This window comes from Pogona vitticeps, chromosome 4 (assembly GCF_051106095.1).
Source record: "Pogona vitticeps strain Pit_001003342236 chromosome 4, PviZW2.1, whole genome shotgun sequence".
Lineage (NCBI taxonomy): Eukaryota > Metazoa > Chordata > Lepidosauria > Squamata > Agamidae > Pogona > Pogona vitticeps.
The window spans coordinates 224,104,608-224,681,323 of record NC_135786.1 but is presented as its reverse complement, the minus strand read 5'-3'; the positions used below and the strand labels follow the sequence as shown (position 1 = coordinate 224,681,323).

Here is a 576,716-nt window from a genome sequence, read left to right as displayed (position 1 = left end):
TTAGTGGAAGTATAAATAATAATAATAAATAATACAGTGGTGCCTCGCATAATGAGCGCACCGTTTAACGATGAATTCACATAGCGATCCATTTTTTGGGATCACTGATGCAATCACATTACGATGATTTAATAGGGCAAAAATCGCTTTGCGACAATCGTTAAGCGTTTCGCTTACCGATGTTCGCATAGCGATTTTTTAAAACCAGCTGTTTGGCGGTTCCAAAATGGCCCAGACGCCCAAAATGGCAGCATGCAGTGTTTTTGCGCCCTGCCCTCGCTTACCGAGGGTGCGAAAATGGCGGCCGGATGGGGAAACTTCGCTTAAAGGTGAATTTAGAAGCCATGGGAACGCATTAAACTAAGTTTAATGCGTTCCTATGGCATTTTCCGTTCTGTATAGCGATGTTTCTCCATAGCGACGGTTAATCCAGAACGGATTAACCTCACTATGTGGGGCACCACTGTAATTGTTTTCCGTTAAGTCAGTTCTTACTTCCGGTGATCCTCTTCAGGGTTTTGTAGGTAGAGTGTACTCAGAAGTGATTCATCGTTCCCTTCTTCTGGAACATCCTGGAACTGTGCAGCTTGCCTGTGACCACAAAGTTCTCTGGCTCCTCTGAGATGCACAGTAAGGAACAAAATTCCCAGCCTCTGGCTCCACAGCCAGATACTGTACCTAACTCACTGAGCTATCCAGCCAGCACCTGTGCAAGTTATCAGACAAAAAAACAAAAAAAACAAAAAACAAAAAAAAAACCCCAATGACTCATATTCATGAATTTGGTTGAGTCTGGACACCAATGTGAAGCTACAACATGGACATCTTAGAACCATGTTGTATCAAAAACCCGCTGACAGATAGTCACACTCGATGCCTCTAGCTTCCATCCTAAGCACATCACAAAATCTATCAGCTACACATCCAAGCCATTCAATATAAATGCATCTGCTTCGCTCCACAAGATGGAAACTCAAAACCCATGAATCTACAGAAAGCATTTCTCAGACTACATTACCCATCCAATATGGCTGAAAAATAAATTAACTTGGCAAGATGACTATCCAGAAGCATCCTATTAGAAGTCAAACCCAGCAGAGAAAATGGCAGAGCACCATCCGTTGTCACAAGTGAGACCATTACACATATCATAAATGATCTGCAATCCATTCTTGACAAGAATATTTCACTCTCCCAAGTCCTCAGGGGAAAGCCTGTATTTGTTTACAGACAACCTCCCCAATCTCGTAACTGCTGACACACAACAGACTGCACAACATTGATATAATTATGGGAACACAACCCTGCTACAAACCAGATGTCACCTCTGTCCCTGCACTTACTTTGGCAATACAATTACAAGCCCCAACAATGCCCCACATAACATCAGGGGCATATTTACTTGCTCTCTATGAATGGGATCTATGCCATCCTTTTCCAACAATGGCCTTCTTCATTCTATATAGAACAAACACGACAATCTCTGTACAAAAGAATTAGCGGACATGCCTCTTACACCAGGCAGGAAAAGACACAAAAACCTGTTTCAGAACATTTCAATCTAGCTGGACGCTCTCTGAGTGACGTGCAAGTGACTGTTTTAGAAAAATATAACCCCTATAAGACCAGACTTGAAAGAGAAACAGTTGGGGTGGGGTGTATATGAGTGCTAGGGACGCATTTGAAATGACCAAACAAAGATTCCCAAGTCATTGCCAAGTGTGGAATCCTACATTTATCCACACAGTTGACCACTTGTGTTGATAATGCTGCTGCTAGCTTATAGACTGGTAACTGAAATTATTCAGTCTGTTAGCCTGTCTGGAGGCAGACAGTGCATCATGGCCTCTCCCAATTTGAAGAGACCCTTGTCCAGCAAGCTGAGGCAAAGAGGCAGTTCCAAAACCAGAAAAACCAGGGAGCTGGACAGGGGATGGATTGTATTTGTGTTCAGTGTGAAAGGGATGGTCACTCTCGAATTGGCCTTCTCAGCCACACTAGACGCTGTTCCAAGACCTCTATTCAGAGCACGTTACCATAGTCTCTAGAGACTGAAGGATGCCCAATCTAATCTCTCTGAGGAAGTGGACTTAATTCATGAGAGCTCACATTTAAATATACCAGTTAAGTTTTTCAGGTACCACAACATTTGTCTTTCTTGTGGGTTTTTGTTTGTTTGTTTGATATACTATTCATACAGTATTTTTAAAACATATTTTCACTGGTTGTTGTGGGTTTTTCGGGCTCTTTGGCCGTGTTCTGAAGGTTGTTCTTCCTAACATTTCGCCAGTCTCTGTGGCCGGCATCTTCAGAGGACAGCACATATTTTCACTATTTCACCTGCATGAGTGTTAAGATAATCAGGAGAGGCCTTCCTCTTGGCCTCATCACTTTCACAGGTGCGTTTGACATAGAAGAAGGCCTTCCCTGTTGCTGCTCCCAAACTCTGGAAGTCTCTCCTACAAGAGGTCAGGCTGGCTCCATCTTTGCTGTCCTTTCACAAGCAGGCGAAGATCTTTCTCTTCAGGCAGTCACCTCAGTGACTCACTGCCTGACTGGAACTTTGAACTTGGTTGTTATGCATTACTGCTTTGATTGAATTTTTAGTATTGCTTTTGTTTACCATTTCTCAGAGTGGTGTTTGTTCCTTTTTAATATTTGTATAATTGTTTTTAGATTTAAATATTGTATTTTAATGATGTAAGTCACCTTGCATCCCAAAAGCTGCAATTTTTACACTGGAACTTATGTATCTATAAATGTATGGAATCTTTGATTGAAAATGTCCTTCAAGCTGTTGGTGGCTTCACTCGTAGGCTAAACACACTGAAAAGCAATGTTGCAACTGGAAGCACTGCAGAGGTTCTGATTGATTTCTCACGAATCCTTCCCAAAAGCTTCTGCTGAGGCAATTGATGTAGACCAGGTTGTGGTGGAACATAGCAGCGATGAGGGACTGTGAGATGTGGCTGTTCTTATAGCTACTTTCCTTTATGAGGCTTCTGTTTATGTCAGGTGAGAGAAAACTGTGGCCCTGTTGAACTGCAACTTTTACCAGCCCTAGCCAGCATAGCCAGGAGTGTGAAGTGTTGTGAATTACAGTCAACCCTCGACTTACGAATGGCCCTACTTGCGAACAATTCAACTTACAAACCGCCCCGATAGGGAAATGACATACTCAGCACCTAAAAAGGCTGGGGAATAAAGCTGGAGATAAGAAATTACTGCTTTTCCCTTGCCCCCGGGGAGGCTTCTGAAAGCGGGGGGGGGGAGCTTTATTCCCCTGCCTTTTTAGGTGCTCAGCAAGCCTCCCAAGTCTCTTCAGAACTAACCGAACAGCTGTTAGGCAGGGAGAGGAGGGTGCAGGAGCGGAGAAGAGCACAAAATGGCTGCCAGGCTCCCTGCTGGGTGTCGGCTTTTAGCTGTTTGGTGCTCTTTTTCCTGCAGTTCGGGGGCTACCAAGGCCTAGTAAGTGACTTTCTTTTATTTACAGTGGTGCCCCGCATAGCGACGATAATCCATTCTGAAAAAATCATCGCTATGTGGATTTGTTGCTATAAGGAACAAAAAAGCCCATAGGAATGCATTAAAACACGTTTAATGCGTTCCTATGGGCTAAAAACTCACCGTTATGCGAAAATCCTCCATACGACCGCCATTTTCGCTGCCCGGTAAGCGAGGAATGGGCATGAAAACACAGCGGGCGGCCATTTTTTTAACCCGGCAGCGAAACAGCTTACCAATCATCGCAAAGCAATGTTTTACCATTTAAAACATCGCAATGCGATCGCTTTTGCGATCACAAAAACTTAATCGCTATGCGGATTTGTTGTTAAACGGGGTGCCCGTTATGCGGGGCAACACTGTATTTTTAAGTTTCTGACCTTCCCTCCCCATAGGAACGCATTAATTAATTTTCAATGCCTTCCTATGGGAAATTTGGTTTCGACTTACAAATGTTTCAATTTATGAACAGACTTCTGGAACGGATTAAGTTCGTAAGTCGAGGGCCCACTGTACAGTCCAACATCTGGAGAGCTACACACACCCCATCCTTGCCTTATACCTATTCTGCTCCAACTGGGCAGACACTTAGTCTAGTGGAGCCAGGACTTGCAGGGACGAAACTTTAAGTCTTTCTGAACATAGCAAGGACTATGACATCTGTTCGCTCCTCTACAATCCCCAGGAAGAATATATTCTTGCAAATTATCCCTATTGTGATGAAAATTATTTGAGGTTAGTCTTGAATGGGCAATTGAGAATCATACTTACCTAGTGCATCTGGGAGATAAAGTTCAAACCATTTAGATCAGTGGTTCGCAAATTGGAGTCCCCAAGATGTTCTTGGACTGCAGCTCTACAGCAAGTGGTGAAGGCTTTTGGGAATTGCTGTCCAAGAACATCTGGGGACTCCAGTTTGAGAACTGCCAATCTAGAGTACCACATATCTTTCCATTGATGGAACAGATAGTAGTGTGCTGGATTGGCTAGCTCTCTGAGGCAACATCATACCATATATGATGCACTGCAGTCCAAAGGATTGCACAGAACCAAGAAGGTAAAGAATATTTGTTCGTTTCTTTATTCTTGTTACTTTAGACTGTCTCTACGTGACAAGAAACTTCAAGGTGCCCCAGGATTCTCACATCCAAATGCCAAATGCAAGATAAGGAATGTTCTTTTTCTCATTAAGGTGCCCTTAGTTTGTACAAAACTAACACCTCTTTTCTTTAAGAACAAAAGCACATACACAAGGCAAGGACAGAACACCTGGGTGCTTAATCTCTTTAAAGTGCCAAATAGCACCTCACCATTTTATTGAGGGAAAGGATGAGACAAGCAAGAACGTATAGCTCTTCACTGGGTCCACCAAGAACCTGCACGGTAAGGAACGGGTAGCATAGAGAGGCTCTTCATATCACATGGTAAGATAAATTTTATTCCGTAACGTTTGAACATTTACAGGAAAATACAGTTGCAGCTCTACTTTCTATTTACATTGCCATTTCTATAAACTGTGGATTTAACTTTAGAAATTTACAGTGTTTGCTTTCTCACCAAGAAAAAAAAAGTCAGGCTATGTGCTTCAGAATGATACACACACTGATTACTCTGGAATATTACATCTGATTGCAGAAAAATCAGGACATTGATCACCAAATGCCAAACAAGATATCATTTACTAAGATCTACAAGACTCATACTTCTAGTCCAGCTATTTTAGGAAGCAAATTCACATGAGGGTACGATGTTATTGTCAGGTACACTCATGCAAGTCCAGTTCAGTGCATTGACTACTTAACACTGCAACTCCCAGACTATGTGACCTACTTTTAGAAATTTTCTTTTTGTCAGGGCACATGGGGGACACCCACAAATTAATGCACGTGCCTAGAGTGATTGGGGAAAAAAAACAGCATTCAGTGCTGGATGAGCTGTAGGATGGGATAAGAGGAATCACATGTTCCTCTACCACAAACCATTCTTCTTCTGACCGCAGAAGAGTCTTTCTAGAAGATAACACACTTCAAATACACTAGACGTGTTTCTTAGCCATCTTTCAAGACTGCTATTGCCCCGGTTTCTTTAGGGCAATTGTGACTTCTTTGGAGACACCATAGGGACCAACAGAGGATGGCTGAAACTGACAGTGAAGTTGTACAGTATGTTTGTTGGGATCAGCTCTTAGACTGGTGGTGGGCAGTACAAGGGGAAAGGGTGATGTGGGAGAATGATTGTCAAGGAGCAATAAAGAAAGAGAGCCATGTTTTTCCCCTTTATACTCATAATCTGCACAAAGGAAGACATAGAATTTTTGTCCATATCAGGAACTGGCTTTGGTTTCCATGGGAAGAACCACCCGGTTGTCCTAACTTGGCTTTGTATCAGTATTAAGAACCTGAGCCTGTCACTTCTCTGCTGACACATGCTGTGCTCAGCTGCAGGCTGTAGTTAAAAGTGCAAGGATACATCCAGTAAGAGTATCTTGCTCATGAAGTTTACAAACAATTTGTTCAATAAGAAGAATGTGGAAACAAGAGTTAGGACAAGCTAGTACATGAAGCTGAAGAGTCAGGACTCTATGTGCTTGCGATTTCTAGGAAACCTTTGTCCTACTAAAGATAGACATGTTGAAACACTGCATCCCCCCCCCCAGCTCCCTCCTCCATAGTAATATGCAGATGGAATGACAGTGCTTGAAGCAAGCAAAGATTTCGAGGAACTCCACAGGAACCAAACCAGGTCGCCTACAAAACCAAACAGAAATTAGATGGTATCTCAAAATACAGTGTTCCTCCGTCAAAGACTTGAACTAAACACAACAATACTACTCAGTGGGATGTTGCTGCTTCAGATGATGAATTCCCTATAAGCCATTTTTAAATACCTTATGTGGTTTCCCTTTAGAAGTCATTAATTTCCCATTCTTGTTCAGCTGAGCCTTCTAAAGAAAGTATTATTATCCTGAGGACAGTTGCCATGACAAACGCATGTTGAGATGGACATCACTGGATGTTTGATGATGTCACCTTCAGGACAACGGAAATCAACATGGATGGTTTTTGTGGTGTGGGGTGTGCAGCATCGTCCATCATTGCAGCTGCCGCAATAACGGGGTTTATACATCTGGACGCTAGTGCAGTTCTTGTACTGCAGGTGCACAGCTGTGGGAGACTTCTTGGTCCGGACACACCTCTTTCCCTTCTAAGAAAGGAAAAAGCAGGCTCTTAACTTCAGTTGTACAAGTTAACAGAACGTTGCCATGATGTGCTAATAAACTACAAGACACTTTTTTAGTAAGTTGCTCCACCCCCAGTTGCACATTGAGGAGGCAAGATGATCAAACAGCATCCCCTACTGAAACAGACAAGTAATTTGTAGGATTTTGGGAAAGATTCCTGATTCCCAAATGTCTAACACTAAAAATTCTCCCTAAAATGAGGCTGTCAAATAAGAATGTGAGGGGGAAAGCTGTAGGTTGATATCAGAATGTGCTCCCTCCAGTGGAAGGTTCTGTGCACAATACCTTCTGGTGTTTTACCGTCTTCCTCTATGCCAGACCTGGGCAAAGTACGGCCCACAAGCCGCTCCTGTCCGGCCCGCTGGTCACCACTGAGTGAGCCGGAGTTCCGGCTCCGGTCACCCAGCTCGGCAGTAAGCAAAACACACGAGATCCGATGCTGGGATCTCGCGAGTTTTGACGGTTACTCTTGAGCTGCAAGCTGTGGAGCCTGTGGCTCAAGAGACCGGAAACAATCCTTGTGCAGGCAACGCGATGACACATCACGTCACCTGTGCAGGATAGAAGACAGTCGGAGAGGAAGGCCATGGGGGAATGGAGGACAGTTGAGTTAGCTCAGTGTTGGGGTTTTTTCCCTCTCTTCCCCCCGTCGTGAGCGAAATACAACGCTCGTATAGTTAACTCCCTAAAAAGTAGTTTGTTCACCACAGGGCCTCACCCAATGGGTTTCATTTTATTTTTAAGTAAAGTTGGTTCAGCCCCCAAATACAGTTCAGATTTTTCATGTGGCCCCTTATAGAAATTAATTGCCCACCCCTGCTTTATGCTATCCTCACCGGCCAAGATTCTTTGATTACTCCCTGCCTTGTATTTTCAGAGGGCAGTGGGTGGTGGCCATGGAAAAGATGAGTCAAGGAAATCTGCTTCTGTCAGCCCAGTTACACATGCCTATGCACACTTGGGAGTGGTTTTCTATATGAAAGGTGTGCCTTCCCTCCAGGAATGTCATTCCTTTAAAACTGTGACTGAACAACCAGACCTGCAGCTCAGGCTTGTGTTTACTTCCCCAATGTCCAACTACCAGACAAAGTCAGAAAATTTACAAAATGTGGCAGTGAGCAGAGCTGGTTTAGAACAATCAGATCTCATGGAACAGTCCTTCCGAAGGCATTGTTGATTGTCACCTAATATGCATGAAAGAATGGGCACTCTCTCACCTATGCTTCTAAAGAGCCTCGTGGCACAGTGGTTAAAAACGCTGTACTGCAGCTAAAACTGTGCTCACGACCTGGGGTTCAAAATCCAGGTAGCCGGCTCAAGGTTGACTCAGCCTTCCATCCTTCCGAGGTCGGTAAAATGAGTACCCAGCTTGCTGGGGGGGGGGCAATGTGTAGCCTGTATAATTAAATTGTAAACCGCCCGGAGAGTGCTTGTAGCGCTATGGGGCGGTATATAAGTCCAACAAATAAATAAATAAATAAATAAATAAATAAATAAATAAATAAATAAATAAATAAATAAATAAATAAATAAATAAATAAATAAATAAATAAAGCATTCTTAGATGACCATGTTCATAGGAACATCACCATGCAAAGAACTTGCCCACCCAATCATACCTTATCTGGAAGCTGACTCTTTTCACATGGCCGCACTTCACAGAGCCTGGTCTGTTTCACCATCTCACACGTTGGGTTCTTGTTGGTGACCCGAGTGGAGACGCCCATTCCGCAAGTTATGGAGCACGCACTCCATTCTGTTGTCTGCTCAATACAGTTAGAACTTGAATCTGGAGCATCAATCCCAAGAATGGCTTCTTGTCTGTAGGCTGAAGGCAAGACTGATAGCATTTATACAAGCAGATCAATAATGTTGTTATGTGAGAGGCTTCATGGGTACCTGTTATACAGGTACAATGTTATACAATTCTATCCATTTCATATCACTGAAACTATCATAGCCCCATCCTGCAGAAACCTCAGACTCTGCATTTGGGAAAGCACTTTGAATGTCCCCATGTATTTCAAGGGAGTGGACTAGAGCTCTAGCAGAGAACTGCAAACTACAAATCCCAGAGTGCCTTTGAAAGGAGCCAGTTAACTGGTACTGAAGTAATCAAAATGGGTACTGCAGACAGACTTTCACAAAATAAACAGCAACAGACAGTGTTAAAGAGCAACTTGTAAAACTGGAAAGAACAGTGTGGTGTTCACCCTTTTTATGTTAAATAAGTCATGCATTATTCATGTTTTAGGCTGATATGGCTGAGAGGTGGGGCCACCAGAGATGTTAAAAGGTGGAGCCAGAGAGGAGGAGTTTAGTTGGCAGTCTGGATTTGAGTTTGAAGGTGGGGAGGGAGAGAGAGAAAGAGAGAGAGAGGTTGGGAATCGGAGGAGTGATTAGTCTGAGGAGTGAATAGTAACCTGTAAAATAATATAGAAGATTGTTATTGATGTTTGATGAACCTGAAGATACTTATGAATTATTATAGAAACATCTGTAATCAATAAACCTGTTTTATTCAAAAGACAGTGATGAATGGACCTTTGTCTTTCCTAAGTAAAGTACGTTGATAAGGAAATCAACTCATCGCCTACAAAAGTTGTGCCTTTTGCATTGACTTAATAAACAGGCTTTTTTGGCCAGTATCTCGCAATATGGGGTAGCCCTTGAAGAATGTTTTGAAGTGACAGCTGGCACAAATATGTAGTTATAGACCATTATACTGGTCTTACAGTAGATGGATGTCCATACTGGAGCAAGGACATGAGAAACACCATTTCCTCCCATAAGAACTTGACTACAGCTTACAGTCTTTACCCAAGACTCTCCTACGTATATGTTCTACTACCATGAGGCATTCAGCTGGTGATAATGCAGGATGGGGTCTTTTCCATAGCAACTCCCCTCTTTTTCCACTGAGAAGTTAGGCTAGCCTTCTAATCAACGAGCTTCCACTGAGAATTACAGACATCCCTCTTCTGTTCAGTCTTGGATTTTAAGGGTTTCAGCTGCCATGTTCGAAATGATTGCACATCATCCCAAGAGCCTTATGGGTGAAGACCCCAACCCTATACATGACATCAAAAGTGACAATACGTGACATCAAAAGTGACAATAAGTTTACTTGAAGTTTGGAGAAGGAAGGACTTATTTCTAGTTTTTAAAAGCAACAGATTTTTGACTAAAATAAGATCTTGGGAGGGTCACACCTGGTTTTCGAGGAGAATCATACCTCTGGAAGGTTAAAAACTGCTGGATTAAAAAAAAAATCTACACTACATATCTGTATCTCTCTCTCCCCCCCCCCCCCATGCATACACTTTGGGCTATACATTTTGGCCCATGGACTACATTCTTCCAAGTCCTGGAACAGTGGATCCCACAATTAGTTTTTGCATGAATATATTCTAATGTTACATCTCCTTTCCACTCAAGTACATACAACACATTGTTTAGAGTGGGCAGCTCTCTGTCGGCTGTCTGTTTCAAAAGATTCAAACTATGTTTGTTCACATCTAAGGTGCAGACAAGGTCAGCTTTTACAGATAGTTCAAACATAGCAAGAACTTGATTGCTTTATGTCTAGCATCATAAAGCAATTTCATTAAAAGTTATTACTGGACTTTTTTTTCTTTTTATTTGCAAGCATTTTTGCACGCTTTGCTTTGCCCTAAGAAATTAAAGCTTATTAAAATGTCATCCATGGGTTTTATGACAGCATGTTACTGACATCACCAAGTACACTCAAGCTGTAAAAACGTAAACATTATTGCCAAACTTCAGGGGCAAAGAATCCAGTCATACACAATCAATCCTGGTGAGGTGTAACAATGGAATGCAGTTGAGACAGTAGATGGCTATTACCCATATAGCTTTTAGGAGGCACATGGGGACCTGTGACCAGCCTTTGAGTCTGAGAAAGTTTGCTTTAGAGACATTTTGCCACACAGAAATCAACACTTCCTCATTCTTTCAAATAAATGTGGGCCAAGATCCAAAGTGTACTTTGACATTCTGCGTCATTGGAACTTTCTTCCATTATGCCTTGAGTTGCACCCCTCCATGGCTTCCTAGCCTTCCAGAACAAGGTTTAGAGAGCTGGGGTGGGGTGGGGTGGCACAAATTCCAGTTGGAGTAGTAACCAGTCTGCTACTGGGTCTTTGCCATGGTATCCCAAGAAATTCCATTGTTTCAGGGCCCAAGAAAACAATGCATTTAGCAGACATTGTCCCTTAAGCAGGTCAAGGTGGTTATTTTTCAACGTATGAGATTTGGTTCACCTACATATCTTGAATGTCATGGGGTATGATTTACTGGTCGCCTATAGTAAACAGGGAGTTAATTTTCAAGCTTTCTTGTTCAGGCATGTATCTCTCAGGAAGTCTTGTTGCAGAATGGGAAGCAGGTTAAGCTGAGGAAAATATGCTTTCTCCTCAAGGTAATAACTTGACTTCTACATTATTGTGGCTCCTACAGAAGGCCATTTTTCAGGATAGGGGATTCAAGTCCACAGACTTGTCAAGTTGGTCTTAAGTTGTACTAGTGACTTGACTTAGACTTGACTTGCGTTTCTTTTTCAAAGTCTTGGACTCGGCTCGCGGCGGAACCCACCATTCCTCCCTTTTTTCCTGAGGGGGAAAAGCTTGCTTTTCATGGGGACTGGGATATGGGGGGCTTGGGACTCAGGACTTGGTAACAAAGACTCAGACTAGGACTAAGACCGAAGACATGCCAACATCCCTGCCATTTTAAATGATACACTTTGGTCCACAAGGCAGATTTAAGAACCAAGAGTGTACCAATACATGTGGAAATGTGCGACAGCAGAAAGGACTGGACTGCTGCAAATGGGGGTGGGGGGGTGAAATTGGCCTCCAAAAAGGACTCAATGAATGCCACGGATCCTTTCATGGAATAACTCTCAGAACAATTAAGAGAAAAAGTAGGATAAAAATCAGTTATAAGTAGTAAGCGATAATAATGAGAATTAGTAACGAGCAATAATCATGTACATAAACAATGACCACCTCACTGTGGAATGGACCAGGCCACATCCTTTCCCTCAATAGTAGTTTTTTAAAAAACTTCTGGGGACTTCCATCTAAGGGTATTTAAACATTGTTTGGGCTGCTTATATGACAAGTCCATTCTGGCTCCTCATTCCGCCATCTTTGTGGCCTTGGCCATATTTCTGAAGGGGCCACCAGCAAAAGTCTACCCTGTCTCCCTGAAAATAAGCCCTAGTAGGATTTTTCAGGATGCTCGCAATATAAGCCCTACCCCAAAAATAAGCCTTAGTTAAGGGAAACCCCACCCTCCACTTTTGTGCAGCAACCAGAAGATGACATGACTATATTTGAATAAATGAAGATTGTTGTACAGTATATGAAAAAATAAAACATCCCCTGAAAATAAGCCCTAATGCATTTTGGGGGGCAAAAATTAATATAAGACCCCATCTTATTTTTGAGGGAAACAGGGTATGTCTTTCTGCCACCAGGCATAGACTCTTTCATCCAGGCAGGCTTTGGCATCTGTCTGGCTGCTGAGGTTGGGGCCTGTTACCAGTCAGAGGCTGTATTTCTCTAGGATATGTTCTTACATCATGTTTTTAACTACAGGTGTGCAGACTTGTAGTTTTGAACTGATTTCTCAGAATTCCCCAGACAGCATAGTCATTGGCCATACTTAAGGAATTCTGGGAACTGTGGTAAAAAACAAATAAACCAACAAAAAACAAAACAAAAACACACACCAGCCACCATATTGTATTTTTAACCATGCTTTTAATTCATTTGATTTTTAACGGCTGCTCTTGTCTTGTGTTTCAATTGCATTTTTTATAGATATCCTTTAAACTCTGTTTCCAGCATTCCTGCCCACTGTCCATCCTTGAGTGGGCCGGGAGGGATTTGGAATCCAACCACCACCAGTTCTCAGCCCTGCCATCAAACTAGCATTCTGCCCATAGGGTTACTCACCGGCCATTGCAAATCCTCCCACATCAACATCCTCTTTTGGGTCACAGGACCACTGCTCACAGCACTCCTTGGGGACTTCGATTTTTCTCGGGAAGGGGCAATCGGGCCCCGGCAGCAGCAAATCAAGGTTACAACGAGGGATGCAACCGATCTGCCCATCTCTGCATGTACAATGGTATTTACAGTTTGGCTGGAATGTCTCACCGCTCCGGTAAATAATCCCATCAAACACACAGTTGTCCCCTTCCCGATCTGAAGCAAAGAAGGAAAACAATCACATTGCAGGCGAACCAAGTATTGAATGACAACCTTTGTCAGGCAACATGAAGGACAACATTGCATAATGTTATTTTTCACAGAGATCACAATTTTCATGTTGGTGAAATTAAATGGTGTGGAGGAAGGAAAAGGGCAAAATATTGTGGCACTTGAAACGCTAATCATGTTTTTTTTTCCAGTGTGAGCTCTTGCGGATCAAAATTAGCTTTTTCAAACACAAGGCATAACTATTTCCTTCTTGCTTTTATATTAGTGTGACCAGACAAGAGGACTGTTGCCTTCTTTAAGAAACTGCTCCCAGATCCTGTACTGTAAAATGATTATGAAGGCAACAGGTTTTCTCCTGCTGAAGCAAATGCTCTCTGGAGTGAATCTCTCATTTGAATTCCTGCTTCAAAATATCCAAAGGCATAAACTGGCTTCATTTTAGATGTGTTCACAGTGGAGGAGGAGACCCCCTATAGCAGCAACTCTATATATTTTAAAGATTTATACTCTGCCTTTTGAACTCGGGGAACCCCAAGTCAACTGAGAACAGACTATACAATTTAAAAACAATTTGGTGTCTTTCCAGCTTAGAGACATGCTAGGGGGAGTGTAAGCTGAAAACTTTTCCTCTGCATTCCAAAGCCTTTCCTGCTATGTTAAGGATGTTGTGGGAACGGCACGGCATACGCCAGCCCCGCTTCAGCAAGTATATTGCCGGGCAAGGAATGCCACTCCAGAGCTATTCATGTCAGATGCCAGGTATATGCCTCCCATTTCATATTTTGGCAGTGGAGGAACTGAGAGATCTCAAAAGGAGGAAGAAATCAATAGACTACCTCAATTTTCTCAGAGCACGGACACTCTGGTGACAACACCCTGGATCCTCCCATTCTGCCAGCTTGGAAAAAGCAACTTTTCTAAGCTCTGCATTCTTTCTTGGATTAATACTAGTTGTAAGGAGAGTTCTGAAAAGGATTTTCTTCCCCCCTTTGACCACTAGCCATGAGGGGTCTGAGGAGTTATAAGCCAAAATCTAATGTTTCCAGGCTCAGATGGCAGGTGTGAAAAATAAAAATAAAAGGATGCTTATGCAGCTTTCTTTCCGCGTCAGGTGCAAAACACAGAATTGACCGCTCTTGCTGAAATCAGACTAGAGTTGCCAGTTTAGGAATTCTGTACAGGGTTCTTGCCCTTTGGCTTAAGAACTAGATGAAGATCTCCATGCCATGAAACAAATGAAGGTTACAACACATTCTACAGTTGTGAAGTTAACAAATAGCTGGGCCCCAAAAAGGAAGCTGCGTTAAACGCTGGGTAGCTTGTCAATCCAGGTTTGACATCAAATGGGAAGTTATGGATGATGAGACTGCAAAACTGTACATGCTTGGTGAACTGTGCTCATGGCGTAGGGTTCAATCCCAGGTAGCGGCTCAAGGCTGACTCAGCCTTCTATGCTTCCGAGGTTGGTAAAATGAGTACCCAGCTCGTTGGTGTGTGTATGCAATATGTAGCCTTCATAATTAACTTGTAAACCACCCAGAGAATGCTTTACCACTATGGGGCGGTATATAAGCAGGACACTTTGCTTTAGAGGAAAGCAGGTATAGGTGAATACAGTGTGGCATCTTCTTCTGTGTAGGCGCATATAGGTTTGCAGTGGACATGGATCTGATAAATTCGCAGGCCACCCCTGTGTAGAACTGCTGGCTCCCCAGCCAGAGACCAGTGGTTTAGGTCTCAGGATGGTGAGCCAGAGGTTGGGAGTTCAATTCCCCACTGTGCCTCCTTGACAGGGACTGGAATTGATGATCCATAGAGTCTCTTCCAGTTCTAAGGTGATGATGATGGTGTAGAAGTCGGCACGCCAATTAGACTTCAGCATGTCAAAATCATTTGGAGACTAACACTAATAAAAAGCAGAATGATTTTCTTTTAAGCATTTTCTGTTCAAGTCATTATAGGTAATTCCATCTAAGGCAGAAGGTCCAAGCACATGCCTCTAAAGGCATGAAGTATGCATTTTTAAAGTCCTTCTAGATCTTCTGAGTGAAGAGAAGTTTTTAAAATGCAGTGACACGTGCCCAAGAAATAACAATCTTGGTCTCTGATTTGAAATTTAAATTCAGCACTAGAACTGAAGTTGTTCACTTTTGAAGCAACATTGTTCTAACAGAATGTCTTCTTCCTGCCTTTCTATGTCTCCAATTTAGCATCAAACATGCTCAAGGAGAGAGAAGTGTTCTTGTATCAACACACAGCTAAATGAAATGAAATTATCTGTAACCCTCCTGCAGCTAAAATGAGAGCCAAAGAAGAGCGGTGTAGTGGTAGATCTGCAAGCGTAGGTGCTCATCATGAAGGCTCCTGGAGTCAGCCCTCGCCCCCAAGAAAGTTAAAAAATGCAGGCTGTGGGACTGATCTACATGAGAAAAGAAGGAACAGGTATTTTGTATAGCTGATGGCTCTTGATTGCCCATTCAAGCCCTACCTACCTTCAAATAGGATGCCTTACAAATCAGGATTTGCAATATACAGGTTTGTATCATAAGAACAAACTCGCGAGGTTGTTGTCATAATCACAACAAGTGTGCGTGCAAAGTGCTTCTCTTTGCTGCATTTGTATTCTGTCATTCTTGCAGCACATTCAGATTAGAGCCCATAGTCCTCCTTCACACACATGGATTTTACAATAATCAGGCAAGGGATGTTATACTGGAAAAAAAGCAACCAGATCAATGGGCTTTACTGCTGAGAAGGGACATAAGCCCAGGTACTTCCACACCTTACAGGTGGAATTCTAATGGTGATCACTGCACTGACTGTCATGTTGAATCAATAACAACAACCACCTTAGAACTGGAGAGCTGGAAGGGACTCTATGGATCATTGAGTCCAGCGCGTTAAGGAGACACAGTTTTCATTGAGTACCCCTAATTACAAATCACCCCTTTTAAACCATTATAGTTTAACCATATTGTGTTAGCCTCCCACAACAACAAAAGACATCTGGTACTACTTTTCCTATGTTACTGCATATTACTTCTGAAGTTCTAGAGAGGAGAAAAACCTGCAACAAAGCAATATCTCAATTAAAATAAATAAAGTCTATGACCCTTAACAGCCACCAACCGACCATCACCAAGTTACACCTTTGGCATTTAAATTATGTTTCCTACTACCATCTTCCCAGTCAACTGAGGCTAATGTCTGTGCATGACGGGATACCCAGTATGGTGTAGTGGCCAGAGTGATGGAATAGGAGTCAGGAGGCCTGGGTTCAAATCCCCACTGAGCCACAGAAGCTCACTGGGGGAGTGGAACTGGTAAAAACACGCCTTAAATATCTCACTTACCTTGAAAGGGCTGCTGTAAATCAGTTCCGATTTGGTGGCATTTAACATAGCATGATGTCTACGCATCTAAAAAAGTGGGACGCAATCTAGAAAAGCTTTATGGCAAATAAAACTGGCTGGTCTTTAAGGGGCCACAAAACTCCTTGTCGGTGGTGTTGCAACACGCACACTCTTATAATGCCCTGGAAAGGAACTGCATCTTCTCCTCGTTGGGAGGTCGCTAGACTGGGCACCTTTTTGGATCAAGGTGGATCACTCACCCATACAGACCCCCAAGCCCGGCGCGGTCCCTGCCCCGCGGTCACAGTAGAGGGCGCTGCTCTCCTCGCAGGGCATCATTTCCGAGCAGGTCTCGCCTCGCTGCCGAGCGCAGGTCAAGCAACAGGAGCATCCGTCCAGGATCGTGGCTACGCCGGGGGCGCAGCGGGGCGGCTCGGCGGGGCAATCGCAGGGCAGCTGGCACTTGCGCTGCCCCTCCTCCTTCTCCTCCTGGCCACGCACCTACAAGGGGTAAAAGGGAGACGCGTGTCAGCAGCAGTAGCCCCTTTTTTTGCCCGGGTGAGAGCAAGCCTCGAGGCAGCGCCGCTTTTTGCGCCGGCGCACGCAAGCATCCTTGCAAACCAACCGCATTCACCGTGCAGAGGAGGACAAAGACGAGGAGCAGCGGCGCGGGGCGCAAAAGGCGCTCTCCCGATGGCATGGTTCCGAGGCCGTCGCCGGTCGCGGTCCGTATCCCGCACCACGCTGGATGCGCATCGCACGCGCAGAGCCATTGGGGCCGATTTATAGACAGCGCCTCCGCACTCCTCGTCCTCCCATTGGGCGACGGCGGAGGAGCCGGAGCCAATCGGAGGGCTCGGTGTCAAATTCGGGCTTCAGCCTTGGGGGGCGGGGCGTGCGTAAAAGGGGAGGGGAGGGAAGGGGAGGGGAGGCGGAGAGTCCGCGGGCAGCCGCGGTATCCAAACCCGGGAACAGAACTTTGCGCGCGCCAGCGCAAGACCTCCAAGCAGTGATGGGGAGATGATGAGAAAGTCGCAGGGGCTCTTAGCAACCACCTGGAATTTCAAGGAGCGACACCTCCTCGGGGTGGGGGCGTTAGTTTCTATTCCCAAACCTGTTTTCTGGGAAAACACACTTTAAGAACGCTGGATCATTACAAAGTATTTGACAAGATGCTTTTTCCACAACTTGCTTAAACCCCTTTTTTTTCCTATTGCAGGGGTTCCATCCCATTGGTGCGTTATAAAGCTACCAATATGAAGTTTCGAGGGGGGGGGGAGGAATTACAGGAAAAGCCAATTTTTTTCCCAAAACGCAATTACTTTGAGAAACTTGGAGAAACAGTCCCATGCAATGAGTGAAACGCTTTGTAAGGATTGTGCTCAACGAGGCAGGAACCACATCGTTTGACGATTTTTTATATAAGACAGTCAATAGAATCAATGATTACTATGTGCTATCAAGTTGGCTTTGACAAATGGGGAGACCAACGCATTCCAGGTTTCCCTAGGTATAAAATACTCAGAAGTGGTTTAATCACTTCTTTCTAGAGGTGCACTGGGAACTTGTCGCTTCCCCGAGGCTGCACAGGCTGGTTCTTTACTTACAAGACACAGCGGGGAATTGAACTCTGCCGGCTCTGCGACTGGGTGTTCCAGCTCCATGAGCTATAAACAATCATTCCTGTGCCTCTTGTAAATTATATGTGACACTCAAAATCTGAAATGTCTTAAGAATTGCCTTGCATAGTAAGGTGCAGCACTTTGCAGTCCTCTCTTCAGTGTAGGCTACAATCAACATGTTGCTTGTACAGAATGTCAGGTTTTATAGTTTAATTTCATAAATGTGCTAAATAGCAGAAATATGCTGATTGAGTTATGATTGAAACATATCATGTTTCTAAAATAGTGCAATAAGTGGAGGTTTGATCTGACAATGACCTACCCCACCTACCATCAGCTTTCTTTCTCCCCAAATATTCTCTCTCTCTCTCTCTCTCTCTCTCTCTCTCTGTGTGTGTGTGTGTGTGTGTGTGTGTGTGTGTGTGTGTGTGTGCGTGCGTGCGTGTGTGTGTGTGTGTGTGTTATACATAATCCCCTTGGTAAAGAAAGAAAGTGGCCTCTGTGCTGGAGGGTCAGAAAACCAGCAGCTGTAAGATCGAATCCATGCGACGGAGTGAGCTCCCGTCACTTGTCCCAGCTCCTGCCAACCTAGCCATTCGAAAGCATATAAATGCAAGTAGATAAATAGGTACCACCAAGGTGGGAAGGTAACGGCATTCCATGTCTAGTCATGCTGGCCATGTGACCACGGAAACAAACACTTGCTCTATGGCTTGGAAACAGGGATGAGCACCGTGCCCTAGAGTCAGACACGACTGGACTAAAAGTCAAGGGCAAACTTTACCTTTACCTTACAGGACAGATCCTCATGGAAGGACAGATCCTGAAGTTGAGGCTCCAATACTTTGGCCATCTCATGAGAAGATAAGACTCCTTGGAAAAGACCCTGATGTTGGGAAAGTGTGAAGGCAAGAGGAGAAGGGGATGACAGAGGATGAGATGGTTAGACAGTGTCTCACTGAAACTACCAGCATGAATTTGACCCAACTCCGGGAGGCAGTGGAAGACAGGAGGGCCTGGTGTGCTCTGGTCCATGGGGTCATGAAGAGTCAGACACGACTTAAAAACTAAACAACAACAACAACAACAACAACAACAACAGGACAGACTGCTTGGAAGTGCAAACTCTGTCTTATACTCATAGTCCTCAATGAAAGAATAGTGGGATGTAAACATTAAAAGCAATAGTATCCACACAACAGTAGTTTCTTCTACACAGAAGCAATAAAGACTCTCTTGACATCTTTACAATTAACAAGTTTTATTTGGCATGAGTTGTCATGGACGTAGGCTGCTTTTCCAGATACCTGGAGCTCAGTGTCCAAGCCAGAGGTTTGAATGCACAGTGGTAGTGATTGAAAGGATGAAATGAGAAACAGCAAACAGCAGCTTTATTATTAACACTGGTCATGAGCTGTCAAAGTCCTGCTTTCATCTTCATGTATTGGGCAAAGCTGCACCTGCTTTAATTTCCACCAGTAATGACCCTGGCCCACCCCCCATTAAGGACCTCTGCACCAATTTCCTTTTTTGGAGAAACAAGACTAGAAGCAGTAAAGGCCAAGTGTCAGCACTGCAGCAGTCCTGAAGTAAAAAAGAACCAAAATAAAGGCAACCACCCTCTACAGCCCTGTCACATGATTTTAATTTTAATTTTGGCATAGAACCTGTTCAGAGCCAGGTTCTTCCATAAAATGGACTCCCCTGCTGCTCAAATGAAGTGTCGATCTGTTTCTACAGCCTCACAGGCTGGCCGTTAAGGAGAAGAACCACTCGGTCAGCTGCTTCTGAAGAAATTAATGGACCGACGTACAGCAGGGAAGCTTTGTGTAAACACTGTCTAGTTATGTTGTTACGAGGCGGTGTGATCCAGGAGAAGTGCCCAGAAATATATCCTAGGACTAAATGTATGTTTGAAATTAAGTGGGACTTCCTCCTGCTGTGTAGCATGTGTTTATGCCAGAATTTTCAAGTGCTGCAAGAATGCATGTAGAGTACAAGCCTGGCTGAAAGAATCTAAGGCATATGGAACAGGGAAGTAAACTATGAGGAGAAGTGGGTGGAAGTGATAGAAAGAAAGAGAAAGAAATTGGCCTTCTGTCAGTTAATGCCTTTTTAAGAAAAGCTCATTATTTACTATCTTTACACTGTATAACATGGAGAACATTTCTTAAAAAGGCATTTGTTCATACTTACTTTGGGTCTTCTAAAAGCAGGTGATGTCACCCGGAAATTGTTTTGGGGCAAGTAGCTTTATTATTTGCTTCATGATAAATGAATAAAACAATAATAACACATAGTCTTCATGGAGAACTGTATTTATTTTGTTAGTTTGCTTCTTCTGTATGACTTAGCGAGGTCAGAGTGCTATATATCCAGCAATATCTCTGTTGCCCTGCCATGTGCCTTATACAGAGTGTATCCTGCTCCCACCCGGTGTTCCCGAGACATGTTGGGCTACACCTACTATCACCACCCACTTAGCAAGTCCAGGGAGAGTTGAAACAGAGAGTCTCCAAGCAGGGCCCGGGTGTCTTCCCTGAGAAAAGGAATTATTTTCAGCTATAACGCCCAGAATCCTCCCAGCATTGTGACTGTTGGACACACAGTCTGGGTGGAAGAGAAGCACCTGGCGAAGGAGACATGTGTAGGAATTTGATTCACCCCAGTGGCTTTTAAGGAAACAGCTACCCCATGCTCCCAGAGTTTCCCTAGGAAGAGACAACGGTAACCAACCTCCGAGTATTCCATGCCTCGGAAATCCTAGAAGGAATTGACTTGATGGCACACAATTATTAGTCCAAAAAAGCCATCACTCCCAAGCTCTGTGCCAAGGTCCTGTTGACTGTTCTTCAAGGAAGGGCAAAAACCAGGTAATCTGAAGAAAAAGTGGCATCCTGGCTGGCTTGATATAATTTTGTTCTGCATTTCAAGAGGAATGGGTTCCCAGGAGAGCTGTTCTATCCTTTTTAGCTATTTGGATTTCTGTTTATCAACAGCAAAAATGGACCTTAATCCTGTGTCATGGCCTATTCTTGGAGAACTCAACATCTTTCGAGATGATATGGAGAATGCCTGGAACATTTCTCTTCCCACATTTCTCTTTCTCGCCAGGTCTCACTGTGGGAAACTACTGTTTAAAGGTTGTAGCTGCATTCTGTTCCAGTGATGTGCATACACTCCTGATAGGAAGCAGCAGCTACCAGCAGGTGGGGCAACCCCTTATTCTGCCCTTATGATTAGAAGTTTAGCATAAGATCAAAGGGTTATTTTAGCCAATCCTAGTTGTGATTAGGTAACTAGTATCGTATCTGTCTCTCTCACAACATACTATGTAAATCATGCATATTTTTCCGTGTATAAGACGCCCCCATGTATAAGATGCCCCCCCCCCACTTTTCTAACCCAAAATTAAGAAATCTAAGTGGGGCTTAGTAACTGTAGGGGGAAAGGGATCAAAGCACTGCAGGATCGATTTGATCCCTGCTTTCCCCTCCACTTGTTTTTTCTCTCTCCTCAGCTTACTTCCTTGTATAAGATGACCCTCAATTTTTAGTCTAAAGATTTTAGACAAAAGTACAGTCTTATGCATGGAAAAATACGGTAAATAAAAGATCTCTCAGGGCGTTGCTTGTAGGCTCCGCTAGTTCAGAGATCCGCTGTTGACTCCTTTGTTCTCTCTCTAAGGCAGGGGTCTCAAACATGCGGCCCGAGGGCCATTTGCGGCCCCCCAGATGATAGTTTGTGGCCCTCCCCTTGCCTGCCCCCCCCAAAGCACCCACACACCGTCTGCTGTCAAGAGTAAAAAAAAGCCTTGCCTCGCTTGCCGGCTCTCTCCCAAGACAGCACCTCTTGCACCCTCCATCCAGAACTGCAGCCTGCCAGCCAGCCCACCTGTCTGTCGGCTAAGGAAACTCCTGGGCTCTTGCTCTGCTTGGCGGAAAATCTGATGCGGCCCAACCTCACCCAGACTCTGCCTCTAGCGGCCCCCAGGTAAATTGAGTTTAAAACCCCTGCTCTAAGGCAATTATCCTTCCTTTGTTCTGTGATCACCCACATCTCACCATGCTGAGATTTCTTGCCCTCTACTAGCAAAATTTTCCAGTTTCCTGTGAAAATGAGCCCTTATGTTGTCCCCCTCTCCTAACTGTCCGCTGTATTTTTGCATTTTGTTATGCACAGGAAACTGCCAAATTATGGACAGCTTGATGCCCTTTCCAGTAAATCCTGCACAGGAAAGATCCCACTGTCCCCAGAAATTCTAATAAGCCTACACCCCTTGGTGTTTCTTCTTAACTGTGAAACATCTAAGAAATTCTACTGCAGGAGTCCATGGGAAAAGATTCGAGTCCCTGTCTGAGAATAACCCCTGAAAGATAGAGAGAAAACAGGTTGAAAGATATTCTCTTGGCTAAGAACATGTCACTGATCTTGAGAGGGTTTTTTTCTGCAGAATCTTTAGAGGTTAGGAACCTGGATAGCAGGAAAAGGGTGCAGGAGTCTTGGGAGTGAGGGAGGGGATCTGTTGTAGTTTGTGTGTGCACAAACAGAGGTGATCCTGATTCAAGCAGTGTACTGGACCCAGAAAAATGTAATGGCAGCCCTGCTGGGCAGCGATTACTGTATTTTTAGTGTATAAAATAACATTTTTTCCTAAAATAACTAAAGGAAAAATTGAGGGTCATTTTATACTCAGAAGTTTTGCAAATAAAATGGAGGGGGAAAGCGGCTCCTGCTTTCCCCCTACATTTTCGTTGCAAAAAGCTTTCCCCCTCCACATTTTGCAAAAATGGAGGGGAAAAGTGATTTTCCCCTCCACTTTCTTGCAAAGAAAGAAATTTCGGGTTAGAAAAGTGGGGTCTTATATATGGTGGCGTCTTATACATGGAAAATATGGTATTTTCAAGAATGTCTGGGGGGTATTTTCAGGAGAGAGGGGATGTGACTATAGGAAAACTGGCTGAAATCTTGTTGCATAATTATGCCAGTGACATAACTTTTAGAAGTGAATTGCGATATTATTTGTTACATGCCAAGTCACTGGACTCAGTATGCAGTAGATGATGTTTACAGAGGTTTATTAACATACAGCAGTTTGGTTCCAGAAGTTAGACTGCTTGTGTAACTGTGCAACAGGGTTTCAGTAATTGCATCTGCCCCTGTACCTTAAAACAACAAATAACCTTAAGATCTGGGGTTAAAGTAGTCCCATCCATTCTTCTTCTACTTTCTTAGTGATGCCTATCATGATATGCATATATTTTTAATGCAAATTTGTTTCCATTTGTTTCCAAAGTTGCCTTTGGGAACAAATAAACTGCTTATTCTTGAAGTAATTTGACTTTCAATGAAATAACAATGTTTCTTCCACATCCACCCCCCCTTTCTCTCTCTTACTTTGTGTAAGAACACATACTAATGCTGGTGGTTCCCAAACTATCATTTCCCCAAAGCCTTGCACTCTTCAGTGAATGATCAAAGCTGCCAAAATATCCAAGATGGAAATAAAGTCTCATCTTTATATCCCAGGTATTTCTTTTATGTCTCTGTGTTGAGGGAGGTGGGAGAAATTTTCCAATGGGAACAGCAACTGGATCCATGAGGATTCTGGCAAGTGGGGCTGCTTGGACCTAAATCCGGAGATTTCAGTTTAACTGGGTCATGGATCAATCTAAGAATTAGGGAGCAAGAATAAATTTGTGCTGGGCAGTACTTAAAATATTAAGCCTGGGTATATGGGAAATGAAGGGTGGGCAGAAGAACCTCAGATTGCATGCATAGGGGCATAGAAGCACTTCTGCTGTGCTGGCAAAATAACTGGTGTATTCATTAGATGTTAAGGCAAAGAGAAAGCAGGGAGGCAGTTTTGTGGAGAATAAAGTCAAATAATTACCCAAACCTGGTGCAAAAACATCAGATATACCACTACTGTCCCTGGAAATATTCATAGTGCCCGTCAGAAGTCACATACCTGCTCTTGCATATTACTACGAGGGGCGCTGCGAAGGGCTGTGTCACAGTAATAGGGCATATGTTTTCCATCCACACGCATCCAAGTTGAATCCCTGACATCTCCAGATGGGGATGGAAAAGCACCTGGCTGAACCCCCAAGAGGCTGCTACCAGCCAGTGTTGACAGTACTGGGGTAGATGGAACAATGTATAAGCTAGTTTGCCTGACCAATGAACTCCCATGGGACATAGATTTTTTTAAAAAAAATATTGGGGATTATTGATTGCCATTAAAGACCACCTTGCTGAACTACCAATGCCTTTCCATTCATTGTTCTCCATGGTGGTGTGAACATCTGTCTACTTAGTTCCGCCTTCATGATGCTGAAGAAATCCCCAAAGTCTTATGCCAAATAAAACATTTTACTCATTAAGGGATCACATGACTCTTTTCCATTTTTGATTTTCCTAGGCTGCATGATGGGACTATGGTTCATTCTAGGGTACTGGAAACCAAGCCCTGTGCTCCCAATTAAAACATTCCCACATGCATGTCTGTCACAGGACTGTGACCAAGACTGCAAGCAGCAACTCATGAATTTAACTGCAGTTCAACACTGTGGCTTATGCAATGACACGTAACGCCGGTATAAATTCCCAATAAGATTGGGGCCATTATATCACCATCAAAGTAACCTTATTGACCTCTCTTCATTACCACTTGCCAAAGCAACATGTTACAAATAATTGAAGAAAGATGGAAGGAACTGGGCATGTTTAGCCTTGCGAAAATAAGACTGAGGAGAAATATGATATCACTTTTCAAATACTTGAAAGGTAATCATACAGAGGTGGGGCAGGATCTGTTCTTGACCATCCCAGAGTGCAGGATGCATAATAATGGGCTCAAGGCACAGGAAGCAATTACCTCGGAAGGTGGTGAGTGCTCCAACACTGGAGGCATTCAAGAGAAAATTGGACAACCGTCTGTCATATCTTGCCTTCAGCAAGAATCCAAATCAAAGCAGATATGACAGTGCTGGAGCACTCACCACTTCCTGAGGTAATTGGTTCCATTGTTGTACTGCTCTAACAGTTAAGAAGCTTTTCCTGATATTCAGCCTATATCAGACTCAATGACCTTATACGCCCCTTCCAACTTAATTATTCTATGATTCACGTACAGTAACCTCAGCCAGTGGCAGCTGGCCAAACCACTGTGGGTTTCAGCCTGTACTTTAAGGAGTCATCTAAGGTACTCAATCAATTCTGAGGGACACCATTCAGCACTTTGGATAACTCTTTAAAGTGCAAACTGAAATTTAGAGTAAAATTACAGCACCTGAAGAACAGGAATCATCAGCCTCTGCTTCCCCCCAGGCATCATTTCACTATAGCAGGTGTTGCTCTCCAGCTGCTGCAGATTACAATTCCCATCATCCCACCCCATTCTCTATGCCAGCCAGCACTGACCACCACTTCCATTTGCCTATGCCTTCACTATATGCAAATAGATCCTGCAACCAATATTTTGCATTACTTGAACAAAACAAGACCTTTTTCCCCCCCCTTTTCTTTTACACCTATTTGCTCTTAACCAGCCTTGGAACAGGAGAAATAACTCCAGGAAATGACTGATCACTACATGGAAGAGTTTTTCATCAACCTTCCTGCACTTAAAAGACTCCTGTTTGAGCAGTAGTGGAAATCACACAGGAGTCATTTGTGAGATTCCTGGCAATAGCAGATCATGATCCAAGCCACAACATTGCCTTACCCAACCTAAACCTCAACTGGATCCAGAACGGAATATTTGCTTCCTTGACCTGTCTCCATCCATAACACATCTGGGATCGTGGTGATGGCTCTGAATTAAGCTCTGCCAAAGGATTAGAGAGCAAAATTCCTCTACCCTGTCTTCGGAAATAAATGTCTCACGCACTGTAATTTATTGTTAGTCAAGATATGTGTTTCGGCCATTTTTCAAACTTTCTCATTCTTGTGTCCTGAGGGAAGGAGGTGAAGAAGTCAAGTTGCACTTGATTCCAGAGTGCCACCATATTGAGTATAACCTTAATAAGAGCTTGGCCAGTTCAGTTCATTTAAACTGCTATCCTATATATTAGGATGGGCAACTTATCTGGTTAGTGGCTGCATTGGGGCTTGTGGAACCTCTTCAGGGGGTGCTCGAGTCAGCAGTGGATGGGGCCCTGATGAGTGGAGCCAAGCAGCCATTCAGTCTCAGATCCCTCCATACCTTGTTTTTAAGTGGAATCCTGCAGAAAGAACTTGGAAATGTTGTTTTGGGGAGCTGGGAACTCCCCAAATCTTCCAGCTGGCATGGCCACCACTGCTTGGGAATTTTAAGCATCACAGTGCCAAAAAATAATTTTCCCGAGCTCTGCTTTTCAGCTCCTTTTAAGCAGACTGCACGTTTGAAATCTGCTTTGGCTTAAAAAAACAAGATGCATGGTCTCTGTATAAAGGTAAAGGTTCCCCTTGACGTTTAGTCCAGTCGTGTCTGACTCTAGGGGGCGGTGCTCATCCCCATTTCCAAACCGTAGAGCCAGCATTTGTCCATAGACAGTTTCTGTGGTCACGTGGCCAGCGCGACTAGACACGGAATGCCGTTACCTTCCCACTGATGTGGTACCTATTTATAGACTCCCATTTAAATGCTTTCGAAATGCTAGGTTGGCAGAAGCTGGGAAAAGTGATGGGAGCTCCCTCCGTCACGTGGATTTGCTCTTAGGACTGCTGGTCTTCTGACCTTGCAGCACCGAGGCTTCTGCAATTTTAACCTGCAGCGCCACCACATCCCACTATGATCTCTGTATACTGTACCTTGTTGTAAAGTGAAATTGGCCAGAATCCTGTTTGTCTAAGCATAATATTATGCCTGTGTAAATGTGTTGGGTAGAGATGGGTATGAACGGCTGAACTAGCAGTTTGTGTTGGTTATTTCCTCAGCCAAACAGGTGTTTGCTGCTTCCCAGCCCCACCTCCTCTGACGAGGACCCATTCAGAGGTAGTGTCCTGGCTTCTCTGCCCTGCCTCCTCTGGGTGCTGCCCTTACTTCTGGGTGCTGTGCCCGACAACAAGGGTTGTGCAAGCAGTTGCATGGTTCATGTTGTAAACTACTGCACAATGCTCCAGCAGAAGGGCATTACGCATAAATTAGAGCCGCCATGAGCATGAGGTTGAGATGTGCATGCTTAGCTGCTCAGCAGGACTTCAGCCATTGTGTTGTTGTGGTGGCTTAGTAACAAATTCAGTGGCCGTGTCAGGTTGCCAGTGGAGGGCCACATTTCATTTTCCATTAGATTTTGGGAAGAAGATGCTCCTCACCTCTGTACTAGAGATGAGGAGACACATTGATCTGTCAACTATTTCTTGGGTTGGCGAAGAAAGAGGAAGTTGCATCTAGTTCAGAAGGAACGTGGTTTCATTTTGCCATTTTACAGGTCAGTTGAATATGGCAATGGAGCCCTCGCCTCAAACCGCCTGCCCCCCCGCCCCAGATTTCACAACATTAAAAATGACTGTAAGTTACAAGAACAGGTCACCCCTGCCTGCCTCCTCTGTAAACATTTTTACTACCCTTGTTGACGATAAACTAGAGGTGTGTGGCCAAACAAGTAATGGTTTTGGCATAAATGTGTTTAAGGACCAAGAAAAAGAAGAGAAAAAGAGTGGAATGACTCTGGCTTTAGAAAGGCAGAAAAAGAAAAGATTCACTGGAATGTATTGCTTTGCCATGATCTTTGGGTGTTTTTAAAAACAACTTTGTACAAATGTATGTCTTGGATACATACTGCAATTGTACATTATGTATATAAATAACAAGTGAGGCTACAAACAGTGCCCCCCCCAAAGTAACTAAAATGGTTATGGTTGCACTGTGGAAGGAGTAGAGTCCCCTTGCTATGTTATAATCACAGGCCAGTATCTAACAGGGCAAATCTGAAGCTCAAGAGAAGTTGTGCAAAATTGTCCATTCTCTAGGGAGCTCTCCTTCACATGAGCAGTCATGGACTGGTTGTGAATTCAGGCACGTGATCGCTCACATGACTGATTCTATGACGGATAGCCTTCTAGAAAGAAAAAACTGTGCAACTGCTCTTCCTTGAGTAATTTTTTCTTAATAGGATTCTGGCTGTAATAAGACTTAGTTATACCTTAAATCTCAGCTGTCCATACAGCAGTTACATAGCTTTCAAGCTCCAGAAGCAGAGCTAAAGAGGAAGACAAGAAAAATAATATTTGTTGGATGATAACTCCCAGAATTCCCAGGGTATATTGGCAGGGGCTTTTGGAAGTGTCATTCCACACTTTTGGGCTACATTACATATTCACTTCTCTCCCCCCACAAATCCTTTCAGTTTATAAATGTGGAATATTGTGCTTCTGTATCTACAATTCAAAACACTAGGAAATAGCCTGCTATTGCTTCACAATATCATGCTCATGTTGCCAGCAGGAAACAGGATGCCAAACTTTATATAGCAAAGAGCAGCCTGAATGCTGACAACACCAATGGCAGCAGTCAAGATGGTCTATAGGATACCCTTTTCTGCTCAGTCCCAGTCACAAAGTGACACCAAGCAAGGGAAAATCCCAAAAGCTGACTCCTTTTTTCATCAATTATGGTAGCCACTTCTCACCCGAACACAAAGCAACTGCCACAGCTCTTTCTTGACAAGAGTGAATGGTAGTGAGCACAAGAGGGTATCCTGTAGACCATTTTGGTCCACCGCATTTTCTTTTCTATGTATCATCAAATTGGAACATATCTAAATAAGGAGGCAAATGTGGTGAGGAACCTGACAGCAAGTCCTGAATTGAAACATTGAAGGTGCTGGCTACATTTAGCCTGATTATGGGAGGTCTAAAAGGCAATAAGCTATGAATCTTCAAACATCTGAAAGGTTGTCACAAGCACAATGGAACAAAAGTGTTTATTTCTTTGTTATGGTTGCTCCAGATGATAGGAATGCCTTAGGAGATGATTTAATGCATTGCCAAGAGTCTAGATTTTCATGATCCATTCCAGGGCAGTTGTCTGGGACTGGATGCTTGGAGTTTGTGGACCAACATGTGGAATACTGAATGCCCATCAAGAATACAGATGTTGCCATCTATGATGTATGCACTATACATAATAGGTAAAATCTGTATGCAAAGGCTGTTTCATATCTCTTGGCTTCCATGAAAATACCAAAGGTGACTAAAATGCTAAGTAATATGTTGCTTATTAAAAAAATGTTCCCTTTCCCCCCCTTAAGGACGTGCCAGTAGGTGTTTCCTTTTGTTCCTAGTATTTAAGGATTGCAACAGTCTTTTACATGTACAGCCAAGTCAGGGCCAGATGTTGCTTTATACTTCCATATTTATAGGGTTTCCCCCCTCTCTTTGAACAAATGTTCACTGTACATACCTAAGGAATAAGAGCACAGAGTCATCTCAAATTAAGTTCTCCTGTTATCTCTTCCCCACCCATCTTAGTTATTTAAATTATTAACTTAGCTTACCCTGAAAGTTAGCACATCAGTACGGAATTTCTCATAGGCAGAGCCTTCAGTTACACACACACATGCACGCACACATTTTCTTTAGAATATTGTTACCAGATAAGAAAGTTCCTAGGTGCATCAGTTTTGATATTCACATTGGTGGACACGAACACCATGCTAAGTGCATGAAGCCATTGACTGACTTTCAGCTTATGTGGCAAGTCCTACCTCATTTTTCAGGAAAGCCTTCCAGCCTTATGATTCTCAGGTACAGCTGTTCAATCAAGAGAGGGGAAGGCTGCAGTTCAAAAGGACATGTTTTGTGCACAAAAGCTCTCAGGTATACACCCTAGACTGCAAAGAGAACAAACCTATCAATTTTGAAGGAAATCAACCCTGAGTGCTCACTGGAAGGACAGATCCTGAAGCTGAGGCTCCAATACTTTGGCCATCTCATGAGAAGAGAAGACTCCGTGGAAAAGACCCTGATGTTGGGAAAGAGTGAAGGCAAGAGGAGAAAGGGATGATAGAGGACGAGATGGTTGAACGGTGTCATCGAAGCTACCAGCATGAATTTGACCCAACTCCGGGAGGCAGTGGAAGACAGGAGGGCCTGGCGTGCTCTGGTCCATGGGGTCACAAAGAGTTGGACACAACTTAACGACTAAGCAACAACATACACCCTATCACCACCGAAAGCAAAGAAAGGTTCATTTGCTCTAGCACAGGTAACAGTATGCCACTAGGGGGCAATAGAGACAGCAACCACTTGCCTGCAGTATTCTTTCTTTGTGTTACCTTGTTTGTTTCTTCCCTTTTCCATAAACTGATACAGTACTTTCAGGCTTGGTCTTGCTTACTCCCATTCAGTACTTCCTCTTTTTCTTTTTGCCATATAGATAGAGGTGGCATCCTCTCTTTTTTTCCTAGATCATAGTTCTCATTCATAAAATTTTATCTACACAAAAGAGAACAATTAGCAAAAAAATTCCAAACATTAGCTTTCACATTTGCTCATGGACTGCTGAGAGTAGATCTGATAACTTATTTCCAGTCAGTATCCTGTAGATAGAACTGAGCTGTATAGACTAGTATTCTGATTTGGTCGAGGGATCTCCCTATGTTCACTTTGTCAGCAGACTTGCTAGAGATAATCATGATGGTTTTGGCAGAGCAGTCAAGCCCAGTTTGCTGATTAAAACTTCCAATCAGGGGCTTTCAAAAAATATCTTAGAAAGGCATAGGAGGAAAGAAAAAGCATATCAGGAAAGATATCAGGACAAACCTTGTGTTATCTGGCTGCCAACAATACTGAGAAAAATATTGCAGAGCTTAGCATCACTGTTTGGTTGGCCCTAGATAGATGCAAGGAAGGCTTGTGATAGGCCTCCAGTGGACTGAATCAACATCAGACTGTATTCTCCATGCACTACAATACTTTCAAAAAGTTTGTTGTGTTCCTCTGCTTCTGGAGAGACAAATTTTAGGGAAATATTATTTGCTTATACATATATTTAAACTAAAGGTATTTCCTACATTTTCTGAAAAGTTCAAGACAGCTGCTGAAAAGAGAGTGTAAATTATTACAGTAAAAGCTGGTCTAAACAATACCACTAAAAAGTGAAAGTCTCCAAAGAAAAGGAAGGAAGGAAGGAAGGAAGGAAGGAAGGAAGAAGGTCTTCACCATTGTATGTGGAATTCTATCGGGAAAGTGGAAAAGTGGTCCTTGACCAGAGTCTTCTTAAAACACCAGAGTTAAATCATCACCTTTCTGCACAGACACACAAATTTGCTCGGGGCTACTCCCAAGCACACACAGCTTTCTCTAATGCATCAGTATAATGTAAGGTGGGATGAGAATCATGTTGTTGTTGCTCTTGTTAAACTATGAACTATTGCCAAGCAACTCTTTATTGCCAATCTACTGTGAATGACTCAGAGATCTACCAATAGATCCCAACCTCACTTTTTTACCAATCTAGTACACAGATCAAATACCTATTGACATACATGTTCCTGCAGAGTAGATTTTAAAAATACTATGGGGCTGCACTGTTAAATCTACTTTACAGGAACATGTATGTGAAAAAACTGAAAGAGGCTGTCCAGAATTTCGTGGTCTGGTACCACCAGTGTGCTGATGACACCCAAACTCCATCTGCTTTTTAAGATCTTCCAGGAGGCCCTTCCCTGAGTCTCTCAGGCCCCACTATGTGATCACCCAGACTCCCACCAACCACCGCCAGCTTCACCACAGACTCTACAGTACTCTCTTAGATAGTTGGAAGTTGAGGAAGAAAAGCTGTATTGGACTAAAATTCCTAAGGATATGTTGTGCACATGTTTTCCAAAATATGCCCTTTGCTTTTTGAAATAATAATAAAAAGAAGAGTTAGCAAAGAATGCCACTGGAAAGTAAGGTCAAAATCATGCTTACTATGTGAAAGGAAGATAGTGAAGAAAGACAGAGGAAAAATCAAGTTATTTGAAATGTGGTGTTGGTAGAGCCAGAAGAGCAGAAAAGGGTGCTCACTCAAGTCAAACCTGAGCTCTTACTCGAGCAAAAATGAGTAACCTGAGTCTATCCTACCATGCACGTATAATACAAATGTGAACATTATAAACAATTGAACTATTTGCATGACATAGCATTTTGGCCAATCAGAATGTGTGTGGAGTCATGATTTCTGTGTTTTAATCTATGAGAACAATGGGACCTATGGCTGTACATGTGGATCCATGACTGGAAAACCATTGGCTGAGGGACTCATGATTTCTGTGGTGCAGTCTGTGGGCATAGATAGGCCCTTTGGTTGGATAGTGGTTTTGGGGGGTGGATCCTATGTAAAAACCACGCAGATCTAAGAATTGCTGGATAACTCAGTGGTTTAGGCTGTGAAGCCAGAGGTTGGGAGTTCCATTCCCCATGGTAACTCCTTGTTAGGAACTGGACTTGTTAGGGTCCCTTCCAGCTCTGTAGTTCTAAGGTTGTTACTGTTACTGTTATTGGTGCTGGTATTGCCCATGCCTTGGATCAGTGTTTTTGCACCACTGCGAAGCCATGTGCTCAGGGATCCATGACTTATGTGTTGCAATCCATGGGCACAAATGAGGCCTATGTTTGGACAGTGATTTGGGGATGATCCAACATTAAAATATATGGATCCATGAGTACATCAGATCCATGTCTTTGCACACTGCTAAGCCATGTGCTGGGAGACCCATGATTTCTGTGGTGTAGCCTGTGGGCACAGATGGGGCCTATGTTTGGGGAGTGGTTTGAGGGCGATTCTGTGTAAAAATCACATGGGCCTATGAGAATCATGTGCTGAAGGACTCATGATTTCTGTGGTGCAGTCTGTGGGCATAGATGTAGTTTGTGGGTGCAAATAGGATTTATGATCTGACATTGGTTTAGGGAGGATAACATGTACAAATCATATGGATCTGAAAACACATGAATAAACTGGGTAAAACATGCTTCGATATCATTCAAAGCCACAAAGGGAAAAAAACAGTAATTTCATACCTTAAATGAGTGATCTGCTGTATTTTATTATCTGTTTTCTAAAATATTTGCACAAGCAGGGCTAGGAATGTGTGGCCAGGAAGGAATGAAATGCTTTATTTCACACTGAAGGGCACAGCTGAGTTAAAAGTGATAGACATCTGCACTGTGGAGACACATCCTGATTGGCCAGAATTCTATGCTATGTAAATCAGGGTCCCCAACCACTGGGCCACGGACCAGTCCCGGTCCATGGCCTGGGAAGGACTGGGCTGCTGGGACAGATGAGCAGTGAACAGGTGGTGAGCGGTGAGCGAAGCTCTGCCCGCTCTCAGTGCGGCCCTATTAGGTTCTAAGGCCCCTGCTGATCTAACAGAAGGTGGAGCTTTGCACCCTGCTCCACTCCGCACTCTCCGCCTGCACTCCTCTTAATTCTAACTCACTGCTGATCTAGCAGGAGGCAGAGCTTCAATTACAACTCACCTCCTACTTCTGTTCGCTGCTCATCTGTCCTGGCACAATCCATGTAATGAGCTCAATTCAAAGCTATCCTCCAACAACCTACTGCATAACAAGTACCACTCCCCCACCCGCACGGTCCTTGGGAGAATGGTCTTCAACTAAACCAGTCCCTGGTGTCAAAAAAACAATTGGAGACCGCTGAATTGTAAATAGTTCCTTTGGAATTCTCAGAAGTTAAATAGAAAAGGCAGCGACTTCAGAGGTTTTCGGTGTTAAAAAGCAGTAATGAAAGGGTATAAATTAGAGCCATGATCACCTCAGTTCTTGTGGATGAAGAAAAAGAGGTTAAAATTGAGTTTTTTCTTGCCAGGTATGCAAATGTTGTCTTATCTATGTTCTTCATCTCTTTTCTATTAGTGAAGGTAACGGTCGCTGTCACTTGTGTCTATAGGTGGGTAAAACAGTGTTACTTATTTAAAAAACCACCTCAAAAAGTCTTTGCCCAAATGGCCCCAGATTTGGCACTGAGCAAGAACAGTTTTTATGCTACATCTGTGCCAAATTTGGTGCTGATTTGAGGTCCGGTTTCATAGTTCCAGTTTTTTGTTTGGGGCACCCTTATCTTTTGATCTTGCTTGTAGATTCCTGTTTACTACGCTTATGCAAAATATATGGCAGGAGAAATGAGAAGCCCCAGACTATGACTACAGGACAACTGAAGGAGGCCCCATTGAGTTTAGCATGTGATGATATTTACTGACTTCCATGTAACTGTGCTCAGCATAGCATGGAGCCTCCACCTGTTTTGGTGGTCCTTAGACTCTAACATCCCCTACCACAGCTTTTGTTATAAAAATTAGAGCTGTTACTTCTGGAAGCCGCCAAGAGTTGTATGTCTCCATTACAGCACAACACACAACCTCAGTTTGGTGCAAAATAGCTAGTTTTAGTCTCTGAGTGTTTTTAAATGGAAGTGACACAGGAAAAAAAAATTGTGCCATTAACAGGGAGTTGGCCATCAGAGACAGCCACTTTCCTACTCTCTTATTCCATATCAAACACCTTTTATTGGATGGAATAAGTGCCAGCCGTTACCTTTCCCTTCCCTGTCATTCCATCCAAAGAGGGTTTAGGACACGGTCTGGACTGCCATGATAAATAACCCAAGGCAAAAGAAAACAATATCTTGGAACTTGAAATGAAAAGAAAAGCACGAGATGGGTGATTAGTGGGTATGACTTGGCCGTGTCATCAATTTCTCATAAACCAGGGCTCCAGATGAACTAGCAAATGATTTTGCCTTTGCAAGAACAATAGTCTCATCATCCCAGTTTTTGGGTTCCCATAGAATGGAGAATGATATAGACCTTGGGTTGCATGTCTGGTGCCAGACCTTCTAAAATGGCACCATGCTGAGCTATGTTTTTAAAATAAGCAAGTGCATATTATTACCTTCTTCCTGGTCTAGAGCTGGGAGTGGACTCCATAGCTGTTGAGCTGAAGTCTTTTATCCTTTCCTTCCCTCTGGCAGAAGAAAAATGGGTATAAGTTGGGAGAGGTTCTTTAACCATAATTGTACCAAGTAGGGTTTTGTGCTGGAGAGCGGTGAGGCCTCAGATATAAGTACTGTATACCACATCCTGCAGTTGTAATGAAACATTTTAAGAAATATAGATTTTTTTAAAAGGCTGTACCATTTAAGAAAGTTAAATATAACCAGACTACAAAATCAGCAATACATTGAGAAATTTTTTAAAATACATAACCAACTGCATATTTGGAATTTATAAATATGCAATCTTATTTATAAGATAAATGGTTACCAGAGGTTGGGAGTTCGATTCCCCCACTGTGCTTCCCTGAGATGGGCTGAACTAGATGATCCATAGGGTCCCTTCCAGCTCTGCAGTTCCAAGATTGCAATTATTATTGTTCAAAAATACCAGGCACATCCAATCAAAATTATAAAAACATTGACTGGTGTTATAGAACAGATGCAAGTCTTAACCAAAAACCAAAGTAGCTGTTAAATATCAGCACAGTATGTATGCCGATATTTAACCGGTTCTTGTAGTTCTGATGGTGTGATTTCTGAGATCTGCAACTGTTTATAATACTATGTGAAGTTTCTTGATATTGTTCCCAAAGCCGCAACATCTACTCGAACCACTGAAGTGTGTTTCATCCACAGGTGAGATGTTTCGATGGCCAGGTCTCTGTACTCTGTTAATTTTTTCCAATTCTTTATTTTGAAATCTGGCATTCCCTAGAATTGCAATGTCAATGATCCAGACATTTCTTCATTCTGTTACTATTATGTCTGTTATACTATGTTCAAGGTGTCTATCAGTTTGGATCTGGAAATTCCAGAAGATCTGGACTTCCTCATTTTCTGACACCTTGTCGACCTGATGTTCCCACAGGTTTTTGAAGGCTGACAATTTTTTTTTTCATAATGATCAGTGCACTAAATTTTGCCACTCTATCATGTCTAATTTTGTAATCTGTGCAATCTTTGGACATTTACAGATGAAGTGTGACACGGTTTCATCTTTTTCTTACCAGAACCAACATTTGCTGTTAGCACTAATTTCCTAAATCTTAACTTTCATCACGTTGGTTTAGAATGCTTGTTTTTGTGCAGCAAAAATAAAGCCTTGTTTTTCTTTTTTAATGGTCCCCAGTTTTTGGGTCCTCATGGATCACCCCTTTCAAGGAGGTGTTGTTGTTGTTTTAAACAATCTACACAAACATATCAAGAAAGGTATAATGATAAATAACACATAGCTTCCCAAGATTTGGAGGAATGTGCAACTATTTCTCAAATTAAAATGCAGCGAGAAAAAGAAATTAAAAATAAGCAGAGTGGTTTTATGACCACTCAAATTCTTTGCCTTGAGGTTTTCTTCTTCTTTTTTAGGAATACAAGTTTTTGTGTTTGTTTCTTAAAGAACAATCCAATCTCAATGCATAAATTTTAACTCCTGATGGCTGAGATTAAAACTGTTTTTGCAAAAAGAAAGGTGTTTGGTTAGCCTCCTGTTTTTAATAAAAAAAATATGTTTTCTTTGGACATTTAAAAGTGAACTCTCCATGTTTTTTGTTCAGGTTCTGTTTAGGCCTTTGATGTATACGGTGAGATTGGAAGATATTGCTTCTTACAGAGTTATTTTTATTCATCATTATGCCAAATCTGAATGCTAAGAGTTGCCTTGTTTGCCCATAAAACATGCTGTGGGCAACTCTACAGTTGCTATAGCAACACGTCTGTGATCTCACAATGTTGACACAAATACTTTGGAAAAGAGGTATGGGATGAAGTCTGCCGTGAAACTTTTAAAACCAGTTTCAAACTTATTTTAAATATAGTGGGTTTCAAGAAAGACACATGGAGAACGGTTAGCACTGAAGGGTTTAGAATGTGGCTCAATGAACATTCTCATTGTAAGAGCTTTGGATAACTTGGGAAAGTTACTTTTCTAGGCCATAATTCTCAGAATCCTCCAGCCAACATAATCACTCAGATTCAGGGAGTTGTAATGAAAAAAGTAACTTTCTGAGCTCTGCTCTGCACCACCACAAAACTGCAACTCCTAGGGTTCATACTGGGAAACCACAGAAACTAAAGGAAACTCCAACTAGTATAAATGAATAGCCACAATTCAACAGGGTGAGGTTATGCTTTTAATGAAAGGAACTTGACTTAAATCTGGATGGTGACCATAAACTCCTGAACTATATCTATTCTACATGAAATAACATAGTTCCCAGAACTTTGACATCTTCCATCATGCCAGAAGGCAGCAATAAAACTTCAGGGTACAGAGTAGACCCTGTGTCACATGGCTTTTTCCTCTGACCCCTTGCTCCTCCCTCCCATTATCTGTTGCCTGAGATGTCTGTCTCATTTTGCTTAATGATTTATTTATTTATTTATTTCATTTATATCCCACCTATCTAGTCAATTGTGACCACTCTAGGCGGCTTACAACATACACTTAAAAAAATTAAACATATAACATACCACATCACAAAAAATAGTTTACATAAATTAAAAGATAGAATAAAATTTTCCCAAAGATGGTGAGAAACAGGATATATTATAACAGAAAAAAAAGAATAATTAGGTATTAGGTGGAAAGGGGGAAGGCCTGCCTGAACATCCATGTTTTCAGTTGTTTCTTAAAAATACCCAGCGAGGGAGCTGCGCGAATGTCAGGAGGTAAGTTGTTCCAAAGGCGAGGAGCCACCGCCAAGAAGGCCCAGTTTCTTGTTTTTTCCGTCCGGGCCTCCCTCAGCGTCAGGCTCCTCAGCCTCACCTCCTGACTCGCACGGGTGACATGGGTAGAACTGGGTGGGAATAAGCGTTCCGCCAAGTATCGAGGCCCTAAACCATTTAGGGCTTTAAACGTAAGCGTCAGAACTTTGAAGTCAACGCGGAACCGAATGGGCAGCCAATGCAGCGCGGCCAGAATAGGAGAAATATGATGGTATCTTCGGGCTCCACTTAGGAGTCTGGCCGCCGCATTCTGCACCACTTGGAGTTTCCGCGTCAGCCTCAAAGGTAGCCCCACGTAGAGTGTGTTACAGTGGTCTAATGATAGTACTGGCCCTAACCTTTTCCTTTCCTGCTGTTCCTTCTGGTTATCTTGCATTCACATCATTATTATAGCCCAATCATGGCTCCTCTTACTGTCTTTTCCAAAGGTTTTCTCTTAACAATGACCATGCTGAACAGGACAGGCATATATACAAGTCAAATGGGATCTGCGAAAAAATGTTGCAGTGTTGAGGGCACCAATTTGAATTTTTCACCCAGTCAGTCATGCCCCCTCTGTGATGTTCCATCTTCTAGTTTTCACACACCTCTTTACTGTCAATGAATGTTCTGTGCTCAGTCTTTATTTTGTGGTTTATTTTGGCAGAAATATCAACCATAGCTTTGACCAGTCTTGGTCATCTATCTAATTGATTCAACATTATTCTGAAACGTGCTTCCAGTTTATTTCCCCTCCTCTCCTCTCTCTTTGGGATTTTATCAACCAGCTAGCTGCATGTTTGGTAGAAAGAAGGCAGAGGATAGAAATAGTGAGGGGCAGGAGAAAAAGCATACCTGAGAATATCAATCTACAGGTAAAGAGCAAAACTGTGCAAGACAAAGATGAGAACACCCAGATAGTTCTAACTGGATGCTTTTACTACTACTGCCCCCTTCAGGAACACTGTCCTTAATGCAAAGCAGTGTTGCAACTTGCTTCGTTTTCCCTATTTCTTTGTGGAGATTGTTCCTTCTTTGTTGGTGAGATTAGTTCTTGTTTTCTTTTCTGGGCTATTCCTGTAGAAATGATTTGTGGCTTTTAGCCACGATCCTCCTAAATGTTAGCAATTCAGAGTCAATAAACGAAAGCACACCAGGCCCACCCTTTGGCCATTCTGCAGAGCCATGCGATAACTAGAAAATACTTTAAACAAAAGCGTGCTCCAATCCAAGCATTTGGAGGCCATTTTCCTTTGGAATAGGCTGTAATTTGAGGAGACACACAATCTGGTGGCTAAAGGAAGGGGAAGGATATGTGGATATATATATATATTTGGACTGCTGGCAGCTCCTGAAGAAGAATATCAGCGGAATATATTTTATATAGGTCTGTTCCAGATCTGTCTCAGGATATCTGGAAGCAGTTGATAAAGAAGAACATTTTAACACATGGCAAGCATCTATACCTATTTGTCACTTGGATAAAATAAACTAATTGATGATAACAGACTGACCATTGAAAGCAGGGTGGCCTACTCTGCAGATGGGGAGACTCTAGTCCCCTAAATCAGTGGTTCCCAACCTTGGATAACCCATGTGTTCTTGGACTGCAAATCCCAGAAACCCTGGCAAGCACTCGTGGTGCAGTGGTTAAATTGCTGTACTGCAACTAAAACTGTGCTCATGACCTGGGGTTCAAATCCCAGGTAGCCGGCTCAAGGTTGACTCAGCCTTCTACCCTTACGAGGTCGGTAAAATGAGTACCCAGCTCGCTGGGGGGGGGGGGGCAATGTGTAGCCTGCATAATTAAATTGTAAACCGCCCAGAGAGTGCTTGAAGCACTATGGGGCGGTATATAAGCAGCACGCTTTGCTTTTTGCTTTTTTTAAGAATATTTGGATTACTTAATGTTGGGAACCACTGCCCTAGATATTTCATAGTATGTTTCCCATGATCCTTTAATATAGGCCATAATGGCAGGGACTTCTGAGAACCGAAGTCCAAACATCTGGAGGACCAAAGTTCCCCTTTTCTGATTTGTCTTGAGTGGCAGCACCTATTTATGTAACAGCCAGGTAACAAACATGGGGTCTTCTGTAGGCAAATCATGTACTCCATCATGCTCAGAAATCCTGCCAATTAATCTACTGATTATGGTTGCCAAGACAACAGCATCCTGACCAAGGGTTGGGGCCTTGTGATGTCACATTGGGAGGGGGCTTTGTGATGACACAGGATGTGGGCCTCTTGTTACATATGTGGGTGTTGGGGTAAGGGAGAGAGAGAGAGAGAGAATGTGGATTTTCTGCACAGAGACCTAAACAAATATGTGTGCAACACACACATAAACATTTTTGCCCTGAGCCAGTTAGCCCTGGCACCAGTTGGGAATAAAGAAAAGACAGGCATATGTACAATGAACTGCTGGATAGCTCAGTGGTTTAAACATCTGGCTGTGAGTTCGATTCCCCGCTCTGCCTCCTCAATAGGGGCTGGGCTCAATGATCCAGAGGGTCCGTTCTAGCTCTGGCGTTCTATATTGTTAAATCAAATTCACTACCATTACCCCAATCCTAATTGCTTGGCCACAGATTTGTTCCCCCACTATGGGAGAAACAATACAAAGTTTTACTTTGCATTGACTCGACATTGTCAGAGACTCTTTATTGCAAAGCGTTTAAGAAAAACAACTGCTCAAAAAAAAATCAACAGTGAAAAAGAAAAAGCAGCTCACAGTTGTAGGAGAGATACCAATTAATAAAGGTTTCCCTGGTCATTTTTAAGTGTATATCCCCTCTCATACATTCATGGCAAATCTTTATACTTTCACAACTCAACAGAAACAATTAAGATAAGAGGGAGCAAGACCCTTCCTATATTTTGCTATCTTCAAGGACAGTCGCATTGGCAATTGTGGTTAGTCTCAGCTATTCTGTAAAAGCAGGCAGGCTCAGTCTTATGTGTGACTCCCAGCACCACAAATTTTCTTTCAGGATTCTTACAGAGTTAGTTTGACTGCATTTTCCAAGCCTCAACCTTTTGCTTCCACATTACTTAGAGACCTGGATATGCATAGCAATTCCCTGAGACTCCAGCCAACATGGTGAAACATGACAGCCTTACTACTGATTATTTGCAAGGCAAATGTATTTTGCTGGAGAAATCTGCACACCCTTGAGATTTACAGTACTTTCTGGAGAAAATAAAATATGATTGAAACACTTGTTTTATAAATGGGAATAGTTAAATACAGCAGTAAAATGTGCACAGTTTTTTTAGTCACTGGGGAAGATGTATATAAAATGTTTATGCCATGAAAAGGAATACATGTGTACCTTATAGAAAATGCACACAAAACAGGCATATGAATTTTTGTGTGGTTAGAAACAATTTTTGTAATCTGATGTGAACAAAGGAAGGGTCAGGGATACAGGTGGCATTTAGAGGAATGCAGCAAAATCAAGGGTTGTTCACTTCCCTAGGGAATGTTACCCAGTAGGTAGGAAGCAGAGTAAAGGAAGGAATAATTAATTGCTGAGAATAATCAATAATAGATTTGACTAGGTTGTCAAACTGTTGGCCAGCCTGAAATGCCCTCAGTTAAAGTTAACAGAGCAGGCTGCACCAAGCAGCGGCTAAGTTACTTTGTGGATTCAACCCACTGAAAATCAGAATGGTTGGCAGAATACACTTTTTTGATAAGAAACCACACCATGCTGCTTCTTCTCAGAAAGGTAAGAAGGTTATCGTTTATTAGAGGAATGTGCTGAGATAGGAAAGATAATGGGAATCCAATGGCTACCCCTTCACCTTTCTGTCTCCTTTGTCTTCTTCCAGGGAGGGTCATGAAAGATGCGTGAGAAGAAAGGAAGTAGCATCAGCAACTTGAACTAGATCAATGTAGACTGAAGGAAAGTCAACGGAGTTCAGAGCAGGTGAAGAACAACCTAGGAAGCCTAATTGCAGTTGAAGAAGTGGATTTTGATCCATAAACGCTTAAATAAATCTCTTAGTCTTTAAAGCACCACAGTACTGAGCCTTGTTTTCTCCTCTTACCCACTGTCCCAATTACATTTTGCCAACATGCCAAGGAACTGATTTTTCTCTCTATTTTTCACCCCACCCCCCTGCAAAAGCATGCATCTTCACTGTATGCCAAGTTGCATCCAGTCTCCTGCAACAAACATCGTGCCCTTAATCCAATATGTAGCTGCCCTGGATGCGCTTGCCTCACCAGCAGTATTAGCTTCACCCTGTGGAATCGCACCTGAAAAAAATGTGAGGTCATTTTAGCCCTAGGCCAACCAACTGACATGCTTTCCGCAAAGCAGGAAACATTTCCTTTCTGCACCATGATGTGGGTGTGAAACTGACACTGGCGTGGATCCAAACAACTTGTCCTTCCCCAAAGCCCAGAAGCAATTGTTTCCGCTCTACCCTCTGAGGAGAGCTGTATCACTTTCATTCCATCTCTTTCTTGCTGCTTCAGTTAGAAGCATATCTATCAGGCCATATGTTTTTGTTTCCACAAAGTATGCATTATGTGGGGTTGTGTACAATCCCCTTGGAAAATTTCATTCATTCTTACTAAAACATTTTATCAGCTTCCTTCAATGTTTTTTTCACAGCAGGAGTGGTATTAATCTGTTTCAGGATATATAACAGAAAGAAAACAAAAGCAAGAGAGAGAGAGAGAGAGAGAGAGAGAGAGAGAGAGAGAGAGAGAGAGAGATGGTGGCACCTTAAATGATGGCCATGATGATAATAATGATGATAATAACCTTGGAACTTCAGGTCTGGAAGGGACCTTATGGATCGTCAAGTCCAACCCCTGTCAAAGAGGCACAGAAAGGAATTGAACTCCCAACCATACCTAAACTACTGAGCTAACATCTGCAAGTGTAATTCACAAAAGCTCACACTAATATAACTTTGTTAGGACAGTACTATGTTGCATTATGTGACTGCAGAAAAGCAATCTGGTAAGTGTCTCCCCCTTCTGACAAGCTCCTCTTTCTGTGCCTGGTGTAGTGATGGTTGTGAGGTTGGTTGCACAACCAGTTGTGTGATCAGTTGCATGTAGGGCAGTGCAGGAGCAGCAGGGAAACTTACACAATTTGTCTTGCTCTTCAGTTAGGACACTAGCCTTATCCTCATTTGAGCTTGCTTTTCCTCAAAATTCTTCACTTTTTAAGCAAGAACTTTCAAATTCACCTCAAACACTTACAATGGATGGAATCCAGTGGTAATTTTGATGTCAGTTCTGCCCATTACTTGGTAGGTTGATAACCTCAAAGTCCTACCTCACTGCTTCATTGTAGAATGGAGGAAATCCTGGATTCTTTAAGACTGTGGCTGTAACATGCAAGATCTGACAGGTTCCACCAAGCTTGTAAGGCTTCAAAAATAGTTACAATGGCAGACCACATACCTACCATTCGGGTGCTAGTCTACCTAAGCACACGCAGGCTCTTCATCTGAACTTTGGCCACTAAATGATATATACTACCCACCACAACTATGAACGCAATGTCTGGGTGGATCAGAGCCTGATCCTACTGTCAATAAAAACTACTCTTGTATTGGGTTCTAGGGTGGGGAGGAAACATGACTCAAATTTAGGCATACACATGAAGTACATGCACTGACAGAGCAGTGTGCCAGGGGAGCAATTTTTTCTACTCCTCTGCCATAGGAACATCTATTTTTAGAGGCAGATGTGGAATCAATTCATTGGTATAAATTCCACATATGTGAACGCCCAGTATAGGAACAAAAAGATTTGCTCTTACTTACCTGCCCCCTTACTCACCTCCTCTGCCCCCTCTCTGACCCTCCAGCCCAATTGCCCAGCCACAAGCCTAATCGGCACCTTGCCAGCCTGCCGCCCATGACTGAACTTGCTTTGACAGGTGGTAGAGTTGTTGGTTGCAGTGGCAGCAAAGGTGAGGACGCAGATACCAAGACAAATATTTTGGATTCAGGCTGAAGTCCTCATGAAAGAAATGATCCCTCTGCTAGTTTATTATTAGGGCCTTAGTTGCTATAAGGTGTTCAGATTTCACCATTTCTGTTCCCACAATATATCCAGGGTCAAGTTAGATACTACAGAGAGAACTACAGTGAGAAGCAATGAGTCTTCAAAGATTAAAAACAACAACTGATCCTCACTGTACACGTTCTTCTCCTCTCCCAGATCTTCCCAATGAGTTGGCTTTGTTTGGTGACTGGTCGTTAGAAGGTAAACAAAGGAATAATTTGTATTCTGACAGCTCAGACATGAATCTCAGAGAAGACTGTGTTGCTGGAATTCTACTGTTGTCTTCTTCTGGTGACTTACTAACTACAGCATCTGTTTTGACCTCCAGTTTTGTAGTAATAAGCAGATGGTAGCTTTTTAGAACAGCCCAAGAAACAGTGTCAGTGTTCTCCATGTGTTCCAGGCAGGGAAGTGCAAAGAGGCTGTGCATGTCTCTAACAAGGCCCTTTTAGATAAGTTAGGATGAGTAAGAGAGAGTGATGGGCACAGTGTCAACCAATGGCCCAACTCTTCTTACCTAGTTATGCGTGTGTAAAACACAAATAGTGCAACATTTGGAGTTGAATTGTTTCAAGTTAGGAAATCACCATAGACATTCTTAGCTGCACGCCAAGTTGTATGACTCAGTGTGCAGCTCTTAATCTCTACAGTGATTTCTTAACTTAAGTCAATTTCTCTCCAGAGGTTACACCATGTGTGTAGCTATGAAATAGGATTTTGGCCAATGAATTTCATCTCTCACCAGTGACTAGAAACTGGATCCTCTGAGTCTCAGTGCTGCACTTCAAACATTATATTATTCTGGCTCTTCTCAAATCTAATCCCCTTACCCTGACTCCCTGCAACATTAATAGGAAGAAAATTCCTTGCCCCATATTTGGAGATGGTATAAATTGTGCTGTCATTGGTGATGGCAATATGGATGTATGGTCATGAGCTGAAGTACAGAGTTGGGAGAAATTACTTTTGGATCTGCAGTCGTCAGAATTCTTCCTGTTAGTGTTGCCAGTGGTTCTGAGAGTTACCCGTATTTTTCTGTGTATAAGATGCCCCCATGTATAAGACGACCCCCACTTTTCTAATCCAAAATTAAGAAATCTAAGTGGGGCTTAGCAAGTGTAAGGGGAAAGGGATCAAAGCGCTGCAGGATCGCTTTGATCCCTGCTTTCCCTTCCACTTGTTTTTGTTCTCTCCTCAGCTTACTTCCGTGTATAAGACAACCCTCAATTTTTAGTCTAAAGATTTTAGACAAAAGTATAGTCTTATACATAGAAAAATACTGTACTTTCCTGAGGTGCACTGAAGGCCCGAGCGTCTCTTTTCTCTGTTACGACCCACTGCAATAGTCCATTTTGACCATTCTAACTGTATTATCTTTGCTGGCATGGCGTTCTCTAGCCAGATTAATGTACTTTGTGTGTCACTTTTCCCAGATCCTGAAACCCTTTTGCTTGTAGCTTGCAGATACAAGATTGCACCATAAGTGCATCATTTCAAATCAAGTTTCCCTTCACTGTGTTCACAGCTTTCAAGGAGACCAGCTGCTTGGGGTTTTTGTGTGTTTTTCCCCTTGCTGATTTTTGCCAAAGTTTATTATACTACAGGCAATGCATCAAAGGAATAGTTGGACCGGCACTGTGGAGAAAAACCACAAGGGTCACACTATAACATTTGAGCCTTTGGAACAGTCAATATTTTTTCAGATCCTAGCAATAGGAAATATTTTAATTCTTGCTTTTGGACTTCCCTGGCTTTGTTTCTTCATAGCACTCCACCCTTCTCCCATCTGCTAACCGTTGCCAGTTATCTGTCGTTGTAGCTGGAATCCAGTTCAGCTCATAAGAACAAGCTATTCATCAGCGCTCAAAGTCATGGATGAGGAAACTGGCAGAACAATCGCACCTACCTGAAGCACAGATGTCCCTGAGAAAATATAGTTTCTCTCTATGGTTTGGAAAGGGCAGATTGGTTGGTCTACGGATGAGGCTCTTTCCACTTGGCCATATAAAGGCTAAACATTGCAACAAGATAAGTCCGGCTGCACAACAAGAGAGACTAAAATCTGTGGTTGGTACATTACAACACAACAAAGATGTCTTGTTGGCTCTAGACACTGTAGGCATAGAAGATAAGATTTCTAGCTATTTTTTTTTAAAAAATAGAAAGGAACTTGGAAAGAATGCAAAGCTCAGCGCTTCATTTATTTATCCTCTGCATTTCTTCCATGAGTCTCCAAGCAACAGATGTAGCAACCTCCTATCCAAGCACTGAATTAAATCCAGACATACTGACCTTCAGCAAGGTTGCTGCATGAAATGCCTTTAGAATATAGGTGGGCATCATCAGATGCTCCCAAGGCACTGGAGTCTGTTGGGGCTGCATTGCAAGGACTGGATTAGATCCTCCTGACTCATGGGGTTGCATTGGTGCTACACTGCAATGCAGGAACTGCACCAGAGCTTATAAACTTGGTGGGGTTAACACATTGCTGAAATTCAGTAGCCATTGTCATGGATTTGACTGCTGCTGTTACTTTCAGAGTTCAGCAGCTGCTGCTACTGGGGCTGTACTCTGGGGTGCAGAGTTCCCTCCAGCAACACAGAGCCCTACAGACATTTGGGACTAGAGCAGTGGTCCCCAACCTTGGGCCTCCAGATGTTCTTGGACTACAACTCCCAGAAGCCTTCACCCCCACCTCTGCTGGCCAGGATTTCTGGGAGTTGAAGTCCAAGAACATCTGGAGGCCCAAGGTTGAGGACCAATGGACTAGAGCATCTCATTCCCTTCAGGAAGGGAAAGGAAGGAAGAAATTGTATCATTTTGCTGTGTTACTATGTTTCAATAGCGTGTTTGTTGTGGCAACCCCTCCGTGTTCAGCCATGGCAGTGACTGAGGGTCACTCCATATAGGAGGCCATACTCTGGAATGGTGTATTTTGTTAAATGCTTTCTCCATATAACTTGGGTTACACAAGCATCCTATGCTTACTCCAAAAGGGGCTAGATCTTTTGTGCATGTTTCATTGTCCATGCTTGCAAAAGATCAAGGCTTTGCATGTGGTCCATGCCGAGTTTGGAAAGGATAAAGTGTCCAACTACAACTCCCAGGAGGTGCCAGCCAGCATGGCCACTCGCCCTTTCTAAGCTCAGCCTCCATACAAATGCTCACAAATGCTTATAAATGCCACTACATCCCTCTTCCACTTGCTCTAATCTTACCTGGAACAATTGAAGAAGGACGCCATGAGGCAGAAGGTTGGTTTTTGAGCCACCCCCTAACATGTCTTTTCTCAGTCCAAGGATTGGACTGAAATTTCAGGTCTCCCAGCACTCTGGCAACAAAGCTATGCTGGAGATAAGGCCTCCTGACATTCTCCTGGATCATGGATAAACTAGGTTATCATGAGGCCTCTAACTAGGTCAGAACAACTGAGGCTCTTCCCCTTGGCATAAAATTTAGAGGGTACTTTCCTTCTCCAGCCATGCAGTGCAAACACATTCCTAGTTTGACTTGGTGATCTGGTTTACAGCTGTAAGAAAAAACTAGGAGAGGTAGAAAACAGATGGTTGGCTTAGCAGACCTTGGAGGCAGTGGACGGGAGGTCTACCAGGGATTGTGTAGGTGGGGCTTCTGTCCTGAATGTAGAGGATGCAGCAGCATCCAGATGGATGGATGGCCTCTCTGAATCAAGGGTAGACTGAGCCTTCCTTGCTGGAGGGCAGGGCTACCTGGAGCTCAGTGCAACAGGCATCTGGCCAAAGTGCAGAGGAGGAGATGGAGGTAGCATCCAGATAAATGGCTGATCCTGGGTCATGGATAAAAAGCAGAGAACAGACCAGATCTCTGAATGGACAGTGCAGAAAGTCAGCTTATTATTATATATGATGTGCTAAACTGCACTCTCACATACATACACACACCCTTCCGACTTGACTTTGTTTTTATAGGTCTAACAAGAGTTGCTGATCCCCTGCTAAGAAGGGAAGATGTGGGAAAGGTATTCAGAGCTGTAATTACTTCTTAGATTATTTTCATAGTATGAATTATAAAATTAATTTTGAGGTGCATTTTGTGCTGCTTGGCCAGGGTAGCTACAGTCACTAGTTACAGTTGGTCACATAACTTCACAGATTTTAAAACTTGTACATAAAGAAAGCCGATACCACCAACATGCTGAATTCTATACCCCCAGCCAGGTTTTGCCCTTGTGTGTTGTAACATAATATACATAGCCATGTGTATGATTGCAAGGTTGCGTCCACAGCTTGGAAACTGAATAAAAATGACTCTGGCTATGCTAGCAGGGTATGTATTCTCAAAAGCTTTCATGGCTGCGATCTGATGGTTGTTGTGGGTTTTTCGGGGTCTTTGGCCGTGTTCTGAAGGTTGTTCTTCCTGACGTTTCGCCAGTCTCTGTGGCCGGCATCTTCAGAGGACAGGAGTAGGAACTCTGTCCATGCTCTGTTGCTGTTTGTTGGATAGTACTGTGTTTTTTTCTGCATTGAAAATGACTGGAGATCATTTTCTCAACAATGAACACTCCAGATGGGCTTTCAGAGAAAGAACCATGAAGAGGAGCTAACAAGATAGAACATACTCAGAGACCTTTCCTGCAAAAGCTTCCTGGGCAGAAGTTCCACTTGGCTGTAAAATTCTTCACATGTTTTTCTCCACGGGAATCATTTCCAAGTGCTCCTGTGGCACACTGAAAGGTGTTATATCACAAAGAAGCCTAATTGTGTATACAGGTGTTGGTCCTGAGCCAATTCCCGTTGTGCTTTCGGGCATGAAACTGCTTCTGGGTGCCCAGAAAGGGATCCACCTCTGAATCAGATCCGCTCATAAAAATCAAAGCAATTTCTTAAGAGCTGCAAGGGTCTTAATGTCACAGCTTTTCACACCTCCCAATAGCTTTCAAATGAGCTTTCTCTCCTTTGTGAGAAAGTTTGGGGTAAAAGCATCAGCTTCATTGCCAATCTGATTTCTCAGACATGAGGGTCTGCCAGAATCACACCTTTTGGAACAGTCATGTGATTTCAACTCCTAACAACAGACCATCTCAAATGTGTCATCTGGCCCTGACTTTCCATATTGGGTAGAGCAGTTTTCCTCAAGCTAACAGGCTCCAGATGAATTGGTCTGTGTTGACTGGGGAATTCTGGGATGTGAAACCCAGCACATCTACTCAGCACCAGCTTGGGGAAGGCTGTGTAGAGTTCTAATTGTCATTGACACAGGTTGAAACACTACGTTCAAAAACCATGCATGGTGTTACTATTTCTCATAGGAAGTAGACCTTTGGTCTAGATGGGTGGGGTAAAAGTCAAATGAATGAATGAATGAATGAATGAATGAATGAATGAATGAATGAATGAATGAATGAATGAATGAATGTAGTTGTTATTTAGTCGTTAAGTTGTGTCCAACTCTTCGTGACCCCATGGACCAAAGCATGCCAGGCCCCTTGTCTTCCACCGCCTCCCGGAGTTCGATGACGCTGTCCAACCATCTCGTCCTCTGTCATCCCCTTCTCCTCCTGCCTTCACACTTTCCCAACATCATGGTATTTTCCAGGGAGTCTTCTATTCTCAAAGTATTGGAGCCTCAGCTTCAGGATCTGTCCTTCCAGTGAGCACTCAGGGTTGATTTCCTTCAGAACGGATAGGTTTGTTCTCCTTGCAGTCCAGGGGACTCTCAAGAGTCTCCTCCAGCCCCACAATTCAAAAGCATCAATTCTTCAACGCTCAGCCTTCTTTATGGTCCAGCTCTCACTTCCATACATCGCTACTGGAAAAACCATAGCATTGACTATGCGGACCTTTGTCGGCAAGGTGACATCTCTGCTTTTTAAGATGCTGTCTAGTTTGTTGTGAGCCACCCAGAGTAGATTATGTCTAGATGGGTGGCATATAAATAAATAAATAAATAAATAAATAAATAAATAAATAAATAAATAAATAAATAAATAAATAAATAAAATTTTGTAGCATACGATTACTTTTTGCCTAATCAGTAACAATAGGACTATAAATATATTTGTCCTTCATTTTTCAAGAAGCCCCGTTTTCATCAGATGTATTGTTTAGGAAAAACAAGTGAGCTGTTAAGACTGAACAGTAGAATGCTGAAGAATGCAGAAGTGACTAAAGACTTGTCTACATATATAGCTGAGAATCTAGTGGCCATTCACTTTCTTATGTTCTCTACTTCCTTCTCTTTCTTCATCATCATCTTCTCTTTCTCCTTTCAACATTGCTGTTACATTTTGGGGGGAAAGAGGATAGTTTGCTAACTCCTTGCTTGTTATATACACAGGTATGTTGGTATTAGACTCAAACAAGCAACATTTGGCCAAAATGATAACCCACAAATCATGTTTTGAGTGATATTTAATAAATATTCTTCATTACACCAGACTCTTCACAAAATCTTGTTTGGGGTTTAGTTTGGTGTAACTGTGTAAACTGCAGAGCAAATTGCTCCCAATTAAAAACTTGCCATGTGCATGGCTGTTGCATGACTGACCTCATGAGTTGCGAGCAGCAACTCATGAATTTAATTGCAGTTCAACACTGTGGCTTATGCAAGTACAAATTCCCAATAGGATACTTAATGCCAGTATAAATTCCCAATAGGATTAGGGCCATACCATGAAAGAATATTATTGACTTTTCTTCATTACTCCTAGCGAAAGCAACATGTTACAAATAACTGAGGAAAAATGGAAAGAACTGGGCATCTTTAGCCTTGAGAAAATTAGACTGAGGGGAAATAATATATCACTTTTCAAATATTTGAAAGATAATCATACAGAAGAGGGGCAGGATCTGTTCTTGGTCATCCCAGAGTACAAGACATGTAATAATGGGCCCAAGCTATAGGAAGCCGGATTTAGGCTGAATAACAGGAAAAACTTCTTAACTGTTAGAGCAGTACAACAATGGAACCATTTATCATGGGAAGTGGTGAGTGCTCCAACACTGGAGACATTTAAGAGAAAATTGGACAACCATCTGTCAGATCTGCTTTGATTTGGATTCCTGCCTTGAGCAGGGGGTTCGACTTGATGGCCTTATGGACCCTTTTAAACTCAATTATTCTAGGATTCTATGAGTTATTTTTACTTGTTCCAAGCATGTCTAGAATGTCAACCTTCAGTCCAAACGTATGAGCTTAAGATTGGGGAACTGTTCGAACACAGTGTCCAATTACCCTAGACACTAAGTGTTTTGGGAGGATGAAAAAGCATGCAACAATGTTGCTTAGTTGATGCTTGTAAGAGAGTGCTGCGTTACAATTTGAGTCAATCCTGCTGAGTTCGAATCAGGACAATAGTTTCTTATCACATTACTTAGTCTTAGTGCCCACACTTTGTTAATCATGCGCATAATCTCATGTCCCTTTTAATCCTTCATACAGTTCTATCATCACAGATACAGCTCTTCATGTCTTCTCCAGTGCAAAACTTTCCCTGGGAGTCCATTCTCATATATGTTTGGAAGCTTTCAAAGGCTGATGGCTGGATCATCAAATGATGATGTGGATCAAATGATGATGAACTATCCAGACAGCATTCTGAATGCATTTCCTCAGAATCTTCAGCTGATTGTGTTCATATTCACATATTCAATATGCAGCTAGCAAATAGACAGCAATAACAAATCCAGAGAAATCGAGTGTTGTCATGAATCCCTGAGTCAGCACTAGGGAAATGAGTGGGAAAATGACAAAGTTATAATTAGGAGTGCCATGACTTGACCCTCTTTGTACCAAATGTCTCTTTAGAATCCTTATTTTCTTTCACTCAGTGTTTTATAGAATGTGAATCACGAAGTGTCAGCTAAGGTTAGAGTGCCATCTAATGTTGTTGAACAGGAACAGAGCACCACAGATTTCGCATACAAAGGCCCTCCAAGATCTGGGGAAATTACTTAAAGAAAGGAAGTAGTTACAGTTACTATTCCAAAATGATTACCCCCCCAAATTATGTTTTGAGTGGTATTTATTAAGTATTCTTCATTACACTGCCTCAACTGTGGATGAGTGAGATCTAGTAATGAACAATCTTGCCATTCGAAATGAAGTAATGAGATAACTGAGAATTAGCGAATAGAACCAGCAACAAATTTCCAGGTGGACGGAGGACTATAACACATGCCTGAACCATGATCATTAACCTGGAAAGTCTTCCTTCTAATGCTGTGCCTCCTTACATGTAATCATGCACTGCCTACATGAAAGTCCACATTACAAGATGCATTAAATGCATGGGTCAATTTAGGGTGTGACTACATTGACAAATAATGCAAGAAATGCTCTAGGATTGGGAGGGTTTGATTCACATTATTTTCTGTTGACTAAGAGCCCAGATCCCATTACTGTACTTTAAAAAACCTATTTAAATCAGGTTTAACGTGTTTTAAATCAATTTAAATTTGGTGATTACACGAGGTACGTTCAAGCGCTGATTAATTTGACAGAGAGTTGTTTTATTTTTTTATTCCTCCATCAGAAGTCAATTTATTTCAATGTGGATGTGGAACCCATTCATTGAAATGGATTCCACGTATGGGAACACCTCTGTTTAGCGCTGTGCCAGATAAGAATACTTTTTAAATACAAATTGCCCCCTAGAGTGGTCGAAATGACTAGATAGGCGGGGTATAAATAAATAAATAAATAAATAAATAAATAAATAAATAAATAAATAAATAAATAAATAAATAAATAAATAAATTGTGATCTGCTTGCTGTAGCCAGCCTCTTTGGGATGGGCTTCAGTTGTGCAGCCCATGTTGCCCAGATCATCTGATGGGCGGGGTGCCATGTCAAAAAGCTGATGGGTGGCCCTATTGCTGCTTGAACCCAGTTTCTTCCCAGTGGCTAGGCTGTTGTTGGAGGCGATTGTGGAGGGGATTGCTTCCCAGCTTTGAGATTTAGCACCACAGCTTCTTATGACTTCCTGGTGCTGTGCCAAACAACTGACGGGGAGGAAGAAATGCCATTAATCCAAAAAACCCAACACAACGAAACACAAATAGCAAAGTAAATACCACGATTGTCTTCTGATTTTGAATCAGTTTCATTTAGAATACTGCATATTGCAAGGTAAATGTCAAATGTAACCAAGCCCTAAGTAGCGTAATAGTCAATGCGAATCACCCCGGGGTTTTTCCCTTCTAATCTACCCTTTTTCCTTCTGCCGCTGGGGCTTTTAATTTAATTTTTTTTTAATCAAATGCATTCACATTGGCTTAGACCGTGTGAGGCAGCCTGGAGGCAGGTGGTGCAGCATGGCCTCTCCCAATTTGAAGAGACCCTTGTTCAGCAGGCTGAGGCAAAGAGGCAGTCCTGAAACCAGCAAAATCAGGGAACTGGACAGGGGACAGATTGTATTTGTCCTCAGTGTGGAAGGGATGGTCACTCTCAAATTGGCCTCCTCAGCCACACTAGACGCTGTTCCAAGACCTCTATTCAGAGCACTTTACCATCATCTCTCGAGACTGAAGGATGCCTAATAAGACCGTGTGAGCACTTGAGCCAATATGGAGAGGTTTTTAGCCAATATATTTGAAGCCATTCCAACCATGCACAGAAGCAGTGAGAGTAGTATGACCATGGGAAACTCGCAGCTGTTTGAATCCTATTCTTCCCACACCTGATGCCTGGCTCTCCTTTCATCTTCTTGCTCCATTCCGCCTTCATGCCTTCCTTCCTTTAAAGGCTTGCTAATCTGGTGCTAGGCTAGCTGGGTGACCAAAAGGGGATGAGTAGAAGAGTAAGGTAGCTCTGATTTAATTATGCCTCCTACAGATCTAGAAGGTCAAATAAAAGCTGCCTTAAAATGTCCTCCTCCCTCCTTGCTGAGTCCTTGCTCTTTTTTTCCTTAATAAGTTGGAAACATCCACCTGTCTGTCTGCCATTCCTTGTTACTTCCTCCCTTGCTCAACTAGCTATCCTAGCACTAGAACAGCAAGCCTTTAAAACAGTGGCTCCCAACCTTTTTTGGAGTCAAAGCCCCCTTTTTAAATGGAAGAAACCTGCAATCCCCTCACCGCAGTTGCATAAAGAGGCGTTTTTCATGGGATAAAGTCATCCCTTCTCAGAAAGCTGAGGCTTCTTTCTTCCCCAAAAGACTTGTTTTTCATAAATACACATAAACTGACTTTAATTTTTGGCTCTGAAAGATCAAGGAAGAAATGATTTAGCAAACGCATATAAGGTGGCCCACAACCCCCCAGAAAACACTTTGCAGTGCCCTTGGGAGTTCGTGACTCCCCAGCTGGGAAAAACTGTTTTAAAAGAAAAGAAAGACTCCCCGGCATTTCTTCCCTCACCTTCCCCAGCTACCATGGATCTTGGAGCAAGCATTGGTATATCATCAGCACATTAAATGTGCAGCCGTTGGTACTTCTTTTGAGTCTGGTCTCCTGCCTTCTTAGCAGCTCTCCTCTCCCTTTCTCCCCAGTGAGATAGTCGTTAAGGAACCTTGGAGTGTTTATGTCTTTCACCCTCTCCATGAGAACTCAACACTCCTCTCCAAGAGTCCTCTTTATAAATATAGTCCCATTCAAGTGGTGGTTCCTTCTTTTCCTCAGGGGAATGCTCTGCCTGAGAGATTCTGACCCACTTCTCCTGGGCATCACCCTGAGTCTCCCCCTCAGGGTTGTCTTTGTAATCATCCTGACCTCCCTTTGGCCCCTTATATTTCTCTCTCCCTCTCAATCCCCTTTCTTCCATCATCCTGTTCTGTGGGCTCTTTTTGTGCCCTTCTTTACTTGTCTGTTTGATAGCCCACTTCTTCCTCTATAAATACATCTCCCTTCTCCCCCATCCCTGGCAATAAGGCATATTTTATATTGGTCACCCTCCACAAAGGTAGGCTTCTGCCCCTTTCTCTGTAACTGGGTGTTCTCCAACACCCCCCCCCCCCCCGATATTATTGTGTATGCTTCCATTTGGGTCCTGCTTTCCCTTGAAGTGGCAAGTCACAGTGTTTCCCTACTCATGTTCTTGTGCGGGAGACCCAATGAGAGGTTCTTCTGCAGGTGGGGGTGGAGTGTGAGGCCCCTGGGTCAGAGTGACAGCTGACCGATACTCACAGTATCTATCTATTTATTTTTGGATTCATCCACAATCTTTTCCTTGAAATAACTCTTAACTTCAGCAAACGTCCTGAGAACACTCTGATTGCTCCTAACAGGATGTCTCTGTTATCCATACTTTGACCGTTACTGATGTTAATGATGCCATTGTTATTGTGAAATCCCATTATCAATGAAATTGATGCATTCTCCCCATCATCTCGCTGGCTTCCCAAGTGCCTACCATGTTCTCTGGGTATATAATTCTGTGGTCTATTATGCTCCATGTATCTGAGAAAGTAGATGCTAATCCAGGAAAAGTCACATTGAAATAAATTTGTTAGTTTTTGAGGTGCCATAATTCTTCCGTTAGGATGTGGGCTGTTATTCCGTGGTGTACGTTGCAGTGGTGGCTTGAATATGTTGTACCACACACTGGACTTTAAAAAGGAAGAGGACATTGCTCTTTGCAGAAGGCATGACAAATCTAATCCTCTCTGGCCCAAATCATGCTTTGCCAGAACAAACCCCCACAGTTGATCTTTCTTATGAACGTGTGAGCTGAAGGATACTAAGCATTAACTCGAGCCCTATGCTTTGTGTGGCTGGAAAAGGTTGTTAGGTGTGGTTCTGTTGAGTGTCCCTTGCTGAAGTTGAGAGGTGTATGCAATTTGGAAGACAAATTCCTGCACAGAGTAAATCATAACAAAGCTTAAAGGTAAAGGTAATGGTAAAGGTTCCCCTTGACAATTTTTGTCCAGTCGTATTCGACTCTAGGGGGCGGTGCTCATCCCCGTTTCCAAGCCATAGAGCCAGCGTTTTGTCCGAAGACAATCTTCCGTGGTCACATGGCCAGTGCGACTTAGACACGGAACGCTGTTACCTTCCCACCGAGGTGGTTCCTATTTATCTACTTGCATTTGCATGCTTTCGAACCGCTAGGTTGGCGGGAGCTGGGACAAGTGACGGGAGCTCACTCCGTTGCGTGGATTCGATCTTACGACTGCTGGTCTTCTGACCCTGCAGCACAGGCTTCTGCAGTTTAGCTCGCAGCGCCACAAACAGTAACAAAGCTTGAATTACAGTTAGAGTGAGGCAGTGCTTTCAATGCAAGCACACAGAGAAGAAAACATGGGCCCTCGAGGGCTATAGATTAAGTTCAGTATTAGAGACGGTAAACTTCTCAATCCAAGTCACTGGAACACTAGTTGGAATGGAGAAAGCTGTTGTCCTGTTAGTGACTTTTTCCAGAGGTACCTTGCTGGTCACTCCAGGAACAAAAAGCTGGGTTAGATGGCCCTTTGGCCTCACCCAGCAGACATCTTGTGTTGACATGGGTTTTCAGGTAACAGCAGTGCCTAGGCCAGCAGGGCAAAGTGTGGGCAGGTTTACAGTGGAATTTAATTATGTTTTGTCTCTCCCCTGCATTCCGTTCCATCCACCCGCAGGGACTGGTGAAACAGAAGCATAACAGAAACTATGAGGCATATCTCTAGCACAGACTTACAACTGACAGACATTTATTTACTATTTTATTTAAACTATTTTAACCCACCTTTCTCCTCTAAAAGGAGCCAAGGTGGCTTATAATAATTTAAAGTTAGTATTTAAGCTAATAACAGTGAGTATACAATACTAAAAGGATCAATGAAGGCAATACCAAAATGAAAACAAAAACTATAAGCAATGTCAAAACAGATTTACAAGCAATAAGGCACAGCAATTCATTTAAAAAACCCCACTTGGGAGCCTGAAGCTTGCCTGAAGGGAAAGGTCTTTGCCTGCTTGCTGAAGGGTGCATTACAAGTATAAATACCAATTAAAAATGTAGGATGGTGAGGTAGCAGGACAGATATGCCATTGGTTTGTAAATCACTCCTCCGAAGTTTGCTTTTCAGCAAGCAGTGGGCTGTCAATTAGTAGGGCTTTTATTCCCCTCCCCATAAATGCATGGATATTGTAACTTTTAGGCTTCCTGAAGTTAATTCCGGGGGGGGGGGGGAATGGTCAATGTCACTGCAGAGAGAAATGATCCAGAGGGAGCAGAGGAAGGGCCATACCAGAGATTATCAGAATCACAGGAAAGGAGGCAAGGCTGTATCTCTCAGTACTCTTCAAAAAGATGAGTTAATTTTGGGTTCCCTCCATATTTGATTTTCTAAAATGTTTTTTTAAAAAAAGCTTCACATTCTTTTCAACCTCAGTGTGAGAACTTTGGAAAATTTTGGCAAATTGCTGCCAAAAACGAACTGAAGTGAAATACTCACCTACAGTATCCGTACACATGAAAATTTGAAAGGAATCATTATCTTCTGAATGGTTTTCTCAGTATTATTGTCTTTTTCACTAAATTTTGTCTTCTCGTGATGTGTCCAAAGTATGACTGCCTCAGCTTAGTTGTTCTACCCTGTAGTGACAGTTCAGGCTGGTTTTGATCTGAAACCCATCCTTTTGTCTTTGTGGTGGTTCATGGAATCTATAAAGCTTTCCTTTCAAATGAAGCCCCTCCCCTGTCAGCTTTCTTTATTGTCCAGCTTTCATTACATACAGTAAATGCAAATACTGTAGTATTGGTGATCTTGGCCTTGGTCTCCGGCAACACATTGGAACATTTGAGTACATTTTGTACTTCATTCATAGCTACTCTTCCATTAAAAGATCATGCATGGTTCAACCTTTCACTATAATTTATAAGACAATTGGTATACTATGGGTGCTACAGTTGTTTATGCCATTAGCTGTTTTGGGTCCCTTCATGGGGTGGAAGATGAAATATAAATGAAATGCATTATTTTAGTAAGAAGAAAGACATGGAAATATGTGCAAAATTGAAGTTAATCACTACTGGATTCAGACTTTTGCAGCATATTTCAGTCATGTTCTTTCTTATCCCTAGGTTATATCTGATAATAGTATCCGGAATTCCATCTGCACTTTAGAGGAGGCCTTCTACTTTGGTCTTCCAACTTTTATTTTCTGTCTAAAAGATTTTATAACTTCATTTGTTCATGAAGCCTACTTTTGATACCGGAGAGGAATTCCCCAACAACTTTGACCATCAAAGGAATGTAAGCACTTCAATATTGGTCTGAACATGCTTGTAATGGGGAGAATAGAGCAGAATATTCACTTTATACAAAGCAAAGGCATAGACAGTGTTTGGAATTCTGTACTTACATGGCAATGGACAGAAAGCTTATAATTCTTCAAGTTTGAGATATGCACAGAAAATTAAAGAAATCAACCGAACGGGAATGTAAATGGCATCTGAATCCCAGGGTTGGTAGTATTGTAACTGTAATGGCAGCAGCTGTTTCAATATATGAACCACAGACCCAATACTCAATTTAGCAAATGGGGCTAAATTTGCCCCATATGCCTTTGGATTTTGAAGTGTAATAATTCCTAAAATTCGCCAATTTTCCTGCTCTATCAGCACAAAGATTTCAGCAACAGGATGTTGAGGTGGAGGAGACGTTCTAGCAGTTGGCTTTTCCTGGCACTCCCAGCCTCAAGAGGAAATGTCCCGAATACGTCAACTCTCAATGCCAGAGGGAAGGCAGTTAAAGGGATAATTCCCACTTCTTTCTGAGAACTCCTTCCAGCAGCCGGATATTAGTTCATTTAGCTGCAAGTCAATTTTTAACCTTCTGGCAGGAGATGGCTTGTGCCCCAAACCTTTGGCAGCCTGGATTTAAGGCATATGAGAATACAAAAGAAAGGGGGAGCACTGGGAATAATTCAGAGCAATTGGAAGATATGGTGACTTGAATGAATAAAAAAGGGAGGGGAACAACTTGAGATGCTTTTGGTTTTGCTCTGCTAGTTAGTACATGATGGTTTCTTTGCAGTTTCTTTCCTGCAGTATGCAAGGGTAAAGGCACTTGGTCTCCCTAATAAACTAGCTGCCTGCCTAGTTTTTAAACTGTTTCCAGTGGTTATGGAACTCTTTGCCGACAAGCTGTTTCATGTTTTTGTACAAAATAAAACTCATCCCATTTTTTTAAAAGACTAACAATCAATTGGTTATTAAAAGAGGCTCCCCAAGGTTATTCAAGACCTTTCACCAAAAATGATTTTCTGGTCCAAGAAAAAGGGATATTTCTACTCTTGAATGCATCCAGAAAGGCCATTTTTGCATGAAAACAATGTGCATCCCTTTTAAGTTCTGCTCAAGTCCCTCCTTCTACAAAATCAGACATTACTTTTGGCCAGTTTGGTTTCAATTTTTTTTAAAAAAGCTAGAACAGTGACTTTTGTTGGGTCAGGGGGACTGAAAACTGGCCTCCAGGCCACTACCAATATGTTTAATTTAGTTAAAAAGCTTTTCATATTGTTCTGAAAGATATGCAGTGTAGTCATAAACAAATTTACTCAGAACTCAGTTCCACTAATTTGAATGTTTCTCCTAGTAAGTGTGCTTTGAATTTCAACCATCATTAGCTTTGAAACATATGCCTTCCCTACTGGACAGAGAAGTGAAGGCTGTTTTCTGTCTCTAGTTTTCTAGAGCACAGTACTAGATAGTTTCAAAAACTTTCCTGAAAAGGTATCTGCATAAGAAGCCACTGGCTTCAGGCATAATTTTATAACTCCACCTCAAATGCTAGATATCAAGCCCTGAATTGGGTACAGGTAAATTCACCCATTTATTTTAGCTTTAAAATCCCTCTGTGATTAATTTCTTTCTCCTTAAGTCAGGGGGAAAAAGTCAAATAAGATTGTTGTTGTTTAGTTGTGTCCGATTCTTCATGACCCCATGGACCAGAGAGCATGCCAGGCCCTCCTGTCTTCCACTGCCTCCCGGAGTTGGGTCAAATGCATGTTGGTAGCTTCAGTGACACTGTCCAATCATCTCATCCTCTGTCATCCCCTTCTCCTCTTTCAAATAAGATTAGCCACCGAATTATCTCTCTTATCTTCCCTGCAAATACTACCGTGTTTCCCTGAAAATAAGAAAGGCTCTAATATTAATTTTTGCTCCAAAAAAAAAAGCATCAGGGCTTATTTTCAGGAGATGTTTTTATGTTTATTTTTTTTCATGTACAACAATCTACATTTATTCAAATACAGTTATGTCATCTTCTTCTGGTTGGTGCACAATGGTGGAGGGCTGGGTTTCACTTAACTGGGGCTTATTTTTGAGGTAGGGCTTCTATTATGAGTGTCCTGAAAAATCATACTAGGGCTTATTTTCAGGTTAGGTTTTGCTTTCGGGGAAACAGGGTAGGTGTTCTACATAGGGCCCTTTGTGCACGAATTCAGATGACAGGTGACTGGCCACCACTTATGTCATTAACTAGTTCTGCTCTAGTGAATTGGACCAGGGCTCAATCGACGCTGGTGACTGATTTCATTGGGCTGTTGGTGCTGGTGATAAATTTGCTCTGAGTTATATTGTGAATTGCAAATGGACTATCCAATGTGCTGAACCATATCCCCAAACTAGGTTCAGCACCCTGGATAGCACATTTTAAGTTCAAACTAAAACTCAGCACTGTCTATGAAACTATAGTTCCTCTAATTTTACATTCATAGAATCACAGAAAAGTGAAGTTGGAAGGGGCCTACAAGGCCATCAAGTCCAACCCCCTGCTCAATGCAGGAAGACAATCCAAGCATATCTGCCAGGGGACTATCCAAGATTTTCTTGAACGCCTCCAGTGTTGGAGCACTCAGTTAACTCCCGAGGTAACTTGTTCCACTGTCGTACTGCTCTAACAGCTAGGAAGTTTTTTTTCTGATATCCAAGCAAAAGCTGGCTTCCTTTAACTTGAGCATCACAAAACTGAGTTGTGTCCAGTCTCTCATGCCTAGTCTAGATCCACCCTGCTATGCAGAGGTTCCGACCCACTACTGATACCTTTGATTTGAAGGTTGTATGGAAAGCTTGAAAAAGTCACTTTTTTGGATCAGAGCTCTCCAGACTTCCCAGTATGGCAAATCCAAGTAAGTACCATTTCCAAGTCCTGGTTTTGTGACAGAACAAAGTAAGACATTACATTAGAAGAAATCAATTCAGAGGCATTGGGGTAATTTTCATTCACATGGTCTTTCAAGAACTTGCATTAGAAGAAAACACAAATGCAACAGTGACCTCTAAAGCACTTGATTTAAGAACATGTACCCTCAGATACAAAATAGTGCAAAACATTTATGTTCAAAGGAAAGAAGTCCACACCATAGGTAACCATAAATATACATTTTCTCACTTAGAGCACAAAAACGCACTGAAAGGTTTCAGTTGTATAAATATGTTTGCTAAAGCAATGTTTGTCAGTGTAAGAACCTGTTAGCCTTCAATATCTAAAGCTGCTTTTAACAAGGTAGGGCATCCGTAATAAAAATTTAAATACAAGAATCTAGATTAAATGACATTGGGATAGGTAGAAATACATGTATTGGCAAATCCTTCTTGCTAAGTTGGAAAAAGACTCCAGAGTGATGATTAAGACCTTTACGTCACACCGGAAGTCTGCAATCTGTCCATTCTGTCAACTCATTGTGATTCACAGTACTAGGCAATATGTATCTGAAGGCCGCTACCAAATGCAATGTGTTCTTTGACCAATATAAAGGCTGACTATTTCAAAATCTAGGCCAACCATTAAAAAACCCAGGCCAGCCAGTTTAAAAAGGGATTAAACTATATGAACAATATGTCTGTGTTTTAGAAAAGATTTAACATTTTCCTAGGGTACTGCTGTAATAACAACCAAATCAGCAAGACCTGCATTGAACAGGTAGGGCACTCATGAGTAAATGGTCAATTCTAATAGATAGATTTCCATCTTTTAAAAAGGCGACAAAACAAAACTCAATTACAAAGGTACATTTCTGTTCTCTGCTAATGTCGCAGTGTTTGATATGTCTTTTCCCTCTGTGAGGCCATTATAATTACCTCTTGCATAAAGTGCTTTGAGGTTTCTAGGTGAAAAGTGCAGCGTAATAATGAAAGCTAGATATTTTATATGTACTGGAGGAATACTTCCCCCACTTCCATAAATTAAAAATGGAAAGGCAATGTTTCTGAAAGATTAAATTTTGATTACTAGTGACAAAACCCATGGCCTTGTCTGTACAGGCACCACGACAAGAACGTTACGTAAAGGAGAAATCCACCAGCCATCTCTAGCCCTATTCACAAGCTGTCATGGGGGTCCCTTATAGAATGGCAAAAGCCTCAGATTGAAGACAAAAATAGTATAGCTAAATAGGGGTGAGAGACACAGCTTAGCAATAAAGAAGTGGATTTAGAGGGGACAGGAAAATCTCATGCAATATTTTCTATGTAAGAGGGATGAGTAACTATCTAAATAAGTTTAAAATGATGCAATCTATCTAGACCCAAGCTTCATAAGAGAATAATCTAAGATGAAGAGCAAATGTGTGCTACATAGGTATAGCAGTCTGAGCCCACTTCCATTGCCATGGGTGCATCTCATGGCAATGCTGGGGTGCGCATGCTGGCAAGGTAGACAAAATACTCTGCTAGACAGTTCTGCTGCACACGCTTGAACTAAAGAGATCGAGTGTTCCTGCACAGCATGCTAAGTGCCCCACCTAAGTACAAAGCCAAAAGTTCTGCAGAACGGAGTCACAGTATTTAGAGTGGAGTTCGGTTGCCATTCAGTGTGTTGTGTAGATGACCCCTAAGTGATGGCCCTGAGATTTTAAATTACCACCTTCAGGCTCCGAAGATGGACCTTCAGGGCCAAATCCGAAGACCTGGAGATCCGGGTTCCACCTCCTACTCAGCTGAAATTAATGGTGGTTGCTCAGCAACTGACTTTGTCAGGTTGCTAAGAGAGTTAATTTTCAGCCAGAAGCACTGCAGTTTCGGGTTTTATAGCTGCCTCCCTGTGTCTGCATGCATCCTTAATGCACAACGCATTTGCCAGGATCTTTTATTTCTCCCGCAAGCTGTTGTTTAGCACCAAAAATCCAACTGTCTGCTAATGACAACCCTAGTTATCACTCAACTTTATTATAATACTATCTGCTGCAGAGGATATTGCTCCATCATAAGAGTTTGGTGAACACAAGAAACTGAAAGCTGGACAAATAAATAAATTAAATGCAGTGGACAGCAATGTGCAGATCGGTCATTTTCCACTTGGAACTGTTTGTTTTAAAACGGGAGGCAACGGGGGACAAGGAAGGGGAAGAGAAAAATTAATTAGTTGTAGGGGGTGGTGGGCGAGAAGAACATTTGACACTGGGAATGGCTTCTTCTGTTTATTTTTTTTTCCAATGAATTGCTTTGTTGCTGCATGAAGCAAAGGAGGTTTTCAAACTATTCCCTGCAATGGGGAAGCATTGGCATTCAGATGCAGCATCATTTCAGTGGCAATGTGATGATGGGAAAGAGTGGAAGACACCTGCAAATGGCAGCCAGCAGAGTCATCAAGAACTTGCCCACTAAATCCACTGTTTTCCACCACGCCGAGCAAAGCAACTCTCCAGAAATCATAAGGGTTTCTCTTGTTCCTCCATAACAAGGCCAAAAACACTGCACAGCATTCTAAAACTTGTGAAAACAGGGTGGCATTTTTGGTCCAGGTTTAAAGTAAAAATGCTTCTCCCCTGTCGAAATATATATATATCTCTATATATATCTAAAATGATGACATGGGACTTATTGTGTGTCTGTGTGTGCAAATGCACAAGCAAGTGTGCACCAACATTTTAGAAAAATATAAATGCATTCCAAACACTTGTTGGCACTCTACTCTTATCTGACGAGCACATCAAACATCGTTTGATCTTCTGAACGGGGACACAAAGCAGTCCGGGATGCTGTTGAGCTGCCTGTCTTTTCCAGTGCTATAGCTTCCATCTTCTTAAAGCCAGGGTTGTGCTGCACCCATAACACACAGTTGTTGCAAAAGCAAAAATCTGCAGGGGAAGGAGAGGGGTAAAAAAATATCCCAAAATGAGTTTCATACCAAATTTTGCTTATCAGTTCATTCCTGCAATTTCTTTTTATATTATTTATCTCACTAAACACTCCCCATTTCACCAAATGGTCAGTACTATAGATAATATCGATAATAGGTAAAGGTAAAAGGTTTCCCTTGACAATTTTTGTCCAGTCGTGTTCGACTCTAGGGGGCGGTGCTCATCCCCGTTTCCAAGCCATACAGCCAGCGTTTTGTCCGAAGACAATCTTCCGTGGTCACATGGCCAGTGTGACTTAGACACGGAACGCTGTTACCTTCCCACCATGGTGGTCCCTATTTATCTACTTGCAATTTGCATGCTTTCGAACCGCTAGGTTGGCGGGAGCTGAGAAAAGCGATGGGCGCTCACTCCGTCACGTGGATTCGATCTTACGACTGCTGGTCTTCTGACCCTGCAGCACAGGATTCTGCGGTTTAGCCCACAGCGCCACCACGTCCCTATATCAATAATAGTGTTTAGCTTAGAAATGTGAACTGTGCAGTCCATGGGTCGCTTGCTGCCTGACAAGGTCTCCCGTGCAGCCCCCTGCCCCCTCTCAGAAAAGAAGCCTCTTTTTTTCCTACCTAAACATGGACAATCATGCCATAAATGGTCTCTAAGGGAAGAAATTCTCAAGGCTGTTCATGGGCTCCCAGGGTGGTGTAGTAGATAGAGTGATGAATTAGAATTCAGAATACCTCGATTCAAATCTCTGCTCAGCCATAGAAACTCACCAGGGCATGAGGTTGATGGCATTGATAATATTACTCCTTTAACATTTTACTTACCTTTAAAGACCCATTAGTCCTGCTACAAGCTTAGTGTGACTTGACAGCACATAACACAAATTTTAAAGGCTCAAAAGAGCAACTAAGGATGCAATCACACAAGCACTTAGTCTGTTTTGCTGTGGAAATGGGTTGTTTAGCTCCTTTTTCCAGTGATCACCTAACATAACTGTTGGAGCAAACCAAACTGTCCCCAGAGTGCTCCTACCCACAGGAGCTTCTACTTTTTTTGGTGTGGGTAAGATTGCTCTGGTTTGGTTTGTTTCCAATGTATGTGATCAGTGGGAATGGACCAAAAATAAGCCTTCTTGCTGTCCAGGCTATTCCAGTTGGAATTTCTGATATCATAGGTGAGCCACTTCAGGATATCAGCAAATCAATCACTTCCTCTGCTCGTTGGTGGAAGAGCACAGGAAGTAAAAAAAATATGTTTAAATTGAAGTAGAGCACTCAACTTAGCTAGAATCTCCAAGGAACATTGTCCACCCTTTTACAACACTTCAACCCTGCATGCATTCTTCACTGCCTGCTCAACAGTTCAAGTAACCCTCAGGATGATGAACTCTTTAAGGCTCCCTACTCTGTAGGAAGAGGACAGAAACTGGACAACATAGCCCAGACCAAGGCAGGTAACAAGTGGCCAGTCAGAGATTTTGGTTTACAACTCCCACAGCACGTTACTATAGGCCACACAGCTGAGACTGATGTACACTGCAGCCAAAACATATAGAGGCCAAAAGTTGCCATCCCTTATCAAGCTGCTGAAGAAGGGTTAAAAAACAAAAACAACTTCAGCTGAACTGCAGATCTTGAGCAACTGATCTCCTTGGAACTCTTCAAAGTCCTGAGATTTCATCTCAGTCCTATGTATCTGTCTGTCTAGGGACAAAACAAGAAAATGTTTGTTGTGGGTTTTTCAGGCTCTTTGGCTGTGTTCTGAAGGTTGTTCTTCCTAACGTTTCGCCAGTCTCTGTGGCCGGCATCTTCAGAGGACAGCACTCTCACCAGAGCACCGAGTGCTGTCCTCTGAAGATGCCGGCCACAGAGACTGGTGAAACGTTAGGAAGAACAAACTTCAGAACACGGCCAGAGCCCGAAAAACCCACAACAACCATTAGATCCTGGCCGTGAAAGCCTTCGCGAAAACAGGAAAAGACTGTGAATCTGTAGCTAAAAGCAGTGCTCCCTCAAGTGGTGAAAGACATCTGATTGTAAATGCACATTAAAAGCAAGAAGTGTAATTGATCTTAGAATGTAAGCAACAATTTTTTTGGCAGTTGATTGCTTACATATGCCTGACAAAGGAGAGCGGATGGATGCTGGGGGAAATAATTATAAGAGCAGAAAATATGTATTTCTCTGAATGTTTCTTTTACACCAAACATAAGCCATCCTATGGCACTGTAACACATTCACACGCCCCAAACAGTACAAGAACAGGATCCTTATTCTGCTGGATTTACAGGATGCCTAGCTGAGCGCAGAGCAAGCCTATATAATACTTACAGCAGCTGCTATACTCAAGTTATACTCATGGTCATTGAGAAGCCTTTCATAGAAGACAACGGCGGTAGAGTTGGCAGGAAGATGCGCACTGAGCTTCATCGGATGGGCATGCAAGGAGGTGGTTGCCGCTTGTAGAAGGAAGGTCCCAAAATAAAAGACAAAGACAGCTGCGTGGTAAAGAAAATCCTAAAAATTAAAGGAAAACACAGAGTTAGCTTGAGGGGAAAATGCACTGATGATTTTTTTTTTAACTTTCCATAGTCAGCAATGCAGTTGCAGTCAACATGGGTTCTGTCATTCTACTATAGAATAAAACTACTACACCCGGGGACGGGGGATATATTTAAATTACAGAATAGATATGCAGAACTCACTTCCACAAAGACAATATTGCCAAAGCTTGGAAATTTTCCTCTTTTTTTTTAAACCTATAACTTCCCCCTCCCCAAATCCCATTTCCAAGCTGGAATGGCTACAGACATACGTAGGAAAAAATACTCAGATTAGCATACATGAGGTTATGTATCCCCTTTTAAGTAACAGTTTAAGTTGTACATAATAAAGAGAAAAGATACATAAAAGAATAAGAGCATAATATGGCTTGAAGCACTGTGTGCTGTGTCTTTAATGGGATATTACAGGCTGTTAAAATAATCTTCTACATCTGCAATAATGTTTTCCAACACACAAAAACCATCACACACAGACACACAAATCAAAGAATGTTCATTGATTTTATTAAAACTGCACCTGGATTTTTATAAAAAGCCATCTGGGTTAAGGATAAACAATATTTTCCACCATTAAAATTACATCCGGTATATTTTTTGAGTTCCATGATCACTGCAGATGGTGACAGCAGCTCCGAAATTCAGAGACGCCTGCTTCTTGGGAGGAAAGTGATGACAAACCTCGACATCATCTTAAAAAACAGAGACATCACCTTGCCGACAAAGGTCCACATAGTCAAAGCTATGGTTTTTCCAGTAACAATGTATGGAAGTGAGAGCTGGACCATAAAGAAGGCTGGCCGCCAAATAATTGATGCTTTTGAATTGTGGTGCTGGAGGAGGCTCTTGAGAGTCCCCTGGACTACTAGGAGAACAAACCTATCCATTCTGAAGGAAATCAACCCTGAGTGCTCACTGGAAGGACAGATCCTGAAGCTGAGGCTCCAATACTTTGGCCATCTCATGAGAAGAGAAGATTCCTTGGAGAAGACCTTGATGTTGGGAAAGTGTGAAGGCAAGAGGAGAAGGGGACGACAGAGGCAGTGGAAGACAGGAGGGCCTGGCATGCTCTGGTCCATGGGGTCATGAAGAGTCGGACATGACTTAATGACTAAACAACAACAAAGATGTGGCTATTTGAAAAAAGAACACAAACACACATACAGTTTGGAGAGAGAGCAAGCACATTCTTTTGCTAGAATATTTAAAAAATAAGAGGTGGAGAGGCAAAATTGAGGCTGTGTAGCAATCCTCCTCCTCCGCAGAAAGACAACAGTTCCTACCATCTGACAGAGCGGAGCCAAGGCCCTTTATAAAAAGGCCTAGTAAAACATACGGTATAATGAACATATTGTAATGAGTGTAAGGGCTATGAACCACCACTGATGTTGCAGGCTGCCTGGCTGCCTACTGAACACCCCTTCTGCTCTGAATTTCTGGCACATTTGGAGATGAAGGCAGCACACAAATCCTTATGAGTAGCATAGTGTTTACTGGATTTAAGAGTAAATTACTTCATTTCCTCTGCCCAACTGGACTGCCTTGGAACTTCCTCGCTTCCTTGGCAACACTGACAATGAAGTTCTCTGTCACCCGTAGATGTAAAAAGCCAGAACTTCTGTAACCAGGAGACAAATCTTTGCTGGAGGGACCCATGGGTTTCAGGCAGGACATTAAGCTCCGGGTTTATTATTGCTTTATAAGCCGCACTGTTGTTTTGAAATGGGCCAAACCCGGGAAGCTATTGCAATGGAGTTGACAAAACTAGCATCCATTCAATCTGAAAGGGCACTGCCTGTTGGAGGAATTAAAATCATAGCCATGCCAGCAACTGCTGGGTGACTCCATCCAAAATTAAGATTCCCTTTGCCTCAAGAAATCCATTCCACAGCAGAGGTTCTCAGACATGTGAATCTTATATCCTAACAATCACCATTTGCTCAAAGAATCTGAGTTCCATCATGACAGAAACAGTGGTTGAAGTATACAGCTGAGGGAACGTTGGGGGTTCAATCCCCCACTATGTCTCCTGGTGAGAAGAGTCAGCCTATATGGCCTCGGGCAAAATCCCAGGGCGCACCCAGAAGAAGGGAATGGCAAACCATATCCCAGTACTGTACTCTGTACCTGGAAATGATACATCAGAATTGACTTAATGGCACATGAGGATGATTAAGGATATATAAGTCACATAAGTGACTTCTTTGTGTTGGGAGAAAACACAAAGAAGCTAAACTGAACATTCAGTTCAATGAGCATAAATTATGCCACTGTGCTCATTCTAAGACATAAAGAAAATAAGTAAAAAACCCCCCTGCAAGTCATACTTACAGAAGGGCATGAGAACTGAGGGAGAGCAAATTCTTAATAATTGTTCTAAAAATGTGATACAGTGGTGCCTCGATGTACCAAAATGTCCTGACATATGCCCATTTCGAGTTATGACCAGCTCTGCCCGCAAACTTTTGCTTCGACTTGTGGCCGGAGCTTCCAGTTACGAACAGAAAAAGGCAAGGAAAACAGGCGGGGAATTCAAATTGCTAACCGTTGGTAGGTGAAGAGACTGCTTCTTTGAAGCTCTTTCGCCCCAACTATTAGAGTGAGTGTGATTGGAGGAGGCTTGGGACTACCTGGTAAAGTAAGGTGCTGCTTTCTGCTTTTTAAAAACTGTTCTGGATGGGTTTTGCAGCGTCGTTTTGGGCTGGGTGGTGGGATTATATTTCTATGCTGTGGTGGGTCTTGCAGGGTTTGTTTGTTTTTTGTTTCCCCGCCCCCTTTCCGATGGGTCTTGCGGGGTTTGTTTGCTTTTTTGGGTTTTTTCCATTTCCAATGGGTCTTGGGGTGTTTTTTTGCTTTTTGTTCCCCCCCCATTTCTGATGGGTCTTGCGGGGTTTGTTTACATTTTGGGTTCCCCCTCCCCATTTCTGATGAGTCTCACAGGGTCTGTTTGCTTTTTGCTTTGCTTTTCTTGAATTTCCAAAGGGTATTGCATGGTTTGTTTGCTTTCTGCTTTGCTTTTTTTTTTTTGCATTTCCGATGGGTCTTGCATGGTTTGTTTGCTTTTCTGCCCCCCCCCCCTTTTGGCTGGAACAGATTAATCGCATTTCCGATGGGTCTTGCAGTGGGTTTTTTTTTGGGTGGATTTTTTTGGGTGGTTTTTTTTCTTCAGCCGGAACAGATTAATTGCTTTTCAATGCATTCCTATGGGAAATGGTGCTTTGACTTACGAGTTACGACCTGAGTTCCGGAACCACTTAAGTTCACAAGTCAAGGTGCCACTATACCCTCCTCAGCTATTCTTACGTCTCCTTGATGATGTGGGTACCCACGCTAGAGAGCTTTATGTTTTTCTTCCTCCCCTGTACTAGTTTAAAACCTTTCTCTTCCTTCTTCACTGTCCAGGGGCCACCTTCTACTACCCCAAATCTTCATCTTAGTGGCAACAACTACTAAGAGCTATGCATGCTCTCACAAACCTTCCTCCATATGCTCAAGATATCATATTTTCACCTCCTATACTTAAACAAGCCTGGTTATAGGTCCTAGTCTGGAATTTCCTATGAGTATATGGAACCAACCATAACCAATAAGCTCATCTGTAGCAAGACGGTTACAATCACCCATTATACTAGAATGCAGTTGGACAGTGCTATCTGCACTTTCTTGAATATTCTAGGCAGTTCACAAATCAATGAGCAAACTGTTCTTCACCCTTTCCTCTTTCCTCCCACTTTGGCTCTCTCTCAGAGTGATGTCACTTTTACTCTACAATCTTGTCTCATGGTGTGTGAGGAAGAATGTCCTGTTGCACGTTCATGGCTAATGATCAGAAAATACAAAATACAGTATAGAACAATACTGGGGGATTTGTGCATCTGTACATGCCTCAGATATACTCTCCTCCCCATCAGATTTTTGTTCCTAAAGGCCACGCTTGCATCTGAAGTAACACTGCAGAGGTTGCTAAGGTCACAGGTCGAGTTAATATCCAAATCAAAAGATGTTCCATTTTGAAAGCAATCTGTAGGATAAGGAAATCTGATTATTCCCTTTTATGACTGGCTAAATAAAGAAAGATGGTGGTCCTTTCAAGAATTCCTAAATGAGGAAGCAGTTACATGGAGTGTCTCATAAAACAAGAAGTGCTGGCAAAATACATGAATGAATGTGCACAAATATGCATGCTATAAGGGAAATCCATACAAAATGCATATCTTAAGGGAAAATGAGCAAAAACAGACATTTTATCAGGAAAAAAATCACTTGCAAAAATGTGTACATGTTGAAAAAAGGCACAGATCAGGAGAAATGTGCAGATGTGTTGTTGTTGTTTTTTACAGAATTTCAGATGATGCTGAAACACAGCAAAGTGAAAATATGGGATACTGGTTAAAAAAAAGATGACATTCCATTCCTGGCATCCATCAGAGAACCTGCCATAAAAACCTTGGAACTGCTATGGTTGTATCCAGGGAGTTAGGTTCCCTTCTGGTGAAACCACTTTAGCCAGCCACACAGGAGTCAGCAGAGAGAAAGAAGTAAATTGGCATCCACATTCGCAGAAGGCACAGCTACACCAGTACTGCCTTAACAAGGTGCAAAGATGTGCTTATTATTTATTCAATGCTTATTAACAATTTCCTCTTTGCTGACTCCTTGCTCTTAGGTGCCCTAGCAAACAGCACCAGGAGGGTGGTGTTTTTTTTAATGGAATGGAAAGGGAAGAGGCATACAAGCAGACCCAAGCACCAAGTTTGGGAAGGAGAAGGTTCAACCAGCAGCTAGTTTCCAATCTGAATGGGTCTGCTGCCCTGCCTCACTGGTGCTGCAGCTGGGTGGAATGGCTTGAAATAGAACAGTTACACATCTCTTCCCATAGAAGACTCAAACAGTGGTGCCTCGCTTAACGAGCGCTTCGTTTAACAATGAATTCGCTTAGCGATGACTTTTTCGGAGCGTTTTTGCGCTCCGTTTAATGATGGTCCCTATGGGCGATTTTCGCTTAGCGATGTTGTGACCATGCTTCGCATAACGATTAAATTTTTGGGTCCCTTGTTTTGCTTAACAATGGTTTAAACAGCCTCGTGTTTGCTGTTTTTTAAATGTTATATAGTTAAAGTTTACTGTTTAAAATGTTTGAAATCATAAAGTGCACTTAATAAACCCTTTGTTAACCAAATTTGACTTTGTTCTGACTCTTTTTAAATTTGTGGTTGAATTTTTTCCCCCATTGAGATGCATTGAATAGGTTTCAATGCATTTCAACTGGGGAACTGCGTTTCACTTAGCAATGTTTCCTATGGCGATTTTCGCTTAAGGACAGCAATTCGTTCCTATTGGAATGGATTATCTGGTTTTCAATGCATTTCAATGGGAAACTGTGTTTCGCTTAGCGATGTTTTCACTTAGCGATGAATTTTTTTGAACCAATTAAAATCGTTAAGCGAGGCACCACTGTATATATATCAGCACAAGCAATCACATCAGTGAACCAGTGAGAATGCACTTGATGGGGAAAAAAGCCCCAGAAGGAGAGGGGGAAAATGGATTAGGGGAAAAACTCTAGGCTGATTTGAATTGACTTAATTGACTTGTACGCCATATAGTCAGCAGAAAATAATATGAGTGTAACCATTCCAATCCCAGAGCAATTCCCATATTATTTGCTAATGCAGTCCCCCCACCCCCAAGAGACACCTGAATAGTGAGTGCTGGAGAAAATGCCATTATGCTCTGCCCACAGTAACTAGATCTGGCACAACTAACTAAAGTGGTTTTTGACTAGAGTAGGGTGGACTCGGTTCATTAATCTTCACTGCCTCCTCCTGAATTTTATTTTGGTTTGAGAGTCTACCAGAGTTTGCAAACTTCTTCACGCAGGGGACAGAAACAACATGAGGTTTTAAAAAAGAATGGCGTGTAAAGCCTATGTTCCACCACTAAGCATCCAGCCTTTCTTGTTTGCTGTGTAAGCAAGCAGAGGATTATGATAAGCATCTGTGGCTTTCTAGATTACTACCCAGAAGGACAAACAAACAAAGAAATCCTAGAATAATACTGAATAAAGACTAAAACAACTTCCAATGCCATTTTGTCTTTGCAGATAAATATGCCAGCAAAAAGATTAAGCATCTAGAGTTGACAAGCCTACTCATAGCTGAGAATTTGTTCTTCTGGGAATTTCTCACTCACTGATGAATTTGGGTTTCTTATTTCAGGAAAAACTCAATGGTCCTATAATAGGATTTGGAATATACCCAGATGTTGGAGTAAAACTCCCATCATCCCTCATCAGCATAGGAAATGCTGAGGAATAATGGGAGTTGGAGTCCAATAAAATCTGGAAGCCCCAAAGCTGTCTATCACACCATACAGTATTGTCGTTGTTGTTTAGTTGTTAAGCCATGTCTGACTCTTCGTGACCCCATGGACCAAAGCGCGCCAGGCCCTCCTGTCTTCCACTGCCTCCCGGAATTTGGTCATATTCATGTTGGTAGCTTTGGTAACACTGTCCAACCATCTCATCCTCTGTTGTCCCCTTCTCCTCCTGCCTTCACACTTTCCCAACATCAGGGTCTTTTCCAGGGAGTCTTCTCTTCTCATGAGATGGCCTGTTCTAAAGGGCCACTGCCCTTATCTTTACTAGTTTAGATTGTTACACCAGCCTGAACATTCATGATGCTCTCCTATGATTCTGATTTCCTTACAAGTTGTGTTTAATATATTTTTGTGGGCTTGATTAATATTATAAAGGGTCACATCAGTTGCAAAACCTGGCCAAACTACTATTATCCCAGAAAAGGCATGTTCATCTTCACAGTTTTTAAGAACACCTCCTATGAAGTGATACAACGCGCAAATATTTACAATTCATCAATTGCAGTATCAAGCTACAACTTGCATAAGCATGAATGAGTCATCACAGATCAAGAACCAGATAGAAATTTCATATTATTCCATCACAACACAAAGCAACCCTTCCCTCTTACCCTTTCCCAAGGGTTTATGTATTCCACAGAAGGGCAGAGTGTGATTTAGCCATGAAGCAACATGAATATGACTTAGTCATTGAAAAGAAACATATCCAACAGTTCATTTTTTAAAAAATAGTTGAGATTTACAAGAGACATGAGATTGTGCTTTCATTTTTGCACCTGGGAACAACTGCATACACAAATCTGTGAGCCAGGAATCTTTTATTTTTGACTAATTAATTAACTGAACCTCAATAACTGAAAAGAAAACCTCATTTGGGGGAGGCAAAGTCTATAGCTTTAGATGTGTGAATATGTAGTGGCAGGAGACAACTTAAAAGCAGCTGTCCTGTTTTTCTCTGTGTGTCACTGTATTTAAAAAAAATCAAATGGGCTAAGAGAAAAATATAGAAAACTGCATTTGAAGATCTGTTTTGGGAATCACAGAATAGTGGAATTGGAAAGAGCCTATGAGTAGAGATGGGCAGGAACCTCGGCACCACATTCTGTTTCCCAGCCTCCCTGGCTGGATCTCCCAATCACAAGCCAGTGTGTGTCCCTCTCCTCCTCCCCTTCAGCTATTCAGCCAGTCTCCAGCAAGAGGAGGGACTTCCCTGCCCCGCCTCCTTGGCTGATTGCCCACTTAGAAAAGGAGGCGGGGCAGAGAAGCCCATGCTCCTGCCAGGGACTGGTCAAACAGCCAAAGAGACAGAGGAGGAGAGGGCACACCTGTGGGTGAATCGGTCATTGGCTGGGGAGGTGCCACACATACGAACCACCATGAATCTCCAAACTGAGCTTCATGCCCATTTCTACTGAATCCAACTCCTGTGAGTAATACTACACACATCATAGATACAAACATCATTTCCAGTGGGGAAATAATATGTATCTTCTGTAGACACTAGAAAGAAAAATGTAAAATCTCAACTATTTTTAAAAAATGAACTGCTGGATATGTTACTTTTCAATCAATCTGTCTCGCCAATTTTTACTGAAATAGCAGTTAGACTTTTACTGAATGATCACAAAATCATACTCCACAGACTTCCTTTTGACAAAAGAATGCTCATTTCACTATCTGTGTCCGCATCCATTGGGCAATACTGATATAAATACAATTTTCCTTCCAATCCTATAAGTTTGTTCCAATGCTTCATTCATTCATTCATTCATTCATTCATTCATTCATTCATTCATTCATTCATTCATTCATTCATTTATGTTGTCCTTTCACCCTTTCAGGACTAAGAGCAACAATCTGAGTAATGACCTGCAGTTATGAGAAGAGACTTCTTACTTATTTTAATTATCTCTTTAATTTATACCCACTCTTCAGACCAAAGGATTCCCTGAGTGGCTTATAAAGATAGAATAACAGAAACCAGACATCTGTGATCAAAAGCACAACAATTACTGCATTAGTCTTAGGCTGTGGCTACATGGTCATATACTGTGGGATTTGCTACAGGTGCAAAACAGATGAATTCCTCCCCCCCCTTTTTTCCCCTGATCACATGATGCAAAGGGCAATTCGAATCAGTTCAGCCCTTTTTCTCTTAAAGTGGATTTCTTTTTCTCTGCTGCTGGCGGATTCTCTTTTTTCAAGCTGGAATGATTCAGCCAGGCTTTTCTTAGTGAGATCAGTTGTTCTGTTCTCCAAAAGGACAGAGGGCATGATTGTGGGTGGTATTCTGGTGATGTACTAAGTTTTTGGACAGTGGGAACACCCACCCCCATGATCTTTCTCCCTAGTCACCCTGATCGTTTTCTCTTTCTTTTTAACTACCACGTTTAGCGCTAGATCGCCTATCCCCACATCAATATACTATCTTAGCACTAAATCACTTCTGCATGGATAAAAAATTATATATAATTTGATGTAAAATAAAAACAACTTCAACAAACTATTGTAGATTACTGTGTTTCTGCAGTATGTGTTATTTTATTTATTTATTTATTTATTTATTTATTTATTTATTTATTTATTTATTTATTTATTTATTTAATTTATATGCCACCCACACTACCCAAAGGTCTCTGGGTGGCTTACAACAATTAAAATACAATACAATTTAAAACAATTAAAATACAATTAAAATATATATAGAAATTGCCATCGGACCCTAAAGTTCTAAAGTTCTCCATAATGTTATGTGAGAACATTATGGAGAACTTTAGAAAACAGTCCTCTTCTCTAGCACCACACAACAGTTTAAACAGCCCACTGGCTTTACAATGAACTGTAAAAGGAGACCCAGGGATCTACAGAGGACAGGTTGAAAGAAAGAGGGGCAGTGGCATGGATCAAATTACATCAGATCACAGGATCATAGGATAATTGAACTGGAAGGGCCTGTAAGGCCATTGGGTCCAACCCCTTGCTCAGTGCAAGAATCCAAGTCAAAGCAGATCTGACAGATGGCTAATTTTCTCTTGAATGCCTCCAGCACTGAAGACATTCCAGATTGATGGACCAATAGTGAAACAATCCTCCTCTCCACATGATTACCCAATCCGAACCAAAAGGTAAAATAATCTGCAGATCAAGCAGCAGCAAAGCCAAATAGATTCAATGTGGCTTGTGAGTGTAATTGCAACCTCAGTCATCCACCAAATTGATGCAAGATTTGCATTCCATGATCTAAATCCAATGCCTCTTTCTAGCTTTCTTCCACTCCACTCCCCCTTTTAGCCCTCCATGCCCTGTGAAAAACAGGGCAGCAAGCTTCCTCTATCCTGTAGAGCAGGCTTTGAGGATGTGCAGGGTAGAGGGGTAACTAGGGTAGCTGCTCTTTGTCCCTTCCAACTGAAGGAAAGAGTTCTGTTACTGGTGTGATAGCACTGCCCAAAAACTCCAAAAGTCTGGTCCTATGACAGCATGGAATTTTATGAAGTGCCTAGAAAACGGGTTGGTAGCAACTTGCCCCCACTGCTCAAGGCTTACCAAACGGTTCCAGTCAATCGCGATTCTGTCTCTGTAGTTCAAGAGAAAAACGCTGAGGAAGGTGATGGACGAGAAACAGGCCGTCACCGATACAAACATCACCCAGCCCTGTAGCAGAGGCAAAGGGACTTTGGTAGCCGCGACTAAAATCCAGACGAGCGCTCCAAAAAGCTGTATGAAGAGGGGGAGAAAAAGAAGAAAACATTAGAAGATATTTCAACTTCAAAGGAGAAATATAGCTATTTATATCTATGTCTAGATCTTTTCCTTGTGTACAAGTATGGGGGGGGAGAGGGAAGGGTGCACATGCATATATAAATTGTTCTGAGAACTACAAAATCATACCGCATTTATTTAAAAAGTAAAATTTCTGTGATCTAAGAACACCAGCATTCGCTTGTTATTTGGAACAGCTCTGACTCACTGAAACACTCACTTTTGTAACGTATGCCAAAAAACCAAGACTGGAAGTAACATGTCACTGGTGACATTGCTACCTTTTCAAGTCTTAAAAATATTGTACAGACTGGTGACATCATTACAGTTATGACAGCATGGATAATGTTTATTTGTTACCTTCAGAACATTGTTGCAGGGGATTTTTGTCATTTCTGTAAGAGATTTTTTTTTCAAGCAGAAGCAATTAAAATTTTTTATGCACACACGCACTGAAAGTAACTAAAACGAGAATCAAACTAAAAAGCAATGCATTACTAATGTGTGCATAAAGTAATGATTAACAGCAAATGCAGCATAGCTCTTACACACCTTTTGAAAAGTAATGAGTAACGATTATGCATTAGGGTGGTTTATTTTCTCCCAGATAAGGGTTCTTCTAGGCGTACATTAAGAAGGGGTGGCATGGATAGAAGAGTGTTTATTGTGATGTCTGGGAGAGAGGTCAAAGAGCAATATTTTACTACTCTTTTTTATCACACTTCCTAGGCAAAAAATAAAAGTCAACTTATCTACAGGTTACACTAATTCAAATTGGCCTACTCTAGCTGCCTCTTACTTCAGTGTAAGGTAAAGGTAAAGGTTCCCCTTGACATTTAGTCCAATCATGTCCGACTCTAGGGGGCGGTGCTCATCCCCATTTCCAAGCCGTAGAGCCAGCGTTTGTCCGAAGACAGTTTCTGTGGTCACGTGGCCAGCATGACTAGAATGGCGTTACCTTCCCACTGTGGTGGTACCTATTTTTCTACTCGCATTTTTACATGCTTTTGAACTGCTAGGTTGGCAGGAGCTGGGACAAGCGACGGGAGCTCACTCCGTTGCATGGATTCGATCGTAGGCCTGCCAGTCCTCCGACCTTGCAGCACAGAGGCTTCTGCAGTTTAACTTGCAGTGCCACCACGTCCCTACTTCAGTGTAGCAAGCTGCAACTAGGGTAGGCTCATCTGAATCAACAGAACTTGATTCCATTGGAATCAGGGAAGAGCTGACTCGCCAATTCCCCATTGATTCAATGGGCCTAATCTAGTGCTACACTAAGCAACAGGATTTCAGTTTGCAGGACTTATTTTTGATTAGGCATGTGTATGGTTCTAGTCTAAATCTCCCCCACAAAAATGCTTATATACTGCCCCACAGCATTTAAAGGACTTAAATGGTTTAAATTTAATTGTTTACTGTATACAATTCAATTGTCCAGGCTACATGTCCCTCCTCCCGCCCCAGTGAGGTGGGTACTCATTTTATCAACCCTGGAAGGATGGAAGGCTGAGACCATCTCAAGCTGGCTACCTGGGATTGAACCCAGATCATGAGCAGAATTTTGGCTGAAGTACTGCAGTTTAACCATGAGGCTCTTAGGTGCCTTTTAATAACATCTCGGCACTGCAGAGGTGGAAAGGACCCCAATGGATCACTGAATCTAGCTCTTGTCAAGGAAGCAGAGTGGGGGAATCAATTCACAACCTCTGGCTCCTTAGCCAGATACCTAAATCATGGAGCTACCCAGCTGTTCTTAAACCAGATATGAGAACCATGTGGTTCTCCAGCTATTACTGGACCTTCAATTCTTCTCACAGCCAGCCTAGCCAATGGTTAGAGCTAAAGCCCACTAACATCTGGAGTGTGACATTCCCCACACCTATTTTAAACCTTTTCATCTGGTTTACAGAAGCACACACACACAATTTATTTCACCATTTTTTATACGGGGCTGATACACAAACTGAAAGAAACCATTTTGGTCAGAAAGAAATGACTTCAAAAAGTCATCAGTCAGTCCTGTGACCAAATGGTCTACCTTTGTTTTTTTTTGTTTGTTTGTTTTTTAAACTAACTATTTTAACCTTCTCATTTTGTTCCCTCATCCTACCGGAACAGGATTTTATAGTTATCTGCATAATCAAATGCCAAAAAGGTTAGTAAAAGGAAATGAAAACAAGCTGCTAAATACTAATGATAAACATAACTAAGCTAAGCATGAGCAAGTAAAATAATGAAGAAATAAATGTCTTTTGAAAACTTATAAAGCAGCATTTTCATTTTAAAAGCCGTCCTCCTCCCAGAATGGACAGTCTGCCTAAAGACAAGACAGTATCTGAAATGAAAGTGAAATTTCCAAATATTTGGCATCGCTAGCTTAAAAATTAATTATGGGAAAACAATCGTCTTGGCAAACAGTGTGGCTGTTATGTAAGCTCCACTGAGTACAACAGGCATTTCTTTCCACTCTTCGTGCATTCAGGCCTGCCGTCTGCTTTTAAGTGGGGAAAAGCCAGAGTGATTATGATGGATCCGATCCCTTTTTCCTGGTCAGGGGTCTGAAGACCCTGGCTCACTGCAAACTATCTCAGACCTTTTAGCAGGATGTGGGGAACTCTTCTGGAAAGTGGAAGGGAAGAATACCTTGCTTGTGCCAGGCTAAAACAGCTAATTTTTTTGCAAACATCCAATTTTGCAAGCCCCTAAAAATTAAGCGCCTCTCCTACGATCTTCCTACAGAAAAGCTTTGAAAGGGTGTAAGAGTTGTCTGGGCGTGCGTACATGTGTCCGTTGCCACAGAAACAGGACCAACAAACCCAGTCACATTGTGACAAAAAAAAAAAAACACACCACCCGAACTCTGCAGAAAGCTAGGGAACATTCGCTTGGTTGACTCAGCACTGGGAACATTCAAAGAAGACAATGTGTTGGCCCTCCGTCCTCTTGCTGAACTGCCAAATGGCTTTGGTTACAGAGAGAAGGAAAATCATCAGGTTCATCTCTGTTATCCCTGATTGGTTGGGATGAGTCAGGGATGATGAAAAGATTGGTGCTGAAGGAACAGCAAAGAAGGTGGAAAACACAGAAGCTCCACAGAGACACTCCACAGAGATACATTTGAATTAGGAGACATACCGTATTGAGCCTTTTGAAAGCCCCATGTCTCCACAAGTACTTTTGCAGACAAAAATTAACACGCAATCCCAGAGTCATTTCTATGTCACTTTTCCCTTATGGGCTGGCTACTGAATTAGGTATCTGGCTGCAGAGTGAGATGTTGGGAGTGCAATTCTTCAGTTTGCCTCCCAGGAAAACTGCCAGCCTATGTAGCCCTGAAAATGCTACACAATGCCAGGGCGCCCCTAGAAGAAGGGACTGGGAAACCTGAATACTCTCTACCTGGTATATCCTGCCAAGGTTTGCCCTACCTGAGGACTGACTTGATGGCACATAATTACCATCTTTTTCCATGTATAAGACCCCCCCCTTTTCTAATCCAAAATTAAGAAAACTAAGTGGGGCTTAGCAAGTGCAGGAGAAAAGGGATCAAAGCACTGCAGGATCGCTTTGATCCCTGCTTTCCCTTCCACTTCTTTTTGTTCTTTTCTCAGCTTACTTCCATGTATTAGACGACCCTCAATTTTAGTCTAAAGATTTTAGACAAAAGTATAGTCTTATTAGGTTTTACTTTCTTGGGCTCTATGATCACTGCAGATGGAGACAGCAGCCACGAAATTAAAAGACGCCTGCTTCTTGGGAGGAAAGCGATGACAAACCTTGACAGCACCTTAAAAAGCAGAGACATCATCTTGCCAACAAAAGTCCGCACAGTCATAGCTATGGTTTTTCCTGTAGTGATGTATGGAAGTGAGAGCTGGACCATAAAGAAAGCTGACCGCTGAAGAATTGATGCCTTTGAATTGTGGTGCTGGAGAGGCTCTTGAGAGTCCCCTGGACTGCAAGGAGAACAAACCTATCGATTCTAAAGGAAATCAAACCAGAGTGCTCATTGGAAGGACGGATCCTGAAGCTGAGGCTCCAGTACTTTGGCCATCTCATGAGAAGAGAAGACTCCTTGGAAAAGACTTTGATGTTGGGAAAGTGTGAAGGCACTTTGACCCAACTCTGGGAGGCAGTGGAAGGCAGGAGGGCCTGGCGTGCTCTGGTCCATGGTGTCACGAAGAGTCGGACACGACTAGACGACTAGACGACGATAGTCTTATATACAGAAAATACGGTATTATTATTATTGTTTCCCCCTACGGAATTGAGAATGATGTTTGTCTGAAGGCAGTCTCCTACTTAGGACCCAGTGAGACCTTGTCCTTAAGCCAAACCTCGATTTGTCCAAAAGGGCCAATGTCCAAAACACAAGACTTGAGTGACCCATTTAGGAAGGGGTCAAGTCACTACAAGCCCGTAGGGGTTATGATGCTGGACTGGAACTTAGGAGACTCCACTGAGCCATGAAAATCACTGTATGACCTTGGGCCAGTTACACTTTCTCAACTTGACCTATCCCATTCTACTACTGTGGGGATAAAGATGTGGAAAGCTGTATTTATGACTTTTGAGCTCAACGGAGGAAAACTGAGTATAATAAACAAATAAAGCAGCAGAACCAAGAACCAGAATTTGCCCACTCTGCTCTGGATTGTGTTTTGAAGTGCTATCAAGTTGTTGACAATTTATGATGACCCTAATGGAGCTCTCAAGGTAAATGAGATAATGGCGCATTGGTTTGACCATTGCCACCCCCTAGTGAGCTACGACGGTTGAGTGGGGATTCGAACCCAGATCCTGAGTTCTAGTCTGAATTTTCTATTCATTACATCAGACTGGCTCTCAACTTTTCTATACATGCCTGTTTGTGGCACATTCAAAGACTTCCACTACACCACACCATCTAGCTCCACTCTAGATTGAACTGTAGAAAGCTTATCTCACTTAGCTTTTCTAGCGCTTGTCCTTAATGCAGTTAAGGTCACAAAGCAGCAGGGGCCTGGACACAGCCCACAGCTATGTTTGCTGAATGTAGAAATCGAATGGAATTCAGGAAGGAGCAGAGATGATACGGAAGAAGCAGTATGCGTAATAACAGGGAAAGCCGTTTCAGTAGAGAGCAGTGTGTTTGAGAAAAATGCAGGACATGGAATCATTCACAAAGAGGAGATGAAGGAAGAAGTCTTGCTAATGCCATCCCTGGTAAGGATCTGGTGGCTTAATAAGCCGTATATACAGTAGGCATAAATTGAGAAGATTATGATCTTCCACGAGCTACCGTCTTGTACCTGGACAGAAATCAGCACCTGCAACGTCTGTATGTTACTCACTCCTTACAGGAGCCAAAAGAAAGAGGACGGCAACTCCATGGTTGTCACCCAATGTTAGGCGAGCCTTCAGGAGTGCAATGTGATTACAACCTGTACCAACAAGATAGGATGTCAACATCAGAACCCAAATACCTTTGGAGCCTTGCCTGTAAACAAAGCTGGCTAACCTCAAATGGAAGGGGTGTGTGAACTGGTAAGGGAACTACAGTGTTGAAGAGGGTGTGTGTGTGTATGTGTGTGCGAGGGTGTGTGTTTGTGTGTGTGTGTGAGAGAGAAAGACTTCTGACTTATGGTGACCTTATGACTTAACTGACTTGCAGAAGGTCCTATCTTAATGGCCTTTGCAGACAATAGGCTGGGGTGTGTAGTAGGGATGGATTTAAAACCAGTAAAAATAAGAGATTGTATATAATGGCTACTTTGCTGAAGAGACTAGCACAGGCTTTGTAAACACAATGTCCTACATTCAAGGCATCAAGGAAGGGAAGGCCAGTGCCTTCAAATGAGATGCTGTAGGTTTCCACAGTGTGGCTAGGGGAAGATGGAAGTTGCAGTCCAAGTACATCTGGAAGGCCATACATTGTCATCTCTCCAGAGTCGGATCATCAAAGTGGGCAAGGCTAAGAAGCATAAGAATCTTCAATAATGAAGTTCTCTAGTACTAATAATAATAATGCCATTTTCACTTTACTAGTAACGAGATTCATTATTTAACCCATCTAAGCGCGCCGTCTTGGTCTGAAAGAGAGTTCTCAAGAAGCGGAAAGCTTCCTGCATTTTGAGACTAACAGTAATCCAATAAATAAATAATAATCATGGGCTCTCAAGGCAATTCTGAGTTATGGAGACCCTTTCCAGAGTTTTCCAAGTATAGAGAATACTCAGAAGTGGTTTACCATCCCCTTCCTCTGGGGGCGCCCTAGGACTGTGCTGCTTTCCCAAGGTCACCCAGGCTGGCTCTACTTGCAAGAGGCCCAGGGGGGAATTCGAACTCCCAACCTCTGTCTCCACAGCCAGAGACCTGAACCACTGAGTTATCCAGCCAGTACCTCTATAACAATCCAATAAAAGTGTTACTCAAAACAGTATTTTGTTTGTAAGCATCCCATGGTTACTTTTGCCCTGGTGTTGTTTCATAGTTATTCGTCACATTGATATTTCATGCTATTGATATTTCCAATGTGCACAAAGATGGGAACCTAGTTACCTCCTGCCCATTCTGTCCTCAAAACAACAACCCTGTGAGGCAGGTCAAGCTGGGAGAGTGGCTAGTCCAAGATCACCTGGTAAGTTTCATGAGACTCAGGGTGGACTGAGATCTGGTTCTCCACAGTCCCAGTAACTTATTCTTCCACCAGCTTTCTGTGAATATGTCTCTGGTGATACTGTAGACATTTAATTCTGCAAACTCCTCTACTTACTAGGCAACAGTATCCACCACAGTATGAAAAACAGCAGTACTAAACAAGGCAGAAGGACATAGGATAAAACCTATAGTGGATCACAAGACTGGCTTTTCCCACTTGACTAACTCCAATCATTGACAGGCAGAAATCCAACAGGTGCATCTTTCTAAGCAGCTCCCGCTCCCCTACCCGGTCACAGAATTCCAGATGGTGAATACAGGAGATTCTTTGAGGAGAAGGCATTTGCGTGGGACCAGTATCACAAGGAAGAAATCATTAACTGGCCATTCTAGGAATAATAGGATTCTGGCGCGGGGCCCGGTGGTGGTGGTGGTGGTGTAAGAATTAGGACGTCACTCGATCAATAAAGGGAACAATTCGACTTTTTAAAAAAATCACCCTATATTCCCGCCTCTAAAATAATATCAGAGTGGGTTTAGGATAAAAGAAAAACGCGGGCGCTCAATGGACGGAGAGTAATTGCTACTAGACTTAATGGCCCCGATCCGATTTCTAGCTGCAGACAGAGGAGACCTATTGAACTAAAGGCGTTTGTACTCGGCCACCTACCATCGTCTCCGCGAGTCTGCACTAACTGGGGACTTAGGCCCGAAAGCTGACTCCCGAGGAGGACCGCTCGGGGACTCTCTCCCCCCACCACCACCCACTTGTTGCCCTCCTCGCTTCGCCCCCCCCCCTCGGCTCACTTACGATCTCCAGGCAGATGAAGGCCCCCGAGTAGGTGCGCAGGATCTCCAAGCCGGCCGGGAGGGTGACGCGCGGCGGGGGGTAATAGGCGGTGGCGTTGGGGGGCGGCGGCATGGCGCCCCCGCCTCGAGCCGGGATCATGGTGCCTGCGCGGGGCCGACCGAGGCGAGGCGAGGCGAGGCTAGGCGGGCCGGGGAGCCCCTGACGTGGCCGCGGCCAGGTGAGGAACGGCGAGGCACGGGAAGAAGGAGGGACCGGACCGCGCCGCCGAGCGGGAGCCGAGAGCCGCAGGTGGCGAGCAGGGAGGAAGGGAGCGCGCGCGCTTGCTTGCCTGCCTGCCTGCCTGCCTCCGGCGCCGCCCCGCCGGTTGCCCGCCCTCTTCGCCTCGCTTCCTCGCTCTCTCCGGGCGGCGGCGCGGCCTTTGCGCGCCCACTTTCCTGTCCTCCCCTCAGCAGTCCCGGCTTTCCAGTCACGCCGGTTTAAAGAAGGGGACACCTCGTTTGGTCCAAAGTGCCTCTCCTCCTTTTGGGTCAGGCGAGGTGCGCTCGCCCCGGAGCCCTCGCCCCGAAGCGGATCCGGTTTGGGGCTCTTGGAGCGGAGAGACTTCGAGCCGAAGCGGATCCGGCTTAAGGCTCTAGCAAGGCTTAAATTGTAACCCCCAATTTGACCTTCGGGGAAGGCTACCTCCGTTTACTCATCTGGAGGAGTTAGAAGGCACTCTGTGCATGCTCAGAAATGTTTTTTTTAAGTCACTGTATCCAAGAAAAACACTGGCACTGGGCTTATTTTTCTTTTCTTTTAAGTCTATTATTTCTTCGTTGTGTTCCGTTTGAGGTAATAAAGATGACCCTCTTTCCTTATCAGGTACCTTGTCAGGTGGACCAGGATAAAGAGCAAGTGACTGACCCGAAGTCGCCCATTGAGTGTTATGACTTGCTGAACCCAGATCAGTCTCTACTGTACTTCTAAATATATTACCCTGGCTCCCCAAACTGATAAATAAATAAATTCTGTGTAATTCTAGCCTAATTCTTCCACTTAACAGCAGTTTTACAGTGTGGTTACATACAGTATATTCTACACATGTCTACTGTATAGAATATACCCTATACGTACACAGATGCTTGCTGCTGCCTACTTATGGCTGGCCTGCTAAGTGTGCTTACTTGGAAGTAAGCCCCATTGAAATCATTGCTTATCGGATCTGTCTTGCTTCTGAGCTGGTCCTGAAGCACCAAAATTAGGAGTCTTCTCACACCTCACTGACTGAACAGATTTGTTTTGACATAAAATGCAGACAAGTAGCTGCTGTTTTGTTAGATGTATGAAGTCTTGAATTATTTTATTTGCAGCGTTCATAGACTGCCTGAAAATGCTGTCAGAGTGGGAAATGGGAGCAGGTGGTGGGGGTGGAGAAGACAGTCCTTAAATGCTGAATTACAGTAGGACAGGATTTGTATGGAAAGGAAAGCAAAAAAATGCCCGTATTCTTAAGGTGGAATGGGTGTTATCTCCAAAGTGGGGCAGGGCAATGCCAGAGTGTTATCCTTCACTGCTGTGTAAATATATGCACATGTGCATTGAGGCTTGTTGGTTTTGTTTCCTTGTTTCCGCTCTAGTTGTGTTTATAAGTAGGGTGAAGAAATAGCTAGAGATGTGGGCAGAACAGTCACCCATGATAAGTCTGAGAGTACATCTAGCTGCAAAACCTGTTAGGGTTGGGATCGACATGGATTTTAATCCCGGACTTCTTTATGGGTGTTCCGTACTTGAGGCATACATGGGGTCACGAAGAGTCGGACACAACTTAATGATTAAACAACAACAACAATACTTGAGGCAGGGGAAAAAAAACCTATTCTGTTTAAATTATTTCCCCCTTAATGGAGATTCCAATGTTACATGTTTAGGAGCTCTGATTCTTCCTAGTAGGCTTAGCCAGACACAGCATTTGTTCCACCATATGTACCGGATTGTAGGCTGGTTGATACTGGTATTTTTCTTACAGTCCAGATAGTGTAAGCCTCACATTGCTACGCATAATGAGAAAAAAATAAACCCTGGGTATTGTCGCTACATATTTTGGACTGTGCACATCTCAGCAGATGCCACACAAGACATTTTCCTGTGTGAAGTGAAAAAACAGTGATTTCCATCTATTCCATGCCCAGAAGCTGCCTACACTGGCAACCTCACTGCAAGAGTGGCCAAAATACCAGTATCACCAGCCTACAATCCAGTGCAAATGCTGTGCTCCAAAGGGAAGGATAAGTGCTATGTGACAGAATAGCACTTCCATCACAAACCACTCACAGTGATTGAAGTCATAGGCAGAACTACTAAGAGATGAGCTGTTGTTGGTTTTCCTTCTTATGGTACAGTATTTTCCACCAGTGTCTTGTGAATGTAATAGTTGAGCTTGAACAGGTGGTGCAATATTGAGGATGGGCATTACAATATTTTAATTTCTGGCCACAGTTGAAGAGGGAGGATAATCAAAGTGTCTAAATATTCTGCTAGGGGGGGAAATAGGGGTACATCAGCACCATGATGCCAGTCAGATAAGTTGTCTTTAATATTCTCTAAGTGTGTCTCAGTGTCAACTCAATTGTTTTCCCTCTTGCCTTGTAAAATATTTTTCCCCTCAAGGGTGCTCTCACAGCAGTTCATTGCAGCAGAAACTCTTATGGCATCTCTAAGATTGGCAAAGTTTTTTTTTTTTTTGGCAAAGCTTTTGTGGCTTTTGTTGGCTGAATGGTCGTATGAATTAGGCATCTGGTTAAAGAGCTGGAGGTTGAGAGTTCAATTCCCCACTGTGCATCCTGGACGAGCCAGCCTATATGGCCTTCGGCAAGCTGCACATTCCCAGGATGTTCACAGAAGAAGGCAAAAGTAAACCCCTTCTGAGTATTCTTTACCCGTAGGACTCTGAAAAGGGTCACCATAAGTCAGAATTTGACTTGGTGGTACACAGTTATTAGTTGCATTTGTGGCTCTGGCCCTCAGGTGCACGGAGAACACTTTGGAAATAAACCCAAAGATCATGGGGCTGCATTTTCCACACTGCCTGAAAAGGTCACTAGCCTTTGTCTCTATGCTGGCTCCATTGGCACATCCAAACCCTTCTGAGAGGTGCACCCCCTGCTACTGCCAAATTTGCTAACCCCTTTGCCATTCTTCATTTAGAACAAGGGATGAGCTGCCAGTGCACTGTGAAAGCCTGCTTCCAGGAATGTTGCTTTAAATAAGATGTGGACGGAATGCATATTTTGTTTCCAAGGGAAAATGGCAGTTTTAGAAAAAAGACATGCAGGGAATGCATGTCTTGTTTTAAAGGGTGAGCAGCAGGTTTAGATGTGTGCCTTTTTCGTTTTTGTCTTTTGGCCATTCCCAGAGCAGAGCAACACACACACACACACACACACACACACACACACACACACACACACACACACACACACACAGAGAGAGAGAGAGAGAGAGAGAGAGAGAGAGAGAGAGAGAGAGAGATTGGGAAGCAAGCTGTCCATAAGCTACAGGCTGCCCCCTCCCCAATTGTTGAGTAAGGAAAGCTGTCTCTTTCTTTGGTGTTCAAGTATGGAAACACAGGATACTACCCTGTTTGCAAAGTGGCTCCTCCTTCCTTTGAAAAGGACGACTGACTGGTAGAGGAGGCAGAGAACAGAAAGACAGCTTTCTATTCTTCTGAAACTGCTTTCAAACCTATACATAGACTAATCTAGACCCAAGGAAAATTACTTTTGGGGGCCATAATTCCCAGAACCCCCTAGGCTAGTTGTTTATAACAAGGCTGATTTATTTTAACATTCTGCGTTTGAACTTCAGGAGAGAGTGCCCCGCATAAATTCCTTTGAAAGTCCTGGAGTGCTTTACATTTTTAAAGCAGAAATAAATATGTTACCAGTAGATCGGAGGTTAGTTCTCCAATCTTGTTTGGAGTTCTTTGTTAGGTTTCAACAACTTCCTACAGCATTTCCCATATTTGTACCCAGCATGCACACACCCTGGTAGGTGTGTCTATAATGAGTGTTTGGGACTGTGTGTCAAGTTTCATGATTCTTATTTTAAAAAATTATTCATCCCATTCCTGCTTATCCAATCTCTGCTGTGGCAAACCAGTGGAGTACATTCTGGTTCGACCACATAGCTGTGTCGGCTGAGTAAGGCAAGCAAGACTAATGTTGCAATATATAAGCATGAAAAGAAGCACCTGGTTGGTCTGGATGATACAACCCAGGTCTGATTCTGAGCTGGGCTATGAAGGACTCAGAAATAGACATTCTGGTTTCTAGTGTAGGAGGAAGATGTTGCACTGTTAGCAATGAAATAACATCAACGTTTGCTAACTGGCTTAAAGGAGCTTGCTTTAGCACAAAGGGCCTTTAGTGGGGTAGCCTAGAGTAAATATTTTGCTTTGGCCTTCAGTGGCAGGAAAAGATATGAGGTGATATCGTGTTTATTGGAACAGTACGATTCGAATTTCTCAACTGAAAAGCTTTAGTGTGTATGGGGGGGGGAGAGACATCATTTAATCTGCATTTTAAATCAGAACTTCTTTCACAGTGATCTGGCTTTGAATCGTGTGCAGTTTTCTTAGTTGGCTTACAAATGGCATATATAAATGCATATATGAAGGGAAAAGGCATACATTAGGGTGCATAATGTACAAAAACAAATGCACATTTTGCTGTGCATTTTTTCTAAATGCCACGAGGTGGAAATTTGGATGGAACAGACTCCTGATTGAATATATGCAGAAGCTGATATGTGCCAGAAACAAAAACGGTCCTCTTTTGTTTTGCCTGATGAGTTTTGATGGATCAACATGAGCAGCAGCATGAGATGGTCATCATAGGCATCCTTCAGTCTCAAGAGACTATAGTAACATGCTCTGTATGGAGGACTTCAAAGCTGTATGAGAAGCTGGAGTGTCCTCTCCAGAGCACAAAGCCTGGGTAAAATAATATGGAGGATAGGCTGTTACCCAAGCAGCAAATCCCCCTTCTCCACATCGCTGAAATAGTCCAATGGAAAGGCAAGAGCCAATACAACTGATTCCAGCAATGTCGCAGGAGTTGCCAGAATGACACGAACTGCCTCCAGGATTCCGGTTCCGGATTTGGCCTCGAGGTTAACTCCTGAAGCCTTTTCCATCAGTGGATATAGCCACAAGGCAGTGGAGGTTTGGAATTGTAGTTTTCCTTCTCCTAGATGGGCTGCCTTCCCAGGCTAATGAGTCCCACCTACCCGGGCTGCTCCCTCGCTGCATGGGTAATGGCAGAGTTCTGAAATGATAGAACAGGGCTGTACAACTTCAGGCTACTCTGCCTGTAAGTGTGAAACAGATATGAAATGGTTCCTACACAGACAGAGCTCGCTGTAAAGAGGGAAGTCGGAACATACCAAAACAAATGAGCTAAGCTTGAACTTCTGTAATAGACAATAATAGAATGACACAATCGTGAAGTTGGAGGGGGTATACAAGACCATCGAGTCCAACGCCCTATCTGCCAGATGGCTATCTAAATTCCTCTCAAACGCTTACAGTGTTGGAACACTCTCCACTGTTGTACTGCTCGAACAGTCAGGACATTTTTCCTGATATTCAACTGAAATCTGGCTTCCTGTAACTTCAGCCCATTGTTGTGTGCCCTACACTCTGATGATTGAGAACAGATCTTGCCCCTTCTCTGTATGACAGCTTTTCAGGTATTTGAAAAGTGCTGTCCTGTCTCCCCTTAGTCTTCTTTTCTCAAGGCTAAACATGCCCAGTTCTTCCAACCTGTCCTCGCAGGGCTTGGTTCCCAGCCCCCAATCATCCTTGTTGCCCTCCTCTGAACTTGTTCCAGTTTATTGTCATCCTTCTCGGTGCGGTGTCCAGAACTAGACACATTATTCAAGATGTGGCCTAACCACTGCCGGATAAAGGGGAGGTAGTACTTCATGGGATTTGGAGACCATACTTCTGTTAATGCAGCCTCAAATAGCATTAGCCCCCCCCCCTTTTTATAGCCACACTGTTGGCTCATATAGTCAGCTTTCAAGAAAATAAAGGACAATGGTTTTGAGAGTTCTTCAGGCAGTTCCTTCAATACTCTTGGATGCAGTTCATCCAGCTCTGGAGATCTGAACTCATTCAAGGTGGTAAGGTATTCCTTGACTATTTGTTTATCAACCTCCAGCTGCAAACCTGTCCCCTCCACCTGCACTTCGTGTTTGTCTGGAAGTTCATAGTCCATTCTTTGGGGAAAGACTGAGCTAAAATAGGAATTAAGTGCTTTTTCCTTTTCTTTGTCATCATTTTTCCATCTTCACTGAATAGCTGAGCCACTATTTCTTTTTGCCACATATATACCCGAAGAATGTATTTTTGTTGCTTTTAGTGTCTCTAGCTTGCCTCAGCTCATTCTCAGCTTCGCCCTCCTAATGCCATCCTTGCAATTCATTGCTACTTGTCTGTACTCTTCCTTTGTGGTCTGGCCTTCCTTCTGCTTCCTATATGTGTCCTTTTTGTTTTCAGGTCTTATCTGAGCTTTTTGTGAAGCCACACTGGCCTTTTTTTTCTGCCTCTCCCCTTTTTTCTTGTTGGAATTGTTTGCAGTTGTGCCTTTAGAATTCCAAATATTCCAAACCACAGCCTCTCCCTGTAGTCTGAAATAGTGGGATCTATAACACCAGGCAGAATACTTATTTTACTTCTTGCATAACCTAGGCAGTGTGTACAGATGGCAATAGAAGGGGCTGGTGCACCTGCAATCATCATGGCATGTACACTTCATTTCTTAGAATCCATTCTGTTCAACTATTAAATGTGTAAGAGAGCTGTTATCATTTTGTGTCTGGCCACCCTGCAACCTGGGCCTTATTCAGTGATTCTATTAGTAGTTCTTTCTGGGTCCCGCTTTACAGGGCTCACTAGTTGTTCCTTGGTTGGGTGGCCTCTTTTGCAACCAGATACTCTACATCAACAGGAAACTACAGTGGTGCCTCGATTTACGAACTTAATTGGGTCCAGAACTCTGGTCTCGAAATGGTCGTAAGTCAAAGCACCATTTCCCATAGGAATGCATTGAAATGCAATTAATCTGTTCTGGCCGAAGAAAAAAATCACCAAAAAACCCACAAAACCCCCCAAAAAACACAACAACACTGCAAGACCCATCGGAAACGTGGTTAATCCATTCTGGGTGAAGGGGGCGGGGGGAGAAAAGCAAACATGAAAGCAAACAAACCATGCAAACCCATTGGAAATGGGGAAAAAGCAAAGCAGAGAGCAAACAAACCATGCAAGACCCTTCAGAAATGCAAAAAAGGAAAGCAAAAAAGCAAACAAACCCCACAAGTCATTTACTTAGTCATGAAACTAGTTAATCACTTAAGCTCTTTTCATATGATAGTTAATATTTTTCTACAGAATGCTGTTTGTTTTGATCTATGAAGAATTGTGAGTAAAACTGAACTTTTTTTCATTTCTCTTATCAGTGTCTCTGAGTGAGTTACTGAAACAGTAAGTGCCAGTTGAGAAGAATTAAGCAAAAAGGTGTGGTCTCCTGAAGGGAGACTTGAAGCTAATTCTGCTCTGTAGGTTTCTGACCTTTTTCCTCTGCTTAATTAGATGTTTTTAAGTCAATCGTTTCCACACTCTGCCAATACAAAAACATACAAACCTGTCCAGCTTTAGCTGGAAACTGATTTCTTTTTTGGTGCAAGCTTTCCTTTTTTAGTCCAACTTATCACCTGTCTCACAGACAACATGAATATTGCATTTTGATCTAATACATCGTGTTTATCATACATTTTATTGTTATAAATTAATTCAAAGCCCTCTGATCTCTGAATGCTGTTAATTAATTTTGCTACATTTGTTAAAATTCTTTCTTTTCTTCACAAGTCCTAAAGGTGGAGAAACCTTGTCCTCTTTTTTTGCATCTAGCTACCCAATGCCCTGACATGTTCTCCTGCAGAAGCTCTAGTCAAACAGATTGTTCGTTCGTTCGTTTAGTCGTTTAGTCATGTCCGACTCTTCGTGACCGCATGGACCAGAGCACGCCAGGCTCTCCTGTCTTCCACTGCCTCCCGGAGTTGTGTCAAATTCATGTTGGTTGCTTTGCAGACACTGTCCAGCCATCTCATCCTCTGTCGTCCCCTTCTCCTCTTGCCTTTACACTTTCCTAACATCAAGGTCTTTTCCAAGGAGCCTTCTCTTCTCATGAGATGGCCAAAGTACTGGAGCCTCAGCTTCAGGATCCGTCCTTCCATTGAACACTCAGGGTTGATTTCCTTTAGAATTGATAGGTTTGTTCTCCTTGCAGTCCAGGGGACTCTCAAGAGCCTCCTCCAGCACCACAATTCAAAAGCATCAATTCTTCGGCGGTCAGCTTACTTTATGGTCCAGATCTCACTTCCATACATCACTACAAGGAAAACCATAGCTTTGACTATTCGGACTTTTGTTGGCAAGGTGATGTCTCTGCTTTTTAGGATGCTGTCAAGGTTTGCTGTCATCGCTTTCCTCCCAAGAAGCAGGCATCTTTTAATTCCGTGGCTGGGGTCTCCATCTGCAGTGATCATGGAGCCCAAGAAAGTAAAATCTGTCACTACCTCCATATCTTCCCCTTCTATTTCCCAGGAGGTGATGGGACCAGTGGCCATGATCTTAGTTTTTTTGATGTTGAGTTTCAGACCGTTTTTTGCACTCTCCTCTTTCACCCTCATTACAAGGTTCTTTAATTCCACCTCACCTTCTGCCATCAGAGTGGCATCATCTGCATATCAGAGGTTGTTGATATTTCTTCTGGCAATCTTAATTCCAGCTTGGGATTTCTCCAGTCCAGCCTTTCGCATGATGTATTCTGCATATGAGTTGAATAAGCAGGGGGACAATATACAGCCTTGTCGTACTCCTTTCCCAATTTTGAACCAATCAGTTGTTCCATATCTAGTTCTAACTGTTGATTCCTCTCCCACGTATAGGTTTCTCAGGAGATAGATAAGGTGGTGAGGCACTCCCATTTCTTTAAGAACTTGCCATAGTTTGCTGTGGTCCACACAGTCAAAGGCTTTTGCATAGTCAATGAAGCAGAAGTAGATGTTTTTCTGGAACTCTCTGGCTTTATAATCCAGCGCAAGTTAGCAATTTGGTCTCTAGTTCCTCTGCCCCTTCGGAATCCAGCTTGTACTTCTGGGAGTTCACAGTCCACATACTGCTGAAGCCTACCTTGTAGGATTTTGAGCATAACCTTGCTAGCTTGTGAAATGAGTGCAATTGTATGGTAGTTGCAGCATTCTTTGGCACTGCCCTTCTTTGGGATTGGGATATAGACTGATCTTTTCCAGTCCTCTGGCCACTGTTGAGTTTTCCAAACTTGCTGGCATATTGAATGTAGCACCTTAACAGCATCATCTTTTAAGATTTTAAATAGTTCAACTGGAATGCCATCACTTCCACTGGCCTTGTTGTTAGCCAAGCTTTCTAAGGCCCACTTGACTTCACCCTCCAGGATGTCTGGCTCTAGGTCAGCGACCACATTATCTGGGTTGTCCGGGATATCCAAATCTTTCTGGTATAATTCCTCTGTGTATTCTTGCCACCTCTTCAAACAGATACAGACCTCTTAATGTCCCTTTCTTTCTGTTGGTTTCATTGCTTAGTTTCAGTTGGTTGGGGGAAAGGGCAGTCCAATGATATTTAGATTAATCTTCACTAATCATCAGTAATAATGGTTGCCTCATCAGGTTCAAAGCCCATATCAAAGAAATATAAGTAAGGAATGTCATCAGACAGGTCCCCATTGCAAGTCATCCACAGATGTTCTGTGGTATGCTAAGTAGCACACAGCAGCTGCAAATCTATTCAACTGGGCAATTAATCGAGAAGCACACCTGGTTTGAACATACCATACAGCTGGTATGCCCCAGAGAACCTGGCCGTTTGGTGCTTATGTCCTTAGATTTACTGCTGTTTAATTTCAGTTTCATGTCACTGGAATTCAGCAGACTTTGAGCCATGTAACTGTTAAGTCATGGCGATGAGTTACCCCATGCCAGCTTTTTCTTCTCCCATCTAATTAATTAGGCAGCAGAGTTTAATGATATCCCAATGTCACTGCTGAGCTTTTGTACATCTGAAAATAATGATTACCTTGCTTTGGCTGTAACTTCCCCCGTATACATATGGAGGATCTGGTCTGATCCCACATCAAGGTACATCTGGAGTAAATAATGTTGTTCATCTTTGCTCGGGCAGAAATTAATCTCTTCCTGGTTTAACCAACCAAGCAAGCAACTAACCAGGAAAAAAAAGCAAAGGGATTGTCTTATTTCTTGTCCAGGTTGGAGTGGCAGTCCATAATACAACATCACACAGAAGACCCCTGAATTAGGAGATAGGTAAAGGTAAAGGTTCCCCTTGACATTTAGTCCAGTTGTGTCCCACCCTAGAGCGCGGTGCTCATCCCCATCTCCAAGTCGTAGAGAGCCAGCATTTGTCCGTAGACAGTTTCTGTGGTCACGTGGCCAGCACAACTAGACATGGAACGCTGTTACCTTCCCACCATGGTGGTACCTATTTATCTACTCACATTTACATCCTTTCGAATTGCTAGGTTGGCGAAGAGCTGGGACAAGCGACGGGAGCCCACTCTCTCACGTGGATTCGATCTTACGACTGCTGGTCTTCTGACCTTGCAGCACAGAGGCTTCTGTGGTTTAACCCGCAGCGCCGCCACGTCCCTTGAATTAGGAGATAGTGTGATCCTATTAGTAATTATTAAGCTCAGCCTGAGAGATTCTTCACATGACCTTCCAGGCACATCCGCTCATGAACACTGTCTTCATTACCTGATTCACTACTACATGCAGAGACACTGAGGCAGAAAGGGGCCACGGCAATGTTACCAGCCCCTTCTTATGCAGAACCCTAAGGAATACCTCTTTCTCCTATTTGTTATACAGGTCAAAGACCAAGATAAATATAATAACTGGAATGCTAGTGTACTAGGGATGCATGCCAAAAGTACAAATTCCATGGCTTTGAAGAAGAAGAAAAAGGAAGTACAGTAGTGGTCTTTGAGCTACCTCAGTAAAGTCACCATAGCAATTATCAGGTGTAAAACAAATAGTTTCACCACAACAAAGACATGAAGATTTATTAACATGCAATTCAAAATCTATCCCAGATTGGACCCTGAAAATTTTTGAAGACTTTTGGAAACAAATTTTTGAAGAATTAAATATGTGAAAAAGATACAGAATTTAACTCTGAGATTGCTTTGTTATCAATACAGTATTTGAGAATGTGGAATATGATAAGATGTCTAAAGAATTGATAACCAATTTATTAACAGCAGCTAGACTGATAATAGCTAGTCAATGGAAATCAAAATCTGAATTTCAAATCGATGAATGGTATAATGAAATATGGAATATAGCTATAAATGATAAAATAACTTATAATTTAAAGGTTAAGAAAGGAGAAAGAATGATTTTTTTATGAAATATGGGGCAGATTTTTGGAATATATTTTAAGAGGAAAGGGGAAAGCTCCAAATCAAGAATCGATGCAGTTCTGGAGAAGAGGACATTAAAAGAAGAAGAAGAATATAGATGGAAGAGGAGGAAGATTACTGCAAGAGGTCCTGTCTATGGTGGTGGGGAACAAGGTCAAATTGTATTTTGGTTTGTGTATTTTATGTTTATGTTATAGTTATAAAAATAAAAATTAAAAAAAGAAAATTTTGAAGACTTTCTCCCATTCCTAAATGGGATACCTTCATACATGCCGAATTCACCTCAGACTAGCACACATGACTGGGAAGTTTGCAAAACTGTCCCAGGGAGTCAATTCCAGAAGCGGCAGTGTCCTTGCACCATGGGCAGAATGTACATCTGACGGATACGATTCTCTTAATGCTTGGTCTACTTTTGTCTAAAAATTAATATTTGGCTCTATCAAGCTGCAGTGTTGTTCTGGGAATTTAGGCTATCTTACTGAAATCTTTAAGGCTTTCATCAAAATCCCTTGCATGTTCACCAAAGAAGTGTTTGTTATTGTTGTTTTACCACCACAGTGATGAACATTTTCTGTTCCATTTGTAAGAAAAGCAAATCCATAAAAACAAAGGCTATCTTTAATACAAAATTATCCTCAATAATAATAATAATTTTAAGAAGATTAAAAAGCTCTGATCCACAATTTATTTAAAAACAATCCTTTACTGATTAAAAGGGACCTTTAGTGTTCACTTAAAGGATGATCTGTTTCTTTATTTCATCTGGTACTGATCCCTTTTGTACTGTATTCCTGATCACTATGTGTGAGTATGAAAGCTGGACTGTTAAGAAAACTGACAGGAAAAGAATTGATTCTTTTGAAATACTGTGGTGGAGGAAAGCTTTGTGGGTGCTTTGGATTGGCAGGAAGACAAATAAGGGGTCCTAAATCAAATCAAGCCTGAACTACCGTGTTTCCCTGAAAATGAGACAGGGCCTTAATTTTTGCTCCAAAAAAACGTACTAGGGCTCATTTTCAGGGGATTTTTTTTTTCATGTACAACAATCTACATTTTTTTCAAATACAGTCATGTCATCTTCTTCTGGTTGCTGCACAAGGGCAGGGTTTCACTTAACTGGGGCTTGTTTTTGAGGGGGTAGGGCTTATATTACGAGCATCCTGAAAAATCATACTAGGTCTTATTTTCAGGTTAGGTTTTATTTTCAGGGAAACAGGATATCTCTGGAGGCAAAAAAAATGTTGAAATTGAGACTTTCCTACTTTGGGCACATCTTGAGAAGGCGGGGTTATCCGGAAAAGGCAATAATGCTGGGAAAGGTTGAAGGCAGCTGGAAGACCAAATACTGTATGAGATTGATCAATCCCCTAGAAACCAACAGGCTAGAGCAGGTCTTTTGAGGACAGGACCTTTTGTAGATCACTCCTTCATAGGGTCACCTTAAATCAAGGGTGATTTGATGGCACAACACGACAACAAAGTTCTGTTCCTGTGGCAATGAACACGATCAATTTCTCACTTGGATATGCCTCTTACCACCTGCTGCATTTCATTCAGCAGGAATGCATTTTGCATAATAGACCCGATACAGCTAATTTAAACATTCCTATTGATTCTAGTTTTAGAAGAGGTAGCCGTGTGCAAACATATCAGGCAAAGTCCAAAGAAACAAAGTAATGTTTTGCCATTGATTCTAATGTATGAATTGCAGGCTCTACTTCATAATGTTGTCCCAAAAATTTCTTTCCTGAGATTTTGCCCATTCTCATTCAATCTGATAGGAAACACATTCCCCTTTAAAAAAAATTCAAACAAAGAGGCATTTTGGAAATATTCTTATGACTGAGGCTCGGGATTCTTGTGCTTCCCTTAATTATGAAGGAGTGTCTTGTCTTTTGCAGTACACTAATCAAATCAGATCAAGTTTAATGCGATCATAGACCAATATCCAAATGTACAAGTAAATGTACAAAAACAGTAAAACACATCTATAAAAACCATGTACTAAGTTAAAAGCAGCCTAACAAAGTAATACATTATACTACCTGAGTCTCCCTTTCAGGTTCCCACTAATAACTAAAATCAAGTAATTTTTAAAACCTTCCTTTCGTGAATTTTAACAGCAAAGCTGCAAGAAATTTCGCCACATTGTACCAGATACGGGTATCTATATTGCATCCAGACAGCAATAAAAGGGTATAAAAAGCCTCAGAGTGCCCAGGGAGTAATTTTAGATGCGGTTCAATTAAATTCCTCTGAATATCAAATTAATAAGGACAGGACAGGAGAACATGTGTAACTGTTTCTATTGCACCCAAATTACAAGAACATTTATGTTGAAAGTATGGCATTTTATCGAAGGCTTTCACGTCCGGGATCTGATGGTTGTTGTGGGTTTTTCGGGCTCTTTGGCCGTGTTCTGAAGGTTGTTCTTCCTAATGTTTCGCCAGTCTCTGTGGCCAGCATCCTCAGAGGACAGGAGTAAGAATGGTGTCTGTGCTCTGTCCTGTCCCCCAAAGATGCCAGCCACAGAGACTGGCCAAATGTTAGGAAGAACAACCTTCAGAACACGGCCAAAGAGCCTGAAAAACCCACCGCAACCAGTAATGAAATTTCTTATACTTCCCTTTTTGTACTGACGATGGTAATGCATTTAGTCAGGCAAGGGTAAAGGCTCTATGATGTTTGGGTATTAACAGTGAGTAAAGGTAGTTAGTTGGTTTAAGATGCAGTAGCAATCATCTTTATGGCAGCTGGCAATCCTCCCCCTCCAAAGCCTCCCACACTTCAGTTAAATCCCATGGGAAGATGTCAGGAGATTACTTTTTCCACAGGGCCTTTTCAAATCAGGAAGTGTGGGCAGCCATGGAAGCTGCAATGTGATGGACAGTCAATAACAGGAAAAGGAACAAAACAAATTAAAAAAATGCTTTACCCTCAGCCACCTTGTAGTGTTACAATAAACTTAAAAAAACCAACAAAACTGAACAGAAGAATAATCTTTTGTGGCATAGCACAAGTGTCACCTTTTTTCCTCCGGAACTGTCAGCAGTACTGCTCTCCCTCACACCTGCTATAGGGTTTACAGTGAAGGACATATATTATATGGACCTATCAAAATGCATCTACAAATCTAATATCTGCAAGGCCTGGAGAAAATGCTGAACTCTGGAAAATGGCAGTAAATGTTGGCAAGAAATTTCTCAGAAGAATTTTTTTTCTTCTGGTGCAGCCAAAACTCTGCTCAGGGCACAGGTTCAATCCAAGGTAGCTGGCTCGAGGTTCACTCAGCCTTCTATCCTTTCGAGGTTGGTAAATTGAGTACTCAGCTCGTGGGGGGGGGGGAGGCAATGTGTAGGCTTCATAATTAATTCTAAATTGTAAAGTGCTCAGAGAGTGCTTTCAGCACTAACAGGTGATATATAAGTTGCACATTTTGCCTTGCTTTATCTGAGGATAAATTTTCCCCCAGGAAAATAAAGCCCACTTCGCAGAGTACTCCCTAATTTTTCCATCTGTCTTTTGGGAGTAGTGTCCCTCATGTAAGCACAGCAGTGCTGCAGAACAACATTGTGAAGGATGAAAAATGATTCCCAGGTTGCTGTTCTCTTTGTTGTTGTTGTTGTTGTTGTTGTTGTTTAGTCATTTAGTTGTGTCCGACTCTTCGTGACCTCATGGACCAGAGCACGCCAGGCCCTCCTGTCTTCCACTGCCTCCTGTAGTTGTGTCAATTTCACCACATGGTAATAATGGGGCAAAACCCTTTTTTTTTCAGGAAAAAGAACAAAGCCGTGCTACAGCCACAGTGAGTGGTGAGCCCCACCTCTGAGAAACTGTTGGGAATTGCCCATTTTCCTAGTAAAATGGCCTCCATAATGTCTCTGCCTGTAAACCTAGTGGAGAATCCTGACAGACCGCCAGTACACAGTTATATTACCTAACTCTTCTATCAGAATCAACAAGGATTTAAGGAACTTGCTGGTCCACAGAGAATTGTTTATTGCGAAACCAAATGTATAGTTAAAGTTAAATACAGTCCCGAGTGCTGAATCATTGCCTAAGAACCAACATGCTTTTCCACATGCCAGTATGCTTTCTATTGTAATATTTATTAATTATTTCTCCCTAGTTCTATTTCACATTTTTTTTCCTGGTGCATTTATTCTCTGCCAGACATGACTGTACAGGTTATTATGAACTCCACCCTTTGAATGAAATTCAGAGAGTGAAATGTTGGCTCATAGGGAAGTATTTGGAGGATGGCTAAGGGCAGGGCAGGAAGAGTATGTGGTAGAAAAATATCAGGAAAGAAATCTGGGAGAAACCCAAAAACACACCTTCCTCCCAGCCAACCATTCTCACATCCCACAGTCTATATAACTTTTAGCTCTTGCTGTGGACTGGGCCTTGGTCAACCACCCTTACTACTTTTAACAATTGGATATGTTTCTAAATCTGAATGAGAGCTTGGAAAAACTGACAAGGAACAAGACTACAAGTTACACTTTACTGTAGAAGATAAGAAGAGCATAATGAATTTCCTGTTTGTTTGGAAGTTTTTTAAAAGTAACAATAGCTAATGTTGTTACCTTTCTGTGTTACTTGTTATTGGGAAAGGTCTTAAAACGCCGTCTTTTGTATGCTTTTTAAAGATGGCCATTTGGTTACCTTTTTCATTGAATTTTTTCCCCAAGAAAAGGAACTGAAAAAGAGTAAGAAAGCAATGAGAGTCACAAGAAGTAATGGAATTGAAGATTTAAAATAAAAATGTGGACAATAAAGATTCCTGCAGTTTGACTGAATTAACCGAGGTAGCATAACAGTGCAGTGAAACACAGAGTAGAAACAGCCAAGAGCTGTTCCTTAAGATGAAAAATGTAATAAGTAGCAGAAACATAACACTGGCTTTGACTATGCACATTGTGTGTTGCTATATGTTCTTAAAATGTGAATTTACTGCAAGTTGTTTAGGTCTCTGGCTGTGGAGCCAGAGGTTGGGAGTTCAATTCTCCACTGTGCCTCCTTGATCCATAAGGCTCCTTCCAGCTATGCAGTTCTATGATGATGATGATGATGATTTTTTTTGTTGAGATAGTGACCAGTAAAGAAGTACTAGGAGGAATGATTCAAGACCACAAAATCAAAAAACTCACAAACTGCAGAAAGCTAGAATACTTTGGTCATGCAATGAGAAATGAAAAGTACAGATTTATTTTATTTTATTTATTTGATTTATACCCCGCCTATCTGGACCGATGGACCACCATTATTACAGATGATCATTCTGAGCAATATAAATAGGAAAAGGATTTAAGGAAGGAGAACATCATATTGGTTGAAGTACTTTGGAGACTGTTCGCAATGAACAGATAGGCGGGGTATAAATGGAATAAATAAATAAATAAATGGAATAAATAAATAAATAAATACCTTGGATGCAGAACAACACCTTGGCCTCAGTTTGAGTATTGTGTCCAGTTCTGGACACCACACTTCAAGAAGCATGGTAACAAATTGGTTCAGAGGAGGGTGACAAGGATGATCAGGGAGCTGGAAACCAAGCCTTATGTGGAAAGGCTGAAAGAACTGGGCATGTTTAACCTTGAGAAAAGAAGGATGAGGGGCGATATTATAGCACTTTTCAAATATTTTAAAGGCTGTCATACAGAGGAGGGACAATATCTGTTCTTGATCGTTCCAGAGTGCAAGACATGCAACAATGGGCTCAAGTTAACGGAAGCCAGATTTCAGTTGAATATCAGGAAAAACATCCTAACTGTTAGAGCAGTACGACAGTGGAACCGGTTACCTCGGGAGTTGGTGAGTGCTCCAACACTGAAGGCATTCAAGAAAAACTTGGATAATCACCTGGCAGATATGCTTTGATTGTGTTCCTGCATTGAGCTGGGGGTTGAACTTGATGCCCTTCACTCTCCTACAATTCTATGATTCTAACACTATTTTTAGCATTACCCCTCCAAAGTTAAAATGGCCACGATGACAGACCACAATGGAAGTGTACAGACAGGTAGCAAAGAAGTGCAGGGATGTCATTAGGGAGGCAAAAGCTGAGAATGAGCTGAGGTCAACAAGGGATGTTAAAAGCAGCAAAAAGGCATTCATATATGTGCATAGCAAAAAGACAGAGAAAAGAAACACTGGCTCAACTACCCAATGGGGACTAGAAAATGGTAACAGATGACAAAGAAAAAGCAGAAGTGTTAAATTCCTACTTCAGCTTGGTCTTTCCCCAAAACACAGTGTATGACCCTCCAGGCAAATGTGAAGTGCAAAGCGAGGGGATGGGATTGAAGCTTGAGGTTGCTAGCCGCCTAGAGTGGTCGAAATGACTAGATAGGCGGGGTATAAATACAATAAATAAATAAATAAATAAATAAATAAATAAACAAACAAACAAACAAACAAACAAACAAACAAACAAACAAACAAACAAACAAACAAATGAGTTCAAATCCTTGGGGCCAGATGAACTGCATTCAATAATATTGAAGGAACTGACTGAAGAGAACCAGTGTCTATTATTTTCTTCAAATAGGGAGGGTGGGTGAAGTGCCAGATAAATAGAGGAGGGATTACTTTGTCCCTGTCTTCAAAAGGGGCAAAAGGGACGAACGAGGGGGCTAAAGACCAGTCAGCCTGATATCAGTTCCAGGGAAAATTCTGGACCAGATTATAAAACATAACACCATTAGCTGCAGAAGTGAGTGGCAGTGAGAGGCAGTCAGCATAAGAACGGGCAAATGTGTGTAGGGCAAAGCCTCAAATGCAATGATTTTAAAAACCGGCATACCCCCCTCAACCTATATATAACACAGATTAAAAACAGATTAAAAGTTGTTCCAAGAGGATGCACAAATTGATCTAAAATCCATGTGATTTTAAACCAACTTCAAAAACTCTGATTCATCATCCACTTTATCTCAATAGTGTAACCATGCCCTAATCTAGAATATACATCAGACAAGGTGCCCATTTCCTCATTCCTGTACCTGCTTCTGGGTGTTAACAAATGAGTCTTTTTTGGACAATGCTGTTGTTCTTGTTGATATAGTTGCATTAAGCCATGGAGCCATTTCTGGCCTCTTTCTTTCAACACCCTCTCCAGTGTTGCTGATTTGGTTGAATGATGCTAGCTATAGAACACCCATCCAGGATGCTGGTGACTCAAGTGGTATCTCCCAAATTAACTTGTGATTCCAGCTTGTCAGCTTATTTTACTCTCCAACGTGACCACATAAATTGTTCTTTGTAAGAAGTACTGAGGGCCATAGCATAAAAACAACTCAGGATTGGGTGGGTGAGAATTTGGCAATGGTTGCTTTGAAAAACTGGCTGGATAGCTCAGTGGTTTAAGTATCTAGCTGTGGAGCTGGAGGTTCAGAGTTTGCCTCTTGTGAATCAAGCCAGCCTGTGTGGCCCTGGACAGGCTGTATAATCCTAGGGCGCCCCCAGAAGAAGGGAATGGGAAACCGTTTCTGAGTATTCTATACCTGGAAAACTCTGAATTGGGTTGCTGTAAGTGAAAAGGGATTTGACAGCACATGATGATGATGATGATGATGATGATGATGATGATGATGATGATGATGATGATGATGATGATGATTGGAAATCAAGTTACTAAACAGAAGACCAAACATAATTTAAGATATCTTACTGTTTATATTACAACAAAAGTATTAACACAGCTTACTGGTTAGATTTATATTATATTACAATATTCCATACTGTGGTGTGCATTCTAGACTGCATGGTGCTGTATCCTCACAATTTGGTGAGGTTAGATAGCTTATTTATTTATTTATTGGTAAAGTATATGACACATTTTATTAGTTATATCTTGACTGAGCTTCAGGTGATGCCTCTCCTCCCCGCTTTATGCGTACAATGACTCTGTGAGATAAGCCAAATGGAAATAGTGTGACTGGCCCAAGGTCGCCAGTGGTTTTCACGGCTCAGTGGAAACATGAACCTGGATTTCGCAAGTTTCGATCCGATAATCTAATCTAAAACACCATGTACACCTATGCAGATAGGAGCCTTGGAAAGTAATGCCACTCACAATTGATCGATCAAAGGGATGTGTCAGCTTAAAAATACTACTACTAATAAAAGGTGATGCTGATTGCTGGTACAGTGGCACCTCGACTTGCGAACGTCTCTAGTTGTGAATGATTCGAGTTACAAACGGCTCTGTTCGCAAAAAGTTGCTTCGACTTGCGAATGGAGCCTCGACTTGCGAACCAAAAAAAGAAAGAAAGAAAAGAAACCCCTTTCCTGCCCTTTTTTTGACCTAAGTTCACCTTAGGTCAAAAGAAGAAGAAAAATTCACCCCCTAGTGGTGGAGTACGGATTAACCAGCTTTGCATTAGTACTTATGGGAACTAATGCTTCGACTTAAGAACGAAAAATAGCAGGTACAGATTAAATGGTTTTCAATGCATTCCTATGGAAAAGTTTGCCTCGACTTACGAACTTTTTGACGTACGAATGCTGTTCCAGTACGGATCAAGTTCATAAGTTGAGGTACCACTGTATTTTGGAAAATGTTTCCAGGCTCTGAAATAAGACAACTTGGTGACCAGGGAGGGGCACCCCAGGAGTTTCTATGGGCACCCTATGAGAGATTCTTCTCCTAGATTCTCAGATCTGAGGGGGACCATAAGAAAGTGAGCTTAGGATGCACTGTCCATGCCTTCTGGTGCCTACTTTCTCTTCTTTGGGAATTCGCAGATAAAATACATAGTGAGGTGGCATTCTGTGTCGTTCCATTTCCCAGTGCTGAGCATTTCCACACAGTCTTCCTCCCCTGACTCATCCTGAGGTTCTCCCTCCTTCCAGTTGCTGTAGTTCTGCAGTGGGGTACGGTCAGCATACATAAACTGTCCTTCAGTCTCCATGTCATTCAACCCAATAAAGACTCGGAAAAGGCCACTCTGAGTGATGTAGTCAGAGATCACTGCATTGGCGGCCTCGTCCTTTGGCATTGCCAGGATCCCGTCCCGAATCCGGCAGTGAGTGAGGGCTTCCTTGTAGCTCTTTTCTTCCTGTACAATGTAGTAGTATTTCTCCTCCGTTTCCCGGATTCCAGCTAATACTTGGGGGGAAAAAAACAAAACAATGTGTTTCATTAAATTGTCTTTTTATGATATCTGTGATACTCTCCTTCATTTTAAAGAAAATAGCTTGTTAGGAACATGCACTATAGAGTGGAGGTTTAAGAATGCCTCACAGTCAATTTATGGGGTGCCTATGACCTTGACCTCTGAATTCTATCTATGTGGCTAGAATATCCTCAAATTCTTGGTTAAGGTTTATTTTTATCTTTAGTGCAAAGAAAGTAGACTATGTCTAGATGGGCAGCATATAAATGCAATAAATAAATAAATAAATAAATAAATAAATAAATAAATAAATAAATAAATAAAAACAGTTCCTTAAGCCACACACATTATTTGTACTGCTAAATTGTTCTTCTACATAGGGAGTTTGCCTAATGTTTGGGGCTGACTGAGATATTTTGCTGCCTGAACTGAGAAACAAGATGGTACCCTGTTTCCATGTACAGAAGCCGTCTGGATGGGCATTGTCACATGTGATAGGAGAGCGCTGAGCACCGCACATGAGGCAGCAATCTAAGTGATTCTAGGCAACCTAATGAGTGACACATGGAGGTCCAAAAGGACCTCCATCCAAACAGTTGGTAATAACAGCCCAACCTGCTATTTTCCCTTCCGCTACAAGATCTGCTTCATGAGGTGTTTGCCATACTGTCTAATGATAGGGCTGGCCCCACAATAGTCCACCCACATTAACTTCCTTTTGGTAGCATACACCCAACCCTCTTAATTCTGTAAGGCATTCCTTTTCTGTCGGACATCATTCTGTGGCCAAATTGTGTGATTAATTTTGTACATGGGTGCAGAAATCAGATTTGTACACGGGTGCAGAACCACACACATGTTGTGTCACTTGTGCCTCATGGATGTGTATTCATCCTAATCTGTTCCTGCTTCACCCTCCCCCTCACCTCCTGCTTCTCATTTTGTTCCTACTGGGTGTTGAACATTGTCATGCTGACTCTGGAGATACAGGATATCTTAATAATGGTGTTGTGCTGCATTTAACCTAATCTGCATTTATCAGAATCTATAAATCCTGGTTTATTGATTCTTGCTTTCTCCTCCATGACTACTTTTATCTCCTGAAGCTTTTCCTGAATTCCCTTCCCCACGTGTATGGTGAGTGGGATAAAAAAGAGGTCATCAGACCTTTAACAATTGCTTAGATGAGGAAATCTCAGCCGGTGCAATTTTTGCTGCAACCCGCATCTGCCGAAATTCTCCACACAATTGTTAAAGGTACAAAAATCCTTGTCCTCTTTTGCATCTGGTCACCCTACTTAGCACTCATTCAGTGATCTTATACATCTTCCTTTCAGATTGTTAGTTTATTGTTTCTGTATTATCTGCTCTACTCTACCTTTTTCTCCAGTAAACTGAAGCCAGTATATATATGTTTCTCCTGCTTCTTACTTTTATCATCACAGCAGTCTAATGAGGTGAGTCAGTTTAAGAGAGTGTGAGAGGCTGCAGGTCACATGATAAATTTACTATCCAGATGATAAAACCTGGATCTTCTGAATCACAGTGCAATGCTCTAATGGCTGCATCACACCGGCATTCACCTTTCCAGTGTGATTCCTCCAAAGTGAAACCATTTCTCCCTCACAGATTCCACCAGAGCTCTGAGGTGACTGATGGAATGACATTCCTGATCTTAGAAATGTTTACTTCCCTGCAACGGGCCTGAAACATATTATTAAATTTTCTTACTGATCAGGATAGAAGATGGCATGCCGGAAGAATCAAATGACAGTTACGGATCATGGGATACAACACGTACCGTTTTTTACAAATTTGATGGAACTCTTGAGTCGAGCCACGTTAATATCCAGTTGTCCCACAACTTTGCGATATTTCCCACAGTCACAGACGGAACCTGATTTGATAGAGGTATATCACTAACAAGAGTTACCAAGGTGGGTAAGAATACAATAGCCATTGAGAATACATCCTTATAATAAAGGCAATAAGAACCTTACTAGAGGTATGCAGCTGCCTCGGGAACTTTTGAGATCTGTAGTCCAAAACCCAAATCAACACACTTATGATAATCCTATATGGTCAACATGCCTAACACAGTTGATGATAGATATCACTTTCAGGATAATAAACTTAAAACCCATTTTGTTAAACTACCTAGACATCATCAAACCACTTTTAAAGACGCAGTGAGACCAAGAAGTTGGCAGAATTCAATTCTTGCCTTTCTCAATATTGTTTTCTGCTTTTATAACTTTTTCTTCCAAGGAGCCCCATTTGGTGTCTATAGCTATTCCCCCTTCACACTTTTTCTTCTCATTACCACCCTGTAAAGTAGATTAGTCTGAGGCTCACCATTGTTTCCAAGTGGGGATTTGAATCTGATTCTCTCCAATGTTAATCTGATACTCTGATCACTACATTACCTCTTTGGAACAAATATTTTCCCACCATTCTACTTTCCTTTCACTCGTGGATCCAGGGGAATTCCCTAGAACCATAAAAGGATGCTTCCTTAGGCCCAGTGTTCTTGTGTCTAGGTACCTCAAAACATTTACATCCATAGATAGTACAATCATTTATTTATTATAGCTTTAAAAATCATACACTGCTTTTTCTTGATTTAGAAAAAAATCCCAATGTATTTTTTTTTAAAAATGGAAATAATGAAATACAATAACACCAATCAATAAAATAATAAAACAGTAGAATATCTGATCCAAAATAAGAATGAGCAGTTGGCATCACTGGTAGATGGAAAAATATGCAGCTAAAGAAAAATAATCTAATTTGCTGGCGGAAGCACTTCACAGTAGAAGCCCACCTGATCTCTGTGGAGAGATCACTCCACAGAATCGGCACCATACTGCAATAGACAAGATCACACTGCATGTGAGGACCAAGTGAACATCAGCAAACAACAGAGAGGCTTTGGTCTGTAGAACAGGTTACACTGAACTTCAGTAAATGGAGAATCAAGCTAAGGAGAATGTGTACTTCCAAGAGTTAACACATTTTCTCTCCAGCAATGGGTTTGCTCAGAGGTGATCCCTCGACAACTTAGCTTTCAATGACCAATCGCAAAGCAAATCATGCAAAATACAGAGGAGGTAAAGCATGCATTATGATAGGTATATTTCACTCCTTGAGGGAGCATTGCATCTACGTACATGCTAAGTACATAGTTTAGTTTCAGCTTGAAACAATTGAAGACCAAAAATTCAGTCACAGATCTACAAAAGGGACTTCACATTTAAGCTTATTTCCAGAACTTGAGAAAGTGAAAGTACAGCTCCAGAAATCCCCCAACCAACACGGCTGCTGCTAATTCCAGGAGCTCTAGTTCAAAAAAGTACCGGTAACTGTTCACAGTTCTGTTCTGTTCTCAGTGCCACCACAACTTGATGTGTTCGCCATTTCAGCCTGCCAGTCAGGGCTCGCATACCTGGACATTTTCTCATTTAAAAAGTAAATCCCTTCTTAAAGAAAATTAGATATCAGAAAGAAGGCGTCTAACCTGATTAGCCTCTCAAATAGCGTAATGTTTGGATGTAAATTGCCCTAAGTTAAGAAATCTCCTCAGACATTCTCTGTTGTATAGGGAGTCCCGTGACTTGATAAGGCCTGCGGAGATTTCTGAACTTGCAGCAATTAATGTCTAAAAGTGACATAATCTGTTTACGTGTAACAGGATTCCAGCCAATGAGTAATGATTTTTACTTATTCCAAAGTGTAAGTTTTAAAGGGCATTAAGACATTTTTAGAGGGATGTAGGCAGGAATTTTTCAAATTTCATGCCATTCTCTTTCCCATTCTTGTTTTGCCTTTTTATTTTTGTTATATATTTTCAAGCAAAAGCATCAGAATTGGGCACTCAAAGGATCCAGATTAAAGCAGCATTTTGCTATATTTTTTCAGGACACTCAACAACACCTCAACTGTGCTAATGTCACAAAACACAATACATTGCTTTGTGGGGGGCAGCAATAACAATAAAAATAATCTGGCTATTGCAAAGTAATGAGTAATTCAGTTATTTATTTATTTAACTTATATGCCGCCCACTCTACCCAAAGGTCCCTGGGTGGCTTACAACAATTAGCGGCTTTTAGAAAAAGTTTCAGATTCTGATTTGAACAAATCCCATTTCTCCTTTATGTTTCCATATGAAGAGCTATGATTTGTTTAAATTGGTTAGTAAATAAATCAGAATCAGATGAAAGCCTTGTATTGATCATGGTTTGTTCTCACTAGTTTAAATTAACCATGTTTCCCTTCGTTTGGAAAAGTCTGGGAACTGTGGTTTGTTTCAAATAGGAAGCAGAAACTTAGAAATTTTTATATTTTTCTAATACACGAAACAGAAAGTACAAGCCCAGGGCAAATTTATAGAGCAGGAAATGGTAGTCTTCCCATTTGAAACACAGCAGAATTATAAGGATTCCAAAACAGGCATGATTCGCATAGCAGTCAGCAGGATTACAGAGTGCTCTCTGGGGCAAAAGCATATTTATAACTACTGCAACCTTTGTATTGCACTGCTCGGTGTTGTTTTATAGTTTCAACCTCATTATTTTACAGTGATGCTTTGAATTCAAGCTTCCTCAAGCTGTTGTGGGAGTAGGATGGATAAAAATAACCTTTTTGTAGGCTGGGGAAATTGGCAAAATGTTATGGAGGAAAATTCAGAAAGCTTTTTTGCTTATAGCAAATTGTAATTCCGTGCAATTTCATCGAACTGTTGTCTGCAAGGTACTGCAGGGGGACAAATCTCTTCCTAAAGGAAGGGAAAGTTTGTCCTATGTTTGTGACCTATTTTTAAACATTGGGTCACCATCATCTCCACCCAATCCCAGTTGGCACCAGAGCTCACCACTAGCTCAGTGTGAAGGTAAAGGCATCTGTACATGTGTTGAGTTTTCTTTTCTCCCAACTCTTCCTTTTATGACATCATACATTCTTCCCCTGTGACAGCAAATGACACACCTCCTGGTCCCAGGTGGTAACCTTGAAATATCATTATGCTTCTGACCTCGCAATCCTAGGAGTGTGCAAGCTTTAGCGGAGAGAATATTTGTCTACTGCTTCTCTCTCAACTCTATGATTTTAGGTGCACGGTTATTTTAACTGTTGCAGTTTGAGTGTATTTGTATACTCTAATTTTAAATGCATGCATGTCATCATGACCTTTGAGTAGGAATTTATTTTTGTAATCCAGTTCCTGCTTCTAATGAATTTAAATACCGTATTTTTTGCACCATAAGACGCACTTTTCCCCCACAAAACAGGGGGGGTGGAAAGTCTGTGTGTCTTATGGAGCGAAGAAAACAGATTATATTTTCCTGATTTCTTCTCCTAAAAAATTGGTGCGTCTTATAGAAAGGTGCGTCTTATGGAGAGAAAAATACGGTAATTCTATATGGTCACAGAAACAATAGAATCATAGAAAAATGAAATTGGAGGGGGCCTACTCCCTGTCCAACTCCCTGCTCAATGCAGGAATACAATCAATGCATAATACTGGTTCTTATCCCTACTAGTTACTAGTTACTGTTACTATATCTCTGCAACTACTTATTACCTTAATTGTTATTGTGATATTAACTAGTTACAGGTAACCACCTTACTTGTAACTAGTTATTTCCAAGCTCTGCTTTGGCCCAGTCCCAACCTTTACACATACATCTCACAGCTATACAAGGGGGAGCACCTCACTGTGTGAGGGATGGTCAGGGTACAAAGCCAGAAGAACATGCATTGGTAAGGGCATGGCATTCATAGAGGACACATATGGGAAGTGAAGGAAGTGAGAGTGGCACTATATTTGTAAGCAACACTACACCTTAGTCCCTGATGCAGAAAATGTGCATATTTTCCACTACTCCAGTGGTTCCCAACTGTGGGTCACCAGATGTTTGTGGACTATGACTCCCAAAAATCCTGGCTAGCACAATTAGTGATGAAAGCTTCTGGGAGTTTTATTCCAAAAACATCTGGGGACCAAAGGTTGGGAACCACTGCCCTACACAGTAATCACATAATGCCACTTTGCTATCATGGCGTCATCTTATGGAATGCTGTGACTTGACATCTGGTGAGGAATTTAGAATTCTGTGATACCAAACTGCAGTACTGAAGTTCAGGGGAGTACCGTTAGATTTTCTAGCAGGGAATTTAAAAATAAGTATGCCATGATTCATATCTCACGATTCTGTAAGAAGAAGTCACGACACTGGAAGTGGTATAAAACTATTGTAATGGTGTATTGTAGACATACTCTGCAAGACAGCACCAGATATCGGAAAGCTGTTAATTCAGCTATTGCTTTCAGTGTAATTTGAACAAGTGGCCTGAGGGTTTCTCCTCCCTCCCTCTGCCCCGTCTGCCCTTCCTGCCCCAGTTTGCAATCAAAAAGTAACAAAACAAAATGACCTCACCCCGCTGTGTAAAGTTTATAAGAAGGTGCTTCATAGAGTAAGTCAGTATAAACATTTGAAAGCATTCATAAATACTAAATATTATCATGCACCTAGTCGCTTGGCAACACGGAGGGGAAATCCTTTTCATACAAAGCTCTGCATTGCTTCGGTCAAAACCTGCCGGGCTCCACATTCTGGCTGGATCCAGAACCAAAGCCAGGTGGAGCCAGGATTGGAACTCTTGCCTGGGTTCAATGAACAACAGGAAGAAAAGCTGTATGCATGCAGGAATTGTCCTTCCCCCATGTCTGCAGAATTCCCTGTGTCATTGCTTCAGCTGGGGAACCAGAGAGGATAGACTAAATAAGGATCAAGATTGAGGGTGGGGCCTGAGAGGGGGCGTGACCTAGGGTGAACCAAGGGCTGAAGGTTCACCACAATTTCCTTCCACCTAGATCAGTGGTTGCCAACCTTGGGTAACCCTGGTGTTCTTGGACTACAATTCCCAGAAGACTTCACCACCAACTGTGCTGGTTGGGGTTTCTGGGCTAGATTAAGCCAGTGTATTATACAAGCATTTTTTTTACAAGAGAAGGTCAACTGGAATGATAAAATGCAAGTCAGCAGTATCCCATTTCTTGATATTTCAGGGCCAAAGCCTGAGATCTATGGTTGGACCCTTTACACCCATTCCAAAAACGTGTGTGTGTGTGTGTGTGTGTGTGTGTGTGTGTGTGTGTGTGTGTGTGTGTGTGTGTGTGTGTGTGTGTGTGTGTGTGTGTGTGTGTGTGTGTGTGTGTGAGAGAGAGAGAGAGAGAGAGAGAGAGAGAGAGAGAGAGAGAGAGAGAGAGAGAGAATATAGGATCTCTAATGGGTATATATGCCAATATATGAATGCCACCAGCAGTAGCGCTCATTAAAAAAAGAAAAGAAAAAAGGCAAGAGTGCTTCTGAATAAATCCAAAGGACATATTCCAAAGTCATGAGAATGAGCCTCCAAATCTAGGTTTCCTAGGTTGGCTGCAAGTTTGCAGTTTTAGAAGCTAAAGATGTTAGGCCCAGAGCCTGCGATGCAGAAAAGGGACTAAAAAATCCTGAGTCTTCAAGCCAAAGACTTGGCCATTTCTCTCCTCCCCACCTGCTGGTACCACCATCTGGAGGGAACTTTGGTTATCCTTCACACAAAGGACAGAAAACATGAAGTTATGATGGGAAACAAACTACATTACCTGCTTTCCCCTTTCCTCCAGATCCACCTGGTAAACCTTTAAATCCTTTCTCACCTGAACAAAGGAGAAAATAGATGTTCTTACTCCTAGAGATACACAAACAAGCTCAACGGAGTAATATTCATTGAATGGATTTTGCGGAATAGGCAAGACTGCCCAAGGGGCTGGGCCAAATTAAACACTTCATCCAACCTTGGGAATGCTCACATGGGAGGACATTCCACTGAATGCCCACAGTGCAATTGATTTCCCAGTAAATGTACACAGAGCTTGCCTCGGGATGCTTTTGTTTTGGTCTGAATTTTTCTGTCTAGAAACATAGTGGCTGGACGGTTCCTGTAGGGAAGAAACGCGAATCCTGGAGAAAGATCATGGTTTGTAAGAGAGTTGATGGCAGTAGCAAGGGAATGAGAAGCATATGCGCTTGCTTTAGTTTCTGCCCAAATAGCTATTTCACATTTTGAAAACAATGGAGGCCAAATGTCATGAGAAGCCATATCTGCATTTCTTTTAATGAACAGGTGGTACATATTACGTATGCTGTCCAATGCCTATGCCCTCCAGAATGTACTGTCTATCTACAGTGGATAAATCATCCAGTCATTATGCCATGGGTAGAGAGCCAAGCCTGTTCCATTCGCTACCATTCTATATTCCAGGCAGCTGCACCTGCCTATTTTTCTGAAATCAAGTCCCTCCATAAAGAAGGGTGTGAGATGGGGCTTGAAGGGCACACTGCATCACATTCTGGTTGCATCCAACCTGTCTAAGGCTACACAATCACCATCTGTGCTCTGTACTGCAGACACAAACCTGATATCAAAATGATAGCATTCGGAAACTGGTTGGAGAATATTCTAGTCTCCCACAAGATAGAATATTCAAGGTTACTATTTTCCAAGGGAGACTCCAGCATGAATTTCTTGAAGTAGAATAATTGGCAAGTTTGCTTCAGATCCTGGGAAAGTGACTTTTTTAGACAAGACCACTTGGATAACTAGTGACTTCATTAAGTATTTGTTACATCAGTTTTATTGCATTTTTGTCATTATTGTTATAGTGCTCACTACTCTGGAAAAGTAACTTCTCGCTTCTAAGAAATGACTATGTACAAAACATGTTCTCCTCTACTATGGAACTTTTGTGATGAAGGCTACAGATAGGGTGAAAAAATTGTCTCTATTTATTTTGCTTCCCCCCACCCCCCAAATTCACATATTGCTTCATATTTGGTATGGATGCAACCTGAAATTTACAAAATTCAAATATGGGAGAAAGCAAAATACTGTAGAGTGATTTTTTCTCATGTAGGCCTAGGGTGTTGCTTTACTTTTGAAAAAGTCGGCAGCGAATTCCAGGGTCCCCACCTGTTTTTAATCTTCTTTTTTTTCTCAAGCGACTGGTCTTTAACAAACATAACAGACATGTGCCATATGACTCTACCCATGCATAGCTCCACCAACTGGATTCTGCCAGTGCATTACAGTTCATTTTTGGGGCATGGACCAAAATTGGCAAACTTCTCATGCATGAAACATGCATGACTAAGGAGCTGTCAGAATTCTCCTTATATGACATCAAATTTTGGTCCCATCCCCCATCAGGCTAAGATTGTCCAGACATGAAAAAATTGGCTGCAGTTCACCAAGCTTTATGCCATCTTTTCATTTCTAAAGTTTTTTTTTAAGTCTTAGACTTTAGGGTTGTGATGATGTTTTTGAAAACTTGTAGGCAACATCTTGTCAGTCGCAGGGCTTCACCTCGGCTTGCCATGGATAGGAGGTATATGATCCCATCTAATCTCAATATTTTTATTTTGTTTTTAATTTTTGCTCTGGAAATAAAAGCCATCTGCTTAATTTGGAAGCACAAATAGCAGCTGTTTCATGTTGGGTACTGTGCCTTACAACACATCCAAAAAGCTTGATGGCAGATGAAAAGAAAACTTACCCTTTCTGCCAATTGGTCCAATTTTACCCATCATTCCCTGATCACCCATATGGCCAACTGTTCCTTTGTCTCCTGGAAAGAAACCACACAGTGTCCTTTTTAATCTGGCTCAGAGCACTTGGGTTATGTACATTACATGCTGGCTCTCCAAACACCTGATGTTTTTCTTTCTTATTTCAAGCAGGGAAAGGAAAGGAGGGAGCCTGAATACAGGCCATGATGGGAGAGTTAGTCATTCTCATAATTATTTTTTATATAGCTCCAAGAGCAAGGGAGTGTGTGGATATTGTTATGGTTCTAGGAAGAAACAATATTGGCTGTTTAATTATCCACTGCAAAAACAGCTGGGACTAAGATGTAGCTGCTGAAGAATAAGGTTACAAGTATTGTTATTAAGGCAAATATTTCTATGACCTGGAAATGTCAGAAATATGTAAGCATTTATGACCGTAAAATGCTTAAATATAACCAATTAAACCAAAAAACATGACTTCACTTAAAAAAAAATTTGCACACAATTTTCAATCTGTGGTTATACACACACACAAAAATTGGAAGTTTATTCTTCTTCACATCCAGTGCAGAACTGCTAGTACTGAAGGAATCAAGTGAACAATTTGAGAATAAAATGGTCATGTCTGGATTAGCTTTTAGCAGCAGAATTGCATTGGATGATCACATGCATCTTGAGGTTATAAAACTCAAAACTCCTTCTGTTGACCATCAGTATGTTCTTGTATCTGGAGAAACAGTTCAACATCACAAGAGGTTATAGGAACAAACTTGAAAACAGCCAGCTCATTTGGAGAAAATTCTGGCTTGAACTTATCAAATTTTCCCTCAAGTCCATTTAGAATGTTACTTATTTTACAAAGTTTTGAGTCACTCAAAATTACATTGCAGCACTTTTTGCAGTTTATCATTTTTTCCCCAGCCACTTTCCCCTTTGCTTGCTCTAAATTACCCTCTGTTTGTTTCACAATTTTCAGTGCATCACTAAGTTCCATTCCTACAGTTTCAAGGTGGGTGATTGCTCTTGATAATCCATTGAAGTTAGATTTTTATATATGCCAAGTTTCCAACCAAGGATTTAGAAAAGTAATCTTGAGCAGTGTTGATGGAAGAACATTCAGAACAGTCAAATTCTTTAACTATCTGCTGTTAGGAATCATTATTTGTCAAATAATATCCAGCCAAGTCCCCCAACATTTCATGACAAGTTGGGGAGGGAGAGCCAAAGTACCCCTCACAGTCCTGCAGAAAATGCTATTGCTTGGAATTCATTATTTCCAAACCTGGTAAAGGCTTCCTCTGCTACATTGCTGATTGTCGGACAAACCACAGGAACATTGCTTTCCCCTGTTCTCAACTATGGGCAACCGAAAACTGCTACCATGAAGATACGAAGATACCATCTGCATGATTGAAGCTGTTAACAGTGTGCACTTCTTCCCCTCTCTTCCTTGCATAACCCAGACTGGGTTCACGTTGTGGAGTGGAACCATCTTTGATTTGCTGCCACCGGAGATACTATGTTGACTGGTGGCAGATGGCTGCACACACACACACGCACCAGTGCTGCAGAAGGAAACTAACATTCAATTTCAAAGCTTATTCACCTAATGAAAAGTTCCCAGTGGAGGCGCCTGGAGGCGTTGTACTTTTTGTTTCAAAAAAGCACTCTTTGAGGATGTTTCATTCAGAAATGGGAATGTGATTGAATTAACTCCCAATTTACTTTATGCTCTTCTCTGTTCCTGCTGATCACTATCACAATGACTGTCAAAATCAGGAGAAGGGTGGAAAAGACTTTTTCTGTGTGTAAATATATATGTAGTGGGGGTGCAATGTGCTTTTGAATGTTCGCAGAGGCTTAGTGTGCAGTTTGATAGTTGCGAAGGCATGGGGCTGATTGCATTGGAAAGGGTTGCTTTAACAGGAGTGATCTCACTTAAAATGACCCTTCTGTCTTTCAGGGGACCCCCTCCCCAAAGCAGAAGCTCCACAGATGGACCAAAAAGGGCCAGTTTGGGCATGTATCAGGGTTGGGCTGGAGCACATGTCCCCATGTGTCATGGGATTGCTGGGAACTAGATTGCCCTGGACTGCTGCACAAATTGCCATATCTATTTCCCCATGGGATCACAGTGCGCTCAGCATAGGAATCCTTGGCTGCAAGAGCAAAGCCATTTCAGTGAGGGGTGGGAAGCCCATTATGCCTTCCCTGAAACAGGAAGGGCATTTGATCCCCCCCCCCCGAGGGATGGGGACTCTAGTTGTGGGACTTGCTGTCAAGTCCAGCTTGGGTTGCACCCATGATTTGATGTGGAGTTGAGTCAGGTTTGGGTTTTTCTTTTCAATCACTTGGACTTGACTTGCAACTTGGAACTCACCCATCCCTCCCCTTTTCTTGTGTAAAGTGCTTGCTTTTAATAGGGACTCTGACTTGGGGCTTGGGAGTCGGGACTTGGCACCAAAGACTCAGACCCAGAGTTGGGACATGGTGCCAAAGATTCGGACTTGGGCTCAAAGACTTGCCAACATCAGGCAGATGAAATGTTCGATCCAGATGTTGTTGGACTGCAGCTCCCAGCATTCTTGCACATTAATCATCATCGTCGTCATCATCTTAGAACTGCTGAGCTGGAAGGGAGCCTATAGATCATCAAGTCCAGCCCCTCTCAATGGGGCACAGTGGGAATCAAACTCCCAACCCTATGGCTCCACAGCCAGAGACCTAAATTACTCAACTGCAATGCTGGCTGATGGTCCTGAAGGCCAAGAAATAGCAACACTGCAGGCTAAAGTGTGCAGCAGTTTTAATTTTGCAGAGGCTTCCATTTATGTCCTCTTAAGAGCCAATAAATGTATACATGGCAGCCCATCTATCTTCTCTTCCATTTGAGTCCAACCCTGTTTTTATAATAGGAAGCAACCTCACATCAGAGAATTTTTATTACAGCTAGGTATTGAATGCACTTCAGTCATAAAAATCTTATTGATTGAAAGCATAAAGTGTTTAGGCCATTGTAAATGTGTGGACAGAGTTTATACAGCCATTATTTGTGTGCTACTTCTGTCTAAATAATGAAGCCTTTTGCTGTGAAATTTTGCTGTGAAATCTACAGTCAGCTAGTGCTGCTGTCTTTCAGGCTATCGGTATGGTGTACAAAATGTTTAAGGAATATTTTAACCTCTCCTGTCTCTTTATTCCATCTCGCTCTGATGAAAAGCAGACTGTTTAATTGTTAGAAGGACTCTTTTTCCTTCCCATCTCTTGATGTGGATGGAACTTGGAAAAGCTCTATGAATCTGCCATCCAGCATAGCTGCTGACTCAAGGATTCAGAGAGTCACAAGAAAAGAAAAGAACAGAATAGAAAAAAAGAAAAAATGTTTCTTAGCTTTGGAGATGATCCATCCACCATCAGTTAACCCAGGAAAATGATGAAGGATAGATGAGAATATTGGTAAAAATCCAGTTGTTAATGTCCACTAAAGTAGAGCTTTTCAATCAGTGGAACTTGTCATCCACACTTATACAATTTCTGATTCAATGGGTCTGTTGTTGGGACTTAAGAGTTTGATTTATGCCTATGGATATTTTCAATAAGTTTTTTGCTGAGGTAAAAGGACAAGTTGGCACCATTCCAATTCCCTGTGTGGAATCTGGCTGGATTAGCTATTGAAACTTTTTTTAAAATTTACCAGCAATGAGACAGTGTCCTCTACACACCTGAGGACAGCAGGTGAACTTAGGGAGTGTGGGACCCATTGTTGGAAGATATACGTTATACCACTGTCTCCTCCAACAAGGGAATAGACAAGAAGTCAAGGAAGAACAGCGGTGGGCGGAGGAAGAGGTGCAGTAGCACCAGTTTCATTCTATCTGATGGTAGTGCTGGCCCTAGGTTGATATATGAACATACATTTGAATCTGGAATTTTATGAATGCCTTTTAACAGTGAACTATGATTGTAACGGAAGCTAAGCAAATATTCAGTGATAAATAGCAATCTTTGATGTTGTTGTTTAGTTGTTAAGTCGTGTCCGACTCTTCGTGACCCCATGGACCAGAATACGCCAGACCTTCCTGTCTTCTACGGCCTCCCAGAGTTGGGCCAAATTCATGTTGGTCGCTTCAATGACACTGTCCACCCATTCCATCCTCTGTCATCCCCTTCTCCTCTTGCCTTCACACTTTCCTAACATCAAGGTCTCTTCCAAGGAGTCTTCTCTTCTCATGAGATGGCCAAAGTATTGGAGCCTCAGCTTCAGGATCCGTCCTTCCAGTGAGCACTCAGGGTTGATTTCCTTCAGGATGGATAGGTTTGTTCTCCTTGCAGTCTAGGGAACTCTCAAGAGTCTCCTCCAGCACCACAATTCAAAAGCATCAATTCTTTAGTGGTCAGCCTTCTTTATGGTCCAGCTCTCACTTCCATACATCACTACAGGAAAAACCATAGCTTTGACTATGCGGACCTTTGTCAGCAAGGAGATGTCTCTGCTTTTTAAGATGCTTTCTAGGTTTGTCATCGCTTTCCTCCCAGCTTCCATCTTTACTACAAAGCTTCCGTGTTTACTACAAAGCAAATTGCTCAGTAAACCAGAAGTTATACAAATGAACAACAACTGACACTTCTACAGTATTTCAGGACCAAGAAGTTCCCAGGTTGATTTATAGAGCACAGTGGATAACTACATATTCTTTTACCTTTGGTGCCCATTGGGCCAGCTTTTCCTTGTTTCCCCATTTCTCCAGAGTCACCCTTTTCACCTTGATCTCCTTCACAAAGAAATGCAAAGAAAGAAAGAGAACAGAAAGAAAGTTAAACCAACATTTGCCAAAAAGAGACAGCAAACATTTTTTGTAAAGTCCAATTCTAAAGACCAACAGCCTGTCTGAAGCACCATCATTTGGGCTGCCTGGCAGAAGCGTAGAAGAGCGATGTCTGACTCTCCATGGGAAGGACTTCCATAAACAAAGTTCTACTATAGAGGAAGCCCTGGGTTCACCAACCTCACCAGCCAGACCTATGGGACATGGGACTGGGCCTCTGTTGAAGATCTCAGATGCTAGGAAGATTAGTACGGAAGGAGACAGTCTTTCTTTTATCCTTGCCCCCAAACCATGTAGAGCTTGGTAGGTGAAAGTCAGCACTTTGGGTGGAACTTGGAAACCAACTGGATGGCAGTGCAATTTATTCAAGACATGATGTTTGACTTCTAAAGCACAAATCACATCATGTTCTGGATGACATATTTTGTGCTAGCTGTTGATTTGAAAATTTTTCTCTCTCAAGGATGGCTACACATAGAGTACAGTGGTGCCTCGCAGAACGGGCACCTCGTAGAGCGATGAATTGCGATCGCAAAACGGTGCCCGTATAGGCGGGAAATCGCAGAGCGAAGGTCAGTAAGCTACTCGCTTACCGACCTTCGCTTTGCGACCCGACAATCAGCTGTCCGGCGGGTCCAAAATGACCACCGGAACAGCCGAAAGGGGCCGGGGCGCAGCGTTTTTGCACCCTTGGTAAGCAAGGGGAGGGTGCAAAAACGCTGCGCGCAGCCATTTCGGGGCTTCCGGCAGCGTTTTCGCGCCCTCCCCTTGCTTACCAAGGGTGCAAAAACGCTGCGCCCCGGCCCCTTTCAGCTGTTCCGGTGGCCATTTTGAAGCCGCGGAACAGCTGATCACAGCCATTTTCGCGCCCTCGTTCTGCGAGGGGAGGGCGCGGAAATGGCTGCCGGCATTGCTGTACGGTAAGTAAACGTGCCGATTCAATGGCTTTTTTACTTCCGTACAGCGATGTTTCACACAGCGAGGGATAATCCGGAATGGATTAACCTCGCTGTGCGAGGCACCACTGTATATTATTGTAATTGGGAGGTAACTGAGGCATGGATAAAGGTAAAGGTAAAGGTTCCCCTTGACTTTTGGTCCAGTTATGTCCGACTGTAGGGCGCGGTGCTCATCCCTGTCTCCAAGCCGTAGAGCCAGCTTTTGTCCGAAGACAGTTTCCGTGGTCACGTGGCCAGCGTGGCTAGACACGGAATGCCGTCACCTTCCCACTGAGGTGGTACCTATTTATCTACTGCTATTTTTACATGCTTTCGAACTGCTAGGTTTGCAGGAGCTGGGAGAAGCGACGGGAGCTCACTCCGTCGCGTGGGTTCGATCTTACAACTGCTGGTCTTCTGACCTTGCAGCACAGAGGCTTCTGCGGTTTAACCCTCAGTGCCACCACGTCCCTTGGATAACTATGCCTTAATAGAAAACCTTCCAACATTTTACAGCAGACAATCTGGACACACTTCAGTAGCTGGCACACCCCTATTTCTACACCAAGGATTGTTACAAATTCCCCATACATCCCATGGCATTAGGACAAGTTAACAAAAGACAAAATAAGGAGTCAAAGAAGTTGATGATGACAACAGTGAGGTGGGGGCCTCTAAAGGATGTTGCTAGTTTTCAGGGTTGCTGCAAGAATGTGTGTGCATGAAGGGAAGGCAGTATGCCCTTGGCAGAGTTGAGAAGTAATGAGTTACAGTTATCTATAATAGGTTAACTGGTGGCAAGAAAATGTGACCACCAAGATATGTTTTAAAAGAGGGAGCTGTGTGAGTCTGTGCTAGCATATCAGGCAAAACCAAAATAAAATAAAGAAGACAAAAACATTTCCTAAACTCTGATGTGTTTTTCTGTTGTTAATCTGATCCACAGGAACATAAGAATTGCCTTCTTAGAGGTTGTCCTGGGCCATTATCCTGTCGTGTAGCTCCGCTGGCTCAAGAGGAGTGACATCACCAGCACTGGCAAGTTGCCATTGATTAAGGAATATGACAGCCAACAATCAGGAGTTGGAAATGTTATGAGCATTTGAGATTGTAAATATTGCCTTCTTACAGGAAGAAGCCGATCTCATGCACTACTCTTTTTTTTTTTAACAGAGGGCAATTACATTTTAACTCAAACATGGGAATTTCTCTCTCTCTCTCTCTCTCTCTCTCTCTCTAGCAGCCGGTGTGATATAATGCATAGAATGGGAGACCTAGAAACAGCTGTAAAGGCATTGGGCCCACTGTTTGGGGACAGGCTGTTTGTCTCACAACATATGTGCCATCCTGAACCAACCTATCCTTGATGCATGCCAGCCCATACCTTTTGGGGTTCCTGTGAAGGTGTTGTGTTCTTTTGCTGTGGGTAGGATTGCTCCTTTTGGGTTCAGTTCCAGCATGTGTGATTGCTGGGCTCATACCAAAGCTGATGGTTGGATTCCAAAGGATCTCCTGTATGGAGAATTAGTGCAGGAAAATCGCCCCAGAGGGAGACCACAGCTGCAATACAAGGATATCTGCAAGCGGGATCTGAAGGCCTTAGGAATAGACCTCAACAGATGGGAAACCCTGACATCTGAGCGTTCAGCCTGGAGGCAGGCGTTGCATCACGGCCTCTCCCAATTTGAAGAGACCCTTGTCCAGCAGGCCGAGGCAAAGAGGAAGTCACAAAAGCAGCAAAACCAGGGAGCTGGACAGGGGACAGATTGCATTTGTCTTCAGTGTGGAAGGGATTGTCACTCTCGTATTGGCCTTCTCAGCCACACTAGACGCTGTTCCAAGTCCTCCATACAGAGCACGTTACCATAGTCTTTTGAGACTGAAGGATGCCTAACTAACTAACTAACCAAAGTAGATATCCGGAAATTGAAAGCTTCTTCCTTCTCCATGGAGGAGGAAAGAGAGGAAACAAAGTTTTTTAAAAAGAAAGAACGAAAAGTCTTGTAAGGCTGGTGCAGTATGCCTTTTGATTTTTTTTCTTTAAAATTGAAAGCTTCCTCCCGGAAGAAGGAGTAGACAGGATAGGACAAGGATAGGGATCTGTTCTTGTTTTGTTACCTTTTTTCTTTTCTTTTATTCCTATTTCCATATAAAGGGAAGAAGGGCCAAACAGAGTTGATTAAGGTGTGGTGTAGCTTCCTGACCTGGAACCACCTGATCCTTGGATCACACCAAGGTGTCTGAGCCACACCTTGGATCACACTAAATGGCATACCTCCTTTGTATATGATCTTAAGTGACCCTATTTAGCCCATTCCAGCCTGCTCCAATTTGGCTGTCTTGTTGCAACCTAAGGCTTAGGAAACCTAGCTTGAGATCTCCTTGGAAACTCACCAGGGGCATGGCAGTGTTAAACCACTCCTATGAATATCTCATGTACCTTGAAAAATGAATTAGAGTTGCCATAAGTAGAAAGAAACTTGACAGCACAGAACAAGAGCATCTACCTATGTATATAGCTGAGGTTTGGTAAGATTTTCTGAAGCCAGTCATTTCAGAAGGGGGCATCTGACAATCCTTGCCTCTGTGCGTTTGTCTCACTTCAAAGGCATGTAAGCTGTTAGCTGCCATCACATCTTGGGGCAAGGAATTCCACAGGCCTCTCCACAGCTTTTGTTCAACTTGTGTTGGTTTTACCACATCAAAGAAACTTCGCGGGAAAACCAGATGCCTTGTGTGTGATCTGTGATATTCTGTTTGTTTAAGCAGAGTATCAATCGTAGGGTAAGAATAATTATAACTGAGTGGTAGTATGAAACTGGCCCACTTACACATTGCACAAAAATGCATCACGCATTAAGAAAAGCACACAAGAGGGCACCATTTTGCAAATTGCATGCTCTAATTTTTATGTGGAGATGCAAAATTAGAATTTCTTTTTTCCTAATGTGAAGGAGTTACAGTAAAGGTCACCCCCAATTGAAGACGAAAGTCACCAGATGACCTGTGTGCCTCTTGAGTCTGGTGCACAGGTGCTGTTAAATGCGGATGGGCAACTTCAAGACCCCTGACATCTCTCTTTTGACCTTTACATCAGACTGGACTACCCTTCAAACAGAGGATAATTTGTAAAAGCTGACTGTCCTCTGGCAGGCCTTCAGACAGAGGATTGCCTGCTACTTTTATGGCTGGGAAAGAGATTGCTGAAGAGCACCGGACATTCCGTATTCATGCTATGCAGCTCCATCTTATTCAAGCCATCCTATCTAGCCTCCATTCTCAGCAAATCTCTGCTGTGCAAAGCAGCATTGTGGTTGGTGGGAACTCCCCTTCAAGTACAGATGCATCTGGTGTGGGGAAGAAGGGGACAGAGGGGACCCAGGCCAGCACTATTTCAGAAGCACATGACACTGGAACCACCCCTGCCCTTTCAGCTGCATTTGCCCCACCCATTGTCAGAATTAGTAATGATGACAAGTTAGCAATCCCTGTTGAGAACGTGTCATCAAAAACTGGAGCTTCCCTCAATAATCTGGATGCATTTTCAATGGTGTGCAACAGATGTTCACATGGCTCAGTGCATGCATTGTAAGAAGATGCACAAGAAGGTGTACGACTTGGGCCACCTCTCTAATATGTTCAGCCACCTGAAGATTCAGTACAGGGCATTGCTGCTGGCAAATGAAGTGGGTACTGTAGGAGGGGGCAAGGGACCTCCTTATTGTGAAGGGTCAAGAGTCATCCGAAGGAAGAGGTTGAGCTACCAGCCCAAGGAAGCAGGGGGTAGGTGGGCGTCAGCAAATGCCAGACCCCCATCTCAAAAATAAATTCCAGGCTGCCCTGGAAGAGCTTGGATGGATGCACAAAGAGGCTTTCTGCAAACATAAAAAATGCTGGGGTTACTCATCACCTAGGGGAGATGATAGCCTTGGAGAGTAGTCATCCTCTCTGGTGGAGGACACTGGCTTTTGTAGGTTTGTGGCAGAACTGACATCCCACTACCAATTGCTATCCCGATAACCCTTAGCTACAGAGCGGTGCCAGATTTCTGTTGGGGTGCCAGGCAGCTGGTACAGCAGCAGTTGGCTAGGCACAGGTGGTGCCTTTTGCAGGTGACATTTGGAGCAACAATGGTGCAAAACAGGCCCATCTCTCCCTGGCAAGACACTGGTGGGAGGTAGAGGCATCAGGCATAGGGCAACACACAAGTACAGGAGGGGCCCCCCAGCTCAAGGCAGGAATCCAAATCAAAGCAGATCGGACAATATATGTATATTTTTAGACATTTCGATTCTGATAGAAAAAAATATATTTTTATCTTAGCATGAAAAAAGTTGCAGAAGAGAAGGCAGTTTTTTGCGTGTGAAAAGTGAGCATGCCACATTGCAGATTTCTCAGAAATCCTCCATGTCCTCTGGAGATTCTGGGCATGTGGTACAAAAAGTAACTTTTACATCCATGGATATATTTTTACACTGGAATCTCTCTCTCTCTCTCTCTCTCTCTCTCTCTCTCTCTCTCTCTCTCTCTCTCTCCATTATGCTCTGAAGAACAGGCCTCAGGTAGGCCAGCAGGGGGCAGTCTTGCACATCTATTAAGCAAACGATCCCTTCAATATTTTTTTTTTGAACTCTAATTCATCTACTATCAAGAGCAGACTTTTATCGCCACTGTGAGCCACAGAGATGGGCAGTGCTGACCCGTTTAATCCTTGCCAATATGATCTCAACCACTGCTTTTCTTTTTAAAATGACAGCTCTGTCTTTGAACACATGGAACCTAGGGCTTGTCTTGTGTGAGTTAGAAATATAAATGCTCGTTTCTGATGTGTATGTTTCACAAGCCCGGTGTGCCACTTAACAACATCAAGAAACAGATGTTGCCATGTCCACAAGGACTCATAATCTGAAACTGACAATGCACTGCAGCCCTAAGTATCCCATTTAGTGAGTGTTCCTATAGTTAATCTCAAGTGGAGGAAGGTGGTGATGGGTTAAGGAAAAGGTGTAACTGCCGATCTCAGACATTCTGGACCCAGCTGGGGAGTAACTACAGTTTAGGGCATGCACAAGATCTCCATTCTAGTCCCTGACATCAAATCAGGGATAACAACATCCAGAATCTCACTGGTTATTGGGAACTGTAGTCCAGAAAAGTAACTTCTTCAAGATGAGATCCCATTGTGATTTGTCTTTTTTTTTTTTTTTTTTGGCCTACTTTTGCCACCTTCAGCGATAACTGCCTGCATAACCATCCAGCAACATCAACAGGTCCCACACTGTAGCCAAGAAGATCTTGAAGGCTTTTGTAGTGCTTAATTATGCAAAGCAAGGCAATACTTCTTGACATATTTTTCCTCTTCACCAGAACTTGGGCAAGGTGTTTTCCTGAACTACCACTCCCAGAGGCTATGCTGGGGGGTGGGCAGCTCTGTAGAAACTGTGGTCCAAAACAGAATATTTCCAAGCTATACCTGGGAGTCGGGAGAGGTGGCACCAGGAGGAAGGGGGAGACAGTGAGCTGATTAAAAATGTGCTCAGACAGAGAAATAACATCTGTTCTGGACTGCTTGTTGGCCCAGCAGCAAGACTAATGCTTTTGAAGCTGAGCTGGAGAAAATCTGGTACACACGGAAGAGTCACTTTAAGGGATATCTCTTCCAGGGAAACAGGCCTTTTCCCATGGGATAAGACACAACAGCACCCTAAGTAAACAGCAGTCTCATATCACTGCCTCTGTTGGGGAAGAGAATCTCTCTTTGGAAAGCTGTATGTGCTTTTCCTCTGCTGACAGGAGTAACTTCCAAAATTTACTAGCCCCTCCTGCACAACTCCAAACACATTTCCTTCACCAGCTTCCAAAGAAGGTAAACAATTCGGTTCAAATTCAGTCTAAGGTCAGGGGCAGGCAATTCAACTGATATCTCTTATTTTTTGCTTGTCCAATTAGTAGACTCTGGAGGTTATTGGGACAACTCCTAAATAACAATTGTGAGGTTGGCAGGCGTAGGGAAGCGACAGGGAAAAACGATCCAGTCTAGGCTGAAACTAAGCTTGAAACAGCAACAGGGCTGAACTGTTGGTTGTGGCAGCCCAAGAGGGAAACAATTATTAAAATTATTTTAAAAGCTAAAAACACTATTTAAAAAAAAAAGTAAAAGATTAGAACCCATTTCTTCACCAGGGTAGATGGGAAAGATTTTATTTCTGTGGTGGTTGCCCAAGGGACGCAATCTTATCTGCCAACACGACTCTGTGATTTCATGTTCTTTGTCTTTGAACTATGTATACTTCAGCTCATTCATGTGTACACATGAACACACTGCACAAACAGGTAGTCCTTTTTTGTGAGGGGATCGTGACCATGCCGACAAACAAACTCACAAACACGCAACCAGAGAATTAGGCTTGCTCGTGAGGGGATTCGACAAAATGGCAGGAGAACCATGAAACTGTCTGCTGTTTCTTCTAAGGAAGAGCAACTCCATGTGGTTTTGGACTGCAACGTCCGCAACTCTCCATCATTTGCTATGTCTGATGGGAGTGGGAATTAAAAATACACCTGGACAACAGCCAAGCTCTACTCAGTTTTAAGGAGCAAATTCAATTACAGGGAAATGAACAAACATTTAGATGGCAGTACCAGGCACACTTCCTTGAGAGTGAATCCAACTGAACTCAGTGGCATTGACTTCTGAGCAGGTATATTAAAGAATGTGCGGTTGGATTGAGGCCATGGCATTACAAGAGGAAAGGTCTGCTCATTTCCCAAGAGAACATACCAGCAGCTGTAGTGCAGGGCTTGCTCTACCTGGCTCCAGTCTGAATTCCCACCCATAGATGCATTAATCATTGTGAGAGCTACTCATCAGCCTATGTTATCTGGTGGCATCCTTACTCATAGCTTGGAAGTGACCAGTTACAAATTCCATAATTGGTAACCACTTACTTTTGTGAGGAACAAGGGTGTAATGGATACTTTTCAAAACTAATTAGCAAGCCAGAACAAAGAGACTTTATTTGTGAAATGAGTAACGTTGTCTAATTATTTCCAAATGTTCCTTTCAAAGGGCTTTTGAAAACATTTTAAAGAGGCAATTTGACAAAAAACGATCAGGTTTTATGCCATTCTTGTATCACTCCTAAGGTTTTCTTTAAAGTAATAGACAGTAAGGTAATTAATGATCGAACAAGTTACTTTTTTAATAGTACAAGTAACAATTTCAGGCTAAACACTGCCACACAGAAGACAGATGAGTTGTCTTACAGACTTCATCAGACTCTCTGCTGGTGGTTTGTCTTCATCAGAGTCAAAACATATCCAGATGAATTTTCTTTGCAAAATCCTAAGCTCATTAACCTAATCAAATACTGTAACTTCCTGTCATTGTGTTTTCTGTTCTTTTCCTGTGATCACCGCAGCCGCATAGATTAAATGGTCAGATCACATAATGTATTGATTAAGAATAATAATTCATATGGTATAAATGTTATTTGAATTCATACTAATGGGATACCATTTTTTTAATCTTACATGGCAAATCTCTCTTTCCTTAAGACTGCCAACTGTCAAGACAAAGCAAAAAGCTAAGCCAACCCAAGCCTGGGGTAACCTATTCTTGTGCCTCTAACAGCAGTTGGATGTGCACCTTTAATGTGGCTTTATGCTGTGTTTTATGGAGGAGAGTCCCCCATTCGAAAAGCTGCCGGGGGACAATCCTCAAGGAATTCCATGTTCGAAGTATCATTTGAAAATAAAGAAGCCTAAGGAGCCTTTATATTGCCCATCTGCATGGAACACCTGGATTGGAGATTCAACACACACACGTCACTTGGGCCTGTCTTTCCCACTTTACTGGAATGTGCTGAATTTCTATATAAGTAATGATACAATCAACCGCAGTACTGCAGTCAAGCCTCTGTCACAACCTGAGTTTGATCCCAATAGGTTCTGATAGCTGGCTCAAGGTAGCCTCAGCCTTCCATCCTTCTGTGGTTAGTAAAATGAGTACCCGGCTTGCAGGGGTGGGGGGCAAGCTGTTGTTTGCATATTTATGTTGTAAACCACCCAGAGAGTGCTCTAGCACTATGGGGTGGTATCTAAATCAAAACAACAAACAAGCATGCATTTATTCTCCTCTTTCTTGGGAACACATGTCCTCTTTGATGTGTCAATGGCCACCTCTTCTGAAATTCCCTACAACCACTGCAGGTTAAGCTTTTCTCTATATGAGCAAGCTTAGGTTAGCCACTGAAGGATAAACAATTGCTGTTGTTAAAGGCACAGCTACAGGAGCCAAATAAAACTTAGGATCCCCTCTTCTTCTATGAGATTACATCTCTTTTTGAAGAGGGGTGTGGATTTTTTTTAAAAATCACATGTAAATTTACTGCTGAACCACATAAACTGCCATTAGTTATTGCAAAATATATTTTTAAAAATTACCTTGCATGTCCTATTAAAGTCTCACCTTTTGGTCCAGGTAAAATGGTGTGTGTTGAGCAGACTTCGGTCGCTGGTTGGCTGTCATCATTTAAACCTAGAACTTGACCAAGGAGGACAAGAAACAGTAACAAGGAGGTTTCGTGTTTCCAGAGTTGTTGCTCCTTCATGCTCTCGCTGTTCAAGCTCCACAGGAAATGCCCCTCGTTGTTCCAGCATTAATAATCGCTAAAATAAGATTTTCCCATATAACTCTGGGGAAGAAGCTAAACTGAAGACGCCACTTGATTAGAACTAAATAAAGAATGGCAACATTGAAGAGACCCTAATGGGTGTGTGTGTCTGTGGGGGGGGGGTGTTTTGTGTTTATATGTTTTAAGAAGTTAGCAGAGCACAGATCATACATTGTGCAGTATGTTTATACAGCCGTCACAGTTGTTTATTAAAGTTTATCTGCTGGCTGTGAATTAATTATGTGTGCAGGCCAGAGGAGACATCTTGAATGCATAAATCTTCTGCTTTGTGTTCTGCCTGCCAGCCTTCAAGGCAATGGAAGGGCCCAATTCCGACATGCTCTATATTTATATGGGAAATGTAATGGAAAATTCAGTAAGCTTGTATATCTGAACACATAATATGTAAGCCCCTTTGACGACAGTGGAGCTTATGTCTCAGGATTAGAGATGGGGATCAATATAAAAACGGATTGGCTTTTTCGACGAAAATAGCCGATTTGTTAAATATTCGTCGATCCATACAGTATTTGTCAAATTTTATGTCCCGACAATTAATTTCCCATTTTTATTCGTCCTTCATAAATTTGTGAGTTGTCCCCATCTCTACTCAGGATGCATATGCATCAACTTGTAAGGCTACAGAGCTGTGCACTTTAAGGAGAAGCCAGTCCTATCATTAGGCAGAGTGAGGGAGCTGCCTTAGATGGTAGATGCTGGAAGCCAAGAAATTGCAATGAGATTGGCAGAGATCAGAGGCATCTGGGCCTGGCATCCCGCCCTGCACTCCTTAAGCAAGACGAATGCCTTTAGGCGAGATGGAAGATACCGTACTATCACTGGTGATGAAATATAATTCATTTGCTCCTGTACATGGGTAGAGAGTAGATTGGCCAGGTTTCAGGGAATCAGCTGAAAGCTCAGACAATTATTCTCTAGATTTACAGACAAATCTTAGGACGCATGTTGCCAAAGGAGGAAATTTCTGTCTCTGAGTTGGCTTTAAAGCTAGGGCCTTAAGCCTCACCCATTCCCAGAGGGCACTGGGCTCAGTGCACAAGTGTTTGTGTAAGGGTTGAATTTATGCAAGCAAAGGGAGTGGACTGGGGAGAGAACTGTTGGGCACTTGCATCTGGACTCCCACTATGACATTTGGAGCAAGTGTTGCACCCATGAGCCTTATGGTTGCACAAAACTGCCACTAGCCGTGCAGTGCCTGCAAATGGTCTCCCCATGGGCTGCTGGTCAGCTTCCCAGAAGACCCAGCCCTAGCATAGGGGCTGGAAAACCAACTCACCTGTCATATATGTTATAGGTGTGCTCTAGCAGGAAAGTTGGCCAACCAACCACCGCAGCTGCTTGCGGCACTTCATTTCCTGCCTGGCTACCAAAAAGGGGTCTCCTCTCCTCACAGGTCTCTGTTGCCCTATTATTCAGTGAACCAGGTTTTATTTAGCTTTTGGGGCTCATTTATCTGAATTTCTCTGCTGGCTCAGGTGCAGTTTTTTTTGGGGGGGAACCCACACACATCTTGTCTGCCTCTCTTCTGTGACATCACAAATGGCTAATTCCCGCTGTCAGGTTTGGGTCCTGAAATCTCATGGAACTAGATGCTGTAGGCTTGTCAACAATGGGTATGTGTTCACGTCAACAAGGTGTGCTCTATCTGTGGCAGCAAAAGGTCTTCTTGGGTCATCCCCATCATTGGGTAGAGTGAGATAAGACCTCTTGGGCACTGCTGGCACACCCACTACCACCACCCACACCATCGTCACCACCACATATAGCCACCCCTTGGAGAACAGCTCAGCAAAACAGCCCCAGCTTTCTTGGAGTGGAGGCAGCAGGAGTGGGGAACCGCACATTTGCCACCTTTAGCATTCCAACACCTGAGGCAACTGCCTCTTTGATCTACATGGTGATGCCACATAGAGCTGCCAGATAGGAGAAGAGGTATTTGTGGGATTTTCTGAATCAAATGCTTAAAAAAATCTGGTGGTCCTTGGTTGATATGTGCCTTGACTTGGATGAGGGAAAGGACATCATTTGTTACTCCCAACTTCAAGCACCATGAATGTAAACTAGAGCTTTGATTCACCCCTCCTCTCAGTTTAAGTTCCAGAGGAAGGATGGACAAACTGCAGCCCCTCAAGCTGGTTTTTGAGGTCCCATCCCTCTCATGTCCACTCCTGTTTCCAGCAGAAGATGTGAACTGTAGGAGCCTCCAGGTGCAATTATGCACTTTCAAATAGCTCACACAGCTCTCCTGTACTGCTTCACACCCTTAAGTGCCAATTTTTAAAAAAATGAATATGTATACTATAAGATATGTATACTATATGGATATGTATACTATAAGAAAGTCATTTATACTTTCTTTTTTGTTGTTGTTGTATTCTTCACTTTTTCTGTGGTCTGTGCACCTCCTGGTTGGTCCCTATGGCAGAGAAAAGGCCTCCAGTCCTTTATGTTCCTGAGTACTCAAGACCTCAGCACCTTCCCCAGAGACTCTAGAACAAGGGTAGAACCCTGTTCTAGAACCTTTGGTGGGACCGGAGGCCTTTTCTCAGAGGACTTGATCTAAGCTGAATGCAAAAGATATCACACTCACTGCCCCAGATTTCACACAACCTGGCCTGAATAAGAAATAAACTATATTAAATGGAATCGATAAGATGGGTATCCAGCACAGCTCTCGGTTCCTTTTGTATCAAAACAAACAGAAAGGAGAGCAAACAGTACAACTGAGGAAAGATATGGCCTTCCGTCTTTTAAGGTAAAGTGCTGTATATGCTCCTGGTGTGTTTCTGGCTTCTTCTTTTAAGTCAGGCAGTTCCTGTGTTGGAGATCTAGCAATAAGAGGAGAGTTTGTTTAAAATAGCTACTAAACTTTTGTGACCCAATAAAGCTCTGAGGAGAAAAGCTACTCTGGGAAAATATTTCCTGCTTCATTTTCATAAATATTTATGCAATTCCTTCTGGAGTACATGCAGCCTTGAGAAAAGTGAGCGCAGATCTTCCTGTTAACTGTTAAGGATTTGAAATGGTTTACTTGGGACGAGGAGAGATTTAGAGTAGAGTCACCTGGGGCTTTCCAGATGTTTGTTTGTTGATTTGTTGATTTGTTTAATCCCTTCCCAACACCACTGAAGTTAAAACTGCAACTGCTGTCATGACTCAGCATTGGCAATGGCCCATTTATAGTAGGGGCTGAAAAAGCTCTAGTTAACAAGGTTTGGAGGATGATGGGTTCTCCAGTAATGACTTAGGGACTGTCCCAAGGCATTTTGCTACCAGAGGTTGGATCTAACTTTTTTCCTTATCCCTCTCTTGAGCCTAAGAACAAGGAACCACAACGTTTTCTTTCTCCTTGCCCTGCACGAAAGCAAGACATGTATTGTTTTTGGCACTAGTTTTACTCTGTTGTTTTTGACAAGGGTTTTCCCTTTTGTGGGAATAGTAATTTTTTTGTGCAAACTACACGGACTGTCACGTTGTGTGGCTATATAGATGTATGGACTGTTAAATATTAGAAGCGTAGTGGGGTTGTGTATGCATTAAAAAAAAAAACCAACAACAACCAGACAGCCAGTCCTTTGTCAAGAGTTCCTCATAATGCGGAGAGACATTCGTTTTGCACAGAGGCATTTTGTGCAAATTGGGGAAATCTTAAAAGGGGGGAAAATGCACTTGCCTGCTTTTTGTGCTGGATGTGAGGAATCTTTTATGGATTAACAAACTTTTGGCAAGCTCTCTCCGCAGAAAAAAATCCATCTCATCAAAAATGATTTAGATTTCTTCCCATCCCTAGCCTGAGGCAAAGAACCAGGCAGTGCTCATACATACCTGCAAGGACATTCTACAGACATAAATGTGTAGCAATCTGTATTCTCTATGCTAGTGGTTGGTCAATGGGTTTAATACCAAATATATTATTACTTTTATTCCCCATGGGATCCCTGTGACAGTTAGCAATTTAAGCTATAGAAATATAGATAAAATGCACATTGAAACACTAGGAAGGAAACTATAATACTACGGTGCTTCCGGGGGGGGGGGGGAACAACACCGTGGTATTGCAATACAGCACTGCATTGGTGTCACACAACAGAACTGGTGTTGCTGCATATTTGTTTCTGGTCACGGCTGGAACCCTTCATGCAGGGGGTTGGCCTCTGCCCAGAGCTAGTGGAAAATCAGAAAGCATTGAGCTTATTACTTCTTTGAGCAGGAACAGATACTATACATAGCCACATGTGCATTAAAGTTACATGTGCATTAGTGTCGGAGACACATGGTTTAGGTATACCTTTATTTCTGAGACATCAGACTTCAAAGAAATCCCGTGCTTTAGTGCTGAAGACATTTATAACCAAGCAAGGTAATCTGCAGACTGGTGAGAGTTGCTCCAACTTGACAGACACACCTTTTCCCTTCTCCAATGCCTGTATCTGCTCTGGTTTTCTGGTTATCTTTTAGGAAAGGGTCTATTTAAGTCTTGCTCAGTGTTTCAAATATTTCCCATTATCTTCTACCACCATATATTCTCACTGCTCACACTCTTGAGGGGGAGAAAGCTAATTAACTGAGGTGATCAGGCACAGGCCAATTCTTACATTCTTATTGGACAGATCAAAGAGACAGGATGCAGAAAAATTTTGAGTAAAGACTAAATTCTGATGGAGCATCACATGGAAAACACTCATACAGCAGATGCAACTCCAAAATGCTTCAAAATGTAAACAGCACACATGCACACCCGTACGTACACACACACACACACACACACACACACACACACACACACACACACACACACACAGAGAGAGAGAGAGAGAGAGAGAGAGAGAGAGAGGCCCCATAGGAGAAGTTTAGAGCCAAATGTGTTTCTCCACTATGCGTCTTATGAAAGAAGCCCTTCTTTAGATAGAGCCCTAAGTGAAAAAAATTAAATAAATAAAACATTTGGAAAAAAAATAAATTTTTTTAAGAAACCTGTTTCTTAAACAGGTCCCTTTCACTTATCTTCTGAGCTCTTAAAGACAGTAGTTTTTAGCTTCTGTTCATCCAAATATGTCGAACTTCGTATCTGTGAGTCCTATGCTGCCTGGGAGCTGAAATCAAAATCATGTTGGAGGACCGGAGGTTGAGAACCACTGCCTTATGATGCATGCTTGAGATATGTGGAATACTAGAACCAGCCAGAGATTACAAGATAAAAGTGATGGTTATTGATTTTTGATTAATAGAGATGCAGTGGTGTACTGGAGCCATAGCATGCATAGTTGAATCCTTGGGACTTTCTGAGGAGCAGAGACTGAGATCATTGGCCACCTCCATGCTTCCTTTAAACTGAGCTGCAATCCTGACAGTATATCAGACAGGAATGGAACTTCCCAGAATATCCCACTGTAGCAAGCTATCACCTGTCCCTCCTTGTAGTCCAAAATGTTTCAGGTGCTTCTCAAAAACATGCTGCTCATTTGTTAATATGCACTGATCCAGCCTCTCTCTGGAAGATGACGTGGCCACCCTACTTCAAAGACTGGACTATAAAGGTTAAAGGTTCCCCTTGACAATTTTTGTCCAGTCGTGTTCAACTCTAGGGGGCGGAGTTCATCCCCATTTCCAAGCCATAGAGCCAGCATTTTTGTCCAAAGACAATCTTCCGTGGTCACATGGCCAGTGCGACTTAGACACAGAATGCTGTTACCTTCCCACCGAGGTGGTCCTTATCTATCTACTTGCATTTGCATGCTTTTGAACTGCTAGGTTGGCAGGAGCTGGAACAAGCGATGGGCACTCACTCCGTCGCATGGATTCGATCTTGCGACTGCTTGGTCTTCTGACCCTGCAGCACAGGCTTCTGTGGTTTAGCCCGCAGCGCCACCACGTCCCCTGGACTGGACTACAGTGGTGCCTCGCTTAACGATTGCCTCGTTTAGCGATGAATTTGCATAACGATGTGTTTTTTAGAAAATAATATGCATCGCATAACAATGTTTCCTATGGGCGATTTTCGCTTAGCGAAGTTTGGGACCATGCTTCGCATAACGAATGCGATTTTAGGTCCCCTGCTTCACTTAACGATGTTTTTTTTTCAATTAAAAAAGTGTCTTAGAAGGGTCAAAAACGGTTCTAAATGCTTGGATTCGTTAGAGGACCCCTTAAGTCATGTGCAAACCTGATTTGGCTTTGATCTGACTTTTCGTTAATTTTTTGTGAATTTTTTTTTTGGCCCATAGGAACCAATGGACCTGTCAAAATCTGACAGCTCCATGCTTTCCTATGGGGGAGAAAACAATTTACAAAAAATTAACGAAAGTTCAGATCAAAGCCAAATCAGGTTTGCACACAACTTAGGGCGTCCTCTAACAAACCCAAGAATTTAGAACAGTTGCTGAGTCTTCATTAATTTTTTGTGAATTTTTCTTCCCCCATAGGAAATAATGGAGCTGTCAGATTTTGACAGCTGTCAAAAGTTGGGGGGAAAAATTCACCATAAATTAATGAAAAGTCAGATCAAAGCCAAATTAACTTTTGCATCCGTTTTAGAGGGTGCAGAAGCTAATCCAAGCATTTAAAACCATTTTTGACCCATGTATGACACATTTAAAATTGCAAAAATTGACTTCGCAAAGCCATTAAAATGTATTGAGTCAGCTTCAATACATTCCAATGGAGGATACATTGTTTCGCTTAACGATGTTTCCTATGGGTTTTTTCGTTTAACGACGGCAATCCGTTCCAATTGGAACGGATTAACCGGTTTCCAATGCATTCCTATGGGAAATGGTGTTTCGCATAGCAATGGTTTCACATAGCGATGTTTTTTTTGGAACCAATTAACATCGCTATGCGAGGCACCACTGTATACTCATTCCATAAATATAGATCTATGTCACTCCAATGATCAGAGATGAACCATAAGCACTCTTTGAGAAGCGACAGAGTCCCATATCCTGGGGTCAAAGTTGCAGAAGCCAAGAGGTCAAGTTGAGAGTCAAGCTGAGGATTATGAGTCAGAAACTAAGGACTGTAAGTACCAACACTGCCTAGAGAAACTCTGGTCAGAATCTTCTTGGCTTGCTGGCATAAGTGCAATGGCATAAACTGCAGCAGCAAATAGCCATTAATTAACAAATCACTGCTTGTATTCCTTCTCTTGCCCCAGAAGATTGGGCAATTTTCTGCTGTGATTTATCCTATTTCACCTACACTGGCACAGAAATATAATAGGATTCTGGCATCTCTGCTTGAACAGGTTTTCAGAGCTTTTCTAAAGCACAGTAGCCCATCATGCTACAGTCATCGCTCTTACACTGCACCTTTTACTGGACCTCCAAAAGTCCTCTTTTTTTGGAAAGTAGTCCTCAATTTGAAGGACGGTCCAGTTCAAGTCTGATTTAATAATTTAAAAAACCACCGGGATGTCGATTCGGGACCTTAAATATGGAATCCACAGAAAGCAGGAGGACTCGGCAGCACACTGTTCTCTTTATCGCTGCCCTCTCCACTCAAGGAAGATGGGTTCTGTTTAAATGGCAGAAGTCATTTCCAATTGTGCATTGATACATAAAAATCAGTATATGCAAAATTATGCAGGCCAGCATACTCCTTGGCTCTTTTTAAAAATTAATGATGGATCTTCCTTCCCATAATCAGTGAGTGGCCACCCTACAGAATAGGTAGGTCTGTGGGTTCCTGGTAAACCTTTAGGAGCTTGTGCAAAGAAAACTGGGATTTCTAATTTGGTACATACCTCCTTTCTTAGAGATCCTCAGGTCCTGTGACTGAATGGTTTCTAGGTTACAAGAAACCACTGTAAGCCTGCATGGCAGACATGACCTTTTAGAACAGTTTGACTATCCTTTGAGATGCATACAGCTATGAAGCTGTCACTGAGGGCATCACATTAAAGGCCACATATAAGCAGTATAATCCATGCAGCCCCAACCATTTCCAGACTAAGAACTCTTTGTCATTTGTCCTTAAGCAGTGCCCACATCTGGCCCTGGATCTGCTCATGCCAAGGCTAGTGGGGAGCATGGAATGAAGCTTTCTGGCAAGCGTGGTCAACCAGTTCCTGTTGGGTGCTGATAACCACCACCAGAGGTGCATTTGGCTTGGCAACCTGTAACAACGGCAATCAAATGTCATGCAAGCTCTTCTTTGGCCTGCAGCCTTCTTTACAAGTGAGCGCAACCTAAGCATGTTTGTCAACGCCAGAAAGAATTTCCCTAAATATGTGTGTGTGTGTGTGTTCTCTTCTCTAAGGAGCATCCACTGCATGAGTCAGTAACCCGCACAGTCATTCTCCATCATGTGTGGGCGACGGGATACCCACCACAGCCCAAAACTTGGCTGCCTCTACATTTCGGCGTCATTAATGTGGACTTCTTTCATACGGACTGGGCACTCTGACAAAGCATATCTTTATCCTCTGTGTGCGCGTCCGAAGGCGATGCAAGCGGCAAAACATGGGATTTGAGTCTTATAAGGCCAAGAACGAGAATCTCTGAACTTTTCTTAATGTTGAACTGGTGGCATGCCAGAATTTTACTGCAGGGGAGAAGGAATTTTTGGCCTCCCACAGTTTTAGGCCCAAATTTCTTATTGGTCCTGCTTAGCATGGCAAGTAGTAAGGGACTGTTGGAATTGGTAGTCTAAGATATCTGGAGAGTCAAAGGTTCCTCAACTCCTGTAACACCGAAAGGCATCTTCTATCCTCCACCCACACTCTGGCATGTCAATTTTTCTGTCTCTAATCATTCAAAAGTGAACCACAAGCCCAATGGAGTGTTTAAGAACTTGGATGTCATTCTTAAAAATTTAATACTGTACAATCTTTGGCCAAGTGGAGCTGAGAAGAGTTCTTTGTCTTTCAGTACAACTAGCAGTTTCTTCCAGGCAACAGGGCCAGTGATTCATTCTTAAGACCATCTGTATCTCTAGTCTAAAAGAATCATCTGTCACTCGAGTCTGAGGAGAGAAATAGAGTTTGGTGTTGGAGAAATCAGACTGTAGAGGAATCATTAGCTTAGTTGCTGACAAGCAATAACAAGACACAGCAAGCAAAGGTAAGAGAAACTCCCATTGTGACCACACACAAAAATACAGACACAGCTCTTAAGGATTTCAACAAGAAACACAACACAACAAAACAAAAACAAAAGAAAATAAATCTGACCCAACTCCGGGAGGCAGTGGAAGACAGGAGGGCCTGGCGTGCTCTGGTCCATGGGGTCACGAAGAGTCAGACACGACTTGACGACTAAACAACAACAACAAAAGACAAACTGCTATATTTTAATTAATTAATTAAACTTTTAATCCATTCCATCTTGTTTTGCTCTGGGTTGGATTATATGGGGGGGGGGTGTTTTTATTTTTATTTTTTAAATTTTGTTTGCTGGGGTGATTTTATCTGAAGAAGCAGCATACCAACAATATCATGTTGCAGAAGATTTGGGTAGATATATTTTTTAACATAACTGGCTACTCTTTGTTTTGTTTATGCAAAGGATTGTTTTAAATTTTTCACTGTACATCACTTTGGAACAGAGGGTGAGTGAAGCTACTGCCTCATGGCACATATGCAGGGAATTGTGGTGAAGTGATGAGTGGCTGTAGTTGCGTTTTTAACCACCAGACTGGTTTATAAACCTGCTGTCTTTGGGACTGGTGAAGGACCAGGTTGGCCATGTGAAAAATAAGAAGAGGACTTGTATGCCTTGATAACTGTGAAGAAACTGTGAAGAAAGAATTTTAGTAGGTGATATCTGTGTGACACCTGCGGAAACTATACTTTCCAAACAAGTCATAAAAGTACAGAACACCTGACCTCTTTTCCATACTGTCATCCAACCAAGTGCTACCCTCACTGTGGAAGAGAAATTCATCTAAGTAATTCCTTATCTTGGGTAACCCACGTGTTCTTGCGCTGCAACTTCCAAAAACCCTGGGCAGCACAGCTGGTGATGAAGTCTTCTGGGAATTGCAGTCCAAGAACACCTGGTTTAACCAAGGTTGGGAACCACTGACCTAGTAGACTGACAGGGCACCTACTTAGGTACTGCCACAAAAAAGGGCAAAAAGTGATACAAATTTGTATAATGCCAATTTACATATGTAGATGTAAACTCAAAAATAACTGTTAAATAGAAACACATTACCTCCCACCATACAGAGAGACCTGCGATCTGTATTTCTCCTCACTTTCTTGCTGATAAGCAACTTTAAGGCCCATAGGCCTTAGAGGATACCTTCAGTAGATGATAATTTCAAACCGAGGACTGTCAGTCTACACCTTTGGCCTGTTTATAGGCTGGTCAGATGTACGTCGCATGGGAAGTACATGTCTACTACCTTAAGCAGATGAAAAAAGAGAGACTACACTTTGTCAATAGTGGATAAACGATTCATATAACTATGTCCCCACAAGGTTCTGTACAGATCTACTCAAGGGTCAATCTTCCTGTGAGGGTGTGGCTACAGTCATGGGATCATGGTGCAGGAAAGGGTGCTTGAAGGAAGCCACAGGGTTGAGTTTACAAGAGCAGAGCAGGGCTGCTGAGGACAGGAAATTATGGGGGTTCTCTTATTCATGGAGTCACCATAAGTTGGAAGTGGCTTAATGGCACACAACAAGAAGAGCTAAAACAACTACAGACCGGACATCTTAAATGTTGCTTCTTCTAACCTTCAGTACCAACAGCAAGAACACCAAGGGCGAATTCTTGACCTGTACAGATACTGGAGTTAGTCAGCTGCATGAATCATCACCTAAGGAACTCAAGCAGCCGGATGGCAAGGTCTTTTCAGGCATGACCAGTAGCTGCATAGAGTTTGGGTAAACTTTCACTGCCGCATCAAAACAAATCGTCAGGCGGAAAGGTAACCACTAAAATGGCTACCACTAGGCGAAATTATAGTGTTTTTAATTGGAGCACAACAGAAAGCAGTATGAGTCAGCCTACCATAACTTTTCAGCAAATACCATGGGTTCTCGGCAACAATTTTTGTGTTTCCAAATGGCACAGTCTCCTTTAGCAGAGAAACAAACACTTATCCAAATACAGGTCCCCATACTTCAATAAACCTTTTTTTTTTTTTTTACTGCTACCGATTATTCCTAGTGGTTTACACTTTACCCAAACCTGAGGTCTGAAGCACACAATGCATGGGTTATGTAGCTAGATTTATATATATGAGAAAGAGGAACTGAAAATCATATAGGAAAAAAAAGCTGCTCTCTAAAGGAACATGGAAAAACATTACAAATAGAACAAGCCAATTAGCTAGGTCTCAATATAAAATCAAGGCTACAAAATTGACATGAACTTTGTCTATATGTTATTCCTTAACACTCTTTGAAATAATTACAGTGCCGTATACATTGTTTGTTAAATAAAACCAAATCTCCTCCTGAAACTGAAGAAATGGACTACTGTCCACAAAAGCTTATGCCAAATAAAACTTTTTAGTCTTAAAGTTTTTAGACCCGTCAGTTTTGTTGTAACAGATTAACATTGCTATCCACCTCCTGGAAATTTCTTGATCTTTGTGTATCTGTGTAATAATAAGACTGAGAAGGGCTGTAGATTAAAGAGCAAGCACACTCTTATTGTGTGGAAAACAGTGGCCAAAATCCTGTTGCTTAGTGTAAATTGCAACTAAACACTGGCTCAGTGGGGATTTGGTGAGCCAACTCTTCTGTAAGTTCCATTCATTCAAATGAGTCTACTCTAACTGCAGCTTACTTTAGCACAGTCATCCCTAGAGTAGGTCAAAAGAATCATTGGAACTTACAGAGGAGTAGACTCACTAAATCCCCATTGATTCAATGGGCCTACTATAGTGAGATTTACCATGCTAAGCAACGGAATTTTGAGTGCAATCTTCAGCATCTTCAAGGAGGATTGTGAAACACTCCTTTCTGGAAACTTGGCCGGCTGCTGCCAGTCAGTGTTGGCAATACATAGCTTAATGGATCATTGGTCTGACTGAGTAGTATAAGATCATTTCCTACTGGGTGATTTCCTCTTTCTATCATGGATTAATTGTTTCCTAGCACTTTCCCCATTCTTGCACTCATTCTTGTTCTTCATAAGAAGTTCCCCATCAGAACTTAATGTTATACACAAAAAGCTATCTGTAGACCTTCCAGTAATATTACTTGTGATACTGACCTCTAAGAAAGAGGTTTCTAAAAGTCCTTTGTAAGATCCTGTTGGAGTCCTGTTATTGACTGAAGAATCAATGAAGTATCAATACAACAAAGCTATTGAGAAATTATTTTCCAACTTTCCTCAGAATCTTGAATAGGTTTACAGTGCCACAGTATGGCATGCTACATGTTATGTTGCTGATACTTTTCTTAAAATAGAGAAGCAGTGAATAGCATATTCTCTGGCAAAAATAAGTCCTAATTTTCTACCAAAAAGACTAGAAAAACAAAATATATACAGCATGTGTCTACAGACTAGAAAAACAAAATATATACAGCATCTGTTTAGTTTTTAAAAAATATATTCAAAAGAAAGCAAAATGGACCAAATGTAGATAAGGATCCTAGTATGATCAGTAGATATGCAGAAGAATTTCCAATTGATCCACAGTTTTAAGCAGAGGTACTTTATTCATGCACCTAGTGACATCATGTTTAGGTATCCAATCCTTATGTTTCTTAGGTTTTGGCTTGTCTCAACCATTACAATGTTTTAAGAGTGTTTTGTTGCAGATTTTAAAAAAATATTGATTGTACCCTTTCCTGAAAACTGTTGGTATAGAGCAGGTTACTATACTTTAATAACAAGCCAAATAAATAGATGAAACTTCTTAGATTAATACATGGATGAGAAAAAGGGTTTCTGTCACAATTTGCACTTTTCGAATTGTTGTGGCAAAGTTCTTGGCTCAAAACCAGTGTAGGAAAAAGAGGTATCTTGAAAAAGTTATCTTTAGGAAAAAAAGGTAAAGGTAAAGGTTCCCCTTGACAATTTTTGTCCAGTTGCGTTCGACTCTAGGGGGCGGTGCTCATCCCCGTTTCCAAGCCATAGAGCCAGCATTTTGTCCGAAGACAATCTTCCGTGGTCACATGGCCAGTGCGACTTAGACACTGAACGCTGTTACCTTCCCACCGAGGTGGTCCCTATTTATCTACTCGCATTTGCATGCTTTCGAACTGCTAGGTTGGCGGGAGCTGGGACAAGCGAGGGGCGCTCACTCCGTCGCGTGGATTCGATCTTACGACTGCTTGGTCTTCTGACCCTGCAGCACAGGCTTCTGCGGTTTAGCCTGCAGCACCACCACGTCCCCTTATCTTTAGGAAAGTTCTCTGCAAAAATGTGCATCCTAGTGAAAGACAGGTCCATCTATGGAAGGAGTTGTGCAAAATCTGCATATTGAGAAAGCTTGTCTACAAAAATGAATGCAAATGTTCATTTTTTAAAAAAAATAGTGTATACAGTAGAACAAATTTATGTGAAACTTGAACAGAGGTGAAATTGAAACGGATCACATACAGACTAACTTGTACATTCCTTGTTGTCGGTGGATGGATTGTAATGCCTTACCTCCCCTTGCTGGTTGGGAGGTCCTGATCCCAAAGCACCCATGCTTTCAATTTTTGCACATAAAAAAGCTGAAAACATTGGTGGTGTTTTTGTATGTGCATGATACAAATAGAATCTCTAATTTGGATAAGGTCAACAATGAGAGAAAGAATTAAACCTCCTACCTGAAAATCCTGATCTGGATAAGACTTTTGCACTTGCTTTTGAACAAAAAACAGATGCAGCTGTAGACTGTTTAGGAAAACTAGCAGCCAGATCATCGTGTATTAAACACTGAGCCCCTTTTGAAACACGAGAAATTATGAAGTTCCCCCCTTGAGGTCTCTTTCCAAGTTAAATATTGATGTTAAAAAGTTATATTTTATGGTTTGTATTTTACCTGAGAAAAGAGACATGCAAATTGGCTTTGAGGTACAAGGTTAAAATTCACCATACTATATTTAAGATTTCTCCATTCCCTCAAACACATTTAGCTGTTCGCTCTTGCATGGTATATCTGAGGAGCTAAATGTCATCTACTGCTGTTGTTTCAATGGTGTTTCAGATTTCTGCTAGCTTCAAGGACATCACTTGAAATCGTTCATTTCCACTACAACAAGAAAACAATGCTTTCTCTCTTAAGACCAAATGGTCTACATAGAGTAGATGGCCCTTGGATGAAACATCTTGCAACAGTTAACAGTTGTTAATGATCCATGACAATGGGTGGAGAAGGATTTTCACTCCCTCTCCCCCAAGTCTTTCATCCTTCTAACAAGTCTACAGTATTCAGACCAGGGGGAAGTGAAACCAACAGTGGAGAATATATCAGGGGGCTCCTTACCAACTCTCCTCAGACTGAAGAAGCTACTTGGATGACTAGCGAAATGTTTCACCCTAATAAGAAAGAAGTCCAGTTGCCATGACTCAATGTCCGGATAACCTCACCTGGATGACTGAGAATCTTCACAGATATCTTGAGACAATAATGGCTTGCCACAAGCCTCCTTGTGAATTTATGGCTGAAGTAACACCTAGATCAGGAATGTCCCAAACTGCACTTTAACTGCTTTACAAGCTCACCATTGTTTGAGTCCTATTTTAAGTCACTGTAATTAGGGCTATCTTGCAGGTTGCCTTAAGGAAATACCTGGACAAAAGAGTGTAAAGAGCCTAGGATAGGTTTCTATGGTAACTAATTGTTAGACCATTTCTTCAAATAGTTGTAGGTCAAACAAAGCAAGACATGCAGACTGCATGTAGAAGCTATTAGCCTACTAGTCTTCAGTGGCAGTGATAGAAAGAATGCTTAATAAATTCCTTGTTCTCATCAATTTGGGATGTCTTGACACAATGAGGACAACTCAGTGAGGAATTCTAAAGTCTCCCATTCAGCAGAGAGTGAGATAGACACCTAATTTTCCTGTTCAAGGTGCCTGTAACTGGTGTAATTACATAATTAGCATTCTTTCCATTTGAGAATCAAAGCACACACAGATAGAGCAAACATAGAGAGAACGGATGATGGCTTTGGAAGCTGCAAACAATCCATCCAGCGCTTCACACTTTTAAATAAACCACCAATCATTCTAATACTAGGAACTTCACACAATTCATGTTTGCTTGTTTTTAACCAATTGAGTTTTCCTGTGCAAAACATAGTTCTTACCACTGCAAGAATTCTATCACAAGCACCAGCAAAATCTTCACATGCTGGTGTGGAGAAAACTGTTGCATTCCCGTGTCTTTGCCTGGGAGGATGAGATAATCAAAGACTTCTATCCTTACTCCATTGATGCACTTCCCTTAGAGCTGCATGTCTGTGCAAACAGACTTGCAAAGTATAGCTGTGCTTACCTCTTTATGACAAAGGAAAACAAGGAAATGACAACAAATGGGAGGTAAGAAAAGTTCATGCTTTGGGGCGGGGAAGAATCCCTCTTTTAGCAATTAAGAAGATCCATTTCTGATTGCATGTTAACTGTATCACCAAAGCTGACCTTAGAAAATATGTAAAAGGAGCAAAAAGCAAAGTTTATTTCCTGCCTACTAGGGATGCTGTTATCTAGGTATCTCTGTATGAAGACAGCTTGCAGTTTCAGTAATATTGAGAAGGACAGAGAAACAGAGAGTTGAGGCTTGAACCCCATGTTACTTCTTTTGACCCAGCTATGAGCACAGGAGACAAGAGTTACCCAAACATAGGCACAGGAGATAGATCTAGATTGGCATCTGGTATAGAAGGGAAGAGGGTTTTAAGCATTTGAGTTCCAATGTCATCCCAACCTGAATAATAACAATCTTATAATAATAATCCTAGAATTGCAGAACTGGAAGGGACCCTATGGATCACGGGGTCCAGTCTCTGTTAAGGAGGCACCGCGAGGAATGAAACTCCCAATCTCTGGCTATACAGCCAGACACCTAAACCACTGTGCCTGGAATGTATACCATCCCAAATATATATCAAGATCAATAACATGTATTTTAAAGGGCATCTTCTAACATCTTCCAATGTGTAGAGTAAGAACAGCTGGGGCCCATGTGAATCCCATCTGCTGTTCAGTAGCCCAATTTAAAGCTCCTTTCTGCCTCCTTGTGATTTGTCTATGGCCCATGCCAATTGAAAGAGGGCTTGGTACTCTGCAGAGTCCAGCAATAACATTACCGTCATTACGTTAAACTGTGTTGTGGAAACCACTAAAACACATTATGATGCCGAAAGACGTGCTCTTTACGGTCTGCCATCCTGGTCTGTTTTTTTGCTTTATTGTTGGGTTAGGAGGCTTGAGCTCTAACCATTTCTGCTTATTCTAGCAACTTATCCCTTTCGAGTGGTTCCAAAGGTATTTGCATTGGTGGCTTTCCGTTTTCCACCGAGCCTCTCATGTGGTAGGACTACCAAGAGGTTGCCTGTCCTCAATAAACTTCAGGATTCTTAAACACCATGCATTTTTGCGGACTTGGGGGAAAAAAATTACAGCGAAACAAAAGGTGGTGTCCACCAGGGAATTCTGCTTTGCAAACCTGCTTAGAACATAGGGCAAATTCTGCTCCTTGGCAGAGGGAAGCAGCCACTTCAAGCAGGAGCTGTCGAGAGGGTGGGAGTGGTCGTGAGGTGATGGTCAGTCACAGTTGTAAAGGCCACATGCGTGACCAAAGTTGCACTGCCTCAGCTGGCACGGGCTCGGGAGCAAATGAGGTGGCTGCTCTTTTACCAGTATTGACGTAAAATTTCATCTTCAGTCCTGTGACTTCTAGATTCACTCCAGGGATGCCATCATCCTGAACCAAAAAAAAAAAAAGGGGGGGGGATAATACAGTATATCTGTCAAATATATATCAATGGCTGCAAGATTCCGCCTTCCCGCACATGAGAAAGAAAGGAACAGAAGTTTCCTTCGTTAGTTACAATGTTCATGCACAAAAGTCTTGTATGGGGGGGGGGGTAAACGTATTGTTTTCATACAGCCTTGGCCACAATCCTAGCTGCTTATACAAAAATGTAAGAGAAATAATGTAAGTGCTTCTCTTCTCAGTCGGTTCTCCTTCACATGACAGTAGCGTGGTGGTTGTGAAATGGGGTGTGCAAGTAGTTCGTAAGTACACAAGCCCACCACAAGAAGAAAACTGATGTGTGGTTGCCTGTACACACAGAGATTTTTTTTCCTCAGCCAGACTTGGGGCCCTTTATTTTGTGCAAACAAAAAAATGTATTAGAGCAGTGGTCCCCAACCTTAGGCCTCCAGATGTTCTTGGACTTCAACTCCCAGAAATCCTGGCCAGCAGAGGTGGTGGTGAAGGTTTCTGGGAGTTGTAGTCCAAGAACATCTGGAGGCCCAAGGTTGGGGACCACTGTATTAGAGGGAGCAGGGTGACTTCAGAGGGAGATGAGGGACAGTTGCACCCAGCAGGGGAATCCACTGCATGGGCCAAGGCGAGAGAGGAATGGAGAGAAGCCCTGAGTACAGAGGAGGTGTGGGATTCTGAAGAGGCCTGAGACTACATCTGCCGCGAGGGGTCTTCATCCAGCGCAGCATTCCCAGAACAGAGGTCACCCAGCCTGAGGAAATTGCACTTCTGGCTGCTTTCTGCCTCAAAGCTTTGACAACCACTGGCAGCCTGTGAAGACCAAGGTTGGAAGTGGAAAAGACAAAAAGAGAGGCCGTGGGGCTTCCAGCAGCCATTACCCATGAGCTTCAGGCTTTGCCCATGCTGGGGTCTTATAAACCCTCTCTCCTGTAAGCCCCCACCTTTGAATCACCGTTGAGGCCTCCTTTGAAGGAGACTAAGGACTCTCCAGCACCAATGGAGTTAAGTACGGGCCTGAACAAGACTGAAAGAAAGACACCCTCCAACTGCAAGTGTTTCTAGCTTCACCCCTAGTAAGGATTGTAGAAGTGGAGCAAACTCCAGAGAGTACTGTTCCCCTTTTCCAGTTTCAATAAACCCTGTCATTCCTGATTTGGACCAAGTGGAGTCAATGGATATGGGAATGGAGGACGGCTTACACCAGCCAGGCACACTGCTGTTGCTGTCATTATCCTTGCCTCCGATGAATTCTGAAACTAGAAAGTATTGCAGCTAAACTTTAAATGGCCTTGGAAAATTTTGGGAGACAAGTTGCTAGTTCTTGAAAATTAAACACACCCACTTACCATTTCTCCTCCACTAATGCTATTTTTTTTTGTGCCTGTTTGTTATATTAGGTGGAAAACACAACCCTGAGTTTGCTGCATAATGTCTGGGACTTGCCTAAAGTGGGATTCTTATTTATTCATTTGCTTTCCAGTAATAAAGCATAGGTTTGACACAGAGCTAACAGGACATTAAACCCCTTGAGAACTGTCAGGGTAAAACGCAGTTAGCAGAAACTGTTGAACAACAAAATTCTTGTGTGTGTATTTACAAGCTTCTTATTGACACTAGTCATGCATCGAGAGTTATGTTTAGGCCAGAAACTCTGGCGGCCAGGGGGAAAATGCAGAAGCATAGGCCAAGAAGTCAAGATGTCAAGAAGGTCAGCTGCTATGAAAATACTGGTTATCCCAGAGGAGAAAGTGGGTAAGCAAGGCTGTGTTTTTGACCTAAGAGGGAAGATTGTTAACGTGCACAAGACTGTGCATTCAAGAAGGAACAGCAAATGCAAATCACCTAGTGAAACTGTTGCAGAGTTTTGGATTTCTGGTTAAGGTTCTGCATTTGATACCCAGCAGAAGTACAGAGACTCACAGAGGAGAAAAACTACAAGTTCCCTAGATAATCTACCATTTTCTCATTCACTGGCCCAGTCTTGGTAACTCACTCCGAGATATTAGTAGTAGAAAGAATAAAAATGTTTAATTACTTGAAGTTGGGAATGGCAAAACTAAACAAACAACTGACAAATGGACTTCAAGAGATGAGAGGGGGAAAAAACACTCAACAGAGAAGTGAGTCTCTCTGTCTGAATTCTGAGGTGGGAAGGAAGAGTTGGTTAAGGCTGAATAGACTGACAGTCACCAGAGCCCAAAAAGGTCCTTCCCACTCAAATAAACTAAGGCAGCATGCAAGGTTATAAAAAAACTGCAACAGAAACTTCCCCCCTCCAACTAGGGATGAACAACTTTTCATCCCTTACAGCTACATTTAGTGTTGTCTAGAGTCCGCACTCACATCTCATTGTGCTGGAATGAAGAGCTTTAAATGTCCCCTTCTTGCCTGTTGAGATATATTTGGAATCTTGCTCAGTGCTTGTACACATGTTTCTACTTTTGCAAACAGCTAGAAGCCTCTCTCATCTCCAAGTCATCGCCGTTCGTTTAGTCGTTTAGTCGTGTCCGACTCTTCGTAACCCCATGAACCAGAGCACGCCAGGCCCTCCTATCTTTCACTGCCTCCCGGAGTTGTGTCAAATTCATGTGGTCGCTTCAATGACACTGTCCAGCCATCTCATCTTCGGTCGTCCCCTTCTCTTGCCATCACACTTTCCTAACATCAAGGTCTTTTCCAAGGAGTCTTTTTTTCTCATGAGATGGCTAAAGTACTGGAGCCTCAGCTTCAGGATCTGTCCTTCCAGTGAGCACTCAGGGTTGATTTCCTTTAGAATTGATAGGTTTGTTCTCCTTGCAGTCCAGGGGACTCTCAAGAGCCTCCTCCAGCACCACAATTCAAAGGCATCAATTCTTCAGTGGTCTGCTTTCTTTATGGTCCAGCTCTCACTTCCATACATCACAACAGGAAAAACCATACCTTTCCATGCATCACAACAGGAAAAACCATCGCCACTGACAGCCAAATGAGACAATATGCTAGCTTTGCACTTAGAAGGTGATCAAACCTTTCCCCTTCTTGCCATGTCTGTGCAATCAACTTGCAAAGGGAGCTCATGGTTATCTCCCAATGACCAGCCACCAAACAAAACTTAAGAGCTGAGAAATGGAGGTAGAATAAACAAGCTAATTTTAATCTCTTAAATTAGCCTCACTTCTAATGATAGGCTCAGTCTGGTGTCTATTTTGAATCTGAGATTGCTACAGCAACCCAGAGAAGCCAGGAAATATTTCTGTGAACCATAGGCAAGAGTGTGTTGGAGAGCTACCCTTTCCAACCTCAGTTTTCCACTTCATCCTCAAAACAAGATTCTCGCTGTTAAAAAGGGAATGGAGACTACCCTGAGGTGAGGGGGGAAGATGTGTCATCAGTGTAAACACAAGAGCTGTGAGGAGCCTTTCAAGGAATAGAGTGCTGTGTTGCAAAACAAGAACAGTAAACAGAATTTCCGGGCTGCCGGACAGGTATTTTAGTTGGTTAAAATATTGGACTCATGAAAATCAAGGACAAATCTGATGTGTGGGTAGCCGCCATGTTTGTTTATTGGTGGGTTTTCTCCATTCACACATAAAGTGGGAATAGGAATGTTTGGCTTTTTTCACATCGGGAGAAAAAAGCAGGTGAGGGGGCAGAATAAAACTTTTTTTCACCTTGCTGTTGTTATATGCTATCACTGTACATAAGAACATAAGAAGAGCCCTTCTGGATCAGGCCAAGGGCCCATCTAGTCCAGCTTCCTGTATCTCACAGTGGCCCCACCAGATGCCTCTGGCAACACACGAGACAACTAGATAGCTGTCTACTGATACCCCTTCCCCTGCATCTTTCCTTTTGAGGTACCTTCCTTTTCCTCCTGGAGATTTTACATCCCCATCATGCGATGGACTTTTCCTCCAGACATCTGTCCAATCCTCTTTTAAAGGCATCTAGGCCTGATGCCATCACCACATCCTGTGGCAAGAAGTTCCACAGATTATCAACACTCTGGGTAAAGAAATATTTTCTTTGGTATGTCCTCACTTTCCCAACACTCAATTGGAGTGGATGTCCCCTGGTTCTGGTATTGTGTGAGAGGGAAAAGAGCTTCCCTCTTTCCACTTTATCCTTCGCCTGCATAATTATATACATCTCCATCATGTCCCTTGTCAGCCACCTTTTCTCTAGACTAAGTTCCTTTCAACTTATGTTGACCCCTATAGGGTTTTCAGTATACGTGAAATGTATCCTTGATACCCCTTACATGACTTTTCAGGGCTGAGTGGGAATTTGAACTCAGGTCTACTGAGACTTTGTCTTTCCCTTACAATGCACTGGTTTCCTTTCCTGCCTCACCTTATAATTTTCTGCTCTTCCCCTCTGTCTAATTTCAGTACTGGAAATGAACTAGGTACAGAAGACATTTTCTTGAAGCAGTGAGTTGTGCGGGAGAAGGTCTGAGGTGTTGGATGTAATCAAAGAGGCTTCATCTCCCTTAACCCAGATATGAAAAGTATTCCATTGCTCCTTTAGATGCAAATAGGGCAAATACATTAAAATAAACAACTGTGAGTGTTCCAGTTACATCCAAAACTGTAGCCTTGTTTGGGAATTTTGAATCTGACCGAAATAAACATGCAATGAGGAGTTTGTAAAAGTTTTTAGGGAAGTTTGTTTATTTGTTTGTTTTGGACAGCAACTGTCACTCTTCCATTATCAGAAACCCCACTGGGACTTCTGGGTGTTCTATTCTTGTTTTTAAAAAAGCAGTGTGTCCAAACTTCACAGTTTCTAAATCGCATGGACTGTCTCTTACTGAAAGTCATCCTCATGAATAGGAAGCTTAGAAACATTGTCCTGGTGGGGCTAACATGCTTGTCTCTATGTTTCCTCTCTTCGTACCTTTTCCAGGGCTGGCCCTACCATGAGTAGATCTAGGCAGTGACCTCAGTAAGTCAGGACTCAGTAACAGGAATGCCTCAGAAGTTTTACTTATTTGCAGGAGAAGCTTCTCTGTGCTGTGTGACCAGACCAAGAAAATTCTAAAATAGTGCTCTGTTGTTCTGAAGAACAAAATGTAGTAGTTGATTCAAAAGCCCCCAAATAATTAACCACGGACTGCCATTGCACTGTCATTCTCCAAGCTGTTCAGCACATTGGTTGTTGTGTGGTTTTTGGGGGCTCTTTGGCCGTGTTCTGAAGGTTGTTCTTCCTAACTTTTTGCCAGTCCCTGTGACCGGCATCTTCAGAGGACAGTACTCTGTGCTCTGGCGTAGTTGGCTTGAAAGTGCAGTATTTATGGCTGTGAGATAGGCTTTTGTCCTTTTCAGGAGATGGGTGATTAGTGTGTCTTGTTTTGGGTGTATTGTTGTGATAAGGATCAATCACAGTGACAGATAATCTCTCCTCCTTATCGTATGGTCGTATGTTGCAGTGGTTCTAGTCTCTGCTGAGCCATAAAACTCACTTGGCAAGGCACTCTGTCTCATTCTGACCTATCTCTCAGAGTTAATGGTTGTGGGTTGTTTGGGCTCTTTGGACGTGTTCTGAAGGTTGTTCTTCCTAACGTTTCGCCAGTCTCTGTGGCCGGCATCTTCAGAGGACAGCACATTAGGAAGAACAACCTTCAGAACACAGCCAAAGAGCCCAAAAAAACCACAACAACCATTGGATCCCGGACGTGAAAGCCTTCGCGAATACATTGTTCAGCACATTATTTGACAACTTAACCCTTCCAGGAAAGAAGCACTACTTGACTTGCCCTGGTCAGGTTCCCTCCCGTTATGCCAGCGTGAGTACCACTGCCTGCATCACGTGTAGGGGCAGTGAGTAAGGTCTCCTTTGGCACAGCCTCCATGAATTCAAGGCTGTTGGAAACTGCCCAAAGTGGACTTTATTGAACCCCAGGAACAAGATGGAGAAAAGGAAGGAGAGATAACAGCCCCATCCCAACACATCCATCCATTGGAGGGAGGGCTGTCTTCCTGGCACTAGGCCCCTGATGGTCCAGTCAACTCCCATCCCTGAATGATCGTTACTAGGACCAGTATGGTGCAGTGGCCACTCGTTTTGCCAGTGCTTCTCCAGTGCCTCTGAGTGAGGATAAGGCCTTCAGACACCGATTTCTCCAGTGGCCAGCAGGGCATAGGGGTGGCTGGCAAGGTATCAGTTTAAAGACACCCTTGCCATGGGCGCTTTCTCTGAATCACCTCAGGTCCCTTTCTCCTCAGACTCGGTAACCCTTGAGTTGACAGCCTTGATGTCCTCCTCAATGTTTTCTTCTCTCCAACGGTGTCCCCCTGTATCTCCATCCCTCCCTGCTGCTGCTCAGGCCCACTTCCACCTCCTTGTTGTGCAAGTGGATCCTACCTATTGCTGCCTCTTTCTCATCATACTCTGGCTGATGTCCTTCTGAAGCCACTTGAGGCCCAGTAGTTGCTAGCTCTAGAGGCAAGGGCAGAGCTCACCAAGGGAAGCAACCCCCTCACAGTCAGACACAACTTTTGCCAACTAGTCATGTTGGCTGGGGAGGCTAGGCTTTGCCGCCAAGCCCATCTGGCCAAAGCAGGTGATTAACAGCATACTTCTCTGCCATCAGATTCTGAGTAGGGATGCGGGAGGATCCTTCATGAAATCTACAAGCCTAATGATCCCTACCTCCCTTTCTTTACTCCATGCCTCCCCTTTTAGTCTTCTAAAAGCTTTGGCTATAAGGGCATTATCATAAACCATAAAGTGGGGAATAGAAACCTTTGGTGCTCCAGCCTTGGCATCCCTTTGGCCATAATGGCTGAGGTTTCTAGGAATTGGTCCTAACTACAGCTGGAAGAGTGCCGTTTCCCTGTCCCTGCAGTCAAAGGATGGGACTTCCTTGCCCCCTATAGTTTGAGCATCACCGCGGATGTGCCTAGCAGTGTGACCACATGAAATGCGATTCTCCTGCTAATCCTTTTACCCAAAAGGCAGCTTTCCCAGCAAGAACTGAATGTTCCCAGCGAGGATGATAGACATAATCTTTCTTCTGCTCCACTATTATTTGAGCATTACCAACTAACCGGAAAAAAAGAACGTGTAATTGCAATTTTCATTTTGGAAAATCCAAATCATCCGTGAAACAGACCTAGGAAAGATCCTTTTTTTTTCTTTTGCCCAAATTTGGTTTTCATCTATGGAACGGCTCTGGGGAAATAATAAAAGCATGTGTCCGGCAAGAAGAACTGGCGTTCAGAGAAATGTCTACCTGCACATCTGAACTCCTTTTCAACAATTTCGACTTCATGTTCACTTCTGGTTTTTAACCCCAGAAATTATGTAGTAGAACATTTGCTTTTTTCATGGTGAATTTTGACTAAAGATATATTCTAGTCCTGAAAGATTGGTGTTTGGTTTACTTTAAGGAATGTCAGCTGCTATCATAACAACTTCCCATGTATTGTGATGTCCCCAAAAAGCACTGCATAGGATTCTGTGCCCGATATCTTTGGCAGGGTTGCCAGGACAGAACATCCAATTCCCTAAGATCACAAGAGGAACTACAGACAAGGGGATGTTTTTGGTGATGAACTTATTTTATGCCAGCTGATTGTGGGAACAGGGATGAGGGGAAATCCAGGTAGATGAGCCCAGAATCCAGGTAAAATGTGGCTAATCAGATAATACTGGGCCTGCAGAAGGCTGACCACCAACTCACTGGGATTTTCTTTTACAGGACTTGCATTGAGGTGTCCATGAAGGCTCACAAATGACAGCACTGGTACTATACTCTCTTTCTTGCTCCAAATGGCACCCTGGATCGAAGTGCAGGTACCTATTGGCTCTCTACTCATTCCTCTCTCATGTCTACTTCCTTTTTGACATGCCAATTTTTTCAGGCGCAACACATATACAACCACCTTTGCACTGAACTATAAATCCCTGGCACCTGGGGAGAATGAGTGGAGGTGGATGCCCAGGCTTGATGGCCATTTTTCACACACAAATCATACTTTCCTCCATAGTGTTTTTATCCTATGCTCTGAAGGGTCTTTTAATTTATCAATTTTACATGAATAGCATCTGTCTGTAACCTATCGTGCACATAAAACTGAAGAATTGTATAAGAATAATTGGGTGGATGGCTTAGTGGGTTGGAGTTAGATTCTTTGCTCCCAGAGCTCCACCAGGAGAAGGGGACTGGTAAATGACATTCAAGTACTGCATACCTACAAAACCCCGTGGATGATCACTGTAAGTCAGGAACTGAGTTGGCAGCATGTTATTGTTAAGTTATTATTCAAAAAACTTATGAATAGAAAAATTGAGGCTGCATTACTTATGTATACGTATCTCTGTGAATTCTATTGAAGTTTTCTTTGCAACCTTGTGTGCTGTCTGTAGTTTGTGTGACTGGGAGGGACCTTTTCTGGGCTGGGGTGATTGTCTGTGTATCCAGCACTAACCAATCATTTCTTCTAGCTTTTGGAATTCAGAGAGAGACCCATACCTCCTCTGAGTGTTCTATTCCTCTCTTTCATTGGTTTGTGGCAACTGTTTGTTTCTGTTGATCTGTTTAGTTGTTTGCTAATGTGTGTGCAGTAAAGAAAGCAGTATACAAATGTCTGTAATTTCAAATGGCAATGAGTAAAGAATTGTTTACAATTCTTTCTCTTACAAATGTCTCAGATGGAGTTATTGAGATTTAAAATGCCGGTTAATGAGAAAGGAGTGGACTCTGAGGAAGTTTATAGCTATTCTCCTTTGTGGATCTCCATACTTCTAAGGTAAAGGTAAAAGTTCCCCTTGACAATTTTTGTCCAGTCATGTTTGACTCTAGGGCAGTGGTCCCCAACCTTGGGCCTCCAGATGTTCTTGGACTTCAACTCCCAGAAATCATGGCCAGCAGAGGTGGTGGTGAGGGCTTCTGGGAGCTGTAGTCCAAGAACATCTGGAGGCTCAAGGTTGGGGATCATTGCTCTAGGGGACGGTGCTCATCCCCGTTTCCAAGCCATAGAGCCAGTGTTTTGTCCGAAGACAATCCTCCGTGGTCACATGGCCAGTGCGACTTAGACATGGAATGCTGTTACCTTCCCACCGAGGTGGTCCCTATTTATCTACTTGCATTTGCATGCTTTCGAACTGCTAGGTTGGCGGGAGCTGGGACAAGCAACGGGCACTCACACCGTAGCATGGATTCGATCTTACGACTACTGGTCTTCTGACCCTGCAGCACAGGCTTCTGCAGTTTAGCCCGCAGCACCACCACATCCCTTGGCTCCATACTTCTACTATGTAACAAAAAGATCATTTTACCAGAAATTTAGAACTCTGGAACACTGCCCTCCTCCTTGTGCACAGAACCACCTTCTCACAGGAGTTTGCCTCCTTTGTCCCAAAAGTCTTTGGTTTGCAGGATGCAGCAGTTTCTCCTCTTCTTAATTTTGGTGGTTTTCATCTCATCCTTTCTGGAGGATTTCTCCACCAGGGCGATTTAAAACTGCCTGGAAACACAATGACAATTAGTGCAGCTAATTCAATAAATGTATCACAAGATCTGACCACCTTGGATCAGTTAGCACTTGGGTGGCCACATTCAATACCAGCTGAAGTTTCCATATGAGTTTTAAAAGATGAAGAGTCTTTCAAGGAAGTTCTGTATTATTCACATTGCAATAATGTAGCCTAGATGTGGAACATGCTTATTCTTGTGTGGGTTTGTTGCCTTAATTGGCCGTGCAAATTATTTGATGAGAACCTGATGTCCCAATAATCTTAGCTTGGAGGATTTTGCATGCTGCAAAAGAGGTGGTGGTAGTTTCATATTCAAAGAAAATCTACTAGAGTTACATTTTCCTTACTCCTCTCCAAATGGGAATACCAAATTTTGCAAAAGCAAAATAATAATAATAGCTGAAACCTGTTTTTAGTTAAAAGGTACCAGCCTACCAGCTCTTTGGGGCAAAAAACAGCCTAAACAACTTTGAGCTCAAATCTCCCTGTGTTAATATAAGCACCTTATAGATGGTGTCTTGACTTAAGGGGGCCCTGTTTCTCCATAAGCAACTTCTACCAATATGATTTTCTGGATGAAGTCTCTGTAAGGTTACTGAAGCTATAAAATGTAGCTGTGTGTCCAGTCCTTGCCTGTACAGTTGGGTCATTTCATATACTGTCAAAAGCAATCAGAGCTTATCATGGAAGTTCAAGTATGGCCGAGAGGTCCCCTGTCCTGGAAAGAAATTGGCCTATATCACGAACCCATGATGACCTTGTGCTTTCCTCACAAGAGAACATGTAAAGCTCTGATTCATAACTTCTAGCTTTTTAGATGTTTTATACTTCAGCACCTAGAAGGATCTTCCATTATGGCTAGTAGTTTCTACTCAGGAATTCTGGGAATGGAAGTCCAAAATATCTTGGCCAGTATCCTGTTGCTGGAGCAGACCATAAAACCAATTACTTAATGGCAAGTCAGTGTGGTTCCCAGTGTAGTGTAGTGGTAGAGTGACAGATTAGGATTCTGGAGAACAGGGTTCAAATAGTCGCTCAGCCATGCAAACTCACAGGGGGAGTGGAACTGGTAAAACCACTCCTTAAATATCCCACTTACCTTGGAAGCCTTATTTGGGTCACTAGTAATCAGTTCCAACTGGACAGCACAGAACACACACAATTTAGGACTTAGATTAGTTCCAGGTTTTTTTAAAAAATCAATTTGCCTAGTTCCAGGATATTTTTTGGCCCATTGGAATTCCAGTATACAAAGTTAGCAACAGGGTTAGCACTGCAGTTAGGTATAAGGGTTTGATTTGATGAACATGACTTGTATTTCATGAGCCCATTTCCAGAGTGCCTCTCTTGAATGGGACCAGGTTACTGACACACTCTTACTTCTTGGCATCGTGGATAGGATGTTTACATTAAAGGTAAAGGTTCCCCTTGACAATTTTTGTCCAGTCGTGTTTGACTCTAGGGGGCGGTGCTCATCCCCGTTTCCAAGCCATAGAGCCAGCGTTTTTGTCCGAAGACAATCTTCCATGGTCACATGGCCAGTGCCACTTAGACACGGAATGCTGTTACCTTCCCACCGAGGTGGTCCCTCTTTATCTACTTGCATTTGCATGCTTTCGAACCGCTAGGTTGGCGGGAGCTGGGACAAGCAACGGGTGCTCACTCCGTCGCGTGGATTCGATCTTACGACTGCTGGTCTTCTGACCCTGCAGCACAGGCTTCTGCGGTTTAGCCCACAGCACCACCACGTCCCTATAGATGTTTACATTACAATGGGTTAGACCACCATCCCTTCCAAAAAAAAGGCAGTTACAAAAAGCAACAAATTTATTTTTGTTTTGTTTTGTTCCAGCTCTCCCTCTCTTTTTTGTCAAAAATAAACAAACACAAACAAACCCAGACCTGTGCATGATCAATGGCCGAATCTTTTTGGAGACACTAGCTAGGATCCAGCTTCATGCCTATAAGGGACAACCATGCAGCAGTTTCCCACCTCTCATGGGCTGTCCTTTGCACACCCAACCACATACCCAATTTTGCAACCAGTGAACAATCAGGTGTGTAAAGGACAATCTGTCAGTGATTATGGTGGGAGCAAGGCATAATTGCCCAACAGTTTATTGGATTATGTCCATTACTTATACAGTCATGGCCAAAAATATTGGCAACCTTGCTATTCTGTCAGAAAATGCAACCCTTCTCTCAGAAAATTGTTGCAATTGCAAATGTTTTGGTAGTCACATGTTCATTTCTTTTGTTTGCGTTGGAACACACACACACACAAAAAGAGAAGAAAAGTCAGATCTGATAAAATCCCACACAGAAACCCAAAAATGCACTGGCCAAAATTATTGGCACCCTTAACTTAATATTTGGTAGCACCCCCTTTGGAAAAAATAACTGAAATCAGTCACTTCCCGTAACCATGAATGAGTTTCTTACACCTCTCTACTGGAATTTTGGACCTATCTTCTTTTGCAAACTGCTCCAGGGCCTTCAGATTTGAAGAATGCCTTCTCCCAACTGCTGTTTTGAGATCTCTCCACAGGTGTTCTATGGGATTCAGATCTGGACTCATTGCTGGCCATTTCAGAACTCTCCAGCACTTTGTTTGTAACCATCTGTGAATGCTTTTTGAAGTGTGGGTCAGGTCATTGTCCTGCTGGAAGACCCATCACCTCTGGTAGAGATGCAGCATTCTGACATGGTCACTACATTGTGCCCCAAAATTATTTGGTAATCATAAGATTTCATGATACTGTTCACACAATCAAGGCATCCAGTGCCAGAAGCAGCAAAGCAACCCCAAAACATCCTTGAACCTCCACCATGTTTGACTGTAGAGACTGTGTTCTTTTCTTTGAATGCCTCATTTCTTTTTCTGTAAACAGTGCCATGATGTCCTTGACCAAAAAGCTCTACTTTTGTCTCATCTGTCCACAGTAGGTTCTCCCAGAAGGATTGTGGTTTTGTCACATAAGTTTTGGCATACTCCAATCTTGCTTTTGTATGCCTTTGTGTTAGCAGTGGTGTCCTCCTGAGTCTCCTACCATAGCGTCCCTTTTTATTCAGATAGCGATGGATAGTGCGAGCTGACACTGTTGTACCCTGTGTCTGCAGATCAGTTTGAATTTGTTGGGAAGTTAATCTGGGTTCTGTATCCACCATTCAAACAACCCTTCATTGTAATTTTTCAGTAATTTTGCTCTTCCGTCCACATCCAGGGAGGTTAGCTGCAGTGCCATTGGCTGTAAACCTCTTGATGATTTTGTGCACAGTGGACACAGGAACATTAAGATCTCTGGAGGTGGACTTGTAGCCTTGAGATTGTTGATGTTTTTCCACAATTTTTCTCTCAAATCCACAGACAACTCTTTACACTTCATTCTTTTCTCCATGCTCAGTGTCACACACAACACAAAGGCTGGGTCAATTTTTCTCCATCTTAACTGGTTGCAAGTATGATTATTATATTGCCCACAACTCTTACTTGCGACAGGTATGTCTAAATACAAATTAAAGGAGCATCACATGCTTGAAAAACAATTATTTCTTACAATTTAGACAGGGTGCCAATAATTTTGGCCATTGCATTTTTGGGTTTCTGTCTGGGATTGTATCAGATTTGACTTTTCTTCTCTGTGTTTTTGTGTTCCAACTCAAACCAAAGAAATGAACATGTGACTACCAAAACATTTGCAACTGCAACAATTTTCTGAGATAAGGGTTGCATTTTCTGACAGAATTGCAAGGGTGCCAATATTTTTGGCCATGGCTGTAGCTCTTCAGGTGATAAAGTGGTAGAATGACTATCTTGTAGCATTGGTTCTTTGCAGATTTTTCAACAAGAAAGGAGGAAAGGTGATTTGACCAGATTAAAAGTTTCTTGTGAGCACTCAAGAGAAAACTGGTCATATGAAACTGGAAGGGCTGAGCCTTCATATTTTTATGAGCTAACAAGCTGCCCTTTATCAAGTACAAAATAAAATGATTATCATATATCCATCACCTTGTCTCAGATACTGTTTCCTGACCTACTGAGCTCTCTATTCTATCCATTGTGAAGGAAAAAAAAAACAGGAAAAGCTGTCCAAGGGGGTAATTCCAGGATGCAGATAAAATATTTGAGACAGTAGCTAATCAGTAGGGGTTTTACATTAGAATGCTAAAGCAGTCTGTGTTTAGAAAGGGAAGTGATAACATAGGGAAACCTCTATGAAATACTGCTTTGTCTAGCAAGAGGCTTACTTGTTGCACGTACTGGATGCTTTACAAGTTAACAAATGTTAGTTTGTCCTCAAAATTTCCCTTTAATTTCTAGGATACAGGATTGTTATATGTCTGGCTGTCTCATGAAACACAGACAAAGTCAGGGCCAGCCCAAGAAATTTTTCTGCCTCAGACAAATAACACTGCCATTGGTCCATTTAAATCAACGTGCTTTGTATCCCAGAATGGCAGTCCTATTTTGCCTGAGACAGCATCTCCCAAAAGTGCTCCTCCATGTCCTTTGCAGTAGTAGTAATAATAGGACACAAGAATCATGCCAAATAGCATATCATGCCTCCTCCAACCTCAGGTGACCCTATTTATACTGCAGCAGTTCACACCAAAAGGGCCAGTGTGGCTGCACCCTTACTTTACTATCATTGCAATATTATTCTTAGAAAATAACAGTGTCAGTTAAATAACAGCAGCATATTACACCAATATTTTGATGACACTATTATTTTCTAAGAATGACATTGCAGTCATAGTAAAGTAAGGATGTGACCACAGTGGCCCTTTTGGTATGGGCTGGTGAGGTCTATATAGACTTGCTTGAGGAGTGGGGAGAAGCAATATGCTATTTGGAATGATCCTCATGTCCAAATAGCATATCGACCTCATCCAACCCTCTGGCTTCTTCTGATGTCAGTTGAACATTTCCCTAGAAGTGTTCCCTAGAAGTGTTCAACTGACACCAGAGGGGCAGAGGGAGTGAAGTCATTATTTTTGCCTGTGCTAGATCATCGCTGAGGCACTGAATCTCTTAGATTATTTATTGTTATTATCCTTTGATTTCTTTCATATTGTGCCTTATTTTCATGGATCTTTCCCCCTGCTTATTTGCTGTGATTTGCTGTGGATAGCCTCAAATCATCTCTGGTTACACCCTTTGCCCACTGGGGCACATAAAGGATGTCATTCTCACTTGTGGGTTTGCTTCTCTATCTAAGATGGCACAGCAAGAAGAAACAAGAAGTCATATCAGAGAAAGAAGGAAGGAAGACTAAGAGTACCAATCCACATGAAGAATTAGAAAAGCCAGGAAGAGGAAATGTAGACTTTGCTATCTATCTGCCCATTGCCTCCCTGGCCCAGATTCAGATATGTCTGCTCCATGTGTTGGTGTTCTGTATTAATAGGCAGAGCTCCATGTGAGAGGGTTGTGGTTTACACAGCCCTAGTGTTAGTGGAACAAAAAGTAAGACACAGGGTTGTGGTTATAAGGAACTCTGTCTTGAGCTTGATTCCTAGGAACTTAAACCCATTATAAAAATCTTTTAATTTGTCTTAATGGAATTTTTTCTCCAGCTTTGAAATGCAAAACCCATTAGAGTTTTGTGGGAAAGCCAACCACAAGGAGTTACTGTCTGAATTTGGAAAGGCTCTGACATTTTAATTGGAGCAAGCTGATCTGGCCTGGAAGTGGTCAAAAAGGGTCCGGGTAGGACTCCACACAGCTATTTAGGGGGGAATCTGTTGCATAATCGGTAGCTTGTTTCCCACTTAGCTCTCAATAAGTTCTGCTGGTTTATATTTGTCAATAAAGCTAATAGTAGAAACATACTAGCTGGTTGGGTAGCTCAGTGAGTTAGGTATTGGTCAGCTGTTGAGAGTTCAGTTCCCCACTGTGCCCCCCCCCGCCCCGTACAGCCAGCCTGTGAAGACCTGGGCAAGCTGCACCTACCCCCAGAAGAAAGGAATGGTAAACCACTTCAAATACTCTTTACCTAGAAAAGCTTGAAAAGGGTTGCCGTAAGTCAGAAGTCACTGGATGGCACACACCACCATCACAGAAAGACTGTTTTTGAAGTTCTCGTCCAAAGGAACAAAACCCTGGAGTGTTGTCCTTGGACTTCTCCCTGTTTGGACAGTGGGAAGCACTTAACAGTATTATATAATATTAGTCATTAAACTGTTAGTGTATTCTCTGCAGACGTGCAGTGTTTGCACATACACATCTATGAGAAAGAAATATTGGCAAATATATTCCAAATCCTTTCAGTTTACTGGTTCCCATGCCAGATTTACATGTTACCACTCCGTTCAGTCACATATTTCTGTATGTTAAGGTTTTCTACTCCTTAGTCTGCTTTCAAGCAAATCTATTATGGCTCTGACTGAGCATGAAAAACAGAAACTGTACATAGCTCTTGTGGACAAAAATCTCCAAAGAGGTGGGTACTTAATCTGAATGAGCCAGAATGGTGCTCTTTATTCGGAACAGAAATAGTTTGAATACATATTTGCGTCTTGAATGTTATGGGGAAATGTCTTCAGATATAAATCTAGGCAGTCTTGTAAAGCTCATCTCGCTAGGAGGCAAGCTAATGTGTAGGAGTTTCTGCAACTTTGCATGCTGCCTTCCGTAGGTTTGGCTGGGAGGGACCTTTCTGAGGTGACTGTCAATCTATCCAGCATTAACCAATCATTCGTTTCCTGTCTCTGAGTTCAAAGAGTGCCCCATCTCTCTGCTCTGTGTCTGTCTCCTCTCCTGTTGTCTGTTGGAACCAAGTGAGTCTGTTGAAGTCAGATGACCGAAAGCAGTCATGTTTATCAGTTTGCTGTTTGATCTATTCAGCTGTAAGTAACAAAAATGGTTTTTACTCATTCAGTTACTACTGTCTCAGAGTGAATTATTGAGACTGTAACTTCTAGTTGATGAGAAAAAGGGGTGGCCTACTATGGTCCAAAGGGGAGGGCCTGGCGCTCCATGGGGTCACAAAGCTCTGGTCCATGGGGTCACAAAGAGTCGGACACTACTTAAAGATTAAACAACAACAACTCCGGGGAACTTGAAACTGCTCTGTTCGCAAAATTAAAAAACGAATCACCAAATTCACCAATATCACTATTTCATTTATTCATATTTGTATGAATCAATATCTCTGATGAATAGCAATCAAAGAATTTTTAGCAATTCATTGATTTGCTTGGCTATAAAATGGTCCCCCAGGAACATCGGGACACCAAAGTTGGAGGGAAGCTTCCTTTGACTCTCTTCTACAAGTCTGGTAAAAATTGGGTTTCAGATGTTCAAGTTGTATACACTGATTTTTTAGATGTCAATTCAATGACTCCCAAAACTAATTTAATTTAAAATCATATTAGTATGTATTAACTCATTTCATTAAACAATTATTAGCTTTTAGAGGGGTAGCTGTGTTATTGTTTTAACAACAAAAACAAAACAAAAATGTATTAGAACTTCTTTAAGAGTAACAACTTCTGTTGAGTGTGAGTTTTCATGGATGCAGTCGCTTCTGAAGGATAGCATCTGGACCTCAGATTTACATACTTAGATGGGATGGGGATGGGACCAAGTGGAATGAGAATTGCATAGTAACATCCGGTAATGAGCTTTCAAGGTGACACTTGAAAGTGTGACCTTCAGTGAAATGAAGCAATCTCATTTCCTCCCCCCCCCCCTTTTAAGTAGCTTCAGCCTCTCAGGAACTAGCTGAGGCTGAACAGGGAGCTGCTTCTGCAGAAATGATTTATGCTAATGTTGGAAGCATAGCTGCGACTATTGCTCTTAGTGTGACATTTGCAACAACGATGCTCTCTTGATTCTCTTTGAGCTTCACACCAAAAAGTTTTTCCTGAATCAGTTAATTTTCAGTGTCTCCATACCTCCCAATTGTGGTCAGAGAGAGTTCTGTAGATAAAGATACTACTGAGCAATCATAGCACTAATGCAGTGAACGTTTTAAGGTATACCTTTAGTTGTGCTTTCAGTGGGAAGGCAGAGGATGGTTCTTGTTGTTTAGTCGTTTAGTCATGTCTGACTTTTCATGACCCCATGGACCAGAGCAAGCCAGGCCCTCCTGTCTTCCACTGCCTCCCGGAGTTGGGTCAAATTCATGTTGGTATCTTCAATGACACTGTCCAACCATCTCATCCTCTATCACCCCTTCTCCTCTTCACTTCACTCTTTCCCGACATTACAGTCTTTCCCAGGGAGTCTTCTCTTCTCATGAGATGGCCAAAGTATTGGAGCCTCAGCTTCAGGATCTGTCCTTCCAGGGAGCACTCAGGGTTGATTTCCTTCAAAATGGATAGGTTTGTTCTCTTTGCAGTCCGGGGAACAGAGATGTAAATAAATGAGGAAAAACCTGCCAAGCCAGTGTGGACAGAAGGAGAAGCTGGCTTCTTTCCTGTGCTTCCAGAGGCAAAGTGGTCAGAGAATACAGATTCAAGGAGCCATAAATCAGGGAATTCTTTGGTTTGAGAATTCAAAAAGTAACTTAGAGCTGGCTTGGGGTCAAGCTACAGTAAATGCCACAGGGAACCTTTTGCTAGAAGTGACAAATATCATGTCTTTATCGAATGAGTTCTTCTAATCTTCTTTGGGGAATGCAAATTAGCCTTCTTTGTTTTCTAATTGGTCATTACTCATGAGGCAAAGAAAGAAGTCTGGGCCGATGGCTATAACAATATCAAGAACTAATACTTGCTTTTGAGATAGCATTCTTCCTGCTGGTTGCACATAAACGCAGTCACATGTGCCACAACAATAACTGTGATTCCCCTCCATCCCCAAATCTCAAGGTCATTGCCATTATGTTTATGCTGCCAAAATGCGGTGAGAGCATGGCAGCAAAAATAGACTGCTGCTCCATCAATGTTTTTGCTGCTTCCCCAAAATGTGGCAGTGCATTGACATTTTAACCCAGTTCCAGCTTGGGGGAAAAAACAAGGAAAGAATATGGACCTTGTTTTGAAGCTGATTTGTGTTTGAAGAAGGCTCCTAACCACGCTGATTAGCTTCAAAACAAGCTGTGTGTGCTCCGCACACCTTGTTTTATAGGGGAGCTCTGTGTTTCAAAGATTGTTCTACTACTCTGCCACCCTGTTTTGGGTGGCAATGGATGTGGGTACATTCAGAGAATGGCAATGCAACCCCATGGCTGCATAAGCCACACACCTTGCCCTTAACAACCACTGGCAAAGAATATATATCAGTCGGTCAGCTTCTGATGAAATGTGATTGCTCTTTCTCAGGTCATTCACCAAATCATTGAAGTTGGAGTACTGTATTTTTCTGAGTATAAGACTATACTTTTGTCTAAAATCTTTAGACTAAATATTGAGGGTCGTGTTATACACAGAAGTAAGCTGAGGAGAGAACAAAAACAAGTGGAGGGAAAAGCAGAGATCAAAGCACTTTGATCCTGTTCCCCCTACATCTGCTAAGCCCCACTTAGAATTCTTAATTTTGGATTAGAAAAGTGGGGGGTGTCTTATACATGGGGCGTCTTATACATAGAAAAACACAGTATTTTAGCGTATGCTTTAGACAAAATTGGGAATTCTTAGAAGTTATTACTTTTGAACCTTTTTCAAGTGTTTATAAAAGTAGCATCTCCTCTCTTAGGTTGAAGTTTGTATATGGGTTCTTCTTTCTTTTAGGGGGCTTAATAAGTTCCTTCCATGCCATTAGGAGAGGTGTATTAAATATCCGTAAGGTGGCAAGCTCATAGTTTAACTTTTTCTGCAGAATTTTTTAAAATTTGGTTAAATACATTCAGGGCTCAATTTTTTCTAGGTTGTAACCCTTCAAGCCTTTAAAAAATACTTTTGAATTGCTTTAAATCTTCACTTTAATCTTGATTATATGTTTAATTGCTTTTAATATAATTAAATAGTGTTTTAAAAATATTGATTGTTTTATAATTTTAGGTGTTAGATTCCTTAGAACGTGGAGAGAAAGGTGGCAAATAAATAAATATAGAAACAGACAGACAGACAGACAGACAGACAGACAGACAGACAGACTGAATTCGCTCTACGAGGACGCTTTTGCGATCGCTAATGCGATCGCACAGCGATGGCCCCAATGGGCGAAAATCGCAGAGCGAAGGTCGGTAAGCGGTTCGCTTACCGACCTTCGCTTTGCAACCCGCCGATCAGCTGTTCTGCGGCTTCAAAATGGCCGTCGGAACAGCCAAAAGGGCCAGGTGCAGCGTTTTCGTGCCCTTGGTAAGCAAGGGGAGGGCGCGAAAACACTGCCGGAACAGCCGAAATGGCTGCGCACAGTGTTTTCGCGCTCTCCCCTTGCTTACCAAGGGCGCGAAAACGCTGCGCCCGGCCCTTCGGCTGTTCCAGCGGCCATTTTGAAGCCGTGGAACAGCTGATCGCAGCCATTTTCGTGCCCTCGTTCAGCGAGGGGAGGGCGCGAAAATGGCTGCCGGACCCCAGAAGCATCACTGAACGGTGAGTTTTCAGCCGATTTGGAACGCATTAAACGATGTTTAATGCGGTCCAATGGGCTTTTCTGCCCCGCTCAGCGATGTTTCACACAGCGAGGGTTAATCCGGGACGGATTAACCTCGCTGTGCGAGGCACCACTGTATATAAAAAACTAATGTTTTAGTTACGTTCTAAAAATGCAGGCGCTTAGAGCCTAAAAAGGCACATAGAAAAAGCAGAGAATACAACTCAAAAATGCCGAAGTTCCAAAGAATAAAAATATGTTAAGGAAAATTACTTTCTTAGCCCTTTAAGTATATTAAAAATCACCCAAAGCTCTCAACCAACCCAGGCTGTTTGAAACTATGGAGGAAAATCCATCTTGTACTTTCATTGTGTTGTTTTAGCACTCCACATATATAAAATTGCACATATTTACTGGAGACACACATGGGATGGTTTTGCATTCAAAGCATGTGCGCTGCCATTAAATTATGGTCCTTCTCTTCCTCTTGGTGTGTATAGGAATGCTCTAAGGGTTCAAAAATGATGCTTACAGGAAACAAAACTGAGTCTGATTCAGATGTCAATCACATGAGTCAGTAGTGCAATGCAGTGAGTGAGCCCAGTGGAGGAAAATCCTTTAGGGAGTAGTTATTATAGTGCATTGTTTTTATTAGCACTCCTAGTCTCAAGAGGCTTCTGGGAATTCTAATTGGCATGAAAACAAGGTCCACACTGCTGCTGTGCCTTGTTTCAATGTAGAATGGCATGTTTTATATGGAGTTTTGCCGTAGCACCACCTCAGGATGACTTCAAACCCTCTTTGCAAGGGATTAGACAATGCCACTTGCAAAAATAAATAGGAGTGTCTACCATAGCAGTTTGGCTGTATTATCCTATGGAAAAGAATCACCTCATTTTTCTGAATGTTATGGTCTGACTGGCCAAAACTCACTCGTCTTTATTTCTTTCTCATCCATTTGTGTCGTACTCTTGGCACCGTTATAATAGCTGCTGTGTTTCTAGAACACCCTGCCAGTGCTTAAGCCGAAGGGTAGGTGACTATGATTTAGTAGCTGGTGAAGCAATTTATGGGATTGTACTGTTTTTTCCCCATGCCCAGCAAACTACTTGAAACAAGGACAATCCTGATTTGCAGTGGGAAGGGGATGAGCCCGGGAGCTTCAAAAAACCTTTACTGTTCAGCCACAAGAAAACTTAATCCAACATATTAACTCCTCCACATGGAAATATTATTCCCAGATCCAACATTTCTGTCACCTTCCAGATACAGCTTCAGAAAAGTGGCAAGGACAAGTAATACCGGTGAAATGTTTCCATGTGGAAAACTCAAGTGATCACTTTAAAAATAAATTATCTGTGAACTTCAAGCATCATTTGGAATCCACTCTGTTTTTAAAACAAGAGATTCAGATACAAATATTTCAATATTTCAGTTAATTGTTGTTTTAAACACAACACAACATGCCAGTTCCTGTGTTCTATGAAACAAGCTCGTTTCAGAGATGTAGCTGTGCTGGTCTGTTTCAGCAACAACCGTAACAAAAACAAAAGCATTGTGGTATCTTTAAAAGTTAGCAAACGTAATTCCCATGTGGATTTTCAGGGATGGTGATCTACGTCTTCAGACACATGGACCTCAGCAGCCGAATTACAAATTTGTGGCTCACACACTGCACTCCTTTTTTTCTGTAGAAGTGGACCTAAATCCATGAAAACTCACAATGATTTTGGGTGTGACTTGACAGTGAAGTTATTGAGGGCTGGACCAGGCTAAACAGGGTTGCTTGAAAGTGAGATTCAGAACCATCTTTGTATCCACACACAAGAATGGGGTGCTTTTTGGACACAACACCACACGGTACCTCAAAGCAACTCTGTTTAGCCTGTTCCTCCCACTCGGCCTCCGTGCTCCCACATTCTCTCCTGTCTACTCCCTACAGGGAGCAGAGGTAAGCTGAATTTTTACAAAAAACATGGTAAGTGATATATCACTGCATTGGATTGCTGCTGAAGTGAAACGGCGCTGAGTTGTAAAGAAAAAGTCACCAATTCTTCTCTCTTCCCCTTGGTGGGGAGAGGAAGAAAGCTAGATTTTACTATTATTATTTTTTAATTGGTGAGTGACATATCACTTCCTTTGTGGAGAGCAGGGGAAAGAGGATTTTTCTTTTTCTTTTCATGTATTGGTAAGTGGCATATCACTTTGTTGTTTTGTCACCCCGAGGGATGTAGCACCAAACTGCTGAAGGAAAACACATACCGGTGCTTGCTTTGCTTCAATAGTGGCAATCACACATGCTAGAAACCAAACTAAAATGGAGCAATCCTATCTGCACTTAAAAAAAGGTAGCTCCTGCGGGGGACCAAAAAAGCTGTGGGTAGGTATGGATAAGGGTTGGATTGGTTTGTTGTTGTTTAGTCGTTTAGTCATGTCCGACTCTTCGTGACCCCATGGACCAGAGCACACCAGACCCTCCTGTCTTCCACTGCCTCCCGGAGTTGGGTCAGATTCACGTTGGTAACAATTCTAAACCAATCCAACCAATGTTGGATTGGTTTAGAATTGCCTCTATGTAGCGTGGTCATCAGAATATGGAGCAAACCAATCCATTCCCAAAGTGGTCCAAATCACAAGATAAAGCACTCTCTGATGGTACCCTTTGTTACTGTAAAGGTACAATAGTACTTCCATATTTCTATGTTTTTATTTTGATGTTCATTCATGAAGCTGTGCTTTGTCTTCTCAAGTAAAATCCAGCTCCCAACATCTGTCCTCGTTTTCCTTTCTTAAATTAGAAGAAACCTGCTGTAATCTGGCATTAGTGCCTGCCAGGGACCTGTATAACCTTGTTAAATAAACACATCAAGTTAGCAGTATTGAGAGTTGCCAGGTCTCAGGGAACTGGTAGACTTCTTAGTGAATGTCAGCGCGTCATTGGGTTTGGTGTTGAGACAAATAGAGTGTAGCAGCACTGCGGAAGTACATAGTGTTATTTGTGTGTGAGAGAGAGCCTTTTCCACTTATGGAAAAGGCTTCAGGAGTTAACCTCGAGGCAAAATCCGGAGCTGGAGTCCCGAAGGCAGCATGTGTCGTTCTGCCAACTCCTGCGACATTGCTGGAACCAGTTGTATTGGCTCTTGCCTTTCCATTGGACCATTTCAGCAATGTGGAGAGGGGGGATCTGCTGTTTGGGTAACAGCCTGTCCTCCATATTACCTTACCCGGGCTTCATGCTCTGGAGAGGACACTCCTCAATTCAGAGCATGTTACCATAGTCTCTCGAGACTGAAGGATGCCTATGCTATGAGAGAGAGATGGCTGAGCACCCAATTCCATCCATTCACTGGTGGCATCAGCACTGACTTGCCCTGTGTGGAATTACCATATTTTCCATGTATAAGACGCCCCCATGTATAAGACACCTCCCACTTTTCTAACCCCAAATTAAGAAATTTAAGTGGGACTTAGCAAGTGTAGGGGTAAAGGGATCAAAGCGCTGCAGGAACAATTTGATCCCTGCTTTCCCCTCCACTTCTTTTGTACTCTCCTCAGCTTACTTCCATGTATAAGACGACTCTCAATTTTTAGTCTAAAATTTTTAGACAAAAGTATAGTCTTATACACAGAAAAATAGGAGTATATGCTGTTCCAAATGGTATAAGATGGCCAGGTGTGTGAGTCTACCTACCATATCCCCATCTCTCCCCCCCCCGGTTTTTTGGTCCACTGACATTGGACCCATCTTGTCATTTGGACCAAGGCAGGGCATGGAGCACCAACATCACAGGAAGTAAAGCACCAACCTCTCAACTCATGAGCCTTCCTGTTGCACAAAGTTCTGACAGTCGTGAGGGAAAAAAAATCCTGGGGAAAATCCCCCTCTCCTGCCCTGCCTTTGTGGCATCGCAAAGGCCCAGCTCTCATTCTGAGGGTCAAACCTGAAATGTCAGCGAATGGGATGCTGCTGATCTGGTGGTTATAGCAACTTCTGTAGCCTGGATTCAACAGACAAAACAAACCCTGTTCTTAGAGATGGACTGAGAAATAAACAAGCATTTGAAGTTTCAAATCAGATGAACAACTAGATGGGATTTAAGTTTGTGATATAAATGGGTGGTTCAAAATCTGGCCGTTTTTGCATCATCTGTCTGACGTGGAATTGCCACAGTTTCATGCAAGAGTCAGATGTCAACTACTTTCATTTATTATTAATTTTTAATTTTATTTTATAGGTTAGGTGAGGGGATGGAGGACAGGGGGCAAGGGATAAACAGGGGTGCAAATCAACAGAAACATTTTATAATACTCATTCTTATCTATTATATTTCAAAGATATATAAGTTCCCAGTGTAACTTAATTATAATACACATTCTATTTCTATATTAATCTTAGGCTTTCAATTATCAAATATTAATTTGCATTCTATTTCTGAGCTAGACATAAAATTTATACGGTTTGTCTTTCTTGTTGAGTCAAGCCATTCTGATAGTTTATTCATTTCTGCCATATCCAGAATTTTTGTTATTAACTCATCTTGTGGTGGATTCTCTGGGTCTTTCCAGTATTTAGCAAAAAGAATTATTGCATCTGTCAAGACATGGATGGCTAAATATGTTTCCATTGGGTCTATTGATTCTGGAATTATGTTTAAAAGAAAGAATTTAGGAGTTACAATTATCAGAATCTCTAGAACCTCTTGCAAAAGCATTCAACTCTTTTCCAATATTTTTGGGCTTTCCCACATGACCACCACATATGATAAAAAGAACCTTCTTTTTGTTTACATCTCCAACAGAGGTTTGAAATTTTAACATCCATTTTGGCTAGGTTTGTGGGAGTTATATAGCATCTGTAAAACATTATATATATAATAACTTTCACTTAGAACCATCTCACAGAATCACAGAATAATGGATTTGGAAGGGGCCTATAAAGCCATTGGGTCCAACCCCCTGATCACTGCAGGAATCCAAATCAAAGCAGATCTGACAGATGGTGATCCCATTTTCTCTTGAATGTCTCCAGTGTGGGAGCATTTCCCACCTCCCAAAGTAGTTGATTCCATTGTCATACTGCTCTAACAGTTAGGAAGGTTTTCTTAATATTCAGCCGTAATGTGGCTTCCTGTATCGTGAGCCCATTATTATGTCACCTGCATGCTGAGACAGCTACTGCCCCTCCTCTGTATGACTACCTAAATGGTCTTGCGGAGCAGTGGTTAAAACTGCTATACTGCAACCAAAACTGTGCTCACGACCCAGGGTTCAATCCGAGGTAGCTGGCTCAAGGTTGATTCAGCCTTCCGAGGTCAGTAAAATGAGTAGCCAGGTCACTGGGGGAGCAATGTGTAGCCTGAAAAAATGAACTTGTAAACCATCCAGATAGTGTAGATTTTGCACTATGGAGCAATATATAAGCAGCATGCTTTGATTTGATTTTAGGTATTTGAAACGTGCTATCATATCTCTCCTCAGTTTTCTTTTCTCAAGGCTAAACATCCCCAATTCTTTCAGTCTTTCCTCATAGGGCTTGGTTTCCAGTCCCTCAATAACCCTTATCGCCCTTCTCTGAACTTGTTCCAGTTTGTTGCCATCTTCTGCAAAGTGCGGTATGCAGAACTGGACACAGTACTCTAGATAAGGCCTAACCAGTGCTGAATAGAGGGGAACTAGTACCTCACAGAATTTTGAGACCATATTTCTGTTAATGAATCCTAAAATAGCATTGGCCTTTTTTGCAGCCACATATGAGTTGGCTCATATTCAGCTTCTCACTTACAACAATTCCAAGACCCTTCTTACTCGTAGTATTACTGAGCCAGGTATCCCTTATTTTGTAACTGTGCATTTGCTTCCCCCCCCCCCATACGTAGAAGTTTGCACTTTACACATTGGTTTTTAAATGATAATCTAAAATCCATTTTATGTCCAATTGGTTTTTTATGCACAAAGAGCCTAAAGGGGTGGAGGAGCACGTTTCACTGTTTCATTACTTCATAGTGTGTCCTGTGTTGCATGTACAGGCACCTTCTTGGGGTGTTCTCCTGTGAATTTTTTTTTACTGTGTGATCACATAGCTCCATTCTTAGAAATTCCTGGGTGGACGTATCCAGACAATAGCATCTTCAGTTTGTAAAATTCTTACGTTTTTCCCATTTCTTCTTCGTTCTTTTTTACTTATTAGAAAAGTAAAATACATTGAGGAGGAAGAATGGAGTAAAGGCACAATGACTTTTGATTGGTAGCCCTGGGGGCTATCTCTCTGGAAACATCAAAAGCAGGCCTGCTTGTGACAGCTGCTAGGCATGGCTGAGGATTGGGGCTGAGCATCAGTTTTGTACGACTCCCAAATTCTGAACCAAAGTGGCCTGATTCACACTGATTTTTGTCAGGTCCAGGTCAATGTGGAATGACGAGATTCAGTTCTGGGGGAAAGTGAAAGAAACTTACAAATCAGTTTGTACTTTGAGGAAAAAAGTCAAATCAGCTCAGGCTTCGTGTTTGTTTTTCAAAAAAGAAAACTTTAGTGTGATTAATATGTAAACTCTTGAAGCTAACCATCTGAAATTTGAGAACTTTACTCCGTCTTTGCCTCCATGCAAACTTCAAAAAGAAAAAAAAGAAGAAAAATCAGCTGTTTTGGTTTTCCAGTGTAATTTAACAGAAGATTTACAAATCAGTTTGAATCCAAGGTAGAACTCAAATTGGACAGGACACCCATTTCTGCAGAGGGAATCAGGGTACAATCTGAAACCCCAAACTGGTTTTCTAATATGACCGGGGGACTCACACACAGTCCTACTGAGAAGCTAATTTGGCTTATTATATACCGGAATTTTCCAAATTGACATATATCAATAGAAAGAACTTAAGGTACTTTTAAAGAAAGAAATCAAATATGGAAGAAAACAGAAGTGGCACACCAGGTAAAGTTGAGGCTTTCAGCTCTTCAAATTATGGCTGCGTATTCAAAACTGCCTGGATTGGGCTTTAAGTATTTGTCTGCAGAGCCACAGGTTTGGAGTTCAGTTCCCCACTGTGCCTCTTGCAAGTAGAGCCAGCCTGTGTGGCCTTGGGCAAGTGGTACAGTCTCAGGGCATCCCCAGAAGGATGGAATGATAAACCACTTCCAAGGATTCTCTGCCTGGAAAAAACCTGAAAAGGGTTGCCATGAATCGGAATTGACTTCACGGCACATGATTATTATTATGCAGCCTTATCTATTGGTGTCATTATATTGGCATTGCCACCTGTTGTATTTCCCCTCAAAAAGTCTTCTCATTTTTCACACTGTATTTTTCTGTGTATAAGATGCCCCCTATGTAAAAGATGCCTCCCACTTTTCTAACCCAAAATTAAGAAATCTAAGTGGGGCTTAGCAAGTGTAGGGGGAAAGGGATCAAAATGCTGCAGGATCACTTTGATCCCTGCTTTCTCCTTTCATGATGGGGGGAAAGGAGTGGGAAAGGGATCAAAGCAATCCCGCAACTGCACGATCGTTTTGATCCCTTTCCCCCTTATACAGCCATGGGATTGCTTTGATTCTTCCCCTCTCCTTTTGTTAAACCCCATGGGACTTAATAAGCAGAGGGGAAAGCAGGGATCAAAGCGATCCCGCAGCACTTTGATACCTGCTTTCCCTTTGCTAAGGATTAGCAAGTAGAGGGGAAAGCAAGGATCAAAGCCCTGCAGGAACAATTTGATCCCTGCTTTCCCCTCCACTTTTTTGTACTATCCTCAGCTTACTTCCATGTATAACATGACCCTCAGTTTTTAGTGTAAAATTTTTAGACAAAAGTATAGTCTTATATACGGAAAAATACGGTATATGGCAGGTAAATCATGGTCTTCTCCACAATAGAAATCTGACTTTGTGCAGTGCTGATAATTGAGGATTCTGTTCATTCAGAACAACCAGAAAAGTGCATTTCTTCATGGAGAAAGAACTTCAGAAAAAATCCAAGAGAAACTGAAAGTGAGACATACATCCATTCATACTGGCAACATAGGAAGGAATGTTAACAAAGCCATTTGTGAAAAGGCAGAAATGAGGGGACAAGGAGGAAAAGGGCAGGAATCACTGTATGAAGAAGTTGTTTACTTTTCTCCACTTTAACAACCAGTAGTAAGAGTCACAGTGAGTCTTCCAGTATTCCACACCCCCTTACTCAGGGTTTACAGCCTACATTTCTGGGAACCAAGCAAAGACACTATTTGAATTCAGGCTAAAACTGGAGAACAGAAGCTGGGATTTAGTCACTTCATTCCATGCTATTTACAGTGTCTATTTGTGGAAAATACAGGTGGATGCTTTGACTCACTGCACACAATCACTAAATATAGCTGGACATATCTTGGAAAATCCCATAGCGACGTCTGCCTGCTGTACCTCGTGCCAGCTACGGAACCAACAAACGAAAGTAAATTGTAAGATGCTAAGGCAGAACCTTCCACAGGCGGAAAATGTAAAACAGCAACATGACAACCAGCATTTGTGGTGTCATCTTCCTCCAACCTCTCTTCCCCTCTTCTGAGAATGCACCTGTATTTTGGCTTTAATTGTAGCCAGTCATCCACATCATACTTGCCTGGAAAGGGAATTTTTTTGGTCTACCCTTTTGATATAAAGAAGTGAGAACGTCTGGATGGTGCTTGCTAAGTGGCTTGCTGGTGTACAAGATCTAATCCTTGCAACTCATATTGCAGTAGGACGTCAGGAGGATACTTTACCTTCCCTCCTTTCTCTACATAATAAAAAAAGGATTTTGTATGGTGTTTTACAGCAAAACATCCCTCCAAAAGAAACTTGGTGAGCTCTCGAACATGGTTATATCAAGATGACATTTTTGAAGTGCTTTAGCAATGTGCACAGAAAAGATGCAAGCAAACTGAAGGGACTGAAAACCACATCAAAGCATGCATGTTCCAAAGCCAAGTGTAATTTTAGCAATTTTCCTTGTTATAGCATAACTCAGAGGAGCTGGAGACAGGGCAGAGCCAACCCACACAAAACAGTCAACGAAAAGAACAGGGGAAATCCACACATACCTATATAATATATAGTCTTCTTCACAGGATGGCTGTGTTTAGTATGTCTGAAGTGAAGGAAACAGACGTTAACTGGCAGATGGAATAAGTCAAGAAACCATACCTTATTTTTAAAAAGCAGGGAATATTAAAGTGTTTCTTGGTAGAATATAAGAAAGTGTGTCTTTTCCTAAAATAGATTTCTAGTGAAATATGTTTAGACCGTTTCCAAGCCAAGAAAACACACTAGCAAAAATACTTGTCAAGTCATAATAAGATTGAATTATACAACTCTTGTAAGTGTCACACTTGCACAAACATTTAGAAAGCCACATACAGGGAGAATCTGTGGCCAAACAACATATTTTATTCAAATGTGTGTAACTGTGGCCTGGCCATGTTGTTATGTTTTATCACGTTGCTTCCAATTTATGGCAACCTTAGGAATGAATGATCTTGAAAAGCTCTTATCCTTAACAGCATAGCTGAGGTCTTGTGGACAAAGTGCCCCTGGCTTTCTTGATTGAATCAATTCATTTTAGATCATCTTCTTTCTGCTGTCAACATGTCGTAAAATTGTCTACATTGTCTTTTCTCACAAGTCTTGGCTTCTCATGCTAGACCCAAAATACAGTAGCCTGAACTAACATTTTTTAAAAATTGAGAAAATATTTGGAGGAGGTAATTGAAGGTAAATGAAAATATATTACTTTGCCCCCTCCTGATCAGCTATTTTCTTGCTCCAAATTGCATCCCTCACATTACCCCTTCTGAACATTTCTAAATGGTTAAAGATGCATTTTGAAATCTGTAGTAGGAAAAGGAACCATAGGTGGAGATGGTGTATTGATATATTTGTTTGTGTTGAAGATGTATTAGTTAGCTTATCAAAAAGGTGGAGAAACCTTGCATCTAGAGGAAATTTATTTTCATCTCTTTACTAAGATTTTTAGTGGTATCCCCAAGATTCATAATCAACACACACTTGGTACAACAGAAAAAATTCTTAGACTTATGGAAGACGAGCAAGAAGCAACTGCAGTGGTCACCAGCTTCCTGCTGGAGCAGGAAATCCCTCGCAGGTAATAATTCAACCTCTGTTTCAACATCCCAGCGTTGGAAGATCCGCCTTTCTCTGAAACAATCCATTATTCCATTTTTGAACAGTCCTCCCTGTCAGCAAGTTTGTTCCCATACTGAGTCAAAATCTCACTTCCTTTCATTTAAATACATTACTTTGAGCCCTACCCTATGGAGCAGCAAACAACCAGCTTGCTCCATCTTTGGTCCAAGTATTTGAAGATGGTTGTTGTGGGTTTTTCGGACTCTTTGGCTGTGTTCGGAAGATTGTTCTTCCTGCTGTTTCGCCAGTCTCTGTGGCCGGCATCTTCGGAGGACTGGAGTAGGAACTCTGTCCATGCTCTGTTGGATACAGCATGGACAGAGTTCCTACTCCAGTCCTCTGAAGATGCCGGCCACAGAGACTGGCGAAGCGTCAGGAAGAACAGTCTTCAGAACATGGCCAAAGAGCCTGAAAAACCCACAACAACCATCAGATCCTGGCCGTGAAAGCCTTTGAGAATATATTTGAAGACGGTTATATCACCTCTCAGTGTTCTCATCTGCAGATTTAAATGTGTCCAACTCTGTCAACTGTTCCTCATAGGATTTGGTTTCTGAAACATTTGTCATCCTGCTCACTCTCCTCTAGACACATTCCAACTTCTCCATCTCTTCCTTAAACCACAGTGCCCAGAACCAGAAGTAATATTCCATATGAGGTCTGATCAATGCAAAATAGAATAGTACTATTGCTTTCCTTCGGATGATACAGCTAGGTAACACAAGAACTTTGTCGCACTGTTAATTCATGTTTACCTTGTGTCTACTAAAACCCCTAAATCCTTTTCACAAGCCAGTTATCTCCCATCCTAAATCTGATTTTTCCTATCTAAATGTAGAACTTCACATTTTTCTCTGCTGAAACTCATTTTTGTTTTATCTGAACCAGTTCTCTAGCTTGTTAAGGTCTTCCTGAATCGTGAGCCTATCTTCTGAAGTATCAGGCACCTCTCCCAGTCTGGTGTCATCTGTGAATTTAATTACCATCCCTTTTAGACCCTCATCCAAGACATTTGTGAAAATTTTGAACAGAACCTCATGGTTCCCCACTAGTCGCCTCTCTCCAAGATAATGAAGAACCATTGAAAAGTGTTATTTGGGCATGGGCTGTCAGCCCAGCTACAAATTCATTTAATGGTAGTATAATCTAGCCACATTTTACCGGCTTGGCTGCAAAAATATCAAGATAGACCTTCCTGAAAGCCTTTCCAAAATCAAGATATATTATATCAATAGCATTCCAGTCATCAACTAAGCTTGTGACTCTGTTATAAAAAGAGGGGTAAGACTAGTCTGCCACAACTTATTTTTCACCTGTGCTGGGTCTTAGAAATCAAAGTATTCTTTTCTAAGTGCTCACAGACTAACTAATTATCTGTTCTAGGGCCTTTCCAGGTATCAATGTCAAATTTTTCTTTCCCTTTTGGAAGATTGGGACTACATTTGCTCTCCTCTAGTCTAAATAGCTCAGTGTGAGAGGCTGAGAGTTCAATTCCCACTGTGTGTGCCAAGAAAAAAGCCAGCCTGTGTAGACCTGGGTAACCTGCATATTCCCAGAGTGCCAGAACAAGGGAACATTAAAACATTACAGACTATTTTATACCTATGAAACACTAGAAGGGGTCGCCACATGTCAAAACTGACCTGATGGCACATAAGTATAATTATTATTATTTGTTTTTGGAAACTTCACCAATTCTCCCAGACTTCCTGAACCCATTTAGGGCAGTTAGGTGTCCTCACACCACCTCTATACCTATTGTAGGCAGCAGCTTCCGTCTTTATTCCATGTGCCCTATTATCTTCTTTTCAGGAGAAGACAGAGGCAAAATGGAGGGCTCAGTAGTTCTGTCTCCTCTATAAGTACTTCCCTATCCTTTCTCTGCTGCAAACCTACTGTTTCCTTGTTTCTCCTCTTGATCTGAGCACCTAAAAAAAACAATTTTTCTTATTTTTAATTTTTCTCACAATTATGAGCTCAGAACTTTGTTTTTCAAACCAAAAATGTTGCGCGATACCCATCATTCTGTGCAAAATCCACTCATGGTTACCACAAACTTTAGAAGTTTAACTGAGGGGAGTCATCATGTAATTGTCATTATAGAACAGCTGGGAGTCTTAGTGGGACAAAATCTTGTTTCAGTTCATTTTTGAAGAGTGTAATGAAATGAAAAGTGAAAATTTCAGATTTCTTCATATGAGGTGAAAAGAATCTGAAGTTCAGAAAGTTTCAATGTGAAAGAAACTGAAACTTTGTCAAAGTTGATGGGGACATGGGAGCTGCCCTGAGACTTTGGAACTCCTTCCCACAGGAGGCCAGATTGGCCCCATCTTTGCTATCCTTCCACAAGTAGGAAATACCTTTCTATCCAGGCAAGTCTTCGCTCAGTAACCATCTACCTGTGTGTGTTTTTTAGACGGACGGACGGACGGACGGACGGACGGACGGACGGACGGACAGACAGACAGACAGACAGATACAGTAGATTTGTCATTTCTGAGGAGGGCTTTTTAGGTCAATACAAGCTCTTTGGATTGAACCTGAAGCTGAAATGGGGTTGGTGAAAATGATATAATGGAAATAATTTGAAATAGACAAGCATCTGGAAATGGGCCCAGCATCAATTTGAAACATTGTGCCCTGATTAACAGCTGTGTTAAGAGGCATCCTGGACACTTCACATCAGATAACTAGGAACCACTATTTTAAGTCTTCCAGATTTTCCTGATGTACCATTGCCATAGAGCAGTGGTTCTTAACCTTGGGTTACTCAGGTGTTTTTGGACTGCAACTCCCAGAAGCCTTTACCACCAGCTGTGCTGGTTGGGGTTTCTGGGAGTTGCAGTTCAAAAACACCTGAGTAACCCAAGGTTAAGAACCACTGCCATAGAGCACTGTGGGAAATTTTAATAGATGGTCCTAAACTACCAGATGAGTGCTCACTGGAAGGACAGATCCTGAAGCTGAGGCTCCAATACTTTGGCCATCTCATGAGAAGAGAAGACTCTCTGGAAAAGACCCTGATGTTGGGAAAGTGTGAAGGCAAGAGAAGGGGATGACAGAGGACAAGACAGTTGGATAGTGTCATTGAAGCTACCAACATGAATTTGACCCAACTCCAGGAGGCAGTGGAAGACAGGAGGGCCTGGCATGCTCTTGTCCATGGGGTCACGAAGAGTCGGACACGACTTGACAACTAAACAACAAAAAACTACCAGATGCTGATTATAGTACCCCTTCTCCTGCCTCACTTCTGTCACCTTACATCTCAACCCACTGACATAAAAAGGACCCACCAAAAGATTAGAACATAATCCTAAATGTTGAGGTTACCATTCCATGATGATTGAGGGAGTCTGAGCTTCTTTTGCATCCCTCTTTCTAAGGGGTCCTAATAATAACTTTGCTATGGACCTTCTAAAACCCAGAGCAGGGCCAGTTTAAAATCTCTCTGATACACAAATAACTGCCCCAGTTTTCTGTAGTCAATTGTCTGAACCTGAAGTTGCTTTTGAACCAAATTAAAAAGGGCTGTCACCCATCTGGCTACAGTTACGGGCATTTGCGTGAAATGTATAATTTGGCCACAGACGCTGGCAGTGCAATTCTGGTGAAGAGTAAGTATGAGGATGTTCCAAAACTGGGTGTTTGGTTTCAGTGACATTTCTGCATGAGACTAGACCCAGTAATTCCACAAGCCTGACTTCCCTTATTCCCAAAACTGCTTTTCATTTCAGGCTAGGCCAGCAACGCTGGATAATGAAGCATTGTGGTGCTTGGAAATGAAGGAAAACATAATGGACATTCGTAGAGGCACTCAGATGCAATACGTGCTTCTTGTTTGCAGTACATTTTTTTTTCTCTCTCTCTCTGCAGCAGATGTATTTTGAAGTTAGAACGCCTTTCAGTGTCAAATCGTAAAAATTAAGAAGGCTTCAGAGCAAAAAATAGTTGGCTGCTAAGATGTTTAACCAGAGATGAGAGGATCTCCTTTTTTGGACTACAAGTCCCAGAATACCCCAGACTAGAGATGGCACATACGTGATAAATGCTGGTTCACGATGGTTTGTGGGGGTGGGCTGTGGATTCAAAGTAGGCAAATGTATTTCTTAGTGTGTCAGCTATAGCCATGTTAGATTTTCAAAAGAGAAACGGCAGGATATTTCACATCATTATTTCTGTCCTAAACGTACATTCTTCGAAATAAGCCCTCTTGATCATGTTGAGATTTATTTATAAAATAAATTATAAAATTTAATTATAATTTTTATGGCATGTATTTACCAAATTGAAATTCCTTTAGGAAAACAATTTATTTTATGATTGATTTATTGATTTGATTTCTATACTGCCCAACTGGCAGCCAAGGCCACTCTGGGCGGTTTACAACAACAGAACAATAACAATAACTTAATCACAAAGAACTCAACAACCCCCATAAAATATAAAGGTGCAAAATAAAATACCATAAAACAAGGGAAACAAACTTTCAAACACAGACACAGGCACAGACACAGACACAGACACACACACACACACACACACACACACACACAAACTAGAGTCTCTTCCTAAGCGTTTCCGTGATGCAGTAATTAGGCAGGAAAAAAACATTGTGTTGTCTGTGTTTGTCTATATTTCTCCCATGCTGTGGTGCATTCCTTGTGGATTGCGTTTCTCTTATGCAATTTTAGTCCGGAATCATTATTGCAGCCTTTTTCCAATTGTGTACTCTTTATGAATAACTGTGTTTTCATTGCAACTGGCATCTTTTCCATCGAGCTGGTGATGAGTAAAGCAAAACACATTTTCCATTACATTATATCCCAACCGAGATTAGAGTCCCTGTACCATGCAGGATTGAAATGTCACTGTGATTTGACATGAGTTGATGGAAAACTTTTCAATGCTGGCTGCATCAGACTTCCTTCCTTTCACTGTGTACCGTCACTTGGGCCCAGTTAACTTGTTTACATAATTAGACATAAACCCCCTCCAAGAAACTTCCCACTGGCACTACATAAATATTTTCCTCTTCAGAATAATCAGCTTTACCAACTTCAGATCCACTGGTTTCGGATTATTTCCCCCTTCCAAATGAAGTTTGATACATTTGGTCTTTCTTAAGAACCCTACACTTGAGGGACATTTTGACATTTTATAACAAAACACTCATGGAGGGTTTGTGAAGTAAAGGTCTAAAACATACCTTGAAAATCAGAAATATTACATATTGGATTACATTTCCTCAAATCTCCACCCAGCGTACTTGGGCTTTGTAGTCTGAGGATTGAACTTTTTCAAGTTGTCATCAAAAGGTCTTAAAGAGGAAGCGTGACAAAGATGAGCAAAAAAAAACTTTTGTTAGAAAATGCTGTAGGACAGGAATGTATCAAGTGTTTGTAAGATTTACCTATCCCTCACCACACACTTTGCTTAATTACTCTTAATTATTAAGCCTGACAAGGAGAAACATTGACCCTCCAGACAATTTGGACTTCATCTTTCATCATCCCTGAACTGGAGGGCCAATGCTAAGGCATTCATAATCATCATTTGTCATCAAATCAATTCTGACTTATGGCGATCTTTTTCAGAGTTTTCCAGGTAGAGAATACACAGAAATTGTTTACCATTCCCTTCCTCTGGGGATGCCTCTGGGAGTGTGGAGGTTTCCCGAAGCCACACAGAATGACTCTACTCACGGGAGGCACAGTGGGGAATCAAACTCCCAACCTCTGGCTCGGCAGCCAGATACCGGATACAGCCGAGATGTAATTAAGGCATGTGTCACTATGGCTGGGTCAGACCTCTCAGGGAACAGGAGTTTTAACTGTAGAAAGGCACTCCTGGCCACTGTGGTGATACTTTAAATAAATAAGTAAAATAAATAAATCCTGCCTGGAAAACACCAGAGTAAAAAAAAAAAAAAAAAAACTGAAAAGTCATTCTGCAAAATTCTGCAGAAGATAGTAATTTTCTGTCATGCACCTGATAATAGAGATCATCCTGAGAAAGCAGGGCTTGAATGGAAAATGAGAAGCAAGTTACCTTTTTTGGCCACAAATTCCTAAAATCCCCTAGTCAACATGACATGTTAGCTGGGAGATTCTAAGAGTCGTTGGCCAAGAAACATAACTTTTCCCACTTCTAAAATGAGGACATTGTGTTGTGCGCAACGTGACTATAAAAATGTAGGTTCCTGGTTCATATGGGAATAATAACATAATGTTGTCAGACTTGCTATTGCTAAACCCATAGAGGAAAAGCAGAAATTACAATATTTATTCTCTGCATTATAAATTCTTTCTGTTGATACTTAAAACAAATCCTAGAGAAACTGTTGGATCTGCTGCAGAATGATGTTTCCAGACTACTCGGCTTTGGGGAAACTTGGTAAGGCACAACATTACACAGGCAGACAGTAAAATGTGATTCTTTGGGGACAGAATGCATAATAAAATTATGTAAAGACATGAATGTGGCTTTCGGGATCCAGCCACCACATACTTGCTGCTGGTGTAAAGCCCACAGGAACAAACAGAGCCCATTCTATCATTAGGCAGAATGAGGTAACTGCTTCAGGGAGCAAATGCCAGGAATATTATGAAGAAACCTCTTCATAGTCAGCAATATTTGGGGGGACCAAAGGTTTCCTATTCCTGATCTAGATACGGTTTCAGCCAGATTTTGGCATACAAACTGCCTTGATCATCCTAGTGCAGAGGTGGGAAACGTGTGGCAGAGATACACATTCAGTGAATGCTTGGCCATTCAGCCGACAGCGGTGCAACCATGGCATCTTCCACGCTACCTTATAGGAGTGGGCACAAGGGCCTTTGGGTTGAGTTGATTCCACTTACTGCTAGAGGATCTCAATCATTTTAAACTGGTGGGGTAGGTATCTTCCAATGACAAAGTTTTTTGGTGGTTTGTCACTGACCAGATACAAGCATTCTAGGATGTGATCTTTTCTGCACCCGTTTCAATTTGGGTTCAAGCTTGGATAGCGCAATGGCTTAGATACCTGGTTGCAGAGCGAGAGGTTGGGGGTTCAATTCCCACTGTACCTCCTTAACAGGGGTTGGACTTGATAAGCCATAGAGTTCCTTCCAGCTCTGCAGTTCTAAGTTGATGATGATGATAAATACCTAAATCACCTTGTTGGCTCTGGTAATGACCTGTATCAGGACTTCGGAAAGAAACAAAGCAATTCACAACAAAACCAAAAAACCATTAGAAGCAGCAATGATTTATTTCTTTATATTTTCTACTCTCATATATTCTTCTCTGCCTTTTTCTAGCAAGAGGAGAAAATAAGAGTTTTCATGAAGATTTATGTTCGTTGCACATTTTGCTTAAACACTGCCTTAGGACTTTCTCTTACTGTTAAGCCAACTGAGTCAGGATCTGGCTTCTCCATATATATATCTTTTAAAATGGTATTTTGTGCATCATATTAAAAGAGAGTGTGACAAAGACTGAAAACACCCTCTCTCTGTTTTCCCAATGGAAATACAAAGAATCCCTGCAATTCTAGTGCAAAACGAGGAATACCACAAGACACCAAAATCTGCAGCAGGAGGGACTCACATACATGCCCACCAACAAGGAACTGAAACCAAGCATAATTAGGTTTTAAAGCAAACATTGTTCTCTGGTTTATAGAAGTAAAGGACTGCAGTCCTTCCCCCACTTCTAAAGTTCCTTGCACGTTCCAAACTCTCATGAGCAAGCTTTCCCTCTGTTTCGGATGTATAGTTTGTGAGTGCTGTTACATATACTGTACATCCAAATTAGAGCAGCCAAAATGGAGGCATTGAGGGAACCACAGGTTTGCAGAAGCACAAGTAAATGGATGGAGGCACTAAGTGTTTAGAGTGTTCTACATACTGAGTGGCTGTTGCAAGGGGAGGAACACCAGGGAGACAGTTAACGGAACTGAGCAGTTAGAACCCCGAAGAGCAACATTCCACACTTTCTGTTGCAGAGGAAATGCACCATTTGTAAAGTAATGAGCAATTATATGCTTTTGCAACAGAAAAAAGGGAAGAACATTGTTTCCAAGGGAAAAGTAATTTTTATACCCAATCTAAATCCTTGCTTTGGGGTTTTGTACCAGGATTACACAACCTTTTTTTAACCATTCACCCGCCAAGAACCTAGAAATGAACGAATGAAAAATAATAATTGTGTGCCTTTGAGTCAATTCCAACTTATAGCAGCCCTTTTTATGGTTTTTTTTAGGCAGAAGGTGCTCTGAAGTGGTTTGCCCTTCCCTTCTTCTGTGGGTGCCCGGAGACTGTGCAACTTGCATGACAACACAGGCTGGCTCTATCTGCAGGAGGCACCGTGGGGAATGGAACGCACCCTCTGGATCCACAGCCAGATATCGAAACCAAATGCATGAAGAAAATGGCAAAGAAGGTTGATTTTACACTAGATGAGAAAAAAATACCATCCCATCTCCCATGCATCTGGGGAAGTGTGGGGCAGTCTGCAAAAGCTTGTGCTATATAAGAAATCTGTCAGTGTAGGGTGTCATATGATTCTTGGCAAACCCTCTGGAAACCTTCTCATTTTCCATTCAAACCAATCCATTCCCTCTACCATTTCCCTCACAAAAAGTAAGAGACATGAAATGCTGCTTTTGGGCAAATAGCCCCTCATATCCCCTGCATTCATTTTTGTGAAGGAGGAGGGACAACGGAAGCTGAAAGCAGTGTGGTTGTTATGTTCAGTCTCTCTAGAGTGTTTTATTGACCTTCACTTGCCATAGTTTTGCTAAAGGATTCTCAAGACATTTACAGAGTAAACATAGTCAAGGCATTTTTGTCTTGTAAATTCAAACAAAGCATAGCTAATCAGATTCTTACAGAACCCTCAAAATTACTGAAAAGCAGGCATCTGTTTTATCTTGTATTTTGCAAGTTAAAAAGCATTGATTGCAATATTTAGAGAGAGGTTAATAAGCTTTACCCTTCAAGAGAGATGTTCAGGAGAAAACTGACTTTTTCTTCATGATTTCTTCCCTTAGCTTTCTGCTGTTGCTCCAAAGCCACACAAATGTATTTTATTTTTTTAGTTGTTAACATATTTCATTTGTATAACTGACTTGTAGGTATTCATATTCAGTAGTAAGTCTCCAGAGGGTGACCACAGCTGCGATACAAGGATATCTGCAAGCGGGATTTGAAGGCCTTGGAAATGGATCTCAACAGATGGGAAACCCTGACATCGGAGCGTTCAGCCTGGCGGCATGCGGTGCATCACGGCCTCTCCCACTTTGAAGAGACCCTCGCCCAGCAGGCTGAGGCAAAGAGGCAGTCACGAAAGCAGCAAAATCAGGGAGCTAGATGGGGTACAGATTGTACTTGTCCTAAGTGTGGAAGGGATTGTCACTCTCGAATTGGCCTTCTCAGCCACACTGGACGCTGTTCCAAGTCCTCCATGCAGAGCACGATACCATAGTCTCTCGAGACTGAAGGATGCCTATGATATGGTAAGTCTCAGGGATTTGGTGGTAGTTAATCTTAAGTACAGGAACTGCAGCCTTAGATCTCCATCCGAAGTTTCATTGAACACAATGGGATGTACAGCCTAGTAAGCATACATAGGATTCTGCTGTGCATTTGGCTGACTTGGTTTTCCTATGCTTTTTTTTTAAATTCTAACTCTTATTGAGCAGCAGTGCCACTGGTGGTAAAGGATGTTCTTTTTTAAAACCCATATGCTCCATTTCCCCATTCTTAGCCCAAAACTCTCAAAATCTGAAATAGCTTGGGACTACCTTATCTCTTTGACCCAACTCTGGGAGGCAGTGGAAGACAGGAGGGCCTGGTGTGCTCTGGTCCATGGGGTTACAAAGAGTCAATCACAACTTAACAACTAAACAACAACAACAACAACCTTATCTCAGAAATTGTGTAGTCTTGTGTGAATATGTTTGCAGTGATCCGAGACAAGATGTGTGACTTGGAAGTCTCATCAACTGTGTCACAACTAGCAATCTAGGGAGAATCATTTTCACTCCCTGTCTATCTTCCAATACTGTACAGGTTGTTCAGCACCTATGCTTGCGACAAGTAACTTGAACCAACAGTATGTAACAGAAAGACAGCCACATGATTCTTTTCTGTATTTCTAAGTAACTACTTGTTGATGTGTGGATTGCTTTTCTTGGGCTCCTCTTCCTTCCTGCTTCTCACCAAAGAGTCTGCCATTTTAAAGTTATCCTGTAAATCGATAGTCGTGTGACTGTAATGGCTGAAAGCATCCCTAGCGCCAGAGAGACAAGGGCTATGGAAGTTTCCTGGGACAGGAATTTGTGAAATCTAAGCTCAGACCTCTCTGTCCATTGTCAGAAGGGAAGATCTGAAACATCCCTGGAATCCTGGATAGGAGGGCATCCTCATTGTAGCAGTGACTATCTGAATGCTAACATCTTACAAGAATTGGAACTGCAGATGCTGAATGAACAAGGTCAAGTTGCTCATCTTTTTTGCCCCCCCCCTTGTACTAGAACTGCTTTTCATCAAAATCCATTGCTGGTGGCACATACACAGCAGCTACAGTCATGACAGAGTTAATCAGAATTAATCACAAAATTTGTTTGGGGTCACTACAGGTGAGTAGAGGAAGTGCCAAGGGTCAGCTGGGGCCCGCGTGAGTATTACTTTTTAATTAGCAGCTTCTGCTGTGATGATGAGAGAAGGCTTAATGCCCATAAATAGGAAGATTATGGCCAGATTATGATTGTTCTTGAAATAACAAAACTCTCCCACAGTTGGTTAACCAAATGATAGTGTCTTAAAGCAGAACTTAGCCAGAAATGAAAAGAGACAGAAAAAGAAAATCTCTCTCAGTTAGGAAAAAGAGTACTGATCAAAGCTTCTCTTGTATCAGTCCCCAGCTCATAGCTTGTGATAGATTTTAGAAAAAGATAACACGTTGCTGCTTCTTTTGGATCAATGGCCTGTAACTAGAGGAGATGTTGATCGTGGCTTCCGCCAACTGTGGCTTATCAGGTTCATGAATCCTTTTTTTCCCCCCCTGTCAAATTGGATATTTGCACCAGTGATTAAAGCTGTCTGGATGGATGGAGTCTCTTTGAATCACACTGCAAAGGGACTTCTGCCCACTTCAATAGCATTCATTATGCAACGCAAACCGAGGCCAAAAAGATCAAGAGGGCACTGAGCAAACATGAAAGTATTTTTTTATGGGATTTGGTTTCTCGGATACTTGTGCCATGTAACCATGACCAAGGCACTCTTTTACTTTTGAGATCTATGGATTGGAAGAGAATGTTCTGGAAGAAGCTCCTTTTCCTCAAAGGGCACTGTGCAGAAATCTAACCTCTGGCTGTCCGGCCACATCAGCCACATCAATTGAATCCTTCGGTGAGGAGAACCTGAGTAGCTATTTGATTCTAAAGAGCGAGGCTTCATGGCTGCCATGCATAAAGACTCTGTTTCCTGTAATCAGTAGTGGACAATTCTATTAAACCTAGGAGGTCAAAAATTAAACCTGTACCAAAAATTAATTGCACATGTCCCCAGTATCTGGGCTGACTTACACTTATTTATTTATTTTAAATGTTTTTATTTTACCCTGCCTTTATCCTTAAAAGGACCAAAGGCAGCTTACATCATTAAAAGACAGTATTTAAAACTAACACAATGAGTATACAAATACAACAACGAGGATCAAATGAATACCATTCTGAAAAACGTAAGTGACACCAAAACACATTCCAGGCAGTAAGGTACAGTAATCTATTTTAAAAAAAAAACTAGTCAGGTAGCCGGTTATTGGGGGAAAGCTTGCCTGAAGAGAAAGGTCTTTGCCTGCTTGCAGAAGGACAGCAAAGATGGGGCCAGCCTAGCTTCCTGTGGGAGGGAGTTCCAAAGTCTGGGAGCAGCAACAGTGAAGACCTTCTCCCATGTACCCACCAAATGCACAACTCTGAGCAATAATGCATGTAGCAAATGATCTGAACCAGTGTGTTCTGATACGTACAATAAGCTGATACATAGTCCAGGTATATTTCCCCTCCTTTTTTAGATCTCTGTGCATATAGCTGTTTTTTTATTCCCTACCTCCACCCCCAATTTTTCTCTTGCCTCTTTTTCCCTTCATAGAGAGAGGCAGAGCATAACTGAGCTGTTCATGAAGGATTGTTCACAGACCTGCATACATCAAAACCAGCTGTAGATGCTTCTGTAACTACATCTAGACATCTTTCCTCATTTGTTACCTCTAAATTGATTTCTCTGGTCCATGGGGTCATGAAAAATCAGACATGACTTAACAAGTAAACAGCAAAGTAGTTCCAAAGATGCTCAGTGTGGTGTAGAGGATAAAGTGATGAACTAGGATTGAGGAGACCTGAGTTTGAATTCCCATCTGGCCATGGATACACACAGGGGTGGGGGTGGAGATAATGGCACTAGCAAAACCACTCCTTAAATGTCTCACTTACTATGAAAGCTCCATTAAAGCTGATATAAGTCTGTTGCAACTTGACAGCACATAACACAGGACAAATAAGCCCAAACAGATAAGGGTGATTGTCTTCTATCTTGAGCCAACACAACAGCTAATCTGAGGAACATGTGGCTGACATTGCTGCCTCTTTCTTCAAATCACAGTGCCATCATCAAAGAGCATTCACCACTAGAAACTGAAATTGATTCACATGACAAAATACTGGCTCTATCCCATGTGTTTTTATCTCCTCAAATTATTTAGGATTTTGGACCAGTATCACATCTGTCTCATCTGGATTCATTTTTGTCCTGTTTCAGCCTTCCCGAATGGTGTGATCTTATAGATTACCGTACTTTCCATGTATAAGACTATACTTTTCTCTAAAATCTTTAGACTAAAAATTGAGGGTCGTCTTATACACGGAAGTGAGCTGAGGAGAGAAGAAAAAGAAGTGGAGGGGAAAGCAGTGATCAAAGCGATCCTGCAGCACTTTGATCCCTTTCCCCCTACACTTGCTAAGCCCCACATAGATTTCTTAATTTTTGATTAGAAAAGTGGGGTGGCGTCTTATACATGGGGGCATCTTATACACGGAAACATAGGGTAGTTGGACCACATCCCTAACCATTGGCAATGCTTAGCTAGTGCTGAAGGGAGCTATAGTCTAAAAGGTATGGCGTGCATAGCTGACCTATCCTACAAATTGCACAAGGGATTTAAAGAACAGAACCATATACTACGTCAGACCATTGGTTTGTTCACCTTCGTAGTATCAGTATCAGAGTTGAAGACTCAGTGGCTTTCCTGAAATTGTTAAACTATGTTCCCTGTCAGCACTGGCCAATAATGAAGCATAATGGGAACAGTAGTTTGTTTGCTTTTTTTAATTCTGGAGGGTCAAAAGACTGGTGGTCTACATTGGCTAAGTTCAGTAGTAAGTCACCACTACAGTAGGCCCATTGAATCATGGGAATTTACAATAGGTGTTCTTTCATCAAATTGGCATTGATTCAATGGGTCTCCTCTAGTAGTGACTTACAAATGGATTTTGACCACTAAGTAACAGTACGCCGATGGGCAAAATTGTTTGCTAGAGATGGCCAGAATTAAAACAAGATTATTTATTTATTTATTTATTTATTTATTTACAGAACCAATAATGTGTTGTCACTGAGCTTCTTTGCAAAGGAAGGAAACACAGGACAAATATGTTTTTTTTTCTTTCCCAGTAAGATCTTCCCATATTGGGTTCCAAACCATTTGAGATGGTGTTGGCTCGCTGAGTTATTTTTAAGGATGACGCAACTGAAGTCAGGAAATCCACTGTTTTGCCGCCGTTTGTTGATAGAACTCCGCAAAGAGTATTTTTAAAAAAACACAAAAAAATGAATTGCTCGATTATACAAGAATTACCTGCTGCGCACTGACTCTCCGGTTCTCAAATTTGGGTGTTTTTCCCTTTTAGACTGAAGGAGGATTAAAGCACAGATCCATTTATAGATTCAGTTATTATAATGACAGGCTGGATGGAAAATAGATTTGTAATGATCATAACAGGCAAGACAGGAATGGAAGCATTGAAAATTAGAAAATGGGAGAAGAAACAAACAACTGCGAATATGGATAGAACTGAATCAATAAATAGATTTTCTAGCATACTTCACTAGAACAGCAACATATATTAGGAAATGTGAATTTCCACTATCGCTTTTACTGAAAGAATCATAATAAAGAGAAATATAATTAAACTACAATTTGTTTGCTTGTTTGCTGTTTTACTTCTCTACCACCCCAGAAGCCTCTAAACTGCAGAAGCCTATGCTGCAGGGTCAGAAGACCAAGCAGTCGTAAGATCGAATCCACGTGACGGAGTGAGCGCCCGTCTCTTGTCCCAGCTCCCGCCAACCTAGCGGTTCGAAAGCATGCAAATGCAAGTAGATTAATAGGAACCACCTCGGTGGGAAGGTAACAGCGTTCCGTGTCTAAGTCGCACTGGCCATGTGACCACGGAAGATTGTCTTTGGACAAAACGCTGGCTCTATGGCTTGGAAACGGGGATGAGCACCGCCCCCTAGAGTCGAACACGACTGGACAAAAAATTTGTCAATGGGAAGCTTTACCTTTACCTTTTACCACCCCATTAGTGTTATCACTCTCTGTTTGGTTCATAATATACAATAAAATCATACCATAAACACCATGTAATAAATACAATAAATACAGTAAATATATCCTAAAACTACCTGTGAACTGAAATATACAAATTAAAACATTTAAGCATCTCAGGACAATATTCACACTAGTAAGAGGCAGCTTTATATAATTTTGTCTTAGCTAACTTCCGAAAACAGGGATGTTAGGCACCTGGAAAACATCTGTAGGAAGCTTATTCCAGAGGAGAACGACCATGACCGAGAAAGCTTGGTTCCTAATATTGGCTTTTTTGGTCTTCTTGGGTGTTACAATTCTCAACATCAAGAACTGCAAGCACCATGAGGGATAAGTAGCTATTTTGTAGGAGAGACGTTCCACCAAATATCATAGCCCTAAATCATTAAGGGCTTTATAGGTTATGACCAGCACCTTAAATTGAGCATGGAAACTAACAGAAAGGCAATAAAGGCATGCCAAGACTGGAGATATGTGTTCCTATCTGCTGGCACCTGTAATCACTTTGGTTGCCACACTTTGGGCCTGCTGTAGTTTCTGTGCTGACTTCAAGGGCAGCCCCACACAGAGAGCACTGCAGCAATCTATTTTAGAGCTTACCAATGCGTGAACCACTGTTGTTAGGTATTTCTTATCTCGGAAGGGACACAGCGAGGCTATTAACTGAAGATGGCAAAAGACACTCTTGGCCACAGTTGATGTTTGCAACTCTCAAACAGCCACTCACCAGGCCCACCCTCAGCTGATCTCCCAGTCAGGAGTGAGAGCCCAGACTTCTCTGCCCTGCCTTTTTGTCTAAGTGGGAGATCAGTCAAGAGGGTGAGGCAGAGAAGCCTGAGCCATTGCCAGGACTGGAAGATCAGTTGAGGGAGTGGAAAGAAAAACAAGCAAGTTGGGCCTGGTGAGTGGCTGTTTGAGCCAGAGGAGGCAGGGGGAGGGGAGCAGCAGCACTTATGACACCATCTTTATGTACCGGGACAAACCAGGATGAACCAGTTCATGCCCATCTCTAGTCATGATAATATATTGGGTGAAATGTGCTGCTGTTGGATGACTGGGCAATTAGGATTTGATTAGTGCTAATGAGTTCAAGGGTTGAATGGGATAGGTGTTCAAGCGCTTGCTCCTCTGTCTGTTCGTTGGTATGTTTAAGTCATAAGCCAAGGATCAGTGCATTTCCTAGCACAAATCCGACATCAGAAATGGCAGGATGCTCTGAACACTCTGAAAAGATGAAGTGGCCATTCTTGAATAAAGCAACTTGAGAGGGACCACTTGCTTGCAATAAAGGGAGCTGAGAACACACTGAACTTTCCTGGCTGTACCTGGAGATGCCAAGGACAGAACGTTTTGACGGAGAAGATATGTTGTGACCTAAAGTGTCCTATGGTTTTTGTTTATTTATGATATAGGCCTGCTGATTTTTTAAAAAATTGCACTGTTATTTGAGGCTTATCTATAGCACACTGGAATTGTATTCTGCTGAAGGGTTATTTATATAGAAAGCTAATAAATAAATGAGGGAGAAAATGTTTGTTATTCTTTGTTGTTGTTTAGTCATTAAGTCGTGCCCGACTCTTCGTGACCCCATGGATCAGAACATGCCAGGCCCTCCTGTCCTCTACTGCCTCCCAGAGTTGGGTCAAATTCATGTTGGTCACTTCGATGACACTGTCCAACCACCTCGTCCTCTGTCGTCCCCTTCTTCTCTTGCATCCACACTTTTCCAAAATCAGGGTCTTTTCTTCTCATGAGATGGCCAAAGTATTGGACCCTCAGCTTCAGGATCTGTCCTTCCAGAGAGCACTCAGGGTTGATGTTATTCTTTACTCTGTATCAAATTCTGTATTTGCATTTGCTTGGTTTCTGCAGCAGCATTAGTCCCTTTACTGCTTTCTTCCCGGGTCCTTTTCAAGACAGTCTTACTGTCATTTATTAGTATTTTTGAATGCTCCCTTTCAAAACTCACACCACACCACAGCTGTTCAGAGGACAACTGAGTTCCCAGGCCCGGGTTCCTTTGTCATGTTGTTCTACCACAGTGAGGGGAAAAACGTTATAGTAGATGGAGGCTATAGTGTTGTTTCACTGCTGAACTGGTATTTCAGTACGTGGTGGTGATTGAGGCTGCGGTCACACTGGCAAAAAGAATTACCTTTAAGCCACATTTAAATCGATTGAGATTTTATCATTCACACAATGCAATGGTGAAATAGGTGCAGAGTAGTTTTATTTTTCCCAAGTGACCAGCAGGAGCATTTTAAAAAGACTTCACTTCTAAAATCGATTTGATTCAAGGCAGTTTTGTGGAAATGAGTTGATTTCAGCAGTGTAGACACCAAGACCAGTTTAAATCACCAGAAATAAATCAATTTTCATTAACTGCAGTAGTGTAAATATCATATGACTCTGATTTTTTTAAGACACGGACTGCTCTTTGTCAATTCTTGTGCAAAATAGTCCTTAAAGAGTCACAAGACTCATTGTCTTATTCTGGTCAAGATAGTTTCACACACGAGGCAGAAAAATACCCATGTGCCTCTTTGCCCTCCTGGTGGTAAAATGACAGTCATAACAAAGCCGGGGTTGTGTGCTATTGAGTCAACCCTAATAAGGCTTTCAAGGTGAGTGATACATTTAAGGAGTAATTTTACCAATGGCACATGCTCTAGTGAATTTCCACGGCTGAGTGGGAATTTGAACACAGGTCCCTTAGGTTGTATTATCATCATAATAAAGGAAATTACTAACAAATTGATACAGTTTTGTGACATCTCAAATTAGCTGTCTATAGGGGGCACCATACTTTGTCTAACAGTAGGGCTGAGCCTTCTTATCCCCTGCACTGAGCCACTTGTTTCATACAGTGATTGGGAAGGGCTGCAGAACAAGGGCGATTGACCCAGGTTTCTGCCATGCACCACACATGAACGTCTCCACTTACTAGAACTAAGATGTACTGCCCCATCTGTTGGTACTGTGTGACTCAGATTTCTCCTGCTGGTTGCTTTCATGCCATAAACTCTGTGGTCGGGATGAAATCCTTGCTTGCCTCATTTTTACATGGGAGGACAAGGAGATGCTACACATCTTCCCATTCCCTGTTTTAAATTAGCAGCCTTTTCACATTATTAATATGTTTCATTGTGTTTTTTTTAATACAGTTCCTTCTGTTGTTGCTGGTTTGTGCCTTTTATTTATTTTTAAACACACTTTGTGTCCCTGCATTGGGAGAAAGGCAGCACAGAAATGAAATGAAATACATTATAATGTTTTTAATGACCTGGGTCTTGAAATGCCATAGATATAACCCCAGTCTGTCGACTGAAGTTTATCCTAGGAATGACATAATGGCTGCCAGCGTGAACAGCGGACTAGAGAAATTCAAATTTAGAGGAGGACTAGAAACATTAATACAGGAGGAGATTATCAGTAGATATTATTCCCTCTGGCGCTGTTGGCTTCTTTTCTTTTGTGTGTGTCTGATACATGAATTAATTTTTGTCTAATAACAGGCAACATCAAGATCATTTTGGGGACCTAGCATCATATCTTACACAGTGCATGTTGAGGGACGATTAACATGGAACAAACACTAGTGGCAGTAAGCCTCTTTATATCGGTAACTGGGAAATAGGTGTTTATGTGCCCCCATGCGTACATGTGTCTTGGTGCACTCACATCCTCTTTGGGGGCCTCCCCTGGGATGGCCGCACATGTGATCTTTCCCCTTGCTCTGCCTCCTTCCTGAAGGTTATACTTTCACAAAGTCTTACTGTACAGGAACTTGGTGTGTAGACGGAAGAGCAGTTCCTCACCTCACCTTAATTTTGCAGGCACAACTACCCTTCCTTATTTATAAAATACAGAATCCCAGAGATTATGTAAGATGTTTATGGAACCTGTGGTTGGCCAGGTGTTTACCATGAGGACCACAGCAGTGTAAAGAGTGTGCTTTGATTGCTGAGGAGAGTGAATGAATCAAAGTTTAAAAGTTAAAGCAAATTCACATAATGTCTGTATTAATCAGTGAAAACACATAAACCGAAAGCTTCTGCTGGAGGTGAGTGGGAGTAGTTATAGCCATCTGCCATGAGAAGTAACATTCAAGCTCGATACACACTCTGTTCAGGCATTTATGAACATATCAAGAGTTCCTAAAGGTAGCCTGCATACATTTGCCCTGGCTCCATTGCCACATTCTGCTTCAGGACCTTCCAAAATATGCTGACAAGTCAGGGGAGGTTCAGAACAGGGTGGTGAAGCCCACAGAACATCTCAATTTGTTGCTGTACCCAGTGACCATGCTAATGGGGAAATTCCAAGAGTTTTAGTCTGGAACAAGCTTTGTTTCAGACTTCAGCTTGAGGAGACCCTCAAGAAGATGCCAGCATTAAGAAGGATGTTAGTGGTGATGTGAACATATACCTCTCTGCTATCTTTATCTCCCAGAGTGATTTGTACTTCAATGGAGGGAAACACTGAACATGCCTACAATAAGGCCAACAAGCACCACCGTATAAACAGCCATGCATCATCAAAATGCTCATGGCAGATGTGAACTGCCTCCAGTCAGCCAGGTAGGACATATGTGTGCAGTGGAAAAGAGTTTATTTTCCTCTTCCTTTTCGTCACCTACCACAAATGACTAACACAGGTGTGTGAGGTCAGAGAAGCTAGCAAATGTGCTTGACAGCAAATACCTTATGACTTAGGAATGAACAACATATTCCATGTACTTGGATAGGTTTCATGTTTTGGAAATGCAAGCACTGTGCTTGCTTTGGAAAGCAAGGACAAACATAGAGCCGATCCGTGTTGAAGTGCTGTCAGACCCCTGTCTGAAGGCGTTTTCTATTTCAAGGACTACCAGTTCCTGTCCAGATAAAGACTAATCAAAGAGTTGGGTGAAGAAAAGAAAGGTCGTGAAGTTTCTCATTGGTAGTTATTATCTGGATGTCGACAAAGCAGAACACACGTGTCACCCAATCAGGGTCTTCATCATGACAACGGCATTTATTTTGAAATAACAGCCACTGTTTCTCAAGTTGCATGTTTATGCATGAATTCACCCAGAAATGTTATGTCAGTGCAATGGAAGGTGGTAGTCGAATTTAATGTGGGTGGTAGATCTGCTCTGGATTTTAGTTTGACCTTTACGGAAACTATTCCAAAAGATAGTTTCAGCACTGTGGAGAGCTCTTTTAAAATTCTGTCTCTAGAATTTGGAGAACAGTCATGGCTCCTATGAACTTGGAATCACTGGTCTACATTGCCTCAGCATTCTCTTTTGTCTTTTTCTCAAAAAAGCAATATATAATTGGCCACTCGAATGGGGAGGGTTCTTAACCTTTTCCCACAGGTTATTGTTTTTACTTTCCTAGGTAAAACGACCACTACTGCCATTGGGGAAAAGTTGCTGGTATCTATATCTAGAACTTGCTAGGAATTTGTGCAGCCACAAATTTAGGGAGTGGCAACCAGAGAATCTAGGTCTACAAAGGAGTTGATCAGCACTCAGATATTTGCCTTGGTAAGTGTCTGGAGTGACCCTTTGCCTGAGAGGAAGAGGGAAATGGCTGGAAGTGGCTAACTCCAGGGACAGTGCAAAGGCTCATGGGACTGATAGTCTAGGTTCTACAAAGAGTGCCCCTAAAACAACAACAACAACAACAACAACCCCTATGAGTCCCATACATAATAATTTTCAATAGGGAGTAGAGATATTTCTCTTGAGAAGACCTGGGTTGCACCTTTTGTGTTGCCACCTCAAATTCATCAACTCTGAACATTCTTGCATGGCTATTAATTGTGGCCAGCACAGCTAAAATGACAGGAATTACAATCAGATAGCATCTGGAGGCCACACGGCCGCATCCCTAATCAACAGCACAAACCCAGCTTTACAACTTGTGTTCATAACCACACTGGTAAGAAAGAAAGAAAAAAAGGGGGGGGGGAACCAACCCTAAATTTACAAGTTTCTTTCCATGCCAAGGAGTTGCTTCTGGTCTGCAGTAGCAGTAAAATGGCCTCCATCATCTTTTTTTAAAAATCTAATTATTTTTATTCAAATAAGATATCCAGGTAAAATAAATGTTTTTAAAGCATTTAAATATTTCTTCATCTTCTGTGTGGCTGCTGATAGTTCATGGTCCAATCAGTGGGGTGGTTTAACATTCTCTTTCTAAGTAGAATGTTCCTCTGCATCACAGCATATGTGCTATAGAGGGAAAGAACTGTAATTGTCATGGTTCCATCCTAAATAATCCTGGGATTTTTAGACTGGTGAGAAAATCCTTAGAATACCCTCCTGTAGTTTTAGAACTTTTACTAGAGTTCTCTGCTACAGAAGGTTAAGTAACTCAGCCGTAGTATGATAGATCTCAGAATTCCATAGAATGGTCGCAATGACCAGATAAGCGGGGTATAAATCAATCAATCAGTCAATCAATCAATCAATCAATCAATCAATCAATCAATCATCACACATCATCACATCCATGAAGCTGTGGCAGTTCAAGTGATATCAAATTGCTATAACTGTGTAGTACAATTACACTTGTAGCCTCTCCATTTATAACTTTCAATATGGTGATCCTGCCGTGTAAAAATGTGGGCCAAGTGGTCAAGCACTCTTATATCTGTTGTGGTTAAAAACAATAAAACATTTTCTGGCACCTTTAAAAATATGCTTTCGTAGACTATAGTCCCTTCTCATACATGCTGAAGTTGGAAAAAAGTGTCTTGTGGCGAGTAAAACCTGTTAATACACAAAGTGCTAGATGCTTTTCCCTTCCTCACCTTACTGGGTTTTAGTGGGGGTGGACGCCACAGAGAAATATATTGCATGTATTCATAGATATGCGATCCACAAACAAGGCTGGGTGGCAACTTTATTAGTTTATTATAAGCTTCTGTTTGCAAGATTTTATTAGCTTCTGTTTGTGAGATTTTAGTGGTGTAATAAAGGATTGGCCCTTTTTTTCAGAGGATCACACATTCCCCCCCCCCTTTTTTTCCTTAATAAAAATACAGGTAACTTTGAAAGTAAAAGAAAACAAAATAACACCCCACACACACACAAAAATAAAAACTCATGCTGTATTTAATACCTCTAGATCAAGAAATCCAATTTAATTCAAATTTGTTTACATTCAAATGAAGATTCAAACCCAGAATTCAGATTCAAATAAAGGGAAATTCAAATATTTCACTCTTCTTTCAGACCTAGCAGAAGCATCAGAGAGGCAAACACCAAAGTCCATAGCAGCAGCCACCTTGAAGACGATTCGGCTGCTGAGCAGATATTTTTAAAGCACGGTTTCTATAACAGCCCCAGCCTGGGTTGATGTGAATAACTCACGCCTTTGTTGTGCTGCAGGCGAGTCTGTTCTCGTCTCCCCCTCTTTGCCCGGGAAAAGGGGTAGGCAGTCAGGCAGTGGCAGCAGAGGCGGTGACTGGCAGACCGTAATTAGTTAACCCATCCCTGTGCCCAGATCGTGGCTGACACACCCTCCCCACTTCCACCCTCCCCAACCTGTGGTTGTACTGCTGAAAGAAATCACATGAAATCATCGACAGGTTCCTTAGAACAAAACAAAAAAAAAAAACTTCAGACACCCCCCAAAAAAAAAATCAGAAAGAAATTGATTGTGGGGAGGGAATGAGTACTCCGAGCTGAGCCAAAGTTTCCTGTTGCATGTGGCCATAGGATTCTATAAAAACGAGATTTTAATGTGCCGGTGGCAGTATATTTGCGAGCTGTTACGAGGCTGGAGCACTCCCTCAGCTGTCTGCTTGCCTGCCCAGATCCCTGAAGGGGTTTAAAGCAACCACAGTGAACATGTTCCTGTACTGCACGCTTGTGGTAAGTTTTTGCCTGGCGGAGACTGATGACTGCTTTTTGGAACTGACACAGTGGGAGCGTTGCTACTGATAGCAATTTTCTCCTATTTTCTTCTCTTTTTTTCCCTTCCCATCTGGGCTTTTTAGTATGCATACCAGGTTTTCTTCATAACAGGCTGCTGGAGTACAGTTTTGTTCTTTGGGTTTTTTTTTTTAAGCATGAGTGAAACATAACTGGTTTCTTGGGGAGAAAAAATGCCACTCCACATTAGCAAAAGTGCGGGTGTCGTTAAAATCTCCTCATGTTGACCTTCAGGGGATGATACGGATGACAGTAAGGAAAGTGTTGTTGTTGAATGTTAGGAAAGGAAGCATGAGAATGAACAGACGGGTGAGATAAGAGAAGGTTGTGGGGAGAGAGGCCTGTTTAATTGTATATTTCTGTGTATGTGAAGTTGCCTTGCAGAGCCTGGAAAAGGTTGTTTTTTTTTTCTAGACTACATCTCTCAGGTTTCTCTGGCTATGCTAGCTGAGGATTCCTGGGAGTTACAGTTCAGAAAAATAACTTTGAAAAATTATGTTATCTTGTATAGGGTCAGACCCATCTATCCGTTGCTGACTGCACTGGGGGATAGGGTCTCCAAGGGATGGGGTTTGTTTTTCAATATGAATTTTGAAATCTGGAGTTTTCTCCACAAATGCAACTGGAAGAACTTGCGCTTTTTTAAAAATTTCCTTCTCCTTTTTAAACAGAGAATATGGGAAACTACAGCCGGCAGATTCACCCATCCAGGCAGAAGCCTTTGGGTGCTCACAAAAAACTAATTTTGCATATTCACCCATCTTCGTGCTACTGAATTTGAGTTGCCACCTCATTTCTCCTGAGTTGTTTCCTCATTTTTTTAATGCTTGCATGGCAGGTTAGGAAGAAGAACCTTGCAGAGCTGGCCTTAGCCTCCCCTTGAATTTGTCCAGAGGGTATGGCTGAAAATTCAGTCCATTTGTTTTGTTTTCATAAAAACTTCCTAAGATTTACTAGTATCTTAACTTAAAAAAACAACAACACCTGAAAGCATCCAAATTCAAATGAAGGCAAAAAACCTTGATAGATGATAGATAATTTGCACAGGTGGTTGGAGGAGTCTGGGATTTTTGGTCCAGAAAATAAATATTTCCACACTCTATTCTGCAGTTGAGTTTCCCTCCCTAGCTTTGCTACCTCTGAATGATTGAATGAGAGATGCCGGGAATTTTTTTCTCTTTTTTTCTCTCTTTGTTATTGGCTCCTCATCTATCTGCTGTGCATGAAAGGCAGACCTTGGTGGATCTTCTCTGCTCAAGGGTAAATGTTCTACTTGTTTATTCTTGTGGTAGTTTCAATAATTATGAAGGGCACGAAGCAGGACCTACTCACATGGACTTACATGGAATATTAGCACTCCCATGCGCGCACCAGAGGCACTGGGAAGCTATATGCATGATTTGCTTTGAATGCCTGTTTCTCTCCTCCTTTCTTTACCTTCTCTCTGACTTACTTTGGGAATCCCTTTGAGCAAATCACATCTGTGCTTGGGTGCTGGGCGTAGGATCAACACTGAAATCAACCATGGAAGCCATAGCAAAGAACTGTTTGCCTTGTGACCCACATGCACAACAATATTACCTAGAATCCATTCAATATATCTTGGGGAAAAGAAAAGGTTGGTAATAAAAGAAATGTGGATTCTTTTAGCTTTGCTGCATGTCCACCCCTAATGGCTCACGTATTTGGTGAATTGATCATTCAGGTAGAAATGTCTGGGATAACATACATTTCTTTTTTTTTCTCTACATGTTTTTTTTCCTAGTAGAATAGGTTATATTGTTTCTAAAATGGGAAGTTTTCCTAGACAAGCCCATTTCCCAACAGGAAAAGCCATTGTCTTGGTGGATGGTTGGCTACTGAAGAAGAATAACAACCTGATATGCCCAGGGGAGGTGGGGCAGGGAATCCAGGGCACTGCCTCTCAGTGGGTACCTGCTGGAGGAGGCAGGGCACGGAATCACTGAACACCTGTTCATCCAAAAGACAAACTGTCATGAACTGCTGTTTCAGCAATTCATGCCCATCTCTAGTGTGAACCCTCTCTGGATGGTTAACAACGTGTCACATTAAAATAAACAATACAAAAAAATACAACAAACCCCTCCCTGTAGCTTAAAAAACCCCTGCATTGTTTAGAACTAAACAAATTTAAAACAAATGTGGGTATCTCCGGTCAGTGGTTAAAAGCACTAATAAAAGGCAGCTTTATATAATTCTGTTTGTATTAATTTCCTAAGAACTGAGAGGGACGGCACTTGACAAACCTGTGTAGGAAGTTTCTTCCAGAGGGAAAGGGCCACACCCGAAAAAGCACTGTGTCCTGGTGTTCTTTTGGACTCCTGGAAGATCACCATTTTTAACATCAAGGACTGTGAAGAATGGGTGGGACTGGTAGCTGTTTTGTGGGAGAGACATTTTGATGAGTACCAAGGTCCTAAACCATGAAAGGATGTGGTGAAAGGCACAATTGCACAAGCTGTCACAGCCTTTATGGGCCACCCACAGATCCTTTCATGTTGAAAATTTGCAACTGTTGTCATGACAGGTATCACCTAAGAACTATCCCTGGCATGTTGTTTTGTTTATCTCTATCTCTTCTTGATTTGAGAAAGAGTCATGTTTCATGGCTAACGCAACGGTGATAAAAAATGTCTAGAAGGTGTTTTGAGCTGCCTGAATAGCTCAGTCAGTTGCATATGTAGCTGCAGCAATTCAGAGGTCAGGGGTTCGATTCCCCGTTATGTCTCCCCATTATGCTGCCTTGGGCAAACTGCATGGTTCCGGAATGTGCCCAGAAGAAGGGGATGGTAAACTTCGGAGTACTCCATACCTCAAAAATCCTGGAAAGGGTTTGGACTGCTAAGCAATGTCAGGTCAGATTAGTACTTGCTGGAAGACCAAGAAGGAATACTATGCATTTCCAGGCAGGACAGAATAAAGGATTATTCCTGAAACCTGGAAATATGCTGCCAGTCAGATTTGACTGTGCTGGGCTAGGAGGACCAAGGGTGTGGTTGAATAAAAGGTACTGGGGAACAGGGGCTAGTAGCTGGAGCATGGCAGACAGCCTTAGAAAGGGGGAAATCCCCGACTTATATCCAAGTAACAGCATCTGAGACACTCTATAAATGTTTCTTTCAAAAATGGTATATAATTAAAATTTTAATTTGAAATTCCCTGAGCCAGGGTGATAGCGATGGTTGCAGGGCTGGAATACATTTGGGGAGAGCCTAGTTCAAATTTCGCCACAGCCATGAATTGTCCTAGATGAACTTAAGTCTGTCACCATCCTTCAGCTTTGTCTACCTAACAAGTTTGTTGTGAGGGGAAAAATGGAGGCATGGGCCACATGTGTCATTCTCCACTCTTTGAAAGAGTGGGATTTAAATGTTGTTAATAAACAATTCCCTCCGGTTTCTGATGTTCAGGCTGTGAGTGCCGCTCTTTAGTTTGCCAAAAGCAGGCTAATCACTCTCCTTTGACTCCACTCCCTAAAGTTTAGGGGAATCCCAATGTTTGCAGAAATTACAAACAAATATTTAGGGCAAAGAACAGCAAAGGTGAATCCTACACCTCTGAACATTACAAGGAGGCCTGAGTGTGTGCAATGGCCATTGAATTCTGGCTGACTTGGGTGGGTGGGTGGGTGGACGAAGCAGCCTGGGAGAAGGGAGGAAGAGTGGAATGGAGTGGGTGGGAGGTTAGACTGATGCAAGGAAGAGTTGATGATATGCCATCCTCTTGGCTCTCACAATCTACCTCTATCAGGACCACCCAATGATATTGGTTGCTGCTTGGTCCAGAAGTGACCGATGAAAATCCTTTCCTTCACAGAATGCTTTATTTCTTGCTACAGTGAGGTGGTCGTAACAACTAGCTCACAGGAACTGAAAAAGAATTACATGTTTTAATGATGGGAAAGTAAATTAGTAGCGATAAGGCTAGATCACTGATCTGAACCTCCAGTGTCAGAAGCAGTATATGACTGAATATCAGAGGTTAAGGACAAGAAACTGCCCGGGGTGGTGGTGGTGGCTTTGGTAGGATCGCTGCTACCAAGCCATGCTGGTGAATTCCCAGTAACTGGCTCCTCTTCAAAACAGACCGATGGCCTAAACGAATTTTGTCCAGCAATAACAACTATAATGTTATTATGTTGACATTGAAGTGAGCATTAGAATTTAGAGATTTGACTTTTGGAGTTGATCCAGACCCTGGCAGTGGCATTCAAAGGAAAATTAGACTTCAGGATGTGTTTCAAATTCCAAACACAGGATGGTTTATCTGTCTCAGTAAATTCAAACATTCTTCTGTGGTCTGTGTGAAAACCCCAAAGCCAAAGCATATAATCATTTTTCTGAAGGCTGAAAAACTAGTTTCTTTACTTCCACAAGACTGTGATTGAAGGAAAAGATGCTTGAAGGAACTTGTCATCTAACTTACATTTATTTTACAGAGGGCGGGTGGCCCGGGAAGCAAATGACGTTTGACTTGGATTTAAAAATCAGTGGGAAAGGCGTTGTCCAGATTCTAAATGAAATCAGTGTAATCTCATTTCCCTTTCAAAATCCTTTTCTGAGGAAAAAATAAAAAGGAGCTTGTAAACCACTGTCCAATCCTGGCTTATTTTAAAAACAAAAGATTGCAGAGTTATTTCTGTCTCTCCATCATTACAGCACAGTGAGCTAAAGTTCCTAAGTCCATATAATAGAGTTGAAATTTAGATGAGAGGAAGTTAACATTACATAACAGCTCTCTTAGACTCATTCAGCTTGATTTCTGAGAAGTAACTGTTAAGACTTGGATCTGTGGTTCCCAACCTTGTGTAACCCAGGTGTTCTTGGACTGCAGCTCTCAGAAACCCCAGCCATCAGCACAGAAGGCTTTTTGGAACTGCTGTCGAAGAACATCTGGGTTACCCAACCTTCCTTAAAAGCTGCTCTTTAGACACTTTGGACTACAACCTCCATCAGCTATGGACAATTTGGCCAGTGGTCAGGGCCAATGGGAGTTGTTGAACAAACACCTCAAGGACATCAGCTTGGGAAAAGCTGACTTAGAAATTAATAGAGCTATGTATAGAAACTTTGGGGTTTGGAATGTAACCCAGTTTGGCCTTTGTTTTGAGCCTCAGAGCCGAATCTTTTCCTAAGGCTCCCACTGACTGTAGTGGAAAACCATAGCAGCTATAATTTGGGGGGGGGGGGGTTGCACTGAAGTACATGAAATTTTGGCATGCTCTGGTCCATGGGGGTCACAAAGAGTCGGGCATGACTAAACAACAACAACATGAAATTTTGAGACATGACAAAACCCTAAAGAGGGTGGCAAGCTTGATAAATGTCAGACGGCAGCTTTCAGGAGAGAGATGGTATAGCTCAGTGAGTTGCAACACAGGTTGGGACTTCAAATCGTACCTGTGCTCCCCAGAGAGTAGACAGCTGAGATCATCTGGACTGGAATGTGGGTTGACAGGTTTACATGCTCTGCTACCTTTGTAGCCTCGCGCAAGCTTCAAGGTCTCAGAATACCACCCAAAGGAGGGACTGATAGGCGACTTCTAGAACTTGGTACCTTGAAAACCCTGGGAGGGTTACCATAATTAAGAACTGACTTGATGGTGAAAAGCTACTATAGTTATTAGCTCAGGCTGTGCTCAACTGGGAAGGTTCTACTTTTGCTGTTGCAGGATTCTTTGCACAACAATTACAGTGGTATCCTATGTGTACGTCTGTCCCGATACTTTTTCTGACAAGCCACCTTGTGTTGCTTCTGCCAGTGATGTTGTTTGCCTGTATGTCTCTTTAATTTAAAAAAAACATTTTAGCAAGTGGATTATTGATGAGTTGGAAAACTTGTGTCATCAGCCCCTGTGCTTCACTTATTTGAGGACCCTTCCACTAGGTGGTGCTCCCTCCTCTGAGCCCTTTCATGTTTTCCTCTTGGGAACCTCAAGGTAGGGCTGCAATGAAAACAAAGCCTAACTACAAGTTTCTCTGCTGCAAGAGGTACAAACACAGCAGAGAAACTCATGTCCATCAAAGAAATGTTGCCAATGAAATGTGCAGACCTAGGTATTACCAAAAGGCTTCAAGCAATTTGAAGGGAGGGCAGTAACAGATGTCCAGAGAAAGCAAAAATGGGCAGGGCTCATCCTGCTTTATGCACACAGAATCTAGGCTAGCATTACAATGTTTGTAATTGGTTTAAATCTACCCTGCAGGGAGATTGCCACGTGTTGCCTTTAGAGGCACCCTTAAAAATGGTGTTTTCTTTCTCCTTTCAGCTGTTGGACATCTCTGTGAAATGGACAGTCCAAGAGATGATTCCCCCAAAGTACTTCCATTACGACCCAACGTCTTCCCGCCCACTGATGTGTGACCAATGCCCTCCTGGCACCTATGTGAAAGAGCATTGCACAGCGTCATCGAAAACAGAGTGCGCCCCCTGCCCGGACGAGTCTTACGCAGACGACTGGAACAGTAACAACGAATGCCAGTACTGCAACACAGTATGTAAGGAGCTGCAGTACGAGAAAGTGGAATGCAGCAGCAGGGAGAACCGTGTCTGTGAGTGCATTGAAGGCCGATACCTTGAACTGGAATTCTGCCTGAAGCACACGGCCTGCCCTCCTGGGTTCGGTGTCATTCAACAAGGTATGTCATACCAAAGTCTGTGCTGTCTGTTTTCAGGAAATGTTTTGATTCATTTTGGATTAAAATAGCCAGTTGCTTGATCACATGCAGTGAGTAAACATCTTGCCCAGGCAAGCCATCTAGATTTTTTTTTTTATTTTTTTGTGGGAAAAGTGAATGCTGGTGGTATACACGAACTTTTCCCCCTGACAAGCCATGTGTCATCATGAATTATGAATGTCATATACGAAGCAGATCAGCTAGGGAGACCCAGTGTGACTGCAATCAAGAGCAGTTTAGAGGTAGAACAGGACGTAGGGTGACTTCAAAAGAAAATAGGCAAACGAGGATGCGGCCTGGAATAAAGCTGCATGAGCTAGTAGGTACAGATACAAAATTAGAAGTGACTTTTATAACTCCAGCAAAACAACAATGCATCTCATTCCAGTGGGAAAGCCTGTGAACCTCTCGGCATGCGCACTGTGGGATGGTCGTCTCCAAGGTCCTTGATCTCACTCCTTTTCCTTGATTTTTAAATCAGGCTTGGACTGGGCAGCCCTTCAGGTAGATGTTACTTTCGAAAAGGAAGAGGGCAGCCTTTCAAGTAAAGGGCTGCCTCCCTCAAAAGAAGATGTGGCCACCCTGAGGAGGATTCAAATTATAGCTGAGACATAAAGCTCACTCGATTGGGTACTAATTCTCAGCCCAATCTAATTTATGGTGTTTCTGTGAGATGAAAAGGAGATCTACTCTGAATTTCTGTGAGTTTACAGCCAACTGCTGGATCCAAAGTGCCAGATGATGTGTAATCCAAAATGAATTGGTAGGGGGCAGTCGGGGCCTGAATTCAGTTTGCAGAGGTGGCAAGGCTGAAGCAAAGCAGGAAGAATGGTATTACCACGGAGGTGTGTTACCAGTGGTGGCAGAGTCAAAACCTTGGGACTTTCTGAACAGCAGAGACTGTGTCCTCATTCACTCCTTCCCAGGCTTCCCTATTTCTTCTCAGTTTAACTGAGGTCCTCACAGTAGCTGGAAAAGACATGGATTTTCCTAAGAACAGTGTGTCATTGCAAGCTTTCCCTATTGTAATGCAGAATATTTGAGGTAGTTTTGGTCTTCAGAACTACTGGCTTTTTTAAAAAAACCTGTTCTACAATTGTTGATCGTCACCAATCCAGCTCTCTGTAAGTTTGGACTCTCCTTATGGGGTAGAGGGTGGTTATGAGGAGAGCATTTGCACTTCCAGATTTCCCACAATGCCGTGCATGTTGCTCAAACTGAGTGGCCAACATCAGAAGAACGGGTGTGTCATTCCACCCATGCCTCTGCTGGTCTTCAGGTCAAATGACCTAAATAGTTTCATGGGACAATAATGTGACCAGTACATGGGGCGATGTCCACGTTGAAGTAGTGATCAGGCCTGTCATTCTCGCTGTGGGCAGAGTCTGTGGTTTGCCACTGTGGTTTTATTACAGCTCTTTGGGGGATAATGAAAAACAAAAACCCTGGGGTTTCAGGAACAAGGCAGGTTATTACCTTGCAAGGTTGCTCACTAAAACACCTCTGCGCCACTTACGTACATCCTTTTACTCTGGTAGTCACAGGTCCTACTTTTCCAGAGGACATTCCTCTATCTGAAGGCATCCCCTATTTCAAGTTCTGTCTGGTCTGTTTCCCATGCCATCAGAAGAAAAGCAGGGAGCCTTGAGGTAGCTCACCCGCAACTAATTGCTTATTTTATTTGTTGCATTTTTATCCTGGGTTTCAATCAGTTAGCTCAAGGCAGTGTCCATGGCTCTCCACAACCCCACTATTTTCACACCGATCCTAGGAGGTGGTTCAAGCTTGAGCAAGTATCAGATGTCTACCGCCATGTCATGAATTTCATGGACAAGTAGGGATTTTAACCCAGCTCTCTCAAGCCCTAGCTCAAGTCTCCAATCACTACATGCAGTTAGTACCTGGAGAGCAGAGAAAGCAGGCATGTCACCTGGCCAGTCTTTCTGACTCTAATGAGACATGTAGTGTTTTGCTGAAATCAACAGTAGCTATTTCTAAACTGGCAGCTGTACGTACAAATTAGCATATGCAGTATTATGCAGATCCGTCCTCTCTTTTACCATCTTTCTGAGTGTTCATTTCCTCATTTCGAGCAATGTATTAGTAACAGTCCTATCCCCCCACATCCTAAGTCTGGTTTTGGCTTCGTAAACTTCCTCTTTTGGCCCCCAAGTGGAAATACCAGCCAATGAGCTTTAAGAGTTTCCGAAACAAACATGCCCGGCTGAAACGGATGGAAAGCAAATTTATCGGCCACACTTGTGAGAAACAGCTGCAGGCCTCCCCCACAACATCTCCTTGGACTGGCGCCAAGAGCAATGTCACTTGCCGTGGCAAAATGTTCTGCTCTTACTGTAATGAGTAATCCAATGCCAGCTGCAAATTGCATTCTAATGAGAAACATGATGGATCGACTTCTTTCCCAGGGACATTATCTGGGATACAGTATTTATAGGTTGTAACTAATAACATTTTTCATTGGGAAGAATGTGGTTTCAAGCCTTCGTGCCTCTTGACAAACAGCAGAAGTATTAACTGTGATACAGCACCCAGACAGTAATTATAACAATATTAGTGTAATAGCAAAAGGCACTGCAAATGTCTGACAGCAATTAATTACTATTGTCATAAATGGATAGTCATAGAAAAGGCATTATTTATATCTATATTTAAGCAGCCCATGCTTTCTTTGACAGACAAGCTGGTGATATCTTGTTTTTCTGGCAGGGATAAAGAGAATGTAGCAATGTATTTTGTTGTTTTCTTTTTCTTTTTTTCTTTTTGGAGGGTAGGGGGAGAAGAGAGCGAGAGGAAGAGAATGAAACTCTTGTGTTCTTCGGTTAAAAAGAGAAAAAGTTGTCATTGAAGAGCACATTTTAAAAAAACCTTCTCCAGAAATAATAAAATAAAAGCAACATATTACCTCACCTCATATCCTGGGTCTGAGGATATGTTCCTAGCTAAGCCACAATCGATGAAAGACCCCTATCTCCCCTGGGCCCTGTCAAATAGGGGACAGAAAAATGCATAAACTCTTTTCCACATCCAGGGCAGTAAAAGCAAAGCTTAACTGTTTTCTGGCCTTCCAAGACTCCAGGTGCTAAGTGCTGGCGATCAACTTCGAGGCCCCTTTCTCTGGCTCTGTTGGACTCAGTTTAGATAGTTCTTCTGTCAAGACTATAAATTTTATGGAGAATAAATACTGAAATGTTTAACAATGCTGAAATGCTTAAAGGGGATATAATTCTTACATTTCCCTTCATGTTATAATCCGTCATGCATTTCCAAGGTGACATTTCCTATATTCTTAGACATTTAACACTTTATTTATACAAAATATAGAACTTTAACCATCCCCCAACCACCACTCCCTTCAGGTGGGCGAGGGCAAGTCTTGTTTGTAGGTGTTCTCCGTTGCTCAGTAGTCCAGTCTTGACACTTCAATAGACAGTGTCTTCAAATAGCCTACTATGAAACAGGAACACATGGCCAGAAAGACTTAAAGTGCTTTCTACTGCTAAAAAGCAGCTGGTGGAGATACCATATTTGACTGGAGAAAGGCAGGGCATTTAACTTTAACCTCTCTGAGGTCCAGTCCAAATCCCTCCTCTTTCTTCTGGAAGAACAGAAGAGAGGAAACTCTTGTCTTCCAGATGTTGTGGAGCACAACTCGCACCATCCTGTACCATTGGCCAAAATGACTAGGGCTATGGCAAGTCAAAAATAAAAATATCTGGAGGATCAAAACATCTGGGGGGCCATCCAAATGTTAGAGGAAATATATGCTGGTGGTATCTACTCTTAGCACTGCTTTTTCCCAATTCCTTCTCTTGAGAACTTCCATTTCGTGTGCTATTTCACTTCCAGTTTAGGTAAATGGAAGATTACTGTAGCAAATGACAAAAGGAAGAGGGTTTTAAGTGGAAGAAGGTTGAAAGAGACCAGCAAAAAGAGTAATTTACATCATATATCCTTGCTCAAGTGTGAGGGGAAATGCCAAACATTTCCCTACAAAAATGGTTTCACCTGCTTCCTCATGGTCTCTAATAAGGACATAGTCAAGTGTCTTTGGAATAGACATTGCACGTACAATTAGGGCCAACTCAGAAAAGGCCCTGCTCTTACATCCTGCAGGTAACCCATCTTGGTTAGGGAATATGGAGGAGGGCCTGGCTCTCATATTTCACCGGGAGGAAAGTAAACATAATAGGAGAGCTTGGTGTTAACGGAACTAGAGCTAGGAAAAGTTACTTTTGTGCTAGAATTTGGAGAATCCTGGCTGAAGGATTCTGGGAATGGTGATCTAGAGAAGTACTTTTTCAAACCTCTGAGCAGCACACATACTCTATATGATAACAGAAATTATCCTCTCCGTGTATGAATTACATCAAAGATATGTATTGGTGACCAAATCAGTCCACTCCTAAAGTTTCTATTTCCCAGCATATGCACTAGTGACGATTCTTATTTGTGCTGCTGTATCTATATATGAAGAGGCATGTAGATTAATTACTGTGACAGCATCTTGGTTCTGAGTGTAGTTCAAATTTAATTCACTATGGTAGATATTTTATTATACAAAGAAGGAAAGAAAATAACTGTCATCCTGTCACTGTTCCTTAAAACCCATTATGTAAACACAGCATCCACAACATCACTTGATTTACAATACCACTTTAATCAAATATGTGTTCTGCAGAGTTTGTTTTTATTTTATTAAACATTAGCACTGTATCTTGGGGAATTATGCAGCAATCTAACCCAGAAAAAAATAAAAGAATCAATACATAATGTTCATTACTGAGATATTCCTTGCCTTTCAAATCTTCGAAAACTCGCTTAGTGCATTGGCAGAATAACTTCCCTGCCAAACTTTGATTTCACATGCTGGTCAAATCCATATTAGATAAATGAGAGATATTTGTATCTATTTATTTTGAATACTTTTATCCAACCTTTCTTCTAATGAAGGACCCAAGGTGGCTTAAACCATTAAAAACACAATAATAAAAGCTAAAAAAAAGAGAGACAGTTACATAGAGGAGGCAGAAATATACCAAATGCCAACAGGATTGGAGAGGAGGGATGTTAATCCCTATTTGGATTCTGTTCCTGATTATGCAGAAAATGGGAAGCCATCTGTGGAATGGGAGCCATGAATTACAGACCACCAGGTGCTTGGTAAATACCTCTTGCAGTCTTTTGAGATTCCAGCTTGGCTTCAGAGCCTGCGTTTACTGAGCACCAGCAGGCTGTAACACATGGCTGGTTCATTTTGCAGAATGTGAGTGTATAGAGGCAGACTTAAGGCTGAGGAAGAATTTAACTAAGCTATCTAGATCAGCCATTCTCAGCATTTTATGGCCATTGCCATAAACATGAAATATAGGCTGTATCAGGATTATATAAGTCGCATACCATTCCTTATAAGCATGTGTGTAAAGAATTGTTTCCAATCTGTGGTCGCCATCAAGTGTGCCATTAAGAATGGCTGAACTAGATAATGAATCTCAGTGACCTGACTGGTCAAGAGAGAATTTCTTAAAAGAGGGGAAGGGATGCTTTGGGCCTCTGGAACTTTTGTCTGGAACCCTCAATGGCCATACCTAGAATAGCTAACATGTGGGAGTTGTAGCCTGAAACATAAGTGAACCGACCCCTGATTTATCAAGTTGGATTGTGTTGGACGTTTGCTGCACAAAATACTTGCGTGCTACTTCATGTTACCAGGTTAGTGGCAGCCAGGAGCATAGGAAGAAGCTGCACATCACACTCTGCATTGTTGTTTTATGAATAGCTCATAGTTTCAAGGTGATAACGTGACGTCCTGCTCAGAGAAGAGATTGTGCTGCTGACTGCATAACAATTTTTCTTCTGGGGGAAACTATTGTTTCCCATTCTTTCCTGTGAATTCCAACATAGAGCGGATAGAGTATGAAAACACTTTACTTGGGTCATGGCAGCCCCTCTGTTTTAGGAGCAAGGGACAGCTATATATACAGCATCAGACCTCAGTAAGACCAAGACCAACTGAATTCAGTAGGGCTTCCCAGCATATATGGGCATTTGCATGTTTCCTTCTGCTGCATTGTATCTTGGGTCAACTATCAGTAGACTAGCTAAAGCACCAATGACTTTCGGTCCTCATCCATGTGTAACATGAGCTCTTTGGGCTTCTGGCTTGTGCAAAGCTACCAATTAGCACACAAGTGTGGAAAATGTATCAGCTCAGAGATAGTTTTTCAATAATATGTCAAACATGGATGCTTTGTCCATTTCTGACAATATACAGGAAAACCCTGACATACTAGATACAGTGTAATTGCCAAGTGTGCTTAAGCCTCTCTTTCCCCCCCCCCAGGTACCCCAGAAAGTGACACTGTTTGTGAAAGATGCCCAGAAGGCTATTTCTCAAATGAAACATCACCCAAGGCAGCCTGTCGGAAGCACACCAACTGCAGCGCACTAGACCTCAAAATGGTACGGAAAGGAGATGCGACACGCGATAATGTGTGCCAGGGAGAAAGGAGTGGCAAACTGGATCAGCAATGCGAAATTGGTATGTACCAAGTTAAAAGCAGAAAAGAATAATTTTTGCAGTTACTCCAAAGTGGCAAAAGGTAGTTAACACTTGTGCTCCAGACAAACCAAGTTTGGGAACAACAGCCTCCAAATGACATTTGGTCAAGTAATGCCAAATCATGGTTGTGTGAATGAACTAATTATGTAGACTACATCAATGATGCACTTAGGTTTCTGTTCAGTACAGCTCACTCTCTAATTGTACATAATTTGTCTCCCTTGGGAGAATAACAACCAGAATCTAAGTCAAATCGTTCATGATTGACTCAAAGATAAATCTCCTCCACCCCTTCATTGTATGAATATTTGCATTTGCCTTTTATTACTTTTTCAGATGTAACCTTATGCGAGGAAGCGTTCTTCAGATTTGCTGTTCCTACCAAACTCAAATCCAACCAGTTGGACATGCTCAGGGATAGTCTGCCTGGTGTGAAGGTCAACGAAGACGCCATTGAGAAGATTAAAGAGAAGCACAGTCCTCAAGAGCAGACCTTCCAGTTACTGAAACTGTGGAAGCAGCAGAACAAAGACAGCAAGAACATCATTCGGGGTATGCAATGCATTAGAAAAAAAGCTAGGTCCAAAATATTATATAGAATGTTATATAGAACAGCAAAGCAAGGCAGTAGAGATATACTTTGAACTAGTTTGTAGATTATACGTATGGTTATTATATGATGGCCAGATGGCTACCATAATGGTAAAAGTAGGCTAAAACAGGACATTGTGGTTAATATCATGTTGCTTAAATGTGGAGAGGAAATGTATTGGATAGACTCCCTATTACATGTCTGTTCATGTGCTGGTTGCAAAAGCAGTCATGCGCCTGTTCACACAAGAAACCTGTCCCATTGGAGGAGATACTTATATAGTTGCCCTTCCACTACATGTTTAGACAATAGGATACAGACATGTATCAGTAAAATCATGGATGATCTGAAGGAAGCATGTACCATGTTGTGCACAACAATCAACTATCTATATGTTTCTTAGCCCCATTCATGTTACAGCTGTGTATAGAGGACAACTGAGATTATGAAAACTTGAGAATCCCAGACCTAGGTTTGGTAAATCAGGGTCCAGAACATCTGATCTGTGAATTGGACACTAGAATCTCTATGTTGTTTAGAAAGTGTGTGTGCTGGTGATGGTGATAGTGAAGAGAAAGAGGGTAGAGATGTGGTCAACCCAGGAGTGGGTCTGCCAGGACAAGGAGAAAGGGCTGCAATTATATAGTATATGCTTCTTAATATTAAACATTGTGGCATGCTTGTCTACTAAACAAGGCTTGACTAGGGAACCCGGAGATCCATAGTTCTGTGACACACTTAAGTAGGTTAATATGGAGTTTTTACCATCCTAACTACTTGGTCTCAGTCACAGTATGGAAATAACACATTAAAAGCAACAATGCTATTCATTAGCCATTGCTCTATTTTGAACCAATCTAACCTTATTACTTTTAAGCATGATAATGAGAACATTGTGAATTTCTGAGTAATAAGTGTTGCTACTCGTCATGTGAAAATATTACCATAGAAACTTGCTTCAGGATTTTGGGGTACCCCCCGTTTGAAGTGACTAGCTTAAAGAAGAGCTTGACATAAACAGCAGGGAGAAAGACAGAACCTTTGTGAGTTTTGGGGTTGTTGTTTTTACCTCAACAAATGCAAAGAAACAAGCATTTATTTATTTTTACTCTGTACAGGTATTGATCTTTGTGAAAACAGCATCTTAAAGCACCTCAGCCATCTCAATATAACCTCTGAGCAGCTCAACATCCTGATGGAAAATTTACCAGGGAAAAAAGTAGGGAGAGAAGAAATTGAGCACATTCTGAGGATGTGCAAATCTACAGACCAAATTCTTAAGCTCCTCAGCTTGTGGAGAAACAAAAACAGAGACCAAGACACTACCAAAGGCCTGACATATGGGCTGAAGCACTTGAAAACATATCATTTCCCCAAGACAACAATCCAAGGCCTCCGGAAGGTGATCAAGTTCCTCCACAGCCTCACAATGTACAAATTATACCAGAAGCTTTACACAGAAATGCTCGGAAACCAGATGCAGCTGGTGAAAGCGAGGCGCGGGTAGTTTAAGCTATTTTTTAAATTTGCCATTTGCTGCTAGCGGTAATAATCAACTTGGGGAGGACCGTTGTTGTCCTATATTATGCTTATTTATATTTATATGTCTGACTGAGGTAGCGGAGAGCTATCTTAGACCTTTTATTGTTGTTGTTGTTGTTATTGTTGCTGCCATAATAACACTAAAACCCTGATATGGAATCTTTGCACATCCAAGACTCCCAATGTCTTTGACCGAATGGGCAAAGAGAAACAAGGCCAGGTTATTTATATCCACTGAAATCTAGAATGTTTTATATATTTATTGACTTCAAATGGCACCAATTTCAGATTAAAGGTAGGAACTGGGAACCACTCGCCAAGCAGTCACTAGGAACACATGCCGAAGAGCAAACCTGTGAGGGCAAAATGGATTTTTTTTAAAAGATGGGGACAATTGGTTTAGGACCCATCCCTCACCCATCTATATTTCAAATACTTTCACAGAAGCACCTGGATCTCTGCTTATTACAAGATACAGACTGAGATCCCAAACTGTGTCTGCTTGATGTGCGCACAAGAGCTTCTAAGCTCCCCCTTCAAATGACACGCCCACACATACCTCTAAAAAAAGCTACCTTTAGCATTAGAGGGGCTTCTTATGAATAAGGGAGATCTCTGTGGTGGCGCTGTGGGCTAAACCGCAGAAGCCTGTGCTGCAGGGTCAGAAGACCAAGCAGTCGTAAGATCAAATCCACGCGACGGAATGAGCGCCCGTTGCTTGTCCCAGCTCCCGCCAACCTAGCGGTTCGAAAGCATGCAAATGCGAGTAGATAAATAGGTACCACCTCGGTGGGAAGGTAACGGCGTTCCATGTCTAAGTCGCACTGGCCATGTGACCACGGAAGATTGTCTTCGGACAAAACGCTGGCTCTATGGCTTGGAAATGGGGATGAGCACCACCCCCTAGAGTCGAACACGACTGGACAAAAATTGTCAAGGGGAATCTTTACCTTTACTTTTACCTGTTGCATCAGTGCAAAAGTGTAGCTATACAAGCACCCTGTTTTGAAAGCTTGGAAGAAGCAGCTTTTTAGACAGCAGCTCTCAGCATCCACCCAGCTATCATGGCCACATAACATTTCCAGGCTCTTCTTGTTTTGCATGGTGACCCACTAGAGCAGTGGTCTCCAACCTTGGGCCTCCAGATGTTCCTGGACTTCAATTCCCAGAAATCTTGGCCAGCAGAGGTGATGGTGAAGGAGTTCTGGGAGTTGTAGTCCAAGAACATCTGGAGGCCCAAGTTTGGGGACCACTGCATTAGAGGCTTACAAAGATGGCATGAAGGCAACTGTTGTTTCCACTGTCTTGTCCTGAGTAGCCTGCCTCCGAGGATCCCAAAAGAGGGAGAAAAGCATCTTTCCAGACAATTTATTGACTCCATGCATGATTATGTCAATGTCTTTACAAAGTCATCCCCTAGAAGTTAGGGGGAGAAGAAGAGTTTGTGGTGGAGCAAAATCTATCCCCAAAGTCCTGATATCAGCCAAAGCCCAAGTTTCTTCCACCCCCTTTTCTCCTCTTTTTTGTGCCATCATTTGCAGTGAGAAGGAAATTAACTATGTCATAGGGCAGATGTAGCTCTCTCTTTCATTACAATTCCAGAGGTCTTCCCAGTTAATGAAGGAGCTATGGTTCCAGTGGTTCCAAAGCTCCTTTTCTACGTCCTAGATGCACACTTTGAAAGCCCCTTTTGGCGCTTGCCACACTAGGGTCCCTCCAGCGAGGTATCCAGTATGTCATCTCTTTCCAAGAGTGGTCAAATGAAGGCCTCCATAGCAGAGCTCCCACCCTATCCGTGGACAGGGAGGTGTGATGTGCAATGTACGAGGGCCTCCAGGAACCCAACCATGAGAACCAAAGGGTTGCACCATAAGTCACATTTTCTCCATGTTAAAAAGGGATAAGGCAGGAAAGGATGCTTTGCGCTTGCCCAAATCACATCCCTATTAAAAACAAAAACAAAACAACCCCCCAAAAAGGTTTTGAAAAGTGCACATTTGTTGACTTTGCCTCTTGTTTTGCATTTTCATCTTGAATGTCTTCAAGGAGGTCTTTGAACCATGTTATGCCTATTGCCCCTCATCTCCTCAACCCCATATACAGTGGTGTCTCGCAAGATGATTGACTCATGGGACGAAAAAACCGCAAGACGATTGGTTTCTGCGATTGCTATGGTGCTTCGCAAGACAGTTTCTTCTATGGCCATGCTTCACAAGAGGTTCCCCCCCCCCGAGAGTGATGCCTTGCAAGACGAATAAATTTCATTCGTCTTGCGAGGTTCCCATAGGGAAGCTCGCAAGACAATTTTTTCGCAAGACAGCGATTCTCGCGGAACGAATTACATTCGTCTTGTGGGGCACCACTGTATTTGGCCCTTTGTACTGACTTTTGAAATTGATGTCAGTAAAGAACTATCATGAGCTCAAGTGAGCTAGAGACATTGTAATGGTCAAGTGAGTTTGTTTTGTTTTGTTTTGCCTTTGGAGTGTTATACAATATTTTATGTTATGGAACTTCCAAATAGGATGTTTTTAATCTGCTTATGCCCTCATTTTTTAAAGGGATGGAATGTATACTGTTTATTTTAAAGCTATGGGTTGAAGAGGTGTATTTATAGTAAGCCACACATATGTGACATTTCCTGATGGATCCTTCATTCATTCTTCTTCTGTGGATTTTTAAAGATTGTTTCATAGGTTTGTTTGTATAAGTTGTGATATTTTCTAGATGTAATTCAGACATTTTTTTAAAAAAAAATACATATGGGGAAAGTCTGTCATTAACAAGCTGTATATAAGGTATTGTTTTAGAACATGAATGTAACGTATTTAAAAGATGGATTTTCAAGTTGGATTTTTATAAAGCTATTACATTTTTTATTTCATTTAACCACTATGATTTGTGTCTTTGGTCATTGTTTCTAACAGTAGTCAAAAGCTCTTTGCAGGCGCTGAGGAGTCTTCAAGTAAAAGATCTGTGGGGTTGCACATCCCCCCACATGTATCCATACTGTGTACACAAATGAATGAGATGGCAGCTTTGCAATTAGAAGATGATAAAATGTTAGTCCTCCAAGGGACATTCCTTCAAAGTTTCCACATCTGCACTATCATTTATGTATAGATCCTGTGCTTATCTCCTAATGACCAATCATCCAACGAAAGCAATCCAGTTTGTAAGTCTCAGAACTGCAAAGCCTAGTGGTATAAAAAAAAACTAACGTCCTTTAATTCCTAAAGTTCCATTTCTAATTGTGAAGCTGGTACCTCATCTGTTTCTTTCCTGGGTTGAAGGTTTTGAAGGAAAACTGTAACTGTGGTTGATTGAATGTACTTACAGTTCCCCTGGGATCGGGAACTCTGTGCAATCAGGGTTCCCAATCAAGTGGAGAGCTATAATTACATTCAGTCTTTGAAGACAGCAGAGGTCCTTGTGTCCTTACGACTTTTCAATGCTCAGTATTTGGAATGGCTGCATAGGATTCATACTATGACCATATGAAACTGTACATTGTTCCACCAAAGAAATTACTGGATCAGGTTCAAGCTTCCTTATGCTCATAGTCAGAGCCAGCTCTACTGTTAAGCAGGGTTAGCCAACTGCCTCTAACAGCAGATTTGAGATTCTATCAAAGGGGAGCAAATTATTAGTAATTCAGTTTGCTATTTCAGTTCCAGGAATGGAGAAATGTCCTTATCACACGTTCTTCTTCATATACCAAAGTGACTTGGCTGGCTTTGTGTACTCCATGCTCTGACTTGGCTCTGCCTCATGATGCAAAATGTCCCTGGTTGGCTTACAGGAGACCCATAGGTTCAGTGACACTGAAGTTAGTCATGACTAATTTATTCCATTGATTTCAAAGAGTCTCCTGTAAGCATGATAAACCCAGCATCTTTTCTGACCAGTCATTGATCTTCATGGTCTCAGACGGAGAACCTGCCCACCAATTGCCACCTAATCTTGAGTTGGACTTTGCATTTGGGATCTTGCCAGCACAGAGCACAGTCTGTTGCATGCCTGAAATACAAAGAGTATTATTTAGATGCAGACTTTACTGCCCTTTCAGTAGACCCACTGAAATCAATGGGAGAGAATGTGCCAACAAATATGGAAAATAAAACAATGAGCCACAAGACTAGAAATGTTCAATATACATTCTAATCCCCATGAAAGGAGATACCAATGAGTGCAGTAAATACTGTATAGGACCATTGCTTTACTTTCCCGCGCAAGTATAGTGATGCTCAAGGTGTTGCAACAAAGCCTTTTACCTTATATGAAGCAAATGTCTGATGTTCAAGCTGGATTACAAAAAGTACAGGGCACTTGAGATTATATTGCAAATATCTGTTGGCTACTGGAAAGCACCAAAGAATCTCAGAAGAAGATCAGTCTGTGCTTTATAGACTAGATCAAAGCCTTCGACTGTGTGGATCATGATCATGGTCTCTAGTGACACATCTATGCACTTGTTCGTCTTTTCTAGTTTTTTCATTGCTGGCCTTCCAAATCTCAGTCTTCTGATTTCTTGGCTGCAATTCCATTTGGATTGGTTTGTTTTAATTTTACGTATATTTCATATAGATCCATAATTTTAAACTGTGCAATGCTCTGATGAGAATAAAAAAGAAAGACATTCATCAAAATAGGGAGAATGTCACTCCGGGAATCCTCCAGCAACTGTGATTCTCCTATAAAAATGAGGCACGGAACAGTCTCAGTCTGTGTTTTTCCTTCCTCAGAATGGGTTTTTATAAAAACAGTAGATTTCTATGTTGTAAGGAAAGAAAGGTACAGTAACACTGCAGAACTGTGTACCCATGGGAGCAGTAGTTAGACAGACAGTTACTATTTTTACTGTAGTTTGACATTCTTCCTTTCCCCTTAGTACTCTTCTGTTTTCTCAAAAGTGTTTAATAAGCATAGCATATCAACTACTGTCCTAGATTAGATGAAATTTCTGCAATAAAGCCTATTTTCTTCGTTTCTCCTAAGCACAGCTTACATATTGCGTAGCATCACCTCTACTGTTTGCATTACTCTGATTTAATGTGCTGTGTGTGTGTGTGTGTGTGTGTGTGTGTGTGTGCGTGTTACGTCTTGGCCATTCCCAAACTAAAGGTTGCAAAGATTGGACACAGAGCCTTCCGCATGAAAAGCAAGGGACCTGTTACCAACCCCTAGAGTCATACACAATGTACAACATTTTGCTCTGCACCAATTAGCAGGTGATTGTGCTTCTTTCCCTCTCTTGACAAGCATTACCAGCTGTTTTCTGCATATCAAATCTCTGCTAAAGGGACAGGCGCATGCCAGGTGCTCAGCTTGTCCCTGGCCAGTTGGCAAATCTAAAAGAGACTGATAAGCAACTGAGCACACATATCACTTTCGTGAGCCACAGTGTACTTTGATCCAAATACAAAAAGTGTCTGCCCTAATAAAATGCCCACGCAGGGCTGATGATCACAAAAACACACCAGACGCTTCAACCTCAACATTCTCCTCCAAAAATTAATGCAGTGATTTATCAGAGCATAGAAAATGATTCTCTGTAATCAGTAGCTCTTCCTGTAATTTCAAAATAGGATTTCTGTGAAATCCAGAAATCTATAACTATTACCAACATTTCTCTGTCTTGTTTTGATTTAAGGGTGTACAGGATTACGATAAAATGTTTTGGATTGCTTCAGATGGAACGTATAATTACTCGAATGTGGCTTCATAATCTTCAAGGAGGGCTCAGAGTTTTTCTCTTCCTCTCCTTTCTTGTTCTCTGTAAGGAAAAGATAAAAAGCTTCTCCTTCTCCTTCTTGATTTACTGCCATTCCTTGTGATATTTGAATTTAGGGTACCGTGCCTTGTTTTAACTTAACAAATCAGAAGATTAAACTGTGGTTTGATCCTGCTTTGTTGTAGTTCATAACAGAAAAATCATGTACGGAGGCTGGCGAAAAGGGATACAGAAGTCCGTGTCTTCTGAAACAGCATTTCCCTAAACTGCCGTAGATTATTTCTTCATTATTTCCAAATTTCCATATATATTAGCATAGAAATATTTTTATGCAAACCAGTGATCTCTTTTTTATGATATTACCTTTTGAATTTTCTGTTCTCCTTCTATATCTGGTCTTATTCCCATGCCTGAGTCCTCATAAAAATTTTTGATTAGGCAGATTAAATGATGCTAAAAATTGCTGTGAGCTTCATAATGGCCATGATCCCTGCACCCGGATTACAAGTGTGTCGTGTCTCCAGCATGACCCCCATGTTGTCTCAGTACAGTGAGACCCAGCACAGGCAGACTATCAGACAACTGGGTTTGAATCTCTCCTTGACCATGGTAACTCACTGCAGGATGTCAAGAGCAAACTGCTCCTCACGCGTTGAAAACTCTATCAGGGTCTCCGTAACTTGAAAGTGACTTGGTGGCACTTAGCATTAACACTGTTTCCGTGTCATTGGGGAAAATCTGTCAGGCCTAAGGCCTTGCCACCCTAGGCCATCTCAGTAAATCTGTGACCCATTGACAGATTATTGTTGCATTGGGGCTTTCTGAATTTATCCCTACCTATGGCACATTTCTATCTCCCCCCTCCCTTCCAACTGCTGATTTCAGAGTTTCTCAAGAAAGCGTTAGATCCATTCTATCCATCTCAAATGTGCACTTAGTCCCAGGAAAAGAGCAGGAGCAAGAGATATAAAAACCCATCAGTGGATGGCTTCACCTTGAATGCATCACACATTAGGGAGGCCTCAAGATGTCTTTCTGAAAGCTTTAATAAAGTCCATATTGATTCATTGTCACAAGACATTAAACTTGCTTTCTCCCCAAACTAGCCCATATAATCTTGAGGGAATTTTTTAAACACCATGTCTAGCAGAAGGATGGATGTCTTTAGGGTAAAGTGACATTTATTGAAGATGTGTGAGAAGGAGAGAGGGGGCTAGGGGGGAGAGTGTTTGGCAGTGAGAGGGAAGGGTTGAAAGATGGGAGTCTGCTGTTTTCATCCTCCCTTTCATTTACTGAGGGTCTCCTGGGGATCGAGTGAGAAACAATGGCAAGCAATGGGAAGGAGCAATAATTTGCTCAGGAACAAAGGAGTACATCACATTCCCAGACTAAATGTCCTTTGTTCAGTGGTGTAAATTGGGCAATGTAAATCATGGTTCCCAGTTTATTGGAGTGGATAGAATGATGGACTCTGGAGAACAAGGTTTGAATCCCTGCTCAGCCATGGAAACTGACTGGGGGAGCAGAATTGGTGAAAACCACTCCTTAGATATCTCACCTTGAAAACCCTGCTAGGGTTGTCGGTTCTGATTTGACAGCACATAACAATAAAAGTTCATGGTAGTTTTCATCATAGTAATTACTCTGTCTCAATGAGTGTAAAAAAATGTGTTGGTCCATATCAAGACCAAAATACTTCTAAATGTTTTCTATTACAACAGGGATGGCTTATAGCCATCTACTGTCATGGTGGGTTGGGGGTGGGATCCATTTCTTCCTCAGATCCTGTGAGGATTTCAACTAAACTCTGTGTGTGTTTTGAAAGGTTTTGTAAGGGATGTCATAGATCCTGCTACCTAAAAAGTAATGGGACTTCAACCCTCCGAGCTCTGGTTGCTATACACCCCCGCTCCTATTCAGTCCTTGGTAAATTTGGGTTATAACTACTGCAGGCTGTAACATTTCAAAATACTTTTGTGAGACTCCAGCATGCTGTTCAGAGTGGGGTAGACATAGATCTACTCAAGAGCTTGAAGAAATTCCTTTTTTGAGTACAGCTCTCAAAAACCTCCAGCTGACATGGTCACTGGCCACGCCAGCCCTGCTTTACAGAAGATAGCTGTGTCAGAGGATCATCCTTTATCTGAGTCATCCTCTTTGTAGGCTTCTTTGGTAGACGTTTGGCCAAAGGTTTAAAAAACAAGAACTGCAAGACAGGAGAGGTCTTGTAGTTATCCATCAGTATCTGCTGGGGCTCACGAATCACCTGGGTACAATGCTCCATGTTACAATGATAGGTCTCCTCATTCTGTATAAAGTTGGGCGACTATTTCTAAATCTGCATCTACATACACTGATCAGCCACAACATTAAAGCCACCTGCCTAATATCATGTGGGTCCTGGTGGACAGGGATCATTGTTGACACTCAGGCCGATCTATGGCTATGCAGCCCCATAGGCAGCAAACTGCATTCCATTGTGTGTTCTGACACCTTTCTATCATGGTCAGCATCAAGTTTTCCAGCACTTTGAGCTACACCCGTTCTTCTGTGTGACCAGGCCAGACAGGCTAGCCTTTGATCCCCACTTGGTTCAATGAGCCTTGGGCATCCATGACCCTGATGCTGGTTCACTGGTTGTCTTTCTTTGCACCATTGCATACTGAGAATATCCCATAAGACATGCCATTTTGGAGATGCTCTGACCCAGTTATCTAGCCATCACTATTTGGCCCTTGCGAAAGGGTGCCAAAGTCACTCAGAGTGCCAAAGTCACTCAGATCTTTTCACTGGCCCATAGTTCCTGCTTCCAACAAATGAAATTCAAGAACTGACTGTTCCCTTGCTGTGTAATATCTCCCACCCCTTGACAGTTGCCATTGTAACAGTATAGTCAATGCTATCCACCTCACCAGTCAGTGGTTTCAATATTGTAGCTGATTGGTGTATAAAGATTGGCATAGTGGTGCAGATTGGTGTCCTCTTTTCTTGGTGATGTTTAAGTAGCCACCTTAAGCTTCAAATTGGCTACATAGACCAGCAGCTTGACGCTGAACTGAAGACTGTTTGCAAGTTTGTCTAGTAAGTGTTCTTGCATACATTTTCTTAACATATACTGTACTTTACAAGCAGTTTAACTCACTCTAATGTTGCTTTGTGCCGTTTTCACTCCTACATGCACATTTTCCCCCCACAGTTTCTCTGTGTGCATTTCTCTGTGTGCATTTTCCCATCCCAATGCGCGCATTTGATTTATATTTTTCACTGTTTCAAAAACAACGTTGAAGAGCCCTGAAAAGTGTGAAAGCTGAAAGATTGCTGAATTTCTGTTCACATATAGAATCCGCAAGGGCAGACTTGGAACATTCTTACCAAAAACTATACCGAAAACAATTCTACCTCATTGTTGCAAGTCTGTTCTGCTTCTGAGTGCATTGTGCATTTTTCCTGTTTTGTTATTTGTGCTGTTGCGTGGTATCAAGCTTAAACCAACTCCTAGTGACCCAAATAGGGCTTTCAAGACAAGTGAGATATTTTAGGAGTGTTTTTACCATTTCAACATCCTTAGTGAGTTTCCATGGCTGATCAAGGATTTGAACCCAGGCTTCCTGAGTCCTAGACCATCACTCTACCCACTACACCACACTGTGTATCCCCTGTTGTTGCTCGGAAACCCATATTACACCATCCAGAAAATCTGAAGGCCAAAGGGTAGTTGAATTGCTTTTTTCATTCAGGAAGTGCAAACCTGGTAAGTTATTACATCAAGATTAAAACTGAACAAAACTTTCCCCAACTTTAACAGTGTGGCTACTTTGATTCTCATTGCATTGAGGAACTTGAACATATTTCTGTTCTCCAGGGTGCAACCGAGTGATATTCATTGATTTTATTGCTATTTCGGCTCCCAGACACATCAGTCTGTCTGCACTTGTCTTGAAATGATGTGCAGGTAATTCATCAAACTATTTTAAGCACTACTTTTTATGTAACAGGCACACAAAAGTTCAGGTGGAGTTCAGAAGGGCATTTTCCTTTGTTGTTCGTTACCCTGCATTTTTAGCATCTGTGGGGACCAGCCTTCCGTCCATGGGGGAAAAATGGATTTCCTGTTCCACACCCACTACTACTATTATCGCAGCAGTGTCTAGTCCTCATGGGCTACAAATTTCTAAATATAACTCAGTTGACATATATAGATATAAATGCATTATTTTTAAGTCTTACATACTTTTCAGGGAGGGGGACCTAGCCAAGTTGGAATTATCATTATGTTCTGTAATCCTCCAAGGTCAAGGCAACCTTGGCCATCAGAATCAAGCTATGTTTATTGAACATATACAGAATTATGTTTCTGTTTGTTTCCTTGTTTCTTTAAATTATGTCTAAATATAACCTTGCCAGGTGCACCTCCATTCCCAGAAACCGTTTTATTTACATTTTAGTATACAAATGAGCATAGAGGTTTGGGCAACATTTTCCTTTTGCCTTTGAATTCCATCTAGACAAAACAGACATAAACATGGGAAGACAGCAGTTTAAAGACCTGTCCCCCAAACATGTAAACAGGACTGATCCAGGACATTTGGGTGCCTCAGAGGGAGCAGCAAAACATCCCATCCTCTCCAAATCATAGCATATAGCAGGGATGTACTGAACACCTCCCACATCTACCATTTATGTAAATAAGAAGCATAAAAATTAGAGCTAACCTCTTCTGAACCCATTAGGAGACATTCTCAGCTGGCCTGTCCCTGAATCTATGACATTATCTCTGTGTCTTCAATTCTCTAGTCATAAAAATCAATAGAAAAGTGAAGTTGGAAGGGACCTATAAGGCCATCAAGTCCATCCCCCCTGCTCAACGCAGGAATACAATCCAAGCATATTTGCCAGATGGTTATCTATGTTTTTCTTGAATGCCTCCAGTGTTGGATCACTCATGAAGTCCTGAGGTAACTGGTTCCACTGTCGTACTGCTCTAACAGTTAGGAAGTTTTTCCTGATATTTCTTTACCTTGAGCCCATTGTTATGTGCCCTGCATTCTGGGATGATCCAGAACAGACCTTGTCCCTCCTCTGTATGACAGCCTTTCAAATATTTGAAAAGTGCTATCATATCACCCCTCAGTCTTCTTTTCTCAAGGCTAAACAAGCCTAGTTCTTTCAGCCTTTCCTCATAAGGCTTGGTTTCAAGCCCCCTGATCATCCTTGTCGCCCTCCTCTGAACTTTTTCCAATTTGTTAGCATCCTTCTTGAACTGTGGTGTCTAGAACGGGACACAAGACTCAGGGTGAGGCCTAACCAGTACTGAATAGAGGGGGACTAGCACCTTGTGGGATTTGGAAACTATACTTCTATTGATGGGGAATGGGCTCAAATGGGGGCAAATGTAAAAATTTATAACCTGGGCAGACTACACTGTGTACTCAAAGCCTGTAAGAAACCATCCTTCCACAATCACTCAGTCCTGACAGCAAATGTTAATAAACAAAGCCGAGTGTGCCTTTTTCTTTCTTTTTAAAAGCAACATTTAAAGATGCCAAATATTCAAACCTGGGGAACCTGAAATTGGGCAGGTTTAATCCCCTCTTTAGGGTACAGATCAAATCAGCTGGAGTACAAATCACTCTGGCCTCAATAAATGGGCTCTAAATTAGACCACATACCCTGCCTGGTAAGTCACACCACCAGGGACCTGTGCTGTCAAAGAAGGTTCAGCTTTTAGACAGAATACGGTAGCTAGTGGAGGCAGCCAAGCATCTTGAGTGGCCAAGGAGGGGAAAGGTTCACAAGCAAGGCTGTGCAAGGCAGAGCTGAACAGAAACGAAAAAGGTTGAGCAGAGGTGGTAGCAATGGCAATGGGGCAATAACAGGGGCAATCCTGCTGATCCAGGTGCGTGAATTTATGACTCCATAACCCTAAGTTGCCCAAACGTTTCCTATTGCCTTAATAGTCTGTGCCCATTACCCTCATCCGCCTGTTGTGTCTTCATCTTCCTCCTAGAACACCTGTCTTGGACTTAAGTTCTGTCCGATTCCTGGTCTCCATGCCTCCCTACTGGTCATGGCGGTCCAGAAATTCTAACACATTTGAGAAGAATAACTACAAATCACAACAATTCAGAACCAGACCCCGAGTATATTTTTAGAATGACACAACATCAAAGGGCCACTGGGGGGGGCGTTGGACTTTTACTGTAAGCTACCTAAGAAGGTGGGGCGTGGTGGCGCTGTGGGCTAAACCGCAGAAGCCTGTGCTGCAGGGTCAGAAGACCAAGCAGTCGTAAGATCAAATCCACGCGACGGAGTGAGCTCCCGTCGAATGTCCCAGCTCCCGCCAACCTAGTGGTTCGAAAGCATGCACATGCAAGTAGATAAATAGGGACCACTTCGGTGGGAAGGTAACAGCGTTCCGTGTCTAAGTCGCACTGGCCATGTGACCACGGAAGATTGTCTTCGGACAAACGCTGGCTCTATGGCTTGGAAACGGGGATGAGCACCGCCCCCTAGAGTCGAACACGACTGGACAAAAATTGTCAAGGGGAACCTTTACCTTTACCTAAGAAGGTACCTTCTATGAAGCTGGGTTCTTGGTTTGTTCAGCATAGCGTTAGCTAAATCAAGGGGGAAATGAAGGTTTTCTGGTTCATAGGCAAGCCTCACAGGGGCTGCATGCCAGTGGTGGCTTGGCAACCACTCCATTCTCTCTCCTAAACACGCAACACATCACTACACACTTTAATACACATTCACACTCACATGCATTCTCACATGTGATGCCTCTTCATCCTCTCCCGAAAAAGCAAAACCACTCCAAAATTCATCCATTCTCTCACACAACACACACTCAGTCCTTCACACACAGCTCCTCCTCACTCTTAACAATTAAACTTGGGAGGGTGGAATTTGTATTGACATCAATAGGAGTTTCCTTTGTTCTAATTGTTGTTCTAATTATAGGAAAAGAGGCAGACCAAATATGAGATACTGTAGATTGACTCCATAAAGGAAACCACTGTCTTGACTTTACAAGAGCTGTGCAAGACTGTTGAGGACAGGACCTTTGCGAAAGCACTCCTTCACAGGGTGGCCATAAGTCAGAGGTGACTTGATGGCATGTAACAACAACAATTGCTGCATGAGGATCATTTCAAGAAAGTGCCACAGAACAGGGAGAATAGAAAGCGATACCACCACCCCCACACATACAGTGATATTGAGGCTTGGAAAAACCCTCCCTTTGATACCAGTAGAAGGTTTTTCTTCCAAATTTGGGTGCCGTGCAATGGAGCAGAGTGAGAAGGCCTGGATGTGGTCTAACACTGGGCTATAGATAAAGAAAGCTGTGCTGTCCTTCCCGTTAATAATTCCACTCATCTGCTTCTCGAGTGGTTTGGGCCTCAGATTAAACAGATGTGTTTGGATTGCATGTTCCTCTGCCAGTTCAGGCACAAGTCCTGTGGTAATAAAGAAAAAGAACAGAGAAGAGAAGAGAAGAAAGGGAGAATCTGGTAACCCTGCTTTTGATATGGAGAGAGAACACAGTGAAGTTGAGTCATAAAACTGTGGACGCGAGATGGCTAATTTAAGGTTTAGGCTCGGCACAAATAAAAGGTTAAGGGCTGCATAATTACAAATGACATCGCTGTGGATAAAGGCTAAAATAAAATGAAGTAGAAACTTTAATAGAAAGAAGTATACTTGTTAGAAATAAGTCACCCTACTATCAAGGATGTGTCTAGCCAATGAATTTTATTTAATTTTCAGACATTACACAGCATGACAGATGGGAACACTACCAAACCCTGGTCAGGCCCCTGTGCAGAACTCCAGAAAGCTTCTTTTTTCAGTCCAAAATCCCCAGTCAGTGTTTACTCGGGAAGCTGTTAGTCAAGAAGAAGTAGCTTTTGCAAGCTCTGTTTTCAAGCCTCCAGAGGCAGACTGGGCATCAGTGTACATTAGAGATGGGGGTATTCGTATATCCCCGCACAGGTGGCGTTAATGAGGGTCTAGCCTCATGGGGCCGGACAGTCCACTCACTGATCCACCACGGATGCGGACAGCACGATTCTACGAATGGCTCCACAATGCATGATCCTCGCCACTCTTCAAACTTGTAGCAAGGCTTGTCCTCTCCCCTCTTGCCAGGAGTAGCGAGCAGATCACATGCTGCAGCGCCATTCATAGAATCATTCCATCTGCGTCTCTGGAGGATCGGTAAGTGGGGCTGGACCCTCGTTAATGCTACCTGTGCGGGGATATTTGTATACGAATACAAATATCCCCATCTCTCGTGTACATCATAAATGCTCTCTGGGCATATCCAGACAGGCATTGGTCTCCCTGTTAGGTGCATTGCTGGGATGGATTGATCTGCTCTTTTTTCTAGTGTCCAGAAGATCCACTGTTCCAGATGCAGCTAATAGCCTACATGTTCTATACAGTATTTGTCTAGTGAGACCCTTTGGTCTGAGCAGAACTTGCCTGGTGTAGCATCCTACCCTGATTATGACCTTCCAAACCCTTACTGGAGACAGTGGCTGTTTGGGCCAGGTTTAAAATTACATTGTTAGCATTTAAAGCCCTAAACAACTAAGAGAGAAGTCAGTGAACTAGTTAAGCTCCTATAGGCTCCTGAGATTTGCCTTGTGGCTGTTCAATACATGGTTCTAGCACAATAGCACCAGAGTTATGGAGTGGCCCTGTGAATTCTACTTCCAACTAGGGTCACAGCATAGCAGCAACTTTAACTTGGTTTGACAATCACTGATACCCTTCCTCACATGTCATGATATATGTTGTATAATATATGTTGTATGAAACTCCCTCCCAAGAGATGCCAGCTTGCTCCCCTCTTGGTCTTCTTCTGCTAGCAAATAAAGACATTTCTGTTAGAGCAGGGTTTTGGCAAATAGCTAACTGCCAAGGAAATCGGATTTATTGCGGGGGGGGATATTTCTTTTTGTTTATCTTTTTCATTGCGCTTTGAACTGTTTTAAAGGGTGTTACTCATCTTTTCCACATTATTTTCTTAAATTTTTATTTCTCTTGCAAAACTCTTGCAAGTTGCCTTGAGTCTTTTTTGAGAGAAAGGCGGGATACAATAAATGCATGGACATCGTGTTAAACTCATGAAATGCAAGGGATTTGTGTAGTCTGTCACTTTTCTTGCTATTCTTTCATATTCTTGCAGAAACTTTGGGGAATCTGCCCCAAAAAATGTGTAGCAATATATCCGTGGTCATGCCATGACTCAACTTCCACATAACCTCACCTGGATGACTGAGAATCTTCACAGATATAATGTTAAACTGACTTTATTTACATGCCATTTGGTCAAAAAGCCTCAAATATACATTTTATTTACTGAAGGAAACAGTGTGGTTAGCTGAAGCCCAATGAAAACATTAATCTAAAGGCCAATAGAAAATAAAGTACATGGTTGCATGCATTTTAGAAACACACATTTTAGAACTTTTGCACATCTTATTGTTGCTCTCCAGAATTATGCCACAAATTGTATCTCCATCTATATTCCATTCCAAGAGGGATGGATTGAGTTAATTTGAAAATTATCATCATCACCATCATCATCTTAGGAAGCAAATTCCTCAAATGTCTTTATAGTATCCACCCACGAACCACTGCAAAAACATTACCTTCTACACATCGACCATTATGTAAGAAACATAAGGCAAAATTCTGATGTTCAGATTAGTGGTTTTTAACTATGAGTAGCCCAGGTGTTCTTGGCCTGCAATTCTTAGAAGCCTTCACCAGGTGGGGTTTCTGGTAGTTGCAGGCTAAGAACACCTGGTTCTCCAACATTGGAAACTATGTAGGCTTAGCAGTGATGAGCACAAACTGCCAGTTCTGTCAGTTCCTTTATCTTCTGAAGAGGTATCCAACGCTTCAAAGCCCTGCCTCCCCTGGTAGGTGCCCACTTGGAGGCAGCAGCCTGCCTTCCCTGCCCCGCCTCCTTCAGGCACTGCCTTTGAGGAGGTGCCTGCTGGAGGAGGTGAGAAGTGCCAACACCTGTTCATCCGAGAAATAAATAAATAAATAAATAAATAAATAAATAAATAAATAAATAAATAAATAAATAAATAATTTTTTTTATTTTTTTTTATTTATTTATTTATTTAATATCCCGCCCATCTAGACCGAGGTCTACTCTGGGCAGCTAACAACACAACATTAATACATTTGAAAATAACAAATAAATTAGGTATTGACAGGAGGGAAGGCCTGCTTAAAGAGCCAAGTCTTCTAGCTGGCTCTTAAAAACACCCAGCGAGGGAGCCAGACAAATTTCTGGAGGGAGGTTGTTCGAGAGGCGAGGGGCCACTGCTGAGAAGGCCCACTTTCTTGTTCTTTCTCTTCAGACCTCCCTTGGTGTTAGGCCCCTCAGCCGGCCGTCTTGACTAAAGCGAGTGATTCGGGTAGATCTAGGTGGGAGGAGGCTTCGTGCCCATCTCTAGACCATTGGGAAAACTGTTGGGAGTGTTTTTTTCAACCACCTGCCATATGCCCTATTGTCCCCTGGTATCACAATCAATCGTGTTACTGGTCTCAGGACCGGGTGTATATGACTAACAGTGGGCAACAGCATGATCAGCTTTATGTGCCCAGCTTTTCTCAATGGTTAAACATGCCCATTGTGCTTATTCATCCTACATCAAATGTGGTTGGCACATTTCTCCAGTTCCATTGTGTGTGCAATCTCCAACATGGTGGACCTCTGTTTCGTTGAGAAAACTTTCACTTTTTGGATGGTTTTTCCTCTCGCTTTACAACGCCTTGAATTGCATTTTGTTCTGAAGCATTCTGATGGGGTGGAATGTCTGCTACTCTGTCCCCATAGGCCAGAATAAGAGCATCTGAACACTCTGGAAATATAAAATGGAGGATGCCATTGATGTGCTTGCTGAAGATGGCTCCACTGATACAATTGGCAAAAGACCGAAAGAAAGAAAGAAAGAAAGAAAGAAAGAAAGAAAGAAAGAAAGAAAGAAAGAAAGAAAGAAAGAAATATAGATAGATAGATAGATAGATAGATAGATAGATAGATAGATAGATAGATAGATAGATAGATAGATAGATAGATAGATAGATAGATAGATAGATAGATAGATAGATAGATAGATAGATAGATAGATAGATAGATAGATAGATAGATAGATGAATAATGAACTGTATATAAGTTGAATCAATGAATAACCAAACTATACAAGCCTTTCGTAGTGCTAAAAAAATTACCATTATTAAATGGAAATTATTTTCTCTGCACATCTGTCCCTTTCACTCTTTTTTTCTGTTCCTTGCCATAATTTTTGTCTACACCAAAAAGGGAGGCAGTATAGTTGAGTAATCTGCTTTAAAAATCTCACTTATTTCATAAGCATATAATTTTGTTTACTAAAACAAGAGGGTAAAGCTATCATCAAGTCATCGTTACTTGGCTGAAGTCAAAATTGTATTCCTACCAATGGATCAACATGGTGTCCTTCAAAGTTCGTTTTGTTCCAGCTGCTACAGTAATGTTTATCTAGAGCACCTAATTATATAGTGAAACCTGCATCTGGAGTACTGGTTTGATGTTATTATAGCTTTGCACAGACAAAACAAAAATATGGGTTTAAGCTTCTGTATTGAATAAAAAAATGTGTGCCTTTTACATTTGCAATTGATAAAATTAAAATTTTAAACTAAAGCCATTTCTCTCCCCCTCCCCAGCGTGCAATAGCATTTAAAAGTTCATTATCAGTTCTTTAATCTCCATCATGATGAGAGGAACTCAGATCTTCTTACTGCTTTGAGTAACAAGAAGTCACCTTCTTACTTATATATAGGTATGAGAAAATCTGTCTGTTTTGCTTTCACCCACATTTGCTTTTTTTAAACCTCAATTTTATTTCTATCACAAATGTGAGGAAATGGGCAGATTTTGGTAAATAGTTCTTCTCGGTATGTGCCAGCCATATTAAAGGTGTACAGTTACTCAAGTAGCACACGTACTACATTACTTACAAAAGCAGGTGTTTAAAATGCAAAGCCTCTTTTTAAAAAGAAGAAGAAGAAGAAGAAGAAGAAGAAGAAGAAGAAGAAGAAGAAGAAGAAGAAGAAGAAGAAGAAGAAGAAGAAGAAGATGCAGCAGGCATAGTTGGGCCCTAATGGTGTCTAACCCATAGTTTTCATTAGCTTGAGCACTGTCTGGCTATGGTACTGGAGTGGATGAGGCCAACAGATTGAGGCTGAAACTGGATAAGATGGAGGTCCTTCAGATGGGTACTCCAGCATTCTGTGGATTCAGTGCCTCGCCTTCCCTTGGATGTGCTACTTTCTCTGTGAAGGATGAGGTTCGTAGTTTGGGTGTCCTATAGGATCCAACATTGTCACTCAAATAGTATTTGTTGTCCGGTTCACCGATTTTCAACCCAAGTGGATTGCCTAGCTACGTCCCTAACTTGATACCAGGTCTCTCACCAAACTGGTCCACATATCGATAATCTCAAGATTATGTATTCTCGAAGGCTTTCACGGCCAGGATCTGATGGTTGTTGTGGGTTTTTCGGGCTCTTTGGCCATGTTTTGAAGGTTGTTCTTCCTGATGTTTCGCCAGTCTCTGTGGCCGGCATCTTTGCACAAAAAAGACCAGCTAAAGACACCCATCAACCACAGTGACAGATAATCTCTCCCCCTTATCACAACAATACATCCACAACAAAAACATGCTGATCACCCTATTTCCTGAAAAGGACAAAAGCTGTTCCCACAGCTATAAATACTCAACTATCCAAAAACAGCAACAGAGCATGGACAGAGTTCCTACTCCAGTCCTCTGAAGATGCTGGCCATAGAGACTGGCGAAACGTCAGGAAGAACAAGCTTCAGAACACGGCCAAAGAGCTGGAAAAAACCCACAACAACAATCTCAAGATTAGACTACTAATGAGTTGTTTAATCTACAGGAGGCTGCCCAAGAGGCTGTCATTGAAACTTCACAGGTACAGAACATGGTGGTTAAATATTGAGTGAATAAAAACCTTGTTAGTTAGACTAATTTGAACAAGTTTGCTATTTAAAATGTTTTTTTTTTTACAGAAATGTATTTAATGCTTCTTATTGTATTGTTTATTTGTATTTTATTATTGTTATTTTTTGCTCTGTTAATTGTATTTTAACTATTTTGTTTGTGTTTGGTGTAAACAACCCAGACTGGTCCTCAGACAGATGGGAGGTATAATAAATAAATAAATAAATAAATAAATAAATAAATAAATAAATAAATAAATAAATAAATAAATAAATAAATAAATAAATAAATAAACAAACAAACAAACAAACAAACAAACACACGCACTCATACATACATACATACATACATACATACATACATACATACATACATACATACATACATACATACATACATACATACATACATACATACATACATACATACATACCTGAACTCTGGTCTAGATGGATGAATCTTTTCATTCTGGTTTCTCCCACATTCATTTCTTCTCATCTTGATTATGAAGATATTCATCAATTTTGGTGGATTCTATAAGCAATGAACAAAAGTGACATCTGGATGCATCCCTGCTTACATATTATAATTTTTAAATATAATTATTATAAATTTTAAAATAAGAGAGATATTTGAGGAGTGGTTTTACCAATTCCACTCCCCCAGTGGGGATTTGAACCCTGCTTTCCAGAGTCCTTGCCTGCCAGTCTATCCACTACACCAGTGGTTCTTAACCTTTGTTACTCGGATGTTTTTGAACTGCAACTCCCAGAAACCCCAGCCAGTACAGTTGGTGGTGAAGGCTTCTGGGAGTTGCAGTCCAAAACTCCTGAGTAACCCAAGGTTAAGAACCAGTGCACTACACCACGTTGGGAATCAGATGTTAAAAAACACTGCCCTCTTAAGGTCTGTGCACCACATTGAGGCAACACAGATTTCGCAAGAGCTGGTTAGTGTTCCCAACTCTGTAGCAGCAGAATTGTGTCCTTTGAAGAACTTGCCCCAGCCTGATCCATCATGGAAAGATTTTATACTTTTGCCTCCGTGAATTCTGGAATTCTGAAACTACCTGGGAGGATATCTCATTAGAGGCCATTGTCAGAAGAGGCATTAATTTATTCCATTTTCAGAGTTACACTCCCAGCTGCTACTGCTGACCACCTTAGGGCAGAGGTGACCCATGATATAAGCAGGATGGAGCATCTTCCCAAAAACCTGAAGCTGAGGCACCTCCTCAATCAGACTATGAGGTCCCAAAAAACAGTGTTAAGCAGGGTCCATGCCTTTACTTGCTTTGAATGGTTTCATTTCTTTCATCAGGATGTTCAAAGCAGAGTTCGGAAAAGTTACTTTTTGGAGTACAGCTCCCAGAATTCCCAGCTAGTGGTTATGTAGTACAAGAGGATGAGTTTGCTTGTCCCATCGAGATCATTTGGATTAATGTAACTGGGGTGGAAAACAGAAGGAATGTGGTAGTTGGAGTCTACCACTGACTGCCCAATCAAGGAGAAGATACAGATGAAACTTTTAAAAAGCAAATTGCAAGAATTTCAAAGAGCCACAATGGATGTAGCATTAATAGGGGATTTCAGTTCTCTTGATATCTGTTGGGAGGCAGATTTTGCCAAATATGGCCCTTCTAAGGCATTCCTAGCTTTGTGTTGCTGATAAATTTCTCCTACAGTAAGTGGAGGAAAAACTAGAGGAGTATCTCTCCTTGATTTGATTTTAGCTACTCACTTGATCTTGGTCAAAAGGACCGAGAAACAATGCCACTCTGAGTCTAGAAGCAAGTCAAAACTTGATAGAGACAAGGGTGTGGTTGAGGTCAATAAAATTTGGTTAAGAATCTAGTATAATTCAGAACAAAACATCCAACTTCTGGAGGATGTGACTGCCCCCATAGGATCACCCAGTTTGGTTAAGAAAATTAGATTGATGAGCATTGCAATAGACTCCTTGGGTTCTATGTTCCAATTAGAATCATATTGAGCGCTAAAATGTAGGCTATTGGACGTACGAACACAGGAACTGCAGAGTGTTGCAAATAAGACCAGTTCACCCATGGGTCTGCAGATTCCCACTCACATTCTCACGTGATTTTGTATTGTCCATTCTATATGGATCTCCTCAGAAAATATTTAGACCCATTTTTGTTAAAGAGGGGCTTTTAGGATTGTGATGCACTAAGGTGTAGTCTGTCAAAAGGAGAGTCCGTTATAGCGGAGAACGTTGCAGCCTTTTTGACCAGATAGTGAGGAGCCGCAGACTGAGAAGTAACAAATTTGTACATCCAGTTAATTAGTAGTTTGTTTGTCATCTTGCATATGTGATTTTCTTTTGCATGCCAACAAAGGCTCTGATTGACTAGTCAATTCTAACCAATGGATGACTTGGTGGAAGAAGTGGCAGTAAAAGGAACTCCAGGGGCAAATGAATGTGTTCTACTTGAATCCTTGCTTTCAAAAGAAACAAAAGTATAATGTAGACCCAGAAGGCAGGAAGAGAAGGAGAGTGGGGAAAAAACCCTCTCGGGAGGTTTTCCACCAAAGGTAAAGTATAAAAAGGGCAGCAATATAGGAAGGAGGAGAAGAGACAGAGAGAAGTGAAGAAGAGGAAGACATCATATCAGAGGACTGGACTGATGCCCCAGAGTGAAGAGAGGGTGCAGGCAGCTGTCCCATGTATGCAGGGTTCACCAGGACTTCTGAAGACCTAGATCAACCCTTCTCAGGATCAGGTACTTCACAAAGAAGCAGGGGGGGGGTGAGAGTTTTGATACATATCAGAGGAGTTTGAGCCAATTGTGGGAGGCAGAAGATGTGGCCCATTGAGCCTGGTGAGACCTCATTTACCAACATCACACCGACTTCAACACAGCTGTGGAGGTGTCAAGGAGACTGCACCACAGGAAAAAAGATCTAAAGAAAGGAAGTCTGAGTAAAAGTGGACTGACTCCTGCTAGGCGTTGAGGTGGAGGTTAGCTACACACCTCTATAAGACTAGAGAGACAAGCTATTCCGCTCTAGTACTGTGCCTATAAAAGCCCAGAGATGACATGGGATCTCCTGTGACAGACTAAGGCTGAGGGAGGAGAAGTGTAGAATGATTGGCCTAAAGACAAAATGAGAACCTGCTCTTTTGTAAATAGTCCCTTAATAAAAAGTTCTTTGGATTTGAAAGCTTATGTGAACCTCCATTAGAGTAAGCAGTAATCCTGGTGAGTCCTTTGGTGTCTCCCTATCAGTGGGGGGTGGGGGAGCCTGGGGACCCCCACACATGGACTTTGGACTTAATAACACTGTTGACTATTACAGCTTTGAACCTTATGGGAGGTTTAAAATAGAGGATCAGAAGAAACCTTCTTTGTAAAACAGTGCAGCCATCCTACCAACCACCCAACTCCAGGGGAACTCATGGAGACCCCAGCACACACCAGCCTCTTGCACAAAGCCACAAAAATTCCAGAATTAACAACTTTGGCTGCCTTCCACTCACTTCCTGTGTGACCACTGCCTTGTTTAAAAGTCTTGTGGGTCTGCGGTTGCGAAGGATTTCCCATGAGCTGCTCTCTTCAGTGGGTTGCATGGTCTTTCTCTTTGGTAGGTCTAACTCTTTCTCTAATTGTGGCTCACACGTTGTAGGTATCACTTCAAGTCTCTGCCCCCCCCCCTCGGTCTTTCTCCATGGGATAACTGGTGTAGGAAGAGAGACTTACTGGCTGAGAAATCTCTTAGAAAGGTCAATTTTTGATAAATGCGAACATCAGTCATTACCTCTAGGGAATCATGCCTCTTACTACTACTACTATTACTACGAAGAAGGTGGGGGCCGGGGCGATTTCTTTATTTTGGCAACAGTAAAAGGAAAGTGGGTAGATAAAACAAACTCTTTAATTCACAGGCCCTTACTCATAGCCTTCCCATCAAGCATGGTTTCCTCTTTATTTAGAATCAATACTAAGTAAGGAAAGTATAAATATATAAATCGAAAAGCTCTCTTTCTGTGGGTGTATTGGCGGCCAAAGTAAATGGTCTGAGGTTTGGAAAGACCATGTGTGTTTGTTTTGTGTTTGCTCTAAATTTCAGGAGTGTTAGAGGGTGAAAAAAAAAGCTGTTATTATTCCTTGAAGGAGATATCAGGGTTGTTTAAAGCATGGCTGAGGCCTGTGTGGCCTATCAAATGAGGTTGGGCTACTATTCCCATCAGCCTAGCTATCATAGCTAAGGGTGAGAAATGATGGAAGATGTAGTCCAACAACTTGTAAAGGCAAGCACATTCTCCATTCTTGGCTTCAAGTAGCGGAATTTTTTTAAATCAACTGCTACACCAGAAGGACAGGAATAAATATGATGGATGCAGAAGTCTCTCTCTCTCTCTCTCTCTCTCTCTCACACACACACACACACACACACACACACACTCACTCACTTACACACCCATCCACACATGTACACACACAATTCACTTTCTGGTGGAATTCATTGTCTCCACCTGTTGCTGCTCATTATGCTGTGATGGTGAGGAATGTGAATGTTCAGAATGTAATGATATAAGATGTGGTGTGATGATTTTCTGTTGATGTTCTAAGGCAGTAGTTTCCAACTTTGCATCTCCAGAGTAGTAAGAATACCTAGCCCTCATAAAAATAAATTTTGGCAGGTGCGGCGCCCCTGTGATGTGGGACAAAGGGTCAAGAATTAACCCAGGGCCCTCCTCCTGGGTGGGTGAGACCAAACCCCTCCAACCTCTCCCCATTGGCCTACAGGGCCGTGGGGGGGTGACACGTCACTTCGGGGGCCAATTCTGAGGAATATACAGTCTGTAAATCTATCCAGCTCTGAAAAATATAGCATGCAAAAGGTCAACGACCTCTACCCAGCCACAAGGACCGGGGATCACTACACACAAAAGACCAGCTAATGACACCCATCAATCACAGTGACAGATAATCTCTTATCCTTATCACAACAATACACCCACAATAAGACACACTAATCACCCATCTCCTGAATAGGACAAAAGCCTATCTCACAGCCATAAATACTTCACTCCCAAGCAAACTACACCAGAGCACCGAGTGCTGTCCTCTGAAGATGTCGGCCACAGAGACTGGTGAAAGGTTAGGAAGAACAACCTTCAGAACACGGCCAAAGAGCCTGAAAAACCCACAACAACCATTAGATCCCGGCCGTGAAAGCCTTCGCGAACAACAGGTATTCTTACTACTCGCCAGATGTTCTTGGACTAAAAGTTCCAGAAGCCATCACCACTAGCTGTACTGGCCAAGATTTCTGGGAGTTATAGTCTAAGAATATCTGGAGACCCAAGATTGGGAACCATTGTTTTAAGGAATAAGGAAAGAACAAGACGTCCATATGTGGCAGCATTGTATCTGTCCTGACAGCCAGCTTCTCCGTTTGTTACTCAAACACTTCCTTTGGTTAGTTAACCATACCAAGAAGTCATCCTGAAAACCAGCCCCACAACTACATTTCACATGATGATATTAACTAGAGTTGACATTTCCCCCATCCATTATATGTGTGGGATGCTCAGGAGAATATCCCGCCTATGCATACTTGGTTGCAGCAAAGGGAGAGAAGGGAAGCTCAGTCTGACCTCTAGTGGACACTGTTGATGGGCAATGCCAAGGACCAAAGACCAGTTCAGTTTGGGTCCCCTCCATTAACTGTCTCCTGACGGCAGCTATTCTATCAAACTGCAACAAAGAGGAGTACTTGGGCTGTCCATTAGTCCATTAGTCTTTTCCTCTATCGAGATTGTTTCCGTATGATCATTAAGCCATGGAGGTTTTAGCTTTCTTTGCTCCCCAAGCCTATAGCATTCTCTGCTAGTGCAGTACATGAATTAGTCCATTTCCTTCTGAACAGGCAATGGCACCTTTTAGATTACAATGCCCAGAATCCCCCAGCCAGCATACCTAGTGGTTATTGTCATGGCCATTGAGAGGGCAACAGAGAAATCCTCACAAGGACCGTTGACGGAAACCACAGAGTTGTTCAACAACCTTTCATCATTTCAATACTTGCCTTTGTTGATAACGTTTGTAGCTTTCCTTTCGCCTAAGGGTAATTCTCTCCTGCATATAAAATGCTACAATAAAAGAAATATGAAGCAGCCAATTCAGAACAGCAAACAAAATATTTAAGGTAATGTCAGGGTCAGGTGGTTCCTGAAGGGCACTGATTGTATCATTTTTTTATGGGATATCCTGTGCTTTCTGTTTCTTTTCCAGAAATGAGGACTTGAGTCACAGGACTCGCTATAAAGTCAGACCTAAGTCACATTAAGACGCAGCTTTTTTCAATAACTCAGACTCAGCTTGTGACTTGGAACCTACCCCTCCTTTTTTTCTGTGGGAAAAAAAAGCTTCATTCAATAGGGACTCAAATTTGGGGCTTTCGTACCGAAGACTGGGACATGGGACTTGAACCCAGAGACCTGCCAACATTCCTGTTCTGTTCTGAAGAGACTTCAGGCTTCGAAGCCAAATCTTGACAGATATGTGCTACCCTGTTTCCCTGAAAATAAGACCTGAAAATAAGCCCTAGCATGATTTTAAGACACTCGTAATATAAGCCCTACCCCAAAAATACACCCCAGTTAAGTGAAACCCTGCCCTCCACCATCATGCAGCAACCAGAAGAAGATGACATGACTGTATTTGAATAAATGTAGATGGCTGTACATGAAAAAAAAACATCCCCTGAAAATAAGCCCTAATGCTGTTGTTTGTTTGTTTGTTTGTTTGTTTGGAGCAAAAATGAATATAAGACCCTGTCTTATTTTGGGGGAAACACAGTACATGTTCTACAGTACGGATAAAAAAAAAACAAGACGTTTTATTTTTTTACTCATATTTTAAATTTTTTTAAGCTAATGTTCTTGCTCTCTCTGAGATGAAGAAATTATGAACTTTGGTCCATTTGTATCACAATGAGCTGAACTGAAATGGTCAGGTGTCCCTAGTTAAGAGTAAATATTTCACTCATCATAACAATCCTCATATTCCCGTTTTACTGAGGAGTTCAATGTAAGACCAATTTGCTTAAGGCACAGATCACTCATTCTTAATGAATGACCTACAAAAAACTGTCTCTGTTTCTACATCACTACAGTTAGCTACAACTGTAGATGCTGTACGCGCACAGACACAGACACACACACACACACACACACACACACACACACACACACACGAAAGAGAGAGAGAGAGAGAGAGAGAGAGAGAGAGCTTTGTCCAAATAATGTGCAAACAATATAGAAGCCCAGTAGATGTGGGGGCTCTAGCAGCCCCTTCATCCTTTTATGAGTCACATAATGTTCTCAGAAAAGATTAAGATCCTACCAGAGCTTTTCTATTTTTCCACAATTGCTTTTCTGGGAGACAAAGGGAACTGACACAGTCATGCTAACCAAAAAGGATACCAACATAGCAATGTTCTTAGGTTTTTCTGAGCACTAATAGCCACTTGAAAGCATTTTGTCGGTATTTCGGTTCAAGGGCTGGACTAGGGCGGGCCCAGAAGAAACAGGAAGAAAAGGAGTGAACACACCAGATAAAAGACCTTTTCCAGGGAGCTGTGCTTGATGTCTGAGTCAAACTGAAATAATAATAATGATGATGCATTTATGGAGGACGTCACAAAATTGTTTCAAGCCACCTGTTTCCTTCTTAAAGTAGAACTTTTCTGTTGTGAGGCCACTACATTTCATTCATTCCAAGCTGGGTTCATGAGAAGCAAACACACCTACTTGTTAAAGCTGGTGCCTTATTCCAGCTTTACATCTTAGCATGTCAGTCACTTACGACCCATCTAGAGGTCCAAGTCCTCTGCTCTTGGGTCCGAATCTGGCCTCTGAGCTTTCCCGGATGATTATGCCCCCTTATTGATTTATTTATTTACAAGATTTTTTTAGCTGTGCCATTACCGATGGTCTCTGAGCAGCATACAACAATATTAAAATTTTAGAAAAACATTAAAACTATTAAAAATACCCAATAATATAATAATGCCCTATATTAAAACAGCCAATATATCATTAATAAATTCTGCCGCTCATATGGACAGCTAAAGGATAGTATTTAATTCAAATGCTGGCTGAAGGTCTTTGAAAGGTGTTAGGTTCCCTTTTCCCCCAGTCTCAAACCAGAAAAACAAACCGTGAACTGGTAACCATGAACCACAAACCATCCTTTTTTCTGGTTCTTGCCCATCTCTATTCAGGAACATCTAAGTAGAGATACTGGGGATGTGGATTTCTCAACTTTTGCACCTGACACGTATATTTTCTTATTCATAACAGATACAGTGGTGCCTCGCATTACGATTGCTCTGTTTAACGAAGAAACCGCATTGCGATGAACTTTTTAAAGTTCATCGTAATGCGGTTTACGCATTATGATGAACAGGTTAAAGTTTACGATGTTTCCTATGGGGGAATTTCACTTTGCGATGATCAGTTCCCTGCTCCAGGAACTGATTCTTCGCAAAATGATTTTCGGACAGCTGATTGGCGGTTTCAAAATGGCCGCTGGGTAAACAAAATGGCCCCCCACTGTTTTCTGGGATGGATTCCTTGCTGCACAGCCCTATGGAGGATCTTCGCTAGACGGTGAGTTTCCAGCCCATTGGAACGCATTAAACGGGTTTTAATGCATTTCTATGGGCTTTTTAATTTTGCTTTACAATGTTTTCGTTCTACAGCGATTTTGTTGGAACGAATTAACGTCGTAATGCAGGCACCACTGTAAAGGATTCATAGGGAAGAAATGCCTTCCTATCAAATGAATAAATTATGACCAATTCTCATGAAACATTGGATGAAACCCTGTTGCACAATTACACACACAGTGTGGCTTTTGCAAGTGAATAGCAGTAAGTTCAGAAATCTTTGCAAAACCCATTTTGGTTGTTGTGGGTTTTTTGGGCTCTTTGGCCGTGTTCTGAAGGTTGTTCTTCCTAACGTTTCACCAGTCTCTGTGGCCGTCCTCCAAAAAACCCACAACAACCATTAGATCCCTGCCATGAAAGCCTTCGCGAATAGATAGCCATTTTGCTTTTCCAGTGCAAGTTGATCAGATGCTTACAATTTGGTTCTGGTCTAGGTACTAATTGAATCAGATGAAGGTCCAGATCATCCTGGACCAAATCAGAATACATTCCAAAGCTGAGAGCTGGCCTTCAAATTGAATGTGTGTTGGGGTAGGGGTTTACATGCACAGTCCTACTGCAAAGCATTATTCACACTGTAGCATTGTCGATGATGTTTTAAGTGTGATTTACTAAACATGCCACTGTCCCATTCATTTCCTTCCTTAGAGTTTGGATGACACTTCTCTTACATACTGAAAACAATGCATTCCTGGGCTATGCCATCTGATCTCCTTTCAGGCTTACATAATCAAGGATCATTCCAAACCCATGTAAAAGCAGCCAAACCCAGACCACTTCCTCGATCAAATGGGCCCCTTGCATAAGACTATGATGGGCTCGGCCGTCATGCACACGCTGCTCTTTTCCATCGTGCAACCATCTGGGCTTTGATTTGAACTGTATAATCATGGCCCACGTGCCATTTATAACTAAACCAGGATGTGGTGTTTCCTGTGATAGCTATTTTCTGGTTTGTTGCGCCAACCTGATGAGATGGTCACGGATTTGAAAATGGCCAAAGCTGTAGATGTTTACAAGATCTGCTGTGTCTCCCCCACCCAGGGCAATATGTTTCTGTCTTTGAAATGTTACGATTGGATTTGAGAATTCCCTTGCCAATGCTGTGTTCTGTACTGGAACTAAGGACAGTTACTTTTGGGGCTGACCGCTCCTGGTGGTCATGCCGGTTGGGATTTCTGGGAGTTGTAATACAGAAAATTACCTTTTCTGATCCCTAGTAACCACAATAATTGAACAAAGATAGCTTGATGGGTCATGCTATCATTGTTACATGCCATTAACATGCCTCCAATCTATGGTGACCCTTATGAATGGGCAATCTCCAGAATATCTTGCTCTCAACAGCCTTGATCAAAACCTGCAAACTCAGGACTGTGGCTTCCTTTACGGACTCAATTCATCTCATGTTTGGTCTTCCTCTTGCTGCCTTCTATTTTTCCCAGTACGATTGTCTTTTCCAGAGAATATTGTATAAGGCACATCGTCATCATTGTTATTCTCCTCCTCCTCCTCCTCCTCATTACTATTACTATTACTATTACTATTACTATTACTATTATTATTATTATTATTATTATTATTATTATTATTATTATTATTATTATTATTATTATTATTATTATTATTATTATTATTATTATTATTATTATTATTATTATTATTATTATTATTAAAAAACACTAAGCACAATCAAAATTATAAAAACATTGACTGGTATTATATAACAGATACAAATTTTAACCAAAACCCTAAGTATCTGTTAAATATCAGTGCAGTATGTTCCTAATATTGCCATTTTTTGTAGCTCTGTGTTATTTCTGAGATGATGATGATGACTGCCATAAGTTAAGAAATCTCAATGATTCATCACATTCTGAGTTATGTGACACAGTGTGCAACAGATAGCATCTATGGAGATTTCTTAACTTACAGGAATTTGCCTCTAAAAATTACTCTATTTGCATAGCTGCGCAATAGGCTTTTAGCCAATCTGTCAAGTCAACAGCTCAGCATAACAATGAACATTGATGTTGCCCTGGTGAAACATCCTTATTACTTGCTGATACTCCATGTCAATGAGTTTCTCTGACTGCTTTTGCCATGGATGTAGATATTCTCTTTTGGTCTCACAGGAACTTTTCTTTTCACTTACTAGATCAGTGGTTCTCAAACTGGGGTCCCCAGAGGTTCTTGGACTGCAATCCCCAGAAGCCTCCACCACTTGCTGTGCTGGCCAAGATTTCTGGAAGCTAGTCCAAGAACATCTGGGGACCCAAGATTGAAAACCACTGTACAGTGGTGCCTCGCAAGACGGGCGCTCCGTTTAACAACGAATCCGCATTGCAAGTGGGTCCGAGATCAAATCAAGTCTGGAGGCAAAACTGTTGGCACTCAGGCTGTCCTACTTTGAGCACATCATGAAAATACAGAGTTCTCTAGAAAAGTTCTCTAGCCGCCCAGAGTGGTAGAATATACCAGATGGGAGGGATACAAATCAAATCAATCAATCAATCAATCAATCAATCAATCAATCAATAAAAGACAATAATGCTGGGAAAGGTGGAAGGCAGCAGGAAAAGTGGAAGACCAAATGTGAGATGGACCGACTTTCTAAGGGAACCACAAACTTGCATTTGCAAAAGCTGACCAGGGCTACTGAGGACAGAATATTTTGGAGATCACTCATCCATGAGTGAGCGGCAACTAGACAGTACATGACAACAACAACAGCAGCAGCAGCGGGAACAGCAACAGCAACAACAAGTATCACACTCATTGTCAGTCATTTGATGATCAGAAGAAAAAAATTCCATTATCATCCATCCTTCAATGATCAGAAGTGCTTGCTGTTTAGTTACACACAAATGTCTACTCAACTAATAAACTTTATTATAGCCAGTGACCAATATCCACAATACAAACAAGCCATAAATACATAAAATATATTGTTCCAAGGAGCTGTATTGCTATGTACGTGAAACTATAATAATAAATTAATTAAAATATCCTAGCAACATAATTAGTATTATTGCTGTTTAGTTATACTTAGATACAGTCATGTGAAAATGAAAATATGGTGTCTTTGAATTCTATGGTTTTACATATCAGGACATAATAAAAATCATCTGGTCCTTAGCAGGTCTGAAAATTAGATAAATACAACCTCAAATGGACATCAACACATGACATATTACACCATGTCACAATTTATTTTACAAAAATGGAGAAACCATATGTGAAAAACATAAGTGCACCTTATGATTATATGCTACATTTTTAGCTACAAGCTGCCTGGAGTATTCTGGGATTTGCAGTTTTAAATAAGAGAAACAATTCCTTCAACCCTGAGTGTTCACTGGAAGGACAGATCCTGAAACTGAGGTTCCAATACTTTGGCCATCTCATGAGAAGAGAAGACTCCCTGGAAAAGACCCTGATGTTGGGAAAGTGTGAAGGCAAGAGGAGAAGGGGATGACAGAGGATGAGACGGTTGGACAGTGTCATCGAAACTACCAACATGAATTTGACCAAACTCCGGGAGGCAGTGGAAGACAGGAGGGCCTGGCGTGCTCTGGTCCATGGGGTCACGAAGAGTCAGACATGACTTAGTGACTAAGCAACAACAAACAATTCTTGTATTTGTTCTTACCTGAATCTTGACTCACTCATGTGCATGTTTCTGATGGCATGGAATCACCTACCACTCCACAGCACAAGTACACATGTGCTTATGGAACTGAGATCCTCTTACCCAGAGCCCGAAAATAATGCCTTAGATTTAACACAGCATTCAATCTTCACTTTGGCACAAACAGGGCAAGAAGCCAAGTGATAGCATCTAAAAAAATTATTCTTGAAAGTGACATCTTTAATGTTATACTTTTTTTAAAAAAATATATGCATCCTTCCTTCCTCTCCAGTGCCTTTGTGCACCAGCAGCATACAGATAACTTCATAAAGCAAAATATCCTGTGTAGAATAACAATGAAACCATGGCAGCATAGTAGTGGCACCAGGACTCCTTGGGTGAAAGTTTTGGGACTTCTTGTACAGAAGGGGTGATGATGCATCACTGCAGGCAACTCTAAAAAAGACAGAAGCATTTGAAACAAGGATTAATCTTAGGAGGCTAAGAATACTGTATATTGGATTGTGTGTTATAACAAGACATACAAAATACAGGAATCTGGACTATTTTGGCCATGTAGTGCTGATTATGACAGCTGATCATTCATGGTGGTACAATAAACTGGAAAAGTCCACAAAGAGGAAGAATGTTTTTGGTGAAGAACCAGGCTGTCTGTTCTAGGGTTCAGCACAAGATCATTGTTTAGCGTTGTCACATCCTAAGTCATTGTAGCCATTATGACATCCAACTTCCAGTGGGAGAGGAAGAGGAGGAGGAAGAGCAAAAAGAAGAAAGTGGAGGAAGAGGAGGTGGTCATCTGTGGCCACTACCATTATGGCTCCCTGTGAGCAGTTCTGCTAGGAGTGCCGGACACTCATTCAAGCACAATTGCAAAGGATGTGGCCTCTTGGGGGACCCCAAGAGTGAGTCAGTGCAGCACCGAACCCCAGGATGCTACCCATTCTGATTTTTAAAAATGGTTCCATCCCTGTCATCACATCTTCTGTGAATGGCTCATCATTTCCCTTGGATTGCTTGGACCTGATGTTACAGAAAACCATAATAGAAGAGTGCAGTTTGACTGCCATCTGTTGGCCAATGTTCACTGTTGCTATCCTGTATGCTAACAATTATAAACTGGTTCTGTCCACTCTAATAAGGCCAAAATAGCATCATCAACACATAAGAGACAGAGAAAGAGTAATTAAGCATTGGGGGGGAGAGACCCACATTTCTACATAGGGAAGAAAGACATGGGGAAAACATTGGGGGGGGGAAATGATGTCTGAAAGCAGTTTAATGAGAACTAAGCATACTTAGCAGAAACATTTAAAATATCAGACAAGAGGGGAAAGGTGGAGTACATCTGGCTGGCGAGATCCTTGAAGAGGAACACTTTGTACTGCAAAATTTTGTTGGAGGTCCTGTTTGCAACCAGCGGACTTTTTCAATCTAAAAAATGAGGTTGGAGGAAGTGTCATGAAATTCGTTTCTCATCTGTTGTTGCTGCCGCCACCATCTGTTTGCAATGCTGGTGGTGGTAGAAGTCACCTGCTAAGTGCCATGTTTGGTTTTATCCACAAGTCCGTCTGCTCTCGCTATGCGACGATATAGATTTTGCTGTGTGAGGATCTCTGAAGCCAAATCAGAGCAAGTTCAGTGTTTCCTACTTTCTATCAATCTTGTTTCCTCTAGGTCAGTGGTTCCCAACCTTGAATCCCTAGATGTTCTTGGACTGAAACTCCCAGAAGCATTCACCACTAGCTGTGTTGGCCAGGGTTTCTGGGAGTTGTAGTCCAAGAACATCTTGGGAACCATTGCTCTAGATAAAAGCAATTACCAGTGAGCATAATTGCCAATGTTTTCAGAACCAGTGCTAAGTAAAGCAACCTGTCTAGGGATCTTGAAGGGTGACACAGAGCAGAGAAATGGCAGAATGAGAATGGATTGTACAGTGATTTTTTTTTTAAAAAAATCCTGATCCTTTCCTTCTAACTTTCGTTCACCTGTGGCTGCTTTTCATTAGAAGGATAAGAACAGCCAAAAGTGTCTAAAGCATGTCGGTTGGCCTTGGCGACCGATTTTAGTTGTGTCTACTTAAATTTGCTTCCTTCTTGAACAGTTCGCCTTGATGTGTCATTCTGATATAAAACAGGCAAATCAAAATAACTTTGGATGAGTTGCACTTCTCTGCAGCCACAGGTTAGAAGACTATTGACACTTAGACAAATTTAGACTAGGAAATCAATGTCATGCGCTACAATTTCCAGGGTTGGGGTGAAAAACATTGTAAAAATAGATAGTATCGAATGACTGCCATAGGGCGAAAAAAATATCAGTCATCTTCCTTCTGCTGTCCAGAATGGCCTTGCTGAGTCGGATTCCTTTTGCTGGGGCATGGCTGACCTTCAGCAAGTTATTAGTTCTGCGTGGGGTATGTCATAGGTTGCAATAAGCATGTGTACAAGTCACAAAATCAGATAAGGAGAGAGCTTATTGATTGGAAAACTCAGCGGTCTCGGAGACCTAAGCCCGGGCAAGCTACTAATAGCAGAGTTTCCACTGTGTTCCAGAACTCTGAAACAGGAGAGCCGACTCAATGCTTTGTAGGAATACTCTGCAGGAAACTGGTTACAACGCACTCACAACAGTGCTGAAAAGAACGGCATCCTCAGCATGTGGTAACAAAGTGCTTTTTCTTTTTTTTAAAAAAAGTCACATGTTAACAAGATTACATGTCCATTCTTTGAAGCTGGGCAATTTGGCCCAGTCATAAAATTTGCTGGTTTTTCATTCCCTGAGGGACAAAACATGGGGCCAAAAGGCAAGTATCAGATGTGGCTGCATCATTCCATGTGTGCATTTGTGTGTGAATGCATGAGAAAATGAGACAGATAATGCTAATTTCCTGTATTGTCTCTCAAAAGTACAAATACCTGAGCCACTAAACCCTGGAACAAGTGGGAATGAGGGAAAAGAGAAGTGTTGATAGGCATTAAAGCCAACATCAAGCTTTCTTCTCACCTCAATACATTCTGGTTCCAGCAGCACCAGTATTCTTGGGTTTACGGAAACATGGCTGAGAACACTTTGGCCGTTGCCTCCACAAGTAGACAGAATCAGTAGTGATCACACTCCCACCTGATCAAAGACAAGAATGAGGAAAGAGGGAGAAGTTGACAGCCAATGAGTACATGGCTCATTATGCCATTTGGCACAAACTAAGGAATGAGATACCAGTATCATGACTTAAGAGCTTCCATGTTGCAAAAATCATAGTGGCAGGAGCAAAGAGACCTCCATGTGGTTTTGTGGTGGGACTTCCATAAGCTCCCGCAGAAATGGTTGAGCTTGGCAAAGCCCCCCTTGGATTCTGTGCAAGACCATGTTAGATGTGAGTGGAACATTCTCCAGGTTCTCTGGGGCTGTATTCTTTACATGAACATCTCAAACACAGTGTACCTGTAAGAAAAATTAAATATCTAAATGTCTTCCTGAACCAAGATGAGTCTGGAACAAAGTCTGACCTACCTTTATCATTCAAGGTGAGAGATCCACAGCGCAAAGAAAACAGCTTCAGATGTATAATCTTTAAAGCCCTAAAATAAAATACAAATTCAGATACAAGTATATAATATCACAGTATGGATTTACCCTTCCAGTGCTCCCACTGCGCAACATGTTGAATTTCTGTTACCTAAACCAAGGTGATAAGGACTTGTATCATCCCCCAGGAAGATAGCAGGTCCTGCCACCTCCAGCTTTCTCTCTTTTACTCTCTTTTAAAATGGAAATTTTTAATCTTCCTGAGACACTCCCCACCCCTCACTGGGTTGAACCAAACAGTCCATAAGGGTTACATAAATGCTAATGAGAATGGTAGTATCAGCTGACTGCACTTTGGCTCCTGTCAATCTTTTTTGTTTGTTTAAAGGGTCTCCTTACCTGCTCCAGCTCTGGAGTAACATTGTCATGTTGCTCAGTCGGCTGGGTGTTTTCCACTCTCAGAGTCATTTACCCAGCTTTGACTGTTCAGCTGTCCCAGAAGCATTGCCACACCCCCTTCAATCCTCGTCTGCTCTCCCTCTGTGACATCACAAGGTCCCTCTCACTATGGCAAAGGTCTATCCCCATGATGTCGTAAGTCTCCACTCTGTAGTCTGATTTTGCGGCCCCCCAATCTCAGGGAATGAGTTGCGGCTGAACATAACTATTTTCCCCCATTTCTTATAGAGAAACAAACTCTTATCACTTTCTATAATGAAAGCATTCTGAGCCTGTTTCAGCAGCCAAAACTGAGCAGGAGCACATAGCCTTTCCATACCATGGTCTCCTCCTGTTTACTACTACAAGCTTTCACCACTTCCATAATATGGCACAGGAGACCAGCAGGTTCAGTTTATTGTTACTGCTGTTCAACATTTTGTGTAGGGTCAGAAATCCACTGTGATCTACTGCAAATCACCACCAAATCAACAAGTAGTTCCAGATCTACCTTTTATCCACCTGTGCCTTGCATCTTCTACTAGAGGCATTATCTGGTTTGACCTCACATTGTAATAGGAAAGGTCGAAGGTGAAGCTTTGCTTTGCTTGGAGGCAAGGCTGAGTTCAGACAGAACCTTCTTTTCTGAAAATTAAGCTGTGCTTAGTGTTAACAGTATTGTTGCCTGCTGAAAGCTCACAGAATTGGGCAAGATAAAAATCTAGATGGCAATAAATTTGAAGTGGAGGTAGAGTTCTGAGGCATGGACCAAAGGTGCTAATTAGTGCCAACTGTGATGATAATCATCTTCATGACACACAGGATAACCTCATCTATCTAAACAGCTCATGGGTCATCTAAATCATTAGATGCCATTTATTTTTAAAGTGCTTTCCCCCCCAGACAGCTAAATGAGAGACACATGGTGAATTCAGATAATGAGAATGATCAGAGAATTCAGAAAACAATATTCTCCACCTGTTGGAGACAGAAGACCAATATTACTCAAAGGATAGTCACTTGGATAGCAATTGTCTGTGGAGTGGGAGTGGGAAGCAGGACAATGTTAATGGTGCTTCCAAATGTACAACAACAGACTAGCAGTTTCTATATGTATAGAAACTGAACATGCATACAGAGCATCTAGGCATATGGTTTTTGCAAGAATTACAGAGTTGGAAAGCAGCCAAAACAACAGTGCAAGAAATCTGATATTTTAGAACTCCTGACGGGGTAATCCAACATTCCCTTACAAACCATCAATAAAGCAGATACCTCTCTGAACTGGCCTCTCCCTGTTCATAAGCAGGGAATGGCCACCAGGGCTTTGACTCAGGATACAAAAATGCTTGTTGCTACTGGAAAGGTGTGAATCTATCCACCAAGAACATGTATTTGATGCCCAGCTACTCCTCCCCAGGCAGAAGGAACAGGATGTCTCAGTGTATAGCTGTTGTATGCTCAGATCCATGTGTTCTTCCCCATTCATCTATTTTCTCTCTGTGTATGCTTATCTCGCATGACCCAAGCTGAATCATATTAGGACAACAATGTTCTTGGTGCCAAAATTGCTACTTGTGGCTTGAAGCCTGTTCTGCTGTCAGAAAGTTCCTTCTAACCTGGGTTAAAATTCCCTTTCTTGTAATGTGAACCCATTGGTTCAGCTCCGACCCACTGGAGCAACAGTGAAACTGCTCCATTAACTATGTGACACTCCTTCAAGTATTTGAAGGTACTTGAAGGAGGCTTTCATACTGCCTCTTAACACTGTCCTTTCCAGGCAAAACCCACCTCTTCCTCCTACCTTTCCTTGTAGAACTTCGGATAAAATGAAATGATACAGTTATCACATCATTACAACTGATGTTTTTTAGGTGGCAAAATATGTATGTTGGTCGCAGTACGGACTTCCCTTCACCTTTGTATCTTGCGTTCCAGCAAGCTTTGTTTCATGACAGGACATTAGAAGGTTTGGAACTAATGGTTTGGATATGGTTTCCTAAGATTTTTTTGGTGGTGAGATCTCAGTTTTGGCTAGGGTATGAATGGTTGGGGAAGATTCATGACTGTCCATCAAGGAGTATCTGCAAAGCAGTTGTTGAGGATGGGGAATGAAGCCAAAAAAGGGGAGAATTGTAAGTGTCTGTTTGGAAGTAGCTCAAAGTTGGGTTGGTGGCCATGTGTCTTATTTTTACAGTGGATTTTAAAGGCATTCTTCTGTTTGATGGTATCCTCTGTCTAAAGTGTGATTGCACACATGTAGCACTCCACAACACTTATCAAGAGGTGAGAGAAGGAGGAGGTGATGATGGTGGGCCGTTCACCCCTCCCTCAGCTGCCACCTGCCTCTATCCCCTAATCTCTTTTCAGTCCAATATAAATGTGTTGGTCCTGAGGGCCCAGGTAGGTGGGACTTGTCAGCCTAGGAAGGCAGCCCATCTAGGAGAAGGAAAACTCTGATGCCAAACCCCCATGCCGTGAGGAGGAGGAGGAGGCACCATCATCCATGTGGCGAGGGAGCAGGTCGGGTAGGTGGGCCTGGTTAGCCTTGGAAGGCAACCCATCTAGGAGAAGGAAAACTCTGATTCCAAACCTCCACTGCCTTGTGGCTATATCCACTGATGGAAAAGGCTTCAGGAGTTAACCTCAAGGCAAAATCCGGAGCTGGAGTCTCGGAGGCAGTTTGTGTCATTCTGTCAACTCCTGCGACGTTGCTGGAACCAGTTGTATTGGCTCTTGCCTTTCCATTGGACTATTTCAGCGATGTGGAGAGGGGGGATTTGCTGGTTGGGTAACAGCCTATCCTCCATATTATTTTACCCAGGCTTCATGCTCTGGAGAGGACACTCCAACTTCTCATACAGCATCAAAGTCCTCCATACAGAGCACGTTACCATAGTCTCTCGAGACTGAAGGATGCCTATGACTGGTCCTGTATAGGGACCATGGCATACGGGCAGGTGGTGGGAAAGATGACACCAGCAATAACAGCTGCCCAGATCAGGCAGCAGACAGGTGGATGGTGATGGTGATGATGGTGGACCTTGCTTCCATCCCAGCACTCAACGGCCTGAGATGGCTACCTGTGTCTGGCTTATGGCAAGGCTGGGCCCTGCCTTTCAGAGTTTTTGTGAATGGGAAGGAGATACTATGCCACTGAAGGAAAGGTGAGATATAAATATAAACTGAATGTGAACAGAAGAGGGAGTGGGAAGACTTAAAGCTTAAAAAGATTTTAAAAAACACTTAAAGAAGGTAGAACAGGGGCCTTGAAACTGCCTGTCTGGAGCGAGCCTCACAATGACAGTCATAATTTATGAATGGGCATCCTTCCTATTAAGAAGTATTTTATGAATTTTATGGGGAGTCCCCCCCCCAAAAGAAGAGAGTTCAAAGAGGAAGAGGAACTTACACTTTTAGTTCCTCTATTTTATTGTTCCTCCTCCTCCTTCTCTGCAAAACCATCTATTTGGACCTTCACAATTATGAGCACCCCATTTGTTTGCTCCCCTCTTGCTGTCTTGCTGTCAGCTTCCTACGCTAAGGACATATAATAGTTCCTTATTCAAATCTCACATCTTCCAGATCACACTGGCATCCATGGGAAGCCAAATCAGTCCCAGTACTGATTTTACCCCACTTGTGTTGAGATTCGTTTTGTCTTAAGAATAACAACAAAGATTTTACATCATAAAGTGTTTCAGCCTCACCTGACAAAGACCAAATTAACAATCCCAAACCTCAAAATTCTTGGAAAATTTAAATATCTAGTGTAATAGAAAATGGAAGAGCCTTGGAATAGACTTCAAGGACAGGAGAGGAAAAAAAAAGAAACTATTCTGGATTGGACATTTTATTCTAGGGAAATGCAGCAGATTCAGTTGTGGTCCAATGTGTGAGTGAAATCAAACCCTTTCAGATTGGCTGAGGCGTTTCCAAAGGTGGTACAACCAAAGTTGAAGGCCAGCTTCTTAACAGAATTTTCCAAAAGAAAAGAATCAAATGCTTATCAAATGATGAATGAGCACCCTATGAACAGACTAACCCACACATTTTCATGCCTCCATTTGTGGCGTCAGGGAATCCTATTCGATGTGGTGGGCCAGAGCAAATGTGTCAAAACCTAGCTAAGCCTCTCCAGACTTGCTTGCCCTCCGATGCCACACCGCCTTTATGTAAAATGAAGGAGGAAAGTTGCAGAGGGAACCAATTTGGTTTTATGATCAGGAAAAAGAGGTAATCCTCCCCGGGTGATGATTTTCCAGCAGGGAGTTGAGTACTACCATAAGCGGAAAATTCGTTCCTATCTTTCCTTCTGCTCGGTAACAGGGTTTCAAATTGCCTTCCCCTCCCCCTTCAGGTCCGCTGAAGCACATCACCATGACACAATCTTTCTGATGCCACTTCAGCTCGCTCCTAAGAGCCCAGATTCTGATGGGCAAGGAGTGGAGAGAGAAAAAAAGAAAAAGAGCAAGATTCTGAATTTATTCTCTCAAAATGTGTCTCCTGGGGAAGTCCAGATGGCCAGTCTAAAAATGTAATCAGGAAAGGCCCCCAGCTCTGAGGGCTTGCAGGCAAATTTTAATAAAAAATTATCCAAGCATTCTCCCCTCTCTTCCTTGTTGGCAGATTATTTCATTTTAGCTTTGAATAGCAATCTGTCACATAATTTCAATTTATTTCTGTCACGGAGCATGTGGGTGCTTCCGCGACATGTAACAAACTCAGATGATTTTTTAAAATTCATCCTCTGCTCTTTTCTGCTTCAAATGCCCATATACTTTTCAATTTTTAAAAACTCTACTTCGATGCCTGCTAATTGTATGATCGGGAGCACCGGATATACATAATTCTACCTTTACCTGTCATCTTAGGTACACACTTACTCAGAACTGGCCCCACTGTGAGGTAAAGTGAAATAGAGCTGATTATGGGCAGAGACATTTGGGAAAAGGGGAGTCCCACCCATATTAAATTTCCCAATGATTTCTTGTTTGAAGACCACAGTCCTGTAATCTCATCACCAGGATCTGAATTTCTGAGGATTCTAGTCTAAAATACAAACATTTCCCAACTCTGCTTGGGAACAGCACTCACCCTGAGCTATGACAGCAACCCTCACAGGCTGAGGACATTCTGCAGTTTAAATAAATTTTAAAAAACAAGACACACAGCTCATTTCAGATAAAGAATTCAAAGAGAACGGTGATAAAATCTTATTCTGCCACTGGCAATAAGCAACAGTTCCTCTCTGTAGCTGAGAGCATAAAGGGGGTTCAAAGATAAGGGGGACCACTGAGAGCTTGTCCCCACTACAGTATTTGCCACTTCATGGCATGGACGGCGATGGCGGCGCCTCAGTGGGGATTTGAAACCAGAGTTTTCCTTCTCCTAGATGGGCTACCCATTTGTCACTAGCAACACTGAAAACTCCACCCTAAAGATTAGTGGTGACAGGTGAGCTGCTGCTGCTACTATAAGTTGTAGCAACAGCTGTGCAAGCTGTTTGATCACTTTTTTTCATTCCTTACAATGACCCAGACTTACGGTGTGTCTTCATTACACAGTTACAGTGGTTTGATGCCATTTGCACTGTGAAAGCCACATCCTACAGAAGGACAGATTCTGAAGCTGAAGCTCCAGTACTTTGGCCATCTCATGAGAAGAGAAGACTCCCTGGAAAAGACCCTGATGATGGGAAAGTATAAAGGCAAGAGGAAAAGGGGATGACAAAGGATGAGATGGTTGGACAATGTCATCGAAGCTACCAGAATGAATTTGACACAACTCCGGGAGGCCGTGGAAGACAGGAGGGCCTGGCGTGCTCTGGTCCATGGGATCACGAAGAGTCGGACATGACTAAACGACGACAATGACAGGACTTGAGATACAGAATTCAAGAGAGTGCTCTGGAGCTCTCTAGCAGGGAATTTTCAATATCTTGCCAAAAAGGAAACATGACACACACATACACACTTCTTTAGTAAATTGTGTACAGTAGCTGTCTTTTTTCCTATGGGGATGAGAAAAAGAAAACAATCAGAATCTTTGTTATGAGTGGCTACGGAGATATATGACCTGCAGGGCAAATGAATGCAACAAGGATGAGGTACCTGGCTGTGGGCAGGGGCAGGATACGATGATCCATAGGGTCCCTTCTAAGTTCTAATGCTGGGAATAGTTATACCTGGTGAATTTGGCTGCTGTTATTTGCTGATAATTTTATTTCATTAGGGTTTTTTTCCCATGACTTTACCAACATTTGCAAATTTCTCCATATTCAGGACCTCAAGAATTTGAGGGTTTTTAAAATGTGAATGTGGGAGAAAGCAGATCCTCCCACTCATAATTAGCATATTTAAATTGCAAGCTACTTCATAGCCATGGTCTATTTTTTTAAGTTTGTTTTTCAAACTTGGTACAGCATTTCATTGCAGACTAATAAAATATTACTTCTGAAGCTGAAGGATCCATCTGCCTGGTGATCTTATACTTTAATGCAAATTATTATCACTACACAAGCTTTCAATGCTAGGGTGCAAGTATCTGAGACAGGGCAGCTGCAATAAAGTGTGGATTAAAAATACAATTCCAATCGAAGTATAGACAACAAATCAAGGACTTTAAAAAAAATAAAAGTAGTAGCATGTATGGCCAAGTGGGGAATCCAAAGAGGATTTCTAGCCAACTGAAATCCTCTTTGGGAGCAAACCAACTCAAATTCCAAAGGGCTATCTAATCAACAAAAAGGTTTTGCATACCAGTGGAAAGATATCAAAGACAGACCCAAACAATCCTCTCATAGCAGGGAATGCCGGAACCTGTGACTGGACTCCGTAAAGGCCCTGTCTTACATCCCATCCAAATAGTTCTCAGATTATGTTGATGGGACCCGGGGGAGGCCTTCCCCTGAAGAACAAGGCAGACCCATCAGGTTGAATCAAACAGCCTGATATAAAACCATTCAGGGTCTTATAGGTTATGACCAGCACTTTGAGCTGAGCCTCAGAACAGATCAGCAGCCGCAAAAGCTGTTGTTAGGATCCTCATGGCACGGTGGGTAAACTGCAGTACTGCAGTCAGAACTCTATTCACAACCCAGGTTCAGGCCCAGGTAGCCAGCTGGTGGTTCACTCATCCTTCTGTCTTTCAGAAGTGGGTACCTAGCTTGCTGGGGGAGGGGCAATGTGGAGCATGTATAATTAAATTGTAAATTGGCCAGAGAGTGCTTTAAGCATTATGGGGTGGTATATAAGTAGTGAAGAATGCATAACATGGTCTCTGGCTCCCTCTAGTGGCCAATTCTTATAATGCATGTGAAAATGTTCTGTTTTTTTCCTTTACCCTGTCTGTCTGTCTGTCTGTCTGTCTGTCTGTCTGTCTGTCTGTCTATCTAGCTAGCCATCATTGCTATTATCCATGGTTATCAGATCTTTGTGGGCCTGGAACCAATCTCCAGTGGATACGGGGTTCCTGCTGTGTTAGCAATTTGCCACATAAATTTATGCAATTACACTTATGCTGGTATAAATCCAAGAATATTCCAACCTATAGGATCATTTTAGAATATTGTTTTCTCTACCATTCTGACATCTTTTGATATTGTGTGGCTTTAAAAGATTCTGTTTCTAGAGTTTATCATGCCTGACAAACCCAGGGGCTATAATGCTTGAATAATCCAAGTTTCACTTGTAACTTCAAGGGGCAGTGTCTTTCCATCCCTTTCTGTTCTGGCTTTTACCTAGTCCCTATGACTGGGGTGACACATTCAGGGTAAAATTGTGATAGCATATGCAATATGGTGGCACAGTTCTTTCTGTTCCCTTTTAAAGGCATTAGAAAGAGCTTTTTGTTTAAAGCAGCTTGTTGGACTGGTTTAACATGTAAACTAACAGTTCTATGTCGAGGATTTGCCAGTTGCAATTGCTAAGTTGAATAACAATCTGTCTATAATCTAAAATAATAACAATAAAAACAGCAGAAGCTCAACAAGTTTTGTGGTGGTGATGGAGGTATTCATTTCAGTTAAATCCCATGACCTCCAAGAAGGGGATCAAATTAGTGATAATATTTAGTTCCCTATATGTTTGTGTGTGTGTGTGTGTTTGCAATTGCATTCAAGGCTAACTTCTTGTATGGTTAGATATGAGCAAAGAGTAGCAAAAAGCGAATTTGAAGCCATGGAAATAAAATAAGTTAGGATGTTCATTCACAAATAATAAAGATGTAGTGATTAATAGGAATTTAACAACTTTAAAAAATCCTGGTAGTAGCACAAAACTAAAGTATCTTTTTCCTTTACATGAAATGCCCTTGACAAAATATTTGTTACCAAAAGCTAACGCGTCAGCAGTTTGCTAGTAATGTTAAATCCTGGTGATCCATCAAACAGAACACTGTTCTCAAGATATATCATAGACAAGAGTCAAACAAGTCATGATAGCTGTAAACCCTTTGTTTAAACCTAGATCTGCCCCAGTCATTTATATCTAGTGAGAGTGTTTCCTTCATTATTTCTAAGAGCAAAAAGAAACAGCATCCACTGGTCTCTGCTGTTTCCTTCCTTCCTTCCTTTTATTTATAAGGCAGCTTACAAAATATTTTTAAACATGATTTTAAAATGTAACAGATCACAATATTAATAATGTAATATATTATATATTAAGATAAGAACTACATGAAGCTATTTAACACAAAGTCAAAGCCCATCAGGGACGTGGTGGCGCTGCGGGTTAAACCGCTGAAGCCTCTGTGCTTGCAAGGTCAGAAGACCTGCAATCGTAAGATCGAATCCACATGACGGAGTGAGCCCCCGCCGCTTGTCCCAGCTCCCACCAACCTAGCGGTTCGAAAGCATGCAAAAATGCACAAATGTGAGTAGATAAATAGGTACCACCTCAGTGGGAAGGTAAATGGCATTCTGTGTCTAGTCACGCTGGCCACGTGACCATGGAGAATTGTCTGTGGATAAACGCTAGCTCTATGGGTTGGAAACGGAGATGAGCACTGCTGCCTAGAGTAGGACACGACTGGACAAAATTGTCAAGGGGAACCTTTACCTTTACCTAGTAACAGAGGAAAGGCTCTGGTGCTGGTCTGCAAAAGGCCAGCAGGAAATTTGGAAGGCTAGGAGCTGGAGAAAAAGGATACCACATGGGGTGGGGGAAAACTGTATTGAACTACAAGTCCCAGAATTCCTGGCGCTTGGTCTACAAATCTGAGGAGTCCAGGAAGTTGTCATCTCAACAAGTAACTTTTCCAAGCCCTGAAAACTGAGATAAAGGTTATATTTATCAGCATCCGTAAAATGCACAACATGAGAAATCACCATTCTCTAGCTATGGACAGCTCTATAAGGCATAAACATTCTCTAGCTACTAGACAGTTCTATAAGGAGTAAACCTTGGGATAAAGGATAAAGACAAGTGTCACCTATCAGTCAGCATGAGAGCCTAACCATACAAGAGCTACAGCTTGAACAAGCACAGTGTTTACATCGCCTGCTTGCCCTGCGCTATTCAGTGTGAGAAGCCTATTGATTTCCTTGCCTCCAGCTTGAAGGGAGATGAGCTCAATTTGAAATCAAAGCAGACACCTTCAAAGTAACCTTGGTGGAACAAGTGACTGTTATACATCAGCCTAGAGAGCATGCTTGACAGGAGAATGTACACTGGCTTTGTTTGAGGCTCTTTAAAGGGGCAGGCTTGAGTGAATTGCCTGGAAATGCTCAGGCATAGATCACTTGAAAAATGATGTCTTCAGGCTCACTCAGTATCCTTGGTCTCTCTCTCTCTCTCTCTCTCTCTCTGTGTGTGTGTGTGTGTGTGTGTGTGAGACAGACAGACAGACAGACAGACAGACAGACAGACAGACAGACAGACAGACAGACTGTGGTGTGCATACATGTCCTTTCATCAGTCACAGTATCTTGCTACATCATTTAGTCAGATCCATATGCTGGAGTAGGGGATAGGAGAGAATGTTGTTGTTATCTGTTTCTTTTATTGATTTGTACAGCAAAGCCAAGTGTGCTGCTTATATACTGCCCCATAACCCTTAAAGCTCTCTTTAGGCAGGTTACAATCTAATTATGTATCCTGCCCCCCTGTTACCTAATAAGCTGGGTACTCAAATTACTGACCGCAAAAGGAAAGAAGGCTGAGTCAACCTTGAGCAACAGGCGACCTCAGCCTGTTGGAATTGAAGACAGGTTACGAGCAGCCTCTTGACTGCAGTACTGCCATTTAACCACAATGCCCCAAGGCTCCTTGTATATTCAACCTATCTCTCGGAACGGGGACTCAAAGCCCCCCCCAAAACCCACTTCATTTTCAATCGAAGTTTACCAAAATCCCCACATTACTTTATATTTCAGATGGAAGTAATTTGTCATATATATTTATTAATTTATTAGATTTCTACACCACCCATCTAGAACGTGTCTACTGGATGTGGGAGATACTATCATAGACATATCCATTTATCCAGGTCCAGGGCTTTAACTGCTTACTTTTTAAAACTATATTCCAACTAGAGTAAAATGACTAAATCAATAGAAAGTTGGTAAGTCTATGGATGTGTCAGTTTTTCCCAGTTCAGTGGATCTATTCTAGCCGTGGCTGACAGATGAATTCAGGCTTTAAAATTTGGGTTTGAATGTGTGATTATAGTCTTGGATTAGAGTTATAATGGTTCCCCCCCCCCCGCTCCATTTATCACATATCAGGGCAGTGGTTGGAACCTCAAGGAATTGTTATGCTCCTGCTGTTATCCACAAGGGGAGACAATGAGCAGACTAGAAGAGGAGAATGGTTGATTTTCACATATAAGGTGACTTTAAAAGTCTAGGTACCCATCTTCACATATTCCCAGCTGACATTAGGGCTCAGTGGTTCAACACAAAGGTGTTCCTGTACACTGTGGTTTCTTCCCTCCCAACTTTTGCCTGTTTCACCTCTATGACGTTATAAAAATTAACCACTGTGATGTCACAAAGGTCCCACACCTATGACGTCACAAGGAACCAGCCCAGATTTCATGGTTTAGCCTTGAAATCTCAGAGATTGGAATGATGCTGACCTGGCAACCTTATTTCTGACAAGCTCCTCATCTCTACAGTACTGTATAGTTCATTAAAAGAATTTACCAACATTTGCAAATGTCTTCCTATATGGGGTGGAAAGAACAAAGGTATTGCTTCTTAGTCTTAGGTAGGTGCTTACCTGTATCTGGGAAGCAGAAGCCATATAGTAGGGGTGGGTAGGTGGGAGCAGAGGTTGGGCATCGATGTATGACAAGGTCAATTCTTCTAAAGGTTGGGGAGGGCACAAACATACCCTCATGACTCAAAAGATTCATCTTCTCATTGCGCTTTGATGTTGGCATGCAAACCACGCACCAATAAAAAGCTCCTGTTGTGATAAGTATCATTGAACTGCTATTGAAAAACATAATAAGCACTTTTCAATCCGTAGAGGTACTGCTGCGCGCTGCTGTGAATTGTTGTCAGTACCAAAGAAGGTGCTATCCTTTGCTATAAAAGGCTGCCAAGGAAAGTGGGATCACTAATTTTTATGACTTGAACAGCTAAGAAAGAGAAAGCCACCAGCAAGAATTTTTTAAAAAATTACAAGAATTATTTGAACTAAACATTGACCTACTGGGTTCTTCAAAAGCTTACCTGTAAAACATGACATTAAAATCCTTCTCTTTGCACAAATGATGAAATATATATCAGGCAAATAAAATGAAGTTTGGTATTAATGCTATCAGTCTTTTGGAATAAAAGTTGCAGCCAAATACAGTATCATTTCATAATATTAAGCCCTCAGGAACCAGAGCAGAAGCTCATGTCATGAACCCCCAATTTAGCATACAATGGGTTGTTTAAGTAGCCATAGTGAGGGTATCTGGTCATGCACAGAATTTGTAAACATTCCTTTTTTTTTTAGATTATGAGTCCAACACCCGGATTCTTCCATCCAGCATAATAATCTGGGAGGCATGACCCTCCGGTACTGCAATGAGTCCTGGACCCTTTGTGCACGGCAGGAGAGGAAGTTGAACACCTTCCATATGCGTTGCCTCCGACGGATTTTTGGTATCACCTGGCAGGACAAAGTTCCAAACAGAGTAGTCCTAGAACGAGCTGGAATTGTTAGCATGTATACGTTACTGAAACAGCGACATCTATGTTGGCTTGGGCACGTCGAGAGAAAGGCTGATGGTCGGATTCCAAAGGATCTCCTATATGGAGAATTAGTGCAGGGAAATCGCCCCAGAGGGAGACCACAGCTGCGATACAAGGATATCTGCAAGTGGGATCTGAAGGCCTTAGGAATAGACCTCAACAGATGAGAAAACCTGACATCTGAGCATTCAGCCTGGAGGCAGGCGTTGCATCACGGCCTCTCCCAATTTGAAGATAACCTTGTCCAGCAGGCCAAGGCAAAGAGGCAGTCCTGAAACCAGCAAAATCAGGGAGCTGGACAGGGGGGCAGATTGTATTTGTCTTCAGTGTGGAAGAGATTGTCACTCTCGAATTGGCCTCCTCAACCACACTAGACGTTGTTCCAAGTCCTCCATACAGAGCACGTTATCATAGTCTTTCGAGATTGAAGGATGCCTAACCAAAAAAGTGTGAAGTAGAAATTTATTTGTATGTAGCCTTACGTGCACTGGGAACAGTGTCTCTGATTATTATGGTGCTTTCTTTGCCTTACATTTGTTGTTATGTTGTTATCTACTATTGTTTTATTGTGTTATATTGTTAGGGTTCATCATATTGTTATTAGGATGGATGGATTTTCCTTATCAACCACTCAGAGTGGTGAGCTTCACTAAGGTGGTATTAACATTCAAACAAACAAATGCAAGACCCCTTTTAGTTCTCAAGGTAATGGGCATTCTAAAGGTATGCTACCTGTGTTGTCTAGTTTGACCCTAAATTGCACTCCGAGAACCTTCCTCCGGAAGCCTTCTGTACCCTTGCTGCCTGACATTCTTCTAATAGAAATAAATGCATGCAAAACATGTGCTGTCTATTGCTAAGTTATGCCCCATAACTTATTCCTTCTTAATGGAATGGCTACAGACCTCTGCAAGAATGATGTGTTTTCCCTCTCAGATGTAAGCTTTTCAGCCTGAGTTTGCCACTGAATCTCAGCAGCTTTATCAAAAACAGGGTACATGTGCCTTCACCCAACTGTGGTTAGATTACAACTCCTATGGATTCCTGCCAACTGAGGTAATGCTGAGAGATGATGGGAGCTGCAGGCCAAAGACATCAGGAGGGTCACATGTCCCTCATCTTCTTATCTGGAAGGTGTATTCTGCTGTTTACATGCATTATTGGGGGAACAGGCTAAACAGAAGTCAAAATGAGGCCCCCTCAAAGCAACGGTGCCCTGCAGTTCAGCCAACCAAATCCAGACTGGCACTGTGCTAAATATCCACACACACACCCGAGTCTATCAGGAATGTCAATCTCTCTGGCTTTTATAAAACTTGTCAACTATTTTCATAATGTTCCATCAGAGGAACTGCTGCCTTCTCGGTAAGCAGCATCTTGTCTCTTGTAGCCTGTGGGGTTTGGCAGATGGAAATTCAACCCTAGTGCACATGTGCCCGTTTCTGACAAGGACAGTACATTAACTTTTCTTTTTCTTCCTTTCGCTGCCAGAAGCTAGTATTTCCCAATATACTGGGAGCTCTAAGGATTTTATATATTTTTTAAAAAACCTTACCTTTTCAAAGCTGGCACTGAAAATTACAACAAATATTCCTCTACTTGAATGGTTGAGGACAGAAAAAAAAAACACTTTCAGTGAGGTAGGTGTTCTTTTAACAAGTAAGATTGAGCTAACATGCACCTTTTAAAAATGTTGTCGAGTGATATTCTTTCCCCTCAAGTTGTTACTTATTATTTGCTGGAATATTGTACAGTGTATCACAGAAGTGAGTACACCCCTTCACATTTCGTAAATATTTTAGTACTGTATATCTTTTCATGTGACAACACTGAAGAAATGACACTTGGCTACAATGTAAAGCAGTGAGTATACAGCTTGCATAAGAGTGTAAAGGTGCTATCCCCTCAAAATAACGCAACACACAGCCGTTAATGTTTAAACCGCTGGCCAAAAAAGTCAGAATTGACTTTATAGCACATTGTTGTTGTTGTTGTTGTTGTTGTTGTTGCTGCTGCTGCTGCTGTTGCTGTTGTTGTTGAAGTATCACACAGTAATTTTCAAAAGTTACTTTTTAAAGGCATTTAATGGCATTTTATAGGTATTTGGTCAGATTTTGGGGTTTGTTTTTTTTTAAATAATCCAAGGGCAATAGAAAAAGCTCTGCAATCCATCTTTGGGATTTGCTTCTGTGCAAACTCACTGTAGGATCAAGTTGCAGGGATGATGGCATGACTGGCAATGGATGGTACCTTTTGTGGCGTGATGAGGTGAAAGGATATTTCACCCACCATAAAAGTTGGTATTCATGCACGCAACATATATAGACTGGCACATTCTCTCACACTGGCACAAAGCCAAGGATTGGCATAGACACACCTATGGAGGCCTTCTGCCTCTAAAAGTGGAAGGTAGGTATGGGATAGCCGGGGCCAGCCTGATCATGAAGTGGGAGAGTGACCCCCCACATGCCCTAACTAGCAAGTCACTATTGGCTGTTGCTCAGTTTTGTCTCAACTGGGATCATCCTCTAAATGTTAAGAGATAGCTCTCATCATCCTTTAAATCAGCCATGCTGACTAGAGCTAGAAGGAGTTGCATTTCATCTTATAGGTTCACTACTCATGATGTATTCAACCAACAAATGACTGGAACAAATTCTTCAGGTCTTCAACCATGGATCATTCCTTGTCTTTCAGGAGATGTTGGAGAATGGACCTTTGGTCTTTTGCAATCCAACCTTGTAACCCATATAGTCTCAGTGCCTACTTAAGAGATGGTTTGAAAGCCATGTATTTGGAAGGTTTGTTTTCTGCAAATGCACTAAGCTCATTTTTCTAAGTACCATCATAGTGATGAATTATTATTAGAACCTGCCATCTCGGTGTTGTATAAGAGGAAAAGCAGATTAAAAAAGGAAAGCAGATATAGCTGAAGAGATGGCATGTGGAGGGTGGAAGGGGACAGCAATTTAAAGATGCAAACCGAAAAGGAAATGTCATGGGGAAAAATGAACACAGAGAGAATTAAAAAGAGGGAATTAAAAGCGCTGCTGAAATTATATCAGAGGCTGGCAATCGTAGATGGCTTAACTTCCGAAAAGTGAATCAGTATTCTTAAAATCAAGTGACCTCTCTCTAATTGTACATTAAACTCCTGACAAGGTGACCCAAGTAGAAATAGATACACAATTATTTTTCATTTTTTCTTAATTAAAGTAAAATGACAATCCATTTATATTTTGCAATTCTTTTCCCTTCCACCTCCCCATTAATGGTTATAAAGGGAAATTGCTTCAATGAATGGGCCTTTTATGTCCTTGAACAGATCTTCTGTTCACTCCAAATGTAATTTGTCCTGAGGTGCTTCAAAGGTTTGATTAATTAAGGGCCCCGGGCAAGCAAGAGCACAGAACCTCCATTAGGAGGATCAACGATGATGAGCATCACGGTGGGTTACCTGAAATAGACAATACCAAGGTAGTTCAGCATGAGCCTTAATGTCGTTATTCTGATTTAATTAGCACATGAGCATATGCAATCTTTTACACTTCTAGAATACGTAGCAATCACCTCAGGTATAATCAGTGCCAGGATATTTCTCCTGATACTTTCCTATAAGCATACTGTTCGGGTTGGGAAGCAGCCAATTCTCTTTTGAGTTTGGCATAGCTTGGCCAGTGGAATTGCCTATTTTATGGCAATTGATAGTGGCCAGTGGAATTTATGTAATACCCCCCCCATCTGGCTGAAATGTATAAGGAGAATAGGAATGTGCCAGAGGTCTTACAAAAGCTTTTACCTATACACTCAAAAGGCCAGTGCTTGGAGAACTTATTTTTGTGAGGTTGAGGGACTATGGCCCAAATTGCTTAGTGTGGTCAATTGTAGGCCCATTAAAAATGGGTTTTAGTGAGTCAATTCTTCCCTAAGTTCCATTAATTCAAATCCCTATGTGACTTTCCTGATTCCTCTAATGGCAACTTTCTGTGGTAAAGTAAGTCACAGTTAAGTAGGCCCATTCAAATCAATGGAATGTACAGAGGAGTTAACTTTAAAAATCTCCATTGATTCAATGGGCCTACTCTGTTGCAATTTAATATGCTTAGCAAAAGGTTTCTGGCCTGTAAATCTCAGATGCTTCTGGGAGTTATGGTCCAAAGAAGCTGTGTTTTCAAATTTTGCTTTTCTGTTTATGTACATCCCAGTCTATGGGATAATTATTGCAAAGTCATGTTCCTCACAGTCTGAATGTTTAATCAGAAATATATATTTTTAGCAGCTGGCTAAAGAGCACTTACCTGGGGGGGCTGCTTAGGTGGGGTGATAACTCAGTCATCCCAAATCCAATCTTCACCAGCCTTGGAGGGCATGGAGAGCAGAGTCACCTGAAGACTCACAGTGTGTTTGGCATCTCTAACCTGTGCAGGGGCCATTTTACCACTCCCAGAAACCCCAACTTGAACAAACCACGAAGCATACGCATCAGCAAGACCGATAATAATTCACTATTTCATTTTGTTCTGGGAAGGTATGTTTCCCCAGAATGAACAATCTGATGTTGAGCCATCAAAAACTACAGTGCCCTTCCTTTCCTCATGAAATGTTCTGGGCAGGCATGTTGCCCCAGAATGAACCACAAAATGGCCTCATTTGTGGGTTGTTGTTGTTGTTGTTACTTCATGGTTCATTTCATGCCCGTCTCTTGTGCAGACATATTCTGTGCAATGGGGGCTTCTGACGTGTCCCAAATTGTCCCTTAAATGGATTATCTTTGCACAAGCACACCAGTATGTTGGTAGTCCTTCATATGTATTCTCTGTGAAGCTCAATTTCTCAGCACCGAACTCAAGCATCTGAATTGGGCCCTACAGGCAAATGACTATTCCAAGAATGAAATCACAAGAGCCATCAAACCAAGAAAACAACACCAAACTGAAGAGGAAAAACAGCCGCCCACAATAAAGTATTTCTGCCATACATCAAAGGAATCACGGGCCGCATGGGGAAACTTTTGAAAAAACACAAGCAGCAAAAAGTCCAACAGGCAGCCAGGAGATGTTCCAACTATTATTGGCTTCAGCTCTGCTCTCAGATACAGATAGCAGCGGACACAGGTAACATCAACGGAATGTATGATGGTATCAAGCAGGCTTTAGGTCCAATAAAGAAGAAATCTGCTCCCTTGACGTCTGCTACAGGCATGATCATCCAGGACCGAGCACAGCAGATGGACCGCTGGGTGCAGCACTACTCTGAGCTATATTCCAGAGAGAATGTAGTAACTGAAGAGGCACTAAATAACATCGAGTGCCTGCCTGTCTTGGAAGAGTTGGATAGCGAACCAACTTTAGCAGAAAGTTGGATTCCCTCACCTTCGGCAAAGCACCTGGAATGGATAACATTCCTGCTGAAGTACTGAAGTGCTGTAAAGAGAGCATCATCACCAAGCTGTATGAAATCGTTTGTCTTTGCTGGAGGGAAGGTGGAGTACCACAGGACATGAAGGATGCAAACATCGTAACATTGTATAAGATCAAAGGCGACAGGGGCGACTGCAATAACTACCGTGGCATCTCTCTTCTCAGCATTGTAGGGAAGCTGCTTGCCCGTGTTGTGCTGAAGAGGCTCCAGGTGCTTGCAGACAGAGTCTATTCAGAATCACAGGGTGGATTCTGAGCTAATAGATCCACCACCGACATGGTATTCTCCCTCCGACAGTTGCAGGAGAAATGCAGGGAACAACAACAGCCACTCTTTGTGGCCTTCATAGATCTCACAAAGGCCTTTGATTTGGTTAGCAGGGACCCCCTTTTTAAAATACTTTCCAGGATTGGATGTCCACCTCGACTCCTTAACATCATCAGATCCTTTCATGAGGAAATGAAGGTCACTGTAGTTTTTGATGGCTCAACATCAGATCGCTTTGACATCTGAAGCAGAGTGAAACAGGGCTGTGTCCTCGCGCCATCCCTGTTTGGGACCTTTATTGCTGTCAAGCTGAAGCATGCCTTTGGAACTGCAACAGAAGGTGTCTATCTCCAGACTAGATCAGATGAGAAGCTCTTTAATCTCTCTAGATTGAGAGCAAAGACCAAAGTCCAACTGAATACAGGACTTCCTCTTCACTGATGATGCAGCCATTGTTGCCCATTCTGCTGAAAACCTCCAACAACTCATGAAGCGTTTTAGTGAGGCCTGCCAAGACTTTGGACTAACAATCGGTTTGAAAAAAACACCAGTCATGGGCCAGGGTGTGGACTCACCTCCCTCTATTATCATCTCCACACAAGAACTGGGGGTTGTTCATGATTTTGTGTACTTTCTTTCTTTCTCTCTCTCTCTCTCTCTCTCTCTCTCTCTCTCTTTATTTATTTATTTATTTGTTTGTTTGTTTGTTTGTTTGTTTATTTGTTTGTTTGTTTGTTTGTTTGTTTGTTTGCAAGATTTTTTAGCCATACCATTACCAGTGGTCTCTGAGCAGCGTACAACAATATTAAAACTTTAAAAACATTAAAACCATTAAAATAGCCAATATTATAATAATATTCTATATTAAAAACAATCATTAAAACATCACTACTGTATTAATAAATCCTGCTGCTCATATGGCCAGTAAAGTATACTATTTAATTGAAATGCTGGCTAAACAGAAAGGTCTTTGCCTGGCGCTGAAAAACCAAAAGTGTTGGAGCCAGGCAGATCTCTATACGAATGGAATTCCAAAGTTGGGGGGCAACAGCTGAGAAGGCCTTATTTCGACATGCTATCCCCCTCACCTCTTTTTTAACCTTGGCTCAACGATCTCTGCCACTCTCTGCCTAGATGTTGAGCTGGATAAACACATTGGCAAAACAGCTACCATGTCCTCTAGACTCACAAAGAGAGTATGGCTTAATAAGAAGCTGACGGCATATACCAAGATCCAGGTCTGCAGAGCCTGTGTCCTGAGCACACTCCTGTACTGCAGTGAGTCCTGGACCCTTTGTGCACGGCAGGAGAGGAAACTGAAGACATTCCATATGCATTGTCTCCGCCACATTTTTGGTATCACCTGGCAGGACAAAGTTCCAAATAGGAGTAGTCCTAGAACGACCTGGAATTTTTAGCATGTATACGTTACTGAAACAGGGATGTGTATGTTGGCTTGAGTATTTCAGGAGAATGGCTGATGGTTGGATTCCAAAAGATCTCCTGTATGGAAAATTAGTGCAGGGAAAGCGCCCCACAGGGAGACCACAGCTGCGATACAAGGACATCTGCAAGTGGAATCTGAAGGCCGTAGGAATGGACCTCAATAGATGGGACACCCTGGCATCTGAGCGTTCAGCCTGGAGGCAGGCGGTGCATCATGGCCTCTCTCATTTTGAAGAGACACTTGTCCAGCAGGCTGAGGCAAAGAGGCAGTCCCGAAACCAGCAAAATCAGGCAGCTGGACAGGGGACAGATTGTATTTGTCTTCAGTGTGGAAGTGATTGTCACTCTCAAATTGGCCTTCTCAGCCACACTAAATGCTGTTCCAAGTCCTCCATACAGAGCATGTTACCATAGTCTTTCGAGACTGAAGGATGCCTAACTAACTAACTTATAAACAGTATTCAGTCCCACCACAAAAATACAACAAATGTTATAGTCAGCAAAGGACAAAAGGGACACCCTCACCACTGCAAGAATATACCAGATACCTTGCATTTATGGCCAGGTATATATTGGAACCACAAAATGCAGCATCTACACCAGAATCAAATACAGTGGTGCCTCGCTTAACGAGCGCACCGTTTAACGCCGAATCCGCATAGCGACCTGTTTTTTGGGGTCGCTAATGCGATCGCATTGCAATGTTTAGATAGGTTAAACATCGCATTGTGATCATTTCTGCACCCGGCGGCCATTTTGGAAACAGCTGATCGGCCCTCGCTTACCGGGCAGCGAAAATGGCGGCTGGATCCAGGATTCTTCACTTACCGGTGAGTTTTTCCCTAATAGGAACGCATTAAACGGATTAACATCGCTATGCGGGGCACCACTGTAACATGAGAGACACTGCAGACTAAAACAACCGGAAAAATCGGCAGTAGCTGAACATGCCCTAAAACAAACTGGACATGTAATTCTATTTCAAAACTTAGAAGTACTGGACAGCACCAGCAATCATTATGTTAGACTGCACAGGGAAACCATTGAAATCCATAAACACCAGCAGAGCTTCAACAAAAACGAGGAAAGTCTAAAACTCAACAAAGCCTGGCTCCCAGCAGGTAAAAATACAGGCTGCAAAAGGTCAATGAACTCTACCCAGCCACAAGGACCTGTGCATGCAAAAGACAAGCTAATGACACCCATCAATCACAGTGACAGATCATCTCTCCCCCTTATCACAATACACCCACAAAAATTAACACGCTGATCACCATAATCACCCAATCTCCTGAAAATGATAAAAAGCTGATCCCACAGCTATAAATACTCAACTATCCCACAAACTGCACCAGAGCACCGACACAGTTCTGACTCCTGTCCTCTGAAGATGCCGGCCACAGAGACTGGTGAAACGTTAGGAAGAAAAACCTTCAGAATATGGCCAAACAGCCTGAAAAACCTACAACAACCAGTCCTTCATATGTTACCAGAATTTTCAGTACTTTCATCTGATGGTCCTGCTGTAATACTGAATGACCTGACAACATGTTTGTGAAGTCAGTTGCATAAGTCCTATCTTTTTTCACCCTCCTTTTTTCATCTTTTTTCATCTCCATCCAGATTCAGTGATAGAACTGCAGGGAGAACACGCACCTTGGCACATGGAACAGTATAGTTTCACTGTGGGATGAAACTGTGGGAATAAACTGAATTTCAGAGTCCAGAAGCGGTGCTTGTAAAAGCAGGTTTGGGACTACAACCCCTAGCATTCCTGCTGGCCAGGAAATTCTGGAAGTAGCTCTCCTCCACACTTTTCTAAGCTCTGAGTGTTCATCCTTCTTTTCTAATCCCTAATTACAGTTAAGACGCCCAGTGTGGTGTAGTGAATAGTGTAACAGATCAGGGCTCAGGAGGCATGGATTAAAAACCCCATTTAGCAATGGAATCTCACTGGAGGCATGGAATTCATAAAACCAGTCCTTAATTATCTCACTTACATTGAAAACACTGCTAGGGGCCCTTCTGACTTTATGGTACATAACAACAAACAACGATGGTTAAATTTTGCTCCACTGTTGTCTCACTTTGTTCTCTTCTTATCTGCTCTGAACTCTGCTGCCAAAATCATTCACCTCCCTTACTGCTCTGACTACATGACTCCCTCTTTAAATCCCTGCATGACCTTCCTGATTCCTCCTTGAACCCTGTACCAGCTTCTTATTCCTACTTTCAATGTCCACCATAGCTTTGGCTTCATCTCCAAATCTCCACTTACATGCCTACTTTAAGTCTTCACTTGTCCAGCTCAATCATCCTAAACAACTCGAAGGATTCCATATTCTTCCCCCATTTATCTGTCCACATTTCCTTCTGCTTCTTCTGTCACACTAGATGCTGTTCCAAGTCCTGCATACAGATCATGTTACAATAGTCTCTTGAGACTGAAGGATGCCTAACTAACTAACTAACTAACTAACTAACTAACTAACTAACTAACTAACTAACTAACTAACTAACTAACTAACTAACTAACTAACTAACTAACTAACTTATAAACAGCATTCAGGCCCACCACAAAAATCTTCTGTTTCTATTATGTTTGTTTTTAGATTGTCAACACTTGGGGTACAGGTCTCTTCAGTCTTTTTCTGTATCTTTTTGCAGAATGCCCTATTAATAAGACAGTACCAGAGATGAGTAGGGCAGAATGTGGCCTGTGAAGGTACTTTGTCCAGTCTGTTGTTATTTTTGTTCACTGCTGTTTTCACCAATCACTGTCTGGAGGTAAGGGAGAAGAGGCTGTTGCAGCCACTGTTATCTCCGATCACTGGTGTTATCTCCAGTTATTGACTAGAGATGAGAAATGACTATAAAAACTCACAGCTATGTTTAATAACTGCCATTTTCTCTAGTCATTGACTAGAGGTGACAGAGAAGTGCCTATTTAAACCCTGGAACGTGTCATACAGAATGGCATTTTGGTTTGCAGTTTGTATGATAAACAAACAAGGAGAGTCTTGTGAGTACAGCTTGGAAGAAATGTGTTGCTTTTAAGCAACACAGTTACAGTGGGGTCTCTACTTAAGAACGTCTCTACTTAAGAACAATCCAACTTAAGAACAGCTCCATTTGCTAAATTTTGCTTCTACTTGAGAACAGAAATCCAAGATAAGAACAGGAAAAAAAACCTTTCCTGCTCTTTTTTTAACCTTAGGTCATCTTAGGTTTAAAAAAAATTCTCCCCCTAGTGGTAGAGTACGTATCAACCAGCTTTGCATTAGTTCCTATGGGAACTAATGCTTCAATGTACGAACGCACCTCTACATAACAAAAAAACAGCCAGAACGGATTAATTGGTTTTCAGTCCATTCCTATGGGAAATTTTGCTTCAACTTAAGAACGTTTCAACTTAAGAACACCATTCCAAAACGGATTAAGTTCTTAAGTAGAGGTTCCACTGTAGTTTCTATGGACGGAAAAGAGCAGATACGGATTAAATGGTTTTCAATGCATTCCTATGGGAAATGCAGATTCAACATAAGAACTTTTCAACTTGAGAACCACCTTCCAATACGGATTAAGTTCTTAAGTAGAGACCCCACTTTACCTGAAACTAGTTATAGGTTACAGGTCATGTAGTTACGAAGTCATATTTTTGGCTCAACTATCTTATAGTTCCTCTAAAAGTTTGAAAGGCATTTTAGAGACCTTGGCACAGGTAAAGTTTTACACTGTTCTTTTATTCATCCTAAGTGGTAAGGGAAGTATTGTTTTGCATTACTGTTGTATTTTCTAGGCATTATAACTGGTCAACAGAAGAAACTGCAGCTTATTTCCTTTACATTTTTGGTAAGCTAGTAATGGCAAGGCAACACGCCGCAGAAGAAACTGCCTTTGCAAATGGATCAGCAGTAATAGTCATCACAACACTGCTTCTGACATCTTAAAGATTAACACATTTAGCACTCTCCAGATTTCCATGAGATTGAATTTTGTTTTGTTGTGTTCATGAAGTAATCTCCTAAAGTTGGATTTATATAGATATATACACACACATATAGAAACATTTTCTGCAGCACTGTATAATGTCATAATCTGTGTGCAATATTGGGTTTACTTGGTATTAGAAGAAAAATAATTTGGTGTTTAACAAGCTATCTTCCAAACTGCAAGTTACTAAATAAATAGGGTTATTAAAAAACTAATAACAGGACAATGTGATTCTCTGGAGAAAAGGGCACTCGTAATTAAAATTATTTCTACTCCAAAAATTCTGTTCTCATTATGAGGGTTGAAACTGTGTATTCCCAGTGCAATATGTACTCTAAGCTGGGAGGAAGAGACCTACAAGCCCAGTAAACGAAGTTGGTTGCGGGATCGGAAATGTATTACTCTTCTTGTTGGAGAAAGTGTAAATTAGATGCATAGCTGCAATTGTATCAGCCAATGTCCAATCTCCCTTCTGCGTTACATACAGTGGGAAATGAACCGTGATGTTTTAAACACATATGACATTGGAGACTAATTACCAAATCTTAAATACAGCGTTTGAGCCCTGATGGGAAAAATGCATAATAGCTTTGGGATCCCAGGAACTGTTGAGACAGTAGAGTAACAGATGCTCTAGAAAGTCATCAGAATACAAATGTTAAGCAGAATTAATTCACTTTATTTAGTGTGTTTTTAAACTGCCACACATGAATAAAAACCGAATTGCAAGATACAAGCAGAGCATGACTTTAGAAGACTTGAATATAAAAATATAAAATGATTGACATGTAGAAACAAGTATTAAATATATTCCAAGTTACCAGTAACTTTTTGAGGAAAGCAGATGCTGCGTCTCAAAATGGAAGGATGTGTGGATGAGAAAAGTGGTATCAGAAAAGGCATTGGATGGGAGAAAGTTGAAAGGACAGGAAGTGATGCCCTTGCAAGACACTGGCTAAGTTCCTGTGGCATCGTGGGATGCACCGGGAGAGAAACATCACCCTTGGGACAAGGGTGTGTTAGAAGGATGTTGATACAAGCACTGGTCAACTCCTAGATTGACTACTGCAGTGCTATCTCCATGGGGCATCCCTTGAGGCTGACGACAATGGGTTCAGAATGCAGAGGCCAGACCAGTGGCTGGTGTGAGCAAATCAGATCATACCACTCCAGTTATGGCTTGTCTCCACTGGTTACCCCTTGTGTCCCAGATCAGGATTTCGGTTTTGCTGCGAATGTACTGTATAAAGTTATGCAAAATCCTAGAAGAATAGGTATTACATGTTGGCACATGTGCATGTGTACTCTTAGTGAGTTGGGCTGTTGACAAAGAGAAAATGGACGGCTCAATTTAGAATAGCCAGATTAGAATAAACCGTTCTGTAAATATTTACGGGCTGAATTCCATTTGAGGGCTGAAAGATTGGAAAGCCTAGAGGTTAATTGGCTCTCTCATGAGAGAGGAGGCTAATGCACGAGAGGGAATCTGTTCCCACTGATTGCCCAGACGGAGTAGGAAAGGGGGTGATTGTTTCCCTAAGAGTTTGATGGAAGAGTCTTCATTTTGTCTGTCCTACTAAGAGAGGCATATAAGAAGATGGCAGATTTGGGATATGTCATACAGTACTTGTTGGAGAAAGTGATACAATGGTGTCCTTCAACATAATTATGACTTGGTGACTAGATTCTTACCTTTATGCTCAATTTTGGAACTTAAATGTTGCACAAAATAAACAGATTTAACTTCCACATTAGCTAGAAAAGATAGATCTAGTATTTAGATTACCCAAATGAGAATGGCTTTTTGGGAATTGCTTTTGTCACATGCAGTCCTCACTGTGTTTGATCTTGATTGTAATCAAGAAATTGTAGCTTGCACACAGCTGCATGGGAATACCACCCACGGGCAAGCTGGTGTTGGGGATGACTGGATACAATTCAAATTACACCGAACAAGATCAATGACTTGCCATGAGGAGAGAAAGAGAGAGTGTGTTCCTCGGGTTTCCTTGTTGTTGTTATGTGCCATCAAGTCAACACCAACTTACGATGACCCCATGAATGAGCCATCTCCAAAATGCTCAGCTCAGCGCTTGCAGATTCAAGCCTATTTGGTCTTCCTCTTTTCCTGCTGCCTTCTACCTGTCCCAGAATTAATGGGGTTCTTCCCCCCAGGAGAATTCTACCTCCTCATTATGTATCCAAAGTAGGACAGTCTCAGTTTCAACATTTTTGCCTCTAGAGATAGCTTAGGCTTGATTTGATGTAGAACCCACTTGTTCATCTGTCTGACAGTCCAAGGAATCCACAAAGCTTTCCTCCTGCCTCATATTTTAATTGAATTATTTTTTTTCCTTGTCTTCTTTCTTAACTGCTCAGTCTCCACATCCATATATGGTGATGGGAAATACAAGACTGTAGATTGTCTCGGTCTTGGGCTCCAGTGACACATTTAATAATGTTTTCTAATTCTTTCATTGCTGTCCTTTCTAGTCTCCGTCTTCTTCTGATTTCTTGGCCGCAGTCCCTGTTTGGAGTGATGATTAAACAAAGGTAGACAAAATCTCTAATTATTTCAATTTCCTCATTGTCAAAGCTAAAGTGGTGCAGTTCTTCACTAGTCATGCATATTGTCTTCTTAATGTTCAACCTCAGTCCTGCTTTTATTTGCTCTGACCTAGGCTGACATTCCTTCAATCTACACCTATGCTTTTATGATTGCTGATCACATTTCTTTCTTTCTTAAGTTTCTCCTTGACCCTTTCTGGAAGAGGATAGAAGAGACACCTTGGATTTATTCTTGAGAGGAGAGACGGCAGCCATCACTCACTGTATCTCCATTTTATTTAGCTAGAACCTGGATTACTATGTGACAGCAGAGAGAGTGATGGATGAGAACTCAAGAGACCTATGTTCAAAGCACACAGGGGGAGGGAGGAGCACACGTGTCCCCACTTGTTAAATATTTCATATGCCCTGAAAACCTTGTTAGGGTTGCCATGGGACAGATGCAATTTGATGGCATGTAACAACACGAATCCTATAATCTTTTCCATATTGGTGCATTTGTTTTATAAACTTTATAAAGTTAGAGCAGTACATTAGACCAGTACGACAGTGGAACCAATTACCTCGAGATGTGGTGAGTGCTCCAATACTGGGGGCATTCAAGAGAAACTTAGACAAACATCTGGCAGATATCCTTTGATTTTTATTCCTGCATCAAGCAGGGGGCTGGACTTGATGGCTTTATAGGCCTTTTCCAACTTCACTATTCTATGTTTCTATTATTTTTCACATTTTCTTAGAACAGGAATGGTGGGTGTGATTTCTTTACTAGGGGCAAGTGTCTTTTGCTAACCATTCTAGTTTTCTGGGGCTGAATCAACAAGTTAACTTAGCTGGAGACTTGATGCTGCTTACTTTGCTTGTTGTTGTTTAGCTGTTAAGTCATGTCCGACTCTTCATGACCCCATGAACCAGAGCATGCCAGGCCCTCCTGTCTTCCACTGCCTCCCGGAATTGGGTCAAATTCATGTTGGTCACTTTGATGACACTGTCCAACCATCTCGTCCTCTGTCGTCCCCTTCTCCTTTTGCCTTCAGAATTCCCAACATCAGGGTCTTTTCCATGGAGTCTTCTCTTCTCATGAGATGGCCGAAGTATTGGAGCCTCAGCTTCAGGATCTATTCTTCCAGTGAGCACTCAGGGTTGTTACCTTCAAAATGGATCAGTTTGTTCTCTTTGCAGTCCAGGGGACTCTCAAGTGTCTCCTCCAGCACCACAGTTCTATGATGTTTAAAAAGTTAGTTTTTTTATTGAAATTTTTGAAATCATCTGCACAATATGTATGGCTTTAAAGAGCACTTAATAAATCATTTCTAAACCAAATTTGACTTTGTTGTGACTTTTTTGCCCATAGGAACACATTAATTAGATTTCAATGCATTCCGTTTCGCAAGACGAATTTTTCGCAAGACAACATTAACCATGGAATGAATTAAATTCGTCTTGCGAGGCGCCACTGTATTTGAAAAGTGCTATCCTATTTCCCCTCAGTCTTCTTTTCTCAAGGCTAAGCATGCCCAGTACTTTCAGTCTTTCCTCATAGGGCTTAGATTCCAGTCTCCTGATCATCCTTGTTGCCCTCCTTTGAACTTGCTCCAGCTTGTTGGTGTCCTTCTTATTTTGTTTTTATTTCACAGTCAAAACTCAGGATAGAATTAGCTTTGCTAAGGTCATGGCTGCAATGCAGGGAAAACCAAACCAGACATGGAAGAGAATTTCAGTGGTGTTTCTTCATATATTTGTAGAGTGGGCACCCTGTCACTAAAGGAGCTAATGAGTTCATGTAGCACTGGGTCTGAATTTCAGTGTGTCTCTTTTTGGCCCTTCCAAATGGTGTCAGTGGGGAGAGGAGGAGAGGAGGGAAAGGAGAATGAGAATGGGGCAGTGACATTTGCTGATTCTACTGTTGCAGGGTATTGAATTTCCTCGGGGTTTTAGACTGAACTTTACAGCAGCTTCCAAAATGGGGATAACCTTAACCCAAAAATACTTATCACCTGTGAATAAAATGGAGCAATCTCCCTTTTTTGGAATGAAGTGCAGAAAGAAAAAAGACAAAGAAGGAGAAAGAGAGACTAGAGAGAACACTAAATTCAACAAGTATATATTCGGCATAGATTTTGTCCCAAGAACATGAATTTTACATGCGCATATACATTTCCCATACCAGCATTTGAATTTTATATTTCACACACACACCCCAACACACACCTTTGTAGGCTGGAATGCCTAATAGCTTGAATTGTCTAAAAATAGAAGAAATTATTTTGGAACTTTTTGTACTTAGGCATAAGGAGACAGCTCTAAGGGCACAATTACAGATGATCTGAAGTTGCAATTAAAGTTAAAAATACATCCCCAGCTGATAATATGTAAGGACAAGAGAGTCTTATCTTTAAATAATAATAATACTTTTAAAAAAATATCTATCTATCTTAGGTTTTAAAATTAGACCAATGGGCTTAGACAGATGATAAAACTAGCAGTCTGACTGCATATTATACATTTTCACTATTATCTTGTTTATATGACTCACCTCTCATCAAGATTGCCATCTCCAAATTCCACAAAAATCATTCTGATTTCAGATTTCTGAAGTGTGTAGCAATCACATTTCTCTGTTTCTCATCCCCAAAGCAGGCATAAGTATCATAGTTTTTTCCCCAAATCGGAATCCCAGTCTCTCTGCTCCTGGTCCTGCTTTGACTGCAAGACGAAACAAAAGGTCTTACAAACAAAAGACTTTCGATTTCTTTATTGAGTCAATCCATCTCATGTGCAGTCTTCCTCTTTTCCTACTGCATTGCACTTTTTTCTGCATTGCTGCCTTTTCCAGTGAGCTTGTCTTCTCATGATGCCACTTTAGTACAGTATGCTTTGCTTGGTTATTTTAGCTTCTAGTGAGAGTCCACACTTAATTTGCTTTACTTATCTCTCTGACAAGTCATGATACCTGTAAATCTCTTTTCCAACACTGCATTTCAAATAAGTGAAATGTGTGTATACACTTTATGTAGTGTATAAAATGTAAGTATAATTTGCACTCCTATATATAGCTGCTTTTCTGAAGGTAGCTTACTTTGGAGGAAACAAGTTCAGGATCTCAATGTACTTAATAAGCTTTATAAATAGGGTGCATTTAATTCAGTGTAGCATTTTGCACTTGACTTTTTTCTAAAAGGGCTGTCAGTTGGAGGAATCAACAAAGAACAGACAGACAAAATGTATAAACAACATGAGTTGTTTTTTCTAAACTATTTATTTATGTTATTTATTTAACTTAACTTACCCAAAGGTCTCTGGGCGGCTTACAACAATTAAAATTCAATTAAAATACAATAAAAGATAAATAATTTGGTTTTTGTTTGGGCGCTCAGGCTCAAAAAGGTTCGCCATCACTGCCCTAGGTTTTGTGTCAGCATTTTCCCTGTGACCCACAGATCTAGGCTCGAAAGCTGAAGAGGGTATGTACAAGTCCATGATGTGGTCAGGAATGTACTTCTTAACCTTGAGGTGGGCAGTTTCAAGGGGATGGGGGTGGGGCTGCACATGCCCATTCCTTCAGCTTGGAGGACGACACTTCCTCTTAGGATCCCCACTACCTCAATTTTTCTTACTAAAATTGTAGTTTTAATTTTTAACTGAGGCTCTCTTCTGCCCTCTAGTTACAGCTTTTATATACAGTGGGGCCCCCATATCCAAGGGTGATTGTTTTCAAGTGCCCCGCAGATGTTCAAAACCAAGAATAAAAGTGAATGCTACACACAGCACGATAAAAGAAAAAAATCCAGAAAAAGGCATTTCCAGCATGTATTACTAGTATTGACCACTAGGGCGAGTATATATTCTTTAACAACAATAATATATAGCATGGTCTCTGGCTCCCTCTGATGGCTATTTCTGGTAAATACACCATGAAAATTTATATTTCTTTTTTTTTCTTTTAATATTTTCAATATTCTTCAGATCACAGATAAATGAAACTGAAGGTACCAATCCCTACTGTATTAAAAATGGGAGTGTTGGAGGGGCAGGTGTGTTGAAGTCACTCAAAAGATGACAACATTCCCCCCCATCCCCTAAAATACCTAACCAATAATTCTAAATACATCACCAAACTCCTGTAACTATGGAATTCAGATACACTTTGATAGAGTAGATGCTTCTTTAGAACTGCTGGCTACTTTCATTTGCTAACATGATGCTTTGCCAGGTCTGTACAACAATGGCGTTGTTGTTTTTAATCTAAAAAGGTAGCCAGAACTTTAGGACACATAGCTTAAATAATTACTGTATTTTTCCGTGTGTAAGACACTACTCTCCCCTAAAATCATTACACTAAAAATTGAGGGGCATCTTTTACACGGAAGCTGAGATAGCTGAGGAGAGAACAAAACGGTACATACCTTGCCTCTGTAAACAGGCTTCCTCCAATCACAAGCCTTACGTAACTGATGTCAGCTGATGCTGTACCAACCAATCGGAACACACCTCATTGGAGGTGGAGCCTGTAGGCTCAGATTCAACAGGGACTCCAAATGTCCGAATGTTCTGAGTCCAGTGGCTGAATTCTCAAAGCTAAGTTTTCTTAATTTGGGGGTTAGAAAAGTGGGAGGAGCCTTATAAATGGGGGTGTGTCATAAACAGAAAAATACAGTACATTCTGCCATTTGCAAGCAACAAAATGAGCCACAAGTTCAAACCTTTGGAAACACGTTATTGTTTTGAGTTATATGCCGCCCCATGGTGCTAGAGCACTCTTTGAATGGTTTACAACATAATTATGCAAGGAAAATTTTGCCCCCCATGTGCCATCAAGCTGTATCTGACTTATTCAGATGCAACATAATGTTTTTGAAAGTAAGTGAGATATGTAAAAAATGGTTTAAAACCCCTAGTGAGTTTCCATAAGAGAGCAGGCATTTGAATTCAGGTTGCCTAAATCCTAGTTTGTCGGTCTTTATCCACTACACCCCACCAGTTCTGTTGAGAAACACATACTGGAAGATTTCTACATTTACCTGCCAGAATTGCGGGTAGGTAAGTACTTAATGAGGGACATGGTGGCGCTGTGGGCTAAACCGCAGAAGCCTGTGCTGCAGGGTCAGAAGACCAGCAGTTGTAAGATGAATCCACACGACAGAGTGAGCTCCCGTCGCTTGTCCCAGCTCCTGCCAACCTAGCAGTTTGAAAGCATGCAAATGCAGGTAGATAAATAGGTACCACCACAGTGGGAAGGTAAAACGGCGTTCCCTAGTCACACTGGCCACGTGACAACGGAAACTGTCTTCGAACAGGCGCTGGCTCTATGGTTTGAAAAGTGGGGTGAGCGCCACCCCCTAAAGTCAGACACGACTGGACTGAAAATGTCAAGGGGAACCTTTTCCTTTTTAAAGTACTTAATGAGATTTTAAAAAGTACTTGAATCAAGTTGCTATGTTGTTATGTGCCATCAACTATATGAATTACTGACTTCCAAAAGGTCCTGTCATTAATGCCCTGCTCAGATCTTAGAAATTAAAGGCCATAGCTTCCTTTGTTGAGTTAATACATCTCATGTGATATCTTCCTCTTTTCCTGCTGCCTTGAACTTAGCCAGAATTATTATCTTTTCCAGTAAGGCTTACTGTCTCATGTTATGCACAAGGTACAAAACTTGGTTTAGTCATTTTAAATTCTAGTGAGAATTCAGGCTTCACCCAGACATTTGTCTTTTTTTTGGGGGGGGGCAGTTGATAGTATCCATAAAGCTTTCTTCCCGCATCACATTTAGAATGAGTCAATTTTTAATTCTTATCAGCTTTCTTCACTGCCCAGCTTTTACAGTCATACGTAGAAGTCAACAGTACCATAATCTGGATAATCTTTGTCTTAATCTCGAGTGACATATGCTTCCTCTTAAGGAACTTTTCCACTTCCTTCATAGAATGAATCAAAGCATTATTGCTTTTTCATAAAGTTCTACCAAAATATATTTAATCCCACTCAAAGTCTAACTTAATCTCAACATAGTGTGATACTGATAGATATCTGAAGGATTTCAGAGAACATATTGGAAAGATAGAGCGGAAGAACCCACAGCAATGCATCATTTAATAAAACTACCCCAAATCCTATTGGATGCTTTTGTATTCAGCACCAGTGGAAATGGAACCTTCTTCCTCTTTCCCAGCAGCTGTCCGTGTTGCCAAAAATCCTGCTCTAGAAGATTTATCAGCCTCCAAATCATTTTGGGGGGGGGGGGGTGTAATAGGATAGTGCAGCAGGAGGATGGGAGGATTCTGGAAGAATCAGTTTTGTTGTTGTTGTTGTTGTTGTTGTTTAGTCATTAAGTTGTGTCCGACTCTTTGTGACCCCATGGACCAGAGCATGCCAGACCCTCCTGTCTTCCACTGCCTCCTGGAGTTTGGTCAAATTCATGTTGGTCGCTTCAATGACCCTGTCCAACCATCTCGTCCTCTGTCGTCCCCTTCTCCTCTTGCCCTCACATTTTGCCAACATCAGGGTCTTTTCCATGGAGTCTTCTCTTCTCATGAGATGGCCAAATTATTGGAGCCTCAGCTTCAGGATCTGTCCTTCCAGTGAGCACTCAGGGTTGATTTCCTTTAGAACGGATATTTATTTATTTATTTATTTATTTATTTATTTATTTATTTATTTATTTGATTTGATTTGATTTGATTTGATTTGATTTGATTTGTACCCCGCCTATCTGGACTACCAGACCACTCTAGGCGGCTCCAGACTACTCTAGGCGGCTAGGCGGATAGGTTTGTTCTCCTTGCAGTCCAGGGGACTCTCAAGAGTCCTCCAGCACCACAATTCAAAGGCATCAATTCTTCAGCGGTCAGCCTTCTTTATGGTCCAGCTCTCACTTTCATACATCACTGCTGGAAAAACCGTAGCTTTGACTATGCGGACCTTTGTCGGCAAGGTGATGTCTCTGCTTTTTAAGATGCTGTCGAGGTCTGCCATCGCTTTCCTCCCAAGAAGCAGGCGTCTTTTAATTTTGTGGCTGCTGTCTCCATCTGCAGTGATCATGGAGCCCAGGAAGATAAAATCTGACACTGCCTCCATATCTTCCCCTTCTATTTGCTAGGAGTTGATGGGACCAGTAGCCATGATCTTAGTTTTTTGTTTTTGTTTTTCTTGATGTGGAGCTTCAGACCATTTTTTGAAGAATCAGTAGAACCCAGCAGAAATGCACTATAGCAGTCTAGTCATTATATTATTAATAAAAGGTAATAATTCCATTTCCAAAATAATATGTGGAACGTCTACTAAAATTAACATTACAGTACTCTCGTATTCATTACAATGGCTTTGCATGTCAGCAACTACAAACGAAGCCACTTTGGAAGCAGATGTCTTGTTATCTTGGCAAAATAGATATATCTGTATTCTTGGGTTTTTTTTCAGTTCCAGTCAGCTGCGCTGATTTCTCTTGCCCTGCCCTGGTTGCCTCTACCTGCCTCCTCCCGTAATTTCACAACCAGTCTTCAATCAAACAGCTCCACTCCAGCTGGCCGCCAAACCTTGCCGCAATGCATGTCGGGATTCGTAGTTTTAAATGGCCCGGCTGGCTTAGCGTACCAAAGGCATGGCGAGGGGGCAATTGGCAATTCCTCCTGGGCTGGGCTCGTGGTTCTTACGCGGAGCCCTGGATGTGTTTGTGGAGGGAACTCCCCCCAAGCACCTACTCTTTTGGGGAGGGCACTGAGGCAGACCATGACTACATTTCCCAGCCTGCACCGGGAAACGGGGCTCCCACTTTCTGGCTGCAGGTTCTCGGCTGCAGAGGAGCAAAAGAGAAAGCCGTGGAGGGAGAAAGAGAAGGAGGGAAAGAGGGAGAGGAAAGGAAGGAAGGGGGAAAAGGGGGGTTGGGAGGAAGGAAGGAGGAGAAATAGCAGCAGCATCTCTCGGCAGGAGAATTATGCATGCACTAAGCAAGCTCTGAGAGAATGGCTGTGGAAGGTAAGGAACTGCGGTTCTCCTGCCTTTTCCTTTGGCAAAGCCAGGGTTTATACCTTCCTCCTGCACCCACCTCCATTTCTTTTCCTCTGCACTCACCTGAGGGAGCAGGCAGGCAAGCACAGAGCAGCAGAAAGCGAGAGGAGGAAAGCCTCCCATCAGTTGCCGGGGGGGGGGGGAAGAGGCGGGCGAAAGAACAGGGAAACGGCCGGCTTTCCTTGCTGCGTTTTTTTGCAGAAGGATGAGGGGGCTCGGCGTGGGCTTGGCCGAGGTTGATGATGCCCGCACGAGCATGGAGGCGATGGGCAAAGCAGGGTCTGCCCCAATGCAGGATCGTCTCCGCCATCGTCTCTCAACCCCCGCTTCCCCCACCCACCCCTCACGACTGCATGCGAGGAAGGAAGGATGCCACTGCAGTTAGACCACCCCCATTTTATTTAGGTGACAATATACCTATCCTCCATTTCCCATTGTTTGGTTCCCCCCCCCCCCCACAGGCTCTTTTCCAAGGAAGGCCGCCCTTTTGGCCAAGGTAGCTTCATCTTTCCTGCTGCATGTTTCTGCTCCCATATGTACCTCAGGTGAAGAAGCCCCATTCCTCTTTGTCCCTGGCCTTCTTAGATTTGTTAGCGTTTCGCTCCTCCCATGAGATGCTGATTTTGTTTATTATGTTTCTGCAGTGCATTCATACAATTCATACATCCGTTCTCCAGCTTCACTTGGTTTCTGCACCTTCAGCTGCCTTTTTATAATGTGCCCCTTCCAATTTAGTTTTTAAAACTTAACCGTACACTTGGTGACAGTGCGGCTGAACATGTGCAGAGTGCCGTCTGTCTTAGTTTTAACAGAGGGCGTTGCAAACAGGCCTTGCTCTCAGCCCTGAGGGAGGGTTGGCTGTATTGGATCTGTTATGGAGGCCTGTCATCACCCATGCAGTGTTGGCAAGCGGTAAATGTGGACATCATTTTCAGTTACTCTGGAAAGGAAGTTTGAAATCTGTAAGGCAGGCTGGAACAATGTATTTTTTTCTAAACTGTTCTCGATGTGGCTGACCAGCCAGAAGTTCAGGAACTACATAAATTTCTTTCAGGAGAGCTGGAATGATACTGTGACTGTTTTAATGATGATCACTTCAAAAATATACACATGGAGGAGATGCTGAGTGTCCAGTGAGTTACAGATTCAGTTCATATGAAGGGTCTTGTGTGGCTTAACAGACCCGAGTTGAGGCCTAATGTAAGTGGCCGAGTATGGTGGTTCTCAACTTTGCTTCTCTATATGTTTCTGTCCCAGAATCCCTCACCACTGGCCATGCCTTATAGGCATCTGGAAGTTGTAGTCCAAAACATCTGGGGGAACCATAGCTTAAGAACCACTGTTACAGTCTATTTAATTTTACTGTTTTTATATTAATTATTTCATTAATGTATACCTTACTTTTTCCAAAAACTGGAATCCATGGCAGGTCGTAGTGGGTCAAAATACAGTGGTGCCCCGTATAGCGAGGTTAATCCGTTCCGGATTAACCTTCGCTATACGAAAACATCGCTGTGCGGGTAAGTAAAACCTATTGGAACGCATTAAACTTAGTTTAATGCGTTCCAATAAGTGTGCAAACTTACCCCTCCAGCGATGTTTTCGCGTCGGGCAGCCATTTTGGAGCCGCCGATCAGCTGATCGGCGGCTCCAAAATGGCTGCCGGATGACCCGAAATGGCCCCTATCAGCGTTTTCGCGCCCTCCCCTTGCTTACGGAGGTCGCGAAAACGCTGCGGGGGGGCATTTCGGGCCATCCCCGCAGCGTTTTCGCGTCCTCCGTAAGCAAGGGGAGGGCGCGAAAACGCTGATAGGGGCCATTTCGGGTCATGCCGCGGCCATTTTGGAGCCGCCGATCAGCTGTTCGGCGGCTCCAAAATGGCCGCCGGAGTCCCAATCGTCGCAAAGCGAGTGCGGCGATTGGGGCTGATCCGTATAGCGATCCCCAAAAAGGGATCGCTATACGGATTTTTCGTTAAACGGTGCACTCGTTAAGCGAGGCACCACTGTAAATACAAAGAGTGCTTTGGGTGGTGGTTGCTCAATAGCCAGATCAACATGGCAAACATGCCTTCTGGGGATAAGTTTGGAAACCATTGGGTTTATAATGTTGTGCTTCAAACAATATAAATAGTATAAAATCATACAATGAGTTTAAAATAATATGGCTGTTGTGCCATTTCCCCCTCTCACATGATGAATATGGCCCCTTGAGCTGTATGAGAAGCTCCTTTTGAAATGTTCAAAAGCAGCTTGCATGTGACTACAACTTCTTGCCCCATGGACATATGTACAATATCCATTATTGCTCCTTGGGCATACGTACATTACCATATAGGTAACACGTTGTATTCCTTTAAAAATGATCAGTAGAAAAGTTAGCATTGCAGCTAGACAAAAGTATGATGAAAAGACCAATGTTCAATGAAAGTCAACATGGAAACAGAAATATGTACAGAAACAGCCACCCCCACTTTCCAATTAAATGCTTATTTTGTTTCTCTTAAATGAATCATTTCTGTCCAGCTGTCAGGAATGGGCACCTGTCCTCCAGATGTTGAGTTCTAACTCATAGAATTGATCGCCATTAGCCATTTTGGCTGTAGCCAGATGAACATAGTGTATGGTCTTTCTTTGAAAACAGGGAAAATTTGTAATATACTACTTGATGTATACTAGGATCATGGAGACCTGAGCTAAAATCATTTAGCCACAAAACTCATTGAGTGATGGGTAAGCTAGTCACTCTCTCAGCACGGCCAATCTCTCAGGCTGCTGTGAGGATAAAGTCAAAAAAAGTGGACAGCTGTGAGGATAAACATGAAAGGTAGAGAACATTATATGATGTTTTGCACTTATTGGGACAAAGAAGGAGGTGGAGCATCATTATTGTGACTCATGAAGCTTCTTGTTGGGTATGTCACAGCAGCAGCCACATGGGTTTGCAGGGTGGAGATCCTTTGGGCTGGCTCTGAACCTCATATAAGCCCCAGCAGTAACCAAGAATGAATCATTCCATCATCTTAATTAGGCAACTGGGTTTTATCTAAATGCTACGCCCATTTAATTGGGTTCTCCTCATGCCTGGCATTCAGATAAACAGAAACTGTTTTGACGCTTACTCTCAGCCTTTGCCTGCCTCACCTCTGTGACATCACACTCAGGAATGCCCATTGGACATGAGATGCCTCTTCTCTGCTTCCCTTTCATCATCCTTTTTACCATCTTTATAGCTATCTGTTTTAATTTATCCTACTAGTTATTGTATCTGTTAATGTTTATATTATTTTATTCTTATTGTGTTTTAATATTGTGTTGTTTGTCTTGTTGTTGTTAGCTGCCCAGAGTGGCCCGACTGCCAGATGGTGTGGGATATAAATCAACTAACTAACTAACTAACTAACTAACTAACTAACTAACTAACTAACTAACTAACTAACTAACTAACTAACTAACTAACTAACTAACTAACTAACTAACTAACTAACTAACTAACTATAAATGTGCCCTTGTTGCCAACTCAGTGAGTGAATGATTGTGAGTTATTATTTGCACTTGAAATCTCTTTCCCTTTCTTTGACTAAGCATTAACTTCTTCCCCATCTCATCTCTTTAAGGAAGAGTTTGGTCTAAAATTAAACACACCTTAATTTTATATCCTGGGTGCTAGAATCGTTGTGGTGACAACTTTCTGTATCAAAGACCGAGAGGAACGTATTTCAGGCATCAACAAAGGGAGGAATGAACTTTCTTGGCATTCAAATCGAGCCTTACAAACAGGAAGCAAACTGTTTTCAGAAAAATTTGAAAGAGATAAAAATCCACAGTTGGGCAATACTTTTGCTGGAACAAAACCAAGTGACACACACACACAAAAACTGCATGCTCTTTGAGTTGTCTGGGATTCTCCGTGAGGGAAATTAGGAAGAACAGGAGCATCTCCTAAACGGTCTTTCCTTAAAAACATCCACCTGCACCACCCGGTCCTCTCAGTTATGCTCCTCCAGGTTGCCATGCCGAGGAGGCCAGGAAGTCTTCAACTAGAAACAGGGCCTTCTCAGTTGAGGCCTCATCCCTGTGGAATGGGCTTCTGGTGGAGCTACATTTGCCCCCCTCCCTCAGAGCATTCAAAAGGTGCTTAAAACAAGGCTGTTTACTGAAGCCTTTGAGAGCATCCTCTCTTCATGTACAGTGGTCATGTGGCCAGTGCGACTAGACATGGAACGACGTTACCTTCCCACCGAGATGGTACCAGTTTATGTACTCGTATTTACATGCTTTCAACCTGCTAGGTTGCCAGGAGCTGGGACAAGTGACGGGCGCTCACTCAGTCGCGTGGATTCGATCTTACGACGGCTGGTCTTCTGACCTTGCAGCACAGAGGCTTCTACAGTTTAACCTGCAGTGCCACCACATCCCCTTCATGTAGTAGTGACCAACTAATTTTATATTGTTTGTTTGTCATGGTTCAATTTTCTCTTGATTTTTTTGATGACAGCTCTATTGATTATATGTGTGTTTGTTTCTTATTATATTTAGATTTATTTTATACAGTGGTGCCTCGCAAGATGAGCGCCCAGTTTAACGAGATCGCATCACGACGAAGTTTTTGCGATCGCAAAAGCGATTGCAAAACAATGTTTCCTATGGGGGAATTTCGCTTTGCGATGATCGGTTCCCTGCTTTGGGAACCGATTTTTGCAAAACGACGATTTTCGGCCAGCTGATCGGCGGTTTCAAAATGGCCGCTGGGTAAAAAAAAATAGCTCCCCGCTCTTTTCTGGGACGGATTCCTCGCTGCACGGGCAGTGAAAATGGCTGCGCTATGGAGGATCTGCACTGGACGTTGAGTTTCAAGCCCATAGGAACACATTAATCGGGGTTTAATGCGTTTCTATGGGCTTTTTAATTTTGCTTTACGATGTTTTTGTTCTACAGCGATTTCGCTGGAACGAATTAACATCGTAATGTGAGGCACCACTGTATTATGTTTCTCTCTGGATGTAAATCATCCAGAGTAGTGTTTACCGTAATTGGAGGAGTATATTGGATGGATTGGTGTGCAAGCGGACCTGATGTTGTAACCAGGAGGCCTGTATTTTAGGCCCAGTCTCATGATGGAGATTGAATAAATTAATTACTGTAAAAGGCTGCTGTACTTCCCAAGCTGGGTGGTGGTGAAACTATATTTTGAAAATGATGTTACAGTATATGGATTCATTGCTCTGTACAGGGGTTGATTTTAATCAGTCCAGCTGTTTTTGCTCCAAAAGTGGCTTTTTTTTCTCTGTCACTGGGACGACTTCTATTTTTTTCAAGTTGGAATAATTTAAATCCCACATGGGATTTTCTCCATGTGGCTAGTTGTGATATGTTCATGTAAAGACGTGTATTTGTCTGGTATTTCAGTGACATAGGTGGTTGAGGCATGTTCAGGTACAGGGAAGCATCGCCCTACATTCTTTCATCTTCTACAATCATCCTTCTATTTCTTAGTTTTTTAAAAAACAATCTTATATATATATATGAGATTATGGTAGATCATCTTATCACCTTATTGCTGAGTCATCATTATTATTATTTCCCGATATTTCATCGTCGTTTAGTCGTTAAGTCGTGTCTGACTCTTCGTGACCCCATGGACCAGAACACGCCAGGCCCTTCTGTCTTCCACTGCCTCACGGAGTTGGGTCAAATTAATGCTGGTTGCTTCGATGACACTGTCCAACCATCTCATCCCGATATTTATACTCCTGTTAATTCCCAGTCAGATCAGCAGAGGTGGGACAAGAGAAGGAAGGAAGGATTGGCAGAGGCAGGACCAGAGGAAGGAGGGAAAGAAGGGGAGATGTGGGCTGGAATGCAGCTTGCATCACATCAAGTATGAATGGTGATCTTCAGAATCAAACTGCAGCCCCACTGATTGCAATTTCAAATGTAATACAGGCTGTAAATCAGATTGGAGCAAAGTGTAGCCACACCCTAGGTGAGGAAGCACCAAGATTTGCTTTTCTTGTCCATTTTGCAGCAGATGTTAATTGGGGCATGGGTGCTGGTGGTCAGATACCAGAACCACCCATTACTGAGAACATGCTGGTTAAAAGAGATGGTGTGAATTGCTGGAAGCAGTTGTGAAGATTGTGCCTGTGCATGTTTGTGTGATATAAAGTGTGCTTCTAATTTGAATGCTGCAAAACAGCTATACTCCTGATACAGATATTTTGGGAACCACTGGTTTGAATAAATATGGATTTGATCAGTTACATTAAACACTGGCAGCACAGTAAGAAATCTGTGTTTTGTTTTGTTTTAAAATAATGACATCAGTATTGGCCTGATTTGGTTTGTTTTAAAGCATTCCAATAGGATCAGCATTGGCTTGGTTTGGTTTGTTTTAAAGGAGGCATTCTCAAAAAATTTTTTGGCAATGGCCATAACATAAAATGTAAAAAATATAGATGGAATCAGGGTTGTATAAGTCTCATAATGAACCCTATAAGGTGGTATGTGGAGAATTGTTTCCAGTCTGTGCCCACTTCAGATCTGCCAGGACCCCCCCCCCCGGGGGGCCATATGTCCCCTATTGAGAATGGCTGTTTTGAAGTGTTCCATTTTCTTATTTTTTACATTTGCAAAGGGACATTGGGGAAGGCAGCTATGAGGAAGCATCCAGGCTGATTTTAAATATAAGTCCACTGAGAGAACTGGCTAGGTAGATCTATTTTTAGGCCTTAAGATATTTCCACAGTGTTCCTTTAAGTGCTTGTTTCCTTTTAGTCAAAGTGAAAGAAATAGGTCACAGCTAGTAGGGAAGAGCTTTTTGATCTTTGTCAGAATGTTTGCAATTATTTTCTCTCTGATGCATGTATAAAGAATGGAATTGGGGGAATAGATTAAATTTGGACAAACATATATATATATATTTAACTGAACACTGAGATGGGCTAAGAGGCTGTCAGCTGGCTATTTGGTACAAGTGCCATCGTGGACATTGTGTCCATGTGTCTCAAATACTGGATTGTGGCTGGGTAGAAGGTCAGGGTGTTGGCGGCATGAGGCCCACAGGATAGGACTTGATTCCAGAAGGCATGGCACTGGCAAAGCTGGAAAGAGTATTGCGCCAAACTGGAACATAGAGGATTTGGGCAGTTGGTAGGAAGCCTGCTCTATGCTAAAAATTGTGCTCTTTCCCAGGGAAAAATGTGTGTAATTACGTATGTGAAAGCCAGACTTGCAGTAAAACATTAGAGAGTAAATTCTTCCTGTTTAGGGTTCCAGCCAGTCAACAATGACCTATTTTTAAGATCAGTCTGTTCCTTTTCTCTTCCAACTGGCCCCCAATCTCTGTTTTTTTCCTTCCTATTCCATCTTCAAAACAGGCATTCCGTGGCCACTGTTCATACATGACCTTCATTGAATGGTTGGCGTGGTGGAGACAGAGTTTGGAAGTAACTTGTTTGTTTGTTTGTTTAGCTTGTATGCCACACTGATGAGTGGTAAACACTACTCTGGGCAGTTTACATTCTAAAATATCATAACATAACATAAAACCAGTCTTTAATAATACAGTGGTGCCTCGTATAATGAGCGCCCCGTTTAACGACGAATCCACATACCGATGCGGATTTTGCGATCGCAAATGCGATCGCATTGCGATGTTTCCTATGGGGAAAAATCGCTTTGCGATTTTTCCCCATAGGCTACATTTTCCCCCAGCTGACCGGCGGGGGCTTCTGAAGGACCACAGGGGAGGGCTCCCCTGCGGTCCTTCTCAAGCTCCCGCCGGTCAGCTGGCCGAAAAAGCCGGTGGGCAGCCAGCTCGCTCCTCCTGGGGCGGCGGGGGAAGGGAAAGGGCCCTGGCACGGCCTTTTGCCTGGCTCCCCTTCTTCCGCTCCACCTCCTCTTCCTCTGAGGAGGAGGCGGCGGGCGCTCAGCCCAGGGCCGGCGGCGAGCGGCGCTTTGGCCGGCTCGCTCCTTCCTGGGCAGCGGAGGTGGCGAGCAAAGGGAAAGGGCCGGGCGCCTGGCTCCCCAACTCCCCCTTCACCATCTCCTCTTCCTCAAAAGGTTGGCCACCGGCCGGCTTGATTTTCCCGGGGTGGCGGAGGCGGAAGGGAACAAGCCCTGGCGCGCCGGGCGCTTGGCTCCCCGACTCCCCCTTCACCACCTCCTCTTCCTCAAAAGGCCGGCCACCGGGGTGATCTTCCGGGGTGGCGGAGCCGGAAGGGGGAAGGGAAAGGGCCCTGGCATGCGGGGCACTTGGCTCCGCCTCCCCCTCTGCTTCCAAACGCCGACAGCCGTTGGCTTGCTCTTCCCTTGCCGACGGAGGAGGGGAAAGGTGGAAGGGAAAGGGCCCTGGCATGCGGGGCGCTTGGCTCCGCCTCCCCCTCTGCTTCCAAATGCCCACAGCCGTCGGCTTGCTCTTCCCTGGCCAACGGAGGAGGGGGAAGGTGGAAGGGAAAGGGCCCTGACGCACGGGGCACTTGGCTGCCGTCTCCCGCTTCACCTCCTCCTCTTCCTGGGAGGCTCCTTCTGAAGGGCCCGCTGGCCAGCTGGGGGGAAATGCCAGCTGATCGGCGGTTCCAAAATGCCCCCCCCCGCTGTTTTCTGGATGGACTCCTCACTTACCGAGGCGGCGAAAATGGCCGCCCCTATGGAGGATCCTCGCTGAACGGTGAGTTTTTGCCCCATCGGAATGTATTAAACAGGGTTTAATGCATTCCTATGGGGTTTTTCTTTCCGTTTAGCGATGTTTCCACATAGCGACGTTAATCCTGGAACGGATTAACGTTGCTATGCAGGGCACCACTGTATACTAAATACTCACACCACAAAGGAACACATAAAGCTACCCACAACAAATGAATAAAAAATCCAATCTATGGCAGATTGGTAACATAATAATGGCTGTTCTGTGCTTTCTTAAGATACAATGCTCTCAAAGGTTTCATTCGACAGCCTTGTTTTGAGCATCCTTTAAAAATTGTGAGGAAGGTGGCCAGGCACAGCTCCACCCATTCCAAAGAGATGGGGACATGTCTGAGAATACCCTGTTTCTCATTGATGGCTTCCTGGCTTCCCTTGAAGGGACAACCTCAAGGAGCATGGCTTGGAGGGATCAACTATTGCAGGTGGAAGTTCTTAGGGAAAGATGCTCTGACAGTTGTTCTGGGGGAGTGAGAAGAGATGGCCACAAATCACTTTGTACCTGGTCATCTGAAGTCATTGGCGCAGCAACACAGGTGCTGTGTGTTCCCTTCCCCCACCCCCTGGCCAATTCCCCCACTCACCTGCCATTGTGCATTGCTTGGTCCCTCCTTGTTGCACAATCTTCCAGTTCCGGCAGGAGCACGGACTTCCCTTCTCTGACTTCTTCAGCAGCTGCCCACTCAGACGAGGAGGTGAGGCAAGGATTCCTGCAGCACTGCCTGTAGGCATGTTCACTGTCCGGGCATTTACGATGCCAGAATAGGGCTACTGTGTGACTCTTAAACATTTATAGTCAGGCCCAGGGTGGATTTGATTTAAATCATAATTTAAATCAAAAAGTCAGGTGTTTTTGGCAATTTGAATCGTCATTTAAATCATGATTTAAATCAGTTTGATTTTTGTCCACCCTGCTCAGGCTGAGGTTAAGCTTAGAGGTGCTGGCAGTGATGACTTGGGACTGACCTTGAAGTGTGAGTGGACAGCTGTATCATACAGTTGTTTTAGCTTTTGTTTGGAAGCCCCAAAAACAGCGTCGCAAAGCGATTTCACCGTAAAACGGAGCGATCGCTATGCGAGGCAGCACTATAGTAACATTTGCCTGGCTTCACACCATCCTGTGTTCTGCGATTTAACAAATGTTAAATGAAAAACTCCATTCTTCATTCAGTTTGTTCTCTTGAATATGTTTTGTAGGAGAACAGCCAGTGACTAATCTCTCGTCACTAAGCATACCATGATAACCCACTAAAACAGATCCTGATTTAAAGCTATGTAGCGACAAAAGCAACAATCAGATTTTAAAATTTTGTTTACATTTGTGTTATAAAAAGTCTGAAAAGGCCTATTGCAATTCTGTATAAACATGATTTGTTCTTTTTCAGCGAGTTACAGATTTGCTACTACCGATAGGGTGTGCCGTCAGCAATTATGAACCAGAGCAGCATGGAGTGAAGGGTTCAGCGCTCGGCTGTGGGAGGCAAAGAGATATGCCTTTGGGAGGAATTTTCAGTGTCTTAACAAGCACATCGACTAGTTCAAGGCACAAGAGGGAGAATCAGCAGCTTAATATGAAATGCAGAAAAGTTCACAATTAAAATAAATTGGGAGGTTGCAGGTTCAGTTTTAGAAAATGAACCTTACTATTTTTAAAGATACTGTTCCAATTTCAAATTAGAACTGTCATTGCAGGTCAGATATAAATGGAAAGAAAGTTAAACCTGCAGAAGACTTGTCAGTCTAAGCTTTTGGTGCTGATGGAGCCTCCTAAAAAGCTTGTACTTAGGTTCAGCTGCAAAAGGTATTGGCAAAACTTTGAGTGTGGGGGACATTGAACTCTGTTCTCCAGTGTTATATATTTAGCTATATGTATGGAGCTATGAATCCAGAAGTGCCCAATTAGAATTTCACTGGCCATAATCCTATTGGTGTATTCAGTTCTTCCTTCCTTTCTGGCAACAAGATGCTTCTGGGAAATCCATAAGCAATAGCCCTAATTTTTTGTTGCTTCTCAGCTACTGACACTGGAGTTGTAAGGCACACGAGTATTACCCCTGAAATGTAGAGGTAGTAGTCTCTTAGCTTAACTCATTACCTTGATCTCTAATTTTGTTTTTAACTGTGTATAAATTAGGTTAGGATCCCACAGATAGGAGGTGGTTTGCTTTTCACGATCTAAATCATAGTGGGATCCTAAAAAGCCAGAGAGCAGATTTAACTCCCAAGTACAGTTGTGTCCCTTTGTGCAATGGTTCTCCAAATGTGGGCCTTTTGTAGCCAGTACAGCCAAGGCTCAGGGATTCTGGGAGTTGAAGTCCAGAACATCTGGAGGGCCAAGGACAGAGAATCATTGCCTTTGTTCCCACTTTTCCTGTCCTTCATATAAAGCAGGAGTGGGTAGGTATGGTCTTTGGACTGCAGCCCCACAATCCTCCATCATTGTCCATGCATGTTTCAAGACTGATGAAAGTTTATGGGCCAATAAACATATGGAGGGCCAGAGTTAGCTACTTTGACATAAATGAATGATTGCTATTACTTTCTTTGAGAGATTTCTGCTGTGGTGAGAACAAAATCTGTCTTACATCCCCATGTAAAGGTTGACGGGGCGTCACAGATAGGGTGCAGTATTCCCCAACTTTTCTTTCCATAGATCTCCCATTGGAATTATGGGTGTTTTCAAGTGCCTTGATTAAAAAAAGTGTGTCCGAGTCTCTCTTTGATTCATTTTGTATATCATATATCCTTCTATTGATCTTCACTGTAGTGGAGAATATCAAGCCATTTAATACAGTATAATAGTTATTCATTTAGGACAGTGGTTCTTAACCTTTGTTACTCGGATGTTTTTGAACTGCAACTCCCAGAAACCCCAGCCAGCACAGTTGGTGGTGAAGGCTCTGGGAGTTGCAGTCCAAAACTCCTGAGTAACCCAAGGTTAAGAACCAGTGATTTAGGACATTGAAAGGCAGCTGTTATTGTGGTTTGATTTTTAAATGTCTAGAAGAAATATTTTTTGCTATGGCCAAAAAAAGAGAGAGAAAATCACTAATCTGGAAAAGCAGATTTCCATGGTGAGATTTGTCTCCTGCTGTGAGATAACACAATGCAGAACATTTGTTAATCCTCCCTTCACTAATCTAGGTGCACTTTCCTTTAAAAATAAAAATCAGAAAAGCCACTCACTGCTCTAGTGTAATTTTGAACTGACAAGACCAAAAGTATTTCATTATATTTTAGAAGTGAGAACTAATATTATGTAGGTTTTCACTTGTCCTAGAAGACATACAGCTTCTAATTCATAATCATTTTCAAAAGGTGTGCTGCAATAAATAATTAAATACCGTTTCCCTGAAAATAAGACCTAACCTGAAAATAGGTCCTAGTATGATTTTTAGGATGCTCATCATATAAGCCCTACCCCCCAAATAAGCCCCTGTTAAATGGTACCACCACCACTGCGCAACAATCAGAAGAAGATGGCATGACTGCATTTGAATAAATGTAGATTGTTGTAAAAAAAATCCCTTGAAAATAAGCCCTAATGCATTTTTGGAGCAAAAATTAATATGAGACCCTGTCTTATTTTCGGGAAAACACAGTAGTCACACACACACCTCTTAAAGCTGAAAAATGCATTCAGAGAAGAGGTTGCCCAGTATGGCTGTGATTTCCTGTTCTGGTTGTGCCTTCTTCCAGTTAGTTTCTGGTGGGGGCAACTCTTTTGACAGTGGCCAAAATCCTATTGCATAGTTATACCACTGTGAGGCAAAAGGCAAAACTTGCAGCAAATTCTCACTTGCAGCTAATGAACAAAATGTGCCAGGCTGGTGGGTTGGTCTATGCCCAAAATCCAAGCAGGGACTCATTAATTATCAGTGAGAAGCTACTGCAAGTCAGACCATTTGCCTTCTACAGGCAGACCTGTGGAATTGTGTGTGTGTGTGTGTGTCTTTGTTTACCATCCTGTTTTAATAAACTCTGATTGCATACTTCAGTAGAAAAAATGTATAAAATTTGTTTGCTTATATATTTAAGAAACTTTCATCCAACTTTCCTTATATGATAAAAGTCCATGAGAAAACACTGCTGCAAATAATGCCTCAAAGTTTTCAGTAATAAAAAATAGGTTAAATAAATCAATCAAAAATGGAGGAAGGTCCCTGATAGCTGAAACCAAAGATCTACACGTGGCATGGATAATTTCAGAGGGGCCAAGAGATACTTTCTTACCCACTCAACCCATTGCAGACCCCCCCCCAATGAAACCAGAAGTACAGTAATAGATTCCTAATTTTGTAAAAGGCTATTGGGAGAAATCAAGGTGTATGTGTATGCTGGGGATGTACCTTGTTTTCAAGGTGAATTGTTATTCCTGGAGGCTTTCAGGAGCGGTTTTCCCCGTTTTATAGATTTTTATTTTTTTTTGTCAGAGGGGGCAACGTTTTCCTACAAAAATGGTTGAGAGTATATAGACTAAGGGCTGCATGCTGTCCTCCCTGATCTAAGTAGTAAACATGCAGTTTTCTCTATGTTGTTATGGCTATACACATATGTACATGAAGGCAAATGGTAACCCTACTGTAGGAAACTGGGTGCTTCCATGTAATGTCCGGTGGATCTGTCATATGGAGGTCTTTACTCAAAGGTCAAGGTATGGGTTGGCGAGAAACCTGGGTGCTCATGTGAGGGGTGTAAGAAGGGATGATCAACCAGCGGTTAGCTCTTCAAACTAACAGCTTATTGCAAAAGAGAATAAAGATATGAGCAGCTATTCAGGTGACACTTTTGATTAAATTGAGGTAGAAAACAAAGAGTTTGGGGGAAGGTGGAGCTTGTTGACTTTTTACTATAATAAATATCACCTCTAACTAGCAGAGTCTGCACACAGCCTTATATACAGTGGTGCCTTGACATACAAACTTAATCCGTATTGGAACGGTGGCTGTAAGTCAAAACGTTCGTAAATCAAAGCACCATTTCCCATAGGAATGCATTGAAAACCAATTAATCCGTTCCACCGGCAGTGGCGGCGGGGGAAGTCCAGGAGTCTGAGCATGGCCGGGATCGCCCGGCGCAGCTCAGCTCCCAGCAGCGGTGGCGGGGGACCTCTTAATGCCTTCCAGGGCTTCTCTGCTGCCATGGGAGGCATCTTGGAGGTCCCCCCGACGCCGATCATGCCTCCAAAGCACAATCGGTGGCAGCGGGAGACCTCCGGGATGTCTCCCATGGCAGCAGAGAAGCCCTGGAAGGCATCCGGAGACACAATTGGCGGCCTACGGACTGGAAGGGGGAGCCGGGGAAAGCGCCAAATTTGAATTTGAATTTGGTGCTTTCCTTGCTTCCCCCTTCTGATCCGTAGGTTGATTCTCCGGCCGCAAGTCGATTGGAAATCTTGCGGCCGGAGAAGTCCCGATCTCAAAAAGTACACACATCGAGCCGTGCGTAGGTCGAGGGTCCACTGTAGAATGTATGTAGATAACTTGACCTGCGAGGAGATGGGTTGTCATTTGGGGCTTATCAAGGTACCAGCATTAGAGTAGAAGGGCAAAGTGCTTTTATTATCTACTATAAGAAGAATAGGTAGAATGGGGCATTTTAATTGTTTGACTCAATCCTTTAATTAGCACTCGGATGCTTTTTAAAGGTACATTAAAATAAAAAATTCACACAAATGCAAGTGTTACAGCACTAACTTTAACATTGGGCGAAATCCTGTTTATCCTGCTGATTACAAACCACCCACCTTGAACACACTACATTTTTATCAGTTCTATTTTAATAGTTTGGTAAGATTTTTGTTTTGTTTTGCGGATCTGAAGATCCCAGGAAACTGTTTTTCAGCAGTATTGTGTTTCCCAAATACAATGGCACTTAAGTGCAGTTAATTAAATAACACAAATTCAAATAACAGGTGGGGTGTTTTTTTAAAAATACAATCCTTAGAAAAATAAAAAAACAAAATTATGTGGTCCGCAAATTGTCCCTGCCCAAATTGTAACAAATCAAGTGCAGTTCTACTTGCAGCTTGGAATGAAATGGTTAGATAGTGCTAAGAAGTGCCTTTCTATAAGCACTCTTATACTTCTGTCTAAAAAGATAATACTTGTCTGAATCTGTCTGAAAGAAAAACCCTCTTACTACTGTGGTGCCTCGACTTACGAACTGAATCCGTTCCAGAAGATGGTCGTAACTCGAAATGGCAGTAAGTTGAAGCACCATTTCCCATAGGAATGCATTGAAACGCGATTAATCCATCCCGGCAGAAAAAAAGGCACCCCCCAAAACAAGGGTCTCTTCAAATTGGGAGAGGCCGTGATGCCTCCAGGCTGAACGCTCAGATGTCAGGGTTTCCTATCTGTTGAGATCCATTTCCAAGGCCTTCAAATCCCGCTTGCAGATATCCTTGTATTGCAGCGGTGGTCTCCCTCTGGGGTGGTTTCCCTGCAATAATTCTCCATACAGGAAATCTTTTGGAATCTGACCCTCAGCCATTGTCACAACATGCCCATCAGTAATGTATACATGCTAAAAATTCCAGGCCATTCTAGGACTACTCTATTTGGAACTGTGTCCTGCCAGTTGATAACCAAAACTGTGTCGGAGACAACACATATGGAACGTGTTCAGCTTCCTCTTCTGCTTTGCACAAAGGTACAGGACTCACTGCAGTACAGAAGTGTGCTTAGGACACAGGCTCTATAGATCTGGATCTTGGTCTGTGCTGTCAGCTTCTTATTGAGCCATACTCTCTTTGTGAGTCTAGAGAACATGGTAGCTGCTTTGCCAATGCATTTATCCAGCTCGACATCTAGGGAGAGAGTGTCAGAGATCGTTGAGCCAAGGTACACAAATTCATGAACAACCTCCAATTCTTGTGTGGAGATGGTAATAGAGGGAGGTGAGTCCACGCCCTGGCCCATGACTTGTTTTTTCTTAAAGCTGATTGTTAGTCCAAAGTCTTGGCAGGCCTTGTTAAAACAATTCATGAATTGTTGGAGGTATTCAGTAGAGTGGGCAACAATGGCTGCATCATCTGCAAAGAGGAAGTCCCGCATGCATTTTAGTTGGACTTTGGTCTTTGCTCCCAATCTAGAGAGATTAAAGAGCTTTCCATCTGATCTAGTCCGGAGATAGACACCTTCTGTTGCAGTTCCAAAGGCATGCTTCAACATGACAGCAAAAAAGAGGGTGAACGGTCCCGCTGATGAGCGGAGTTGCAGAGACAGGATTCATTCACTTCCCATAGTAGATAGAATAATGGATCTCAGCAAAGTATTTCTAACTGCAAAGCCAATACCATATTCCCTGGTCTCATTCAATGGTTTTCCCTGCCAGAAGAATAAGAAGTTTTTTTCTTTGACAGATCCAGAATCTGGCAATCTCGTCTCTTGCAGGGCAACAATTTCCATCTCCAGTCTACACAGTTCCATGTCGATGACAGTTGTCTTGCACACGTCATCTATTTCCTGCAGGTCGTCAGAAAAGCTGTACAGTGGGCTCTCGATTTATGAACTTAATCCGTTCTGGGAGGAGGTTTGTAAATCGAAACGTTTGTAAATAGGACCCAAATTTTCCATAGGAATTAATTGAAAACCCATTAATCCGTTCCAGCCAAAGAAAAAAAATACCCCCCCCCCAAAATAAAAAAAACACAGCATGCCAGGTCGGAAGAAAACCAAACCAAACCCCAAAACAAACATCAGAGAAAGTCCTGCGCTGGGACTGAAAAAAAAAAAACAGAAAAGAAAAAGAGCAGAAACAACCCCCCATCCCAAATCCACCTTGCAAAAGCCACCCAGAAGAGTTTTTAAAAAGCAGCACCCTACCTTGCCAGTCCAAAGCCTCCTGCGATGGCACTCACTCCCCCCAGCTGCAGCCAAGGTGGCGGTGGGGCCTCAGCCATGGCGGAGGGCGAGGCTGGCGAGCGACCAGAGCACCCTGGCCAGTTTCAGCTTTTCGACGCCGCAGCAACCCCACAACTCCAGAGCAAGGACAAGCCCGCGGAGCCAGAGAGGTGTTCCCTCGGTGCCTTCTTGGGGCTGCCCTCCTGCTCTTGCGGAAACTCCAATGCCAGCAATGCTGGCAGCAGAGGTGAGGGAGGGGAATCCCGAGGAAGGAAAGGGCAAGGAGGGGAGCGGAGGCACCGTGGCAGAGCCGGAGGGAAGAGCTGAGGAAGAGGGTCGCCGGAGGTGCCGGCAGGGGATTCCTCCATGCTGGGAGGCGAAGACTCCGGGCGGAGCTGGCTCTCCCGTGCGCTGTGGAAGGCGGGCGAAGGTCAGGATGGAGCCGTCCGGCGAAGCAGCCAAGAGGGAAGCCGGCCCAGCTCTCCCTGGGGCAGCGGAAAGAGAAAGGAGGGAGCCGATTTCTCCCCGGCCACCCAGCTTGCTTCTCATTTGGAGGTGCAATGACCTCTCCCACCATCAGAAGTGGCCCCTGGTGTCATGCTCTACGCCAGTTGAGCAAAGACTTATAACTGGTAACTGCTGCTTCCCATGTTGTTTCAACGCTGTATGCGAAGCTGGATTGTCCTCTCCAGAGCACAAAGCCTGGGTAAAGTAATATGGAGGATAGGCTGTTACCCAAGCAGCAAATCCCCCCTCTCCACGTCACTGAAATAGTCCAATGGAAAGGCAAGTTCCAGCGACGTCACAGGAGTTGCCAGAATGACATGAACTGCCTATGGGACTCTGGCTCCGGATTTTGCCTCGAGGTTAACTCCTGAAGCCTTTTCCATCAGTGGATATAACCACAAGTCAGTGGAGGTTTGAATTCGGAGTTTTCCTCCTCCTAGTTGGGCTGCCTTCCAAGGCTAATGAGCCCTACCTACCCAGCCTGCTTCCTAATAGTGCAGAGGTAGAGACCAGCTGTTAGCATCATACCAAAGTCTTGGTTACGGGGTGGATCCTTCCCCAGCACTGAACTGCTGTTGAGTTTCCTATAGTGTTGCTCACAGTGGGAAAAGAAGGGTAGACAGACAGGCCATTTCTGGTGATGTTTCCATACATCTTGGGGTGCTCCATTAACAAATCCCTAAACACTGACGTTTCAACTAAAATGCTTATGGGCTGAGGATCACAATCAAAATACTGAAGGTTTAATGGGAACCAAACTTCATTCCCCACCCTAACCCCTTCCATTCCCAGAGTCTCATGCAAAAGCATCAGAGAAGTTGCTGGACAACCATCATGTGGCCTGGAGAAGCTCCCACTGTTGCCCTGGTATATCTGACTAGTCGGCTAGTCTGGCTTTCTAAACACAAGCCACTGACAAAGTGCTGGATGAAGCTGCGTTTCATCTTCCATTTCTGATGATGGTGTCATCCCTCCAATTTCATATCTTCTTCAGAGTTGTTGTAACTTATGGCCACTGGTGATCCTTCCCCCCTGCCTATTTCAGTCCCCAAATTGTTAGAATACTTCACCTGATGATGGTGTCATGCCTCCAATTTCGTATCTTCTTCAGAGTCATTGTAACTTGTGGTCACTGGTGATTTCTGTGGAGCAATACAAAAGCAACTGCAACATATTCAGTGCAATAGAATTGACTTCCTCCCCCTGGTTGTCTTGTTTGTGGAAAGGTCTTCTTGGGTCTTTTCCTCTTTCTTCTTTTTATGTGTTGATGGCAAGCTGTTTTCCTCTCTTGAAGACATGATGACTCTACCTAAAGTCTCTGCTGGACCAGATATTTATAAAGTTGACAAAGTGCCACCACAAAGTGTGGTCAAGGTATTGTTACCCGGTGTGGGGGTGTCATTCCCAAGGTTGCTAAGCCACATGGGTGTTGTAATCTACCTGCACAAACATCAGTCCCATTCATGGAAGGCAATAGGGCTGCAGCTTTAATGAGAAACTGGGGAACAAACCTTTTCAAGGGACCCATCGGGGTAACTGGGCATCTGATCTTCCAGTTCTATGATCAGATTTTGGCTCCACCTGTCATCTTCGATGCTTTTCAGGGACGTCCTCAGAAACTATGGAGGACAGAATGACAGAAACCAGACATTTGGATTACAGGGGCCTTGATGTCTGCTCGTAAGATGCCACAACCACAGTTTCTCCTGCCAAAATGCCTTTAAAATGCCCTTTGAAAATAAGTTTTTTAAGAAATTGAGAATATTACTTATCACAGGATCTGAAGTCAAAGCGGGTAAGCACTCTCTTGATCTAGTCAGAAGCCAATGGGCTGTCAACCCAGAGAGCCCAAATAGACCAGTTGGGTCTCCTGGGTAAATACTGGTGGAGGGCTGTATTCTGCCACGTCCCCTGTCTTCTTCACCAAATGTCTGTAATCCTAAACCTTTGCTGCTGAAGGCATAGGACTTCATAGGTTCTTCCATTTTATCCATTGGGCCAATGGAGAAGAGATCAGACCCACCACTACCTGGGATGTCAAATATAATCCTGCCCCCCCCCCCAATTTGTGAAGATAGGTCTTTTATAAAAAGAATGGCTCTCAATTGCTCAAATATTTGCATTACAACAGGGATGGTTTCAAATATTATACTGCTCTTGGAAAATTCATTTATCTCTTGGATGCTATGGGCATTAAAACCAAACTCAGGACAAATTAAGAAGCTGGGGTGGTGTTGGCAGTGGGTAATTAAAGACTCCAGAGATTAAATTGTGCAAGCCACTTCACCATTTTGTCATCCAATATGTTCCTGTCCTTCCTGCACTTCTTTCCTCATTTATTTTGTTCACCTTTAAGAATCTGTATTTTTCATTTGTCATCATGTGGCTTTTGTATTCTAGATTTTATGCCTTCTTGCATTCATTTGACTCAGTACTTCTTCATTGGTTACACTCTTAATCCAAAAGAAAATTTCTTTGCATCCCACAGTAAATCCACATTTCATGTTTCTGTCTTTTTTCCCCATGTCCATGATTCTCTGCCACATAGCAGAAGTGAGGATACGTAACACTATGCCAGTGCATATTAACAAAGCCAATTCTGAATGCATGTTTATTTATTGTATTTTTCATCTTAAGAAATCTGCTTTGGGACATATCCATGCAGACTTTTATTGCATGGTTTTCACCCCACCGTTCCTTCAACCTGAGAAACTAAATGACTGTATAATAGCTGTTGATTTTAAGCGTGGTCTCTGATATAAATGTTAAGCCTCCTTTTTAAAATCTGCAGTTCTGGTCAGGATTGAGGTGTACTTGAACATGGCTTTGAAAAGTTGGGCCAGCATGTCAAGCCTGCAAGCATGTAATACTTTCTCCTTATCTCCGAGTTAACAAATGGCAGTGGGCAGATTTGGTCCCTGGGTTTCTGGTTGCTGGCTTCTTCTCTGGGGGCAATGCTATCTTCTTCAACTCAGGTTGACTAAGCAAAACAGGAATTGCCTCTGTCCCATGCTTATCGCTGGAGAATTGCCAATATAAGAGATTCCAAGCCAAACTAATTCATTAATCAAGCAGACGGCTGGTGAATTCTGCTCTGTCTTTCTTTCTGCTATCAACAAAGAGTGGGAAATGATTGTTCAAACTCTTGGACGTAACACAGTTTATTCAATAACAGGTTTAAATTGAATTATTTGGATTAGAGTTGATTTAGTCCTATTGATTCCAGTAATCAGCTTTAATGCAAGTATTTCAGCTTTGCTTTGGATCAGACTGTCCCAAATCTGGCTCACATTGATTTAAAACCTGAGTCGTTTTCCATTGAATAGTCTCCCACAAACCCAGAGTTTCAATTAGATATAGAAGATATAACTGGAAGGATCATTTGTATCAATTCTTCTTTTATTAGGGATGTGACAAACACTCTGGCTCAATTTAAATTACTGTGGAACGTTTGCTTCTCTAGGGAAATTGTGAATTGCTTGGCTAGTGACTTTTGGAAGTGTAAGAATTTAAAGTCACCTGGAGCCTTTGCCAATTTGCCCCAGTCTTTTTGGAACTTGCTTCTCGGGAGAGCTAAGCAAGTACTCTGGATTGCTGTCATGAATAGCTGTGTACGATCTCCCAGGCAGAGGAGTGCCTCCGGAGAATGATGTGTGTGGCTTGGATTTTGGCATCTGCTACAAAGCAGTAATAATCTTGGCATTAGTGTTTGCTGTAATGGCGTCATCATCGTCATCAAAAATCATGTATTTGGAGCCTTTGAAGGCTTAACTGAGAGAAGAAAGGAGCATTGTATAAAAAGAACATTCAGATAATGGATATTCAGATGGTGATAGAAAGGGGACAACTTCATATGTTCCAGATGACCCTGTTTAGAATGCTGACTGCACTGTCTGCTCCTTGTCTATGGTTAAGTGCAGAAAGGCCATACTGGCCCACATCACAGATTTATCTAGTTCAATGCTCTATTGCTTTGGTACCTAACTCACCAGTTAGCCCCCAGGCAGGACAAGAGTGCAAGAGCATTGTCTTGCTTACATACAACTGTTGTACAGAAATGTACTATCTCTGAGATGTGAGGTAATATTGTTGGTGTGGGGCCAAAACTCCAGAGTCTTAAAGAAGCTCTGGTCTCAAGAAAACCACTTAGAGTATGGTTGAATGTGAAGCTTGGCAAAAGCACTCTGTTTAAAAGACAAGCCTTTTTGTCTTAAGGACACTAGTTATACAGAGCCTCCTATCAGACTGCTTCCATTCTTCCCACTTAACTTTAGCAAAGTAAGAGACTTAGACGTGGGGAGAAAACAACATGAGAGAGCTCTTAGTGATTATAATATAGTATATCGGTTATAGCTACACATATATACAGTGGTGCCTCGCATAGCGAGGTTAATCCGTTCCGGATTAACCCTCGCTATGTGAAAACATCGCTGAACGGGACGGGGAAGCCCAAATTGGCCGAAAACTCACCGTTCAGCGATGTTGTCCATAGCCGGCAGCCATTTTCGCGCCCTCGGTAAGCGAGGGCAGGGTGCGAAAACGCTGCGCGCCGCCATTTTGGGGCTTCCGGCGGCCATTTTGAACCCACTGAACAGCTGATCGTCGGGCTTCGTTTTGCGAAGTTCAGTAAGCGAAACGCTTACCGATCTTCGCAAAGCGATTTTTGCCCATAGGGGCCATCGGTATGCGATCGCATTTGCGATCGCTGAAACCCCATCGCTATGGGGATTCGTCATTCTACGGTGCGCTCGTTAAGCGAGGCACCACTGTTCATGGCAAGATACATTCAGAGCAATAACATAGAAGTAAATGACCACCAGACTTACTGCTGAGTGGCAAGGCCTGTTCTGTCTCTGTTACATTTATTTACATTTATACACAGAACAACCAGTCACATTTCTCCATTACAGCTATTCTTGTTAACAATCAAGCATTACATCATCTTGTTACATCTGCATGCTGTAGGTCATTACATTGGCTTTTACCTTACATACACCAGTCTGCACTTCATTACAATATTAAAATTTAACTCCATGTTCACCAAAAGAACAGAGATCCTGACAAATATATACCCGTGGTTGTCTGTACCCTTCCTATATTTTTCCTCCATTTCCTCATTTTGTCGACATGATTGGCCATTTCTACATATCATGGCAGCAAGTCCAACATTTTAACTATATGCTGTTCGGAAAATAATACTTAATCTGTCTTAAATGTCCCAGATCCACTCCCGTTTCAGCTTTAGTGCATGATCTGTGTTCTATAACGGCTAGAAATAAGGGAAAGCTTTTCTCATCCACTTTCTCTACGTCTTGTGTCCATCTAACATGTCATCTCTTATTTGCCTTTTATTTTTAAGCTAAACAGCCTGAAATGTTGTGATCTTTCCTTGTAAGGGACTTGCTTCAACCCCCTTGATTGTTTTGGTCTTTTCTGCTACAGCCCCCTTTTAAAAATGCAATGTCTAGGACTATATATAGTAAAGTGTAGTTATCAGGGCATGTGTTTTTGGACTGCAACTCCCAGAATTCCCCAGGCAGCACAATGTAGTTCTCCACCCCCAAAGACATTGAAAACCTATAACATTAAATATTTTATTACCAGTTTTTTTCTGTTATTCCTTTTCTGTTTACAGCCAATGCACGATCTACCTTTTTTAGAACGGGTGAATCAACATTTTCTTTTAACTGTCTACCACAACTGCATGATCTCTTTCTTGGCAATTTACTCCCTGATCAGATCCCACCAACATATATAGTGGTGCCCCGCTTGACGACAGTAATGCATTCCAGCAAAATCGTTGTACAGCGAAATCGTCGTCAAGCAAAATAAAAAAATTCCATTGAAATGCATTGAAAACCGCTCAATGCGTTCCAATGGGGGAAATGCCTCACGGTCCAGTGAAGATCCTCCATAGGGCAGACATTTTCCGGTGCCTGTCTTGTGAAGAATCCATCTTGAACATAGTGGGGAGCCATTTTGAAAACCCAACGATCAGCTGTTTTTGATCATCGTTAAGCGAAAAATCGGTTCCTGAAGCAAGGAACCGATCGTCGTCAAACGAAAATCGCCCATAGAATCGTCATCGTCAAGTGATTTTGTCGTATAACGAGGTAATTGTCAAGCGGGGCACCACTGTATATGGAGTTGAGATGTTTCCCCACTATGTGTACATCTGCTTGCATTCAACCTCCTTTGCTATTTGAACGGCGAGTTCGGAGAAATATTTTTGCAGCACTTTTTAAGCCATCTTTATTCTAAACCTCCTAAATCATTGGATATCATCTGCTAATGTGCCTGCTTGATGGGTTTCTCCTAACTGCAAGTCATTACAGATCTTTATTTATACTCTCCCATTCAAATAAATATTTATTCTTACTATCTGCTTTCTGTTCTTTAGTCAGTTACCACCCAATATGTCTCCTTTCCTCTTTGTAGCCCTTTTGCACATTAGGGAGATGTTGGGGATGTTTTCTTTACAACTTTGGGGAACATGCATACACTGACAATTTGTACAGTGTATTTATATACCTGCCCAGAAGCACATATTCTCTGGGGAGCTCACAAAACACACAACTTTAGAATGGAGTGTAAAAAGACACACCATGTTTAAAAACTGAAGCACAGATTTGAAAACTGACATGGCTAGATTGTGGGATATGAATTATCAGAAAGACTTGGATGAACGAAAAGTTCTTTGTCGGAAGCTGAAATAAACACAAAGTGTTAGGTGAGCTTCTTTGAAGAATCTGCTCCGTAATTGGAGCATCATGCAAGAGAAATGGATTGAAAGAATTGGTTGCACATGACATGAATTGACTCAGTAAAGGAAGTTTTGTCCTTTAGTTTTCAAGAACAGCTGGTCTCCTTGTGATAGGACCTTTAGGAGGGCATTAATTGGTAGGGCTGCCATGAGTTGGAAATGAAGGCACGTAACACCAGCATACACAGAGAAGTATTCTACAATGTGTAGCTTTCCAGGCATGTTGAGATAGAATGCCCATTGCCCCTGACTAGGGGTAATGGCTGTTTAAATCCAACATATCTGGAAAGCACTGAATTAGAAAAAGCTGCACCTGAGTTTTTTAGTTGCATTTATGGATGTCTGAAAGACATGATGCTTCCTATGGCCATCTACATAATAGTAAATTATTCTAAATGTGTTTGAATGTTCAGTTGCTTTATAATAGGTGGAATGAGAGATTTTTAAAAAAATTAAGGATATGGACCATAGCTCAGTACTATAGCACATGTTCTGCAGAGTTCTAAATCCAGCTGCTTATCTCAGGTAGAGCAGATGTTTTGAACAAATGTTGAGATCAACATTCATAAAAGTTTTGAAAGTCTGATGGTTGTTGTGGGTTTTTCAGGCTCTTTGGCCGTGTTTTGTTCTTCCTGACGTTTTGCCAGTCTCTGTGGCCGGCATCTTCAGAGGACTGGAGTAGAAACTCTGTCCATGCTCTGTGGAAATCCCCTTGACTTCTTGAAAGTCCCCTTGACTGACTGAATTCCATTGATTCAATGGGATCCATTCTAACTGGTTCTGAAAATTGGATTTATCCAGTTCCAGCCCTTAGCATGTTCAGATATTATAGAATCTGGTGGTCTGAACATGCTTAGAAAGGACTGACTAGCCTCCACCATTTTATCACCTTCTTCATGTGGTTGTCACCTTGTCCAATGAGGTTGTTCTTGCTTACGTATAGGAGGTCCTTGGTAGTCGTATGATCCTTTTCTCAATGCTGGATCTCCAGTGCAGGATGCAACAGCATTGCTTGATGGATGGGCCACCTCTACTCAAAGTAGTTTTCCACTCTGAAAAACTTCCCTGCATGATCCTCCATTTAAAAAAAAAAGGTTGAATAAAAGGTAAGGAGAAGGACCTATTTTGAGTCCCTGAAGACTCAAGTCACAGTAAGTGAACTTGGATCATGCATGGGAAACTTGTGAGTGTCAGGTTGGTGTTGGGCTGCAGTTCCTATTGTCTTAACCAGTGTACAGTAGTAATAATCTGATTTGGGCAAGAAACTGAAGGAACAGATAGCTTTGAAAGCATGTTCATGTTACAAAGAGGTGACTGGAGCAGTCTTTTCTGGTTTGTGCAGTCAAGACTTCAAATAAATCCTAAATCCTAAAGACTGATCACACAACAAAGCAAACTTATTTGCATAATCTGGGAGGTGAGAAAAACTCCTGCTGTGACACTCAGGGGCTTCTATTTGTTCAGGATTTTCCTTTTCTAGTCACAGAATATCTTTAATGTCTCTTTCTGGCTTTTGAGTAAAGCAGGTCCATAGGCACTTCATCAAACATTCTTAATTTTTATTTATGAGGAACTAATACAGTTAGTTAAATAACAAAACCTATTTAGAAGTGAGACTGTGCAAAGTACAGAAATATACAGAATGTGGCTAAGAGCTTTCAGCAGTAGTATAATAGCAGGAGATGGGTTTGTTAGAGGTAGATGGGTATTATTATGGTATTATTATGTTAGATGGGCGCAGACCACTGGTTCATTGGTTCATACTGGTTTATCCTTTGGATGAACAGGTGTTTGGTGCTTCCCAGCCATATCACCTCTTGTGGGCAGTGCCTGGAGGAGGCGGGATCGAGAAGCTGGGTTGTGCCTCTGAGTGGGCGCCCATTGGAGGGGCTGGGGCTGGGAACTGCTAACCACCTGTTTGTCTGAAGGATGGACTGTCGTGAACCAATGAATCATCTCTACCACTAACAAATCCAGTGGTTCATGCCCACCTCTAGTTAGGGGGAAAAGCAGCGGTAGCACAAGGACACAAGGTGTTCTAGGAAAACTTTTCTTTCATATGTGTTTGTTTGTGTGTGTGTGTGAGAGAGAGAGACAGTTGTGACATAATGTTTAAACTGAAGTACAGTGATGCTTCGCAAGATGAATGTCCCACGCAACGAAAAATTTGCAAGACGAAAGTGTTTTGCAATTTTTGGTGACTTGCAAGACAAATTTTTCTATGGCCGTGCTTCGCAAGACAATCCCCCCCCCCTTTTGGGGGGTTTGTTTTAAATCACACAACCGTTAGTACTGTGCTTCACAAGACAAAGTTTTTGCAATACAACACAACTCGCGGAACGAATTAATTTTGTTTTGTGAGGCATCACTGTACTGCAGTCAGTACTCTGCTCATGATCTCAGTTTGTTTCCAGTGGGTTCAAAATAGTCAGCTCAAGGTTGATTCAATCTTCCATCCTTCCAGGATTGGTAAATTGAATACTTTTAAGTGTTATGGGGTGGTATATAAGCTTTGCTCTTCCATCCACGTCCAGGGAGGTTAGCTACAGTGCTATGGACTATAAACCTCTTGATGATATTGTGCACAGTGGACACAGGATCATTAAGATCTCTGGAGATGGACTTGTAGCCTTGAGATTGTTGAGGTTTTTCCACAATTTTTTCTCTCAAATCCACAGACAACTCTTACATTCCATTCTTTACTCCATGCTCAGTGTCACACACAACACAAAGGTTGAGTCAACTTTTCTTCATCTTAACTAGTTGCAAGTGTGATTACTCTATGGCCCACATCTCTTATTTGCGACAGGTGTGTCTAAATACAAATTAAAGGAGCATCACATGCTTGAAAATCAGTTATTTCTTACAATTTAGACAGAGTGCCAATAATTTTGGCCAGTGCATTTTTGGGATTCTGTGTGGGATTGTATCAAATTTGACTTTTCTTCTGTTTTTTTAATGTTGTTCCAAAGAAATGAACATGTGAGTACCAAAACATTTGCAACTGCAACAAATTCCTGAGAGAAGGGTTGCATTTTCTGACAGAATTCAAGGGTGCCAATATTTTTGGCCATGACTGTATGTATATGTATATATAAAGAAAGTATGATTACTCCATCCTGGCTTTTATCCTTTTGTCCTATACAGGATTTATGTTATCTATTATGAATGAATGTATTACTTAATATAAGCCAATTAGGTGCGGTGTCACTAAACGATGACAAATCTGGGAGAAGGATTTCCTCTGTGTAATCTGTATTCTGTTTTTCATAGTCTACAATGGATACATCTGTGACAAACCCAGACCTACTGGGATCTGTCACACAGTTACACTAAGCTGCCACCAACCATTCCCTGTAAGAAGTCACACAGACCAGGGATGGATTTTTAAACAATAAAAAGAATAAGGTTTATTTTAAATACAAACAGGGTAAATAAAACAATCAGGTGAATAGATAAAGTAACGTGGCTTATTTCACTCATACATACACACAGTTTGGTTCACACAGAACCTTAACTTAAAGCACAGACCCTGAACCTATCAGTTCTGGCTAACCAACAGACACCTGAACCTATCAGGTTGGTACTCTGACACACAGTAGTACCCTGTCTGACACACAGACTCCCACAACAGCTTCTTCTTCCCAGCTGCTGCTTCGTCACAACCCAGTGTCTCTCCCACCACACACGCTCCACATATATATACAGTACAGCCCCTCCTCCTGATGTCCCGCCTTCCACTCCCCATAGGATGGAACTTTCCCTCCAAACCCATGACAGACAGGTAACATCAGTGCTGTATGTAACACCTCCCCTCTTTATAAGTTGTTTTGTAGGGGGAAAGCTAACGTGCTTTTCACCAAAAAACAACCTTGATAAAACACACAAAACAGTTATACATACCATATCATACTTACTTAAACTTACATTCTAAGTTAACCATAGCAGATAGGCATTTAAACATTTACCATATACATTACATCAATTTACCTTTATTCATACAAACCAATTCAAAAACAGGTACATTTAACCTTTTGTCATCATTATATACACATAGTCCATGTTCTTTCGCCGTCTTCATTCTTCAGGTCTTCTTGATAAGGCGTCAGCAACACAGTTCACTGACCCTCTGACCACCTTCACTTCAAAGTCATAGTCCTGTAGGTTTAAAGCCCACCTCATAAGTTTGCTATTGTGGGTTTTCATTGTCTTTAACCATTGCAGTGGTGAATGGTCAGTGCACAGAACAAAATGTCTTCCCCAGATGTAAGGCTTGGCCTTCTGGATCGCGTAGACTATGGCCAAACACTCCTTCTCCACGGTTGCCAAATGTCTCTCACCTTTTTGAAGTTTCCTACTCAGGTAGGACACTGGATGCTGGTCACCATTCTCATCCTCCTGGCACAGAACTGCTCCTACCCCGCTGTTAGACGCATCGGTGTAGATGATGAATTCCCGGTCGAAGTCTGGAGCACGCAGGACAGGATAGTTGATTAACGCCTCCTTCAACCTCTGGAACGCCGCCTCACAGTCGCTGGTCCACGGGATGCGGTCATCAGCCTTCTTCCTCGTCAGATCGGTCAGCGGAGCCGCAATCTCGCTAAACCTCGGGATGAACTTTCTGTAGTAGCCCACCAACCCAAGAAATGATTTGACTTTTTTCTTGGTGTTGGGTCTAGGCCAATCACGAACAGCTTCTATTTTGGCCTCCAGGGGTTTTATCATTCCTCCCCCTACCATGTGACCCAAGTATTTTATTTCTGGGCTACCCAGCTGACACTTGCTGGCCTTTACTGTTAGCCCTGCTGCACTTAACCTCTGCAGCACTAATTCCAGGTGTATCAGGTGATCTTCCCAGGTATTACTGAAGATCCCTATGTCGTCAATGTAGGCCACTGTAAAGTCACTGAGCCCTGCCAAGGTCTGGTCCATCAGCCTTTGGAATGTGGCTGGTGCATTTCTGAGACCAAAGCTCAGGACTCGAAACTCATAGAGACCAAAAGGGCTGCAAAAGGCAGTCTTTTCTTGATCCCTGGGATCAATTCTTAATTGCCAATATCCCTTTACCAGGTCCAATGATGAGATGAACCGACAACCCCCTATGGTTTCAATCAGGTTGTCTAGCCTGGGCATTGGGTAGGCATCAGGAGTGGTTACACGGTTTAATTTCCTGTAATCAACACAAAACCTAATGCTCCCATCAGGCTTGTCCACAAGGACTATCGGAGAGGACCAAGGACTAGAAGAGGGGACGATTATGTTCTCCCTAAGCATCTCGTCCAGCTCCTTCCGCACCTTGTCCCTATAGGGTCCCGTTACTCGGTATGGGGATACTGCCTGCGGGGGTGCATCCCCTGTGTGGATCCGATGCATCACTCCCTTCACTATCCCCGGCTTGTTGGAAAACACCTGTTGATATTTACTAAGCAGCGTTTTTAGTTCTTGCTGCTGGTCTTGGGTGAGTGCAGGACTGATCTTTACCTCCTCTGGGTTGTATTTTACTTCCCCTCTACCCTCCCAGAAGGGTAATTCCGCTTCCTCACTCTCAGCTGCTTTTATAGCAAATAGAACCCTCTGTTCCCCTCTGTAGTAGGGTTTTAGGGCATTCACATGAACCACCCTCCTTGCTTGGTTCTCCTCCTGCTCTATTAGGTAGTTCAGGTCTGACATCTTGGAAATGACCCTATATGGTCCTGCCCATTTGAGCTGCAGTTTATTCTCTCTGCAGGGCCTAAGCCAAAGCACTTCCTCCCCTGGGTCAAAGTGCCTCTCTCTAGCTTTGTGGTCATACCATGTTTTCTGTCTGACCTTCTGAGCTTGCAGGTTTTCTGCTGCCAGCTCTAGATTTCGCTTTAGGTCATTCATCAAGGTGTCTATGTAAGTCACTACGTCTTGTGGGTCATCCTGGGTGATCTGCTCCCAATTTTGTTTGATCAAATCAAGGGGCCCTTTCACCCCTAAGTGTGCAGCAGACATGTCAGAGTGACCCCTTTGTAAGATCATGGGGCGATACTTTTCAGGTACCACCAGCTGACTTCTGATCCCATCTCCCCCTTTTGAGATATTCCTCAGGGTTTCTCTATATAAAATCCCCTTTTTCTCCAGAAATCTCACTGGGGTTTCAGGTGTTAGCTGGGCGTCAGTCACCTGTTCAAAACACTTTTGGAGAGTGGCGTCTGCCTTCTGCTCCTGTCCAAATCTGCTGTCTGTGGTTGAGGTTTCCACCACAGCTTCTGAACTCCCCTCTGCTTCCGTCTCTGGCTCATCATTACCCCCCTGAACTGTCCCTGTGGTGGCTTGTGTGCGTGTAATCACGAGCACCCGTTTCACATGTTCAGCCAGGTCATTTCCCACGAGCACGGCTGCTGGCAGAGTCGATGAAATCGCTAGCCTCCAAACTCCCCTCCAGCCTTGAAAGTGGACAGGTACTTCTGCTACTGGCAGAGAGATTACCTGCCCCTCAATCCCTGCCACCTTCATGCTCTCATTTGGGATTATAAACTCCCCAGGAATAATATCTGGATGGCACAGGGTTACCTGGGAACAAGTGTCCCGCAGCCCCCTATACTGACGGTCAAGTATTCCTACGTCCACCCCAGCTGTCTCAAACAACTGAGAATCTGTTTTCACCAGCAAGCAGCGCTTTACTTCCACAAGAGGAACATTTTCCTCAGCCTGATCAGCAGAGGTAGCTGTTCCAGACTGAGTAGTCATGGCAACAGGCTCCCTCAGTGACAATGAGCCTTGCTCTCTCTGGACACAGAACACAGCTTTTGGCTTGGTTCCACTAGACTCTTGAGGCACCATTCCTTTTAGCTGCTTCAATTTCTCACACTCTGAGATTAGATGACCCTTTCCCTGACAGAAATAACATTTTCTGGTGTATTTTGATTCTCTCTCATCTTGTTTTGGTTTTCCCTCCAAAATCTGAGGTCTTAGTTTCATGTCTGAGGGCTTCCCTTCACCATGGGCCCCTCCCCCTTGCTGGCTTTTCCCTGGTCCCTGAGAGTACTTACTGTAGGTTTCTTTGGGTTTACCTACAGATTTCCCCTCACCCAAGGGCTTTCTTATTTGAGAAATAAAATCTGCGATCTCTGCGGCTGCTGCCACAGATTTCGGTTTCCTTTCCCTCACCTGGAATTTCAATTCCCCATGCAGGACTGAATAGAACTGTTCCAGTGCTATCAAATCTTTAAGCTGCTCATAGGTCTCTGTCCCTTCCTGCGATAGCCATTTCTCAAGCAGCCTCACCAATTGGGCCCCCACTTGGGTGAAAGTCTGCTCTGGCTTTTTGGTTAGGGACCTGAATCTTTGTCTCAGCTGCTCTGCATTTATCCCATGTCTGGCAAACACCAGTTTTTTAAACTCTGCAAAATCTTTCATCAGTTCCTCAGGCATCTCGGCATAAACCTCAGCCAGGCTACCACTGATTAAAGACCGCATGATGGTCATCTTCTCAGTTTCCCTCACTGAGAAGTCCACAAACGCTCTTTCCACTAAGGAAAAGAACACCTCAGGACAATCTCCCTTGTGGTACACAGGGAATTTCTTCAGGTCAGCCTTAGACAGTTGGCCTCCCTCAGAATCCCTATTATTATTATTGTTCTGGTTCATCATTTCCAGTTTTTTTAATTCAAACGCCATTTTCTCTCTCTGCAATTCCAATTCAATTCTCTGTCTCTCTAATCTTTCTTCTCTTTCCAATCTCTCTATTTCAAATTGCCTCTGCCTTTCCCTTTCCCTTTCCTCCACTTCAAATTGCCTCATCCTCAGTTCATGCTGTTGGGCTATGAGCAATTTTCTAAGTTCTGGGTTCTGCTCTCCTGTGCTGTCACCCTGCACTGAGCCAAATTCATCCTCAGAACCTTGGTCAATCTGGGGGTCTTTCACTTCACTCATTTCGGCCATCTGGCTTCGAGTCAAGGGCATAATCCCCCCTCAGAACAGGCTGCTTTAAAAGTCAAGCCTCAAAATAAAACGACCACTTTTTTCCTTCTTGCCTCAGAACCAGCTCTCCCTAGAGATTGCTGCTGTTCTTCAGCACTAAACTTGCAACAGTATCGAGTCAGAGCCTACCCCCCTCTGCTGGGCCTCTCAGCTGGCAAGCTAGCTCACTGTTGCTACGCAGTTTTGCCTCAGCTTTTTCCCGCCAAAACTAGGCTGCCTCAGAGCACCTTAATCTAAGTCTCCCCAGTTGGCACGTTCTTCCACTAGCGCACCTCCCCGTGAGGTACACCTAGAAGATTACCTACGCGCCTCAGACTGTCCCTGACTAGACCCCCCTTGCTCTGGGCACACTTGCCAAGGCCCTGCTGGACCGCTGGACAACTGGACCAGTCGTATCCCACACGCTGGACACCAATCAATGTGACAAACCCAGACCTACTGGGATCTGTCACACAGTTACACTAAGCTGCCACCAACCATTCCCTGTAAGAAGTCACACAGACCAGGGATGGATTTTTAAACAATAAAAAGAATAAGGTTTATTTTAAATACAAACAGGGTAAATAAAACAATCAGGTGAATAGATAAAGTAACGTGGCTTATTTCACTCATACATACACACAGTTTGGTTCACACAGAACCTTAACTTAAAGCACAGACCCTGAACCTATCAGTTCTGGCTAACCAACAGACACCTGAACCTATCAGGTTGGTACTCTGACACACAGTAGTACCCTGTCTGACACACAGACTCCCACAACAGCTTCTTCTTCCCAGCTGCTGCTTCGTCACAACCCAGTGTCTCTCCCACCACACACGCTCCACATATATATACAGTACAGCCCCTCCTCCTGATGTCCCGCCTTCCACTCCCCATAGGATGGAACTTTCCCTCCAAACCCATGACAGACAGGTAACATCAGTGCTGTATGTAACAACATCTACATCTTAAACTGGGGGAATGAGGAAGAGGGAGAGAAAAGCTGCTGTAGTAATGAATATAACTGAATAAAAGAGTAACAAGGAGCTTTTTAAAAGGCTTTGTAGCTGTGTAAGCCCTACTTTATATCCACACTTTTACAGGATTATGCTGTGAACTACATATTCTTTAATTGTGTGTTTGTGTGTGTGTCTTTAGTACTTTAACACACACACGCACACACAATTAAATATAATAAATCTAGTCCTATACTCCTTTTCTCTTGTTATTTAAAGGAAAAAGAATAACACCTGCATGTAATTAATTAATAATTATGTGTTGCCAACTTATGGCAACCCTCCTAGAGGGTTCTGAGTGTAAAATACTCCAATGTGGTTTACCAACTGGCTCCTTCGGGAGGCAGTCTGAGACTGAGCAGCTTACCTAAGGCCATACAGGGCATGTAACCATCAGCCATACATGCACCAGGCAACTTCAGCTGCCTCTTCTCCAGGGAGACACAATGGAGACCTGAATTCCCAGGCACTTCAACAAACTGAACAGGTTCCAAAGTTTTGTTTCATGTTGCATTAGATTACTCAGTGGTTTAGGCATCTGGCTGCCAGAGGTTGGGAGTTTGATTCCTCATTGTGCCACCTTGACAGAGGCTGGACTTGATGAGCTGGCTAGAGTGGCCTTTTAGGCCAGATGGCTGGGGGTATAAATCAAATAAATAAATGAATGAATGAATGAATGAATGATCAAAAGGGTCCCTTCCACCTCTGCAGTTCTATGATGATGATGATGATGATGATGATGATGATGATGATGCACCAGGTACAGTCAATCAAAATTATAAAAACATTGACAGGTATTATGTAACAGATACAAGTTTTAATGAAAAACCTAAGTTATCTGTTAAATATCAGCGCAGTATGTATGCTGTTCCTAATATTGTGATTTTTGTAGCTCTGATGGTGTGATTTCTAAGATCCGCAACTGCTTCTAATAGTGTGTGAAATTTCTTGATATTGTTCCCAAAGCCCCAATGGTTACAGGGACCACTAAAGTGTGTTTGATGCACAAGCAAGATGTTTCAATTGCCAGGTCTCTGTATTTTGTTAATTTTCTAATTCTTTATTTTCAACTCTGGCATCTCTTAGAATTACATTGTTAATGATCCAGACCAAGGATCCTTCTAAGGTGTGTGGCTGTATGCGCCTCTGCTTCCTTCTGCTAAGCTTTCCTCCTCCTTCACGCAGCCCCTTTGGTTTTGCTCGCGACGGAACCCTGCATGCAAGGGGCTAAGTTGTGCACGCATGCAGAGGAGAAGTCGCGCATGAGAGAAGCACAGCCCCACCCAGCAGGGCTGAAAATGAGAAAGTATGTTGATCCAGACATTTATTTGTTCTATTACTACTGTGTCTGGTGTGTTATGTTCAAGGTGTCTATCAGTTTGGATCTGGATGCCCCACAGGATCTTGATGTCATCATTTTCTGACACCTTCTCTACCTGGTGTTCCCATGGGTTTTTGGAAGCTGGCAAGTTATATTTTTTGCATAATGACCAGTGCACTAATTTTGGCAGTTTGTTATGTCTAATTTTGTAATCTGTTTGTGCAATGAACGTTTGGACATTGTGCAGTCTTGATGATGATGATGATGATGATGATGATGGTTGGTTATAGTTTTACTGATACTGTTCTTAATGGTTCACTGTTTATTGTTGTACAACAGCTAACTACAATGATTTGATTGGATTCCATTTTAACTATCTTTTTTGTTTGTTACTGTTTTTTGTTTATCACTGATTACTTTGCCTTTCTTTTTAATGTTTATTTTCTTCCATGATATTTTGCTTGCTGCTTTGAGAAATATATTGACTATATATTTCCTAAGTATACAAAGAAATAGTAAATAGTTAAATCAACAGGACTGGAATCGACAGGAGGTCTTTGAGAAACAAGAGGGAGGTACCCATATATTTGGGTGATTTCATGGTATGCAAAGATGGAAATTTTTGAAAAGCCTATTCTCTCCCATTCCAAACCCAACCTGATGAAGCTTTTCTTTTCCTGGATCCATGGGTTATTGGGAGTTGGAAAAGAAAGCTAGAAAATCAGGGAAGTGTTGATTTTATTTATTTAAAATATTTGATCCCACTCTGTCATCAGATCTTAGAAAAAGCAAAAAAGCACTTTGAAGGCATGTAAAAGAATGAACACATTTTAAAACAATTTAAAAGCTGTAAACTTGTAACAAGACTCCAATGCCCAGGATGGATAACAATCTTTTTTTAAAAAATGATTTAAATAACAATTTAAATTAAAAAAAAATAACAAAAATCTGATTTTTAAAATTTAAATTATCATTTAAATTGTGATTTAAATTAATTTGATTTAAATCAAATCTACCAAGCTACAGTCTTCTCTGGCTAGAGTCTCTAAATCCCAAAGACTCTGGAAACAGATTTTTCAACAGGGCAGCCACTGAGACCTCCAATGCGGGGCAGTTGTGCTACCAGAATTGACCTTGTGGAGTCTATTATAGGTGAAGGAAGATGTGGTTGACTAGCAAATTGAGCAGGACTGCTCCTTTTAGTAGGAGAAGAATACATTGCAACATTTCATTACCGCTCCCATTTAAATGACCAAGTAGTAGCCATATTCCTATGCAAGATATGATTACACTCACTTCCATCCTCTGCCAGCAGTGATTCTACTGAAATTCTGGCTTGCATTATTTACTCTAGGTCTACTTGTGTATTTTGTTTTACACCTGTGTAGAAGGAGCAAGGGTTGTAAGCTTCAGCCAAGTTATTTCTCATGCCCTATGTTGATGAGGACGCTGTACAACAGAGATGTGCCATAGTTCATGTGAGGAAGATAACAATCTATTTTGTCATCAGGATCCCTGATAAGATAGCGTTCCCTGTTGTGATCCACATTTGCTTGGATGTCGGTACATTTCTACTACACACCATCTCTGTTGACATGGAAAATCAGGAGTGGGTAGTTGGGATTGAAATGTGTATGCTCATTCCCACTATCTGATTTCTAAATAGCATCCTGGAAGATGGCTTCCATCTCATACAGTTGCAAACTAAATGTGCAACTATACAGTGAAGGCAGTGTGGATTCACTTACCTGACTCGCTGTGAAGTAGCACCTGGAATTCAGGTCTGTTTGATTTAAGTGGCCACACAGGCAGAGGGGAGAAAAGCCTTGTTTGCGGCTTGTTTGCAACTCTGTTGAAGGCCTGTTGGAGGTGTATTTAAAAAGAACTGTCTAACAGCTAGAACAAGGGTTTCTACTCATCTCATTTGAGAGTGAGCGAGAGAAGTGTGTGTGTGTCAATCTCAAACCTGTAGCATTTCCTCCATTTCCCCCCAGGTCGCAATCATAAATTAACAGTTATTGAAACTTCAGGTGCAAAGGTGCAAAAGTCAGTTTCATCCCCCTGAGCAGTCCACACCCATGCCTCTGAAATTTAAAGAGGACCTCCTCCCACAGTTCTACTCTCATCAGTTTGCTGCTGAATTCCAATGACAATCCCATTGTAAGCATGCATGCAAGCAGGTATTTGCTTCAAATGGGGATTCTCCCATGTTTTCCATTGCAGTGCTACAATTTGCTGCCAGGTTTGTGGGACCCTGATTTGTGCATGTGCCACTTGATTCTCACATTGCCCAATTTTTGAAGGACCTTCCATGCCCTGGTTCTGTTTCTTTGTGCAGTGCTGCAGTGTGGGGTGAATACTGAGGACAGTGTTTCTAAAAATGACCCCATTATGGCTCTTGTATTTGGACAAGACTTGCTGGAAAACACAATAATAATTGGAAAAGTTGAAGGCAGTAGGTAAAGAAGACAAAACGTGAGACGGATCGACGCAATAAAGGAAGCCATAGCCCTTATTCTGCAAGAGTTGAACAGTGTTATTAATGATATGACCTTCTTAAACTCACTAATCCATTGGGTCACCATAATTAGAAGATCACTTCAGTGAACATCATACACATATGACTAGCATTTTTGCCAAGATCCTATGATCCAAACTTATCACGCTTCTTTTCCCTAGCTATCCATTGTAATCTAAATCCAAATGGTATCGAACTCTCTGTCCGCACGGAAGGAATTAACCTGCAACTTGAAGGGGACAGACTGGACTCATCCTCACTCAAGAAGGAAAACTCTAAGTTGCCGGAGTCAAAAGGAACACCCAAGAAGCAGCAGGTGGAACCAGAAGCATCTAAGGTGAGGCACAACAAGGTGGTCCTTTGCCCCTTAGGTGGATGGGTGAGTGCTTCTGTTCATTTGTACACTGGGGGTGATCCCTAGTATCCCCATTGAAAAGTATTGTATAGGACATGATGCATTGAACTGCCAAGTGAGTAAGGAATCATCACTGAGTCAAAACTTGGGAAAAGGACCCTTCTGGACAAAAGCACCCAGAATCTGTGGAAGTCATAGATTTTTAAAAAGTACCTTTCCCAAGCTTTGGGTAGAATATATGCCATGCATGTAAGAGAATTCCGATGCAGTCCCTGTAATGTTGAACTAAAAGGTACAATTACCTCTCCCTAAAATTCTGGAGGGTCCTTAGGAGTTCAAACAGAGAATTCTGGGCTAGACGTACTGAGAGTTTGACCTGATATGCTTTGTTTTTGACACAATCCCAAACTTTTGATAGCAAAGTTTCTTTTCTGTCCTTTGCAGGAGTTTGGTCTTGAGCATCCAAAGAATTTATTTCCATGGAAAACAGCATACATTGTGGAGTTTTCTCCTTCTAATGGGAATGACTGTCTGTGATTTGGAAAGTCATTAGTCCTACTAATTGCAAAATATATCTGGTTTTGGCCAGTTAATAAAAGAGAAATCAATAAGCTAATTCATTTTTCTTTCCTTTTACATCTGGGTTGTGTTTCTAGACTGGTTGTCTTTTTGTGTGATTTGCTACTAAAGGAAATAGATTGTGCTTCTGGTTTCCCATTTTACAAATTCACTTTCTTTCAGATGAAATGGAAGATAATGTGTTTTTACTTTCTTTCAAAGAATGTAAGAGTCTTTATGACATACAGTGGTGCCTCACATAGCGACGATAATCGGTGCAGCAAAAATTGCTGCAAAGCGATTTTGTCAGTATGCGATATTAAAAAGCCCCTTCAATGCATTCCTAAGGGCTTCAGACTCACCTTTAAGCGAAAATCCTCCATACGGCAGCCATTGTTGCTGCCCGGTAAGCGAGGAATCCATCCCAGAAAACAGCGGGCGGCCATTTTTTTACCTGGTGGCCATTTGGAACCGCCGATCAGCTGTTTAAAAAATCATCACTTTGCGATGATCGGTAAGTAAAACAGGGTGCCGATCATCGCAAAGCAATTTTTCCCCATTTAAAACATTGCAATGCGATCGCAAAAGCGATCGCAAAAAGTTCATTGGTATGCGATCTTCATTGTTAAACGCGGCGCCCGTTAGGCGAGGCACCACTGTAATGAGATGCCCTCTTGTGCTTTTTTCCCATTAATTAAACCTCTTCCAGCATTTGCACTAGTCTTTGTTACACCTGAGCACCATCAAAATGTTTTACTAGACAAAAATGTGTTAGGAAAATACTACTTTTATTCTCGAAGTCTTTCATGGCCGGGATCCGATGGTTGTTGTGGGATTTCTGGGCTGTTTGGCCATGTTCTTAACAGCCTGGAAAATACTACTTTTTTTCCCTTCCTATAATTGGCCTGAATTTGAGGACAATTAAAAAAAAACATTCTCCTATTTTGCAGTGAATGAATGACACTTTCATCAATTCCAGTGTTAATTTCCTTGTAGCTAAATGAACAAATGCTATTGATTTTGATTAACTCAATTTCCGCCATTCTCTTTCCACCATTTTCCACTTAAAAGTTGGCTGGACTTGTTGCATATCCTACCCTTTCCTTGTGTAAACAAGGAGCAATTGGGAAGCTGTGCAGGTTCTTTGTGAAGTTTATGCTATAACGCAGGGGTCCCAAACCCCCGGTCCGTGACCCATTGCCGGTCCATGGGCTTCCTAGAACTGGGATGCAGAGGTGGATCTCTGCTCCCCCGCGTGCACTCATGGTGGTGTGTGGTGCTTGCGGAGGGGTGTGTCGTGTTCATGGGTTGTTGTTATTGCACTCGCTTGCATATGAGTGAGCGTGACACGCCCCTCCACAAACGCAACATGCCCACCCACGAGGGTGGCTTGCCCACCTGCAAGTGTGGAGGTATTCCCGCCCGCCACACACAGATCCTGCACCCCCCAACTGGTCCGCGGTCTCAAAAAGGTTGGGGATCGCTGATATAACACACTTGAGCATAGTTTTTCCTTATGATATTCCTTCTTCTAAGGTTTGCGTTCCACATATTCCCATGCCCAGAAGTGCAGCAGCAGGAAGCCTGCTACCTATATCCAGGCGTACTCTATGCTTATTACTCTCCTTTTTTTTTTGACCTTAAAAGATGCCTTACACCCTCTGGAGTACAGTGGTGCCCCACTTCACGATGACCCCGTTAGATGACAAAATCACTTTACGATATAGCGATCGCAAAATGATGATTCAATGGTTTTTTTCGCTTTACATTGAATTGGTCCCTGCTTCGGAAACCGATTTTTCGCTTCAGGACAATCAAAAACAGCTGATCGTTGGGTTTTCAAAATGGCCTCCCGCTGTTTTCCGGACCTATTTCCGGAAGACAGCGATCGAAAATGGCTTCCCCTAAGGAGGAGCTTCACTTTACGATTTGGTATTTAGCCCATTGGAATGCATTAACCGGTTTTTAATGCATTCCAATGGTTTTTTTACTTTTGTGTGACGACAATATCTAACAGCGATTTTAACGGAATGGATTGTCATCGTCAAGCGGGGCACCACTGTAGTTGTCTGGGGGCCAGAAATGGCTGTTCCTGCATTTTGGAGAGCCACTCCTGAAACCCCATTCTAGTATTTTTCCTTACCCAAATGGATATTGGTGTGTTTTTTTAAATCGAAGAAGCCCCTTGAGATCTCTAGTGGCCAAATATTTGGGGAGAAAAATGGACATGCAGGCGATCCTGGTGGGCCTCAAAATATGCCATGCCCCCTAGTGCAGCAGTCCCCAACCTTTTTGGAACTGCGGACCTGTTGGTGGTGGGTGGGTTCCATTCGTGGCAGGCGGGCACACCCCCGTGCTCACATATATGCGCGAGAACAAACCCCCTGCAAGCGCAAACCCCCCTGCAAGCAGGACACTCTCTTGCAACTGACACACCCACCATGCGGGGCGGAGATTCGTCTCTGCAGTCCAGTCCTGGGAATCCCACAGACTGGCACCGGGCCGCAGACCAGGGGTTGGGGACTCCTGCCCTAGTGGGCAAAAGAGGACTTTTTGGAGCAATCATTCTTTCAAAAACATTTTAAACGTTTTTGGAGTGCAAAGCCCCCCAGGGTTTGGTGGGGAGATGTCTCTGGGGGCTGCATGAGACCCACAGATAGGATTGCCAGATATATGGGTACCAAAAGGAGGACATAGAAAGAAAAAAAAGAGGAGGACATATTGAATGTTTCATTTGAATCATTCCAGATTAAACCTGCAATCAATACAATTTTATTATAATAGCTGCCAATAAATGTCTCTTATTTATTTATTTATTTATTTATTTATTTATTTATTTATTTATTTATTTATTTATTTATTTATTTATTTATTTATTTATTTATTTATTTATTTATTTATATATCTCCCGCCCATCAGGTCAGTCGACCACTCTGAGCGGCTAAGTGAACCAACCAAGAAACAGTCATGTTAAAAAATGAAAATAAATTCAATGGAGGCTTTTTTTCAAAATACCCCAAAAATATTATTTAAACAGCCAATTGTACCCAAAAGCACCCCGTGCCGCTTGCACTCTGTACAGGCTCACAGTCAACCTTGCTAATCTGGACACCCAAACGCAGGCAGGGGGAAAGCAGCGCTGGGCAAAACCAAATGAGGCAGCCTTCCCTCCCCCGAGAGTAATAAGTTCAAGGCCGGGGAGTGTGGGAGTTGAAGTCCCTGAATACACACAGTCTGGACGCTCACGTTCCCATCAATGCACTCGGGCACTGCTTGCTCCTGCCTGGCTTGGTAGGCGGCGTTCTGCTCGCGCTGCCTTTCTGGGCTCCACGTGGGCTGGGCGGGAATGGCAGCTGCGGCAGCGGCGGGCGGGGGCAAAGATTGCGCTCCGGCACCGGTGGCAGGTAACGGGGTGGGTGGGGGCAGGGAAAGACAGGGGGAGAGGAGGTCCTTCCACCTCTCCCCCTCCCATCCAAAATTATAAAATACAGTGGTGCCTCGCACAGCGATTGCATCGTATAACGATGAAATCGCTTTGCGATGAAGATTTTGTGATCGCTTTTGCGATCGCTTTCCGATGTTCCCTATGGGGAAATTTCGCTTTGCGATGATCGGTTCCCTGCTTGGGGAACGGATCATGGCAAAGCAAACAGCTGATCGGCGCCTCAGGAGGAGGGAGGGAAGGTGGGGTGAGGGGCCTGGCCCCATTCCCGGCACGCAGCAACCCCTGGGGCGCCGAGCCAGAGAGCAGTTGTGCCGGGCAGCGCTGCAAAGGAGGAGGCGCCTGCCGGGGACCGGTGTCTCCTGGGCTAGCTGGCGAGCGAGGGGTGCCTGGCGCGTCCCTTCCCCACCTCCACCCCCCAGCGGCTGCATCGCTTTAACCCCTCGCTCGCCTGCCTTAGCCGGGTGTCTCCTGGGCTAGCTGGCGAGCGAGGGGTGCCCGGCGCGTCCCTTCCCACCCACCCCTTCCCACCCCCGGTGGCTGCATCCCTCCAGCCCGCTGCTCACCGGAGAAAGACCCTCCGGCCCACCTGTTTGTGCCCCGGGACAGCCCCGGCAAGGAGGCCGGGCGTCCTCCAGGGCTGGCTGGCAGTGGAACTTGGCTTTGCTATGATCGGTTCAGATCATAGCAATGCTTTTATAACAGCTGACTGGCGGTTTCAAAATGGCCGCCCCCTGTTTCTGGGACATATTCCTCCCTTAACGAACAGCGAAAATGGCCGCGCTATGGAGGATCTTCGCTGAACGGTGAGTTTCAAGCCCATAGGAACACATTAATTATGTTTTAATGTGTTTCTATGGGCTTTTTTGCCCCGTATAGCGACGAATCTGTATAGCGACGATTTTTCCGGAACAGATTATCGTCGCTATGCGGGGCACCACTGTAATCAAAAGCCTGACATTTTAAAGATTTTTATCTTTGCCTGCCGGATGAAGGACATTAGGCTAAAAAGGAGGACATGTCCTCCTTTTGCACGACGTCTGGCAACCCTACCCACAGCCCTCATATTGCCTAGAGGTCCATTTGCCCCATTTTCTCCCCCTGGTTTATTTTAGGCTTTTTTCAAAACTGGGAAGAACATCTAGTTTTGAATCAAGGCCCCCTCAGGCCTTGTACAATTGAAGAAACAAGGCACAACTGCCCTCATATAATTGGCACTTCTCCTCTATGACTTGAGTTTGAGATTGGATTAAGAGACACTAAGTGTAAAGTAGGGGACCTCGTGGTTTCTGTCCTAACAGAATTGTGGAATTAATCTTGAGAGTGACACCCTAGGAAGGGCTTTTATCTACAGCCTCTGTTGCTCCTTCCATACCTCCTCCAGATATATTGGAACAATCTGGAGCAGGTTTTTGGCTGCTGTTAAGGGCTGCAGGTAGAAGAAAGGAGAATAAAACCCTGTTGTGCCAGCAGATGTTTGCTGTGGATTTATGCCAATACTTTGTGTAATATCTACAGTATTTGTAAATAACACTTCAACAATGACCTCAATTAAAATAACTCTTCCCAACTCTTTCATTGAAAAACAAGACAAAGAAGGCTGGTTCAGATGTCTGGAGGGGCAAGATTACGCATACAGTAAATTTAACTACGTATATTATGCAAAGAGTGTGCGTCATATAGTACGTATTTGCCTGTCTTATGAGGTAAATGTGTCTTGGATTTGACCGTTACCTCTTGGAATATCTGGTCACAAAGGCCTTCTGTAAGATTCAAGGGTCTTTGCCATATGTTTTGCCAGTTTAATGTTTGTTCTGGTTATGGAAATATATTTAAAGTTTTGGATACATGTTCCCCATTTTGAGAGAATAATACGCAGATTCCCACCCCACCCCAATTATTTTAGTAGTCGGGTTGTATTCCACGTATGTGTGCCATGTGTCAAGTTTCAAACTCATGAGGAAGAACCCTAATAATTTCTAGGAATCATTCCAAGAGAGGGAATGAGTCCTACAAATCTTAATACAGTGGTGCCCCTCATAGCGACGATAATCTATGCAGTCAAAATCGTTGCTATACGGATTCGTTGCTATGCAAAATAAAAAAAGCCCATAGGAATGAATTAAAACCCATTTAATGCGTTCCTATGGGCAAAAAAATTACCTTTATGCGAAAATCCTCCATACAGCCGCCATTTTCGCTGCCCGGTAAGCAAGGAATGGGCGCAAAAACACAGCGGGCAGCCTTTTTTTACCCGGTGGCCATTTTGGAACCACCAATCAGCTGTTGGGAAAACATCGTTATGCGAAAATCAGTAAGCGAGGCACCACTGTATGAAGAATTATTCTTTTTATAGTTGCAGAGGGCTACAATACTGATTTTTTTTTTTTTACCAAACTCTGGGAGGCAGTTGAAAACAAGCAGGGCCTGGCGTGCTCTGGTCCATGGGATGACAAAGAGTCAGACACGATGTAACGACTAAACAGCAGCAATAATACTGATTTGGCTTTTTAATTATTATATTGTATGCAGAAGTTGGTTTCATCTTCTTAGGGCCAAATACATTTTGTCCTCGCTGTAGAAGGAATCTTGGCATAATTGGGTTTCTTTCATATTGACCATTAGAGCTAGAATTACACTTCCCTCTCTAAAAAATAATTGTGTTATTATTATTATTGTTTAGAACCAGAGGAAACTAGCAGATCTGAAGGGTGGGAGGAAGTAGGAAAAAAATTTTTTAAAAAGAATTCTCAGATGAAGTGATCTGAGATCCTCTTTGTCGACAAGCTGCTTTTAGAAGCTGACATACTGTACTTTCTAGGAGAAGAAAGAAAACTGTCTGTAATGTAGCTCATTAATGTTTTGGGTCCTTTTTAATGTTTCGTTCCATATATAATTAGCTACAAGAAATGACATCAAACAACATTAAGGGAGTGACTAAAGGAGCAAAGACAGAGGATGGGAACTGTAAGTAAACTATGTGGGGGCCAAATGAACCACTGGGACAAGTGCTAATGCCCATGGACTGGTTTAGATCATCTGTCTTTCTTCTGTGCCAAATAGTGTAGGATAGTTAAGTGCAGGATAAAGTTAAATTAAGATATGGCAGTGAAATAAATACACACAGAGCTAGGCATGAAGCTCCTGTATTTCTTGGACTTCAGCCCCCAGGATTCTGGCAGTGGGAATTCCTGGTGAAGTCCAAGAAATCTGAAAGTCGAAAGCTTGCACAATGCTGCCTTGCATTAAGTCAAATCATTGGTTTGTCCAACATAGTGCTGTTAATTCCAACTAGCAGCTGCTGCCTAAGTTTTAGGGAGGATTTTTTGAAGCCCTATTGTAAGATTCCTGATGTTCTGTGGTGATCTCCCATCCACATTCTGACCAGCCTGACCATGCTTAGCTTCTGTCATAAATACTACCATTACCATCATCATTATCAACAATAATTTGCACTTATCTCTTATCTTTTCCCTAGTGAGCTCAGAGGAACATACATGGCTCCCTTCTCCCTACTTTATCCTCACAACAACCTTATGAGGTAGATCATGCCGAGAGACTGTGTCTGACCCAAGACCACACAGTACAGTTGTACCTCGACTTACGAACTTAATCTGTATTTGAATGGCGTTCGTATATCAAAAAGTTCGTAAGCCAAGGCAAACTTTTCCATAGGAATGCATTGAAAATCAATTAATCAGTACCTGCTGTTTTCCGTTCATATGTTGAGGCGCTGTTGTAGGTACAGACATTGGGAACTAATGCAAAGCAGGTTAATCTGTACTCTACCACTAGGGAATTTTTTTAAAAAAATTCCTCTTTTGACCTAAGATGAAGTTAGATCAAAAAAAGGGCAGGAAAAGTTTTGTTTTTGTTTGTTTTTTTTGGTTCATAAATTGAGGCTCCGTTCGCAAGTCGAAGCAACTTTTTGTGAATGGAGCCTTCGTAACTCGAATTGTTTGCAAGTAGGGACGTTTGTAAGTCAAGGTACCACTGTCATGGCTTATTATTCCAAATATCAGATGCGTTGAGAGTGGTATGGTAATGTTGACCTGGTAATCTTGTGGCTGACTTTGGGTTCTCAGGCTTACAGGCCAAATTTAGCCCATTTTCTGTCTGGCCCTTTGTAATATCCTGTTAGTCCATATTAATTTGGTGACACTTAGTTTTTGATCTGGTACCATTCCTGAACGTTGTGAGTTGCCCTGGCAGCTCCCTCCATGGTGACATGGTGCATTGCTTTGAAACTTGAAACCAACTGCGCCTAGAGTGTTCGCGACGAACAGATAGGCAGAGTATAAGTGGAATGAATTAATGTATAAATGGAATGAATGAATGAATGAATAAGTAAATAAATAAATACAGTGGTGCCTCGCTTAGCGATCGCTCCGTTGAGCGATGAATTCGCATAGCGAGGGGGTCCTGGCTCAGCGATGGCCCCTATGGCGTTTTTTCGCTGTGCGACGATCGCTAAGCGATTCGCTTAGCGATTTTCGCACAACAAAGCGGGGGAGAACAGCTGATCGGTGGTTCCAAAATGGCCGCCGCAACTTTTCCCGCCGTGCTCTCGCTTACCGAGGGCGCGAAAATGGCCACCCCTATGGAGAAGCTTCGCTCAACGGTAAGTTTAGGGCCCATTGGAACGCATTAAACCAAGTTTAATGCGTTTTAATGGGTTTTTTTGTTCCGTTGAGCGATGTTTCCCATAGCGAGGGTTAATCTGGAACGGATTAACCTCGCTATGCGAGGCACCACTGTAAACTGAAACAGGCTTGGCCAACAGGTCCAGGATGCGAAACAGAGGCTAATTTATTTGCGAAGGCTTTCACGGCCGGGATCTAATGGTTGTTGTGGGTTTTTTGGGCTCTTTGGCCATGTTCTGAAGGTTGTTCTTCCTAAAGTTTCGGCAGTCTCTGTGGCCGGCATCTTCAGAGGACAGCACTCTGTGCTCTGGTGTAGCACTCCCAAGCCAACTACACCAGAGCACAGAGTGCTGTCCTCTGAAGATGCCGGCCACAGAGACTGGCAAAATATTAGGAAGAACAACCTTCAGAACACGGCCAAAGAGCCCGAAAACCCACAACAACCATCAGAGGCTAATTGTTCATGTCCAGACTCTGACCACCTCAGTAAGCTTCTGGCGAGTGGCTCTAAGGTGTGGAAAGAAACCCGTTTTCCTCCACCAGCTCAAGCACTCCACGAAAGGTGAGCAAGACAGGGAATGCTGGATGGTTGCAATCACCTACCCCGGGAGTGCTGATATGGGTATGGTTGTTGGGATCCTCAGCCTGGCATGCCTCCCAATCAGTGGCAGCTGCCCACAGGTCCTCCTCCTCCACCACCAACCCCTCCTTAAATAGCATCCCTGCCATTGCCCCCTCCTCCCTCCTATGGCAGTGAGGTCCCCATCCTGTCTGTTGGGGAACTGTGTGTTGGAAGCACCACCGCCAGATTCTCTGCAATGGGAAGCCCACTGGCTCTGCAGGCAGGGCTATATGTTAAAAAAAAATAACCATCTGCATTCACCTTTGTAGCCAACAATTCTGTGATCTGTATAAATTGGTTCTGTTTCTCCTAGCTGTTTGATCTCTAGCTGAAGAAGCACCAAATTCCTGTTTTTGATGATGTTTTTGCTCTGTTTCCTTTGTTCCTAAATTTCATCAGATGGTGCCTGAATATTAGAGCTTGGAAAAAGCAAACTTTAAAATTACAGCTCACAGACTGGTGGTGAGGATTGAGGACAATATCATGACTTTTCTGTGTCCTGCTGCTCTCCCCAATCATCAGGGCTGGAAGCCTGCTTTTTAAATGAAACAAAGGTGGAACAGCTGAGCTGACTAATGCATCCCCTTTAGCCCAGGAAGTAGCCATCTGTGCCCTGAAACAGGTATATAGGCAGTGTGGTTGCTGATCCAAATCTCCATAGTAATGCTCACCTGGGCTTCATTTAAGGGACTGACTGCGTCTTTTGATGCAGGAAGAAAGAAACACACCAACCAGGAGGACATCCATTGTTGCTTGTATCTAATTGTGTATGGTAAGGGATAAATCTGAACTAGAGGTTCTAACTTCTCAGTGGATAAGGTGATCTGCTTTTCTCCCTTTTGTTAAAAGTGGGGGTTTCAACTGAAAGTGACAAGTATTGTTTCAATCTTATAATGTTTTCTTCTGAAATTAATTTGTATGAGAAGAAGTCTGAGGAGGGCTGTGATAGTACAGTACTTGTGTGCTGTCTAAAGGGCTGTTAGATAGACAAAAGCAAGCACTAATCAGTTTACTTTACAGAAAGGTAGTAAGCTTTCTGTTTGGTTGAATGTTTAGAGACGTCTCCTGACTGCAATGAGCTACTCTTGGTGGAAAGAGCAGGGCAGTCAGTTTACTGAGTGGCTGATTGAAAGATGCTCTTAATGATAGTCCCAGACCTTAGCTTTTCCTGTCTCTGGGTTCTTCCTCACAGGAGGTCTTCAGCAAAAACCTAGGCAACTGTGTCTGGGGATGGTACAACTTTGTATTTCCTGAATTGACCATAAAAAAGGTAAAGGTTCCCCTTGACATTTAGTCCAGCCATGTCTGACTCTAGGGCGTGGTGCTCATCCCCATCTCCAAGCCGTAGAGCCAGTGTTTGTCCGTAACAGTTTCCGTGGTCACGTGGCCAGCATGACTAGACACAGAATACCGTTACCTTCCTACTGAGGTGGTACCTATTTATTGACTCGCATTTACATGCTTTCAAACAGCTAGGTTGGCAGGAGCTGGGACAAAGCAACGGGAGCTCACCCCATTGCGTGGATTCGATCTTACGAATACTGGTCTTCCAACCCTGCAGCATAGAGGCTTTTGTGGTTTAACTGCAGCACCACCACGTCTCCAAATTAACCATAGGGTTGGACTAAAAAGTCTTTAAGGAGCCTGAAGCCGTAACTATTGTGATTTTGTGGACTGTAATTTGTGAGCAAAATAATTATTAAAACAGAAGAATAATCTAGCCTTGGGAGGTCCCCAAGCACTGGAAACTTGACCTTGTGAAAACAAAATCCAGGTTCCTCAAATTGCTGGGTATTGCTTAGGTGGATGTGGAATACCTCTTGTTCTGATTAAGCTATTTCAGCAGCTGCTTCTGCTCGAAGTGTTTAGGAGGAAATAAAAATGAGAGGAACCGAGTCTCTGTGTACAGCTGCCACTTCAAAGCCCTCCAAAGGTTCCAGCTACTTTTCAGCTTGACGTGGTACGGAATGCTGATGCTGCCGTGAACATCAGTCACTTTGTCTCTTGTGCCTTGTTTTTTTTGGGTTTTGTTTGTTTGTTCTGTTCTATTTCTTTTTCCAATCTGTAGCAATCAGCTCTTCATATTAGCAGCCTCATTTGGAACACTCTACTTGGTCTTTTATGTATTGCGTGTAATTTTCAGCTTTTAATAGCAGTTTGTTGTTGTGCTTCCAGTTTGTCTATATTAGAGTGCCAGAGTTGCTTGATAGGAGCGTGCTTCAGAGAGAGCATCGTTGGGAAATGGTGGCGAAGGTATTCATGCACAGGACAGTCAAGGCAGTGGTTTTAGCTGCTGGCCTCTAGTGTTCTTGGACTGCAATTCACAGAAGCCTTCACCACCAGCTATGTTGGCCAGGATTTCTGGGCGTTGCAGTTCAAAAACACCTGGATTATCCAAGGTTTGGAACTAGTGTCAGAGATGGTTGTGCAACATGTATACATATGCTGGTTATCTGGAATGGCACGTCATGGGGTATATGTGTGCTAGGAATGCTCGTTGTTGCAGCTTTCCCATCCAGACAGCATCAAATTTAAAATATACTACAATTTCCCCAAAGTGGGGAAGGCTATATGGTCTCTCTACATCTGTGCTTCCCAACTTTGGGTCTCCAAATGTTCTTTGAGTACAACTCTCAGAAATCCTGGCCAGCACAGATAGTGGTGAAGGCTTCTGGGGATTTTACTCCAGGGATATCTGGGGACCCAAGGTTGGGAACCACTGTTCCACATAATCCAAATGCAATAAGTGGGGTGATACCTCTATTAGACCACCCAATTAAAAATTAGCTTTCAGCCTATTTGGGTCGTCATCAGACTATGTACAGTGGTGCCTCGATAGACAGTTACCCTGCATGACAGTTTTTTCGCTAGACATTGGCTTTTTGTGATCGCTATAGCGATTCGCAAAACAGTGATTCCTATGGGAGAATTTCACTGGACAATGTTTGGTCCCTGTTTCGCAAACCGATTTTTGCTAGACAACGATTTTGACAGCTCCCTCCGCGGTCGCTTCGCAGGACAGCAATTTAAACAGCTGATCGGTGGTTCGCAAAGTGGCTTTCCTATGGCCAATCTTCGCTAGATGACGATTCTTCCCCATTGGAACACATTAAACAGGTTTCAATGCATTCCAATGGGGAAATGCTTTTCGCTAGACAATGATTTCGCTAAACAGCGATTTAAGTGGAACAGATTATCATTGTCTAGCGAGGCACCACTGTATAACTTATCTGTGGATGGTGCAGTAAAAATTCAAGGGTTCCAAAAATAATGGGTATGCCCTATTCAAAATGAGAGTTGGAAAGTCATGGGGGGAATGTTGGTTTTAAATTCTACATTTGGCAACAATGATTGAATTGTCCCAAACAAGCCAGAAAAAAAGGCTGTCAGCCCGCTAGCATTCATTCGAATCTTCCAGTTGTCTTACATTAAAAAGAAAGTTCCTTTTTTTTTGACTAGTGACTGGTGTGACACAGAAGTTCAGCAACTCCCATTAGAGAAGCTGTGATAAAATTTAATTTACCCACTAGATGCACCAATTAAAATGAAATTGATAGTATTATCTAGTTAGGGGAAAGTGTTGTCGGTTTGTGATTTTGCTCAGCCAATAGTTAGCTACCCATTTTTGGTTGCAGATGGTGCGCTGTGCAGCTATTCACGGTATGTTTATATTTCAGGAAAAAGACTGTGATTTTACCCAAAGGCAAGAAGAAGGTGATAGCTCAATTAAACTGTTAAGTCATAAACAAATGCTATCTCCCGTCCCATACACATATTTGTCAAGCTAGGCAGCACTTACCTGTGTAGATGGTGCAGTAAAAATTCAGGAGTTCCAAAAATCATGGCTAGATGGTGTGAAGGGGTTGCTACCAGCACCCGGGGTGGGCTGTTTGCCTTAGCCCACCCTCCCAAGAGTTTAAGTGGAGCCACTGCTCTGCATTCCCAAAGAGGTGGGGAAAGAGAAGTGCAGCTTTAAAAGGGGGATTGGACAGATTCCTGGAGGAAAAGTCCATCACAGGTTACAAACCATGATGGGGACGTAAGATCTCCAGGCTTAAAAAGAAGGTAGCTTGATGAATGCCAGATGAAGGGGAGGGGTATCAGGAGACAGGTGTCTAGTTATCTCGTGTGCTCCCAGATGGGCCCTTGGCCTGATCCAGCTGGGCTCTTCTTATACTCTTAGGTGTGTCCAGGGAGAGTGGGAGATGAGTGGCATTTGGGAGTACAAGAGGTGTGCACAGAAGACAGATTAAAGGAAGGCAAGGAGAAAGGTTCAGGGTGATCTTCAGGATTAGGGATACCTGATAAGGAGGAGGAGGAAATCTGGGGCTGGGGTGTGCCATGGCTGAACTGACCTTTGGTTTGGATGATGAGCCCTGGCCAGAGTCCTAGGTTCGTTTCCTGGCATGGAGAGACAGAGGCTGGGGAAGAAGGACTGCATCCACTCTAGGCCCAGGGCCCTAGTGTCGAGGGGCAGAGGCCGCAGGAGAGGGATGGTACCCACTCCTGCATCTGAGCCAACTCCAACTCCTGCAGCTCTGGCACCTGAGATGCCCGACAGGTCCTGCGGTGCTCACCCCTATGAAGTTGAGGCAATGGCAGTACAAATGCAGTGGGAGAGGGGGAGGAGGCTATACAATGAGTGGAAGGACAACCATCACCGGCCACCAGTTGTAACTGCCAACTACTGTTAAAAGGTTTCAAGCCTGATCCCAGATAAAACGTCACTGACCACAGTGACGGGAATTGAGGCCAGTCTTGAACTGACTATTGCCAGGGGAAATGTGATGGGAATTCAGTCTCCTGGGGTGCAGGGTGGTGGCGACAAGGAGCTGCTGTTAAACGCACCTGAATCAACACGAAGCACTGTAACCAGCAACCTGGAGCCAATGGACTTATTGACAGGAGACCCCTAAGCTGCTGGTAACCATCACAGATGGTTACGCCAGGTTCAGAACAAGGACTGCAAAGTCAAGCCAAGAGAGTTGGTGTTAAATTCCACCTCTGGGAATCTTGACTGAATATTTATAACTCTGTTCTGGCACTTGTTCGTATACTGGAAGTTTTAAAAAAACAGAAGTAGCCCTAGCTTGTCTTTGACATGTGAGATGTGAAAGACAAACTGGGGCTACTTCTGTTTTTTTTTTAAAAACTTCCAGTATACGAAGTTTGTGGTAGACTGTTGTGTAGGTTCTGTGATGCCACAATATTTGTGCTTTTAATTGGTCAGGTGTACCCATCATTGTTCTTTCACTGTAAGAGAGAGACAAGTGAAAGCAGATTATAATTACAGTAGAAAACTCTTTTGGATGACTTACTGTCCCCACAGGAGTGGGGAGGGAGAATTGTGGGGAAGATCACATCCTCGCTGTTTCCCTCCATTTCCGCTCACTTACTTCACATCACTCCTGCTCCATTGAATAGTAAGTCATCTGAAAAGGTTCGCAGTTATAATTATAACATCTTTCATTTATCCCTTGCCTAATGACAATAGAATTTGTTATTCTTTTGATTTGATTTCTGATAGTTACGATTTCTGTTGCTTGCTTAAGTACGGCTCCGCCACCATTTGCTCAAAACTACAGTGGTGCCTCACTTAACGACGATAATCCGTTCCAGGAAAATTGCTGTTAAGCGAAAACATCGTAGAGCGAAAATAAAAACCCCATTGAAACGCATTGAAACCTGTTCAGTGCCTTCCAGTGGGGTGAAAACTCACCATCCAGCGAAGATCCTCCATACGGCAGCCATTTTCGCTGCCTGTATAGCGAGGAATCCATCCCTAAACACAGGGGGGAAGCCATTTTAATCACCCGGTGGCCATTTTGAAACCACCGATCAGCTGTTAAAAAACCATTCCCCCATTTAGACCATCGTTTTGCAATAGCAATTGCAATCGCAAAAAGATCGTCGTAAAGCGGATTTGTCGTAATGCAGGGCAATAGTTAAGCGAAGCACCACTGTAATGGAAACTGCACAGTCCTCGAAGAAACATTTCTCTTTCTCTGGGGGCCAGACCACCAGCACAGTCCTTTTATTAGCCACCATAGTCGAAGGCTTAGACAAACTGTTAGTTATCAAGTCAGCTGGCTACCAACACCAAGCACAAACACTTTGCCCCCCAACATTATGCAAAACATGGGACCAAATGTTAATTATAGGGGGGAAAGGAAAGCACCCAAACAATTTAAGATTCCCTTCGGAAAAATTCTTCGTAGATGTTTATTGTCAGGAGATCTTCCCTAGCTGTCCAAGAAGGCTAGATCAACCTGTTGTGTAGTAGCAAGTTTAACTGAGCATTTTCAACTTGAATTTCGCCCATAGAGAAAATAAGGGTGAAAAGGAGAAAAATAAACAGGACAGATATCTTGTTAGATATGGATGTCATTGTTATGTGCAGAGGAGGGTGAGGCAAGATCTGAGATGTGGATTGCATTTCAGATAAAACTAAAAAATTGTATTAAAATTGTAAGGGAAAATGGGGTACGATTATTGCAAATTAGTTGCTGTTTTATTAAAACTTCCAGGATTGTTTCTATCCCTTTTAAAAAAATGTTTTTCAACACATTAGTTAATTGCTATTGCCTGAGGTTATAAGGTAATTGACTTGTATGCAATTACATTTTGTATATCAATTTATTTAATTGATGTTTTGATGCGCCTAATTTGTACAAACCATTTTTAATCCTATCAGATTTTGCTTTCTTAGAATAAAAAGAAAAGAAATGCATAGTTCTCAATATGGGGTGGGGGGTGAGGAGGGAGTCGTCACAGCCACTCAAGTTTCTTCTGATATTTTTTGCATTATTGCAAAGCTAGTCAAGTAACTCTTTTTCTTTTGACACAAAGCTATCAGTGGCTCTGCAAGAGTTTGGCAGGCAAGCCTGCAAGTATTTAATGGTACAGTTGCTTTAATCATGAGAAACGATAGAAATGTTTTCTGAAAAAAGGAGGAGACGCCTGATGTTCTGATGAAAAGAAATTGCACTTAAAAAAAATAAAAATGTATCACAGAAAGCAATCTAGTGCTTAAAACCAGTAAAATGTTTAACGCCTCGCTGCTCATGCCGCAATGCCTTCGGAAAGGTTGCCCAATCTGTGTTTATAACAATAACTTCATTAATCTTCCCAGATTAACTTCTCAGGAGCAGTTTGGTATGAAAGATTAGAAGTTATAATAGCTCATACGAGGATTGCAAAAATAGGATGCAGAAGGACACGTCTTGGTTCTGCATATTGAAATTGTGTGCAGAGCCTTTGCTGCATGCTCTGGAAATTCAAGGATTTCCATGTTAATCGTGTCAAATTTGTAAAGGATTTATTGCCACTTTTGCTTTGCTTTGTTGATGTTTCGTTTCAGAGCTTGATCTTTTCACATTTCATTTAGACTCTGGTATTCCTGGCCAGTTGTTGTTTAGTCATTTAGTCATGTCCAACTCTTCGTGACCCCATGGACCAGAGCACGCCAGGCCCTCCTATCTTCCACTGCCTCCCAGAGTTAGGTCAAATTCATGTTGGTAGCTTCGATGACACTGTCCAACCATCGGGTCCTCTGTCGTCCCCTTCTCCTCTTGCCCTCACACTTTCCTAACATCAGGGTTTTTTCCAGGGAGTCTTCTCTTCTTATGAGATGGCCAAAGTACTGGAACCTAAGCTTCAGGATCTGTCCTTCCAGTGAGCACTCAGGGTTGATTTCCTTTAGAATGGATAGGTGTCTCCTCCAGAGTCACAATTCAAAAGCATCAATTCTTTGGCGGTCAGCTTTCTTTATGGTCCAGCTCTCATTTCCATACATCACTACAGGAAAAACCATAGCTTTGACTATTCGGACTTTCATTGGCAAGGTGATATCTCTGCTTTTTAAGATGCTGTCAAGGTTTGTCATTGTTTTTCTCCCAAGAAGCAGGCGTCTTTTAATTTCGTGGCTCCTGTCACCATCTGCAGTGATCCTGGAACCCAAAAAACTAAAATCTGTCACTGCCTCCATATCTTCCCCTTCCATTTCCCAGGAGGTGATGGGACCAGTGGCCATGATCTTAGTTTTTTTGATGTTGAGCTTCAGACCATTTTTTGCACTCTCTTTCATCCTCATTACAAGGTTCCTTAATTCCTCCTTACTTTCTGCCATCAGAGTAGTATCATCTGCATATCAGAGGTTGTTGATATTTCTTCTGGCAATCTTAATTCCGGTTTGGGATTCCTCCAGTCCAGCCTTTCGCATGATGTATTCTGCATATAAGTTAAATAAGTCGGGGGACAATATACAGCCTTGTCGTACTCCTTTCCCAATTTTGAACCAATCAATTGTTCCATATCCAGTTCTAATTCCTGGCCAGTAGGAGTGGACAAATTATTTACCACTGACAAACCTTGAAGTGCTGGTCATACTTATTGTTAGTGCCAGTTAGCAGCGTTCTTGCTAGGGACGTAAATTTTCATTAATTTCAAAAGTTTTCTCCTTGCCAAATGAGATTATAAGAGTTTTTCTGCATTGTTCATATTTCAATACTTTCTGGTGGAGAAAAATCAAGTGTGTTTTGTGTGCAAATAACTTGACTTTGAGCAAAGTGCCTGGTGTTTTGTGCTGAAAAGCTTTTTTTTTTTTTTTTTTTTTTTTTTGCAAAACACAAGATTTGTAATGCAAAATACACATTTTTCATGCAAAGAGTTAGGGAAACTGATGAAAAAATGGTACGGGTCTTTTCATTGTATGAGTAAAAAATGTGCTGCAGTTCCTCATATTTTCAGAAAGGGTTTTTTTTTAAATTAAGGATAAGAAAATTGGCAAGCATTCATTACATATTTGACCCAACTCCGGGAGGCAGTGGAAGACAGGAGGGCCTGGCGTGCTCTGGCCCATGGGGTCACGAAGAGTCGGACATGACTAAACGACTAAACAACAACAAAGAATAATCATGGTTATGGGAGAGGCTAGCCTTTCCCCCTACCTTTTGGTTTATCCAGCACTGCATACAACATATCTAAAGAGAAGAAGGGGCCTGCTCCCATGTAGGTTCTACTTGTGAGAAAGAGTCAAGAGTTTCTTGAGTTCTTGTTTATGTATAAAGCCTACAGATATAAGCTTCTTGAGACTTTTAGCTGCTCACATGAGCAGAGCCACCAGGAAGGGGGCTGTGCTAGCCTCTTCCTTGTAACCTTGCTGATGCTTCCACATTCCAGAATGATTGAATAGGGCTTAGGCTGGCTATATTTACGTGCCACTAAAATTGGTAGGACACGTTTGTCAAGATCTAGCTTAGTTTTGAATGGGAATCTGCGTGGTTAATCACAAACTGCAAGTCTGGAAGTTGATTCATGGCAACTGGACTTCTCATTAGGCTGAAACATTTTGCTACTCATCAAACCGAAGAAGCTACTTAGATGAGTAGCAAAACGTTTCAACCTGATAAGAAAGAAGTCCAGTTGCCATGAGTCAACTTTCAGATAATTTCACCTGTATGACTGAGTATCTTCACAGACATGGATCACAACTCCCAGAAACTCTATCCTATGTTGACAAAGAAAAGGCTTTTGTCATTTTAATTCTGCAGTCATGATATTTGTCAGTAGAATGTCTGATGTCCCTTGTCTCAATGGTGCTTGAATACTGAAAAATGCAAAAACAGTTTTTGGCTAACTGTATTCTGTATTCATTATGCACAAGAGTGGAGTGGGGGCAGTTTTAATTATGTGAACAACAGATGGCTGCTTTAAGAATGAAGATACATTTTGGATTAATATTTCACCTCAGAATTTTGAAAATAGTGACAATTTATTCTGGCAACAGAAATTAGTATTAATGAACATGAATTGCAAGATGATGGTATGAATGCCTCGTCCGTTTCCCCCCCCCCCCATAATGTATATTTTATTCCTGAAAGACAGGAATGTTGATAGAATCCTGTTGCTGTTAGGATCCATATGCCGGCTTGTGCTGGACACTTTCTTGCCAGTAGTGTAGTGTAAATTTGGAAGTGCAGTCATTCTTATGATAGTCCCCATAACTAGTGCCCTACAAAGAAAGAGCAAAAAGGCAGGCATCTGGATTGGTCTACATTAAAAATTATAAGGCATGTATTTTGTATAGTTAATAGCTCTTAATTGTTCATTCAGTATCAAAACTCCTTAAAATACTTGCTTTGTGGAAGGTTAGCTTGCAACAATATACTATTGTGACAACCCCAGACCTACTGGGATATGCCACAGTTTCACTAAGCTGCCACCAACCATTCCCTGTAAGGAGTCACACAGACCAGGAATGGATTTTTAACAAATAAAAGAACAAGGTTTATTTAATTTAACACACAGGGAAAATAAAATGATCAAGTGAATAAGATACAGTAACGTGGCTTAGTCTCAATCATACATACACCAGTTTGGTTCACACAGAACACCTTTAAATAAAGCACAGACCCTGAACCTATCAGTTCTGGCTACCCATAAAGACACCTGAACCTATCAGGTTGGTACTGACTGACACACAGTAGTACCCTGTCTGACACACAGCCTCCCACACCAGCTTCTTCTCTCAGCTCTCCTTCAGCTCTCCCCTTCTCCACACAAGCTCCACATATATATACAGTACAGCCCCTCCTCCTGATGTCCCGCCTTCCACTCCCCATAGGCTGGAACTTTCCCTCCAAACCCATGACAGACAGGTAACATCAGTGCTGTATGTAACACCTCCCCTCTTTATAAGTTGTTTTGTAGGGGGAAAGCTAAGGTGCTTTTCACCAAAAAACAACCTGGTTAAACACACAAAAACAGTTATACATACAATATCATACTTACTTATACTTACACTCTAAGTTAAACATTTACCATTTCCAATACATCAAGTTACCTTTATTCATACAAACCACGCATGTTTAATAAACAGATACAGTTAACCTTTGGTCACCAAAATATATACATAGTCCATGTTTCTTTCGCCGTCTTCATTCTTCGGGTCTTCTTGACAAGGCGTCAGCAACACAGTTCACTGACCCTCTGACCACCTTCACTTCAAAGTCATAGTCTTGCAGGTTTAAAGCCCACCTCATAAGTTTACTATTGTGGGTTTTCATTGTCTTTAACCATTGCAGTGGTGAATGGTCAGTGCACAGAATAAAATGTCTTCCCCAGATGTAAGGCTTGGCCTTCTGGATCGCGTAGACTATGGCCAGGCACTCCTTCTCCACGGTTGCCAAATGTCTCTCACCTTTCTGGAGTTTCCTACTCAGGTAGGACACTGGATGCTGGTCACCATTCTCATCCTCCTGGCAAAGAACTGCTCCTACCCCGCTGTTAGACGCATCGGTGTAGATGATGAACTCCCGGTCGAAGTCTGGAGCACGCAGCACTGGATAATTGATGAGGGCCTCCTTCAACCTCTGGAACGCCTCCTCACAGTCGCTGGTCCACGGGATGCGGTCATCAGTCTTCTTCCTCGTCAGATCGGTCAGCGGAGCCGCAATCTCGCTAAACTTCGGGATGAACTTTCTGTAGTAGCCCACCAACCCAAGAAATGATTTGACTTTTCTCTTGGTGTTGGGTCTGGGCCAATCAGGAACTGCTTCTATCTTGGCCTCTAGGGGTTTTATCACTCCTCCCCCTACCATGTGACCCAAGTATTTTATTTCTGGGCTACCCAGCTGCAGTTTGTTCTCTTTGCAGAGCCTAGGCCAAAGCACTTCCTCCCCTGGGTTAAAGTGCCTCTCCCCGGCTTTCTGGTCATCCCAAGCTTTCTTTCTGACCTTTGGAGCTTGCAGGTTTTCTGCTGCTAGCTCTAGGTTTCTCTTTAGGTCATTCATCAAGGTGTCTATATATGTCACAACATCTTGTGGGTCATCCTGGGTGATCTGCTCCCAATTTTGTTTGATCAAATCAAGGGGCCCTTTCACCCTTCTCCCAAACAAGAGTTCAAACGGACTGAACCCGGTACTGGCTTGTGGCACTGATCGATACGCAAACAAAAGGGATTGCAGCTTCTGGTCCCAATTGTTTGGATTCTCTGCCAAGTAAGCCCTAATCATGCGCATTAGAGTCCCATTGAACTTCTCCGTTAACCCATTACTTTCAGGGTGATAGGCAGTGGTTTCCTTGTGTTTAATTCCACAGATTTGCCATAACCGTTTCATGAGCTTCGATGTAAACGATGCGCCCAAATCTGTGATTATTTCTGAGGCAAATCCCATCCTGGACATATACCCCACCAAGGCATCTGCCACTGTGTTAGTTTCAATGTTAGTCAAGGCTTCAGGGTACCTCGTGGCATGGTCCACAATGGTGAGAATGAACCTGTTCCCCCTCTTTGTGGCCTTGGGCAAAGGTCCCACAATATCCACCCCTATGCATTTGAACGGAGTGTCAATCACAGGCAAAGGGCACAACTTTGCTTTGGTCCTGTCACGGCTATTCCCCTGCCTTTGACACACATCACATTGTTTACAGAACTCTTTGATCTGCTTCCCTATTTCAGGCCAGTAAAAATTCTGTGTGATTCTCTGCTGTGTTTTGTTCACCCCTAAGTGCGCAGCAAACATGTCACAGTGCCCCCTTTGTAAGATCATGGGGCGATACTTTTCAGATACCACTAGCTGACTTCTGATCCCATCTCCCCCTTTTGAGATATTCCTCAGGGTCTCTCTATATAAGATTCCCTTTCTCTCTAGAAATCTCACTGGGGTTTCAGGTGTTAGCTGGGCGTCTGTCACCTGTTCAAAACACTTTTGGAGAGTGGCGTCTGCCTTTTGCTCTTGGCCAAATCGGCTGTCTGTGGTCAGGGTTTCCACCACAGCTTCGGAACTCCCTTCACCTGCTTCCGTCTCGGGCTCATCATTACCCCTCTGAACTGTCCCCGTGGTGGCTTGTGAACGTGTAATCACTAGCACCCGTTTCACATGTTCAGCCAGGTCATTTCCCACGAGCATGGCTGCTGGCAGAGTCGATGAAATCGCTAGCCGCCAAACTCCCCTCCAGCCTTGAAAGTTCATAGGTACCTCAGCTACTGGCAGCGAGATCACCTGTCCCTCAATCCCTGCCACCTTCATGCTCTCATTCGGGATTATATACTCCCTAGGAATAATATCTGGATGGCACAGGGTCACCTGGGAACAAGTATCCCTCAGCCCCCTATACTGATGGTCAAGTATTCCTACATCCACCCCTGCGGTTTCAAACAACTGTGAATCTGTTCTCACTAGCAAGCAGCGCTTGACCTCCACAAGAGGACCATTTTCCCCAGCCTGATCAGCAGATGTATCTGTTCCAGATTGAGTAGCCATGGCAACAGGTTCCCTCAGTGACAAGGAGCTTTGCTCTTTCTGGACACAGAACACAGCTTTTGGCTTGGTTCCACTCAAATCATGAGGCACATTTCCTTTTAGCTGCTTTAATTTCTCACACTCTGAGATTAGATGGCCCTTTCCTTGACAGAAATAACATTTTCTGCTGTATTTTGAGTCTTTCTCATCTGGTTTTGGTTTTCCCTCCAAAATCTGGTTCCTGGACTGGCTCTGCCCAGAAGTTTTATCAACAAAATGGCCGCCCATTTTTGGCAGGCTCTGAACTAACCCTTTGGAGTACTTAGGGTCCCATGTTTCCCTCATGTTTTCTTCAGAATAACTCAGGTTTTGATGTTGTGCCTTAACCTGTGTGCCTTCTTTTGGTTTCTTTTCTGGCTGCAATTTCTTCTCTTTTATTCTCAAGCTCCTTTTGCTTAGCCTCAAACTCAGCCCTGATCTGTAAAATTTCTTCCTCAGCCCTAGCTTTTATCTCTTTTACTTTTTCTTCAGTCTTATCTCTGATTTCTTTTAATTCAATGTCTTTTTGCTGATTATATTTTTCAAGATCTTGCTCACTTTGTCTGACCTGAGCCTCATACTTTTCTCTTTCCGAAATTTCTTCAACTGATAAATTGTTATTTTTCTTATTTAGGAATGTTAATTTTAATTGTGCCATTCTAATTCTGTGTTTCAATTCCATCTCTTTCATCCCCATGGCCATTCCCCTTTTCTTGGCATCTGCCTCTGCCTGACTGATTTCAGATCTTTCTCTTAAGTCTAATTCCCTCATCCTCAGTTCATGCTGTTGGGCTAGGAGCATTTTCCTGAGTTCTGGGTTCTGTTCTCCCGTGCTCTCATCCTGCACTGAGCCAAATTCATCCTCAGAACCTTGGTCAACCTGGGGGTCTTTCACTTCACCCATTTCTGCCATTTGGCTTCGAGTCAAGGGCATAATCCCCCCCCAGAACAGGCTGCTTTCAAAAGTCAAGCCTCAAAATAAAGCGACCACTTTTTTTTTCTTTTGCCTCAGAACCAGCCTTCTATAGATTGCTGCTGTTCTTCAGCACTAACTTGCAACTGTTGCCAGCCAGAGTCTACCCCCCTCTGCTAGGCCTCTCAGCAGACAGGCTAGATCAGTGGTTCTTAACGTGGGCGATAATGCCCCCAGGGGGCGATTTCATTTTTCAGGGGGGCAGTAGAACGAAAAGGGGCAGTGTGGGGGCGCTGGAGCAGAAGGGGGGCGGTAGGGGGGCGCTGGAGCAAGCCAAACCTGTGAAGATGGCTGCAGCCTTTTTACAGTGTGCATGAATATATATTTTCCTCCAATCTTAATTTAGTTTCAGAGTTTTCATCTTGAAATTTTTAGTTCCTGCATTGCAGTTTGTTTTTATGCCCTTTTTATACTGTATTTCTTTTTGCGTCTTAAAATTCGCTTGCAACTAAATTATTAAATGTTACTTTTTGGGGGCATTTCATTTTCTTGGAATTGAATTTTGTTTTCAGGGGTCATTGGATTGAAGTGTCTTAAATAAATAAATAAATAAATAAATAAATAAATATCATCACCATGGGGAGGGGGGCGATGATAACTTCCTCAATGGCTCAAGGGGGCGTTTCTTTCAAAAAGGTTAAGAACCACTGGGCTAGATCACTGCTACTTCACTCAGCTTTGCCTCAGCTTTTTCCCGCCAAAACAGGTTGCCTCAGAGCTCCCTAATCTAGTCCCCAGTTGGCACGTTCTCCCCGTGAGGTACGCCTAGAAGATTACCTACGCGCCCTCAGATTGTCCCTGACTAGACCCCCCCTTGCTCTGGGCACACTTGCCAAGGCCTTGCTGGACCACTGGACAACTGGACCAGTCGTATCCCACACGCTGGACACCAATCAATGTGACAACCCCAGACCTACTGGGATATGCCACAGTTTCACTAAGCTGCCACCAACCATTCCCTGTAAGGAGTCACACAGACCAGGAATGGATTTTTAACAAATAAAAGAACAAGGTTTATTTAATTTAACACACAGGGAAAATAAAATGATCAAGTGAATAAGATACAGTAACGTGGCTTAGTCTCAATCATACATACACCAGTTTGGTTCACACAGAACACCTTTAAATAAAGCACAGACCCTGAACCTATCAGTTCTGGCTACCCATAAAGACACCTGAACCTATCAGGTTGGTACTGACTGACACACAGTAGTACCCTGTCTGACACACAGCCTCCCACACCAGCTTCTTCTCTCAGCTCTCCTTTAGCTCTCCTTCAGCTCTCCCCTTCTCCACACAAGCTCCACATATATATACAGTACAGCCCCTCCTCCTGATGTCCCGCCTTCCACTCCCCATAGGCTGGAACTTTCCCTCCAAACCCATGACAGACAGGTAACATCAGTGCTGTATGTAACAACTATTACTGGGAAAAACTACTTCTTCAGCCATGGTGAGGCTTGCAGGCATGCTTAGGAGAAATGGGGTGATAGATGATGATGTCATAGTTCCTGCAACTGAGAAAGTCCTGGGGCTTTGACCTTGTGAGCCCTGGGTTTATTACACCATTGTTCTTGGTACGAGCTCTAAAAAACAACAACCCCAATCCTCCTTCCCAGAGCATTGTGCCAGTGGAGCAGGTAAAAGGGATTTCAACCTGTGTGTTTTGAAGAGAATGAGAAATAGATTGGATAATTTTTGCCGTGTAGCAGAGAGCTAACCACAGTACTGATACTCCCAGCTCACAGTTGAATATTGTTGCTCCAAAAGGCTTTTACACTTGTTTTGACTCGAACCATGGCAATGATTTCTAAACAAACAGCATGCTGTACTTTAAACGTTGTCAGCTGTAATTTGAAGCCACTGATTACCACACTAGTAAGTAAAAATTTTTTACTTTCTAACTGGCTGACGTTTGTATAAATATTTGCTTGAGTAAGCCCTTCATTAAGGTCATGTCAACAATTCTAACTGCCACCATGTTTCTTTATTGAGAATAATGGTTCTGTCTGGATAAAAGATGCATAAGGTCCCTTTGTTCAGGGGCGCCATGTGCTTCAGAGGTTCAGAGGGCCACCCACAGTCCAAACACCTTTTCTTCTGACCACCTTGGAAAGCTCTGTATATGTTCTGGTTAGGAAGGAATTAAAGACCCCTTCCCTGGACCAGACCAAAGATCCCTCTATGGCCAATCAGTTGCCTTCAGGCTAGCCATGATGACACTAGCTTTCTTCCGTGGTTTCATACAAGCGCTGTCATTTGGTCCATATAGTCAGAAACATAATTATGTGCCATCAAAAAACAAAACAAAACAAACAAACAAACAAACAAAAAGACTCATGGCAACCATTCCTAGGGTTTTCTGGGAGACACCGTCATTACGGACTGGACTGGGAGCCTCTTATACATAAAATCATGAAGTTGGAAGGGGCCTATAAGGCCATCAAGCCCAATACCCTACTCTTTGCAGGAATCTAAATCAAAGGATATCTGCTAGGTGGTTGTCTAAATTTCTCTTGAATGCCTCCAGTGTTGGAGCACTTATTGCCTCTCGAGGTAATTGGTTCCATTGTTGTACTGCTCTTAACAGTCAGGACATTTTTCCTGATATTCAACCAAAATCTGGCTTCCTGTAACTTGAGTTCATTATTGCATGTCCTGATTGAGAAAAGATCCTGCTCTCCTCTGAATTACAATTTTTCAAGTATTTGAAAACTGCTATCATATCTCCTTTCAGTCTTCTTTTCTCAGCGCTAAACATGCCCAGTTCTTTCAGTCTTTCTTCACAGGGGTTGGTTTCCAGCCTCCTGATTATTCTTGTTGCCCCCCCCTCTGAACTTGTTCCAATTTGGTGGCATCCTTCTTGAAGTGTGGTGTCCAGAAGTGGACACAGTACTCAAGGTGAGGCCTAACCAGTACCAAATAGAGAGGAACTAGTATCTCAAGGGATTTGGAGACTACACTTCTGTTAATGCAGCCTAATAGCCACATCACACTGTTGGCTCATCATCACATCTTCCTTCCCTTTCTGCTGATCCCATGAACAATTGCGAAGGTCCTCACCCTGTGGTGATCACGTCAACAATGGTTTACCACTCCTTACAGGGACCGACAGGTTGAGGCTGCCCCTGCACCAAGACCTTCTGTCTCATTACCAGGGCACAGTCCTTCACCTGCACATCACTCACCCGAAACTCGCTGATTAGAAGATATCCCTCTCCTCGCAAACATTCAGAAACAGGCTAGACTAGTCTATACACCTATAAGTGGAAATGTTTCCAATTTTATGCATCATCACAGAATCTACCAGATTCTCCAACCTCTCTCTTCACTCTTCTGGCCTTCCTGTTGCACCTCAAGCAATAGAAACTCTCTCTGTCAAAGCCTACCTTGCAGCTATAGTCGAACACCAGCCAACTGACCACTCCTCCTTACATGTCTTCAAACCCCAAACCATTAAAAAATTCATGAAGGGTCTTCAGAATGCCTGCCCAGATGTGAAACCTCTACATGATCTGTGGTCTCTCTTGTGGGTTCTGTCACAGCTCACCAAACACCGCTGGCCATGATGGATCTCCACCTGTTTAACCTCAAGGTGGCACTTCTGGTGGCTCTCACATCGGTTCGCCAGACTGAAGAACTCACAGCTCTTAGGTGTGATTCATCATACACCATTTTCTCCCACAATAAAGCCACTCTCCATACGGACATCACCTTCCTGTCCAAGGTGGCATCCTGCTTCCACATGTCTCGATCTCTCATCTTACCTACCTTCTACCCTTATCTGCAGAATGACCTGAAATGGTCACGTCACTCTTTGGATGTCAGGCAGACCTTGGCCTTCTACCTGAACAGGACAAGAGACTTTAGACAAACAACCAAATGTTTTATCTCTTGCTGAGGTCCTAGGAAAGGACGCCCGGTCTTCTCTCAATGTTTTCCCAGACTATCAACCTGACTTATGAATTGGCCAACAAACCACTGCCTTGGGCTTTCTGCCATCATTCCACCAGGGGAATGCCTTCCGCTGCTGCTGCCTTCCTCTGTTGTGTAGACGTCCAAGAGATCTGCCAAGCAGCTGCATGGTACAGACCATTGACATTTGCCAAAGGTCTAGACATTATAGTCTAGATCTTTGGAAAGTTTTTTCTGTCTTCTGTTCTGGCATAACACCCACGTCCAAAGTATAGCTCATTAATCACCCCTTTTGTGTACATATATGAATAGCACAAAGAAGAAGACTTGGTTACTTACCGTAACTATGGTTCTTCAAGTGGTGATCCATGCATTCACCCATCCCGTCCACCTTGCCTCTTGTTTTGCCCTTCTTTTTTTTCTTGTGGTGACAACTGGGACTGGGGAGAGTGGGGCTGTGCTTGCACAGTATAGGCAGAGAGGCACTTCTGTTTTTGAGGCTCTGGAACTTATTGAAACAGTGTTCATGCAGGCACAAACCCCCTTTGTGTGGATATATGGATCACCACTTGAAGAGTCATAATTACGGTAAGTAACCAAGTCTTATATGGAAGCAGGTTTGCCTTTCATTCCTTCGTGTTTCCATTTTGTATTAACACAATAGCATATTGCAGTGATGCGTATGTATGTATGTATGTATGTATGTATGTATGTATGTATGTATGTATGTATGTATGTATGTATGTATGTATGTATGTGTGAAAAATAACACATTGTTTTCTTACAGTAAGATTCAGCAATCTCCAGTTAATTTTGTAACTAACTAGCAAAATAGCTTGTGTTTTTCAGTAAAGGACCCTTTTGTGTCTCAGGAACAAGATTAATTTTATTCTCATTGTTCTTTCTCTCTGAGATGTTCACATTCATTCATAGATTGTTCTTCTAACATGTGCGTTTTCTAAACCACTTACAATATTTAGCCATTAATCAGTGCTCTGTCTTGTATGTCACTACACATGGTTCAAGTGTTTCTTGAACCCTCTGTGCATTTTTGAAGTGTGTCAAGAAAGCAGCCACCTAGTTGAGGCTCAAGTTGTTATGGCAGGTTGTTGTTGTTCTGCCAGCAATTCTTGCATTTTGGGCATTGATTTGCAGCATTGAGTCTGAAATAATCCAATTAAGTGAGCAAAGAATTACATGACAGCCATTGCCATCTATATTTGCTCATCTCAAAAGAGTCTGAGGACTCCCAGCGATCAACAAAAGCAAGCACAAAGTGGTTGATTAATTTCCTTTAGCTCTTATTGTCAATATACTGAAGTAGAAAATCAAATTTTGTGTCCTTCAGAATCTAGCATGTCAATTCTTCTCCTTCCTCCTCGCTCCCTTGTGCATACATCCTCTCTTTCTTCCTATCATTTTCTTCTAACAGCACGGCATTGCCTGAGACCCAAGAATTTGCTGTTAACAATCTGCTCTAAACAGGGTTGTGAATGTATTCAATAATTCTGTGGAAGCACAGAGAGAGCAGACAGTTTGGCATTGAATGCCATATCTCCATTAAAATATAGCAATTGGTCTTTAAGGTGCCACAACATTCTTGTCTTCTTTAACTTTTATTTTTCTTTTGTTTATGCCCTGAAAAATTCAGTTCCTCTGTGTCCTGAGCCAGACTCGAGTAGCAACCACAATTTGTATATGGGTGAACTGGAGGTAACAGTCTTGATTAATTTGAAATGTGGCATTGGAAGAGACTCTCACAGATACTGTGGGCCCTGACAAGTACCAGCAAGTGGATTCTAGGTAAAAATCAAGCTTGGACTTTCTTTAGAAGCTAAAGTGGGTAAGCGATCATATTTTGAATGTATCATGAGAAGATAAGATTCACTGAAAAAGGCAGTAATGCTAGGAAAAGTGGAAGGGAGTAGGAAAAGAGGAAGACATTGCATGAGATGGATTGGATTAATGAAGGAAATCACAATCTTTAATTTGCAAGGACTGAACATTGCTGTAGCATTAAGCCCTTTTAGTGATCATTAGTTCACTGGATCTCCATAAGTCAGAAGTGATTTGATGGCATGTAACACATAGTGTTAGTAGCAAGTGCTGTCATAGTGCAGAAGGTCTAGCTTATGGGGAGGAAAGTTCAGCTTTTCTCACCTTATCAACAAAATTCTGTGTGTTTAACACATAGCTTAGAGGTGTGTGATAGTTATACCACAGATATTTTGCAGGAGAGAGAATCAACATTCTATAAAGCAATTCTAAAAACTGGAGCAAGCCAAACAAAATTGTAACTTTTAAACTGAGCTTCAGATGACACCGTTGCCTTGTGTTTGGTTGAACAATGGTTAACCGATTAAAAAGGCAGTCAGGTTTGGGGATTTCCCCCTACTTGGTGTCTCTTTGTGAACAGTAGTGAGCACAAGAGGGTATCTTGTAGACCAGTGGTTCCCAACCTTGGGTAAACCATGTGTCCTTGGACTGCAACTCCCAGATGCCTCCACCACCAGCTGTGCTGGCTGGGGTTTCTGGGAGTTGCAGTCCAAGAACACCTGGGTTACCCAAGGTAGTGAATCACTGGGGTAGACCATTATGACTGCTGACATTGCCATTGTCAACATTCAGGTTGCCCTTTGTTGTGTAATAGGCTATTTCTTGGTTTTTTGACTTGTGGATGGAAAAGCACAATGTCCCACATTGATAAACCTGAGGTTTTTTTTTTCTTTAAAGAACTGGATTGGGTCTTAGAACACAAGTGCTGTTGGAAAAAAGAGAGCTATCCATGGTCCTGACTCCCTGGGTGATTTGCTGTCCAGGCACAGGAGCTTGGAATATAATCTGCCTTCCAGTCTCTGTGTGAATGCCCTGTGTTAGTCTTTGGCAGTTGTTGGTATGTGCACCACTGGTGGAACATAGTAGTATAGCCTTGATGAGATGTGGAATTGTCGTAAGATCTGCTGATGTAGTATTATGATTTTTTTTTACTACGAGTGGAATTTTTTTGCTTCTTTCTTTTTACTCCAAAGAATACTATGGAAATATTGTATGTTCTTAAATTCACCAAAAGCAATAAATATAGTAATGGAATGCATACGAAAGTATATATGTTCCTTTAAGAAAAAGGGTTTCCCCCCCCCCCTTGTCCTGAAAAGACCCCGATTCTTCAACAAAGTGACTGGTGAGGCATAATATATAAAAGGCAGAGGGCCACTAGCCTATACTGTTCATTGCCTTTAATAGCCCCCCTTCAGTGTGTTCTATTTTATTAGCATCAACAGTTTTATAATAACAAGTTTTCAAGCCTGTAAGTGTTTATGTCAGTTTTGCAAGGGAGAAGGAGGGATCGACAAAGAAAAGAGAGAAAGAACAACGATAATCAGATAAGTACAATCAGGGGTATAATTAATTTTACACTTTGTCATATACTCCATCAAACTTTTTAAATTTAAATATCATTTGATACAGTGAATCTTTCCAAAAGTTTAGCTGCTTTTCTGGAGGACTGGTTATTAAAGAGCTACTTTTGAGATATACAAAAAATGAATACCAAGCACTATGAACTTTTTGTATTTTTCTGTTCCAAACCAAGCACATGTCATAATGTGTGTGTTTTTCCGGGGGGGGGGGTTGTACCTCTAATCTGATGTCTGAGACAAATAGAGAATAGGATTCCCTTGTGAAAGTGTTCCATGTTTTTCTCAGTAAATACTGATAATACTAATAGCACATCAGAAAGTCCACTTTGTCACTTTGTAATGAGAGTAAGATTTTTTTCTGGACTGGCTGGATAGCTCAGTGAGTTACATATCTGGCTGTAGAGGCATAGGTTGGATAATGATTCCCTACTGTGCTAGCCTGTTTAACCTTGGACATGATGTACAATCACGGAGCACCCCCAGAAGATGGGAATGGAAAATCACTTCTGAGTACTCCTATACCAAGAAATCCCTGAAAAAGGCTTCCATGTCAGAATCGACTTGGTGGCATGTCATTAGTTATTATTGTCAACATCTGCAGCTACCAACCCATTAAGCCATGTAGGCAAGAAAAGAGTGTGTCTCTTTCTGCACAGCCTCACCCATAATAATATGTGACATTTCAGCTAATGTAACATTTAACCTGGATGTAAGCGCCATTGCTATCTCACTTTTAACACATTTTTTTAATTTGTGGGGATATTGCTTTGAATGCCAATAGAGTCTGAAGCTTATTCTGCATGGAGGTTGGTACACCATCTTGCTTATGGACCTTGACCACAGACAAAACTCTACTGACTTTGTCCTCTCTCTTAAGAACGTCAGATTGCTTGTATAATGTTCTGACTCCTTGGGTCTACATTTCCTGGACCATCCAATATAGCACATTTGTTTTATTTTTCTCTATCCTTCCTCCTGATTGATTGGATCAGCACACAAGGGGGATGGTTCATCTCTTTCTGTGCTCATTTTATCTATGCAGCTGATCTGTGAGTTAGGTTGGGAGGATGACTAAGGTCCTGGCCTATGGTTATCCTGAGAGCTTCATGGTGGAATAAGAATATGAACCTGGATCTCTTAGCTCATAGGCTTCTGCTCTATTTACTGCACTGTACTAGCTCTTTTTAGCCTTTGTAGCTAAAAAATATCATTTTTAAAGAACTGATGAATGTAATCCCCAAAGTCCGTTGGAAAATTTGTCGGCTTTTTGTGATCCTTTGTGTTCCTGCCGTGCCATGCATAGTTTCTTACCTTTCCACATGGCAGAATAAATTGTGCAGAATAAGCCACCAGATAAGTAATTGCATACTTTATTCAGGTAGCAGAATTAACACACTTTGAACTGGATGTGTACAATTTGTGGTGTATTTTTGAACCACTTTTTTAAAAAAATCACAGCTCTGGGTATCTATCCTGAATTTTCTCCTCAGCAAGATGTCATTTTTTTTCTGAGGACACCCTACTGCCATTTTACGTCTAAGATTGGCCACTCTAGGAAAATGTGGGTTTTCAGCAAATTCTCAGAGTACAGTATGGTTGGTTTGGGCTGTCATGTATTGCCATTGTGATTGTCTGTGGCTACGTGGATGAGTTATTCAAGATTGGTTTGGTGGAGCCCTTTATTCCTTTTACACAAATTTGGTGAGCTTCTGTTCAGTTTCTGAATTCAGATGCAAGTGCTACTTTGTGGACACAAAACCATTTACACTGTTCAAGTACGGCATAATGGTTAGAGTGCTGGACTGTGACTCGAATCCCCTACTCAGCCATGAAACTCACTGGGTTACTTTGAATTAGCCATAATCTCTCAGCCTGACTTATCCTACAGGGTTATTATGCAGTTATTGTGGGTGGCAGAGGGAGACCTATGAACACCACCTTGAAACTTACTGGAGGAAAGGTAGGATACATATGCAACTAATAAATTAAGAGTCAGTGCAATGTTGTGAATAGAGTGTTGGACTAGGACTCAGGACAATGGAGTTCAACTCTCTGCTCACTGGGTGTATCTTGTTGAGCATTTCATATCTCCACAATTCTATTAGGGATGCCATACGTTGGAAGCAAATTGATGGCACACAGCAACAATACATATTTACATTTACTGTATTCAAGTTTCCCAAGAGACTAATAGCTTCCATTTCTATTATGACCAGCTATTCTGTGCTAGTCAGACTATGGTTGACTAGCACAGATGCGCAGGCTGAAAACTTGTCCTGAGTGGAGGAGAGATACCCTCCCTTGATTGCTCACTTGCCTGCCTGCTTGAAATTCCTCGTTTTCTGCAGCTAAACGAATTGGTACGTATTTGCAAGACTATTTTAAATGACCAAGGAGGGGGTCAGGATATGAGGGCAGTCACAACAGTGAAAGGAGTTCCTGACTGAAGCCAGTTGGGTAGTACTTTTATGCATCTAGTTGGTAGGAATGTATGTACAGTTTGCTTGGCAAGAATATGTATCAGAGCTATCAGGATTGCTTTGATGGACTCATCGCTCCAAGATAGCAATCTAGATTTCATCTTGATCTTTCACCACAATGTGGAGGATTGTGTATTTTAGAAGGCTTTTGATCTGGACAGTGCTCAGGTTTGTATTTCTTGGTTCTCTGACTGTGTATGTACATATTTTGGGTACCCAGCATACTGTAGTGGATAGAGTAATAGACTAGGATTCAGGAGACCTGGGTTTGCTTCCCATACTCTGCCATGGAAACTCACTGTGGATGGAATAGAGCTGATAAACGCCTCAAATACCTGACTTACCTTGAAAACCCTATTAAGATTGGTAGAAGCCACTTCTGACTTGATGATACATAACAACGTGTTTATTTATTGGCATTTACTGCTGCTATTCTGGTTTTGCGTTTAAGTCGAGTGCTTTAAAGGTTCTGATGTAAGAGAGTTTGGGCAGTTTCTATTGTTATTTGAAGGTGGGATTTCAATGTAAGAACAACAATAACAGCATGTGAGATCTTCAGAAAACATGCCAAAAACTTTGCTGGATCCGTAACTTGCACATCAAATGGACTACATCAAAAACTTGGGCAGCTTGCAGACTGTAGTATAGTTGACAATATTGAATCCCAAGACTGGGGGCAGCTTTCCCCATGGAATTTGCAAACTTCTAAAGCTAAATGAATGCAGTTCTCATCAGAAGCATTTAATTAAACTCTCAGGGAAAAGAATTTTAGCACCTGCTTTGAAGCAACAGATTGTATCTTAACAACTGGCAAGAATATATCCAGCTGTGCATCATAGATACAGGTTTATGTAATCACTGGAGATTTATGTCTCTATGTCCCTTTGCTATTTAATATCAATGGTATGTCTTTTCTTTCTGCGAATCAGCACCTGATGTGTATATGCTAACTATGTAGTTTCCTGCCACAGTAGTACATGAAAGCCAAGGGAACTAATTTTTGCTAGCAGATGATAAACTTTGAAAGTATTTTAACCTTGTTTTTAATGAGATGTTGTACTTAATTAAACTTGATTTCTGACATTGAAGTTGTTGATAATGTATATGTTTGCATTGCAGTTTTACAGTGGATGTCCTACAAGTGGTTCTCAAACGAATTTGCTAGTATCCACCCTGATTGTACTGGTTTTTTACCTATCAAGTATTGGGGGCACAGACCAGATATCATCAGCAGTTTTAATCACTATAGACCAAATTGTGGTGAACTAAGTGAGACACGATTCTAAATAAATATTTTGTAAAATTGAGTTGTAATGACTTAATGGAAGATGAGTTGTTACTTGGGTTAGATATTAAGGTTATAATTTAACATGATTTAAATTAACTGTAAGGCTGTCTTTGATAATTGTTGAATTTGCTGCTTTTGAGCATGGAACCTAGAAATTATGTAAACATTGGACTTTGGACTTTGGTTCAGATGCTGGCCTGTACTTGGACAGTCAATATTGTTGTGTTGTCAGTGTGTATGCCAGAAAATGAAAGGAAGGGCTCTCTGTTTCCTTCTAGTGACCAACTTTGATACTGCAACTTGAAAATAGATAACCAGGAAAAAATACAATAGTATTTTCCTTAGTGTTTAGGAGAATAATATAAAGCATCCTGAATTTTTTTAAATTAAACTGCCTTAAAAGGACCTTTAAAAGTAACACTGAAACTACGGACTACACAAAAACTACTTTTGACACTTCTTATTCTGCTAAGCCACCCAGGGACACCAATTCTGATGCTCTTTAATGTATTTTTAAGAAAGCTTTCGAAGCTTTTAACGTTATGTTGTTTTTTTATTTTTAAATGAAATATTATAAAAATGTATCCTCTGTCTTTATAAGCTATGAGCTCCTCTGTTTTAATATTTTTGTATTTTTGATTCAGGCATGACTAAAATTCTTGTCTGGACTTCACATAGCTATAAGCTTACAACTGAGATGTATTTTCTGACAAGTATTTGTTTAAAGCTTATGTTAGTTTTTATGGATTTTTAAGTATTTTAAGCCTATTATTTTTTCACATCTGTGTGGCTTTTGGATTTAAGCATATGTTCCTCCAGTTTTTTCCTCATAGTGGTGCCTCGCTTAACGGGTGCCCCGTTTAACGACGAAATCGCATACCGACGAACTTTTTGTGATCACATTGCAATATTTTAAATGGGGAAAATCGCTTTGCAATTATCGGTACCCTGTTTCGCTTACCGATTATCGCAAAGCGATGATTTTCCCCCAGCTGATCGGCGGTTCCAAAATAGCCGGGTAAAAAAAATGGCCACCCGCTGTGTTTAGGGATGGATTCCTCGCTTAGCGGGCAGCGAAAATGGCCACTGTGTGGAGGATCTTCACTTAAAGGCCGGTTTTAGGCCCATAGGAACGCATTGAAGGGGTTTCAGTGCATTCCAATGGGCTTTTAAAAATCGCATAGCGACAAAATCGCTTTGCAGCAATTTTTGCTGCACCAATTAACATTGCTATGTGAGGCACCACTGCAACTGTAAGGCTGTCTTTGATAATTTTTCGATTTGTTACTTTTAAGCATGGAATTTAGAAATTATGTAAACAAATAGAATAGAATTAACAAGTTCTGGAGCAGCTTGGAATTATTGCACCAATGAAGACAGTTATAATGAGATACCCAGAGGAGTTTTGCAAACAGCTTGTTATAGATTATTTGGTTTCATTCTGGTATTAACCCTTTACAGTACAGGAATAATGTCAGTTATGAGAAATAATAAAATCTGTTCTCTTTACGTGGGAGGTCTGTAAATCTTTGTAGGACTCCTGGGGGATGTCAGTTATCCAAATTGGGATCTGACATTACTTTTGAAATATAATTTAGTTGACTCATTCATACACCAAGGCCAAAATTGCATTGCTGTTATAATTCAAATGGTTTAAGTTTGGTGGCAAATTATTGCAAGTTGTACGACTCAACAGATAATGTCTATACTGACTTAGTAACTTTCATGAATTCACTGCCAAAACTTATGCCATTTACATTATACAAACAACAGCATTCTAACCAACATAACTATATTGCTTATAATGAGTTAACTTTCTTTGAAGGGCTGTGCACCAGTGTGATAAGCAGTAATCATTTTATGTGCTAAATTTGTTATCTCCTCAAATATCTCATCAGCAAGCTTTCTTTTCTATCTCTCAGACTGTCTGAGTTTCTTTTTAGAATGGGCTACCCAGTGTTTATAGATTTGCAGTCTGAGCACACCTCCAGATATGCATTGTTGGTTGCTCAACAGACAAACCTCTTTAGGAACCCAGACCTGCAATATGTAAAATACCTCCTTGTCTGCTGTTCCTGCCTTCCACTTGAAATCTTTGCCATTTTGAAGTACAGACATCATGGGTGAAGAGCTAAAATGACAATAAATAAAGATGTGGAAATGCCGATGAATACATTGACCTTGGAAGTGCAAGCTTTGTAAGCAGTGCTTGTAAAGCTGTTGAGATACCTTGTAAAGACACTGCTCAAACTTGCCATGGTTATTAAGGGCTTGTGTGGGACCTGCGTGCTAATGTCCCCCTCCTGAAATATACAATCAAGCAATGTACCAGCCATCGTTTAAAATTTCTGTTATTGTTATTTGTGAGAGTGTGCTATAACTTCTCTCTGTTTCACACAATGGAACAAACAGAGCATGAAATTAAATGTCACATATTAAATCTGCTGATTTAACTCCCCCCCCTCCCCTTCCACTCTATCCTTTGTCTTGCTTTTGGTGTGGTCAGTTTTATTGCTAGCAGAGTCTGCATGGAGTCCTTATTGGTGCAATACCGAAAACGGACTTAATACAGAGAGGAACTGATTGAGGAAGTAGTTTTGAGGAAAATAAAAATGGTTTTCAAGTGGAAGACCTGTATATGCATATAGCAGGTGAGACTCTGTTGTTATGCTTCTGTAACAGTACTAAAGCTACATGCTGTGTTTTGTAAAATGGTACTTGCTTGGTAGATAAAGGTGGCATTTGATGATGTTGGCCATAGTCTTAGACCTATTCCCACAAGGAAAGTAGATTGTGTTAAAATTTCAAAATATTAGGGTGAGAAACCTTTGGCTCTCCAAAACATTTAAAACATCAGCTCCCTGAAGTCCCAGCAGGTGTGGCAAGTGATTGTGTGATTTTGCAGTGCAAAATATCTGGAGGTCCAGGGGCTCCATATATGGTGTTTTGAGTAATCCTCTGTTGAACTGAGCTCCTCAGAAACAAAATCCAGATAGTATTTCAGGTATAAAGCTACATAATTTCAGGTAGCAAACATGTCGTTTAAGGGGATTCAGATTCTGGTTCTCCTTCTCTGTCTCTCCCTCACTGGTTGTAAGTTATTTCTTACAGTTCTAACCAGTGCTCCTCAACTTGGTAACTTCTAGATATTTTTGCACTGCAGTACCCGTTGCCTCCGCTTCCATCATCTCCAGCAAGCTGGGTAGTGGTCACACTGGCTGGAAATAATGGGAGGTGCAGTCCTTCATATTTAAACTAGAGATGGGCACAAACTGAACTTGAAAACCAAAGAAATCCATGAACTGGGCTGGTTTGTGGTTTGGTTCGTAGTTTGGTTCAGGGATCCCGTTTTGCCAAAATGAAACAAAGTGCTGAATTTTCTTCCGCTCGCTGCTTTGTTTTTGGCAGAACAGATGCCCCGCTCCTTCCTGCTGACCCTGTTGCCTCCCTGGTTGGTCCTGCCACCTCCTCCTCTTTGTCCCCTGCCACTGCCATCTTTTGAGGCAGTGTCCCGGCTTCCCTTCAGGGAGCCAGGCCAGCTGTCTCTGCCCACGTGCATTCCTGTCACGGGCAGAGATGGTAGCCCGGCTTTTGGGAGTTGGCGGTAATGGAGGACAAAGAAGAAGTGGTGGCAGGACCAGGTTGGGAGGCGATGGGGGCACTGGGAAGTGGGTGCGTGCGCGGCAGAGGGGGTTGAGGCATTAGGTTCACCTCCCCTAGACACAGACTGGGAAAAAACATCAACCACAAATTGGTTTGATTTTCTGGAGTTCATGGATGGTTCATGGGTAGCCACAAACCACGATCTATCCTGATTCATCATTTTTCCAGTTCATGCCCATCTTTAATGTTAATTTAGAATGCGATGTTGAATATTGAATGGATGTACAACCCTCCCTTTCACTATTCCTATACAGTACTGGTTCTGGTTTCCCTTTTAATACACATCACCTATAACAGTGGCTACTGGCCTTTGGTCACCAGATGTTGTTGGGCTACAATCTCTGGAATCCTTGACAACATATAAGAATTCAAGTCTGGGAATTACTGTCCTAACTAAAATATTCCATTCACTTTGGAATGAGCAGGCCTTGTTCACTCCCTACATAGCCTTTCCGTCTATGTAGATGGTGTCCTTTAAAAAACAACAGCATTGAGAAAGCATCTGTCAACAGTGTGAAGGGAGCAGACATTTCACATCCCTTGTGATCATCTAAATCAAGAAAGTACTTTAGAGCTAGCAGATGCTGCACTATGGGATTCTAAACTGGTCATTTTGCCTGTTTCTCAGCTACTTAAAAGTGCCACATAGGTGCTTTTAAAATGGCATCTATTTTTAACTTCAGCAGACAAAATTCCCTTAAGACAGAGGGAATCGATGTTGCTTTAAAAATATTTAAAAAGATGACACAAGTCCTTGAGGAGGAAGATTGAGCTGAACAAACCTTACTCTAGACAAGGGCTTAAAGAGTGCATAAGTGGCTTCTAATATGTATTCTTGATGCTTGAGTGTCAATTTAGCACTAGGAACATATTTATACTTAAGGCATGAATCCTTAGCCCTCTGTTGTTGAAAAGGTTGCTAATGAGCATGCTTTTTACAAACTACTTAGCTACTGTACTTGATTCCATGCTACTCGATGTCTTCATTTTAAACAAAAATAAAAAATAATTTAAAAAATGTCTGCACCTACATCAGGGACAAAAAGCCATATAGAGTGGTGATTTGGGCACTCTACTCAAAGACTGATCAACTAACAATTGTGTGATGTCAAGAGTATTTCTATTCCTATCGTTCCTGGTCCACAGGAACCCAGGGTTGTGATATGAATCCTTGCAGAAGAAGACAAAGAATTGCAGAATCATTCTTCTTGCTGTGTGAGAGCATGAGGCATTCTGTTATTAAGAAAACAGAAAGTGAAAGTGTTTTAGGGGCGTGGCAGGGTGCAAATTAAACAAAATTGCACAAATTATTTAATGTGGGTAACGATTTAAGACAAAGACTTGTGCAAAACGGTAAGAGTTCTTGCTTTCCTGCCTGGATGTTTAAGGACTAGAAGTATCAAAGGTGTTTCTGTCTCTTGTAACAATTAAGCATTGTTCTGTGCTTGCAGTGTGTGTGTGCATACATGCTCACATGGGTTCTTTGCTTTGCTTCTCAATGGAAAGGACACGGGTCTTGTGTTTATGATATGTGGATGTTTGGGAGATTTTGATAGCTAAAAATAGCACCCCTTGTTTTGCCCTTGCCTGGAAGGTGATAATGTTTTATTTATAAACAACAACAACCCAAACCTAACCCTCAACAAATACCACTGGATACATAGAGTTTCTAAAAAAATCAAGATAGAAGATGTGCTACTGAAAAGTTTGGGAACCACTTATGTAAAGTATTGATGTTATATTGCTTGGCCACTGAAATGTGTTGTTTCAAGCTGTTCGGCAACACAGAGTATCTGCGTTAGCTGGATTTGTTTAATTCCAACATGGTTTATTATTTCAGCTTCCATAATATATTAAGATATGATTATGGAGTTCTTTAAATTTCAGTCTGGGGCACATATTAATCAATATACAGGATTAAGCTGAATGATTCATGGCTTCTGTTGCTTTCTGCCTGGAAAGTTTTTAGCCCTTACCTTGATATCTGCTGAAGGCCCCTGGTGTTTAGAAATGGGGGAAGAAAAGGAACACATGCAGCTGCCTTCCCCTTTCATACTGAGATCTCTAGAAGTAGTAGAGCCTAGCAGAGATTTCCCTCTTCCATCAGGCTCCAGCATTCTAGCGTAGGCAGTCTTTGACCCCTACAAAATTTGTTGCATGTCAGCTGCCACCAGTTCTAGTCAGAATGGTCATCATGATGACAAGAGTTGTAATTCAACAGTATGAGATGAATTGACTCCATAAAGGGAGCCACAGTATTGAATTTGCAAGAACTGAGCAGAGCTGTTGAGGGCAGGACATTTTTAAGGTCATTCATTCATAGGGTCCCCATGAGTTGGAGTTGACTTGACAGCATATAAGGACAGCAATCCAGCAATTCAATAAACAGCAATAGGGAGAAGAAATGTGAGCGGAAGTTAAAGCCAGGATATACGCTTGCTCCAAGGAACAGTGCAAACATTTCCAGGCTGGTGTTTCAGTCTCTTGGATGAAGGTCAGTGTCCCATTGTGCATAAAATTCTGTTGAGAAAAATAAGAGAAAGGTAGCCGTTTTAAAAGCTTGCTTTCTGAGCTGTTTAGGTTGGGGAATAACATGCTGGACTAGAACCATATTTGGATATGACCCAAACAACTTTTGTTACACTTTGCTAAGTGTCAGAGACCGTAGTTCTATCTGGTTGTTGTTGTTTAGTTGTTAAGTCGTGTCCGACTCTTCGTGACCCCATAGACCAGAGCACGTCAGGCCCTCCTGTCTTCCACTGCCTCCTGGAGTTGGGTCAAATTCATGTTGGTTGCTTTAGTGACACTGTCCAACCATCTCGTCCTCTGTCATCTCCTTCTCCTCTTGCCTTCACACTTTCCTAGTTCTATCTAGGAATTTGTAAAAAGGGTGTGTGAGGGAGAATCTTGAAAAATCACAATACCTGACTGTGTGGAAGCTCCATGTGGCTTCAAACTGTCCTTCAAACTGAGGAGGAAGCAACATTAACTCTTTCTTAAACCCCGGGGATTCAAGAAATGCATGCTAATGTTGCAGATATTTCTTCACACACACAGACACACACACACAGAGAGAGAGAGAGAGAGAGAGAGAGAGAGAGAGAGAGAGACTTATAAGCACTGCAAATCTTGGCTTTTGTATCATTCAGTCTATAAACTATGGCAAACCTCAATAACATATTCCATTGCTGCCCACTTCCTATTGTACAATGTAACTCTAACCATATGTTATTCATAAGAGTATGTGATTCAGTTTTATAAAGAGAAGATTTCTTGAAATAGCATGGTGAGAGACTGGGTTTCTTGGACTGTACTATTCTTGTGCTCTGTTTAAAAATGAGAAGATTGTTCCTTCAGCCACAGAATGTGCGATATACATGCTGTACACGCAGTGGCAATTATATTACAATAGAAAACTCATTGGTCTGTGGCTTTAATCTCTAGGATACAATATTACACCCCTGCTAGGCAGGGTTGTGTTCATGAATACATTGTTAGCACTTTAACAGGGTTCTGTATCTTCTTTTTGACCCCCACATTTGATTAAAGTTCCTAAACATGTTAAAAGTTTAGGAAGAAGGTTATAACAGAGCTAGAAAAGGTGCCAAATGATCAAGAGACTGGGACAACTTCCCTGTGAAGAGGCTGTTGTTAGTAATAGATGGTGCGACAGTACATTGCATTCGGTTTTCTTAGCTTACAGCAAGTAATCATAGCAACCTAACCATCCATGGCGCGGTTCCTGTAATAAGGCCTAATTAGTTTGGTTTACCCTTAAGCTGGTTTCTTTACTTCTTAATCAGACCCACACAAAGAACCCTACACATATTCCTTTAGGGTTATGGAGCCTAGACAGCAGGTCTAAGAAGACGTTGAAGCAGATTAAGGAGCATTGCGGAGAAAGAGAGAGGAACAGTTGCTAGAAATGCTACAACAGCTGAGTGAGTTAAGGTGTCTGGCTGCAGAGTCAGAGGTTGGAAGTTTGATTTCCCGCTGGCCCTTCTGGGAGAAGAGACAGCCTATGTGGCCTTGGGCAAGCTGTACAGTCCAGAATGTCCCCAGAAGAGGGGAATGGTAAACCGCCTCTAAGTATTCTCTACCTAGAAAACCTTGAAAGGGGTCCTCATTATCGTATTTTAATCATATTTTAATCATTTTATATTTTATTGTATTGAATTTTAATTGTTGTAAGCTGCCCAGAGACCTTTGGGTAGAGTGGGCAGCATATAAATAAATAAATAAATAAATAAATAAATAAATAAATAAATAAATAAATAAATAAATAAATAAATAAATAAATAAGTCAGAATGGACTTGATGGAAGCGCATTATTATTATTATTATTATTATTATTATTATTATTATTATTATTATTATTATTATTATTATTATTATTATTATTATTATTATTATTATTATTATTATTATTATTATTACATGATCATCACACCATCATTATTAGCTTCAAAAAGGCAAATAAGGGGAGACAAGGTAGAGATATATAAAAATATGCATGGAGTGGGGAAGTAGACATGGAGAAGATGTTCTCCTTCTAAAATAGTACTATATCTCATGGACATCCACCGACGCTAAGTAGTAGGAAATTCAGGACAGATGTAAGGAAGTGGTTCTTCATATAGCACGGAGTTAATCTGGAATTCATTGTCACAAGATTTATGAATGGCTGCCAGTTTGGACAGATTTACATATTATTAAATAACTTATGATAATCTTTGGAAAACTTTCATGGCATTCCATCAGTGGCTAGGATGGGTAGGCATCATTTCCAGTGTAAGGATGTATTTCTGTATATCATTTTCTGGAAAATGTGAGGCAGAGGATACTCTGGCATTCAAGAAGTACAGTTGGGCATCTCAATGAACAGAATGCTGGACCACATCGGTCTTTGGTGTGAACAAGCATATGCTCTTCATATGTTTTTATTTTCTTAAAAGTTCTTAACTCCACTGGCTACTGGTTCACTTTTGAGTTCAGTTCTAAATTTTTGTTCTGAAAACTCTGTATGACTTGGAACAAGGGTGAACATTTATGCCTGACCCAGTTGCATCACCAAAACAAGGTGTATATAGATACAACTTCAGAAATAATCGCCAGATTGTATAACAGTTGTATAACATGTCCACATGCTAACTGGTGTGTATAGATACAACTTCAGAAATAATCATCAGAATTCAAACTGTGTGAAGGCAGGTGAGTTAGTTTCCTATCCAAATCAATCCTCCTTGAATGCATTCGCTTCTCACTTAATTACTGTATCGTCCCAAATAAATTGTTCAGGTCACCAAATAACCTGAAATTAGAAAGGTGCCCAGAATAACCAAGGTCACTTCTCATGAGGTCTTCTATTAATTTATCCTAATCAGTATCCCACCCATATTTTGTTTCAGGTTAATTTGCCTTCCATTACTGGCACTAATCATCATTACCCCCAAATTACCTTTAAGTAAATTAAGTTCCTTTTTAATTTTTTTCGGCCCAAGCTGATTTCATACCAAAAATTATACCCAGATCAACCCCACATAATTTCCCTTTCAATTCATTGTTGACCTAGAACAGTGACCGCGAAACTTTTTGAGCAGGAGTGCCCAAATGGCAACATAAAACCAAATTATTTCTTTCGAAGTGCCAGCACAGCAATTAAACCTGAATAATGAGGTTTTAGTTTAGAAAAAAACAACTCATACAGTTGCCGGAGCTAATCAACACCTTTTGTCTTAAAACACAATAAACATAACTTTCAATGATACAAACACTTTTTATTGAAAAATAACCATTAACTCTAGTAAATGGAAAAATATTAAAGTAATACATTGTATACATACTCTGAAGCCAGGTAATTTATACAGACTTTAAAAATAAATATATGCATGTATTTTTTTGATAAGGGATACTCAACTTGGCATGCTTTTGCACAATTAATGTGATTTTTGATGTTGTATGCATGCTGATAATTTGTCAAACCTTGGCTCATACACCGTTAGTTTGAGAGCAACACATGCAGCACACATGTCGTCTGTCAGTCTGTTTCTGGTGTCAGATTTGATATGATTCAAAGCTGAAAACAGCTGCTCACAAGCATAAGATGACCCAAACAAAGTAAGAAGAGCAATCCCAAATGCTTTCATTGACTTAAAATTATTTGGCAGAGAATTCCACATTTTAAGGATTTCATTTTCAGAACTACCAACTGTGCTGTCCTTTGTCATTCCTTCACACTCTATTTTCTCCAGTGTTGCACGCAGGGTATAGAATTAATTTTTCCAGATACTGTACAATTTTCTTGAATTTCCAATCGCTCCATTTCCAGATTTCCAAAATCTAAGCACTGTAAGCAGGAATGATCAAATTCTTCAAATTTGGCTTTATCTGGAGAAGTAAGAAAACACAGGGTTGTCTCCATCTTACAGAACTGTAAAAATCTGTTCCTACAATTCTCCTTTGTAGCTGCTACAATGCTAGAAAATTCCTTAGATTTCCTGATGGCTTGTAGGATTGTCTGTAAATGTAGAATTTTCCAAATGCATTTTTAGATTTGGAAAATATTTCAGCTGCCCACTTTCAAGGCCTCTCTCAAAAACCTGAAGTTTTCTCTCAAATGTTCTGATGTCACAAAACCTCCTTTCTGCTGTTTTCCCTAAACTTTGCTGTTTTTTGTTCAGCACATTAACATGTGCTGTAAAATCTGTAAAAAGCATGAGGTTGGTAAGCCGGGCCATATCAGTGAGCTGTGGATGTCCAATACAAATCTATCCCTACCAAAGATATTATTGTCACATTTACACATTTTGTCTGTCTGGTTCTTTGATTCTTCCAACTGACAGCTCTTTTAGAAAAAAGTCAAGTGCAAAATGCTACACTGAATTAAATGCACCCGTTTTATAAAGCTTATTAAGTACATTGAAATCCTGGACTTGTTTCCTCCAAAGTAAGCCAACCCTCAGAAAAGCAATTACTGTTGAGGAGAGGAATGTTCTAGCTTTTTGTTCTTCTCTGTGAGCACAAGCAATGCCAGGGTTTATGTATCCTTAGTTTAAATGTTGTTTCTTTGTTTTCACTTTCCAGTCAAATATTGTGAAACTCACCAAACCAGTAGCACTGTGGACTCAGCAGGATGTATGCAAATGGTTGAAGAAACACTGCCCTAATCAGTATCAAATCTACAGTGAGTCATTCAAACAGCATGACATAACTGGTAAAGTATGAAATATCAGACATATTTCACTTCAGAATTGTGGGTGTGGATGTATTTCACTTTCACTCCTGTCTTTGAGGAACTTGTGTTTACATGTGCTGAGTCAAATGCATATGAAATTATGTGTCTTCTGTTGAGCATGTGAAGCCGAGAGGGGAGGACAAACAGTGTACAACTGCATTATTTGAAGAGACGGTTAGTGGAAAATATACAGAGAGGGAATTTTACTGTGCTTAAAGACTGTGCTTCTAATTGGCTTTTTAAAAAATGATCTATGCCTTCCTTAGGGGCCTGGCTTAAGGCTGAAGGTCAGGGCACAAAGAAAAGCAACAAACAAATAGATTCCGATCTAATGAAACTTTGAAAATGCAAAGGATTGTTTTCCAGTAGGAGCAATAGCTAGGGGGAAGAGCGTGCACATGCTTTGTATAAAGATGCCAGAGAAGCCTGGTGTTTCTCAAGGCTGGATATGTGTTTTAGGGGAGCGTAATACTCTCCACAGAGAAAAGGTGATTAGAAGTCTGAGTTTTCCTCTAGCATGGATTTAAAATATGAACTGGAGGAAGATTTCTCATTTGCTCCCTTCCTAACCACCGCTGTCTATCCTGCCTGGAGCCACATCTTTTAATGCACAGTTATTTGATTGAATTGCCTAATGACAATTGCAGTTCTTTAGTTGCAGTAAAAGGAAAGAGGATTTCTTTCCTTCCCTCTGTTCTTAGGGATCTGGAGCACTGAAGACTACACAGGGATTCGAGGAACAGGTCCTAAGGAAATGTAGCTTTCCCAAGGTTACTGGCATTGCACAGCAGTCACATCAGAAGCAGTATGGCTATGCGTAGCAGTTGCTGGGCAGCCGATGATGGAGCTGTGCTTGTGTTCTGGTGGTGGTCTTCCCATAGGGAATTGTTGAGCATTGGGTGAACAGAATGCTGGGCTGCTAGATCTTTGGTCAGGTCCGACATGCATCTTTTTGTGTTTTCACTACATTTCCAATGTTCCACTGGAAACTTTGGCCCTAGTACATAGCTATGCAGTGTTCTGGGTACCAGTAAAGAAAGAAGGGAGGGAGAAAGAAATGCCATTGTCCTTGGCCAATCCAACCTAATGAGTGTGCTTTAAAAGAGGTAAGAGATGGTTGTAGGCAGAAGTGGTTAAGAGGAAACCTATCTGTTTCTTTCCAACTTGTCCAGATTGTCAGATATCTTGGGATATTATTATCGTTTATTTCATTTTTTATACTGCCCATCTGGCCAAATGCACTCTGAGTGGTTTACAACATATATAAATAACATGCTTAAAATACAATTTAACAGAACAGAAAATAAAAATAATAAAGCACAAATAAACACTTTCGTCTAAATATAAAAATACATTTGCATAAAATATTCAGAACATTGAAAGCATTTAAAATGTTGGGCTTGATCAAGTGGGATAACTAAGCTCATCTGAGTCCGTAGCAATAATGTTTTGGAATGCCTGCCTAAATAACCAGGGTTTTTAGTGACTTTTTAAAAATCACCATTGAAGGGCCAAGCGAAGTACAGGAGGGAGTTCATTCCACAGCCGAGGAACCACTGCTGAAAAGGCCCGGTTTCTTGTCTTCTCCTTCCATGCCTCTCTTGGAGTTAGCATTCTCAGCTGGCCCGCTTGAGATGTTCTTATAGGATGAGAAGATCCTGTTGGAAGTAGGTGTTCTGCCAGGTACAGAGGTAGCAAACCATTTAGGGCTTTATAGGTTAAAACCATCACCATGAAGCTGACATGGAAATAGACAAGTAACCAGTGTAAGGCAGCCAAAATTGGAGCGATACAATGATACCATGTTTCCCAGAAAATAAGACCGGGTCTTATATTAATATATGCTCCAAAAATGCATTAGGGCTTATTTTCAGAGGATGTTTTATTGTTTTCATGTACAATGATATACATTTATTCAAATACAGTCATGTCATCTTCTTCTGGTTGCTGCACAGTGGTGGAGGGTGGGGTTTCACTTATGTGGGGCTTATTTTGGGGGTAGGGCTTATATTACGAGCATCCTGAAAAATCATACTAAGGCTTGTTTTCAGGTTAGGTCTTATTTTAGGTATGTCTGATCTATCCTGAAAAATAATATATGAAGTCTGAATATATTATGTCATAATTTTTTATCAAACTCTCTCGGTGTTTTTCCTAAACCCTCCACATCTTTACTCTGCTTATTAGAAGGGAGGATTTGAAGATGCCTGATAAGGGACTCTGTTTAACCTATTATCTTGGGCCCAAGGTTTGTTTTCATCAACATACTAGGGCTTGTTTTCAGGCTAGGTCTTATTTTCTGGGAAACAGGGTATTTATTCACTCCATTCAATAATCTGACCACTGTGTTCTGGACCTCTTGAAGTTTCTCTGACAATTCAGTTTCATGGGCAGCCCTATGTAGAGAGTGTTGTAGTAGTCTAATCTTGAGATTATGAGTGTGTTGACCAACATGGTGAGGGACCCGATGTTAAGATAGAAACACAGCTGGGCAATCCACCTGAGATGGAAATAGGAGGACCAGACCACAGATGCTATCTGAGTGTCCATAGACAGTGTTGGGTCCAGTAGGACACCCAAATTATGAACCTCATATTTCAGGGATAGTGCTGATGGTGATGGAATGGAAGTGATGGGATGGATGGAGAAGAGTTGATGGTGAGTAATATGCTTTCCAAGTTTGGTTTGGTATGTGTGTTTGGTTATGGAAGGAAACAGTATGCACACACATCATGATTGTCTCTCAGGCCTACTTTTCAAATAAGAGCTCAGTTGGTATTATTAGGCCTAATACATGCCAATACAAGATTGCCCTTGGCATATTAACCGATGTATTTTTGTGTTATAGTCACATTTGGATATACAGTGGTGCCTCGCTTGATGAGGATAATCTGTTCCGTTAAAATCGCTGTTAAGCGAAATCCTCGTCAAGCGAAATTAAAAAACTCATTGAAATGCATTGAAAACTAGTTCAGTGCGTTCCAATGGGTGAAATACCTCATTGTGCAGCGAAGATCCTCCATAGGGCGACCATTTTCTGGTGCCTGTATAGCGAGGAATCCGTCCTTAACACAGTGGGGAGCCATTTTGCACAGCGGGGAGCCATTTTGGAACCCGACAATCAGCTGTTTTTTGATCATTGTAATGGGAAGAATCGGTTCCCGAAGCAGGGAACCAATCGTCATAAAGCGGTTTTCCCCCATAGGAACATTGTTTTGCTATCGCAATAGCGATCGCAAAAAACCCATCGTAAAGCGGATTCGTCGTTTAACGAGGTAATCGTTAAGCGAGGCACCACTGTATCTGCTGGTCGATGACTTTAATAAAGCTCATTCATTCATATTAACCAACCAGTTTCTTTCTGTAAATATTTGTGATGTAATAAATTTTAAAAATTGCATCTTTCTGATTGTTTTAGAAGTGTCTTTGTGTGCTTCTCCTCTGCTGAATGTCCCTTGGTATTTTGTGTCTTTTAAGTGCAAGTTTGCATGTAGGTGTGAAAGGAAACAGACAAAAGACCCAGTAACACACTTCCAAAACCCTTGATTTGTGATGTCATTATAAATGACATTCTGTACTCTTGTCATTTTTATTTCAGGATATAAAGAAAGATAATTGATTATTTTTAGTTGGTTGATTGGAAAACATAAAGGTGTAAATATAAAGTATTTTGTCCACAATGGCAGTGGAAGCCAAATGGCTGGGTTCTCAGAAGCCCCATGTACTGTACACACTCCATGCACGTCTACAAACTCAAAGGACCTTTCTGAGTATAATTTCTAATTATTGGAATGGGGATTCCATGGGAGTGTTGATGTATTGCAAGGTATAATAATGCCCTGGGACCACAGGACTGTTTGTGGGTACAGAAGCAAGAGTATACTCTTTTTTTTCTTTTTTTTCTTTCTTTTTTTTTGCTAATTACATACCCTTATAGTGTCTCAGATACCATACCATAACACACTCTTTTTCTGCAGGTTGTTTAAAAACAGCCGTAGGAAGTAAGAGGGGGCAACAAAGTCATGGTGCTTTGCTTTTTGAAACACCTTTGTTTTTTGCTAGCCCTGTAGCAGTCAATATGTACAACACCCAGCATGGCCCAAATGGTAATGTTGGTCTCTTTTCTGAATTCTGGTGAATATACGTTCTGATAGCTTTTTGTGATGAATATAACAATACATTGAATCTTTGTATCTGTGCCTGGGTTTTAATAAATAATTTCAGTAGATTATAAAACAGATTCTTAACCTTTAGCTAATGAGAAAGTTTAAATCCTTTCCATCAGGTAAGAATTTAATATCAAAGTTTTTAATTATGCTAATTAACCAATAAAAAAAGAACTTCCCAGCAGGCGTCCTCAAATAAATATGGTGCAATGCATTTAAATAAAGGCCTACCAGCATATTTTGCTGTGTACAAAGCTTCTTGGGTCAGAGGCAACATTGAATGGCTGGTTGTAGCGATCAGTCGAGTTAGGCACTTGTCAAGCCATAGAGGGTGGTACAAAGTCCACAGGACAGTGTAGCCAGTCCTCAAGTTGAAGGCACTTTGATTGATTTAAGAGAAGTTGTTCCAAGAACAATGTATTCCCAAAGGCTTTCATGGCTACATCCGACGGTTGTTGTAGGTTGCGACCGGTGAAACATTAGGAAGAAAAACCTCCAGAACACGGTCAAACAGCCCGAAAAACCTACAAATTCCAAGTTGACAGAGAAAGGACTTGCATATGATACAGGGTGACCCTGTACTATAGCATGTCTTTTTCTCTTTCTATGGCACCATTCTCCTCCTCCTCACTGTATTTGTGACTTTTTACGGCTGCTCAGAGCTTGGAAAAGATATTCATTGAGAGTATAACTCTAAGAATCCCCCCAGCTAATGTGACCTTGGAGATTCTGGGAGATACAGTTTCAAAGTAGCTTTTCAAGTTTTGACTGCGCTGGTGGTCCTCATCATTTCTGCCACCCATTTTGTTGAAAACGACAGTGAGGTAGTTTTCTAGGCCTCTCTGGGGTGGCCACATGCAAATGCGAAACCTGGTTGGACCAAGTTTTACCCGCTAAGAACTACCAGACGGTTTACAAACCAAAGACCAAAAAACATTGACACCATTCTTTAGAAAGAGGGATACAGTTCTCCTCTCCTGGCTGTTACTTCTGTATTATGCTCTTCACTGTGGAAGCAGATAAAAAAGCTAGCAGAGGATGTACCGCTTAAGAAAAAAATGTTTTCAATAATCATCAGAACGCATGCTCTAGCTAAGAATGGCCTGTCACTGGAAAACATTTCCCCTCGGCATTTTTTTTTTGTTTTTGTTTTTGCCAGGATAGAACATTTATTTTAAGAAATCATTAACACTAGGTTTTCTTGCAACTAAATAAACCTTTGTTTTCCCTCAGGGTTTATGCTGATTTCCATACTCTGGGGTCAGGAGCTTAAACAAGGTTTAAATATGAAAAATAAAATAGCAATAGTATTTTTAACAGACAAAAAATGTGTTGGTTGGACTTTTTGCATAACAGGAGGGCTCTCAGCTACTAGAAACAAATGTTTTGGTCAGGTGAACACACTGGGCTTTTCAATATTAAAGCATTCTCTTGCTTCTGTACCCACAAACAGTCCTGTGGACAAGGGTCATTCTTATATCCTGAAATACATTAACAATTCCATGGAGCTGGAAAATAAGCTAAAAGAAATACAGTGTGATATTTACTATTTTTAATACATGTAATGATGATTAGAAAGGTCACGGAATATATGTTTAAATAATCTGGCTGTGGAGCCAGAGGTTGTGAGTTCAGTTCCTTACTGTACCTCAACGATGGGGCTAGACAGGTCTCTAGTTGTGTTGTGTGCCTCCAGAGGCATCTGGTGGGGCCACTGTGAGATACAGGAAGCGGGACTAGATGGGCCCTTGGCCTGATCCAGAAGGGCTCTTCTTATGTTCTTATGACCCATAGTAGAGATGGGGTATTCATATTCATCTCCTGGGAGAGACAAATACAAATGTTGCCACCACAGTTGGCCAGGCCCTTTGGACCCATCCTCCAGAACTGGCCGGTCCACTTACCGCTCATGGTGGGCGCAGCTGTCGTTGTTCGCACCAGGCCAATTGTGGAAGTAATTTGACTGGCGGCGTTTCTCCTTCCTGTGCTGCTTGACTGCTCAGCAGCTGAGCAGAGGGACTCATCATCCTGCCTTGTCGCTGGAGTGATCAGAAGCACAGGGGGGCAGGGAAGGACCTGCTGGACTACTTCTTGTTTGGTGTGGTGCAAACAACAAAGGCCGCATGCATTGTGCCATGAGCAGTAAGTATACTGACTAGTTCTGGGGGCCGGATCCTGTGGTGCAATATTCATATTCTTCTCCACCTGGAGACAAATACAAATATTCTATCTCTAACCCATAGTGTCCCTTCCAGCTCTACTGGAATGATGGTGATGGTGATGGTGATTGACTACATGCTTAAGTGCACTTTCTGCTATGCTTGAAGTGCCAATTATTATATCATAATACTTGCAGAAATGAAAACTGTGATGCACAGCCATGTTTGAAATCAAAGCTCTGATTAGTCCAAGAGGTGTGGATCAGATCCTTTGGGAACTTTTAGAGATCAGATTCCTCAGGCATTTGTAGGTGCCAGCATATTTGCATCAGTTGCAGACTTCACATAAGCATGTGCATATACTGTAGACATGTGGGAGTCTGGGTTCAGTTAGCTCCTGTATAAATAAGTTATTGTCACTCAAATATTTCAGTAACATCTATTGCTTCAAGAGCTATGCTTTTCAGTTTGGTGTATCATACATTCAGGTTTCACACTGTTGAGTGATATATTTCTCTATCCGAAGTAGCCCATTTCTTATTAAGGTATGCTTGGGCATATCTAGAGTAGTCCTAGAACGAGCTGGAATTTTTAGCACTGAAACAGTGATGTGTACGTTGGCTTGGGCATATCATGAGAATGGCTGATGGTCGGATTCTAAAAGATCTCCTGTATGGAGAATTAGTGCAGGGATTGCGCCCCAGAGGGAGACCACAGCTGCGATACAAGGATATCTGCAAGCGGGATCTGGAGAGCCTAGGAATGGACCTCAACAGATGAGAAACCCTGATAGCCTGGAGGCAGGCAGTGCATCATGGCCTCTCCCAATTTGAAGAGACCCTTGTCCAGCAGGCCGAGGCAAAAAGGCAGTCCCGAAACTAGCCAAATTAGGGAGCTGGTCAGGGGACAGATTGTATTTGTCTTCAGTGTGGAAGGGATTGTCACTCTCAAATTGGCCTTCTCAGCCACACTAGATGCTGTTCCAAGACGTCTATTAAGAGCACGTTAGTCTCTCGAGACTGAAGGATGCGTACTGTGCTTGGGCATGTGCGTGAGTAAACAAAGACTGCACTTTTCTATCAGTAGATTTCCCATAGAGATGCTCTCAAGAGGAGTAGTATTTTCTAGTTCCTCAAGGGGGAGCTTGCACACAAGTTACAATGCTGACTCCAGTTTTTGCATGTTATGTTTGGGACACTCCTTTCACGGATCTAGCTTTTGGAGATAAATCTCAGTGATTCGGAAACAGTAGCCTGTAATTTGATACAGCAGATCCTATTTTTTAATCCCCAAATCTATCAAAATGTGTCACCCCCTCCCCATTTTGTTGTTTTGTGCTAGTAAGTTGCTTCCAACTTACAGTAACCCAGACAAACAGTGGCCTCAAAAAGAGTCTGTCATTAACAGCCCTGTTCAGATCTTGCAAATTAATTGTATTCCAAAATACTGGTATTATTAATGTTTCCTGTTATGCTTCTGTGCACTAGAATTAGGTCTCTCCCTCTTTCCTATTTAGCTTGTAATTTATGTTTAATTGCTGACTACATAATTGCTGGTCTAAACCGTTCTAGCAAGGAAAGAGTTAAAATTCTTTCCACAACTGGAGGCCACTCAGCCTCTCCCATCCCTTCTATTTACACTGCAAAACAAGCATGTTAATTGCATTCCTGCAATTAACATCTTGTGTAGTAGGCCCTTGTAACCAACTAGGTAATTTACAGTTGCATGCCTCAACAACCTCTGACAGGTTTTTTAAAAATCAAATGTATATGAAAAGAAAGATTATAAGAAAAACACACTCTTTTGTTTTGTTATGCTAGTATCTCTTTATTTTGAAAAAGTTGTTGACAAGCATTTCAAAATACTGTTGAAGTGTAGCAAGGAAAAAATGTATCAGAGATAGAAAGTTGTTCTATATACAGTGGTGCCTCGCATTACGACGTTAATTCGTTCCAGCGAAATCGCTGTAGAACGAAAACGTCGTAATGTGAAAAGAAAAAAACCAATTGAAACGCATAAAAACCCGTTTAATGCATTCCAAAGGGCTGTAAACTCACTGTCCAGCGAAGATCCTCCATAGGGCGGCTATTTTCGCTGCCTGTGCAGTGAGGAATCCGTCCCAGAAAACAGCGGGGGGCCATTTTGTTTACCCGGCAGCCATTTTGAAACCGCTGATCAGCTGTTGAAAAATCATCGTTTTGCGAGGAATCAGTTCCCGAAGCAGGGAACTGATCATCGCAAACCGAAATTCCCCCATAGGGAACATCGTTTTGTGATTGCAAAAGCGATCGCAAAAAGTTCATCGTAATGAGGTTTTGTCGTTAAACGGGGCAATCGTAAAGCGAGGCACCACTGTATAAAAATAATGCCATCAGTTCCATTTAGCTTTATGGCAACCCTTTCCAGGCAGAGGATACTGAGATGATAGTCAGAAGTGGTTTACCCTTCCCATTCTAATGCTGAATGCGGTTCTAATTCTGAATGGGTGCCTGCCCAGAGGAGGTGGGGCTCAGAACTGCATTAGAACCGCAGAACAACTGTTGGGTTGAAGGTCAGACAGACACACTTCGTGCCCGTCTCTAGTTCTGATTGGCTGCAAGAGAAACTAGACAAGGAGGGGGAACGTCTTGGAGGGGAGACCGAGGGGAAATATTCACTTTGGGGGAATCTGAGACTGTTTGACAAGGAAAGCTGATAGACAGAATGAAGAATTGTGCTGAATGAATTGAAAGCTGAAAAATAAACAATATTCTTTTGACACTGTTGGGCCATCTGGCGGTTCGTGTCCCTCTTTAAGCAGAGCCAGTCCTGCCAACATTCCATGCATCTTTACTTACCACTCCCATCATATACTTACCATAGTAATACATTTCAAACAATACACAGTACCATCACAACACATTTAAATATAGCAAGGCATCACAGGTGCCTTTCCAAAAAATAACATGAGGCATATATCATGTTTTTTTTTTAAAAGTACAAACCCTATATATGAAATTTTGAAAAATGTATACTTGTAACAAAAGCCATGATATATAAAGCCAAGTATTGTGGCACTTGAAGAGTCCGTTTTCTCGGATTAAAGTGCACCTCTTCAATCAATGCATGTATTTCATCTATCTTATTACAGCATAAAACGGTCTCGATCAGCAGCAGATTACCGTTGAAAAACACCTTTTTAGTTGAACTCAAGAGTATTAGACAGGGGCAGTGAAGTCAGTGACTGGATTCCTGTTGGTGTTTGTGTACATTTTGTCTCATTTGCCGAGGCTAATTGTAGTTAATTGACAGAGTGCTAGACAGCATGACAGTTGTGCAGTTGGGTTCATAAACAGACACGTTGTCAATTAGCTGCAACTAGCCATAGCAAATCACATAAATCTCCACGCACCCGGCAATTTTAATTTTATGTATAGTTAGTATATGAAGCCATGCTCCCCTCATGGATCTCACAGTGTGTGGAGAGATTAATAAATCAGAAAGCATTCTCACACAAATTGCCTGGGTCCAGTATAGGTCTTTAATGCTTGTTGTTGTTTAGTCGTTTAGTTGTGTCCGACTCTTTGTGACCCCATGGACCAGAGCACGCCAGGCCCTCCTGTCTTCCACTGCCTCCCGGAGTTGGGTTAAATTCATGTTGGTCACTTCGATGACACTGTCCAACCATCTCAACTTCTGTCGTCCCCTTCTCCTCCTGCCTTCACACTTTCCCAACATCAGTGACTTTTCCAGGGAGTCTTCTCTTCTCATGAGATGGCCAAAGTATTGGAGCCTCAGCTTCCTTTAGAATTGATAAGTTTGTTCTCCTTGCAGTCCAGGGGACTCTCAAGAGCCTTCTCCAACACCACAATTCAAAAGCATCAATTCTTCGGCAGTCAGCTCTCTTTACGGTCCAGCTCTCACTTCCGTACATCACTACAGGGAAAACCGTAGCTTTGAATATTCAGACTTTTATTGGCAAGGTGTTGTCTCTGCTTTTTAAGATGCTGTCAAGATTTGTCATCGCTTTCCTCCCAAGAAGCAGGCGCCTTTTAATTTTGTGGCTGCTGTCACCATCTGCAGTGATCCTGGAACCCAAAAAACTAAAATCTGTCACTGCCTCCATATCTTCCCCTTCTATTTGCCAGGAGGTGATGGGACCAGTGGCTATGATCTTAGTTTTTTGATGTGGAGCTTCAGACCGTTTTTTGCACTCTCTTTCACCCTCATTAAAAGTTTCAGTTCCTCCTCACTTTCTGCCATCAGAGTCTTTAATGCTACCTTCTGTTTAATTAGTTGCCCAGTATACTTAGGCAACCAGGGATTCCATGCTAATGAGTAACCAGCCTGATGGAAATGAAATAGATCACTCTGTTCCTCAACCAGCCAGCACTGTTTCCTTATCAGCGCTATTTCCATATCCACTGTAGTGAAATAAATGCCCTCTTCTCTGGAACCAACACAGAAATTCAAGCTTGCCAGCCTCTCAGTGAGCTAGCAGTTTTTTGTGCAGTCTGCTAACTTCTTTTAGCTTAATTATAAATCTGATTTAAAGGTAATAATCAGCAGTTTGAAATGAGCCTAATAGGCTACAGGTGCAATTAAACCAAGATGACTGATGTACAGTATGTACCCTGTGAATAGAAATACAATAAGCTAGCAGGATCGGAAAAATCCTCAAATGCTATACAGAGAAATACTGTGTATCTCTGTGCATTTGTATGTATGTACTGTATATAGGTGTTAAATCTATGCAAAAGGCTGGTGCATAGACAAGTGTTGCTGTTGTTTTTAACTGCTGTGGGAAAAGAACTTCTGAAGTTCTGAATCTTTTATCTGCAACCTCAAATTCTGGCATGCAGAGTTTTCTTCTTTCCCTCATCATTTTCCTTGGAAATCATAGAGTCTGACTGTCTGGAGCCCTGTGTGGGCTGCCCAAGATATATCATTGTGAACAATTGAGCTATGAGGGGCTGTGGTTTATGACTGAGCTAGACAAATTGTAAACCAGTGCAAGAATGCAGCTCCCCCCCTTTGAATACAGACCTGTAGAATTTCAGAGAAGACAAGCAGAGAGTAGCCATGCTAATACCTTTCCTGTATAATATGACAAGAGTGAATTCAGACCTTCAGAATGCACTTCGCTTTTTTAGCAGACCTTCTGTGACACACCAACTGAAGTCTGGTGCGTAAGACATATGTTTAGAATTAAAGAATTCCAAATCCAGGAAGGAGTGAAGTGTATATGTATATGTGGATTCATGGATGTACGAGGGTTTTAAATGACTCGCTATGCAGAGATTTCTGAATCGTGTACACTATATTAAAATTATAAAATACAGTCCAAAAATGAAACGGTAGCTGAAATCCAGTGGTAAGTCGCAACTAGAGTAAGCCCATTGAATGAGTGGGGATTTGGTGAGTCAACTCCTATATAAATTACATTGTTTTTAAATGGGCCTACTGTTGTTGCAACTGGCTGCTGGATTTTAAGCAACTAGAATCAGCTGAACAGTTTAGTTCCTCCATGCAAAATGTAGAATAAACTTTCTTCCTAGATAATCCGAATGCGTTGTCATTTCTGTCATAAAATGTATGATAGAGAGAATGTCTGGGTTCAAATCCCCACTTAGTTATGAATGTTGGGAGGCCTTTGGCCAGTCCCAGTCTCACAGTCTACTTTACCTTGGACGGTTGCTATGATGATAAAGTAGGAGGGAGAAGACTCATGTACGCTGCCTTGAACTCATTGGAGAAAAGTAGGATATAAATGCAACATGGAAATAATAAGTAGTTTGGGGACATTGATGGCTGAAATATGAGGTGGGGTTTTTTGCCATAAATGTTCATGGAGAAATGGTAATTGGCCAACACTTTAGCACTGGACCAGATCAACAGTCTTTCTAATTATAGTGATGTGTTGGTGGGGAATTCGTAGTCGTTTAGTCGTGTCCGACTCTTCGTGACCCCATGGACCAGAGCACGCCAGGCCCTCCTATCTTCCATTGCCTCCCAGAGTTCTGTCAGTTTCCTGTTGTTTGCTTCGCAGACACTGTCCAGCCATCTCATCTTTGCTTTTTAAGATGCTGTCAAGGTTTGTCATCGCTTTCCTCCCCAGAAACAGGCGTCTTTTAATTTCGTGGCTGCTGTCTCCATCTGCAGTGATCATGGAGCCCAAGAAAGTAAAATCTGTCACTGCCTCCATATCTTCCCCTTCTATTTGCCAGGAGGTGATGGGACCAGTGGCCATGATCTTAGTTTTTTTGATGTTGAGTTTCAGGCCGTTTTTTGCACTCTCCTCTTTCACCCTCATTACAAGGTTCTTTAATTGCTCCTCACCTTCTGCCATCAGAGTGGCATCATCTGCATATCGGAGGTTGTTGATATTTCTTCCAGCAATCTTAATTCCGGCTTGGAATTCCTCCAGTCCAGCCTTCCGCATGATGTATTCTGCATATAAATTAAATAACCTGGGGGACAATATACAGCCTTGTCATACTCCTTTCCCAATTTTGAACCAATCAGTTGTTCCATATCCAGTTCTAACTGTTGCTTCCTGTCCCACATATAGGTTTCTCAGGAGATAGACAAGGTGGTCAGGCACTCCCATTTCTTTAAGGACTTGCCATAGTTTGCTGTGGTCCACACAGTCAAAGGCTTTTGCATAGTCAATGAAGCAGAAGTAGATATTTTTCTGGAACTCTCTGGCTTTCTCCATAATCCAGCGCATGTTAGCAATTTGGTCTCGAGTTCCTCTGCCCCTTTGGAATCCAGCTTGTACTTCTGGGAGTTCTTGGTCCACATACTGTACTGCTGAAGCCTACCTTGTAGGATTTTGAGCATAACCTTTCTGGTGGGGAATTACGGTCTGTCAAATGGATAGAGTCAATGACACTAGGCAGGTGATGAAGAAATTAGTGTGAAGCAGTGGTTAGAGTGCTGTATTGGGAGTGCAGAGACCCAGGTTTGTATCCCATTTGGCTGTGAAATTCACAGAGTAATTTTGGACTAGTTGTTATCTCTCAGATTGACTTGTATATTGGGCTATTCTGAGGATGAAAAATGGAGACATGGAATGAAGCACACGTGCCTTCCTTAAAGAAGGAAAATGAAATGTCCAAGCTTGGCAGCGGACAATATTGGCAATTATAGGCCCATTGCCAATGTTTTCTTCCTTAGCAAGGTTGTAGAGAGGGTGGTGGCTGATGAGCTTCAGGCTCTCTTGGGTGAAACCAGTGACCTGGATCCATTCCAGTTGGGCTTCAGGCCGTGTCACGGTACAGAAATGGCATTGGTCGCCCTGCTTGATGACCTATTAAAGGAGGCTGATAGGGGCAAAATGTCCTTATTGGTTCTTCTTGATCTCAACTGCCTTTGATACCATCGACCACAGTATCCTTCTGGGACAGCTTTCAGAGTTGGGAGTGGGTGGCATGGCTCTTTCCTGGCTCCGGTCCTTTTTGGAGGACTGTTCCCAGAGAGTTCAGCTTGGAGAGAGTGTATCAGCCCTGTGGCTCCTCAATTGCATGGTGCCGCAGTGCTCGATCATCTCTCCAGTGCTGTTTAAGATCTATATGAGGCCCCTGGGAGGGGTCATCTGGGGGTGTGGTGCTTTGTGTCATCAGTATGCCGATGACACGCAGCTCTACATCTCCTTTTTTTCAACAGCTGTGGATGCCTGGGAGCTGTACTGCAATGGATGCAGGAGAACGGACTGAGGCTGAATCCGGTTAAGATGGAGGTCTTGAGGGTAGGTGCCCCTCCTATCAGTGGTTTGGGAAGGTCCCTCTCTTTCGTGGGTGCGGCTCTCACCACAAAGAGTATGGTCCACAGCTTGGGGGTTCATCTTGACCCAGCATCTACCATGGAGTCCCAGGTAGCGTCCATGGTCCACACCGCCCATCTATATCTTTGGCGAATTGCCCAGCTGTGCTCCTATCTTGATGCTGGGGCACCCACTACTCTGGTCCTTGCACTCGTAGTCTCGAGATTCGACTACTGCAATGCCCTCTACATGGGGCTGCCCTTGAGATTGATGCAGAAACTCCAGATGGTACAGAATGTGGGGCCCAGATTATTAACTGGGGTGAAAAAATACCATTACATTTTCCCCTTACACTGGTTGCCCATTTGTTTCTGCATTGACTTCAAGGTATTTATTTATTTATTTATTTATTTATTTATTTATTTATTTATTTATTTATTTATTTATTTATTTTTATTGTATTGTATTGTATTGTATTGTATTGTATTGTATTGTATTGTATTTATACACCGCCTATCTAGTCATTTCGACCGCTCTAGGTGGCTTACAACAAATGATAACAAGTTCTAAAAAAATTTATAACAATTAATTAATTAGATGATTCTATAAGATGGGAAAAATAAAAATAAATCAAATAAAGAGAGAGAAAAAAGGAAAGAGGACAGGAATTAACTGGAAGGGAAGGCCTGCCTAAACATAATGCTTACATATAAAGCCCTAAATGGTTTGGGACCTTGATACATGACAGAGGGCCTGCTCCCACCTAGTTCTACTCGTATCACTTGATCTAGCCAGGCTGGGTGGTTGAGAGGCTTGACCCCAAGAGTGGCCTGGAAGGATAGAACTTGAAATCAGGTCTTCCCGGCGGTGACCCCTCACTTTTGGAAGATCTTGCCCCTTGAGATTCGCTTGGCACCCTTGCTGAGAGTTTTTAAGAACAAGCTGAAGACTTGGATCTTCAGGCAGGCCTTCCCCCCTTCCAATTATTTCTTCCCTATCTCTTACCATCATGGACGTTGCCTATCTCTATGAAGTTTAATATTTTTTTTGTTTGTTTTAATTTTGTTTTATATTCGGACTGTAAGCCGCCCAGAGTAAATTTGTTGAATCTAGATGGGCAGGGTAAAAGCCGGAAAATAAATAAATAAAATAAACAAACAACAATGAAATGAATGCATAAAATAATTGCAACAAAAGGTCCACGAGGTTTCAGTGGCAAAAGGGGAGCCGCACAAGAAGAGAATGAATAGACACTCCGTTATTTTGATGCAGAACTTCAAAATGCCGCACCCTCTTTTTACATTATAACTCCCCACATCTCCCACCAAGTCCATGACATTGTAGTCCAAAAAGTAATATTAGCAGGCTCTGTTTTAATCCAGTGGGATTTTGCAATGGAAACCTTGTCATCTGTTTTTCACATAGACTGATGCGGGTTTGGGGTTTTAACAAGGCAACACTCTTTCCCCATTGTTTTGGAAGCTGTTGAAGACTTGATCTTCTTTGCTGTGGAAAGAGGGGTAAAGTGTACTGCCTTAAGTGTCTTGGCATTTTAGAATTTTTTCCTCTTTGTTTTGTTTATTGAATTTTCCTTCTCAGTTAAGTCGTCAGCAGTGTACCTGTTTACAGCTCCTGGGCAATTTCTAGTGGTAGCATTTCAAAGTGTCAAGAGAGGTAAAGTCTGATCGTCATAAGTAGCAGAAACAGAATATTTTCATGCTTGGAATAATCATGGAGGAGTTTAAAAAAACTCCCCCCACCCTAAGTTGAAGCTTTTGGGGTTGCCAGTTTTTGCCTCAAAAGATTCCGCTGAACAAGGTAGAACATTTCATTGTCACTGCTGGAAAGCAAAGCAAAAAAACAAAGCGTGCTGCTTACCGGTATATACTGCCCCATAGTGCTTAAAGCACTCTCTCAGTGTTTTACAGTTAAACTGTGCAAGCTACATATTGCAATCTGGGTACTCAATTTACCGCCCTCTGAAGGCTGGAAGGCTGAGTGACCCTTGAACCAGCTACAGTGGTGCCTCACTTAACGGGTGCCTCGTTTAACAACGAATCCGCATAGCGATGAATTTTTTGCGATTATTTTTGCGATTGCATTGCGATGGTTTAGATAGGAAAATATCGCTTTGCAATGATCGGTACCCCGTTTTCACATACTGATCATCGCATAGCGATGATTTTCCAACAGCTGATCGGCGGTTCCAAAATGGCCGCCGGGTAAATAAAATGGCTGCCCACTGTGTTTTTGCCAGATTCTTCGCTTACCGGGCAGCAAAAATGGCCGCCGTATGGAGGATTTTCGCTTAAAGGTGATTTTTTTGCCCATAGGAATGCATTAAACGGGTTTTAATGCATTCCTATGTGCTTTTTATTTCCGCATAGCGATGAAATCGCTTTGCAGTGATTTTTGCTGCATGGATTATCGTCGCTATGTGGGGCCCCACTGTATTTGGAATTGAACAGGGGTTGTGATAGGACTTTTGGCTGCAGTACTGCAGTTTAACCACTGCACCACCAGGCTCCTTGTGGAAAGCCACAACAACCTTAATTTTTCTGTTGTACATGCTGTGGGGAGGAATTGCATGCATGTATGTATTTAAATTTTTATCCATGTAGTGACCTGGACACTACTCTGGGTAGCTTAGTATCATTCCTAGGAAAGGCCTAAAGTAGAGTTTGGCAACTTTTGCCCTCCCAGTGTTTTGGGCATAGACTTTTCATGAGCCTTAACCAGCATTGCATGCAATTGTGGCGTCAGTTATACAAGTCGCAGTCCGGAAAACTATGTGGGAGGGTCACAGTTTTCTAACCGCCCTTGTTCTGAAGCAGAATTCCACTGTGATCCATGACTATATTCTTGCTCCCAAACCAGTCAGTACATGTTTAGGAAGAAAAGAGTGGAGGATTTGGGAAACACAGTTTGACAAGGGCAAAAATAGTCCCAGGCCTACAGAAATAGCTTATTTCTGTTCTGAAGGATATCGGCTCTATTTGTGTCTGGTGAGTTTTGGACAAGTCTGTCACCATTGCTAGAGGTGGAATTTATAACCAATCCCCCTGGTTTGTTTTTACAGCTCCCACTTTGAAACTATCATTTTATAAGGAGGCCTGGCATAGACATCTAGACATGATTTTTGGAACACTTGTGGTTTTTTATTGCACCATCCACAGAGGTATCACCTACCTTTGCCTTTGGATTGTGTGCAAGGACCATACAGTTCTCTCATACACAGTGTTTTCCCCTTTTCGTTGCACGTCTGTGATCCAACCTCTGAGTTAATCTCAAAGAGTCCTTGTTGAGGAAGCTGCTGAGCCTTGAGGCAAGAAATGTGTGCAGTCATTGAGGATCGAGTTCATGGTAGTCCCTGCCCTGCAAAACCTGACCCATAGAACTGTCAGCTCCAGGAACCCACCCATTGGACTCTTGTGCCTTCCATGGGTTGTTCGACTGGAACACTCATGAGCCTTAGCCAGCAATACCACTGGTGAGGGGATGACGGGAGTTGTAGTTTGGCAACATCAAGAGAGCCACATGTTCTCCACCCAGGGTTCTTAAGATGCCATCCCTCTTGATTTTTAGGAAATTAGTAAAAACAGAATTATTTAAATCTTTCTTTTATTACTGCTTTTAACCATGGACCTGAGATGTTCAAATGTGTTTTAAAATCTGTTTAAACGCAGTGGGGTGGGTATTAGCTAGCAAATGTTTTTTATTTACTTTATTGTATTTGTTGTATGTTGTAATTTTGTATTGTTAAATTGCATGTGATTTGATATGTTGCAAACTATCCAACGTATTCATAATAATGGGGCAGTATGCAAGCTGAATGAATGAGTGAGTGAGTGAATAAATGAATGAGTGTGTGACTGAGTGAATGAATGAACGAAATGATGAAAAGATATGTCAGAGATGTCTGGTTAGACTCTGGCTCACTTGAGCATAACCCTTTAAGTATGAGTTTTAGGGGGCACCTTTTCCTTTTTAAAATGGGGACATCTGTGGGAGCTAGGGACCATACTCTAGTGCTCAGCTGAACTTGGATATTTTCTTTATTAACAGATTTTGTTCCAACAAAATATGCTTCCTCTTTTTGAAGATGTTTTCTGCACTCATTTAAACAAAGGTCTGAAACTTTGTGCAAGGGGTCAGGAGGTCAGTAGGAAGATAGAATGTGTCCCTGTTGGTGGAGGAGCCATCCATGCACTCTCTTGCCCCCAGATCAGTTGTGCTTACACTGGTGCCTCACTTGACGACATTAATTCGTTCCAGCGAAATCGCTGTAGAGCAAAAACGTCAAACGAAATAAAAAAACCCATTGAAACGCATTGAAAACTGTTCAGTGCGTTCCAGTGGGCTGAATGCCTGCTCGTCCAGCGAAGATCCTCCATACGGCAGCCATTTTCTGGTGCCTGTTAAGCAAAAAAGCCTTCCTAAAAACAGCGGGGGGGGGGCATTTTCTTCAGCTGGTGGCCATTTTGAAATCCGGCGATCAGCTATTCGCTGATCATCGTAAAGTGAAAATCGGTTCCCGAAGCAGGACACCGATCATCGTTAAATGAAAAATAACCTATTTAGACCATCGTTTTGCGATCGCAAAAACCTAATCGTACAGCGATTTCCTCATTAAGTGAGGCAATCGTTAAGCAAGGCACCACTGTACTTAGCTGGATGGGTAGACTGGAGATGGGACAGATGCTTCTTCCTGACTAGCCATGTATGCTAGCTAGTCAGGTAGAAGGTGTCAGATGTGCTTTACGTACAGTACATTAGTCTTGGCTAAGCAATTTCTGTTACTTTGCAGTTTTCCCGCTGCTGACTTGCAGAATTTTTTAGGCAGTATATTCATTGTGCGATCATCCATTTAGCAAGAAGCAGGATGCAGTACACTACAATTAAATGGCCCATCTCTGTGCGAAACAAAAACAAACTGAGCTCTCTACAGAATAAAAACAAACATCCTCCAGTGCACCAGTGGGATTTTATATCTTTTTAAATTTCTGTAAATGGTTATGTAAAACTTCCCAAACAGATGAGTTATTGGTTGAAGACTATTGTTAAAGCCACTGACATGGCACAGAACAGGAAGCTGTAGCTTTGGTAGCATCACTTGAAAATGCTTTAAATAGGAACTGAAGGACTTGCTTCAAGGCAGTAAAAAGCCGTTAATTTTCCAGCAATTGCTAGATACCAGGGTGGTGTGGGAGGTGCTGCCAAGGTTGGTTTCATTGCTGGATCTTATCCAGAGCTGGGGTAGTGGGAAGGCTGAGCCCCAAGACATAGGCAGATGCTAGCAAGGTGGTTTACCAGACCAGTCTGTTCAGGTTGAGATGTTGGTGAACAAGAAGGAGCAGATTCCAGAGGGAACCTGAAGTCAAGAATCCGGGAGCCAGTCCAAGGCCTAAGGAAATAAGGCAATAATAAGGGGGGAGAAAAGGATGAAGGGCTGAAGAGATAAGGGCATAATTTCACCTACATGCATTCTGAGGAGGGGGGAAGCACAATGTGAGAATACAAATCAGAGTGGAGGTGGTGTAAGCCAGTGGTCCCCAACCTTGGGCCTCCAGAAGTTCTTGAACTGCAACTCCCAGAAATCCTGGCCAGCAGAGATGGTGGTGAAGGCTTCTGGGAGTTGTAGTCCAAGAACATCTGGAGGCCCAAGGTTGGGGACTACTGGTGTAAGCCAAGGAGACAGCAAAGAACAGTGGTCAAGAGGCAGTGAGGCAAGAAGATGGAGACAGCATCAAGTAAGACAGGTAGCTAAGGGGAACAAAGGGTCAAATCCTGGGGGAAGGAAGGGTCCATGGATGTTTGTAAACAGCACGTATATTTTGGAGTTGGCGAACCCTCATCATCTTGAGTTTAAAAACAAAGACCCCAGTCTCCAAACTTTTAAGGCTGCTACTGTTTCCTTGCGAAGCAATTCTCAAACAAGGCTCCTGGAACAAAGCTGCTTTTTTTAAATACTGTACAGAGGAATTCTGTAGTGTGGTTTAAGAAAGTTGTCAGGGAGCATGATTTCAATAAAATAGTGGAGATGCCACAGAGCTCTGAGAATGGATTTAATTTAGGGCAGCTACTTTTGAATTGCCAATGAAAGAGGAAATTTCTCATCAAAAAGGACCGATTTTGAGTGGTTTTGATGACGTACATTTGCATGCACCCAGAATTTTTTAGAAATGATTTTACTAATTTAAGTAGAACTACAACAGATCTTCAATCATGGGAAGACTGTGACTGCTCAGGGGCTAAGTGCTGATAGTCAATCCACTTCTTTATTTTTAGACCATAGAACTAGACTTGGACTGCAGAAGCCTCTGAACAGAAGCTGCCATTACAAAAGGGACTAGTTTTTGTAATGTAGGACATAGGGTCACCCAGATTTCATTATATGATACTCTTATATGATACGTTCCCTTTCCTCCTAGCAGATTCCTATTCCCTGATATTTTAGACCCAACATTTGAGATGGGCTGTGTAGTGGGTGTTAATGATGTCAAACAGATTCCTGTGTAGTAATTGCAAATATGTGCGTGCATGTTAGAGAATGAGATAATGTGGATTCCCTGCACTGCCTCCTAAACAAATATTACATGAGGAACACACACATATGCTTTTGCACTGAGCCAGCCTGGCTGCTGCATTCTGGACCATCTGGAGTTTCCACGTCAGCCTCAAAGGCAGCCCCATGTAGAGTGCACTAGGTAGATGAAGTGGCTCCATTGAGCCTTTGCAAGTGGGGCAACATTGAGAAGGAATGATTTTTAGGCAGATACACAGATGAAGTCGTAACTCCCCGAAGCTGAAATTTCTGCCGTCCTTTGGATGAATCTCTGGCTTCCTCTCTGCTTTGCTCTGCCATGTTACTGTCAATTGCATGACAGTACTTTCGTTGTTGTGTGAAGCCCATTTGAATTCAAGCAATGGAAACTTAATCATCATTAGTTGGTGCAAACGTTCATAGTCTGTAGCAGTGTTCTTCAGATGCGGCGTACATTTAAAGTAGGGCTACTAGGAAAAAGAGGACGGGACTTCTGTACCTTGAATACTTGGGTGGAGGAGGACATTTCAACCAGTGTAGCTTGGAGGAGACTCTTGAGAGCCCCCTGGACTGCAAGGGGAACACACTTATCCATTCTAAAGGAAATCAACCCTAAGTGCTCACTAGAAGGACAGATCCTGAAGCTGAGGTTCCAATACTTTGGCCATCTCATGAGAAGAGAAGACTCCCTGGAAAAGACCTTGATGTTAGGAAAGAGTGAAGGCAAAAGGAGAAGGGGACGTCAGAGGATGAGATAGTTAGGCAGTGTCATTGAAGCGACCAACATGAATTTAACCCAACTCTGGGAGGCAGTGGAAGAGAGGAGGGTCTGGCGTGCTCTGGTCCATGGGGGTCACGAAAAGTTGGACGCGGCTAGATGACTAAACAACAACAAGCTTGCATTGAACATTACACCTACTGAAATGTCCTCTTCTAAGAAACTTAGAGGCACAGGGACTCTGCCATCCTTTTCTACTGGTCACCCTAGTTAAAAGAAGTGGAAGCAGTCCATGAAAACTAGGGGCAAATAACATACTGGTCTTCAAGGTGCCACAAGACTTTTCGTTATTGTTGCAACAGACTAATAAGACTATCTCCTTGGAATGTCATTCAGTTCAAGAATTCCAAATGTCTGTGGCTGCAGATGTGGATCTTGGATGGATCAAATTACTAAAGTTTGAGTAATGGAAAACTGAAGTTTAGTTGCAGATAAACTAGATTCAACCTATACAGTTTTTCTGCCTGTCAGGGTTTTTTTTTAATATATAAAGGCATTTGCAGTAATCAACGTGAGAGGTTGCTGTGCTATCAAACTGATCAAGCAATTTGTTTTCCTAAATAAAATCAAAGCGAATGACAAATTACTTTATGTTTGTCATATTCTCACCGTTCAGATAGTGAATCTGGTAGAACTAAACCTTTGCAGGAAGAATTATTATTACTTTTTCTGCCTAGAAAGGCTTGAATTTATCCACTGCCTGGTTGACTTTTTTTTAAAAAAAATAGCTTCGAATTCAATCTTTGGAAATGAAAGAAGAAAATGAACATATGAAGAGCCATGGTAGACGTAGCTTATCTAGTTCAGCATTCTGTTCATATAAGAGCCATCCACATGCCTATGAGAAGCCCATAAGCTGGAATTAAGTGTAATAGCTTCATTGTATTCACACTCCCCTTCACAGGGCATTTAATGGCATGGTGCCTTTGATCCTAGTGATGGGGAAGACATGTAGCCATTGACAACATTATCTTCCATGAGTTTTATCTAATATCCTTTGAAAGCTTTCTATGATGGAGTTGTGCATCATCACCACATCTTGTTAGATTGAATTCTGTTGTTGAAGTATGCCTTGTCTAAAGAAGCACTTCCGCCCCGAATCTTCTGCTCTTCATCTTCAGCAGGTACGCCCGGTTTCTGGTGTTATGGGAAAAAGAGAAACCTCTCCCTATGCTTCTACACCACATCATGCATAATTTTATGCATCACTGTAATGTCTCCTTTTTGTCACCTTGCTTAGAGATCAGCAGCTGATAGGCAGATGAGACTGATTAACGTGTATTAAGATGCAGTGACTGTCAGCCTGTGTTTGGTACAAAGTGTGGAAGCAGCCCTTAAAAATAGCTTCATTAAAATCTTAAAATGTTTTTAAGAGGTGTTAATGGAGTGAAAGTGAAATGTTAACAGAATCCCAGGATCACACCTCGGATGTTAATCTGGCCACTATGCAGAGTTCCCCCTGCCTTTTTACTGATGCCAGTTCTTGTCACATCAACAATGATCATATCTTGGAGATGCTATTTTTTCAAAAACATCTATTGATTTTTGGTTTCAGAAACCTTGAAAGAGCAATGTTTTCAAGATCATCTGCTTTCTTAACTGCAGGTCCCCCTTACTTTTCCGAAAGTGGTTGCTAAAAATCAATGTGGCATTCTTTATTTTATTTTATTTTAAATTCATTACTGGCCATTTCATAGAAAATGAACAGAAATCCTAATTTTTGCTCTCCTTGGTCTGACCTTTAAGTGTTCTCCACTGATCGACATTTTTTTGCTTTAATGATTCTTAGACGAAACCCTTTTATGGATCCAAGGTTTTTCTTCTGTGTGAGTTTAAACGGAGAGTGGAAATCAGAGTCATTTACTTTCTCCTTCTCATTTTTATCCATCAAAGGCAGAACCTGGAAACCATACTCACTTGGACATTCTAACCATGTTGGGTGTTGATTGTAGTACTTGTAGTTTAAAGGTAACTTTCAGCTCTACGGCTATTGTAGCATCTTGCAGAAGAAAGATAGTGGTACCTCGCTTAACGATTACCCCATTAAACGATGAATCCGCTTGATGGTTAGGTTTTTGCGATCGCCAAACAATGTTCTAATGGGAAAAAAACGCTTTACGATGATTGGTTCCCTGCTTTGGGAACCGATTTTTTGCTTTACGACAATCAAAACAGCTGATTGTCGGGTTTCCAAAATGGCTACCCGCTGTGCAAAATGGCTCCCTGTTGTTTTTAGGATGGATTTTTCGCTATACAGGGAGCAGAAAATGGCCGCCCTATGGAGGATCTTCACTGGACGAGCAGGTATTTCGCCCATTGGAACGCATTGAACGGTTTTCAATGCATTTCAATGGGCTTTTTTTATTTCGCTTGACGATTTCGCTCTACAGTGATTTCGCTGGAACGGATTAATTTCGTCAAGCGAGGCACCACTGTACTTTCTTTTGTCTGCTGATCAAACTCTCCTGTAACTCCTGTTTTGGGGGATCGGCTTTGAGGAGGTAAAAAAGACAAAATTAAACAAGCCCTGTTCATATGACATGCCTTGGAATTTACTGCCACAAAGATACGCTAACTGGTGGAGTACCTGTTAAAAGTCGCAGCGTGGAGAAGATATTATTTCTAGATAATAACTCTTGAGAATATTACTTGTTTTTATTACAACTCCCAGAGTCCTTCAGTCATCCTGGCCACTGAGCATAGTAGTCAAAAGACTGGTGGAGTTCTCACAAGTAATTTTAAATGTTTTTAGAAATGTTTTAAAAACTATTTTAATCTTGGTTTTAATATTCATAATATGAATTGTTTTTTAATATAGCATAAAATTTATAATATGTATAGAACTAGTGCAGAGAGAAGGCAAGTGCCCACCTGGTTGCCATTTATTTTCAGTTTTAAAAAAATTATTGCTGTGTGGTATAGCACTGTATCAAATAACAGACATTTAAAAAAAAATAAAAGTAAGATATCAGAGCCAACTGGCTGTGAGAGTCAGCCAGCGGGAGGGCTTATGAAAATTTAATGCATACAGAGGTGTTCACATAGGTGAATAATTTCAATTCCACACTCACATTAAAATAAATGGACCACTGATAGAGGAGTAAGAGAACTCAAAAATTCCCAATTCCACGTAAAAATTAATCCACACTTGCGCATGTGTTGTGTATTCACTCTTTTAAAAATCCATCTAAAACACGCAAAATCTGATTTAAGTAGGTTTTTTTCAGTAATGGAATCAGGTTCTCATAAGCACCTGGTTGCCTCATATTCACTGGACCACAGTTGTTTTTGTCTTTTGCCACAAAACACCTCTTAGTAGAATACCCAACTTTTATTTCTTGCTTTGGAGACACAGCTGGAAAAGGCCACACATTGATTCATCTAAACTCTTTGAAACTTTATTGTTGATGTTGCCTTTCCCAATACCTCCTGTGCCTGTCAAAATACATGTATTAGATATTGACATATATGAGGGACATGATGGCGCTGCGGGCTAAACCACAGAAGCCTTTGTGTGCTGCAGGATCAGAAGACCAGCAGTCGTAAGATCGAATCCATGCGACAGAGTGAGCTCCCGTCGCTTTGTCCCAGCTCCTCGCCAATCTAGCAGTTCGAAAGCATGTAAATGCAAGTAGATAAATAGGGACCGCCTCGGTGGGAAGGTAAACAGCGTTCCGTGTCTAGTTACGTTGGCCACGTTACAACGGAAACTGTCTTCGGACAAACGCTGGCTCTACGGCTTGGAAACGGGGATGAGCACCGCACCCTGGAGTCAAACACGACTGACTAAAATGTCAAGGGGAACCTTTACCTATATAGGAACAGTGAGAGTTTTATGCAGAGTTTCAAAAAGTTACTTTTTGAAAACATATCTCCCAGAATCCTCAAAACAGCATGGCCACCTGAGCTGTGGAATCTGTAATTTGCTGAAAGTGGTGTTTTTCAAGCTGTACTTAATTCATGTCCCTTGCTCTTCAAACTCCTTGGCTACAAAAGGCACCAAGCCTCCTTTGTGTTGTTTTATTATTTAAATGAAAGGGAAGTCATCCTGAACAGCAAAATCATGTCTTCATCTTTGTTCAGAGGAATAACAATACTTCTAAGCCTCACCTTTCTAAAAGTTTCAACAATCCTGGCTATGGATGTTAAAAATTCAGCCTTGTTTTCTTCCAAAACAAGCTGTAAACGATCCTTACCAAACTTTTGCTTGTTTACTCTTCTAGTCTGTTGCCTCTGGCAGCTGTCAACAAATTAGAAACCAGTTCTGAATCTTCTCCTATTAAATCTTAAAAGCTATACTGCCTGAGGGATGTCACACCTGAGGTGCATAGATATATTCATGCATTTAAATAAGATTTTGCCATGTCCTTTCTTTTCATTTGTCTCCCACATTATAATCAAATGCACTGATAAACAGATAATGATCCTGTTAGCTTGCTGGGGGGGCAATGTGTAGCCTGTATAATTAAAACTGTAAACCGCCCGGAGAGTGCTTGTAGCGCTACGGGGCGGTATATAAGTCCAATAAATAAATAAATTATAGCTTAGTGTATTTGTCCTGAATGTTATTTTTGAAGAGGATCTCAGACTAACAAGGCATATATTGCCATGTGTCTAGTAAAGGGCTGGCAGTAGATGCTGAATGGACCTCAAAAGATGGGAAAATTTGACATCTGAGCGTTCAGCCTGGTGGCAGGTGGTGCAGCATGGCCTCTCCCAGTTTGAAGAGACACTTGTCCAGCAGGCCGAGGCAAAGAGGCAGTCCCGAAACCAGCCAAATCAGGGAGCTGGACAGGGGACAGATTGTCTTCATTGTGGAAAGGATTGTCACTCTCGAATTGACCTTCTCTGTCACACTAGATGTTGTTCCAGGACCTCTATTCAGACCATATTACGTACCATAGTCTCTTGAGACTGGATGCCTGCAATAGATGCTGAATAGATGCATGGTGATGAGGGAGATTACAACATCCAGCCTGAACTACACTGTGTCAGCTAGCGTGCTGTCTTCAGTTACTGTAGGAGCTTCTGCCTCATTACCAGTGTTGAAGAAAATCCAGATCATTTTTATAGGTAAAATAGAAGGGCAGTCATCTTTGCTTCCAGTAGTAAAGTATTTTGGTCTGACCCTGGTGCGGAGCAGACTTTGGTCCAGTAGAAAATACACAGCTTTATTTGGTGAAGAGGTTTTTAGTGTGTCAGATAAGCTGAGACCGGTACCACTAGGATACTATATTCTGTCAAGAGTCTGGACTCTTACCAGGATAATTACAAAAAACCTTTACTCTGGAAATAACAAACTTAACTAAGTGTGGTAATAAGCAGTTAGGGGCTATAATGGAAAGGTGATCAAACTATATCATTCAGACTTGATGGAATGCCTATCAATACAACTATCACTCAAGTCCATGGTCTACCTATAGATGTTTTGGATGCATCATTAAAACGCACGTCTCACTGGCGAATATAAAAATGATGTCTTTATTGCCAATGATAGGAAAAACGGAGAGAGGAGGAAAAGATGAAGAGCAACGTGAGATGAATTAACTCAGCACAGGAAACCAAGAATGGGCAGGGCTATTGCTGACCGGTCCTTCTGGAGGCCATTCATTCTTGGGGTCATCATATTTTGGAAGCTACTTGATAGCACATAATAACAGCAGATCATGGGTGTTGGAGATGTACATGGATGAATCCTACATTGAGCATTGCCCCCTGGATATGTTGAAGCACACACAAGAAGTTAGCTGGAAGTTGCCCACTCTTGGCATACAAAATCAAATGCTATAGTTTGCAGTATTGTCAGTAGCAGAGCTGTTTCATACATATTGATTATGTTGGGTGGTGAAAAAACGAAAAATGTGAACAATCAAGATATATGAAGGACCAGTAGATCAAATTGTTACACTCTTTCATTGCATTAAAATACTTTTATTCTATATTTTCTTTATAGAATAATTTTCTGTATTATTCTTTAACCTTTACAGAACAGTTCATTTATTGATTGTTATCCATCTTGAAATCTATTGTTCTATCACATAGCTGTAAGCGTAGGAAGAATAAAGCCTTCAACTATTGACGGATGATTCTTAAGAGCATGAGATGTACACATAGTTAAACTGACAAATAGAATCAGAGTAAGAGAAGGAAGACAGTAGCATGTCTATTTATTGAAGTCATTATGTGATAGAACAATAGATTTCAAGATGTGGCAGAAACAGTAGTGATTATGTGGAACATGACTTGGCGGGGGGTTTTTAAGGCACACAAAAAGGGTGTCTAAAATTGCTTTATTTACTGCCTCTTTTCCTTTTAAAATGAATTGTCTGGAGGTATTGTTTCTGAAGTAAACAAAATATAGGCATTGATTGATAACATTATAGCACTAAATACTGAGGATGTGCATTGGATTTAGATAAAACCTGACTCCTGAGTCAGATCAAGCTACTTTGGTCTGATTCTGGTGGTTCCTGATATGAAGCAGTTTTCCCTCCAAAGTTGCCAGAACTTAAGCTGGGCATTAGGCAAAACTTCATACAGGATCTGAAGAAGGTGAGCTAAGCCATGGCAAACCTATGCACTCACCAAGAGCCCTCACCACCATGTTTGGAAAAATGGGGAAACAACAACAGATGATGTCTTGTAATGCCCAGGGTGCAGAGGAAAAGGTACTGGCAGATCTGTTTTTGGTGGGTGACGTTACTTCAAACCTGATAAAAGTGCTCCTACATACACCTCCAGGGCAGAAAGTTACTTTTAAAACCAAATTATTATTTTTAAATTAAAAACCGGTGGGAAAAGAGTGCTGGCGAGTTGCATTTGAGCTACTGGGAGATGCACATTGCCCACTTCAGCCTACACTTTCCATGTCGTTCTAACAAAGTAAAATCCGTCATTTCCCAAAGCAGCGATGTGGGATCCACAATAAATCTTGTGAGTGGTGCACACCTCTCTTAATTGTAGCATAAATGCTGCTGCAATATTTTATAAGACTATGATCATGTTTGGCTTGTTGTTGTTGGTATTCATTTATATTGACCAAAATCCTGTTGGAAGCTGGATGATATCATTATCCAGCACTTCTAATACTTAATTTAAATTAATTGGAAGCTTCCTATTTCGTCATTTCAGGTTCCAAACCTCCCTATGGATCCTTTGTGCTCTGAGAAAGCCATTGGGAGCCTCAGGGTAACGAGGTGGAAATCTTTAATAGATTAAGATCAACACTGCTGCCTCTATCATGACTGTTAGCAGTGATCTGTTGGCAATTTTTTTTACTATTAGACTGTCCTCCTTCAAGCCTCTCAAAGGCTCCCCTAGGGCAAAAGGGAGCTCTAGAGGGTCTTGGAACCCAAAACAGGGGAACAGGAAACATTGAATTCATTTAAATTAAGTATTCCCTTTGCAGGACGATGATATCATCTAGCTTCTATGCCAACAGGATTTTGGCCATTAAAATGTTTGCAAAGTTATATTATGCTAGATTATTTATTTATTGGTATAGGATTTCCCCTCCCCGCCCATCCACAGATGATATATTCCAAGATCTGCAACAGATACCTGAAATTGCAAATAGTCATAAACCCTGTATATATCTTTATATTTGATATACAGTGGTGCCTCGCTTAATGACATTAATTTGTTCCAGCGAAATCACTAGAGCAAAAACGTCGTAAAGCGAAAATAAAAAACTCATTGAAACGCATTAAAACGCGGCTAATGTGTTCCAATGGGCTAAAAACTCACCGTCCAGCGAAGATCCTCCATACGGCGGCCATTTTCAGTGCCTGTATAGCGAGGAATCCGTCCCTAAGCACAGCGGGGAGCCATTTTGAGCACATGGCGGCCATTTTGAAAACCCGACAATCAGCTTTTGATCGTTGTAATGTGAAGAATCGGTTCCCGAAGCAGGGAACCGATCTTCGCAAAGTGAAAAAAAAACCATTTAAAACATTGTTTTGCGATCGCAATTGTGATTGCAAAAACATCGTCGTGAAGCGGATTTGTCGTAATGCAGGGTAATAGTTAAGCGGGACACGACTGTACCGGGGGGGGCTGAGCAGAAGTCTCTTTCCTAGCAGGCAAAGATCTTTATGTGTGCTTATGAAATGGCTCCTCCAGAAACACCATTCATTATTGCACAATTCCTTCACATATTATTTTTCAGCATATGAATTTTTTTCTTGTAATATTTTTGGACTGTGGTAAACTGTGAATAGCTGAAACTGGAAACCTAATTCGTGGATATAGGGGTTCTGCTGTATATTATTTCTTACACTAAGAATTTGCCCCTTGTTGGATCAAAACATCTATTATACACAGGGTTTTTAATTAAAAGATTATAGTTATTGGGATTTGATTCATTACGATTGTAGAATATGTGGTATTCATGTCTGGTTTATTATATAATTAACTAGTTATAGAAATGTTTTAAAAATTTCACAGTAGCATATGTACCCAATAAGTTATTTTTGGCTGCACAGACTTCAAGGTAGAACTAGTCTTTGCATCATAGATTTTGTCCATATTTCTCATCTGCTCTTCGTTTTTCCTTCATTCACATTTAAAAACCACTTGGCAAGGGTTGTGTTTTTAAAAAGCCCATTTAATTATTTTTCTAATTTCATTACTTTTGACAGCCTGCCTTAAATTGTTTATACATAATATGGGATTAACAATGTGCAATTAAGAATATCGCAGAATACCCCTAAGGATACCTAACTGCCTTAGGATAGATTAACACTGCATCTATGAGCGGAGAATAAAAGAGGAAGCTATTTTGTTGATGCAGAGTTAAAATTTTGCAGAAGGCTTTGTAATTACAATTGTGAAAACTTAATAAGCTGTTTATATTTTTAATAAAATCACAGGCTGATTGAAGCCTATTTACCAGCTGTGGCTTGGCATCTTCCATATTTATGCAAATGAGCTATGAATATATGAGTTAGTTTCCATCCATGAAATTAGTAGGTACGGTTTTGTGTTCTTTTCCGTTGACTCGTGATAGGTTTGCGGCGGCACTTTGAACAATCTGCTTTCTGAGCTACAGCACTCATAACCCCCATGCTGCATGGTGTGTTGTGGGAGTTGTAGTCCAGACAAATAACTTTTCTCAACTCTGATCCTTGGTGTAAAAATGGGCTGCTCGTGCTCGTCCTCTTTCGGTTTCTGCAGGACCGAGAAACTATCAAGGACTTTTAGTTTTGTTGAGATAATAGCACTAAGGCATTTGACAGATTCTGCCGATGAGGAGGTTAAGGAACAATTTGATGGATGGAGAGAGCGGGATGGCTTGGGGGGGACTGTTCCTGATGTGCAGCAGCCTTGTGTACTGCGTAACCTATAGCAATCCTCCTTTTAATTTTCCATTTCTATTAACATCAATTATTTAACCTCATGAATATTAATGGACAACCTCAATTTAATATTCCTAATTCTATTTAGTAAATTAAAAAAGAGAGAAGAAAATGAAGGGCCTGTGAAGTTGGGAAGTAAATGCATTTTGAAGTTTTGTGCCTGCGCACAGGTTATTGCATCGGTTCAGAAGGGGGTGGGCAGAACGATGCCTTTTACGAGGGTTGCTTCCCAGCATTCACTCTTGAACCATGTTCGCTTGACTTCCTCTAGAGCAAGGTTCCACAACCCAAGGCTCTGGATACTTTAGGGTCCATAATTGCTCCTTGTTCATACAGTGGTGCCTTACTTAACGGCGATAATCTGTTCCAGGAAAATCGCCATTAAGCGAAAACATTGTAAAGTGAAAAAAAAACCCATTGTAACCCCTTCAATCAATTCCAGTGGGGTCAAAACTCACCGTCCAGTGAAGATCCTCCATAGGGCAGCTGTTTTTGCTGCCTGTCTTGTGAGGAATCCATCCCAGAAAACAGTGGGGAGCCATTTTGTTTACCCAGTGGCCATTTTGAAACCACCGATCAGCTGTTTTAAAATCGTTGTTTTGCGAAGAATCTGTTCCTGAAGCAGGGAACCGATCATCACAAAGCGAAAAAACCCCATTTAGACCATCGTTTTGCGATCACAAAAGCGAGGCACAACTATACTCCAAAGTCAGAGAGAAACCAAGTGGTGTTGGGAAGCTTACTGTGTGGGTTCTGAAACCATTGCCCCCCCCACCCCACCCCACTCATTGCAGTGGGAAAAAGTGATCTTAGTGTACGAGGCTGGTGAAAAGGAACATATTGAGATGTCTGTCTGGTCTAGAGGTGGGAATGATTACATGCACATATATGGCCTGAGAGGTATGTGGGAAAGGAGGGTGGAGGTGGGAATTCCTTTATTACAGCATCTCAGTGGTAAACACACACACAAACACACACACACAATGAGGGAGTCAGGCTGTCTCCATCCCTGTTGAGCTTCCATTGGGCAGCCAAAAAATTAATTGTTCTGAAGGACCTTCGTTCTCTACCGTTGATTTTAAAATTGACTTTTAGACAGTGTTTTCAATCAGCTTTTATAAAATGCTTTTAATCTGTTTCTTTATATTTTTTAACCCATTTTAAATAATTTTAGCCAAAATCCTCTTGCTTTTTTTCCCCATGTGTATAAGTGAAATGTTTCCTTGTTACATGGTCTGCCAGGCATACACCCAGGCACACAATCAGTTGTGTATAGATATGGGGAGATCAGATGTGTGCAATGGGCAACAAGTCAGATTAACTTGTGAAGTTGACACGATTGTATAGGGCAATAGGATTTTGGCATTAATCTGTCCATTCTAAGTTGCTTTGGGAGCCATGGTAAGCAGAAAAACAGTAAAAGAGGAAGGAAGGAAGGAAGGAAGGAAGGAAGGAAGGAAGGAAGGAAGGAAGGAAGGAAGGAAGGAAGGAAGGAAGGAAGGAAGGAAGGAAGGAAGGAAGGAAGGAAGGAAGGAAGGAAGGAAGGAAGGAAGGAAGGAAGGAAGGAAGGAAGGAAGGAAGGAAGGAAGGAAGGAAGGAAGGAAGGAAGGAAGGAATGGTGCTTCTGGCAGTTGTTGAATAACTTGGAAAAGAAATTTTGATCTTCTGCCCATCCCTGATTTGTGTTCCGCATGTGGATTATTTTCTGTGCAACATAAAATTAACATGGACAGTGTGCCCAGCTGCTGCTAAATACAATCTAATATGTTGATAGACGCACTTTTAATCTTCTCAAGCAGAAGAAACTTTGCAGCCTGTTTGTGTGACACAGATCTCATAAATCTGCCAGGTCTGTCCAGTTGAACTGTGTAGAAGACTTCGCCTTGCATGGGAAAAGGGAAGGGAAGTAGAACTAAGCAATAGAAGCTAGTCCTCAATTGGTGCATTTCTTTAGTGATCACATACCTGTTTATATAGCATATGTTATATGGATATACTGTATGCTTGTTGAACAGTTAGCACATCCAGGAAATAGGTCTGTAGATGAACATGGGACAAGTAATGTAGATTTATGGCTCTGTCTCTTAAAGATTTAGATTTGTGCTTAATTTGCTTCGTAGGTCTGCTTGGTCCTTCCTGAGAGCTCTAAAAATGGCTGTCTTACATTTTACAGTACATTTGCAAAGCAGCCTAATATGATTTGTGCTTGAATTTATACTTCAGTTGGGAATTCAAGCTATGATTATTTCCTCCCATTGAAATAATCAGGTCCTCCCAAATATGTTCAGCTGAAAAACAGAACTGTCTTAACAGTCTTTTATATCCAAGACTTGTAAAGGATCGATGCAGTTCCCATCAGAACAGTAAATTACCTACTGAACCACTTCCAGTAATCATGATTTTCATATTAACTCTTTCCTTTCTCCATTCAGCAGTTTCTTGACAGTGTTGGATGACTTTGTGTTTTCTTCTCATCAGAAAAATAATGGACTGAAAATTAGTTTTTAGCTCGTTACATTCAGGGGTTGGGCTTAGGGTTGTACTAAGTGGAGCCCTAGCCCAATTTGACCCCTTCTCGTGATAACTGAAGGGATGCATGTGGAGGCTGCAAAGGTCAGAGGTTCTGGTTCCTGTTGAGGGTCAAATCGAGATTGTCCCCATTAAGCCAGAGCTGTCAGCACTGCTCTTTGTTCTTACAAGCTTTTTGTCAAATATCAGTCTGCAGCTGTTTCTATGTGTTTTTTTCAAAGTTTGTTTTAGTACTTTTTATTATTTTTGTTTTTGTGTTGCTTTACTGTTTTTCTGTTTAAGTTAGATAGATGGATGGACAGATAGATACTTTATTGAATATGTCCTCAGATCGTTTCAAATTCAAATACAATAAACACAGAAAGTTCAAGTTTGTAGATTACCACGGACGGGCAGATTAGTTGTCCAAAGGTGGGGTGTATCAGTGAATGCATGTTTGCATGCATGTATTTTGAATATTTTTACAATCTAAGATTCCGTCTGAGTACATCCACCATCCACCTATATAGATGACTGTTGTTTTATCCAGTTCTACGTAATCACATAGCTGCTGTGGCCAGTTCATCACTTGTTAGCAGACTTTCTGGTGCAGAGCCTTTCTGTCTTCGGCTAGACCCGTCCTTGGATGGCAGACATGCAGCTTGCTATTAGTACAGGATCCAGAGCCCTGTAGAACATGTAGAGTTTTCACGAAGCTGAGTAGCCTTCAAAGGCCCAAATTCACCTCTGCATCACAATGATGCAATAGAGTATGAGTTGTTGGAGTGTGTGTATGGTTTGGTCCAGACTTAGTCATGCTCAGAACAGACCCACTGAAATAAATGAGATTAAGTTAATCATAACTTACTTTTTCAAGTGATTTCATTGAGCATCATCTGGAGATCACTTAGTTTGCCTTCAATCTACTGTTATGAGTCTTATAATGAATCAGAGTGTTGGTCCATCCAGTCCAGTGTTGCCTGCTTGGACAAGCACTGATTCTTGAAGATCTCCCTCAGACATCTCTTCCATCACCTTCTACCTCTGCATTTTAACTTGGAGTAGACAATTTACTTAATCTTGGGAGCCACATTCCCTAGGGAATAATCTGTCATGTCACACATGCTGGTGGTAGGCAGGCCTAAAGCCTGTGCCTGGATGAAACCAAAACCAGTAGAAACCAAGTTTTGTCTCAGCTACCCATTTTGCTCTTCTCTCTTCCTCCCACCTAAACTGCTGCTGGGAAGGGAGGATGATAGATCACTAAACTGTTCTCTCTCTGGTTGTTGTGAGTTTTTCGGGCTCTTTGGCCATGTTCTGAAGGTTCCCTCTCTCTCTCTTCCTTCCTAAAAGCCTTTGATAGTAGGGCAAGGCCACCTGAAATGAGATTAAGGACAGTGTTTTCCCTCCCCTGGTTTAATACTGGAGAAATCAGGGTGTAGGCCTGGGGCCTTCTGTATAAAGCATGTGTTTTACTCTAGTGGCCAATTCTATGGCCAGAACATGGAAGTAATTATAATTACATATAATGTGATACTTTTTAAATAATACAGCTTCTAGTCACAAAAAACTTTTCAAGTTTGACGAGTAACCCCCAATTACATAGGTATAACACCTACATACTTTCACAGGTTGCTTATAAAGTTAATTGTGAGGCATTTTTACAGCCATTTTGGGAGGATCTTCCCGTGCCCGATATTATAATGTTCTCTCACGAAGCGGCAAGGGAAATGTTATTTTGTTTCATCTTCTGTGTTCTTATAAAACATTTCCAAAGATACAATATCAAAATTGGTCACTGGGGGGAAATATAGAGTATTTCCCTGTATTTTTTCTGGCCTGTCAGTAATGGTAACCCAACACATTAGTAGTGCTCAGTGCAACAAATTACTTACACAAGTAGAGGAATGCTAACAATAACAGCAAGCTGGTTGCAAAGAGGTAATAGTAACTCAACAAAATCCTTTTAAAATATAGTACCCGGAGCTCTGGTTATGGCAGCGGAGTTCCCCACAAGTCCCCTTTTACCGGAACATGGAAGCTGGCATGTCTCATTTTGTACCATATTTAGGTTCAGTGAAGCCCACACAAGCTCTTTTCTCTCCCTCCCTTCTGATGACATTATTACTTGGATCAGAACCTTGATCTCCTGAGTGGAAGCTAATTAACTCACTGAACCGACGTATGCTTTAAGCTTTCCCCCTCCCTCTATCCCATTGTGATTCGAATTGTTTCACAGGGGATAATATTAGTGAGGCAGGCAGGTTTTATCTGCTGGAATAAGGACATTTACAGCATGTAGAAGTTTTATTCATTAAATAGAAATCCGTGGGTAATTTCTCTCTCTCTCTCTTTGGATCCAGGCCGTGCATTGTTGAGGCTCACAGACAAAAAGCTCGAGCGGATGGGGATTGCGCAGGAGAGCTTACGGCAGCACATTCTGCAGCAGGTCCTTCAGCTGAAAGTGAGGGAGGAGGTCCGAAACCTCCAGTTACTCACGCAAGGTAGGAGACCTTCTGAAAAGGAGCCACGTGGGAGGTGGGGAGAGGGTTGCATTCAAGCATACAAAAATGGCTTTGATGTTCTTTAGCATGAGCTGTTGCACAAAGAGGCCTGGTGAGGCCAGAGCACCTTCTCCAGTGGAGAAGAAAAGGAAAAAATAACAAGGGGAAATCAATATGTGTATTACGAGCTGCCTGTCTGTTGTGATAAGAGCAATTTTTTAAAGTCTACTGCTTCTCAAACACATACTCACCTCTGTTATCCTTGCTAAGATGGATGACAGAAATTCAACATTGTCTTATGAACAGGTAGTGCAGTGATTTTTATTTCACTGATCTAGTTGAAGGTGGAACCCATTGACATTTGCAAAATATAAGGCTTGTTTTGTCGTTTCTTCTGAAATTTTCAGTAGGAAGAGTATGTTCTTGCTCGCCTGTAACCAGTTTGGGCTGCTGATGCACCAGGGTATGTGCCATTTCCTTTTTGCCCCCTCATTTTATTCTAACTTTATAGGCCTGATTGGCTCCGTGGACCTGTGTCAGGCATAGGTAATGGCCAAATATGCAAGTGAAGAGAAAGGGATTCTCTTCACCCAATTTCCTACTGTGCATGCTAGGACGTACTTAAAACATTCTGCTGGCAAAATAATGCTGGCAGAGCGAAGTACAGCGGACATGGAAAGACTAGATTGGCCAAACTTCTCTGTGTTCATTGCTGTTGTCCTTGGTTGTGTAGAGGAGAGTTACAGAAGAGATGAAGATAGCACAATGATGCTCCATGTTGACCTATTGAGGAGGTACCCCAAAATCCCCTACTTTGCATTGGGTCCACATAGAAATCAGAAGCAAATGCAGTTAGTGTATGATTGGTGCAATGTGGACTTAAAGCACACTCCAGAAGGCAATTTAGGTGAAGCATTTTGCATCAGCAGCACTATCTGAACACTCTTTAAAGCATCCCTGCATAGATTAAATTGCAGTACGTGGAAAATCATAAGAGCATGGAACACTGAAGCCAGACCCGTCCGGTCTAAGAAGATATTCATCTGGGGCACCAGTTAGAAAGAGCAGGTTATAAAGTACTGCTGACCATAGCACCACCTCTAAATCCAGGAGCAATGCTCAGTCGAGAAGAGCAATTTTTAGGGCCAGTTCCCAGCCTTGTGGACCCTCCAGTGTCTGTACAAACTGTCTAAAATGCTTAAAGAATACACACACAAAGGAAACTGGAAGTGAACGGGCATTTGTGCAGGATTGCAGGAGCAGCCATCGAACTTTCGACGAAACACAAAAAAGGCCTATGGCCTAGAGAGCCACAAAAATAGTCTTATGGGGTTGCATGTGACTCCAAGACAGCACTTTGCTTACTATCTTCCTTCAAAAGAGGCTACAATCCTGTACAGAACTGAATAGGATAGGATCATTCCCAGTCCTTCATTGGTTTGTCTATGGAACATCTAACCTTTGGTGTTTGGACTGAATCTCAGCTTGTTAGCTCTCATCCAGTCATTTATGTTATCCTGGCAAGAGTTCAGGGTTTCCATAGCTTTCTTAGAATCAGTTGAAGAGAACCTGAAGATGGGTGTCACAAGCATCCTGGTAAAATCCAGATAATTCCTCCCAGCAGCTTCATGTGGGTTTTAAAAAACAAAGGAGATGAAAAAGACCCCTGGGGAATCCCATAGACCAAAGAGGCTAACCAGTAATCCCTGAGCACAACATGCCCTCTAATTTTCCACCAACTCTGAGTGGAAACCCTGCCCATTCATGCAAAGTTCCCGCCATGACTGGAACCAAATGAGTGGCAACACTAACTGTGGGTGTGTGGCACCGATACAGTGCTGCATAGCCACACACCCATGCAACTTAGAGGGAGAAATCTAGAGCTAATGTGTGTTGCCATCACTCACTCTTAAGAATTTATTAAAGAAAAAAAAAGATTGGAAACTAATGAGGAGGTGGTAACCCTCACTTGTCCAAGTAGTTTGCTCATATCCTCAATTTGAACATTGTGAAGCTCATCCAAGAATGCTAGACAATCACATATCTTGGTCATCACTGCAGAAACTGCTCTTAATGTAGAACTCATGTTGGAGCAATTTAATGGCTGAAGTGTTCTACAAACTCATTACAGTGGACTATATCCTAGCTGTAATAAAATATGAAGTAGTTCTTGGAAACTTGAAGAATGCATATCCGCAACTGTATTAGTGTTACAGAAAGACATCTATCAGCCTTGCTACTTTCCTTTCTGTACCCATGTGCAATGTGTTGTTTCTCTCTTGAAACATTTGAGAAGTAGTAATAGTGATAGTGTCAATAGCAAAAATAAATAACCGGGGTGCAGATCTACATTTATTTTGTCCTATCTTTCTTCCCTTCTGTGTGAACTGCATTTTCTACATTTCTATACATTCCTCCCCTTCCAAAAAGAAACCAACAGAGAGAGGGGGAGAGAGACACAGAAAGAATTGGTGAATTACAATTCATGTTTTTGTTCAAACCACCACCACCCCAAATAAAACCTCTGGGTTTCTAGTTGCTGTTTTGTGGTAGGACTGATGATGGTGATGATGATGATAGGAAAAGGTCAGAGCCATAACGAGCTGTTTTGGCATCTGAGTCAAGTGGCACCATTTCCCTGTCTCCTTGCCTCTGAAGCACAGGTGCAAGCTCCCCTATGAGAAAGGAGAAGGAAAATGTGGTCTTCTCCTAAAAGAAAACATTTGTCTTTTGGGATTACAGCTCCCAAAATTTCCCCAAGCTAGGGGAATTCTGGGAATTGTAGTTTAAAAACACAAACTTGCGGAATGCACAGATGGCCACCCTATGGACCAGGGAGAGGTAACAGGCAAAGCTTTTACAGGAGTTCTGCTGCCTGTCAGTCATGAAGATTGAGGTTGTGCATGCGTCTTCCTTCTAAGCCTAAAGAGGGATTTGAGGTCTAAATGTGGGTGGAGGGCTAGGAAAGACCTTCTTTGTCTGCTGGAAAGAGTAAATGGCTCTCTTCAAGATAGACCTGCAGGTTTGACAGCTCTTTTCATGCTTTTTTAAGCCTGGGTCTATGTAAGATGGCTCCCTATGGCCATGCAGGGCAACTTGAAAGCCAGAATTAGCTAAGGTATGCACTCACATGCATTGGAGTATTGATGAATACACAAGCAATTATCTTGTTACCCACATTCTCAAGGAGAGTCCAGAAATGTAGGCAGCTGTGTTTAATCACACCAGCATACCAAGTCGGGTTGTATTCACCTCCAAAAAAGACCATTAATGGGTGTTTTTTAATGCTAATGGGTTTAACTGCTCATCCAAGACCAAACCACCCCAGAATACTTCTCATTATGAGAAAGACAGCTCACTGCAAGGCAACAAACAGCAGTTCTTAGGATATATGCATGCTTATTAAGAGTGGTCTTAACCGACCAGATAGGTGGGATATAAATAAAACAAATAAATAAATAAATAAAATTTTGGTCAAGCCCCCAAGCCCTAAGAGTAGAGGTCCCATTCTCAAATCTGCTGTGATCAGCAAGGAACAGACAGAATCAAGGGCTTGAGTTGTGAAACTTCAGGTTAGCTGGCTAGGTTAAATCGCACAGCCAGGCCACAAACATTCTTGATTCTAGTTCTAGTCTCTCTTGCATTCCTAATCAGCTCTGCCCTCAGTTCAGATTGGCTAGGAAGCGAGGATAATTCTTATGCTGAGAGTCATGAGTCTATGCAAATGACCTCGCTGTTTTCAGAACACTTTAGTGAAAGTGGAAAAAAAGTAATGATGCTGCATATTATTTCAAGAGAATTCATTCTATTGCAAAAACAACTGACATTGTAAAAGTGAATATTTGGAAGGTAGATATTTTTACCAATCCACTGAATCAATATCAGGGGTAGCTGTCGTGCTGTGCTGATTGCTGTCACTGTTGTGAGCATTCAGGCTTACTAGTAAATATCTGTCCTTTTTCTCAGTCTTGGATGTAAGCCACAATGACTCTCTGTACTGTTTAGTTACTTAAGGGGGAATTTTTAACTGTTTCTGAGCTGTCTTTGGTCTCTATACTAGAAAAAGAGCAGCAAAGAAATAAAATAAACAGAAGAAATGCCGCTTTCATCCCTCATCATCACATGTCAGTTGCATGAGTTGGTGCCATGAAGAATGTAGGCAGAAGCTCATTAACTAGTGGCACTTTGCTGCTGAAATGTATGCCATTGCATTTACACCAGTGTAGCTTTCAAACAGGGTTTTGGCCATTCTGGTCATAAAGCTACCTTGCCACCCACAAAGGAGTGTGGGTGGTAATGTCATCATACTTTACCAGCACCTCTGGATCCCTCAGCGTCTCAAATTATTTTGGTTAACGTTTTTTGTTTTTTGTTTTTTGTTTTTTAAATTGGTGTGTGGAAGGAGGGAAGAGGCTTTTTCAATTTTTTAAAAAAAGCTTTTGTAAAAGCCATTGTAAAAAAGAAAAATGTGTGGGGATAGGTGGGTGTGGGATAAGGGGTGGACCTCCGAGGTCCAGGGGTGGCTATGTGCCACCCACAGACCCTTGAAAATCATCCACCCTACTGTGTGGCCTCCCATTCAAGGAGAGACCAGCCTCTGACTTGCTTAGCTGCAGTCTTGTGCTGCACCCCGTACAGACCATGGTCTCTCTCAGCCCCATTTATAATAGAACAACACAGTAGGTATCCTTCAGTCTTGAGAAATTATAGTAACATGCTCTGGAACGGCGTCTAGTGTGGCTGAGAAGGCCAATTCGAGAATGACCATCCCTTCCACACTGAAGACAAATACAATCTGTCCCCTGTCCAGCTCCCTGATTTTGCTGGTTTCAGAACTGCCTCTTTGCCTCAGCCTGCTGAACAAGTGTCTCTTCAAATTGGGAGAGGCCGTGATGCAGTGCCTGCCTCCAGGCTGAGCGCTCAGATACCAGGGTTTCCCATCTATTGAGGTCCATTCCTAAAGCCTTCAGATTCTGCCTGCAGATATCCTTGTATCGCAGCTGTGGTCTCCTTCTGGGGCACTTTCCCTGCACTAATTCTCCATACAGGAGATCTTTTGGAATCCGACCATCATCCATTCTCATGACATGCCTGAGCCAACATAGATGTCGCTGTTTCAGTAATGTATACATGCTAAAAATTCCAGCCCGTTCTAGGACTACTCTGTTTGGAACGTTGTCCTGCCAGGTGATGCCAAAAATGCATTGGAGACAACACATATGGAATGTGTTCAACTTCCTCTCCTGCCGTGCACAAAGGGTCCAGGACTCACTGCAGTACAGGAGTGTACTCAAGGCACAGGCTCTATAGATCTGGACAACAAGAATCTTTTTAATGTGGAGAGAATGCAACCCATTAAGACCGAAGTCCAGTTTCTAGCCCCAGCTAGAGTAGACCCATTGAATAATTGAAATTGACTTAAATGTTCTCACCATTCAATAATTGATTCAATAGCTCTAGTCCCATTGGGACTAGCAATTAGATATAGGTTGAAAAATTTTCCTTTCTGCTTGATGATTAGCTCCCTAACGTTTATGTGACTATACTTAAAGACTGGACCTCTTATTTCTGACAACTAGATCCAAAGATATTTTGAACTTCCATGCACCCATTCCTTTTTTTTTTCCTGACCCTATTCTTCCTTAGACCATGTTTCAGTTTACCTATTATGAGCTATAAGTAGTGGAAATGCCCACATTTTAAGTGCTGCCAAAATTGAAATTCTTAACTGGGAGGTGGGGAAGACCTGGAGCAGATGGTGCAGCCGACGAGAATGCTGTACAGAAACAGCCTGGAGGCCCAAATTCTGTGCTTCCCCCAAAATAAGACAGGATCTTATATTAATATTTGCTCCAAAAAACGCATTAGAGGTTATTTTCAGGGGATGTTTTATTTTACAACTTCTGGTTGCTGCACAAGGGCAGACAGTGGAGTTTCACTTAATTGGGGTTATTTTGGGGGTAGGGCTTATATTACGAGCATCCTGAAAAATCATACTAGGGCTTATTTTCAGATTAGGTCTTATTTTTGGGGAGACAGGGCAGTTCCTGCTTTTCCTGTGATTAACAATTGCTGGTAGGAACAGGGATACAGTATTTGCAATTTTCAGAAGAATTATGTATAATATTGTCCGCCTCCCTGTTTTACTTGGCGGCTGTGTGCTCTGGGGAAGCAGGTGGGAATCCGTTTCTAGGCGTATGGCTTATGGTGGTATGAATGGCTGAGACTTATCTATCTATATACTTAAATATTTACATATTTAAGCATTTATTGTCTTTCATATATCATAGGATCTCAAGTCATCTTATGCACATTGTCACATTAGTTCTTACCCTTATTGGTTGTACATTGTGCAGTTCTGTTTTTCTGTTCAGAAAAGCACATAAAAGCATGTCTAGGTTTTTCTCCCTTCTTCCACCTCCACAGAATTAGAAATCTGGCCCGTGCAGGATCCCAGGTTCCCCCCCTCTCTCAAGCTCCTCCCCCTTCCATAAGCCCCGCCCCTATGCACACCACAGGAAGTGGAGGAAAGAAATTCCTGCTGTTCTTCCCAGACAGTAACCAGGGATAACATGAAAAGATTTCCTTTCCTGCGGATCTCCTTTCATCCCCTCTTATGATTCAGCCCACGGAAAGCTGCTTTTGGGGTATAATTTGCCCTCCTCTGCCACACCAGAACATGGCTGCCCATCCCTGTTGTAAGCAAAAATAAATCAGTGGGTCCATTTTCTGTAGAAAAGTTTTGCTCATCTTCTTTAGGAGGATTTTCCCCCCTTCTGCCTTGCTTGAAGGGCGCAGTCGTGACCTCCTCACCCCTGTGAGCTTGTCTGCAGGAAATTCAACGAGGTCACTGAACTTATTTGACAAAAATATCTGCAGATTGTCTCTCTGGGAGAGCTTTGCAAAGAGAGGAGGGGAAATTCATGATCATACTTCATTTCTTCCCTAATCCTGATTCATAAGAAGAAGCAGCCAGCATCATGATGATGGTGTGAAACTATTTTGGGATATTCATTGCTTGCTGAGCTTTGGGCTAGGTCAGCTGATGTGTCCCTTAGCTGAGACCCAGCTGCTTCATGTGTGGGCTGGTGTGCTTTGACTAAACAAAGCACACTTTCTTGGGGATTTGCTGCTGCCGTTGCTCAGAGCTGAAATATATTTCAGATGTGTATTCTCCAATGCGCCTTTTCCAGGGTGGCTCTGGGATGAGATCTCCTGCTTGACTTACATACTTGATTAATCCAGTTGCTAAAACAACAATGACAACAGAAAGGGCAGTATTAAACTGCATTAGTAAAACTGTTGGTGTGGTTTAGCAAGGTTTAGCTCTTGTGTGTTGTCGCATCATTTCCAAATTATGGCCATTGTGTGGTCTGTAGAAAGTCCTATGAATAACAGTCTTGCTCATGTCTTGCAAACTCAAAGGGGTGGATTCCTTTATTGAGTCGGTCTATCTCATGTTTAGTTTCCCTCTATTCCTCCTGCCTTCAACTTTTCCCAGCATTACTGTCTTTTCAGGCAAGTCTTCTCTTCTCATGATGTGCCCAAAGTACAATAGCGTCTGATTTGTCATTTTTTGCTTTGCCTGAGAATGTTGGCTTGATTCTGTCTGTCTGTCTCTCTCTCTCCCTCTCCCTCTCCCTCTCCCTGTGCCGTCTCATTAAATCTAACTTACAGCAACCCATTTCTGGGTTTTCTAAGTAGAGAATACGCAGAAGTGGTTTGCCATTCCCTTCTTCTGGGAGCATCCTGGGGCTGTGTAGCTTGCCCATGACTACACAGGATGGCTCTTCTCACCGGTGGCACAGTGGAGAATCGAACTCTGAACCTCGGGCTCCTCAGCCAGATATCTAAACTACTGAGCAATCTAGAACCCGCTTATTTGTCTTTCTGGCTTCTTGTGGTATCTGTAAAGGTCTCCTCTAACACAAAATGTCCAATCAATCCTCTCCGCTTTCTTTATGGTTGGGCCTTAACATCTATACATAACAATAGTGGGCCAGGTAGAAGGTGATTTAAATCCCACTGGCTTTGATGGGAGAGAATCTTTAGTGTAATTCTTTATCTTCTATTATGGCTGATATCAGAGGTAGGGTGAGACTCATGGCCTCACAGGAGGATAATTCTTGGCCCTGTTTCTCTTCCTTGCTGTCACTGCCCATTCATCTGCCCTCTCAGATCATGACAGTAGTGTTGAGAGTTAGGAAATGGATTGTCTTCCTTCATTTGCCCTGTGCTGTCCTTCTGGCCAGTGATGTAGATAATACAGCTTGGATCTGAAAGGTAAAGGTAAGTGAAACGTTAATGAGGATGCAAATGAAGAGGAGAGAAAGCTATATTGATAGAACAGGATAAACAACAAGTGGCCTTGTGCAGAATCCCCCAAAAAGGATGGGTAACATATTGGTTAGATATTTAAAATACCCCAAACAGATGAGTTTTTGAGTCTTGCAGGATTTCCCCCCAGGATCACCATTGCAGAGCTTGTGGTGTGTGCCATTGAGTTGCACCAGATTTATGACAACCCTAGTAAGGTTTTTGAGGTATGTCAGATGTTCAAGGAGCAGTTTACTATTGCTGCTCTCCAAGTGGGGGGCAGGATTTAAACACAAGTCTTCTGAATCGGAATCTGACACTACACCACACTGACTGTCCAATATTATTGTGTGGGGTCTGTGTACAAAAGTGGTGGTTCACAAAATCCATCTGGCTTAAATACTCTGGCAATAAATAATCCTAAAACACGCATACCTAAAATAAATGAAAAATCTTCCCATATTTGTCCCCTGCATCCATTCCCCTTCTCTTCTTTATCTCTGTTCCCCAAGCAACTTATTTTAACATGGAAATGCTAAAATTTTGGTTTTGGTTTTTGTGTTCGCAAATATAGGGAGAGGACTTGGAGGTGTGTGTCAAAAATGTCAAGTTGGCCACCTGTGGATCTCATGTGTTGCCCACCCTTAATATACTGTAAGACTTTGATTCCAAATCCATGGGGTTATTGTTGTTTGGTCGTTAAGTCCGACTCTTCGTGACCCCATGGACCAGAGCACGCCAGGCCCTTATGTCTTCCATTGCCCCCAGAGTTGGGTCAAATTCATGTTGGTAGCTTTGATGACACTGTCAAACCATCTCGTCCTCTGTTGTCTCTTTCTCCTCCTGCCTTCACACTTTCCTAACATCAGGGTCTTTTCCCGGGAGTCTTCTCATGAGATGGCCAAAGTATTGGAACCTCAGCTTCAGGATCTGTCCTTCCAGTGAGCACTCAGGGTTGATTTCCTTCAGAACGGATAGGTTTGTTCTCCTTGCAGTCAAGGGGACTCTCAAGGGTCCATGGGGTAGTTCAAGCTAAACTTGATATGTTGAATCAGTAGGATTCACCTAAGATTTAGCTCAGTATTCAGTGATGAATTCAATGAGTTTATTCTAGTGAGAACTATCAGCTTGATTTAGGCGTATGGGTCTGTCAAAAGCAGGCTGTTTCTTCCTTCCACAGGAAAGAAGACTTTTGAACACAGGTTGCTAAGCATTTGCAGCTGGAAGCCAGGTTATAAATTAAGCAGTTGATTAATTGCTTAATAGCTGGCTGGGAGGTGGGGGGAAAACCTCTTTCATTAGTGAGCAGTTCTACTTAAACTGCCTATTCTTTGCCATACCTGTTTCTGCATCTTCAAGGTAGCTCAGTTTCTTTACGGATGCCTCGCTTTCATTCTTCCTCCACCCTCTGCTTTCAGTATCCTGCCCTGACCTTAATCCTTCCCCAAGAAGTGTCTTGCCTCTGTTGCTTCTACCGAGAATTACTCTGCAGATGCTTCCCTGTCTATACAGTTGCCAAAAAACAAAACCTGATGCTTTTTCTCCCCCATAGATGTATGCAGGAACTTTGACATATTCCAGTTTCTAAAAATTCCCAATAGGTTTACTTTGCCCTGGGCCACCTCCCTTTGTCAGATGTCTTTTCACCCTCTTGCCAAAAAAGAAACGTCGAAAGGTTGCAGTAAATTGGCATACGCTTAGTTCACACGATCCTCCTTTGTGGGTGATGGGGCAGCAGAGGGAGCCTGTGGGTCAGCCTTGGGGCCAGTTATCGTCCTGCCCCAGGGTCTTATCCAGCAGCTGCAGCTAAAACTGTGCTTGCTGTATGATGTCCTGAAAGAGTTCGTGTCCTACTTAAATTTTGCCTTGTAGAACTAACTTGTTTGTTGAAAATGTTGAAGTTCAGATTCCATTGTACTGCTGTCAACATGCTGATTTTGCCAGATGTTGGTTGCTAAGCAGGGTCAGCCCTAGTTAGTTTTTGGATGGGAGACCTCCAGCAGATGACCGGATAGGGCTTGGAAAGTCTGTGACTCTGGAGAGCCACTGCTGCCAGTCGGCAGGTTGGACCATGAGTCTTACTCATTTATTATAGAGTACTTTTCTATGTAACAACTAGTACAGTAACTTGTAATTTTTAATTTGCAAACTGCCAAGAGTAGTACATACACTAATGGGGCAGTGTATAAATCAAATCAATCAATCAGTCAGTCAGTCAATAATGTCCCCTTTCCCACTTCGCGCATGTCCTTACCCAACTCATACTGCTGCCTATTGGTTGATATCCAGAACTAGGCAAAGTTAGTTGTTCAACTACAGTTTCCATAATCCCTTAGCCTGCTTGGTCTGTGGGATATTCTGGAAGTTACAGTCCAAAAATGTTAAAACGAAATAAAAAAAACCCAACCTCTGCTGACTTTTGTTCTTAAATTCTAGTCTTGCCAGATCCTGAACATACTTGTTTTTAAATTTGATCCTATGCCAACATATTTTTAGGTAAAGGTAAAGGTTCCCCTTGACATTTCTTCCATTCATATCCGACTCTAGGGCGCGGTGCTCATCCCCATTTCCAAGCCATAGAGCCAGCGTTTGTCCAAAGAAAATTTCTGTGGTCATGTGGCCATTGCGACAAGACACGGAACGCTGTTACCTTCCCACTGTGGTGGTACCTATTTATCTACTCGCATTTTTACATGCTTTTGAACTACTAGGTTGGCAGGAGCTGGGACAAGTGACGGGAGCTCACTCCATTGCATGGATTCAATCTTATGACTGCTGGTCTTCTGAGGATGCAGGACAGAGGCTCCTGTGATTTAACCCACAGCGCCATCGCATCGCCTACCAACATATTTTTAGTTGTAGCTTATTACTCATTTTGTTCATTCAGATATTCCATTTTTTGATTCCATTCTAAAATAAATGCCTTAGCTCCCATTCTTCCAGAAGATAGGCTGGCCCTACTCTCCTGTATCTTGCTCTGATCATATGTAGAATGTTTGATCCCAGGACAGTGCAGTTTATTTTATTTTATTTTATTCATTACATTTATATTCCGCCCATCTAGTGCAGGGATACAAAAGTATCTCATGAACCATTATAGTAAAGCCTTCCAGAGAGAACAACAGGATTGCACCCTGTTTTCAGTTTAATGTATTAGAACCGCTTTCAGTAGAATTCTGGATGGGCATAACAGAAAGTGGACACAATGCATTCATCTGCATTGAATTATTTGGAACTATCTATCTAGTACTAAACAAAAAGATAGCCACTCTTGAAAGAACCATCGTACCTGCCTTGTTGCTGGCAGACAGAAAGATTATCATCAGTGGTCAAACCGCTAAAAGAGACTGAGGTGACCATCTAAAAATAGCAAATGTGGGATTGAGGGAAAGGATGCAAATAACTTCATAATTATGGGGAGACAGAAAATCACGCTGGGTTTTAGGAGCTATTCAGGGTGCTGAAACTATAGAGTTGAACAGCAGGGATGGTTACTGCGAAGTTCAGACGAATTCATGGAGCAGATCACCACCTTTCGACATCGGAGTCACCAGCCTGCATAGCAGGGAGCAATGGTATCATTCTGCCTGTTCTTTTTGAGCACTGAAATGGTTGTCCTCTGTTGGAAAATAGAGTTGTGTTTGCAGAGTGTCCTGCACTGTTGTCCCTGTACTAGTTTTCTGTTCTGAGAAGTGGTAGAGGATGCTGCCTTGTCCCCCGTATTAAACTAACATTCAACTATCAGCCTAATTGGCTTCTGTTTGCAGATTGGGAGAGTGCTGTTTTGTCCTTCACTCATGGAGCTGATTATTGTAGCAGGCCACTCTCAAGCCTCTACCCATCCAGGCCTCTAAGAGTGCTCATTACCTTTCACCAAAACTGCTGCCACCAACCTATCCTTAAAACTGAAAAGGACAAGTGTTTCTTTCAAACAAATAAAGTGTTTATTGATTACACAAAATAAAAGGAGTAAATCACAGGTATAAAATCAATTAGTCAATCACTGCTTATAAGACACTAGCTCACACAGACTTTTCCCTCACTGACAGGCTCTTTCTCACTCTCTATCAATCTCTCTAATCACTCATCTTCCAAACTGATCTCCTCTCACACATCATACACACCTTATATAACCCAGCTCCTCCCACCTCTGCACCACCCTCCGTCCTCTCATTGGCTGAGGTTCCCCTGCCCAGCTATGACAGACAGGTGAGAGCAGAGCTGAACGCCACAATTATCATGAGGTGAGTCTGGGCTAAGGACATCCCACACTTGTCTAGAATCAAAATATTATTTTTCTTCCTCAGGAAGAGGACAAAGTATTTTGTTTTCATTGACAACAGAACTATAATGACTTTTTGTGGAAATTAATGTGCTAAAATAATATGACAAAAATCATGATGTAACTTAAATAGACTAGATTAGGCATCCTTCAGTCTCGAGAGACTATGGTAACATGCTCTGTATGGAGGTCTTGGAATAGCGTCTAGTATGGCTGAGAAGGCCAATTCGAGAGTGACAATCCTTTCCACAATGAAAACAATCTGTCCCCTGTCCAGCTCCCTGATTTGACTAGTTTCGGGACCGCCTCTTTGCCTCAGCCTGCTGGACAAGAGACTTTTCAAAATGGGAGAGTCCGTGATGCACCGCCTGTCTCCAGGCTGAATGCTCAGAGGTCGGGGTTTCCCATCTGTTGGGGTCCATTCCTAAGGCCTTCAGATCCAACTTGCAGATCTCCTTGTACAGTATAGCAGCTGTAGTCTCCCTCTGGGGCGATTTCCCTGCACTAATTCTCCATACAGGAGATCTTTTGGAATCTGACCCTCGGCCATTGTCACAACATACCAAAGCCAACGTAGACGTCACTGTTTCAGTAATGTATACATGCTAAAAATTCCAGTTTTATCTAGGATTACTCTATTTGGAACTTTGATGATGGATGCATGGAAATGTGTGCAATAGAAATATTGAGGGATTATTTATAGCTTCTTTTTAAACAATTGGGCAGTTTTTTTGTCCTTTTTGCTGTGTGTGGATGCTTTGCTTTGCCTTTCAAATGGAAAGGACACTAGTTTTGCACAGAGACAGTGTGTGTAAGTTATGGAGAGACTGGTAGCTGTGTTCCATAAATGTCATAACTTTCACTCACCTGGAGACCAGGTACCTTCACCATTTCTTGTCAAGGTGTCTTACTGAATCCTGATAATTAACCAGATTGTCCTAAGCATCTCTTGTCATCTTCTTTTTTACATTTCTTACATCTCTAGCTGTGTAACTATTATCCTTATGTCTATTTATTATTATTTTTATTAACTTTTCTATCTTCTCTATGCCAATAAAGGTTACTTTGGATTGAATCCTGACAGCCTGATCAAAGAAAGTGAAGAATTTAACAAATATTCCTCACTTTTCTATCTTAGACACACTGAATATCTGTGGTCAAATGAAGCGTTAATTTAATTATGTGCTGTTAAGTCAATTCTGGCTTACAGGGACCCTTTCCAAGGTTGTCTAGGTAGCGAGTATTCAGAACTAGATTACCAGTCACTCCTTCTGGGGCAACCTGGGAATATGCTGCTTACCAAAGAGTACACAAGCTGGTTTTTCTTCCAAGTGGGACAGTGGGGAATCAAACTCCTCACCTCTGGCTCTGCAGCCAGGTACCTAACTAACTGAGCTATTCAGGCAGGTCAAAAGAAGTGTACAGGTAGGTGTTTTTCAAACTCTCTGTTTTGAAGCAGCCACTGACTGCACAGCTAAGGAGTCCATCGCGTGTTTGTCACACTTTGGCTTTATTTTTGTTAAAATAAATCATGACACGGTGTAGTATGGATGAAGAAAGAAAACGCTGAACTTATAACCTGTTAAAATGAAGTGTCTTTGAAAAGATTTTAAGCCATGAATGTGAATTTCAAATCCATTTCAGCTCCTTGGTATGAATTTAAGTATTGGCAAGCATTTTGTTAAACAGTGAACTTCAGAGGGGTAGAAGCCCTTTTCTTTGAGAACTGTTTTCCGTATAAATGAAAGCTGTTTTTCACTTCAAAGCTTGCAACAATATATTATTACCCTGAAGGTCACAGTTAAAATGTTTCAATATATTTATTCATAGTATAGTAAATCACTTTCAGTTATGTCGATCCTAACTGTAATGTGGAGAAAAATTCTTGGTATTGATTGGAACAAGGAATCTACATTGTTGAAGTTATTATTTCTTGTTGGAGCCATCATTAAAAAAAGCTGATCTGGAGTCCATGGTTTATGATCTTGTCGATTTTTTTGTAAATGAGCAACAAAACTGTTCCTTCTCCAGTTCTTCACACATTTTGGCAATAAAAGGTGTTTCATAGCACTTGTTGGCTGCTGGTGTATAAATGGACAAATGAAGGGTGTTCTGTCAGATGAAGCATAAAAGCCATTAGCAATACACTTTTATTTGAATAGAACAACATTAATTTTTAAAGGTGCATTAGCCGGGGATTTCTGCATAATGTAAATGGAGAAAAAATGAAAATACAAACTGATCTTTTTGAAGAAAATTTTGGCAACTATCTCACATCTGAATGTATATACAGTATAAATATATATGGTACTGTGCAAAAGTCTTAGGCCACCACCAGCTTTGTTGTTTTAACAAAGCTTTAATGACCATCCATATTTATTTTTCGGTCTCTTTATTAAGATACAAACAGAAAATACAGGAAATATGTACACAATATTAAAAAAAACCACAATGTTCAGAGCAAAATGGCTTCTTCAGCTAAAAGTCAGCATTTAGTGTGACCTCCCTTGAAGTCTTTTGGGAAGACTGTCCTAAAGTTTTCTGAAGTAGTCTTCTGGTGTAGTATACCAGACTACTTTCAACACTTTCCAGATTTCTTCTTTAGATTTAGATAGTCTGTTATTTCTTTCTCTGTCCAGGTGATTCCATGTTGCCTCTATAATATTCAGGTCTGGACTCTATGGAGGTCAGTCCAGGACTGTCAATGTTTTATCAGCTGTTTTTCTCACCAAATATGATTTAAGTGCATTAGCAGTGTGCTTGGGGTCGTTATCATGCCAAAAAATAAAGCCACTCCCAATCATGTGCTTTCCAAAAGCAATGGCATGATGAATTAAAACCTGTCTGTACGTTTCAACATTTACAGTTCCATCAATATGGACAATATTGCCAACACCACTGCAGCCCCAAACCGGAATAGACCCTCCACTATGTTTCACTGAAGACTGCAAAAACTCGTACTTCCATCTCTCTCCAACTCTGCTTCTCACATATTGTCAACACTTGGACCCAAAAATTTCAAACTTGGATTCATCACTCAATAATACTATTTTCCACTGATGTTCATTCCAATCTCTGTGAGCTTCATAGCCTTTTCACCCTGTTCCACTTCCAAAAAAGTGGTTTTTTGGCTGCTACCCTCCACAAAAACCATTCCCGATCAAGCTTCTTCGGACTGTATAAACTTGGCATCCCAATGAAGCTACCAGATGCTGAGCCAGGTCCTTGATGGACTTCTCTGGTCTCTCAAAGAATAAACTCTAAGAAACTTCTCATCAGATTTTAAAAGTTTTCTTGGCTTTCCAATCCTTTTTTTTTTTTTTTGTCTTTGACCTCTCCTGATTCTTCAGATTTCTTTGTAAGAGCTTGAATACCACATCTTGAGTATCCAGTTTATTTGTTGATTTACCTTTGAGAGTGGCCTTGCTAGTGCAAAGGAATGATTTTATGTCTGTCAAATTCTGTGATCTTGGGCATTCTGATTGGAATGACATGATTGAAAGTTGGTCTTATTAGCAAGTTTCCAATTACAACATGTTTATGTAAAGCTCAAGCACGGCTCGCACAAACCTTGGTGTAATAGTCCTTTTTCACAACAGTTGTTTTGACATGAAATAGTAGGACAAATACAGGTGTTAGCAATGACAGTAATTAGGGTTCCATTCCATTTAGGTTTACGAGAACCAGGTACCTGCTATTGTTCAAATGTAAGAGGAGGTCACATGAAATACTTGCCACTTTAGCCTATTGAAGCTGTTTTTTCTGATTTCTGTTTTTGAATATGCATACATTTTTTCTGTATTTTCTGGTTCTATTTTAATAAAGAGACAGAGAAATAATTATATATGGCCATTATACCATTGCTAAAACAACAAATCTAATGGTGGTCTAATATATGCACACACACACACACACACACACACACACACACACACACACACACACACACACACACACACTCTTCAGACTGCATGTTTTTAAAAAGAAAATGTCTGGCATTGCCACAAAGGCAGAATGGTAAACCTACTATCATGGGACAGTGAGTGTGCTCCAGATTTTACTCTGAACTTTGCAAGAACTGTCCAAGGTGCTGGACTTTGCTCTGACAAATGGGTTCATTGTAAAATCGATTTTGTAGTGTTTGGAGTAAAATCTGGACCAGAGTCACTGTCCCAGAGACAGTGGAGTCACTGTTGAGTAGTGAGACTTATCTGTATCTTGAAAGTGTTTATCACAGCAAAATAAAGCAACTCCTTTATCTGCATTGGTTTCTGTACTATAGTATAGTGGTAAATGTTGACATATTCCATTTTCCATAGACTTACCTTATGTGAACAGTCCAAAAGTTCAAGCAGTAAGTTGACCCCAACAAACTGGCAAAAATCCATTCATCTCCTCCCTACCAGCTACTGGGCACAGATATACATATCTCCCAAAATCAGAGAATAAATCAGTTCAGGCTACCTCCAAGTCAACTTGGTGTGGGTAGACTCCAGGTTCTACCACAAATACTTGAATACAGATTGGCCTGGATGTTATTTGCACACCCATATTTTGTTGGCTTAGGTGCCAACTCCAAAAACAGATGTGTCGTTAGCCTCTCCAGAAACTTTGGATATTGAAACTCCAAAAGCGCTCTGTTGATGAAAACAAACCTTGTGCCCAAGATAACAGGTTAAACAAAGTTCCTTATCAGGCATCTTCAAATCCTCCCTTCTAATAAGCACAGTAAAGATGCGGAGGGTTTAGGAAAAACTTCGAGAGAGTTTGATAAAAATTTAATTGTTTTGATATTCTGTAAGCCGCCCAGAGTGGTAGAATATACCAGATGGGCGGGATATAAATCGAACAAATAAATAAATAAAATAAATAAATTTAGACATACTGTACTTTGTTTTCCCTAAAATAAGACCTAACCTGAAAATAAGCCCTAGTATGATTTTTCAGGATGCTCGTAATATAAGCCCTACCCCAAAAATAAGCCCCACATAAGTGAAACCCTGCCCTCCACCACTGTGCAGCAACCGGAATAAGATGACATGACTATATTTGAATAAATGTAGATTGTGTACATGAAAAAAAATAAAACATCCCTGGAAAATAAGCCCTAATGCATTTTTGGAGCAAAAATTAATATAAGATCCTGTCTTATTTTCGGGGAAACAGGGTATATACATGGCATTATATACACAGCTTGTGCATAAATCTCTTAGAGCAATATAGACATTTAAAGAAGTAAAGGCCACCAGACTCACTACCATGTGGCAGTATATTGTTCTTACTCTTCTGCTTATATACACCCACGACTTATGAACTTAATCCGTTCTGGAAGTCAGTTCGTAAGTTGAAAAGTTTGTAAGTCGAAACCAAATTTCCCCGTAGGACTATAGTGAAATTTAATTAATGCGTTCCTATGGGGAAAAATTAAAACAAAGTCACTTATCTCTTCACAGTGCCTCGGTAGCAGCCATTTTGTGCTCTTCTCCACTTCTGCCCCCCCTCCCCTCCTCTCAGCTGATCGGCGCTGGGTCTCATCTCAGAGGCTTCTCTGGGCTTGCTCAGCAGGTGAAAAGGCAGTGCAAAACCACCCAGGGAAGCCTCTGAAAGCTGCACTTTGCTGCGGGGGGGGGGGTGCTAGCCACTCCAGGCAAGGGGACGGAGGACGAGTCTCCCTGCACAGCTGCTGAGTCACTAGCTGAGCAGGAAGAGAGCGGGACTCTGGGAGTGATTGGAAAGATGAACAAGGCCGCTGAACCATCTGCTGGATGCAGGAGTGGATGGTCCAGCGCCAGGGGTGGACCCTTGTTAACTCCAGCTGCCCGGGGATATTCGTATTCATATGTGAATACCCCCATCTCTAATTGGAACCAATGTCCTGACTCAGGAAGGTCCTTCTTCCCCTTCTTATTCTCATTCTGGCATATATTTACAAAGTGTTCTTTATTCAAATGAAATAAAGATGTTTCTCATATGGAATACTGCCAAAACTACTAGATGGAGATAATACATGTGAGAGAAAAAAAATTAAAAATTAGCTTGCAAGCGGTTGAATGCCTATATTAATGGAAGTTTGCTTGCAAATGAGACCTGAATAAGCTTTCACAATCTTCCTGGCCAAGAGCACATTCTCCATGAAAAGCCAGCGATTTCTACCTCAGTTCTCTATATTTTGGAAACAAAATCCATTGTGAAACACCTACAAGTGTAAGTTGACAGGGCATATCTCCTAATTAAATGTGCACATTTCTTTCTTAAAGGCTTGAGCAGCCAAAGGAATCTTCTTAAAAAGAACATGGACTACCTGAAGCGTTATCCACCTGCTGTTATGGAGGACTCAGCCCTGTCAATATTTTGTATTGCTGTTTCCCATGAAGAGATCATGGGACAGAACACATTAGATTTTCTGTGCACCTGTTCCATTGATCCTGTTACACAGCCTCCAAAATCATTCTACAAAAGAATTATGAGACCTGTTTGCTGCCTCATCCTCAGGAATGAGGTTCCAGAAGAATAATTTGACATGCAGGGATGGCTCAAGGAATTGTACGTGAAGCACAAAGGAAAAGAAGATAGTTGTCTCATTTCGCTTGTAGAACCCTGCTAGCATAGGGGTTGCAGAGCAAGCCGTGAGGAAGAGACAGGCCTCTGTCTTCCAGAAGAGGAGAAGATCCAGCAGAGTATCATTACTGCTTTCTCCATAGCTCCTGTCATCTATTGCTTGAGGTGGCTTTCTCATTCTATCCAAAGCTGTCTGCTGCATCACACAGAATGAGGTGATAGAACTGTTGATTGTATCACTAAAGAGTGTTACTTTTGTAAAACACTATCAGTTAATAGTAATGCATCACATCACAAAGAGGAATATGCTAACCCCTTTCTCCCTTAAGTACTTGTTTACTATAAGCAGGAGGGTATTAATGTTTGAGTGACTGGAGGACCATTTAGAAACATTGCAACTTTTTCAAATGTAGTTTACATGTACCACCAGTGCCTCCTACCTTTACTTCTGTAGTAGATATGAGAAGATGTGGAAGTAACTAGTTATGATAAACATAGTTACAACTAACAGTGTTGGGGATAATAATGTAACTAGTAGTCACAAAGTAACTGTGACAAACCCAGACCTACTGGGATCTATCACACAGTTACTAAGCTGCCACCAACCATTCCCTACAATAAGTCACACAGACCAGGGATGGATTTTTAAACAACAAAAGAATAAGGTTTATTTTAAATACAAACAGGGTAAATAAAACAATCAGGTGAATAAAATAAAGTAACGTGGCTTATTCTCACACACACAAGCATACAGTTTGGTTCACCTAGAACCCTTAACTTAAAGCACAGACCCTGAACCCATCAGTTCTGGCTAACCCACAGACACCTGAACTTATCAGGTTGGTACTCTGACACACAGTAGTACCCTGTCAGACACCCAGACTCCCACAACAGCTTCTTCTTCCCCAGCTGCTGCTTCGTCCCAACCCAGTGTCTCACAGTTTGTCTCAGCATCTCCTCTTCACCACACAGGCATCACATATTTATACAGTCCAGCCCCTCCTCCTGATGTCCCGCCTTCCACTCCCCATAGGATGGAACTTTCCCTCCAAACCCATGACAGACAGGTAACATCAGTGCTGTTATGTAACACCTCCCCTCTTTAAAAGTTGTTTTGTAGGGGGAAAGCTAAGGTGCTTTTCACCAAAAAACAACCTGAATAAAATACACAACAACAGTTATACATACCATATAATACTTACTTATCCTTACACTCTAAGGTAAACATTTCAATTAGGCTTTTAAACATTTTACCATATACAGTACATCAATTTACCTTTATTAATACCAACCAAATTCAAAACCAGGTACATTTTAACTTTTTGTTTTCATTATATACATATAGTCCATGTTCTTTCGCCGTCTTCAGTCTTCAGGTCTTCTTGATAAGGCGTCAGCAACACAGTTCACTGACCCTCTGACCACCTTCACTTCAAAGTCATAGTCCTGTAAGTTCAAAGCCCACCTCATAAGTTTGCTATTGTGGGTTTTCATCGTCTTTAACCATTGCAATGGTGAATGGTCAGTACACAGAATAAAATGTCTTCCCCAGATGTAAGGCTTGGCCTTCTGGATCGCGTAGACTATGGCCAAACACTCCTTCTCCACGGTTGCCAAATGTCTCTCACCTTTTTGGAGTTTCCTACTCAGGTAGGACACTGGATGCTGGTCACCATTCTCATCCTCCTGGCACAGAACTGCTCCTACCCCGCTGTTAGACGCATCGGTGTAGATGATGAACTCCCGGTCGAAGTCTGGAGCCCGCAGGACAGGATAGTTGATTAACGCCTCCTTCAACCTCTGGAACGCCGCCTCACAGTCGCTGGTCCACGGGATGCGGTCATCAGCCTTCTTCTTCGTCAGATCGGTCAGCGGAGCCGCAATCTCGCTAAACCTCGGGATGAACTTTCTGTAGTAGCCCACCAACCCAAGAAATGATTTGACTTTTCTCTTGGTGGTGGGTCTAGGCCAATCTCGAACAGCTTCTATTTTGGCCTCCAGGGGTTTTATCATTCCTCCCCCTACCATGTGACCTAAGTATTTTATTTCTGGGCTACCCAGCTGACACTTGCTGGCCTTTACTGTTAGCCCTGCTGCACTTAACCTCTGCAGCACTAACTCCAGGTGTATCAGGTGATCTTCCCAGGTATTACTGAAGATCCCTATGTCGTCAATATAGGCCACTGTAAAGTCACTGAGCCCTGCCAAGGTCTGGTCCATCAGCCTTTGGAATGTGGCTGGTGCATTTCTGAGACCAAAGCTCAGGACTCGAAATTCATAGAGACCAAAAGGGCTGCAAAAGGCAGTTTTTTCTTGATCCCTGGGATCAATTCTTAATTGCCAATATCCCTTTACCAGGTCCAATGATGAGATGAACCGACAACCCCCTATGGTTTCAATCAGGTTGTCTAGCCTGGGCATTGGGTAGGCATCAGGAGTGGTTACACGGTTTAATTTCCTGTAATCAACACAAAACCTAATGCTCCCATCAGGCTTGTCCACAAGGACTATTGGAGAGGACCAAGGACTAGAAGAGGGGACGATTATGTTCTCCCTCAGCATTTCGTCCAGCTCCTTCCGCACCTTGTCCCTATAGGGTCCCGTTACTCGGTATGGGGATACTGCCTGCGGGGGTGCATCCCCTGTGTGGATCCGATGCATCACTCCCTTCACTATCCCCGGCTTGTTGGAAAACACCTGCTGATATTTACTAAGCAGCATTTTTAATTCTTGCTGCTGGTCTTGGGTGAGTGCAGGACTGATCTTTACCTCCTCTGGGTTGTATTTTACTTCCCCTCTACCCTCCCAGAAGGGTAATTCAGCTTCCTCACTCTCAGCTGCTTTTATCGCGAATAAAACCCTCTGTTCCCCTCTGTAGTAGGGTTTTAGGGCATTCACGTGAACCACCCTCCTTGCTTGGTTCTCCTCTTGCTCTATTAGGTAGTTCAGGTCTGACATCTTGGAAATGACCCTATATGGTCCTGCCCATTTGAGCTGCAGCTTATTCTCTCTGCAGGGCCTAAGCCAAAGCACCTCCTCCCCTGGGTCAAAGTGCCTCTCTCTAGCTTTGCGGTCATACCATGTTTTCTGTCTGACCTTCTGAGCTTGCAGGTTTTCTGCTGCCAGCTCTAGATTTCGCTTTAGGTCATTCATCAAGGTGTCTATGTAAGTCACAACGTCTTGTGGGTCATCCTGGGTGATCTGCTCCCAATTTTGTTTGATCAAATCAAGGGGCCCTTTCACCCTTCTCCCAAATAAAAGTTCGAATGGACTGAACCCGGTACTGGCTTGTGGCACTGATCGATAAGCAAACAAAAGGGATTGCAGCTTCTGGTCCCAATTGTTTGGATTCTCTGCCAAGTAAGCCCTTATCATGCGCATCAGAGTCCCATTGAACTTCTCAGTTAACCCATTACTTTCCGGATGATAGGCAGTGGTTTCCTTGTGCTTAATTCCACAGATTTGCCATAAGCGTTTCATGAGCTTTGACGTGAACGATGTGCCCAAATCTGTGATTATCTCTGAGGCAAATCCCATCCTGGACATGTACCCCACCAAAGCATCGGCCACTGTGTTAGTTTCGATGTTTGTCAAGGGTATGGCTTCAGGATACCTTGTGGCATGGTCCACAATTGTTAGTATGAACCTATTCCCCCTCTTTGTGGCCTTGGGCAAAGGTCCCACAATATCCACCCCTATGCATTTGAACGGAGTGTCAATCACAGGCAAAGGGCACAACTTTGCTTTGGTCCTGTCGCGGTTATTCCCCTGCCTTTGACACACATCACATTGTTTACAGAACTCCCTGATCTGCTTCCCTATGTCAGGCCAGTAGAAATTCTGTGTGATTCTCTGCTGTGTTTTGTTCACTCCTAAGTGTGCAGCAAACATGTCAGAGTGACCCCTTTGTAAGATCATGGGGCGATACTTTTCAGGTACCACTAGCTGACTCCTGATCCCATCTCCCCCTTTTGAGATATTCCTCAGGGTCTCTCTATACAGAATCCCCTTTTTTTCCAGAAATCTCACTGGGGTTTCAGGTGCTAGCTGGGCGTCAGTCACCTGTTCAAAACACTTTTGGAGAGTGGCGTCTGCCTTCTGCTCCTGTCCAAATCTGCTGTCTGTGGTTAAGGTTTCCACCACAGCTTCTGAACTCCCCTCTGCTTCCGTCTCTGGCTCATCATTACCCCCCTGAACTGTCCCTGTGGTGGCTTGTGAGCGTGTAATCACTAGCACCCGTTTCACATGTTCAGCCAGGTCATTTCCCACGAGCACGGCTGCTGGCAGAGTCGATGAAATTGCTAGGCGCCAAGCTCCCCTCCAGCCTTGAAAGTTGACAGGTACCTCAGCTACTGGCAGAGAGATTACCTGCCCCTCAATCCCTGCCACCTTCATGCTCTCATTTGGGATTATAAACTCCCTAGGGATGATATCTGGATGGCACAGGGTTACCTGGGAACAAGTGTCCCGCAGCCCCCTATACTGACGGTCAAGTATTCCTACGTCCACCCCTGCTGTCTCAAACAACTGAGAATCTGTTTTTATCAGCAAGCAGCGCTTTACCTCCACCAGAGGACCATTTTCCTCAGCCTGATCAGCAGAGGTAGCTGTTCCAGACTGAGTAGCTATGGCAACAGGCTCCCTCTGTGACACTGAGCCTTGCTCTTTCTGGACACAGAACACAGCTTTTGGCTTGGTCCCACTAGAATTCTGAGGCACCATTCCTTTTAGCTGCTTCAATTTCTCACACTCTGAGATCAGATGACCCTTTCCCTGACAGAAATAGCATTTTCTGGTGTATTTTGATTCTCTCTCCTCTTGTTTGGGTTTTCCCTCCAAATTCTGAGGGCTTGGTTTCATGCCTGAGGGCTTCCCTTCACCATGGGCCCCTCCCCCTTGCTGGCTTTTCCCTGGTCCCTGAGAGTACTTGCTGTAGGTTTCTTTGGGTTTACCTACAGATTTCCCCTCACCCAAGGGCTTTCTTATTTGGGAGATAAAATCCGCGATCTCTGCGGCTGCTGCCACAGATTTCGGTTTCCTTTCCCTCACCTGGAATTTCAATTCCCCATGCAGGACTGAATAGAACTGTTCCAGGGCTATCAAGTCTTTAAGCTGTTCATAGGTCTCTGTTCCCTCCTGCGACAGCCATTTCTCAAGCAGCCTCACCAATTGGGCCCCCACTTGGGTAAAAGTCTGTTCTGGCTTCTTGGTGAGGGACCTGAACCTTTGTCTCAGCTGCTCTGCATTTATCCCATGTCTTGCGAACACCAGTTTTTTAAACTCTGCAAAATCTTTCATCCGTTCCTCAGGCATCTCGGCATAAACCTCAGCCAGGCTACCACTGATTAAAGAACGCATGATGGTCATCTTCTCAGTTTCCCTCACTGAGAAGTCCACAAACGCTCTTTCCACTAAGGAAAAGAACACCTCAGGACAATCTCCCTTGTGGTACACAGGGAATTTCTTCAGGTCAGCTTTAGACAGTTGGCCTCCCTCAGAATCCCTATTGTTATTATTGTTCTGGTTCATCAGTTCCAGTTTTCTTAATTCAAACGCCATTTTCTCTCTCTCCAATCTTTCTTCTCTTTCCAATCTCTCTATTTCAAATTGCCTTTGTTTCTCTCTTTCCCTTTGCTCCATTTCAAATTGCCTTTCCCTTTCCTCCCTTCTTTCTCTCTCTAATCTTTCCTCCATTTCCCTCACCCTCAGCTCATGCTGTTGGGCTAGGAGTATTTTTCTGAGTTCTGGGTCCTGCTCTCCTGTGCTGTCACCTTGCACTGAGCCAAATTCCTCCTCAGAACCTTGGTCAATCTGGGGGTCTTTCACTTCACTCATTTCTGCTACTTGGCTTCGAGTCAAGGGCATAACCCCCCCCTCAGAACAGGCTGCTTTAAAAAGTCAAGCCTCAAAATAAAACGACCACTTTTTTCCTTTTTGCCTCAGAACCAGCTCTCCCCAGAGATTGCTGCTGTTCTTCAGCACTAAATTTGCAACAGTATCGAGTCAGAGCCTACCCCCCTCTGCTGGGCCTCTCAGCTGGCAAGCTAGCTCACTGTTGCTACGCAGTTTTGCCTCAGCGTTTTCCCGCCAAAATCAGGCTGCCTCAGAGCACCTTAATCTAAGTCTCCCCAGTTGGCACGTTCTTCTACTAGTGCACCTCCCCGTGAGGTACACCTAGAAGATTACCTACGCGCCTCAGACTGTCCCTGACTAGACCCCCCTTGCTCTGGGCACACTTGCCAAGGCTTTGCTGGACCGCTGGACAACTGGACCAGTCGTATCCCACACGCTGGACACCAATCAATGTGACAAACCCAGACCTACTGGGATCTATCACACAGTTACTAAGCTGCCACCAACCATTCCCTACAATAAGTCACACAGACCAGGGATGGATTTTTAAACAACAAAAGAATAAGGTTTATTTTAAATACAAACAGGGTAAATAAAACAATCAGGTGAATAAAATAAAGTAACGTGGCTTATTCTCACACACACAAGCATACAGTTTGGTTCACCTAGAACCCTTAACTTAAAGCACAGACCCTGAACCCATCAGTTCTGGCTAACCCACAGACACCTGAACTTATCAGGTTGGTACTCTGACACACAGTAGTACCCTGTCAGACACCCAGACTCCCACAACAGCTTCTTCTTCCCCAGCTGCTGCTTCGTCCCAACCCAGTGTCTCACAGTTTGTCTCAGCATCTCCTCTTCACCACACAGGCATCACATATTTATACAGTCCAGCCCCTCCTCCTGATGTCCCGCCTTCCACTCCCCATAGGATGGAACTTTCCCTCCAAACCCATGACAGACAGGTAACATCAGTGCTGTTATGTAACAGTAACTTTTTAGATTTCATATGTAACATTAAGTTATATATAATGAGCAACATCTAATAGTTACTTTTAAATAGGATTTTGAGATTGACAAAAATTTTTAAGGTACAGTACAGTGGGGTCTCGACTTACGAACTTAATCCGTATTGGAAGGCAGTTCTCAAGTTGAAAAGTTCTTAAGTCGAATCTGCATTTCCCATAGGAATGCATTGAAAACCATTTAATCCGTATCTGCTCTTTTCGTCCATAGAAACTAATGGGAAGCTGCTATTCCGCCTTCTGCCACTAGGGGGGGATAATTTTTTCTTCTTTCCTTTTAACCTAAGATGACTTAGCTTTTAAAAAAGGGGGAAAAGAGTTCGTAACTCGAATCTAAGTTCGTAAGTCGAGTCCATATATTCTTATGAGAGCGGTTCGTAAGTTGAAACGTTCGTATGTCGAGCCGTTCGTAAGTCGAGACCCCACTGTATATATTTTAAAGAGATGTTTCCAGGCTGCAATATCAGAATTTGCCACTAGATGGAACTAGATCATATGAATTTTTCAGGCAGGCGGCATATGGTAGCAATAACACACTGTTAATTATCAGGCCAAAACAATACAAAACTAAAAAAATAAGGAAGACAAAAATGTTAATTGCACGAAAGACAAGGAATTGCTTGCACAATCAACAACAAAAATAATGCCAACCTGGTCATCTGGAAGTAACAAGTAAGACAATAAGTTCCATGTAATATGTGACATTCCAAATTTTGGACGCAAGGTACATTTAATTAGGAAACATGCCCTATCAACATTTCCTTTCCTTTTCCCTCACATCAACATGTAATATACCAACAATATCTTATTTATTTCATTTATAGCCTGCCTTTTCCTCAGAACTAGAGTTTAGACAGTTTCCATGATGAAAATAGACACAGATTTAAAAAAAAAGTACAGCTGAAAATGTGCAAAGCTTAATAATTGCTTGATTGCAATGATTACTAAAATGCAATTAAATCATAATGTTTAAACACTAATGTGTTAACAAGAATATAAAATACACCCATGTTAAAAAATTGGAATCTGTCTGAATGTATCCAGTGTTTTTCTGAACATAGTTATTATATTATCCATTCCCAGTTTCTGTAAAATATGCTTCACATGTTAGTTTGAGTGGGAAATACATTTCCCCAGCTTTTTATTATTATTATTACTATTAAAGAAAGATTTTCATTTTGTTGATTTTCATTGTCGCTTGGATCTTGTGGCATGAGAAAGATTAAATGACGGATCTTTATGTGCTGCCTCCCTGCCATATGGGATTGTACATACAGTGCTAGATGCTTAAATTGGATTTGTCTGTGTTCTTGGCACACATCCACTATTATATGGCTGTGGGATAAAACTTGTAAAGCTGGGGAGAGGGGACATTCATTTTTTTTAAATAATGGGGGAAAGATCTGGCAGTCATTCTCCTCCCATCATCAAAATGGAGGGGAGAAAAGCACACAGTTTAACATTACTTCACAAAAATCAACCATAAAATTCCTTCACCAGTATAAAATAGATGTTTGCATGTTGGCTGGCTGTTTATTATATGTATTGTATCTATGTATCTCACTTTTCAGGGGACGTGGTGGCGCTGCAGGTTAAACTGCAGAAGCCTCTGTGTTGCAAGGTTAGAAGACCAGCAGTCGTAAGATCGAATCCACGTGACGGAGTGAGCTCCCGTCGCTTGTCCCAGCTCCTGCCAACCTAGTAGTTCAAAAACATGTAAAAATGCAAGTAGATAAATAGGTACCACCATGGTGGGAAGGTAACAGCGTTCCGTGTCTAGCCACGCTGGCCATGTGAAACTGTCTTCGGACAAACTGTCTTCGGACAAAAGCTGGCTCTACGGCTTGGAGACAGGGATGAGCACCACGCCCTAGAGTCGGACACGACTGGACTAAATGTCAGGGGGAACCTTTACCTTTTCGGCTGAGATGGGCTCCCCGAGCCACTTACAATTAAAATCCACAAGGAGGTACATTATAATCCAAATTCCATTAATGGGTTCACATTGAAACAGTTACTCTTGCATTAGACAGGAGGGATACGTACATCTAGTCTTATAAAAATGTTTTTTTAAAAAATAATGTTAAAAAGTTGCTGTGGCAATGTTATTCTTTCAATGCATGATTTGGCTTTTCTTCCTGTGATTGCAAAACTAATAATTTTAACATTAACACAAAAAATCAAATGTGTTTTTTCCAGGGTTTGCAGATAGCATGTCATTAGTAGCTGGAAAAATATATTTGTTCCCGAGATGTGACTTCTATTAGATCTTAGTGTCTGAGCAGTTATACTTGCAAACAAAGTCTGACTCACCTTACAAAGCAAGCTAACTTGTAATTATGGAAAATATGAAAAGCTCTTGCTGTAATTATCACTTTTCAGCACTTCTGAAATCCTTGTTCTGTCTGACAGATTGTCTGGGCTAATTCTTGTGTAAACCAGATAATCTCATCCATCTTATCAATGTTCAGCTGACTATCAAGGTAAAAGTTGCCTCATTCTTGGAATTATTTCAGGCAACATCAGCTTGCCTAATTCTACAAGCTGTATTCATCTATATTCTGTGAACAAAAATCCAATAGTTATTGGAAACATGTAACTTCTTGAGAAGTTACAAGCACATTGGTTAAGCTTACAGCACTGAAAGATGTAGGTACAAACACTTAAACATTCTTGCAGCTTGTGAAAAGATGAAGGCATGACTCTCATCGCAAATGTGGAAAGTTGTCAACAGAAGTACATTCAAAATGTATAAAGTAAAACTTATGTTGTGCTTAAATCATGTTATAATCACGTTTTAAGATTGCAGGAACATACATTCTAAAAAATGCAGAAACTTACAGTCTTAAAAACGTAGTAAAAAAGGAGAGTGTTTTGGAGTCCTTAAAAGTAAATGAAAGTAAAACGTATTTCTTAGCTTTTAAGCACATTAAGATACACAAGAAAAATGCTCTAAATGCTCACCCAGTCATCTGCCACTTTGAATCTATGGAGGGAAATCCATGTTGGTCCTTATCTGTGTTTAGGCACTGTGATTCATAGAATCATTGAGTTGGAAGGGGCATATAAGGCTATCAAGTCCTGTCCCCTGTTCAGTGTAAGAATCCAAGTCAAAGTGGATCTGGCAGATGGTTGTCCAATTTTATCTTGAATGCTTTCATCATTGGAGCACTCACTACCTGCCAAGGCAACTTGTCCCATTGTTGTATTGCTCTAAAGGTTAAGACGTTTTTCCTCATATTCAGCCTAAATCTCGTTTCCTGTAACTTGAGCCCATTATTATGTGTCCTGAATCCTGGGATGATGGAGAACAGAGCGTGCCCCTCCTCTGTATGACTACCTTTCAAGTATTTGAAAAGTGCTATCATGTCTCCCCTTGGTCTTCGTTTATCAAGGCTAAACATGCCGAGTTCTTTCAATCTTTCCTCATAGGGCTTTGTTTCCAGTTCCCTGTTCATCCTTGTTGGCATTCTTCAAATGTAGTGTCCAGAATTGTGCTGCTACATATTGCCTTATGGTTCCATGGCGGCCAGTGCTCCTGTCGTTGGTTGTTGTGTGTCTGATGTGTGTGATGGATGTCTGTGAACTGTCAACATTTGATGCTGCCGGTATAGCAAACTGCCACTCCATGTACTTTATCTTGTAAAATTTCTACGAGAATTTACATTCCCTTTGCCCATCCAGCAAATTGCTGTAAGCATGGACTGCCATGGGAGTGAACTACACAACCTCGCTAAGTAAGCAGAATGCTTTTGAATGAATCTGTTGAAGTATCAATTTGCTATAACTGCCTTGCAGTACTCTAGGAATTTCATGGTCTAGGGCCCTTTTGCTTTGTTTTCTTTCATTTGCTTTATCATTGCTTATATATCAAGTGTTAGCTTGCTAGGAAAGAGATTTCTTTGCAAATCAGTGTTACTTTACATTGGTCTAACTTTCCTTGTGATGGCTTGAATAGAGACTTAGCTGGATTGTATTGCAGTGACTTTTAGTACACAGCTGCTTAAACCTCATTTTGTTAAGTACATTGTAGCTGTTCAGGGTTATCTTTTCTACACTCCTCTTAATTATTTTAGCATTCTCTATATACAGAATTTCAAACCTTGACATGTAAGCCCATGGGGATCCACATGTTTAGCCACCTCCTAAGGCGGGGTGAACAATTTCCAGAGTTCTGGATATCCCAACACCCGTGGACCATAGACACCTGTCCTAATTCTTCTGCCTTGCTGATCCCCAGAACCTTTTCTTTAAAAGAGGCACATGTGTTCATTTAAAAAGCCTCTTCATTCTCTCTAGTGGCCAGTTCTTTTAAGAAAATGGGGTGCAAAGAAGAGAACTATAGGACTTACTGAGCAATATAATATATACTGTATATATATATTAAAACACTGGTATAAAATTAGGGGGTGGATTTGACCCCATGCACCTTACTTTGCCCACTCTGTCCTGGGGCTAGCTAGGAATAAGGCCTGTGTAAAGGCAGAGGTGGTAGAGCAGAGAGACCTTCCTCTCAAGCAGAGACAATGGCCCTGTTTGTCTTTTACAGTGGTGCCTCGTATAACGAGTGCACCGTTTAACGATGAATCCGCATACCGATGCGGATTTTGCGATCGCAAAAGGGATCGCATACCGATGGCCCCTATGGGAAAAAATCGCTTTGCGATTTTTCCCCATAGGCACCATTTCCCCCCAGGTGGGCGGTGCTTGCCTCCGAGCGCCAGCGGTGGACGCTTCCCTGGAGGTTGCTCTGAAGGCAGTGCCGCCCATCTGGGCGGTGCTACCTTCAAAGCAACCTCCAGGGAAGCGTCCACCGCCGGCGCTCGGTAGGGCTTGCCTCCGAGCCCCAGGGTGGAAGCTGAGGTTGCTCTGAAGGCAGCGCCGCCCATCTGGGCGGTGCTGCCTTCAGAGCAACCTCCAGGGAAGTGTCCACCGCCGGCGCTCGGTAGGGCTTGCCTCCGAGCCCCGGGGTGGAAGCTGAGGTTGCTCTGAAGGCAGCGCCGCCCAGCTGGGAGGCGCAGCCTTCAGAGCAACCTCCAGGGAAAGTGTCCACCGCCGGTGCTCGGAGGCAAGCCCCGCAGCTAGGCGGGGCTTGCTTCCGAGCACCCCCGGTGGAGGCTGAGATTGCTCTGAAGGCAGCGCCGCCCAGCTGGGAGGCGCAGCCTTCAGAGCAACCTCCGGGAAAGCGTCCATCGCCGGTGCTCAGAGGCAAGCCCTGCCCAGCTGGGGGGAGAAGGCGGCGAAGGTTCAGGGCGCCCACGGTGGACGCTTCGCCGGAGGTTGCTCTGAAGCCTGGCTTCAGAGCAACCTCCGGGGAAGCGTCCGCCGCGGGGGCTCTGAACCTTCTCCCCCCCGCTGGGCGGCGCAACCTGCGGGGAGGCGTCCACAGCCGAAGCAAGCGCTGCCCGGCTGGGGGAAAATGGCCGCCCGCAGCGTTTTCACGCCTCGCTTACCGAGGCAGTGAAAATGGCGGCCGGATCGGGATTCTTCGCTTAGCGGTGAGTTTTCCCCCAATAGGAACGCATTAAACGGAGTTTAATGCGTTCCTATGGGTTTTCCCCTCCCGCATAGCGAAGAATCCGGATAGCGACGTTAATCCTGGAACGGATTAACGTCGCTATGTGGGGCACCACTGTATTTGGTTTTCTGTACAGCTGACAAATTAAACTTATCCTGCATGAAAAGACTTTTTCTCCAATAATTCATTTCCTTTGCCTTGTGCCTTAATGAACAACAGTAGAATTTTACTGATTGGATCTTTACCTGCTCTGGACCTGTGCCATCAAAGCTTGTATGCAATTATTTCTACCTGCTTCTTTGCCTCAGGCACAAATGGATCCTGATATGCATCTCTGCATAAAATTCCATAGTGATGCCGTTTTGTTTCTGTGGATGTGTCTTAATGAATTTTTTTACCCCTTACCTTCCTTATATCTGTCTTAACTAATTTTACAGCACCTGAATTTACGGCATCAGTCATCAATGTCGTTAAACATTGTTCAAATCACTTTTACAATTAATATGGTATAGACAACAAATACATAAAATTAACGGACTGCATGATTCAGTGTACAGTGGTGCCTCGCTTGACGAGGATAATTCGTTCCGTTGAAATTGCTGTTAAGCAAAATCCTCGTCAAGCGAAACGAAAAAGCCCATTGAAACGCATTGAAAACCTTTCAATGCGTTCCAATGGGCTAAATACCTCAGCGTCCAGCGAAGATCCTCCATAGGGGTGGCCATTTTCGGTGCCTGTAAAGTGAAGAATCCATCCTAAATCACAGCGGGGAGCCATTTTGCACAGTGGGAGCCACCAATAGAGCCACCAATCAGCTATTTTAAAATGGTCATCTAGCGAAAAATCAGTTCCCGAAGCAGGGAACCGATCATCGTTAAGCGATTTTTCCCTATTAGAACATCGTCTTGCAGTCGCAAAAGCGACAGCAAAAACTTCATCGTCAAGCAGCTTCATCGTTTAACGAAGTACGTTAAGCGAGACACCCCTGTATTGCAATGTGACTTGCACAGAACCAAGTCATATTGCAGGCAATGAGAAACTTCAGAGTTGCTACCTAAGGTTTCTCCTCCCACCTTCTTGCAATTAGGATAACCAACTTTCTGCTGTTGTTGAAATATTTATTCTTCCACAGTAGGAGTTTTCTTCTTTGATCTTCTTTTCTCCTTTTCTTTTCTGTTCACAATTTTATTTTCCTCTACCATTTGTACTTAGTATTCCTGAAGTATTTCTCTTGTCTGCTTGTATTTCTGTTTTCTACTGAACTGATACAGTGGTATTTAAGTCTGTTCCTTTTAACAGCTTTTCTTGTGTTCATTGTTAATAATGATGATTAATTTTGTGTCTGTGTCTTGTCTTTGTGCGTATGCCTTCTTAGTGTGTTTTCCCTCCATGTCTGGCTTAGTTTGGACTCCAAACCAACTCAAATCTATCCATTAAAGCAATCTTTTGCATTGCTTTATTTTTTTTAATTTTCTTATCTTGGAGGTGTGGTTTTTCTCCTTTATTCTTAAATTAATGAATGGCAGTAAAAGAAATGAGATATTCCACATAAAGCTTCAGAGAAGCTCCAAGTTTTAGATTCAAACATTAATTAAATCTTGAGGGCTTGACTACTGAAACCTAGATATTATCTCTCTGAAAAGCCATATTGAGCAGTTACTCTGAGGTTGGCATGCCAGCATACTGTTAAATGTAAATGAATAAGCACTTACTCTTTCTGCAGGATCTGTTTAATTCATAATCATATCTTTAATAGTATATTTTATAATCATATCACTTTACATTTATAATTATATCTCTGTTTATATTTTTACCTAATCAGGGTGGGTGTGGGTGTGGATGCAAACACACATTCAGGAGAGTGAAAGAGAGGGCAATTGTGGGAAAAGGTCTAGGCTTCAGCTGAAAATAAACCCTGGCCAATCTGGAGAACATTGCTACTTAAAATGGCTTGAGGTAGGGAGCGGGTAGGGTTTCTGCCCATTGTTAGCTCTGCCGTAATTGGTGAATCCTCAACACATTATAGGTTTAGTAAAACGCCTTCCTCTAGATTCTTGTCATATTCTTAGAATCACTGCAGCTATGTATTTGTTTGATTCATACATGAGCAGTCTGCTTGCATGAGCGGTGCAACATTGGATTTTGGATCAGATAAGAGAAGGCCTCTCCGGAGTATTTCCTTTGGAATTCTGTGGGCCAAATAAACGTGGCAATAGATGTGTACTGTTTGTTCTAGTCACATGTAAAGCAAAAGTGGAGGTAAGGAATTCCCACTGTTTCCTTCTGCCTTGCCTCTTGTTGTTTAGTCGTTAAGTCATGTCCGATTCTTCATGACCCCATGGACCAGAGCACGCTAGGCCCTCCCATCTGCCACTGCCTCCCAGAATTTAGTCAAATTCATGTTGGCAGCTTCAATGACACTGTCCACCCATCTCGTCCTCTATCATCCCCTTCTCCTCTTGCCTTCACACTTTCCCAACATCAGGGTCTTTTCCAGGGAGTCTTCTCTTCCCATGAGATGGCCAAAGTATTGGAGCCTCAGCTTCAGGATCTGTTCTTCCAGTGAACACTCAGGGTTGCCTCTTAGCCAAACTTTACTCAGCTCACATTTAGAAGCTGATCACACATTAATTGTCCAGTGGCAGTTTCCTCAAAACTGCATTCCTGAGCAATCAGATTGCAAATGAAGGCTGTAATTATCTCCCAGGGAACAATCAGAAAGCAAAGCAAGCTAATGTGCAAGATACTGAAGTGAGAAGAGCCTGCGGTAGTTTAAACTGATGTCTTTGCAACTTAAGAGATTTCTGCTTCTAAATGTGGAGCTGAATGTCTTGTGCACATTTTACTTTGATCCTGCCTCATGAAAGCTATATTGAATATTTGGGTTCATGGCAGTGTGTCACTGAATATCAATTTAGGGACAAATTATAGATGACAGCTGATATGATTGCCATGTCCTGCAGATGGATGGATGGACGGATGGATGGATTTACACACATTTATATGTACACATTTATATAAGAAGACCAGAGTGGTTGACTTTATAAAATATACAATTAAAAAGGCAAAGAAAACATCAGTTGATGATCAGCAACAAGATAAAAAGCATTGCCTTAGGGAAGGTCTGTGTGAGACTTGCAGAGTAATGGCTGAAATTCCGTTGCATAACATAAGCAAAGTCATAGAAGCATCAGTTTATTCCATAATCAAGGCAGGGAACTCTTCATTTACTGGTGAGGAACAGACTGAAGCTTACAACTTTCCATAGTTGTGCAGCATGATTTCAGCTGATACTTGACTGTACGCAAAAACAAGCAGAATCTTATTGGTGTTTGCATAAGGTTTGTGTAAAACTTGCTGTTGGGCGGTAAGTGCTGGGGCATATCTCAGTCATACACCTGGTCACGAGTCTGATTATGCAACCAAGGTGTACTACAACACTTTCCAGCAATCTGTTTTATGTAATAACTTGATTTAGACTGATTTAAATTCAGTTATAATGATATGATAACTTGTTTAATTGACTTTTTACATTACGAGGTCTTGTGTTTTTCTCCAGATCTCCTGTTAACTGTCTTGTAAGTTGCGCAAAGTCCCCAGTTTTGTGATATGACTCAAATGTATACAGAAAGAAAGACAGAGGAGAAGTTAGTTTTCACAGACTGGCCTGATCCATTAAGCATTGCAGGAATTAGCAACTCGGGTCACACGGCAAAGTTAGGATGTTCAGACAGTAACATCTGGTGGAGTCCAATTCAGTTTTGCAGCACAGGTTTGCTCTAAAATGTGTTGTTCTTGGGCAATGTACCTTTTAGATTGTAACTCCCAGGAGCTGCTACTAAGCGTGATCACTAGCAGATTATTTTCCCATATCAAGTGAATGAACAGTTTATTCAAAAAGACTAATGAAAATGTTATAAAAGTGAGTAAGTTAGGTCTCAAAAGTAAAGTTTCAGCAGCCTCTTTTGGAGGGGGGCAGGATCTGTGAAACTATTATTTTAAAAAGCTGTATGAACTACACTACATTAAAGAAAGCAGGACACATGCATACAAACATGAATATAGGGACGATACATTCACAAAGTATTTCCATACATTTGTTTTGCTATACATGTTCTGGGGGGGGGAGCCTATATGCTCACTTGTGGCTCCCAAAGATAGGGCTGATTCTGGGAGATAATCACCAAGCCTGCAAAAAGAAAACCCCAAAGTAGCATCTTTTGGCAGCTGATAAAGTCATGGAACTCCCAGAAGTAAAAGCTGGATTCTGAAGGGGCAGAGGAACTAGAGACCAAATTGCAAACATGCGCTGGATTATAGAGAAAGCTAGAGAGTTCCAGAAAAACATCTACTTCGTCTTCATTGACTATGCAAAAGCCTTTGACTGTGTGGACCACAGCAAACTATTAAAGAAATGGGAGTGCCTGACCACCTTATCTATCTCCTGAGAAACCTATACGTGGGACAGGAAGCAAAAGTTAGAACTGGATAAGGAACAGCTGATTGGTTCAAACTGATTGGTTCAAAATTGGGAAAGGAGTACGACAAGGCTGTATATTGTCCCCCTGCTTATTCAACTTATATGCAGAATACATCATGCAAAAGGATGGACTGGAAGAATCCCAAACCGGAATTAAGATTACCGGAAGAAATATCAACAACCTCCGATATGCAGATGATACCACTCTGATGGCAGAAAGGAATTAAGGAACCTTGTAATGAGGGTGAAAGAGGAGAGTGCAAAAAAACGGTCTGAAGCTAAACATCAAAAAAACTGAGATCATGGCCACTGGTCATGGGACCAGTGGCCATGGAAAATAGAAGGGGAAGATACGGAGGCAGTGACAGATTTTACTTTCTTGGGTTCCATGATCACTGCCGATGGAGACAACAGCCACAAAATTAAAAGACGCCTGCTTCTTGGGAGGAAAGCGATGACAAACCTTGACAGCATCCTAAAAAGCAGAGACATCACCTTGCCAACAAAGGTCCGAATAGTCAAAGCTATGGTTTTTCCTGTAGTGATGTACGGAAGTGAGAGCTGGACCATAAAGAAAGCTGACCGCCGAAGAATTGATGCCTTTGAATTGTGGTGTTGGAGGAGGCTCTTGAGAGTCCCCTGGACTGCAAGGAGAACAAACCTATCAATTCTAAAGGAAATCAACCCTGAGTGCTCACTGGAAGGACAGATCCTGAAGCTGAGGCTCCAATACTTTGGCCATCTCGTGAGAAGAGAAGACTCCTTGGAAAAAACCTTGATGTTAGGAAGGTGTGATGGCAAGAGGAGAAGGGGACGACCGAGGAGGAGATGGCTGGACAGTGTCTGCGAAGCAACCAACATGAACCTGACACAACTCCGGGAGGCAGTAGAAGACAGGAGGGCCTGGCATGCTCTGGTCCATGGGGTCACGAAGAGTCGGAAACGACTAAATGACGAAAGTCATGGAGGAAGATAACTGACTTCTGAAAGCATCTGAAAAGTATTTGATTCTTTTCATGTAAAGGTATTGGTTATAAAAAAAAAAGTCAATCCAAATAGTCACTATGGAATCTTGCTTTCCCAACATCATATGTCATTTCTAGCACGATTGGTGATCTACTAAACTCAACATTGGGCTTTTCTATGCAGCCTCATTTGGAACAGGCTAGTGTGGGTTAAATAGGTTTACTTAAGAATAGAATCATAGAATCATAAATCAGTGAAGTTGGAAGGGGTCTAGAAGGCCATCAAGTCCAACTCCCTGCTTGATGCAGGAGTATGAATCAAAGGATATGTGGTTGTCTGAAGTTTCTCTTGAATGCCTCCAGTTTTGGAGTACTCACCACCTCTCGAAGAAATTGGTTCCACTGTCTTACTGCTCGAACAGTTAGGAAGTTTTTCCTGATATTCAATCAAAATCTGGTTTCCTATAATTTGAGCCAATTGTTGTGTGTCCTGCACTCTGGGATGGTTGAGAACAGGTCTTGCCCTTCCTCTGCCTTTCAAGTATTTGAAAAGTGTTATCATACCACCCCTCTGTCTTATTTTCTCAAGGCTAAACATGCCCAGTTCTTTCAGTCTTTCCTCATAGGGCTTGGTTTCCAGGCCCCTAATCATACTTGTTGCCCCTCTTTTCTGAACTTGTTCCAGTTTGTCAGCATCCTTCTGGAAGTGTGGCGTCCAGAACTGGACTATGTAGATGTCAGGCATTCCATTTATGCAGTGTGTGCTGCTTATCACCACCTCATAGTGCTTAAAGCACTCTCTGAGTGGTTTATAATTTAATTATGCAGGCTACACATTGCCCCCCACAGCAAGCTGAGTACTCAATTTACCAACCTTGGAAGGATGGAAGTTTGAGTCATCCTTGATCCAGCTACCTGGGATTGAACCCTGGTTGGCTGCAGTGCAGCAGTCTAACCACTGTTCCACAAGGCTCCTTTAGCACCATTTAGTGCTATCCTTGCATCCAAATGGCATATGCGCCTTAGATGGCTCTATTGGTCCAGCTCCTTCCTCTGTCAATTTCCCACATTGTGAAATAGCTTTAAAGGACAGTCACTAAAGGATATTAATAAATTAAACACTTCCTCTGCTTCATTTTAAACCACATGAGAAGTCCCTGAAAGACCCAGAAATATATGCAGTACATCACTTAATTTTTTAAAAATGAATACTTCTTCATGGAAGTGGGAGGATACAGGAGAGGGCAATGACAGGGATTTTCTTTCTCTTTTCTTTGTGAACTTTCTTAAAGATCCAGTTTAGAACCTGCCTGCAGCCAAATCTACTGGAGGTACTGGCCACTGGTGCAGTTGTGGACGGGTTCTCAACAGAACTTTTAAGAAAAGTTTCAAAGGGAAAAAATCCCACTTCTTGCACCCTTCTATCTCATACTTCTGGTAGGAAGGTTTTTTTAATTAATAAGTGATACAGCACATCAGTGATGTACTATTGCAATCTTTAAAAAGAAGCTTTGTCTGCCCCTATGCAGAGCAGAAGAAATGTTTAATTTGCCAATATCCTGAAGTGGCTATTTTCTTGACAGAAGGAGCCTTGGCAGCTACAATAGCTCACTTTGATTCCTTTCCAGTGACTGCACACATTGGAAACAAACCAAAACAGAGTCATACAACAACAAAAAATAGAAGTCTCTGACATGGACCCAGAAAGATGTGGGTAGGAATGTTTTGGGGGTCAGCTAGCTCATTCAACGAATTATGTCATGTGATTGCCCGAAAAAGGACCAGCCTGTCTGCAGTGGAAAAGACAGCACGGCAAACACCCATCTGTCACACCCATAGTCATGCTTGTCAAGCTAGATTTAAAATACTGTATCAGTAGTAAGCCATGTATTGAGCTATAAGCAGAAACATTTTAGACCAAATGCGAAGAATACCAATACGTAGAACAGCCCTTTACTTTTGAATTCTGAGCAGATGGCCAGTACCAAAGCCTATGCAATTTCTGGAGGTGTCCACTGAGGATCAGCTTGGCAACCTTCTGCAGACTACATGTAGTCCATAGGGGCTGAGTTGTTGGCTTCCATCTCTGGGTTAACCAGAAGATAAAGAGATTCTGGAAGCTGTCTAAAATGTCTTATCTTTCAAGAATAATTTGCTAGGAATACTCGTTTGGCATATATACATTTAGAGCATAAGAAGATGCCTTTGTGAAAAGTCAGACCAACTGTCCATCTATTTAAGGCTGTAAGTGGTCAACAGATTATGGACCATATGACATCTTTCTCCCCTTTTTTGTACTTCCCACAGCATCTGCAATACCATCTACATCACCCAAAATGTGTTAGCTTTCTCCTCCTCCTCCCTTCTTTTTCCTTCCTGTCAGTTTAGAGAGGGAAGTAGAGCACTTTGTCCTGCACTCTTACAGAATTCTATGGTGTAGGACAATGTACTGTGTTGTGGCTGTTGACACCAACAGAATTAGATGGATAGCTGCAGCAGTTCAGAAGCGACTATGGCAGCAGCTGATCTGGCAGCCTTCAGAAGAAGGAAATCTAATGTTAGTTTCACCCACGCCGGCTTCCAAGAAATCCAATACTTTCCACCCCCCAATGAAACCAGGAGGTTGCCTATCCCTGAACTACCTTCCCAACTTGGTTTCTTCCATACGTTTTGGACTAGAAACTCAATTTTAGCTCACATGTTCTGGGTAGCAGGGGATGATAGGAGTTGTAGTTTAACAGCCCTGGAAAGCAACATGTTTGGAAAGGTTGGCTTGACTGGACATTGACTGGCTGGAGCTGTCTAGAGTGTCAGAAGTTCTCTTCCCCCCAGCAGTCCTTCCTGGAACTTCTAGGATTTGAATGTGGGACCCTTTACATGTGTAGCCTGTCCTCTAGCCGTTCCTTGTGTTAGGTTCCTTTTAGCATCAACCTTCTCCCCCCCCCCCCCCCGCCGTCTGTCTTCAGGTTCTCTTGTTGAAAAATCATAGACTTGTTCCCTGCTATAAAGTAAAATGAGGATGAATGCTAAAAATAACATCGCCATAGAAAGCAGAACTGGTTTTATTTTTGAAAGCAGCTATCCTACAATGCATCCTTAGCATTTTAGACCATCACTGGCGCTCAGCAGCAGAAGAAAAGGCAGGACTCATTCCACAGACCCTGTGTTGTATCACAGCAGTAGGAATCAAACAAGATCTTTATATACTGCAACTAATAAAAGGTTAGTGGCCACGAGCTGTTGAAGACTATTTAGAATTACAAAGCCGTGAAATAGTCCATTTGTAAAAGGAGTAAAATGTTTTTCTTCACAGCTAGCTCCAGAATCCCCTATAGAGCTGAGGGGCGAACGATTCTGCAGGTTACTAGGCTGTCGATCCATTCTGACTAGGCATTAAGAGGGCAATCAAATCCAAATTTTAAGTCTATTCATTTGTATTGTTTTTATTTTAATAAAGAGACCTATGGGCCCTCAAGCACTGGAGTCAGAACTTGATTACAACCGCAGAGATGGTTGGATACAGGCTTAGTTTTGCTCAGAGTATATCTCTGTAAACAACAGGGAGTCATGTTAGATGTGATTCAGTTCCCATTGACTTCAGTGATTCTGGAGTCCAGACTCAGCCCTATATATAGTGATTCCCTACTGGCTGCACATGAAATTAGAACTTATTCTTTTAATTTTTATTCCATTCGTGTAATAAATGATTAGGAAGTAACAGGCACATGTTACACACTTGTGAGTGGGCACACATACTATAAAGTATGTATTTTTCCTGCAAACAGGCAGCGTAACCAGTGGAAAGGGAGGATATTGCCATGCAGGTAATACAAGCAGCTGTTCTTCTGCAGCTCAAAAGAGTGGACCTGATGTGGTCATTTCAGTGCAGCTGCATATAGAATAAGCTCACTACCCCCACCATATTCAAAACTTCACTCTAAGTTAGGTTAAGGTTAAGGTTCCCCTTGCCATTTTAGTCAGTCACGTTCAACTCTAGGGGGCAGTGATCATCCCCGTTTCCAAGCCGTAGAGCCAGCATTTGTCCGAAGACAGTTTCCGTTGTCACGTGGCCAGCGCGACTAGACACAGAACGCTGTTTACTTTCCCACCGAGGTGGTACCTATTTATCTACTCGCATTTACATGCTTTCGAACTACTAGGTTAGCAAGGAGCTGGGACAAAGTGATGGGAGCTCACTCCGTCGCATGGATTTGATCTTATGACTGCTGGTCTTCTGACCCTGCAGCACACAAAGGCTTCTGCGGTTTAGGCTGCAGCGCCACCCCATCCCTTTCACTCTATGTGCATGTTGTTAAAAATATCAAGAATCAAAGAAGACAGCTTTTAATGCTGTTCTCACATTAACAGATTATTAGACCTTATTTGCATGTGTTTTGTTTAACCTGGTTCTGTTTCATAATAGCACGCCTCTGCAGTGCCAGCCTTATAGCTATTGGGGTGGAATCAAGGCAGTCAACAGTGGACAAAACCAGCATGGCAGCCACTACTTAATGCTGCTTCTTCCATCTGCCTTTCTCTCTCTCTTTTGCTGTTCAGCAAGCTTAAACCTTTTCAAGATTTTGTTTTAAATTACAGATGGTTAGTTTGGCTTTGGGGCTGGTTCTGCCTTTAGGGAGGCGAAGGTAGACAACTCAGGCAACAGAAACAGCAGCAGTTTGTTGCTTCCTCCATTGTAGGTATTTGATGTATATTGCTGGAGATGGGGAGAGGCACTTGAAAGAGTTTGTCTCCTCTGCTTGTCAAAATATTTTGGCCAGTTTTAGGCACCATAAACTTTACTTTTTGTTTGTGAGCCATGCTGTTTGGCCTCAGGCAGTGAAATGTCTTGGGTTGACCTTGCTTGCTTGGTTTGGTTTGTTACCATTGTGTTTTCTGGGGCGTTATGTGTCCTTAAGATAGTCCCTGGTTAAACCTTCCTGCTCTTTTGCTGTAAACATTATAGTAAAGCGTACTTCTCCTCTGTAGATTTGCCTAGACACGCAAGAACTTTTTTCTTTCCTTTCTTTCTCTTAAAGAAATACTCTCTCTTTTTTGGTGCTTTGAATGGTTACTTCTGAAGACCAATGCTGTGTAACTTGAAAGCTTGCTTCCAGCATTTTTAACTTTAATTGGTCACACAGCTTCAGCTCTGTGAGAATCACAGTGGCTGCTAGTCAGCTTCTAGGCTCAGTTCGAAATGTAAAGTGAACTATGTCTAGACCGTTTGCTGGGTGGAATCTCTCTCTCTCTCTCTCTCTCTCTCTCTCTGTGTGTGTGTGTGTGGGGGTCTTAGGTAGAGTTTAATGCCTGTACCCCTGTCAGCTGTTATCAGCAGGTGGCAAAGTATATGAGGTAGCGTGCAGCTTGTCCCTCACTAAACAGCGCTTACCAGTTTGTACTGGTAAAATGTTGGCTATCTACCTCTTCTGCCTGGAGCCTATAAAAGGACTGAAGTTGCAAGTGTTTCTCAAGTTTCAACCTGGATCTGTGGAACAAAGTTGTGCCAGGCTGCCCCAGGGATTTGCCGTAGTTATTGAATTGATGTAAAATATAAGATGCAAATGTGACCTTCACGTCACATCATCTTCCATATGGTGACCTTTCAGGTTTTTGAACACTGCTTTCATGTGGCTATTTCTTTCCATTTTTTTTTTTGTTTTGGTTAAACATGCCCAATTCTTTGTATTTTTCTCCTTGCATTTTATGTTGCAAAACCTTTTGTCATCTAATCAGCTGGCCAAATCTTCTTCAGTTCACACTATCCCAATATTCTAGATGATAACTCTCAGTCCCAGGTAGGTGGGGCTCGTCAGCCTGGGAAGGCAGCCCATCTAGGAGAAGGAAAACTCAGATTCCAAACCTCCACTGCCTTGTGGCTATATCCACTGATGGAAAAGGCTTCAGGAGTTAACCTCGAGGCAAAATCTGGAGCCGGAGTCCCGGAGGCACTTCGTGTTGTTCTGGCAACTCCTGCGACATTGCTGGAACCAGTTGTATTGGCTCTTGCCTTTCCATTGATATGGAGAGGGGGGGATTTGCTGGTTGGGTAACATCCTATCCTCCATATTATTTTACCCAGGCTTTGTCTCTCGAGACTGAAGGATGCCTATGATGATGAACTCTCAGTGCAAACCAGCAGAGTTATTGGCCATTCAGAGAGCAGTTTTAACCTGTAAAGCCTTAAACAGTTTGGGTCCCAAGCTGTGCACAAGGACCATGTCAGACTTTGTGAGCCTGCCCAAGTATGAGTATCATTAAGGAGGCCCTTCTCTCGTTTCAACCACCTTCACAGGTGTGCTTGGTGAGGACACTGGAGAGGGTCTGCTCTGTCCACGCTCCCAGACGCTGGAACTTCCTCCCATTGAAGGCTAGGCTGACCTTATCTTTGCGGACAATAACCTTTGTCTTTGGGCAAGCCTTCCCTTAGTGACTGGTTATGTGACAGGGATTTTTAAATGGATTGTTGTTCCTTGTTGCTTTGTATGCATTTTGGTGTCGATATTGTATACCATTCAGTGTTATATTTGTTTGATTCTTTTGTAGTATTTGTTTAGTTTACCTTTTAAACGTTATCTTATACTGATGTAAGCCACTGTGGGTCCTTTTTAAGGAGAAAGATGGGGTTAAAATATTTTAAGTAAATAAATGCAGGCTGAGGAAAATGTACTCTAAATATGGAGAGGCTGTTCTAGTGTATGTATGGAGCTTTAGCTGCCTCTGAAATCCAGAGGAAACAAATGGATGTGTTGTGTTGTGTTGTGTTTGTACTTTTGCTCAAGCTTCTTTGGTCATTTTTAAGCTGCTGCTGCTTAGACAAATTCCCAAGCCATTTTCTGCTGAATGCTACCATAGAAGAATTCATAAGAACATTACAAAGCCCGACTGTTGATACAGTCAAGCAAGAGTGATATCCCAAACCACATGAGAATTTGTTTTCATGAACCAGGAGATCGCAAAGTATTGTTACATTTGTTCGTGTGACTTCATTTAGCTGTTATAGTTCAGTGACGGCAATAACTGGCATGTGAAACCTGTTGAGCTGGAGTCAATAAAAAATGAATAAAATATGTAAATCAGCACTTGCGTCTGCTGTAGATATGTGTGTATGTTTGGAACTACCTCTTGGAAATGAGCCACTCCAACTAATGTGCACTATGAATTTGCTAGAACTTTTGGCAGGAGCTGAATATGGACAGGAAGGAGATGTTCTCTAGCACCTATCAGGGACTTGTAGGTCTTGGCTAGAGATGGGCTATTCATATTCGTATCCTTAGGGATACGAATATGAATACTGCATACACAGGTGGCAGAGAAGGCCAGTCCCTCCTCCACAAACTGGCCTGTCCACTTCCGGGTTTCCCTGCAATTTGTGGGGCCAGCAGCATCTGAGAATCAGGGAAGTGATTTAGCCTGTGCCATCCTTCTAGACGATTCTGAGTTGAAGTCCAAATAAACTAATTTCTAAGCTCAAGCTGGGCCCACAAAAGCCAGCAACAGGTTTATAGTTTAAGGACAGAAGACTAGGGATGTGCATTTTGGGTTTTTTAGACTATAAATTCCATAATTCTCTTTTCTGGGGACCCTGCCCTGATGGTTGCTGGGGTGCTTCCTTTTCAAACAGGAAACTAGGCCTATCCAAATCACGTATTCTGCCATCTTGACTTCTCTCCAGATGAGTGTAACTTAGGTGTCTTTAAGTTCTGGCCTAGCAGGTGGGACTCCCAGAAAAGAGAATTATGGGATATGTGGTCCAAAAAGCAGAAAACATGGGAGATCTCTATGGCAGCAACAATTCTGTCTTACAAATTGCTCAAATTGAGGAGTTATCCCTGAGGCAGTAAGTTAGGTATAAATCCTACCTGTCCTGTGTTTGCTCCTCACATCATGCCTAAGCCGGTGAGACCAATAAATGGCAGTACCTGGTTGTGGGCACTTTCTAGTGCTGTAGCACATGAGACCAGCTCCCTCTTCCTCAGTGAGAAATGTCCTGATGTTATCATGCAAAGGACCTGCTCCTTGATTCCGGATACCCAACTTGGAATCTGCTAATCTGGAAGGAAGTCAAGACTGCTGATGATTTAGAGCAGGGGTGTCCAACCTTTCACCTTCCCTGGGCCACATTAGAAGATGAAAATTTGGTTTGGGCCACATGGGGGGCAGCCCTAGCCGTCCTCCGCAGCCCCACTCCAAGCGCGCTTACTGGCAGCTGCGATCTCAGACAGCAGAGGCTGCCAGCTTTGACTCCAGTGGCTTTATGGGGCTGGGAGGGGATTGGCGCAATGCAGTATTGACGGGGATGGCGCAATGCAGTCACGCAGCTCCCCTCCACTCCTGCTCCTTCCTTCCCTCTCTCCCCCCCCACCGTTGTGACGTGCCTCAGCCGCATTCCGGCTGCAAGCACCGGCAGTGTAACTTGAAACTTTGGAATTTCTTTAAAAATAAAAAATTGCACTGGGCCGCATTATGAGCCAACCTGGGCCGCATGCGGCCCTCGGGCCGCAGGTTGGACAAGCCTGATTTAGAGGCTTTATGTTGCCTACTGATCACAGTGATTGGTCAAGTGCATCCCTGTTCCCTTTTGGATTTGAAGAAGGATCTGGAACCTGGTTGTAGATATCTTGCTAAGAAACCCCTTGGGTTAAGTCCCAGCTTAAATCCACAACATACAGTGGTGCCTCTCTTGACGAGGATAATCAGTGCCATTGAAATTGCTGTTAAGTGAAATCCTCGTCAAACGAAATTTAAAATCCCATTAGAATGCATTAGAAACCGGCTAATGCATTCTAATGGGCGAAATACCTCATTGTAAAGCAAAGATCCTCCATAGGGCGGCCATTTTCTGGTGCCTGTTTTGAAAAAAAGCCTCCTGAAAACAGCAGGGGGGCATTTTGAGAGCTGGCGGCCATTTTGAAAACCACCGATCAGCTGTTGAAAAAACATTGTTTAGCAAAAAATTGGTTCCTGAAGCAGGGAACCAATCATTGCTAGGCAAAAAAACCCCATTCGAACATCGTTTTGCGATCGCTTTTGCAATTGCAAAAACATCATCGTGAAGCGGGATTCATCGTTAAATGGGGTAATCGTCAAGCGGGGCACGACTGTACTTTTTTAAAGCTGTGAGTCCCTGAGAGGTGGGTTATGTCCCGGTTCCATGAGGCAGGTGCTTGGCAGACAGTCAAGTATCCGATAGTCCCAAGTGAAACCCCACAAAAAGTCCCAAAGATGATATGCAGTAGCTAAGAACAGAATCTGGAAAGCAGAGTGAGCACCAGATTGCTCACAAAGGAAGCAGAGAAGGGATATCTGGCAGCTGAGGGCAAAAAAATAGAGCTGAGTCGCAACAGATCACATCTTACCTGGTCATTTGCCAAACTCACTGTAGAAAAGCAAGAGACAAAGTCTGTCATCTGTGGTCTGGTGCCAGCACAGTCGAACATAGCAGGTATATCTGGAATGTGGGACACTGAGCATTACAACGTCTTGTTTGTTGGACTTCAGCAATTCCCCACTCTCCACAAAACTGCAGCATATCAAAGCTGCTAACAGAAGTTGCCAATACACGTTCTTTACTCCCAAAGAGTTATTTGCATTGCATTGCCCTCTGCTTAGCCAGAACTAGTCTGCACTTCTCCTTGAAGTGTCCCCACTTAAGTGTTAGAGCTTGGGGGGGGGGGGCAGCTCTGATCCTGATAGTGTTTCTTTATTCCTCTGGAAGGGAAAGGTCTAAGCTCTCCCTCCTGAAAGCCCTGTTTTATCCCGGACATTGGTCTCTGGTGGATCCTGAAGGCTATGCCTTCTGGGGCTCTTGAGTCCTCATCAGATGAAAAGTCTCCAACGGAGGCACAGCAGGTCCCACTGTTTTAGTATTCTAAGGCTGTTTTGATGGTGTGAATAGAAAAGGATAATGCTATGGTCTCCCCTCCCTTCTCCTACTTTGTTCCTTGTTTATTTAACGGAAAGATGGTTATGTGAAATTAATTACCCTGCGGCTTCTTAAACAATGCCACCCAAGAGCTGAAACTAATGTGTTCTGTCCCCAGTTGCTTTGGAAAAAAAATTGAATCATTTGACCACAATTACCATTTTCCTTCTGTTAGATGAAGCACCTTGATGTCTGTTGCAGAAAATGATTTATTAGAATGTGAGGGGTGTACCATTTGCGATACAGTTTCTGACTAACCAGTGAGACAGGGGTAATTGCACCTGATGAGACCGCCGAAACAAATTACGTTTGGCATTTAATATAAGCGCAAACACCTAAGATGCAAAACACACTCCCTTTGTGAAAAACAAAATTAAACTAAACAAAAAAAAGCCCGATAGGACACATAATTTCTATGACACGTTCACTCCCCTTTTGCACATTCTTCTTCCCGGGCTTGAAAAGTAACTTATTGAGTAAACCATCAGAACGTTCCCAAAACTGACTCATTAATGTTACTGTCATGTTCCCGTTGGTTCCCACCAAACAAAGGCACAACTCATGTGTTGTGTCGCTGCCACCAGTTGATTACATCAGCATTATTATTAATGATAGAGGTCCATGCAATGTGTCCTTTTAAAAAGAACCAAATAGAAGTTGTTTACTATTACAGGTGATGAAGGTACAGTCGATGCCATTAACTCTTAACAAAACATCCTACTTCATCCACCCTCAACTGCCAACCCTCACACTCTACTCCCCAAATTCCCAATTCACAAATCCTCCCATTCTCCCCCTCCTGCAGAGACGCTTATATCCTGTTACTCCGCCTCCCCAACACTCTCATTGGTACACGCAGATAGCTCATTAATATTCATGACCTGGGCGGACGCCAAAGATACATAATTTTTTAATAGTATCTTGCTAAACTGTTGGGTTCATTTCAAATCAAATTGCCCGTTACTTTTTAGCTTTTCTTTTGGGGGAAAACATTCATCTTAAGAAATAAGACAATGGTCTATTAAAAAGATCCCTCCAGAATGCTCCTCAAAAGCATTCTTCATGACATACACTCTAAACAAGTAGTAACACCTAAATATTGCTCCTTACATGGGGCAGGTATTACCAAGTGTCACATGGCTTTGCGAAACAGTGGTTTATCATCTTTATTACTGAAGAACGTTGTGCATTATAGGCAGCTGTCATCTGCCTGACCCATCAGATCTTCTCACACCAGGCTCCTCTGTGTAGCCACCATGAGAGAGGCCTGTAAGTCCATAGGGCTTCTTGGTGGCAGCACTGCGGTTATGGAATCAGCTCCCAGAGAAGCTATGCCTGGCCTCTTCCCTAAAACACTCATTTAGGAGGCAGTTGAAAACACAACTTTTCAGGGAGATCTTTCACATTGATCCCAGTTGAATGCCTTACTTCCTGTTCTGCTTTATTTTGAAAATTTGTACCATTGGACTTCCTTGTTTTGGACTACGCTATTGCTCTTTGTTTTGCAATTTAGGATTTATTGCTTTGTGGAGTTTGTTTTTAGCCGTTTGTAAACTGCCCAGAATAGTGCTTCTGTACTGATGGGGTAGTATATGAAAGGAAGGAAGGAAAGAAGGAAGGAAGGAAGGAAAGAAAGATGTTAGTTAGTTAGTTAGTTAGTTAGTTAGTTAGTTAGTTAGTTAGTTAGTTAGTTAGTTAGTTAGTTAGTTAGTTAGTTAGTTAGTTAGTTAGTTAGTTAGTTAGTTAGTTAGTTAGTTAGTTGTCATCAGTGCAGAACTGGGAACACAAATGCTTCACTATTCAGATTTCCTGACAATCTGTTGTCATCAGAGCTAATGTTTTTGAGCAGAACTTTTTTTCCCCAGCCACAAAAGTGGATGAATGCTAAGGTCACAGGTGGATGCTTGAAGTGGATTAAGTCCTGGAAGACTTGTTTTGTGAAGAAACGTATCTTTTCTATGTTTGACCCTGTGGTGTGTGTTTACTTCAGCCTCTGAAGCTGAAGTGTATTGAAAGAGAGCTGACAAGTGATTTAAAGACCAAGTGCTGTTGACACTGAATTCTTTCACACAAAGCTGTTGTACTCTACTAAGACATACCATTGGTCCATTCAGCTTCAAATGGTCTACTTTGTCTAACAGCAGTTCTCTGAAAATTCAGCTCTCCAGAACCCCAGGCTGATGTCTGCTGTTGATATTACTATGGTGTGCAGTATACATTACTAAAACAGCAATGTCTATGTTGGTTTGGACATGTTGTGAGAATGGCTGATGGTTGGATTCTAAAAGATCTCCTGTATGGAGAATTAGTGCAGGGAAAGCACCCCAGAGGGAGACCACAGCTGTGATACAAGGATATCTGCAAGCAGGATCTGAACACCTTAGGAATAGACCTCAACAGATGGGAAACCTCGACATCTGAGCGTTCAGCCTAGAGACAGGTGGTGTATCATGGCCTCTCCCAATTTGAAGAGACACTTGTTCAGCAGGCCAAGACAAAGTGGCAGTTCGAAAACCAGCAAAACCAGGGAGCTGGACAGGGGACAGATTGTATTTGTCTTCAGTTTGGAAGGGATTGTCACTCTCGTATTGGCCTTCTCAGCCACACCAGACGCTGTTCCAAGACCTCTATTCAGAGCCCGCTACCATAGTCTTGTGAGACTGAAGGATGCCTACTGCCTACTGGTCTGCAGTCCCACCTCCCTCACCTGCTGTCATTCGTCTCCCTTAATTTTTTAAATTTTTTTTTAAATGGGAATGTCAGCACAGTGGTATACCTCTGTCAAATATGGAGCATCAGTCCCCATACTGTCTTTTGACTAAACTCTGCTCATGAATTGAGTGCAGTCCCAGGTAGCCAGCCGAGCTTTCCTCAGCCTTCCAGCCTTCCGAGGTTGGTAAATTGAGAACCCAGCTCACTGGCAGGGCAATGTGTAGCCCGGATAATTAAATTGTGAACCACCCCGAAGGTGCTTTATGTACTGCTGTGGGGCAGTATATGAGCAGCATGTTTCTATAGAAGTTGTGTCATGTGACACCACCTGTTGTTTAAGTTCTAAATAAACATGCACGCAACCTTTCCTTTCCTCTGCTTCCCTAATGGCACTTCTGTCAATTTCCAACTGCACAGTTTTTCCTCAACTTCACATCTGGTATGCTGTGGGATGAAGGAAACCCAGGGTTGTCAAGAACTGAACCTGGAGCTTTCTGCATGGAAAGCATGGGCTCCACTATTGAGCATGAGCTAAACCCTTCTTGGAAGGCAACAACCTAGAGAGTGTCACATGTAGGTCTCCACAGTGAGAGAAAACCTTCAGCTGTCGTCAAGCATGTGAAGCGATTTGAGATGTGCTTCAGCCTGGAATTGAAGGCCTTTTTCTTCTGCATGAAACTCTTGCTTTGCATGTGTTCAGAGTTCTTGTGAGGACAGTGAAATAGTTAATTCATTTTGCCATCATTTTTTTATCCCCTTTGTGAAAGTGATTTGACACACTCTAGCAGGGTGCTGTTATTGAAAAATTGAAGCGCCAGGTGTGATTAAATAAGATCACACATTTCATTCCCTCTTTAATTTCACATCAGTCTTCGGCAGCTGTATTCTCATGCTTCCCTACAGTCAGAAAGCTGCGCTGCATTAATAGCAGGCCTCTTATTGTACCGCATGTTCCATCAGCGCACTGTTGATCGAAATGGCCCATGAAGAAGATTATTGGTTTTGATGGGCCAAGCCTGTTGCTCTGCCTATTCTTCTATCCTTTAGATTTCAAGGCAAGGCGAGGTATGTTACAATAGGGCAGGGGCCAAATTTCTAACTCCAGTACCCACTGTGGGCTGCACATACACACCTTCCAAACTATCAACCAGCAAGAAAATCCAAACAGGAAATGGTCAGGAGAACTGGAGATGTGTCAAACCCTCCTTACCTGAAGACATCCAGGGTGGGAAAATGAGTTTTTGTGGCCAAATCAGTCTTCCTGCCAGGAAGGCTAAGGGGGAACTTGGCCCCTCAATAAAATCTCAGGTGTCTCATGCACTCCATGAGCTCCACCTTGCCCACCCTTGTTTTGAGGAGATGAGCTGTTGTGGTGTTGCCAGCAGTGATGGATGTCAGAGCCAGCGTGAGATTGTGTCTGTAGCAGGACATAAATCTAGACATGGAGGATGAGATCCTATGTTACAGTGGAATCACCTCTCTCAGGGTCAGAATGCTGTGATATGTTAATTAGTAGCGTGATTACATTACTTGGCACTGCCTGTCCCCTTTTTTATTGTCAGCGTAGCTGAATTCCTCAAAGCAGTTTGGATGGGATTGAATTTCCACAGAAGTTAACTGTTATTGCATGAAATGAATGAAGTATTTTGAGATGGCTTGTCCTGAATGGGCCACTAAGAGCTACTGGCTTTACAAAAGTCCTGCCCTGATGGAAAGGAAAGCTGTTAAAATTTGTATCTTCAGAGATATCAACTGGTTTGCTCTCATTTTTTCAACTATCCTTTCATAGGGTTTGACATGAGGAGTACAGTGGTGCCTCGCTTAACGATGTTAATTGGTTCCAAAAAACCCATCGCTATGGGAAACATCGTTAAGTGAAACACCATTTCCCATAGGAATGCATTGAAAACCGGTTAATCCGTTCCAATGGGAACGGATTAACGTCCTTAAGCAAAAATCCCCATAGGAAACATCGCTAAGTGAAACAATGTTTCCCCAACGGAAAGCCATTCAAAAGCACTGAAGCAGGCTTCAGTGCTTTTGAATGGCTTTCCGATGTCCGTGTTTGGTCATTTTTAAGTGTCTTACAATGTTTGGAACATGTTTTAAATGCTTGGATTCGGTAGTCCACCTTGTGAAACCTATGCACACTTAGTTTGGCTTTCTTCTGAGTCTTCGTTAATTTTTGGTGATTTTGGACAGTCCAATGGATTTCAATGAGGGAAAAAACAAAAAATCACCAAAAATTAACGAAGACTCAGAAGAAAGCCAAACTAAGTGTGCATAGGTTTCACAAGGTGGACTAACTATTCCAACCATTTAAAACATGTTCCATACATTGTAAGACACTTAAAAATGAGCAAACATGGACATCGTTAAGTGAAATTCCCCCATAGAGAACATCATTAAACGATGCTGAAAATTCCTCAAAGAAGCCCATCGCAAAGCGAATACATCGTTAAACGAAGCAATCGCTAAGCAAGGCACCACTGTATCTGCATTTCAAAATGTACCTGCTACACCACATGGTGTGGGTCTTCCCAGTGCAGGCTTCCAGTGATGTGAGCAGAAATTTGAAGGCTGAAGTGTAGGTCTTGGGAGCTACTGAAAATGTCACAGCGCCATTGATATTTTCCTTCTGTAAGTTGTCCCAACTCCCTGTTTTCAGACCAGTTTAAAGGCTCCCTTATTGAAATGAGATGGTAATGGGATGGCAGAGTTGCATGCTTTACTTGCAGAAACTGATTGGTTCCATCTCCCCAAGCTGAAAAGATCAGATGATGGGGCTAGTGGAAGTATCCTCTGCTTGAGACTCTAGTCACAGCCTCTCAGAGGGCTTAGTATTGGGCCAGAACTAGTACTGGTTAGATTACTTTTATATAGAGGTAGCTTATCTAGAACTGCAGTGGCCACCAGAAAGGAATTGTGCTAACCTGCATTGAGCAGGAGGTTGGACTTGATGGCCTTATAGGGCCCTTCTAACTCAATTATTCTGTGATTCTAAAGGGCTTTTAAAAAAAATAAATTGACAACAATTTAACATGGGTACCAACATTGCCAGCATTGGTACAATGATTATTTGGTTATGCAAATAGACTTTCAGAATTCTCAGCCCTATTTATAGGAAAACACACTGAGGTAACAGTTTGACTAAATTTCTCCAGCACAAGAAGAAATTCTTCTAACAGTTTCTCAGACATGGAAGCTTTAGATTGGATAAACTGATGTGTGAACTTTTCCTAAGAGTCCTACAAAATATTGAGAGAGAGAGAGAGAGAGAGAGAGAGAGAGAGAGAGAGAGAGAGACCCGCCGGGAAAAATCATAAGCCTGTGTTCATCACAGCTGGCATTATCTCAAAAAAGGGTTAATTCCAGAATGAAAACCAAACCATCATTGTCAGTCATATTCATCTGAGTATCAAAGCATAAATCTTTAATCTGTTGTAGTAATTCCATGCAACATCGGCCTGTCTAATTTGACAAGCTTTATTTCTCTACATTGCTATGTTCCATAAACACAAAATACTGTACTTCCAAGTAGTTGTAAAAATACAAAAGTTTTACAGCTACGCAAAAAAAAAACCATAGGCACAAATACTTAAATATAAATCCATCCAAAATACAGAAGCATATATTTTAAGAGTAAAAAAAAAGAACAATGAGAATAAAAATATAGAAGCTTGAAGCTTAAAGCTTTAAAAGGTGCATTTAAAAACAAAATATGGAAAATACATCTCTTAAAAAATTAAACAATATTAAAACTTCTTAAAAGAATATATAAAATAAAAAGCATTTCTTAGCCTTTAAACATATTACTAGATACACATGAAAAATTCTTCTCAGGGCTCACACAGCTAAATTACTTTCAATCTATGAAGGAAAATCCATGTTGATCATTTGCTGCTGTTGTTCTTTGATATCTGGTGCCCAAAGTAGTGTGTTGAGTTGCAATGAGGTGATATATTCTGAATGGCTGTGTCTTATGTGTCTTATCTCCCTATATTTATAATTCTTTAATGACGTAAAACTCCCCTCAATTTGTAAACAAATTTTTTTCTCCAGGAACCTGGACAGCCATGGGTCTTGAGTGCCATGAATTTTTTTAAATAGGAAACTTAATTATTGTTGCCCCTACTGCATCTCCAGAGTTTTGTAACTTGCTATCTGGCAAGCTGCACCTATGCTGATAACATGACTGTTTTGACTAAAAAAAAAATTTTTTTTGCAGAGCTTAGAGTGATAAGACTTTGTAGCATAAAGCCCTTGTAACAACAGGGCCTTAGAATACCAAGATTCTAAATCGCCGGAATATGTTAATCCTAAAATCCTGAAATGTTAGACACTTGTGAACTCAAAATATTATAATCACCGAAAGCGTGTACTATAGGACTTACAAATGCTGTGTCATTTTTAGGTGTCATGGTATGAACAAGTTTCCCATAACGTGAATTAGTTCCGCTCTTGGGAAATATTATTGTTTAGTGACCTTGCTGAGCTGGACAGCTAAATAATTTTTTGGAACAACTATAGTGAACTGTTATTCAAACCTCATTTTAAAAAAGAGTTCTTCCATTTTCAGGGCTATTTTTACACTACCCAACTTAATTATTTTAGCACTCTGTGCATACCAAATTTAAAATCTTGATAGGAGTTGCCATTAACAGTGGTTGTTGCACAATTTTTTTCTTTCTTCTTAAGAATTTTTGATTTTTGTGCTAATGGCCACCATTTATCTTTCTCTGTAATACCCTTTATATAGTGCCGTACTAGAGCATTGTGGTGGAGGAGGCAGGAGTTTTTCTACAATGCAGTTACAATAATTTTATCCTACTGTAATGATTATACAATTGGGGTGTTTGTAATTCAGTAACATTCTTAGAATACTTTTACTAGAGAGCTTTGGTGCACTCTTCCAGCAGGCAGTCCTAGGTCCCCCAAAAAAGTACACTTCCCAGGATTCTGAGGGATGGAGCCATGGCAATTAAAATGGTACCAAGGATTAGGCATCCTTCAGTCTTGAGAGACTATGGTAACATGCTCTGTATGGAGGACTTGGAACAGCTTCTAGTGTGGCTGAGGAGGCCAATTCGAGAGTGACAATCCCTTCCTCACTGTAGACAAATATAATCCGTCCCCTGTCAGCTCCCTGATTTTGCTGCTTTCATGACTGCCTCTTTGCCTTGGCCTGCTGAACAAGTGTCTGTTCAAATTGGGAAAGGCCATGATGCACTGCCTGCCTCCAGGCTGAATGCTCGGATGTCAAGGTTTCCCATCTGTTGAGGTCCATTCCTAAGGCCTTCAGATCCCGCTTGCAGATATCCTTGTATCGCAGCTGTGGTCTCCTTCTGGGGCGATTTCCCTGCACGAATTCTCTGTACAGGAGATCTTTCGGAATCCGACCACCAACCATTCTCACAACATGCCGAAACCAAAAATTATGCAGAGCTGAAAACATTTTAAATGCACAGGTTTTCTTCTGAATTTAGCTTCTTCTGTCAAAGTCTACTGAACACCAAGGGCAAAGGGATGAAAAATTAAAGATAAACCATAAGCAAAGGAAGAGGCTAATAAGATGATCTACTTACAGAAGCTGGTGTCCAGGTGATAGTCTTTGTTCTTTTCCGCATCTGTCCAAGCAGTTCTGTAGCTAGGCACAAATGAATGTAGAAGAGTTGTTTACCATAATTTCGCTTTGGTTACTCCACATTAAAGCAAGGAGTTTCTTGAGGTGAAGAAATTTGTTCCTAAGGTAAGATTCCAGAGAAGGAAAGCCAGCAAGAGGCATACATTATTAAATTAATGGAACAGTTTCTTTCTGGGGGGGAGGGTGAATAAAACCACTTTGACCTTTCTTTCCCTGCATGAGGCAAATTAAGCTCCACAGCTCCATCATAATGGAGTCCAGTAGCAAATGTATAATTTGGCTTGCACAATTTGTACATTTTCTTAACTTTTTTATGCCTGGGTCCTAAGTACATGCTACCATGTTCTCTGGGATTTTCCAGCAGTGAGTATCAGAGTATTCCAGATATTATCTGACATCCCAGAAGTACTAGCTAGCATACTCAGAGGTGAGGAATGATGAGAACTGCAGTCCGTCAGTGTTTGAGCATCTACACATTACCCACTAATGGTGTAAAGCAGGAGTGGAGAACTTCATTGAGTTTATGGGACATCACCGGGCCCATTGCATGTGATATCTCACAGTCTGCTGCAAAATTCAGGGGGATAGAGCCAACCAAAATGGAGGAACAAATAATTTCTAATTTCTGGGATTGCATTTGTGTGCTAAAAAGAGGAAACCTGTATATCTGAGAGTAGAATTCTCAAAAACAAGACAATAAGAAAATACTCTGCTACATCAAACTAAAGGCTGCCAGACTAGCAGTCTCTTCTCACAGTGCCCAACTTGATAGCTGTGGGACGCTCATAAGCAGGACAAAAAGGCAACAGTACACAGCAGCTGCCATGCTTTTTCCGATACTGGAGAGAATATAGATCCATCTAAACTGGTTGATGTGGATAGCCTTGTCTTTCATGAGCTTTTCCAGGACCTTTTTAATGCTGCCAAAGTTGATGAACTTCATCTTAGGGTACTGAAGTCCACAGTTTAATGGCACACTAAAGAGAAATGTTCTCTTATATATATCCAGCACCTCCCTTGATCCAAGTGTATTTCCTTTGGCCTCTAGGTTCTGGCATTATGAGAAAGGGAGAAAAATATTTCCCTTCTCATAGATAGCAAAAATAAAACAAATAAAGTGAAACGGAAGCAATTTGGTAAGAACTGAACAGATTTATTTCAGTGCATGCCCTCATAGATTGTAATTCATTTCCTCATACATGAAAGCCACGAATATTTAGACTGAAATAAATCTAGGTAAAGGTAAAGGTTCCCCTTGACAAATTGTCCAGTTGTGTCCAATCCTAGCGGGCGGTGCTCATTCCTGTTTCCAAGCTGTAGAGCCAGCGTTTATCCATAGACAATCTTCCGTGGTCACGTGGCCAGCGCGACTTAGACAGGGAATGGTTTTACCTTCTCACCGTGGTGGTACCTATTTATCTACTTGCATTCTTACATGCCTTTGAACTGCTAGGTTGGCAGGAGCTGGGACAAGGGACGGGAGCTCACTCCATCGCGTGGATTCGAACTGCAGATCTTTCAACCTTGCACCACAGAGGCTTTGCGGTTTAACCCACAGTGCCACCACGTCCCTATAAAATCCACATCCCTATAGATAAAATCTATTAGTATTTAAATATTTTTGCATCTGTCTATCTGTCTGTCTCTCTGTCTGCATGCTTACCTGCCTATCTATCTGTGTTACACACACTAAGACAGACTGGCGCAGCTAGCTCTTTCGAAAAAAAATTTAGCTCCTTTCTCCACATAATGCAGAAATTTACGCACTTTTGTTATATCTCCCCTTACTTGCCCCTGACATTATATTCTCCCGAAAGCTGTAACCTTTCCTAATAGGCAAGGTGCTTCAGCTCTTTGATCATTTGGATTGCTCTCTTATATACGTCTTCCACCTCTACCACTGTGTGTATTGCCAGCATCAAGGCAAGGGCAGAGATTTCTTACAACCATTCTTCTCTGAGAGGATGAGAGCGAAGTTTTTAAAAGAAGAAAAGAGGAGAAGAAGAACGTAGGCCAGTATCTAGCCACCTACACACACAGCGGAAGGGAGATCATGGAAGCCTTCTCCTTGCCTCTCCACCAAACTCCCTGTTGCATGTCTGTTCTCGTGCTGGTCGCAAGATCGGTCATGCAACTGGTCGCATGGCGGGGAACTTGCTGAGGGGCAGCCAGTTATATATTGCTCTTCTGTTCGGTGTTTAGGCAGCAGAATACTGATCACTGTTATATTTGTAACAATGATTCCAACAAATTGCAGAAATTGGAACCAGTCAGCAATTTAAAACGTCTTTCCTGAAAAGCCCAGTGATCTCTGTCATCACAAGGCTGTCAGAACTCTACCCAGCCACAAGGACAGGGGATCACTACACACAAAAGACCAGCTAATGACACCCATCAACCACAGTGACAGATAATCTCTTCTCTTTAGCACAACAATACACCCACAACAAGACACACTAATCACCCATCTACAGGAAAAAGACAAAAGCCTATCTCACAGCCATAAATACTGCACTCCCAAGTCAACTACACCAGAGCACAGAGTGCTGTCCTCTGAAGATGCCAGCCACAGAGACTGGCGAAACGTTAGGAAGAACAACCTTCAGAACACGGCCAAAGAGCCCGAAAAACCCACAACAACCGCTATCAGAAGGGTTCACATTTCTTAACAGTGCAAGACACAGCAAACTGAAAGCCATTACATCAGTGCTGATTTGCGAGCACTAATGTTTTAAACATTGTATTTGTCCTAGCTAAGATTTTATTGAGTCTTGTATCGGCCAGATTTGAGGCTTATAGGTGTATATGTTACACAGATCTTTGGGAACCTTCGTTGTGAACATGTGGTGGCTGGGTTGATTCTCCTGGGTCCTTGCCTGTTGTCTTGACGCACAAAGCATTTGGTGAGATTGCACAACAAAAGAGGCTGGCAGTAACAAAGGGGGATGGTTAAATTCAATGAGACAGAACAGGGATTCTCAGACTCTTTTGCAGCCAGCTTTCCCCAAGCTGTGAAACAAATGACTTGGAGATCTGAACTTCCCTGAGTGTAGCAAAAAGCAAAACAAAACTTGATGTGGTGTCATGGGGATGAGATAGCTCTCTGCTCCTACATGTCAGGCAGCAGACTGGCTTTTATATCCCTGAGGTGAAACGATGGCGGCGGTTGCTGTAGATGAGTCACTGGTTCTCCTTAGATTCTCTATCTAAGGAGGGGAGGGATGGTGGAAGATCTTTCCCACAGAAGAACAGGAACAGGCCTACAGTTGGGCAGCTTATGTGTAAGTCTTTAAGGTGTCACAAGACTCTTAGTTTAGCTTAGTTTAGAGTAGTTTTAAAATACCAAATTATTCTTCCCAAGTGTCAGCCGAGAATGTGTACTTAGCTGCAAGTGGGTGGGCCATTGGCTTGTATACCATCTCACCAGACTTTTTAATGCACTAGGATGCTTGGCATTCTTATTTTGCTATTTAGTAATCCTTGCAGGTTATTGATACGATTGTCGTCGCTGTTGTTCACTCTGACCTTCCGTTGTGCTGAAATAAAACAACCGTTTAGCCAGAAAAACTGAGTTATTCTGGGGCAGTGGATTACAGAGGAATAAAGGGTAAGCAAACCCTACCTACCACACAAACTATAATTAACCTGTTTCTTACTGACTGAAGGGAGTGTGGATTCCTTTCGTAGCTCAGGTGTTCTTCCTTTTTTCATCACGAGGAGGAAAACTGGCCAAATTGATAGGTGCAAAAAATCTGCCTAGGCAAAAGCCCCATGTGATGATAGTGGGGGTGTAGCCATATCTTGATAACCTGCAGCATGGCTAAGGCACCTGACCTACAGAAGGCTGGTGATGGAAGGGGGATCCGGCCCATCACCCAATTGTAGTAACCCTGTCCAAGTTCCAGGGAGGAAAAAAATCCAGATCATAGACCTGGCAGGGGAGGGGGAGGTCTCTGGTCTTTTCCTGGCTGTTGTGTTCTTTGAGTGGTCATATTTAATATGAAACAGTTTTACAGACATTCTGGTTTTGCATCCAAATTTAGACCTCAAATAAAACTTAACCAGTTGTTAAAATTTTCTTGGAACAGGTCACTTCCTCTGCCCTCCACTTTCAGAAAACAGGTGGTTGCTGATTAAGAAGGGACTATTTTCATTGTTTCTGGAAGGAGCAGACAGAAGGTAGAACAGAACCTGTTGGTAGGTTTCCAGCTGGTACTCAGTAGATCTTCAAGGGTTTCTGGTTCACAAAACTTTGATGTTTTCAAAGGAGAAAAAGCTCTTCGATGGAAACATCCAAAAGCAAATTATGTTGCTCTGCCATCTTGAACACTAGGTGATAAGGAAATAGGAACCCATATGGGCGGTGTATTTTAAGGAGGACTGCAATTCCCACAATTCCGTACCCGTGCTGTCTTTGTAATTCTATGAGCTATAGTTAAGAGAGAGAGAGAGAAGTTTTCAATCTCCGCTATAAAAGCACCTTTTACCACAGTTACAACAGCTATAACATGCATCATTTTGAAACGGAGGCTTCCCAAAGCTGATGGTGCGCACAGTAGCTTCTGTGCCTCTCTGCTGAGCATCAGCTTCATAGAGTTCTAGTGAAAGGAGTGTGTTCTGCCTGAGCTTCTGTTTGGGAGGCTAGCTGGGTGCATGTGTGCTCCCTAACAATCTACTCCTCTGCCAGGAGTCAGCTAAGAAGAGCCTGCTAATGAAAAATATAGAAGTGAGGAGAGAGGAATCAGGCCTTAATATTAGCTAAGTAGCAGCGGACATAATGAAGTGTGAAGCGCGTTGTTACCAGCCGGTGTGTCATGCTGCTTTAATTTACAGAACATATAATTATTCAGCATTAAAATTTTAGGACCTTCATCTTTTACAAATATTGGAATGAAAACAGATGAATTCATGAATCAGAAATACAACGACTGTGAGCAGAATAGCTCAGAGTATAAGATGGTCACCACTTTCATTAGTTTGAGACAGCATCTGCCTGATCTTTGCCCCCAGCAGACATTTGCTTGTTTATTGCAAGCCACAGAGGGCAGCTTGCTTTAGAAGTCAAAAATATAATGAAGGGTCAGGCATCTGGCTAATTTCTATATGGTTGTTACATGTAATAGCACAAGTTGCACATGACCAGCAGGAGGCCGGTGGACCGTGTGCGTGGACAACAGCAGAGAATTCTAAATATCTCACTCAATTAATCTGAGGATTCTACTCCTCAGCTTGTCTTAGGTTGCCCAGAGTGATGGAACTTTCTCATGCCCAGAACATGGAGCAGTTTCTGTTGAGGGATGAAGAAATTATGTGCCAATGCCCAGCACCTAGGGCTATGGGAAGAAAACGTACAGTGGTGCCTCGCTTAACGATTGCCCCGCATTACAACAAATCTGCTTTACAATGATCTTTTTGCGATTGCAAAACAATGGTCTAAATGGGTGAATTTTGCTTAGCAATGATCGGTTCCCTGCTTCGGGAACCGATTTTCACTTTATGACGATGAAAAATAGCTGATTGTCGGGTTTTCAAAATGGCTGCCGGGTGCTTGAAATGGCTCGCCGCTGTGTTTAGGGACGGATTCCTCGCTATACAGGCAGCAAAAATGGCTGCCGTATGGAGGATCTTTGCTGGACAGTGAGTTTTTACCCCATTGGAACGCATTGAACGGGTTTCAATGCCTTTCAATTGGGTTTTTAATTTTGCTTTACAATGTTTTCACTTAATGGTGATTTTCCTAGAACGGATTATCATCGTTAAGCAACGCAGCACTGTATTATTTTTCACCCTTCTTGAAAACCTGAACTCATTCTGAGCTTTACGAGATTGTAGCCCTCATAACTATCTTCCTCCAAATGTATGCTCTATGTTTGAACTTTTGATGACTTGCCCCTCCTTCCATTTCCTGTACATGCCCTTTTTATATCTCAGCTCCTCCAAAAAGCCTATGCAGCTACCCCTGCTTTCATTGTATGTCTCTTGCTTTCCTTTGTTGCCGAACTTGTTTCTAATTATGGCTTCAGCATCTCATCTTTAAGAAACTCACATCCATCATGAACTCCCTTCTCTTTGAATATTCCTGACCACACGATCCCGCTCAGCATTTCCTTAAGGTTACTGAAACGCTGTATGCTCTTTTATCTGCTTCTTGCTAGTAGTAAACAAGCTCTTTTTTGCAGCCCTTTGCCGACAGTGTCGATGATGCTGGTGCACAAATTAGGAGCTAAACAAAAAGCCATGTTAATTTCAAGCTCCATTAGAAGCACTGGCAGAAAAAAAAAGAGGCACTAGTGGTGGGAAATCGATGTTTCCTGCAAGGGAAATGGTGCAAAAAGTGACTGGGGTACAAACTTTGATTTTCAGGTGAAATACAGAGGCTGGACTAACACAATAGATACCAACGGGAAGTTTGCTGATGGGCTTAATGGAGGATTTGTGGCAGGGGTAGAGTAAGAACCATTTATTAGAAGAATAAATATACCGTAGATATCTGACAAGATAGAGCTATGGCCAGCTTGCTAGCACTTCTGTTCTTGCAAATAGGTTTTATGGGCAATCCAGCAAGGTTTATAGCTTTGGTGCTGCATACGTGAAGAGCTGTTTTTTCGAAGAACAGTGTCGTCGGATTTCAGTCTGACATTTCATCCGGACAGCATCTACATGTATAAGACTCCTATGAGCCTTTTAATCTGGTTTTAAACATCTGCCATTTGCCCAGGATGAAATCTGCAAAATGCATTGTGTCATTCGATAATTCATTCACATCAGTGGGGTATAGACTCTAGTTCTGGCAATCAATCATTTCCCATACATTTGAGGGAAAATGCATTTATTTTATATCCGAAACTATTTTAAAAGTGTGAGTGTGTGCATGTGTGGGTGTGTTATTAAGCTGTCTGGGTACTACAGCCAAGAAGCCTGTTATGTGCATTTGTGTGTATGTGTACACACGGACACAGAGGCTTCTTGGCTGTAGTACCCAGACAGCTCAATAATTAGTAAGATTCAGTTTCCAAAATGCCACTAATGTATGTACCATCCTTCATTTTCAGTGGTCTTGTTGAAGTATATGATATTCCTGACATGAAGTGTCATTCACATGATCAGTTGGTTCTACAATTGAAGCTTCCTTATGGTTATGCAGAACAGGGATATGAATCTCACAGCCCCTCACTTTCAGAGGGAAATCGTCTGGGAAAAAATTCATTTTTCCTCATAGGAAGATTGCTCATTGTGAGTTTTTTCCCCCTGAGAAGTATTGTGGGAATTCTGTAGGGATTTCTTGGAAAGCATGTATGTATGTATGTATGTATGTATGTATGTATGTATGTATGTATGTATGTATGTATGTATGTATGTATGTATGTATGTATGTATGTATGTATGTATGTATGTATGTATGTATGTATGTATGTATGTATGTATATATGTATGTATGTATGTATGTATAAACAGCTTGGGCCCTGGATACCTGAAGGACCGCCTCCTTCCATATGAGCCTACCCGGTAGTTAAGATCTACCTGGGGGGGGGGGTTGAAAGAGCCGTCCCTTAAGGAGGTAAGAGGGATGGCTTCTAGACAAAGGGCCTTTTCAGCAGCTGCCTCCAGACTATGGAATGCCCTCCCGACTGAGATTCGTCTGGCGCTGACGCTGATGACGTTTCAGCACCAGGTCAAAACCTTCCTGTTCCTGAAATAATATTAGCTGTGGGTCCAATGGCAATTTTTATATATATTTTAATTGTTCTGAATTTTTATTATATTTTAAATGTTGTGAGCCGCCCAGAAACCTTTGGGTAGTGTGGGGGGCATATAAAATAAATAAATAAATATGTATGTATGTACGTACGTACGTAAAGTGGTGCCCCACTTAGCGACGTTAATCCGTTCCGGAAAAAACGTTGCTAAGCAATTTCATCGCTAAGCGATATTAAAAAGCCCATAGAAACATATTAAAACGCAATTAATGCGTTCCTATGGGCTAAAAACTAACCTTTAAGCGAAGATCCTCCATAGGGGCAGCCATTTTCGGTGCCTCCAAAGCGAGGAAACACAGCAGGTAGCCATTTTGTTTTCCCAGCGGCCATTTTGAAACTGCTGATCAGTTGTTAAAAAAGGGTCACTTTGCCATGATTGCTTCCCCGCGATCATCGCAAAGCAAAAAAACCCATAGAGACCATTGCAAAAACTCCATCTCTAAGCGATTTCGTCGCTCAACGGAGTGATCACTAAGCGAGGCACCACTGTATGTAGTTGACCTTTGCCTGCTTGCAGAAGGACAGTAAAGATGGGGCCAGCCTGGCTTCCTGTGAGAGGGAGTTCCAGAGTCTGGGAGCAGCAACAGAGAAGGCCCTCTCCTGTGTCCTCATCTGATGTACCTGTAAAAGTGGTGGGATCAAGAGAAAGTCCTCAGCTGATGATCTTACACCTGAGCTGTCTCATAAGGGTAGACAGAGTCTTTGAGGTAGCTTGGAACCGAACCATTTAGGGCTTTATAAGTTAGAACTGTCACTTTTTTTCTGGACAAAATGCTATGCAGAACAGGATAATTGCAATTCCTCCACTGAATTATGTCTATTCTGCGCAACAATCACCTGAAACCTCAGACCGCACAGGATTGTTAGAAATAGCCATTCCTGCATAGAATGCATATTTAGTGCACATAGTTTCCCTAAGAACAGCAGGAAGACGCACAGGTTTGTTATGAATCCTGCACAGAGTAACATCTTTCTTACACAGTATTCGCACAGAATTTGGCAGTTTCTTGCAGAAAAAGGAGTGACAATAAAATAAAATGGAAAATATCATTAGGTTTTTTTTTTAATGATAGGAAGCTGGGAAATCTTATTAACATGAAAGGAAGCATTTGTGAATTTAAACAGATTAGATCTTGGATCAACCTTTTGATATCACAGGGAGGTGGAAAGTGTGGCTTTCTGGAAACTGATGCATTGCAACGCCAGTAGAAATGGGGCTTATAGTTCAACAACATACAGAGGCCCATGCTTTTCTCTCCTCTGCACAAGTAGATCTACTTGGGGAAGGTCGCTCTGCTGTAGCTCATTCATCAAGGTTTCATGAGGCTTGCAAGGCTGACATTTTCTGAATGCTGGAGAAGCTGCCCAGGAAAGGAGAAGTCTGCTGCTGCAAGCTCTCTTGTATGTATGTACAGTTGTGTTCAAAATTATTCAACCCCCAATGCTGTAAAGGGGTTTAGGGACTATAGTGTACATTTGGAATTGTATTCAGAATGAAATCCTACAAGGACGTTTTAAAGAACCAAATGCAACTAAAATAACATCAATTGTTTATGTAATACAGTAGTAAATGTTTCTTTTGTGGTTTCTTCATTGCCACAATTATTCAACCCCTTAAAGACTACCACTCTGAAGAAGAGAGGTTCATTCAGGTGTTTTCGATCAGGTATTGAAAACACCTGTGGATGTCACCGAGCACCAATCAAGCATAATAAGCACCAATTAGGCAGCTTTAAAATGACTGTGATACTCAGCTCCTTCTAGACATTTACTGGTGTGGTTACAAACATGGTGAAGTCAAGAGAATGGTCCAGGAAGACAAGAGAAGAGGTGATTTGTCTTCACAGGAAGGGCAATGGCTATAAGAAGATTGCAAAGAAGTTAAACATACCAAGAGACACCATAGGAAGCATCATTCGCAAATTCAAGGCAAAGGGCACTGTTGAAATGCTACCTGGTCATGGAAGAAAGAAGATGCTGACTTCGACTGCAGTGCGCTACCTAAAGCGTAGAGTGGTGAAAAGTCCCCGTGTGACTGCTGAGGAACTGAAAAAAGATTTGTCAGATGTGGGTATAGAAGTTTCAGCTCAGACAATAAGGCGCACACTGCGTAATGAAGGTCTCCATGCCAGAACCCCCAGGCGCACCCCCTTGCTGTCTCCCAAGAATAAGAAGAGTCGACTGCAGTATGCCAAAAGTCATGTGGGCAAACCACAAAAGTTGTGGGATAGTGTTCTGTGGACTGATGAAACAAAATTAGAACTGTTTGGGCCCATGGATCAACGCTATGTTTGGAGGAGGAAGAACAAGGCATATGACGAAAAGAACACCTTGCCTACTGTGAAGCATGGCGGACGGTCAATAATGCTTTGGGGCTGTTTTGCTTCTGCAGGTACAGGGAAGCTTCAGCATGTACAAGGTACCATCAATTCTCTTCAGTACCAGGAGATATTGGATGAAAATGTGATGCAGTCCGTCACACACCTGAGGCTTGGGAGACGTTGGACCTTTCAACAGGACAATGATCCCAAGCATACCACCAAGTCCACTAGAGCATGGTTGCAGAGGAAAGGCTGGAACATTTTGGAGTGGCCATCGCAGTCACCAGACTTAAATCCGATTGAGAACCTCTGGTGGGACTTAAAGAAAGCAGTTGCAGTGCGCAAGCCTAAGAATTTGACTGAACTGGAGGCTTTTGCCCATGAAGAATGGGCGAAGATACCCGTAGATCGCTGCAAGACACTTGTGTCAAGCTATGCTTCATGTTTAAAAGCTGTTATAATTGTAAAAGGATGTTGTACTAAGTACTAAGATTGAATGTCACTTGGGGGTTGAATAAAAACTAATAATGATGTGAGCACAGAAAAGACATTTGTGGTTATTTCATTATAAACGTAAGGTTATATTTCTCTGACCTACAAGTGCCTCTTTCATGTAAATGTAAGCAAGATGACTGAATGATCAAAATCAATGTCAAAATGGCCAAAACATTCAATTTCAGTGGGGGTTGAATAATTTTGAACACAACTGTATGTAAATGTGAATCCAACAGAAACTATTGTATTCCTAACTGTGAATGGCATATGTTAAACTATTCCTAAGGACCTGTGTGTTTTGGAGTTTTTAAAGTTCAGCCTACTGAGCTAGTTTTAGATGGGATGCTCAGTTAATCTGAAGCAGACCTGGGCAAAGTGCAGCCATCTAGGTTTTGGTTAGACAGCAGCCTTCCTCTCAGTTTTGTCAAATCAGCAGCATCGCATCCCCTGAGTGATGGGCGGTGGGATGGCACACAGATGGAGTAGGCAAGAGTTAGGAAGAAAGCTATTACAATACCTAGCTAAATACTTTTCTGCTGAGCAGCCACTAACTGGAATTGTGTGGTAGCAGCTTTAAAGCCACTCCATCTCCTGGGGTGTTTTTTATGCATCAGAACAAGAAGGGACCTCAGTCCAGAATTTCGAGAGACGTGTTCCTTTGCTTTAGTCACAAATCACCTTCGTCATAGACAGAAATCAGATGTTTTGTTTCTGCAGCACCGTGCATTTCAGGATTTCTCTGGCTGCCTCAGGACCCAGAGATTCATAATAACGATTCCCTGAAACGTCAGCAAGTATCTTGAGACTTGGCAACCCTGCCAACACCGATCTAGAGAGATTTTTGCAGCTTTACGATTGAACTAAGTGGGTGTTGATGAGAATTTGACCCGGATTTTAAATTTGCTGGGCCATTTGTTTTCACAAAAAAATATGAGCCATTTGTGCTTTCTGTTTCTTCTACACTGTTGAGGGGTGCTGTCTCTTCTAATAGTTTGTGTCAAAGCAGGATTACCTTTGCTTTGGTAAAATGCAGTTGATACCAGATTTTGGATGATCTAGAATTGATAACAAGCTGCTTAGTGTAGCTGTAGAACTTTATGTCCTAGAGATTTTCAAAAAGGCTCAGTTAGTGTTACGGACTGGACTGGCCCAAGACATTTTGCTGCCTGAGTCAAAGAACAGTTGACACTCTTCAGACCCCTTTCACATGTAGAATCCAGCTAGACCGGCACCTCAGCAGTGCTTTCTTCCAAAGACCTGGAAGTAGCAAGCTAGTTCAGGGGAAGGAAGGGAGATGGTGGGGAATGCCAGTCTGCCTCTGGAGATTACTGTCTCACTCTTCTTAATGGTTCGGCCAGTCCTAGTTAAGGACCTACCTGCAACTAGATTATGAATTGAGTTTTTGCCTTCTACCAATTTTATGACCTCAATCCCAGCACAAGTTCATTACCATGAATCGCTTTTAGATTCATGGAATGTAACTTAGTTAATGACAGGAGACAGGTACTGTATCTAGTGATCTGTTGTGCTCCCAAAGGCATCTGGTGGGACCACTGTGAGATACAAGAAGCTGGACTAGATAGGCCCTTGGCCTGATCCACCAGGGCTCTTCTTATGTTCTTAATGTTAAGTCTCATTGATTTCAATGAAACTTGTAAGCATCACTACCTTTTTCAGGAATGAGGCTTCTGACTGCATGATGGCAGTGCAGTTTTTTTAAGCTCAAAAACATCATTTGCCTATAGGCTGTTTCCAAATCAAACATTAGAAATGCCAACTTTCCCTCCTTTTTTGGAGGCCACCCTTGGATCATCTCCACATGGCTCATGTGGCAGTCTGCCATTTGGATTATTTGTGAATGTCTGCTGAAGATTTCACAGTTGATGCTAAAGCCAGAAGCCATAATTAGAAATTGAGCAACAAATGGGTAAATGTTGCAAGATTTCTCACAAAAAGCAAACAAACCTGTTGGACCTAGGATTCTTGCAGTTTCTTTACCTGTTTAAATGATTGTAGTTCATATAAATGTTGGGGATTCGTCATGTCATCTTCATTATTCTTATTAACTCACAGAAGCCTTCACCACCACCTTTGCTGACCAGGATTTCTGGGAGTTGAAGTCCAAGAACATTTGGAGGCCCAAGGTTGGGGACCACTGTTCTAGAGCTTAAAAACATGTGATTAATAGCATTTTCTAGTTATGTGGGAGAGCTGAACCATAAAGACCATAAAGAGAGAGAGGGACCATAAAGAAGGCTGACCGCCCAAGATGCTTTTGAATGGTGGTGGTACCGGAGGAGGCTCTTGAGAGTCCCTGGACTGCAAAGAGAACAAACCTATCCATTCTGAAGGAAATCAACCCTGAGTGCTCACTGGAAGGACAGATCCTGAAGCTGAGGCCCCAATACTTTGGCCATCTCATGAGAAGAGAAGACTCCCTGGAAAAGACCTTAATGTTGGGAAAGTGTGAAGGCAAGAGGAGAAGGGGACGACAGAGGATGAGATGGCTGGACAGTGTCATCGAAGCAACCAACATGAATTTGACCCAACTCCGGGAGGCAGTGGAAGACAGGAGGGCCTGGCATGCTTTGGTGCATGGGGTCACGAAGAGTCGGACATGACTTTATGACTAAACAACAAAAGTTATGTGGGATGTTCAGGGACTATTTTACCATTGCTACCCCTCATTGGGTTTCCTTGGCAGAACCGGGATTTGGACCCACGTCTCCTGAGTCGTAGTCCAACACGCTATCCATTGCAGCATGCTGGCCACTGAGATATTATTATGCTATTAAGAATGATTGTGTGAGGTACTGTGGAAGGATGATTGCTATAAGGTCTTTTGTTGGATAAATCACACAATTAGGGTGTTTAATGTCAGTCCTTCTTGCTATCACAACCATTACCCCCTTCTGCTTCTGGTGTAGTAGTGCAAATACCAGTCACTGCTTCTTGGGATTCTAGTTGCATTGTTGTGATCTGTCACATTGCCAGAGTGTACGGCACTGTAACACCACCGTGTCAGAGCAGGCTGAGGCAGTCTTCTCCCTCTCCCTCTTTACAAAACCAAAACATGGAAACATTAGCATTTGGTCTGTGGTTCCCTGAATCCCTCAGCCAACATGGCCACTAATGATGGAGGTGGCTGGAGGATTCTAAAAGTTTTTAGTCCAAACAAATAACATTTCTACATGCTAAGAAGAACATTGGCAGATTCAGGCCCATGGCTACAGAATTTTACAATATAAATATTACCAGGAATTTTGTGGCACCTTAAAGACAGACAAGCTTTATTTGGCATAACCTTTTGTGGACTGCAACTTACTTCCCATGCAAGCCAGTGACCGTCCATGGAAGTTTATGCCCATAAGGTTTCTTAGCCTTCTTGATGTACCTGCAACAAACTGACACGTTTACTCTCCTCCTCAAAAACTGAATGATGATTTCAAGGGACCTGCAAAGAACAGCAGAAACAAAAGGACTGTATATGCTGCTAACAGAATGGCTTCCATCACTGGAATGGAGAGAGCAGTGGTTCCCCTCTTCTGTCTCTGAAACTCTCCTCTATCTGTCCTGCAAAAGGGAGTTGAGCAAACTCATTTCATGAGTGAAAGTTTCTTTGCAAGACAGTACAGTTAACCTAAGTCCTTCCATCAAGCACTCGCAGCATCATTTTCTAAGGTTCTCACCATGAACAAGGAGGGAAAAGAGGAGACAGAGAGAAAAGGGAAAAAATGATAGATGAACACAAGCAAATGCTATTACATCCTTAAGCATCATTTGAGCAAGAGATAAGAACCATAAGAGTTATAAAATAACTAACAGAAACTTTCCAGTGTTTTTTAGAAAATTAATTAGGCATGTTTTTAAGGATGCAGTCCTCATACCTTCACTAGAGCCCCAAAGTCTTCCTACCATTGAACAATTGTAAATGGAAGATTTAAGCTGATACTGCCCCATGTGGTACGAAGCATACCACTAGATGGTGGTGTTTGTTTTTCAGATGCATCCTTCAGCCACGCTTGGTCTTTCTCTACCATCCTGGCATGCAATTCCTCCAGTACATGAAATTAACCTATCAAATGTTCATTGACATACTGTAATACTGCTACAGAGCTCCCTCTGACAGTAGCAGGCTGAAACTTGCAAAGGATTAAAGTTTTTTACTAAGTTTTTAATGCTGCATCTAAATTTCCCTATTTCCTTTATCTGATCATCCGCTACTTAACTCAGTCTGAACACTTAGATCATCTTAAGGGTCTTGCAGAAATAGCACATGTGGTAAAATTGTTGCTGCTGCTTTTGTTCACTCTGCCTCACACTTGTTGAGCATCATGTTGTTTGTGTATCCAAAAGCATGTGGAAGACTTCTTCGTTTTATTCAGTTTCCTAAAAAAGAATAACAGCTAAACAACCAATGACGTTGTATTCAGGAAGGCTTTCACGGCCGGGATCTAATGGTTGTTGTGGGTTTTTTGGGCTCTTAGGCCGTGTTCTGAAGGTTGTTCTTCCTAACGTTTTGCCAGTCTCTGTGGCTGGCATCTTCAGAGGACAGAACTCTTGTGCTCTGGTGCTGTCCTCTGAAGATGCCCGCCACAGAGACTGGCAAAACGTTAGGAAGAGCAAGGCCATCAGAACATGGCCAAAGAGCTCGAAAAACCCACAACAACCAACCAATAATGTTTTTTCTGATTCAGAAGTGGGAAACTTCTGTCCCTTCAAATGCCTTGGGCTTCAGCAGCCAACATAGCCCATGGATGAGAATTGGATTACTTTGAGAATTGTAATCCAAAACATCTGGAGGGCCAAACTTTCCTCAGCGCTGTTGTAACTTGTCACAGGGTCTAGCTCTTTGCACTCTGCTGTAAGACTGGCCAAGTTATCCAGAGCTGCCTCAGAAGATTGTTGTAGAAACGAAACAAGTACAATTGATAAAGTGACCCTCTTGTAAACCCTAACCTTTTAAGCTTTTGGAAGAGACAGATTATAAGAGCAAAGCTAAATTGAATGTTCTTTGGAGGAAGGACAATGAAGTAACATTAATGTCCCTGACTGATGATGATGATTCTAAATTTCCATGAATTTACATACATTTACCCCTTTTAATGCCGAATAATTGTTTCCTTTCGTCTCTCCTGAACTTCTGTTTTCTTCTGTCCTGATCCTCCCATCAACTTGAATGGGTTCTGATATTATGACAGAATAAGAAAAAACGGCACTGTATTCGCCAAGGCTTTCATGGCCGGGGTCTAATGGTTGTTGTGGGTTTTTCGGGCTCTTTGGTCGTATTCTGAAAGAGCCCGAAAACCCCACAACAACCAAAAAAGGCACCTTTTTACTTTCTTCATACCATGCATAATTTTAAGCACCCCTTTTTTGCAGTTAAGCAGGTCCTGATGTTGTGACTGTTACTCACAGAACTGTTGCTACACTCCCCTAAATAATCTTTGTTGCTCCTTCCTGCATCTTTTCTAGCTCTACACTTCCCTTTTTTAGGCATGATGACCAGGACTCAAACTGTACTCAGATGTCTTGTCATCCAATTTGGATGCCAGGCTTGGTGTCTTTTGTTTTCATTCAGTCTCTCAGGGACAAACACATCTGAGTCCAGCACTGCACCTTTAGACTCACACCGGATGAATTCCTGATTCTTATCATAATGCGGTACAACCCAGTGGAGGAAACATCTGGTCTCCTCAGGTTTAGTGTCTTGATTTCCTTGGAATCTGACCACTCAAAGGGACTAATTTTAGCAAGCCCATCTGTGCAACGAGCTTGTTAACAAGCCGGTAAAGCACTTAGCCTTGTCACCTACAGAGCACAACAAATACAACTGTGATTTTTTTTTAAAAAAATCTATTAAGACTAGGCAAAAGATTCTCCTCCTACCCAGTGGTCATGTCAAGCCCATAGATCTGAACTAGGACAAAGGTTTGTATCTGGGAGGTTGTTGCTGTCCCTAGGTTGGAAGTACACCCAACACTTTGAAGAGCTGCCGGCACTATTATAGAAAGCTCCACCTTCCATTCCGAGAATCGTGGCTTATTTATTAAGTCCTTCCTTTGAGCAGCAAAGGAAACACGTAGGATTTCAGGAAGCATGTTGTTAACCAGCGTGGCATCGTCTACCTTTATTATGTCTGCAACACAAGAGTTTTGTTTTGCTTTGTTTCCTTTCCTGGCAGTCTCCAAAGGAGGAATCTGGATAGATTTCTCGGAGTTGCAGCATCTTCTGGAAAGCTGTCGATTAGGATTGGAATCAGATACCTCTGCCAGGCAGGTTTCTGGCTCTCGCAGCCAGAGGTGGCATAGGACCTCTGTTGCCCCTGAGGTGGGAAGTAAAGCACCACTACTCACATTCTTTGAAGGCTTCCACACCCTGCTCCCCAGTCTTGCTGTATTGAACGCAGCAGAGGTGGTGGTGTGGCCACCAGATCTGGTGTATGATTGCAGACCCTGCATGTTGCCAGAAGGGAAGGAGGGGCAGCCACAGCTTCAAGAGAGCCCTTGGTACTCCTTTTCTTTGCATTACTTGGTAGAATCTTAAATCAGCTGGCTTTTTTCAATAACACCTGGTAACTGATTAATTGATTAGCTACCTCTGTCACAGCTCCTAGGCTTCAAGGACACCTTGGAGCCAAGCATTCCAGGAAAAGCCATTTGGCTTAAATGAAATGCAGAGAAGGAAGGGCCTTTTCGAGGTGACAGCTGTACCTCTCCCAAGTACCACCTGAGGTAACTGCCTCAGTTTGGCTAATGACAGAGCTAGCTAAGCTAATAAGTTGTTTAAAAAAATAACCTAACTTTAAAAGCTTGCTTCCCCCCCCCCCCTAAATTGGGAGGTCTATGCCATGAGAGGCCTGTAAAACAAATTGTGCCCCTTCTCTTGTCTTAGCCAAATTCCAGATTGTTTTATTTGTTGTATAGAAATGAAAAATGTTTTTTTTTTAAAAAAAAAACAATTTGTGGTTGATTTGTTTGTTTTCTGGAGGAGGTGTTGTGGCTCTCCGGAGGGAGCAGAAGCTGGAAAAGTGGCTCCTAGCACCCCAGAGCTTAGCTTCTTTCAACGAGGCCATTTTGCAAAGTTCAGGAAGGTTATTTTTCAGACAGCAATTCTCATAATGCCCCATAATGATTGGGAAATCTTGAAGTTACAGTAAAAAAAAATGCATTACCCCCTCCTGGGCTCTGGGAATTTACCATGTGTTGATTGGGGCCTGTTATATCCCTCTCCCTGTTGTGTTGAAGAATATAATGAAAGAAGTAAGCTTAAATCATCCATCAGAGAATTTGTTTTTGTACTCTTCTCCAATGGTTGCTGTTACTGATGTTTGGTATGACCAAAAATCCAGTTCTTAGTGCAGCTAAGTATTTGTTGTATACCTAGGCAGCTTGAGCATCTACTTTGCTTAGGAGGAAGCATTTGATGGGCCTTGTGGTAAACACAATATTTTATTCATTTCATATAGATCTTTTGCCTCTCCTTTATTTATATCTCAGGACTTCACTGTTGCTGTTTTCAAATGTCTTCAAAGGCAGGGAAATAAAAATTGGTCTGTTCATTATCTGAACAGTATGGTTGCGTTCTTCCTGCTGTGTCTCACAGCACTGTTCAGACCAAGCTATTCTGCAGCCTGAGGACAGAGTGGGGTAGGTGTAAGTTGTTCCATATAGATTACTGGTTTCCAACCTGGAGTCCCCAGATGTCTTTGGATTAGAACTCCCAGAAATCCATGTCAGCACTACTAGTAGTGAAGGCTTTGGGGAGTTTTCTTCTAAGAACATCAGGAGACCCAAGGTTGGGAACCACTGACAGAGAAAATTTAAGGGGATTGGCACTGGAATCCTCTTTTCCAGGACTGGAGTTGACCGTTTCAGTTTACTTCAGCACTGGCAATGGAACGGTTTCCCAACCACAACTGATGACAGCAGGCCAGTCTGAGGGTGCTGACAGTAATGTGTTTGTAAATGTGGAAGTGCAGGTGCCCATCACAATAGTCCATATATCCAGTGCTCCCACCCACCCAGGAGAGTCTAAAAATGTGGGCAAATAGATCACTCCTTATCGACAAATGGAGAGCTAGGTTTTTTGGTTTTTGTTTGTTTGTTTTTTGGTAAAGGCAGTGCCTCTTAATTCCTGATTGAAAACCAAATCTCCCTTGGATAGTTTGCATTATTCTGGGGATAATTTGTGCCAGTGTTCCAATCCTGGGAAAATCCCTTTCTCTCTCAGCTACTGGAAAGATTGTAGCTAGACTCAGAAGCCACATGGAAACTCAGGAGGAAGTGGCAGAGCTCACAGGGTTGATGCCCTAGTCATAAAGTCCAACAGCATCAACTCTATGCACTCTGGCTCCATTAAAACACTGAGTTTTATGGCACACACAGGTCTGTGCTCAAAGGCAGTGGTTCCTAACCTTTGTTACTCGGATGTTTTTGAACTGCAACTCCCAGAAACCCCAGCCAGCACAGTTGGTGGTGAAGGCTTCTGGGAGTTGCAGTCCAAAACTCCTGAGTAACCCAAGGTTAAGAACCAGTGCTCTAAGGGAAGAGTAAGTCTTGGATCTCAGCAAGAAAAAGATAAGGGCCTACCGTTGTGCCCTGCTTGCCTCATCCTGCCCCTTAACAAGGCTGACCAGAGTTCTAGTACACCCTGAAGGAACTAGGAATTGCATATTTTGAACTTATTTGGATGTGTCTCATGTCAGTGATTCCATCCCTCTATGGAAGAGGAAACATCATCATTGGAACCAACTGTATCAAAATGATGTCCTACAGTTATTATCCAAATGACCTAGCATTGATCTGTCAGGGGCAGGAGCCTGAAAATGGGCAGAGGGACATTTCTCTCTCACACACACACACACACAATGGTATATGACAGCTTTTTGAGAAGCAATTTGGAGTGCAGGTTTTGGTGGGTTACCCTCTCATGATCTACTACTTCACGTACATAATTTACAAATAATTTGCAGATTATATAAATGAGGTCTGCCAATTTTGGAGAGCTGGGGTATTGCAGTCCTGTGCTATTTGTTGCTATTAGCAGAACCTTCGGGTTTCAAAGAAGGCCCAATTTGCACACGACAAGCCTTCAGTTTAGACGTGTTCCAGAATCCTTTTACTTAATTGTGCTGGAGAAAGTGCATAGTGTAAAACTGAGACAATTAATTATTACTACATACATATGTATGTCTTGTTATGTGCCTGTTGAGTGAATTGTGCTCAAATGGGATATTTGTTATGTGCTAAAGTTGTATCCTGCTTATAGCAATCCTAGTAGTGCTTTTATGGTATGTGAGATATCAAAGGAGCAATAAGAGTTTCTATGGTGAAGGAGGCATTTGAACCCAGGCCCCCTGCTACACCACATTGGCTTTCAAAGAGGGATGCAAGCAGCAATGTGTTAAAGAACAGCAATTCAGCCCTGTGATATACCCCATTGCACTCACACCAACGTTCCCTAAATAGCATTCTGACCAATTATCTTTGAAAATGTAAGCAAACAGGTAACAAAAATACATTTGGCTGGCGTAAGGCTTTTGAAGCCTACAGGTACATTCATCACAGAGCCACAGGTATACTCTCTTTTCAGATTGGGTTGTGTTTGACATGAAACTTCCCAATTTTTTAATGTTAAAGTCCTGGTATGTCTTTGTAGATATTTTCTCCCACCCTGTAGAGCTTGTTGTTCTGGTCTAACTCTACTCTTGTGTTCAAAGGGAGTTTATTTGCAACTAGATGCGCATTCAAACTTCCACTGAAATTGTGGTGTCTGTCCTTGGGTATTCATTCTGATTTATACCCGTAACTCTTGATTGAGGAATCAGTGTGCGCACAGGAGCTTCCTTATGTGGGAATGGGTCTGTACAGCTGGATCAGAGCGAACAAATTTAGCTTTTACCAGAGCTTGCTGCATGAGTAATGCAAGCAGCATTTGGCAGGCAGGGTTTTTTCTTTTTTGGTAATAGTCTCTTAATGAATTATGAATGTCATACTGCGAAAGCCTCTCTCAGAAGCCAGCCTTCCTGGCTTGTTGAGTAATAATGTTTTCAGTGGTGCTTTAGGGCATCTGGAGCGCTCACTGCTTGCTAGCCCAGTAGGTTCTTAACAAAGTCCTTTCCTCTTATTGCGAGACAATTAATTTTTATGTGTCATTTACTGATGCTAGCACAGACTCTTTTTAAAAAATATTTAGTGGGAAAGTGGCTTACAATTTTTCCAAAAAATTTTTAGTATAACAAGTACAACAGCTATTGAGAGCAGAAGCAGCAATGTGCAGCTAAACGCTTTGAGTGGAATGTGTAGGAATTCACACAAAGAGACATTTCTTGGCTTATGTTAGCCTTCAGGGAATAATTTCTCTCTTTTTTCTAACATTTCTCTGTAATCTTTCTGATGTTACCTTAAACTGTCTTCTCAGGTTTAAAAGCAGAACCTGATAACCCAGAGACACCTCTCCCAATATCTTCATACTGGATGCTTTAGAAGACACACACATTCAGTGATGTAAAGGCTACGTATATATTCTAATCTCAATACCACTGCAAAATTGAAATGCCTAGGATTTCAGTGTCTCCTCTCTCCTGTCACCTCTGTTAATTTCATAGATCATTATTTAAATGTCATCAGTAGCATTATGAAATGCCACAGATAGTTAATGTTAGCCGTGCTCCAATATAAGAACAATGTAATATTGCTCTCATAAAATCGTAGAATTCTAGCCTTGGAGTGGGTCTTCGGGGCCCTTCTGGCTAAGAGAACTCCAGAGGATGGTTGGCCAGTGTGCGGTTGAAGCTCTCCAGCAAGGTAGGGTCTTCACTGCCCTTCTTGGCAGTTGCATGGACAAGTAGACGGAGAGAGGGACTAACATCCCACTTTTATTCCAAAACTAGAACTCTAGGTGCCTCATTAATTTACAGTGAAGTTATATCTTCATTATCCCTTTAGCAATTTGACTGATTGTTGTCTGGTTGGTTGGTGCATTGGTTAAAATCCCATATTTCTCTCAAAACTGAAACTCAAGGCAACCCAGAACATGGTTACAAGTTGCACGTGTAGGCATAAAAATGCTTGGCACTTAGAAAAATAGGCTTTGGGACTATATCTCCTAAACAATGTGTGTTCCACTTAACTAGAGTAGTCACATTAAATGAATAGGGCTTGTTAGTAAATCCTTAGGTAAGTGCCAGTTAGTCTATTGTACTTGGAAATAATAATTGAATTTAGCCCTGTAATACTAAAATGCAGTTGAATTACATAACAATGTAAAACCATATCACTGAAGAGCGTACAGAACTTTGAAAGCTCATTCCTCAGCAGATGTCAGTCATCTTTTTTCTTTTTTCTTTTCTTTTTTCTTTCTTTCTTTTCTTTCTTAAAATAAAAATAAAAAAGCAGATGCCAGTGGCCAAAAGCCCATCTGTATAAATAGGTTTACACTTCTCAACAGAAGGACAACTGAACGGTGACCAACCTTCTGTGGAAGGTCCATCTTAGGCATCCTTCAGTCTCGAGAGACTATGGTAACGTGCTCTGTATCGAGGACTTGGAACAGCATCTATTATGGCTGAAAAGGCCAAATCAAGAGTGACAATCCCTTCCACACTAAAGACAGATACAATCTGTCCCCTGTCCAGCTCCCTGATTTTGCTGGTTTTGGGACTGCCTCTTTGGCTCAGCCTGCTGGACAAGGGTCTCTTCAAATTGGGAGAGGCCGTGATGCACCGCCTGCCTCCAGGCTGAACGCTCAGATGTCAGGATTTCCCATCTGTTGAAGTCCATTCCTAAGGCCTTCAGATCCCACTTGTAGATATCCTTGTATCGCAGCTGTAGTCTCCCTCTGGGGCGATTTCCCTGCACTAATTCTCCATACAGGAGATCTTTTGGAATCCTACCATCAGGAAGGTCCATAGCTGGAAGAGCCTCGTGGCGCAGTGGTTAAAACGCTGTACTGCAGCTAAAACTGTGCTCACGACCTGGGGTTCAAATCCCAGGTAGCCGGCTCAAGGTTGACTCAGCCTTCCATCCTTCCGAGGTCGGTAAAATGAGTACCCAGCTTGCTGGGGGGGCAATGTGTAGCCTGTATAATTAAAAATTGTAAACCGCCTGGAGAGTGCTTGTAGCGCTATGGGGCAGTATATAAGTCCAATAAATAAATAAATACAGTGGGGTCTTGACTTAAGAACGGCTCGAGTTAAGAACATTTTGACTTAAGAACCACTCTCAAAGGAAAATATTGACTTGACTTACATACTTAGATTTGAGTTAAGAACTGAAAAAAAAACCACGTGGGAGGCAGGGAAAGTGCAAAATTTGAACTTTCAGTTAACTGTTGGCCAGTGAAAAGGGTGCCTGTCTGCTTCCTCACTCCTCCCAGCGTTTAGAGAGTGGATTGGGAGACAGTCTTCAGACTGCCTGGTACTGGACTGCCTGGACTGTATTTTCCCTGCCTTCCCTGAACCTTTCTTGACCTAAGAAAAAAAGAAACAAAATATCCCCCTCTAGTGGTTGAAGGCGGAATAGCAGCTTCCCATTAGTTTCTATGGACGGAAAAGAGCAGATACGGATCAAATGGTTTTCAATGCATTCCTATGGGAAATGCAGATTTGACCTGAGAATTTTTTCACTTGAGAACCGCCTTCCAATACGGATTAAGTTCTCAAGTCAAGACCCCACTGTAAATAGTTTGGGATACCACAAAGGCCCTCTCAGTTCTGTTGCTAAACTATTTCTAATATCAAAGAGTTTGTATTAAACATTATTTATTTACATATTTATACATCATTTTTCTGTGGGCTTCTTGAGAGAGAAATGATTTTAGGACTAAAACCACCAAATAATGAGCACATTTGTTTTTTAGTCGTTAAGTCATGTATGACTCTTCGTGACCCCCATGGACCAGAGCACGCCAGGCCCTCCTGTCTTCCACTGCCTTCCGGAGTTAGGTCAAATTCATGTTGGTATGAATGAGCACATATTTAATCTTTAATCCATTTGTTGGTCTCAGCTAGAATAGACTCACTAAAAGGAACAAGACTTGTTAAGTCAATGTGCATATAAGACCCACTGATTCAGTGGAGCTGCTGTAGCTGAGATTAACAGATGGTTTTAGCTCACAGGGACTGGAGGCAAACTTTGAAACACATCAAACCACAGCCTCGGTGAAACAGATTTTTCAGCTTTCCTAAAGTAAGGCAAGAATGGCACAATCTGACTTCCTGTAGGACCAAGTTCTGCAAGCGGGATACTAAAACAGGAGGTTCTATCCCATGTCCCCGCCAACTTTGTGTCTTTTGGTGGTTGTGTATAGTATGAGTTTCCTGAAGAAAATCTCAGGTGTGTTCATTGTAAGAGGAAGCAACATTTCATATATTCTGCACCCAAATTGTCAAACACTTTATGAGCTAGCTCCTGGGAGCCAGTGTAGTTGGTATAAGGTTTATCATACGATGTACAAAGCACTCATTACAAAACAGTCTGGCTGTTGTGTTTTGCACTGTCTTTGGCTTCCAAACACTCCTCAAAGATGGCCTGATGTGTAATATAAATGAGAGATATTTGCAGTAATCTACGTGAGAGGTCTTTAAAGAGTATAGTCTTTATTTTCTCAAGGCTACACATGCTCAGGTCTTTCAACTGTTCATCTTAAAACCTTATTATCCACACATCACTTTTTAGCACTGGTTAAACTGTGGATTCCAGAAGTACAGAAGGAGGCTGAGAGGGGTCAAATTATTGTTTCCTATTACTTAGAAACTTGTGCTCTCTTAATAGAGGATAACACTCACATTCCCTTTGTTTGTGACCACATCACATAGCTGGTGTATGTTCAGCTTGGGATCAGCTGTAATCCCCAAAAAATTTTCACATTTATTTCTGCTGACAAGCCAAATACATCCCTATCCTACATCTTTGCTATTGCTTGGAGGCAGGAAAAGAAGGGTTAAAATGCACAGCTTTGCATTTGTCTGGTGTGTGTGTGTGTGTGTGAGAGGGGGGGAAAGAGAGAGGGAAAGAAAGAAAGAGAGAGAGAGAGAGAGAGATTTCAGTCCCGCTTTCCATTCTATCAGTTTTCAATTCTATTCTATTTTAATTCTGCCTTCTGGGGTGAAAGCTCTCCCAACCAGATCTGTGTCATCTGCAAATTTAATATGGATTGTTTCACCCCTTTGGCAAAAGTCATTGATGAAAAATGCTTGAAGCTCAGGGTAGAGCACTCTCCTGAAAATCTATCCCCAGTATAAGGAAGAACCATTAATGAGCACTCGTTGAATATGATTTCCCAACCAGCTTTGAATCCCCTGACCAAATTATCATTAACCCTGAATTTAATTCATTTGCTTCTCCAAAACATCATGAGGAATTTGACTTAATGTTTTGCTAAAAATAAGATATATTGATCAGAGTTCAGTGGCATGCTTCTGCTGGGTTCTACTGCTTTTCTCAAGATGGGTGATTATTTTCCTCCCTCCTGCAGCCTCTTCTGCAAAGTAAAAACTTTAGAGGAGCTGGGAAACTTTCTGGAGAAGAGTTTAACCACTAAAGACAACTCATTGGGAAAGAAGCCCCAGTTCTTCTGGTGCTGGATACCAAAGTGCACTGTGGCATCTTGTCCTTTATATTTGCAGGGTTACCACAACCCTCCAAATGAGATGATTTTTTTTAAGTATGAGAGAGATTTGCTCAGGGAATATCTATTCTTGATCAGTAAGAGGGGAAGTAGAGTCATGATAGATGAGACCAAAGGCCCATCTAGTCTAGTGACCAAGCACAGGTGGCCATGGTAAGTCTGCAAGCATAGGAACATAGGAACCTGAGTGAGCCCTCCAACGCTAGAGGCATTCAAGAGAAAACTGGACAACCATATATCAGATCTGCTTTGAATTGGATTTTCTGCATTGAGCAGGGAGTTGGACTCGATGGCTTTATAGGCCCCTTTCAACTCAATCCCTCTATGGATTCTGTGCCTTACACCAAGACAAACCATTGGTCCCAATAGCCCAGTGTTGTCAGTTCTGATTAGCAGCAATGGCTGTCCAGGATTTCTGGCAGAATTCTTCCTTTGCCTATATAGTATGGCCTCGAGGTCCCCCATCCCAATAATAACCTGGTCTGACCTTGCTTAGCTTCAGAAATCAGATGAGATCAGAGTGGTGTGGTGATATGAGGACATGGGTGTATGTGCTGTTCCAGCTTCCCAGCAGCTGACACCTCCCTCTGCATTCTGAAGCCAGAAGAAAGTAGAGATAACGCAAGCATATTAGTGCTGCGGGGGGGGGGGTTTACCAGGGTAGTCTTTCCATGTTTGTGAAATTAGACTTCAAAGGAACCCCATGCTTAAATCCTATAGACCAGTCACCAAACAAAGCAAACTAATTTTCCCTAATCCCAAGTGAGAAAAGCATAGACTATGACACTCAGTTTAGAATGTCCCTCTTTCAATTCTGGATTGTCTCCAACACCTCAGTGCTCCCTCTTTTTTTGCTACAATCCTGTCATCACTCAGAAACTGAAGTTGCTTTTAGAAAGGCAGTTCATAATCACTTAAAAAGAAAGCTAAGTGCTATACAAATGCATGTCATTAGGGCACCTGAAGAGGTAGAGATGGGTTGTGGACTGGGGAGGCTCACTCCATAATGACAGCTGCCCCCTTGCATTGGTTGCAAGCTGTCTATCTCACAAGTTGACCTTACCATATCAATGGTATATGTAGAAAACAGATCAAAAGCAAGAATGGGAAGAGAAAGGCCCTGAAAAAGCACTCCCAAATGATTCTGGTGGTGGGTCTGAGCCTGTTTAGATCCTTTCCCTCTGCTGTGCATTTACCTATTATGGTTCCATTGACTGTAATGCTTACTGAATCAACAATGTGGTGGAAGGAACTTATTCATAAGTCTTTCCCATCACTGATAATGTCCCATCACAAGAAGGGCTGGAGGTATGGGTGGGGGATGAGAAATGGTGTGATTCATTCCCATCTGACTGGAACTCTTCCATATAAAGATAAATGAGTTTAAGATCTACAGCAGTCATTCTTTCCCCGGTGCTCAAGAGTTATTTCTTTGCTGGGAAACAATTAGTCTGCGGATTTACTTCTGCCTTGTTTTTTATTTCCTGTTTTTTTTTCCCTTCTGTGTACATTCCGGCAGTTGCTTTATGAGGGTTAGCGATTAGCGGTGAGAGAGCACAAGATGCACACGGCAAAGGTAGCAATAATACGAGCCATTCCAACTGCTGGTGGCAGCCCACCTAGCATTTACCTTACAGCAATCTCACCTTTCCTGCGATGAAAAAGTAGGTGATTTTCCACACAGCCCTTGTGAACCCTCACTATGTAACGTAATTTTCTCTGCTGTGCTTGTCGCTATAAAACCAATCTATTTTTATGGCTGTCTCTATCTGAGATATTTCTGGCTAATGAAACAGTTCAATTTGTTAGAGGGCTGTTTTCTCTCTCTCTCTCTCTCTCTCTCTCTCTCTCTCTCTCTCTCTCTCTCTCTCTCTCTCTCTTTTAAACTGGGAAAAAGAACAACAGCCATGTTCCTTCCCTAACCAAAGGATTTAATGTGATAGAAAGCAAACATAAAATCCCAGCCAGCATCCCAGCCAAACAGCTTTTAAAAAGCAATATTATTCCAAATGAAGATCTGTAGCCCCAAAGGAAAGGAGTCTCTGTGGTGGTTTTATGAGCCCAACAGCGTTCTCTCTGCAGGGGCAGGCAGGATTAAAAAGTTCAGAACTGGAACATTGATGTGTCTCTCTTGGAAGAGAAGCCATTACAAAATAGGAGAATTTGACCGGGGTTGTGTGTGTGGAAATGACACAAATCCCTCTCCTTTTCCATGAGCCATGAACAATGAACGCTATCAGCCTGTGCAAGAAAAGTATATTAGGAACTGACTGTGTCCAGTTGGAGCAGAAGCTTTATAACACAGGACCATTCTTAACCTTTGACTCTGGGGTGCTTGCCTTGAGCAGCACATGTTGGGAGTGTTCAGCAAAGCGCCAGAGGACAGAGCTGTGTGCGGTGCAGCCTGCTGTGCACTCCCTGAACTACCCAGATGTTGTCACATGCAGCCAAGGATGCCGCTGTTACATACAGCACTGATGTTACCTGTCTGTCATGGGTTTGGAGGGAAAGTTCCATCCTATGGGGAGTGGAAGGCGGGACATCAGGAGGAGGGGCTGTACTGTATAAATATGTGATGCGTGTGTGGAGAAGCTAAGCAGACGAAGCAGCAGCTGGGAAGAAGGAGTTGGTGTGGGAGTCTGTGTGTCAGACAGGGTACTACTGTGTGTCAGAGTACCAACCTGATAGGTTCAGGTGTCTGTTGGTTAGCCAGAACTGATAGGTTCAGGGTCTGTGCTTTAAGTTAAGGTTCTGTGTGAACCAAACTGTATGTATGTCTGAGTGAATCTAAGCCACGTTACTTTATTTATTCACCTGATTGTTTTATTTACCCTGTTTGTATTTAAATAAACCTTATTCTTTTTATTGTTTGAAAATCCATCCCTGGTCTGTGTGACTTTTTAAAGGGAATGGTTGGTGGCAGCTTAGTGTAACTGTGTGACATATCCCAGTAGGTCTGGGTTTGTCACATTGATTGGTGTCCAGCGTGTGGGATACGACTGGTCCAGTTGTCCAGTGGTCCAGCAAAGACTTGGCAAGTGTGCCCAGAGCAAGGGGGGTCTAGTCAGGGACAGTCTGAGGCGCGTAGGTAATCTTCTAGGTGTACCTCACGGGGAGGTGCGCTAGTAGAAGAACGTGCCAACTGGGGAGACTTAGATTAAGGTGCTCTGAGGCAGTCTAGTTTTGGCGGGAAAAAGCTGAGGCAAAACTGCGTAGCAACAGTGATCTAGCTTGCCAGCTGAGAGGCCCAGCAGAGGGGGGTAGGCTCTGACTCGATACTGTTGCAATTTAGTGCTGAAGAACAGCAGCAATCTCTAGGGAGAGCTGGTTCTGAGGCAAGAGGGAAAAAAGTGGTCGTTTTATTTTGAGGCTTGACTTTTTAAAGCAGCCTGTTCTGAGGGGGGATTATGCCCTTGACTCGAAGCCAGATGGCAGAAATGAGTGATGTGAAAGACCCCCAGATTGACCAAGGTTCTGAGGATGAATTTGGCTCAGTGCAGGGTGACAGCACAGGAGAGCAGAACCCAGAACTTAGAAAATTGCTCATAGCCCAACAGCATGAACTGAGGATGAGGCAATTTGAAATGGAGGAAAGGGAAAGAGAAGAAAGGGAAAGGGAGAAACAACGACAATTTGAATTGGCATTGGAGAGAGAGAAAATGGCGTTTGAATTAAAAAAACTGGAACTGATGAACCAGAACAATAATAATAATAGGGATTCTGAGGGAGGCCAATTGTCTAAGGCTGACCTGAAGAAATTCCCTGTGTACCACAAGGGAGATTGTCCTGAGGTGTTCTTTTCCTTAGTGGAAAGAGCGTTTGTGGACTTCTCAGTGAGGGAAACTGAGAAGATGACCATCATGCGATCTTTAATCAGTGGTAGCCTGGCTGAGGTTTATGCCGAGATGCCTGAGGAACTGATGAAAGATTTTGCAGAGTTTAAGAAACTGGTGTTTGCAAGACATGGGATAAATGCAGAGCAGCTGAGACAAAGATTCAGGTCCCTAACCAAGAAGCCAGAACAGACTTTTACCCAAGTGGGGGCCCAATTGGTGAGGCTGCTTGAGAAATGGCTATCGCAGGAGGGAACAGAGACCTATGAGCAGCTTAAAGACTTGATAGCGCTGGAACAGTTCTATTCAGTCCTGCATGGGGAATTGAAATTCCAGGTGAGGGAAAGGAAACCGAAATCTGTGGCAGCAGCCGCTGAGATCGCAGATTTTATTTCCCAAATAAGAAAGCCCTTGGGTGAGGGGAAATCTGTAGGTAAACCCAAAGAAACCTACAGCAAGTACTCTCAGGGACCAGGGAAAAGCCAGCAAGGGGGAGGGGCCCATGGTGAAGGGAAGCCCTCAGACATGAAACTAAGACCTCAGAATTTGGAGGGAAAACCCAAACAAGATGAGAGAGAATCAAAATACACCAGAAAATGCTATTTCTGTCAGGGAAAGGGTCATCTAATCTCAGAGTGTGAGAAATTAAAGCAGCTAAAAGGAATGGTGCCTCAGAATTCTAGTGGGACCAAGCCAAAAGCTGTGTTCTGTGTCCAGAAAGAGCAAGGCTCAGTGTCACAGAGGGAGCCTGTTGCCATGGCTACTCAGTCTGGAACAGCTACCTCTGCTGATCAGGCTGAGGAAAATGGTCCTCTTGTGGAGGTAAAGCGCTGCTTGCTGGTGAAAACTGATTCTCAGTTGTTTGAGACAGCCGGGGTGGACGTAGGAATACTTGACCGTCAGTATAGGGGGCTGCGGGACACTTGTTCCCAGGTAACCCTGTGCCATCCAGATATCATCCCTAGGGAGTTTATAATCCCAAATGAGAGCATGAAAGTGGCAGGGATTGAGGGGCAGGTAATCTCTCTGCCAGTAGCAGAGGTACCTGTCCACTTTCAAGGCTGGAGGGGAGATTGGCGGATAGCGATTTCATCGACTCTGCCAGCAGCCGTGCTCGTGGGAAATGACCTGGCTGAACATGTGAAACGGGTGCTAGTGATTACACGCTCACAAGCCACCACAGAGACAGTTCAGGGGGGTAATGATGAGCCAGAGACGGAAGCAGAGGGGAGTTCAGAAGCTGTGGTGGAAACCTTAACCACAGACAGCAGATTTGGACAGGAACAAAAGGCAGACGCCACTCTCCAAAAGTGTTTTGAACAGGTGACTGACGCCCAGCTAACACCTGAAACCCCAGTGAGATTTCTGGAGAAAAAGGGGATTTTATATAGAGAAACCCTGAGGAATATCTCAAAAGGGGGAGATGGGATCAGAAGTCAGCTGGTGGTACCTGAAAAGTATCGCCCCATGATCTTACAAAGGGGTCACTCTGACATGTCTGCTGCACACTTAGGGGTGAAAGGGCCCCTTGATTTGATCAAGCAAAATTGGGAGCAGATCACCCAGGATGACCCACAAGACGTTGTGACATACATAGACACCTTGATGAATGACCTAAGGAGAAATCTAGAGCTGGCAGCAGAAAACCTGCAAGCTCAGAAGGTCAGACAGAAAACATGGTATGACCACAAAGCTAGAGAGAGGCACTTTGACCCAGGGGAGGAAGTGCTTTGGCTTAGGCCCTGCAGAGAGAATAAACTGCAGCTCAAATGGGCAGGACCATATAGGGTCATTTCCAAGATGTCAGACCTGAACTACCTTATAGAGCAGGAGGAGAACCAAGCAAGGAGGGTGGTTCATGTGAATGCCCTAAAACCCTACTACAGAGGGGAACAGAGGGTTTTATTCGCGATAAAAGCAGCTGAGAGTGAGGAAGCTGAATTACCCTTCTGGGAGGGTAGAGGGGAAGTAAAATACAACCCAGAGGAGGTAAAGATCAGTCCTGCACTCACCCAAGACCAGCAGCAAGAACTAAAAATGCTGCTTAGTAAATATCAACAGGTGTTTTCCAACAAGCCGGGGATAGTGAAGGGAGTGATGCATCGGATCCACACAGGGGATGCACCCCCGCAGGCAGTATCCCCATACCGAGTAACGGGACCCTATAGGGACAAGGTGCGGAAGGAGCTGGACGAGATGCTTAGGGTGAACATAATCGTCCCCTCTTCTAGCCCTTGGTCCTCTCCGATAGTCCTTGTGGACAAGCCTGATGGGAGCATTAGGTTTTGTGTTGATTACAGGAAATTAAACCGTGTAACCACTCCTGATGCCTACCCAATGCCCAGGCTAGACAACCTGATTGAAACCATAGGGGGTTGTCGGTTCATCTCATCATTGGACCTGGTAAAGGGATATTGGCAATTAAGAATTGATCCCAGGGATCAAGAGAAGACTGCCTTTTGCAGCCCTTTTGGTCTCTATGAGTTTCGAGTCCTGAGCTTTGGTCTCAGAAATGCACCAGCCACATTCCAAAGGCTGATGGACCAGACCTTGGCAGGGCTCAGTGACTTTACAGTGGCCTACATTGACGACATAGGGATCTTCAGTAATACCTGGGAAGATCACCTGATACACCTGGAGGTAGTGCTGCAGAGGTTAAGTGCAGCAGGGCTAACAGTAAAGGCCAGCAAGTGTCAGCTGGGTAGCCCAGAAATAAAATACTTGGGTCACATGGTAGGGGGAGGAATGATAAAACCCCTGGAGGCCAAAATAGAAGCTGTTCGTGATTGGCCTAGACCCAACACCAAGAAAAAAGTCAAATCATTTCTTGGGTTGGTGGGCTACTACAGAAAGTTCATCCCGAGGTTTAGCGAGATTGCGGCTCCGCTGACCGATCTGACGAGGAAGACGGCTGATGACCGCATCCCGTGGACCAGCGACTGTGAGGCGGCGTTCCAGAGGTTGAAGGAGGCGTTAATCAACTATCCTGTCCTGCGGGCTCCAGACTTCGACCGGGAGTTCATCATCTACACCGATGCGTCTAACAGCGGGGTAGGAGCAGTTCTGTGCCAGGAGGATGAGAATGGTGACCAGCATCCAGTGTCCTACCTGAGTAGGAAGCTTCAAAAAGGTGAGAGACATTTGGCAACCGTGGAGAAGGAGTGTTTGGCCATAGTCTACGCGATCCAGAAGGCCAAGCCTTACATCTGGGGAAGACATTTTATTCTGTGTACTGACCATTCACCATTGCAATGGTTAAAGACAATGAAAACCCACAATAGCAAACTTATGAGGTGGGCTTTAAACCTACAGGACTATGACTTTGAAGTGAAGGTGGTCAGAGGGTCAGTGAACTGTGTTGCTGACGCCTTATCAAGAAGACCTGAAGAATGAAGACGGCGAAAGAATATGGACTATGTGTATATAATGATGACAAAAGTAAAATGTACCTGTTTTTGAATTGGTTTGTATGAATAAAGGTAAATTGATGTAATGTATATGGTAAATGTTTAAATGCCTAAATGGTAAATGTTTAACTTAGAATGTAAGTATAAGTAAGTATGATATGGTATGTATAACTGTTGTTGTGTATTTTATACAGGTTGTTTTTTTGGTGAAAAGCACCTTAGCTTTCCCCCTACAAAACAACTTTTAAAGAGGGGAGGTGTTACATACAGCACTGATGTTACCTGTCTGTCATGGGTTTGGAGGGAAAGTTCCATCCTATGGGGAGTGGAAGGCGGGACATCAGGAGGAGGGGCTGTACTGTATAAATATGTGATGCGTGTGTGGAGAAGCTAAGCAGACGAAGCAGCAGCTGGGAAGAAGGAGTTGGTGTGGGAGTCTGTGTGTCAGACAGGGTACTACTGTGTGTCAGAGTACCAACCTGATAGGTTCAGGTGTCTGTTGGTTAGCCAGAACTGATAGGTTCAGGGTCTGTGCTTTAAGTTAAGGTTCTGTGTGAACCAAACTGTATGTATGTCTGAGTGAATCTAAGCCACGTTACTTTATTTATTCACCTGATTGTTTTATTTACCCTGTTTGTATTTAAATAAACCTTATTCTTTTTATTGTTTGAAAATCCATCCCTGGTCTGTGTGACTTTTTAAAGGGAATGGTTGGTGGCAGCTTAGTGTAACTGTGTGACATATCCCAGTAGGTCTGGGTTTGTCACAGCCGCCTCATCAGTAGTGCTGAAAAAATATCCAGCTGCCAGTCCGGTCAACTGTTGTGCCTGGAAGGGGATGCCATCTTGGGCTCTGCCTCAGGCAAATGTCTTGAGACAGCCCAGCTCGCTCAGGCCAAACTAGACATCACCAGCAAAGGCTTTTTATCCCTATCATCTGGCATTCACTGGTAGCCACCTGTAAAATATCAGTCCACATCATTTTTTTTCTGCCTGAGGGAAAACACAAATGGCATCTCATGTTCCACAACAACAACACCTTCATGAACACACAGAACGTGCATAGATTTCTCACAGGCTTGGCAGGCAATTCAGTCAGTCAGTCATTCACCCTCATATTCCCACAAACTGGCAGTAAAAGAAACGGTTCCAAATCCAGACTAATTAACCAGCTGAAGAGAAGGCCGATCCAAACAACAACAATGTGGTTTTGTATTCTATTTAGAACCTCAGCAGAAACAAAGATGTTTGTTCCGTGGCTTTGGGATAAGTGAAATAAAGACTCAGCTTCTTGTTGCCTCGTTTGCGTTGATTTATTATAATAATTTTAGAACTGCAGAGCTGGAAGGGACCCTATGGATCTTTGACGCCAGCCCCTGCCAAGGAGGCACAGTGGGGAATCGAACTCCCAACCTCTGCTCCGCAGCCTGATGCCTAAACCACTGAGCCTTCCAGCAGTTCTGTATAATTTTAAAATTGCAGAATGCTGGAAGGGATTCAAAGATCTACAGCCAAATACCTAAACCTCTCTCTCTCTCTCTCTCTCTCTCTCTCTCTCTCTCTCTCTCTCTCTCACACACACACACACACACACACACACACACACCAAAAAAAGCTGGAAAGGAAAAAGAAAAATGTTTTTAGTGGTCCAATTAAAGTATTATCCAGCTCTGCTTTTTGATTTTACTTAATCATCAGAGTGCTATGTTTCCTTTTTAATATCCCTAATAGAGACCCAAGTGCATTTAAATAATGTATCTATATCACATGTTATGTTATATCCATGTACAGCTTTCTGTCAGAACAGGGCAACCTACATCACGTTACCTCACGGTTATCGTCATAAGAGTATAAGAGTTTTTGATGAGATGAGACTGTGTGCAGAGTCCAGAATCACTCTTTTTACTGAGATTTCTGCCACAGCTGGAATTTGGACCATGGTTTCCTTTGATTTCCTATGTCCAGACCCAATGTAGATAATGAAGGATATCTCCGTTCCACTCCATTTTCTTTTCTGATTCATCTGTAAGTTAGAGTTACTTTTGCAGTGTCTGGGTTGGTAGAAACATGGTAGCTTGTGCTGTGCCCTGTGCTCTTCTGTGGGTGCTCGGATAATGAAAAAAGGAGTAGAGCCTGTTTTGAGCCACAGGTAAGTGGCTTATCCCATGCAGATTTTTAAAAAGAAAATAACTACAAAGATAATTATTTTAGTTGCTTTTGAAAAAACAGGGAACTAAAAACGTTGCATCTTTAAAATTGTGAATATAATTGAAACTGAAACAGGAAAGTAAAAAAGCTATTTCTGAAAAATTATAAATGAAACTATCTACTTTTGAGGGTCTTGGAATGTTAACAAACTACCTTTTCAAAGGTAACTTTTTGTGCTCTGAAATTGAGACAACTGTGTTATCTACCACCACATTATCAATAATTCTATAAACCTCAAGTTCTCCCTCTCCCTGATCAACACACAAAGAATTAGTTCTCCCTAGAACCTACATGACTAGACAGTGGTTTCACTCATCTTCAGATAACTACTATTCGAGGTAGAATAAGACAGTCTGTTCTGGACAGCAGGGGGTAGAAAACTGTAAATTATCTGGCCTCTGGAAACCTTCCTGTGTTGTTATGTATTTATCATAATCATCCCTCTTAAATTGTTCTGTGTCAGGCACCAAAGTGTCTTGGCTATCTTGGCTGGCCTTTTCTGCATTTCAGTTCCCTGTGATCTCCCAGAAATCCGTCTCTTTCCCAACCCAGCCGTGTATACATAAATCTGCCAACTGAGAATAACACTCCGTGCATCTGAGGAAGCAACTGTATCACAAAAGCTTATACCATAATAAATGTGTATGTCTTTAAGATGCCAGAAGAAGCCTCTGTTGTTTTTGCTAAACCTGAGAGTATCTTGATCAAAGCGGATTTCTTTGCAAGCTCCACTCATTTGCTAGTTATTTAAAGTCAGCTTTGAAAAATCCTCTCGTTGTCGAGCTCCCTCCCTCGGGAAGTGCATCTGGCTCCCTCACTGACTGTTTTTAAACAGAGGCCTTACGACCTGGCTGTTTGAATCTGCTCTTAATTGGAACTACTTTTAATTGACTCACCGATGGTGTCTATAATTGAAGTGTTTTAATGGCTTCTATTTTATTGCTGGTGTTACCTGTTTTGTTCTGCATGTTTATGGCCATTTCAGTTTGTATGTGCTTGACTGTCTGTGTGCATGTGTTTATGTGCACCAACCTTGGATACATTGATGATTCATGCTTTGATTAGTGCATAGATCATAACTTCTCTATACCGCCATTGTGTCCCTGGTTCAATTTTAAAACATTGGCAAATGTTTGCCTCTAAGGAGAGCTTTCCCCATTACAATATTTGTATGTGAAATTCATGTACAAAATCTCCCCAAATGCCACATTGGGCTTCTGAGAAATCTTTTCATGTGTCCTGCATCTTTATGTTCATGTTTCTCTTTATGTTTGGAATACAGTATTCAGTGTGGTGTAGTGCATGGAGTGATGGGCGAGGACTTGGGAGACCTGGGTTCAAATTCTCATTCAGCCATGGAAGCTCGCTAGGGGTGTGGAACTGGTAAAACCCGTCGTTAAATATCTCACTTTCCTTAAAAGCCCTATTGGGGTCGCTATAAGTCGGTTCTGACTTGTTGGCCCAGAACAACAGTATATTTTATGTTTAGCAGTACAGATTTGTATCAGAGCAAAGCGTAGATTGAATCTAAATGGGTGGGGTAAAAGCCGGAAAAAGAAAGAAAGAAAAAATAAATGCCTAGGAGTGTGAGGTTGGGAAGCAAAGTCATACATCAATTGGTGTTTCCAGAATTCTGTAGCTCTTGTCTGTGAGTATACAGGGCACTGGGGCTTAGGTTTGGGAGGCATAGTTGCCATGTTTGCCCCTGCCTATAGGCTTGCATAAATAAGGAGCAATCAGCAGCATCACCATCATTTGATTTTTCGGTTAAGTACCCAAAGCAGGTAAAAACCTATAGTTAAAAGCAATGACCAGAATTCTATTAGGAAATGAGAAGCAAACCCACTACCATAGTGGAACTTTTTGTGATTACTAGCTTGGAGTTGTAAATTTCATTTTTGAAAATAATGGGTTTTCCAGATATACAAAGGGATAGTAAATACCGTATTTTTCCATGTATAAGACACCCCCATGCATAAGATGCCCCTCACTTTTTAAATCCAAAATTAAGCAATCTAAGTCGGGCTTAGCAAGTGCGGGGGGAAAGGGATCAAAGCGCTGCAGGATCGCTTTGATCCCTGCTTTCCCCTCCACTTGTTTTTGTTCTCTCCTCAGCTTACTTCCGTGTATAAGATGACCCTCAATTTTTAGTCTAAAGATTTTAGACAAAAGTATTGCCGGAAGAAATATCAACAACCTCCAATATGCAGATGATACCACTCTGATGGCAGAAAGTGAGGAGGAATTAAGGAACCTTGTAATGAGGATGAAAGAGAGTGCAAAAAAAGGTCTGAAACTCAACATCAAAAAAACTAAGATCATGGCCACTGGCCCCATCACGTCCTGGCAAATAGAAGGGGAAGATATGGAGGCAGTGACAGATTTTACTTTCTTGGGCTCCATAATCACTGCAGATGGAGACAGCAGCCACGAAATTAAAAGACACCTGCTTCTTGGGAGGAAAGCAATGACAAACCTTGACAGCATCTTAAAAAGCAGAGACATCACCTTGCCAACAAAAGTCCGAATAGTCAAAGCTATGGTTTTTCCTATTGTGATGTATGGAAGTGAGAGCTGGATCATAAAGAAAGCTGACCGCCGAAGAATTGATGCCTTTGAATTGTGGTGCTGGAGGAGGCTCTTGAGAGTCCCCAGGACTGCAAGGAGAACAAACCTATCAATTCTAAAGGAAATCAACCCTGAGTGTTCACTGGAAGGACAGATCCTGAAGCTGAGGCTCCAATACTTTGGCCATCTCATGAGAAGAGAGGACTCCCTGGAAAAGACCTTAATGTTGGGAAAGTGTGAAGGCAAGAGGAGAAGGGGATGACAGAGGACGAGATGGTTGGACAGTGTCACCGAAGCAACCAACATGAATCTGACCCAACTCCAGGAGGCAGTGGAAGACAGGAGGGCCTGGCGTGCTCTGGTCCATGGGGTCACGGAGAGTCGGACACAACTAAACGACTAAACGAAATGAAAAATAGTCTTATACACGGAAAAATATGATATCTCTTTGTACAAGTTACAAAACAGTGCCAGCATTCACACTATCTACCACTGCGTAAGTGGAAGTATTTAAGAGGATTCTTTCTGCCCCAAAAGTTTTTAAATGGCAGTAAGAATGTACAATTTCAAACATTGAGATGGACTGAAAGCTAAACCTTAAACAATGCAAATGCTGGTACCTTTATTAGACCACTAAAAAAAATCAAGCAAATGACAGACAGCTAGCTTTCAGTGATAATTCATCTTCTTCAAGCTGTACATCAAGTTCTTGTAGATAGTTCAGAAAATTACATACTTTTATTAAAGTCCCAAAGTCTCATGGCTGTTGCTGGGACCAGGTTAGCATCTTTAGATGGATACAGATTCTGCGGAGGGGAGGTTGTGTTTTCAAACTCCTCAGCCAACAGTTTGGGATTTTTCACCAAGCTCTTTAAACAAAAGGCTGACAAGCACTCTGTATCCCCTTCATCTCTCCCTTTGCCTTCTTTTTGAAATTAATTTCTTGTTTGGCTAGGGAAGATGAATAATCATTTAAAGTGAGCTGTTCGTTGTTTGCTTTTTGCTTTTTGATATATATTTTTTTAGTAGTCTAATAAAAGTATCACCTGCTCCTGGGTTTGTATTGTTTTGGAGAACACATGAGCCTTTTCTGATTTTTGATAAACTTTAAAAGCATCCTTCAACAACGTGAAAATTGAGGGAAGGGACAAAATCTCCCAGGGATTGAGCCTTTTTAGCTGCCTTGGGAAAGTATATTCTGTTGATTTCATTTAAATATTGAAAAGACCGTAATGCAGGTACCAGCCTTTTTAACTTCTATAAAAATGGCGGCATGGGTGGATCCTTATGCTAGATCGGAGAGGGGCACCTTTGGCATGTGCAAAGAAAGACCAATTACAGGCTCCCGGGATACTCCCCATCATTGAATGCCCCTGAAATCTGGCAGTGTGATAGCAACAGGAATAGGAGGGCCACTTTGTCTTCTCAAAACGATATTTTTCAAACTAAAAACAAAGCTCCTGTTCTCTATACACCTTTGTATGACAGTGCAAATTTGTGTACTGCTGAATTTAGCCACAGGAGGGACTCCAGGGGCCTGAAAAACACCCTGGGATCTACCTGTAGCCCATCGTCAGCATGTGAATACTCACAAATTTTCCTGTCTTTGATGGAAAAGGGTGTCTGGACTTGTTGAGACATCCTACCAAAAAAAAAAGTGCAAAAAGATTTTTCATTTCTTCCTGAAAATGAAAATAGCAGTCTTTTTTTTCTGCAAGAACATTTGGAAGGTGAGGGAGTTATGTTGCTGCATGAAATCAAATCACAAAGCAGGGTAATTTTCAAGTTGTGTGGAAAACTCCCCCTTTCACAATCAGATGTTTTTAGTGCTCGAGAAATCCCTTTTATAGTGTTCTTCGGAATGTACATTTTGACCCCTACTTGAGTCATACAAATTGGATGCAGTATATCCAAATATGGAGGTTGTAGCACAGTGATTCTCAACCTTGAGTACCTAGACATTATTGGACTACAGCTACCAGAAATCCTGGCCACCACAGCTACTACTGAAGGCTTCTGGGAGTTGTAGTTCAAGAACATCTGGGAATCTAAGGTCAGGAACCCCTGCCATAGCACATTGGTATAACTGCTAGCTGCTATGAGCATGTGCATGATTTTATTGTGATCCCAATATATATGGGGGTGCGTAATGTAAAATTAACCAAACTCCTCCACCAAACTATTGAACATTTCCCAACTGTATTCTCGAAGGCTTTCATGGCTGGAATCCGATGGTTTTTGTAGGCTTTTTGGGCTGTCTGACTCAACTTTCCCACACACTGCACCAGAGCACAGACAGAGTTCCAACTCCTGTCCTCCGAAGATGCCGGCCAGAGAGACTGGCGAAACGTTAGGAAGAACAACCTCAAGAACATGGCCAGACAGCCTGAAAAACCTACAACAACTATTTCCCAAGTGCCTCCTTCCCTTTTTTGTGTTGTAGAAAATATTGCAGACAGCTTGCTTTCTTACTTATTGAAAGATTTCTGAGCATTGAAGATAGGGAACACTTCAAGGATTCTTCTGTGCTTTCCTGTTTTGAAAAAACAGGAGCAGCTCAGTTGACTGGAAAACAGTGTTTGCTGTCAGTTCATACAACGTTTACGGTGTATTTTCCCCCTAGTGAATTTATGCCACAAAGATACATTTTGCTAAAATATACAAATGTGATTACAATTATTGTTCAGAGGTTTGGGGATATTTGTTTGTTTGTTTGTTTGTTTGTTTGTTTGTTTGTTTGTTTGTTTGTTTATTTATTTATTTATTTATTTATTTATTTATTTATTTATTTATTTATTTATTTATTTATTTATACATACCCCGCCTATCTGGTCATTTCGACCACTCTAGGTGGCTATTTCTGAAAAATGTTTTTTCTAAAGCTGAGTTAGTGAGATCTTGACCTAATTCTTTATCTTAAAACAAAACAAGGTTAAACAGAGCTTATTGCTAGTTTGATCAAGCTGATCAGGAAAAGACTAGTTTTCTCTCCTAGCTGAGGATACGGCAAGTGTTCCTGATATTAAAAGGAGCAATACTGATATTAAAAACAGTGGCCCAAATCTTATTGTGAAATACTATGCACAGTTTTCACAATCTTCTGGCTACCATTCATATGCCTGACTGTGCAACCAGCCGTGCGCCCCACTGCACAGCTAAAGCCTGCACATAGCAGACAGACAGCAAATTGCCTCTTACTGCTCATGCTACTGCTACTGCATGATCTCATGGTGCAACTGTATTCTGGCCATGGCAGGTTTTATTTTATTTTATTTTATTTGAAACTGGTACTGCATGATCTCATGGTACAACTGTATTCTGACCATGGCAGGTTTTATTTTATTTTATTTTATTTGAAACAAGGTGGCAATTGTATGAGCTTTGGCCACTGTGTGGCCAAAGGGCCTGAACGTTATTTAGCAAATACTGCATACCGCATTGGCCCTGTGGGTTACTTAAATTACTTAGCACTTTTCAGAAACTAAAGCGGATAGAGGATATGTGTACGCCAGCCACTGCGATTGTGGGCAGTATAAAGCCTTTGGATTGGCTAAGGCTGCTAGAAATATCAGGATCCTGAACCCTGTATGTTTGCCTAGTCAATAAAGAGGAGTATCTTCAGCCTACAAACTTGATGCTCTAATAGATTTCAGCAATGTGACAGGATGACCCCTAGGTTATAACTTTTTACCCACTCCACAATCCCAGCTATGGAGGTAGATGCTGCTTATGCCAGGTAGGATCCTATCTATCCAGATGTGTTGCTCATGTTTCTAACTGTATCATAGTGTACAATATCAGGCGAAACCCTCTTAATAGGGACTGGTGGTATGCAGTTGTTTCAGCCTTGCCTACTTTTAAACTGTCAAATAACCACCTCTCCAGTTGCTCACAGTCTCAGTACAAAACACGCAGAATATCTAGGGTCTCACTGCAATCACAAATGTATATCATTGTAATAATCTCATAGGCTTCTTATTGTCATTGTAGTTATTAAACATGCCACAGGACATGAGGTGCTTAGGAAGCATTGTTTGATTTTTCAGTGTTCCTGCTTCCTCTGCTGTGGTCATTGTCCAATGTTCTTGCTACTGTGACACCTCTATTTTTCTGCGCACCACCCAATAGGAACTTAAGAACTCTATTGGACAAGACTAAAGACCTATACTGTATACAGTACTATATTTTTCTCTATATACGATGTATAAGATGACCACCAAGTTTGACCCTTGCCAAAGGCGGAGGAGCAGTTAATGGGCAGCCTGCCTCTGCCTCTCGGAACTGCTCATTGACTGCTGCCACTGCTGCCCGATCACCTCCTTCAGCGCCACTTGCAGGCTCCCTTTGGGCAGGGGACAAGGTGGCGATGTGAGCTGGAGGTGAGCCACGGCAGTGGCAGTGGAGGAGGCAATCGGACGGCAGTGGCAACAGCAGCAGGAGGCAGAGGAGCTGCCACGCTGGGCCACCCCACGCAGCTGCCCATTGACTGCTGCCTCCTCCAGCACCACTACTGGGGCTCACCTCCAACTCAAGTCGCCACTTTGTCCCCTGCCCGAAGGGAGCCTGGAAGTGGAGGAGGCGATCGGGCAGCGGCGGCAGCAGTCAATGTGTAGCTGCAAGAGGTGACTGAGTGTGGCTGCTCCTTCGCTTCCGCCTCCTTCCGTGTATAAAACGACCCTCAATTTTTCCTCTAATGGTTTTAGGGGAAAATGTCATTTTATACACGGAAAAATATAGTAGTCTTCCAATCTGTATTCACTACAGTCAATCAGTTTTCAACAAATTTGACAAAGAGGGGATCACTAGAATAGGATGTTTGCACTCATCTCAACCAGGATGCACAGTGCCCCAATGTGGAAAGTAATTCAGCAATCATGATTAGAGATGGGCATGAATGTCGGTTCCGCGGTTCATGCCAGTTCATACATGTTCATACATGTTCATACATGTGGTACCAAAAGTGCCACCCACTCACCAGTTGGAGTGCACTCCTCTCCTCCTTCTCTTTGTCTGTTCAGCTGGTCCCTGGCAGGAGCATGAGGTTGCCTGTCATGCATCCTTGTCTGAGTGGGTGATCAGTCAAGGAGGTGGGCAGGGAAGCCCATGCTCCTGGTGGAGACTGGTCAAACAGCCGAAGAGGAGGAGGAAAGGAGCATGTGCTGGCTTTTGGGTGGGGAATCCAGACGGAGGCAGGGGAAGGGAACTTGCGGCATCTGTGGTGCCATGCGTATGAACTGGCATGAACCTCCAAACCAAGGTTCGGGCCCATCTCTAATCATAACTGGTAACTAGTGAGCTGACTATGGTAGCATTGTTATCACATCCAAGTTCCAAATCAAATTATGATACTTTTGTTCCTGTTACTGTATGGAAATCTGTGATTATTTTGGTCTGCATTTTTCCTGATTTTCTTGAGCACATTTTAACACATTTTCTGCAATGGCTAAATTTGGTTTGTCCTCTGTTGTAAAATGCATGTTTTCTTAGTTGTTTACACTTACTAGTATATAATTCAACTAAAAGATCAGGGAAAACCAAAAGACACCTACCCAGTTTCAATAATAGGCCTGCAAACTATAAATGGGATAATTTACCAAGAAAAAAAAACCTGGGTTAATATGAATTTCTTTTCCAACTCTACTAGTAACTATAAATAACCTTCTTTTCCATTGCAAAGATAATAGAGCAACCTGCAGGAACGCAAAGCTGAGTAAGCTTTTTTATACGTAATTTTTTGTTTCTTTGTTTCCAGCCCACTTCTTTAGATGAATCCCATTTTAAAGCAATCCAAGTTGATGGCTGTCACTGCATCTTGTAGTACCTGTTTTCATCCTGTCTTCCCATATCTGTCTGCCATCTGGATACCATTTTTTTTAAGAATTAAAAGTTCCTTGCAAATAGAAAGTTAGCACATGATGGGGGATTAGGCCAAATTGCTTCTCCCTAGTTGTAGGTGCAGAATTTGCACATAAGCTTCCAACAGAGCAGAATATTAAAAACTGTATTAGCCATGTGTGGTTTGAAATACAGTGGTGCCTCGCACAGCGAGGTTAATCCGTTCCAGATTAACCCTTGCTGTGTGAAACATCGCTGTACAGAAAGAAAAAAGCCATTGGAATGCATTAAACTTAGTTTAATGTGTTCCAATCGGCTGATTTACTCACCGTACAGCAATGTCCCTCTGTGGCTGGCAGCCATTTTCATGCCCTCCCCTCGCTGAACGAGGGTGCAAAAATGGCTGCGATCAGCTGTCCGGCAGGTCCAAAATGGCCGCCAGAACAGCCGAAATGGCCGGCCGCAGCTTTTTCGCACCCTTGGTAAGTGAGGGGAGGGCGCGAAAACGCTGCGCGCAGCCATTTTGGCTGTTCTGGCAGCGTTTCTGCGCCCTCCCCTTGCTTACCAAGGGCACGAAAATGCTGCACCCGGCCCTTTCGGCTGTTCCGGTGGCCATTTTGAAGCCGCAGAACAGCTGATCGGTGGGTCGCAAAGCGAAGGTCGGTAAGCAAATCGCTTACTGACCTTCGCTCTGCGATTTTCGCCCATTGGGGGCATCGCTCTGCGATCGCATTAGTGATCACAAAAGCGTCACCGTAGAGCGAATTCATCGCTCTACGGGGCACTCGTTCTGCGAGGCACCACTGTAGTACATGCTGTGCTACTGTAAATCTGGGCTCAGTAGCTGAAGTTCTGTTGTGCAATTATCCAAATCACGTAACTTTTAGGTCCAAATTCCCATAAATTAAGAAATCTCTGCGGACATTATCTGTTGCACACCAAGGCACACAACTCAGTACACAACAGATAATGCCCACAGAGATTTCTTAATTTATGGCCATTTATTTCCACAATTTTCACAGTTTTCATAACCGTGCAACAGGATTTCAGCCAGTGACTAATGGACATGCTACATTAGAGAAAGGTTTGGTCATCGTCATCATATGCTGACAAGTTAATTCTAACTTACCGCTTACCCTTTTCGGGGTTTTCCAAGTAGAAAATACTCAGAAGTGGTTTAGCATTCCTTTCTTCTAGGGACATCCTGGGACTTTGCATGTTGCCCAAGGGCACACAGGAGGCACAATGCAGAATCAAACTTCCAGTCTGTGGTTCTGCAGCCAGATAACTAAGCCACTGAGCTATCCAGTAAGCCTAAAAAGAGAAGTTTAGGAGATAAATAATGGAATCAGTTCCCTTGATAAAGAGCCAAAGTGTGTCAGAAGGACTGACCTTTGCAGGAAGAACTAGCAAAAAAGATGTCTTTTCCTGAGACTAGAATAATGTGCTCTATTCTTAACTGTTTAGAACTGTTTGTGCTTTTGGGGGGAAAAACAACACAAAATTGAGAATTTGAATAACCAAGCATGTTATCAAGATTCAAAAGATTAGACCTGGTGTTCCTTGCAATTATTTCCTATTAATATCAGCTGGAGGATTGTAACTTGCAATTAATATCATGAACAGTATGCCGGTTTGCTGGCTAACAGCAAGCAAAATCAGTCAGTTATGTATATAGTTCTCTACTATCCAACGTGTAAAAATGTATTTGAGTTCAGAGGTATATGTTACTTTGAGGCTGCAGTACTGCGCAGAGCTACATAGGTCCCATTGAACACAATGAGATTTACTTCGGAGTAGAGTTCTATACAGTTAGACTTTTGGATGGCATTGATTAAGAAAATAACCATTAATGCTATTTGTACTCATTAAGGGCAAGTGAAAAAAATAAAATAATATTGTAAAAAGCTATTTTCCCCATTCTTTTATCATGTGTTTTTTGTCTCTGTATAGAGGGACCTCTTATCTAGTTCATAGATATACCCGTTTGTGGCTATTTCTTTGCATTAAGAGTTTATTTTATTAGCAAGATTTGTGAGCCTGGCCTAGGACATTTTGCTGCCTGAGCCCAAATGATGTCTGCCGGTAAGTTTTATAGTACCTAAAGTCAACTAAGATGTTTGGTCACTTAAGTCAAACATTTCTCCCCAATTTTTGCAGTACAGATATAAAAACAACAAGTTAAATTTGAGAATTTCTCCTTTTTATGGTACCCCTAATCTGCTGCCTGAGGCAGTTGCTTCACTCTGCCTAATGGCAGAGCCAACCATACAGTTCTGGCACATTTAATATGTGCATTGGATCAGCTGCTTTTCCACATAGGGCCGTATGATAAGTGACAAACATGGACTGGAACTCTAGCATGGATCCCAGGATCAGTGGAACCAGAGTTTGATTCAGGACTGAGCAGATCCAGAGACTATTGGATCTTGTCCTTGCTAACCCTAATACTAGTTTTGCAACTGAAGCAGATAGTAAGCCTGTAGTTACATTCTGAGTCCTTGCAAGCTTATAGGCAGGAGCTGGTTAAGAGTAAGTGGGCATTTCGTGCAGGATTGGTGGAAAGCAGCAAGGATGAAGTTGTGTCTGTTAGTTTGAGGTTGATCGACTGTTTGATATACTTGTTTGTGGCTCTTTGTTTGATTGCAGCTGTGTGCTCTGCTTGAAGCACATGTTGCTAAGGGAAGGGGCTACATTTGAGAGTGGTGAGAGGAGGCAAATCTCTGCTGTAATGTCACTTTTACTTCTTTCTCTCACGTATCTTTAGATTTTTACCAAAATGCTTTTCATCAGTATCCCCTAGTCCACGTAATGGATCTCTTCACTGTTGTGCACATCCTCTACATATGATGTGGTTTCAAATGCTGCCATACAAGGCACAAGGCATGTGAAGCAAACAGCTTAAGAGAAGGTACCTTGGAATGCCAGGTGCAGGGGAGGGGTATCAGGAGATAGGTCTCTAGTTGTCTCGTCTGCTCCCAAAGGCATCTGGTGGGGCCACTTTGAGATACAGGAAGCTGGACTAGATGAGTCCTTGCCCTGATCCAGCAGGGCTCTTGTTATGTTCTTATAAGACTGAGACTTGATTCAAGACCTGTATTTAATTCTTTGAAGGGCTGTCTTAGTAGAAGATGGGACAGGCTTGTTTTTTTCGGACTCCATAGGCTTTCAAGAAAGGAGATTTTGACTAAGAAATTCCTGACTAAGAGCAATTCAATGAACTACTTCAGAAGATGGTATACTCTCTTCACTGGGGCTTTAAGAAGAGTTTGGATGACCATCACTGAGAGATGCTCTAGCGGCGACAGAGAGTTTGGCGCTATGATTCCAAGATTGTTGAAATATGACCCAAGCTGGTAGTCCAGCAAGACCAGTATACAGGAATGCCTCACAAGATAAAAATACTGTAATTCATTCCGCGAGTCATTTCGTATTGCGAAAATTTCATCTTGCAAATTTTCCCATAGGAATGCATTGAAAAAAATTTCATCTTGCGAAGCACGGCCATAGAAGAATTTGTCTTGCGAGTCACCAAAAAAACCCCACAAAACGCTTTCGTCTTGCGAGTTTTTCGTGGCATGAGGCATTCGTCTTGCAAGGCATCACTGTACTGTACTTTAATTAGTCATTGCTCTTCATGGTCTAAATTTAGGCTTGCTGCCTCCATATGTGTCAGACTACAGATCCCATCATCCTCATCTAGCAGGGTCCTACTGATTGTAACACACTACTTGTTGGCTTTGGGTGTGTGTGATAGGATCTATAATACCACACAGCTGGAAGGCACCAGGTTTTATAAGACAAGACAGTCAGCTTGTCTAGTTTCTGCTACTGAAGAACCATTGTTCCTGAGTGTACCCAAGCCTTTGTATAAGCAAAACATATGCTATAGCAATCAAGAATGACCCCTCCTGCTTTTCCCCTGTGCATCTTGTTCAATTGTTTTAGCTTTCATAAGGGATGTGTTTTAAAAGGGAATGGATTTTTTTTTAAAAACCCACACACAATAATTGCTTTCTTGCCTTTTTCACATTTGGAAAAAGATGATGTATGCCTTCTGGAAAGATGTAAATACAAATTGCTTTACCATTACCCTTTATTTAAACAAAGTTTAATTGCCATTTCGCTTTTACTGCTGTTTCCATGAACCTGAACTGGCTTATCTTCTTATATGAAGACTTGTGTGGCTCAGTTGCCAGATTCCTGACATGTTCCATACACCCAGCAAACTGCTCAGTAATGACTGAAGTAATATTAACTTTGTCATTTTTGTTTTTCCTGTTCATTAAATCATCTTTGTTATAGCTATACCTTATGAAACTCAGCTATTCATGCAGTTAAGGTTGTACAGCACTGCCAAATACTGTAACAGACTAATGATCCTTTTAACCTGGGCTCATTATAATGTCATGGCTATCAATTGGAAATACGCCCTTTTGTCACCTCTTTGGATTAGCTGCTATCTAAAGATGTTTCCTCAGTGGACATTAATAGGGGATTTTGTTCTTTTAAAGACTTTTGATGGGTGGTGGCCACTAGCTGTGACATAGCTCAGCTGTTTGGCTGGGCACTGGTGGGAAGCAATGTGATATTTTGAGTACAATTGTAACAAGATATTGTGTTTTCTTTTGGAGGATTCTGTGTTGTTGTTTTTATGACCCACGTTGCCTGTCTTAGTGCTTTTGCAAGGGGGTATTTGTTTATAACTTTTCCAACTTGACCAACAGCTGGATAAGAGCAATGAAAGAGGGAGATGATTTCGGCTGATTTTCATGTGTGCAAAATCAGGGTTGAAGTACACAATGTCGCTAACACATCATTAGAAGCATATCTCCTTGAAGAGGAAAAGACTTTATTCTAATATACATTTCCCTCTATCCTTATTTGGCAAAGAACCATTCTTTTGTTTTGTAAATGGTTATCCAGGGTCAGCCTGGCTTCATTTGTGTGTCTGATTTCTCAGGTACATTCTTCTGAAAGATTTCCATACATAGAGGGGATAACACTGTAAAGAGGTGAAAATGCACGTTTGCCTTAACCTGTGATCTGATCCTCAGACTTCAAAGGAGTCCTGTGCTTAAGTCCTGAAGACTAGTCATGAGACTAAGAAAGTTAATTTGCTAATTGCATGAGGTAAGAAGAGCTCCTACTGTGTACTTAGACACACTGAACAGCTAAGAAACTTCCCCTTCTTACGATGGATTAATTTTAATATATTATACCATAGTTTGTAGCTGATTCTGTCTCAGTTCTGTTTTTTTATGGATACCTTTATGTTTAAAGTTTCTGCAAATGTACAATAACTTTTTTTATTTTTGAGAAATAAGACCTTTAATATATGGCCTGGATGTGGTGAGCTTACTGTGATGATTGTTGTGGGTTTTTCGGGCTATTTGGCCGTGTTCTGAAGGTTGTTCTTCCTGACGCTTCACCAGTCTCTATGGCCGGCATCTTCAGAGGCCTGGAGTAGGAATTCTGTCCATGCTCTGTGAGTGGTATGAGAGACAGGGAAGCATGGGAAGAAGGATGGACAATGACAGCCAGCCAGGTTCTTGAGGAAGGTATTGGTGGGACAGCTGCAATTATCATCTTAATTTCCGTAATGGTTTGGAACCTTGCACTGGGACCCAGATGTGTTATGAGGTGATTAAGGTGGGAGCTGTAGACCCATCACCTGGCGCTGCTTCTTGAAGAATCTGGATGTTTTTAAAACAGTATTTTCAAGAAATTTCAAAGGTCGATATCTGTAGCAGTGGTCCCTAAATCCCAGGTGTTTGCTCCACCACACTGGAGTTCAGCCACACAAGAGTTCAACCAGTGCTCTTCATCCTTGGTAAGTTGCATATTATGTAGGCCTACTTTGGGGGAACTGCTTCTCTCCAGAATGACTTTGTGAAATCAAGAGATCAGCTGTTCAGGGGGGGGCTAGAACAGTGAAGGGATGCTATATGGGCATTATGCTGCAGCATTAATCAACACACCATTTTGTTCTGGATAATTCCCCCCTTTTTCTACACCACTGTTTCCTTGTCTAACATGGAAGATCCTGTTCAAAACCACATAGTGGTTCAGTTAAACTGCAGAAGCCTCTGTGCTTCAAGGTCAGAAGACCAGCAGTCATGAGATCAAATCCACACGACGAAATGAGCTCCCGTCACTTGTCCCAGCTCCTGCCAACCTAGCAGTTTGAAAGCAGGTAAAAATGCGAGTAAATAAATAGGTACCACCTCGGTGGGAAGGTCACGGAATTCCGTGTCTAGTTGCGCTGCCCACGTGACCATGGAAGATTGTCTACGGACAAACGCTGGCTCCATGGCTTGGAAATGGGGACAAGCACCGTGCCCTAGAGTCAGACAAGACTGGACTAAATGTCAAGGGAAATCTTTACCTTTTCAGTAAAATGAATAGGTACAATAAGCTGTGGAAAGTCAAGTTGCACTTGACCAAGGCTATGCTCATAACTAGCCTTCAGAGAAGATTGCAGTGCATGAAAGATCCAAGTGTTGACAAGTATCTGTTCTAGAAAAGGAGCAGACTAAAGCTTAACTTTTGCAATCCTTTTATCCTGTTGTCTTTTTTGCGTGCGCGCACACACCCACACACCCACACCCACACCCACCCACCCACCCACACACACACACACACACACACACACACACACACACACACACCCCTAGTACATCCCTTGTCCCACAAGGAACTGATCTTCCTTGGCCATGGCTGTCGATTCTTGAGGAATAGCTAGTAGCAGAAGGGAACTTAAGGAAGGACAGTGCAGAACACTTCTGGAACTGCAACATTTGACTGTAAGGGGAAAAAAACTTCCAAGCCTCATTTGTTTGTGGCTATGGGGGAAACAGCAGGGTTTTATAAAGAGTTTTCAGAGAATAGATGTCTTGGGAGCATTATACCTTCTGCTGAGTAGATGTAAGCAGAATATGGCCAAGCCAAGCACAGAAGGTGAAAGGTGAAGGGACACAGCAAACTCTCCCTTGGCAAACTCGAGCTTTGATAGTATATAACCCAAATTTAGTTTGCTTCACATGCTGTGTACACTGATTTTAGCTTATCTGAAGAAAGGCCACTGGGTTCCGCAGGATGGAGGAAAGTCTTTAATAACCTACAGTTCGCCAAAGGAGTCACCACTTGATAGCCGGCTGATAAATTTTTGAAATTAAAGACCAACCCCCGAACCCCACAGCTCCCAATTTCTTGTCCACAATAGAGAAGTGCCATGGGGCCCTCAGGATCTTCAGGGAAGGGAAATTGCCATGGCTGATAGCATAAGTTAAATCAATAGGATTCCAGCCATTATCACATCTTCTCCTAAAGCCCACGTGTTTTTAAGCACTCTCTTTTTCCCCCCCTTTAAGCCGCTACAGGGGTCTGTTTGCTGCACTGAAAGCTAACATATTTGTTGTGCCATAAGGTCCTTGCTCACAGCTGAAGAAATTAGCATAAATGCTTGCATCATAATAAATCCACTAATCTTGAAAATTGCACAAGCGTCGTTTATCACAATAGCGTGGACCAAAGAGTTATAAACACTGGGAAACAACCCCAAAAGCACTAGAGAACAAGTCTAAAAAGACTAGCACTGAAGGATACCTTGTTGCTCGAGCCGCGCATAGCAGCAGGAAGCTCAGTAGAGTAGGGCCATGGCATCTGTGAGGGATTGGTTCCATTCTCCCCCCATGTGGATGCCAGAAATAGTGGATAAATGAAGCACTTTCCATTTCTCTGGTGTCTGTGGATGGTTGAAAGAGGGATTTTAAGGGAAGAAGAACCAATGAAAAGAGGTAAGACACTTGGCTGGCATGTATCAGGTTTATGTCAGGCCATACCAAGATTTTTGGTATCAGAGCACAAATGGGTGTCAGCCTCAGATTCAAAAAAAATAGAGTAAGCAGTGTACTATCAAAGATGAGCCAAGGGGTCAAGCAAGAAGTGAGAACTACACGATGAAGACAAGAGGGTGTAAAAATTACTGTCGTCCAAGCAAATGTCTAGCCTAAACTTCTATAGTGCTTATCTTGGGGAAAGTCAGTGGCCAGACTAGGTAATTGTCATGTCAGTACTTGGAAACCTCTTATTGGCCTGGAAGATGCACAAGTCCTGGTGGTTCCCCATGCACAGTAATTATGCATAAGTTGTGATTTTACGTGCAAGAATTCCTAAGTAATCAATGGTTGGTTTGACTCACTCATGAGCAGTTCCCTCAGATAAGAAGACCGCCTTGATTTTTTTTAAAAGAAAAAAGTGCTATTAGTCCATTGATACAGTGGATGAAGTTATTGCTAACTCAGAGATTGTACAAATCTAATTTCTGTTGCAGGCATTGTATTCTGCTGTTCCCTTGGTGGCATTTCCTCTCTGCTGTGCCTGGTGTTAGCCATCTTGAGTTGTTCTGTTGCAGAAATAAGTTTTTTTTTCTTGATACGTTCTCCTTGTCAAGGTCACCAGTATTGCTGGCAGAGCATTAGAGTCTGCAAAATAAAGAGAGATGCAGGGCATATCTTGCATGACACAGACATCTGAACCTTCGTCTTACAAGTTCCCAAAGTCCTTTTAATAGTAGCTCTTGCTTATTTTAATGAGCCTCATTATACCTAATTTGTTCAGCTCTCTTGTGCGCTACCATATGGCTTCGGTGGATACCTAGTGAAAATGTATTTATTATCTCATAAAACATAAATAAAGATGTCAAATGCGTGTAATTAAAGGAATTGTCTTTTGAGATATATATTTTATCAATTAACCACCTGGAGCTTCTAGACAAATCTTAATCAGCTAGCTGATGTAGGACTTCTTGAAGCCATGTCTGGTACAAACCAAGCCAAGATATACGTATACAGAGAGGGAGACAGTGGTGTAATTGAATCATGTATTATCCAAGCATATGGGTTTCCCAATCCGAACCTAATTCAGAAAGGGAGATTAGATTATTAGAATTATACAGTTGGAAGGACTCCTAAGGATCATTTAGTCCAGAGATCATCACCCCCCAGTCCGCACCCCAGCGCCAGTTCGTGGCCTGAGCCAGACCGGGCCATGAAGACAGACCTCCCGTCCCCCCCCCCGCAGGCACTCCCCTCCCCACAGCTGTTTTGTGCACGTGGGCAGGCACGGATCCCAACCAAGAAGGGCGGGGGGTGGGTGGGGAAAAGAGTACTGGGTCCTCACAAATCCAAAGCAGGCAGGCAGCATCAACCTAAGAAATGCGCTCAAGGGGGAAGGCAGCGAAGGGGACAGGGATGGGCTATAGAGGCGGGAACTCCCCCCCCCCCGAGTGGCACAGCACAGCACGGCAGCCAACCAGCAGGGCACAGGGCTGGGAGCGAACACCTCGAAACGTTGCAGTAGGGGAGGGATGCCTCACAGCTGATTGTTTCTCGCCAGAGCTGTGGGTTCAAGGCGTGGCGGCGGGCAGAGGCACGAGTGAGAGAGCATGCCTGTGAAGACCAAGACCTCCCTCCTAGCCTTGGGCCACGTGCCAAGGAGTGGGAGATGATGATGATGATGATGATGATGATGATGATGATGATGATGACGACGACGACGACGACGACGATGGTAGCAGAGGGGCCCTGGCTCAGCCACCCCTCCTGCCCGTGCCCGGCAGGCCATTGTCTGTGCAAGGGGTGAGCCAGCCAACCGGTCACCTGGCTTGGAGAGCCAGAACCCGCCCCTCCGCCATCGCCACATCCCCCTGGGAAAAGACGGCAGCTGGCATGGCAGACAAAGGCACCCCCACTGCTCTTCCTGCCACAGGCACACAAAGACCACGTGAGCAGCAGTGGGCAAGCGAGCAAGAAGGTGGGGGCTGGGGCGGGGGCCACGAGTGCCTCGGAGCATCCCGGTGGGGCTGGACGGCCGCCTGTGTGCACGGAGGGCAGTTGCTTGTGAAAATTGCCACCTCCCTCCCGGCTGCAGAGGTGGACTGGGCCACAAAGACAGACCACACACACACACACACACACACACACACACACACACACACACACACACACACACACACACACACACACACACTTATTTATTTATTTATTTATTTATTTATTTATTTATTTATTTAATTATTCTATTTATATCCCTCCTATCTGGTCAATTATGACCACTCTAGGCGGCTCCCTCCCCACAGTTGCTTTGCACGCTTGCCAGCGCTGGTGGGCACTCCCCCCACTGCTTTGCGCATGCGCCCGAGTGCCTGTGCGAAGGGGAGGGGCTCCCCCACTGCTTTGCGCATGCGCCCAAGAGCATGCATGCGCACCCCTGTGCGGGAGGGGCCCCACCGCTTTCCTTGGAGGCTCAGCCGGTCTGTTGTCCAAAAAAGGTTGGGGACTGCTGATCTAGTTCAACCCCCTGCAGATACAGGAAACCCACAGATAGAGTTATCCCTGAGAAGTGCCCATCCTACCTCTGTGGTGGAAGAAAATAAAATTCCACCAAAGAAGGAGAGTCTACCAGTCTCAATGGCAGTCAGGTCCACAGTCAAATAATTTTTGCCATCAGAATATATTGTTTATTCAAAACACCCTCTTTTGTAGTCTGAATCTGTTGGTTCAGGGTATGCTGCTGGAGCAGAAAACAAGCTGTTATGTGCCCTTTAAAGGTTTGAAGACAGTTATCAGAAATCCTCTCAGCTTTTTCTTTCTTAGGCTAAAGACGTCCAACTCACTCAACCATTCCTTAGAGGGCTTGGGTTTGAGCCCCCCAAGTACTGAATATTCCTTTAAAAATGTTTGATTTGATCTGTTGTGGGAGGTCCCCTCTCAAGTGTGGCTACTGGATGTACTAATGTTTTACTTATTAAACAGTTCAGAAATCAGGGCATCCTGGCTTATGTGTATTCAAAATTACAGGCTTGTAGCTCAGTGGTCAAAGTATCTGTCTGCAGGGCCAGAGGTTGGGTGTTCAGTTCCTCACCGTGCCTCCTTTACAGGGGCTGGCATCAACGATCAATGGGGTCCTTTCCAGCTCTGCAGTTGTCGGATTATTATCACTGCATAAAAGTATCAGCATAACTTGAAAGATCCTGAAAATATTTAATGTTGGCATGTTAGAATGTTGTGTTCTAAAGGATGTTTGGTTTTTGCTTACTTGCTTACATTTACATGCAGGTTTACTGTAAAAGCAAAGAAGGCATGGAATAGGACACTAAATTATGAAATATTTAAACCAACAAAAATGGTTGGAAACACTGAAACAACAGTAAAACCAATACCAGTTTAAAGAGTGAATTAAAAATATTCATTTTAATACATTGTTTAAAACTAGCAGTACTAGAGTACTGATTGATTATAATCCTGAAGAGAGTACATTCCACTGTTCGGGAGTGACATGGAAGAAAGAGCTCTTCTGTGTGTCCATTAAACATGTACAGTTTTTTCCAAGGACATATATAATCATAGAGGAGCATAAAAAAGAGAGGCTTTCTGTTTGATGGCCACATTGTAATAGTAATGTATATACAGTGCAGGTACTAATGATGACAGTCTACACAGCTTTCCCGTCAGGGAGGCAGCTGTGTTGATCCATGTCAATGAATTCAAACTAGCAATTTTCATCTCTACAGGAGCAGATCTTGTGCACATGTAATGGATCTTAATTGCCTATTGAAGCTATTCCCTGCTTTTGCATTACAGCACAGATAGTTCATAGCGATATGGTGTGGTTGGGGAAATATATTTTTCCAGCCATCCCCAGTTACTTTATGGATTAAACTATTCAAAACATCTTGGCACTTCAGGCGTATGAGTTGTAGCCCTACTATAGCACCGTATCCAGGCTCTAAATCTTTGAGTAGATCCCATTCTAGAGGCTGTGTCCAGCCCCTGCTCTCATCAGATCACATCCTTCCCCCCCCCACCTCCCATATGTCTGCTTCAGCCTCTAGGGTTCTCCTAATTTGGACTGAAAATGCAGCTTGTCCCACTAGGTAACCTCTCGAGCCCTTGCCACCATTCTGAGATTTGCTTCTCTCCCATCTTCTCCCATGTCTGGGGAGTTGCTCTGATTGCTAGGAATCTTTGTTCCAGTAAAAACACAGCATGAATCGTACAGGCTTGATGTGGACCCACTATGATATATGGAATAATGGCTGAGAAGGAGAGGGGTATGGCTGACTTCGTAAAGATGCACATACAGGACTGCAGACCTCTCTGAATCCTTTTTAATGTTACATGGGATGGAAGACAGAACATGGGGCAGTTTTGATTTGCTACGTAGAGAAAGAATAGCACTCTGCATATACTCAGGTTCACATTCATTATATGCTGGAGGGCTAGCAAAAACGGTTGGCTACCCATCTTGGACACAGATGTTGACTCTTAGGAAATAAGCTAACTTTAATACTAGCAGTGCAGAACTTTGAAGTCTTTGTCTCTTATTTTGGACTACCACATTCCAGAACCAGAGGCCTAGTCCAGAAAAGTAACTTTTCCAAATTCATAGCAAAGGAGGCTTGCCTTTTGTGTACCTACATCTGTGTTTCCTGACAGCTACAGGAGATGTACACTCACATGGGAAGGGTGGCTTAGTTAACACATCAAGATGAACTAGCGAAGACTCGAAGTTCACCTTGACCCATTAAATACCAGCTCTTGACGTACAAGTTGCATTGAAACAGCATAAGCCTCATAAAATGGTTTTTATGATATCCATTTCCTGTGAGGATTACGAGCACTCCTCATATTATGAGAGTGGGAATAGGAACATGTCAAGATGAACTTGAGTTTTCAGTCATTCACTCCATTAAAGAAAATAATAATCATATTGAACATACGAATTGGTCCTTAGTGGTATGAGATCTCAACTGTCTGGCTGAGCATGGACATATAAAAGACTTATTACATTAGGATGAAACACAGAAAGAGAATTTCCCAGGCTACAAATGCAGTGTATCCACATTTTGTCAGTCTATTTTATTAAGACTGGCCTCATACTTCCTCCACATGCTGGTTTCCTATCGTGAGAGTGGCCGACTCTGCCATTTGCAGATTGAAGCATAATCATAGACACCTTAGGTGGCAAGGCTAATAAGCAGCAGTGGAAATTTCTCTTGACTCTTCTTATCTTTCCCTTTGCTTAAAGGACACAGAGACATGAAGGGTGTGACACACACCCTATCCTACATTCCCTAGACTAGCATGCTACTTTATGATGTGGTGGAAGACCCTACTTTATAGTCACTGTTAAAGAAAGGTCAACTAACTGCCTATCCAGTCAGGTGTTATTCAAGTACCAAAGGCAGCATCATCTTGTCTGTTGCTTCAAGCAGCAAAATGTCTGCATTTGTTTGTTTGTTTGTTTGTTTGTTTGTTTGTTTGTTTATTTATTTATTTATTTATTTATTTATTTATTTATTTATTAAATTTATACCCCGCCCCTCTAGACCATGTCTACTCGGGGCGGCTTACAACATAAAATATATCAATATAAAATATATATAATCATAAAAAATACAATTACTATATTAGTTAAAACAATTAATGTGAGAAAGGATTACCAAGATGGGGTAGGATAAGGAAAGAAGAAATAAATAAATAAAAGACTTAGCTGACTGTAGGGAAGGCCTGCCTAAATAGCCAAGTTTTTAAGTGTCTTTTTAAAACACCCAGCGAGGGTGCCAGCCGAATTTCTGTTGGGAGGGCGTTCCACAGCCGAGGGGCCACCGCCGAGAAGGCACGGTTTCTGGTTTTTTCCTTCTGAGCCTCTCTCGGCGTCAGGCCCCTCAGCCGTCCCTGCTGGCTATGACGGGTGATCCGGGTAGATCTGGATGGGAGAACACGGTCTGCCAAATATTGAGGTCCCAAATCTGTAGATGCTTCAACAATACATGCCTGAGCAACATCCCACTTGGGCGTGGCTGTCGTGGGTACAAACTAAGTCATTGAGTACATGCATTTTATGAAGAAGACCTTTTGCCTTGCACTCCACAAACAAGGCAGTTTCTTTAAACAGAGAATTGGATTCTATGAGTCTCCCTTCAAAACAAATGAGGCCATTTTCTCTTCGACTGGAAAATTAATTGGAAAATAGTGATGCAAATTTTTGTAGGTTGGTACAGTAAGAAAGATCTGCCTTGCTTTCTTACTGTCCTCGTCTGGGGAGATGACTTCTTGGTCCTCTTTTAGAGTCATGAGAACAATCCTCCATTTCCTCACCCAGCAAAAAATAACCAAAGAATTCTGTTTGCTCATTTGGATGCCTGTATTCTGAGGATGGTGGCATGAGAGGACAAAGAGAGACACTAAGAGAATGCTTTGTCTCTCAGTGAATTATTTAGCTATCACATGCATCACCAGATTTACTATTAGGACATCTAATTTAGGGTTCAGACTTAAGCTTAAATAACTGACTGCATAACCCTCATAACTTTCTGCATAACTTGCAGAGGTAGGTACTGTACAGCTTCTTTGTGAGCTTTCCCAGCTATGGCTAATTTGGGTTACAAACAATGTATCCCAGACAGCCCAGTGAAGTCCTTTTACTCTGTTTTTGTATGGTCCTAATCGAATATAGAGAAGGCAGCATTAGAGAAAGCCTGTATGCCCACCACATGCACTCCTGATTATCTTAACACTCGAGTAGGCTCATAATGGGACCCAAGTTGTTGAGGGCTTTATAGGTTAGAACCAGCACTTTGAATGGTGCCCAGAAATGGATTGGAGCCGGTGGAGCTGCAATAACAGGATGGTTATGTGACACACACACACACACACACCGTGACCAGCCCCAGTTAGCAATCTGGCTGCCACATTTTGGATTTGCTCAAGTTTCCTGACACTTTCCATAGGCAACCCCACATAGATCACATTATAGTAATCCAGCCAGGATGTAATTTAGGCATGTATCACCGTGGCTGGATCAGATCTCTCCAGAAATGGGTGCAGCTGGCACACTAGTTTTAATAGTGCAAATGCACTCCTGACCACCACCAAAACCTGGACATCCAGACTCAGAAATGAATCCAGGAGCACCCCCAAGCTGCACGCCTCTGTTTTCATAGGGAGCGTAACCCTAATTTAACAGAAGTGATACTTCACTTCAGCAAGGATCTTGCACAGAGAGAGAGAGAGAGAGAGAGAGAGAGAGAGAGATTCACTTCCCCTGGCCACCCACAGACAATCAGGGGAAGTATTCAATTTCTAATATCCGGAAGTAGCAGAAACTGACACTGGAAGGAGCTAATTAGTCCATTCCAAGTTACCACACTCATTGGGAATGGACTTTACTTGAGCTTTCAAACACACACCAAAACAGTACAACCCACAACCCCGGTAGGGGTTCAAAAAGATGTAGAACAGCTCTTAAAGATGTAGGACAGTTGTTGAAGGATGGGTCAATCTAAAGGGAAGCATTTGTGGATGCTGTCATTTGGCTCGATATAATTTGTGCCAGCAGTGATCCCTATACCTATTTCTATGCCAGTGGGGACAGGCTGTTTATTGCTAGCGTATGGCTGAAACCCCAAAGCCGATCAGTTGCTCCTCTTACTCTCTAACTCGTCGCCAATTTTCTAGCAGGCAGTAGTTGAAGCCTACACCCTGTACTGATCCTTGTTCTTGACTGACCACCATGCTTTTTGAAACAAAAACAAACAAGCAAAAAGGAAGGGACAGATATTTCTGAAGAAGGACAGAGCTTTGGACAGCCGATGTGCTTGCACTTGGCCATGAGGGACTGTGGGTCACTAAACCATGGCCTTCAGCTCTACTGGATTTCATGTTCTGTATCTCGAGACATTCTGTATCTGTGTTTAGCAGAAGACATATGAGCAAAAAGTGTTAGGTAGCAAAAATCTCTCTGAAAAAAACCTCAGAATATACCTGACTAATTCTGGCAAGCTTTTAATGTGTTTTAATATGGTCTAATTATGATCTTCTTCTGTTAGTGTTTTGGTGACTTGAATGCATTTTTAATTGCATTTATTTTTACTGTTCTAAATGACCTCGGGGGCTCGTTTTGGAGCCGAATGGCAGGATCGGAATATTTTGTGAATGACCGAGTGAATGAAACTATCAGTGAGAAATATAAGGGCTTTTAGACTGAGGACCCAATACTTCATATAAAAGTTGGAAAAATACATGTTTCTTTCCTTCTCCCAACAGGTTTAATGTGGTATTTATCTGTCATTGTCACTAATACACATGAAATGTATACGCCTGTCTGCAGGATCAAAGACGCTATGCTTCGATTGAATAAAGGGCATTCCGCTATCTAAAGACAACTAAATATATTCAAATACTGTGGCTGAATGCTTGCATTACTGCCATTCAGTTAGCAGAGGTTGTCTTGAGATAAATTATTTATTTATGCTGCTGCTGTGACACCTTCAGCGCTTCTTTTTTGCTGCTAGTCTACAGGAGCAAGTGTATTTTCCAGATCTGCTCTAGAAGTGGTGTGTCCTTCGGAATGGATCGTTTTTCATGGTGATGTAAAGAGTGCGTTGTCAGTCTTGCTAAAATGTCAAGGACCTGATGGGAAGATAGCAAGCAGTATCCCTAGAAGTGACAATGAAACCTTTTTGTCAAAGTAAAGAAGGGTAAAGATTTCTCTCCAGAGTTGAAGTGGCTCTAGCATGGAAACTGTCTTGTCTTCCTAGCCTTCTGGATGGTATTAAGTTTCACTGAGTAGTTGACCTGTGTCTAGGCTTCTACTTCTTGAAATACTAGAAGGAGGAGATTAATGTGAGCCAATGCTACTCCATGCAGACATGAAAACGGTTGCCAGAGGGGCCTAACTGGATGGGCAAGTGCTGTTTATTTACATATATATTTATTTAGTCAGTTAACTGGCTATTGTATATTTACTTACTTACTTACTTACTTACTTACTTACTTACTTACTTACTTACTTACTTACTTACTTACTTACTTACTTACTTACTTACTTACTTGATTTATTCATATCCCACCTTTCTTTTAATGAATGGCATTCAAGGTTTTTAACAAATATAGTTAAACCATTGAACGGATTAGCTTTTATCCACCCAGACAGAACTCTTTTTTTTTGCATCCCAGAGTCATGTTTTGTTTTTATAATTTACATAGAACTAAACCTACAAGGTAAACATTCCAGGGCATTCTCACTTGAAGAATCGTAAGCAATGCCCCAGCATTTTGGCCAGTTACTGTGGGTAGTTTTGTTGTCATTTTTACAAACAAAAATATCTGGGATAAAAAATTGTCCCAAAAGATATATTGCTCTTTCCCCTTGGGGTTTCTTTCTTTCTTTCTTTCTTTCTTTCTTTCTTTCTTTCTTTCTTTCTTTCTTTCTTTCTTATAGCCAATGAATTGGGTCCGAAAATGTTCTGTATCATTTTTTCGCTAGCCATGGGTTCCAAAAGCAGAATTTACTTACTCGGAAAACGGACCTGCACCTGTTCCTGGGTAAGAGTCATTTGAATGGGTTCAGGAAATGCAAAAATGTGTAAATGTATACTTTTGGCTAACACTAATGCCACTGCCAGTCCTCAGTGGACTGGAATTCCAGAATATAAAACCTGTCTCAAATCAAGTTTTCTGTTTTTAAATCCATCTCGATGAGAGTTTAAAGGACTATTAAAATATACTACCCTATTTGCCGGCATACAAGATGACTTTTTGGCCCTGAAAAACATGCCTCCAAGTGGGGGGGGTCATCTTGTATGCCCGGTGCATGTCTAGCAAACCCTCCCTCTCTCCCAGCGAAGTCACTTACCTGGTAATAAGACCCAGTAGAGCCCCGCTCCTAGCCTGGGAACAGCCTGACTCTAGCGCTGAACAGCTGACTGTAGGAACAGCAGAGAGGCAGCAGCCATTTTGAGATGCCTCTCCAAAATGGCTGCCGCCTCCGAAAAGGAACCAAAAGGGGCAAAAGGAACTCTCCCCATGATGTAGCCAAAGCAGAATCACGCCTGCGGAAGAGGGGGTAGTCTTATACAGCAAGTATATAACAAACACTATATTCTGAGTGGGAATGTTGGGGGGGGCTGTCTTATACTACCAGTTGCCTTATACACCGGCAAATACGGTAATAAAAGAATCACAGCCATCTGGTTAAAACCAGGTTCCACCACACCCATCTTCATTGACACAGGGCTGCCTTAAATAAACTATTTTTGTCTGCCAGCAAAAGGACAATAGCGGGAGAAACCAAACTGATTTTCCTTGGTAAGGTGTTTCATAGCCTGGACAGAGTCATTAAGTATGCTCGTTATAACCCATTAGCTGTCTGTAAAACTCAGTGAGTTAGGTACCAGGCTATAGAGGCCCACTAAAGTTAATGAGACTTGAGATAGTTAAGTCTCATTGATGATTTGAAGCTCACTTTAGAAGACTTTTTGGATCTGTTTTTAAATGTTTAAAATCTGTTTTGGGCTATTTTAAATTTACTCTTAAATGTTTTAAATCTGGTTTAAGCAATAATGATGATGATGATCTTAGAACTACAGAGCTGGAGGGGACTCTATGGATCACTGAATCCAGCCCCTGTCAAGGAGGCACAGTGAGAAATCATACTCCTAAACCACCGAGCTATTCAGCAGTTCCATAAATGTCTTAGAACTGCAGAGCTGTTGAATATTTTAAATTTGTTTGAATACTTTGAACTTTTAAATCAGAAAAGTGATAAGCACATTCAACAATTTTAAAAAAAGAAAGAAGTTGGTATTGTTCAAGTTAATTATCTATGTTGATCTCAAAGGGGCTGAAGGTGGTTAAATGTTATTTGTGTCATTGGGCGTACTCAGAGTTTAACTAAGTCTGGATCCTTCCTATGAGGGCAGTAGGTTTCCTGGACTGCAAGACATTGGCTAAGGTCTCATGAAATTGCTATGCTGTTTCTGGGTCTCTATGCAGAAAGACAAAATTCAGGGTGAATGGTGATGGAGAAGAAGATGATTGGATTTTTGTGTATTTGGTGGCTTTACAGCTTTGGGCTCATGGCTCAACACAAAGGTGTTTGTTAGTGTGTCAACACACCAGAGAGCAGGAGGTAGGGGAAGAGGCTGAAACGAGAGCTGCTAGGTGCATGTGCTTGAGCCCATTGTGCCCTTTGGAGTAGGGCAAGGAACCAGACCTTTTGCAGCCTGTGACTGCACTGCCCTGTAAGATCACAAAGCCTTTCACTTTTAAGGTCCATCTTCTGATCTCAGGTTTGACCTTGAAATGGGATGCTAGTGATCAACAACTCTAAGGCAGAGCTGTAACTTGGACAGAATGACTGGGGCTTTCCTCCAGGTCACCAACATTTAGAGACATCACCCCCCCCCGCAAAAAAAAATTGTTGCTGGAGTGGCATAAACCCACCCATTGGTAGTTACTGCAGGGGGGGGATATACACCCCCTTTCCAGATGTGTTTTTGCTACCTGCTGCCACTCTTTCCTGAGCAGACAGAGACACAAAACAAACTGGATTTATTCTGAGTTGAAATAATGCTAAATCCCTTCTTTTTCTTTTTATCCAACCTATGCAAAGCTTTCACTGCTAGCACTTCATAGGGTTCTGTGCCACTTGCTTGGAGCCGTTTTCCTGCCTCAGAGTTATGCTGTCTTTTTGAAAGTTGTAAGGTCTGAGAGATAAAAATGCATCCCTTTTTAAAGGCGGTTATTAAGTCGATGTATGCTAGGGCCTGTGATACTAAGACGCTAGAGGTCAACCTTCTTCAATGTAGCAAGCACACACAAAAATTAAAGACTGACTGGATTTTAGTGGTCCAAAATAAATAAATAAATATATTCTAAATGACTCACAGAGTTGGAAGCTGCATTGTGCAAGCCTGAACAAAAGCCACTTGCTAAAACTCTATGCAGATTTCAAAGTAATTAAAACTTAGGGACTGCCTACGCGGCACTATCTTTTTAATTGATAATAAAAATGAGCAGATCAAATAAGTATGCTTTGTATACTTATTCTGGCTGATAATTGCCAGAATTTCCCTTTGAAATTCTTGGATCACTTGGAGTTCATCATTAAACCAGTCCTTTCATCAGGCTGTTGCTTACTACTAGTTGGTGCAGATTCACAGGGAGAAAACTTGCTTAATACAGTGATGACACTGGGTCTCATTAAGCAACAAGAGACATTACTAGGATTTAAGTGAAGAAGAAAGGGTTGGTGTGTGTAAAAACAGCAAAGAAAGAGGATATTCTCTGAATAGCAGGCATCAACTTAACTCCCATCATGCTGGAAATTGGAGTTCAAAAATGTACAGATGGCCACATGTTCCCCCACCCTTTGAACATGCTGATCCTTCCTGGTCTTTTGTCCTCTGGATTTTTTTGCACTAGAATTCCCCTAATCCTTGAAGAACAATAGGTGTTGATAGGTACAGTACCAAACAAAAAAGACTAAAATCATATTGTTGTTTGGATCAAAAACACTTCTAAGCGTATGTAGCTGTTTCTGCTGAAGTTTGGGAAAGACTGTGGTCTAAGGATTTGGAACTATGGTCTACACAATGGCTATACAGTGGTACCTCGCAAGACGATTACCTCACAAAATGACGAATCTGCATGACAACGTGGTTTTCTATCACCATTGTGCTTCACAAAACAGTGTTTCCTATGGACGATTTTTGCTATACGATGTCTCGGTCCGTGCTTCGCAAGACAGTTTTTCCCCCAGGACCGATGCTTTGCAAGACGGCAATTTTAACAGCTGATTGGCGGCTTTGCAAAATGGCTTCCCTATGGGCGATCTTCACACAACAACTATTTTCCCCATTGGGATGCATTAAATGGATCTCAATGCATTCCAGTGGGGAAACGCTTTTCGCAAGACGATGTTTTCACTAAACAGCGATTTCAATGGAATGGATTAACCTCGTCTTGCGGGGCACCACTGTAGTTGTGTCCCTTTCTGAGTCAGCTGAACCTTGGATTATTTTGGGGGAAAACTCCAGATGGTTGCCGTAAATCAGATGTTTCTACCCTGGCCTGATCTAGAAATTATGTGCCTCATCATCCCCAATCAGGATGCATGGCTGTGTGCTGAGAACTATAGTCCAACACATAGGAAAGGCACCATGTTGGAAGACACTGTAAAAGATCTTTGCTTTTTCCCCCCAAGAACTCATCCTTGGGTCATTTGAATAGAAGACTCTCTTTAATTTCCTTATTCTGATTACTTGATAGACAATTCATTACCTTCCTTACCCCAAAGAGAACATAAGCATTCTTTTGTACAGTAAAATACTATGTTTATTTGACCAACTGTAGTCTAAATATTAATTTTAAAAGCTGAGCTTTTAAAGATCTGTGATCTGTCCCTGCCTTGAATTCAAACCAAATGCCCCTTTGCAAACAGTTCCAGAGTCTGGGAGTGGCCACAGAGAAGGCCCTCTGTCAACCTACCCACTGGTGAGACTATTTTAGGCCAGTCGGATGGTGAGCATCTCTAGATCTCAAAGCCTGGGCAGGATTTTATGGGAAAATATGGTCTTGCAAGACCCATGATGTGTGGAGTTTTATAGGTCATGCCAGCATCTCAAACTATACCCCAAAATGGACTGGTACCTTCTTAAATTTGGTAACAGAATAACTTCCACCACACCTGAAGGCAGCAGGCGTCCTTCCTTAGAAAGTGTAGGGCAGATTGCAAGGCACACCTCTGCCTTATCCTTTCTATACCTTGCTACAACTCTGAAGCAATTGTTGACAGAGGCAGCTGCTGCCTTCTGCCAAATGATTGGGCTGGCTTTGGGGAAAATGTGTATAGCAAGTGTTTAAATGTGACTGTGTTGCATAATGCACTTATTTATATGAACAAGCATTTCCTCAGTGTTTGTATTTTGCATAAATTGGGACAGAAGGCTAGGTTTAAGCCCCAGGAGTGTTTGCCTTGCTCATTCATTCCTTATTTTCTCTGCATTGTTAAGGATGGGTTCAGGGGACAGTATAGATACCTCCAGAGTCTTGCCACACATTGCAATTTCTCCCAGGAAACTAATGCATGAACAGAGCCAGAATGTTCATACTAATTGCTTTTGAACAATGCAGTTAGTGTTTTGTGCTTGGGGTAGTGGTGGGATAATTGAAACAGCTGGGGAGGGGGGATACAGTAAGATTCAAGGTGGTCCGTAAAACTCAGGAGACAAATATGAATATAAATATGTATTTTAAAGAAAGAATAGGCCCACATAAATAAATACAAAGTTTCTCTTATTTACTTTTTGGGATCCAGTGGGATAAAATCTATTCCCATAAGCTTAGATTTCTGCATTTTAGAGTAATATTGAAATCTTTTTTGGGGGTGGGAAATCTCTCTTGTCTACAGCTTATGTGATGTTTCAAAGTGAAAGAGATGTAAAAATTTGCATAATAAAATCACAAAAATGGAAAGCATGCAACATTTGATATTTAAAACAGTCTCATCTGAAGCTTTGAGCGTAGGTATGAAAGGTTAATAAAAAAAAGCTATCCACACAGCATATCAATTATGGCAAAATTTGAAATGTAAAACAAAATTAGGTTCTATCCATCCTGCTGCCTTCACCTACAGAGATACAGCTTCTCTCTCAACCTTTCCTCCTTAAACCAGCAAAATTTAAATAAAACTCATTGCACCTTTAGCTTGCCCTGACTGAACTATCTGTAGCAGCCTTTTCCATTTCAGTACCCCCAGGTGTGTTTGACTAGAGATTCTGTTATCTCCACTGAAAGGATGGTTAGGAAGGCTTGCATTTCAACACACACAGAGGTTCCCAGGTTATAAAAGGCTGATATAGATTGGTCTGTACTAGACATTGGCCCTTGACGTATGCAATAACAGCAGATGAGAGAGGGCACCGAATATATGCAGAGTGACTGTTGCATACCATTGAATAGCCGCGAGCAACTCTTCATATCGGAAAGGCACAGGAGGGCTTCTGGCTGAAGAATATGATTTCAGGTCCAGTTGAGAAATGAGGTACTGCAGTGATGGTGTTGGAGGTCCTGTGGAAGAAGCGCATTGAGGAGCTTCAGAAGAAGCCTTAGCTGCTTTGGGGTAGGGGGCAAGAGTGATGATATGGTTAATTGCAAGTGTTGGAGAACATAAGTTAAATGCTTAGCATGAGATGCATTTTCCAGATGGGTAACTATGTTGGGACATGGTGGCGCTGTGGGCTAAACCGCAGAAGCCGGTGCTGCAGGGTCAGAAGACCAGCAGTCGTAAGATCGAATCCACGTGATGGAGTGAGCGCCCGTCGCTTGTCCCAGCTCCCGCCAACCTAGCGGTTCGAAAGCATGCAAATGCGAGTAGATCAGTAGGGACCACCTCGGTGGGAAGGTAACAGCGTTCGGTGTCTAAGTCGCACTGGCCATGTGACCACGGAAGATTGTCTTCGGACAAAACACTGGCTCTATGGCATGGAAACGCTGATGAGCACCGCCCCCTAGAATCGAACACGACTGGACAAAAATTGTCAAGGGGAACCTTTACCTAACTATGTTAGTGTGCTGCAGCAAAAGCTGTTGCTGAAAAACAGGCAAGTAGCTGTGGTTGTACCTGGTACATTCAGAGACACTTTTCTTTGACTATAACTCCCAGAATCACTGAGCTACAGTGGTGCCTCGCTTAACGATGATAATCCGTTCCAGGAAAATCGCCGTTAAGCGAAAACATCATAAAGCAAAAATAAAAACCCCATTGAAACGCATTGAAACCTGTTCAATGCATTCCAAGGGGGTTAAATTTCACTGTCCAGCGAAGATCTTCCATACAGCGGCCATTTTCGCTGCCTGTATAGCAAGGAATCCATCCCATTTTAATCACCCGGCGGCCATTTTGAAACTGCCGATCAGCTGTTCAAAAACGTTGTTTTGTGAAGAATCGGTTCCCAAAACAGGGAACCGATTATCGCAAAGCGAAATTCCCCAATTTAGACCATCGTTTTGTGATCGCAAAAAGATTGTCATTAAGCAGATTCGTCGTAATGTGGGACAATCGTAAAGCAAGGCACCACTTACCAAGGTTACCATTACACTTCAAAAAACCCAGACTTCTAGCTTTGATTATATTCTATACATATGTTAATCTTCAAGATGAAGAAAGACACTTTTTGTTCTTTTACAACAAAGATATTTTACATAGACTACTGTACAGTTGCAGAAGCTCATGCTTTACACTCAATGATTTAGGAATGGAAGAATTAACCCACTTTGGAAGGGACCTTTGCAACAGGTGTGTAGCTCTTCTTGTATCAATGCTGAGGGCAGGAGATCAGCATTTTAAGGGTTCCTGCATCCTGTTAGTGACACCAGGGAAACAGGATCCGTGTATCCTCAATTTTTATGTCTGGGTAAATGCTTCCCTACTCACATACCTGAAATGCAGCAGAAGCAAATACAGTATATTTATTCAGAGACCAAAAAAGAAAAGAAAGAAAAAGAAAATACAACAACAGGAGAATTGTTCCTATCACCTTTCACTCCTGGCTGTGTTGGCCAAGGCTAATGGGAGATGCAGCCCATTAATATCTGGTCATGAATTGCCCACCCTCCTTAGAAGAGATTTCCGCTTGTGAGAGAGAGAGAATGCTTGTTTGAAGCCAGTGTGTAGTTATTTGTGTGTGGTTGATGACCTATGTGCCCCACCACCTGTGGACAAGCTGTAGGGTTCTTGACCACTGAAAGGAGGGACTGGTATGTTACTTCTACTACTTGATGCCTATGTAACTAAACTTAATTGTATTTTCTTTTGAGAAATTGAAAAACAAATAGGTTATTTTACACAATTGTCATTACAATGATAACTAACTACTAGAGAGCTGGGAGCTAATTATTTTGTCAAAGTAATTTTCCAACCTCTGTCCAAAATCCTTCTTTAACAAGTGGAGTGAGTTCAATATGGCAAAGGGTATTGTCTTATTGTTGAGGCATCATTTTAGCAATTTAAGAGTAGTACATTTTAAGAAATTGCTAAACATGTAAATAAGCCCCACCCAATATAGATCAAGTATCTGATCATCATCTCGACATGTGGTACTTGTCTGTCACCATTAGGGCACTGAAATTTTGAGGGCTTATATTTCTTACATGAGTACAGTATAGCGCTCTCATTTTTGGGTTGCTGAAGACGCATGAGGTGAAAATATGAAATAGAACATGGATTATTTTAATTGAAATACATTTTCCCTCAGGAGTCCTATCATGACTGGATTATTCCCCTTCCCCCGTTTTTGCCCTTTTAATGAAAATTCACTCAACTGGATATTTAGCTAGCCCAAGGAAATTTTTCCATTTCTCATTTATGATGTGTAGGTTGAAGTTGCCATATCTCAAAATGAATCAGTATGCTAAATGCTTCTCCCGTCACTCTTTTTTTTATTATTAAACTGCTGTCCCACCACTCAGTTCTGCTCAGCTTGGCAGCTGTCCAGCTACATTTAGCAACATATGCAGCCAAAGTCTTCATATCCTCAGAAGTACCAATGCTAAATGGCCAGCAGTCTGTTTTATGTAGGAAAGCATAACTGGCTTTTCCTTTTCCTTCCTTCTTTCCTAGCTGTTTGCCCTTAAATTTTTGCTCTCCCTGTTTGTCTAAGTTGCCTGTTACAAACTTCAATATTGCAGCATTACCACCATGTGTTATGTGCCGTCAAGACGGAAATGACTTATAGTGACCCTAATAGGGCTTTCAAGAGATATTTGAGGAGTGTTTTTACCAAGTCTACTCCTGCAGTGAGTTTCCATGGCTGAACAGGGATTTGAACTCTTTTCTCCAAAATCCTAGTCCATAACTCTCCACTACACCACACTGGAAGTTGCCACCATAGGACAGGGGATATCCATTCTGCTGGGGAGCTTTCCATTGCATGCTGCTTGCAGTATTTATAGAGATTACTAGTTCTCCAAACACTATTTCCATTTCCACTTTCTGTGTTATTTCAAAACAGGATCTATGAGCATCAAGGTTAGTTGGGGTTGGAATTGAGCATAATTGTTATGGTGTTCATGACTGATCATTGTTAAGGGACAGGGTACATATGCAAGAGAGAGCAGCTGAGATTAATGGGCTTCACCTGGAGGTTACCGAGAGAATCTTGGAGAATGTTTCCCATCTCTAAAGAATAAGGGGAAACAACTTCCTCTATCTTTGGGCTAGATGAGATTCGTCTTATTAACCCCAATAAAATTGTCAGTTATTACAAGTTGGATCAAAGGCCTGCACAGCTTCTTGACCCTCGCCTGACTGAGGAAAACAGTAAATTGTATAATAACTGCTGTTCATTTTCCAGGTACTGCTTACTTATTCAATAAGATGCTAATAGTCATCAATGTATATTAGAGATGGGCACGGACTACTGGTTCGGCATTTTATGCCAGTTTGTTTAGTGGCCAAACAGGTGTTCGGCACTTCAAACCCCCTCCTTCTCCAGTATGTGTCTACTCAGAGCAGCACCCGGAACAGGTGGGGCATGGAAGCTAGACCACTGCCTCCGAGTGGGTGCCCATTGGAGGAGGCAAGGCTTTAAAGCCCTGAATGTCTGTTGAGCTGCTAAACAAACCAATATGAATCACTGAACTGGCAGTTTGTGCCCATCTCTACTATATACACACATGCTGATAGCATACATTATGCAATATATTCTCTATATACAGTTGTGCCTCGCTTTATGATTGCCCCGTGTAACAGCGAATCTGCTTAACGATGCCTTTTTGCGATCGCAAAAGTGATCGCAAAACGATGCTTCCTATGGGCAAAATCTGCTGTGCGATGATCGGTTCCCTGCTTCGGGAACTGATTTTTTTCATTACGACGATCAGCAAACAGCTGATTGTCAGGTTCCAAAATGGCCACCGGCTGAAGAAAATGGCCCCCGCTGTTTTCTAGGACAGATTCCTCGCTAGACAGGCACCGAAAATGGCCACCAAATGGACGATCTTTGCTGGACGGTGAGTTTTTAGCCCATCGGAACGCATTAACCGGGTTTTAATGCATTTCAATGGGTTTTTTATTTTCGCTTTACAATGTTTTCACTCTACAGCAATTTCGCTGGAACGAATTAACATCATTAAGCGAGGCACCAGTGTACTTAATGTTGGGTAACAGTGAAATTTCACGCCCGTACATAGTACCTGTCAATTTCTACCTGGATTCATTCCAGTGCTCCCCGTTTTCTTAGAATGGAGTTTTACAGTGCCATTTATTTTCCCAACTACTGCTGATGGTAATTGTATCCAGCAAGATGTTGGAGAGCACGCATAGTATCGCTGAAGGGGATGAAAAGAACTGAAAGGTAAACGGGCCATTTAGCCCGGGGGGGGGGCCTCCAGAGGTGTGGGACTAGAAAGCACTTCTTGGCTGTGTTTGTTGGACCGTCATTGGTCTCAGAGAGTACTGTGTAATATTTATTTTATTTATTTATTTAAACAGTTCTTCCTAATCCCTAAAAGCCATTTCAGACAGTTTATCAAATCTGAAAATATAAAAGCGGCAATAATTAAAATGCCTTACACTAAAAGCAACAGGAAACGCACAATATGTGTGTAAGCAGCAGCAATCAGATGTAGAGACCCATCCTTCCCAAACAGCATGGGCATGATGACAGGAGCTGTAGTCCCACACCTTTGGAAGGCAGCACAAGATTGAGGGAGACAGAAAAAGAGCCACATGGGGGATTCACCATTCTTGACAGCCAGCAAGCACTGCACCTGTGCCTATCCTATATAACAGGTGTAGATAACCCTTGATGCAGTGGTGAATTTGGAAGTACAGGTGCTCCTCGTGACAGTTGCTACAGCCAGCCCGACCCCTATAAGGAGGCTGCAAAAATGTGGGCAAGTAGCTCACTCCCATGTCAACAGATGAAGAGGAAGACTCCTGCAAAGTGAATGGCTGGTGCTTGTCCATTTGAAATTAATCCACCCTCAAATACTTTGCATTACAGCAGGAATAGCTAGCATTAATGTTACGCTCCTGAGAAAATCCTGAGAAAATCTGTTTCTCTCCTAGCTGCAGTGAAAATTTGAGCTAAATTCAAGAGAAAACAGGGAAGTGGGTGGTGGCAAGCAATACCATCAGTCCTGCTAATCAGATGGGCCTGAGGCTTTGACCCTGTAAACCACCACTGTAGGCACCCCCTCTGTAGACCCTTAAGACCCTAAAAAGGGGGTTTCATTTAAAAGTGTACCATGTATCCTTTGGGGCATGTGGTGGGCACTTATTTCCCCCTCTAATTTATTTTAATCCTGGGGGGGAGGGGGGAATCCTCCCCTCCCTCCAAACACTGGAAGTAATTCCTGATCGCTTTTCATTTCAGAGAAAATGAAACAGCTCTGTGGAAACAGAGGTCTTCTGCCTGCCCCCTAGAAAACACAAGTAACATTTTTTTTAAAAAAATTAAAAGTAGAATGTTTTCATTGTGGAAATCCAATAGCATTTCAGTAACTGAAAAACCTCCACCTTTCCCATCCTCATTAGTAACCGCTGCCAATAATTCCAGATTGTCCAATCCCCTTCTTAAATTCATCTAAATCCACCAGCCATCACCCCATCTTCTGTCATATGTCCATTTGGATTCTATTGCTGTTTAGTCGCCTTAGCTGATCTTAGTCCTTTTCATCGTTTTCTTCTGTATGTGTGAAGGACTGAGATGGCACCGTCCATGGTGCACCCATCCCTCTCAGATATTCTTTGTATCTCATGCTGGAGGGTACTTGCCAGAAAAAAAAAGCAACGAGTTTTTAGAAACAGTAGAGAATAGAGATGGGATATTCGTATCCCCGGATATACAAATATTGGCACCATAGGTGCCTGGAAAGTCCATCAGAGCCAGACAGTCCACTCACCAGTCACTGCATGGTGCACATTCCACCAATCACAGAAGTAGCCTAGCCGGCCCTTCCCCACACAGCCGACCAATCCAGCGAGGAGGCAGGATGATGAGTCTCCCCGCTCAGCTGTTGAACAGTTGGCTGTGCGGGTGGTGGGGAAGCGCTAGTCGAACTGCTTCCACAATTGGTGCAACAGGAACGATGCTGACTGTGCACACCACTTGGCAAACTGGGAATAGACCAGCCAGGCATCTGTGGTGTCGACATTCATATTTGTGCCCCCTAGTATGGGGGGGAGTTTTTTTTTAGACACACTCTTGGGAGCTGTGGGGGCACAGCTGGGCTCCCACAGAGATACAGAGTAGAGAGGGTAGCCCCTTTTCTACTTTGGCTTTCAAGTGTTCAGCACATGAATATGGCTTTTGAATTCTTGTGTCAAAGAGAAGAGCTCCAGTCCACTATCACCGCACTGTGCATCATTGCATTTGGCATCTTCCAGATAGCTGGATTACAGCCCCTGTCATCCCCAGCCAGTACCTATACTGCCTCGTGTGATGAGAATTGTAATCCAGTATATCTGGAAAGACCCAGATTTGGAACTTTTTTTAACCTGCCACTGGTAGCACACTTGTGTGCATGTTTTCTTGAATTCACTGAGATTTGCTTCCAAAAACAAAGCCTTTGTCCTTTTAGTCATCCCTAAAGCTTTAGTCATATTTTTCGCCAGAAGCTAAAAAGCCCAGACTGCTTTAGTCTTTCCTTGAAGGGACCTTTTAAACATGTGATGGTGATAGCAGAGATAATTCCATCTATGTCGAGATTTGTGTGCTTTTTTAGAAAAAAAAACCCCAAAGGAAAAGCTAAATGTTCTGTTAAAAATATATAGATCAATATTCTGAAAGATGTTATCCAAAAAAGGAACTTTTTCCCATCCACAGACAGACATAAGGGACAGAAATTTGCTATTCGTTTTAAATAAAAGTGGAGATTTTTAAGTAGCTGAATGCCACAATTTTGGTTGTGGTTGTTGTGTTCTTGGGGATCAGGACATCATCATCAACATCAAGTGGATTCCAATTTATGGTAAGCATTCCCAGGGTATTCTGTATGTAAAGTAACTCAGAACCAGTTTACCCATCCTTTTTTCTGATGGTAATGTGGGACTCTGCAGCTCGTTCAATGCTAAACAGGCTGGCTATTTTTTCAGGAGGCATAGTGGGGCTTTGAACTCCCAACTCTTGGCTCTGTTATCAGCTGTTCTAAGGGACAGCGCTATCCAGTCAGAGGCAAAAGAAAGGTGGTACACCTCTCCATTCCCCGTACAGAATCTGGATGGAGTGATGGTAAAACCTTCCTTTAACACTAGATATTGTTTGTTGCAAGCAGCTCCTAGTTCTGTTGGGATACCACAAGTTTATTCATTTATTTATCTATTGTATTTATATCCCACCTATCTAGTCAATTAAGACCACTCTAGTTGACTAGAGTTGTTTGACTCATACAGCTCTGTTCTCCAAGAGAAGGGAGTGGCTCGGGAGATCCGGCCAGAGGTCTGCCTCTCCTGCCCCTAGCCACTTGCTGTGTTGTGATCTACAGCAGCAGACACCAGACACCAGAAAAGCTCTGTGAGGGAAGTCTCAGGCCATTCCAATCAGGGCACTGAGAAAGCTTTCCTGGTGTCTAGGGATGATACAGATGACACTTTCAGTCCAGAATCAGTGGCAGTCCATAAATTACTCACCCATCCGGCCAATAGTTTAAATAGGAAGCAGCTAGAAGGAATGTCATTAAACAAATCCGGTCAAGTCAGCAAGAGTTCAATCAGGTGAATGAGACCAGGAACACTGAAGGCTGAAAGCCGAAGCAAGAAACAGGCACAGCGAAGAGCTTGGCTTCAGAAAATGTGCCCTGGGCTGGAGCTGTATTTATCTGGACATGGCATGGATGCTTCCCTTCCTGGATGTCATTACTCCATTAGTGTTTTCTTGAGCCATGAGGTTCTTTCGGGTTTGGGGATCATTCTTCTTCAAAGTCTCCCTCGTCAGCTGCAAAAGATGGACTCTCTTTGTAAAGGGTCTGCCTCGGTTTCCTGTCCTCTCTGGCAGTTTTCCGCTTGTTCACATAGATCATTCGGGCCTTCCTCCTCTGCTGAGGACTTTGCCAGTAGATCCTGACATGCTGTCTGGAGCAGTTGCCTCTTCCTGGTTTATTGAGTGTTTCTCAACCCAAGGTTTTCAGAACCAGTTGCTGTTGCTCAGTTCCCATGTCCTCCTCTGGATGTGATACCACCTCTTGCAGACCTACCTGACACATACTGTACTTTCCATCTCTGACCTTTGGCATGCTGCTAGTAATTTCGGACACCCATTGAATCCCATGATCATCCTGTCCCTTTGTTCAACAACTTACCACAAATAACAAATATGATAAAGGAATGTCTATAAATCTGGCCTAACAGTAGGGCCAAACCCGTACAGCATTGCAACATAATTGCAGCCTGGCCAAAGCCTAAATGACTGGTTGAAGCTGAACTTGGAACTCTTACTTCTCCGGGAGTCAGACTGAAATGGCGTATTGCAGGAAGGCCCTCCTGTGATCACATACAAGAAGCTTGAAACCACTCTGGGCTCTGTAATTTTTCTGGACGCATACAATGCATAGATAGAAGTTTAGCAGCCGAATCTCTTTAAGAACAATATTAAATAGCTATTGGGTTAAAACTGGATGCCAGCACACCATGCACTGGTGTCACCATGAGATAAAAGAGCTTAAGGGAGATGGGCCACCCCTGAATGTACAATGTGACACTTTAAAGAGTTGAATTAGACAGCGTTAAGTATGTTTCTGGTTTAGTGATAAAGGATTCCACTGGAAAATGTAGAGGACATTGAGAAAGGACCTTAAATTAATTAGAAAAGAATGGCTGACATTGAAAGCTGATCACTCAAAATGTAAGGGCTTGTTGGAAAGTTTTTTCCACCCCTGAAATTGGAAAAGATCTACAGAATACTAAGCCCATCCACCCTCTGCAGAGAGCTGATCTTCAGGGCTTGCCCAAGGCATTCTTCTACCTGAAGTGAACCTTTCGTATAGGGAAGCCAGATAGCCTGTTAGCGGAATTATCCTTGAAATATTAATAAGAGCACAGTATTCTCTATATGAGCACATGCAGCTATGTCCTCCAGTTCATGGCTGCCATTCACTACTTCCCTGTATCTGACACTTGAGGGGTTCACTTTACTATCAGTGGATGAACTCATCCTGATTGGTTTGGTGGTTATGTGGAGACTTCACTGGGCCCCTTGAAGTTTTAAATCGGGTTATTTGCACTCACACGCACACAATCCAGACTCAGTCCCCATAAAGTTGCCCTCTAAGGGTTGGAATAATGATGACCGACTAATAATTATAGGACAATGGTTATTTATTTATTTAAAATGTTTTTACCCCATTTTCTCCTTTAATGTGACCCAAACTGGCTTACATCATTAAAAGACAGCATTTAAAGCTGTCAACAGGAAGTACACAAATACTAAAAAATAATCAAACAAATACCACACTAAAAAAGTAAACAAAAACAATACCAAAACACATCCAAAGCAGTAGGCTGCAACAATCCATTTAAAAAAACTCAGTTAGGCGGCAGCAGCCCCAGTTAGCAATCTGGCTGCTGCATTTTGGGTCACCAAAGTTTCCTGACACATTCCAAAGGAACCCCTACATTGAATGTATTACAACTACATCCTAGTGGGATTATTAAGGCATGTGTCACTGTGGCCAAATCAGACCTCTCCAAGAAAGAGTGCAGTTCACATACGAGTTTTAATTATGCAAATGCATTCTTGGCCACCACCAAAATCCGAGTATCCAGGCTCAGAACAAATCCAAGAGCACCCGTAACATGCATCTGTGTTTTCAGAAGGATTGTAACCCCATCTAGCACAGGTTGCATCCCTGTCCTTTCTAGTATAAAATATGGGAAGTGTCACTTGGTTGTGTTATTGTTGTTTTTTACTGTTCTCCAAAATGCCATTCTCAAGGAGACACCAAGCAGGGGGAAATCCCAGAGCCTGACTCTTTTTTTCATCAGTTAACCACTTCTTACTCAAACCCAAAGCAATTGGCTGGACTGTTTTTCTACATGTTCTCTAGGTATCTATTTCTTGAAGCCACAAAGTAGTCAACGTGCCTAGAAGTAATGGTAGTGATCTCTAGAGGGCATCCTGTAGACCAGTGGTTCTCAGCCTTGGATCCCCCGATGTTCTTGAACTACAACTCCCAGAAATCCTGGCCAGCACAGCTATTGGTGAAAGCTTCTAGGAGTTTTAATCTTAAGAACAACTGGGGTCCTAAAGTTGGGAACTACTGCTGTAAATCATCTTGACTATTGACATGGGTGTCATCAACATGGAAGCTGCCCTTTGCTACGTCAACTTTGACATCCTTTTTTGTGCTGGCAGTGCAAGCACAATATTAGATAGCTATATTGGGCCATTTCCTGGCATTCTGAATTGTGAATACAGAAATACAGCATCCCACATTCTGAATTTTGGATACAGAAAAACAGTATTCATTAACAGGAATTTTTTAAAAAAAGAATTAACTGAGTACTTCTCCAGACAGTACATAATTAAAACTGGAATTCTATTCTACAGGCTATAGTGCTGGCTGTCCACATGGATGGATTAAGAAAGAGTAAGCAATTAATGAAGGATAGCTCTCTAACATCAAGTAAGACCATCTCCAGCCACAAAGCAAAAAAAAAAAACACAGTAATTTTACAGCTTAAATAGGTGAGCTTCTAAATATTTGTTTTGTATTCTTTTTTAAATATATCTTTAAAAATATTTTCAATATCTGTACTTTTTAAAAAAGAAATAAATCTTTTTCTGTCTCCATTTTTACAGCCAGACACAGAATCTTCTTGCAAGCATGATTCTGATAAACCTGTTTGGCCAGGAAGTAGTTAAAAAGTTTAAAAGTTAGCTAACAGTCAGCAACTATATTCTCAAATCTCTCACCATTCACTTTTGGTGGATGGCACTATATCCTAGTATTATCAGGAGAGAAAAAAAAATCCCCTTCCTCATTTCAAGACACCATGCAAAGTTTTATCCGCCGTTTCCATGTCTCCCTTGACTTTTCACTAAGGTTAGTGGCCCTAGATACATGCCCAGTTGTATGAGGGAACAAGGGGGCCAAATCTCTTTTTCATCAGTGGAGAATTTTTAAACATGTGGAGGTTTCCAAGTGTGTTGAGCAAATGTGCTGTTTAGCCATCTCCACCCTTGTCTAGATGGCTTTTATTCCCCAGGAAAAAGACCTATTTAGCTACATTTTACTCAGATTCTCTGCCCAGGTACCCTGATTTTTCAATTAGCTGGCCCTGAAGCAGTCTCAACCGCCTTCCCAACTGTTGCCTGCCTGACCTCTGTGACATCACAAAGGTGTGACAAGGGTCCATCCTTGAAATGTCAGAGAATAGAATACTACTGACTTAGCAACGTTATCTGAGACATACTGTATGTACACAAGTCCTGTTGAATTCAGTGGAATTTACCCACGAATAATAATCAGATTTCAAGCTGAAAACTTATAAGCCTGTGTCAAACACCATTTTGAGGTGAATGCATACAAGAAAATTGCTTCACAAGAGCTGGGACTAGGAGAGGGGCCGGAAGTGGGTGGGAGAGGAAGGTTTCTGTGGCCTTGAGAATCTGCTGCTTCATGCAGGTTTCTATGATGCAATAGCCCTTTGATAGTAGTCTATGCCAGCCAGAATGTATTTAGACTATTATCTTACAACCAGGAAAGAAAAGTACTGGGCAGGGATTTTTATATGTAATTATGTTTGTAATAAACCACATTTTATACTTCTTTCGTATCAGCTAACTAAGAACACCCATAAGCTTAAAAGTAGCAATTGACTTATTTTAAGGTATCCCAGAGCACGTTAATTTTAGAGGCCGTGAGTTGTAATTTTGACTAGAGCATTGCACCACGAGAGGACTGCGCTTTTTCTTTTCCCATTTTAAGGAGGCTTGCTGCTTATAGCTTATGATGACACAGGTAGCAGTGTGTCTCATTTCTCTTCCCCCCCCCCCCCGTGCGTTTAACACCTGGAGGCTTGAATTCTGGCAAATAACTATCACTTGCGATGTGAATGAGCCCCAGGTCTGACCTAGGTGAAGAAAGAATTATCCAAGATGCTGAGATACATAAAACCGAGCTAGTCATGGTACCCTTTAGGCTTTGTGGAAGGTGTCTCATTCTCTTCTGGCAGACGATGAAGATGAAAGAAAATTTTATCATGGCTGTGCTTGGTTCCTAATGTGGATCAAACTTATACTGCTTATTGTAGAGTCAAATAGGGAGAAATGTAGCTGCTTGTTATGTCTTTCAAGGTATGTCTGCTTTGCCCTAAGTGTTACAACTTTTGCAACAGGCTCCCTTTGAATGTTGGGAATTGATACATTGATTCTTTGATTGCTTTTTACTGGGGTTTTATATATACTGTATATATAAATGTAGCCCTCCAGGAGTACAACATGCAAGCTGAAATTCTGCCCAACTTTAGGTTATAAGTAGAGATGGGCATGAATTTTAAAAATGAATCATCATATTCATTCAAAAATTGCAGATTTGTCGATTCATGTTTGTATGAATCAATTTCCCAGTGAATAATAATCAATGAATTTTTAGCGATTTTTGTTTGGCTATAAAATGGGGGGCCCAGACACCTAGAGGTACCAAAATTGCAGGAAGCTTCCTCTGACTCTCCTCCACAATCTTGCCAAGATTGGTGAAGCTTAGGTTTCAGATTTCCAAGTTATACACTGACAAAGAGCACACACACCCCCGGGAAAGTTCTCTCCAGGCATCTAGAGACACTAAAATAACAGACAAGCTTCCCTTGACAATCCTCTACAATCCCTCCCAGTTTGGTGAAGATTGGGCTTCTCCAAGCCAGCTGCTAAAGGGTGCTTTCCTGGGGGGACCCATTTTGAGGGTGTACAACATGGATATCTGAAACCCAATTTTCACCAAACTTGCAGGGCTTGTAGAGGAGAGCCAGCGGAAGCTTCCTTGCGAATTTGGTGTCTCTAGGTGCTTGGGGTCTGTTTTATAGGATTTTAAAGTAAAAAATGAATTGACAAATCAATTTCCTGATTCGTCAATTTGTAATTTGTGATTTGTCAAACTTGATGAATCATGAATCAAACAAATCATCATTTTTTCTGATTTGTGCCGATATCTACTTAAAAGTCCTCCCTATATTTGAAGAGGCCCTCTGTTTCAGTGGTAGCCCGGGGTATGACCAGTTAAAAACTAAAGAACCATTAAAAAAGAGAACAGGGGTCTTGATATCACTCATCTGCAGCAAATACACATGAAGTTGTTTATACAATCACAGATAGACTGAGGTCATCTGTGGCTTTTTGGAAGAAGCATTCCAGGTGTGAGCAATAGTTCTGAATGGGGCCAGATTAAGTTTGAGATCATGTCTAGAAAGCTGATCTTGAATATATTGAGGTCTGCATGTAAACACAGAGTGCTTGAGTGTTGTTATATCTTTGTTTCAAATCTTGCTGTCCCAAAGAGTTGCTTTACTACAATTGTACTGTCCAGCTAGCAGTGTCCCCTAAGTTTCTGAGATGTACTTCAGTCTTGTTTCCTACTATTTAATTTAAATCAGTATAACCGAGGGGGGGATGAGAGGGAGAGGAAAGCCCTGCTTCCCCCCAAAGAGCTCACAATAGCATAGATCAGTGGTTCCAAACCTTGAGTCCTCAGATATTCTTGGACTAAAACTCCCAGAAGCCTTCTCCACTACTTCTGCTGGCCAGGGCTTCTGGGAGATGTAGTCCAAGAATACCTGAGAATCACTGGCATAGATAATTGCCACCTCCCTTTTTATCCTCACAACAATCCTGGGAAGTAGGCAAGAGTAAGCAAGAATGATGGAGTCAAAGTCTTCTGTTGTCCTTCATGGCAGAATACTAATCTGAGCTGAGAGTTATTGTTACATGCCATCAAGTTATTTCGAAGTTATGGTGACCTGTGAATTAATGGCCTCATATTATTAACAACCCTGCTCATGGCTTACAAAGTAAGGGTCACGCCCTCCCTTTACTGACTCCATGTATACAATCATTTGTTCAGCTGCCTGAAGCATGTGTTCACAATAAGCAAATTTCAGGGTTTGCATAATTCTGTGAGTCACTCTCCTACTTCATTTCCAATTTCTAGGCCAAATTCTCTGATGAGGTCTGCTTTATTTCCTGCTTTTGAATTCTAGGCACCAGTAACTATCAACACACCCTATTTTTGGTGTGTGATCATCACTTTCCTCTTGGACAATTGCATGGAATATTTTAATTTTTAATGACTGAGACATAAAATATTATGCATGGGATGGATAAAGTGGATAGAGGGAAGCTGTTTTCCGTCTCATGCAATGCCAGACCCAGGGGATATCCACTCAGATTGCGTGTTGGGAGAGTGAGAACAGACAAAAGAAAATATTTCTTTACTCAGCATGTTGTTAGTCTGTGGAACTCCTTGCCATAGGATGCTGGCCTAGATGCCTTTAAAAAGGGGATTGGACAGATTCCTGGAGAAAAAATCCATTGAAGGCACAAGCCATGATAGGGATGTATAATCTCCATGTTTAAAAGGAAGGCACTTCAAAAGGCCAGATGCAGGGGAGGGATATCAGGAGCCAGGTATCTAGTTGTCTCGTGTGCTCCCAGAGGCATCTGGTGGGGCCACTGTGAGATACAGGAAACTGGGCTAGATTACCCTTTGGCCTGATCCAACAGGGCTGTTCTTATGTTCTAATTTCATCTTCTTCAGAATCTGTAGTTGAACCATCAACATAAATGATGGTTATAATGATAGACAGTCCATGAAGTCCAGTGGATATTATTTGGGCAGACTTTCTGTTATAGCCCTAACTTCTTGTGGTTCTCACTGTTAGAGCCACTCAATTTCTTCAGAGTTTTTTTTTATTATTATTATTTCAAGAGTAAAATACTGTGTACACTGACTGGGGGAAAAATCCTATTTCATTTTATTTTTGTTGTCTCACCCTAAGTATTACAGTGTTTAATTGTTCCATTTCCTGTTGTGCAATTCTTGATCCATATCTCTCACATTCCATGTTGCAATTAGATTTATTTTGAAGCCTCAGATTTTCCATTTCCAGATGTGTGCGTCAGCAAATAGAGGTCCTTTAGGTTTTAATCCAGTTTTAGCTCTAACCCAGGAGCTAACTGGGTGCCTTCCGACCTGGCAGTCTTTTCTTGTTCCATTTTGGCTTGTCCGTCATAGGTTCTGCGATACAAAAGATTCAGAAGTGGTTTATTTATTATTTATTTATTTGTGAAAAATATTTTTACCCCACCAGTTTACTGCTGCCTTTAAGGAAATGTAAGGACTATAACTCTCCCATTTTCCCAGCGACCACTGCCTTTGGGAATTGTAGTCACACCCATCTGGAAGCCATCAGGTGCTCTTCCGAAATTTATCTATGCCCGTGTCTGCTGGCAGGTCTTATAATGGTGAATTCCATGCATTAATTCTGCATCAGATACAACAGGCTTCTATTGGATTACCCTGAATCATCCGCCAGCCTATTTTATTAGTTATAGTAGTACAGAAGATGGGATGAGCATGTTCTCTTCATCAACTTCCTTTATACATTATTCATAATTTTCTAAATCTCCTCAGTGGGTGGCTGCCTATCCAGAGCAGGACCAATGCAGAGATGTAACTAACTCCTGTATTGGTAGCAATTGAATAATCCAATCATACCCAAAGCAGAATGGTACAAAATTCCCCATCTGTCCTACAGTGGAGGCAGAGTAGATTCATACAGAGTTGCAACAAGCAGCTGCTTCTGTGAGTCAAATTGTTGCATCCCCACCAACATTAAATTAAGAGGTGAAAGGTGTGGCTTTCCAGACGTTGTTTTGTTTCAACTGTCATTGGACCCAAAGACATGGCCAGGGGATAGGGATGATGCTTTTGTAGTCAGCCACAATTATTAAATTGCTGTATTTCTCATACCGCCATGGCAGTTTTCATGTGGCGTGCTTGCATATTCTGGCGCAGAGTTTGAGAGGTGCAGAATTACAGCTCTAGCAGAACATTTCTGTCTCATTTGCTGAATGGCTGCTGAGCAGATTTTACAACCTCCACTAGGAGGACGAGATATGAGGAAACTAGCAGGGTGGGAATTCTATGTTTACATACTCCCAGGGAAAAGCCATCCTTTCTTATGCATCCAGACAGGAACAGGAGTCAAACAAAGTTTATGCCAAATCAGGTATAAAGAGAAGATGGATCAGAGGAAATCAATTCTTGCTCTAGGCAAGCTCTGTCAGAATGTTTTCTGTAAACACCACTCTTTCCTGAAACAAATCACATAGTTTTGATGGCTCATTCTTGGAAAACTACGTTCTTCTCAGTTAACAGAGAACTTCTGCTTTTAATCTTATCACTTTACCATTCTAGCAGCCCTGCAGGTGGAAGATTGAATATACTCTGTAGAGATGGGCGTATTCGTATATGAATACCAATATCCCCACCTCTAATACTCTGACTAGAGATGGGCATGAACTCCAAACACCAAACCAGAAAAACTGATGAGTCAGGAGGGTTCATGGTTTGATTTGCAACTGAGTCCTGTTTGGCCAAATCAAAATGAAGTGCCAAACTTCTTTGCCCTTGGTGCTTCGTTTTGCTTTGACAAAACTGATACCCACCCACCTCCTTCACACTTCCCCCATCCCCTCGCTACCTGGTGCTGCCACTACTGCCATTGAGAGAGACAGCAGGCTGGTTTCCTTTCCAGGAGCCAGGCCTGCTGCCTCTGTGCATGCCCCCACCTCCCAACTGATCAGGGCAGTCGAGCACCTGCATAGGTCAAGGTCCTACGAAGAGGTAGTGCCCAGGCCCAGGGAAGCCACACTACTGCCACGGGCACAACAACAGCGGTACTGCCACAGTGATAGTGGCAGCACAACAGCAGCGGCGTGGCAGCAGCAGTGGCGCAACAGAAGCAGGTAGCCCACCACCACCCAGCATGAATCAAAAACGAAACCGCAAACTTTCAGTTTTCTGATTGTTTCGTGATGATTCATGGTTTGTGGCTAACTATGAACCATGAACCATCCCAAACCACGATTTTTCAGGTTCAAGCCCACTCTAATTCTGACCCAAGGAACATACAGTGGTGCCTCGCTAGACGATGATAATCCGTTCCACTGAAATTGCTGTTTAGCGAAATCATTGTCTAGCGAAAAGCATTTCCCCATTGGAATGCACTGAAATGTGTTTAATGTGTTCCAATGGGAAAGAATTGTCGTTGTCTAGTGAAGATCGGCCATAGGAAAGCTGCTTTGCGAACTGCCGATCAGCTGTTTAAATAGCTGTTTTGCGAAGCTTAGGTCCCGAAAACACCTGTTTTGTGACTGCGAAGGGAGCTGTCAAAATCGTTGTCTAGCAAAAATCGGTTTGCGAAGCAGGGACCAGACATTATCCAGCGAAATTCCCCCATAGGAATCACTGTTTTGCGAATCACTATAGCGATCACAAAAAGTCAATGCCTAGCGAAAAAACTGTCATGCAGGGTAATTGTCTAGCGAGGCGTCACTGTACATCTGTATGTTTTAGGCTAGGTAAGGAAAATGCTTCCATTTAAATATTGAGCGGATTGTCTCCTTTCCATTCTAACAACTTGGTCTCATAAGAGTCAAGCGCCACCTGGATTAGACCGCGGTTCCAGCCTATGCTGAATTCCGTCTCCCAACACCAGTCAGTCTTGTGCCTTGGGAGAAGCTCACAGGCAGGACATTTGCTTTAAAAAAAATTTTCACCCAAGCATTTTGTATATATTACTTCCTTTGAACACAAAGATCCCATGTGTGTATTTTGGCTAGGTCAGCTTTGAGCAATTTGCATTATGAGAAATGTGTTGACATTTTCGGGAAGTGTTTAGTACATTCTTAAAGTGTAAAACACATTTCTTGCTGACCCAGTCAGATAAGCTTGCTGGCAGTGCTTGGTGTACTCACCACGTCATGCCATGACAGCTGATTGGCATTTTCATTTGGGAAACAAGTTCTAAGCACTGTGTTTTGTTACCCCAAATATGCAAATATATTCAAACAGATTTAATTTGCAATTAAATTCAGGTGGCACTGTTTAGAATTGCATGTTGCCTTTGGTGCAAAATCCTGGATGACTTTCATAAAGGAGGAAGGAATGTGGTTGCCCACCAGATATTTTGGTCTGCATCCTGCGCAGTCCTTGGCCATTGCCCATGCTTTTCTGGGACTGATGGAGATTCTTGTCCAGTAAATCAGGTGAACACTCTGTTGCTTACAATTGGCTGGTAGAGCCAGTGTCATGCAGTGTTTTAGTAAATATTAATAAAACATGACAAATTTAATATGGGGAACTGTAAAAAGGAGAGAGATGGAGAGAGAGAGAGAGAGAGAATAAATGTTATTGAGTGGTGGATTTCTAGGAACACAAAAAGCTGCCTTATGCCAAACACCAATCTCTGGGTTGCCATTAGAAATGGAAGTCCTGTTTTATATCTGTCTTGGCTGGTCCCACCATCAGTTTTGCAGAGATTATGTGGATTTGGATGGGGCTGGGGAAACAACAGACAGAATGAGGAAATCTAGGTGGGAATCAAAGCCCTTCCAATAACCACCCCCCCTTCCTCCTAAGAGAAAGTAGATTTAGTATGCCATTAAAGGGCCCCAGGTTGCTGGTTCTTCGATTGGAACTCCTCTTCAGAGAGCTGGTGTGATGAACTCTTTCTTCTAGACCAGAACCTGGGTTTAAATCTCTAATTGACAGTTGTGGCTTGTCATTAGGGCATGTGGGTTGCTGCCTTACTAGCTCACTCCTCCCTTCCTCTTACCAGGATACAAAGCCTTTGTTTGCCTGTATGTGTGCTTGCTTGCTTACTTGCCTGCCTTTCTCTGTGTATTATGTGTATATGTAGGAGAATACCCGCTTTTGTCCCTGTCTCTGCCCACCATTGCCCATCACTGTGCTTTCTCTCCTACCGGATACAGTGGCCATCAGACAGCACTGCCACTCATTTATGAGACTCAGTGGGTGACCTTGGCCAATTGTGTCCTCTCAGCTTGACCTACCTCAGAGGGATGTTCTGAGGAGCAAGTGGAGAGGAGAAAAGCCATGTATGCTCCTGGGAGATGATTGGGGCAAGCCAGGATATAAACATAATAAATAAATACTTATTAACAGAAGCGCTGCTCTTCTTGCTTCCAGGAAGAGGAAGATGTACTTGCAGGATCTTCTGCCTTGCCCCCAGAATATCCTAACTAGTCTGTACAACGGGATTTGGGTTGGGTCCCATTTGCTGCTCCATTTCAGGCAACAAATTGTCTCGAGTCAGCTTTGTTTGTGTGTGTCTGTGTGGTAAGAACTATTGAAAAGGCAGCTTCTGAGTTGGTGCCATGGGAATGAGCATCCTGAACACTGTTGTGCTTTGGTTCTAACCTTCTTTGTCCCAGCCATTAAGTGGGCATTATAGATGCCATGCATATATCAAAGAAAAAGGAATTATAGCTTTGTTGGCCTTGGGATTCTGGGAGTTGCAGTCCAAAACCCAAATGTTTCTCATCTCTGAAATACATCCCATTGGATTGGATTCCTGTGGGACTAGATTTTGTGGTTTAGAAGCCTGTTGATTGCATCTTTTCATCCTCCGTAGCGAATACTGCCATTTAATAGCTTGAATGAATGCCGGTATTTACAGAGTGAGAATGTGCTCCAGAATGTTCCTTCTTCTTTCAAATCTGGGTTTCAGAGAGTAGTACAATAGGTCACCACCACATGTAGTGGCAAGTCAGTTTGTGATATCATCTGAGGAAAGCCAATGATTTAACTTCCTGAATACATGGTGTTCAACTAAGCATCAACTGTTTGTGGTGTAACACCAGCCAACTCTCTTTCTCTGGTCTTGAATGTTCTCAAAATGAATCTGTTCCAGGCATGACTTCATTCTAATTTGCATCGTTTTCCTACACCTTCTTTCCCTTTCTCTTTCCTCTTCATTGTTCTTTGGGTCCTGTTCATTTCTGCCTTCTGGGTTATGGCTGAAGGATGGGAAGATGAGTGACACCAATATTGCTTGAAGGCAAGATGCACCTTTCTTCTTGGGTTTGGCAAAGAGACAAAGGAAAAGACAGACAGTTCTTGAAACTGAGAAAGGTTTATGAATCTCTTGGGCTTACCAAGGCAAAGCAGCTTCCATCAAAGCTTGGAAACACAGTTGTGCCCTGCTTAACGATTACCCTGCATTACGATGAATCCGCTTAACGATGATGTTTTGCAATCGCAATTGTGATCGCAAAATGATGTTTTAAATAGTTTTTTGTTTTCGTTTGTTTGTTTGTTTGTTTTTTTGCTTCCTGATGATCGGTTCCCTGCTTCGGGAACTGATTCTTCGCTTAACGACGATCAAAACAGCTGATCATCGGGTTTTCAAAATGGCTGCCGGGTGCTTGAAATGGCTCCCCACTGTGCTTAGGGATGGATTCCTCGCTATACAGGCACCAAAAATGGCTGCCCCTATGGAGGATCTTCGCTGGACGGTGAGTTTTTAGCCCATCGGAACGCATTGAACGGTTTCCAATGCGTTTCGATGGGCTTTTTAATTTCACTTTACGATGTTTTCGCTTAACAGCGATTTTCCTGGAATGGATTATCGTCATTAAGCGAGGCACCACTGCATTACCTTTTGGACTACAACACCCAGGTTTCCATAACTAGCCATTCCGAAGTTGATAACTGGCCATCTATACATGAAATCTGTAACAGAATATTGCTGGATGGAGTTCTGTTCAGCGATACTGCTATCAGGACAATCCATTCCATATCTCCCTTTTCTACATTTTTCATCTCTCTCCAATAATAGTTACCAATCCATGTTCGCTAAACTCAGTTCTCACTAGAATATTTGGAGAAAGAGGAAGTTAATCTGAGGGTTTGCTAATTATTTTTCCCATTTTTGAAAACCTTCCAAACCTGCTCCAAAGGGTTTGTTTTTGCCTAGGAGATATAACCAGGGGGGGAAAGTTCCAATAATCAAGATAACTTAGATCACTATTAGTAAATATGACATGAGTATCCTATGAGTATCATTTTCCAACATTGTGCAGACAAAAAAGCTAGCATTCTCCTACTGACAGGAATTTTTGAAAATGGACAAGTGCAAAAACAGAGTAAAACATTATGTTGAGTCGGAGGGAGTGTCTTTCGTGTAAAAACTTGATGCCTCTGGTTTAGAGTCCAGTTATATAATCAGGAAGCCCAGGTAAAATGCAACATATGGTTGTACTCATCATAGAGCTCAGCATTTCTGTGTCAGTTAGAAAGTTTCAGACATCTTTTAGGCTGACTTCCAGTGTAGTAACTTACGTTAGGATGTTCATGTTCATCAAGCAGTTCATGTTGGCTAGAGGGACCTGAAAGTTACGTTGTCCAAAAAGGAACTTGTTGAAGATTTAGATTTTATAAAGCAGCCAAAAGTTACTATTAGTAATCCACCTACGGAAGCATCATACTTGAAAGCACATTGCATTTTTTTTCTTTTTTCATTTTGTTTTGTTTCATTTTTTAGAATATATGAACCACAATTCTTGTGCAAGAAAGGCCAGCCTCACTATTAGGGAGAAAGAGATGGTGGCTTCATGTGTCATGAGTCAGGAGAAGATTGTTAGTTGTCTACATTGTGATCATTTTTGTATTTTTATTGCTACAAATGCGGAGAGGTATCTGGGATTTTCTGCCTTATGTGCCAAAATTAAATTATCTGTCCTTGATTGTTAAATAACTTGACTTGGTACTTGGAGGACAGATCTGCCTTAGACACCAAAATATCTTGAGCAACTTTGTCTGCGAGAGATTTCAAGGTAATGTACATAACATTGCAAAAGGACAAACATGAAGTAAGAGATATAAATATTATTAAACTATTCATTAGTGCAGCTAATGAGCTAATTAGCAGTGCATCAAGCTACATTAGGATCCAATTTGTGTACGTTTGTCTTATTCGTACAACAGTGACTTACAGATTCCCAACCCTTGAGCAAAGAGGTAATATCAGTTTTTCCCAATCTCACTTAATTGCAGTTTTATATGATACAGACTACAGGACACTTACTGGTGAGTTTTGTGCCGTAATTCAAATTATATCTGTCAAACGATGCCATAAAACTCACTTTTGTAATGCATTAGTCTTGCTTTCTTTACTGTTACTCATTCAGAGTTCAATAATTGATAACAAGCATTTCAGTAATTAGTATAAATTAAGAGGTTTCAGATGTAGGAGCCATCCACAGCTGTAATTTCTTTCTTTCCCAGAAAAGAATTTAGCTGTGTTTTGGGACTATTTCTGAGTTCATCATCCATTAAAGTCATTTCACATGACATCTCATTGTGTTCTGTTCTAAAAGGAATAAATAACTGGATATTTTAAATATAAAGGTTAATTAATAGAATAGGAATTCTGAAATTAAGGCACAATTTTAAACACTGGAGACATATAGACAGATCATACTGTTTCCCTGCTTAGTCCCAACATGCTTAATTGCAACTTACAAACATTTTCCAAGCCACATGAATAGATCTTTATTTACAACATTGAACACTGTAGTTTGAGTGACTGAGATGCTTTTCTGGGCTGGGGTGATTGTCTATCTGTCTAACACTAACCAACCATTCTTTCCAGCTTTTGAAATTCAAAGAGACTCCTGCCTCTCTACTAGGTGGGGTTTTTGTGTGGGTTTGGGGGTTTTGTTGTTGTTGTTGCATTTTTTTTAATTCTAAAAAATTAAAGGAAATATAAGAAAAACCAAAAGCATAACTGTAAATAACATCTTAACAGAATAAACAAATAAAATACAATATACAGAATAAACAAAATACAATATATACTGTACATACTCGAGTATAAGCCTAGTTTTTCAGCACAGTTTTTTGGCTGAAAAAACACCCCCTCGGCTTATATTTGAGTCAGTGTCAAAATTACGTGTTCTCCCCTGCAGTGCAGGTGTTCTGTGGACTCCCCCCGCTCATCTACGGGTGCCTGCAGCCTCTGTGGATGGTCCGATGACCCGGGTTAAGTACACTGCATTTCTGCTTCCAGGACACTCTCATCCTCCTCCTTCTGCATATTCTATGTACCCACCTTCCTTCTCCATCCTCTGTCTCCCTCCATCTTGTTACGCAGCAGTAGAGCAGTAAATAAGCACAGCATCCAGTATGAGTCCTCCCTCTGCAGGCAAGTGTGTATCGCAGATCAGAAGGGCAGTATCTTCAAACACATTAACCTACTGATGCCTCAATTAATGTAATTTTATAGGTATCTATTTTTATTTTTGAAATTTACCAGTAGCTGCTGCATTTTTCCACCCTCGACTTATACTCGAGTCAATAAGTTTCCTGAATTTTTGTGGTAAAATTGGGCACCTCAGTTTATATTCGGGTCGGCTTAGACTCAAGTATATACGGGAAACAAAAAGTAAATACACACACCACAGTGACCATCTGCAGATACAACCTATATTTCCTTCATTATGGAGCCCCCATCCCCCTCCGAAACTGCATTGATTCTTGTGAAGATACACAATTCTTTTTTTAACACATTCAGTAAAATCTCCCTATATACCAATAACACTTTTCATGTAACAAATCCTTCTTCAACGTGGTTCTCCATGAATCCACACTAGTGGGTGTGACAAACCCAGACCTACTGGGATATGTCACACAGTTACACTAAGCTGCCACCAACCATTCCCTGTAAGAAGTCACACAGACCAGGGATGGATTTTTAAACAATAAAAGAATAAGGTTTATTTTAAATACAAACAGAGTAAATAAAACAATCAGGTGAATAGATAAAGTAACGTGGCTTAGATTCACTCAGACATACATACAGTTTGGTTCACCCAGAACCTTAACTTAAAGCACAGACCCTGAACCTATCAGTTCTGGCTAACCAACAGACACCTGAACCTATCAGGTTGGTACTCTGACACACAGTAGTACCCTGTCTGACACACAGACTCCCACACCAACTCCTTCTTCCCAGCTGCTGCTTCGTCTGCTTAGCTTCTCCACACACGCATCACATATTTATACAGTACAGCCCCTCCTCCTGATGTCCCGCCTTCCACTCCCCATAGGATGGAACTTTCCCTCCAAACCCATGACAGACAGGTAACATCAGTGCTGTATGTAACACCTCCCCTCTTTAAAAGTTGTTTTGTAGGGGGAAAGCTAAGGTGCTTTTCACCAAAAAACAACCTGTATAAAATACACAAAAACAGTTATACATACCATATTATACTTACTCATACTTACACTCCAAGTTAACCATAGCAAATATGCATTTAAACATTTTACCATATACAGTACATCAATTTACCTTTATTAATACAAACCAAATTCAAAACCAGGTACATTTTACTTTTTATCAGCATTATATACACATAGTCCATGTTCTTTCGCCGTCTTCATTCTTCAGGTCTTCTTGATAAGGCGTCAGCAACACAGTTCACTGACCCTCTGACCACCTTCACTTCAAAGTCATAGTCCTGTAAGTTTAAAGCCCACCTCATAAGTTTGCTATTGTGGGTTTTCATTGTCTTTAACCATTGCAATGGTGAATGGTCAGTACACAGAATAAAATGTCTTCCCCAGATGTAAGGCTTGGCCTTCTGGATCGCGTAGACTATGGCCAAACACTCCTTCTCCACGGTTGCCAAATGTCTCTCACCTTTTTGAAGTTTCCTACTCAGGTAGGACACTGGATGCTGGTCACCATTCTCATCCTCCTGGCACAGAACTGCTCCTACCCCGCTGTTAGACGCATCGGTGTAGATGATGAACTCCCGGTCGAAGTCTGGAGCACGCAGCACAGGATAGTTGATTAACGCCTCCTTCAACCTCTGGAACGCCGCCTCACAGTCGCTGGTCCACGGGATGCGGTCATCAGCCTTCTTCCTCGTCAGATCGGTCAGCGGAGCCGCAATCTCGCTAAACCTCGGGATGAACTCTCTGTAGTAGCCCACCAACCCAAGAAATGATTTGACTTTTTTCTTGGTGTTGGGTCTAGGCCAATCACGAACAGCTTCTATTTTGGCCTCCAGGGGTTTTATCACTCCTCCCCCTACCATGTGACCCAAGTATTTTATTTCTGGGCTACCCAGCTGACACTTGCTGGCCTTTACTGTTAGCCCTGCTGCACTTAACCTCTGCAGCACTAACTCCAGGTGTATCAGGTGATCTTCCCAGGTATTACTGAAGATCCCTATGTCGTCAATGTAGGCCACTGTAAAGTCACTGAGCCCTGCCAAGGTCTGGTCCATCAGCCTTTGGAATGTGGCTGGTGCATTTCTGAGACCAAAGCTCAGGACTCGAAACTCATAGAGACCAAAAGGGCTGCAAAAGGCAGTCTTTTCTTGATCCCTGGGATCAATTCTTAATTGCCAATATCCCTTTACCAGGTCCAATGATGAGATGAACCGACAACCCCCTATGGTTTCAATCAGGTTGTCTAGCCTGGGCATTGGGTAGGCATCAGGAGTGGTTACACGGTTTAATTTCCTGTAATCAACACAAAACCTAATGCTCCCATCAGGCTTGTCCACAAGGACTATCGGAGAGGACCAAGGACTAGAAGAGGGGACGATTATGTTCTCCCTCAGCATCTCGTCCAGCTCCTTCCGCACCTTGTCCCTATAGGGTCCCGTTACTCGGTATGGGGATACTGCCTGCGGGGGTGCATCCCCTGTGTGGATCCGATGCATCACTCCCTTCACTATCCCCGGCTTGTTGGAAAACACCTGTTGATATTTACTAAGCAGCATTTTTAGTTCTTGCTGCTGGTCTTGGGTGAGTGCAGGACTGATCTTTACCTCCTCCGGGTTGCATTTTACTTCCCCTCTACCCTCCCAGAAGGGTAATTCAGCTTCCTCACTCTCAGCTGCTTTTATCGCGAATAAAACCCTCTGTTCCCCTCTGTAGTAGGGTTTTAGGGCATTCACATGAACCACCCTCCTTGCTTGGTTCTCCTCCTGCTCTATTAGGTAGTTCAGGTCTGACATCTTGGAAATGACCCTATATGGTCCTGCCCATTTGAGCTGCAGTTTATTCTCTCTGCAGGGCCTAAGCCAAAGCACTTCCTCCCCTGGGTCAAAGTGCCTCTCTCTAGCTTTGTGGTCATACCATGTTTTCTGTCTGACCTTCTGAGCTTGCAGGTTTTCTGCTGCCAGCTCTAGATTTCTCCTTAGGTCATTCATCAAGGTGTCTATGTAAGTCACAACGTCTTGTGGGTCATCTTGGGTGACCTGCTCCCAAATTTGTTTGATCAAATCAAGGGGCCCTTTCACCCCTAAGTGTGCAGCAACCCTGTCAGAGTGACCCCTTTGTAAGATCATGGGGCGATACTTTTCAGGTACCACCAGCTGACTTCTGATCCCATCTCCCCCTTTTGAGATATTCCTCAGGGTTTCTCTATATAAAATCCCCTTTCCCTCCAGAAATCTCACTGGGGTTTCAGGTGTTAGCTGGGCGTCAGTCACCTGTTCAAAACACTTTTGGAGAGTGGCGTCTGCCTTTTGCTCCTGTCCAAATCTGCTGTCTGTGGTTAAGGTTTCCACCACAGCTTCTGAACTCCCCTCTGCTTCCGTCTCTGGCTCATCATTACCCCCCTGAACTGTCCCCGTGGTGGCTTGTGAGCGTGTAATCACTAGCACCCGTTTCACATGTTCAGCCAGGTCATTTCCCACGAGCACGGCTGCTGGCAGAGTCGATGAAATCGCTAGCCGCCACACTCCCCTCCAGCCTTGAAAGTTGACAGGTACCTCTGCTACTGGCAGAGAGATTACCTGCCCCTCAATCCCTGCCACCTTCATGCTCTCATTTGGGATTATAAACTCCCTAGGAATAATATCTGGATGGCACAGGGTTACCTGGGAACAAGTGTCCCGCAGCCCCCTATACTGACGGTCAAGTATTCCTACGTCCACTCCTGCTGTCTCAAACAACTGAGAATCTGTTTTTATCAGCAAGCAGCGCTTTACCTCCACAAGAGGACCATTTTCCTCAGCCTGATCAGCAGAGGTAGCTGTTCCAGACTGAGTAGTCATGGCAACAGGCTCCCTCAGTGACACTGAGCCTTGCTCTTTCTGGACACAGAACACAGCTTTTGGCTTGGTCCCACTAGAATTCTGAGGCACCATTCCTTTTAGCTGCTTTAATTTCTCACACTCTGAGATTAGATGACCCTTTCCCTGACAGAAATAACATTTTCTGGTGTATTTTGATTCTCTCTCATCTTGTTTTGGTTTTCCCTCCAAAATCTGAGGTCTTAGTTTCATGTCTGAGGGCTTCCCTTCACCATGGGCCCCTCCCCCTTGCTGGCTTTTCCCTGGTCCCTGAGAGTACTTGCTGTAGGTTTCTTTGGGTTTACCTACAGATTTCCCCTCACCCAAGGGCTTTCTTATTTGGGAAATAAAATCTGCGATCTCTGCGGCTGCTGCCACAGATTTTGGTTTCCTTTCCCTCACCTGGAATTTCAATTCCCCATGCAGGACTGAATAGAACTGTTCCAGTGCTATCAAATCTTTAAGCTGTTCATAGGTCTCTGTCCCCTCCTGCGATAGCCATTTCTCAAGCAGCCTCACCAATTGGGCCCCCACTTGGGTAAAAGTCTGTTCTGGTTTCTTGGTAAGGGACCTGAATCTTTGTCTCAGCTGCTCTGCATTTATCCCATGTCTGGCAAACACCAGTTTCTTAAACTCTGCAAAATCTTTCATCAGTTCCTCAGGCATCTCGGCATAAACCTCAGCCAGGCTACCACTGATTAAAGACCGCATGATGGTCATCTTCTCAGTTTCCCTCACTGAGAAGTCCACAAACGCTCTTTCCACTAAGGAAAAGAACACCTCAGGACAATCTCCCTTGTGGTACACAGGGAATTTCTTCAGGTCAGCCTTAGACAATTGGCCTCCCTCAGAATCCCTATTGTTATTATTATTGTTCTGATTCATCAGTTCCAATTTTCTTAATTCATACGCCATCCTTTCTTTTTCCAGAGCAATTTTCTCTCTCTCTAATCTTTCTTCTCTTTCCAATCTCTCTCTCTCTAATTCAAATTGCCGCTGTTTCTCCCTTTCCCTTTCTTCTATTTTTTCTCTCTCTAACCTTTCCTCCACTTCAAATTGCCTCATCCTCAGTTCATGCTGTTGGGCTATGAGCAATTTTCTAAGTTCTGGGTTCTGCTCTCCTGTGCTGTCACCCTGCACTGAGCCAAATTCATCCTCAGAACCTTGGTCAATCTGGGGGTCTTTCACTTCACTCATGTCTGCTACTTGGCTTCGAGTCAAGGGCATAATCCCCCCTCAGAACAGGCTGCTTTAAAAAGTCAAGCCTCAGAATAAAACGACCACTTTTTTCCTTCTTGCCTCAGAACCAGCTTTCCTATAGAGATTGCTGCTGTTCTTCAGCACTACTTGCAACAGTATCGAGTCAGAGCCTACCCCCCTCTGCTGGGCCTCTCAGCTGGCAAACTAGCTCACTGTTACTACGCAGTTTTGCCTCAGCTTTTTCCCGCCAAAACTAGGCTGCCTCAGAGCACCTTAATCTAAGTCTCCCCAGTTGGCACGTTCTTCTACTAGCGCACCTCCCCGTGAGGTACACCTAGAAGATTACCTACGCGCCTCAGACTGTCCCTGACTAGACCCCCCTTGCTCTGGGCACACTTGCCAAGGCTTTGCTGGACCACTGGACAACTGGACCAGTCGTATCCCACACGCTGGACACCAATCAATGTGACAAACCCAGACCTACTGGGATATGTCACACAGTTACACTAAGCTGCCACCAACCATTCCCTGTAAGAAGTCACACAGACCAGGGATGGATTTTTAAACAATAAAAGAATAAGGTTTATTTTAAATACAAACAGGGTAAATAAAACAATCAGGTGAATAGATAAAGTAACGTGGCTTAGATTCACTCAGACATACATACAGTTTGGTTCACCCAGAACCTTAACTTAAAGCACAGACCCTGAACCTATCAGTTCTGGCTAACCAACAGACACCTGAACCTATCAGGTTGGTACTCTGACACACAGTAGTACCCTGTCTGACACACAGACTCCCACACCAACTCCTTCTTCCCAGCTGCTGCTTCGTCTGCTTAGCTTCTCCACACACGCATCACATATTTATACAGTACAGCCCCTCCTCCTGATGTCCCGCCTTCCACTCCCCATAGGATGGAACTTTCCCTCCAAACCCATGACAGACAGGTAACATCAGTGCTGTATTCGGGTCGGCTTAGACTCAAGTATATACGGGAAACAAAAAGTAAATGCACACACCACAGTGACCATCTGCAGATACAACCTATATTTCCTTCATTATGGAGCCCCCATCCCCCTCCGAAACTGCATTGATTCTTGTGAAGATACACAATTCTTTTTTTAACACATTCAGTAAAATCTCCCTATATACCAATAACACTTTTCATGTAACAAATCCTTCTTCAACGTGGTTCTCCATGAATCCACACTAGTGGGTTTAGACAGCGCCTGCGCTGGCCTCTCGGAATTTTCTAGAGCTGTAAGAGAAAAGTAACAATGTTTTAGGCTACCCCTTACCGCGCATGACCAGCCCGCCAACGGCTCAGTTCCTTTTTTCCGCCAGTGAGTTGGGACCTCTCGTTAGAGCTTTGCTTCTTGGTTCGTTTCTGGCGAACTACTTTGCTTCTATTTTCTGGCTACCCTGACTTCGGACCGTTTCTTTGACAACGCTTCTGCCTCTGGTGATTTTGGTTCGGTGAACTGTGCCTTCATCCGGCTTTAATTACCTCAAAAGGCTTCCCGCTGAGGCCTAATAGGCCTTTACGGGCCCCCTGCGGAGGCGCCACGCGCCTACAGGAATCTTTCAATTTTCCCTCATTGGACTTCCTTTCGTGCTCCGGTCGACGCGGCTCTACTCTCAGTTAATCGGACCCTCCGCTACGGTTGGTTTTTTCCCCTTTCCTCTTGGTCTATGCCTCCTAAAGAAAAGCCATCCCCCAGGAGAGGACCCTTTCGCCTCTGCACCGCGTGCTCCAGAAAACTTCCCTTCCAGGACGGACATTCCCTCTGTCTGTACTGCCTGGGGGAATCGCACGCGGTGTCCCATTGCAGGCATTGCAAGCAGTTCACAAAAGTCACACTCAAGGCGCGCCAGCAACGCCTGAAGTATTTTTTGTGGAAACAGACTTTGTCCGCTTCCCAACCTTCTCAAATGGAGGCTATACCTTCTACCTCCTCCGTGCGCTCCGAAGTGAAAGTAGTCTCGGCGCCGGAACCATCTAAGGGAAAGGGACCTAAGCAGTCTTCGAAAGACAAGCCTAAGAAAAGGAAGACCCCGTCAGCACTTACCTCTGCATCGGTCTCCCTCTTTTCATCGACCGAGTCCTCGGTTCCACCGGTGTCGGAACATCTGAAAAAGAAAAAGATGTCGACAAAGTCATCAGCGAGGGCTAAGGAGCTTACCCTCGTTGTCCCATCTATCTCGACTTCAGTGCCCTCTCCTTTACTCGAGGATTCGTCTAGAGACCGGGAATCGGTGTCGGACTTGGCTCCTTCTTTACCTCCTCATCAAGAGCCACCGTCCGTTGTCGAGAAGTCGCCGACGACGAGCCACTTAGAGAAGATAGTGGCTGATTTGCCGGGCGTCCCTCGCAGCCCCATTTTAACCGGGCTAGGGACGGGATCGCGATCCTCGACACCGGGATCCCCAGGCTCCAAGTCTCCACCTACACCAGTGAGACCTGCTAAGCCTGTTCCGGCCCCCTCTCCTCGGCTTCCAACATCCGAGTTAGAGGAGGAGCCTATACCTAAGAAGCCCCGGCGCCACCGCAAACATAAACGCGGTTCTGGCGCCGATAGGCATAGGAGACATCGACGCCGAGACTACTCTTCCTCTGACTCTGAGGATAGCAGGGATAGGAAACGGTCCCGGCGTCGTCGTCGTCGTCGCGACGATTCCACTGAGTCCTCGTCCTCGACTTCTCGCGACCGACGTCGACGTCGAAAGAGATCCCGATACACCTCTTCCTCCTCGTCGTCGATCTCACCCCCTAGGAAGGGTCGACATGGCAAGCGTCCGATCGTGGACAAACCTGCTCCCTCGGCACCGGTTAAGCCGACTGACCCTCCAGGTCGACCAACACCACCTCCTCCTCCGGTGCGACCGGTGCCCGAACCTGTACCTCAGGCACCCCGGCCTCGTAAGACTTCTAAGGCTAAGGATACGGACTCTCGTCCTAGCATCCTCCAGTCTTCTGATGAGGAAAGCCAGGACCCTCACTCCTCTTCTGAGCAAGAGGAGGGAAATACCTCTGAGGCTTCTCTGGAGCTACCACCTCCAGGAGAACCCCTAGGCTCAGACGCAGCTGACATCCACCCCTCCTCCCCGTCTGAGGACTTCTCCTCTTACCCGCAGATGGTTTCTAGGATGGCTGCAGCGCTTAAACTGGACATAGAAAAATCCCCCTCGCGCGCAGACGACCTGATTTTTGGGGATATCCACCTTGCAAGGTCTCGCCCTGTCAGTCTCTCTTACGTGCCTGAACTTATGGACCTTCTCAAGGAATATTGGCAGCACCCTGCTGACCCTCCCAATATGTCCAGGCGTACTGAGAACATGTATCGTGTACATGGAGATGATACCTCGTTCTTGTTGAAGCATCCAGCTCCCAATTCCTTGGTAGTGGAGTCTAGTGTTTCAAGGTTACCAGCTAAGGGTCATCCAACTCCAACCACTAAGGAGGGCAAGGACTTGGAGGTTTTGGGCAGACGGCTTTATTCTATGACTACTTTTGCACTCAGAGCTCTCAATTACTTGGTAGCTATGGGTGCATACCAGAAACAACTATGGGAACGAGTCTTGCCAGCCCTGCAAGTAGCTCCGGAGGACATCAGGCAGACTTGTCTCAATGCCCATGCGGAGGCCTTGACCGTTTCCAAGCACCAACGCTTAGCCTCCCGTCACGTCGCTGATGCCAACGCGAGGAATTTGGCATCCATCATTACCTTAAGAAGGCACGCCTGGCTTCGTTCTGCCAACATTATGGAAGACATCAAGGCTAGGATTAAAAATCTGCCTTTTGATGCTACAGGCCTGTTTAATGGCTCCACGGATGAGAATCTTGAGAACTTACACAAGAGCAAAAAGACGGCAAAATCCTATGCAGTGCAGCAGCAGCCTAGACCCTCCAAATCTCAGTGGAGGCCTAGACCCCAGCAACAACCCTATCAACAGCAGACCTATCAACAATCCGGTCCTTCCACTTACCATTCGTTCCGATCTCAAGCTGCTCCACGTTCTTCATCGGCTTCCAGCTTCAAGCCTCAGGCGTACAAAAGGCAGTCCTTCAAACCTGGGGGGAAAAGGTCAAAACAATATCTTTGACTCTCATCATCCCATCCGGTCCATCAGGTCACGCACAAGACTTTCTCCTTACCTTCTGAACTGGAACAAGATTACCCAAGACACCTGGGTCTTGAACATTATAAGCTCCGGCTACCGCCTGGAGTTTATAGAGTTACCTCCTCTAGGCTGGATCAAGCCTACCTCGTTCGATCCCATCCTAGAGGACGAGATTCTCACCCTTCTGGAGAAACAGGCCATCCAGGTAGTACCTCAGTGGGACATCCTGAACGGGTTTTACTCCCGGTACTTCACGGTTCCGAAGAAGGACGGCGGTCTGCGTCCCATACTAGATCTGCGGGACCTCAATTCTTACCTCAGGCCTCGTCGCTTCAGGATGGTCACTTTGGAAGGGATCCTTCACCTGTTGAAGAAAGGAGACTGGTTTGTGGTGGTGGACCTCAAGGATGCCTACTTTCACGTGACGATACACCAAAGATTCAGAAAATATCTCCGACTCATGTTCAAGGACACGGTATACCAGTTCGTGGCTCTTCCCTTCGGTCTAGCCTCGGCACCGAGGACCTTTACCAAATGTATGGCCCCGGTAGCGGCTTACCTGCGATTGCAGGGCATCCAAATTTACCCATACATCGACGATTGGCTCATCGTCTCCAAATCCAAACCAAGGGCATATCGAGACACTCAATTTGTCCTCAGCACTCTTCAAGCCCTGGGACTATCCATCAATCTCGAGAAGTCTCATCTAGAGCCCTCTCAAACGATGGACTACATAGGGGCACATCTCGATGCAGTGCAAGGCCGCATGTTCCTTCCTCTAGAACGCGTTCACAAGATCAGAAGAGCGGTTCGCAAGTTCAAACCACGACGCACGGTGTCGGCCAGGCTGGCTCAACATCTGCTTGGCCTCATGGCATCGACAACAGCCACCTTGTCTCATGCACGGTTAAAGATGCGCTCCCTACAGATTTGGCTCCTCACCCTGTTCGATCCAGAGACAGACAGCCAAAGAAAGCGCCTCAGGGTCACACCAGAGCTGGCAAGTCAACTACAGTGGTGGACGTTCCTTCCCCATCTCTTGGTAGGCAAGCCGTTCAGACCCATTCTACTTACCAGACAGGTCACCACAGATGCCAGTCTGACTGGTTGGGGAGCCCACTGCGAGGGTCATCAGATCAATGCCCTCTGGACCCCGGAGGAATCGACGCTGCACATCAACCAATTAGAGATGTTAGCGGTCATAAAAGCCCTCAGGGCCTTTCTTCCCCTAGTAAGGGGCAGGGCCATACAACTAGTCACGGACAACACCACCACGATGTTCTACGTAAACAAACAGGGAGGCACAAGATCAAAGTCCCTTCTGTTCCTCACTATCCAGTTGTGGGAGTGGTGCTACCAGCAACACATCTTTCCGGTAGCCATCCACATTGCTACAACGGACAACCAGCTCGCGGACGACTTGAGTCGCCGCTCTGCTCAGACCCACGAGTGGGAATTAGATCAGCAGGTGTTCCTCAAACTTTGTCGGATGTGGGGTCAACCTCAAGTAGATGTGTTTGCAACTCCCAGCAACAAGAAGTGTCTGCATTACGCTTCTCGAGCCGGGAAAGGAAAGGACTCCCTCGGGGATGCTTTTATGATCCCTTGGGACGTGGGACTGATCTACCTGTTCCCTCCGCTACCTCTTCTGCAGAGAACTATCATCAGAGCCTTGCGAATGAAAGCGGAGGCAATCCTGATCGCCCCTTGGTGGCCACGTCGACCGTGGTTCTCCACACTATTTCAGGGTGCAGTGGACTACATGACATTACCATTGCATCCACATCTTCTCACTCTGGACGACGGGAAGATTCTACATCCCGACCTGGAAACCCTCCATTTGACAGCGTGGAGGATTTCCCATCACTAATTGAAGTCATTGATAAGGCTCGTAAACCAGCAACAAAGTTGCTTTATCAATATAAATGGAGGAATTTCCTGAAGTTTGCCAAGGAACGTAACTTACAGTCATCCCCAGTATCCTTGTCTACCCTCCTGCTCTACCTCAGACATCTTTTTGACTTTGGACTGTCCAAATCTACCCTGAAGGTTTACACAGCGGCTATTGTGGCCTTTCAACCTCAGGGTTCTGAGTCATCTCGCTGGTTTTCACACCCAACGCTTAAGGCCTTCCTCAAGGGTCTAAGCAACATGAGGCCACCGTTGAAGAAACCAGTGCCACAATGGTCTTTGCAGACTGTTTTACATAGCCTCACCAGACCTCCATTTGAGCCTATGGCCTCTTGTGACCTTAAGTTCCTGTCTTTCAAGACTTTGTTCCTAGTAGCCATCACTTCGGCTAGGAGAGCTAGTGAACTTGCAGCCTTGCGTGCGGATTCTCCCTATCTTCAGTTTTACAAGGATAAAGTTGTTTTGCATCCTGATGTTTCCTTTCTCCCTAAGGTGGTTTCTGAGTTCCACGTTAACCAACCTTTGGTTTTACCAACGTTGTTTCCTGAAGCAGTGACAGATGTTGAGCGCATGCTTCATTCTTTGGACGTTCGAAGGGCACTTGCCTATTATGTCTCAAGGACTAAAGACTTTAGGAAGTCTCCTAGGCTGTTTCTTTGCTTCTATGGTCAGCAAAAGGGTTCAGCTGCTTCGTCGTCCTCTCTTTCTAGATGGTTGGTCTCCACTATTTCGTTGGCCTATGAACTGCAACACAGACCTATTCCTGAGGGTCTTAAAGCCCATTCAACTAGGGCTGTGGCCACGTCTACAGCTTTGCTGCGAGGAGTCGATATTCAAGAGATTTGCAGATCGGCTACCTGGTCCAATGTGTCCACATTTGTCACCCATTATAAGTTGGACCTTCGGGCCAAGAATGAGACCAAGTTTGGAAGGGCTGTCCTTACGTCATTGCTACAATGACGGCCCACCATCCAGTAAGTTTGCTTGCTAGTCACCCACTAGTGTGGATTCATGGAGAACCACGTTGAAGAAGGACAGGTTACTTACCTGTAAACATGGTTCTTCAAGTGGATTCTCCATGAATACACACGTCCCGCCCGGCCTCCCCACATGTCCGTCATTGGAATCGAGTCCCAACTCTTCTTTGTGGCGGGCATATGGAACTGAGCCGTTGGCGGGCTGGTCATGCGCGGTAAGGGGTAGCCTAAAACATTGTTACTTTTCTCTTACAGCTCTAGAAAATTCCGAGAGGCCAGCGCAGGCGCTGTCTAAACCCACTAGTGTGTATTCATGGAGAATCCACTTGAAGAACCATGTTTACAGGTAAGTAACCTGTCCTTAATTTTCATGTCACTTGTTTTCGTTTCGTTTAGTCGTTTAGTCATGTCCGACTCATCGTGACCCCATGGACCAGAGCACGCCAGGCCCTCCTGTCTTCCACTGCCTCCTGGAGTTGGGTCAGATTCATGTTGGTTGCTTCGGTGACACTGTCCAACCATCTCGTCCTCTGTCATCCCCTTCTCCTCTTGCCTTCACACTTTCCCAACATTAAGGTCTTTTCCAGGGAGTCCTCTCTTCTCATGAGATGGCCAAAGTCTTGGAGCCTCAGCTTCAGGATCTGTCCTTCCAGTGAGTACTCAGGGTTGATTTCCTTTAGAATTGATAGGTTTGTTCTCCTTGCAGTCCAGGGGACTCTCAAGAGTCTCCTCCAGCACCACAATTCAAAGGCATCAATTCTTCGGCGGTCAGCTTTATTTATGGTCCAGCTCTCACTTCAGGAAAAACCATAGATTTGACTATTCGGACTTTTGTTGGCAAGGTGATATCTCTGCTTTTTAAGATGCTGTCAAGGTTTGTCATTGCTTTCCTCCCAAGAAGCAGGTGTCTTTTAATTTTGTGGCTGCTGTCTCCATCTGCAGTGATTATGGAGCCCAAGAAAGTAAAATCTGTCACTGCCTCCATATCTTCCCCTTCTATTTCCCAGGAGGTGATGGGACCAGTGGCCATGATCTTAGTTTTTTTGATGTTGAGTTTCAGACTGTTTTTTGCACTCTCCTCTTTCACCCTCATTACAAGGTTCTTTAGTTCCTCCTCACTTTCTGCCATCAGAGTGGTATCATCTGCATATCGGAGGTTGTTGATATTTCTTCCGGCAATCTTAATTCCGGTTTGGGATTCCTCCAGTCCAGCCTTCCGCATGATATATTCTGCATATAAATTAAATAAGCTGGGGGACAGTATACAGCCTTGTCGTACTCCTTTCCCAATTTTGAACCAATTAGTTGTTCCATATCCAGTTCTAACTGTTGCTTCCTGTCCCATATATAGGTTTCTCAGGAGATGGATAAGGTGGTCAGGCACGCCCATTTCTTTAAGGACTTGCCATAGTGGTCCACACAGTCAAAGGCTTTTGCATAATCAGTGAAGCAGAAGTAGATGTTTTTCTGGAACTCTCTGGCTTTCTCCATAATCCAGCGCATGTTAGCAACTTGGTCTCGAGTTCCTCTGCCCCTTCGGAATCCCGCTTGTACTTCTGGGAGTTCTCGGTCCACATATTGCTGAAGCCTACCTTGTAGGATTTTGAGCATAACCTTGCCAGCGTGTGAAATGAGTGCAATTGTACGGTAGTTGGAGCATTCTTTGGCACATCCCTTCTTTGGGATTGGGATATAAACTGATCTTTTCCAGTCCTCTGGCCACTGTTGAGTTTTCCAAACTTGCTGGCATATTGAATGTAGCACTTTAACAGCATCATCTTTTAAGATTTTGAATAGTTCAGCTGGAATGCCATCACTTCCACTGGCCTTGTTGTTAGCCAGGCTTTCTAAGGCCCACTTGACTTCACTCTCCAGGATGTCTGGTTCTAGGTCAGCAACTACATTGTCTGGGTTGTCCGGGATATCCAAATCTTTCTGATATAATTCCTCTGTGTATTCTTGCCACCTCTTCTTGATGTCTTCTGCTTCTGTGAGGTCCCTTCCATTTTTGTCCTTTATCATGTCCATCCTTGCACAAAAGGTTCCTCTGATATCTCCAGTTTTCCTGAACAGATATCTGGTTTTTCCTTTTCTGTTATTTTCCTCTATTTCTTTGCATTGTTCATTTAAGAAGGCTCTCTTGTCTCTCCTTGCTATTCTTTGGAAGTCTGCATTCAATTTTCTGTAACTTTCCCTATCTCCCCTGCATTTTGTTTCCCTTCTCCTTTCTGCTATTTGTAAGGCTTCCTTGGACAGCCACTTTGCTTTCTTGCATTTCCTTTTCATTGGGATGATTTTTGTTGCTTCCTCCTATACAATGTTACGAGCCTCTATCCAGAGTTCTTCAGGCACTCCGTCCACCAAATCAAGTTCCTTAAATCTGTTCTTCACTTCCACTGTGTATTCATAAGGGATATTATTTAGATTATACCTGAGTAGCCCAGTGGTTTTTCCTACTCTCTTCAGTTTAAGCTTGAATTTTGCTATGAGAAGCTGGTGATCAGAGCCACAATCAGCTCCAGGTCTTGTTTTTGCTGACTGTACAGAGCTTCTCCATCTTTGGCTGCAGAGAATATAATGAATATGATTTCGATATTGCCCATCTGGTGATTTCCATATGTAGAGTCGCTTCTTGTGTTGTTGGAAAAGAGTGTTTGTGATGACCAGCTTGTTCTCTTGACAAAACTCTATTAGCCTTTGCCCTGCTTCGTTTTGAACTCCAAGGCCAAACTTTCCTGTTGTTCCTTTTATCTCTTGACTCCCTACTTTGGCATTCCAGTCCCCTAGAATGAGAAGAACGTCTTTCTTTGGTGCCAGTTCTAGAAGGTGTTGTAAATCTTCATAAAATTGTTCAATTTCAGTCTCCTCAGCAATGGAGGTTGGTGCATAAACTTGGGTTATTGTGATGTTGAAAAGTCTGCCTTGGATTCGTAATGACATCATTCTATCATTTTTGAGATTGTATCCCATTACAGCTTTTCCCACTCTTTTGTTGACTATGAGGGCTACTCCATTCTTTCTACGGGATTCTTGCCCACATGATAATCATCTGAGCTGAATTCGCCCATTCCTGTCCATTTTAGTTCACTGACGCCCAGGATGTCAATGTTTATTCTTGCCATCTCCTGTTTGACCACCTCCAGCTTCCCAAGGTTCCTAGATCTTACATTCCAGGTTCCTATGCAATATTTTTCTTTGCAGCATCAGACTTTCCTTTCACTTCCAGGCACATCCACAGCTGAGCATCCTTTCGGCTTTGGCCCAACCACTTCATTAGCTCTGGAGCTACTTGTACTTGTCCTCTGCTCTTCCTCAGTAGCATGTTGGACGCCTTCCAACCTGAGGGTCCCATCTTCCAGTGTCATGTCTTTTAGCCTTTTGTTTCTGATCATGGGGTTTTCTTGGCAAAGATACTGGAGTGGAATTGCCGGTTCCTACTCCAGGTGGATTGCGTTTAGTCGGAACTCTCCACTATGACCTGTCCATCTTGGGTGGCCCTGCACAGCATAGCCCATAGCTTCTCTGAGTTGCTCAAGCCCCTTCGCCACGACAAGGCAGCAATCCATGAAGGAGTGTCACGTGTTAGCTTATCATTAATACCAATATTCCGTACTTCCTTGTGTCAATCATCCAGTTTAAGATTGTGCTAAACTTTCCAATTCTTTGCTGTTGTTATTAAATTGGAAACTAATTATTTCAGTGCCCAATTCTATTGTTCCCCATAAAATTTTAATAAAAGGGCTGTCTTTGGGCAAACTTCTATATTTAACTTTAACTTTAACTATATTTCTTTTATTCCCTAAAGACCAATCCCCAACATTTCAGAATATTTCAATATTCCTAACACATATGGAAATAGATTCCTATTTCCCGACATCCTCTCCAACATATATTAAAATACTTAATATCTGTATGATTTCACCAGCCCTAAATACTATCTCCCAACTATTTTATAATTTTTTTCCTTTATCCTAATAGACATACACTTCAATATTCTTTTATTGTATATGTTCTTCCACATCTTGGTACATTTTTAAATAATCTTCCAATACAGCTTTAAGAGGATCTTGTTAGTCATCTGCTTCTATTAATCTTATACATTTTACTTATTATCCCTTTAATCATCATATTTTCATCTACATTTTCCTTCAGTATTTCCATTTCTTCAAATTTTGTAAGATCCCTACATTTACCATTTCTTTTTACCCAATGTTTAGTTTCTTGCTTTAATTGAATAAAATTGAACCAAGATATTATTTTTGATTCTAATACTGATATTACTTGTTCTTTATTAATCATCTTTTCCAGACTATCTTTTAACCAATTATTTGTTTCTTCCTTAATTAATCCTTCAAATTCAATTTCAAGTTCCCTGGAAAATTATCCAATTCTACTGGGTGTTCTATCTCTCATTGATTGTTAGTAGGGTTTTTTGTTATTGTTTTTGTTTGGTTCGTTGTTTTGCTGTTGATTTGTTCAGTTAGTTGCTAGTATATGTGCAGTAAAGAAAGCAGTATACACAAATCTGTAATTTCAATCAACTGTGAGTAAATACATTTTTAAATTCTTTTTCCTACAAATGTCTCAAAGTTATCCAGACTTTAAGTGCCAGTTAATGAAAAAGGGGTGGACTCGATCCTGAAGCTACTCCCCTCTGTGGACCTCTGTACTTCTACCATATAGCAAAAAGAGAATTGTATACTCTAAATTCAAACCTATGCAACACTACCATAAATGAGAGCCGTATTCAATGACAAGATTGGTGATGAAAGGCTAAACTAGATGCAGTGCTAATCATGTCACTGGAAGTCTCCTTTTTCATTTACTTTATGTGGGGAATGATCAGGACCATGGGTCATAAGAGAGGGGTTCATCCACTCCTCCACCCACCCGTGGTGCCATCTCTCTCTCCCTGTCTCAGAGAGAGAGAAAGAGAGAGAGAGAAATGCACACAGACACACACAGGCTTTTGCAACAAAACTTTCCATTACAGCTAAATCTTCGTTGGTGTTCTGTCCCTGGAAAGGGTCAGCCCAACTTTCCACATGCTGTCGTGCTAACGCGTCTGGATGGTACCAGGTTGGGGAATTCTGAATTACATGTACAGGGGACACTTTGAGCAGGTAGCACAGTTATTTGCATTGTGAATACTCCCAGCTCCAAGGAGCTGCAATCATAGCATGACATCCATGTTCTTACTGGGTTTGTTTTTATCAGGCCTGGAAACTAAACTTGCAGTCAAGGCTGATTCCAATTTTTGTGTCTCCTGAGAGCAAGTGGACAGCTTCCTTAAAACTGAGAACCAATATGGATGTGACATGGAAGCAAAAAAGGAAAGAAAGCACAAGTAGCTTGGGTTTCCTCTTCCTCCACCTGTGTGTCACACATCCTGACTATTTTGCACTTGGCTCATTCAAAAAATATGCAAATTCCCTACTTTTATACCTGAAGGTAGCCAGACCTTCCCAATTATTTAGGGTAGCTAAAACCAAACCGAAATAAACAAACAAAAATGATGGTGAAGAATTTCGGATAATTTTTTCGATTGTATAAAAATTAAACTGCCATTCCATTATCCTGTTCATTTGCAGTTTTAACACTGTGAGTACTAAAAGGCACATGTTTCTAAAAAGATCACGAAATAATAATAATCCACATTATAAGGACTGAAGTCACTAACTCTTAATACCAAAATCCTATAGATTTCCTTTTCTAGTGTTGCATTATAGATATATGTATCCCACCAGGACTCAGGTTCCTTTGATAAATATCAGTATTTGTCAATTTCACTCTCACCTTGAAAACTAGCAAAGACTCCACATTGACATTAATCATAATGCAACAGTTTAAAAATCTGGCATGCTGAAAATAAAAGTTTTCAGGCCTAAGCTTTGTATATAAGTTCACACATCAGGGACTGAATCAAAATGAGGGGGGAAAGGTTGTGTTCTATAAGAACATTTGGGTTCTTGTGGAATCATGGGCGATACACAAAAGTGTGTGTGTGGTTTTTAAATATATATATATTTGCCAGAATTCTCTAGCCAGCATGACTGTTGAAAAAAAATAACTTCTCCAAGCTCTTCCTCCTGGCATGGAAAATTGCAGCCTTGAAGAAACTCAGTAGTATTACAGTGGACCCTCAACTTACAAGGAATTAATCTGTATTGGAAAGGTCGAAAAGTCTGTAGGTTGAGGCTCCATTGACCTACAATGCATTGAAAACCAATTAATCCGTAACCGGCCGTTTTTGTTCCATTTTGGTGTGTGTTTTTCCAATCTGTAGGTCGATTCTCCGGCTGCAAGTCGAACCTAAATTTTGCGGCCAGAGAAGTCTGTAACTCAAAAAGTCTGTAAGTGGAGCCGTCTGTAAGTCGAGGGTCCACTGTATCCATACAGCTGGAAGTATACATTTGCTGTACAATAACGGGCCACTTTTTGTGGATGCCTTTCTGTAGAGTATGTCCTATGATTTTTTAAAAATGACTCTGCGTTCAGGTGTGACAAAATCTATATGTAAAGAGCAACTCGTCAGTCTGACACAGTGTCTATAGCAGATATGGTGAATTTGTGAGTCTCTTGAGGTTTCTGGGCTATGCTTCTCACCATCCCTAACCATTGCCGGTATTAGTTAGGGCTAATAGCAGTCTAGCAACATCAGAAGAGGCACATGGTTCCTATCCCTGGACTGCAATAGGCCAAGGGCAGGTCAGATCTCAGAAGTGTTACTTCCATTTTTCTATAACTAACTACTTTTGCATACTGAGTAGGGTAACCAGTAGTTCCATTACTGGTTGTTGTGGGTTTTTCGGGCTCTTTGGCCGTGTTCTCCCAACTCCCAAACAAACTGCACCAAAGCACAGAGCTCCTACTCCAGTCCTCTGAAGATGCCGGCCACAGAGACTGGCGAAACGTTAGGAAGAACAACCTTTAGAGCCCGAAAAACCCACAACAATCATTAGATCCCAGCCATGAAAGCCTTCAGGAATACAGTTTCATTACTCTTTAAGTTAACTCTTTGGGTTAACAAGGAACACCATTACTTTCTAAGGTAAATTGTAAGGACGTTTTAAGACATTTTGAGTAGAATTTCCATGTTATATGCTGTTCACATACCAATCCTAAGTGTCAGGGAAACGTTGGTCTTGTCTTTTATATTTTTCTAAATGTTTCCAAGGGGCACGTCTCATATCCACTGGGGCCACTGTATATTTTTGGCCTCTTGGGAATGCTACAGTAGCAGGTTAATAGTGTTCAGGACCACAAATATCTTGTGCAGCCTGATAGAAAGCAATGGCAATCTAGCTGCTGAGAAGTTAATGGGAGCTCAGGGCTGGAGCAACAAATTGAAGGGGGGGGGAGAGTGATAAAAAGAACAAAAGTGATAAAAACTGAGGCTACAAAGCTGCAGAAAGTAACCAAGTTTTCTTCTAGACAGAGGTTGATTACTAGAAAAGGAGTTTTCTCAGTTGTCCCCTCCCTCGGTCTGAGGAATGCACTTTATTGTTGTTGTTGTTGTTGTTGTTGTTGTTGTTGTTGTTGTTGTTTAGTCCTGTCCGACTCTTCGTGACCCCATGGACCAGAGCACACCAGGCCCTCCTGTCTTCCACTGCCTCCCGGAGTTGGGTCAAATTCACGTTGGTTGCTTCGATGACACTGTCCAGCCATCTCGTCCTCTGTCGTCCTCTTCTCCTCTTGCCTTCACACTTTTCCAACATCAGGGTCTCTTCCAGGGAGTCCTTAAGAAATGGCCAAATTATTGCAGCCTCAGCTTCAGGATCTGTCTTTCCAGTGGGGACTCAGGGTTGATTTCCTTCGGAACAGATAGGTTTGATTTCCTTACAGTCCAGGGGACTCTCAAGAGCCTCCTCCAGCCCCACAATTCTAAAGCATCAATTCTTCGGCAGTCAGCCTTCTTTATTGTCCAGCTCTCACTTCCGTACATCACTACTGGAAAAAACCATAGCTTTGACTATGTGGACCTTTGTCCGCAAGGTGATGTCTCTGCTTTTTAAGATGCTATCTAGGCTTGTCATCGCTATAATATTTAAATGCCAGGTTAACAAAAGTAGGCGAATTGGAGTAGCCGCACCTTGGAGCAGTTGACCCAGGTTGAAACACAAGAGGGCTCCTAGCCAGTGGCCCATGTGGCCCAAATTTCTCTGATGTGACAGCAAGCCAATAATAGAGGATAAGGAATGCAAGTAGTGTTGAGCTTCCATGTGTGTGGGGTTTTTTTTTAAAGTATTTGATGTTATGTGTGCATAAAAGTTTCAGAACAGCTTAAAAGGATTGGGCACTTTGAAAATAAATATCTAGGTGGCATTTGGCAAGTGGTGTGAAATTGACTGAGGATAAAAGGAAAGCTAGTAGAGAGCAAGCGTTTAAACTCCAGTTCTTCGTTCTTTGTCATGCTCATAAAAGTTAAAATGAAGTGAAAGCCTTAACATGTGCAATAAAATAATGCTCTGCCTTAAAGATTGCACAGCCCATTCCGAGTGCCAGAAAATGCTGTTTGCTGCAATGTATTTGTTGAGCAGAAAGGCCTTTAAGTGTGTAATGGTGGAGTCAGCGTTTTTCCCCCAAAGGCTGCAACGGAATTAAACATCACACGCCAAGGACCCAGCCATCTCCATAAATATAAACCACCCAGGCAAGACTGTTTTCCACTTTCCTGATGTTTAGTAATCACCAAAAGGCAAATGATCTGTGAGTTAAATGTTGCCTCTCTAAATTGAATCATGTTAAATCTCGTAGAATGGGACCTTGTTATGCAGTTGTTGGTCGGTTATGCTTCTTTTTTTAAAACTGCTTTCAGCAGTTTTGTGTTTTGTGAAACTGCCAAATTTCTGAGGGATCTTCCACCAATGGGGCTGGCATTTAAATTTCTGCCCATTTTATGTTCTAGACCTGAACTAAGCCTCTGCTGTAAACTTTGACTTCAGCTAAGCTCATGGACTGTTGTCATGCATACTCAAATTTACCGTTTACATGCAAAACAGTGCCTGGATCTGTTCCTCCTTTGGTGCCCACATAGACTTTTCCATAAGCCAAGACTTCTCCTGTCAGTGCAATGCCCTCTGGTACAGGATGCTTACAATAAACTCTCCTAGTTGTTGAACAAAATTCGAGAAACTTAGTTTTCTGGGATTTGGGGTGCTCGTGGGTGCTGATTTGTCCCCGGCGTTAGGCAGAATGGAACTGTTGCCTCAGGTAGCAGCAGATCTTTGCATCATGAAAAGGCAGCAAATAAGTAGCTACTTTAATTTGTATTTTTATTGCTGAAGTTGGAGAAAGGTCCTTTGGGTGTTTTCTGTCTCAAGTGCCAAAATAACTTGGTTGACTGTAGAAAATACACCCTGGGGTGTTGTTTTCTATTCTTCCTCAGACAGAAAAATGTTTTTGGCCAGGCATGCAGGGTTGTGTGAGCAAGGGGTTCCCCCTGTTCCTCCTACAGCTATCCCTCTGTGATGTCATGCCATAGCTGGGGGATTTCTGCTCAGATGAGGAGCCATGCCTCCTTCCAAACAGCCATCTTGGAGGAGACTGAGGTCCAGGCATAATAATTGAGGGCCGACCTTCATCAGAAGGATGATCTGAAATCATCAGATTTCAAATCAGATCTGCAGCAGAGTCCGAGACAGAGCCTTCCAGAACCCCCAGCAAGTTCAAGCAACTAAAGAGGCAGAGCAGAACTGTTACTCAGTCACAGTAGAGGATCCATCAGGATAAACACTTTGATTGTACACCAGAAATATCTGAGATATATAGCAAGTGATTTGTAGAGTTATAGAGGCAATAAGGAGATAGATAAGCAGGATTTGTTTTTCCTTGTTGTCTTGTCTAGATCCATGTTTAGATTGCTGCTCTTGGGCTGATCTTCTTCCTGAGATTATTTCCAGCTTTTAGGTAAAGGAAGGTAAACTCAGTGTTTTCCGGCACAGTAAAAAGCCAGCTTTGGGGAATCTGTCATAGGTATAGGTTTAAAGATCTTTATCCTGCACCATCCCTTAATGGATGTCCTCAAGTGATAAACATACATTTTATATTTTTACCCCGTTATTTCTGGAGCAGTTATTCCCATGCAAAAGCCATCACACTGTGTATATGTATATATTAAATATTGCTGCAGCACATACCTAAAAATATAATCTGTTTTGTGTAAGTCGCCCTTAGGCTCATGCAGCAAAACAACAGAATCTTTCAGCTCTTAGAGTTGCAATCCTACATCTGTTTAGCAGGTTTAAGTCCCAGTTATCTCAACAGGATGTAATTCTAAGACTTGAGAAAGAAACAGACATTATAAATATGGTATTATGAAAGCTGGAAAAATGATAGTGTTGGAGAGATATTACCGAGGTAGCCTTCCATGTTTGTGAAATCAGATTTCAAATCAGATCTCCATTACTTTTCAGCTACATATGAAGTCTCCGTCTATCTTCAGAATTCAAGTTGCCATGAGTAGGATCTCACTGGTAGAGCTTAATACACATGCTGTTCTGAGATGAGTGTCTACAGGCAAGATGCTACGTGGCATCAGATGTATATTATAGTTATGGCTATTACAACAAATTTGTTATTCTTCAAGGTACGCAATGAAAACTGTTCATTTGGGATGATCTCGTAATCATATCACGAGTGTTCAAATGGGTGCACGCCACATGATGAATTCTGCCACATATGGCCAGCTGCAGCACAGATCAGCTTCGCTCATCCCATAGTACGCCACTTGTCTGTGCAAATTGTCCCCCGCCCCCCAATAACAATCTGGCGAGACGTTCTGCATCCAAAGTGTTTAGGCACGTTCACACCATTATGAATACCACCTACGTGGTTTTTGTGTTTTTTCTGTTCCTAAGCCAGGAGTTTGGGGAAAAAATACCGATCGCTTAAACAATATTATTTGCCCTGATCTCAACAACAACAACAAAACCTGGTTCATTATAGGCAAACGGCCAGAAGTTTATCTTTCTGTTTAATTTTTTTTTTTTTTTTTTTGCAAAAGAGTGTTTTTCACAAGGATGATGGGAATTTTGAATCGCTTGTTGTTGCTAATTACTAGAGAACGTTATGTCTAGTTCGAATGTATTTGGGGTTGGGACAGTTTCATAGCTTATGCAGGCCAGTTGTATATCCTGCAGAACAGCTGCAATAACCTCTGACTAATTGTCTTGACTAAAGAGTACCTGCTGAGAGCATCTGCCAGGACTTTTCATTATCCCAGAAATGCTTCCCCAGAATGGCAGGCTGTTGGTTTTGATCAAATGGCCTTGCGAGCAAGACACCCATGTTGATGTCCCTTAAAATTGAGATTTATTATTCCATGGCCTCCCTCTCAAATGAAGGTGCTCATTTGAAAGAGGGAAACCTTTGTCTAACCTGGATAGCACGTGGAGTTCAATTTTTAATGAAGGCCGGCCCTGCCATAAGGCCGAGTGAGGCAGAGGATTCTGAATGTCATGAATTTTTACTTGCTTTTTTGGAAGCAAGCGGTTACTTATGGATTCATGTTGTCATTTTGTTTTTATCGTATTCCTGCTGGATGAGATGGTTGTGGCATCTATTGCCTCGTGTGCCACAGTACATTGGCTGGCTCCGGGTACTAGGCGCCTTGATTTGTGTCGGTTGTGATATGCAGGGCATAGCCAAGATTCACTGCTCTGCTTCTGGCAGCAAAATGTCTTGGATCCTCCCTGGCTTTGGTGGGACATTAAGCTATTTAAAGTGATCAGTTGTTTTGGGTAGCATTTTACATCTTGTGACATGTACGTTCTGTCTTACAATCTGCTGTTCCAGCTGAACAAAAAAGTGAGGGGGGTCTGATAATCAAGGAGAAAGCCCAATATTCACGAAACCTCAGCTTGCTTGCTTTCATCTTTCAGTGTCTTGCATCTCTACATTCTAATTGAATCTTTAATTTGGCCCTAATTCCCAGCAACGTGACTGGCCCTGTCATAGGCATGCATAACAGCTTTTGTGGTGGCTGCTTTGGTAGCACCCACCAGGACTCCCGGAATTCCCAGCCAGCTTGTCCATTGCCCATGTCGGCTGGAGGAATTCTGTGAGCAGTGTTCCAAAAAGACAACTCTGGTGAGCACTTCTGCCAGGCAAGGAAATCCTGGAAAGAGGAAAAGAAACATCTTTATCTCTTCCTGGCCCAGACCCTCTTCCTGAACTGTGCCAGCATAGCATAAACAGCATACTTTTGGGAGGAAAATTGCCCTAAATTATGAAATCACAGTACAAATGCAGATATTTTCAGTCGCGTGCTGAGTTGCAGAATTTCTTAAGTTGGGGCAATTTGTCTCCAAAGATTATCCCATTTGTGTAGCTATATGAGAGGACTTTGGCCACAGACAGATGCTGTTATGTGCTGTCAAGTTGCTTCCAACTTGAAATGAATGACCTCGAAAAGATTGGTTCTTGCAAATTAATGACCATGGCTTCTTTTCTTGAGTCAATCGATCTCATGTTCAGTATTCCTCTTCTGCTGTTTTCAACTTTACCCAGCATCACTGTATTTTCCACTGAGTCTCCCCACCCCCCAAAGATACGTTGACAATGGCACTGTGTTAAAATAGTGCATCTAGCTCTATTAGCATTCTGTCATCTTCAGTCTGGTCCAGGAAGCAGAATGAAGCTCACAACAGAGTTTGAAAACATTGCTCTTTTTTTGGATTTCAACTTCCAGAATTTCCCACCCACTGGCCATTATAAAAATAAAAGTAACTTTTCAAGCTCTACCGTGGAGCATTGTGTAATTTTTGTGCTATTTCCCCTATCAGGTTGCTAAGCTATAAAAGGGTGGACTTGGGTACCGTCAATGCCACTCATTGCTGGACTGCTTTTTTGTCAGAACGTTACGCAGTTTAAAAGAAATAGTATGCAATTCTTCAAATCTGCACGCAGGTGAGGTTGGCAAATTCTATTTGCTAGCAATGTGACCTCAATGCAGGAAGTTTTAGAACAGTAACCTCCCCCTGACTTTCCACTGTTCAGTGAAAACCAGAATCAAACAGGACCTTAACCTTAATGTGACCTGTGGGAAATTACTGGAATCTGAAGCCAATCTTGTTCTTGCCCCATGTCTTCTGGTAGCCTCTTGGCAGCCATTGGCAATCACTTGCAACAGTAACTCTCTCAACACCGTTTTGTGCAGCATTTGTTTGCTGGCTGGGATCCATGTCTCTTCTGGTATATTTTATTTATAAAGGATCTTTTATCAGGAGATGAGGGCTTGTAGAACACCTATGGGCAGGGTGTCTTCTTACAAACCATTATGCGTTTTGCTTTTTTTCTGTTTTTTGCATGGTGTGGGGCGGTTTGCAAAAGCAAAGCGTACTGTCATTGTTTAACATGCTGCTATAAATTCGCAGCTGTCCTCGTTTTGGTCATCATCTAAAATACTCTGGAAATTAATAACATGTCTCTTTCTTGAGCTTTATTTAAAAAAAAAAACCAAGCAACAAGACGTAACAGGCATCAGAATATACTCAGATTTTTGGCGTTCTGGAAATACTCTGGGGGATCATTTAGTTTGCTTGTTTTTAACCGGTATGTTGTTGAAAATCATGTGTATATTGCCCAGTTATTCTTCATTCTTTTATTTTTCTTTAGTTGCTTTCATCAGATTTTTTTAAAGGTAAGACATTGGACTACGTGTTTAGAGGGTTTTTTTTTTAAGGAACCTGTTTTTCTCAAATTTATTTCTTGAAAAGCTAGTCCTCATCTCATATGGTCCCTTTTATCTCCAGGTTTTCTTGAAGGGACTTTAGCAGATTCTCATGTTGTAATGTTCATCAGCAAGTTTGCAATGCAAAATTCAATCAGTGCAGCACTTGCGTGCATGCAGTTTATGCCCCACCATGTGTACAAAAGAAGATTTTACCCACTTCTGGTAAAAAAAAAATAGTCTTAATTATCTCAACATTTTAATTTATTTTTAATTTTACCTATATTTCATATACGTCCATAATTTTGAATTGTACAATGCTCAGAAAGAAAGAAACACACACACACACACACACACACACACACAGAGAGAGAGAGAGAGAGAGAGAGAGAGAGAGAGAGAGAGACTGGTGTTCAATCTTCCAGTAAGGATTTGCCCTCTGAAATAACTGGTTAAAGCTTCTTATTCTAGTAGAGACTACTTGAGAGTCAAGCTGTGTTAGCTTCTATTTCTGACCAATAAAGTGGATCTTATTGAGAATCAACACACAAACTGCTCATGAGGAGTGAGGGAAAGTCAGTTCTTAATGCTCGTAATAGAAACCTGTGTCACATTTGTAGCCTTTTATAGTATTTTATAGGGACATGGTGGTGCTGTGAGTTAAACTGCAGAAGCCTCTGTGCTGTAAGGTCTATAGATCTTCAGCTGTAAGATCGAATCCACAGGACGGAGTGAGCCCCAGTCGCTTGTCCCAGCTCCCGCCAACCTAGTGGTTCGAAAGCATGCAAATACAAGTAGATAATTAGGTACCACCTCAGTGGGAAGGTAACAGCGTTCCGTGTCTAAGTCGCACTGGCCATGTGACCACGGAAGATTGTCTTCGGACAAACGCTGGCTCTATGGCTTGGAAACAGGAATGAGCACCGCCCCCCTAGAGTCGAGCACAACTGGACAAATTGTCAAGGGGAACCTTTACCCATAGTATTTTATATGATTTTGATTCGTTCCACTTCTCTCCTGCCTTTTCCCCCAGTGAGCTTGATAGAGCATACAAGGCTGTTGTCTTCCCTACTTCTATCAAAGCAACCTCGGAAGATGGTTGAGTCAGAACACAAACCTGGTCTCCTAAATCATAGTCCACACTCTAGCCACTACAGCCTACTCTAAGGAGAGGCTGGACAACTGGAGCACTGGGTTTTGTTGATGGGTTTATTTAAAGTGGTACTTTTTGAACTTCATCTGGCAGAATCCTCCAGTCAGTATGGTAATTTTCCTCCAGATCTTCCAAGCTTTGGTTTTAGAGATTTTTTTTTTAAATGGCTGTTGAATGCAGGTATTTAAGGACATAGTCCTGCTGTAAGGCAAAGAGGATGAGCTGGGATGTGTTAGAGGACAAACCTGTTTGTGCTAAGTTTGCTAGGCTAACCTGTTGCTTCCAAATGCAGTGTGCAATTTCCTGTGGTGGATGTACGCTTCCATAAACAAAAGAAAGAGGCTACATTTGCCTCAGACAGCCAAATAAATATCTTGGCCTTTTTCAGAAAAAAAGAAACCAGGTAGCATTCTTACACAGAGGGAATGGACAATAGAGAGGAAATACAAGAAATAGAGGTTTGTCCACGTTATATTTAATTTGTATGTTTTGAATGTATGAATTTCTCAAAGATATTGGACTGAAATACAGCTATTTTTAAAAAGAAAAAAATCAACATATTTTGTTAAGTGGGGCTCATAACACAGGAAATGAACCATTTTTCATTGTCAAGAATATGCCATGCCAGGAATAGAAACCTTTGACATTCCATCATGTGGGACTACAGTTCCTATAATCCCTCAGCAAATCTGGCAAGGACTTCAGGGAGTTGAAGTCAAGCTGGCCAGAAAGTTTGCTTTCCCTGAATTACATTATCCCTCACTGGGTAGTATCTCTTTTAAGACGTCTTGCTGCAGAAGGTATGATGGGGTAGGCAATGGAAGTATTCTAGATGAGATGATTATAGGCTTTGATCTTCAAAGGATCTCCTTGGTGTCCCATATAGAGCGGTTTGATTTCAAGGATCAGGAAAGCAGTTAAATATAAGGTTGTGCTGTGATGCAGAATCATGGTGAAATGGCTTTGAATCATCCCCAAAAATACCCCCAATTTGATCTAGATACTCGTGCGTTTATTGTTGTAGAAAATGGGCAGGTCTGGGATATAGGGGCACCATGCAAAACATATTTAGGAGTGTTTATCTTTAGCAGATATGTAATTTGTGTAACACAGTCCTGACCTTTTGTTTCAGCTGCAGTACGTAGTAATTGCCTTGCTTTGAGGTAAGCTTGTATTTACTGTCTGTTTTTATTTATTTTTAACAGCCTCTACAGAGAGTTCTCCCTAAACATTACCAGCCTGTAAAGCTGCTGCCCTGCCACATGATACAGAAGTGAACTTTTCTTTCATGAAAAAATAAATAAATAGATAATACAGCGTAAGCAACAGCACTGCCGGAAAGAAGACAGCCACTGGAAAACTGGAGAATTCACCATTATGCTGGTCCATCTCGTCAAGAGGATAAACCCTGAGAAGTCTTGGTTTTCTTATGGAATTGAAACACGGTATATCATGCAACAGTGCTCTCCAGCTAGCTATTGATGGATCTTTTACACTGGAAAACTGATTCCAGTTTTCATCACTGTGCATAAACTTTGTGTTCCCATAGGGGACTCTTGGTGACCTTCACCAAAAGTTCATGGGGGCATGTTTCATTTAGTTTTTTAGCATGGCAACTACTGGATAATATTATGTGTGAAGATGGCATGACGTTTTTAGGGGAGGGTGGGTGGGGAGGCTCAGATTTGCACAATCAGTGGACATGTTTGCAACTATCCTTATCCCTATCACCTGATAGGGAAACAGACATATTCTGTATGTGTAACTAATGCAGCTGAATGGTTTTCCATGTTATGATAACAGCATCCCATATGTGATCTCCATGCAGATGTTCTAGCAGATTTGATTGTGTTATGGGAACGTTTCTGAAAGCACATATTTTCAAAGTTTCAGGTAACTGCACCTTGGGATTATACTTTAAGTATATAGCTCACAGTATGCATAGATTCACTGATTCGTGCAAGGTTACTTTGGTAATTTGTCTGGATGTTGTTATGGCTGTTTTGACACATGACTTGTAAAGGTAGTAGAACGAGAGCACGTAAGCTTCTTTGCTGCACTAACCTTCTGACATTACAAGTAGAACTATACTTCTGTTGTTGCAATGCATGTTAAATAATAGAGGAAAAGAAAATGCTAGGTACACAGATTGTTCTCTTGTTGCAAGAATCCCATGATGAAGACAGACCTAACATTAGGAGAACAGTTGGGCTAGTCTGGAAACATCCTCGCCACACTGACTACAAATATATGTTTTCCTGTATAAATTCTGAAAACCACTTCTGGTTTTCAGAATTTATACAGAAAAAAAAAGCTGATTGGCTAGTGCCAGTGACATCACTAGCACCACCACGTTATCTTCCATGGAGCAGCTTTTCAAAAGTTTGTAAATGCTTTCGAGTTTTTGATATTTTAAAAAAGGCAAAGGATGAAAATATAAATTAATAGACCTATATATGGTACCTTAGAGAAAATATGTATTTTTCTAAAAAGGCCTGTACCTCAGTCAAAACAGGACTAATTGCTGTTACAATGTTCGGTTTGCCGGTATATATGCAGTGACACATCTAGTGTAGGTGAGGAGTCTCTTTTGACCACTGTTGAAATGTTATGCCTGTCTTCACCACTAGAAGCAATTTGTGTCTATGATTGAGAGTAAGCATACTTGAAAAAAGAAATACTACCTTTCCCTTCTTTGTCTTTGTGTATATGGTGAAATTTTATGGATGATGACTTTGCACCTTTCGGAATGACACCTGCAAATGTTTGTAGGATAGTTAAAGGTAAGTAGCTGTCAAGACCTTCCTAGTCTTTTTGGAGGACTGAAGCCTTTGCTGAAGCAGTGTGTCACTTTCCCAAGTGTGTTACTAAACAATTCTGTCCAATGACATTGCTTCCTTAGATGCCCGGTTTACTCCTGTGGTTCACCCTTTGCTTCAACCATTTGTCCCACATTATCTTCCAGTTCCTCTTTCATAAGCCTAACAGCTCACCAAACGTAGGTCACACATGTCAGATTACCAAGTCAACATTTCAAGAACCAAGGATACTTCAGCATTTCAAACAATGGAGTGTTAAGGGGACTGTCTATTGAGTTCCACAGAGCAATTGCATTTTGAGTCTGGCATAACTTCCTTGTTCCATTCAAGTCTCTTTTTTTTCTTGCTTTCAAAAATACTATCTTAAAAGAAAATGAAGTCAAATAGAACTGTTCACGTTCAACAAAACTGTAGCTGGCTCAAGACTGTTGCATCCAAATTGAGCTTTTTCTTTACTGTTTCTAAGGCTGCCAAAGCTTAGCAGGCTGTAGCTTCATTTTCATATCCACGAACAGTCCAGATAATTTCTTTCTTTGGTTGCTTTTTGAAACATAACTGTTTGTAGCGAACAAGAGTAGCATCCATAGGAAATTCAAGACGTTTAACCTAGTAATCCCTCAGTGAAGTAATGGGAGATCTACAATTGATTTGTCTTTCAAACCTGATAGACTGTTAATGCTGTTGAGTAGCCTTGAATACATCTATCTGACATCATGGCTAAAAATTTCATATAATTTGTATGTTGGGGCTTGCCAGTGGTAACAAATAATATCTTGACTCTTACACCAGTTGAAGAAAACAGTTATTCTGCATTCCCACATGGCTTTTTTTCTTGGGAATCACTCATCTTTTTCTTCTTATTATTGCTTATCATTATATTGCTTCCTCCTCTGACAATTCAAGTACAGTATGTGGTTTGGGCAAACCATAGAAAGCTAGCACCTGTACAGTTGCTAAATCAAGAGTCCATCTCATAAGCACAGCTTTAAGGTGGAGGCATACGATTTTTAATGGCTGTTCTGTTCCATAAAAGAAAACACACACATCTATATGCATGTACAAATCCATCTCATTTCCTTATGAGCTCAAGTCAAAGGCATTCATAAATTGCCAAGTCTTTGTTAAGTGTAATTATGAAGAACAAGAGTTATGTTGCTTGGCCCTATTTCTGGCATTAGGTGTGCACATTTCTGATCCGTATAAGAAAGATTTAGGACGTTCTGTTAGATTGACCTTTCAAATAGACTGCCATCCAGCACAGAATCCTATTGTCCCCTTGCATGATGCCCTGTGGCACAAATGGTAAAGGTTTTGTGGAGCTTGTGCAAAAAAGATATTCAGAACCGCCTTACACAAACATAAGCCCTGTTTAAATCCATTGGGCTGGTTTTTGGCTTGTGAAGTGCCATGCCAGAGATTTCAGAACCTGTCCTGGCATACCTGCATGCTTCATGCACACAGAACAAAGATTGTGACACAGACTTTTGGACTTCTGCTCCCATGATTTGTTACAACTGGCTATGTTGGCTGGAACTGAAGGGAGCTGCAGCCCAAAGCATTTGAAGAGGCTGTATTAAATGGAGGAGAGAATCTTTCCAGCATGTCTTGATCTGTGAAGATCGTGCTTCTTTCCATGGGGCGGAGGAGTTGCTTTATATTTAATTAAGCTCCAACAAGGAAGTTGCATCCTCAAGTAGTTTGCTTTGAAGAATGTTTTTCTGCTGCAGTGCTAAAACTGCCAGGTTAGAATACCATTATAAGAGATTAAATCTTGAGAAAGTTACCAACTGTCTGTTCTGAGTAGATTCTGGAATTACAATCTAGGAGAAGTATCTT

General features: G+C 42.4%; 5 protein-coding genes and 3 long non-coding RNA genes across 13 annotated transcripts; 3 read left to right on the top strand and 5 right to left on the bottom strand.

Moving 5' to 3' along the window:
* Nucleotides 1-4,921: 4,921 nt before the first annotated feature.
* On the bottom strand, nucleotides 4,922-17,100 carry CCN3 (cellular communication network factor 3). The gene is made up of 5 exons (XM_078391615.1): nucleotides 16,975-17,100; nucleotides 16,610-16,829; nucleotides 12,730-12,981; nucleotides 8,365-8,573; nucleotides 4,922-6,708 (listed from the first exon to the last, which is right to left on the bottom strand). The coding sequence occupies exons 1-5, from the start codon at nucleotides 17,047-17,049 to the stop codon at nucleotides 6,436-6,438; spliced, it is 1,029 nt and encodes a 342-aa protein (XP_078247741.1). The 5' UTR covers nucleotides 17,050-17,100; the 3' UTR covers nucleotides 4,922-6,435.
* Nucleotides 17,101-59,795: 42,695 nt separating this feature from the next.
* MAL2 (mal, T cell differentiation protein 2) lies at nucleotides 59,796-83,980 on the bottom strand. The gene is made up of 4 exons (XM_020815367.3): nucleotides 83,843-83,980; nucleotides 76,177-76,347; nucleotides 66,026-66,211; nucleotides 59,796-63,686 (listed from the first exon to the last, which is right to left on the bottom strand). The coding sequence occupies exons 1-4, from the start codon at nucleotides 83,978-83,980 to the stop codon at nucleotides 63,615-63,617; spliced, it is 567 nt and encodes a 188-aa protein (XP_020671026.2). The 3' UTR covers nucleotides 59,796-63,614.
* On the top strand, nucleotides 83,932-84,857 carry LOC140706991 (uncharacterized). Its single transcript, XR_012086986.2, has 2 exons — nucleotides 83,932-84,059; nucleotides 84,704-84,857. It is a non-coding gene; the product is annotated as an uncharacterized LOC140706991 (long non-coding RNA).
* Nucleotides 84,858-103,033: 18,176 nt separating this feature from the next.
* COLEC10 (collectin subfamily member 10) lies at nucleotides 103,034-128,652 on the bottom strand. The gene is made up of 6 exons (XM_020815372.3): nucleotides 128,341-128,652; nucleotides 118,807-118,878; nucleotides 114,094-114,165; nucleotides 112,144-112,197; nucleotides 106,297-106,392; nucleotides 103,034-104,488 (listed from the first exon to the last, which is right to left on the bottom strand). Exons 1-6 carry the CDS (start codon nucleotides 128,480-128,482, stop codon nucleotides 104,097-104,099), a joined length of 828 nt encoding a protein of 275 aa, XP_020671031.2. The 5' UTR covers nucleotides 128,483-128,652; the 3' UTR covers nucleotides 103,034-104,096.
* Nucleotides 128,653-137,023: 8,371 nt separating this feature from the next.
* On the bottom strand, nucleotides 137,024-141,000 carry LOC144588576 (uncharacterized). Its single transcript, XR_013544191.1, has 2 exons — nucleotides 139,525-141,000; nucleotides 137,024-137,527 (listed from the first exon to the last, which is right to left on the bottom strand). It is a non-coding gene; the product is annotated as an uncharacterized LOC144588576 (long non-coding RNA).
* A 56,680-nt stretch (nucleotides 141,001-197,680) lies between these two features.
* On the top strand, nucleotides 197,681-214,444 carry TNFRSF11B (TNF receptor superfamily member 11b). Its single transcript, XM_020815368.3, has 5 exons — nucleotides 197,681-198,042; nucleotides 204,392-204,761; nucleotides 211,162-211,359; nucleotides 211,717-211,932; nucleotides 213,091-214,444. Exons 1-5 carry the CDS (start codon nucleotides 198,019-198,021, stop codon nucleotides 213,477-213,479), a joined length of 1,197 nt encoding a protein of 398 aa, XP_020671027.3. The 5' UTR covers nucleotides 197,681-198,018; the 3' UTR covers nucleotides 213,480-214,444.
* A 30,102-nt stretch (nucleotides 214,445-244,546) lies between these two features.
* LOC110091295 (uncharacterized) lies at nucleotides 244,547-253,675 on the bottom strand. Its single transcript, XR_002302461.3, has 3 exons — nucleotides 248,315-253,675; nucleotides 248,149-248,216; nucleotides 244,547-245,073 (listed from the first exon to the last, which is right to left on the bottom strand). It is a non-coding gene; the product is annotated as an uncharacterized LOC110091295 (long non-coding RNA).
* Nucleotides 253,676-282,239: 28,564 nt separating this feature from the next.
* On the top strand, nucleotides 282,240-574,739 carry SAMD12 (sterile alpha motif domain containing 12). 6 transcript variants are annotated; one of them, XM_078391614.1, is made up of 6 exons: nucleotides 282,240-282,460; nucleotides 319,256-319,431; nucleotides 364,819-364,918; nucleotides 400,588-400,728; nucleotides 504,024-504,193; nucleotides 573,267-573,366. In XM_078391614.1, exons 1-5 carry the CDS (start codon nucleotides 282,448-282,450, stop codon nucleotides 504,035-504,037), a joined length of 444 nt encoding a protein of 147 aa, XP_078247740.1. In that variant the 5' UTR covers nucleotides 282,240-282,447; the 3' UTR covers nucleotides 504,038-504,193; nucleotides 573,267-573,366. The 6 variants fall into 6 exon arrangements, with proteins under 6 accessions (XP_078247740.1, XP_078247739.1, XP_072855377.2 ...); XM_078391612.1 differs by having other exon boundaries at nucleotides 282,263-282,460; nucleotides 364,819-364,948; XM_078391613.1 differs by lacking the exon at nucleotides 504,024-504,193.
* The last annotated feature ends 1,977 nt before the right edge of the window (nucleotides 574,740-576,716 follow it).

Bases quoted from the DNA above. Each gene is read 5' to 3' on its own strand.
- CCN3 (XM_078391615.1), bottom strand. From the start codon at position 17,049: ATGCCATCGGGAGAGCGCCTTTTGCGCCCCGCGCCGCTGCTCCTCGTC. The intron at 16,830-16,974 runs GTTGGTTTGCAA...CAGGAGGAGAAG, and splicing joins TCCTCTGCACGGTGAATGCG to GAGGAGGGGCAGCGCAAGTG. The intron at 6,709-8,364 runs GTATGATTGGGT...TTCCTTTCTTAG, and splicing joins AGAGTCAGCTTCCAGATAAG to AAGGGAAAGAGGTGTGTCCG.
- TNFRSF11B (XM_020815368.3), top strand. From the start codon at position 198,019: ATGTTCCTGTACTGCACGCTTGTG. The intron at 211,360-211,716 runs GTATGTACCAAG...TTACTTTTTCAG, and splicing joins GGATCAGCAATGCGAAATTG to ATGTAACCTTATGCGAGGAA. The intron at 211,933-213,090 runs GTATGCAATGCA...TACTCTGTACAG, and splicing joins CAGCAAGAACATCATTCGGG to GTATTGATCTTTGTGAAAAC.
- COLEC10 (XM_020815372.3), bottom strand. From the start codon at position 128,482: ATGAAGGAGCAACAACTCTGGAAACACGAAACCTCCTTGTTACTGTTT. The intron at 118,879-128,340 runs GTGAGACTTTAA...TTCTTTGTGAAG, and splicing joins CATTTTACCTGGACCAAAAG to GAGATCAAGGTGAAAAGGGT. The intron at 106,393-112,143 runs GTAATGTAGTTT...CTATCAAATCAG, and splicing joins TGGAGGAAAGGGGAAAGCAG to GTTCCGTCTGTGACTGTGGG.
- MAL2 (XM_020815367.3), bottom strand. From the start codon at position 83,980: ATGATCCCGGCTCGAGGCGGGGGCGCCATGCCGCCGCCCCCCAACGCC. The intron at 76,348-83,842 runs GTAAGTGAGCCG...CTCTTCATACAG, and splicing joins CCTTCATCTGCCTGGAGATC to CTTTTTGGAGCGCTCGTCTG. The intron at 66,212-76,176 runs GTAAGCCTTGAG...TTTAATTTTTAG, and splicing joins CGATTGACTGGAACCGTTTG to GATTTTCTTTACCACGCAGC.
- SAMD12 (XM_072999275.2), top strand. The intron at 319,432-364,818 runs GTGAGGCACAAC...TTCACTTTCCAG, and splicing joins TGGAACCAGAAGCATCTAAG to TCAAATATTGTGAAACTCAC. The intron at 364,949-400,587 runs GTAAAGTATGAA...CTTTGGATCCAG, and splicing joins CAAACAGCATGACATAACTG to GCCGTGCATTGTTGAGGCTC.